Source organism: Pan paniscus, chromosome 10 (assembly GCF_029289425.2).
Source record: "Pan paniscus chromosome 10, NHGRI_mPanPan1-v2.0_pri, whole genome shotgun sequence".
NCBI classification, from domain to species: Eukaryota; Metazoa; Chordata; class Mammalia; order Primates; family Hominidae; genus Pan; species Pan paniscus.
The window spans coordinates 66,897,206-67,473,921 of NC_073259.2; the positions used below are offsets into that span (position 1 = coordinate 66,897,206).

Consider the following 576,716-nt stretch of genomic DNA (forward strand, 5'->3'; position numbering starts at 1 on the left):
GTGGGAGGAGGGTGAGGACCAAAAAACTATCTGTTGGCCACTGTGCTTATTACCTGGGCAATGAAATAACTTATACGCCAAACCCCTGCGACACACAATTTACCAATATAACAAACCTACACATGTACTCCTGAACCTAAAAGTTAAAAAAGCAAAAATAATAAAATAAATAATTAAAAAATTTTTAAAAAGAGAACAAGACCATACCATTCACTTTCAGTTGGGCACACTGCTCATTGCAAGAGACTGGCCTATCTGACAATTTAAGAATGGCACCTGGAATCTGTTGAACACCTACTATTTAATAAGCTATAGAAATGATCCCTGAGAGTATAGTGTTTGAACATCTACTATCTGAAAAGCACTTTGTTAGACATTGTGTCACATCTGCTCAATTTCTGACATCCATTGTGTAAGCTAAGCATTATTATTCCCATTTTACAGAGGCTTCAGGAAGTCAAGGTACTTACATAAAATCATGCTACTAGTGTGTGGTGGAGAAAGATTCCAAAGTTCATTCTATTTCACTCATTATCAGTGTATACAGAATGCAGAGAACCAATCTGCCCTAGTTCAGAAATGTGTTTGTTCTGTTGGATCAGAGCTACTGCTCCCAAGTTAGTGTTTCAATTGCTGCTGAGCTGTGGTCTCAGGGAAGGAAGAGTGGGAATAGGAACTGGAAAACAGTTCTTACAACCTGATTTTTTTAAAATTACAATTTCTGTACTGCAGGAATCATAGTGGGGGCTGGTGCATTCATCAGCCCATGAGAATCTGCTTCCTAGAACCTACATTTAGGAAAACCTCCCTATTCCACCCCTATCTCCTGGAGTATGTCTCTTTAAACAGAAGCCCAAAATGAGTTCTGGCATTTTTCTGTGCTTATCACTGCTGTTTATACTTTTTTTTGTTTGCTTTAGAAATGACCTGCTTTAAGGGTTTCTATTCAGTGTTAATGAGCCATGCCATTGTTTAAAATATCTTACAAAATTCTGAAAGATTCAATATTTTCTTCAGTAATTTGTGGAAATGTAGTAATTTATGGGCAATATGAAGGTATCAACATTAGAAACATATAATGAATCAGATCATTTTGTTTTGAAAGAGGGAAGTGTCACAAAGATCATTGGAAACAGAAAATCAACAGAAAAACGATAAATTATGCAGTCTATATATGACTAGTGTGATTTTCATTTCAATAAGTGAGATACGCGTGTTACCTTTCATTCTATTTATTTGAGAACTACAGAATCGATAGCTTGCACTGCTTGAACTTGTATCACCCTTCTTAATTAGAGTCACAATACTTCTCTTTCATTCTGTAATATAAAGACATACAACCCCTGAGCTGTTAATAAAAGCGTAGATATTGCCCATGCAGGACTGGAGAGGAAAAATTAGCACCAGATGTGAGGAGGAAATAGGTGATATAGATAATCTCCAAGATTTCTTCTCTTGCAAAATTCTATGCGAGGTTGAAAATGCAAAGTCCTATGATAAGTAAATTTTTCTTAAGTGGTGTAACTTGAATATTTTTAAACTATTATGCTTAAGAATAGCTATAGCATGAACTCGGTAACTTATACTCACGTTTATGTCTGTTATGATTTGGTCTCAGTGACTACCTCCCCCTTTTTGTTTATTAAGCCACTTATGTTTTTAATATATGAAACTTCCTACAAGTGAGAAGGCATGACTGAATTTATAGGTTATATTTATGTGGCCATAAAGCCCTACTTAGAACCATGGGTGATTCTCTTTTAAACATTTTTAGGCATTATCTCGAGTTAATCTTTTTCAATGTGCTTGTTATTTACTCACTGGGTCAACTCTATTACCATAAGTGATTGGTTTTGGTAACTGCAAAAGTTTACAAATGCAGAGCAAAGACAGTTCCTCAATAGATTGGTTGAATGTGCACAGAGGACTGGCATTACTGCAAAACGGCCCTACTCCAAATCATTCAAGAGTATTGATACGACTGGACATGCCTTTCTCTTCTTTCTACTTTCAACATCTCAACATCGTATGTTTATATTCAACTTGAAACCTAATTTTCAGAAATGTCTGGGATTAAAATAGGATGTGGGTGTCCACACAAGGACATGATTGTTCATGTGACATAATAACTCAGGCTTTTGACTCTCCAGGTCTTTTGTTGAGCCGTCACTTCATTTTAGCTCTTTGGTGACACTGTTAATTTTATTCTGCCATGCACAGAACTACTAAATTAGAATAATGGATTGTGCTTTCAATTAGATTCCATATCGTCACATACCTTAATGACTGAATAGTTGAGAAAAATGCTATAAAGTGCAATTATTTATTTGCACATCTATTTATTTATTGCAATTCTACTACTTTATTGCACTTCTATTGATTTACTGCAATTCTACTTTCCTACTACATGCCTTTGTAAGATTCTAAATGTGATCCCAAAGGAAAGTATTTAACTCCATGACACTATTATAGCAAACTTTAAGTTTTGAATTTATAATATTTGGTTACTAAACACAAAAAAATCAAGTCATAAGGGAAGATGTTAGTATGAATGTACTTTTATTTAATTCTCTCTTTTGAAAATTATAGCAATGGATACATATTCCTAGACATAGAGATTCATTTATTAAGGAAGAATGTGCAAAATGAAAGTATGGATGCAAGTTTGGCCAGTACGAAATTTTGTCCCTTCCTGTGCACATGGTAAGTTGTAGGGAAGGGACCATCAACCCTTCACTGTCAACCTCCAGCAGCCACCTTCAGATTCAGTTACCAACCCAGAACAGAGGAAGGTGGCTTTCTTGTCCCCAGAATCTTCATAAAGTATTTTTATCGGCACATATTTCTTGTTACTCTGTAAAACTAGATGGGCCTCTAAAATCTTGTTAGGTACACTCTTGTCTATTACAAAAAGTATATTTATGAGACAACATGCTCTTGTAAAGGCCATTAACACAGTTTTGATAAGCCTTCAGAGTTCATCAACACCTATTTCCCCTCAAATTTCTTTTTTTTTTTTTTTATTTTTCATTTTTTTTTTTTATTATACTTTAAGTTTTAGGGTACATGTGCACATTGTGCAGGTTAGTTACATATGTATACATGTGCCATGCTGGTGCGCTGCACCCACTAACTCGTCATCTAGCATTAGGTATATCTCCCAATGCTATCCCTCCCCCCTCCCCCCTCCCCACCACAGTCCCCAGAGTATGGTATTCCCCTTCCTGTGTCCATGTGATCTCATTGTTCAATTCCCACCTATGAGTGAGAATATGCGGTGTTTGGTTTTTTGTTCTTGCGATAGTTTACTGAGAATGATGGTTTCCAATTTCATCCATGTCCCTACAAAGGATATGAACTCATCATTTTTTATGGCTGCATAGTATTCCATGGTGTATATGTGCCACATTTTCTTAATCCAGTCTATCATTGTTGGACATTTGGGTTGGTTCCAAGTCTTTGCTATTGTGAATAATACCGCAATAAACATACGTGTGCATGTGTCTTTATAGCAGCATGATTTATAGTCATTTGGGTATATACCCAGTAATGGGATGGCTGGGTCAAATGGTATTTCTAGTTCTAGATCCCTGAGGAATCGCCACACTGACTTCCACAATGGTTGAACTAGTTTACAGTCCCACCAACAGTGTAAAAGTGTTCCTATTTCTCCACATCCTCTCCAGCACCTGTTGTTTCCTGACTTTTTAATGATTGCCATTCTAACTGGTGTGAGATGATATCTCATAGTGGTTTTGATTTGCATTTCTCTGATGGCCAGTGATGATGAGCATTTTTTCATGTGTTTTTTGGCTGCATAAATGTCTTCTTTTGAGAAGTGCCTGTTCATGTCCTTCACCCACTTTTTGATGGGGTTGTTTGTTTTTTTCTTGTAAATTTGTTTGAGTTCACTGTAGATTCTGGATATTAGCCCTTTGTCAGATGAGTAGGTTGCGAAAATTTTCTCCCATGTTGTAGGTTGCCTGTTCACTCTGATGGTAGTTTCTTTTGCTGTGCAGAAGCTCTTTAGTTTAATTAGATCCCATTTGTCAATTTTGGCTTTTGTTGCCATTGCTTTTGGTGTTTTGGACATGAAGTCCTTGCCCACGCCTATGTCCTGAATGGTAATGCCTAGGTTTTCTTCTAGGGTTTTTATGGTTTTAGGTCTAACGTTTAAGTCTTTAATCCATCTTGAATTGATTTTTGTATAAGGTGTAAGGAAGGGATCCAGTTTCAGCTTTCTACATATGGCTAGCCAGTTTTCCCAGCACCATTTATTAAATAGGGAATCCTTTCCCCATTGCTTGTTTTTCTCAGGTTTGTCAAAGATCAGATAGTTGTAGGTAAGCGGCGTTATTTCTGAGGGCTCTGTTCTGTTCCATTGATCTATATTTCTGTTTTGGTACCAGTACCATGCTGTTTTGGTTACTGTAGCCTTGTAGTATAGTTTGAAGTCAGGTAGTGTGATGCCTCCAGCTTTGTTCTTTTGGCTTAGGATTGACTTGGCGATGCGGGCTCTCTTTTGGTTCCATATGAACTTTAAAGTAGTTTTTTCCAATTCTGTGAAGAAAGTCATTGGTAGCTTGATGGGGATGGCATTGAATCTGTAAATTACCTTGGGCAGTATGGCCATTTTCACGATATTGATTCTTCCTACCCATGAGCAAGGAATGTTCTTCCATTTGTTTGTATCCTCTTTTATTTCCTTGAGCAGTGGTTTGTAGTTCTCCTTGAAGAGGTGCTTCACATCCCTTGTAAGTTGGATTCCTAGGTATTTTATTCTCTTTGAAGCAATTGTGAATGGGAGTTCACTCATGATTTGGCTCTCTGTTTGTCTGTTGTTGGTGTATAAGAATGTTTGTGATTTTTGTACATTGATTTTGTATCCTGAGACTTTGCTGAAGTTGCTTATCAGCTTAAGGAGATTTTGGGCTGAGACAATGGGGTTTTCTAGATAAACAATCATGTCGTCTGCAAACAGGGACAATTTGACTTCCTCTTTTCCTAATTGAATACCCTTTATTTCCTTCTCCTGCCTGATTGCCCTGGCCAGAACTTCCAACACTATGTTGAATAGGAGCGGTGAGAGAGGGCATCACTGTCTTGTGCCAGTTTTCAAAGGGAATGCTTCCAGTTTTTGCCCATTCAGTATGATATTGGCTGTGGGTTTGTCATAGATAGCTCTTATTATTTTGAAATATGTCCCATCAATACCTAATTTATTGAGAGTTTTTAGCATGAAGCGTTGTTGAATTTTGTCAAAGGCTTTTTCTGCATCTATTGAGATAATCATGTGGTTTTTGTCTTTGGCTCTGTTTATATGCTGGATTACATTTATTGATTTGCGTATGTTGAACCAGCCTTGCATCCCAGGGATGAAGCCCACTTGATCATGGTGGATAAGCTTTTTGATGTGCTGCTGGATTCGGTTTGCCAGTATTTTATTGAGGGTTTTTGCATCAATGTTCATCAAGGATATTGGTCTAAAATTCTCTTTTTCTGTTGTGTCTCTGCCAGGCTTTGGTATCAGAATGATGCTGGCCTCATAAAATGAGTTAGGGAGGATTCCCTCTTTTTCTATTGATTGGAATAGTTTCAGAAGGAATGGTACCAGTTCCTCCTTGTACCTCTGGTAGAATTCGGCTGTGAATCCATCTGGTCCTGGACTCTTTTTGGTTGGTAAACTATTGATTATTGCCACAATTTCAGCTCCTGTTATTGGTCTATTCAGAGAATCAACTTCTTCCTGGTTTAGTCTTGGGAGAGTGTATGTGTCGAGGAATGTATCCATTTCTTCTAGATTTTCTAGTTTATTTGCGTAGAAGTGTTTGTAGTATTCTCTGATGGTAGTTTGTATTTCTGTGGGATCGGTGGTGATATCCCCTTTATCATTTTTTATTGCGTCTATTTGATTCTTCTCTCTTTTTTTCTTTATTAGTCTTGCTAGCGGTCTATCAATTTTGTTGATCCTTTCAAAAAACCAGCTCCTGGATTCATTAATTTTTTGAAGGGTTTTTTGTGTCTCTATTTCCTTCAGTTCTGCTCTGATTTTAGTTATTTCTTGCCTTCTGCTAGCTTTTGAATGTGTTTGCTCTTGCTTTTCTAGTTCTTTTAATTGTGATGTTAGGGTGTCAATTTTGGATCTTTCCTGCTTTCTCTTGTGGGCATTTAGTGCTATAAATTTCCCTCTGCACACTGCTTTGAATGCGTCCCAGAGATTCTGGTATGTTGTGTCTTTGTTCTCGTTGGTTTCAAAGAACATCTTTATTTCTGCCTTCATTTCGTTATGTACCCAGTAGTCATTCAGGAGCAGGTTGTTCAGTTTCCATGTAGTTGAGCGGCTTTGAGTGAGATTCTTAATCCTGAGTTCTAGTTTGATTGCACTGTGGTCTGAGAGATAGTTTGTTATAATTTCTGTTCTTTTACATTTGCTGAGGAGAGCTTTACTTCCAACTATGTGGTCAATTTTGGAATAGGTGTGGTGTGGTGCTGAAAAAAATGTATATTCTGTTGATTTGGGGTGGAGAGTTCTGTAGATGTCTATTAGGTCCGCTTGGTGCAGAGCTGAGTTCAATTCCTGGGTATCCTTGTTGACTTTCTGTCTCGTTGATCTGTCTAATGTTGACAGTGGGGTGTTAAAGTCTCCCATTATTAATGTGTGGGAGTCTAAGTCTCTTTGTAGGTCACTCAGGACTTGCTTTATGAATCTGGGTGCTCCTGTATTGGGTGCATAAATATTTAGGATAGTTAGCTCCTCTTGTTGAATTGATCCCTTTACCATTATGTAATGGCCTTCTTTGTCTCTTTTGATCTTTGTTGGTTTAAAGTCTGTTTTATCAGAGACTAGGATTGCAACCCCTGCCTTTTTTTGTTTTCCATTTGCTTGGTAGATCTTCCTCCATCCTTTTATTTTGAGCCTATGTGTGTCTCTGCACGTGAGATGGGTTTCCTGAATACAGCACACTGATGGGTCTTGGCTCTTTATCCAACTTGCCAGTCTGTGTCTTTTAATTGGAGAATTTAGTCCATTTACATTTAAAGTTAATATTGTTATGTGTGAATTTGATCCTGTCATTATGATGTTAGCTGGTGATTTTGCTCGTTAGTTGATGCAGTTTCTTCCTAGTCTTGATGGTCTTTACATTTTGGCATGATTTTGCAGCGGCTGGTACCGGTTGTTCCTTTCCATGTTTAGTGCTTCCTTCAGGAGCTCTTTTAGGGCAGGCCTGGTGGTGACAAAATCGGTCAGCATTTGCTTGTCTGTAAAGTATTTTATTTCTCCTTCACTTATGAAGCTTAGTTTGGCTGGATATGAAATTCTGGGTTGAAAATTCTTTTCTTTAAGAATGTTGAATATTGGCCCCCACTCTCTTCTGGCTTGTAGGGTTTCTGCCGAGAGATCCGCTGTTAGTCTGATGGGCTTCCCTTTGAGGGTAACCCGACCTTTCTGTCTGGCTGCCCTTAACATTTTTTCCTTCATTTCAACTTTGGTGAATCTGACAATTATATGTCTTGGAGTTGCTCTTCTCGAGGAGTATCTTTGTGGCGTTCTCTGTATTTCCTGAATCTGAACGTTGGCCTGCCTTGCTAGATTGGGGAAGTTCTCCTGGATAATATCCTGCAGAGTGTTTTCCAACTTGGTTTCATTCTCCGCATCACTTTCAGGTACACCAATCAGACGTAGATTTGGTCTTTTCACATAGTCCCGTATTTCTTCGAGGCTTTGCTCATTTCTTTTTATTCTTTTTTCTCTAGACTTCCCTTCTCGCTTAGTTTCATTCATTTCATCTTCCATTGCTGATACCCTTTCTTCCAGTTGATCGCATCGGCTCCTGAGGCTTCTGCATTCTTCACGTAGTTCTTGAGCCTTGGTTTTCAGCTCCATCAGCTCCTTTAAGCACTTCTCTGTACTGGTTATTCTAGTTATACATTCTTCTAAATTTTTTTCAAAGTTTTCAACTTCTTTGCCTTTGGTTTGAATGTCCTCCCGTAGCTCAGAGTAATTTGATCGTCTGAAGCCTTCTTCTCTCAGCTCGTCAAAATCATTCTCCATCCAGCTTTGTTCCGTTGCTGGTGAGGAACTGCGTTCCTTTGGAGGAGGAGAGGTGCTCTGCATTTTAGAGTTTCCTGTTTTTCTGTTCTGTTTTTTCCCCATCTTTGTGGTTTTATCTACTTTTGGTCTTTGATGGTGGTGATGTACAGATGGGTTTTCGGTGTGGATGTCCTTTCTGTTTGTTAGTTTTCCTTCTAACAGACAGGACCCTCAGCTGCAGGTCTGTTGGAATACCCTGCCGTGTGAGGTGTCAGTGTGCCCCTGCTGGGGGGTGCCTCCCAGTTAGGCTGCTCGGGGGTCAGGGGTCAGGGACCCACTTGAGGAGGCAGTCTGCCCGTTCTCAGATCTCCAGCTGCGTGCTGGGAGAACCACTGCTCTCTTCAAAGCTGTCAGACAGGGACATTTAAGTCTGCAGAGGTTACTGCTGTCTTTTTGTTTGTCTGTGCCCTGCCCCCAGAGGTGGAGCCTACAGAGGCAGGCAGGCCTCCTTGAGCTGTGGTGGGCTCCACCCAGTTCGAGCTTCCGGGCTGCTTTGTTTACCTAAGCAAGCCTGGGCAATGGCGGGCGCCCCTCCCCCAGCCTCGCTGCTGCCTTGCAGTTTGATCTCAGACTGCTGTGCTAGCAATCAGTGAGATTCCGAGGGCGTAGGACCCTCCGAGCCAGGTGTGGGATATAGTCTCGTGGTGCGCTGTTTTTTAAGCCGGTCTGAAACGCGCAATATTCGGGTGGGAGTGACCCGAGTTTTCCAGGTGCGTCCGTCACCCCTTTCTTTGACTCGGAAAGGGAACTCCCTGACCCCTTGCGCTTCCCAGGTGAGGCAATGCCTCGCCCTGCTTCGGCTCGCGCACGGTGCGCGCACCCACTGGCCTGCGCCCACTGTCTGGCACTCCCTAGTGAGATGAACCCGGTACCTCAGATGGAAATGCAGAAATCACCGTCTTCTGCGTCGCTCACGCTGGGAGCTGTAGACCGGAGCTGTTCCTATTCGGCCATCTTGGCTCCTCTCTTCCCCTCAAATTTCTAATGTACTTTTGAATACTTCTTTTTTACAACCTTACTATGGTTTAAATGTTTTCCCCAAAGCTCACATATAGGAAAGTTGATTCTCAATGCTGTGGTGTTGGGAGGTGGGGGCTAATTGGAGTCATGGGGGCACCAACCCCATGAATAGATTCATGCTATTATCATAGGAGTGAGTTCTTCATTGTGGGAGTGGGTTCCTTATAAAAAGAATAATTCAGCTCTCCCTTGCTGTCTTTCACCCTCTTTGTCCTTCTACCATGCAATAACACAAGAAGACTTTTGCAGATGCCAGCACCTGGATCTGGGACTTCCCAGCCACCAGAACCTTGAACCAATAAACTTCTGTTTACCATAAATTACCCAGTCTCAGGTATCCTGTTACCACAGCACAAAATGGACTGAAACAGAATATTGGTACCAGAGAAATGCAATGTTGCTATAACAAATACTTGAAAATACAGAAGTGGCTTTGGAACTGGATAATGGATAGAGGTTGGAAGAATCTGGAGGACAAACTGTAAAAAGCTTTGAATGGAATATTCAGAGCAATTCTGGTGAGGACTCAGAAGAAAACTGTAGGAAAAGTATGGAACTTCTTAGACAACCCCTATGTGGTCATGATCAGAATGTTGGTAGAAATATGGACACTAAAGGCCATTCTAATGAGGTCTCAGCCAGAAATGAGGAATATCGTATTAGAAACTGGAGTAAAGGCTATCCTTCTTATAAAGTGGCAAAGAACTTAGCTGAAATGTGTCCACTCCCTGGAGCTTTATGGAAGGCAGAATTTAAGAGTCATGAACAAGGCTATCTGGTAGGAGAAATGTCTAAGTAAAATATTGAAGGCGCTGCATGGTTTCTTTCAACTTCATATAATAAAGAGAAAGAAAAGAGAAATGGTTTAAAGACAAAATTTATATTTAAAAGGGAAGCAGAACATAAAGATTTCAAAAAGTTCTGCTTTGCCATGTAAAGAACAAAAAAGCATGCAAGGGTGAGCACCAGGGTGCAGCCAAGTGACCCTTTGATAAAGGGATTAGTGTGGCTAGAAGGAAGCCAGGTGCTATTTATCAAGACAATAGGCGAATAACCTGAAAGCTGGAGATCTTCAAGGCAGCCCTTCCCATCACAGGCTCAGAGCTCTAAGAAGGCAGAATGATTTGGAGTGTGTGTGTATGTGTGGGGCGGGGTGGGGATGGGCCCAGGATGTCTTCCGTGGGTTCCCTGCCCAGGGGCACCTTCGAACTCTGCTCCTTTCATTCCCTCACAGTGCCCCTCAGCTGCCACAGCGATGATTCAAGCAAGCCCAGGTGCAGGTCATGCCACTGCTCCAGAAGGTGCAAGCCATAAACGTTGGTGGTGTTCCCATGGTGCTATTTCTGCACCCATGGTGCTCAGAGTGTGCAAGCTGTGGAGGCATGGCTACTTCCACCTAGATTTCAAAGGATGTATCCAACAGGGGACCTAGGCAGAAACCTGTCACGGGGCAGAGCCACTGCAGAGAGTCCCCACCAAAGCAATGCCTAGTGGAACCACAGGGGTAGGGCTGCCTCCAGAATTCCAGAACTGTAGAACTACCAGCATGCAACACCAGCCTGGGAGAGCTGCAGGCACCAGACTCCAACCCTTGAGAGCTGCTATGTGGCCGAAGGCAAGCAAAACTAGGGGATGGGGCCACCTGAGGCCTTGGGGACCCAACCCTCACCTCAGTGTGCTCAGGAATAGGGATATAGAGTTGAAGAAAATTATTCTGGAGCCTTAGGATTCACCCTGTTGGGTTGTGGACTTAGTTGGGACCAGTTACCCTTTCCTTTTTGCCAATTTCTCCCCTTTTTGAATGGAAATGTCCATGTTAGTCCTGTCCCACCATTGCATTTTGGAAGTAGATAACTTGTTTGATTTCACAGGCTCGCAATTGGAGGGAAATTTGCCTCAAAACAAATCAATCATACCTTGAGTCTCACTTGTATCTGATCTAGATGAGGCTCTGGACTTTGAACTTGGTGCCGGAACAAGTTAAAACTCTGGGGCTATTGGGAAGGGGTGATTATGTTTTGTATGTGAAAAGGATATAAATTTGGGGGGCCAGAGGCAGAATGCTATGGTTTGAATATGCACCCTAATGCTTGTGTGTTGGAAACTTGATTCCCAATTGAGAGGCATTTTGATTACGGGGCCACTGGCCTCATGATTGAGTTAATGCTGTTATCACAGAAGTGGATTCCCTGTAGAAGGACAAGTCTAGCTTCCTCTTGCTGGCTCTCTGCTCTCTCTTGCCGTCTCTTTGCCCTTCTGTCATGTCATGCCTCCCATCATGGGAAGATGCAGCAAGAAGGCCCTCACCAGAGGCCAGCACCTCAATCTTAGACTTCTCAGCCTTCAGAACTGTGAGTCAATACATTTCTGTTCACTATAAATTACCTAGCCTCAAGGATTCTGTTATAGCAGTACAAAATGGACTAAGACAAACTTACTCCACTATTTTTTAAAAAATTAGTTTGTATTAACAACAGTCTTGCTATCCATCCCAGACTCATTAAATACTGACTTAGACTTTTTGAGATGGAAAGTTTCTTAATCTGATATATTCTGATTATTTGCACTTTAAAAGTGAAACAAGGAAACATAAAGAAGAGAAAGTATAAGTAAAAAACATGCAATGGTGAAAATGAACACACTATTAGGATATGAGGAAAAATGTGAAAATCTTTAAAATAAATAATAATAATAACTTTAAAAATTCCAAAGTTCCATATGTTTTGGGTTCTAAAATGAGGCATGCTATGTAATTACCTATCATATTGAATATGGAGGCATTGATGCTAGGAATTCAGTGGTAAAGCAGCTTAAAGATATATAGAGATATATATGTGTGTACACAGACACACACACACACACAGACACACAAACATACAAACTTTATTACTCTCCCCAAATCACCTCCACTTCAGTACTTAGCCCTAGGCTGGGCACACACTTTAAGTAGTTAGTACTTGTTGATTTCTGAGTCTCTCTGATTACTTTCCTCAGTAGCTACAGAGCACAGCCATGAAAGTGATAAATCCATAAAGGGCATAAATATGAAATTGACTTCATCATCCATTCCTTACGCACCTCACTGTTTTTGAAGATAACAATGACAATACACTGAAAAGTAAATTTATAGAAGAGTTTTATGCATGATGAGCATGCTAGAATTTCCAGAGGCTTTCGTTTGTGTTATTATTAACTATTTCAGATGACAAAAATATTGAGAGTGATGAAAAGTAAAGAGTCATCACTCAAATTGCTTTGATTCCTGTAGAAGATCCCTATTCTCTTATCTCAACTCTGCTCACTGATACGATAGGAATCAACAGAATATGTGTGGTTCCAAATTTCAGTCAAACCCGGCAAATTCAGCTAAAAGCCATAATATAATTGCCAAAAAACTTTTTAAATGTTAATTTAGCTAAAAATGAAAATAATAACTATAAGTTTTGTGTAATTACACTAGAAAAGTAAGTTTTTACATTTTAAGTTTCCTATGTACTGGATTAGCTCCCATACACAATGTGCAGAAGGAGCTGGTCTCAGTATCTAGACTTAAATAATGAATTTGAAATGATCTTCCCTCTAGGCATGCTGTCCTTATCTCTTCTCTGTTTCTTTTTTTCTGTAATTTTGTATGCATCATGTATCTGTGGGTTCCCAACAAATGCTAATTAAATATACCAAGATGTTAAAGGCAGCAAATGAAGGAACCAAGCTAGAACTTGTCTCCTGGCCTAGCATGGTAGCACAGGCCTGTAGTCCTAGCTACTGGGGAAGGTGAGTTGGGGGGATCACTTTAGCCCTGGAGTTTGAGTCCAGCCTGGGTAACATAGTGAGAATTCATCTCTAAATAAATGAATCAAATTAATAAAAATTGTCTCCGTATTCTGTTTGTAGAATATGTGGCATTTGAGTAGGTGACAGTTTGACAATAAAACAAAATCAGGGGACATTACACCAAGTCAATTTGGTTTGCTTTATGCTGACATAATAAAATTTCCAGTTATTCATCTGAGCGATGTTTATCTTTTTCCCAGCTCTGACGATTGACAGTTTCTATTTATAAATGTTTTTGATTCACTTTTTAAGCAATAGTGTGTTCTCAGATACAGTATTATTAAAGATGTACAATTTCAGAGAATTTAATCCACCCATTTTCCTACTCTTGTTATCAACTATAAAAAGCATGAATGGCAAATATCTAATTCAGAATAAGAGCCTCACAGTGGTCTAAAGAACAAGTCCTAAGTTTTTGACAATTTTAAAAAGAAAGAATAGTTCAGGGTAGGGAGGATTCATTCATTCATTCATTCATTCATTCATTCATCTATCCATTCAACATAACCTCACAGGTGTTTTGTGGAACCTAACAGAAAGCATGATTCATTATTCTAATTTAATGATTCTTGGCATAGCAGAAGAAATTAACAACTATGTGCCAACTATTGTGCTAGGTACTGAGATTATAGCAGTAAACAAAACAAACGAAAGTCCTGCCATTTTCAAGCTTACATGCTCATCTAGAGAGACAGGCAACAAAAAAGCAACTCAAATGCTATCATTAATTTATTTTAAGATACACATATTTGCACATTTTAAGACCTCAGAGATGTATACACGCCTTATGGTGCTGTTAGCCAGTTGTCAGTCTGGCTGTCAGTTCCAGGACATAGTTGCTATTGCCTGAGCATGTGTATCAGAACTTGCAGAATGAAGTCAGCAGTTTGGGAGAAGATGCTGGAGACAACAGTAGAGTGCTCTTGAGAAATGCTCCATCACCAAAGCTCTTGATGGCACAAAGCACGGGGCTACGTGGAAAAACACCCAAGTCAATTAATACCAGTCCCATGATCTAAAACAGCTGAATTCCAAATGTGATGGAATTTTAGTAATATCTTAAACAATTTAAGCAACTTGTTCTGCTGATATTTTTCTCTTGGGTTTGCACAGCAGTGATACATAATAAAAATCAATGTCTAAAATAGCTCTTTCAATAAATATAAAATAATGTTGAAGTGATAAGAATGCAATATGTAAGTCTTATTGGCACCAATTTTTAATTAATTTCCTAGGACATAAAATTATAGTGTTTTTTGTAACTGATGGTTTCTTATATTTAATGATACCTGCTACTTGTGTATTAGATGGTAATAAATACCCTGGAGAACACTAAAGCATAGAATAGCAAATGCCGAGTAGGCGGTTTGTAATTTTAATCAGGGAAAGCAGAAAAACCCATTGAGAACATGACATTTAAATAAGACTTGAAGAGAGACTGCACTGTGCAGACAGCTGAGAAAAGAGTATTTTAGGGACGGTGAACAACCAGTGCAAAGGCCCTAAGCAGGATCATATCTGGCTCATTTGAAAAACAGCCAGGAGCGAAGTAGTAGGAGGTGAGGTTGAAAGCTCATGGGGTACCACCTTACATGAACCTTGTAGAAGATTGTAAAGATGTATTTTAAGATTATATGGCCAGTCGCGGAGGCTCACGCCTGTAATCCCAGCACTTTGGGAGGCCAAGGTAGGTGGATCACGAGGTCAGGAGTTTGAGACCGGCCTGGCCAACATGGTGAAACCCCGTCTTTACTAAAAATACAAACATTAGCCAAGCGTGGTGGCGCGCACCTGTAGTCACAGCTACTTGGGAGGCTGAGGCAGGAGAATCACTTGAACCCAGGAGGCAGAGGTTGCAGTGAACAGAGATCATGCCACTGCAGCCCAGCCTGGTGACAGAGCAAGACTGTCTCAAAAAAAAAAAAAAAAAAAGATTATAAGTGTATTCACATTTGTACTAAGTTAGGAATCCATTTGAGAATTTTGAGCAGAGGAGTAATATGATCTGGCTTACATTTTTAAAGGATCCTTGTAGTTGCTAAGACATAGAAAAACACTGAAGGGAGGCAAAGACAGAATCAGGGAGAATAGTTAAGAGGCTGTCATAATCCAGGAGGGAATGATGGTAGCTTGAACCAGTGTGGCAGTGTTGTGAAGTTCATGAGAAGTGACTGGATTCGTGACTCATTTTGAAAGTAAATCCAAAAGATTTTACTTACGGATAATTTGGATAATAATAATAAAAAAAAGAAGCAAGGTGACTTCAAGGATTTTCATCTTAGCAACTAGATGAAATTGGCATTAACTGAGATAGGGAAGACAACCAGAGGAACAGGTTTGGTGAGACTCTCAGGAGTTCATCTTTTCTTTAAATTAATTAATGTATTTATTTATTTTTGAGACAGAGTCTCGCTCTGACACCAGGCTGGAGTGCAGTGGCACGATCTTGGCTCACTGCAACCTCCGCCTCCCAGGTTCAAGCGATTCTCCTGCCTCAGCCTCCCGAGTAGCTGGGACTACAAGTGCACGCCACCACGCCCAGCTAATTTTTGTATTTTTAGTAGAGATGGGGTTTCACCATCAAAACACCCTAAGTATGTGATGCGTTTGTCAGACATCCAAAGGAAGATGTCATGTAGGCAATCAGATACATGAAACTGGACCTCTCGCCACCAGTCCTTTGCCAAAATTTTCCCAGTCAGTCATGTATGTATTGGCTGGAGTGTGTCCTCTTGTCGTTTCTTCAAAATGAATAACTTTTCCATTAGATCTCACCTTCCTATGAGCGATGCTTCACTGAGCTCTTACATATTCAAAGCCATCTGGTAATACCATGTCCTGGAGAGAATGTCATCAATAGGATCTATCAATCGCAGGTTGCCATGTAAATTGGTACAGCTGCTGTGGAAAATAGTTTGGTAACATATTTTAATATTGAACATTTACAAACCCTATTAGCCAGCAATTCCACGCCTACATTTATATTCAAGAGAAAATCTTAACAAATGTATCAGAAGACGTGAACAAGAATATTCATAACAACATTGTTACAGTGGCAAAAGCTGGAGATTATCTAAAAGCTTTTCAACAAAAGAATGAATAAATTAAGCTATACTCCCATAATGAAATTTTATATAGCATCAAAATGAATGATCTACAGCTAAACTCAACAATATGAACCAATCAGCAATGTCCCATGTTTCATCTCTTCTAACGTGCAGTTTTTCTTACAGCATCTTAGAATTCTGAGCTGACTTGTAAGGACTTTTTTCTTTATTACTGGTTGTGCCAGTTATTAAGAGATTGCCTCTCAGCTCCAAATTCACCTTCCATAATCGGCTGTTTGATGTAACGCATGAGACGGCAGGCATGAGACTGCAGGCAGGAGACTGCAAATTCAGATGTGTGCTTTGCCAACTGACTCCATGAAGACTTTCGTCAATAGGGGGCGCCAGAGGAGACTGCCTTGCTAGAGAAGGAAGAAGGATTTGCTCTTCCTGTTCCTGTGACCTCCATCCCTGCCAATCTTTCTTCACAGCAGCAGTGGCAGTTCATTCCCACAGCAGCAGCTGAATCAGCTTGTAATTCTTCCATTATTTACAGAACCAGTGTGGTAACGCTCCACCTCAGAGGCCTGGGTCCCAGCCTTAGGAAGGCCCCTCCTCTGGGGTCAGGCACCAGCAGCAATTGGGCAGTGCCTCCTCAGACTTCTGAGTTTCAGCCCCACAGGGGCCCTTTTCTAAGTTTATCCCTTAGTTTCCTTTGTTTTCTAAGCCGTAGGGGATGATAGCTCCTTCTTCTATGATACCTTAGAGTTCTCTTTTTGCCCTTTCAGTGGATAACAACCTTATACCTAGTACTGGTGTTTTATATAAAATTTCTCTGCTCAAGTAACTGGTGTGGTTTCTAACTATTGTGATGATATATAAAATAATTGTGTTTCTTGTAATGGATGCAGTAGTAGATTTGAAGTTTCAGAAGGTCATATGTAGCAAAATAACTTTTGCAAGAAGTTAAAACAAATTTTAAAAACAATATATATTTTAGGAACACACATGCACATACACATGATTGAGGTTGGCGCTGACCTCTGGTGTAGGGCGGCAGAGAGATAGGGCATGATGGAGGGGCCCGTGGGTAGGCATGTTACTATAATATTCTGGTTCTAGTAGTTGGGGCCATGAGTTTATCATGTTATTGAGAGGTGACAACGTGGTAGCAGCCCTCCCTCGCTCTCGGCACCTCCTCGGCCTCTGCGTCCACTCTGGCCGCGCTGGAGGAGCCCTTCAGCCCGCCGCTGCGCTGTCGGGGTCCCTCTCTGGGGATAACCCAGGCTGGAGCCGGCTCCCTCTGCTCACTGGGAGGTGTGGAGAGAGAGGCTCCGGCAGGAGCCCAGGCTGCGTGCAGCGCTGGTGGGCTGGCGGGGGTTCCGGGTGGGCTGTGGGCTTGGTGGGCCCCGCACTGGGCACAGCCTGCCGGTGCCTGCTGGGCCCCATGTGTGGACCACTGTTCCCTCTTCACGGGGTCGTTGGCCACGATGGCAGGTCTCCATCTCTTTCTCCCTTCCCCTCTTTTCCTCTTGTTTGTCTGTGAGGAGCTCCCTCTGGACTGCCAAAGTGCCTGGGCTAGGTGCCGCAAAGTCCGGCAAGTGCCAGTGAGAGGTGAAGCCGGCTGGACTTCTGGGACTGGTGGGGACTTGGAGAACTTTTCGGTCTAGCTAAAGGATTATAAATGCACCAATCAGCACTCTGTGTCTAGCTAAAGGATTATAAACGCACTAATCAGCACTCTTGTGTCTAGCTAAAGGTTTGTAAATGCACCAATCAGCACTCTGTCAAAGCGGACCAATCAGCTCTCTGTAAAACAGACCAATCAGCTCTCTATAAAATGGACCAATCGGCTCTCTGTAAAATGGACCAATCAGCAGGATGTGGGTGGGGCAAGTTAAGGGAATAAAAGCAGGCCAGCTGCGCCAATGGCAGCAACCCTCTGGGTTTCCTTCCATGCCGTGGAAGCTTTGATCTTTTGCTTGCAATACGTTTTGCTGTTGCTCGCTCTTTGGGTCTGCACTTCCTCTGTGAGCTGTAACACTCACCGAGGTGGTCTACAGCTTCACTCCTGAAGCCAGCGAGACCACAAACCCCCCTGGAAGGAATGAGCAACTCCGGACAAACTGTCTTTAAGCATTGTAACACTCACTGCAAAAGTCTGCAGCTTCACTCCTGAAGTCAGCGAGTCATGAACCCACCGGAAGGAAGAAACTCTGGACACATCTGAACATCTGAAGGAACAAACCCCAGATACACCATCTTTAAGAACTGTAACACTCACCGCAAGAGTCTGTGGCTTCACTCTTGAGGTCAGCGAGACCAAGAATCCACCAATTCTGGACACATTATTACATAGATGCTACCCAAATACTAATGTAGAAACATACAGGCAAACTACATTCATAATACATAATTACAGATATACACGTACACATGCATACACACACCCATAAAATAAGATGGGGCATTGAACATTGTTGTGAGTATAGAAAGAACTCAGATTGATTAATCCAATTCTGTAAAACATGAGATCAAAGCAAAACAAAAAAATTATGTCCCTTCTTACTTAAAGTAAGGTTTGGCTGAATGTAAAATATTTGACTCACTTTCTTTTCTTGTGTACACTGTAGCTGGTTCTTCACTATCTTTTGGTATTGAATGTTTCTGTGGAGAAGTCTGAAGCCATCCTGATTTTCTTTCTTTTAAAAGTGAGTTTATTCACCCTTGTGCCTTTGTGCATCTTTAAAGGGTTCCAAAAGGGATTTATGCTGCATCTTTAAAGATAGCAACCTTACCTAGGTGTGACTCAGTGTTGATGGTTCTGGGCCAACTCTTGCTTAGTGTGCCCCGAGTATGCTTTAATTCTAAGTGAAAATATTCATTCTGTTGCTTTCTTTTGGTTTTCTTCTTTGGAATTCCAATTAAGCATATGTGAGCTATGTTTTTTAGCATAAAGGTATGCTTTATAGCATATATAGAGTTGTAATACTATAGCTCTTATTTGTCTATCATATCACTTTATTTCTCATTATTTTATTTTTTTCTTATTTCTACCCTCTATGTCCTTTAATGTGGTCTCAATAGTGTCAAATCTCCCTTGTGCGGTTTATGCCCTGAGGTCTGCCATCACCTTCTGTTTTCTGTTCCTCTCTTCCCTGAGTGTCTATCTTGGTGTTCATATTTGGGATTTATTCATTTTCTAATTAATGAAAAATTGGTTAATTGTCTGCTCTATGGCACCTTTTTCTAAAAGCTTATGTCAATCAAAAGGTCTTGCTGTTCTTTCCCACAAATGTTCTTAGAGTGTTTGGCAATAAGTACTATACATTTCCTTTTAAAAAATTAATTATTGTTGTATTGTCAGGAATCAGCTGTCTTCAAGAGGTTAGAAGTGGAGGGTTAGAGGAGGAGGAGGAAGTGCCAGAGTAGCTTTCCTAGTTTAGCAACTCAAGAGCTCTACCTCCTCTGTTAGGCTAGTGGAGAACTGTTTCCTTTAGAGATGATACAGTTGTGTAGCCACATTTCTGTGACTCTCTGAACTTAATGAAGTTCAAGATAGCCTCTCCAACCAGCCCTACACTCCTCTAGTTCCTTCACTAGTTACTGCAACCGAGGGACAGAGCTTGTCTTCTAAGGCAATCCCCACACTTTTAGAGTATGTATTTTGCTGATGCTTTCTGAACTATGCCAACTCTGGATCCCCGAAGAACCTTCCATACTTTTATTCTCATACTTTCCCAGTACTTGTAACTTCTTTGATCTAACACCTATTGTAGCAGTTTCCTTGCAGGTGTAAACCAAAAATAAAATTTCAAGGCCCCCCAACCATCTGAATGGACTTCTTTCTCAGACAGGGATTTTTTTGTTTTTTGTTTTTTTTGAGACAGAGTCTCACTCTGTTAACTAGGCTCAAGTGCAGTGGCCTGATCTCAGTTCACTGCAACCTCTGCCTCCCGGGTTCAAGCAATTCTCTTGCCACACTCTCCCGAGTAGCTGGGACTACAGGCGTGTGCCACCATGCCCAGCTCATTTTTGTATTTTTAGTACAGATGGGGATTTTGCCGTGTTGGCCAGGCTGGTTCCAAATTCCTGAGCTCAAGTGATCCACCCACCTCAGTCTCCCAAAGTGCTGGGATTACAGGTGTGAGCCACTGTGCCCAGCCGCAGACAGGGCTCTTTTAAAGGTTACCAACTGAGAGACTGTTTCAGGCCATGATAGGAAGTGGGGGTCGAACATGCCTCATTATACCTCTCTGGCATTCACATCAACACAGACCTTAAGTCTGATAAAAAACATATTACAATAAATTCTCTCTGAAGCCTTGTACTTAAAGGATTCCTCTGCAAATAAGAACCTAGGTCTCCACAATCTTTTATCTTAACCCAGACATTCCTTTCTATTGATCCCAGGTTGTTGCGGGAAGTCAGGGACCCCAAACGGGGTGACCGGCTGAAGCCATGGCAGAAGAACATAAATTGTGAAGATTTCATGGACATTTATTAGTTCCCCAAATTAATACTTTTATAATTTCTAATGCCTGTCTTTACTGCAGTCTCTGAACATAAATTGTGAAGATTTCATGGACATTTATCACTTCCCCAATCAATACTCTTGTGATTTCCTATACATGTCTTTACTTTAATCTCTTAATCCCGTCATCTTCGTAAACTGAGGATGTATGTCACCTCAGGACCCTGTGATGATGGCATTAACTGCACAAATTGTTCGTAGAGCATGTGTGTTTGAACGATATGAAATCTGGGCACCTTAAGAACACGATAACAGCGATTTTCAGGGAACAAGGGAGATAACCTTAGAGTGTGGCTGCCTGTGGGCTGGGCAGGACAGAGCCATATTTCTCTTATTACCGAAAACGGGTAAGAGAAATATCGCTGAATTCTTTCCCCACTAAGGAATATTAATAATTAACAGCCCTGGGAAAAGAATGCATTCCTAGGGCGGTGCCTCTAAAATGGCCACCCTGGGAGTGTCTGCATTTTGCAGATGTAGATAGGGATGAAAAACCCCCTGGCTGCCTGCACTGCCCCCAGGCTTGCTAGGATTAGGAAATTCCAGCCTGGTGAATTCTAGTCAGACCAGTTCTCTGCTCTTCAACCCTGTTAAGATGTTTATCAATGACAATGCCTGCACAGCAGGACGTGGAAGTTCATTAGTGATTCTAGTTTCTCCCTGACCTTGTGATCTCGCCCTGACCTTCTGCCTGTGATCTTTTGTTGCCCTTAAAGCATGTGATCTCTGTGACCCACACCCTATTTGTACACTCCCTCCCCTTTGAAAATTGCTAATAAAAGCATGCTGGTTTTGCGGCTCAGGGGGCAACACAGAACCTGCCGACATGTGATGTCTCCCCTGGATACCCAGCTTTAAAATTTCTCTCTTTTGTACTCTTTCCCTTTATTTCTCAGACCGGCCAATACTTAGGGAAAGAGAAAAGAACCTATGTGAAATAACATTGAATTATCAGGGGCAGGTTCCCCTGATACCAGGTCTCTAGAGAAACTCAACCAATTTTCACCCAGAAAATTTAAAAATCTACCTATAAGCTAGAAGTCCCCATTTTGAGTTGTCCTGCCTTTCTGGACCAAACCAATGTATTTCTTATATGTATTTGATTGAAGTATCATGTCTCCCTTCAATGTATAAAACCAAGCTGTGCCCCAACCACCTTGGGCACATGTTCTTATGATCTCCTGAGGGCTGTGTCATGGGCCATGGTCACTCATATTTGGCTCAGAATAAATCCCTTCAAATACCGAGTTTGACTCTTTTTGCTGACACAGGGTAGAACACTTCCCTTCTGAGGGAGTAATTTTCTGGAGATTTCTGAGATGTACCAGGACTGACTCTTCCTTGCTTTCCGTTCTTCCCTGATGCTTCCCACCTGGATTCCTTCAGGGTTTTGCTGACTTCAGCTGCTCTTGGCAGCTCTTACATGTAAATGGAGTTAGCAGGTTTTTCGGTCTCCTCATTTCACTGTAAACAAATTTTGTGACTCTAAAAAATTCCTTGTGTTTTTCTGTGTGGTTTTTAAGAGGAGCTGAAGGAAGATTCAGAGTGAAGCAGGACTTCCTACCGGAAGTCCTACAACTGTGTCCAAAAAAAAAAAAAAAATGCTGCCATTGTACTCATTTCAAACTCTGTTTTCAATCTTTCAAAAGACATGTGAAAAATGAAGTTGGCCTGAGGTTTGAGGCAGATGTTTTGACTGATTTGTGCTCATCTCAGTCAACTGTTTTCTCAAGGGGTTGGGAGCAGACTGGTGCAGTAGGAATTGGTGCACATGGCTAAGCTGAATACTGAGGGTGAACAGGCAAAGCTTTTACAGAGCCAAATCTGATACATGATTATCACAAATTCTTGGTGGTTTTCTTCAGTTAATCATGGCAAGAGAAGTCAAAGGGACAGAGAAAGAGGGGACACCCTGGAGCTTTACCATTAAGCCTGTGAAAAGAAGTAGAAGGTGCCAGAGGGGAATGAGTTCTGAGCCTAAGTGGAGCCAGGAAAAAAAATCTCCCTCTGCCAAGAAAAGCAATTACATAAAATTTGGTTCAGAAATACAACTTCAGAGCTGTGCAATCTGAAGAAAAATGTTACCATAAATTTGGAAACCAAGCATAAGTCAAATTGCAATTGATAAGAAATTTTAATGTAAAGAGGTATCATGTTATTCATTTAAATCTTGCTAAATGTGGTAGCACTTGAATTTAGCTAGTAAGTCTTTTTTTAAATATCATATGATTATGGAAAAGGCTTAACTGTCTGGATTGTTAAACTTCATCACATCTCTGGGTTATCCATCCTGAAATCACTGCTTTACTATGCTTAGCTGAATGACCATCTATGTAGTGACAATGGCCAGAATTGCAAGGCTTGGGTCTTGAAAGAATCAACAGGTCTCTTTGGCAACAGAAATGTCAGAAAGTGTAGAAAAACCATAAGACCCAAAGGACTATAACCCCAATGGCTGGATTTTGGACATCCTGACACAGGGCAGATGGTATTATTTTGATCAAGATACTCTTTCCAGAATCCCTCAAATCACAGTCCAGGGGTTATCCATCACTTTGTGCCCATAAGTCTAGCCCCAATAACCCTGACGTCCCTGGCCAAACACATTATCAACACATTCCATAGACTGCTGTGAGTTGGTGCCAACTCAACAGCAGGGAAGTGTTGCTGAAATGGATCTCCCGACTCCTGGGATTTTTTTCTGCTTTGCAAACACTGTAATGCTTGACTTTATTATAGGGATTAAGACCTATGATTTAAATGATGTAACATCAACAATCCTCTGTTAATCCAATAATGATTCAACAACTGTTTTTTAGATCCTTTGATTTAACAAAATGTAATGGGATAGTTTTTAAATTCCTGAATTCCAACTACATTAATTGCTATACTTCAAGTGCAGCTGTCGAGACTTTAATCCTCCTTTACAACAGTGGTATTGAATTGAATTGAATTATATTAAATTACTCTGAATGTAATAGTGACTGTTCATTTGTGCTGTATTACTTTTTAAAAACATATTTTTATTTTGGAAGCAATCAAACTTTGAGGTACAGACAAGATTGCTTGTGTTTTTTCATATAAACTTAAAATATAGGAAATAAAATAACACACTGGTGAAGCAAGTAGTGGCAGTTTCTAAATATTTTTCTTTCAGGGACATTTGCCACCTTTTAATGGTAAGTGATGTATTTATAATGTGTGCTGCTTTTCAGCTGCATCCATAATCATTTAAAATTAGATGGCATAAATATTGCTCTTCCATTATTAAATTGAATCTGCATCAATACATTGTGAGTTGCAAAGCAGAGGGACAGAAGAGTGGGAATAATGACTCAAATAAGTGTTGCTTGGAAGACAAAAATATAAGAGAACATGAAGTAGTGAGATTCTATTGTGACTAGGTAAACACTAAGGATAATGCATTCATTATTTCTTAAAGCACAGCACTATGGCAGGGCTCCTGGGTGTCATCAGCCTTTGAGTCAGTCTTTCCTTCATTGTACCCCATTGGTCCAGCCCCTAGCAAAATGTTCATGAAGCCACCTGCATGACATACTCCAAGCTCTCTTCTGAAGGAAAACAGCTCTAGAGGTTCTCGGTGCACTGAGTTACTACATCTTGAGCCATATTCAGAGAGTATAACCAGCTCTGCTACCTTGGTCACCACTGATTGGCCCAGGACTGTTGCCTAAGCCAGCATCACTCATGGGTAAGATTGGGCATGAAAGAGATCAAAAACCTCCATTGGACTCTGGCTGAAATCTTGGCATCAAGGGCTTTCATATGGAATGGTAAAAGACTGACTCAATCAGATTATCTTTCATATGAAGAAGGAGTTCCCACAGTATGCAGGGATGGAAGGTGTATTCCAAAGCGTGTAGAGATGTTGTTCTTCTCCTTGAGGCCTTCTCTCTAGCCAAGTATGAGGTAGGTGGGACCTGGAGTGATTGCACGGCCAAGAAGGAGATGACAACTCATGCCAATTGACATAACCCTGAATCACAAACCCTTATCACAGAGGTAACCTGGGTACCTCTGCTTCTTGTAATCTTAAAAAACCCAACTTATACATTGTAATTTGGACCTCTGCTTGAAGGTTTCTGTCTAGTGTTCCATTTTTCCCTCTCAGTTCAGAGATAGTATGAGAAAGCAGAAAGAGGACAAGCTTTGGTGCTCCCCAGATGGGCTGTAGTTCTAACTCTGCTACTTACTAGATGAAAGCCATGGTCAAGCCTTCTCTGACCTTCAGATCCCTTACCTCTAAAATAGAGATAACCCAAGAGAAAGAAAAATTACTGTACCAAAAAGACACCTGCACCCATATGTTTATTGCAGTACTTTCACAATAACAAAGTCAGGGAACCAACATAAGTGTCCATCAATAGATGATTGGATAGAGAAAATGTGGTATGTATACAACATGGAATACTACTCAGCCTTTAAAAAGAACAAAATCATGTATTTTGCAGCAACATGGTTGGAGCTGGAGGCCATTATCCTAAGTGAAATAACTCAGAGACAGAAAATCAAATACCACATGTTCTATGGGAGCTAAACAATGGGTACACGTGGACATACAGAGGGAAAAAAATTGACATTAGGGACTCCAAAAGGGGGAAGGTGGGACGAGGATGAGAGTTGAAAAATTATCTATTGGGTACAACATTAAATATTTGAGTGGTGAGTACACTAGAAATCCAATCCTTACCATTGCAGAATATATCCATGTAACACACATGCACATGTACCCCCTGAACCTATAATAATAATAAAATAGAGATAGGCTGGGTGCAGTGACTCACACCTGTAATCCCAGCACTTTGAGAGGCTGAAGCGGGTGGATCAATTGAGGCCAGAAGTTCAAGACCAGCCTGGCCAACATGGCGAAACTCTGTCTCTACTAAAAATACAAAAATTAGCTGGACATGGTAGCTCATGCCTGTAATCCCAGCTACTTGGGAGGCCGAGGCAGGAGAATTGCTTTTACTCAGGAGGCAGAGGTTGCAGTGAGCCGCAATCCTGCCACTGCACTTCAACCTGGGTGACAGAGTGAGACTCTGTCTCAATAAAATAAAATAAGGCAAATGTAAGCATGCTTTATTGAAAAAATAAAATAAAATGGAGATAATGTATAAATAACCAGTCCTACATAGCCCTCTACCAAAATAATTTAAAATAATGAACACTTTTTTCAGCTATAAACTGATGTACAAATATTGTCATTTTATCCCTTAGCTAAACTATACATGTCTCTGTTACCATGATTTATTTACTTTTATCTTCTGTGCTGCATAATAATATTTGGGATCACCAGGCACGTTTCACAAATGCCTGTTGTGTGCATCACTCATTACAACTATGGGCCACGTGGGCCCTTCAAAATGGATCACATTCAAAGGAGAGTCTGATAGGAATTCAAACCTGATATTCATATTTCTTGAAGAAGACAAAATTCAAAGGCAACTGTTGCTAAAATTCTCGTCCTCTCATATTTTTTAACACCCTGCATCTCCCAGGGCCTGTCACTCACCTCCTTTCCTCCATTTTCTCTACTTTCCAGCCATCTGTTTTTCTTCCCTTTCCCAACCTCCACCCCAAGCGCGTCATTGTCATCACATCCCTGCATACTCTCCAAGTGCCAGCTGCCCCCTACAGAAGAGCGTCTGGGAAGGAAAATTCCATATTACTTTTCACTAATGTTTCATAGGGATGGGACATTTAGCCTCCAACCCATTTTCCTAATTCTGCCTCACAACAAATCATAGGACCAGTCAGTGAATTCTCAAGAGGAGAGGGAGGGGAAAGAAATGAGCAATAGCAGAAAGAGAATTGAATTTATTTGGTGGAGAGAAAAGCTGGGAACACTCACCTCTATTTGCATTTCTATCCTATCTCACAGAGAAGGATGAGATAAAGAAAAGGCAAGTCAAGAGGCTGCATTACATTCCTACTGGGAACCAGGCTCTGTTGTTGATATGCTAGAACTGAACTACATCATCATTGACTTTGGAAGCTTTGTGCCTCAGTGATCTGCGTGATCTCATACATATCCCAGAAAGTGTTACAGATGCTCAAGGGAATAATAATAGTGAAGTGTGTTCACAAGATCAGTCTGAAAAGTATGCAGAGAACAGGAATTGCTGAGATCATAATGATTTCAGGATGTCTTTAGGGACTGGATGATACCTGTAACAATAAAGCTTTCATTGGGATAGAGAATTTACTTTGTGGTTGGCAAGCAGAGAGAAAATAAACTAATTTGATGGAACTAAAAATCTATAAATGTTTGGCATCTCTCCCTCTATAATTTGATAGGTGGAGAAATGTAAATTTTTTGGACCAGAAGCTGCTGAACTATCACTTTTTGCTCTATTTAAATGAATTTTGCAGCTCCTTCATAGGTGGTGCTCAGGTAGAAAATTTTTAGAATTACGGAAGAAAGTGCTAAGTGAACAAAGGCCATAGACTGAGTACCTGTGCTGGTACCATCCTTCAGTTCAACCACACTTGTTGTAAACATGTTAAAGTCAAGTAAATTCACTGGAATCTATGGAGGAGTCACTTTATACCAAGCACTGTAGGAGATATTAAAATCATTTTTAAATAAATTTTATATATATTTATATGTGTATAAATTTTAAATAAATAATACTTCTTAACAATGCCCTAATATGGTGATTGAGACTATTTAAAAGGATATTAAATATAAAATGATAAGCACATTACCTGATACAGAGTAGGAGCTTAATAGATATTTGGGGATAAATGAATGAACTATAAAAGAGTGGGTTAGCCTTGTTACTCTCTAAACTATACAATTTTTTTTTTTAACTTTCCGAAGTAAATCTGGGATGTGAGTCAAGGGTCATGAGTTCTGAACTGAGATCAGCTCCCAAGGTTAAGTTATATAATGATTTAAAATGTAGACCCTGGATTCAGATCATCTGGCCTAGAGCAAATTACTTTACTCCTTCATCTACTCTTCACTTTCCTCACCTGTAAACAGAGATAGCAACAGAGCCTACCTCATGTTGTTAGGACCATTTGGAATTTCTACCATCATCAAAAATCAACTCCCATTTAGAACAATTGCAATCCTACCCAATCAGCTTTGTTCTTTTCCCCATCAATCAGGTCCAGATGCTTCCCTTTCAATCAGCAAAGACCATACCATGCTCATAGTCCTGTTGGGTCCCCTCTTCTGCCATAACATATTGCCTTTCATGAAGAGCTCTGAGTCAGTAGCCTGGCCCCACAGTCCCTTGGTCTCTCCCATTCTAGTGACATTCACCTCTATTCTGTATCTTCCATCAATTCCTGTGGTCACAACTTATCCATTACTATTTTTCAGATATTTTTCTCTAAAACTTTTCATTCTAGGAGTCCCCCTTACTCTACAACATTTTATTCTCTCAGATCTTTTACACCTCATCCTGCTTTGCCTGCTGTTTGACCTCTAAGATGCCTCAATACGTTTCCTCTCCATTTGCTCCTGGTCAAGCAATTATTTGTTCACTCTAGTGCACTGAGTCCTTACTACATGTCAGGCATTGTTCTTGGTCCTGGGCTTACAAAGATGAACAACACAAAGGAGTCCCCTGTGTTCAAAGGGTTTATGTTACTAGCAAGGAAAGAAAAACCAATAATAAAATATCAAGATAGCTTTAGCTAATGATACATGCTATGCAGAAAATAAAACAGTGATTTGGTGGAGAGAACGGTGAAGCCTAAGAGAGAAGGAGCAGCTAGCCATGAGATTTAGGGAAAGAGAGTGATCTAGGGAGTGAGACCAGCAAGTGCAAAAGCCATGAAGTAGAATAAGCTTAATGTGTCCTAGAAATAGGAATAAGACAAGATAATTGGAGTATAGTGGATGAGGAGAAGTGTGGTAAAAGAAGAGAGGGAAAATCATGATTGAACCTGTCAGTATTTGAGGATTCACCCTTGAATAGTCTCTCTTCCTCACCACCAACACTGAATCAACAAGTCCTGCAAATTTTACCCACATCCTCAATATTTTTGCGACGATGCCTCCTCCACTCCATCCCTTATATTAGTGTTCCACTTGAAGATCTCATCATCTCTCATCTGAACTCTGGTGAGAATCTCCTAAATTGGCTCTTGCCTTTAGTCTTACCTTTTCAAACACAATCTTGAGAGTCAATTGATCTATTTAAAATGAAAATCTGATTCTGTTATTTTCCATCATCTATGGGAAATAAAAATCCAACCTTCTTATCACAACAGAAAACTCTTCATAGTCTGGTAGTACAGTGTAATGGTTTAAAATATGGGTTTTACAATAAAATGAAATACAATTCCAGCTCCACTCCTTACTTGTTGTGAGGTTTTGGACAAATCATTTCATCTTCCTGTGCCTCAATATCCTTTTCTGATAAATAGGGATATAATAATAGTACTATGATCATGAGCAGACTCTAAGACTCCTCCAAATTGTTTTCACCTCTTGATACTCCCAACCTTGTGAAATATACTCCTCTTGAGTATCAGCAAGATGTGTAACTTGTTTCTAACCAATAGAATATAGCAAAGATGATGAGTTATTGCTTCCATTGTTATATAACATTGCAACATCAGTCTTCTGGGAGACTATCCTTTGCTCCCTTTGAAAAGTGAAGCTGCCATGTTGGGAAGGCCCACCATGACATAAGAAACTAATGGGGACCTCTAGTGGACAGCATGCAAGAAACTGAGGACCTCAGTCTTACGAACCTAAGGAACTGAATGCTGACAACAACCACAAACTTGGAAACAGATCCTGCCCCAATCAAGCCTCACATGAGACTGCAGCCCCAGCCAACACATTGATTGCAGCCTTCTGAGACTTGAAAACAGAGAATCCAGATAAGCTGTGCCTGGAATCCAGACCCACTGAAAGTGAGATAATAAAAATGTGTTTTTTTTAAGCCATTAAGGTTGTGGTAATACTGTTATGCACCAATAAATAACTAATACAAGTTCCTACCCAGAACAAAGATCATTAGTGCTCACCAAATGCACATGTGCTTCTCTTCATCTTCCTTCCTCTCTTGCAGTGAAGTTGGGAATATGTGATGTTCTACCCCATAGGCTGTGAGCAGAAGCGCTTGGAGCCCACATGTTCTGGGTGTCACAGGCTGCATGACCCACATTGGACCTTGTGAGATGAAAAATATACCTCTATTGTGCTAAACCAATGAGAATTGAGGGCCTATATATTATTAATCCTGCATTAAAAACCTTGATTAACAAAACCACGCTGCAAGAGTTATTATAGGATTGACCAAAATGGTGTACAAAAGAAAATTGCATGTCGTACAAATCAAAACTCAATAAATGAGACCACTTTAACTTTTGGTCCTGTCTTGTATTCTGTATGCCTATACTTTTGAGCTATATTTTAATTTTGCAAGCACACCATGTCACCTCAAGCTCTTTTGCCATTTCTTCTTCCTTAAATGCCTTGCCTTGCCTTACACAACCTTCAAAATTTGACTAAGATAGCACCTTTCCTAGGTTAGGTATGTTCCCCTTTTCTTTCCATACCAGTTCATTCATTCCCTCACCCAACACTGTCCACACAGTACTCACCACCTCCCTGGACAGATGGTGAGGACCTTGAAGACAGGAATCAGAGACTCATCACATTTTAGGAACTTGATAAACGTTCGTTGTTTACTATGTCACATTTACATCCTTCCTTATTATATAACTAGTTGAACTTCATTTAAAAAAACAAAACAACTTTAAACCATTTCCTTTCAGGATTTTCCCAAAGAAAACCTCCAGGCATATTCTTAGAATGAAAGCTCTTTATATGAAGAATATTAATTTCCCATTATTTTCCATTGCTCTCTACTTTAGACTGAATCCCAGTACTCCTTTTAATCTTTCTGTCACAAATTTAATTCTCAACCCCTATAATCATGTTTCCAACCTCTCTCCTTGTTTGTGAAGTACAGAATTTGCACAGAGTGTTGTGGAACGAACCTATTCATGACCAGGGAAATGGTTGGCCCTATAATCTCTGCTCTGTGATTTTTTTTTTTTTTTGTTCTTAAACTGAATGGTGCTCTCTTACTCAGCTGCTTGTCTCTAGGACCCCAGGATCTATCCATCTTACATTTGTGGACTCTTTTGCCTCTTCTCCCTCTAGTTGCCCAGATTTCAGGGAAACTTGCTGAGAGGATGCTAATTTTGTCTCTGCATTTTCTCTAATTGAGATATGTCATTTGAAATTCTAGTTCTGAACTTTAGTGTGCTTCTTCCATACCTTCATGCACTTGCTAATAATGAAGAGAATCTCTCTCTTGGGCCATCAGTGGAAAAGATTCAGCTAAACTGAGCTCAATCCCTTTATGTCTCAACTCCGTACCTCTAAATCCCAGGCCTAATGGTAACTGCTAAGTGTAACTCACAATGTTGACAGGAGCTTAAAAAACAAGATGTGCAAATTAACCTTATGAGTTTATTAGTGTATAAGACAGCAATTCTGACTTTTTGCTGCATTTCATTTTGGCCTTGGATGTGGCAGTACTTTCCTCCCTACAATGCATTTATTTTCTTAGGCACTATTCACATTAGCTGTGCATTCTTAACAGAGTTCTCTGTAGACATGACATGGCCAGTAGCCAGCGAAAAGACAAAGTATCTCTCATTTGGAAAATTGCTTTCTATGTATGATAAATGTTTGCCAAGTATCATTCATCCCAAAAGCTCAGATGTATCTAAGAGCACCTACATCAGGCCCTGGGAGTTTAATAATGGTACAATATTATCTTTAATAATACTTATTATTACGAAAATGATGCCTTTAAGTTAGCACTCTCCAATTTTCACATATATTATTACATTAGATCATTGTAGAAATCTTGTGCTTAGGTGTACAGCCTAATTTCTATTTTAAGATGGAGATTCAGAGAGGACTTCCTCACATTCTCACAGCCAGAGCAAGTAGCGAAGTCGAAAACAGTACCCAGTATTTTCCACCCGAAGCCACTTCTCTTTTCACACAATATAATTTGTTCACTATCTTCCCTATAGTCACTAATAACCTTTACTCATATGAGTCTTAAAAATAAAATCATTTGCAAGTCGCATTTGATTTTATTACTATGGATTCCAGCCACATAAACATCTAAACAGTGGTATACTATCTTTCTCAAGATCTCATTTAATTGGTAGAAGTGCCCTGTGAGTTATTATATCCTTTTTATTTAGTAATAATAAAAGAGCAAACAGTTTTCGACTTGCCAGGCAGTAATTTAAACACTTTACAGAACTCAAGTCATTTAATCTCCAAACAACCCTATGAAGTAGATACTATTATTACTTTACAGTTAAGGAAACTGAAGCACATAGAGGTTATATAACTTTCTTAAGGCCACACAGCAAGGAAATAGCAAAGGAAGAGTTTTAACCCTTTATCTGGGTACGGAGGCCATGACCTTAAGCATGACTCTGCCTCTCACAGCAGAAGCTAAGTAACTTGGCAAAGGCCACATTACTGGGAAGGGATAGTGTTGGTATTTGGCTTTGTACCTGGGTCTCCCTGGCTGCAGACCTCACACCACCTCTGTTTATATTCCACTGCACCGCCCTATTGGTCTATGCCTTACCTGAGCTGTGTGTTTTCCTCCAAAGAGCTTTTGATGTAAACAGGGCCCCCAGACTCTAATGCTAAAGAAACAAGTGTAGGGGGAAACGCTCCTTGGCAATAGTATTGGAGTAAACTCTGTTTTTCCTTAGACTGATTAGCTGCATGTTTAAAATTTCCAAAAGTAATTGCCTTTAAATATTGGTTAAATCTGGAAGAGGGTGGGAGTCTTCAGACTGGCAGTTGTGTGCAGATTGTTTGAGTTTAATATATTTATAGAATTTCTGTCTGTCACCAGGCCTCTGGGAATACTTGCACTATTTAAAATATAAATCGAAAAACTATGCTGACGTAATTGTCTGCCCCAAGGAATTTTCCCCTAATCACAGTCTTAATGGCAATGTAAAAATTCCCATTTGGCTCTCCTTCCCTAAGCAAAAGTTGCAATATTCAGGTGAAACTTGAAAGTTACCTTATGCTTAGAAGTTAGCAAGAAATGCTTTCTATCAACATGAAGTCATTTCAGACTAGAGTTCCCTATAGGCAGCGTCTCCATCGTTCTTCTGCTGTTCTATTATCTAGGAGCATTTGACTCCCCCGCATGCAGATTCCTACGGTTTTGCCATGGAGTCCCCTTCTTAGACGTCTTCAATGGCTCCTGTGCCCATTTCTAAGGCTGTAGGGCTTCTTTAGGATCTAGATCAAGCCAACTCCCCTGGCCTCCTGTCTTCCCCTCCTCTCCCTTCTCATAGGTCCCCTGTGCCCGCCATGTTTGTCTCCTCTGTGCTCCCTACTACCGTTCACTTCCTGCTAGTCCCTGGGATTCACTGCATCTGTGCTTCTGCTCTTGCTTTAAGAGCAAACAGAGCATCCCCTCAGATGTGACATGTTCTAATTCACAAAACCATTGGCACTTCATCTGTAAGCTCCAGAGTCCTTTTCACAGAGTCTCCATTGTTTTCGGTGCACATTATATGCCCTGCTAACCCAAAGCTCTAGGAGGGCAAAGATTCTGTGATGACAGCGGTCACGCACCTGGTGCCCTAACTGGCAGACACACTAAAGGCCCTCAATTAATGGTGGTTTTCGCTTCTTTCTCCTGCTACATTAAAAAATAGTTTCCCACAATGCCTCGCTTATAGTAAGTGATCAGTAAATATTTTTAAATAAAGGGTGTGTTGTGGCAGACATCATTAAGAATCTGAAACAATTGGGTTTTTAAAACATTTCTAGACTCAGATTTTCTTTCTGGGGAGTCCAAAGCCTAGATAAGAGAAAAGTACTCCTCTCAAGCAGCAGTGTGTGCCTGTTAAAATGTAAGTCGGATCCTGATAAAGTTCTAACTCCAGAACACATCAGTGGCTCCACATTCTTACTGTGCCTAAAGGGCACAGTCCAGACCCACCCTCTCCAACCTCACCACCTACTTGTTACACCCTTTTGCAGTCAGCCCCAGCCACTCTGGCCTCCTCCATGCTCCCTCCACACCATTGGTATAGTTCTGCCTCAGGGCCTTTGCACATCTTACTCCCTTCCCAGAATACTGTTCTCCAAGATATCTACATGGCTCTTCCCCTTCCCTCACTTAAGTCTTCTCGCAATGTCACCTTCTCAGTGAGGTCTTTCCTGGCTATCCTACTTAAAATTGTACACACACCCATGCATATGCACGCATGCACACATACACACACACACGTACGCTCTTTATTCCTTCTTCCACATTCTTTCGCTCAAAGCCCTTGTTTCCTAATAGTATACCATATATTTTATATTGTGCATTTTTCTCCACCTTTCTTCTAGTACTATGAAAGTTCTCCAAAAGCAGTGATTTCTTTTTTATTTTCTGTATCCGTAGCTTAGAATGGCACTTAACATGTAGCAAGTCATCCATAAATATATACTTACTGCAATAATGAATGAAAGCAATCAGCTAGTGAGATATCAATTTCTTCTAGTTCTCTAAAGAGATCACTCCTCTCATTTGTGGTCTTCTCTGATGACTGTAGTCTCCCAATCACTTCAACTAATGAGCCAAGTTTGTATTGCATTAAAATAAATGTTTTTTCTCTTCCTTTGTGTTTAAACACTGTTATCTAATTTTATTGTTACAGTAACTACTGAAAAAGAAGGCTGGAAAATTTTTACTAAAATTGTATGAGAAGTTATAAATTCAAGGAAGGCCAAGTGGATGTAAAGCAGAATAAGATATACTATAAAAATGCACTTTTGCTGGGCGCAGTGGCTCACACCTGTAATACCAACACTTTGGGAGGCCAAGGTGGGTGGATTACGAGGAGTTCGAGACCAGCCTGACCAACATGGTGAAACCCCATCTCTACTAAAAATACAAAAAAAAAACTTAGCCAGGCGTGGTGGTGAGCACCTGTAATCCTAGCTACTCAGGAGGCTGAGGCAGGAGAATTGCTTGAACCCGGGAGACAGAGGTTGCAGTGAGCTGAGATTGCGCCATTGCACTCCAGCCTGGGCGACAGAGCAAGACTCTGTCTCAAAAAAAAAAAAAGAAAAAAGGAAAGAAAGCAAGCACTTTTATTCATCAATTCTTTCAAAAAGTATTTACTGAGAACTCACTATATTCCAGGCCCAGTTCTAGGGGCTAGAGTCACAGCGGGGAACAAGCCTAATCTCTGTCCTCATAGAGCTATGTCCATAGATAACCATAGATAATTAACCAATAAGCACATGACTCATGTTGACATAAAGACTGAAAGTAAAATGAATGTGATGTGTGAAAATCGAGAGTGATAGGATCTATTTTATACAGGGTGGTCAGGAAAGGCAGAGTCTGGAGAATTTGAGCAGTGATCTCAACAAAGAAAAGAAGAAAGTCATAAGATGATAAGAACAGAGGATTTTTTGGCTAAAGCAGCTGTAAGTACAAAGTCCTTGAGATGGAAATGAGCTTGGTGCATTTGATAACCTCATCTCATTCAATGATAATAGTTTTGAAGGTAGCAACAAAGGTTAACTGAATCTGTCCATCTTGAGGATAGAACAGAAAATGGGGGAAAGCAGCAGAAATCTGAGCAGGTCTCAGTCCCTCATCTTTAAAACAGATGAAATCGGCACCTTTCAAACATAGTCCTAGGAGTTGCAGCATCAGGATCACCTGGCAGCTCGTTAGAAAGGCGAATTATTGGGCCTCACTCCAGACTGACTGAAATCAGATATTCTGAGGATCGACCTTAAAAATTTGCATTTAAGCAAGCCTTCCAAATGGTTCTGATGCACAAAAGTTTGAGAAGTATTGGAATAAATGATCTCAAGTATTTAACTTTCAATGTTTTTATGAAAATGAAGCAAAGAAGATGAACTAGATTGGGCAGCCTTCCTGCTGGGATAGCCAAGAGGAAAATATAGAAAGCACAACAGATTTGATTCCTATTCAGCATTCCTCCACCCTCCCTCTTAAGAAGCATTCTTTAAATCATTTCTGACCAGGGCACCTCCAGTTGTGTCCTTTTAGAAATCCTCTCTAAATGCACAAATTATGCAAAGATCTATAAATGCTTATAAGCAGCTTTAGGAAATGGAAAACAAATATAAGGCTACAGAAAATAGTACCTGTGGAAGTTAGCTTACCTGTAGAATAACCTAGGCATACACATTTACATTTTATATTTTAGAGTTTTTCTTTTGTTTTGCTAATTTGAGCCCATGGTAGTTCAAGGAAATGATAAGCTCCTTGAAATTTTAGGCAAAATTTTTCATGTACCCTTACTTTTCAGAGGAGAGGGTTACATAAAATATTCAAAGAGGTCTACAACTTTAAAAAAGATTAAAAACTGCTGCCTAAAAAGGGTGGTTATCCAACTCTGGCCAAATGTTAACTACAACTTGAAAACCAGCAACATTGACTTTCTTACCCTAGAGATTTTCAGCCTGAATTCAGACATGGAAAATAATTAGCTTCGTGGGTGGCATTTTTCTTTGTATATACAACATACTCTTTTAAGACTTATAACCTCATAAATACCAATTTTATGCCTGTCAGTATTATTTTGGCTTAAGAAGGTAGGGTTACAAATTCTGCTGGCCTCATTCCAGACCCCTCATCTTGCTTCCATGGCCTCTGTTGAAGACAACAGGCTTTAGATTCTAACTTAAAAATATTTGCACATAAAGACACACATACATGCACAAAGAATGTTACTCAAGTCCTTAATGCTCGTTTCTTTTTTTTCCTTCATATGCAAAAACTCTCACCTTTTAAAATTTCATTGTCTTCCTCTCTGTTCTAATGTAGTTCTTAGTGTGGCTGGTGGCAGAATTTTCACCCTAAACAACCAAGCAGCATCAGCAGCCTTGGTGCTACTATGTGGTCATTTAAGAATTTTCTTTTAGGCCTGTCGCCGTGGCTCATGCCTGTAATCCCAGCATTTTGGGAGGCCGAGGCAGGTGGATCACTTGAGGTCAGGAGTTCGAGACCAGCCTGGCCAACATGGTGAAACCCTGTGTCTACTAAAAATACAAAAATTAGCCGGGCATGGTGGCATGTGCCTGTAACCCCAGCTACTTAATAGGCTGAGGCAGGAAAATTGCTTGAACAGGGGAGGCGGTGTTGCATTGAACTGAGATGGTGCCACTGCACTCCAGCCTGGGTGACAGAGTGAGACTCCAACTCAAAAATAAATAAATAAATAAATAAATAAATAAATAAATAAATAAATAAACAAACAAATAAATAAATATTATTTTAAGTCCTAGAGAGAGTTTACATGGAGAGGAACTTTATTGGGAAAGTGGTAGTGAAATTTTAAGGAGATAATCTGTATTGTTTGCAGGCTGATACAGGTGTCTCATTGAATGCCTTAACTGGACTGATTGCATGCCTTATCCTTCTGTCACATTCTTCCAGATTATTGGGAAGAGAGATACAGTCAGGCTACCTCAGTTCATGGACGCTTATTGTGGGCATAGATGAAAAGAAGAAGAAAAAAAAAACCCCAAGCTGCTGTACACATAGAGAACTAGCACCCTCATCTGTAAATGTTTAGTTGCAGTGGGGTAGATCTAATGGTCCAACAGCCGCTGTTGCAGGTTGGGGGTCAGCAGGAGGCCAACCCCAGGTGTAGAAGTGCACTGCATCCCTGACTGTGCTCTTGGGTCTCTGGTCCCTTCTTTCCTGCTTTGTCTTTCTCTTAGACTACCCGTAGCTGGCTGTCTCCTCTTCTCTTCATCAGTAAATAAAATTCATGGCTTTTATTTACTGCTTTCACTTCCTGTATTTTTACATCTTTACCACTCTCCTAACAGGCCATACTCTTTGTATGTCTTCAATTCAAGCATTCCAAATGAAAGGATCTGATTGGTTTGACAACACTCCCTCTCAGGTAAAAGATTTCCATCAGGAAGAACTGTAGAAGCAGTCCTTTGGATGGTCAACCTTTGGTCTCTCTCCTAGGTGAGTAAGTGTGGCTACATTATCAGGAATACATTATTTTGTGAATATTTTTACAATCCTAAAAAAGGAATAGTGGATGTAGCAACTGACTTCAAAATGTGCTATGCACATGGCATGCTGTGATAGGCAGGATAATGGCTCCCAAAGGTGTCCAAGTGCTAATCCACAGAACCTGAAAATATTTTACCTTACATGGCAAAGGGGACTCTGTGAGTTTGATTAGGTTAAATATTTGAGATGAGTGGATAATTCTGGATTATCTGAGTGTGTCCAATGTAACCACAAGGGGATTTAAAAGGTAAAAGAAGGAGACAGGAGATCAGAGAGAGAGAGAGATTTGAATATGTTACTCTGATGACTTTGAAGATGGAAGAAGAGACAATAAGCTGATTAATGCAAGCAGCTTCTAGAAGCTGGAAAACAAAAAGGAAGACTTTCCGCTAGTGCCTCTGGAAGGGAGACCTTGCTGATACTGATAAATTGATTTAACCCGGTAAGACAGTGTATTAGTCCAGTGTCACACAGCTATAAAGAATTACCAGAGACTGGGTAATTTATAAAGAAAAGAGATTTAATTGATTCACAGTTCCATAGGCTTAACAGGAAACATGACTGGGAGGCCTCGGGAAACTTACAATTATGGCAGAAGGTGAAAAGGAAGCAGGGACATCTTAACATGGCAGAGCAGGAAAGAGAGATAGCGAAAGAGGAAGTGCCTACACTTTAAAACCATCAGATCGCGTGAGAACTCACTATCACGAGAACAGCAAGGAGGAAATCCACCCCCATGATCCAATCACCTCCCACTAGGCCTCTCCTCTAATTCGACATGAGATTTGAGCAGAGACACAAATCCAAACCATATCAGGCAGTGTCAGACTTCTGACCTTCAGAACTATAAGCTAATAAATTTGTGTTGTCACTAAATTTGTGATAATATGTTACAGCAGCAATAGGAAACTAACACACAGACCCTCAAAATATTCTCCCTGGGAAACTCTCCTGTTTATAAAAAGAAAAGAAAATCTTTAATAGAAATTATAGACTGATACATCTTCACTCCATGGTGGGCATAGCTTATTTACCACTTTCCATAGTCTGTTCTCATCTTTTGGCTTGGCTCTGGACTAGTCAGGAAGTGTTGATGTTCCTTGAAGTTTGATTGGAGCTGACACTGCCTGACCCCACCCACCCTCCCACTCTTACAGGGAGTGGGCATATAACCCAAACCTGGCCATTATTGTTGACCAGCGATAAAGACAAAACATAACTATGAGACTACCTGGCAGGGCCATGGGAAAAGATGTTCTCTTTAACCAAGTGGAATATGAGTGTAAAGTATTCTGTTGTTTTTTTTTGTCTTTTTGAGACAGGGTCTGTGTCACCCAGACAAGAGTGCAGTGGTGTGATACTAGCTCACTGCAGCCTCAACCTCCCAGGCTCAAGTGGTCCTTCTACCTCAGACTCCCAAGTAGCTGGGACTACAGGTACACACTACCATGCCTGGATAATTTTTTTTTTTATTACTTTTGTAGAGACAGGGTCCCACTATGTTGCTCAGGCTGGCCTCAAACTCCTGGGCTCAAGCAATCCTCCTGCCTCAGCTTCCCAAAGTACATTGGTTACAGGCAGGAGCCACCACACCCAGCCTAGTGTGAAGTATTCTGTGAGCATCCTATTTGCTGTAGATAGTGAGCCGTCTGCAAAACGAACAGAGATAGGGTCCTGACTTTACTGTTTAACTCCTGGATTGAGCTATGCCTGATGCCTGTTCCACTCGTGGTCTTCCTAGTTAAATGAGTTATACATTTAATCTATTGGTATATCCTGTTAGCTTTATTTTCAAAATATAGCCAGAATGTCTGTGTTGCTGTTTCCTAGTCTCATCCACAGTCACCTCCCTGGGTCACTTCCATAGCCTCTTACACAGACTGCCTCTGCTGTTGCCTTTCCTCACTGTTCTCAGCCAGGCAGCCAAGATGATGCTCTCAGAATGTAACTCAGATCACGCCATATCTCCATGGTCTCCCGTTTAATTCAAGAGTAAAAATTGAACTCGTTGCCATGGTGCACAGGGCCCCATGCCATGGACCCTCTTCTGCCCCTTAGCTCTCTAACTTCATATCTTCCAGGTCTTTACTCAGTGGTCATCTCTCCAGTGAGCCCTTCCAGAGTCAATCCATCCTCCCCCATGCTTTAGCTTTCCTCACAGCACTGTCATGATCTAACATGCTCTGTATTTTATTATTTTGTCTTGGGACCACCATCAGCACATTTCATGCTTTGCTGACAATACAGCCCACTGGGATTCCAGGCTTGGCTAGAGAGGTCAGATTTGATTCCAGCCCCCAACTGCCCTTCTATCTGAGTGCTTGGCATTGGGCATTCTACAAACTGAAAAATGTATACTGCATCCTGGTATCTTTTGTCTGTTTCTCCCACTAGAATATATCCCACCTGAGGCCAGAGATATTTAATTTTGTGTGTGTGTCTTGCTAACTGCCCCAATACCTAGAACAGGGCATAGTTTATGGTAGGAGCTTGAGAAACGTTTGATTCAATTAATAAGCTTCTAATTTGTATTCTGTGCTTGAGCTAGCTAGCCTGACTTGGTTTTCTGTTACAACCAAGATATTCCAGATATACCCAAGCAATACTCAAATATTTATGTTGAACAGCATTAGTGATATAAATTGTTGTCCTCCTGACCAACTCATCTCATGGATATTTATGCTTTGAAAATTCTTTCTGATATCGAATGGAAAATTCTGTACATTCTGCTTCCTTGAAAATTCCATACATTTCTTACCTATAGATAGATTAAGCAACATAGAATAAATTTAATTCTTCTTCCATATGACAACTCCACAAATATTTGAAGACAGCTATTATTACCCTTGCATCTGCTCTTTTCTCTGATTAAAAGCCCCTAATTTCCTCAATTTTTTGTGCAATGTTGTTTTAAGAAATCCTCACTCTCCTAGTTAACTTCCCTTGCATGTGTCAGTTTTTTTCTTATGTTCATCCAAAATCAGAACTCAATGCAATACTGACGAGGATTTGACCCATATAAAGTACAGCAGAGATGTCACCTCTGTTTTGTTTATTTTTGTTTTAGGGTTTCTTTTTTTTTTTTTTTTTTTTCTGAGATGGAGTCTTGCTCTGTCACCCAGGCTGGAGTGCAGTGGCACGATCTTGGCTCACTGCAACCTCTGCCTCCTGGGTTCAGGCAATTCTCCTGCCTCAGCCTCTCTAGTAGCTGGGATTACAGGCATACACCACCACACCCAGCTAATTTTTTTGTGTGTGTTTTTAGTAGAGGCAGGGTTTCACCATGCTGGCCAGGCTGATCTCAAATTCCTGACTTCAGGTGATCCACTTGCCTTGGCCTCCCAAAGTGCTGGGATTACAAGCAAGAGCCACCGCTCCCGGCCTATTTTTTAAGGTATTCTACTTTCATTAATGCAATTGATGGTTGAATTAACATTTTTGGAAAGTCAAAATACAATTGTAATCTATGTTGAGCTTGCCGTTAATTAAATCCCCAACATCTTTGTCATGAAGGCTGTTGCTAAGCCATGCTATGTCAATAATTAAACAATGGACACTTTTGACCAAAATTGCCTGCACACAAGTTTGGATCATGTATCTGTCTCTGTCCTTTGCAGCTTTGTGTCAGTTTCAGATTTTATAAAATTATTCTATTATCTTTATCCAAATCAATCCCTCTTATTTATTCTGCCCCCCTTTCTTTCATCTGAGGGTTCTGAGGAAGAAGGCATCTAAGCTGTTCTGTATTTGTATGGCAAGTCACTCTAACCCATTCCAGGAATCACCTCATTTCCAAAACCCAGTGTCCTCCAGGCACCGCAAAATACCTGAGTTCCTGCCTTGATTCTATTTCCCGTTTCAGGAATTTGCTTAGAGCCTCAGTCTTATCCTGCCTCTGTGCCTTGTTATGATCTTTTCATGGTATTGAAGACTTTCCGTTAATCTTTCTCCTGGCAAAAGAAGACTTAGTACCCAATGGTAAACCATAAGAGACCAACATCTGTTTGCCAAGACTTCTGAACATTAGCTAACCCCAAGGTCCCACAACTGTCTTCTGCCTCCTATTGGGATACTCACTATTTCTATTGAGAACCATACTCAAAACCATAATCAAACATTATTATTCTCTTTTATTTAGAACATGCCAAATGCATGAACAAGTAGAAAAGATCGGGAAGACCCTATCAGAAATGTAGGAGAAAACGGATATATTAGGACCAAGAAGGAAAACAATTTCAAAGAGAAAAATTGTCAACAATGTCAAATGTTGCAGAGGGGTTGAAGAATTTGAGCTCTAAGCAAAACACTACTGTGTTTAGTAGAGTGTCTGTGATATCTGCAGAGAGGCTTCTAATCCCCATCTTCAGTTCATTAGGACACAATTACTGCACATCTTGAATACCAATTTAAAGCTGTATCCTTTATTGTATTGAGTGGATATGTGCTTGGTGTACAGCTACAAAGACCTATCCCATCACATGCAGGTTTCCTATAGCAGGTGAATAGAATAGAAAACTCGAAATTACTGGCTACCTACAAATGACAGAATGAGTAGCTTCCATTGCTTACAGAAGAAAGGGAAACTCAGAGATCTTTCCTCTTATTTTGTAGAATCAGGAAAGCCATGGGACTGTGAGAGATACAAAGGGTCCTCAGGACATCTCAGATCTACATGCAAAGGAAAACGCATAGCAGGAGTTCCTAACTGCAGGATCAGCATCACAGGCTCTGGTCTCTAGAAGATGCCCCCTGGAAACAGTGGCTTCCAGCTGGGTCATTATGGGTTAGAGAGGGAATGTAGAAGATGCTGATCACTTTCCTACTGGGCAGCATCTATTCTCTTCTTTGATGACACCAATCATCTTTTAAATAAAAGTGCCCTGCTCACCTAGCCAAGAGTGAGAAAGTGACTCAAACAGAACTATTGGAGTTTTTCCCAGAATTCTGAATCTTGATGCCAGTGTTGCAAAGACAGGAAAAAAACAACAACAAAAAAAAACAGTTGATGTTCAGTCTTTGCTATGCTGGACTCTTGAGGTTGTCCTGGCTCCTTTCTCTTCCTAAAGCTCCCTCTCTACCTCTCTGCTTATTTCAAAAGCTTCCCTCAGTCCCACCAACATATTTCTTTCCTGTGTGATAGTCAGAGTTGGTTCTGTTGCTTGCAATCAAGGAAACCTGATTGACATAAACAACAATCCAAGAAGTAGACTAACCCCTTTTATTCTCCCAACCCCAAACCCCACTTCCCTTGAGGAAGCCTGGAAAACAGGGACCCTGAGCACGTCCCCCACTTTTTTCCTCTGGTGTTAGGATTAAAGCAACTGCTTCTCCTCTGAAGTTGATTCTTTGCAAGCCACTACTCAGCCTTTTTTTCTCGTGCATTATGGCTAAAGCCACAGCAGAAGACGGAAAACCTGAAAATTATTTGAATGTAAATTGAACTGAATTTGTAATAAGACAGAAATAGACACACACACATGTTATCTGCAAAGGTTGGTAATGAAGTAAAGTTAGACCACACAACACACACACAAAAAAACATAATTTGTTCCAGAGAGAAATGTAGTGATAGATTTGCCAGAAACACCAACTATAATGATCACGATCATTTTTTCTGGCCATCAGAGAAACAGCAAACTCTGAACAAATGCTGAGATATATTGCATTACTTTCTTTTTGTATCACAGTCAGACATTTCTGTTTATAGTTATATTTTTCAGCAGACCTTATTAATTAGCACTGCCTAAGCCAATCACCTAAACCTAAATCTGATTGAGTAACAGTCTGCAACTGTGGTAGGCCTTGGGACATGACAACTTTTCATGAAAGCTTTACCCTAAACTTCAATGATATCTGTTTGATCAGTGAACATCCAGAGGGCATACCCAGTTCTCAAGTTAATTAAAGGGTGTATGGGTTATCTTCCCAATAAACAAGTAAGCTTTGAGAAGACAGAAACCATGGTGCAGTGAAAAAAGCATAGACTCTGGAGCCAGATAGACCTGAGTATACGTCCGTGATTCACACTCTGCCATTTAACACCTGTATAAATACAGGCAAGTTACCTACCCAGCTATGCCTCTGTTTCTTCATCAGAATGTGGAGAAAACAATCACTACCTAATTATTGAATATTCTACTCTATATTAGTTCCCATTTTCATTTATTTGGTTTCTTTTTCATAATGCCTGCTGTAGTGTTCTGCACACAATGGACATGACATAAACAGCAGGCACCATCCATTCTATAAGTATTTATTGAATACTATGTGCCAGGGACTGCAGTTGATCATGGGACACACCCATGAAAATAGCTGCTTTCAGTCAGCCTACATTCTCCATCACTGGGAAATATGGCTGTTGCTAGCTCTTCACTCATGGCCTTACATCATATAATACTGTCATCAGAATTAACTGGAACTTGCTCTCCCAGGTGAGATTCAAAGCATTCAAGGAGGACTCCAATTGATCAAATTTGAGTGAGGTCCCCACCCTGTTCCAATCAATTCTAGGAGTTAAACTTTTTTACTGACTGTCTCAACTTGGATCTGGGAAAATCAGCAGTCTTTGTAACAGGACACAGTTGGAACCATTGGCAATATTACCAATGTTTAGACAGGATTATGATTATCATATGTTCAGATATGACCAGACAACTTTAAGGAACTAAGGTGGACTTTATGGACCCAATAAAGCCCCTTGGAAAAAAATTGGCCTAGTACCTGGCTTTAAGGATTTCCCAGCCTTACAGATTGAATAAGGAAGAACTAGGAAGATTAAAAACATTTTGAGGACCTCAAGAAGAGAGAAATTCACCCAAATTTATAGGAATTACAGGCAAAGTCTGATAGTAAGTTCTAGGCTTGGCTTCTTAGACTGGAAAGGCATTTAAAAGTTCAATCTGGGATTCCTTATTAAAAGTTCTATCAAAGCATATCTAAAAAAATTCTATACAGTCAATCATTATTTTCACTGTAATTTTGTAAATAATCAGGCCAAGCTTAATGAGACTGGTCCTATTTTGCAAACAAACTGGTTTTATTGTGATTGTCTTTGATCGAAATGGGAGGCAGCTGTAGGAGAGAAAATTAATGTTTCAGTGGAAAACTATAGTGTACCCATTATCGAATTCTAGTCCTGCTCATTGTCTTTGAGACTTGTTATCCATAAACTACTCTGTTCCTGAAGCCCTACAAACTAGTGATAGATATAAATTTCATAAGACAACATCCATAACCTCTTATTTGTGGGCCACTCAGAGAGTTCACTGAAATGCTAGATGCCATAGACAGAGACATTCAGACTGCAAAACAGAAAATATGCTTTTAGCTCAAATCTAGAAGTCTTATCAACCAACTGCCTTCTGGACTTAGACTGAGCTTACAGTTTGTTCTAGCCATTAACCATTATCTTTCTTTGCTTATTTCAGTTCATTTTGTTCATGGGGGCCTTGGCCAAGGAGCATATTCCAGTCTTCTTGTAATGTCCTCTTGGGTCATCACTGTGATCTCCCTCATGCTCTGTCTTCTCTCAAGGGTCTTAAATGCATGTTCATAGCCACCAACAGTATGCCAGATTGTCTCACTGTGACTAGAGTGACAAAAACAAAATAAACAACAAAAAGAATATTTCTTTAATGAGCTTGACATCGTGAATTATGAGTTCCACCCTCATAATTTAACACTCAGAAACATAATACTCAAAGACATAACACTCGAAGACAAACTAGCTGTGATGGTGACAGAGAGTCGTGCTTATGACCAAGTTTTGGTCAATCTCTCATAGATGAGAGGCTGACTAAAAAGGGGAATTGTTAAAAACATTTAATTGGGAGGCCATTAGGATGAAACCACTCCAGTGCCTTGGGTTCCTATGTAAGCAAATGGAACCCCAACATAAACAGTAAAATAAAGTTTAATTTTAAACAATGAGAAACTGCTAACTAGTCTCTGAGGACATTCCACCAGATTATATCCAAATAAGGCAAATGCCTAGCTGTAGCCAATCAAATAATTTATTTATTTTGCTTCTGCATTTGGCCTATAAAAGCCTACTGCTCATGCTGCAAAGTGAGGTTTTTCGAACCTTTTCTGATTCTGAGAGCTGCCTGATTCATGAATTATTCTTTGTTCCAAAAAAACCCTGTTAAATTGAATTTGTCTAAAGTTTTTCTTTTAACAGCCATAACTACAAAGCAAGTGCAGAAAAATAAGGAACAGTGTGGGACTTAGAAAGGTTAGAGAAGAGATAAGACTTTAATTGGGCCTCCAAGGATGATTTAAATAAGATTTGATTTAGTGAGAAAAAGAGGAAAAGGCACTTCAGAAACACAGCATGATGGGTGTGTTTATGTGAGAGGGTAGGGAAAAGTGATCCGAGTGCAAATAGACCTTACTGGAACAGTAAGGAAATTGTGGATAAAAAAGATGAAAACACGATTGGAGGCAGACTATGAGAACACTAAGAAACAGGTAGAAGAGTCTGTTCTGAATGTAATAGTGAATAGGGGGCATATAAGTTCTTAAGCAAGGGAGGGACACAAAAATGAATTTGGAAGGATTAATATTTACAATGGTGAAGAAACTGATCATGGAAATGTTATCTAGGAAGTTAGCAATGAGGCCCTGAAACAGTAGATTAGATAACAATTACTGATTTTTTGACAGATTGGATATAGAAGCTCTATTATTTCAGCAAACAGAAATTCAAAAATAATTTCGGGGTTTCTATAATTAAAGTGATACAACTGGAATGTATTGGATGGAAGGGAATGGAGCCAGTCTGGTTTGGCTTGGTGGGAGTAACAAATTTCACTTTGATGTATTGAATTTGGGGAGATGATTTTGGGAGATGGCAGGCCTTCTGAAGGAAGATGATCAATAGAGAGCTGGAAGACAAGCTGAAACTTGAAAGACAAGCGGTATTAGATGAGCTTTCAGGTAAAAGCTTAAAGTTTAATTTTAAGAAGCCAAAAGTCTGTTGATACTTTCATGTAACAAAAATGTACTGAGTCTTTACTAAATGTAAATGTCTGGACTAGGTGTTCTGTCAATACAAAGAAGGGTACAATTCCTGCCTTTCAGCCATTTCCCTTCAGTTGTGGGGATATGACAGGGAAACACATTACTATGATACAAAGCAGCCTAGGGCTTGTTTGTGTTTCTTAATATTTTCCAACTAAATGTGAGATTTACACTAAAGACAACATGAAAAAGTGTTCCCAAATATTATGGGACAGCAAAATTTGTTTTCAAGAGCTGACATGGCAACTGAGTTTGACATTTCTGGAGAAATGTGCACTCGAGACTCTCTGAGTTTGGGCATTTTTAGGTAGCCTGTGATTGGCTCCAACAGCTTTTCAGATTTGTTATTATCTTTCCCAACATCCATGTGTGTAAGCTTCTTGGATAAAGATAGCTTTCATTTATGATACTTGTAATTTTTAGAATTAAATGGTCTGTGTCATTATCTCTTTTAATTATTGGAATAGCCCACACAAAGCAAGTCTCAAAATGATAAGCAAGTAAGTTTAGATTACACAGACAACCTTTTACTCATCCCTTCATTTGACACATACTCATTAAGCACCTACTTCCTTCCAGACACTGTATTAGGCCCTAGAGATAGATAGTACTTGGCCCTTACAGAACTTACAATCTGAAGGGCAAACACATGAACAAATTAATTACAGTACAGTGTTATACTTGTTATTTTAGGATAGGGAGCCAAGGGAATATGTATCAAGAGGATTCTAATCTGGTGTGTAGAGAAAGCTTCACTGAATAGGTAAGTGACCTTTAAGCTGAAACTTGAAAGACAAGAGGTATTACATGAGCTGTAAGGGGACAGAGTATTCCAGGCAAATAAACTAGAACATGTGTCTGCAAGCCTGGAAGTGAGAGGGGAACTGGCTAATTAAAGGAAATGGAAAAATTCTGTGTATTTGGATCATGGTATTGGCAGAAGAGAGTGGTATTGGCAGAAGAGAGTGGACCAGCTGAGCCCACAGGTTACTGAGCCAGGTTTACAACGTAGGCCTGTTGGATGCCAATGCTGCTCTCAACATCTCTCAGCAATGCCTGTTGAGGCTTGTAAATAATCCAGACTCAACTGCTATTTTCACATGTCCCAAAAGCCAGAAAGAAATGGATTTCTCATTTCAGGATGATAGTGTAGTTTGACTGCACACGTCTGTAGTTTTGAATAGCAAGAATTAGTGTTTGAATATTGCTAATTCTGGAAATTAGGGCTTTCCATAAGCAACTCTGCTTTAAGATTTAGAGAAGTGAATTCTTGTGGGTTATAGGGGAATTCAGAGAAGATATGTCTGCTGGTTTCTCAAACTGATCATTTGAAACAACTTGCTGTCAGTGTTCTCTGTATAAATGACTATTTTAAGTTGGAAGTTCTAGTTTATATTATCGCTTTGTGAAAATTGCTCACACTTTTAGAAGTGGCTTTTTTGAGAACCGAGATTATCTATCAGTAAGAGAATCATATTCAGTCATTCTGATATCTTTGATCTAAATAGAGGGTTTAATTTGTAATGTTAATCTGATACTTTTTTATAAGCTATACCTTGAAAGTATAGGTGTATTAGTCCTTTCTCATACTGCTTTAAAGAACTACCTGAGATTGGGTAATTTATGAAGAAAAGAGGTTTAAAGGTTTAATTGACTCACAGTTCCATAGGCTTAACAAGAAGCATGGATAGGAGGCCTCAGGAAACTTACAATCATGGCATAAGGTGAAGGGGAAGCAAGCACCTTCTTAACATGGTGGCAGGAGAGAAAGAGAGTGAAGGGGGAGATGCTATACACTTTTAAACCATTAGATCTCATGAGAACTCACTCACTATCATGAAAACAGCAAGGAGAAATCTACCCCCATGATCCAATCACCTCCCACCAGGCCTCTTCTCCAATTCAACATGAAATTTGGGTGGGGACACATATCTAAACGATATCAATAGGTAAGAAGTGATGCACCATATAGCACTATTCTATGCATTATCATCTAAAAATAATCAATACATAATTAATAATAAAGATATGAAGATCTGTGCTTTTTTTTTTTTTTTTTTTGAGATGGAGTCTCCCTCTGCCACCCAGGCTGGAGTGCAGTGGTGCAATCTCAGCTCACTGCAACCTCCGCCTTCCAGGGTCAAGCGATTCTCTTGCCTCAGCCTCCTGAGTAGCTGGGTTATAGGAGCTCGCCACCACACCAAACTAATTTTTGTATTTTTAGTAGAGACAGGGTTTCACCATGTTGGCCAGGCTGGTCTTGAACTCCTGACCTCAGGTGATCCACCCACCTCAGCCTCCCAAAGGATTACAGGCATGAGCTACCGCACCCAGCTGATCTGTGCATTTTTAAGAGCAATATTTATATTCAAGATTGAATTTTCATTTTACCCTTATAGTTAGTGAATGGATCTAACAATGCAAATTCTCAAGGCAACTGTAGGGAAGACAAAGAAATTTCAGTCATTAATCATAATGTGAAACTAGACATAGCACAGAAAAAGAATTGAAATAAAACTCACTGAACCAAAAATAATCCATATTGGAAAATAAAGATTTGCCTAGTCAGATGTGAGATGGAAGTGATATTTGTTTTTCTGAGCTGTATCCTGACCTAAAATAGAAAGTAGTACTGAACAAAATACTATATATTTCCCTTCTGGACCAGTAAATTGAGAATTAAAAGAATATGCTTCATATATTAGGAGCACTTCTCCAAAAAGTCTTACATAATTTGAGTTTAAAGTTAAGGTGAAGTGATTATTCATATTGGCATAGTTAAATAATATATTATGAGGATTAAATACAGGCAAAGATTTATACCCTAAGGGTAAATATAATATAAAATAAAAGGATGGCTATAACCTGAGGTTATTGAAATAATAAAACATACGATAAATGGATTATTCAAAGATTTCCATCATCAATCAGTTCTAGAAATGTTATCTTTGAAAGATCTTTTGTTTCCTAGAAGTGATTTCTAATTAAAAGTTTGGTTTATGATAGAAACATCATAAATGTAGAAGAGCTTGAGAAAATTGGGACTTGCCATAAGTAGATTTCCTCTGAAATTCCTGATAGCTATGGTGCTAAAGGAATAATGCACCAAGATTTATTTGCTTTGTTCCTCCATCTGTGAGGGTCCCTCGAATTCATATATTGATGGTTAATCTTTCCTTATTCGTTTTCCTGTCATTTAGACCTTTCCCAAATGCCTGAATTGTTTCCCCAGATATGTTTCCCAGTTGAAACCTCTGTGTCAAACTGCACAGCTTCCACCCTGTTCTCCATCAACCCCACCCTGGAAGACAGCCACCACCCTCTGTTTCCTGCCCACAGCCAGCACCAACCAACCCCATGCCATTCTGGTCTACAAACAACTTCTGGGACTTCTTTTCCTCAGTTTTTATAATGTCATTTCCTGGCTCGGCTTCCACAATTATTCTCATTCTCATTCTCTCTCTCTCTCTCTCTCTCTCTCTCTCTCTCTCTCTCCCTCTTTCCCCGCCCCCTTCGCCCTCTCCATCAACAATTGATTCTCCAAATATGGATGAACTCTGCATGACCTTTTGTGTATTCATTAGGTGAATACACCTTTTGTGTATTCAACAGGCAAATATTTATGAAGAGATTGACAGCATTAGATTTGTCTTTTGGAAATACCACCCTGGCCACAGTGTGAAAATTGTCTTGGATTGGGTGTGGCAAGAGACCCAGTGGGGTTGTCTGTAGAGCTAGTTAGCTCTAAAAGGAGAAAATGATTACTTGAAGCAGGGTTCTGGTAGTGGAGATGAGTGAAACAAATGATTTTGCAACCTGTTGAAGGGGTCTATCCCCCATTCCTACCTGAACAGGACTTCCCAGGCTTTCAGTAATTGTCTCCTAAAACTTGGACCTCTAAGGTCCCTGGAGAAAACGTTTCTAAGATATACTATCTTAGAGATATATGACCAACTACTCTAGCTGTGTAACTTGGGGAAAGGACTTAAACCCTCCATGCCTCAGTGTCTTTATATGTAAAGTAAGCCTTCTAATATGACTTGCTACATAGGATTTTTTTAAGGTTTAAGTGAGAGATGCTTTAAAGTGTTAAGCACAGTGCTTGGCCCACAGTCAGAGCACAATAAATGTTAGGCACTGAACTACTGCTACCACCATTCCTACAACCGAATCTTTCTTTCTTTTCTTTCTTTTTTTTTTTTTCTTGAGACAGAGTCTCACTCTGTTGCCCAGGCTGGAATGCAGTGGTATGATCTTGGCTCACTGCAAGCTCCACTTCCCGAGTTCAAGCCATTCTCCTGCCTCAGCCTCCCGAGTAGCTGGGACCACAGACACCCGCCACCATGCCTGGCTTATTTTTTGTATTTTTAGTAGAGACAGGGTGTCACCGTGTTAGCCAGGATGGTCTCGATCTCCTGACCTCGTGATCTGCCCACCTCAGCCTCCCAAAGTGCTGGGATTACAGGCGTGAGCCACCACACCCGGCCAACTGAATCTTTCTTTTTTTTTTTTTTGTAGTTAAAAAATTTGGAGATAATGGGTATTTATTACCTTTGAGTTGAATACATTTATTTAATTATAAGTTTATATGTAATTTCATTTTTTTTGTTTTTGTTGTTTTTGCTTTCTTTTTTTTATTATACTTTAAGTTCTAGGGTACATGTGCACAACGTGCAGGTTTGTTACATATGTATACATGTGCCATGTTGGTGGGCTGCACCCATTAACTCGTCATTTACATTAGGTATATCTCTTAATGCTATCGCTCCCCCCTCCCCCAACCCCACGACAGGTCCCGGTGTGTATGTTCCCCTTCCTGTGTCCAAGTGTTCTCATTGTTCAATTCCCACCTATGAGTGAGAACGTGCAGTGTTTGGTTTTTTGTCCTTGCGATAGTTTGCTGAGAATGATGGTTTCCAGCTTCATCCATGTCCCTGCAAAGGACATGAACTCATCCGTTTTTATGGCTGCATAGTATTCCATGGTGTATATGTGCCACATTTTCTTTTTCTTTTTCTTATACTTTAAGTTCCAGGGTACATGTGCAAAACGTGCAGGTTTGTTACATATGTATACATGTGCCATGTTGGTGTGCTGCACCCATTAACTCCTCATTTACATTAGGTATATCTCCTAATGCTATCCCTCCCCCCTTCCCCTACCCCATAACAGGCCTCAATGTGTGATGTTCTCCTTCCTGTGTCCAAGTGTTCTCATTGTTCAATTCCCACCTATGAGTGAGAACATGCGGTGTTTGGTTTTTTGTCCTTGTGATAGTTTGCTGAGAATGATGGTTTCCAGCTTCATCCATGTCCCTACAAAGGACATGAACTCATCCTTTTTTATGGCTGCATAGTATTCCACGGTGTATATGATGTGCCACATATTCTTAAGCCAGTCTATCATTGTTGGACATTTGGGTTGGTTCCAAGTCTTTGCTATTGGAATAGTGCCACAGTAAACATACGTGTGCATGTGTCTTCATAGCAGCATGATTTATAATCCTTTAGGTATATAGCCAGTAATGGTATTGCTGGGTCAAGTGATATTTCTGGTTCTAGATCCCTGAGGAATCACCACACTAACTTCCACAATGATTGAACTAGTTTGCAGTCCCAACAGTGTAAAAGTGTTCCTGTTTCTCCACATCCTCTCCAGCATCTGCTGTTTCCTGACTTTTTAATGATTGCCATTCTAACTGGTGTGAGATGGTATCTCATTGTGGTTTTGATTTGCATTTGTCTGATGGCGAGTGGTGATGAGCATTTTTTCATGTATTTCTTGGCTGCATGAATGTCTTCTTTTGAGAAGTGTCTGTTCAGATCCTTTGCCCACTTTTTGATGGGGTTGTTTGTTTTTTTCTTGTAAATTTGTTTAAGTTCTTTGTAGATTCAGGATATTAGCCCTTTGTCAGATGAGTAGATTGCAAAAATTTTCTCCCATTCTGTAGGATGCCTGTTCACTCTGATGGTAGTTTCTTTACTGTGCAGAAGCTCTTTAGTTTCATTAGATCCCATTTGTCAATTTTGGCTTTTGTTGCCATTGCTTTTGGTGTTTTAGACATGAAGTCCTTGCCCATGCCTATGTCCTGAATGGTATTGCCTAGGTTTTCTTCTAGGGTTTTTACAGTTTTAGGTCTAACATTTAAGTCTTTAAGCCGTCTTGAATTAATTTTTGTATAAGGTGTAAGGAAGGGATCCAGTTTCAGCTTTCTCCATATGGCTAGCCAGTTTTCCCAGCACCATTTATTAAATGGGAACCCCTTCCCCATTTCTTGTTTTTGTCAGGTTTGTCAAAGATCAGATGGTTGTAGATGTGTGGTATTATTTCTGAGGGCTCTGTTCTGTTCCATTGGTCTATATCTCTGTTTTGGTACCAGTACCATGCTGTTTTGGTTACTGTGGCCTTGTAGTATAGTTTGAAATCAGGTAGTGTGATGCCTCCAGCTTTGTTCTTTTGGCTTATGATTGACTTGGCAATGTGGGCCCTTTTTGGGTTCCATATGAACTTTAAAGTAGTTTTTTTTTCCAATTCTGTGAAGAAAGTCATTGGTAGCTTGATGGGGATGGCATTGAATCTATTAATTACCCTGGGCAGTATGGCCATTTTCATGATATTGATTCTTCCTATCCATGAGCATGGAATGTTCTTCCATTTATTTGTGTCGTATTTTATTTTGTTGAGCAGTGGTTTGTAGTTCTCCTTGAAGAGGTCTTTCACATCCCTTGTAAGTTGGATTCCTAGGTATCTTATTCTCTTTGAAGCAATTGTGAATGGGAGTTCACTCATGATTTGGCTTTCCGTTTGTCTGTTATTGGTGTATAAGAGTGCTTGTGATTTTTGCACATTGATTTTGTATCCTGAGACTTTGCTGAAGTTGCTTATCAGCTTAAGGAGATTTTGGGCTGAGACAATGGAGTTTTCTAAATATACAATCATGTCATCTGCAAACAGGGACAATTTGACTTCCTCTTTTCCTAATTGAATACCCTTTATTTCTTTCTCCTGCCTGATTGCCCTGGCCAGAATTTCCAACACTATGTTAAATTTGAGTGGTGAGAGAGGGCATCCCTGTCTTGTGCCAGTTTTCAAAGGGAATGCTTCCAGTTTTTGCCCATTAAGTATCATATAGGCTGTGGGTTTGTCTTAAATAGCTCTTATTATTTTGAGATACATCCCATCAATACCTGATTTATTGAGAATTTTTAGGATGAAGGGCTGTTGAATTTTGTCAAAGGCCTTTTCTGCATCTATTGAGATAACCATGTGGTTTTTGTCTTTGGTTCAGTTTATATGCTGGATTACGTTTATTGATTTGCGTATGTTGAACCAGCCTTGCATCCCAGGGATGAAGCCCATTTGATTATGGTGGATAAGCTTTTTGATGTGCTGCTGGATTCGGTTTGCCAGTATTTTATCGAGGATTTTTGCATTGATGTTCATCGGGGTATTGGTCTAAAATTCTCTTTTCTTGTTGTATCTCTCTCAGGCTTTGGTATCAGGATAATGCTGCCCTCATAAAATGAGTTAGGGAGGATTCCCTCTTTTTCTATTGATTGGAATAATTTCAGAAGGAATGGTACCAGCTCCTCCTTGTACCTCTTGTAGAATTTGGCTGTGAATCCTTCTGGTCCTGGACTTTTTTTTTGGTTGGTAGGCTATTAATTATTGCCTCAATTTCAGAGCCTGTTAGTGGTCTATTCAGGGATTCAACTTCTTCCTGGTTTAGTCTTGGGAGGGTGTATGTGTCGAGGAATTTATCCATTTCTTCTAGATTTTCTAGTTTTTTTCTTTTTTTGTGTGTGTATAGGTGTTTATAGTATTCTCTCATGATAGTTTGTATTTCTGTGGTATCGGTGATGATATCCCCTCTATCATTTTTTATTGTGTCTATTTGATTCTTCTCTCTTTTCTTCTTTATTAGTCTTGCTAGCAGTCTATCAGTTTTGTTGATCTTTTCAAAAAACCAGCTCCTGGATTCATTGATTTTTTGAAGGGTTTTTGTGTCTCTATCTCATTTAGTTCTGCTCTGATCTTAGTTATTTCTTGCCTTCTGCTAGCTTTTGAATGTGTTTGCTCTTGCTTCTCTAGTTCTTTTAATTGTGATGTTAGGGTGTCAATTTTAGATCTTTCCTGCTTTCTCTTGTGGGCATTTAATGCTATAAATTTCCCTCTACACACTGCTTTGAATGTATCCCAGAGATTCTGGTATGTTGTGTCTTTGTTCTCACTGGTTTTAAAGAACATCTTTATTTTTGCCTTCATTTAGTTATGTACCCAGTAGTCATTCAGGAGCAGGTTGTTCAGTTTCCATGTAGTTGAGCAGTTTTGAGTGAGTTTCTTAATCCTGAGTTGTAGTTTGATTGCACTGTGGTCTGAGAGACAGTTTGTTATAATTTCTGTTCTTTCACATTTGCTGAGGAGTGCTTTACTTCCAACTATGTGGTCAATTTTGGAATAAGTGCAGTGTGGTGCTGAGAAGAATGTATATTCTGTTGATTTGGGGTGGAGAGTTCCGTAGATGTCTATTAGGTCTGCTTGGGGCAGAGCTGAGTTCAAGTCCCGAATATCCTTTTTAACTTTGTGTCTTGTTGATCTGTCTAATGTTGACAGTGGGGTGTTAAAGTCTCCCATTATTATTGTGTGGGAGTCTAAGTCTCTTTGTAGGTCTCTAAGGACTTGCTTTATGAATCTGGGTGCTCCTGTATTGGGTGCATATATATTTAGGATAGTTAGCTCTTCTTGTTGAATTGATCCCTTTACCATTATGTAATGGCCTTCTTTGTCTCTTTTGATCTTTGTTGGTTTAAAGTCTGTTTTATCAGAGACTAGGATTGCAACCCCTGCCTTTTTTTTTTGTTTTCCATTTGCTTGGTAGATCTTCCTCCATCCCTTTATTTTGAGCTTATGTATGTCTCTGCACATGAGATGGGTCTCCTGAATACAGCACACTGATGGATCTTGACTCTATCCAATTTGCCAGTCTGTGTCTTTTAATTGGGGCATTTAGCCCATTTACACTTAAGGTTAATATTGTTATGTGTGAATTTGATCCTGTTATTATGATTTTAGCTGGTTATTTTGCCCCTTAGTTGATGCAGTTTCTTCCTAGCATTGAGGGTCTTTACAATTTGGCATGTTTTTGCAGTGGCTGGTACAAGTTGTTCCTTTCCATGTTTAGTGCTTCCTTCAGGAGCTCTTTTAGGGCAGGCCTGGTGGTGACAAAATCTCCCAGCATTTGCTTGTCTGTAAAGGATTTCATTTCTCCTTCACTTATGAAGCTTAGTTTGGCTGGATATGAAATTCTGGGTTGAAAATTCTTTTCCTTAAGAATGTTGAATATTGGCCCCCACTCTCTTCTGGCTTGTAGGGTTTCTGCCGAGAGATCCGCTGTTAGTCTGATGGGCTTCCCTTTGTGGGTAACCCGACCTTTCTCTCTGGCTGCCCTTAACATTTTTTCCTTCATTTCAACTTTGGTGAATCTGACAATTATGTGTCTTGGGGTTGCTCTTCTCAAGGAGTATCTTTGTGGCATTCTATGTATTTCCTGAATTTGAATGTTGGCCTGCCTTGCTAGGTTGGGGAAGTTCTCCTGGATAATATCCTGAAGAGTGTTTTCCAACTTGGTTCCATGCTCCCTGTCACTTTCAGGTACACCGATCATACATAGATTTGGTCTTTTCACATAGTCCCATATTTCTTGGAGTCTTTGTCAGTTTCTTTTTACTCTTTTTTCTCTAAACTTCTCTTCTCGCTTCATTTCATTCATTTGATCTTCCATCACTGATAACCTTTCTTCCAGTTGATCGAATTGGCTACTGAAGCTTGTACATTCATCACGTAGTTCTCGTGCCATGGTTTTCAGCTCCATCAGGTCATTTAATGAGTTCTCTACACTGGTTATTCTAGTTACCCATTCGTTGATTTTTTTCAAGGTTTTTAACTTCTTTGTGATAGGTTCGAACTTCCTTCTTTAGCTTGGAGAAGTTTGATCATCTGAAGCTTTCTTCTCTCAGCTCTTTAAAGTCATTCTCCGTGCAGCTTTGTTCCATTGCTGGCGAGGAGCTGCATTCCTTTGGAGCGGGAGAGGCACTCAATTTTTAGAATTCTCAGCTTTTCTGCTCTGTTTTTTCTCCATCTTTGTGGTTTTATCTACCTTTGGTCTTTGATGATGGTGATGTACAGATGGGGTTTTGGTGTGGATATCCTTTCTGTTTGTTAGTTTTCCTTCCAGTAGTCAGGACCCTCAGCTGCAGGTCTGTTGGAGTTTGCTGGAGGTCCAGTCCAGACTCTGTTTGCCTGGGTATCAGCAGTGGAGGCTGCAGAACAGTGAATATTGCTGAACAGCAAATGTTGCTGCCTTATCGTTCCTTAGGAAGCTTCATCTCAGAGAGGTACCTGGCCGTGTGAGGTGTCAGTCTGCCCCTACTGGGGGGTTCCTCCCAGTTAGGCTACTCAGGGGTCGGGGACCCACTTGAGGAGGCAGTCTGTCCGTTCTCAGATCTCAAACTCCATGCTGGGAGAACCACCACTCTCTTCAAAGCTGTCAGACAGGGACATTTAAGTCTGCAGAGGTTTCTGCTGCCTTTTGTTTGGCTATGCCCTGCCCCCAGAGGTGGAGTCTACAGAGGCAGTCAGGCCTCCTTGAGCTGAGGTGGCCTCCACCCAGTTCAAACTTCCTGGCCACTTTGTTTACCTACTCAAGACTCAGCAATGGTGGATGCCCCTCCCACAGCCTCGCTGCCGCCTTGCAGTTAGATCTCAGACTGCTGTGCTAACAATGAGTGAGGCTCTGTGGGCGTGGGACCCTCTGAGCCAGGCACAGGATATAATCTCCTGGTGTGCCGTTTGCTAAGACCATTGGAAAAGCACAGTATTAGGGTGGGAGGGACCCAATTTTCCAGGTGCCATCTGTCCAGCTTCCCTTGGCTAGGGAAAGGAATTCCCTGACCCCTTGTGCTTCCCAGGGGAGGCGATGTCTCGCCCTGCTTTGGCTCATGCTCGGTGGGCTGCACCCGCTGTCCTGCACCCACTGTCCGACAAGCCCCAGTGAGATGAACCTGGTACCTCAGTTGGAAATGCAGAAATCACCCATCTTCTGCATCTCTCATGCTGGGAGCCGTAGAGTGGAGCTGTTTCTATTCGGCCATCTTGGAACCACCCCCAGCTGAATCTTTCTTAAGCCACAATTCTGAACACTGCTTTTTATGCCTTCAGCTAAATTTACTATGTGTTAACTCATATTTAGAAAACAGAATTAAGTAGTTTGGGAGCTAGAAGTTCAGGCTCAAACAATTTATCAGTGCTAGATCCAGAACTAGCACCCTAGGCCTTGACACCCCTGTTTATGGATGTTTTTCTGTTTATGTTTGTTTTATTTGCTCAACCAAAATTTAAACAACTTGAGGGCACAGCCCCTCTCCTTATGATTTCCCATTGCTCAGAAGGAAGCTTTGCACCTAAACGCACACTGGTAATGAAGAAAGGAAATCTGGTGCTTTAGGTTACAAATTAGATTAAATGGATTTATGGGCTAAACATTTTCAATTCTTGCTTGCCATATAATGAGAGAAATTAAAGCACATTAAATGATTAATACTTTATCTAATGACTATCCTCCCAGGAGTTCAAAGTCTTTTTGAAATAATGCTCTAACATTCAGTATTCCACTATTCCTTGAGCACTTCTGAAAGCGGCAGTAATATAGTTAGGGTACCTCTGAGAGTACTGATATGAGTACTTCCAAATGGGTTCTTCCTGCTTACTGTGACTCCATGAGAGAATCGGGTTCATTTGATTCCTTTGTTCTTACAGTCCCCCTGTGAAACCTGCATCATCACAATACAGAGGCCTGCATCTTACTGCACAAGTGGAGAGGCCATCTTCTAACATGTTTAACACTGCAGGTTCCCTCAACCCATCAGTGTAATCTCAGAAGGATCCCAGTGGAATTTTGTTACTTCTGGGACTCTTTCTTTTTTCATTTTACATAATGTGTTCTCTTCTGTGCCATTGTCCTCGTTACATAAAACTAAGCATCCCTCCATATATGAAGGAAACAAAACCAGTATCTCAAAGACATATCTGCACTCCCATGTTCAGTGAAGCATTACCCACAATAGACAAGACATGGAAACAATGTAAGTGTCCAAGGACAGATTAATGGATAAAGAAAATGTGATCCACACCCGCACCCCCACAACACACACACAATGGAATATAATTCAGCCATAAAAAGAAGGAAATCCTGCCATTTGTAACTATGTGGATGAAACTTGTGGGCATTAAGCTAAGTAAAATAACTCAGAGAGAGTAAGACAAATACTGTATGATTTCATGTACATGTGGAATTCAAAAAGTTGAACTCATTGAAACTGAAAATAAAATGATGTTTTCCCAGGGAAAGGAGGTGGGGAAAATGGGAGCTGTTTATTAAAGGGTACAAACTTTCAGTTATGTGATGAATAAGTTCTAGGGATCTAATGTACAGTATGGTGACTATGGTTAATAATGTTGTATTGTCTACTTGAAATTTACTAAGAGAGTAGATCTTAAATAGTTTTGCCACACACAAAAAAGGTAGCTATGGGAGGTGATGGATGTGTTAACCAACTTAATTGTGACAATCATTTTACCATATATATGTATATCAAATCATCATGTACACTTTAAATTTATATAATTTTGTTGTCAATTATACCTCACAAAAGGGAAAAAATGTAAACTTAAAATTTTTTTTTGAATTAAAAAATTAAGCATTTCTCCTTAGTGGCCTAATTGGAATCTCAGAATGTTTACTTTCCCACTGATCCCAATCAGGCAGGTGAACTTCACTGACTCAGTTGCTTAGGACCCAGCAACTTCGGGGTCATGGTTTTTGAGACTCTCGGTAAGGAAATAAATATATTTACAGTATCTGCTTGGGACACTTATAGACCACAGTCCACTGCCTTATTTTTAACAATATTATCCATATATCTGTTTTTATACCACTGACCCATCTATCTTTCTTATTCTCATGAACTGAATTTTAAGTTTTTTTCTCACCTGTTTTTAATAATTTCCCCTGATAAAACTTTGTGGTTAAAAAAAAAATTCCTGCAATATCCCCCAAATTAGAATAGCAATGAAAACAAGAAAGTAAAATTACTATCATCTTATTCTTATAATATCTAAGTTGTGGAATACCCTATTTTCTTAGAATCATAAAATTTTAGAATGGGAAATGTCCTTAGAGAATTTGACAGTTACAATACAATGCGGAGTAACTAGAATGCTTTATGAATGGCTCATTCTAATTCAGTAAGGAAATTTTATTTCATTTGTCAGGAAAGGTATCAACCCCTTGGAAATGGCCAAGAGAGATTGCCAACTGTCCATCAGATTAATATTGCAAATGTCTAGCAGACTCTCCAGGGATTAGCTGATTCTATGGGGTGTGCACCTTTGATTGCTTTTGACAAGGCCATTTTATAAAATCTGTAGTGATATGGTATTACCCTTGTAGAAAACCGGTAAGAATACAAGTATTTCTTGTCTATAGCAAAGCAAATGGTTTCTGTTCATGGTGATTTAATTTCTCCAGTGGAGAATATGAATATCTGTAAGCCAATTTCTCATTTGAATCAGTCTCAGTATCTTACGGATTTTCTCATTAATCAAAGAATTAAATAGAATCTTTGACAATGTTCATTTTGTATCTGTATGGAAATTATGATTTTGCCATTTTGAAAATTATGCTTTAAAACAACTTTGTTCTGAAAATTTTGTTTAAAATCTATTAACTGAGGCTCATGCCTGTAATCCCACCACTTTGGGAGACTGAGGCAGGTGGATCACGAGGTCAGGAGATCAAGACCATCCTGGCTAACACGGTGAAACCGTCTCTACTAAAAATGCAAAAAATTAGCTGGGCATGAGGGCGGGCACCTGTAGTCCCAGCTAGTCAGGAGACTGAGGCAGGAGAATGGCATGGAACCTGGGAAGCCGAAATTGCAGTGAGCCATGATCACGCCATTGCACTCCAGCCTGGGCGACACAGCGAGACTCCAAAAAAAAAAAAAAATCTATTAACTGATTTTCTGTCTTTAGTAAACAGTATACTTTAATATGGTAAACATTATTATATCTTAAGGAATTTGTAATATTTCAGAATTTTTATGATAGGCACCAATTTATAGCTATGTAACTATCTCGGAGACATGGTAGAAAAATGACTAAGCAAATGGGTTTAGAACCAGAGTGCTCAGTAAAAATCCCAGCTCTCCCCTTTATCAGCTGTGAGCTATATAGCCAGTTATTTAAAACCTTTCTGTTTCAGTTTCTTCATCTTTAGCATAAGTTTGATGTGAGAATCAAATGAATAAATATATGTAAAGCACTTGGAACAATTGCACAGTGTTTTACTGTGTTTTGTATTGTCATTCTCAAAAGAATCACAGATGAGTTTAACTTCTGAATGCCCAATCTTGCCATGGGGAGAGAGAAAACCTCTCAAGAATGGGGAAATTTTTTGCCTGTCCAGACCTGGGTGAACAAGTCTGTCTAACTTGAGGGTTCATTGAGTAGCCAGTCCCTTGAGGTTCTCACCCTGAGCTAGATTCCAACTTGTCCTCTGTGAGAGTTCTGCATTGTCACCTTGGCTAGTCTGAACTACAATTTCAATAATTCTCCTTTTTGTATATTTTCAGTTAGGATGGGTCAAAAGGAGACTCTTGCAAAGTTTTTGGAAGGCAGGCAGGAGGCAGCAGACATTTTGTAGTTGACACATCTGTTGCTAGTCCACTGACTCATCTTGCTGGTGTGGGGCAGCAGCTGGGCCTACAGATGCTTTACCTGCCCCTGAATCTTTCCTCAATTTTTCTTGAAAGTTGTATATTTAGCTCTATAACAAAGTTCCCAGCTTCTGCAGGATACCTTCATCACCAAGAGCAGGTTTCAGTCCATTCCTACGAGGTTCCAGCCTATTAGTGAGCTTTTCTTCCTGTCTGCACTGAGAACTTCATGCTCCAGCATCAGATTCGTAGCCCTCCAAGACTGCTTAACCAGCCCCCGTAATTGTATAAACAAATCCTGCTTTAATAAATCCCTTCATATATATACACATATCTCCTACTGACTCTACTTCTCTTGTTAAACCTGACTGATGCAGAATTTGGTAACAGGAGTGAGGAAGCCAGGAAGAGTGCATTCAACTGTTTATTCATTCACTCAATACAAATGGACCATATTACACATATACAGGTTAAATATCACTTATCAGAAATGCATGGGACAAGAAGAGTTTCGAATCTGGCAGTTTTTCAGATTTTGAAATATTTTCACATGCATAATGAGATATCTTGGGGATGGGACCCAAGGTTAAACTCCAAATTTACTAATGTCTTATACATACCTTGTATACATAGTCTGAAGGTAATTTCATATGGTAGTTTTACCAACTTTGTGCATGAAACAAAGTCTGTATTGTGTAACTAGGTGTGGAATTTTCCATTTTCCACTTGGAATATTATGTAGCTGCTCAAAAAGTCTCTGAGTTTGAAGCATTTTGGATTTCAGATTTTTAGATTAGGAATGCTCAACCTGTAATTGTATAATCTGCCTTTATCACCTGAAAACATATCATGAACATTTTGTTCTATGTGAATACTTAATCTATTTTTAATGGGTAGATAGTCCTTTGTAATTATGAACCATAGTTTATTTGATAAAGTACTTAATATGAGCATTCAGATTGCTTCGAATGACAAGCCCACCATAAACATTTCTGTACATACGTATTTGCATACTTTTCTGATTATCCTCTTAGGATAAATTCCAGAAGAGAAATTGTTTAGTCAAGTGATATGCTCAATTAAGTTTTTTATTTGTTTGATCAGAATAGGTGTTCCGATTTCCTCCCCTACCAGCTGTGTATGAAATGACTCGATTCTTCAGAACTTCCTTGATATTTTAAATCAAGGCACCCACAATGAATTGCAGTGGTTTGTTCTGTGAATTAAACTGGACTTACTATTGCTTTTAGAGGTCTCTAAATGCTGTCTATTAAGCCAATTGGCTGCTTTCCCCTTCAGGTGACATCTCCATAGCCAGCTTTTAAACTCTTAGGGTCAGTGACTGAAGCCAGAGCCTTTCCAGTTCTAGTTCCGCTGCACACCTCCAAGAACCTCCATCAGGGCCATCCTCCACCACATAAGACTATGCTTAAAGCAAGCAAATAGGCCAATGCTAGCTGAGGAAGTTTTCTGAAAGCAGCTTGCTTGTGGGTAGTGCTGATGTGCTTTCATTCACCACTGTTTGCAAAGTACTAAAGTAATTGGAGATCTTTAGCAGGAAATTCTGCTGACTGAGAGAGGATGAAGTGCTGAAATCCTTTTAACTCCCACAGCACTTACTCAGAACCATCTGAATGCATTTAAAGTATCTGTTAAAAGATGCTAAGAGGAGTTTGAAAGTTATCACCAGAGCCTACCCAGATGGCAATGCTCACATAACTGTTTATTTTTCATCCTGTTTAAAAGAATATTCTCACAATGCAGGTTTAGAGGTGATGAGGAACCTCAGAATGACATAATCCATTTTAACTATAAACCATAAATATCCATTAAAATCTCATCCCACCCATACTCTCTTTTTCTTTTCAAATGTGAAAGAATACAATCCTCCTCTTTTCAAAAAAAATAACTGTGAAAGCTACTTCACTACAAGTATAGCAGTTGAAATGGCTTTGGCCCATAATCCATGGCTTTTTCTGGTTAATCTTTCTTCTCTGCTTTTTGGTTCAGGAGAATAAACTACATCTCCTTTCTGTAGATATTCACATACAAGAGAAGGTGTACAATAGCACTGTTATGGTGAGTAAAGTGTTAAGGAAGTACTGGTTAATCCATGAGGGATGAGCCAACAGTATCAATGCAATAGGTTTGAGAGGTTTTATATCTTCCTTGGAGATCAAAAGAATACTAGAACTGGTGGACTAGGAGATGAAAAAGTAATTAAAAGAATGGCTATGTGAAAAAGACATAGTAGCATTCAAAGAACTCTATTTCAGAAATGTGAAACAGAAGGAATTTTTGCAAGTAAAATTTATTTAAAAGACTTGAGAACTGTCCCACTTCTGAGTGGCTTCTTGAGTGTGAGGTTGCTGTCTAATTAGCAAGATAAATTTCAGGGCATATAACTGCATGGGTGTGTTTGTATACTGGTAGCCATTTAGGTGAAAGTGTCCCTTCTTGTTAACAAGCAAAGTTCCTCTGTCATTTGGAATCATCTGAAACATTTTTTTGGTTTCTCTGGAAATTTTATGGTCTCTATTATCCAAATGATTCAGAAATGAAATGTTGTTTGCCCCTGAGAGCTTTCCTACTGAGAGTGTGTCTACAGATTGCAGTCTGCCAACAATATCAACTAGTTTTAAGAGAGAAAAAAATTGAGTCGCTAGAAATAAAGGGAGTCCTTCATCCTCAGACATACTGGGCCAAGCAGTCAGTATTCAGCTCTGGATTCAAAGCCCTTGCTTGGTAACATTGTCCTGGTGTCCTGGTTGTTTATAGCCAATGATCATTTGAATCTTCAGGAGTCTGTAACATTGTTTAAAAAGGCTTGAGGAGAGGAGTGGAGCAAGATGGCCAAATAGAAAGCTCCACCAATCGTCCCCCTACCAAGACACCAGTTTTTGTTTTTGTTTTTGTTTTTTGTTTTTTGTTTTTCCAGATGGCATCTCACTATACTGCCCAGGCTAGAGTGCAATGGTGCAATCTCAGCTCACTGCAACCTTCGCCTCCCAGGTTCAAATGATTCTCCCGCCTTAGCCTCCTGAGTAGCTGGGATTATAGGTATCCACCATCAAGCCCGGCTAATTTTAGTATTTTTGTAGAGATGGGGTTTCACTGTGTTGGCCAGACTGGTCTTGAACTCCTGACCTTAGGTGATCTGCCCTCCTTGGTCTCCCAAAGTGCTGGGATTACAGGCATGAACCACCGTGTCTGGCCCAAGGACACCAATTTAACAACTATCTATTAATACATTTAAAAAGCACATTTATATGAACCAAAAATAGGATAAACACTCACAGTTGTTGATTTCAACTTCATATCACTGAAAGAGGCACTGAAGAAGCCAGGAAAGACAGTCATTAATCAATAACACCACTCCTCCCCTTTTCCTCAGTAGTGGCTACATGGCACAGAGAGAGAGTCTGTGTGCTTGAGGGAGGGAGGACACAGCAATTGTGAGACATTGCATTGAACTCAGTGCTGCTCTGTCATGGCAGAAAGCAAAACTGGGCTGAACTCTGCTGATGCCTGTCCACGAAGGGAGTATGTAAACCCGACCTAGCCAGAGGGGTATCACACATCCCAGTAGTCAGAACTTGAGTTCCAGTGAGCCTCACCACCATGGCCTAAAGTGCTCTGAGGCCCTAAATAAACCTGAAAGGCAGTCTAGGCCACAAACACTGCAATTCCTAGGTGAGGCCTAGGGCTGAACTGAGATTAGAGCCAGTGGACTTAGGGGGCACATGATGTACTAAGACATCCTTGGGGTGCCTATGGGAGTGCTTGCACCACCATTCCCCCAACCTCAGGCTGCACAGCTTATGGCTCCAAAAGAGACCCCTTCCTTCTGCTTGAGGACAGGAGAGGGAAAAGTAAAGAGAACTTTGTCTTGAATATTGGATACCTGCTCAGCCACAGTACAATAGGGCATCAGTCAGAGTTGTGAGGTCCCCTTTCCAGGTCCTAGCTCCTGGACAACGTTTCTAGACACACTCTGGGCCAGAAGGGAAAAGACTAAACAGCCCTTGGACCCTGAATAACCAGCAGCAACACCCAGGTAGTATGCTGTAGGCCTTGGGTGAGACTCTGAGACATGGTGGTTTTAGGTGTGACCCACCACATTCCCAGTTGTGGTGGCTATGAGAAGAGACTCTTTCTACTTGAAAAAGGGGAAGGGAAAAGTGAAGGGGACTTTGTCTTGTTCCTTAGGTACTAGCTCAGCCATATGAGAGTAGAGCACCAAGTGGGCTCTTGGGGGCTATGGTTCCAGGCCTTGGTTCTTAGACAGCATTTCTGGACCTGCCCTGAGTTAGAGGTAAGCCCACTGCCTTGAAGGGTGTCATAGGCCTGGAAGCATTCATCACAAGCTAACTAAAGAGATCTTGGGCCTTACATGTACACTGATGGTAGCCTGGCTGTACTCCCCATGGGCCTGTGGTGATGGTGACCAAGGGGAGAGGCTCCTCTGCCTGTGGAAAGGGGAGGGAAGAGTGGGAAGGACTGCATCTCACGATTTGAGTGCCAGCTCAGCCTCAGTAAAAGAAAACACCAGGTAGGCATCTAAGGGTTTTTAACTCCAGTCCCTGGCTCCTGGACAGCACTTCTGGAGCCTCCTGGGCCCTAGGGAAACTTAATGTCATGAAGGGGAGAACACAACCCTGGCTGGCTTCATCACCTGCTGATTGTAGAGCCCTGGAGCCTTGAGTGAACATTGGCAGTGTCCAAGTGATAGTTACAGTGGGCACTGGGAAGACCCAGTGCTGTGCTGGCTTTAGGTCTGACCCAGCACATTCCCAGTGGTAGTGGTCAAAAGAGTGCTTGGATTACAACATCCATAGTTCTAGGCAGCTCACCACAGAGACAGAGACTCCATTCATCTGGGAGAAAGTAAGGGAAGAGAACAAAGTCTCTGCCTGGTAATCCAAAGATTCTTCCGGATCTTTTTCAAAATAATCAATGTGGTACCTCTAAAAGACTCCAAAAAGCACAACATTGTTGGGCTTGGGGTGGCCCCTAATGCAGATACAGCTTTTATTAAAACACCCAAGTCCTTTTGAATACTTGGAAAGCCTTCCCAAAAAAGGAAGAATATGAAGAAGGCCAGACTGAGAAGACTGCAATAAATACCTAACTCTTCAATGCCTGGACACAGACAAACATCCACAAGCATCAAGACCATCCAGAAAAACATGACCTCACCAAATGAACTAAATAAGTCACTAGAGACCAACCTTGGAGAAACAATGATATGTGACCTTTCAGACAGGGAATTCAGAATAACTGTTTTGAGAAAACTCAGTGAAATCCAAGATAACATAGAGAAGAAATTCAGAATATTGTTCAGATAAATTCAACAAAGAGATTGAAATAATTTAAAATAATCAAGCAGGAATTCTGGAGTTAAAAATGCAAACGGCATACTGAAGAATGCATCAGAGTCTTTTAATAGCAGAATTGATCAAGCAGAAGAAAGAATTAATGAGCTTGAAGACAGGCTATTTGAAAATACATAGAGGAGACAAAAGAAAAAAGAACAGAAAACAATGAAGCATACCTACAGGATCTAGAAAATAGCTTTAAATGGGCAAATATAAGAGTTATTGGCCTTACAGAGCAGGTAGAGAAAGAGATAGGGGTAGAAAGCTTATTCAAAGGGATAATAAGAGCTTCCCAAACCTAGAGAAAGATATCAATATTCAAGTACAAGAAGGTTATAGAACACCAAACAGATTTAACCCAAAGAATACTGCCTCAAGACATTTAAAAAACAAACTCCCAAAGATCAAGGATAAAGAAAGGATCATAAAGGCATCAAGATAAAAAGAAACAAATAATATACAATGGAACTCCAATAAGTCTGGTAGCAGATTTTTCAGTGGAAACCTTATAGGCCAGGATAGAATGGCTTGACATATTTACAGTGCTGAAGGAAAATATCTTCAGATATGAAGCAGAAATAAAGACTTTCCCAGAAAAACTAAAACTGAGGGATTTTGATCAATACTAGACCTTTCCTACAAGGAATGCTAAAGGGAGTTCTTCAATCAGAAAGAAAAAACTGTTAATTGGCAATAATAAATCACCTGAAGATAGAAAACTCACTGGTAACAGTAAGTACACAGAAAATCAAAGAATATTATAACACTGTAGTTGTGGTTTGTTAACTACTCTTCAGTAGAAAGACTGAAAGTAGAAAGATGCACCAATCAAAAACAATAAATACAATGACTTTTTAAGACTTAGACAATAAAATAAGATATAAATAGAAACAACAAAAAGGTAAAAAGCAGGAGGATGAAGTTATGGCATAGAGTTTGTATTAGTTTTCTTTTTGCTTGTTGTTTGTTTATGCAAACAGTGTTAACTTGTTATCAACTTAAAATAATGGGTTATATGATTGTATTTGCAAGCCTCATGGTAACCTCAAATCACAACAGATACACAAAAGATAAAATGCAAGAAATTAAATCACACCACCAGAGAAAAAACACCTCCACTAAAAGGAAGACAGGAAGGGAGGAAAGAAGAAAAGAGCAGATCACAAAACAACCAGAAAACAAATAACAAGATGGCAAAACTAATTGGACTAAAGTCTCCAATTTGATTGGAGAGTTTGATTGGACTAAACTCTCCAATCAAAAGATATAGAGTGGCTGAATAGATTAAAAAACAATGATCAATTGCCTATAAGAAACACACTTTACCTATAAAGACAAACACAGACTGAAAATAAAGGGATGGAAAAAGATATTCTATGCCAGCGGAAACCAAAAAAGAGCAGAAGTAGCTATACTTATATCAGACAAAATAGCTTTCAAGACAAAAGCTGTAAGACAAGACAAAGAAGGTCACTATTTAATTATAAAGTGGTCCATTCAGGAAGAGGGTATAATAATTGTAAATACATATGTACCCCACACTGGATCACTCAGATACATATATATATAGCAAATATTTCTAGAGCTAAAGAAAGAGGGAGAGAGACTCCATTAAAATAATAGCTGAAGACTTCAACACCCCACTTTTAGCATTGAACAGATCTTCCAGACAGAAAATCAACAAAGAAGTATGGGACATAATCTGCACTATAGATTAATGGACCTAATAAATATTTACAGGATAGTTCATCCAAAGGCAGCAGAATACACATTCTTTCCCTTAGCACATGGATCATTCTCAAGGATAGACCCACAAAACAAGTCACAAAACAAGTATTAAAACGTTCAAAAAATGAAATAATATCAAATGTCTTCTCTGACTACAGTGTAATAAAACTTGAAATCAATAATAAGAGGAATTTTGGAAACTGTGCAAACACACAAACATTAGACAATATGCTCCTAAATGAGCTGTAGGTCAATGAAGAAGTTAAGAAGGAAATTGAAAAAAATTTTTGAAACAATTGAAAATTGAAATACAACATACTAAATCATGTGGGATACAGTGAAAGCAGTAATAAGAGGTAAATTTATAGGTATAAGTGCCTACATCAAAAAAGAAAAAATACTTCAACTAAGCAACCTAACAATGTATTTTAAACAACTAGGAAAGCAAGAGTAAAACAAACGCAAAATTATTAGAAGAAAAGAAAAAATAAAAATCATAGGAGAAATAAATTTCAAATAAAGTAAACCATTTAAAAAATCAACAAAACAAAAAGTTTGTGTTTTTTTTTTTTTTTTTTTCTGACACCGAGTCTCACTCTGTCCTCCAGGCTGGAGTGCAGTGGCGGGATCTCTGCTCACTGCAAGCTCCGCCCCCTAGGTTCATGCCATTCTCCTGCCTCAGCCTCCCCAGTAGCTGGGACTACAGGTGCCCGCCACCATGCCTGGCTAATTTTTTGTATTTTTAGTAGAGACAGGGTTTCACCGTGTTAGCCAGGATGGTCTCAATCTCCTGACCTCGTGATCCACCTGCCTTGTCTCCCAAAGTGCTGGGATTACAGGTGTGAGCCACCACGCCTGGCCAAAAGTTGGTCTTTTAAAAAGATAAACAAAATTGACAAAACTATAGCAAGACTAATGGAGAAAAAAAAGGAGAAGACCCAAATATATAAAATCAGAGATGAAAAAGGAGACATTACAACCAAAACCACAGACATTCAAAGGATTATTAGCAGCTGCTATGAGCAACTATATGCCAATAAATTGGAAAATCGAGAAGAAATGGATAAATCCCCAGACACATGTAACCTATCAGGATTGAACCACAAAGAAATCCAAAACCTAAACAGACCAATAACAAGCAAGGAGATTGAAGCTGTAATAATACATCTCCCAGCAAAGAAAAGCCCAGGACCTGATGGCTTCATGCTGAATTCTACCAAACATTTAAAAAGGAGCTAGTACCAATTCTATTCAAACTATTCCAAAAAATAGAGGAGGAGAGACTACTTCAAAACTCATTCTACGAGGCCAGTATTACCCTGATACCAAAACCAGACAAAATCTATACATCAATTAAAAAAATACATAGGCCAACCACTGATTAATGTTGATACAAAAATCCTCAACAAAATACTAGCAAACTGAATTTAACAACACATTAAAAAGATCATTCATCATGACCAAGTGAGATTTATCCCAGGGAAGCAAGAATGTTTCAACATATTAAAGTCAATTGATGGGATACATCAAATAAACAGAATGGAGGACAAAAACCATATGATCATTTCAATTGAGGCTGAAATAGCTTTTGATAAACTTCATCATCCCTTCATGATAAAAGCCCTTAACCAATTGGGTATAGAAGGAACATACCTCAATATAATATAAGACATATAAAACAGACACATAGTTAGTATCATACTGAATGGGAAAAAACTGAAAGTCTTTCCTCTAAGATCAAGAACACAACAAGATTGCCCATCTTCACCACTGTTATTCAACATAGTGCAATCAAGCAAGAGAAAGAAATAAAGGGCATCCAAATTGGAAAGGACAAAGTCAAATTAGCCTTTTTGGCAGATAATATAATCTTACATTTGGACAAACCTAAATACTCTACCAGAAAACTTTTAGAACAGATAACAATTCATTACAGTTGCAGGATATCAAATCACCATACAAAAATCAGTACCATTTTTATATGCTGACAGTGAATCATCTGAGGAAGAAATCAAGAAAGTAATCCCATTTATAATAGCTACAAATAAAATTAGAAATACCTAGTAATTAAGGTAACCAAAAAAAGTGAAAGACCTCTACAATGAAAACTGTAAAACATTGATGCAAGAAATTGAGGAAGACACAAAAAATGGAAAGATGTTCCATGTTCATGGATTGGAAGAATTAATACTGTTAAAATGTTTATACTACCCAAAGCAATCTACAGATTCAATACAATCCCTATCAAAATACTAATGCCATTCTTCACAGAAACATAAAAAACAATTCTAAAATCTATATGGGACCACAAAAGGCCCAGAATAGCCAAAGTTATCCAAAGCAAAAGGAACAAAACTGAAGGAGTCGCATTACCTGACTTAAATTTACACTACAGTGCTACAGTAACCAAAATGGCATGACACTAGCATAAAAACAGACACATAGATCAGTGGACTAGAGAACACAGAGATAAATCTATACATTTACCATGAACTCATTTTTGACAAAGGTGTTAAGAACACACTTGGAGAAAGGACAGTCTCTTCAATAAATGATGCGGGGAAAAGTGGATATCACTATGCAGAAGAATGAAACTAGACCTCTACCTCTCACCGTTTGTAAGAAACCAAATCAAGATAAATTAAAGACATGAATCTATGAAACTACTAAAATAAAACATTAGGGGAAACTCTCCAGTACATTGATCTGGGCAAAGATTTCTTGAGTAATATCCCACAAGCAGAGTCAACTAAAGCAAAAATGGAAAAATGGGATCACATCAGGTCAAAAACCTTCTGCACAGCAAAAGAAACAATCAACAAAGTGAAGAGACAACATACAGAATAGAAGGAAGTATTTGCAGACTACCCATCTGGCAAGGGATTAGTAAACAGAATATATGAGGAGCTTATACAATGCTACAGGAAAAAATCTAATAATCCAATCAAAACTAGGCAAAAGATCTGAATACACATTTCCCAAAAGAAGACATATGAATGGCAAACAGGTATATAAAAAGGTGCTCAATATCACTGATCATCAGAGAAATGCAAATCAAAACTACAATGAGATATGTTCTTTTTTTTAAATTATACTTCAAGTTTTAGGGTACATGTGCACATTCTGCAGGTTAGTTACATATGTATACATGTGCCATGCTGGTGTGCTGCACCCACTAACTCGTCATCAAGCATTAGGTATATCTCCCAATGCTATCCCTCCCCCCTCCCCCCACCCCACAACAGTCCCCAGAGTGTGATATTCCCCTTCTTGTGTCCATGTGATCTCATTGTTCAATTCCCACCTATGAGTGAGAACATGCGGTGTTTGGTTTTTTGTTCTTGCGATAGTTTACTGAGAATGTTTTCCAATTTCATCCATGTCCCTACAAAGGACATGAACTCATCATTTTTTATGGCTGCATAGTATTCCATGGTGTATATGTGCCACATTTTCTTAATCCAGTCTATCATTGTTGGACATTTGGGTTGGTTCCAAGTCTTTGCTATTGTGAATAATGCCGCAATAAACATACGTGTGCATGTGTCTTTATAGCAGCATGATTTATAGTCCTTTGGGTATATACCCAGTAATGGGATGGCTGGGTCAAATGGTATTTCCAGTTCTAGATCTCTGAGGACAATCGCCACAGTGACTTCCACAATGGTTGAACTAGATTACAGTCCCACCAACAGTGTAAAAGTGTTCCTATTTCTCCACATCCTCTCCAGCACCTGTTGTTTCCTGACTTTTTAATGATTGCCATTCTAACTGATGTGAGATGGTATCTCATTGTGGTTTTGATTTGCATTTCTCTGATGGCCAGTGATGATGAGCATTTTTTAATGTGTTTTTTGCCCGCATAAATGTCTTCTTTTGAGAAGTGTCTGTTCATGTCCTTCGCCCACTTTTTGATGGTGTTGTTTGTTTTTTTCTTGTAAATTTGTTTGAGTTCATTGTAGATTCTGGATATTAGCCCTTTGTCAGATAAGTAGGTTGCGAAAATGTTCTCCCATTTTGTAGGTTGCCTGTTCACTCTGATGGTAGTTTCTTTTGCTGTGCAGAAGCCCCTTAGTTTAATTAGATCCCATTTGTCAATTTTGCCTTTTGTTGCCATTGCTTTTGGTGTTTTAGACATGAAGTCCTTGCCCATGCCTATGTCCTGAATGGTAATGCCTAGGTTTTCTTCTAGGGTTTTTATGGTTTTAGGTCTAACGTTTAAGTCTTTAATCCAACTTGAATTGATTTTTGTATAAGGTGTAAGGAGGGGATCCAGTTTCAGCTTTCTACATATGACTAGCCAGTTTTCCCAGCACCATTTATTAAATAGGGAATCCTTTCCCCATTGCTTGTTTTTCTCAGGGTTGTCAAAGATCAGATAGTTGTAGATATGTGGCGTTATTTCTGAGGGCTCTGTTCTGTTCCATTGATCTATATCTCTGTTTTGGTACCAGTACCATGCTGTTTTGCTTACTGTAGCCTTGTAGTATAGTTTGAAGTCAGGTAGTGTGATGCCTCCAGCTTTGTTCTTTTGGCTTAGGATTGACTTGGCGATGCGGGCTCTTTTTTGGTTCCGTATGAACTTTAAAGTAGTTTTTTCCAATTCTGTGAAGAAGGACATTGGTAGATTGATGGGGATGGCATTGAATCTGTAAATTAGCTTGGGCAGTATGGCCAGTTAAAATGGCTTTTACCCAAGAGTCTGGCAATAACAAATGCTGGCAAGGATGTGGAGTAAAGGGAACCCTCATACACTGTTGGTGGGAATGTAAATTTGTACAATCACTATGAAGAACAATTTGGGGGTTCCTCAAAAAACTAAAAATAGAGCCACCATATGATCCAGCAATCCCACTCCTAGGTATATACCCAAAAGAAATGAAATTAGTATATCAAAGAGATATCTGTACTCTGATGTTTACTGAAGCATTATTCACAATGGCCAAGATTTGGAAGCAGCCTAAGTGTCCATCAACACAGGAATAGATAAAGAAAATATGGTACTTATACATGATGGAGTACTATTCAGCCATAAAAAAGAATGAGATTCTTGTCATTTGCAACAACGCAGATGGAACTGGAGGTCATTATGTTAAGTAAAATAAGTCAGACACAGAAAAACAAACTTCACATATTCTTATTTATTTGTGGGAGCTAAAAATTAAAATAATTGAACAAATGGAGATATAGAGTAGAAAGATGGTTACCAGAGGCTGGGAAGGGTGATGGGGGGTAGGGAGGAAGTGAAGATTGCTAATGGGTACCAAAAAAATAGAAAGAATGAATAAGACCTAGTATTTGCTAGCACAACAGGGTGACTGATATGATTTGGATCTGTGTACCCACCCAAATCTTACAATGAAATGTAATCCCCAATGCTGTAAGTGGGGCATGATGGGAGGTGATTACATCATGGGGGTGGTTTTCTCATGGTTTAACACCATTCTTCGTTAGTGCTGTTGTTGTGATAGTGAGCTCTCATGAGATCCAATTGTTTAAAAGTGAGTGGCACCTCCCCCATCTCTCTTGTTCCTACTTCAGCCATGTAATGTGTATGTTCCTCCTTCACTTTCTGTTATGATTGTAAGTTTCCTGAAGCCTCCCCAGAAGCTGAGCAAAGGCCAGAATCATGCTTCCTATACAGCCTGCAGAACCGTGAAGGAATTAAAGCTCTTTTCTTTATATATTACCTAGTCTCAGGCATTTCTTTATAGTCATCCAAGAATGGACTAATACAGAAAATTGCTACCAGGGGTGAGGCATTGCTATAAAGATACCTGAAAATATGGATCCCAGTTTGGAACTGTGTAAAGGGTAGAGGTTGAAAGAATGTGGTGGGCTCAGAAGATAGAAAGATGAGGGAAAATTTGGAACTTCCTACAGACTTGGTAAATTGTGACAAAAATGCTGATGCTGAGATGCACAATGAAGTCTAGGCTGAGGAGGTCTCAGAAGAAAATGGGGAACTTATTGGGAACTGGAATAAAGGTCACTTTTGTTATGTATTAGCAAAGAACTTGGGGGCATTATGCCCCTGCCCTAGGGATCTGTGGAAATTTTGACTTGAGAGTCATGACTTAGGATATCTGGCAGAAGAAATGACTTAGGATATCTGGTAGAAGAAACAACCTATGCTCATATATGTGAGCAAAGAAATGACATAAAACTGGAACTTATATTTAGAAGGTAAGCAAAGCATAAAAGTTTGGAAAACTTGCAGCCTGACCATGTGGTGAGGAATTCAATCAGGCTGCAGAAATTTGCATAAATAAAGAGGAACCGATAGCCAAGACAATGGGAAAAAGGCCTTGAAGGCACTTCAGAGACCTACACAGCAGCCCCTCCCATCACAGGCCTGGAGGGCTAAGAGGGAAGAATGATTTCATGGGCCACGCCCAAGGCCCTGCCACCCTGCACAGCCTCAGGACACTGCTCTCAGCATCCCTGTCACTTCAGCTCCAGCCTTGGCTCAAAGAGGCCCAGGTACAGCTTGGGCCACTGCTTCAGAGGGTGCAAACCATAAATCTTGGCAGCTTCCACGTGGTGTTAAGCCTGTAGGTGCACAGAGTGCATTAGCTAAGGCTTGGTAGCCTCCTCCTAGACTTTAGAGAATGTATGGAAAAGCCTGGATGTTCAGGCAGAGGCCTACTGCAGGGGTGGAACCGTCATGAAGAACTTCTACTAGGGCAGTGCAGAGGGTAAATGTGGGTTTGGAGGCCCCACACAGAGTCCCCACTGGGACAGTGCTTAGTGGAGCTGTGAGAAGGCCACCATCCTCTGGAACCAGGAATGCTACCAACAGCTTGCACTATGCACCTGGAAAAGCCACAGGCACTCAATACCAGCCCTTGAGAGCAACTGTGGGGGCTGTACCCTGGAAAGCCACAGAGGCAGAGTTTCCCAAGACTTTGAGAGCCCACCTCTTGCACCAGTGTACCCTGGATGTGAGACACTGAGTTAAAGGAGATTATTTTGCAGTTTTAAGAGTTAATAACTGCCCTGCTGGGTTTTGGACTTGCATGGGCCCTGTAGCCCCTTTCTTTTGGCCAATTTCTCCCTTACCCAGTGCCATAACCCCATTGTATTTTGAGAGCAACTAACTTGTTTTTCATGTTACAGGCTCGTAGGTGGAAGGAAATTGCCTTATCTCAGATGAGACTTTGGACTTTGGACTTTTGGCTTAATGCTAGAATAAACTAAGACTTTGGGAGACTGTTGGGAAGCCATGATTGTATTTTACAATATAAGAAGGACATGAGATTTGGAGGGGCCAGGGGCAGAATGGGGTTTGGTGTCCTCACTAAATCTCAAGTTGAATTCTAATACCCAGTGTTGGAGTGGGGCCTGGTGGGAGTTGATTGCATCATGGGGGTGGAGTTCTCATGAATGGGTTAGCAAAACCCCCACGGTGCTGTTTTCATGACAGTGAGTGACTTATCATGAGATCTAGTTATTTAAGAGTGTGCTTCCTGTGAACAATTAAATTGTTCTACAGAATATGCAGGTAGCTTCCGCTTTGCCTTCTGCCATGAGTAAAAGCTTCCTGAGGCCCCCTCAGAAGCAGACTCTGACATGTTTCCTGTATATCCTATAAGCCAATTAAACCTCTTTCTTTTTTTTTTTTTTTTTAGATGGAGTCTTGCTCTGTTGCCCAAGTTGGAGTACAGTGACGTGATCTCAGTTCACTGCAATTACCACCTCCTGGTTTCAAGCAATTATCCTGCCTCAGCTTCCTGAGTAGCTGGGATTACAGGTGTGCACCACCATGCCCAGCTAGTTTTTGTGTTTTTAGTAGAGAAGGGGTTTCACCATGTTGGCCAGGCTGGTCTCAAACTCCTGACCTCAGGCGATCCACCCACTTTGGTCTCCCAAAGTGCTGGGAGTGAGCCACCATGCCAGTCCTCTCTTTTCTTTATAAATTATCCAGTCTCCGGTATTTCTTTATAGCAGTGTGAGAATGGACTAGTACAGTGACTATAGTCAAAAATAATTAAAAAAATATTACATTCTAAAATAATTAAAAGAATATAATTGGATTGGGCCAGGCATGGTGGTTTACACCTGTAATCCCAGCACTTTGGGAGGCCGAGATGGGCAGAGCACCTGAAGGCAGGAGTTCAGGACCAGCCTGGCCAACATGGTGAAACCCTGTCTCTACTAAAAGTACAAAAAGTAACTGGGCATTGTGGCATGCACCTGTAATCCCAGCTACTTGGGAGGCTGAGGCAGGAGAATCACTGGAACATGGGACATGAAGGTTGCAGTGAGCCAAGATTGCACCACTGCAGTCCAGCCCAGGCAACAGAGTGAGACTGTCTAAAATAAACAAATAAATAAATAAACAAAAGAATATAATTGGATTGTTACATAAATTATAAATGCTTGTGGTGATTGATACCCCATTTACCCTGATGTGAATATTATGCATTGCATGCCTATAACAAAATCTCTCATGTAACTATAAATATATACCTACTACATCCCCACAAAAATTAAAAATTAGAACAAAGGTTTGTAGAGAGAAGAACATGAGTTCAGAGGAAGAGGGCTTTCAATTTTAGGGGCTGAGGGTTGGGGTGGTTTAGCTAACAATCCATCATTGGAAAGCAAGTTAGGATGCCTAGCATGCATTGCTTGATGTAGACCTCTAACTCTGTTAGAGAAATTTTGAAGGGTTATTAGACTTCAATTCCTTCATCTTACAGATAAAGAAAAGGAAGACTTTGACATTTTCTTTACCTGTAAATTTTCTTATGTCTATTTACTCAGTAAGTGTTCAGTGCACATGCAGGGTATGAGGATAAGGATAGAGGGATCAGATGAATGATGGAACAAAAGAAATACTGTAATAATTTGTTGTCAAACCTGGCTGGAGGAAATACTGAAATTAATGAAGTATCTTTTCTAATGGAGTACTGCACTGTTCCAAGAATTCACAAAACTGAGCATGATTGATAGTCTTCTAGGTTGATTGGGAGGCATTGTATTCTTGTATAATCCTTCAGTATCTTTGAGAACATTAGTCACCCCTATACTTTCGGAACTCCAGAGGATCATTTGTAGAGGTTTATGCTAGATAGAATGTGAGAGAACAAGTACACTATAAACTACATCACCACCTTTCAGGAGCTTACCAACTAAGTCAAATGACCTCAACAGACCCATTTATTCAGGGTGTGTAATCTCTGCCTTCCAGATCTGATGCCAACAGTGTGGACTCATTGTTTAAGTAGAAGGATGTATGTATTCTACTAAGGCACTTTTTTAAAAAATTATATTTTAAGTTCTGGGATACATGTGCAGAATGTGCAGGTTTGTTACATAGGTATACACGTGACATGGTGGTTTGCTGCACCCATCGACCCATCATCTACATTAGGTATTTCTCCTAATGCTATCCCTCCCCTTGCCCCCCACCCCCCAACAGGCCCCAGTGTGTGATGTTCTCTTTCCTATGTTCACGTGTTCTCATTGTTCAACTCCCACTTATGAGTGAGAACATGCAGTGTTTGGTTTTCTGTTCCTGTGTTAGTTTGCTGAGAATGACGATTTCCAGCTTTATTCATGTCCCTGCAAAGGACATGAGCTCATCCTTTTTTATGGCTGCATAGTATTCCATGGTGTATATGTGCCACATTTTCTTTATCCAGTCTATCAATGATGGGCATTTGGGTTGGTTCCAAGTTTTTGCTATTGTGAATAGTGCTAAAATAAGCATACGTGTGCATGTGTCTTTATAGTAGAATGATTTATAATTCTTTGGGTATATACCCAGTAATGGGATTGCTGAGTCAAATGATATTTCTGGTTCTAGATCCTTGAGAAATTCCCATGCTGTCTTCTACAACGGTTTAACTTACACTCCCACCAACAGTGTAAAAGCATTCCTATTTCTCTATATCCTCTCCAGCATCTGTTGTTTCCTGACTTTTTAATGATCACCATTCTAACTGGCATGAGATGGTATCTCATTGTGATTTTGATTTGCATTTCTCTAATGACCAGTGATGATGAGCTTTTTTTCATGTTTGTTGGCCGCATAAATGTCTTCTTTTGAGAAGTGTCTGCTCATATACTTTGCCCACTTTCTGATGGGGTTGTTTATTTTTTTCTTGTAAATTTGTTTAAGTTCCTTGTACATTCTGGATATTAGCTGTTTGTCAGATTGATAGATTGCAAAAATTTTCTCCCATTCTGTAAGTTGCCTGTTCACTCTGATGGTAGTTTCTTTTGCTGTGCAGAAGTTCTTCAGTTTAATTAGATCTCATTTGTCAATTTTGGCTTTTGTTGCCATTGCTTTTGGTGTTTTAGTCATGAATTCTTTGCCCATGCCTATGTCCTGAATGGTATTGCCTAGGTTTTCTTCTAGGGTTTTTATGGTTTTAGGTCTTATGTTTAAGTCTTTAATCCATCTTGAGTTAATTTTTGTATAACGCGTAAGGAAGGGGTCCAGTTTCAATTTTCTGCATATGGCTAGCCAGTTTTCCCAACACCATTTATTAAATAGGGAATCCCTTCCCCATTTCTTGTTTTTGTCAGGTTTGGCAAAGATCAGATGGTTGTAGATGTGTGGCGTTATTTCTGAGGCCTCTGTTCTATTCCATTGGTCTATATATCTGTTTTGGTACCAGTACCATGCTGTTTTGATTACTGTAGCCTTGTAGTATAGTTACTAAGGCACTTTTAATTGCTGACTTGGTGCCATACATTAGATGATACTGAATGGACAAGTGAGCATGGCCTGGGACTTTGGAATAGAATGCCCTCTTTGCAGAAATAAGTAGCTCATTCATAGGAAACAAAACTATATTCCTGACCTCTCCTGTATGCTATTATGGTTTTTAGCATGCAATCCTGATGTATGTGTATTTATCTATTTATAAATTGTATTATATTGTACAAATATAATATTTGTACGAAATCGATATTTAAAAGGATAAGATAAAAATAAATCAAATAGATATCTATTTGTTCCTTCCCGCAGAAAATGGGGTGGGTAAAACTCATATGTAAATTATTTCTAGCCATCTCTGAACTATGTTCATTATACCTCACTTTCAATCCCAGCCCCACCTGAATATTCTGTTTCCTAATACTAAATTATACATTAAGCCTTACAAAAAACATGTTAAGTAACAAGGGAAAAAAGATGGAAAATAATAAAATAGGTAGCATATACAAACACACCCATACACACACACACGAAAAACAGCAGCAGCAAACAAAGAAGAAGCTATGTGCAGCTGCTACGGTATTCATTTCTGTAACCCCTCACAATATTGTGGTTGGTATTCATAACTTCCTTCTTCTATTACACATCCTATGTTTTCTTTCCCATTAGCCAGAATTTTAGCTGGCTAGGGTTCTTACCCAAAAAGTCTAAATCTTCAATTCCTCTTTTTTTTGATTGGTTACTGTAGCTTTCAGTTAATATTTAGTATTAGAAAAGGAGGTAGTAAGAGTCATCACAGAGAATCTCTTGGGTTCCAGAAACAGTCCTCCCTGTTCACATTTTCTAGCATCAATTCTGTTTCCTCTTGGTTGTCAAGATCAGCCATCAGCCACCCAACCAGAATAACTCTCTCCTTCTTTGCCTGTTAGCTTCCTGTTGATGAGGAACTAAAAATGATCAGGTATTCTTGGCTCTGAAAAATGAAAACTTTATTTTTCTGAAGTTTCAAACTTCAGATCCATAGAACCATTGTTGTAAGGATTTCTCTCTTGGGAACCAAGACCTCAGAGTAGCAGGTCTTGTAGATGTAGATTCAAAAATTCTGCAAATGGGTTATTTGGTGTAGTAATGAGAGAAGTCATTCCCACCTCAACTCACTTCTTCCTAGACTCATGTATTCTGGCTTTGGGAGAAACAGCACCCTGTATTGTTCCTCAGTTGAAAGAAATATACTATATCCTATATGATGGCAACATATGTTCTCAGGGTTTTATGTTTTTTGGTGCTATTGCATATGGAAGTTGTAAATTTTCATTTCCGTGTTATTTTTGTGGTACATAAAAATACAACTGATTTTAGTATACTAGCCTTGATCCTGTGATTTTGTTCATTTCATTTATTAGTTCTAGTAGTTTTTTTAATAAATCCCTTAGGAATTTTATGTAAACAATCATGTTATCTACAAAGAGAGAGCTTTACTTCTTCCTTCCTGATCGTTTTTTAAATTTCTTTTTTCCTTTTTGCCTTATGGCAATGGCCAAAACCTCCAGGACAATGTTGAAAAGAAGGAGTGAGAGTGGGTATCCTCTAAGGAGGGTGCACCGCACACTGCTTAGCTGGTTCTGGTGTCCTGAATTCAGCAAAGAGGGCTGAGACCCTGACCTCTAAGGAGGGTGGAGTGCTGGCTGGCTGGTGCAGGTATGTCCTGAATCTGGATCTGCAAGTGTTACAAAAATTACAAATTGGATTCAACTGCTGCTACAAGGAAGAACTGTTTCTGCTAAGATGAAGCATTGCTAGAGGGATAGGCACAGGAACAGGAAAAGAGGAAAATGAAATCCTTTCCTCATCCTTAACCATCCAGTTTCCCTCTGGTGCTTGCATTTGAAAAAACAGAGCCTACTACAGAATTAGTTGGCAGAACAGAGATGTAGTTTGCCACATTCCAGATGCAGCGTAACAACAGTGAGATACTGTAGGGTGGATTTGGAGCTGAGGGACAACAACTTAATAACAGGCATGCAAGAAGTATGCATTATGGACTTATCAGACCCAGGAATATGTTTTCTTGGCTTCCAGAGTGAGTCCTAGAAGTCATTAGAACTGTACCTCTGTTTTTGTTTTAGGCTTTAGTTCTAAGATTTGTTTGGGAAAGACTCATGCTCTAACAGTTTTGCTATGCTCTGAGATCTGTCTCCTACTGAGATGACGGGAGCTTACCTCTGTGAATTTAAGCTTTCAACCTGAAACCTCTTTCATGTTTCACCTCTAGTCTAAACTCAGCCTATCCCAGCTTTTCTCCCTTATTCTTTCCCCACTTTCCTGACTCATTTGAACTTACCTCCACAAAGGATTTTATTCTTGGCCCTGAAAAATGAAAACTTTATTTTTAGCATCTTGTGTGTTAAATGGTATGCTTCCATTCAATGTACTACTAGAACAGGACTTTTATCTCTCCCTTCCTTTGACATATTCATGCATACACATTTACACACTTTATAAGCATATGCACACCTGGAAATGTCAGTGTATAAAGACTGACATTTTTTGCTTAGAGGAGTGAAGGGAATTTCTCACCATTGCACAAGGAGAGAAATGCCATTAATATTCAGCCTTCACATTGGTTGATTCTAAAGATCTTTCTCTTCCCATTTTCCACCCTATTACTCCTCTCTTCTTTTCAATACTAAGAATAATAACTCAACTTACAACACTTCATTTTTCAAAATGTTTTCACATATCTTGCAGTATGTGACAATCACAACTTCTCTGGAAAGAGGACAGATCACATTATTTTCTTTATGTCACAAGAGAGGAAACTTGGCTTAGGACATTTTCCAATGGAAGGAGAAAAATATTGCCAATAGGAAGCATTCAATCAGTTAGTGATTCTGTCTCCATTTCAGTGCAATTTTAATTAAAGCTCATTTTCAAAACATTTGAAAATTAATCTTACATCTATAATACCTGCAATCTATTTTACTTCCAGTGCCTGTGTACTATTGAGTAGCACTGTCTGTGCTTTTATAGATTGTTTTATTTGTCAGGGGGCATGTGTAAGGATGCAAATGTCTTTACTGTTCACTTCTAAGTCTGAAACTTATCAGATCCAGGCAAGGTCATTATTGGGAGTAAAGTCAGAATAAAATTTGTGTTGAATTTACTTGTAGGAAACTTTAATGTCTTAAAAGCTTATTCCCCACAGTATTAATCAGTACATTTACATTTTTATTCTAGTTCTCTCTTTTCTCTACTTTTTTTCTTTTGCGTGGCCAATATCCGTAAGTTTATTTTTTTTAAGAGTTTATATGTATAATGTAAGGGATTTATTTATTATATGAAAGGTTCCATAAGAATTTCCAATTAAGCTACAAGAATAGCCACCTATAGCACCAAATGAGGGCCACCTGTATTTTTAAATGATGGTAACCAAGATCATGAAGAATAGCAATCAACACCTAAGGACAGTAGAAAAAACTATGGTTGTGTGGCCTGAATATAAGAGAGGGAGCACATAGGTACATTTGTAATATGTCAAATATGCCAAGAAGAATGGGAGCAGTCTTATAGGTGGACCTAGGTTGGTAAACAATAGCTTTTTGCATTTATAATTTTTTTTTCTTTTTTTTTCTTTTATTATTATTATACTTTAAGTTTTAGGGTACATGTGCACAATGTGCAGGTTAGTTACATGTGTATACGTCTGCCATGCTGGTGTGCTGCACCCATTAACTCATCATTTAGCATTAGGTATATCTCCCAATGCCATCCCTCCCCCCTCCCCCCACCACACAACAGTCCCCAGAGTGTGATGTTCCCCTTCCTGTGTCCATGTGTTCTCATTGTTCAATTCCCACCTATGAGTGAGAATATGCGGTGTTTGGTTTTTTGTTGTTGAGATAGTTTACTGAGAATGATGATTTCCAATTTCATCCATGTCCCTACAAAGGACATGAACTCACCCTTTTTTATGGCTGCATAGTATTCCATGGTGTATATGTGCCACATTTTCTTGATCCAGTCTATCATTGTTGGACATTTGGGTTGGTTCCAAGTCTTTGCTATTGTGAATAATGCCACAATAAACATACGTGTGCATGTGTCTTTATAGCAGCATGATTTATAATCCTTTGGGTATATACCCAGTAATGGGATGGCTGGGTCAAATGGTATTTCTAGTTCTAGATCCCTGAGGAATCACCACACTGACTTCCACAATGGTTAACTAGTTTACAGTCCCACAAACAGTGTAAAAGTGTTCCTATTTCTCCACATCCTCTCCAGCACCTGTTGTTTCCTGACTTTTTAAAGATTGCCATTCTAACTGGTGTGAGATGGTATCTCATTGTGGTTTTGATTTGCATTTCTCTGATGGCCAGTGATGGTGAGCATTTTTTCATGTGTTTTTTGGCTGCATTAATGTGTTCTTTTGAGAAATGTCTGTTCATGTCCTTTGCCCACTTTTTGATGGGGTTGTTTGTATTTTTCTTGTAAATTTGTTTGAGTTCATTGTAGATTCTGGATATTAGCCCTTTGTCAGATGAGTAGGTTGCAAAAATTTTCTCCCATTTTGTAGGTTGCCTGTTCACTCTGATGGTAGTTTTGCTGTGCAGAGGCTCTTTAGTTTAATTAGATCCCATTTGTCAATTTTGTCTTTTGTTGCCATTGCTTTTGGTGTTTTAGACATGAAGTCCTTGCCCATGCCTATGTCCTGAATGGTATTGCCTAGGTTTTCTTCTAGGGTTTTTATGGTTTTAGGTCTAACATTTAAGTCTTTAATCCATCTTGAATTAATTTTTGTATAAGGTGTAAGGAAGGGATCATTATTTGGAGGGTGCTGTGGTCTGAATGATCATGTCTCTCCAAAATTCATGTGATAAAACCTGGCCCCCAAGGTGATGGTATTAAAAAGTGGGTCCTTCAGGAGGTAATTAGATGATGAGGGCAAAGCCTTCATGAAAGAGAAGGTGCTCATTTGAGAGAGGCTCAAGGGAACTCCCTGGGTGCTTCCTCCATGGGAGGACATAGCTAAAGGCACCATCGTGCAAATGGAGAGTAAGTCCACAACAAACAATGAATCTGCTGGCACTTTAATCTTAGATTTCCCAGCTCCCAGAACCATGAGCAGTAAATTTCTATTATTTATAAGTTACCCAGTCTAATGAATTTGTTATAGCAGCCTGAATAGAATAGAATAGAATAAGACAAGCAGGGGGGCATATCGTTTAGAATATCTGGTTCTTCACTTTGTGAATGGTTTAGAAGAAAAAATACAAAATGAAGGGTATGCCCTAATTTCTTGCTGCAGTGTTGACTTTGCATTACTCCAGAGCTAAGAGAGTATAGCTAGCAATCACTTATATGAATCCCCCTAAGTATCTTGTCTTCTGTTTCTCAGCAGTGATGTGAGGGTTTCTAACTCCATATCCTTCCAGTGTCTTCTTTTTTCTTTATGAAGTGGAGTAGCCAATTTCCGGGATTACTTACAACTCTAGTCTTGAGGAGTGAATTGGCAATCACACCACCATTTCTTAGCTATATGCCCGCCAATCCAAATCACAAACTTTCAGCAAAGAAATTCTCTAAAATCCAACAATTTCATCCTCATCCCCTGTGCCTCTGGGATACAGAAACTCATGAGATGATTTTATTGAATGCTTACTACTGTCAGCCTCTCCTGCCTTACAAACCTGACTTCACTGTGATGGTTAACTTATGTCAACCTGGCTACTTGGCTGGGCTATGGTTAAGCAGTTTCTGGATGTTTCTGTGAAGGTTAAATATTAATTGCATTTAAATCAGTGGACTTCGAGTAAATCAGTTTACCCTCCACGATGTGGGTGGACCTCATCCAATCAATTGGAGGCCTGAAGAGAATAAAGACTGATCTTCCCCAAGAAAGAAGAAATTCTGCCAGCAGACTGCCTTCAGACTCCAACTGCAAAAATTCTGAGTCTCCAGTCTGCCAGTCTACCCTGAAGATTTAGGATTTGCCAGCCTCCACAATCATGTGAGCCAATTCCTTAAAATCTGCACCCCCATATATATTTTCTCTCTCTCTCTCTCTCTCACACACACACACACACACACACACACACACACACACACACACACACATCCTGTTGCTCCTGTTTCTCTGGAGAACCCTGATTGACTTAACCCTTACAATAATTGTTAAGTAGCATTATCACATTTTCAGAGGGTAAAACTGGAGCTCAGAGAGATGAAATGATATTCCCACGATCATACAGTTAATATGTAGAAGGACCAGATTTGAAGCTCTGTTGTTTCCAAAGTTAGCGTTCTGACTACTATGCTATATATTTGTTCTGCCATGCTATGCTATGCCACACTATATTACAATGCAAAGTCAAATAACCATCACTAAAACTTAAACGTGCATGCAAAGATCCAGTGGCATCTTACCTTCCTGAATAGTTTTGAGTTATATGCCATAACCCACATGCTGTGTAGCATGAATTGATGAAACGAACATCTGAGATCCTTTTGCCTGGGGAACGTTTAACAGTGTTGCTCAGAAAATGCTACTTCACTCAGCTATTGGGAGATCCATTTTAACTTGGACTCAAGCAGAAAGAAATTGTTTCCCCCAAAGATTTTGAATACTTATTTTCTTAATAGCTTTGAAAAAAAACACTTATAACCTGACTATATAAGAATATACTACAGATTAAATTACTTCAATTGTATTAAACAAGGGTATAATAAAGAACAATGTATCTTCAATTTTACCACTCCAACAAACCAAACATTTCACTTTTTTTAGTTTTCTTTTCAGTTTTGTACAAGTTATAATGATAATAGACATACAATTTTTATTCTCCTTTCACAAAAGAAAAAATTATTTTAATAGAGGGAAGAAAAGTACTTTTTTTTTAATTTCAGAAGGAAATTTCACAGCCAAGAAGAAAATATCGGTGTTGAGCTATGCCTGAAACGTGTCACTTTGTGTACCAAGCACTTAGGGCTAAACATAAAAAAAAATTAAGCTGATCCCAGATCATTTTCTTTGATTCAGTTCACATAATTAGAACCTGATTTGTACCAAGAGTGAGTAAAGAAAAGTCAGGAAAGCCCAGGAGACCCTGTTCTCCAAGCCGTTGAGAACATCATCTATTCTAAACTTAAATTTTAGCCACCTGTGTAAGCTTCCCAGCCATTCTACTGAATTTGTGTAAAGTACCCCAAGAGTAACCAAGAAGATGGACTGTAAGTGAAAGCTTCTGTCAAACAGAAAGGGCAAATCAATAGAAAAGTGTGGTGCTGGAAAGGCATAAAAAGCATAGTGGATTATAGCAGAGGGGTGTAATCCTTCTTTTGTTCTTCTGTAGAAAAAAAGGAAAGAACGAATGAGCCTACACTCTGGTTAGTGGAGGCTGGAATTTCATGGCTAGGTATATTACGCTATATCACGTGGCCATCTGTTCTGGTCCTATTAAAATTAGGAGTTCCTTGGGAAAACATTAAGTTTTACAACATCCTAAGAAGTGTTTCCTGCAAAATGGGTTAAAATTGGTTTGAGATAATGAAGTCACAGTATGAGACAGATGAATGCCTCCTCCAGGAGCTGTTGGGGCAGCCAGCAATGAGCCATGGGAATTGATATTAGATCTGGTCAGAATTGGACATCTTCACTAATGATCTGGAAGAGGAAGTCAATGGCTCATTAATGAAATCCACAGATAAAGTGGAATGATGGATTGATTGGATGCAAGAAAGCAAAGAAATTAGTGATATTAGTAAAATGAGATGCAACTTATGGAAATGTTCACTCATCCTCGAAACAGAAAATCACCATCTGGAAGTCATTTAATCGGAGCAATCAGTTCAGAAAGCACCACTGCCAGCAGAGGCCTGGAGATGATGCCAGGAAGGTTAGACAAAGATGGGAGATGGAGCCAGAACAATCAGAGCTTCTCCCTGGAAAGACCTCATGACATTTGGCCAGTGGAGATAAGCTTCCCAAAGCTCCTGACACCCAGCCAGAGCCTCTGAAAAACCACTCTGCCTCTGTGTGGTGGCCAGCCTGTCCTCTGACTTCTAGCTCTGGCTGGAAAGATGGCTCCAGATGGGCTTCTCATTACTGTTTTCAACAATGCAAGGTGGATGGTGTCCAACATTTTGCTCCTTTGAGGCCAATAATTAGGCCAAGGCCAGAGGTACAGGTCCAGCATCAGTATGAAGGACTGAATAGTGTGTCGATTGGGGTCCTCTCTGGCCCATACTTCCATTCTAAGATAGGTGTGTGCCATAGTCACAGTCCTGCTGCCTGTGGCATCTGCTGCTTCTGTCACCACATGGCTTGACCACTGACCTGCTAAGGCTTTCAAGGCTGCAGCATTTTGAGTTCCTTTTCCTGGCATCCATGTGCCACCCCTTCCATGTCCTATGACCTCCTGACGCACCACGTGGAATTGAAAAAATGTAAGTGTTCACCAGTGAAAACCTGTGACTTAAAAAGGCCTGGTTGCAACCATCTGTTTCCTCCAGTTTCAGGAACACGCAAGTCCCTCCTCTAGGTCTGGCTGAACGTCTCCCTCTCAACCCCTCTCTACTGTGGCAACTTGAGTGTGAGTTTATCAGAGGCTCCTAACCTTCCTCTGATATAAATGGAGCTCAGGCCTCCCAAACTAATGACCTTCTTTCCCTCTTTAGTGATGTCCTCTCCCCTGTAGAGCAATAAGACACAGCCAATTTCTCTATCACATCACAACATCTTCTAAGTTAGCCTCACGCCAGCTTTCTAAACTCTTGAAAAAATAAGTCGTTTCCTTGTGAGAGCCCAAAAGTCCATTAAATGATATTTTTCCAACATAATTTTCTTGGGCCATCCAGAAAGCTTATTTTAAGTTTATTGTTATTTAACATTTGGAGGAGTTATGGATTACTAGGTGAACCTGGAAGTCGATTGTTACATGATTATTAGATTACCAAATAAGTGGCAATAATAGGCAGAATTGTCATGGTCCTAGCATTTTAAATCAGAAGTATCTGATGGACTGTGAATTTGAATGGGACACCCTGAACCTGAGCTTCTTTAAGGTTAAGGTTAATTGATCCCTGTTACAACCCTGAGGTGGAGAACTAACGTCCTGCTGGTGCCAGCTCACATCACTTTAGTTCAGACCTCCTTACCCCTGAACTCTCTTTAGGGCACTGAATCCAGCACACACACCCCTTCCTGCTCTGTGACATAAAAAGACCAGTTTCAAGGTACAGTCCTCTGAGAATGCAGTGTTGGGGACTACATCCAACAAGAATTTTAGACAGTCTGGCTCAGTCCTGATGGACCAAACTCAGGTGAAGCCTTCACTTGGTTCATAGCCCCTACTGGAGCTAGAACCATTGCTTGTCAAATGTCAACTGGATGCCACCATCCAGCATTTAAGAGAAAGGCTCTGACATTTCCCAACCCCTGCAACCTTTGCTTCTGTTGTTCCCATCATGAAGCCTTCACTTGCTCCACTGGTCTTTCCCTCTGAGCCATTACAGCGGCAGCTGCTGAGATTACCTTTAATGTCACCCTCAATTAACCTGACAGGATACAGTCCTCTCAAACCCCTCTTGGGACTAAGAGAAAATAAGAGACTTAGGGTGGGTAACTGAAAATGCTTTTATATTCCTGGCTCTTCTGCAGGTAAATCTCTCAGAAAATTGCTGCTTTATTGTTTCCAGGCACTGAGCTCACATTACACCAGCCCAAGCCTGGAAGGCTCTGTCAGCCCATCCATCAGCTTTTAAGGGGTGAAAACCTTTGGGAAACATGGAAACCACTCAACAAATTGGAAACATTAATGAAATGGTTCAAGTAAACACCAAATCTTCATGCCTGGATGTTACCTTCCAATTTCTTCTTTCAGATGAAAACAACATGAAACTATATTGCAATAGAAATAAGCAGGAAAAAAAACCAGAAAGGAAATGTGTGTTTGTGCGTGTATACACAGGACACAGAGCCAAAAGCATGGGGAATTTTCCAAAGGAAATGAAAATGTAGTTCCTGTCAACCTTTCTCAGAGAAGCCATTCTTTCCTCTCTGGAAGCTGGACTGTATACAACCAGAAGCATTACTGTCTTTACCAAAGTAATAGGGTGTTGGATATTTCTCCATATACAAATGAGTTTTATTACTTAATTGCTTATTTTTCAAGTATACAATATTTGAGTAACATTAATTGCTCAGAAAACAACATTGACAATTTAACCAAAAGACAAGAAAGGAATCTCGCTAGCTAGTTCAATCTTCTTTCAAGTTCGGAACATGTTAAGCAAATTTTATGATACCTAATAGATTATGGACTATTATCTCACTGAATTATATTAATCACTGCAAGATCAAGAGACAGTATGTACATATTTAGCTAATGAAAGTATAAGATACCCAGTTAATTTTGGTTTTAAATGAATAACAAATAATTTTTAGTGTAATCAACAAACATTGTGTGGACTATATACTATACAAGAAAAATGTATCTGAAATTCAATTTTAACTGGCCATATTGTATTTTATTTGGCAATCCCACAAAAAGACCAGTTTTACCCAAAATGCTTCTAGTGTCTGTATGCATCAGTACTTACCAAACAACGTGGCTTGCCCTTTAGAAACCAACAGTTTCTTAACACAATTGGCCTAACCATTTGGATGTCATCCAGGAATATATTTAGAAAAAAATGAGAAAGAATGAAGGTTGAATATGTTGTCTTTCTCATCCAGGTGTCATAGTATCCTGCTCTTTAATCCTTATTCTATTTTTCTAATAATAAAGATTAGATAGGTGCTTTTTCCTAGAAGGACCCCTTGACCACAGTCAATTTCTTAATCATTCTGAAATAGAAACTTGAACATGTACTGAAAAAAACAATACGAGAAACAAGAATTTTATGCCAATATTTTGAATTGGCTAATTGTGTCTGGAAATTTATTGATTTTTTTTTTCAAAAATAAGATTTCCAAATTAGGCAAGTGATAGTGTTTCATTTAACGATAAGGAGTTGAAATTGAATTTGATTTTCAAATGCTTTTTCTCACTCTTGTTAAAGTTTTCTAAAGATTGTCTTCATTCTAAGAAATTAATATTTCTAGCTTCCCATTAAAAAGAAAAAACATATTTTTGACTTGTAAAATTATTATCATATTTAAAATCTATCTTCCAAAATATTTCTGAGGACATTATGTTTATTGAGTGAAACTTGTGTTAGGTGGAACTATACCACTCTTCGTTAGAGTTGATCAAATATAATTGAGTACAAAATATCCTAAAACTTACAACAATATAGAATCCAATGTTTTTTTTAAATTTATTATTATTATACTTTAAGTTTTAGGGTACATGTGCACAACGTGCAGGTTAGTTACATATGTATACATCTGCCTTGCTGTTGCGCTGCACCCACTAACTCGTCATCTAGCATTAGGTATATCTCTCAATGCCATCCCTCCCCCCTCCCCCCACCCCACAACAGTCCCCAGAGTGTGATGTTCCCCTTCCTGTGTCCATGTGTTCTCATTGTTCAATTCCCACCTATGAGTGAGAATATGCAGTGTTTGGTTTTTTGTTCTTGCGATAGTTTACTGAGAATGATGATTTCCAATTTCATCCATGTCCCTACAAAGGACATGAACTCATCGTCTTTTATGGCTGCATAGTATTCCATGGTGTATATGTGCCACATTTTCTTGATCCAGTCTATCATTGTTGGACATTTGGGTTGGTTCCAAGTCTTTGCTATTGTGAATAGTGCTGCAATAAACATAATACGTGTGCATGTGTCTTTATAGCAGCATGATTTATAATCCTTTGGGTATATACCCAGTAATGGGATGGCTGGGTCAAATGGTATTTCTAGTTCTAGATCCCTGAGGAATCGCCACACTGACTTCCACAATGGCTAAACTAGTTTACAGTCCCACCAACAGTGTAAAAGTGTTCCTATTTCTCCACATCCTCTCCAGCACCTGTTGTTTCCTGACTTTTTAAAGATTGCCATTCTAACTGGTGTGAGATGGTATCTCATTGTGGTTTTGATTTGCATTTCTCTGATGGCCAGTGATGGTGAGCATTTTTTCATGTGTTTTTTGGCTGCATAAATGTCTTCTTTTGAGAAGTGTCTGTTCATGTCCTTCACCCACTTTTTGATGGGGTTGTTTGTTTTTTTCTTGTAAATTTGTTTGAGTTCTTTGTAGATTCTGGATATTAGCCCTTTGTCAGATGAGTAGGTTGTGAAAATTTTCTCCCATTTTGTAGGTTACCTGTTCACTCTGATGGTAGTTTCTTTTGCTGTGCAGAAGCTCTTTAGTTTCATTAGATCCCATTCGTCAATTTTGGCTTTTGTTGCCATTGCTTTTGGTGTTTTAGACATGAAGTTCTTGCCCATGCCTATGTCCTGAGTGGTAATGCCTAGGTTGTCTTCTAGGGTTTTTATGGTTTTAGGTCTAACGTTTAAGTCTTTAATCCATCTTGAATTGATTTTTGTATAAGGTGTAAAGAAGGGATCCAGTTTCAGCTTTCTCCATATGGCTAGACAGTTTTCCCAGCACCATTTATTAAATAGGGGATCCTTTCCCCATTGCTTATTTTTCTCAGGTTTGTCAAAGATCAGATAGTTGTAGATATGCAGCATTATTTCTGAGGGCTCTATTCTGTTCCATTGATCTATATCTCTGTTTTGGTACCAGTACCATGCTGTTTTGGTTACTGTAGCCTTGTAGTACAGTTTGAAGTCAGGTAGTGTGATGCCTCCAGCTTTGTTCTTTTGGCTTAGGATTGACTTGGCAATGCGGGCTCTTTTTTGGTTCCATATGAACTTTAAAGTAGTTTTTTCCAATTCTGTGAAGAAAGTCATTGGTAGCTTGATGGGGATTGCATTGAATCTGTAAATTACCTTGGGCAGTATGGCCATTTTCATGATATTGATTCTTCCTATCCATAAGCATGGAATGTTCTTCCATTTGCTTGTGTCCTCTTTTATTTCATTGAGCAGTGGTTTGTAGTTCTCCTTGAAGAGGTCCTTCACATCCCTTGTAAGTTGGATTCCTAGGTATTTTATTCTCTTTGAAGCAATTATGAATGGGAGTTCACTCATGATTTGGCTCTCTGTTTGTCTGTTGTTGGTGTATAAGAATGCTTGTGATTTTTGTACATTGATTTTGTATCCTGAGACTTTGCTGAAGTTGCTTATCAGCTTAAGGAGATTTTGGGCTGAGACAATGCGGTTTTGTAGACATACAATCATGTCATCTGCAAACAGGGACAATTTGACTTCCTCTTTTCCTAATTGAATACCCTTTATTTCTTTCTCCTGCCTGATTGCCCTGGCCAGAATTTCCAACACTATGTTAAATTTGAGTGGTGAGAGAGGGCATCCCTGTCTTGTGCCAGTTTTCAAAGGGAATGCTTCCAGTTTTTGCCCATTAAGTATCATATAGGCTGTGGGTTTGTCTTAAATAGCTCTTATTATTTTGAGATACATCCCATCAATACCTGATTTATTGAGAGTTTTTAGCATGAAGAGTTGTTGAATTTTGTCAAAGGCCTTTTCTGCATCTATTGAGATAATCATGTGGTTTTTGTCTTTGGCTCTGTTTATATGCTGGATTACATTTCTTGATTTGTGTATATTGAACCAGCCTTGCATCCCAGGGATGAAGCCCACTTGATCATGGTGGATAAGCTTTTTGATGTGCTGCTGGATTCAGTTTGCCAGTATTTTATTGAGGATTTTTGCATCAATGTTCATCAAGGATATTGGTCTAAAATTCTCTTTTTTGATTGTGTCTCTGCCCAGCTTTGGTATCAGGATGATGCTGGCCTCATAAAATGAGTTAGGGAGGATTCCCTCTTTTTCTATTGATTGGAATAGTTTCAGAAGGAATGGTACCAGTTCCTCCTTGTACCTCTGATAGAATTCGGCTGTGAATCCATCTGGTCCTGGACTCTTTTTGGTTGGTAAACGATTGATTATTGCCACAATTTCAGAGCCTGTTATTGTTCTATTCAGAGATTCAACTTCTTCCTGGTTTAGTCTTGGGAGGGTGTATGTGTCGAGGAATTTATCCATTTCTTCTAGATTTTCTAGTTTATTTGCGTAGAGGTGTTTGTAGTATTCTCTGATGGTAGTTTGTATTTCTGTGGGATCGGTGGTGATATCCCCTTTATCATTTTTTATTGCATCTATTTGATTCTTCTCTCTTTTTTTCTTTATTAGTCTTGCTAGCAGTCTATCAATTGTGTTGATCCTTTCAAAAAACCAGCTCCTGGATTCATTAATTTTTTGAAGGGGTTTTTGTGTCTCTATTTCCTTCAGTTCTGCTCTGATTTTAGTTATTTCTTGCCTTCTACTAGCTTTTGAATGTGTTTGCTCTTGCTTTTCTAGTTCTTTTAATTGTGATGTTAGGGTGTCAATTTTGGATCTTTCCTGCTTTCTCTTGTGGGCATTTAATGCTATAAATTTCCGTCTACACACTGCTTTGAATGCATCCCAGAGACTCTGGTATGTTGTGTCTTTGTTCTCGTTGATTTCAAAGACATCTTTATTTCTGCCTTCATTTCGTTATGTACCCAGTAGTCATTCAGGAGCAGGTTGTTCAGTTTCCATGTAGTTGGGCAGTTTTGAATGGGATTCTTATTCCTGAGTTCTAGTTTGATTGCACTGTGGTCTGAGAGATAGTTTGTTATAATTTCTGTTCTTTTACATTTGCTGAGGAGAGCTTTACTTCCAAGTATGTGGTCAATTTTGGAATAGGTGTGGTGTGGTGCTAAAAACAATGTATATTCTGTTGATTTGGGGTGGAGAGTTCTGTAGATGTCTATTAGGTCTGCTTGGTGCAGAGCTGAGTTCAATTCCTGGGTATCCTTGTTAACTTTCTGTCTCATTGATCTGTCTAATGTTGACAGTGGGGTGTTAAAGTCTCCCATTATTAATGTGTGGGAGTCTAAGTCTCTTTCTAGGTCACTCAGGACTTGCTTTATGAATCTGGGTGCTCCTGTATTGGGTGCATATATATTTAGGATAGTTAGCTCTTCTTGTTGAATTGATCCCTTTACCATTATGTAATGGCCTTCTTTGTCTCTTTTGATCTTTGTTGGTTTAAAGTCTGTTTTATCAGAGACTAGGATTGCAACCCCTGCCTTTTTTTGTTTTCCATTTGCTTGGTAGATCTTCCTCCATCCTTTTATTTTGAGCCTATGTGTGTCTCTGCACGTGAGATGGGTTTCCTGAATACAGCACACTGATGGGTCTTGACTATCCAATTTGCCAGTCTGTGTCTTTTAATTGGAGCATTTAGTCCATTTACATTTAAAGTTAATATTGTTATGTGTGAATTTGATCCTGTCATTATGATGTTAGCTGGTTATTTTGCTCGTTAGTTGATGCACTTTCTTCCTAGTCTCGATGGTCTTTACATTTTGGCATGATTTTGCAGCGGCTGGTACCGGTTGTTCCTTTCCATGTTTAGCGCTTCCTTCAGGAGCTCTTTTAACGCAGGCCTGGTGGTGACAAAATCTCTCAGCGTTTGCTTATCTGTAAAGTATTTTATTTCTCTTTCACGTATGAAGCTTAGTTTGGCTGGATATGAAATTCTGGGTTGAAAATTCTTTTCTTTAAGACTGTTGAATATTGTCCCCCACTCTCTTCTGGCTTGTAGGGTTTCTGCCAAGAGATCCGCTGTTAGTCTGGTGGGCTTCCCTTTGTAGGTAACCGGACCTTTCTCTCTGGCTGCACTTAACATTTTTACCTTCATTTCAACTTTGGTGAATCTGACAATTATGTGTCTTGGAGTTGCTCTTCTCGAGGAGTATCTTTGTGGTGTTCTCTGTATTTCCTGAATTTGAACGTTGGCCTGCCTTGCTAGATTGGGGAAGTTCTCCTGGATAACATCCTGCAGAGTGTTTTCCAACTTGGTTCCATTCTCCCTGTCACTTTCAGGTACACCAATCAGACGTAGATTTGGTCTTTTCACATAGTCCCATATTTCTTGGAGGCTTTGCTCATTTCTTTTTATTCTTTTTTCTCTAAACTTCCCTTCTCACTTCATTTCATTCATTTCATCTTCCATCACTGATACCCTTTCTTCCAGTTGACCACATCAGCTCCTGAGGCTTCTGCATTCTTCACGTAGTTCTTGAGCCTTGGTTTTCAGCTCCATCAGCTCCTTTAAGCACTTCTCTGTATTGGTTATTCTAGTTATACATTCTTCTAAATTTTTTTCAAAGTTTTCAACTTCTTTGCCTTTGGTTTGAATGTCCTCCCGTAGCTCGGAGTAATTTGATTGTCTGAAGCCTTCTTCTCTCAGCTCGTCAAAGTCATTCTCCATCCAGCTTTGTTCCGTTGCTGGTGAGGAACTGCGTTCCTTTGGAGGAGGAGAGGTGCTCTGCTTTTTAGAGTTTCCAGTTTTTCTGCTCTGTTTTTCCCCATCTTTGTGGTTTTATCTACTTTTGGTCTTTGATGATGGTGATGTACAGATGGGTTTTTGGTGTGGATGTCCTTTCTGTTTGTTAGTTTTCCTTCTAACAGACAGGACCCTCAGCTGCAGGTCTGTTGGAGTACCTGGCCGTGTGAGATGTCAGTCTGCCCCTGCTGGGGGGTGCCTCCCAGTTAGGCTGCTCAGGGATCAGGGGTCAGGGACCCACTTGAGGAGGCAGTCTGCCCGTTCTCAGATCTCCAGCTGCATGCTGGGAGAACCACTGCTCTCTTCAAAGCTGTCAGACAGGGACATTTAAGTCTGCAGAGGTTACTGCTGTCTTTTTGTTTGTCTGTGCCCTGCCCCCAGAGGTGGAGCCTACAGAGGCAGGCAGGCCTCCTTGAGCTGTGGTGGGCTCCACCCAGTTTGAGCTTCCTGGCTTCTTTGTTTACCTAAGCAAGCCTGGGCAATGGCGGGCACCCCTCCCCCAGCCTCGCTGCTGCCTTGCAGTGTGATCTCAGACTGCTGTGCTAGCAATCAGCGAGACTCTGTGGGCATAGGACCCTCTGAGCCAGGTGCAGGATATAATCTCCTGGTGCGCCGTTTTTTAAGCCCATTGGAAAAGCGCAGTATTCGGGTGGGAGTGACCCGATTTTCCAGGTGCCGTCTGTCACCCCTTTCTTTGACTCAGAAAGGGAACTCCCTGACCCCTTGCGCTTCCCGAGTGAGGCAATGCCTCGCCCTGCTTCGGCTCACGCATGGTGCACACACCCACTGACCTGCGCCCACTGTCTGGCACTCCCTAGTGAGATGAACCCGGTACCTCAGATGGAAATGCGGAAATCACCAGTCTTCTGCGTCGCTCATGCTGGGAGCTGTAGACCGGAGCTGTTCCTATTTGGCTATCTTGGCTCCTCCCCAATTTTGTTTTTTTGGACTTACTCTAATTACCTATCAAAAATAGTGGCCTTCTAGCAATGATCCCTAAAGGAGCAAGATGGGGGGATGAGGTGCATATATTTGCCGTTTTTTAAAGTCTCCACATTATGATGTAAATATTACTCATGGTAAAACTTCTTTCAAAATTCAATTTGAATTAATTACAGACAATATATCATTCATTCATAAAATATAAAATTAAACCATCTGCAAACCTGATGTTTTTATAGGTCAAAATTGGCTGAATATCTGTAATTTTTCATTAGTTCAGCCAAATAATAGTTTTTAAAACTCAGTTTATTGAGATATGTTACATACTATAAAATGCACTTATTTTAAGAATACAGTTCAAGGAAAAATGGACACATTTGTGTAACTCCCACCACGATCAAGATATAAAACATTTCACCACCCAAAAAATGTGCTTGGGTCCCTTTCCAGTGAGCTTTTACTTCCCCTCCCTTGCTCTAGGCAATCACTGATTTATTTTTCAATCATTATAAACTAATTTGTCATTGTTATAATTCACAAATTGAATAATAAAGTATGTACTTTGGGTGTTTAGCTCCTTTTATTCAGAATAATATGTTTGACATTCATCCACATTGTTTTATTTATCAGTATTTTAGCATTTCATTCTTTTATTAATTGCTGAGTGGTATTGAATTGTAGGAATACGCCACAATTTTTTTTACCCACTAACTTATTGATAGTCCTCTGGATGCTTTTAACTTTGGTCTGTTACAAAGCTGCTTGTGTACAACCTTTGTGTGAATATGGATTTTCACGTCCATTGGGTAAATACCTAGGAGTGGAATTGCTGGGTCATATTTAACTTCTTAAGAAACTGTCAAACTATTTTTCAAAGAGTACCATTTCACCTTCCTATCAGTAATGTATGAGAATTACATGTGCTCTATATTCTTGCCACATTCGATAAAAACACTTTTAAATTTTAACCCTTCTCATGAGTGTATTGTGGCATCTCACTGTGGTTTTAATTTGTATTTTCTGATAATTCCAGAATGTTCAGTACCTTTTGATGTGTTTACTGGCCATTCACCAGCCTTCTTTTGTAAAGAGTTTGAACACTTTTTCTAACTCCTAATTAAATTGCTTGTGTTATTATTATAACTTCTTTATATATTTCCTAAAGGAGTACTTGGACAATATATATATTGAAATGTTTTCCTCCAATCTGTAACTGGTCTTTCCCCCTTTTTAAAAGGTGTCTTCCAAACAACAGGAGTTCCTAATGTTGATAGAGTCTAATATATCAATTTTTCCTTTTAAGATTCGTGCTTTTTTATGTTCAAAAAAATATTTGCAGAGCACAAGTTCACAAAAATATTCTCCTTAGTTTTCTTCTAGATTTATATGGTTTTTGCTTTATTTTTAGGTCTATGATTCATTTGAATTTTTTTTTGTTATGGTATAAAGTAAAGGTTGAGGTCCATTTTTATTCCATATAGATATCAAGTTCTTCTAGCATCATTTGGTGAAAAGACTATCCTTTTCCATTAAATAACTTTTGGCTTGTTTGTTAAAGATCAATGAACCATATATTTGTGGGTCTATTTCTGGACCTTTTTTATTTTGTTCCATTGATTTATAAGTTTATCATTAAGCCAATATCACACTGTATTTTAATAACTGTTGCTCTATACTAAGTCTTGAATTCAGATAGTAGAATTCCTACAACTTTGTTTATTGTTTTCAAAATTGTTTGATTTCTCTAGGTTATTTATTTATATTTCTATATAAATTTCACAGTGAGTTTGTCAAATCCTACTCTCTCTCCCAAAAATAGAAAGCCTTCCAGTAGTTTAACTGGAGTTATATTGAACTTATTGGTCAATTCGTGAAGAACTAACATCTTAGCAGTATTGAATTTACCAGTCCACGAAAATGATATATGTCTCCCTTTATTTAGGTATTTAATGTCTCTCAGTGATGTTTTCTGCTTTTTTGTTTTTTTAAGGGGGAAGAGGTTGTTTGTTAGATCTGGAATTTACAATTATGCCTTACTTAAAAACAGGGATATGTTCTGAGAAATACATTGTTAGGAAATTTTGTTGTTGTGTCAATATCATAGAGTGTATCTACACAAACCCAAAGAATGTAGCCCAATACACACCTAAGTTATATGGTATAGTCTATTGGTTCTAGGCTACAAACCCATACAGTATGTTACTGTACTGAACACTGTAGGCCATTGTAACACGATAGTAACTATTTGTGTATCTAAATGTAGAAACATATCTAAACATAGAAAAGGTACAGTAAAAATACAGTATAAAAGAAAAAAATGAAACACCTGCCTAGAGTACTTACCATGAATAGAGCTTGCAGGACTGAAAGTTGATCTGGGTGAGTCAGTGAGTGGTGAGTAAAGGTCAAGGCCTAGAACATTACAGCACATTACTGTAGACTTTATAAACATGGTACACTTAGGCTGTACTAAATTTATTTTAAAAATATAGTTGACCCTTGAACAACAAAAGTTTGAACTGTCTTGGTCCACTTATATGTGATTTTTTTTCAATATATATATTTTAAAATGTTTTGGGGATTTGTGACAATTTGAAAAATCTCACAGATAAACTGCATAGCCTAGAAATATCAAAAAAAATTTAAATGCCAGGCATGGTGGCTCACACTTGTAATCCCAGCACTTTGGGAGACCGAGGCAGGTGGATCACGAGGTCAGGAGTTTGGGACCAGCCTGGCCAACATAATGAAACTCTGTCTGTACTAAAAATACAAAAATTATCCAGGTGGGGTGGTGGGTGCCTGTAATCCCAGCTACTCGGGAGGCTGAGGCAGGAGAATTGCTTGAACCCGGCAAGCGGAGTTGGCAGTGAGCCAAGATGGTGCCACTGAACTCCAGCCTGGGTGACAGAGCAAGACTCCATCTGGAGAAAAAATAACAATAAAAAAGGTATGTCATGAGTACATAAAATATATGTAGATGTTAATCTATTTTGTAATTTACTTCCATAAAATACATACAAATCTATTATAAAATGTTAAAATTTATCAAAACTTATATACACAAACACAGACTGTATATGGCGCCATTTGCAGTTGAGAGAAATGTAAAAAACGTAAAGATGCCATATTAAATCATAACAGTGGAAAGTTATCTGTAGCACATACTGTACTATTGTAATAACTTTCTAGCTATCTCCTGTTGCTATTGCAGTAAGCTCGAGTGTTGCAAATATCCTCCTAAAAGTCTGTGATGCTAATCATTTCTGCAGTTTGTCTTTCCAGTAAATTACATATTGCAGTAAAAAGTGAGCTCTCAAAGTTCTAACATTTCTTTCATCGTAGTTAATGCAATACCATAAACTTTGAATAACACCATGGGACCCGTACAAAGTGCCACTAGTGATGCTGAAAGTGTTCCTAAGAAACAGAGAAAAGTTATGACATTACAAGAAAAAGTTGAATTGCTTCAAATGTACCATAGATCGAGGTCTGCAGCTGCAGTTGTCTGACAATTCAGAAAGACGATTCATTTTGTAAACAGATGATGTAAATTTATGGTATCAAAAAATATAGTACAGTACTATAAATGTATTTTCTCTTCCTCATGATTCCCTTAATAACAAAATGTTATGACTTTATTATAAGAATACAGTATATAATACATATAACATACAATACATGTGTGTTCATCAATAAGGTTTCTGATCAGCAGTAGGCTCTTAGTTAAGTTTGGGGAGAATCAAAAGTTATATGAGAATTTTCAACTACTCGAGGGTCAACACCCCTAACCCTCTTATTCAAAGGTCAACTGTAATTGTACTACAAGGTCACTGGGCAATAGGAATTTTTCAGCTCCATTATAATTGTATGGGACCACCATTCCATAAGCCATTTGTTTTTTGGCCAAAACATTGTTATGCAGAGAATGACTGTATTGTATTAAATTATCACTAAGTTCATGTTTTTTCATGTCATTGAAACTGTTACTTTCTTAATAAATTTTCCAAATTTTTTTGCTGGTAGTTAGAAGTAATATTTTAAAATTGGGTCTGTGATCTCGCTAAATTTTCTTATTATTTCTAGTAGCTTTTTCAAAGGTTCCTAAGGATTTTCTACATACAAGACCATGTAATCTGCTACTAAAGTCACTTTTACTTCATCCTTTCCATTGCATATTCGTGCTATTTCTTTTTCTTGCTGTATTGCACTGATTAGGACAATGTTAAATAGAAGTCATGAGAGACAGCATCCATGATTTGTGCCCAACCTTAGGAAATAAATAATCAATCATTAATCATTTGCTATGATGCTAATAGTAGTTTTTGTACAGCCACACTTTATTGCGTTGAAGAAGTTCCTTTCTATTTCTAATTTACTTAAAAATGTTTCTCGAATGGGTGTTAAAATTTTTTTCTGCATCTCTAACATAATCTTCTTTAGTGAATTGCATTCACTCAATTATTGATTACTATTTATTTATTTTTTTGAGATGGAGCCTCTCTCTGTCACCCAGGCTGGAGTGCAGTGGTGCGATTTTGGCTCACTGCAACCTCCGCCTCCCAGGTTCAAACGATTCTCCTGCCTCAACCTCCCAAATAGCTGGAATTACAGGTGTGTGCCACCACACCCCGCTAAGTTTTTGTATTTTTTGTAGAGATGGGGTTCCAACATGTTAGCCAGCATGGTCTCAATCTCCTGACCTCGTGATCCACCTGCCTCGGCCTCCCAAAGTGCTGGGATTACAGTCAATGATTGATTTCTAATGTTAAACCCACTTTGCTTCTGGAATAAACATTAGTTATTCAATTACAACCTCAGAATGTCTTGGGACTCAAATAACATTTCCTTATTCACGCAGATCCTCGTCTGGTCTACATTGATCCTTACCTCAAGAAATCATTCAAAATGAAGACTCACACTGTTTCTGCTATCCTGCCCTAAGAACTTTTCGGCCAAACCCATAAGCAAATTAAGCCCTAAATTAGTAGATAGAAATAAATAATAAAAATAAGAACAAAGTGAATGAGGATAGACTGAAATAAATTGAATATATTAAATTGAATTTATAATTTGAAACATTCCCATAAAGAAAATTCCAGGACCAGAAGATGTCACTAGTAAATTCCATCAAATATTTATGGAAGACATAATAACAACGCTGTCTAAAATCTTTCAGAAAATAGAAGAGAAAGGTTCACTTCTCAACTCTTCTCTAAGCCTAGAATTATACTATTAAGAAAATCAGACAAAGATATTACATGGAAAGAAAACTGAAGACCAAAATCCCATATGCACACAGATGCAAAAAATTCCAAATTAAATATTTAAAAATAAATTTCATCCATATAAAACAAAGTAAAATATGATCATGCTTTTTTTTAAGGAGAACTTATATTCATACCTTGGGGTTGGAAGCAGAGCAGGAGGATGTGTCAGGATGGAGTGCTGGAGAGAATTCAGCTTATAACACGGGAAAGGGAAGAAGGTCTGGAGAGATTGAGAAATGAAAGAAGTTGACAGCTGGGAGGGAGGGAAGTATTCTAAGTAGGAAGAGTCAGAGTGGGACATAAGAAGTTGCCAGGTTTTAGGTGGAATCAGAAGGCCTTAAGTGTTTCCACATTTTTCATTAACATTGAAAAAAGACTTTTTTCTTTTCTTTTTCTTTTTTCTTTTCTTTTCTTTTTTTTTTTTTTTTTTTTTTTGAGACTGAGCTTCACTCTTATCGCCCAGGCTGGAGTGCAATGGTGTGATCTTGGCTCACTGCAACCTCTGCCTCCTGGATTCAAGTGATTCTCCTGCCTCAGCCTCCTGAGTAGCTGAGATTACAGGTGCCTGCCCCCACACCCAGCTACTTTTTGTGTTTTTAGTAGAGACCGGGTTTCACCATGTTGGCCAGGCTGGTGTCGAACTGACCTCAGGTGACCCACCCGCCTCAGCCTCCCAAAGTGCTGGGATTACTGCCATGAGCCACCACACCCGGCAGAAAAAAAGAATTTCTTTAATGAAGCTATTCTGATGTCAGAATTTTGGTTAGAATCTTCTTACTAAAAAAAGGACAAACTAGAAAAAGACAAACCCTTGAATATTTTATTTGAATTATCTTTGAATTACCTTGGAATTGACAGTGAATAAATTATCTTGCTCCTTTGCTCCAAGTTATCTTTAAGATGAACAATTTTAATTGTATCAAAAATTCACCCAGTGGCCACTTACCTCCCAAATTATCTTTAGTGAAATTGTATCATTTGTTAAGATATGCACAAGAATTTAGGTTGTAATGATGTCATCAGGGAAAGATGTCTGGCCTAGGAGGCATTAATATGGCAGGAGACAACCCCACCAGAATTAAAAGATCAGTCACATGTGTTATTTTTACACCTCTTGTCACGAGCCCCCAACCAGAATTCAGCCATCTCTGATGACAGACCTGACGATTTTCAGCCTCCATTTTGGAAACTTCACCTCGCAAAACTCTCAGGAACACAAACACAAAAGGAAAAAAATAGAACATGTAAGGTTTCCAGATGGTGACCCAAAGCAAAATTAATCTATTGGGAGACATTGGCCTGACAAGATCTCAAAATTGTCAGTTGTCAGAGCCTACATTAAGAAATAGTGACTGGTGTTCACATCACTGATTTTAGATTGGGACCAAACTAAAGGGGCTTCTAAGAGTCTTCCTGTTTGTTTATCATTGATGTAATGATGCTGCTATAAGTAATGTGCTCAGCACACCTATGTAAGCTGGGTTTTAGGGTTGGACTAAAGCAGAATTGGTAAACCTATGGCACTCCTTGTTGACACTACCCTTTTCCTTGCCTATGGCATGCATTGCTAATCAATCACAGTAACATTTTTTCCTGCTCTGCACAGTGTTCCAGGTAGCCCCTATCAATAGATCATATTGCTGCATTGAGCATTTACTATGTGTCAGACTCTCTTCTTAAGCACTTTATAGGAATTAACTCATGTAATCTTCACATCAATGCTTTTTATAGATTATATAAACCTCACAAGGTCGCAGAGCTAGTAAAGGACAAGTCTAGGATTCAATCCCTTGCAGTCTGGCTAAAGCCCCACTGTGCTTTCAGACATGTGATCAGAGTTAGCATGTGAGCTGTAACTACAGCTGATAGTCATCAGTGTGTTTTGCAAAGTGGTTGTTAAAATATTGAAATACTTATGTGTTGCAGGAAGTCAGGGACCCTGAATGGAGGGACCAGCTGAAACCATGGCAGAAGAACATAAATTGTGAAGATTTCATGGATATTTATCACTTCCCCAATCAATACTCTTATAATTTCCTATGCCTGTCTTTAATCTCTTAATCCTGTCATCTTGGTAAGCTGAGGATGTACATTACCTCAGGACCCTGTGATGATTGCGTTAACTGCACACATTGTTCATAAAGCATGTGTGTTTGAACAATGTGAAATCTGGGCACCTTAAGAACAGGATAACAGCGATTTTCAGGGAACAAGGGAGATAACCTTAAAGTCTGGCTGCCTGTGGGCCAGGCAGGACAGAGCCATATTTCTCTTATTACCGAAAATGGGTAAGAGAAATATCGCTGAAATCTTTCCCCGGTAAGGAATATTAATAATTAACAGCCCTGGAAAAAGAATGCATTCACGGGGTGGTGGGGGGGCCTTTAAAATGGCCGCTCTGGGGGTGTCTGCCTTATGCAGTTGCAGATAAGGGATGAAACATGCCCTGGCCGCCTGCAGCGCCCCCAGGCTTGCTAGGATTAGGAAATTCCAGCCTGGCGAATTCTAGTCAGACCGGTTCTCTGCTCTTGAACCCTGTTAAGATGTTTATCAATGACAATGCCTGCACAGCGAAACATGGAAGCTCATTAGTGATTCTAGTTTTGCCCTGACCTTGGGATCTCGCCCTGACCTTCTGCCTTGTGATCTTTTGTTGCCCTTGAAGCATGTGATCTCTGTGACCCACACCCTATTTGTACACTCCCTCCCCTTTGAAAATTGCTAATAAAAACTTGCTGGTTTTGCAGCTCAGGGGCATCACGGAACCTGCTGACATGTGATGTCTCCCCCGGACACCCAGCTTTAAAATTTCTCTCTTTTGTATTCTTTCCCTTTATTTCTCAGACTGGCCAACACTTAGGGAAATAGAAAAGAACCTATGTTGAAATATCGGGGATGGGTTCCCCCGACACTTATGTAAAATATTGATGAAAAATAAACCTATACTGCCTTAGCCTGTCTCCTTCCTTGGGACCTCTTTTTCTAACTCAGCAGTGAAGGATTAATGCCCAACATAGCTGGGGGCTTTCAGAAGCTAGCTCCAGAACCAAGGCTGGGCTCATTTCTGATTGGTCAGTGTTGATCGGTGCCCATGCCAAGAGTCATTAGACATGGAATTATGAATATCACCTCTGGATGTGACCCTTTTAGATCTTGGCTCCAAGAATATACAATATCAATATTATTTACATTGAATAAGGTTTGTGTTGTTTTACTGTTGTTTTGGTTGTCTTAGAGATAGGGCCTTGCTGTATTGTCTAGACTGGGGTTTAGTGGCATAATCATAGCTCACAGCAGCATCAAACTCCTGGGCTCAAGCCATCCTGCCCCCTCAGCCTCCCAAGTAGCTGGGACTACAGGCACATGCCACCATGGCCAGCTAATATTGTTTATTTTCTGTAGAGATGAGGTCTCACTATGTTGCCTAGGCTAGTCTCAAACTCGAACTCCTGAACTCAAGTAATCCTCCCACCTCAGCCTCCCAAAGTCCTGAGATTACAGGTGCGAGCCACAGTGCTTGGCCCTGGTTGATTTTTTTTTTTTTTTTTTTTTTTTTTGAGACAGAGTCTCACTGTCTCCCAGGCTGGAGTGCAGTGGCATGATCTCGGCTCACTGCAAGCTCCGCCTCCCGGGTTCATGCCATTCTCCTGCCTCAGCCTCCTGAGTAGCTGGGACTACAGGTGCCTGCCACCACACCCAGCTAATTTTTTGTATTTTTAGTAGAGATGGGTTTTCACCATGTTAGCCAGGATGGTCTCAGTCTCCTGACCTTGTGATCCACCTGCCTCAGCCTCCCAAAGTGCTGGGATTACAGGCATAAGCCACCATTCCCGGCTGATTTTTGTGTTTTTTATAGAGACAGGGTCTCACCATGTTCCCCGGCTGGTCTTAAACTACTGGACTCAAGCAATCCTTCTGCCTCTATATCAAATAGTCTTTTAAACAACATTAAATCACATTTCATACTATAATAAATAAAGCCATATTAAAATATGGAAAAATACTTTAATGAACTCTTTTTTCTAATGAACTATTACTGTGTTTTCCTGAACCCCTCTTTCATCATTAGCTGAGGCCAGTTTTCCATGGATGATATCATGCTGATATTTCTTTCCTATTCACTTCTCAAGAGTTATAACATTAGGTCTTTCTGCTTATTTTTTTTAAGACCAACTATCTGATTCCAAATTCCTCAGTGGGATGAAATCTCACTTTTAGGACTCTTATTTCTGGTGCAGACCTCCTTGTTTAGAACAATTTCCCCATCCGCCTCTGAGCTGTGTCTTGTTGCTTGCCAGAAGCCGCTGGGCATCTAAGATGTGTGAGCACTAGAGCCTCGTTGCACAGAGCTGGTGGGTCACTGAAGGCTGGCCTCACCACAGCCCCCAGAAGGTGAGTTTTGTCCTAGGGGTAAGTATTACAGTTCCCTCTGCTCTTGTTTATCTCCACAAACACCCAAATCTGCTTCTGTTCCAAGACTGTTTCATTCCAGACTGATTTTCTTTTGTATTTGAATGACCACCAGCATTTTCCCCCTTGAACTCTGGCTGCTGATCCATTCTTTGTCTTAATTCCTCTATTCCTCTCTCTGCTGCAGTTCTCATCACTGACATAGCCAGGCCATTACTCTATTTTTGCCAAGCCCTGTGGGGCAGAGCTGGCATTTTCTGAGCTAATTTCTTCTGAGATGTAATTGAGATACTGTAAAGCCTCCACAGAGTTCAGTTAAACTCCTCAAATGGAATCTGGGCAGACAGCTTGGTAAATTGAATTTTAGAAGAGCCAAGCTCATTTTGACATTAAAGAAACACTGTGATATGAAAAGGTAACAATTTAACAATAGTTAGCAAAACAAAAAAAAATTTCTATAAGAAATTGTTCTCTATTTACACCTGAAGAGTAAAGAGAAATGATCTTAAATTATAGCTATTCATTAGTGTTGGATAAAAGACAAACTTAGGAAAGAGAGACTTTAGAGTAAGAAATTGAGAACTGTCTTTAAGAAATTGAGAAGGTTTTAGAAGATTTGCAGTAGTTTTAGATGAGTCTATCTGGAGGAAGAGTACTGACCCGGGAGATGTCTTTCAAAAGGAAAACCAGTGTCAATGGTTCTAAATCAGAAGTCAGGATTATCATCACTCAGTAGAAGGAACAAAGTAGAAAGTAAACTCTATATCTAATGATAACCCTTACATCCTCCAGGGTGTGAATTTATTCCATTTCACCCAGAAATCTATAAAATTCTATAGATGTGTTACTTTATATTTTTGTAAGCTTGGAAGATAATTGTAATACACATTTTAATAGAAAAAGAGAAAAAATGAATTTTTTCTCTTGCCTCCAGGAAATTTGAAACATCCAACTTCTAGAAATCATGTCTTCTATCCGTTCGTGAATACATACAAACATATATTCATTCCACCAGTGAACAAGTATCTGATTTCTTACTGTGTGTAGACATTCTGGTCAGTTTGGGGGTAGATAGCAGAGTGTGGATCCTACTTTCAGTAGTGTAAGCACTGGGAAAGTGGTTTACAACAGTTGGCATTTATAAAGTAGAAAAATACTTGTGAAGTCATAGCTTTCCGACTGTAAGTCAGTTGTATTATTTCAAACTTTATATTTTCATTCTTTAAGGTGATTTGTATTCATTGTCTTTACTAAGTGTATTCATATTCTTTATTTCTACTGCCTTACATATTCCAGTGTAGGAAGAAAACATTAGAGAAAAGTATCACCTTTCCACTGTCTGTCTACTTAAAAACTTCATCATTGTTCTATAATGGGTTCGTTAAGAAGGAATTGGCTAGGAAAATGGAGTAGTTGCTAGTAATCGGCCCTTTTGGCTTAGTTGCCGCTCATTCTTTTTCAAAAACTTACATGTGTGTGTGAAATGCCACACCTGTACGATGTGCATAAAACATAATTGTATAGCATGATGACAAATTCTACATTTTTTCCTTTTTCCAGACAATTCAATGATCTCAGAACCCCTCAAACCTACATGTCTTCTTTTAATTTACATACTACTGTTGTCCTAAATCTTGCTCTTTTTCTAAAAATACTTCATCAAAAGATGATTTACATGCCATAAAATGCATCCTTTTAAAGTGTACAAGTCAATGGATTTTAGTGTTCTCATAGCATTGTGCAAATATCATCACAATCTAATTTTAAAACACTTCCATCACTCTGAAAAGAAATCCTTTGCTTTTTAACAGTCACCAGCCTCTCTCCTCCCTAGCCCCTGGGAACTGGTAATTTACTTTCTGTCACTACAGATTTGCAAGCAGGGAATTTCCCACTAGATTTAATCATATATTACCATATTTACCACTTATGTTGCATTCTATTACTTCCTCCATTGCTGTGCCTTTCATCACGAATCCTTTTCATTCTATTGGAAGACCACTTTTACAATTTCCTTTAGTACCGGTCTTCTGGTGATAAACTCTTTCCATTTTTTTTTACTAAAAGTGTTTCTTTCACATTTATTAAGATGGTCAAGATCCCTAGAAGGTGGGTTGCAATTGGTGGGAGTGGTGACCAACTTCTAATCCCTCTTCACTTCTAATGCCATTCTTCAGGGCCCCACTCCTATGTACAGGATGGATTACCAGGGTCCCCACACCTTGTGGGCCCTGCACTCCTTGGAGACTCTCAGTGTTCTCTGCTTAGCCTCTCACTCCTCCCCAGCACAGAAGGGGCCCCAAATTCTGGGCTTGTCCTTTCTCTTTCCCTGGCGTGACACTTCTCTGTTCTTAACGATCTGATGTTATGAGGCAAATAGTGTTGTTGTTTAATCTGGTTTTCTATGGATCTTTAGAGGGAAGGTTAATTGGAATGACCTAGTCTCCCCATGACAGGGAGGAAAAGTCCCTCTCACTCGTTCTGTGCCCAGAACCTTCCTATTTTCTCCAGAGTTAGTACTACAAAGACAACAGTTCACTATCGCCTACCTTAGTGACTTACTACAAATGGAGCAAAAGAGATTTATCTTCAACCTTGCAACTTTAAAGGAAAAAAAAAAAAACTGATTCCCTTGAAAATCCTAGAAAAAGGCTATCTTTGGAAAAATATGTCTTTATTACAGCTTCCTAGTTTTTTGCTAGTTCGTTTTCACCATACGCTCAGCTTCACAATTTTTTTAAAATGTTAAGCAGATTGAAAAAGGGAATAAACATAAAATAGCTGGATAACTTTGCGAGTAACCGTGGGGAAGTATGAAAATTTGTTTATGAAGTAATCATTAAACACTTAAGCCATGAGATGATGAAGGTTAACGTTTTGGAAAGAAAAGTTATTAAAGTTTCTTTGAGAAGCAACTTGATCCTGGCAGCCAAATTAGAAACAACAGAGCAGCTGTGTGACTCATTGGCCAGAATTCCTTACGCATTCTCTGGCACCAGGAATTGAGAAGGTTTATAGTCTCAATCCTGCAACTGCAATGAGGCAATCGTGAGTAAAATAAACTGTGGTTGTCCAGAGTAAATGCAGGTTAGGCTGATAACCGCATTCTGATTCAAAGTAAATCAATAAATCAATCAGTAGTCAGGAATTGAAAAGCAGATATTTAATAGTCGCTTAGTAGTAGTTATTCCATGTTACTACAATGGTGGGAAATGGCAGTAGTGAGAAAATTGCTAAGGGAAAAAAGAGAGAAAAATCTTCATCATCACCATCACAATATTTTATCTTAGCTAACGTGTTGAGCACACCTTGCTATGGCACTCTTCAAAGCGCTTGACTTACCTCTTTTAATCTTCACAACTGCCCTCTGGGGTTTGTTCACAGTTTAGAAAACTGGAACCCAGTCTAGCAATGATTGGGAGTGAAAGGCCCAATTCTCTGTACATATCTTGACCAGAAACCATGTAAAGTAAAATAATTCATTCAGCAACTGGTGTGAGTAGTTGGAGAATCAAAATTCTGCTAATGTTAGGAAACACAGATTCAATGAAATCTTCCTATCCATAAACAATTTATTTTCAATTTGGAGGCAAATATAACACACAAAACCCCTAATATTGGGTTTAGTGGTGATAAATTATAGCTAAAACTATATTAACTATCGGGGCCCTTATTTTTGCCTATATTTGTTTAAAATGGCTCTCAGGCATATTTTTCATGGATTTCTCACATTTTTAGGCATCAGTATTCATAGAAATACTCTAATATGGCCATATAATCCTTGTATGGTAATTTTCAATTATCTGGTACTATATATGCAGAATAGTAAAAATTCTTATAAAAACGTCCTTAAAAGAATCTCAAAGTAAAAAAGATGTAATCTTCTTAGTCCTCCTTAAAAATTTATTGGTAATACATTTATTCAAATGCAAGTGATAAAATCTAAAGCTATGAAAACACTTTGTAAGTGCTAGACTTTCATTTATGTGGAAGATGCATTATTATGTTTTAGGACCCGTGCCTCCTTGCAGCCATCTTCCACCGGCTCAGGGACTGTAAAGGGGTTTCCACTCACAGGCCAACCTATTAACAGAGAGTGGCAGTCTGGGAGGCAGTGTTGAGAGCGATTTTAAGGTTGCATCTGGAGTTAATGTGCAAAACTATCACAATGGGTTTGTCATGTTTTTTATGTGCACAGAGAGTAAGCAGGTTTAGGGCATGTTGTATGGGTTTGCTATCACTGTCACTCCTGATAGCACCTTTTGGGAGCTGTTATCTGAATTTTGGGCCAAGTATGAAGGGAACAGATTAACATTTGAATGTTTCCGTAAATACAAGTAGGTAGCAATGACAGCATTGTCAGGTAACTCCTTTTCTTAGAAGTAGGTGTAATGCTAATTGTCTGAAAAAAAGTTGTCAGATGAATAAAATGGGTTCCTAATCTCTTAAACTACATAACGGAGAAAGAATGAAATCACTGAGCAAATGTGAGATGAAAGAGACAGAGGATGTGAAAGAAACTGTGAAGCCAGAATCTGCTTCTACTTTGTCTTCTGTCTAACTGGAAAGGCCACAATATTCAGCTCTTAGCCAAGATGTGCAAAAACTTAAAATTATTTAAAAACAACAATGGCTACAACAAAAACCTGGCTGCCTCATTTACAGTAACATGGCCAAAAAGAAAATCTAAAAGACATTTTAGAAGAATTTTTTTGTAAGCTACTGCGGAGCCTGAAAAGATTCATTCGTATTCCTTTACATTAACTCACACATGGAAAAATAGTCCAAGAAATAAGACTTAGCAGCACAGCGAGGAAAGATGGGCGATTGTAATTTCTCAAGGGAAATTATCTGTCTCTAGATATAATCTTTATTTCTTGGCAAAGAAAAACTAGCATGGTAGATTTCCCAACTTCTTTAACAACATAAGATGCAAGCCATGTCATTGACTTATGGCAAGTATTTTATTAGGTCCTGGGTGCCCTGAGCCCATTAATTTTGGCTGCCCCAAGGCCATTGTTTGCCAAGAATATTTAAACTAGCTGGAGAGAATTATATGAATAGGATTGCCTGTCAAAACAGGCCTGGCTTCATGGGTGTGCAACTTTTGTAGTCATACAGAACCCTGTACTTAGATGAATTCAGTGTATAGAAGGACTTCACCTTTGGTTTGATGTGCCACTGTCACCATCCTGAAATTCTTAATAACTTCAGAACAAAGGGTCCTTCATTTTCATTTTACATTGGGCCCTACAATTTATGTAGCTAAACCTGCTAAGAATTGGGGTTGGGGCACAGTGGACCTCAACACCATCAGTGAGGTGGTGAATTCCTCAACAAAATCATTTTTGTAATTCAATACAATGCAAGTAAGTATGACCCATTGAATAGAACACATTAAAACAAAGTATTACTGTACAATATGGGAGAGAAAACACTTAATACTGATGACTGTAATAAATATTTTATATAGACTAACCAGAATTTTACATTTTCCTCATTATTTGTTCTCTTTTCTAAAACAGCCATCAGTATTGAGCTTCGTCATCTACAGACTAGCAATTACGTGTGAGTTCTTGATGTTAACTCCCCAGCAGTTCTCCTGCAGTGGCTCTAGGTTTTTGAGGGCTTGCTACTTACTTACATGTTTTTTGGTTTTATTTGTTTGCTCTTGGAGCCTTTTCTTGAAACTTTAAATAGAAGAAAAAAGAGAGCTTAACATAACATTTTTAAAGGTACCTATTGCTCTTGTATTCTTCTTGAGGGGTGGCTAAGCGTGTGTAGCGTGCATGTGGTATGCATGTGGTAGCATGTTGTATGCATGTTCATGAATGTTGCACATATGTTGCATGCATGCAGCATGCATGTTCTGGCAAGTCACGTTCATGATGTACAACCGTGGTATGCATATTGTCTGCATGCCTACTCATGAACACATACTGTATGCCTGTAGTATGCATGTTGTACGAATGTTGCACACACTTCGCAGAAAGTGGCATGTACATATGCATGTTGCATGCATGTTATGCACAAGTAGAGTGCATGTTGAATGCATACTGAATGTGTGCAGCATAAATGCTGTATGCATGTAGCTTGCATGTAGAATAAATGTCCAACGCATGTGCCATGCATGTTGTAGTGTGTAGCACGGTTGTTGCAACTATGTAGTAAGCATGTTGCATACATGTAGACTGCATATCGTAGCATGCAAAGCACATGTTGCAAGAATGTAGTACACATGTTGCACACATGATGCTTGCATAGTGTAGCATGTAGTGCACAAGTTACAAGCATGTAGCTTACATGTGGCATGTAGTGCGCACATATCACAAATTCAGCAAACATGCTGTGCACATGTCGCTACATGTATGTTGGGGCATGCAGCACACATGTTTCAAAGTGCACATGTTGCAGTGTGTATTTTGCATGCTGCATGCATGTTTCACACATGTAGCTTGCATGTTGCAGTATGCAGCAAGCATGTTAAAAGCATGTAGGTTCCATGTGACATATAGTGCGCATATTGCAAACATGTAGCTTGCCTGTTGTGGCATGCCACACCCATGTTCTACATGTGCAGCATGCAAGCCACACGCATGCAGAAAACATGTTCTACGCATGTGGCATGTGTGTCACATGCATGTAGCATGCATGTTTTAGCAAGTAGTGCTCATGTTAAAAGCATGCAGTACGCATGTAGTGGCATGCAGCACACATGTTACATCCATGCTACAAGAATGTATGCATGTAGCTTGCATGCTGTAGCATGTAGTGTGCAAGTTACAAAAATATAGCTTAGTTGTTGTGGCATGCAGTGTGCATTTATTATTAATGTAGCACACGTGCCATGCAGATGTCACAGCACATAATATGCATGCTGCACGCATGTTATACACATGTTACAGCGTGTAATGTGCGTGTTGCATGCATGCATGCTTCACACATGTTTCAACATGTGCCTTTCATGTTGTAGTATGCAGCGCACATGTTACAAGCATATAGGTTGTATGTTGTGGCATGTTGTAAGCATGTGGCTCGCATGTTGTGGCATGTTGCGAGCATGCAGCTTGCATGTGGTGTGAAGTACACATGTACTACATGTGTAGCATGTAAGCTCAATGCATGTACGATACAGGCCCTACACATGTGGCAACGTGTGTCGTACATGTAGCTTACATGCTGCAGCATGCAGTAAGCATGTTACAAGGCTGTAGTGTGCATGCTGCACGCATGTAGATTGCATGTTGTAGCATGTACTGCACATTTCACAAAATCCAGTGGACATGTTCTATGTGTGTAGCATGCATGCTCCAAAGAATGTAGAATGCATGTTCTAAACATGCACCAGGCATGTAGCTTGCATGTTGTAGCATGCAGCAAGTGTGTAGAATAGAGCTCTATGTATGTTGTGCATATGTGACTTACATGTTGTGGCATGTGTTTTGCATGCTCTACACAGGCCACGACTTGTACCATACCCATTGTGCCCTACTTGCATCATGTAATGTGCATGCTGCATGTATGTTTCACCCATGTATCGCATGTAATATGCACGTTTGCGCATGTTGCATGTAATGTGCATGCTGCATGCATGCTTCACGCGTGTTGCAGCGTGTTCTATGTGTGCTGTGAAAATGTGCACATACTGCTCGCATGATGTATGCATGTAGCATGAATGTTTAACACATGTTGTACACAGTATGCATGTTCTATGCATCAGGCTTGTATGCTGTACACATGTTCGCATGTTTTGCACATGTGGCTTGCTTGTTGTATGCATGTGGCTTGCATGTTGCCCACATGTAGCATGCCAGTTCTACACATGTCGCGTGTTGTATGCATGTTTTGCACCAGCAGGGATGTTGTGTGCATATTGTATCATGTAGTTTTCATGTTGCACACATGGGCATATATGCTTTACGCATGCAGTGGGCATACTGTTATGTTGTAAGCATGTATGTGTGTGGTATGCATGCTGTGCGTGTGTTGTTAACATGTAGCATGTTGTACGTGTGTTCTGTGCATGTAGCAAATGTACACACGTTCTGTGCATGTATCATTCATGTTCTAAGCATGAGGTGTGTGTTTTGTGCCCATGTTGTATGCATGCAGTATGCATTTTGCACACATATTGTAGCATGTTTTTCACATGTAGGACTTATGTTTGACACATTTTGCATGCATGTACTATGGATGCTACATGCATGCAGCATTCATGTAGTTGCATGCATGATGTATGCTGGTAACACACATGTATCGTGTGTAGTATACATGTAGGCTGCATGCAATATTCATGCATACAAGTTGTGCGCATGTTAAATATATGTTGTGCGCATGTAGCATGAATGTTGCACATATGTTGTACACGTGTAGCATGCATGTTGTGCGCATGTGGCATGCATTAGGCATGTGCACATGTTTTGCATGTTGTGTGCATGTTTTGCATGTGTGCATGTAGTATGCATGCTCTCTGTATGCATGTTGTGTGCATGCGTTATTTATGTTATGCGCATGCATGTAGTTGCATGTTGTATGCAGGCAGCAATCATGCTTTACACATATAGCATGTATGTTGTGTGCATGCTGCACACTTGTATGGATGTAGTGTGAATGTGGTGCTCATGTAGCATGTATGTTGAAAGCATGTGCACATGTAGCATGCATGTAGCATGAATGCATGATGTATACATGTAGTGTGCATGTTTCATGTAGTATGCATTTAGCATGCATATATTTTGGGCGCATGTTGTGTGCATGTTGAATATATGTTTACACATGCATCCTGTTTTACGAATGTAGACATGTAGTATGGATGTTGTTCCCATGTGGTATGCATGCATTAATCATGTAGCATGCATGTTGTACGCGTGTTGTACACATGTTGTCTGCATGCAGCATGCCTGTTTTGCACATGTATGCATGTAGTGTGAATGTATATATGTAGCATGCACGTTGAGCACATGTTGTATGCATGTAGTATGGAAGTTCTGCACATATAGCCTACATGTATTATATATGATTGATGTATACATGTAGTGTGCATGTAACGTGTGTGGTATACATGTAGCATGTATGCAGTATGCATGCATGCATGTTGTATGCATGTTGTATGCTTGTTGTATATATGTGCCATGTTGATTTGCTGCACTCATCAACCCATCACCTAGGTTTTAAGCAACACATGCATTAGGTATTTGTCCTAAAGCTATCTCTTCCCTTGCCCCCACCCCCTGACAGGCCCTGGTGTGTTATGTTCCCCTAGCTATGTCCGTGTGTTCTCATTGTTCAACTCCCACTTATGAGTGAGAACATGCGGTGTGTGGCTTTCTGTTCCTGTGTTAGTTTGCTGACATTGATGGTTTCCAGCTTCATCCATGTCCCTGAAAAAGACATGAACTCATTCTTTTTTATGACTGCATAGCATTCCATGGTGTATATGTGCCACGTTTTCTATATCCAGTCTAACATTGATAAGCATTTGGGTTGGTTCCAAGTCTTTGTAAATAGTGCTACAATAAACATATTTATTTATTTATTGAGATGGAGTCTTGCTCTGTCACCCAGTCTGGATTGCAGTGGTGTGATCTCGGCTCAATGCAATCTCCACCTCCCAGGTTCAAGTAATTCTCCTGCCTTAGCCTTCTGAGTTGCATCTGGGATTACAGGCATCCACCACCACTCCTGGCTAATTTTTCTATTTTTAGTACAGACAGGGTTTCTCCATGTTGGCCAGGCTGGTCTTGAACTCCTGACCATAGCGTTGGGATTATAGGCATGAGCCACCGCGCCCAGCTGGCAAAACCGATTTAATTACATATACGTGCATGAAAGTTCCCGAAGAATCGTTACTCAAGGAGGCAGTTAGAATTGAGGGCTTATATATCATCTTAGGCTAGACAAAGGAAAAGGGAATCACTTCTGGAGCATAGGGAGAATGTGAGGGCAGGGAGGTGAGGGCAGCATGGGGAGTGAGGAGAGGAAATGTATGGTAAATAAGGGTTGTTTAGTATGTTTGCTACACAGATAAGCATCCTGTCCAGTGCTAAGAGTTGTCTCTGGAGTAGTTCTTTTTCGAGCATGAGAGGAGATACCTTTAAAAATGGAAATTCATGGCCTGCTTTTAGACAGAAAATGGGGGCACCGAGAGTTAATTGCTTTCACCTCAAAACAATCCTGATGCCAAACTGGCATGTTTTGGGGAGACATATTCTGTTCCTCTTCCTACCTTTAGTCTCCAGTTCCCCAGAAGTCAGAACTAATGCTGTGTGGCTCAAGACTCCCACCATAAACCATAGCATTAGACTGTCCAGTGGCCCAAACTTCTAGGAAAACACACATGCCTATGAGGTAGGACATTCTAGGCAGGGGGCCTAGAGGTGAGCTTCCAATTGCTGAGGCAAAGGTTGGACCTTTATTTCAGTAAGGTTCTTTACTGCATAAATATAATGAGCACACCTCCCATTACTTATCACTCAAATTCAAAATTATAATACAAATAATGACCAAGCATATTTCATTTGATAATGTGCTGGAGTGAACTCACACTGATTCACAAAAATTAATTCTTACATTCTTAGGAATTTTGCAAGCCAGTTGTTAAACACAATTTTATACAAAATTAAGTTATATAAACCATTTCTACAAATTAGATTTAAATGAGTATAATAAATGCTCAAAACTCATCATGTTTTAATTATTTCACCGTTAATATACTCTTGGTCTTATTTATAGCTGCTGTATCTGTTTGGTAAAAATGCTGTAGAATAACGTGCTACTATATATCTCTTTCCATCTCTGTGTTCAGTGAGGTCACATTGGTTGCATGAAATCAAACATGGTGAAAATACTTTCACCATGGAAATCAGCAAATGCTATGAATCAGGATTTAAAATAAAATATTCTTTGAATTGGAGAAACATCTCTCTGCTCATTCAACTGTGACTAGAGCAGTTAAGAGTATTTTATAGGCTATGACAACATTGGAATAAATGTCTGATACTTTATTTTGAAATATAAAGTACATCTAGAGCTCTTGATTCAAATGGAATGATTTTCTTAAAATATTTAACTCTTCGGGCCGGGTGCAGTGGCTCACGCTGGTAATCGCAGCACTTTGGGAGGCCGAGGCGGGTGGATCACCTGAGGTCAGGAGTTCAAGACCAACATGGTGAAACCCCGTCTCTACTAAAATCAAAAATTAGCTGGGCGTGGTGGTGGGCGCCTGTAATCCCAGCTACTTGGGAGGCTGAGGCAGAAGAATCACTAGAATCTGGGAGGCGGAGGTTGCTGTGAGCTGAGATTGCGCCATTGCACTCCAGCCAGGGCGACAGAGCGAGTCTTCATCTCACACACACACGCGCACACACAAAGATTAACTCTTCATTCAAATGTCTTTGGTATAAGTCTGACTTTAATTTAAAATGTAAATTTATACAATGGCATTTTAGTGCTTCCTCTGACATTTCCTATAAGTTGTAGAGGTTGTATAAAACACTAAAAGTAGCTTTTTGATTTATGTATTAAAATGTAAAATAACATGTATGTTATTAAAATTACATTCAGATGAAAATAGTGTTCTTTTCTATTATACACAATAATTTCTAAGACTATGGATATTAGGTTTGCAATGTTGCAGCAGTTTTCAAAGCCAGAGATTCCACTCTTTGAAGAATTCTGGTAAATCCTTGATATTGATGTGGTTCAGGACATGCTGCCCCAAAATATGACACCTTTGACATATTGAATATTTTAAGCCAGAGGAATTCAAGAAATGGCAGGTGCAGGAAGGACTTTCTGATCTTCCTATGAAGCAGGTCATAAGACCTTCATGTGAGAGGTGCCCCTCCTATCTTCCAAGGAGATTGTCCTTATTTCCAAAGCTGCAGTGATTCCCAGATAAATATGAACAAACAGGCATTGCTAAGGTTCCCCCAGTTTACAACTCTTAGTTCATACCCATTTTTATCCTATCATATTTTTCTATGTTTCTTTATTCTTCAGCAAACATACTTTGAAAACAATCAGGTTTAACTACTTCTTCGGGTCTTCAATTCCTTATGAAGTCTCCTGTGTCACGAAAAACTTATACTAAACGAATTTGTATGCATTTCTCTTGTTAATCTGTCTTTTGTTACATAGATCCAGCCAGGAACCAACAAAGGTAGGAAGAAAAGACAGTCTTCCTCTCCTGCAATATTTTGTATTGCAATGTACCTATGTATACTTTTATCTTGTAGTAATATACTGACAAAGTTTATTGCCTGAGTGCCAGAAAATGCAAGGTCACAAATAATTTTTGATACTCTTAAATTTTATTACCGTGCAGATGCCACAGAGAGACGCTTTAGGGATGGAAGGAAAGACAGTTTACCTCCAGGGAGAGCCCCTTTTTCCTCCTGGGGCTGCAGCCGGGCTGCCACTGTTGCTTCTGCTGCCACCAGTCTGGGCCCAGGTCTGGGCACAGCCCCAGGCTGTCCGACACCTGCCCTGTCAGGTGTTGGGCCAGCTTCTTAGAGCACATGTTGCCTGCTGTACCACAGGCCCATGGGTTGGGGGTAATTTAAATTGTTTTGTTCTTCTTTCTACTCTTCTGTATTTTCTTCAAGAGCAGTAATATTTAAACAACTAGACAACAAAAATTTATGTTTTAATGTAAAATATATTATCATTTCTTTTGTAAACGATATTATCACCTTTGTAATATTGCGTTTGGCCATTTATATAGGTTATATTTGAATAAAGGACATCATTAGGCTGAAAAAAAGCACAGGGAGCATTGTTAAAATAAAAAGATTATTCAACAATACTTGTTAAAGCATGGTAGACTTTATTCAGGATCATCATGATAGTTATAGGGACCACTGCAATGCGGTCCTTCAGTGGGGAAAACAGATTGGACTCAACTTCAAATACAGCAAGAACCCCCTTACCCTTGATATCTGATCACTCTCTTGCCAAACTGACTTAGTAGTGTTCTTTGCTAAAACTGGATTTTACAAGGAAGTACAATGATGGTGCTAGGAAGTTTCAGAAGACTAACTAAAGTTTGGTCAAGCAAAGAATTGTTGTTAGCAGTAATTTGAAATTGGTTTTATTACAATAGCTTGCCCTTGATTTATTTTTAGTTGTGTCCTAATCTCTTTCAGAAATATGGTCCATCTTAATTTGCATGAGTGACTTAATCTATATGAGCCTCAGAGAGGTACTTCTACAGTAATTCATGTTTTATTATAAATTGCTTTTGAGTGGACACAAGGCGTTTCAGGAGGTAGTATTGCGCTAATTATCAATCCTTTAAAAATAATTAGAGGCTAAGTAACAAGAATTAAGTCTAACTTCCTTTTGGGCCCCTTTATTAGTCAAGATGGATGTTTTCCACTTTAAGAGAGAAGCAAATGGCTTGATGGGCTGGCATATCAATGTAAACCTCTCTCTGACATCAGTACTTCTATACTTTTCCTACAACACAGAGCAGTATTGAATCAGGAGGTGATGAGGCTGCAAAGAAACTAATTATTATTATTATTATTATTTTTTTTTTAGAGATAGAGTCTCACACTGTCCCCAGGCTGGAGTGCAGTGGCATGATCTTGTCTCACTGCAACCTCCACCTCCCAGGTTCAAGCCATTCTCCTGCCTTGGCCTCCCAAGTAGCTGGGACTACAGGCGCGTGCCACCACGCCCAGGTTATTTTTGTACTTTTAGTAGAGACAGGGTTTCACCATGTTGACCAGGATGGTCTCGATCTCCTGACCTGATCTGCCCACCTAGGCCTCCCAAAGTGCTGGGATTACAGGGCTGGGCCACCATGCCAGGCCCAAACGAACTAATTTTTAAAAATATTCACTGAGCAGTTGTCCTTGAGAAGACTTGAAGCATTTCACTATTTCAAGTCAATCTCAAATTTGTCATCTGAGCAAAATAGAATAAAGATGCCACTGAACCTAGAGGAAAGATTAGGTAACCAGGAATCCCACTTTCAGGTTTCCTTTATCTCTTCTTTTTATGATCTCTTTGGAGTCTCAGTCCCAAGTCCTGCACTACTCTCCATGGTCATGGAGCACTCTGATACTGTTTCCATCTAAAAAAGAAAACAACTCCGAGAAGAAGGGGGTAGCCAGAGCTCTTCCTTGGAAAAGGATGACTTAAGGATAATTTGAGGAAGGAAAAAAGACTTTCTTTCTATAAAAATCTACTATTAGAGGCCACTCTTTTCTTTTCTTTTTTGAGGCAGGGTCTCACTCTGTAGCCCAGGCCAGTCTTGAACTCCTGGCCTCAAGCAACGCTCCTGCCTTGGCCTCCCAAAGTGCTGGGATTGCGGGTGTGAGCCATTGCACCTGGCCTAGAATCACTCTTTTGGGTTAAGACGTTCTCTCTAGAAAGCCTCCGTTAATTATAGGTAAGGATTGATACATTGACCTATTACCTCAACTATGATTTCAGCAAAGATAATTTCACTATCCCAATCAGCTGTTAACTTAGAAAGCTAGACTTTTATGGTGTTAACCACACACACATACAGACGCACACACACGAGCAGCTTTGGGTCTTCCAATCCTATACTTAGCACATTGTAGCACAAAGAATCTCCTTAATATATTTTTATTAAGTTAATAGGTGAATAGGAAAGGCTGTAGTGTGTTATACGGGGAAATAGACTCAGGTGTGTCTAGATATTAAAGTCGGTATATTAAGGTTACCAAGCGTGAAAGATTTTGATGGAAGAATGAAAACATCCATGTCCAGGATTTCCAGTTTCATTTCTCAGTCACTAATTTCAAGTCACCAAATAAACAAAGTGAAAATGGGTGAAACGTACTTTGAGTTACAATAAGTTTATCTTAATTCATTGACTTTTCAACTGCTCAGATGTCTTAAAATTTTTTTAAAAGTAACTTGTTATAGTAAAGAGCCACACAAATACTCATAGCAGAGGAACAATTTCTGGATTATGTCGGTGAGCTTTTTAAGGGTTTGGGGAGGATGAGAATAAAAGGGTGACTTTTTATTTTCAGTTTTTCTATCTGGATGTGTCAAATTCCTGATAACTTCTAACACTCAGCAATGGAAATTTACAAGGTGCCTGAAAGAACAAATAGAATTTTCAGACCTGGAGAAATTCTAGTAATCATCACTCTGGGATATATTATTAAAATTAGTATTTTAAAAAAGAAAACAATCTTTCAGAAAGACAGGAAGTTTAGGAGCCAAAGCCGGAGGCCCTAATACAAATCGCCCCCACCTCCCCATCCCCCCATCCCCACCTTCTTCCCCGCCCTGTTCAAACACGCCCACAGCCCAGGAAATAATGAGACCCAAGTGATCTAGCTAGATAGAAAAAGTAGTTTGCTTGGCATCTCCCAAATTATCTTGAGCAAACGATAAAATAAGAAATGTTTCAGAAGACAATTCGGCTCCCAGGCCCAAACCAAAACTCGAACCTGGTACTTTTTGTAAGTGCGGGCCAAGAAAGGGGCTGTAAAGTTAAAGAGCCGGTGGCGCCTCTGAACACACCCGGGCAGGGCGAGCAGGATGTCCTTGTCCAGGGAGACCCCTTCTCCTGGCTTTGAGGAAGGTGCTCCCTATCCCCGCGGGTTCCTCCGCCAAGCGGGACGCAGCGCCCGGCGGGTGAGAGAAAGCCCGGGCAGGAGAGCACGGAGCCGGCGACTGGACGCGAGCGCGGGGCGGGTGGAGAGCGTCTCTCCGGGTGCTGAAAAGCCGGGAACTTCCCGGGAAGCAGCGGCACTTTTCTCCCTGGAAGGTGGGTGTGGGGGTTCCAGACTGCGCACCTGCTAAACCCTCCTGGGTCCCCCGGGAGGGGTCCGCCAGATGTGCCCCTTCCCAGCCCCATTCGGGGGAGAAGGATGGGGGCGGGGGCGTGGGGGTGAGCACAGCCGGACACCGCAAGTGGGAACCTGGGGTGTCCTTCCCCGCAGCTCCCGGGTAGCCGCGCGCCGCGAACCCCGGTCCACCTGCAAGCAAGGCGGGCCGGGGGCAGAGGGCGCCGGGCTGTGCGGGGGAACCGGCCCGCGTCCCGGGATTGGGGGGGGCGGTGGAAGAGAGAGCGAGCGGGCATGCGCAGTGGGGCGGAGGAGGTGGCGATGGCCGGGGGAGGCGGGGGGACTGCTGTTTATTTGCAGCTGGGCCAACTCCGCGGCGCAGGCGGCGGCGGAGCGCGGGGAGCTCGCGGCGGGTCCAGCTGCCGCAGCACCATGCCCGAGCCCCCCTCCGGGCAGACGCCGCGCGCCGCCGGGGCCCCGGTAGGGGAGGATGCCAGACGCCCGGGAGAGGCCAGGGCAGCAGCGGCGGCGGCGGCGCGATGGTGGTGACCACCTCTGCCCGAGGCGGCGGCGGGGACCGCACACCCTCCCGGCGGCGGGGCTGCGGGCTCGCGCCGGCCGGGGCCGCGGCGCTGCTGGCCGGGGCAAGCTGCCTGTGCTACGGCCGCTCCCTGCAGGGCGAGTTCGTGCACGACGACGTGTGGGCGATCGTGAACAACCCCGACGTGCGGCCCGGCGCCCCGCTCCGCTGGGGCATCTTCACCAACGACTTCTGGGGCAAGGGCATGGCCGAGAACACCAGCCACAAGTCCTACCGGCCGCTCTGCGTCCTCACCTTCAAGTGAGTCCCTCACCTCGCGCTAGCCACCGCTGCCTCTACCCTCCGCCAGTCCCTCGGACCGGGAGAAGTTGCGGGACTGACTTGGGGGCATTTCATTTTTGCCGCCCTTTCCCTCCACGCCTCCCTCCTCTCCAGGATGTGCATGGCACTTTGCTCCGGGATCCACTGCCCGGCTAATCTGGGCTCTCGGGGCGGTTCGGGAGGCGCCGGCTGGGGAGTTGGGATCGAGTTTCTCAACTGTCTGCGCTCTCAGCGGGCTTCTCTCTCGAGGCAGGGCTGGGAGCGGGCTGGTGAAACCGCCTCCGCACCCCATCGCCTGCCGGATCGTGACCAAGTGGGACTAGCGCGGACCCAGAGGGTTCCGGAGGGGTGGCGGTGGTGGCGATGCTTCCAAGTTGAGAATTTCTCGGAGGCTGTTGGGCAGCTTTGCAGATGAGAAGTGTATCAACCCCTTAAGGGTTTCGTTCAGATGAGACGAGGCGGGAGCCTTGAGCTGACAGGGCTGCGTGGGTTCAGGAGAGGGAGCAGAAAACTCTCCGGAGCCCCCCAGCCCCCGCCTTGCACCCTTGGCTGCTCCCAGAGGCTCTCCAATCTGCCAGACTTCTCTGGATCTAGACTTTAGAAGGTGCAGAGAGAGGTAACGCAGAGCCTAGGCTTCTCCAGGGACCCTGGGGCCCCAGCCGAAATAGTTTTTCTTTTACAACCTCGGAGTCATGATTCAGCGTTTCTGGTGTGAATAAGTGTAAAGGGAACCGAGAATATGCCAGGTTTTTGAGGGGTGGAGTATTTTCTTTAATTTGAAAAGAAGCCTAGCTTCTGAGGAAAGAAGAGAAGCGCTCATTTAAGGGAAATGCTATCTTACACAATCAGGAGCTTGACTCAACCCTTTATAATGTGGCTCAGCATTGAAGCTCATTTTAACGCGCCGGTCAAAACTGTTGAAATAATATTGGTGCGCTATTATCGGCGTTTTAAGCCTTTTTTCCAATGGGTGTAATAGGAACCCGTGTTTATGGTAATGATTATTTGAGACTGGGTTGGCAGCTTGAAAAGCCTGCTCTGGCTGAGAGGCTTAGGCCTCTTGACAGGTGTCTCTGATGACTCAGAAAAGGAAACCATAGCAATCGGCAACAATTCATGGGCTTTTGACTTACGTCTTCCACTGAAAGTTTAATGTTTTTAAGGAGAGTGAGAAAATTACATATTTGACTTTGAAGAGAATATGTTATAGACATTTGTTCTCTTAGAAAGTTGTTCTCGTTTTCTACTGAAAGATAACCTTGGCTAACCTCGCTATTCAGTTTCCCAGATGTTTCTTAAAATCTCCTTGGGACAAATATAAATGTTTCACTTCTAGATTGACCTGCTTTTTCATTTATTACAGTCAGGGTTGTTGGTTAATTTAGGATGTGCAAGTTCACAGCATGAGATGTGCTTGCTATCTTTGTAACAGCCATGGAGACCATCCTGGTCACAGGTCTGAGTATTTTTCAATTAAAAAGGGCAGAGTCAAATGCCTGTGCCTACTTGCTGGAGAGTAGGGAAGGGTGTTTTCACTTCTTGACTTTCTAGAAGGTTTTCTTCTTTTTTCTCTGTCTTTTCTCTTTTTTTCTTTTTTGGGATGGGATCTCACTCTGTCCTCCAGCCTGGAGTGCAGTGGCATGATTATTGCTCACTGTAGCCTGAAACTTCTGGGCATAAGCAATTCTCCTGCCTCAGCCTCCCAAGTAGCTGGAACTACTACTGGCACATGCCGTGCATCCAGATATATTTTTAAATTTTTTTTGTAGATATGGGGTCTTCCTATGTTGTCTAGGCTGGTGTTGAACTCCTGGGCTAAGTGATCTTTAAGCCTCAGCCTCCCAGTGTGCTGGACTTGTGGGCATGAGCTACTGTACCTCACCTAAAATGTTTTATTTTTCTTCATAATGGAGACAGCAGGCACATAAGGGAGGGGTGGAGGGAGTAGACAAAGAAGTAAGACCATTGATTAAGAGGAAAATTGGCTAGGAGTTGACAGAACAAGGGCAAAGGAGAGTTGGGGGATTCAGGAGGAAGAGAGCTGAGGGACTCTTGTGGTAATCATTGATTGTAACAAGCAGCTTGGTGTCTAAGAGGCATGGCTTGCTGTATATTATATGCTACTGCCTATGAAAGATACACTCTTTTTTTGAGAAGATTGAGTTGCAAATCTAGAAGAGAAACACAGCACTAATTGGAAAGAGATAACTGCCTCTTCAGAAAGAGAATGTTAAAGTAGTCTTTCTGTCCTCACATGCATTGATTTAAATAAGACTAGACAGTTTTCTTTATAGTCACCTGAGGTGAAACTGCATCTTCTAGTGCGATAGCATGAAGCTGGAGGATATCAGTGATTTTAGAACCATACAACTCTACAGGATGGTACAAGGAAGGACAGAAAGCCGTATTTATTAACTATTCGCTATGAACCAAGCATTGGCCTAGATACTTCACATAGATTACGTCTTTATGATTTTAATTTTAGATAGTGAAAACACAATTGAAGGGGCCCTTTAAATATGTGCAAACCATTTTAACTGTATCTTAAATTATGCTTGTTTGAGCAAAAACTTTGAGATTTCAAACCCGTTTTAAAAACTTTTTTTAATGTAATTGTGCATTCCCATGCAGTTTTAAGTAATAATATAGAGATTCCTTCTACTCTATCCATTTCCCCCAGTGGTAACATCCTGTATTATTATGGTATAATATTACAACCAGGAAATTGATATTGATGCAATCTACAGCATTTAGTCAGATTTCACCCATTTTATGTGTACTTCTATTTTTTTTTATTTTACTAAGTGCGTATTTAGTTTTATGCAGCTTTATCATATGTGTAGATTTCAGAGAGTACCTCCACAGTCAAGATATGGAACAATTCCATCCCAAGGATCCTCAGTACTTCTTTATTGCAATCATGGACACCTAATCTATAACAACTGCCTAATCCATAATCCCCTCACCCAAATCTATAACAACCATGAATCTGTTCTCCATTTTTATCATTTTGCCATTTTAATACTGTTGTATAAATGGAATCACATAGTATGTAACCTGTTGAGATTGGCTTCTTGCACTCAGCATGTCTCTGGATCTTCATTCAGGCTGTTGCATGTATCCATAGTTTGTTCCTTTTTATTGCTGAGTTGTATTCCATTGTATGGATATACCACAGTTTGTATAACCATTCACCTGTTGGGGACATCTGGGTTGTTTCCAACTTTTGGCTGGGATAAAGCTGCTATAAAAATTCACTTACGGGTTTTTATGTAAACATAGATTTTTATTTCTCTGTTCTAAATGCCCAGGAGTCCAGTTGCTGGGCCATATGGTGGCTGCATGTTCATATGCTTTATATGAAGCTGCCATACTGTTTTCCAGATGTTCCTAGCTGCAGTGTCTGAGTAATCCAGTTTCTGTGCATTTCTGCCAGCACTTTGTGTTGTTGCTGTTTTTTACTGTAGCCATTTTGATAGGTATGTAGTGATATCACACCTATATATGTACCTCATTAATTTACCATTCCCTAATGGGTGAAGCTATTAAACATCTGATATTAAACCAAAGAGTTTGGTAAATGTGCCTTTGTGTCTTTTGTCCATTTTTAAGTGTTTTTTTAAATGTTGAGTATTGAAGTTCTTTATATATTATAGATACATGTACTTGTCAAGTATGTGATTGGTAAATATTTTCTCCCACTCTGTAGCTTGTCTTTTTGTCCTCACAGGACCTTTCTCAGTGCAAGACTCCAAACATATTTTTTATTAAAATGTAAGTTGATTTTTGATTCATTGAATGTATCTCACGCATACTGAGAGCTAGAAATTTCCTTAAGAATAAATGTAATTTATAGATGCATAATACTTTTTGCTATAAAGGTGGTTGCTTGTATACTAATAAATAATAAAAGTGCTTGCTTAGGTAGTAAAGATACTAATTATGTATTTTTTCAAATAAGAAATGAGCTAAAATTTGAAATGAGGAAATGGGTTACAGACCATCTACTTCTACCAGTTTTGAGGGGATGGGACAATGGAATATGAAAGCAGCTTACCAAGATGTGGTGGCTTTGCACTATGTCACTTTAGCTAAGTTGGGACTATGTTTCTTGGAATTGCCTTTGCAAGATGATCGGGGTTAGGGCTGACCATAAGAAAAATTTCTGCAAGATTTGGAAGGTGAAAGTGAAGTGGCTAAGATCACATTCAGAAGGTTGGCATAGGTTTTCTTGCTGCCAGGCCTCTTGCAGTTTGTCACAGAAATGTTGGTGAACATGCTGTTGGTTTGCAGCAGCACCCAGGCCCTCAGCTCCTCCAGTGCTCTCCAGATCTCGTCTTTCAGCTACTTGGAATCATGGTGCAGGTGTGTATGCAGCTCTGCAGGGAAGAGTGCCAGTCTTTTTGCAAGCCTCTTGCATTGTTAAAGTTGGAGCCTTAAAGGCAGTGGGAAACAGACATGTATTTTAGCTCATCCTTGTGGGTTCCATTTTGCCTTTGCTTCCCCCTACTTCAAGTCCATTCACCCTCTCTTCCAGAATGGCCCTGCTGCTCTGCTGGCTTTCAACTTGGATAATAGACACAGAAGCATCACACTTACATAGGCTATTTAACCAGCCCCAGCAATAGTAAAAGGTCAGATCCCCATAGTACATCCCTTCTTCTGAATCACTCATGGTGGCTCTGCTTTTCTAGTCAAACCCTAACTGATACAAATGACCATCTCTTTGTGTTCCTTGAAGTGAATTTAGAATTACAATGAATTTCTGTTTCCAATCAAATCTCAGATTCAGTCTTTTCATAAGATCATGCCCAAGGGCATGCAGGAATATTTTTGGACCATAGTGGTACAGAATCAAAACATCTGTGACTCTGCAGCAATAACATTTTTTTTTTTTTTGCTTCTTTTTCCTTCCCTGGCCATGACCTGTTTGTAAGCCTGAAATCAAGAGAAATGCATTAAGCTACTCTGTAGATGGTGAATTGACACAGAACCAAACTCTATGATGTCCATAACCCCTCCCTTGAAAAATGGTCCAGAATGGTTTAAAATAAACTTAGCTTTTTAATTTTATCCCCCCTCTTCTCTTGGGAAGAAGATACTGCTGAATTGTTCGCAGTGCCATTCCATTCAGTAAGCAGGTGGAAGTCTGCTTCAACAAGCAAGAACCAATGATTTTTTAATGTTAAAGATGGGGAAACTAAGCAAATGAAAGGACTTTAAACTCCTGATTCTTTCTCTGTGTGTTTAGCCTATTAGATTATATTTGCTATAATGTTTTATTTTATTAAGAGCTTCTGATGGTAATATAAACCATAAGAGTGAAAGTGGGTGGTTTAAAATGTCAGAGCCAAAAAATAGACTATCTTGATATGTGCAGCTGTAGGAATTTGCAGCATTTTAATGTTTGATCTTGAAGGTTTTTTGCAGTAGTTTGCATCTTTTAGTTACAAATAGTATGCCAACCATGAAAATAAGCACTAGCTAACCTCCATGCCCACAACCTTAAAGAAACGGTGATATGTTTCTTTTGGTTCTATTCCTTTTCATTCAACTTCTGTGGGATTTCATTTTGACACAGCCTGTTGCCACAAGGCTGATAAGTTTGTTTTCTAAGTCTATCGTAGGACACAAGTGAAGATTCTCTAGGATGTTTGACTAGATTGTCTAGGATGTTCAGTGACAGAAATAACCAAGGGGAAATGTGATTGGAGGCGAGAAAAATTTTATAAAGAAAAATGAAAAACTGCCTTTGAAAATTTTATGCCACCCTAAGGTTATCTTGGACGCTCCAAGAGGTGGAGGTTGTGATTATAATCTAGTAGGATATACTTTAGACTACAGTCTGGTAGTGTAGGAGGGACGGAAAGTGAGAGGAATGTATTTTTGGACTCATGAGGGTTTTTATAGGTGAGTCCCTGAATCAAGGCTTGGAAATCACCTTCCGAAGCAGTCTATTATTACCAACCAATGTCTTTTCTGTCTTTCTTTGGAGGCACATTCGTATTTTTCCTAACTTTGAGTATGTCATCATCTCACTTAAAGAGAGGGGTAAGGAGGTCGGGCATGGTGGCTCATGCCCTGTAATTCCAGCACTTTGGGAGACTGAGGCGGGCAGATCACTAAGTCAAGAGATCAAACCCATCCTGGCCAACATGGTGAAACCCCATCTCTACTAAAAGTACAAAAATTAGCTGGGCATGGTGGCGTGCACCTGTAGTCCCAGCCGCTCAGGAGGCTGAGGCGGGAGAATTGCTCGAACCTGGGAGGCAGAGGTTTCAGTGAGCCGAGATCGCACCACCGTACTCCAGCCTGGCAACAGAGCAAGACTCTGTTAAAAAAAATAAAAAGAGAGAGGGGGATAAGGAATGCCTGATCATGCCCACACAATGGCAGTGTTTCTTTCCCAAATAATAAGATACTGTTTCTTTTCTATGAAGTCCTGTTTGATCTGACCCCTGGCTACCTCTCTGATCCCTAGTCTACCAATCTCCACCTCATTCTCTGCACCAGCATTCCAGAGCCCTTGTTCTTTGCACAGGCCAAACCCACTGCTACCAAAGGCCTTGCATGTATTGGTGGTTCCTCCTGAATGCTTTTCCCCAGATCTGTGCAGGGCTTATGTGCTCACCACCTTTGGTTTCTGCCTAAATGTCACTTCATCCCGGAGGCCTTCCCTGGTGGCCAGGTGATCTAAAGTAGCAAACACTCCTCTGTGTTTTACCCTTATTTCCTTACCCTGCTTTGTTGATTTTTACCTCCCCTCACTACAGTGTAAACTCCGTGAGGTTTATCTCTAGCACCTAGAACTAAGCCTGGCTTGCAAAGTAGGGACTCAAGATTTATCATTGAAAGAAGGAATATTATTTGTCAATTAAAAATAAATTAATTTTTTAAAGAATGAATAAACCCTTTTTGTGACTGCTCAAATTTTTCAGGTAAATACTAAGGTAAGGCTACATGATTATAATGTAGAGAAAAAGTCTGCTTGGTTTACTTTTTCACTAATTTACCTTTGTTCTTTCTTTCTCAAAGAGAAAAGTGGAGGCAGACTAGGAATTTCCTCAGATATATACAGAGGATACCAGTGGGTTCTGTTTACTGAGAGATTCTGAAAGGGATGACTTTGAATTTCTATTGGAACTTGCTGGAACTGTAACTCTATGTAGAGAATGAAGATCTGTAGCGCTTTTGGATCTTACTCTTCTTAGGTGGCAGGTTGCAGCACAAATGGTTGGTGGATGCTTACTGCAAAGTTCAAGGTGAGAAACAGCAGCTGTACCTTCAAAACCCAGAATTATAGGGGGTTCTCACTACACTCCAATCTCAGGGTCCTAAGATTCATCCATGCCTATGCTTTCTATAAGGAATGGCCTTGTTGGATCAAATGGAGTACAAGGACCTGAAAATATGTTATCAGAGAAACTAACATGACAGTGATTTTTTTCTGGTCTTTGTGCTGGATTCTTGGGAGGAAACTTCTGATCCCTTGGAATTTCCCAAGTCAAAGGAGTTTCTTTATTATTCATGATGGACTCCTGGGATCACACCTAAGTTTATGCTAAGGAGGAGTTGACTCATGGTGGGCTCCTAGATGGTTATAGGGTGAGGGCTGGCTGTGGTGTAAAGACCAATTATATGATTAGAGGGTTGGGGCTGTGAGGCATGTGATATCACTCCTATATCTCAACCTCCTAGGAGGGAAGAGGGGCTGAAAATTGAATTGTTATGTGGTCAGTGATTTCAATCAATTGTGCCTACATACTGGGACCCCCAATAAAAACTCTGGACACTGAAGTTTGCTTGAACTTCCCTGATAGGTAATCATACCTTGATGTGCTAGGAGGGTGAAGCATCCTGAAGAAATAGAACATTTATGCTCAGGGCCCTCCTGGACCTTGTCCCATAGGTTTCTTCCTTTGACTGGTCCTGACTTGTATCCTTTATAAGAAAACTATAGCCATAAGTATAGGGGTTACTCGATTTCTCTGAGTTGTTCTAATGAATGATCGAACCTGAGGGAGTTGTGGGAGGCCCTGATTATGTAGCCAGTTGGTCAGAAGTACTGGTGGCCTGAGGAACTTGTGGCTGATGTCTGAAGTGTGAGGAGTTTTGTGGACGACTTTGCCCTCAACTGGGAGTTTTTGTTAATTCTGGGAAGTTGATGTCAGAACTGCATTACAATAAGGCACTCCACCAAACACCAAACACACATTAAAAAAAAAATGCTAAAAATTGACAGCTCAGTTAAAACTAAAATATTTGGCCTTGGTCTGTCCTAATTTTTATTATTTGCTGGCTCTCTTTTTGAGGATTTTCTTCCGGGACTTGCTACCTTCCAGATATATTTACTGATCTTCCTGCCTTCAGTTTTCTTACCCTTTCTTTGGTACAGTTATTACTCTAATAACTGTACTATTACTCTAGTACTAATGTAACAGTGACAATAACCTCCCTTCCCATGGGGCAGCTTTCCTGTGGGGCAGCTTCCTCATAGCCAGATAAGGATGTGATGCCTTGAACTCAAATCAAAGCCATGAATTTTGCTTCAGCTGCAGAGTGTCAATCTCCCCTCTGGACTGTTGTTTGCATTGGTGCCTGGGAGCTACATCATTTTGTACTTCAGATACATTAAGCAATGATGATTTGCTGATTTATTCCTGGTACTGAAAGGAATGCAGAAGAAGAGCAACCAAAATGATTGAGGGCCAAAGGGATTTTTGCCTTAGAGGAGAAATGAGAAGAACCAGATGTTGTTATTTATTGGTTGAATGATCTAAGAAGACTATGGAAACCTCTTATAAGCATTTGAGATCTGTAATGATGGCAAGAGGTTGGGAAAAAGAAAGATGAACAGTAATAGAGGAAGACAGGATAATGTGCTGTGTGCTTAGCATTGGGCTGTGGAAACCCATGCTGAAAGTGTTGGAGAACCCAACACTGGAGACACCAGAAACAGATAATAAAGGGGTACTTTTAATTTTTGGTTTTCCCTGGTTTGTATTTCTTTGGAAAAGAATGTACTCTATTCTTTGTGTTACTGCTGAGAAATCTGGGCTTTTCTGGAAAGCTGGGCAATCCTAGCAGCCTTCCCTTAAGCTTTGAAACCTGTCTCTCATTGTTCTGAGTATCACCTGACTTTGAATCACCGGGTTGCTTGGGGGCAGATCTCTGGGCCCTAATTTAGATCTGCTGCCTTGGAATATCTTGGGATGGGATCAGAGAATCAACAATTGTAGCTACCACACCAGATGATTAAGACAGTTGAGAACCACTGGGACTCATGGGGGCCCATGTTTAATGAGGTTGAGATGCGAAAAATCTCCCTGGCATAATGTAGAGAAAGAAACGCAAAGGCTTATTGAGATAAGAATGCTGGCATGTGTTTATCACATGCCACCTGCACACACACACACACACTCATGTCTCCACTGTATTCCCAGAGAGGGCCAGATGACTTTCCCTTTTTTGAGGCATTGAGAATTCCATTGGTGAAGGAGCACCTGCAACTTCAAGAAGCTCTTTGGTGGATCTCTTCTGTAGGCCAGGTGTGATGTAGGAGATGCTGCCATTGAGGTGGACTTTCTGACTTCATGGGGTGATAGGTTCCTGGAGTACCAAAGACCAAGTGGCAGAGCTTAGCTGCCAAAGACAAGGTGAATGCCTTGATCATGATGGGCCTCTGGGACACAGTGATAATCAGAAAGTTTTGACCTGCAGCGATCATTGGTGGTGGCTTATTAATCATGTTGTCCCTAGGAATGAAGTAGATGGGCAGCCCTCTAAAATTTTGCTAAAATTTATTCCAGGAAAACTCCAGCTTCAGGGCCAGGAATCAGGCTTGGGTCACCACATGTAAAGTCATGATGTCTTACCCAGTTTGCAGACCTATGCCAGTTCCTTGAGGTAGAGCCATTTGATTGACATGGAGTTGGGGTCCTCTTGAGGAAGGACTCTAGTCCTTCTCTACTGTGTGTCTCTGTTTCACAAATTCAGACTGTTACTGTTTTGTTTTGTTTTTCCTAAATCAGAGCTATTGTCAAAGAAGAAACTTAAAAGACAGTGATGGGGTTTATCTTAAGCTCCAGGCTGTGGGAGTGAGGAAGCAGAGGGCAGCCAACAACTCTTTCTTCTCTCTTTCTCTCCACCCCACAACCCCCTTTGGTGCCAGATTTTGTGACCCCATGCCCTTTCCTGGGAAGGGATATGGCAGGCTGCAAACCAGCTTATCTGAGAACTCATGGCCTTACATTTCTGGGAAGTTTTACAGGAAGGCAGAGGGAGTTCAGATGGAGAAGGGGCGATTTGGGTTCATGTTTGTGGAACTCTGGAAGGTTTTCAGATAGTGAGAGATGGCTATTAAGATTATTTCAGAAAATATTATTTTATTTCCTACTGCTTGGCCTAGTTTTAAATGAAGAATGAAGGCTACACCAAATAAAATGAGAGATTCTTGAAGTCAAAGGGAAAGATGATCTTTTCCAATTGCAACTTAATGTAAGTTCAGTAAATTTTCATTTAGAATCTATTGTATGCTGAGTGAGTTGGATACAATGACAAAAAGAAATTAGTTTCCTATAGTGTATGAAAAACGTTTGAGGAGTATAGTTAATGAGTTTTTAAAAAAATTGGTTAAATACTTTCAAAGGGGTACATTCAGGGTGATATAGAACCTGAGATGTTCTTTTTAGATGGTATTTCATGTGGGTTGTCATTATACTTCTTTGTGGACATTTCTGGTTATCCAAGCAACTGATATAATTTTAAATCTTTAAATGTGTACTAGCTTCAGTGTTACTTCCTACTTTGAGCTGAAGCCTGCCTCTCAGTACTTTGCATATTAAAAGTTGAAAATTGCTAAAAGGGTCAGGCTGATCTTAGAGTGAGTGAAGTGAGCTGGATGTGAGGTTATGTTGTAATACTTTGCATTTCAGGTACATGGGAATATTCTCCTCTTCCAGAAATATGCTTTCTCCCATTTTTCTTCAAGCAGTCATTTTGACTGTCTTATTGCCCATGTGTGATAGTCATGCAGGCTCAAGAAATATTTCACTTTCCTCTTTATCGTACACAAAAAAATTGTGTGCATAATGATAAATGAATGCCTTCAGGTTAGGAATATGATAGGAATTGGTAGAGACTATGGCAAATTGTGAGCCCTTGTCCTCTCGAGATGGGCACACAGATATTTCCATGCAGCCGTGTAGGCCCAGAGTTGTCAGGTCTTCTAATATTTCAAGAGAAGCTGGAAATTTTTATATGAAGCCACCAGTTTTTAAAACCCTGGTAAATAAAAAAAAAAGTATGAAAGTAAAACAGAACAACCTGCAGGCTAAACCTAGCCTTTGGGAAGACAGTTTGCAACATCTTGATTGGATTGTAGTTTCCCCTTAGGGAGCTACTTAGAATAAATGCATTCCTTTAGTATTGCTTTTCATTCATCCATTCATGTTTATTCATTCATCTGAATGCCTATTGTATGATAATCATGAATGAGGCATTGTGCTAGACACTGTGGATGTAGCCATAAATATGGCAAAGATCTTTTCCCCTGGAGAACTTGGCATTATTTCTGTCATCTTTCTCTAGGCTGAGCATCTTCCATTTCCTCAAAGCTACATTCAAGAGGCATCATTTCTGAGGGTCTTCCCTCCCCTCTTAGCATCCTGAAGTTCTCCTGTGAAGGTGCTCTGTGTTTAAAAAGCCCTCTGACTGTCTGCTGCCCCACTTTGGATACCACCTATCTTGCCTCTCCCATCCTCAGGTAGAATACCTCCCTCTTCCCCTTGTCTGCACCTGGTAAGTTCTCCCACTGCCAGAATTCCTTAACATTTAATTAGCTGTTTAATTACCTTGCCTGCTCCTACTATGCTATTAACTCTTTGGAAACAGATGCCATGTCTTACTTCTTTTTGTATCTCTGGGCCCTGAATCATATCTGACATGTAGTATGTGCTTAATAAATACCTGATTGTGTAAATTGAAATGAAAAATTGTTTGATTTGTGCAGTTCCCTGTCTGTCTGATTTGGTCTGTTTTGATAACTGACACACGTTAACTCTGTGTACATAGGGCAATAACCTATGTACAGTTTTATTCTAGATTGCAAGTATTTTGTTGTCTTTTATATCCCCATGTGAGCCTTTATTCTTACCACTATTCTGTCTAATCCTGTTAGAATTAGCTAACAATTTCAGCCATTTAAACTCTGTGAATGTCAGTTAGTTCTTCTGGTACATTAACTCTCCTTTCCAGATAAAGGCATTTTGTATCTTGATAAGTATACACTGTATAGTTTCATTAAACCTTTGATAAAAATATTGGACAGAACAGAGGTAATATCAGAACCCTGTGACATACACTGGAGATCTCAGTCCAAGGAGACATTGATTTATTATTCACTACTCTTGGTGTTTGCTAAAAATCTATCTTAGGCTGTCTTGTTTGCAGGGAGATTTTGAGAGATTTTGATGAATGCCTTTGTTAAAATAAAGATGTGATGCATGCATCACATCCCCTTTTCTATTAAATTATGAGGTTAATCAGTGAACCCCCTTTTTGTGAACCCATATTATCTCCCAGAATCAGAACTTCTTTTCTCTGTGATCACATGTAGAATACGCTAGAAGCTTTCGTTAGCATTTTGTCTCAAGCTCACTTGTCTGTCATTTGGACAATTCACTCTCCATCTTTTTAGATATTTTAAAAATATTCCTAACTCCAGATTCAGGGTGATTTCTTAAAGCTTAGATTCACCAATGTTAGCTTCCAGGTAAGGGACTTTCACAGCATTATGTCATTACTGCGGGGACTCCTCATTCAGCAATTTATTTTATATTTTGGGATCTAATTGAATTCACTTCATACACCAGGCATTCTTGTGTGTACGTTTTTAAGCTTCTGATGCATGAACGATATCTTGTGCAAGCGTGTTTTTTCTATAACCCCACAGATGGAATTAGGTGCATTAGGGCCTGTTATTAAATTTAAGCCAACCGTCAGAAGTCTCTCTATTCTGCATGTCTGTCTTACAGAAGTATTTTTTCAGATTTTGACTAAGTTCAAGAAATAACATGGATAACGCTTGGACATTTTCAGATATGATGCATATGAACCGCAAAGGTGATTCATGCCTACCATTTTATACTGCTTTTGGAAGGAGAAAGGAATATGTGTTAAATACCTGATAAGAGTATAAGTAACATAGTAATAATGCCATCTTTAATGATGCTTTTCAGTTTTTGAATGGTTGAATAATAAATACAAAAATAAGCCTTTTTTTCTTTTTAAAGAAATGGTGCTATTATTTGTGATCCAAATTTATTATCTAAATTTTAGGGTCCATGGGAATAGTCAAATTTATCAAGGATTTGGCTTGTTAGATGTCTTGCCTTTCTCACTATTGCCATTTTTACCATTTACACTGTGAGATGCATTCTTGTACATTCACTCTAACATCTTTTATATGTATATGTACATATATGTGTATTTGTATATATACTTATGTATATATAGTTTATATATATTTTATACAAACTTTTCTTGTTACTTCTTTATGGAAAATTCCTGGAAGTGGAATTTTCAGTCAAAAGTGCATACGTTTTAAAGCCTCCAATGCATGTTGCCAACCAAGAGACCTTCCAACTTGGACACCTACCGATCAGATGTGAGATTGCCTGTTTTCTCTCATCCTTGTCAGTGGTGTGAATGAATTTTAAATGAATGGCTTAGTGTGGAAAGCTCAGCCTGCTGAAGTGGAATGCAGTGTAAAATCAGTCTCAGAGGGGTGGACTCTTAGGGAACTGCATCCAAGTTCTCCAAGGACCTGGACTTGGTCTTGACCTTCCTTAACAATTATACCATCCCAAGCTTTCTGACTTCAGGCAGCTCTGCTGCCTCGTGTGTGTTTCTATACAGGAATGGCATGCTGGTCTCCCCGCTTTGTTGGACCTGTGAGTTCTCTAGTTCGCTGCCTATTCCTTTTTCCCTCTGGATGGGCAATTTCCCACCAGGCTCCTGTATTGAGGATGCTGGGGTGTGTGCAGACTCATGAGTCTGCCAGCATACAGCTGAGTCAAATCTTGCATCAGAGCCCTGGAGTTGGATCCAATACAACAGTTTAGTTTTCTAGGCTTAGTTAAGACTCTGATTACTTCAGTGGGAGTGAAAATGGAGTTTATTAGTAACTATGACATTTGCATTCATATGTCCAAATAAATCTTGAGATGTTAAAATTCTGTAGGTTAAAGCTGTGCATGAATTACGTCAATTATTTAGAATACGCGTATGTCATCTCTAAAGCTGACTTTTTCATTCTTAGTTGTTTTGGCAAAGAGGAGCTGTTTCTATAAGAGAAGCAGATCAAAGGCCTGAGAATTGAAGACCTGGGATTGCTGTTTTGGTAAAATTGACTAGAATACAGACAACTGTAGGCAGTACCACTTAGGGTGTCAGTGCTCCCTGGAAAGAACCATACCCTGTGCAAGTGTATTTTTTCTGTAACCCCACAGAATCAATTGGGTGTATTATGTCCTGTTATTAAATTTAAGGCAACCTTCAGAAGTCTGTCTATTCTGCATTTCTGTCTCATGAAAGTATTTTTTTAAGATGTTGAACAATTGGTTTTCCTTCCCTTTGTGATTCTCTTTTAGTTGCTTTGTCACAGTCTTAGAAATCAGATACTGAGATCTGTGGGAATTTATGTTAAAAACATTTAATTCACATTCTGGAACATGATGCTTTTGCTCATCTTTTCATTTCAGCTGCAACTGGTAATAGCCTGTAGGTTCCCTAAAGCTTCCTTTGTGGGGTGGTAATTAGGTGATGCTTCCAGGTGCATAATCTAGAAACCTGGTTCCTGGTGGCACCATGGGTGAGAGAACACATTCATGCTTCATATGTCCCAACTGTGACTATAATCGTAGTTTCATGGTTTCTGTTCATCTCCGGTGTATGTGGCTCTGACCCATGGCCCTTTGGACTTCCCTTTCAACACTCAGTTGCTTGGGAAGAGCCAGCAATGAAAATAAGAATATTAAGGGGGCGTATTTGCATTAGCCATGGAGTGATGGAAAAACAGGCTCAGCACCTGTTTGCTTGCCTTCTCAGTGAGACCAAAGTTCCCTGAAATAATATCGTATTGTATATGCATGGATTTCTGCACATGGGACAATTCTGAAATAGGAAAAATGTGATACATTCCCAAGGCTAAAAAATAACCCAATGTTGGGAATCATTTAAGAATCATTAATCTAATAGCTTATCTTTTTAAATGATGGATTCCGTCTGCATTCCTTGTGTTTATGTTGAGTTTGTAGCTAATGCAGTTTTTTTCTTTTTTCTTTTTTTTTACAGGCTAAACATATTTTTGACTGGTATGAACCCATTCTACTTTCATGCAGTAAATATAATTTTACACTGCTTAGTGACTCTTGTGCTGATGTACACCTGTGATAAAACTGTCTTCAAGAATCGTGGACTTGCTTTTGTAACGGCATTGCTTTTTGCTGTACATCCTATTCATACTGAGGCGGTAAGTGTAATTGGATCTCAGTGAAATAACGAATATGAATATGTGTGTGTATGTATACATGTATACGTGTATACACACACATATATATACATGTAAATATGTGTTTATATGTAGATATGTGTGTGTATAAAGATATATACATGTAAACTAAGCTGATCTTTTTTCCTTTTCAAAAACATGTGAGTTCACTGTATTAAAGTGTTTGTCTTTATATATAAAGCATTTTGGTTGACAACTTTTCCTTTTGAATGTTCAAATTGGTTTTATTGCACCTCCTGGATTTAACTGCTTTTCTAAATAACCGCTGTTATTATTACGGGTAGTAATGAATGGCCACAGTTTGTTCAGTTTTGTATTTGCAGATAATTTAAGTCCTAATGTGTTTTAAGCAGCAAGGGCCATTCGAGACACTTAGCATGCTGAGTCATTGTTCCTGCTCCACATTTGTATTTTATCTTTTCTCACCCTGTTATATTTTATAATGTTTATTACGCAGAACTGTAAGTGCTGGGGAAGGACTATAAAAAATTAGACTGACATTCTTCAAGTTAGAAAGACAGACTTAGGAGCCTTACATACTGTTTGTTTCCCAAGTTACTTAATAGGAAGGGTAGTTATTGTGTGGGTGATGAAAAATTTATTTAAAAAGTATTGGCTGGATGTGGTGGCTCACGCCTGTAATCCCAGCACTTTGGGAGGCTGAGACAGGCAGATCACTTGAGGTCAGGAGTTCAAGACCAGCCTGGCCAACGTGGTGAATCCCCATGTCTACTAAAATTACAAAAAAACTTAGCCAGGTGCGGTGGCGGGTGCCTGTAATTCCAGCTACTTGGGAAGCTGAGGCAGGAGAATCACTTGAACCCAGGAGGTGGAGGTTGCAGTGAGCCAAGATTGCACCATTGTACTCCAGCCTGGGCAACAGAGTGAGACTCTATCTCAAAAAAAAAAAAAAAAGTATTGATAGCTATGGCCCTTTTTAAAATATTTATTTAATCATTCCATGAATCAGATGGCATTTTTAAGCTGCTTTGTTTCCCAGCTCAGTAAATACAGCTGGTTTGTTTGATGTGCATGGCTAGGGGTAGATGAAAACTTGATGAGAGGTCCATGGGCACCACAGTTTTACAAGACTCTTTTCCAGAGTTTCAGCTTGCATCTCTTCGGACGCTTCCCTGAAGCTGATCTGCCTGAGTACACACCTGCAGTAAAGATGTCATGGTGGTTCCCTTCTCCCTCCTCCATTTCTCAGTTGCCCTTTGCTCATTTTAACAAAGTTAAGGAATACCTTGTGTACACCAGCATCTTACTATGCCCCAGGTGTACAAGCCTCTGAGGTACCTTACAAAGGAATAGTCTGATATATCAGTGTCAGCAAGGCATCCTCCGATTAAGGCATCACAAACCCAAAGGAGGGCTTCACATCTCTCCCTGTCTAACACGTATCTCTATGAAGAATATAACATGGCCTTAGAAGTAAGGTATGGTGGCCTGCGTTGCTGTTCTGAATTCAGAAGTGACATAGTTGTCATGGGGATGCATAATAGTATGTTTATTTGAATGGACACAAGAAGTCTGATCTGACCAGTTGGTTTGATGATGAGGACTGGTTTGCCAGTTAGGCTCTACGATGGGCATTTTCCACCAACAAAATTCTAAATCTGTAAGCTCAAAGTTTTGACAAAAATATATTTTGATTGGGTGATGAAGAAAGACCACTTTATAAACAAATTACATTGTGAAAGGTCATTTTCCCAACTCTTTGTGAGTATTTTAGACTGAGCAAGGTGCCTTTAAGTGGATGAGTATGAGGCATAACTAATAGTCCTTTGGTGAGTCTCAGTAAAGCTTTTCTGCTGTACTTAAAAGAAATTGTGACAGTAAATGACTGTAATGACAGGTAACTCTAATGATGGCTATGTTTAAATTCTTTGCTTTCAACCAAATTAAAGGAGGACTTGATTGCATTGTCAGTTGGTAGATCATTAAAAATTATGTAAAGTGATAGATCATTATGTGATATTTGCCAATAACTTGGAGTTCAAAGAATAAAGTCATTGCTGTAACAGGTCTACTTCCATTTTCACTTATTTATGTGAACATCCTATGAAGATGAAAGCTAGGAATAGTTGGTACCTGCTGTCATAGTCTAACAAAAGGTAAGATTCAGCCACAGACAACTGAACTTACTGAAAATAAATCTGTTATACCTAGATTATTAAGAGGTGATTTTTTATATTTATTAATTATTTATCATTTTCTGTTTTATTTATGATATATCAAATATCTGTGAATTAACAATAATTGGAATAGTAATACAAAATTTAAATTTTAACACTTAGAGGCTTATGGTCAAAAGAAATTTGAAATATAGATTTAATTGTATATTTTTTATTATAGGGAGAAGGATGATAAATACAATAGTTTTAAGCATAACTATGTAATTTACAAAAATGAGGGGGAAATACAATGAAAGTATGAGTTCAAGGAGAAAGGGTATGAAGTGTTTACCAGTTAAAGAAGAGCCTATTCATGTTTAGGTAAATGGAAGATGATGAGCTTCAAGTTGCTATAGTGTTCAAATGACATTTGGTAAATTTAATACAGGAACATTATGGCCTGATTTTGAAATGTCGATATCTACAATGCATAGGAAGTTAGATCCTTTCAAGTATTTAAAATTATGATGAAAAATTTTTGATATGAATTGAAAAAAATAAGAGAGATACTTAAGTTTTTAATGTTCTTTTTGGATAAAATATGAAGAAAAATAATCAAAGACTACTACTACTAGACATATAGAATATGTGATGCTGGGCCAATGGCATGTTTTACTATAAAACCATAGACAGCATTTTATTTCTGACAAATAATTCTTCTTGTACAATTGGAAATCTGTGCTTAGAGCATATTGGGGACAACTACTGCGTGAAAGAACAAATGAGTAGGGCAATAACAGTTTCAATTCAGAGGTATCAGAGAGAGAGTGCATAAAACACAGGCAGCCTGTGGCAGTATGATCAGGAACTGGTTAAGGTTGGTTCCTAAGAAAAGAGGAAAATCCTATTAGCAAAATGACCTTAAAAAAAGTTGCAACGAGCTTTTGTACTGATTGAAAAAATCCATAGTAACACAGTGAAAGGGACAGAGGAGTCTGAGAGCTGGGTAGTTATTTAGGGAAGGATGTTAGGGAGGATGCTTACATTCATAAGGTTCTGAGGGAAGTGTAAGAAGGAGGCAGAGAAATTTAGCCTACAAAACAATTTACATGACAAAGTAAAATTGGGGGACTTATTATTTATTCATGGATTTCAATTCAAGTTTCTAAGTAGGAGGAGGACAGAGAAATAGAAAAAGAGATGTACTTTCCAGAAGATATAGAGATAAATTATTAATATTACTATTTGAGACAGGGTCTCACCCTGTAGCCCAGACTGGGGTACAATGGCATGATCATAGCTTGCTGCAACCCCCATCTCCTGGGCTCAAGCAATCCTCCCACCTCAGTCTCCCCAGTAGCTATGACATTAATGGAACTCATTCTTGCAGATAAAATAAATATCAATAGCCTTATACATATAGTATACTTTATACAAATATTATTGGTGGTATTCCAAAGACAAGTTTCTATAGCAAATTAACTCCTAATTTGAAATTTCTGCCTGTGATTGTGTTAACCTTGCTAGAGGATCTGAGGATCTGCTGTTACATTATTTGAATTCTATCCAATTATGTTCACTGATGTTTCTCCTTCCAGTGTTTGAATATTTGTTAGAGGCTGCAGTTCCCAGGTTATAGCCACCATGTTGGTAATGGAAACCTGTAGTTTGAGGCTAAAATACATGCTGGCCATTTGCATATATTTTTCACTAACCATGAACTGACCAGTTGCTTTTGTACTTTCCAGCATCCTACAATTCAGCCTACATTGTCATAAAATCAACTGGCTCCAGTTTAATGTTCCATCTTTGCTTTCCATTGCCCCTCCTCACTTCTTTATTTACTCCATGCTCTTCATCACCTTAGGTCTCCCCTTCCAGAAGCACACCATGTATCTCCAGACCTCTCTTTCTCTGCCATTCTTGTATCCTCCACCTGGAAAGCATTTTTGTTCCTTCCTAGGCCTAGGCTGAGCATTCCCTCACCTTGAGCTTCCTCTCGCCTTGAGCTTCCTGAAATCCTCCTTGTCTATGTTTAAGTCACAGTTTACATGGCCAGACCTATGAAGCCTTCCTAGATCCTACAGTAAAAATTAATCTCTTCAGTCTTCTCTTGGTAATGGTTTCTCCTCTTATGATGCATGCAGTTTCCTTGTGTGCTATTTAATACCCTCTTTTGACTCCCCACCAGATGTTAAACACCTTGAGGCTGATTATATGTTTCCAACTGGCACAGGATCTAGCTAAGAGGAAGCACTTGGAAAATGTTTGTTAACTGGAGTTAAACACACACTTACTGAACATGACAATATTGACTAGTTGAATCACAATGAATGGCTGGTCTAGACATACAGTAGTTAATGACTATTATAGCACCTGTTTTTAGATATCTAGCCTTTTGCCCCAAATACCTCAGTTCAACAGGGGTATAGAATAGGTGTTCAATGCATGCTTAGTGGTTTGGACTGGCAAGAGAGCCTATCAATGTTACACGAATATTTCAACACCCTCTTTGAGCTTCTCCTGCAAGGGACACTACATTTTTTATATCTGGGCACATCCAGCTGGCACAGTCTGCCGTTGTCTCTTCCAAACTGGCTGCAATGCAAGAAGCCAGGCTGCAGGACGCCTTTAACACATTAGTTAAGCTTGTCTAGCTTGTGATTGCCTCATTCCAACTTGCTACACCCAGTAACAGCTTGCAAGTCTTGCTGTTGGCTACATCAGTTGTGCTGTGATGAGTGCCCTTCTCGGTCCAGATGCTTAGGCTTATCTCAAGACTGTTGCTAGAGAGCTAGGCTCTCTGTTTAACCTTCAGGAAGACTTGCAGGTGATGCTGAGCTAAATGCTCAAGGAGGTGGTAGTGTAGTCTGAGCAGATCTGGGCTTACAGGTGACCTGTATACACTTCGGCTTTACAGACTGTGAGACTGAGCTGAACCTTGACATTGTGGCGACACCACACTGTCACTGCATTCGTCTCTGGAGTCATGCAGTCTTCCTGATTTGGTACTCAAGTTCCTTATAGATTAATGAATCAATGAACAGCATGTGGTACAAGCAGCCACGTCAGGTAATAGCTTTCAGCTCTGTATTGCCAATGGTATTCTTTGGCCATGTCCAGGTTTCTCTTAATGCAAGAAGGACTGGAATTTTTCTCAATATGTGACTTGCTGTCAGTCCATCTGTGTGTGTATAATTGAGTTATGTTTTATGTAGATTTTAACTAACAGATACATTAGATTATCTAATAAAGTTCGCAATTAAGATACCATACGTGTAAACCTTAAAGTAAAAAGATGATTTCTATAAGCCACACAGGAAAACCTATCTCAGTGTTAAGAGTTCCACCCCCTTTCTCTGAAAAAAAGAAAAAAAAAGGGGGAGAAAGAAGTGCACTAGCATTTATCCAGCAGGCCCTTTATGTATATATTATCTCATGAATTACAACCATCCTGAGGGAGTGGGTGTTACACGGATTTTAAACATAACAAAACCAAATCTCAGATGGCAAGAGCAGTCTACATTCAGACCTTGAATGGTTTACCTCCATGCTTATTTTGTTTTTAAGTTTTTGAGATGGGGTCTTCCTCTGTCGCCCAGGCTGGGGCGCAGTGATATGATCTCGGCTCACTGCAGCCTCTACCTCCTGGGCTCAAGCAATCCACTCACCTCAGCCTCCCGAGTAGCTGGGACCACAGGTGCACACCCGGCTAGGCGTTTGTATTTTTGGTAGAGACAGGGTTTCTCCTTGTTGCCCAGGCTGGTCTTGAACTCCTGAGCTCAAGGGATCTGTCCACCTCGGTCTCCCAAAGTGCTGGGATGACAGGTGTGACATGAGCCACTGCGTCCGACCACCTCCATGCTTATTCACTGCTTCTCCTTCATGACCGCAAAGCGTGCTCATTGCATCAGGATGCTTATAGGTATATTTCCCAGAAAACTATTTCTTACTATTAATTGTTGATGGATTCTTTAACACACCATAGACCTCGGGTCTTCTGTGATGTGGGTGATACCATTCCTGTGCCTGAAATGTCAGCCCAGTTCATCTCCCTTTTGAGCTGTTCCTCATCATTCAGCTCTTATGGTACCTGTTCTTTGGAGCATTTTTAAAAAGCTATATCCCATTTTTTCCCTTGACTCTCTTATTTCTTGGATTAAAAAAAAAAACAAGAGAAATGCATGGATATGTAGCAAAATAGTGTGAAGATTTGTAAAGAGTCATCTGTTTCCCACCCCTCTTCCATTTCAATCTTCTTCTGAAGTAATGCATTATTTGAAATAATTTCAAACTTAAAAAATATGGAGAATAACTGTATACTTTCTATCCAGAGTCACTAATTTTTCACATTTTCTCACATTTGTTTTATCACCTTCCTCTCTTTCTCTCTCAATATATAAAAATGTTATTTATTTTCTGAAGCATTTGACAGTAGGTTGCACAATTCATACTCCTTTATACTTTAATAATTTAGTTGTACATTTTTGAAAGCTGAAAGCATTAGTCATTTCTCTTCAGTTTTCATTAGTCTCCTTTAGTATGAAACAGTTACCAGTCTTCATTGTCTTTCTATAATATAATTTATAGATTATAATATAATTTAGAATTTATATTAGAACATGTAAAATAAGAAAACATGTTATATTGCAATATATGGTTTAATATATTCTATAACTGTAATATAAACATATAAGACTTATTAATATGTTATACAATTTATAACATATACTACATATAATTTATAGATAGAGCATATTATATAAAAAATACATAATATATAAATAATATATGATATATAGTATATATATGCAAATGCAGAATGAATAATAAGTAATAAATATAGAAAATATAATATATGCATATCATATATGTAATACATTATACATATAGTATATAATAAATACAGTATTATAATTGATTATAATGAGTTATATAATTATGAATCATGGTATAATATACATTAGAATAAATTAATATGCAATAAAATGTAACGCTACAAAATATTGCTACACATAAAATTTATAATTTGTTAGCGTAATATATGTTCATTTATATTTTTATCAAATGTTCCTCATATTGAGTTTGATGTTTTCTCATGATTATATTCAGGTTATACGTCCCTGCTAGAATACTGCATAAATGATGGTTATGATGGTTCCTTCTCAGGAATGGTGATTTTAATTTGATTCCACAGTTAAGACGTAGTGCAATATAATGCATTTTTTCCATAGTGTTCTTTTTAAATTTTTTCATTTAATAATTAGTAAATAGACACTTTGAAGTCCTACTAATACTTTGCACCTCAAAAACTTTCATGCCCTAGGTTTAGCATCCATTGATATTTTTGATATTTCTTGCTTGCTCCAGTCTTCACTCTTCTGGAAGCAAAATGGTTATTTCCCAACTCCACTGCTCCCTCCACATTCATTAACTGGCTTTTTAATGAAGGAAGAGGTCTCCTTTCTTTCCCATTCACTTGCTTGCTGTATATATGTATGTACATTTATCTGTACCCATTCATTCATTTATGTATATACAATTACGCATTGCTTAACAATGGGGACATGTTCTGAGAATGAGTGGTTAGGTGATTTTGTCATTGTGCAAACATCATAGAGTATACTTATACAAACCTAGATGCTATGGCCTATTGCTCTTAGGCTACCGTACTGAATACTGTAGGCAACTGTAACACAATGGTAAGTATTTGTGTATCTAAACATATCAAACATAGAAAATATACAGTAGAAATATGGTATTATAATCTTGTGGGACCACCATCATATATGTGGCTCATTGTTGACCTGAAAGTTGTTATTGAATGCATAGCTGTATTTATTATTAGCATGGACTCATGGATTTCATTTTCAATGGTTTATAATATATTATCGTACCATTTATTTTAATATTCAAATTGCCTTAAGTTTGTTCGGTGGGATCCCATTGTCCTGGCTTCTATGACCTTTTGACTGTCATTTTATAAGCATTTTCTTACTTTCTGACACGAGATGATCCAAGCTCCTCTTGGATTTCCCCAGCCTCAGCCCTGGTGTCAGCCAGTTTTCCAAGGAGCTGGTGTTCTCTTTTGTGGGGAAATGGTTTGTGGTTAGTGCCAAGATGGCCCTTTGCTACTGAGGTTTTATATTTATAGGCCCTTTCAGTGATAGAGCTAAGAAAAATATGCACACATGCACATACACATATACTCACATATAGCAATCATGAGTTCAAACTCATTCCCTTTCCTGTTTATTTTTTTATTTTTTGAGACAGGGTCCACTCTGTCACCCAGGCTGAGTGCAGTGGCACGATCACAGCTCACTGCAGCATTGACCTCCAGGGCTCAAGCAGTCCTCCCACCTCAGCCTCCTGAGTAACTGGAACTACAGGCATGTGCCACCATGCGTGGCTAATTTTTGTATATTTTTGTAGACACAGGGTTTTGCCATGTTGTCCAGGCTGGTCTTGAACTCGTTAACTCAAGTGTTCCGCCAGCCTCGGCCTTCCAAAGTGCTGAGATTACAGATGTGAGCCATCCTGCCCGGCCCCATTCTTGTTAAAAGTATTGATTCTCAACTTACTTTTTTCTAGTTCTCTAAAAATATTGTCCGCTCCATTAGCATTATGTTACACAGAAGGACACAGTGTCTGACTCTCAAGTATTGTTCAAAAATTTTTTTGAATAAATTAATACATGAATAAATTTTGATGCTGTGAATTGACACTCTGAGAGCTTAAAAATAAAGTGTGGCAATCTTGCCCCTTCCATCCATCCTCTTTTTTCCTTACATAAACTCGTTATTAAATATATATGATAATCAGAGGTGCTTAGCCATATATCAGAACTTGAAGAACAGTGAGATTTCTATTTTATTATATCTTTCATTTATCTAACAACAAATACATTTCTGTAATGGATTTGTGTAATAGTTTTCTGAAAGTAATTGTCTGAAGTTTCATTTTTTATTATTTTAACTTTCAAGGTGGCTGGGATCGTTGGCAGAGCGGATGTGTTAGCGTGTCTGCTGTTTCTATTGGCCTTTCTCTCGTACAACAGGTATGTGTAGCTAAGAATGCCCTTCTCTGTGATCGCAACTGTGCCGTGTGTGTAGACTGGGAGCATGTGCCTGAGAGGAGAGAATCTTCTGGTTGTGAAATGCTAAGCAAGATTTCCAGGGACCAGGAATAGGAAACTCTCTGCTTGTCCAGTGCTGGGCCGTTTTCTCTTCCAACCCCATTCTGAACCACACTGTAACACCTTAAAGGGATTGCTTTCCCAGTGTTGGGAACCCAAGCACTTGCTTTATCATTCCTTTTACTTGTAGTTTCTTACTGAGAAGTGAATTTGGAATCTTAGCTCTGAGCCAAAATGTATTTGATGCAATGTTCTCTTTTATTTGCCTATAATTTGCTTAATTTTTCCTTTTCATTTTGTTCCTAATACTTTTTCTCTTAGCCTCACCAAAGTAACTCAGAGCTTAAAATGACAAAGCTGAGTATAAAGTAGCATTTCTCGACTGTGGTTTTCCAATTTACATGTAGTTTCATCAAAAGACAGAAGTTTTTTGCATTGGGAAACTGAAAAGCCTTAAAATAATTTCCTGTTATATTACATCTTTACCCTAAACCAATCAGATTCTCATCTGAGTCATGTCATGTCCATATAGAGAAAGGAGTGGATTAAAAAGAGAATGTGAATGGGGGCAGCTCAGAGCATGTCCTGTGATATGGTTTGGCTGTGTCTCCACCCAAATCTCATCTTGAATTGTAACTCCCACAATTTCCACGTGTCGTGGAAGAAACCTAGTGGGAGGTAATTGAATCATGGGGATGGATCTTTCCTGTGCTGCTCTCATGATAGTGAATAAGTCTCACGAGATCTGATGGTTTTAAAAATGGGAGATTCCCTGCACAAGCTCTCTTTGCCTGCCGCCATCCATATAAGATGTGACTTGCTTCTCCTTGCCTTCTACCATGATTTTGAGGCCTCCCCAGCCATGTGGAACTGTGAGTTCAATAAACCTCTTTCTTTTGTAAATGGCCCAGTCTCAGGTATGTCTTTATCAGCAGCATGAAAACAGACTAATACAACCTGGAAAAGGGGGGCAAGTCAACCATGTTGCCCAGTTTCATGGAAAGATGCCTGATTAAGCATTTGGTGGCCCTGATCTTTGGATCAGTTCATTGACCTATAGTCTTACAAAGCCCAGTGACTGAGGAACACTATTCTAAACCAGTGGCTCTTAATTAGGGGTGATTTTCCTCCTCGTCCTAGCCACTACCTCCTCTACCTTCAGGAGACATTTGGCAATATCTGCAGACGTTTTTGGTTGTCACAGCTGAAGTGGTGTTCATGGCATCTGGTGGGTAGAAGCCAAAGATGTTTCAGAAGAGACATTCTGCAATGCACAGGACAGTCCCTACAACAAAGAATTATCTGGCAGAAAATGCCAATGGGGCTATGATTGAGAAACCTGTTACAAACCAATGTAGACCTTGTGTCAATAATGAAATGAATTAAGTCTTAGGAAGTTTTGTTTTGTTTAAAGGGTGGAACATTTTCTTAGCATAGTGTAAGTCTTCTGCTCCTGGCTTTGTAACTTCCTACTGCATTCTTGATCATATGATGTGGTGTTATGAAATCTGAAAATATAAGCCAAAATTTAACAATTAATTGTTTCTTGTTCATTCTGGCATTAGAATAGAAGTAATAATTGCTTTGGAGTTTAAACTTGTTCTCTAGGCCTGTTCTTTGTGGTTAATATATTTGGGGGCATGATTAGGCCTGCAGTGTATCCATATCTGTATGATAATGAGCCATGTTATTACAGATTGGTTTTGCATGCCATTCTCACTTTCAGAAATTTGAGCTATAGACGAACTCAATAGAAAAAAACGCCTATCTACTGCAAATTCTGCGTATAATGTTATGCAATTGTTCTAAGAACACTAAGGAGAAGGTGTCTCAACTACAGAAATATTGGCCTTTACTTCAATGGAATAGGAGTCAATAGGTGTGGTACTTGTTGAAGGGAACAGTGATGTCTCTTGGTAGGGGGCCCGCTCTGTTTTACAAGGTGAAACAAAAGCTTAACAGCACCGGAGAGATTTTGAAAATCCTTGTTGGAAATTAAACTGAGAAAAAAATAAACTTTACCTAAGATATGCTCATAGAAAATGAATTTAAATATTTTGGCTAAATGAATTTAGCCAAAAGAAAAAAAAGGTTAAAATAGTTGTATTTTCATCCCAGAGAGAAATGCTTATTATATTTTGGCATATATATCCACTGGCAACTTTGTTTTATGTATGGAAGCATATAAAACACTTCACTACCATAATGATGATGGTGATACACACTTGATGTGTGACAAGTCATTCGTTTAATCCCCCCTACAACACTATAATCCCTTTTCACACATAAGGGAACTGAAGCACCAAGAAGTAAAGTAACTTGCCCCATATTATCCTGTTAATTGACGGCTGTGGTTAGCAGGGAACCCAGGGAACCTGGCCCCTGAGCTTATGCATATAGTTTAGTAACTCGATTATTCACTTAGAATGTATTCACTTAAACATCTTTTCATATGACTAAGTATGTCTCTCTGGTAGAATTTTAAATGGCTTTTTGGTGTTCATTTGTTTGTTACATACCATAGTCTGTGTATACTGCAATTTAAGTACAAAATTCAGTATTGTGGGGATGAAGGCTCTTTAAGAAATCTCTACTTACCTGCTTAATTACTTAGAATGCAATGAAATTGACATTAGATCTTATCTTTAAGAGGTGGCATTTCTTAGCAGACCATATTCTTTCTTAGATTAAAAGAATCTCCAACTTGTTTTTCAGGAGTCTGGATCAGGGCTGTGTTGGGGGAAGTTTCCCTTCCACGGTGTCTCCCTTCTTCTTGCTGCTCAGTTTGTTTCTGGGGACCTGTGCGATGCTGGTGAAAGAGACAGGCATCACGGTGTTTGGAGTGTGCTTGGTTTATGACCTCTTTTCCCTTTCCAACAAGCAAGACAAGTCGTAAGTCATTTTACAGTTTTGATATCAAATGGCATGTCATGGGCAGAGAAAAATTACTTAAAACAATAGTTTCCAAACTTCCATTTAAAAAATATAACACTTTATTAAATGTCATCTCACCTTAGACTGTCACGTAATCAACAAGGCTTATTTCATTAAGATAAGCGCATTATATATGTTCAAATGCTTCACACTTTTGTATAAATCAATGAGGACTATGAAGTTTTTGTGAGCCCCAAATTTGGAATTGAAAAGTATCTGTGTTAATTGCAAGTTTATATTGCTGGTTTGTTTTGGTTGCATGCTGCTGAGAAAATCTTGATTCATAAAAATAGTGATTGCAAATGGTAACAGTTTTTCACAGCTTGCTTTGAATCCCTGCATTTGCTTGAGTGTTATCCATCAAAGAGCCCCTTTTCCTGCTCTTCTAATGATGCTGTTACCTAAGAGTTTTAGGAGGCATCCATTGGGATTCCACAAAGAGCCAGTCTGCACCATACAGGAGTACGTACACGTCATATTCAAATTAATGAACAAGCTTATTTAGTAGCGTAATTTATTTAAAAAATTTAAGGCACACTCATTTTATGTTGTGGCTTATAGATGATAAGAATCACTAAGGCATATTAAAAGTTCAAGCACATATTATAATTTTCTTCCCCATCAAATCCATAATTACCAGTAATTTTACAAGCAGACCCCATTTTTCAGTAATTATAAGGTCCTTACTTTTAAACTTTTAAAAGATGTGGCTAATTTATTCCCCTGCCGTATCAAATGAAGAATTTTATCTGAAAAAACAATCCTGCTTTTTAAATCCCATTTCCTACCTCTTTATACTTCTTGACATAAAGATAAGAGCAGTGATATTGAGTGGCAACACACTGAGATGAGTCAGGAAATTGTGATCACCTTCCTGCCTGGAAGTGTGATAGTTGGGGATAATTTAAAAACAGTGTAGTGCTCTGTTGGCTCTTGGTAAATCTCAGAGGCTTGTAAAAACTTGGAGCCAAATAATCACTTTGACCCAAACTCGTGCCAAGAAAACCGTGAGCCAGAGGCCCTCCCTTTGGCCTATGTGAGGTTGCCTTTCCTCCGTATCCTCTGACCAGTGGGAGTAATTGCATTGCCCATCTTACCTTTTAGGGAACAACCTGTAAACCCCTTTTCCACTTTCTTCTTGCATCTACCTTGTCTCAACCTCCTAACGTCTTTCTGCTATGCCTCACTGACAGCAAAAAGATAAGACAGCTGACTGCAGATGCGTTCTCTCACGTGGTCCAGTCCAGAGCTATTTTAATGTTGTCATGAAAGTCATGTCTCCTCTGATCTTGGGACTCTCCAGCCCACTGGTGCCTACACCTCTTTCTTTCTTCTTCATGTAGTCACTGTTGAGCCAGGCCTTTTTCAAAAGGGATACTTGTCTCTTTTTTTTCTTTACCTTCATCATACTAGATGGCTAGAAATTCTTTGGGAGGATTAATACTGCTGATACAAGTCCTGCAGCTCAGTCTGGGTCTTTTTTTTTTTTTTTAAAGAAACTTTTAGGCTGGGCGTGGTGGCTCACGCCTGTAATCCCAGCACTTTGGGAGGCCAAGGCCGGCAGATCATGAGATCAGGAGATAGAGACCATCCTAGCCAACATGGTAAAACCCCATCTCTACTAAAAATACGAAAATTAGCTGGGCATGGTGGCATGTGCCTGTAATCCCAGCTACTCGGGAGGCTGAGGAAGGAGAATTGCTTGAACCAGGGAGTCGGACATTGCAGTGAGCCAAGATTGCGCTACTGCACTCCAGCCTGGTGACAGAGGGAGACTCAGTCTCAAAACAAAAAGAAAAAGAAACTTTTAGCTTTCATATCCAGCAGTGCTGCTTAAGTGGAGGCATTCATTCTTTTCTTCATGCTTTTGTCCACCCATTCAACACATACTCATTCTGCCTAGCCAAGAGCAAGACAAATAAGAGGTTCCTTCCCGCAAAGAGCATCTAAGATGTTGGTGGAGACAGACATTATGTAAGTAATTTGACGAGTGATTGATTACAGTTGTAAAAAGTGGTAGGAAGGAACCAGAGGATGTAACACGGAGACCTGGCCAAAAATGGGTGATATCACCTAAGGGCTGGCCCTGTGCTAGGCACTGTGCCATGCCATTTGCTTGCAACACTCTTTATCCTCATTTTACAAAGGAGAAAACAGAGGCACAGAAAGTATCCTCCCCACAGTCAGCCAGCCCAAGAGGAGCCAAGATTTGAACCCATGTCCGCGTGGCTCCAGATTCACAGGGTTAGCTCGGAGCACCATTGCTTCCAGGGAGGAACATATGACAGGGACTCAGGAGACCTCGCAGGACATCTGCTGCTCAGGCATCATGAGAGTTTCACAGCTCAAAGGTTCTGAGTATCTGGGGGGTCGTGGACTCTTGAGAATTTCACAAAGTTATGTCCCCAGAGGAATGCACATATACACAGAGTTTTACACAAGCACCTAGGGGTCTACTCCCCAGTCCCTACTTTATCTGCTAATTTAGAATAAACATCTTAGCACTAGGTGGTTCTTGAGATCTTTCATCGTATGATTCAGGAAGCAGGAAAGAAACAGTAATAGAAACAAAATGTTGCAAGTACTTTCCTACAAGTGCAGTTTATTCCTAAATTTTAAGATTGGCCCCACATGGATGGAATGAGATTTCTTCTATTTGACATCATCTTTAGGAGGAAAGATTTTCAGTACAAAATCAGCTCCTGAAAATTATCTTTCTTTTTTAAAAATTCAGGATATAATTTCCAACATCTAGAAAATAACATTCTCTGTCCACAGTCCTTATCCTCTCTCTCCAGAGGGAATCACAATCCTGAATTTGGCACTTTTCATTTCCATGATTGTTTCTAGGACTTTACTTCATATACACACATACCAGTGAATAGCAAAAGTGTTATTTTACATATTTTCAAACTTTACATAAATGGTATCACTTGCTTTTTTTTTTTTTATTTACCATTGGGCTTTTGAGATATATCAGTGTTGATATATGTAGCTGTATTTCATTTATCTTAACTGCTGTATAGTATTTAATTATCATTATCCATTTTTCTGGGTTTGGAATTTAGGTTATTTCTACATTTTTGCTATTATAAACTAAGCTGCAGTGAAATTTCTGTGCATATATTCTTGTGCAAATACATGAAGGTTTCTTTCAGGCATAGCCATGGAAGTGTGGTTGCTGGACAAAGGATAGATGCACGTTAACTGCATTACATCCCGAGACATTGCTCCTGAAATGGTTCTAGCAGGAATGAGAATCCTCTTTGTTTCACTTTCTGATCATCCCTTGGTAGTATCAGATGTTTAAATTTTTGCCCATCTAGTGGGTTATGTGAGTTACTCACATAACTGAGTGGTTTCTCAGAGAATTCATAACAGAAAAAAATGTAATTAATTGGATGGTTCAGCTATGAGCAATATCTTACAAGATTATAATAATGTAAATCCTTAATACCACTGCAACCAAATATTCTGAGAGAAACCTATTTGGAGGGTGAGGGGTGAAGAAGTGTGTGTTTGAGTGTGTGTGTGTGTGTTTGTGTGTGTGTGTTGGTGGCCATCTAACAAAGACTGAGTTACAGTGTTCTATACTAGGTCAATACGATAAGGTCTAAAATTGAAAAAACATTCATAATTATGTTGTTTTAATAATATGGCAGTAAATATCAGAAACACAAGAGCTAAAGACTTGAGAATGGTTGTTTCCAGGAAGCAAGACTTGTGGGTGGGGCAGTTTACTGCTATCGGTTGTTGCAAGCCTTGTCATTCTGGTTGACTTTGTTTTCCCTCAATTCCATGCACAACAGGAGCAATGGGGCCCTCTGTCCACGCAGCCCACAGCAGCCCGGGAGCCCCCAGCCCTCCTCACTGCCAGGCCATCCTCACCGGGAGAATGGGAAGCAGCAGCGGTTCCCTCACAAAGGAGCTTGGGGTGGCTGCCACTCTCCACTGCCACCAGAACCCAAGAGCAGTGGATTCCCAGTGTCCCCACGAGCTGTGTGGTCCATGATGAGGTACTGGGCTGGGTTTCTTGGTCCCTGCATGTTTTCAATGTCCAGCATCACCTAGTGCAGCCTGGGATGCCTGGGGAAGTGAAGCACTGAGTCAGCACACTGTGACCGCCCTCTCTTCATGCTTCCCTCCTTACCCCCTTCTTCCTGTCCCTATTTCCCTCCCTTCCTTCCCTATATTATAATGGATAAGAAAGGAGTAGTTAGAGGAAGCAAGTGGAAGCCCTGCTGCCTGCCTGTGCTGAGGTGCGGGTCCCTGCAGCCTCAGGCATCAGAAGATGGGCGCCCTCCGTTTCCTGGGGGAGGAGAACGTTCTCCCTCCCCTTCCCCTGCCTCCCTCTCTCTGCTCTTTGTGTTTGATCTGAATTTATTACAGTCCAAATATGGGAGGAAACCCAGAGGACTCTTCCTTTCTGAAATGTTTTTGAAGATGTATGAAAATCTTTACAGCATATGACTGTCTTTATTTTCTTCCTTTTTTGTAATATTTTGACCTAGCTGTGAAAATTAGCATGGATTTATCAGCACAGGTGTTGCTCCCTAAATTAGGCTGTCTCTAAAATGTTTCAGGCCACAGACAAGTCAGAATATAACAGATATATGTTAAAAGACAAACTTAGGCACATTAAAAAGCTAAAGAGTTTATTTGAGCAGACAGTGAATAATGAATTGGGCAGCTCCAGACTGCCGGTGCTTTGGGGCTCCCCTGCTGGGGCAGGGTGTGGGGAAGCTTTTATAGGGCAAACGCAGAAACAGAGCAAAGGAAATATTTGATTGGTTAAAGGGGAGTAGTAGCCCTATGTGGATCATTCCAGTGGAAAGTCCCTAGTTAGAGGTTAGTTAGTGGTTAAGCTTGGTTTCATTTTACCATTTACACTGAGTTGAGTTTCTCTGCTGATGTAGGGATGCAGGGTGCCAGAGTCACCTTAGCCTAATGACCTCTCGATTAGTTTAACATATGGAAATTCCATTCATAAGATTAGCACTTTACCACTTCAGATTGCTGTTGTTACTCTTCTGTGTAGTCCCTTAAAACTCCCTCTTTCTGCAGTCTTTGTTTCCAGTTATTCTTGCCTTTGCCTATGTTTGTTTTTTTATCTTGCCCCATTCATTCATTCTTTTGTTCATTCATCAATAAATATCTGTTGAGTGGCTGACAAGTGCCAGGCATGTTCTAGGCACCAGGAGTGTCCTGGTAAATAAGAAAGACAAGGTCCTTGCTCTTGTGTAGCTTTTCTTCTAGTAGAGGAAGGTAGACAATAAATAATCAACACTGAATGAACAATGTGAGTGCTCAGAAGAGAGTTAGGCAGGATGTGATGGAGAGTGATGGCTTAGCCTGGGGGCATTTGGGTTGGTTGGCCAGGGAAGGCTTCCGAATCCTCCTGAATGAGGTGAATTGCCAGTGAAGATGTGCAGGGATCCGGCAGTGGGTTCCAGGCTTGAGGATCATAGCAAATTGGGAGGAGAAGGGGTGAGGGCAAGGAGGGGGCAGGGCACAGGTGAAGGGCTGTGCTGGCTGTGGAAGCAGATTTGGATTTTATTCTGAGGGGAATGGGAAGATACTGGAGTTTGTGTGTGTGTGTGTGTATATATAGACAGTTATGATAACATTTCTTTTAAAAACGTTCCCTCTGGCCTCTTCGTGGTGCAGGCTGTTGGGGGCAATCATGAAGGAGGGAAAAGGGTTAGGAGGCTTTCACACAAGCTGAGTGACGGAAAGGGGGTCTTAGCTGAGAGTCATGGAAACTGCAATGAAGAGATGAGGTGGATTTGAGATACATTTCTGATACAGACCCAGTAGGACTCGCTAATTAATGTTTGTGATGATGGGGAGAGGGAAAGGAAGGAAACAAGGATTTCCAAGTTTGTGGCTTAACCAGGTGGGTGGATGGTGGCATTAGTTACTAAGTGGAAAAATTAGGGGAGTAATAGATTTTCTGGGGGTTGGGGAGAGAATAAAATCATAATAATGCATGAAATTCCCAAGGAAAAGGAAAGAGGAATAAAGGGTTAAAACGCTGAGAAAATCTGGTCATTTTTGTTGAGGGCCATGGAGGGAAAGAAGGTGAAACAATTGGGGAAATTGTGAATTTTTTAAATGGAGGCTAAAGGAGTACAGAGATCACTGGAGATGTTTAAGGTGGGACAGAAGCTAGGCTGCCATGTGACTATGAACTTGGTTAGGGCAGGTTCATGCCAGGGTGTCTCATAGATGTGTTGCCAGCTCCTGTCACAGTGTCTGGCCAATAACAGCTGCTTAAATATTTGTGACATGGATCAGTTGATGAGTGGATGATAAGGAAGTGTTGGAAATTAAGCATAGATGGAACATTTTCAATAAATTTGCCAATGAAGAAATGGGGAAAATGTTGTTAGTGGGAGGAATGTTCATTTTTCTTTTCAGACGTGTGTGTGTGTGTGTGTGTGTGTGTGTGTGTGTGTGTGCATGTATTCTTAGATAACCTGTAGAGAGGAGAGATGAATGATGCTGGAGCAGAAAGGGTAAGATGAAATATGAATTCCTCTGGTGTGCGGCTAATTGTTTAATAACTGGCTCTCCAAAGAACGGGACTCCTGATTTGTAGTGTTTGCTAATGTAAATACTCCCACTGTGGCTGATTTCAAGCTACAAGTGTGACTTCACTGACCATGGAGTTGTGAGAGCTGTCATAGTCCTCCATGATGCCATGTTTCTACCAGACAGATGCAATAGACATAAATAACCTCAAAAGCATAGATAATAGCAAAGTGAAGCAAAAAGCCAACTCAAGAGTAGTGAGCTTTGAATATGTACTACCTTGTTTAAAATATGACATATTTAATTTTAAGTTTATTTACTTGAATTTTTAATAATGGCTGTTTTTTAAGTAAGCGACTTGTAAAATTCGTAAAAATTTAACAGTCAGCTCTTCCAAACCAGTGTCAGCCAGTTCCAGCACACCAGTGAGAAGGTCCCTCAGGAGGGGGAAGAAAACTTTCTATTATCCAACTACTATGTACCAGAAAGGGGGCTAGCATGTCCCATATGTTATTCTATCCAACCACTGTGGTATCTCTTTTAGGGTAGATATTGTAACTCCCATTGCTATGAAGAAACTGAGGCTTAGAGGTTAAAAAACCTTGTCCAAGTTCACATAGTAAGTGATAGGGTCAGGATTGGAACCCAGACTGTTTGACTCCTAAACTTGTGCTCTGACCATTTACTGTGCTCTAAAGCCCAGAGTCCAGAGCGAGGGCTAAGCTTTGGGAAAGAGGCAGGGTGCTTGTTTGATTTCTATGTGGAGCTGGCCTCTCCATTGAACTCTCAGCAGGTACAAAGATTCTTGTAGTCATCTCGGGTTCCACAAATGAGACACCTCTTGACTTGCTTCAGTACGGGGTATTGGTGCTAATACATTGAGCTAGGTGACATGCTTTGTAGATTACTTTTTCATTTTTTTAACCTCAGGTAGCAGGCTATTTTAGAAAGAGTGATGATTGGAGAGCAGCAGATAGCACAGCTGGAATTGGGCCGGATTCTCACTAAGTTAATGTATTTATGGCCCTGGACCATCTTCCCCCAATGGAAAGTTGTCATATATGTTTTCTCTTTGGAAAACAAAAAACAAAAAACGGTGTCATACCTTTGAGTATATATTTGATTACTGTTACAATTACTTTTGAAAACTGTGCTTGTACTTTTGTCAGAAGGTGATCAGGTAAAGCAAATAAAAGTTGAAAGAGGCAACGTTATCATAGTTCTTAAGATCTCTGACTCTGCAGACAGAGTGTTTAAATCATGGCTCTATCACTTACTTGATCCCAGACGAGTTATTTGATCTCTGTGAGCCTCAGTTTTCTCATCTCTCAAAGGGGGAAATGCTGGTTGTCAGGACTAAAAGCATTTGTACATGTATAAGCATATAATTGGTGCCTGGCATACCATGGCCACTCAGCACACGGAAGCCAGCAGCGTCATTATTATTAGTTTAGTATTCTGAATATTATTTTCCCCGTATGGGTTTCTGAACACCAGGATGCATTATGAAAATGCTGAACCTGCAATATACAGGCAAGGAATGAGTTTGTGTGCGATTTTTTTGTTGTTGTTCAACTTCAAAACTATTAGGACATAGTCATATGGGATGCATTGGTGTGAGGTTGACAAGAATTGGGCTAAATGTTATCAGGCAAAATATTGTTTTCAGAAGTTATCTAATACAGGGAAAAATCTAAGCCCAGGAAAAAATCCTACTGCAGGTCATTTATTTAGTTTGCCTATTTTTATGTGACTTACTGATTGACTTATGGGTAGAAAGTATAATGAAAAGCCTAGAGTTGAGAGTACCTACTCTAGAATCAGATTACATTTTAGTTGATGCTTCTTTTACTGAATTATTCCATGGGAAATGAGAAATGTTTTGTGTGTAAACATCCCCCAACATCTTAAATACATCAAATTCATGCACACAGGGAAACACTTTCCCTTTCACATTACAAAGCCCAGTGAATTCTAAATGAAATCTTATCTTCATTCCATATATATCAAGTATATACACACCTATATATGTATAGTCATTCCTCATATATACTTGATTGGTTTCATATTTAAATGACAATGACCACAATAGGCATTGTAGACAGTTCTTGGCTCAACAAATTCTTGGACATTTCCTCTTTCCTCTGCTACCCTTCAGGGTATATTATGGATCATTCATTCATTCAATACTGTTTACTGAGCACCTACTATGTGTCAGGCACTATTTTTGGTGCTGGAAATATGGCAGTGAAAGAAACAAAGTCCTATCCTTATAAAACTTTATGGGATGATGATCATGATATTTCTACATAAAACGAACTCCTTTTCTACTTTTGTGGGCGAGATAATGGTTAGATTTTCATTTCAGTGGCTCTTAAAAGTTTTTTCCTGTAAATACCTTGCACATAGGTGTACAAATAAAAAAACTAAAACGAGTTTAGGACTAGAGAACAGTTTGGCACTAAAGTGAATTATAAGGTAATTAAATTCAAGAGACATAGGGAGGCATATAAATATTTTGACCTTCAATGATAAAATGGGTAGCTGATCTTTTAAGTGTCATTTTTATGTTTTATTGCTGTAGACCTTGCATCGTACTCTTTTTCCCCAAAGTAAGAAATGCTGTGCAAATTAAACTCCTGAGGTAGGCTTTTGAACTTTTATGTCACACGTTATGATTCTATGAGTAGGGAAAATGTGTTCCAGATTATTAACAGCCTCGTACCATCTTTGAGAGAAACCTAGTGAACTCGTGATATGAGATTTGCAGGTGACAGAACAAATCTATGTTGAAAGCCTGTATTATTGATGAATAATAACTGGGTTCTCTTTCTCCCCTTTATACATCATATTCATTGATTGATCTCAGATGAGCCATTTTCAGTCTCATTCAGCTGCTGCTTTCAAAAATGAAATGACTGAATAAGAGGTGTGGAGTTAACTAATGGGTCCACACAGAAAATACATGTAACAGTTAAAAGTGAAGTTTCTAGGTTCATATTTTTTTAATAAATCCCACATCCCTCATTTTAAAATCTCTTAAAATATAAACCTCAGTGATGCACGTTAGAAACACAAACCACCTCGTGGAAGCAGATATGAACCAATATCTTACTTTAAAGGGTTGTTGCAAGTTTTTAATTGCTGCTAATAGCTTTTTCCTTGCTTCCCTTGCTTTGTGTATAAATAAGCTGGTCCACATTTCACTATGGAATTCTCTCTTCAATGGCATGCATAGTTAAGTCTTTAGATGTAGTTTTTAGGTGACCGTATTCAGATCACTGTGAGTTATTTCCAGGAGGTAGGAGCATGATAGTGGTAGACCCAAGAAAGCAATAACTTTTAGGCTGAACTATATAATGACACTGACCAAACTAACCAGTATAATTAAAGTTACGTATTGTTAAACAACTTTATAACAGTTTATACTCAGGGTCCTGTCGTTCAGACACAGTACCCAAATTATATCTTTCCTAATCTTTATCCATATGCATTGCTGAGCTTTTGCCTTCTTCAGCTTCTTTCTTTCTTTTTTTTTTTTTTTTTTTGATGGAGTCTCGCTCTGTTGCTCAGGCTAGAGTGCAGTGACGTTATCTCGACTCACTGCAACCTCTGCCTTCTGGGTTCAAGTGATTCTCCTGCCTCAGCCTCCCGAGTAGCTGGGATTACAGGTGTGCCACCATGCCTGGCTAATTTTTGTATTTTTAGTAGAGACAGGGTTTCACCATGTTGGCCGGGTTGGTCTTGAACTCTTGACCTTGGGTGATCTGCCCGCCTTGGCCTCCCAAAGTGCTGGAATTAAAGTCGTGAGCCACTGCTCCTGGCCTAGTTTCTTTTTAATGTAGTGAATTGACCATCGTTTTTGCTAAGACCCTGTGCCCTTTGGTGTTCTGGGACTACAGGCACACTTGGTGAATGTTAAGGCACTGCAGAAGGGAGGTGGTTGATTACTGCAGGCAAATGACCTCCTATAAAGAAGGAAATAGTTTATTGAAAAGGGTAAATGAATGGTGGTGTTTTGCTATAGGTGTGACAGAAATGGCAGGAAATGTGTTTTAAAAAATAAAAAAAATTAAAGTTGGGCACTGTGGCTCACGCCTGTAACTCCAGCACTTTGGGAGGCTGAGGTGGGAGGATCACTTAAGTCCAGGAGTTTGTGGCTGTAGTGAGCCATGATCACACCACTGCACTCCAGCCTGGATGACAAAGCAGGACTCTGCCTCTAAAAAGAAAAAAAAAAGTTAAGTACAAAACTTATTTTCAAAAATAAACTTTGTCAGTTAGTGTTAAAAGGCTTTTTAATTACGAACTGTGTTTATTGGAATAGTGTCATTACTGTGCCTTTAATGTTCTTTGGTGGGTTACTTACTCAAGCTGGTTTCCCAGGTCTCATTAAAGTAGCTTTTTTTCAAATATAGAACTTGCCAGAAAAGTGTTTTCTTTGATGGCTAGAGAATTTGAAGAAAGATTTTTGATTTTTCTATTACTGTTTCTTAACCATTAATTGAGAGGGATCTTATCCCTTTTTAACCAGACCCAGAGTATGTGGTAAAGCAGGAACTACCTTTATGAGTTCATCTGAAAGCTTCTTGGAACTCCACATTGGTTCCTGAACTGAGCTCAGCACTAAAGTGGATCATTTCAACAAAGTGCTTGTTGGCTTCATTTAAAAGTTAGCACTAAAAGCTTCTTCTAAATAAATCACATGCTAAGGAGGCAAAAATTCCTTTTAATTTATGGGTAGCAGTTGATAGTTTCTTTTATTTTATTATACTTTAAGTTTTAGGGTACATGTGCACAATGTGCAGGTTTGTTACATGTGTATACATGTGCCATGTTGGTGTGCTGCACCCATTAACTCATCATTTAGCAGTTGATAGTTTCTAACTGCTGACAGTCCCTGGTTCATTCTGCTTCATCTTGATTGGGTATCGGTTCTTGGCAATATTTGATCCCCTGTGAATTTCAGTCAGTGGATGATAAGCTCTTTCCTTTCTCAGTGTAGAGTAATCAAGCTTAGGCATCTGCCTTCCAACTGGATGCACAGGGACATATGTTGAAAGAGAACGCTATCAGAACGTAGGCATTTCTGGTTGGCATGCAATTCCATCACTGTCACAACAGGCTGTTGAAAGAGGATCTCGGGTCTCATGACTTTCTATCAGCTCAGCAGACACCATATGGAATACTCAACCCCTGGCCTGTGTGGGTAAGAGAGTGGCAGCTGACTTCAAGGCCACAGAACAGCTCTCTTCTTTTGCAGAACACAGCTAGTGCTCTTACCGTGCTGCAGGGAGTTAGCTGCTGATATCTTTGCCTTTTTAGTTAATGCTACTATCAACCAGTTTAATTTTTTTCTCTTCCTCTTTTTTAATGTAACCTACTGATAGATTGTGGAGGGATTGTAATAAAAGCTGTATCAGTTCATCTTAACATTGTAAACACTCGGGATATATAAATAATTTTTTCATGAGAACATTATTCTATGCTAGGTAATATATCATTGTGATTTCAGATAATTTGGTGGGCTTTCCAGGTTGTTGCTTGGAAAATTGTCTGGCACATGTTTTGATCTGGTACTATGTATTGTAGACTCAATATGACAGAACCTTAAAAATATACATGCTTAAATGAAATTTTTCTTTTTTCAAAAATTGAAGAGGTTTGGAAGGACATTTATCCTCAGAAGAAAACCAGAATTTTAGAAGTGGAAATGATTTGAAAATTCTCTTAAAATTCAGAAGCAAGCATGATGATTGTGATTTTCATCATGATCAACATTATGAGTACCACTGTAGCACTTCCCAATGGCCAGGAACCATGCCTCAAATTTTACAGATGGCTTACAATTTTGATTCTTACGAAACCTATGAGGTTGGCAGTGTACATTACCAGTAAAGAACATGGACTCCTACCAGAGTGCCTGGGCTCCAATTCTGCCCCCACTGCTTACCAGGCATATGATCTTTTACAGATTGCTTACACGCTCTGTGTCTCAGTTTCCTTGTGTGTACCACGGCAGAAGTAATACTAATACCTATCCCATGAGATTATTGTGAAAAACAAATGAGGTAGTACATGAAACAGCTTATGATAGCTCTTAATTGTGGGTTTTCATAAATGGTAGTGCTAGGATTTAACTCCCCTCTCCCATGTTTATTTTATGCGAAAGCCAATGTGGAAGAATTACTGTTTAGAAAGCTTTTCTTTTTACACCATTCACCTTTTCTTTGCTGTGTTAATGAAGGAAAGTTGTATAGTCTTTGTTTGACTTTATGGTATGTGGTTACCTCATTTTATGAGCTTACACTATTTTAGAGGGAAATAGATGATAAGAGAAAAACATTCATGTAGCAATGATGGCCAGTCCATCAAAGTTTAAGAGGATAATAGAATCCTTATGATAACACTTAATTCTTAACTGATGAATGCCATCCTTGTTATGTCTCAAAAGGCACATTTAGAGTTATCCTTAGTTTCTGAGACTAACAGCCGACCTTTTTTAAATTAAAATTTTTTGATGTATTTCGAATGACTATCATCACTTTAAGAAACAAATCATTAGGTTGAAAAGCAAATAATAAAGACTTAATTTACTAGCTTTTTAGATAGATGACCTTATAGTCATATGGGAGGATGTGCTTCATTTTGTAGATTTATGAATTTTTGATACTATTTATATTATTCAAACCATGATGTTTATAACTTTATATATAAGCTTGGAAATGCATATTGACTTTGACGTCACCCTAAGCTACAGTCTTCATGAGCGACCTGTCATTAAAGATTTGCCCTTAGTGATTTAACCTATATAAGTCTTGGTAAAGTGTTTAAAATAAACATAAGTATAGACTTTTAAGAGCTGAAGGCAATTAATATATATAATTTGGAAAAATAAATAAATAATACAATCAAACCCAAACAGCCAGCCAGAGTTGGATGGAAGGAAGGAATAATGTTTGTGTCTTTTGTTAAGAGCTAGACATGCTCTAGGTAACTAATCAAAAACCAATATATTTCAGTGTTTGAGTGCTAGAGCTTCTGGTTCCTGACAGTAAAGTCTTTATCAGAGATTTTTTTTTTTTCATAGTTTTCATTTGGCTTCCTTAAGTAATTTTTCTTTGTGACTATGAAAGGAGTGTGATTTTGTGAAAGGAATGATGATTCACACTGCAATTATGATGGAAAAAAGCTTTGATTTTAAAAAGTGGTCTCTTTCATTATAAAACTTCAGTTTGGCTTGTCATGCAGTCAGGGAGAGGTTGTGCATTTATCCCCAATGTAATTTGTTTCTTCTTTATAACTGCCAAGGTTATAAAGGTAAACCATTCAGATAAGTCGAAATTGGGTGCCGATCTCCAGACTTTTCTAAGCAGGAAATGTAGACGTAATCATGGTTGATGACTAAGAGAACAGAATGTCTTGAGCATTAAAACACTTTTCATTCTCCCTCATTATTGTTTTTGAAAAACCTGAACAATGGAAAGTCACTGATTAGTTTTGGGGTGTATGTGTTTTCTTTTTTAGAGAATAGCTATTTCTCAGGTTGCGCAAGAGACAAAGAAATGAGAGATAGCACAGGGTAGTGCAAGAAGCCTGGCTAGTGGGTGTTACTTGGATTCTGATTTGCGATGTCCCTTGGGCCAATTACTTTAGTTCCCTAGATCTTGGTTTTTCTTATCCATGAAGTGACACAAGGGAGACAAGCTGGTTGGCCTCACGTCATTTGATACTCTCTGGAAAGTCTGTTATCTTCAAACTCTTAAGAACTGTACTGCCAATTTTCCTCTTTTTACATGACCATACTCCATTGGCCTGTGTAGTTAGAAACTGTGTGAGAGTTAGAGGTTGATCCTAAAATGAGATACCATAATGAGAGACTCTTGTGACTACACAGACTTTGGAGGAAATTTTGCTAGTGTTCATTGTCATTTTTCTCTTTTCCTTTTCCATTGTTAATTTTTGGCTACTTAAGTCTTTGGAACTTAGCTCAAATGCAATGATGGAAAATGTCAATATTTAAAAAAGATTAAGTTTTGTGTTTTATGTATTTTGTCTTCAGTAATCATAATGTAGTAAAGTTGCGCATTGGCAAACTGATTTTTAAAAGGTGGTTCTGTGATATATTTAATAAACATCTATTAAAAACTTACTCTATATACAAATGTCTTAGGGATCATTTGCTTGCGAGAGCAAAACTTTTAAAAGTTTGTTTAAACAATTTGCAGTATTTGTTAGAAAAATACACTAGACTCTAACAACACTTGAGGACATGTGTTGAACACGGTTTCTGGACACAGGAACTGGCAAGGTCAAAACATTTATATTTTTGCCTCTCTGGGGCTTCGTAGTATCTCAATCGCTTTTTAAAAAATTAATATTGTTTTCCTTTTTCCTTCTTTGTAAAGACTGACTTGGGCCGGGCATAGTGGCTCATGCATATAATCCTAGCACCGTGGAAGGCCGAGGTAAGATCACTTGAGCCTAGGAGTTCAAGGCCTGGCAACATAGAGAGACCCTGTGTTAGTCAGGGTTCTCTTAGAGGGAAAGAACTAATAGGAGATGATATATATATATCTATATATCTATATCTAAAGGGGAGTTTATTAAGTATTAACTTACATGATCACAAGGTCCCACAATAGGCTGTCTGCAAGCTGAGGAGCAAGGAGTGCCAGTTGGAGTCCCCAGACTGAAGAGCTTGGAGTCTGATGTTCGAGGGCAGGAAGCGTCCAGCATGGGAGAAAGATGTAGGCTGAGAGGCTAGGCTTGTCTCTCTTTTTCATGTTTTTTCTGCCTGCTTTATATTCACTGGAAACTGATTAGATTGTGCCCACCAGATTAAGGGTGGATCTGCCTTCCCCAGCCCACTGACTCAAATGTTAATCTCTTTTGGCACCACCCACACAGACACACCCAGGATTAATACTTTGTATCTTCCAATCCAATCAAGTTGACACTTAGTATTAACCATCACAGACCCCGTCTCCTCAAAAATTTTTTTTTTGATGAGCTAGGCATGGTGGTGTATAGCTGTGGTTTCAGCTACTTGGGAGGCTGGGGCAGGAGGATCACTTGGGCCCAGGAATTCCTGGCTAGAGTAAACTATGATGACACCACTTCACTTTAGCCTGGGCCACCGTGTGATACCTCATCCCTTTAAAATAAATAGAGAAAGAAAGATGGGGGCTGGGAGCAGTGGCTCACGCCTGTAATCCCAGCACTTTGGGAGGCTGAGGTGGGCGGATCATGAGGTCAAGAGTTCAAGACCTCTTGGCCAATGTGGTGAAACCCTGTCTCTACTAAGAATACAAAAATTAGCTGGGCATGGTGGTGCGTGCCTATAACCCCAGCTATTCGGTAGACTGAGGCATGAGAATCTCTTGAACCTGAGAGGCGGAGCTTGCAATGAGCTGGGAGCATGCCACTGTACTCCAGCCTGGGCAACAGAGCAAGAAGACCCCATCTGGGGGGGGGAAAAAAAAATTGACTTTTTAAAATTTGATGAGTGCAGGACTGCTTCAGTGCCAGTTTCATACAGCCTCTCTGTTCAATTCTCTGTAAGAAATAGACTAGAATTCCTGTGCCCTGACTCAAAATTTTCAAAAAAGAGACTGGTTGGCCCAGCATGGATTAGCTTACATCTTGGTGGGGAAGTCATACAAATAAAAAGATAATTTCACTGAGGATGGCAAGTGCAATGCTAGAAGTATGTACACAGAATTATGGGATCACAGGAGAGGTGACCTTAGCCAGCTTGGGAAGTTTGGCTCAAGCTGAGTCTTAACAGATGAGACAATGATAGTCTCTCCAGGCAGAAAGCATAGCTTGGGCAGAGACACAGAGGTGTGCAACTGCAGAATGCCTCTCTCTCTCTGTGTATGTGTGTGTGTGTGTGTACATGAATGCATGTAACTATGAGCAAGCAGCTCAGGGTGTGAGCAGTGGGAGATGAGGTTGGGAAGGGTAGGCAGGAGTCCTGTCATGAAGGAACTTGGGAGTGAAGTCAGAGGACTTTGACCTGCAGATGAAGGTTTACAGGGCAGTGGCAAGCTCATCTGAATTAGATTCCTATGTAGGGAAGTCTGATCATGAGGCCTGATGCAACATATGATTTAAGTGTGAAGATAAGAAAATTCAAAGCATTTGATATTGTTATATTTTTGAGAATGATAAAATGATATTTCTGAGATTTTTATCATAATTGAATCCTGCATATTTGTGAAAGCTCAGTATTTTGTTTGTTGAGGTTGTCTCATATAAAAATGTCTTTACCCATTTTTATAGTTTTGCAGAGTGTTCACATTTAAGAAAAGGTAACAGGAGATTTGTGGGTGCATGTGTTTTCTTAGCCCATGATAGAGGGAAACTGTGTCATGTATCCATACGTGTTATTTGGCTTGAGCCTTCTCAATTGATGATTGTCTTCTAAAGAACAGAAAATAATGGAAACTTCACAGGGTTGACAATCCATTTCTATTATTCATTCAGTTTGCTGAGTTTATCATTTTGATTTCCGGTTTCTAACTAAAATAATCATTTTTTTCTTATGTGTGTTGTGTCCAAGCAGCTGTTGTATTTTGTACTAGAGCAGATAATTGCTTTTCTTCTTGGCAAAGAAAATGAGCAGATGTGAAGTAAATATCTTTTTCTGGCTTGATCAGTTGGAAGCTCTGCAACCTAATATTGACTGCATTTTCCTAAGTGATGTAGCAAGTGCAGCTCAATGCGAGACTATAGCTGTTAACTGCTGGGCATTCACTTTGGCCAGACTCTTAGTTTTAGAGCTTGAATAGTGAGAAACAAAGTTCGGTATTCACGTAAGGAAAATAGTATGTTGACTAGAAGGGCCCTGTTGATGGAATTTTTCCCAAAAAATGATTTTAGAATTTCCTTCCTTGTTTACATTTAACAATAAGGAAGCTGTGGCGTGCTCAGGGATTAGGTACATGGATTCTGGAGTCACATAAAATGGGTTTAAGTCCAAGATTTTTCATTTAGTAGCAGTAAAAAGTTCAATTAACTGATTTCCAGATCTATAAAATAAGAATAATTAGTAATAATTATTGTAAATGATGTGACATATGTGAAGACTCTAGCATGGGGCCCAGTACAACACAAGCACCCAATTGGCACTTACTGTTGTACCCTAATCTGAAGATAGTCAGTCTTCTACAGTTGGAGAAGAAAGGGGGTGGATAATAAGTTGCCTGTTCAGTAAATCTGTGGTGCTACTTTTCAGTGTCTTGCAAGATTGGCTTCATTATTCATGATCTCTTTCCCATTGGAAAGGAAAAGGGAGTCCCTGTGGAATGCCTATTATAAGCCAGGAGGTAAACAGCGTGCAGCTCATTAACTGTCACCACACCCTTGGGAAGTAGGTCTTCCTACATGTGGAAAGCAAGGCTCCGGGAGCTCATATCATTCGCTCAGCAGGACACAGCTGGAGAGTGGAAGACCCAGGATGCGAACCCACATCCATCTGATTCCACCATCTAGGCTGCCCCAGGCTGTAGAGGTCAAGCCCTTATGGTGTTTTCTGGAGACATTTAGGAGCAACTTCTAGAAAGAACTGTTGGGAAAGGCAGAAGTCTCCTGGGAGCAGGAATCTGTTTCCCCTTTTCCCTGAGTGGCTTCCCCCTTCCCACCGCCCTTTTTTTATTTTTATTTTTTATTTTTTTGATGGAGTTTCACTCTTGTTGCCCAGGCTGGAGTGCAATGGCGTGATCTGGGCTCACCGCAACCCCCGCCTCCCAGGTTCAAGTGATTCTCCTCAGCCTACCAAGTAGCTGGGATTACAGGCATGCGCCACCAGGCCCAGCTAATTTCGTATTTTTAGTAGAGACGGGGTTTCTTCATGTTGGTCAGGCTGGTCTTGAATTCCGGACCTCAAGTGATCCGCCCACCTCAGCTTCCCAAAGTGCTGGGATTACAGGCGTGAGCCACCACGCCCGGCCACCCCTGTTTTGCATGTTGGGTGCTGCTGCTCTGCCTGGCTCTGAGCCATGGCATCATCGTGTTGGAGAGAAATAGGATGTCTCTGTTCAGAGCACCCGGCTCAGCACTTTTCAGAAAGTCATTCTTCACCTTAAAGTGAAATGTCGGGTGCGACGTGTCACATTTCATCTGTAAGCAGTCTTTAAATACAATTTTTGAAAAGCTCTCTGACGCAGCAGTGAACTAGCTGTTGCGGGATAGAGGCAATCCTGGGCTCCTGATTATTCTGTCTGCTGAGTGTTACGTTGGATGGTTGTGCTGCTCTTCGGTGGAACTGCTTTACGTGTGGCATTTCTGAGACATGGATTGTGTGTGTTATGTGTGTATCTGGTTAAGTATCACTTTGTGGACATTCCAAAGTTAATGCCTCTCTGTGCAAGCCTTTGCTGTGGGCATGCCAGCACAGTGTTGCACGTAGTCATGGTGGCGCACTAGTGAGTCACTAGCTTTTTATTTTTGTTTTTTAAGAGAGAGAATTTAGGCCGGGCCTGGTGGCTTACGCCTGTAATCCCAGCACTTTGGGAGGCCAAGGTGGGCGGATTACAATGTCAGGAGTTTAAGACCAGCCTGGCCAACATGGCAAAACCCTGTCTCTACTAAAAATACAAAAATTAGCCGGGCGTGGTGGCGGGCACCTGTAATCCCCACTACTCAGGAGGCTGAGGCAGGAGAATCACTTGAACCTGGGAGACGGAGGTTGCAGTGAGCCCAGATCGCGCCACTGCACTCCAGCCTGGGCGACCGAACAAGACTCTGTCTTTAAAAAAAGAGAGAGAGCGGCCGGGCGCGGTGGCTCACGCCTGTAATCCCAGCACTTTGGGAGGCCGAGGCGGGCGGATCACGAGGTCAGGAGATCGAGACCATCCTGGCTAACACGGTGAAACCCCATCTCTACTAAAAAAAAATACAAAAAATTAGCCGGGCGTGGTAGCGGGCGCCTGTAGTCCCAGCTACTCGGGAGGCTGAGGCAGGAGAATGGCGTGAACCCGGGAGGCGGAGCTTGCAGTGAGCCAAGATCGCGCCACTGCACTCCAGCCTGGGCGACAGAGCGAGACTCCGTCTCAAAAAAAAAAAAAAAAAAAAAAAGAGAGAGAGAGATAATTTAAGTAAGGAAAAGGTTACTTTTCTTTATTTCTCCTTTTTTTGTTCTGAATAAATTTAAGTTATTCAGGGGAGTATGAAAAAATAATGTGATAAACATCCATATTCCTATTGAGTCATACTTTTTCCGGTCCTTTTTTTTTTTTTTTTTTGGCTTTACCTAAGGAGTGAAACTACTGGTGGAGCTCAAGTCTACCTTAACATAGCCTTTGGTCTCATTGCCTTTGCTGTCTCCTCAGTGGCAATGCCTGCCCTGGGATTTCTGTATATTGGCTGCTTTCTGAGCCCATAACGATCTAATGTAAATTATGCTTCACCCTTAGTTAATCTGGTCATACAGTTGATTTCCCCAGAGAGAATGGACTGGACGATCTATGTGGCCAGGAAGAAAATGTACCCACAGGAATCCTCAGGTGTCATCTTGTCTTAATCTCCTCAGCCTACAGTCTGTAATAGACCCGAGGAGACTCTGCAAATCCAAAGTAACCCAGAGAGAACTACTTTTCCCAAGCCCCAAATTATGCAAGGCTGACTCAGAGATTTGTCTTTTTTGTTCGTACATTGTTTTCACCTACGGCAACACCTGCTACACAGTTGATGCTTAGCTGGAGGTAGGTGGATGTGGCCCTCCCAACCTCCTACTTGGTCCTGAAGCTGCATCTGCACCAACAGTGACTCTTAGCAATACCCAATGTACATTGTGAGGCTTTGAACTCAAGTTAAAAATGCAGTCTTCCTTCCGTGCCTGTCAACATTGATGCTAGAGTATTTTATGAAATGGCGCTGCTTCAGTGAGTATACTTTCACAAGAATTTATTAAACACCTATTACATGATGAGGTAATAGTTTTACTGTATATAATCCTGGATTCCAATAAATAATTCTGCAGAATATATTGAGCATAATTAGTAATACAGCTAACATTTATTGAGTGACTAATATATTTGCCTACTCTTTTCAGCACTTTACGTAAATTAACTCACTTAATCCTTATAATGACTCTATGTGCTTGGTGCCATTCTTAACCGCATTTTGCAACTTCAGTAAGGGAGCCATGGGGAGGATAAGTAATTTGCCCTGCAAAAATGCAGCTAATAATGGAGAACCTGGAAATCAGGCCCCTGCAGCATGGCTCCTGAGTCTTAATTCACTCTGTTTTTCCTGTGCAAGCAGAAAGCTGGTTTTGATGGGAAATCTAATAACTTTAAAAAGTGATCAGGTTAAGGATGGCACCTACTTAAAGAATGCAGAGGACTCTGTGTCTTCATGCAGGTCTATATGCTGAATGTGTGTTGCTGTTTTCTTCTATCATGTGCTTTACCTCTGCTCACCTAATCCAGGTTCAGCTTAGTTCTGGGGTTGAATGTGAACACGGTTGACATATGATTAGTTGTTTAACGGTTAGATATTTTTAACTAGTGTAGAAGAAGCTAATGCTTGTAACAGAAGCCAGATACTAGTGAGAAGCAGAGTTCACACACACAGATTCAGCACGTTATGTTCTGACTATATTTATACAGAGTTGGAATAGATCCAGCAGTCCCAGGCAATCACTTTAATCAGTTAAAAGTGGCAATAGATGGTCTTGAAGCCGAAGGAGTCATGCCTCCTGGAAATATTTACCGTAACAGCTTCTGTTCCAAAAAGGAAAAGAAGAAAATAAAAACTCTAAATAACCAACTACTGAAATTAAAGCAAAATTAAGTTATTATTTTAAATGAGCTTTTTGAAAAATCGCTAGTGTGGCAGCCCAATAGGAAAGGCATGAGAAATGTGGTATATTCTTAAAGTATTTTGCTCAGGTATTTTAAAAATATGATTCTATATGTGGATCTATCTGTGTCTATATATAGGCATCCTCCGTTTGGTTTGTAGAACTGTCAGAATAACTTATGATCGTCTGGCTTATGGACACAGGTTATCCACCTGCTTACTGCAGCAGCCCAAAGGCAGAGCATGCCAAATGGTGGGATATGCAGGGAGAAGGACTGGTATCCGGGAAGGGTCAGGAGTTCATCCATATTAGGAGTTCTTGTGTCTCCTAGAACCCACTTGAAAAAATCAGAGCATACCAGTTATTCTTCAGGTTAGTAAATGCATGTGACCTTTATTAGAGACAGGCAAACTCAGCAGGGTATTTCAGGAGAAATAAATTATCCCTGTGAATAATTTGTACTTTCCTGGAAATTAAGAGGCATGTGGAAATGTAAGAAGACAAAAGGCAGTATTGAATTAGGAAAAAGAGAATCATAGTTTAAGTAGATACCTTTTGTCTGCTCAGTGGGAAAGCAGTGTGCCAACATCTATTTTAGGACACATTCTGTACCTGGGCAAAGTAAAAGAGAATGGGGAGTATTGCATTATGAAAAGGCACAAAGACCTAAGCAGTAATATCAGAAGCAAGACATTTTCCCCAGTAAAGTCTTGGATGTAGGTCTTCAAAGAAAAACAGATAAACAACTTCAAGTGCATTAATATGTTGTGGAAACTGCAATGAAAAAATAATGGCCTTGCATTGTCAAAGCAAAGACATGGGAAGCTTAGCAAGTAAAACAATAAAATGAGCAGAGCGATATTGAAACAGGTGAAGAAAAGAGCATGATGTGTTGAGTTCAGAAAAATTATTGATGGCACAGAAATGGAGAGAAAGACTGATGAGTGAATAGAGAAGTAGCTCATAAGAGATTCAAGCTCACACTGAGGCATAAAGCCAACCTGACTGCAAATTTTGTCAGGTTGCAGCTAGGAGAGTGACAAGGCAGAATGTGTTCAGAAGATGGAAATTTTTATCAAAAGCTGTTAATTCTAGAAGGAATATTGGAGATAAGAGTGTGGTGAACAGCTGGCACTTTAGCCTGACTTTTATAGCCTCCCTATGTCACTAAAATGGCTGTCAGCTCTTTGGTGTTAGGCATAAAAATAATGTGATAATAAGTAAACAACTTTTTAGAGGATATTAAGGATTTCCCTTCATTATGGCTTTTATGTTAACCAAGGGCATTCTCATAGGTGATTAAGTCACATCAGGTAGGCCCTAGGCCTGGGTCTGACCCATGCAGTTACCCCCTCAGGATTCTGAGAAGGTGAGAAAGGAGGACATGAAGGAGACTCTGTGGAGTCAGACTGCCTACTTCCGCCACCCACACCATCTGTGACTCAGCAAGTTACTTAACCTTTCTAGACCTCAGTTTCCTTATGGGCAAAATGAGACTAATGTAACATCTCTCTCATAGGATTGTTATGATGATTAAAGTAGGTAATGCCCAGGGCTTGACATCTCATGTTCCATATTTTGCATGGGAGAAAATTGAGTTCAGAGAAAAGAACTTGTCAAAAGTAACACATGCAGTCACTATTTGAATCCAGGTCTTTCTTGAGCCAAGTCCACGTTCACTGTACTGGGAAGCTCAGTATATATAGGAGAAGGTACTGGAACATTGTTGGAAACCTACAGCTGAGTATAGAGGTGAGAGGCTTTATCCTGGAGGCCCTCGAGCATAATGAAATTATGTGGATAAGAGACCAGTTCCAATCTGTGTTGTTGGACTGACTTTAAATGGCATGAGAAGCCTGCATAAAGGGGATGTGGGGAGTGGCCTCCTCCCTCTGGACAGGGTGATGGGCGTTGTTTGCCAGAAGAGTGATTTGTTATGTCACTCTGCACCAAGATCCCTTTAATGATGACACAAGGATACCCAGACCCTTCAGCATGGCTAATAATAGGGCAGACTGTAATTTTTTTTTAAATCCCGTACTATATGCTAATCACTATGATAAATGTTTTGCAGTTTAATACATAAAGAGTCTCTTTTGAGATCAGTGCTGTTATTAACATTTTGTGGATATGGAAATCCAGGCTAGTACATAGCGGGACCAGGTCTACAATGGGATTTCTCTGGCCTTTAAGGCAATCTCTGAACCATGCTTTTATGGTGTCTTTCTCTTGGTGTTCATAAGCTAATTGGCTTCCAGCCCATCTGATTATCCTCATCTCCCAATACTTTCCTACTGGAAGGGCTTACTGTAGCCGAATGTCTCTGCTCACTCCCACTGAAATATACATTGTGTTTCTGGTTGCCATGGTTTTTCCTTTCTTGTCATCTACCTCTGTACTTTCACCTTTTCCACTCACTCAGTAACTTCTTCCTGTGTAAAGTCAGTCCTTTGAGTACTCTTTCCTGAGCACCAGTCTAGTCTGGTATCGCCTTATCCTGTGGCCCAGTGAATTTAGTATTGCTTTACTGATTTTGCAATTATCATTTGCTACCATGTATTGGTAACCTTTATTATGTGTGCCCTTTTCAAAAAGATTTTGAAGTCTTTCTAGGGTCTTTAAAAAAAAAGTTACAACAATGCTTAATACTGTGTATTTTACATAATTTATATGGAATAAATATTTAATTGACTAATTTCAGGATAAGAATATTCTGATCAAAAGAAATAATCATAATACATATCTTTGTTTATAGGAATGGGAGTAAAGTTGCTTGAATATTATAGGAGAGAAAAAGGAATGAGCAGAAGAAAACAGTAGCCAAGAAAAACTGTATAGTAATGGAAAGAATACAGAACCATATGGGAATTCATATTCTGGCTTGGAAGAATTAGGTCAGTTGCTGCCAAAAATCTTTTAAGTGTGTAATAAAAAGTGGTAGCTACAATAACTGGAAAAATCTGTGTACATTTGGATAGCTGTATCGCAGCATTTCATTTCCTTTTTTTGTATTTAAATGGATCCAAAGTGTAAATTTTTTTATATATTGATACTACTTGCTTATCGAGTTATTTATATCCTACTGCTCATGGTCATTGCCAAGGTCTGATTGCAAAAATTCAAAAAATTGCAACCTCAAGCATAAATGGGATAAAAAGGAGCAGACAGTTCCTGAACAGTTTCTTTTCTTCTAAGAGCTTCAAGTTTACTCTCTACTGCTTTGCTGTTACGTTGTTTAAAATCCAATTTGCGGCCGTGCATGGTGGGCATGTAATTCCAGCACTGTGGGAGGCCAAGGCAGGTGAATCACTTGAGAACAGAGTTTGAGATCAGCCTGGCCAATATGATGAAACGCCGTCTCTACTAAAGATACAAAAATTAGCTGGGCATGGTGGCAGACATCCGTAATCCCAGCTCCTCTGGAGGCTGAGGTAGGAGAATCACTTGAGTCCAGGAGGCGGAGGTTGCCGTGAGCCTAGATTGCACCACTGCACTCCAGCCTTTTTATATAAATAAATAAACCAAATAAAATCCACTTTGCTAGACTTTTAGATTATTATCAGCCCATTTATTTGCTGAATTAAATTCTCTTTTAGTAAAAACTAGAGTTCACTGACAGAAAACTGCAGAAAATAGATTTTTGTTTTTTTGTTCATTTGACTGCATGCCTTCCTCCAAGTTCCAATTCATGATGTTCTTCAAGAATATATAGTACCCACTCCTGTTCAATTTCTTGTTAATGGAATGATCCTTGCAAGGGAACCTGCTGTGACTTGCGTAAAACAGGGATTTTAAAAAGTTCATGCTTCATATTAAACACTAACAAAAATACCAACAATGTGAGGGCCTTTTAAACAAATACTGAATGGAATTTCCCATTCTGATTCCTTCCCGTTTTATACCCTAGCTGAATTAGTACTATGTTGAGAGTGAAGACTTTGGAAGCTAACAGCTGTTATTATTACTGGGTTTCCTGGCTTTTATTCTAATTAGGAACAGCTGAAGAAAGAGCAGGTGAAATCTTTGTTGGCTTCAGGAAATAATTAAATTGTCTTAGTGCTCGTAGCCACCATCCTCGCTGCAGATGACAATGCTGTCATCCAGTGATCCTTCTCAGGGATGGTTCTAAATGTAGATCCTCTGCTTGCTTGCAGTAAATCTGACTTTTGGAGAAGGAAAAGCGGGAGAGAAGAATCAATAGCATCTCCTGGTCTCTAGGCATGGGTATTATTTTGATGAAACTTTCAAGCCGATGTGGAAAGATGACCTTGCAAAGCCCAAACTCAGAATTTTAAGTGACACATATTCCTAATAAGACATTTAGCTTAACCTGTTTGCCTCCTAAGAAATGTGGCTGTTTTCCAGGAAATTCATCTTTTAAAAAAGCACAAGCATGAATATTCACCTGTGGTGTAGTTCTTTGGCAGCTGGTGGGAATTAGGCTGCACGCAGTGGTTTGATCTGTCAGAAAAGCCACAAAGCTCACCTTCCTGTGTTTATTTTTTAAATCTCACTTTGTCAGGTAAAATATTTTCAGAGTCCTTGAGTTTGTTAAATGAAAATGAGTAGATTTGGATCCAAGTCTATATGCTGCTTGTTTCAACTGCACCCTTCTGCAAAGGCTCAGAGTCACTTGTGTGGCTTACGTCCCCCCATCTCTTGTTCTCGTTGGCATGTCCGCTATATGTAATCAGCAGGCTCTTGCTGAACCCCATAGTAAGCACTTCTGATTCAGGGTTGAGGAAAAGTTTTAATGAGAAGAGGAACTTATATTTATCCCTTTAGAAGGGCATCTGCTCTGTACCAGACACAGTGTTAAGTCTGAAGATGAATTCCAAGAGTGCAGGGATCTTGTCCTTTATATTTTACTTTCGTGTCCTCAGCACCTAGAATAGTATCTGGCACATAGTACACGTGCATAAAATACTTCTTGGGTGAATGGAAGGAGACATAGTGACCCACAAGAGGAAAGAGATGGCACATTCAAATTAGGATCGTTGGAGGGGGATTATCTACAAAGGGACTGTTTACACCAGTGAGGCCGTAACCCCATGGAAGTCACAGCAGAGGAACTGTTATCACCCATAACCTGGGAAGCAAGAGTCCTGCAGAAGTCATTGTGATGGGAACCTTTGGTCCAGATGCTCTTGTGAAGGGATAAAGTCACCAGTCAGCCTGAGGTGACCTAGCAGTGAGGGAGTCTGGGTGAGAAACACCCTGAATTCTCTTCCTCCTGTCCTCTGCTCTTGGGCCAGGTTCCCCCTCGTGCATGAAACTAGAAAGCAGAAGGTAGGGAAGTTTATTGATGTGACCACACGGCTGGCCTTCTGATGAGAAGCAGAGTGGAGACTGCATCTGGAGCACAAACTGGAGAGATCCAGAATACACAGGAAATTCTCTGCCTCCAAGGAGCTCCCAATCTAGTAGGGAGACAGTGGAGTTAGCAGATATTCCAACATAATTTGAACAATAGTGACAAATTATTGAGAACGCTCACAAGAACCCTATAAGATAGGTTATTGTGATGATTTTACAGAGGGAAGCTGAGAGACAGAGAGTTTAAGGCATTTGCCTAGATCACACAGTTGGGAAGTAAAGGGGTCGAGATTTGAACTTGGGAGTTTGTCTCCAGAGTCTGTGCTTTGCTGGATTGGAAGAGTTAACCTGTGGTTTAGAGCAGTGCTTTTTTTTTTTTTTTTTTTTTTTGGAGATGGAGTCTTGCACTGTCACCAGGGATGGAGTGCAGTGGTGTGATCTCGGTTCACTGCAACCCCTGCCTCCTGGGTTCAAGTAATTCTCCTGCCTCAGCCTCCCTAGTAGCTGGGGTTACAGGCACCCGCCACCACACCCAGGTAATTTTTTTTTTTTTTTTGTAGGACGGCGGTTTCATTATGTTGGCCAGGCTGGTCTCAAACTCCTGACCTCGTGATCCACCTGCCTTGGCCTCCCAAAGTGCTGAGATTACAGGCGTAAGCCACTGCGCCTGGCCAGAGCAGTGCTTTTTAAGCCTTCACGTTTTTGGGAATTTTCTGGGGATGTTGTTTCAAAATAATTCCTGGTTCAGCAGTCATGAGGCAGGTCTGAGAGTCAGCGTTTCTACCAAATGCTCCTCATCTGCTTTGTGTGACGAGGGATAGAGGACTTAGGTTAGAGACGTGGGGTCTGTGTCCTAAGGATAAGCTTCTGGGTAGTCATTCCTTTCCCTGACTTGTGAAATGAGCAAGTTGGGTGATTTTTAAGGTCTGTTCGAGCTTGTACAACCCTGCACTCCCTGGCTTCCCACATGTGGGCAGTTTGCTTTAGCTGCCATTGGCGTTTCCTTGGCCATGACTGTCCAGGAGGCTCCAGAGAGAGAAGCTGGTTTGCGTGGCCTCCTCCTCCCCACGTTCTGAATTCAGATCACAGCTCCTGAGCCTCTGGACTGACAGGATGTACTCTGCTGTCAGCTGTTTCCTTCCAACTCTGAGATCTCCCAGCATCTGGCTCCGCTCCCTTCTGCCCCATGGATCCTCACTCCCTGTCACAGAGGATTAGGGTGCTGGCTTTAACAACGGAGCCTGATGCTTAAGATACTACATTATGTCATTTATTTTGCAAACTGTAATCTCCGCCAAAAGTTGTAATATTGCTGTGCATCACAATAAAGCTCCTACTTTTTCAAAAGGGGTTTCTACTGCTATTGGGCGTGCAGAAGATACTTAATGTTGTGTGGCCAGTCGTTGCTTCACTTTAAACTCCTAATTCTTAAATTAGCTGGGCACAGTGGTGCACACTTGTAGTCCCAGCTACTCGGGAAGCTGAGGTGGGAGGATAGCTGAGCTCAGGAGTTCAAGGCTGCAGTGAGCTATGATTGTGGCAGTGCACTCTAGCCTGGTCAATAGTGAGACCCTGTCTTGAAAACAAAACAAAACAAAACAAAAAACAACAAAAAACTGCTACAAATTCATTATCCTTTTGCAACAACTGCAGAATTGAGTGCCTGTGAATGGGAAGGAAAACAATAAATCCTCTTAATATTTGACATTCAAAATAAATTTCAGGGCCAGGCACGGTGGCTTACGCCTGTAATTCCAGCACTTTGGGAGGCTGAGGCGGGCAGATCACGAGGTCAGGAGATTGAGACCATCCTGGTTAACACAGTGAAACCCTGTCTCTACTGAAAATACAAAAAATTAGCCAGGCGTGGTGGTGGGTGCCTGTAGTCCCAGCTACTTGAGAGGCTGAGGCAGGAGAATGGTGTGAACCCAGGAGGCAGAGCTTGCAGTGAGCCAAGATAGCGCCACTGCACTCCAGCCTGGGCAACAGAGCAAGACTCTGTCTCAAAAAAATAAATAAATAAAAATAAAAATAAATAAATAAATACATTTCAGGGTTTTGGTCCCCCAAGTTCCCACACTTTCTCTCTGTGAGTTGGGGGCTCCTGCATCACTGTAATCCATAGCTGTACCTGCAGTATGCAAAATCTTTGACTCTATTTCAGAAAATCAGTCTGGGACCACAATACTGAGCCTTTCTTTGTCTTTTTCTTTTTGCTTTGATCATACAGTGCTATAGTACAGACTCAATAAATCACACATTGAATCTTACCAAATACAGAGAAGCTGAGACATTATGTGTTATGGTTTTTATGCTGCATTTTGACATTTTGGGCTATTTATTTAATAATTGCATTTGAAGTTGCTCTCAGCCTCATCAGGACAGAGCAGCAGAGTTATACCCCTGCTGTGCTCAGCAGTGCATCCTGGAAGATTGTGGAGAAGGTTGTTAGCTGTCCTGTTTTCCTGTGTACATAATTCATTATCTCTTAACTACATCTAGTGCTACTTAAAAGTCGTGTAGATATTTGGAAGGGATAATCTTTTATGTTTACATTTAATTTCTCAATCTAAGTAAGTCTTCGGAACTTTAGGATAATCTCTAGATTGATGGTATTGCCTTGGCCTTCTGATTTTTTTCTGGTCTGTTTTCAGTGGCTGGAGAGCAGCATGTTGGTATGGCCAGCATTTAACCAGGGATGGAATTTTTGGATTGTTAAAGGGTAAGGGATGCAATAGTGTCAGATGTTATTATAAAGGTATAATGAGATTGGAGAGAAGATGGATCTAATTCCCAAACAACTGAAGAGAGTCTAGGGTTGGTTGCCCTCCTGGAGAAAGGCAGTCGGTCTGTACCTCTGTTTATATGCTTGTCTTGGCTACATGCCCTGTTTCCTCTTGAGCTCACAGAATCAGACGTAGATTGAAAAGGACTTTACTAAAAATCTAGGGAGAGCTTCTCTGGGGTTATATTAAGATTGGGAGATGGCTTGGAATCTCTGTAACTAACAGAGTAAATATTGTATTTAAATGTTCCCGATGTCTATAAAGAGCAGCTTTCATGTTAATTGCTATTGTCTTAGAGTAAAGAAAGATATCAAATACAGCTAGTGAGCTGGTTGGAGACATTGCACAGGCAGAAACGAGGGCAGAAATCTAGAATGATTTCATGAGACAGGCTGCTTCCCACCCCCCTCCTTAATTCTGTGCATCTCTGGCTCAGTAGCCTAGCAGCGCAGGGTGGTGTCCCCTGGGACTGACTGCATTGTTTTTTCCCAGAGCAATGCTAGATGAACCAGAACACGGTGTATGTTTTTAAATTCTGCTCAGGCCAAATACTTGGCAACCAACTCAGTCAGGCTGTGGAATCCTGGGCTTAGGTGGCTCTGTATATAAAGGCCTGGGTCTTTAAACAGTTAGGAGAAGCCGGAATTCTTCTCCTTCCGGCAGGCAGTCTGTCTTTAGGATTAGAATGTACTTCTTTGCAGTAGCATTAGTAGAGAGAAAAAATAAAGTGTTGAATTTGAATATTGAGTTTTAGCAATTAGATGTCTTAAATGTTATTGTTTTTCCTCAGGAAGTCAGCTCCAGTGATGACTGTGAAATCTTATTTATAGAAGATTGAATGTTGTAGCAGATGATAGACCATTGTGAAATAGCAGATCAAATAAACATTTTTCCTGAAATGTCAAAAACTTCATTACTGGAGCATCTTGTCTCCATAGAGCATGTAATTAATTATGAACCAGGAGTAAATAATATATTTTACAGGACTTTTGTCATTTATCTGGGTGCCATGTTTTATAAACACAATTATTCACTAGTAGTCTTTCAATTCTGCCTTTATTACATGATGATCTGCTAATTCAGAATGAGAATTTTCCACATTAAGTACTTGGAAGGACTGGGTGTGGTAGCTCATGCCTATAATCCCAGCTACTTGGGAGGCTGACACAGGAGAATCACTTGAACCTGGGAGGCTGAGGTTGCAGTGAGCTGAGATCGAGTCATTGCACTCCAGCCTGGGCAAAAAGCGAGATTCCATCCCAAAAAAGAAAAAAAAAGATCTTGGCAGGCCAGGCATGTTGGCTCACGCCTGTAATCCCAGCACTTTGGGAGGGCAAGGTGGGTGGATCACATGAGGTCACAAGTTCGAGACCAGCCTGGCCAACATGGTGAAACCCCCATCTCTACTAAAAAAAAAACAAAAAACAAAAATTAGCCAGACATGGTGGCAGGTGCCTGTAATTCCAGCTATTCGAGAGGCTGAGGCAGGAGAATTGCTTGAACCCGTGAGGAGGTTACAGTGAGCCGAAATCATGCCACTGCATTCCAGCCTGAGCGACAGAGCGAGACTCCATCTCAAAAAAAAAAAAAAAAAAAAAAAAAGAACTTGGCAGATATATAGCTAAACTACGCTGAATTTTTGGTTATCATTTGTAATAAAACATTTGAACTTCGTGCCATTTTAGCTCATGTTCGTTGGTTTACTTTTGTATAATCTATTTATTTTACTTTAAAAGTTAAGCTTTGAGTAGATAGAGAATTTTTTTAAACTGTATGTAAAGTTTAAAAGATCTTTGTGTATTGGGTGTCCTTCTGCCAACCCATTCTCTTCCCAGTATCCTCAGAGGTAACATTATTGTGAATTTTGTGTTTATTTTTCCCTTACTTTATGGTTTCACCACGTTTGTATTCCTATATGATACACATATGTAGATGAATCATAAAATATATGTAATTTGGTGACTTGCTATTTTCATGCAACACTATGTTTCTGAGACCCATCTTTGTTATTGCTGGCGTCTAAATTCCAGTCATTTCCCAGCTGTGTAATACTCTATGTAATGCTGTGTAAGTTGGATAATGGCTCTATCACTTATCATCCAGAATGTGGTGATGGAAAGAAATTTGGGTTTTTACTTTTTTCCTGTCAATAGTGCTTTTGTGAACATTCTTTACATTTCTCATATATATGTACATGGATTTCCTTAGGTTGTATTCTTACAAATGACATTTTTCAGTTCATAGGGCATGTGTATCTTCATCATTATTAATTAGGCCCTATTTCTTCCCCCAAACTGGTTGTAACAATATATACCACACTCAGCAGAGTTTGCGTGTTCATGATGCTCCAGGCTCCTGCCAACGCTGATATATCAGACTTTAACATTTTTAAACTTGTCGCGTATGAAATATTTTCTTACTGTGTTGTAATTTGTTTTTCCCTAATTACTAATGAGATTGATCACATAGTCACATGATTATTATTGGCCACTTGGGATTTTTTTCCTGCGAAGTGCCTTTTCAAGTCTCTTGCTGATTTTTCTTAGGGTCGTTAATGTAGTAGAATTTGTCAGTCTGTTCCTCTAAGATTCACACTATATTCTGGTCTTCTCTATCTTGAGGTCATGAAAATGTTCATATTGTTTTCTAAACATTTCTGAAAACATATTTTTGACTTTTAAGTCTAAAGTCTTCACTTTACCTGAGTCCCCCTTCTTTACTTTTTTCCTTCCATCTTTTCTTTCTTGTTATCCATATGAATAACCAAGTGTCTCAGTATGATTCACTGAAGCTCCAGTTCTTTACTACTGATCTACAGGGCCAAAACTGTCACAGATTAAATTTCTACTTACACATATCAGTTTCTGGTTTCCTTCTCTCTCTCTCTCGTTTTTTCCTTACAGACAGTAGAGACAGGGTCTTGCTTTGTTTCCCTGGCTTGTAGTGGCTCCATCTTAGCTCACTGTGGTCTTGAACTCCTGTGCTCCTGCGATCCATCTACCTCAGCTTCCCAAGTAGCTGGGATTACAGACATCTGACTAATTAAAAAAAAAAAATAGAAAAGTACAGATGGGGTCTCACTATGTTGCCCAGGCTGGTCTCTAACTCCTGTGCCCAAGAGATCTTCCTGCCTTGACCTCCCAAAGTGCTGGGATTACAGGTGTGAGCCACCGCTGCTGGCTTGGTTTCTCTTTTGTGTTCCTTTGTCTTCCATGCTAATACTACCTAGTCTTAATTGTTGTAGCCTTAAAACAATTTAAATAACTGTCATAATAACTGCTTTGTAGGTCTTTATAGTTGTCTTCGTTATTTTATGAAACTTTGCTGTTTTATTAAAATTTTAGAAGTTTTTGTTAGAATTATGTTGAGACTATATAGATCAGTGTTGGGAGAATTGACATCTTAATGATATTGAGTTTTCTTATAATGGATAAGAAATTGGATATACTTTTCCGACTATTGAGCTTCTTTAGTGTCTTTTCGTGTTCTACAGTTTTCTGTGTAAAGCTCAAATCTTCTTAGACTCCTTATTTTTTGAAACTCTTATAAAAGGTACTATTTATAATTTACATTTTTTAACCTTTTAATGCTAGTGTATAGAAATAAAATTGATTTTTGTGTCTTAATTTTTTTATTTAGCAACATTGCTAAACTTTCTAGTTCTTTTCTTTTTTCTTCCTTTCTTCCTTTTTTTTTTTTTTGAGAGAGTCTTGCTCTGTTGCTCAGGCTGAAGTGCAATGGTGCGATCTCAGCTCACTGCAACCTCTGCCTCCCGGGTTCAAGTAATTCTTCTGCTTCAGCCTCCCAAATAGCTGGGACTATAGGCGCGTGCCACCACACCCTGCTGTTTTTTTGTATTTGTAGTAGAGATGGGGTTTCTCCATGTTGGCCAGGCTGGTCTTGAACTCCTGACCTCAGGTGTTCTGCCCACCTTGGCCTCCCAAAGTGCTGGGATTACAGGCATGAGCCACTGCGCCCGGCCTAAACTTTCTAGTTCTAATAGTTCATGAATAGAATCTTTTAGATCATCTACATATACAATCATACCATCTTTAAACTACTTCTTTCTTTTTAACCTTTATAATTTTTGCTTATATTTTTGCCTATGGTTCCATCTTAGACCTACAATTAGTGAACAGAAGCAGTGAAAGAAGGCAGCTTTGTCATTACCTGGTCTTTAAGAGATTATATTATTGGTTACCAAGTAATTTCATTGTCATCACAGAGTACGGCTTTTAACATATAAATCTTTAACATGTATTTAGACTTATTTTATGGCCCAATATGTCATCAAACCCAACTGGGCCATAAAGCTCAACAGATCACCACCACTCTTTTGTGTATGATCAACATTTATAAAAGTTTCATGTATTTTCTGCATTGTAGGTGCAAATTCTTGCACATTATACACTAGCAGTTGTCAATATATCATCTAGGGACCCTGAAGGTTCCTCAAGACCCTTTCAAGGGGTCCATGAGGTCAAAATTATTCTTATAGCAATACTAAGATATTATTTGCCTTTTTCTCATTCTTTCATGAATGCACAATGGAGTTTTCTAGACGCTACATGACGTGATATTGAAACAAAATGAATATAGAAGCAGATAGTAGGAGGATACAATAGGCATCTATTAAGCCAGATGTTAAGGAGATTTCCAGAACTGAAAAACAAAACCCCTTTATCACTGATTTTTTTGTTTTAGAAAATATATTTTATAAAATTGATGTTAACTTGAAATAAGCTTATCATTATTTAAAAATTATGATTAAAGAAATGTTTCCTTAAATTATGTTTTAATTTCTTATATGGTAGATATCAACAGAAATAACCTATATACATAAAAGCTTTTTAGGGTTCTCAATAATTTTTCAGGATGTAAAGGGGCTCTGAAACCAAATTTTTAAAAAGTGCTGGTGTATAAGAACAAGCTGGTTAATGGTGTTATTTAAATCTTTTATGTTGTTATTGATTTCTCTTTTGGTCTTTTTGATCTCTCAGTTGCTGAAAGGAGTGTGTTAAAATTTTTTCATTAATGTAGATTTGTTTATTTCTCCTTGGAATTCTGTCACTTTTGCTTTATATATATATTTTCAAGCGGTGCTATTGGGAGTAAACAAATTTAGAAATATAATATCTTTTTGGTGATTAGAACCTTTTCTCTAGTCTTTGTATTAGAGTTTATTGTGTGTAAAATAGCTAATTTGTTATAACTATGCTAGATTTCTTTGGGTTAGTGTTTGGCTGATACATTTTTCTATCTTTTCAAACTTTTACTCCCTTTTCAAACTTTTACTCTTTCAGGTCTGACTCTTGTAAACAAAGTGGAAAGTTATTCAATGTGCCAGTAAATACAGTAGGTCTCTCATGACGTATATCCTATTATTATCAAGTAGTTTATTCCCATCTTGTTTTTGTAAATCTCTCTCTCTCAACACACACACATGCATACACATACCTCTTAATAAGCACTTTCTACTAAAAAATATTTCCAAAATTTCCTGAAGTAGGTGTAAGACAGTGACATACCCCTTTAGTTTTGTATATTTAAAATATCATTATTTCAATTTAATTTTTGGAAGATTTTTTTAGGGATGTATTTCTGATTTGACAGTTATTTTTTTCTCAGCTCATTGAAGCCAGTGTTCTGTCTTCTAGCTTCCATTCTTGGCTTCAGTAGGTCACCACTCTGCCACTTTTTTTGTATATAATCAGGGTTTTCTCTTTGACTACTTTTAAGATCTTTTGTCTTTGATCATCTGCATTTTCATGTTGGTAGTTGACATGTGGATATATTTTTATTTATCCTGCTTGGGATATGTTAGGAATCCTGAACCTGTGGAATGGGCTTCTTGCCAATCTGGAAAACTTGTGGCCATTGTCTGTTTTAATACTGCCTCTATTCATTGTTTATCTTTTTCTCTTGACCTCGTATTGAAGCATGTTAAATTTTCTTACTCTCCCCCATTTCTATTAACTCTAGTTTCATATTCTTTTTGTCCATTTATATTATATTCTCCATAATTTAATTAAGTCTAATTTCACGTTGTTAATTCTTTTATCATTTTGATTTGTTGTGTTCATAAACCTGTCCATAGAATTTAATATTTCAGTTATGCTTTTTATTTCTAGAGGTACTTTTTGTTTATATTCAAATCTTATTGGTCTTTTTTATATTACTTTCCTTCTTATGCATATTTACAGATCTTCTAGACATTATAGAGTGAGAAGATGTGAAATTCCTAAGAGCAAACACACTGGGCCATCTGGCACCATATTTATTGGGAGAAACTCACCGAAACAGGAGGCTGTGCAGATGTGCTCAGCTCCCTTTCCCACTGATTATGGAATATGCTCAGGGATCTAGCTTGGAGAATTGTAAGACACAAGGAGAAAGAGTATGGATTTAGTGTTGTGAAATGTTTAAGCTGGAAGACTGGGATAATACTACTCCTTTCCTAGCATGACACATGAATGGAGTTCAAACATGATAGCATTATGACCTAACAAAACCTTGGCCTCTGTTCTGCCTACCTCAGAATTCATGGTCGAGAGAGCACCAGCAGATCCATTTTTAAATTACTGAGTCCTCAAGATGGGGTTGTTCCTTAAGACATGCAACCCTGGTTCAAAAGTCACTCACTAAGCTGTCAATAAAGAAAACGTAAGGCTCATTCAGTTCACATGATATCCGTAGTTAGACACAGGAACAGATAGAGGTGAATTTCTTGTTCTGGCAATACTGCAGCTAGATCCTCCTATGGAAAAACAATAAAAACTGCCAGATAAAATATTTTCTAAAATCCACTTTGTGGGTATACTGATGAGCTAAGTAGTTCTCAGAAACCAAAAATCAGGTGAAAGCGGGACATTGAAAAGGTAAGAGGACTATGAAAGCATTCATTAAGTAAGGTCGTAGTTGAGCTTTCTAAAAACTCCATGGCCTTGCAGGCATTGAAGAATAGAAGAAAAAAGCCCAGTGACCACCCAAGAGGGAGAGTCAATGAGAGACATCCTGTCTCACTGCATAAAGCTGGGATTCTCAAGGGTTACACCCTCACTGTGAGGTCACCATAAGGAAATTTCACTGACCTAAGCATTGACATTGGCTATGCAGGGGAAAGAGTTCCCTTGAGGATGTATAATCACAAACCAGCCAGCATAAGGTTTTATACCTTGAATTCATACCACCGTATTTTCCAAAAAAACTTCAAGTGGAAATTTAACATACTCCTGGGTTTTGTACTATTCCCAGGCAAATGAAGCAAATCATATAATGCAACCCAGGCATCCAAGTATTCACAAAGAAGAAATTCCAAGAAATATGAGCTCAGTGCTATAATTTAAAAATGCACGAGTGAACAAAACACCATGAGAAAGCTTAAAGATAAAAACCAGATGCCAAAATTAGACCCACAGACTTTAAAAATAGAGATTATCTGAAATAGAATATGAACTTCTGTATTTTGTTAATTCTACAATGCCACCAATTTTCAAATGCACTATTATTTTATTTACCACAAAAAAGAGAGAGAAAACACTGACAATTACAATTGTAAGCTGCATTCCAGTCTCAAAGAAGCAAAAATGTGGCTTGTTTATTATTTCTTCAGATCGTATCATTTCTTTTTATTTATCTACAGGTTTACTGACTAATATGCTAAGTCCACTCAGTGAACTTTTTTTTTTTTTTTTTTGAGTTGGAGTCTCGCTCTGTCGCCCAGGCTGGAGTGCAGTGGCGCGATCTCAGCTCACTGCAAGCTCCGCCTCCTGGGTTTATGCCATTCTCCTGCCTCAGCCTCCCAAGTATCTGGGACTACAGGCACCCATCACCACGCCTGGCTAATTTTTTGTATTTTTAGTAGAGACGGGGTTTCACCGTATTAGCCAGGATGGTCTCGATCTCCTCACCTCGTGATCCACCCACCTCAGCCTCCCAAAGTGCTGGAATTACAGGCGTGATAGAAATTCTTAATTATTTTATATTCCTCTCAATATAATTGATTGTGTTTGTTTTAGTAGTCAGTTAATTTGGCTGAACTTGAACTTCCCAACTGTATCTCCTGCAATGGGATGGCATCTGAAATCCCTGTTGAGATCTTACAGCCTTACCAGGGCTATTTGGAGTTCTGCTTCACACATGTAGGCCAGAAGTCAGCCAGATATTTGAGCAGAGATTATGCAGAATTGGGGACAGTCTTCTGTGACTCTCTTCTTTACAGGATTTCCTCTTCGCTTTACAGTTATCAAGGCTGCTCTGGAGTCTGTCTTTAAATTTTTCAAACTAATAAAAATAGGAGTTTCTATTAGAATCTTAGCTGCCCTGCACAGTGGTGCCAGCTGTCCCCTCCCCTCAGATGAAAAGCCACAAAAAACAGGAAACTTTTCATACTGTTCCCATCTTCAAAGTATTGGTTCCCTTCTGGTTTCTGCCTGCTTTTGATCACTCTCCAGTACCTTGAAGCACTTATTTTCAATCTTGTGTACAGAGTTTTAAATGGTGGGATTTTTTGTTTGTTTGTTTGTTTGTTTGTTTTGGTGAGTGTGTTGGTTCAATACAAGATACTTCACCATTAGCATAAATATTACCTCCCTATACTTATTTTGACATTTTAACTGATGGATTGTACCTAGGAAAACAGTGTTTATTTTGAGTGGTTTCATTTATTGCATGTGATCTGCATTGTATTGTAGAATTTTTCTTTCTGGTAAGTATCTGTCATCACTTAATCATAAATCACATGCAAGTTCAAAGTACAAGTTTCTTAATTGAAGAGTAATTATTATAATAATCACTTGTAATAATTAGTTATAATGATGTGCATGTCTTTTCATTTGCGGAAGGAATTATAATTCCCAATATGACAAAACTTTGAAATTCCCTTAATAATTACTAAATGATTATGACTCTATCAAGTTGCAAGTGACTGTTTTGGAATAGTATGACCTCATATCTAATATGAGTCATTTAAACTAAATAATACAACTGCTAACTCTCTTCAAACCCTTAGAATTTGCTAAACTAATTTGTTAAACTAAATTATCAAACTAATAAGTAGTTTTTACTTTGGAACACAGGTTTGTGAAACTTTGTGCATTAATAAAACCTGATCTTTTTTTTAAGTTAGGAGGAAAGCTACATTTTCAGCGGAACACTGCCTTAGTAAGCACACCATGATAAGGTTGCAACTGAGGCTGAGCCATTACAGGCAAGTTTCACATGCACCACTCAATTTAGACCGGGTGGATTTCAAGCTGTTCTAGGAAAATTCTTTAGGCTAAGAAGAGGGCTCTTTCTTATAGTCTAGGGCAGTGCTCTTTAAACATTTTGGTCCACTTACTCCGTAAGTTTATTTTGAAATCCCGTGAACCCCTTCTCACATTTATATTGGCACCTAAAATTTTTCGTTGTAAATGCTCAGTATTTACAAATAGTATAATTTCCCATATATTGTTGATGTTGATAATTTAATATAAAATTGTTAGATCCTTGTTTTAAATATGTCAAATGGAATATAAATACTAAAAGTGATTTATCTACCATTATATTTTAAAAATATATCAATAAGCTCGTCTTTTATCTCTTGGAATTTTTGTTTGTTTGTTTGTTTGTTTTTTGAGACGGAGTCTTGCTCTGTTGCCCAGGCTGGAGTCTGGAGTGCAGTGGCTCGATCTCGGCTCACTGCAAGCTCCACCTCCCAGGTTCATGCCATTCTCCTGCCTCAGCCTCCCAAGTAGCTGGGACTACAGGTGCCTGCCACCACACCCGGCTAAGTTTTTTTCATTTTTAGTAGAGACGGGGTTTCACTGTGTTAGCCAGGATGGTCTCGATCTCCTGACCTCGTGATCTGCCCGCCTCGGCCTCCCAAAGTGCTGGGATTACAGGCGTGAGCCCCTGTGCCCGGCCAGCTCTTGGAATTTTATATTATTCTTTTTCCATTTTGAACTAACGTTTTTATTCCATTTGGCTTGTAGAATTTTATTTTAATTTTATACAATTTTATGTTTTCATTAGTCACTGTATTATATTTCTTTGCAATAAAAAAATCTATAAGTAAATTAGTATGATTTTTAAATTTCCCATATCCTTAGGCTCTAAATATTAAAATTTCTTCTGTACTAATTATGAATATTTTTAATAAACAATTTATCAAAACAGTATTAATGTTATTTTTTAATCTTTGAGACAGCATAGTGTGGTAGTTAAAAGCACATACTCTGGAGCCTGAGTAAATGGTTTCAAATCTCACCTCTAACTCTAGTTGCTAGACTTTTCATTGCCTTATCTGTAAAATGGAAGTTCAAAATAATGCTAGTCTCTGGGTGTAGTGTCTCATACCCGTAATCTCAAAGCTTTGGGAACCTGTGGCAGATGGATCCCTTGAAGCCAGCAGTTCAAGACCAGCCTGGGAAACATAGCAATATTCTATCTCAACAAAACAATCTTTAAAAATTAGCCAGTTGTAGTGGTATGCACCTGTGCTCTTAGCTACTGGGGAGGCTAAGGCAGGAGGTTGGTCTGAGCCTAGGATTTCGAGGCTGCAGGAAGTTATAATCTTGCCACTGCACTCCATTCTGGGTGACAGAGTGAGACCCTGTTTCTATAATAATAATAATAATAATAATACTGAGTTTGGCTGTGTCCCAATCCAAATCTCATCTTGAATTATAGTTCCCATAATCCCCACATGTTGTGGGAAGGACCCAATGGAAGGTGATGAATTATGGGTGTGGTTTCCCCCATGCTGTTCTCATAATAATGAGTGAGTTTTCACAAGATCTGATGGTTTTATAAGAGGCTTTTTCCCTTTGTTCAGCACTCATTCTCTCTCCTGCCACCCTGTGAAGAGGTGTCTTCCACCACGATTGTAAGTTTCCTGAGGCCTCCCCAGCCATGTGGAACTCTGAGTCAATTAAACCTCTTTTCTTTATAAATTACCCAGTCTTCGGTACTTCTTCATAGCAGCATGAGAATGGACTAATACAAATGCCAAGCTAATATAAATGTTATGAGGTCTAAATCAGTTCATATATATAAAGTGCTTAGAATAGTTCCTGGGCCATAATAAATACAATGTAACTGTTTGCTTTATTTTTATGCCCATAATTATTAAAAATGAAAAATAAAATGTTATTGAAATGCATGTCACTGAGATGGATAAGTTTTTAAATTAGCTTATGTATTAAATGATAACTATTATTTATTGCTGGAGTGAATCTGAGTTCCATCATGGCTGTCACACTTTTTCATTTATATACTTATAATGAGAAACCTTTTCATATATAGGGGTAGATGAGAATGGAGTCTTGTTATAGCAAAAATCTCCTAATTCTTTGAACTTTTTTGGATTATGTGCCAAAAAATGACTTACTGGTCTTTCATAAATATCATTTTTAATGATCTTTCAGTGAATGGCTCCATTAAATTCTGCTTCAATTTTATTGAAAGCATTCAGTTAGAAACCATCTCACTTGCAAAATGATTTTTCTCCAGTATATGTAGTCATTTTCTTTTGCAACACCAATACCAGTGTTTCTAATTATACCATTTCTGGGTGCCCCGAGAGAATATATCATTCAGGACAGTGAACTATTGTCAAACAGTATGGGTAAAAAGTACTATTTTTTAAAAGAGAAAAAGTAAGGGCTAATGTGAAAGAGAAGGTGGAAACAGAGAACTAGAAATGGCTCCTGGGCTGTACTCCTTCTGAGAGTGCAGCATGATTCTGGGCAGATTCGTTCTGGAAAGTCTTTGTGTGGCCCTGATGCATGTACTCCAGTGTTAAGATCATGACCACTGGGGCCATCCTTTTTCCCTGGGGAGTCTGAGCCAGGGACATATCATGCCCAGCATTTGCTAATTTGAATTCTGACTTCTGATCCTTGTTGGGATGTGGGTTTGGGAGAGAGCCAGTCAGTGCTGTGGTTCTTAAACTGTGGTCCACAAATCCAGGGGGGTACCCCAGATCCTTTTAGGGAGGTTCTGTGAGGTCAAAACTATTTTTATAATAACACAAAGATGTTTGTGATTTTTACTGTGTGGATAATTTGCCCTGACAGTGCACAAGCAATGGTAGGTAAAACAACTGGCCCTTTATCATGAATTAAAGTAGTGGCACAAATGACCAGGGGTCATTGTATGTTTTGGCTCACATTTGTGGTTTAAAAAAATTCCATTTTCACGTAAGAATATCCTCAATGAAGCAGTAAAAAAAATTTTAAAAGAAATCCCAACACCTGAGTATATGTCTTTTTAATATTCCATGTGATGGAACAGGCAATATGCATAAAGCACTTCTGCTGCACATCAAAGAACAATGTCATGAGGAAAAGCACTTAAATGATTGTTTGAATTGCAAGCTGTGCTGGCCACTATTTTTCTTTTAACAAAATGTCATTTTTGGTAGAAAGATTTTGCTGACAAACTATTGTCTTAGTCCATTTTGTTCTACTATAACAGAATACCACAGACTGGGTAATTTATAAAGAACAGAAATTAATTCTATCACAGTTCTTGAGGCTGGGAAGTCCAAAATCAAGATGCTGGTAGATTAGGGCCTGGTCTTTCTGCTTCTACCTTGGTGCGTTGAACACTGTGCCCTCCAGTGAGAAAGAACGTTGTGTCCTTACATGAGGAAGAGCAGGAGAGACAGAGAACCCACAGCTGCAAGCCCTGCTTATAGCAGCATTAATCCATTCATGAGGGCCCAACCCTCATGACCAACACATCTCTTGTTACACCTCACCTCTCTACACGGTGGCATTGGAAATTATATTTTCAGCACATGAATTTGGGGAGACACGTTCACACCATAGTAATTATGGTTATTCATACTTTGGTATTCATAATAGGCGTTTTTCTTCAAAATGAGGAATGAGTCTGGTACTTCAGTGAAAATATCTAATAGTATTTATTTCTAATGTTAAAATTCAAGTTTTCAAGGAAACATTTGGATTTTGGTTGAAGCTTGTGACTTCATTGTGAGTTTTACAGCCTACCACTACCAAAAGTCTTTTGATGAGATCGGTGGTGATATGTGATGGTAGCAAATAGGATTTTCAAAATATTGTGTAATGAAATGTGTAAATATTTTGCAAATTTATGTAACTCAGTGACCTCATATTTTTCAAATGGTCAGTGCATGATGTTACAAAATCATGCATGGGTGTGTTAGTGTTCTCCACTAACACAAATGTTCTCCAAACTGATGGAGAACATTAGTTTGTGTTCTCCAGAGAAACTGAAGAAATAGGATCTCTCTCTCTCTCTCTCCCTGTGTGTGTGTGTGTGTGTGTGTGTGTGTGTGTGTACGTGTTTATGTAGAGAGATTTATTTTAAGGAACTGGCTTATTTAGGTGGAGGCTGGCAAGTCTGAAGCCTGCAGGGCAGACTTACAGGCTGGAAATTCAGGCAACAGTTGGTGTTGTAATCCTAAGTCTCAAGGGTGGTAGTCAGGCAGCATTTCCACATTTCCATGTTGCAGTCTGGAGACAGAATTCCTTTTTTCTTGGGGGATCTGAGTCTTTTTCTCTTAAGGCCTTCAGCTGATTGGATGAGCCTCGCCCACATTATGAAAACAGATCCATTTCACTCCATCTACTGATCTAAATGTTAGTCACGCCTTAAAAAAATACCTTCATAGCAACGTCTAGCCTGGTGTTTGAACAAACAACTGAACACCGTAGCCTAGACAAATTGACACATAAAATTAACTATCGCAATGGATAAAAGATTCATTCAAGTTGAAGGTAGACCAGTAGATTCGACATCACCAATAAGCTTCAAGAAACTACCACTTGTTGAATATTGTAGTATCAAAGGATGTCTGCAATTATCTGGAAAGCTGTTAAGATACTCCTCACTTTTCCAACTATAATGCATCTGAGCAAGGATAGATTTTCCTCATATACTTCAACCAGAATAACATATAGCAGCAGATTGAATGTAGAAAGAAGTATGGGAATTCAGCTTCTATTCTCCTGGATTAATCCAGATATTTAAAGAGATTTTCAAAAATATTCTTTAAAATTATATTCTTTTCACTAATTTTTTTCATTTTAAGAAATATAGATTTTTAAAATAAAATGTTTTAATAGACAATAGATTATTTTAATGCATTAATAAATTTTTAAAAACTTTTCTCTTAGATATAATACACTTACAAATTCTTTTCTCAGTAATATTTTAGTGTAAAGGGGCCTTTAACACTGTTTGGTAATTGCTGCATTGGTAAACGGAAGGTGATAGATTGGGAAAATAATTAATTCTTATTAAGACAGCACATGCTGTGGTTAGATGTTTTCTTGAGGTGTTAGCCTGTTTGAACATTTGAATATTTTAATGAGTGTTTTACATAAAAAGTGGTTTGCACACATATATGACCACAGTGTTAGTGGTTGTTCAACATAATGTAAGATAAACACCCTGAAGTGAGCAGGCTGGTTAATTTGGGGAACTTTCTTCCACATCGGATGTAGTTGAGGGGAAGTTTGTGTTATATTGGAGAGCTGGAGAGCAGTGTCCCCTGATGAAGAGCCTCCCAAAGATGACCTGCTGATGCTGGGTTGCTCTTTTTTTTTTTTTTTTTTTTTTTTGAGATGGAGTCTTGCTCTGTCTCCCAGGCTGGAGTGCAGTGGCACGATCTGGGCTCACTGCAAGCTCTGCCTCCTGGGTTCACGCCATTCTCCTGCCTCAGCCTCCCGAGTAGTTGGGACTACAGGCACCCGCCACCATGCCCGGCTAATTTTTTTTGTATTTTTAGTAGAGACGGGGTTTCACTGTGTTAGCCAGGATGGTCTCGATCTCCTGACCTCATGATCTGCCTGCCTTGGCCCCCCAAAGTGCTGGAATTACAGGCATGAGCCACCACACCCAGCCAGGGTTGCTCTTTAAAGTGACTCTCAGAGCTCTTTGCCAATTAATTGGATGAGGAATTTCAGCAGCTTTTTAAAGTCCTGCCTCTGGGCCCCAAATCCCTGAACATCTCCAACATCTGCTTCAACTGTTCAGTCCTCCTCACTTTGTTATAACAATGTTAGAAATGTAGTGCCAGCTGCAGTTTTACGGTCTGAGTTTAACCAATGACACCAACACCCATCCTAGGTCAGCATCCTTAATTTTTGGTTTTGGCACATGGAGGATAATGTACACAGTATAAATCAATATGTCTAAGAGGAAAGGAAAGCAAAGTGCTGAAAGCAAAATTTGAACTCATAGAGACTGTTTTACTTTAATAATCCCTTACAGTCTCCCTTTCCAAATTATCACATAAAACTTGTTCCTGAATACATTTTCTTTCTTACCTGTTAAAAACATTAACTGTAGCCCTGTGCAGTGGCTCAAGTGGATAATCCCAGTATTTTGGGAATCTGAGGCAGAAGGATTGCTTGAGGCCAGGAGTTTGAGACCAGCCTGGGCACACAGTGAGATCCTGTCTCTACAAAAATAAAAAATACCCAGGCATGGTGGTGCATGCCCATAGTCCTAGCTACTTGGGAGGTTGAGACAAGAGGATCGTTTGAACCATGGAGTTTGAGGCTGCAGTGAGCTATGATTGCACCACTGCACTCCAGCCTGGGTGATAGAGTGAGACCCTGCTCTGAGGGGGAAAAATATATATATATATTTATATATTATTAATATATTTATATTATATAAATATATAAATACATTATGTATTAATATATTTATATATTATTAATATAAATATATAATATAAATAGATTATAAATATAAATATGTTTAATAATATATAAAATTATAAATATATATTTATAAATATATAAAATTATAAATATATATTTATAAATATATAAAATTATAAAAATATAAATATAAAAATTATAATATAAATATAAAATATAAAAATTATAACAAATATAAAAAATATAAATATAAATATAAAAAATTATAAGTATAATAAATATAAATATATATTATATACAATATTTTATATATATTATATATAAGGATATATATATATTTTATATATATATATATATATATCCTTCTTTAAAAATCGTCTTCTAAAGGTTCAGGTAGATCATGACAAGGACATTTGTGATCTAGGTTGATGACAAATACTAGGCATCCGCCTTATTTGGTTTCTCAGCCACATGTTTCCTGAGAGATCCCTGAAATAGGAGTGTGGTTCCAATGAATGCAAGGAAAGAGCAGCCTGCAGACTAATTGGCATGCAGCTGGGAGCAAGAGCAGCCAAAGTGACTTACAAAAGATCTGCTGTGTCCTAACAGGCCTGGAGATTTCCTGCAGACCCTGGCAAAGTGGTTCAGGCTGTGTTTGGAGTAGCTCAGTCTGAAAGCCAGTTAGACTGTGGCAGCTGCTTGATTAAAGAACGCTGTTCAGTAGAAAAGAGGGAAACAAACGAGAAAACAGAAATAGGCTCTACGTACTGATTGTTTGACTAGAGACCGATAGAGACCCATTACCAGTGAGTCTAATAGGGTATAGCAGTATCAGAACAACCTAACTTTGGCTGGTCATTTCACTTTTTGGCAAGGTGTTTGCCTCCCATGTGCTTTGGATTTTCTCTCGGCTTTATTTTCTCTCAAATGATGGTGAGACTCATGTTCTGCGATTGGAAAGCACTTTAGGCTTTTCCCTGTTTTCATCTCTATAGTTAAACTCCTATAGCAACCTCAAGAAACCTATCCTACAGGTTAGTGCACAGTAAAGAGTAAGACGAATTATTAAAAGCCTTTTAAAACACCTGTAAATATAAAGGCATTAAACAAATTTTAAACACATTTTGGAAAGCAGAGGCATATCTAGAAAAGTGTTGTCAAGTTGTGATTGGTGCATTACCATCTGGCATCTTGTTCCTACCCAGGAAAGAAGGCTAGAGAAAAGAGAGAGAGGCTTATGGAAGTGGGATTTTTTTCTGATTTCTTTTCCAGTTTTTTCTGTTTATTTAGAAAATCTGTGAATTTTTTTTCAAAATTTTTATTCTGAATGTACTTGTATTTTAAAAGTGGAACATGGAAATGTATTGTTCTTTCTTATTTGTGTTAATATGGAAATATTTTTTCTTTTCTTCCTTTTCACTTTCTTACCCAATGTATTGTTTTGTTTTTCTTAGCTCTCTGGGTATTGCTCTGAAGCTTTTTTAAGTGAATTATCTCACTTAATATACACACAGCCCTATGAAGTTGTTGTTAAAATTTTTATTATTTCCATTTTGCAGAAGACTGGCTGAGGCTCTGAGAAGCCAAATGCCATTAGCTTAAGATCACACCTGGTGATGTCAGCATTTGAATCCAGGCAATCTGACAACATCACCCCACTGCAACACTGTTGCCAGTCTCTGAAACTTTTCTCCAAATATTGAAATTTAATTGCCTCTTATTATAGTTGCTTTTTGAGTGTGTTATAGATGGAATAGAGTATTTTGTTTTCTCATATATATTGCAAAAATAAACAAAAACAGTATTTAAAAATATATTCTTCATCTTGGCATTTGACTCTTGTTCAATATCCTTTCTTGGTGATTTTTCTCTCGTTGTAGAACTAGTCTGAAAGGATATTCTCTTGACAAAACAATATTTTCTTATATTCCTGTGTTTAGGAGAATAAGAAATTACTTCATTTTCTCAGAAGAAAATTGAGACGAAATTTTGTTGGGACTTGGCCCTTGATTTTAGATGCTCATTTCAACTGCAAAGCTTCAAACTTTGGGAATCTCTCTTGTTGCAGAGGCTCTATCTCCTATTATATAAAAACAGGTTGGCCTAAGGGCTCAAGACAGTACATTCTAGGTTGATATTTGGGTTTGTTTGTGTGTGCTTCTGGCATGGAAAATATCTTGTCTTTAGAATGTATTTAACAAACCCAAGTTTTCCCAAGGACCTGCCAGTCAGCAGTTGGTGTTGACTTTGGGTATGCTGGAGCACTGTTTGGAAATGTGCATTGTGGCTCTGTCCTGAAGTGGGCTTTATGGGTAAAATACTTTAAAACCGGGAGTCAATGGGCTTTAGAGAATTCCATTGTGTGCAATATTGGTTTGTTTTTAGATTTTCAAAGGGGGCTCAGTGGTTAAGAGCTAGTGTTTTGGAAGATCTCTGAAGTGACTTCGACAAATTATTTGTTCCTCTGACTTTTGGTGTCTATTATAATAGACATTTGCTCTGCACTGTTCACGTGCATTTATTTAATAAATAAAGTGCGTTAAGTTTTTTGGTAGCTTTCTTTATCATTCCCTGGCTGTATTCACTCATTCATTTATTAAAATCTTGTGCCAGGCACAGTACCAAAGTAAAGCAAAGTGAATCAGAGCACCTCATTATATATTCATTCTGCAATTCTGTGCTTTTCTGTTTCAGCTGTTATCACATTTTCTGTATGCATTTGTGTGTTGTATCCTTCTGGAGGTCAAGGCTTGTCTTGTTTCCTTCCCTAACATATCCCACAGTACTGGGCACACTGCCTGGCATATGAAAAGATCTTAAGCAATATTCCTTGAATGAAGACATCTTGTGTCTCCTCAGAGTACCTCGTTTCTCAGCAGGGGTTCACTACATGTCTTCCATGAGTAAGTATTCACCAGAAATTTGAGTGTCTGACTTGGTTCTGTGTGTCAAGGGGCTAGAAGCAAAAAACACTGTGGGTCTCCAGCCTCAAAGACCTTGTAGTGTAGAAAAGCAGGAGAGAGGACCATATTTAAACTTCAGTTTTTAAGTGCTGTGGCAGGTGAAAAATGTAGACAGGTAGTGCACAGCAGACAATGAAGGGTGGTTCATACGGATGAGACTGCGGGAGGATGTGGAAGAGGGAGAAGAGAAAGAGAACATGGTTGAAGAACAGGATCAGTAAGAAAGGACGATGGCCACATGTGCAGAGGCCAACCCAAGGATAATGGAAGAGTCTGCAAAATCCTCCAGGTTTCAGTGCTGTCTTCCACTGCCTTGCTCTTAAAATCAGGACTTCAGTGGGAGAAGGGCTAGTGGCTATCAGAAGAGATCTTCAAAAAGGAGAAAGGGAGGTGCTGAGGGTCATTGTAATACTCTGGACTTTTTAGCCTTATAGTAGAGGACGCGATACCTAGAGCTGAAGAGCAGAGGAGGGGGAGATGCTTGGGGAGTGGATGGACACAAGGGTTGAAGGGGCTGGCAGGGAGCAGGAGTAAAGACAGCATGAAGGAAGATTCTGCAATAAATTTCATATAGTAGCTAAGCAAGCTTTTTTTCTGGAAGGAAATGCAGAAAATATGTTAGCTAGATCACATTTATGACTTAGGGACTTCATGAGAACCAACATGGTAGTAGTGGGGGCAGAAGCAGATCCAAGGAAGGGGCTTGAGTGAGCCCTCCAGCATGGTTCTAAAACCAGGACAGTCCCCAACCTATTCCCAAGCCACCTCTTGACATCCACAAGGTGAAAAGCATCCATTTTGCAGGGAGTTCATCTTCTGCCTCGTAATTGATTGCCATCAGGTCTGACTGTCCCCATAGGACCCAAGGGCTCCAGGCCAGACCCATTCTCTTCTTCAAGGTTGGAACACTGTTAACTTTCTTCTGTTTTCCACCTATGGGAGAATACATTTTTCCACTTGCTGCTTTCAATCCTGTCTTTGTACTTCTCCCCTCCTCATGCCAGCTGTTTTTTATATTTGATTTTACCTCATTCTTTTCTCTTTACCCACTGCTGCCCCCAACCAAATCCTTCATCACCCCCGACAAAATGGTGTTCTGGAAAGAGAAATTACAGCATGGAAGTGAAAGCATATCAAAAAATACCCACATTGAATGGCATTGAAAGAATTAACAGTAAACTCCAGGAAGCTGATTCTAGCCCCAGAGTATAAAAATAATTGTTTTTATGGATGTCTGTTCCCAAGTGGTTTAAGATTCCTGGAGTCTGTGTTTCCAGATGAAAGCATCTGCACCAAACCCTGTTAAAATAGTTCCATAATCACCTGGTCACATTCCCACATTTCAGCAAAGAAGCCAAAATGTACATAGAAGTAATTACTTCCCGACTGAATCCTGATGCTAATGGCACTACCTTATTAGCATTGTGGCTCATTCAGGAGCCAGGATATACTTTTAATTACTTTAGATCAAAGATAAAATGAGCGTGCAATGGTTAGGCAGAAGGAAAATGCAATGCCTTTATGTCTCAACACACAGGAAATAGGGATTATATTATTTTTGCTCTTGTCTCTGCCTTTAATGTTCTTGGCTGTGCAAATCCTTGCTCTTAGGAAAACGCACACATCTCTCCCCACCTAAACCTTCCTCTTCCTGCATAGCTGGGTCAGAATTCACCCTCTCAAGGAAGCTTTTCTTGACCACCCCATTGCACTTCTGTCTGAACTTGGTAGCCTTTTTTGTGTGCCATTTACTGACAGTGTGCAGCATGGTAAAATTCCGTGCATCCCTTTCAGCCAATATGCCATACACACCAACCCCTAGTAGATTGATTTTATTTCTGGTAAGCTTTAGGAGAACTGTAGGAAACATATCCTGGAGAACTAGTGAAGATGGGATAAGAGAGAAATTATAATTAGAAGTACAGCTTTAAATAGCTTTTTATAGTTTAGATGATGCTTTTTTTTTCTTCAGCCCGAAGCAGACATTCTTGGGAATTAGACATAATGTAAGCAGTAGAGCACATGATATTTGGGGCTCATTCTGCCCATCCTAAGGTGTCTTTAGGGCAGGCTAGACCTAGTGTAGGGGAGGAAAAAATAATTTTTTTTCTCTATCCTTCATAGTTCTCAGTTGGGACAGAGCCCTGTAACAAAAGACAGATTGACAAGTGAGAAAAAACAGAAGCTTAATAAAATGTATACCTCATGTGTACACAGGAGAAACACAGAGAAATGAGGAAATCTCAAAGAGATGACTTTGAATTCAGGTTTAAATACCACAGTCCTTTGAAACAAGAAAGAAGGGTGTGGGGAAGCCGGGTAATGGGGAGGTGACCTGGACAAGCAGTGTTAGCAAGGGTAAGATTTGCTGTGCAGATTTCAGTGGGTGCCCTCTCCACTGATGTGTCTCCAGTGATTGAGTCCTCCTTTTCCTGGTATAGATGGGGAGACACACTTACAAGTGGAGAGTTCCTCTATGGATGTAAATTTCTCTTACCAAAGAGTGATTTGTATTATGTTTTCAGAGCTTTTCCTGTATCTGCAGTTTCTCAAAATAATCAGCTCAAAATAATCCTTATGCCAAGGCAGCTTATTTTGGAGTAGCATATTCTGGTCTCTTACACTAGAAACTGATGACTAGAGAAGAGTTCCCCAAGTTTGACCGATGGGCCACCTGTGCACCCAGGATTTGAATGGTGGTATTACACCACGGTGGTGATAGAGTCAGCCCCTCCAGTAGCATCCTCCCCTGCAAGGTGCTGTCATCTGTGTTTGGCCTCTGCTCTGAACTCCCATCAGCCTGGTGCTCATGCCTTCTGAGGCTGCTCATTCTTCTGGGGTGAGGACTCTTCTTCCACCAGTAGACCTGTAGGTATTTATCGGCAGCATTTTTTCCTCCTGAATAATTTGTTTTCCAGGATAAACACCCTCACATTTTCTAGCTTTTCTTCATATAACATATAAATAATTTTAAGTTTTCTTATTATTCTGGTTCTTTTCGTTAGATATGCTGCAATCAAAAGATGTCTCTAAAAGTGAGAGGCCCAGAGTTGAATTCTCCTGGAAGTGGAGTAGAACCAGCACCTTCCTCCTTATAGACTGTGGATCCATTCATCTAGCCTAGTGTCAAGTCTTGTATAACAGACAGGTCATTCTTGGATCATAACACATGTGCTGTCAGCACACTCTTCAAGGTGTTATATTCCTTTTTGGCTTCATTTTCCTCCACTTTTGCCCTCTACCTATGGAGTTATAAAGTCTTAAATTAGAATACCAAAAAAAATGTCCAGTTAAATTTCAGTGTATTAGATTAGGCCTCTAATACACTCACAAGGAAATTAGAGTATATTAGAGGTTTCTGGGTTTTGATTGCCACTCATGATAGTAGCTCTCCCACCTTCAAAGCTGTACCATCTCTGTGAGCTGTGGATGTTGAAGTAACCAGGTAGGCTATTCCCTTGTGAAATGACTTTATCTGCCTATGCCCCCAAGATGCATTCCTTTCCATTCGGACTTTCTATCATTCATCTGTTCATTCATACGTTCATTCATTAGTCCTTATAGGTGCACGACTTGAAATTGAGCCACTTTAGTTTTTGATGATACAAAGCTGGACTTGCAATAACTTTCTATTTTATTGTAATTAGTGTATCACTATTTTCTTGTCAAAATATCATGGTACTACTATGTTGTGAAAACCAAGAATAGATTTACAAATATCAAAGTGGCTATTACTGAAGTTGGTAAAATCTCTGAAATTATTATTTTTAGTTCATATCAGGTACCAATGATAATAACTCAACCTAAGTGTATTTGTACATTTTCATACTGCTATGAAGAAATACCCGGGACTGGGTAATTTATAAAGAAAAAGAGGTTCAATGGACTCACAGTTTCACATGGCTGGGGAGGTCTCATGGGAAAAACCTGACCCCATGATTCAGTTACCTCCCATTACATGGGGATTATGGGAGCTACAGTTCAAGATGAGATTTGGGTGGGGACACAGCCAAACCATATCACTAAGTAAAGCCAGAAGACTTGGAAAAAGCAATAGTAATTTTAACTTTGTTTCCCAAGAGGTGTTAGTGGCAGGAAATATAAAAGGGTTTCAAAGGATTTATACAAATTTATGAGTGAGTCATGAAAGTTTAAAGAGAAGCTGGGCTTAAGGTAACCTTTAAGCTTGACAGCCAGGAGTATAAAACAGTCAGGGGGTGGAACTGGATGATGTCTGCAGTCCTTCTCACTGGAATAAGTTGCTGTAACTTTAGAGATCTCATTGCCTCATTGTGGTTGCTGTTAGCAAAAATGTGTCTTGGCATTAAGCATAATTTAATCCAAGCAAATGGTATCTTGGAAAAAAGCAACCAGTTCTCTATAAAATTATTTTAAATCAATAATGAGTAAAAATAGTAGTATTTCGCAGGTGGTATTAGAGTCTACTGACAATAAATTGCTATAAGAATCTTTACTCGGAAACTAGCAGTGAAATAAGTTGTTGTTTAAACTCTTCTCTTGATAATAACATATACCTCAAGCTTTTTCTGAGCTTCATCAATTCAAAGAAAGTTATTTCCTTTTGAAGAAGATTTTCTAGGTTGATACATGGGAGTAAAGCACTGTTTTACTCTAAGCACCTCCCATGACTCTTTCATGCTTTCAAAAGACAGTTTTCCTTATTTTGTTTTTTTCTTGCCACCCGTTCATGCTGTGTATCCCCAAGCACAAGTCATTTTTTCAGTTCCTTTTTTTTTTTTTTTTTTTTGAGACGTGAGTCTCGCTCTGTCACCCAGACTGGAGTGCAATGGAGCAATCTTGGCTCACTGCAACCTCTGCCTCCTGGGCTCAAGCAATTCTTCTGCCTCAGCCCCCCGAGTAGCTGGGATTATAGGCACGCGCCACCATGCCTAACTAATTTTTATATTTTAGTAGAGACGCAGTTTCACCATGTTGCCCTGTCTGGTCTTGATCTCCTGACCTCAGGTGATCCACCTGCCTCGGCCTCCCAAAGTGCTGGGATTGTAGGCATGAGCCACCGTGCCTGGCCTCAGTTTGTATTTTTTATAAATGAGAAAATATCGCAGTCCTTAGCTGTGTGGTATGATGGACTATTTTTTTCTTATGTCAATGAACCAATCTTTAAGCATTTGAGGAAAACAACTCTGAAATGAGTGTCTACAGTAACGGAGTGGCCGGCGTACTCAAGGCTGCCTCCCAATGGCCTGCGCTGCCTCGGATTCACCCGCTTGTGTAGTCTGTTCCCGTTGAGTGTGCACTGTGCTTAGTGATGCACTTTTGTGGAAAAGCGGTGGTGGAACGTCATTTCTGAGATTGGGTTGTAAAAGCTGCAACCCCTGTCCTGGGTATTCTTACTCTCTGCTCGCTCACTTTCTCTGAGGATGCCAACAGCTTTACAGAGAGGGCCATGTGCCAGGGAATGAGGGAAGCCTCCGGTGAACAGCTGGCAAGGAATGGAGGCCCAAGTCCAACCACCTCAAGGAACTGAACTCAGCCAGTGACCATATGAGTGAGCTTAGGAGTGATCTATCCCCATCTGAGCCCAACAAGTTTTGGAGTAATTTATTAGACAGAGATAACTAATACAAATTGTTCAGTGGACAATATATTCCTGTTTTTGGATATTGCTGTCATTGGAAGACCGTGCCAGAAGGTAAATGAAGGTGGGTGTAATGTTTCATATTAGAAAAATTAAACAGGTAGAATTTATATTAGGAAAAGAAGAAGGCAGTATCATGAAGTTGAGATGGGAAAAGGTTATTAATCAGTCCACAGTTTAATCTGGATTCTTGGCACATCTATCTCCTTTGAAAATAAATTATAGTATATATTCATATTATTCTAGCATATTATTTTCAAAGTGGATTTGACTAAAATAGTTAACTCAGTATTATTATCCTTAACAAAACCTGCAATTATATTAGGGAAAAACATCTTCAATAGGGAAAGTAGCTTAACCAAGTTAGAGAAGTGGTATTGGTTTATTATTTTCATGGACCTACCTTACCTTATTTTTGTTTAAATGCCTTAAGAAAACTTAGGCCTTTTCTTGTCCTGAAATTATTGACATGATGAATTTAATTGGATAGTGAATCTGTTATAGGCTACTACCTCATACCATGTCTCGTACAGTCTGGAAAGAGGTTTCCACATTGACTACTGGCATTGCTGTAGCCTGTAGCTCCCTGACAAGCAGTGAAAGCATTTAGTAAGCTATTTCTTTTTAAAGTTTTGTTGTCCAAGAAGCTGACACAAGGTGGGATTAGACATAAAAGAGATTTACTAGGGGAAAGCTAGTGAGGATAAAAGAGGAGTGAAAGGAGGTGGGAAGAACCTTTAGCCTTCTATGCAGGACTATGAAGCAGAGTAGGAAGGAAGGGGGAAGTTAGGAAGAGTCTCAGACTGCAGTGCATGGAGTTCTAGCAGTTTCTGGAGCAGGCTGACATAGAGTCCAGGAGCCAAAATTTCTTGTCAGGGGAGCCCTCTATCTTGCAGGAATGGACCTGCCTTAGTTTCCCAGCCTTGCTCAGTCACTAACTGGGAGCTACCCTCGTGAGTGTAGCCTAAGGCAAAACCGGTGGTGGACTTCGAGGATGCAGGAGCTGGGGCCAAAAGTCAATCTTACTCCCACAGCAGGAAGCCTCAGTGGCACATTTTATGGTCACCCAGTTCTCTTTGAGTGGATTCCCATGGAGCTCTACTCAATCTTCTGAATTTACTTGTACTTGTGGGCTGGTGTTTCAAACGACTGATCATTTCCACAATAATCTCATTAGTCCTAAGATACAGCTGGCAAAAGCAAGACTCTCAGTCAGCAGAGCAGTGAGAGGACAGAGGGAAGAATCTCAGAAAAAAAAAAAAAAGAAATTCTGCTGGGAATTGGGAAGTTTGCTTAAAATACTTTAAAGAAAAACAAACCCCCAAACTTGCAAAGTGCCTGAGCCTTACTTAATGCATTTGTATCTAATTTATCACTTTCTTGTCATGACAATGAGTAATGTAAGTTTTCTTTAAAAAACAGCCTTTACAGAGTGCTGATTATATGCCAGGCATTGGCTGTGAGACATCACATATTTTGGTTCAGTAGCTTTAGTCCCATTTTTCAAGTGAGGACATGAAAATGTTATGTGAGTTGTTCAAGCATCTCAGTGGGCTCTGACTGATGGTGAATGAGAAATATTCTATTAATACTTAATTTAGTGAGCACTTTTTGAGGAGTTCTATGAATAGGGTGCTATGTTAGTAAGCCATGCTATCATCAAAAATGTACAGGTACAACAAAATTCCAGCTTCTCTCCAGAAAGGTATCACCATCTTCACATTTGTTATTTGACTAGAGGTGTGAGGGGCAAGTTGGATCTTAGGAGACCAGATAAAATACTATCCAAGGCCTGGTGCGGTGGCTCATGCCTATAATTCCAGAACTCTGGGAGATCAAGGTGGGAGGATATTAAGCCAGGAGTTTGAGACCCGCCTGGACAACAAAGTGAGACTCTGTCTCTACAAAATATTAAAACATCCCAGCTACTCGGGAGGCTGAGGCAGGAGAATGGCGTGAACCTGGGAGGCGGAGCTTGCAGTGAGCCAAGATCACACCACTGCACTCCAGCCTGGGTGACAGAGTGAGACTCTGTCTCAAAAAAAAAAAAAAAAAGAAAAGAAAAACAAAAATTAGCCAGGCATGGTGGGGAGTGCCTGTAATCCTAGCTATTTGGGAGGCTGAGGCAGGAGGATCCCTTGAGTGCAGGAGCTTAAGGTTGCAGTGAGCTGTGATCACACCACTGTACTCCAGCTTGGGCAGCAGAACAAGACCCTGTCTCTAAAGATAAAATAAAATTTAAATGTAAAATTTTAAAAATTAAAAATACTGTCTGATATTAAAGGGAATCTTACTAAACAACAATATATGTGTCTTGAAGGAGAGGGATCAAAGCTACCAGATGATGGCAAGACATGGTGGCTTATGCCTGTAATCCCAGCATTTTGGGAGGTTGAGGTGGGAGGATCCCTTTAGTTTAGGAGTTCAAGACCAGCCCTGGCAATGTCGTGAGACCCATCTCTACAAAATAAAAATAAAAAATTAGCTGGGCTTGTTGGTGTGCGCCTGTAGTCCCAGCTACTCAGGAGGATCGCTTGAGCCTGGGAGGTCGACGCTGCAGCAAGCTGTGGTAGCGCCACAGCACTCCAGCCTGGGTGACAGTGAGACCCTGTCAAAAAAAAAAAAAAAAAAAAAAGCACCAGATGAAGAACTGGATGTATTTTGTGCCAAATAAAGTACTGATTTCTAAAACTATCTTTTGAATACAAATCTGGAAGTTTTCTGCTATATCTTATGTGCAATAGGTTACATGTCGCTAATTTGTATCAATTACATTTGGAGTTCTTAAAAACAATGTGGTATTCAAAGTAGTCATAGAAGATATTTTGTGCCTTCATGGCACTTTTTTCTGTCATATAACGTTGTCATTTTTTGGTAAGACACATGAAAATTTAAGTTGCTTTCACCTTTACTGTTTTCTCAGAGCTTGGTTTCTCATTTTTATGTTATAGATTATTTTAAAATTAGATATGAAATTCATAGAAAGTCATAAAATTGTGACTAGCCATGAAAAAGAATTGTGCATGAGCAAATATTTCCAAGTTGACACATCATGGGTATTCAGAGACCTTCCTCTGCACAACTGTTACCTATCCTCCTATGTAATTCTATTAAAAGAGAGTAATTCCTTAGTCACAAACCTAGTTCCTCCCTCTCCTCCCACTTCTGCCTTGGAATACGATAAGGCATTACTAAGTTGAACATCTTGGGGGGTCCATAATTAAAGATTCAACATGTGCACATAAACCCAGTTGGTCCTCTCCCAGTCTTGATGGTAGATTTATAACCTCACCTATCAAAAAGTCAAAATTCTGTTTCCCATTCATCCTAATAAAGCAGCAGGAGTTTCCTGAAAGGAATGCTGACAGGCCTAATTGTTCACAGCTGGAGAGTGTAGGGTTGTTCCAGCAATGCAGTTTTAACCCCCTCTTTCCCCATTTCTCCCTTGACTTTGACAATAAGTGTTGGGCTCCAGGGATCTGTAACACTAATATTTTCATTTTCAAGATAGTGAGCATCTGTTCATACTCTGGCAAGACTTGTGAGATATTGACTTGGATTTGATTATATAGTCATGATTAATATCTGAGGTCCATGTTTCAGGCAAGCATGTAGGTACTGAAGTGTGACTGTTTGGGGGGAATGAGGCAAATAAAACACTGGGGCAGGTGAAGAACAAAGATCCCTTTTTAGTGTTCCATGAAGTTTTCCTCTAACTTAGAAACATAAGACCAAGGGGGACAATTTATTTGTCAACATCTCCAGAGTAGATATGATGGGACACATATACTAGGTGTGATGGTGAACTCTTGTGTTGTAGGAGCCAAAGCCAAGCATTTCCTCCTGGAATGTACTGACAATAGATAGACTAACCGGAGAAAATGGCATACAAAATTTTATTAACACACACAGGGCAAAAATCACAGAAGAGTGATCACCCATTAATCCAATGGGATCTGGATGGTTATATACACTTCCACATAGGGCAAGGGGAAGTGGGGGATCATGGCAATATGAAAGGTATTAAATGATTTTTAAAGGGAATAAATGGGCGTGGGAGAGGACAATACCTGGTGACGAAATCTGTCCAGATGTGGTTACATTCCTCAGTCTTCTCTCTGCAATATGAGTTTAGTGAATGAAAACTCAGGGAAGGGACAAAAGGCAATTGTTTTCTTCCTTGGTTGGTCCAGTCTTTAGGCAGATAAGGGAAGATCAGAGGAAAGCCTCTTCTAGCACCTCCTGATTTCCAAGGGCCTTTAATTTAAAGAATAATCATACAAGAGTACTCTATTTTGGGGTGACATTTTCTGGATATCAACTTGGCTAGACCACTGGGTGCCTACATATTTGGTCAAAAATTATTCTGAGTGTTTTTCTGAGGGTTTTCTTCTTCTTTTGATTGGGAGTAACTTTTAACTCAGTGAATTTTGAACAAAGTGGATTGTCCTTGGTAATACGAGTGGACCTCATCCAATCAGTTGAAGGCCTGAATAGAACAAAAAGACTGGCCTCCCCTGAGAAAGAGAGAATTCTCCAGGCTGCCTTTGGACTTCACCTGCAAAATCAGCTCTTCCTGCCTTCACACTCAGACCCTGGGGCATTGACTCTCCTGTGTCTTTGGCCCGCCAGTCCTTGGGCTAGAACCCTGGCTCTCCTGGAGCGAGATCAGCCTGCCAGCCTGCCATGCAGATTTTGAACTTTCTAGCCTCCATAATCACATGAGCCAATTTCTTTTAATAAATCTCTTTCTATACACACACATACATCCTTTGGTTCTGTTTCTCTGGAGAACCCTAATAGACTAGGTGATTTGAAAAGATAGTTACTTTAGACATTGTACCCCTTAAGCATCAGAGAAAGCCTTACAATTCTTGATCATTGTGAGCATCCTCAGATTTCTGAGTTGTGAGAGGTTATCATAGTAGACACCGGGAATGAAGAAAGAAGCTTAGAGTATAACCAAGAGAAGCAGGACAGGCTCATATAAAGGTAAAAGACTGTCCCAAGACAGTGCTACACCAAGGGCTAAGTGACAGGTGGAAGAAGTGAAATTCAGCTAGTATGTAGTATGTAGTGGAACCTGTATTCAGACTAGGTCTACATGACTGTGTTCTTGGTTCTTTTCATTTTTTTCCTTCATTCACTTGACGAATACCTATTGAGAACCTGTCATATGCCAGGCATTACTCAAAGTTCTGAGAATAAATTGGTAAACAATGCAAGCAAAATCTCCTGCTTTCATGGAACTTATGATTCTAGTTTATACAGTGAATGAGGATGCCGTACACGTAAACTTAAAGTATACTTTTATAGACTTTCCTGGTTTTCAAAATATTTTATATCCTTTTATTTCATGTTTCATCTAATAAGAATAATATTCCTTCTATGTTGTCATAAGTTGCTATAAGTTCAAGTTTTATTATAATGCAAATTATAAATAAGGAAATGAAAAATTTATAAATTTCAGAATAAGTACTGTTAATTTGCACAAAATACCTTCTCCATATATTAGGTTTCTTTCTTCTATTTATTTCCTACCCTACTTCAATAAAACTTAAGCATCTGATGTGACACGTTAATGGTCCTAGGAAAACATAACCATATTAATTCCTTAAACTTTAAAAATTAGAACTGTAGCTTGATAAAACATGAATACACCTTCACTTTTCATCCTTTTTAATAAGAAAAGAAAGTAAGCAATAACATTGGTGTTGTTAATGTTGCCTCAAATCTTTCCAGAGCAAAAGATTTCATTTAATTTTCTTCTGTTTCTCAGTATATATTAAAAGTTAACATGAAAATGAGTGACAGTGTCTTACACTCTTGATTAGGTTCCTATTTCAAAGGTGGGGTAGCTGGAGTTGACTGTTTTGGAATTCTTGTCACATCCAGAAGTTAAGTTTCTAAACCTGTTAGTCTTTTCCGTTTATTCTTACTTTTGAAACATTTAATAATACATTATTCTTTTGTTTCCCTTCTTCCCCATTAAAGCAATAGTCTTCTATCCTTGTGTAAACTGCAGTGACTTAGAGCTAGATGTATGTAGCTGGCTACATCTTTTCCCCAAGCACAAACTAATACAGGTGTGCAGGAACGAAATAATAGTGCTTCTGACACTGAAGGCTATAATGTCGAAATAAAGAGCAAAATTTATTTTTATATTGTTTCACAGTTAATTAAAATACTTTGTTCTTGTCCAAGATGTATTTAAATATATCTCCTTTGGAAAAACACCACTGGAAGGTAATAGGAGTCATGGAAAATAACTGCCATCCATCAAGAGAAAAATTTGGAAAATTCTCAAAGCATAGGAACATAATATGCAGCTGGTTCATGCTTCAGTGAATTATATTTATTTCAGTCCTGGGAAGGTTGCTTCCTATTTTCTCAATAGGTCCTAGTAAAATCCATCACAAAATCTCCTTCCATAATTTAGGTTGAAGACAGGTTATATATATATATATATATATATATATATATATATATATATATATATATATAAAGGAAGTAGTTTAAAATTTGTGAGAAGTAAATCTTATTGATTTACCTTATTGGTGGCAAAACTGTTTTTATTTTTATGTGAGTATTGTCAAGTCCTTTAAAATACTTAAACTTTTGGGTTATATCGTAATGTACTAGGTAGTGGCTCCCCAAAAGATCCATATCCAAATCCTTAAAACCTGTGGATGTGGCCTGGCGCGGTGGCTCACGCCTGTAATCCCAGCACTTTGGGAGGCTGAGGCGGCCGGATCACAAGGTCAGGAGATTGAGACCATCCTGGCCAACATGGTGAAACCCCGTCTCTACTAAAAATACAAAAATTAACTGGATGTGGTGGCGTGTGTCTGTAATCCCCGCTACTCAGGAGTCTGAGGCAGGAGAATCGCTTGAACCAGGGAGTGGGAGGTTGCAGTGAGCCGAGATAGCACCACCACACTCCAGCCTGTCAACAAAGTGAGACTGTCTCAAAACAAAAACAAACAAACAAAAACCTGTGGATGTGACCTCATTTCCAAAAAATGGTCTTTGCAGATGTAATTAATTAAGGATCTTGAGATGAGATCATCCTGGATTATCCCATGGCCCCACATCCAATCAAGAGTGTTGTTATAAGAGACAGAGGAGAGCAAGACAGAGGAAAAGGCAATGTGAAGACAGAGGCAAGGATTGGAGTGATGTGGCTGGAAGTCAAGGAAGCTGAAGTATGCCTGGAGCCACCAGGAGCTGTGCAAAGAGGGATTCCTAGGGCCTTCAGAGGGAGTGTGGCCCTGCCAACAAATTGAACTTCTGGTCTCCAAAAATCTGAGAAAATAGATTGTTGCAGGTTTGTTTTGTTTTGTTTTGTTTTGTTTTGTTTTGTTGAGATGGAGTTTCGCTCTTGTTGCCCAGGCTAGAGTGCAATGGCAAGGCTCACTGCAACCTCCGCCTCCCAGGTTCAAGCAATTCTTCTGCCCCAGCCTCCCAAATAGCTGGGATTACAGGCACCCACCATCATGCCTGGCTAATTTTTGTATTTTTAGTAGAGATGATGTTTCACCATGTTGGCCAGGCTGGTCTCGAGCTCCTGACCTCAGGTGATCTGCCTGCTTCAGCCTCCCAAAGTACTGGGATTACAGGCGTGAGCCACCACACCCAGCCGCGTGTTGCAGTTTTTAACCACCAAGTCTGTGGCCATTTGTTACAGCAGCCACAAGAAACTTTAATACAGCCAGCCTTCCATATCCGTGGATTTCACAGATTGACAATATTTGAAAAAAAAAAATTAAAAGATAACACAAAATTTAAAAAGCAATACAGTATAACAACTATTTGCATAGCATTTACATTGTATTAGGTATTATAAGTAATCTAGAGATTATGTAAAGTGTATGGGAGGATGTGTGTAGATTACATGCAAATACTGCCCCATTTTATATCAGGGATTTGAATATCTGAGGATTTTGATATCCCCAGGGGGTCCTGGAAGCAATACTCTGAGCGCACTGAGGTATGACTGTACATGTAAGCTTCAAAAAGTTTTGTTGAGTAACAATTATGTGTTAATGATGCAAGTCATTGAGGAGATTGCTTCTGCTTTCAAGAAGCATAGGCAAGCGTAGAGAGTCAGATATGGGGATGGATCGTTATAGTACAGTGTGAAAAAGGTTTGTTAAGGACGGTATGTAGAGAGAGAGAGAGAACAAATGGGAACCTGGAAAGAATGCCAGCCTTTTTCTGAACAATGCCAGTATTAAGCTGCAACTAATATTTGATCTATCAATTGAAAGCATTTATGTAAAATAATCTATTTTTAATACACCTATTAATATATAAAAAGAATGTAATTAATAACCTAAAGCCTTGAATTTGGTGAATTTTTAAGCTGGAGTATACTACATGAACCAGATATTTCAGTCTGCTCTACAAATACCAAGAGAACTAAATTATGACATCTAACCTGCTGTGAATCTGCCCGGGCATTTTAATACCTCTTTTCAACCCTGGCTGTCAGACTTTTCTCTTATGAAAATATATCTCTAATCTTACAAGGGAATACACTGAATAGAGACTTGTCATACTAATATTTATCACTAGTATATAAAAAATGATACTAGTAGAGTGCTTTATTTTTAAGCCTTATTGAGGTATAATTTAAATACTGTGAAATTCACCCATTTTTAGTGCACAGTATTTTAGTTTTTAAAATAAATCTATAGAAGCTAAAATTGATCTCACAGAAGTAGACAGTAGAATAGTAGTTATTAATATTAGAGGCTGGGAAGGGGTGGGGGGAGAAGGGGATAGAGAAAGGTTGGTTACAAATTTTGGATACAAAATTACAGTTAGGAGGAATAAATTCCAATATTCTATAGAACTATAGACTGACTATAGTTAATAGTAATTTATTATATATTTTCAAATAGCTAGAAGAGAGGATTTTCAATCTTCCCAACACAAAGAAAAGATAAATGTTTGAGATGATGGATATGCTAATTATCCTGATTTGATCAGCACACATTGTATGTATTTAAATATCCCTCTGTACCTCATAAATATGTGTAATTATTATGTGTCAATTTTAAAAAACAGGAACTTTAAAAATTTTCTAAACTTTTACAGCTGATTTGATCAGTACACATCATATGTATTTAAATATCCCTCTGTACCTCATAAATATTTATAATTATTATGTGTCAATTAAAAAAACACTTTAAACATTTTCAAAACTTTTAGAGCTGTGCAAACCTTACTATGGTTCACTCATAATATTCTCACCACCCTAAAAAGACCCCTGATGGGCATTTGCAGTCAGTTTTCACTCCTAATCCCAGCCCCAGGCAATCACTCATCTGCTTTCTGTTTTTGTAGATTCGCCTTTTCTAGACATTACATATAAATATAATAATAAAATATGTGTTCTTTTGTGTCAGGTTTCTTTAACGTAGCATAATGTTTTTAAGGTTTATCTATGTTATAACATGTATTACTACTTTCTTCTATTTTTATTGCTGAATCGTGTTCACTTGTATTTTGTTTATAAATGTTTTGTTTATCCATTCACCTGTAAGTGGACATTTGGATGGTTTTCATTTGGGGCTGTCGTGAATAATACTCTATACATTCACATATAAGTGTTTGTGTGGATATTTATTTTTATATTCTTGGAAAGATGAATACCAAGGAAGGAATTGCCACTTTATATAGTAAAGGAATGTTTTAATTTTTGCTGAACTCTTCCAAACTGCTTGTACCAGTTGACATATCCTACCAGTAATGTATGAAGGTTCCAGTTTCCCCACATTTTCACCAGTACTCCTTATTGTCTACCTCTTTGATTGTGGCCACTCTAATGCATGGGAAGTGGTATCTCATTTTGACTAATGACTGATGATATTGACTGTGTCCTTTGAAGCTTTCAGGTGAACTTAATTCATTTCGTTGGCCCTCAGGGCACAATTGTGTATTATTTTTTCCTAACCAAGCATGGCATAGAACAAACAATAGAGGAGAGAAAGATTATAAGAAGAATTGAGAAGAAAAGCGAAATAAAGATGATGTTGATGGGAAGCAATGAGAATAAAGTGGTATGATTATGTGAAAGGGAGGAAAAAGAAGAATTATTAAAGAGAATAAATTGTATTGTTTGGAAAGCCAAAGCATATTCTTGTAATGTTATCAGTGGGGAATAAAGACACAAGCACACTGAAAACATTGGTAATAATTTGAACATTCTTTGTTGAGAGTAATGACAATGTCTACTGAGGTCATTCATTTATATCACAATGTGCTCATGAGCTGAGAATGCTTTTATTATTAATTACACTTGTCTAGTCTCTACAAAGAGAACATTCCTATCTGTTCATAGCTTTTTTCTTCGATTTGTTAAGGTCTTCTGTAATGCCTTTTACAGAGGTGATGTGCGACCCTCTGGACACAGCAGTAGCTCCATTGGAGCCTCTTAGTGTTGACTAAATAATCCCGAATTTCATGTTTTTCCTTCCAACACAGTTCTATTTGTACAGCGCACTCACTTGTGTCCTCTCTCAGACCTCCAGTACACCATTGTGGGAAGTAGGTTTTTTTTTTTTTTTTCCTACTTTTGTGTGTATGAGTTGTTACCATATGACTTCATCATCATGTCTTATGAAACATCCTGAGAAGTTTCTCCATCTATTCTAAGATCTGAGTGATTGAGAATTGTTTCCTCAGTTTTGGCTTCAGGTAATGGTCAGTTTCACAGTCACTGTAACCACCCAATGGGGTTCACCTCACCTGCTGCCTAGACAGAGCTGATTTATCAAGACAGGGGAATTTCAATGGAGGGAGAGTAATTCACACAGAGCCAGCTGTGTGGGAAACCAGTTTTATTATTATTCAAATCAGTCTCCCTTTTGGGGACCTGAGTTTTTAAGGATAATCTGGCGGGTAGGGGCTTGCGAAGTGGGGAGTGCTGATGAGTTGGGTTGGAGATGGAACCACAGGAAGTCGAAGTGAATTTCTCTTGCTGTCTTCTGTTCTTGGGTGGGATCTCAGAACTGGTTGAGCCAGATTGCTGGTCTGGGTGGTGTCAGCTGGTGCATCAAGTGCAAAATATCTCAAGTACTGAGCTTAGGTTTTACAATAGTGATGTTATCCCCAGGAACAATTTGGGGAGGTTCAGACTCTTGCAGCAAAGGCTGCATGACTCCTAAACCATAATTTCCAATCTTGTAGCTTATCTGTTAGTCCTACAAAGGCAGACTGGTCCCAGGCAAGAAGGGGATCTTTTTGGGAAAGGGCTATTCTCAATTTTGTTTCAGAGTCAAACTATGAACTGAATTCCTTCCCAAAGTTAGTTGGGCTGACACTCAGGAATGAACAAGGACAGCTTAAAAGTTAGAAGCAAGATGGAGTTGGTTATGTTTGATCTCTTTTACTGTTGTAATTTCCTCAGTTATAATTTTTGCAAAGGCAGTTTCATCACTGTAAAGAACCCAAACCTTAGAGTTTTCATCTTAAATCAATTACTGAATACTGATATTAAGGGGTAACAAATATTTTCCCAAAATGTCTTAAAACAAAATGTATATTTGTATTTTAAGTTTTTTGTGAAACACAAAGAATAGGGAAAACACAAATATTTGTCAATGTTTAATTCTGTTTGTCACCAAATTAATATATTTGTCTATATGAGCTGTGAAGATCAAGTGCTATGACTATAGTTAATAAATTTACATATAAAAATGAGTGTTAGATCTTTTGAAATGGATAATCTCATTTATAAACTTACTCCATTCATTTTGCAAATTCTCCACATTGTTTAGGAACTCTTATTTTGGAATTTCCATTTCCATTAGTCCCAGTTTATGAACCAAACAAAAAAACTGATCTCATTACTTTATTGTCACACTTCATATATAAGGTGCTAAAGCAATATGCCTTAGTAATTGAGATTGTAAATAAATTGAGATTCCTATCTTCTCACATATTGCCTAGTGCTTGGTTTAGCCTGTTTTCAGATGCGAATAGCACATTTTCCTTCCATCTCATCTCATAAGAAAAGCAATATGTTTAAAACAAAGGATGCACTGATTGCAGCAGTTTCTTCCTCTGAGTCTATTACTCTAGTTCACTGAATTTACTACCAAGCCCTTCTACCATATTTTACAGCAAATTCCCCAAGAGGCTCTGGGATGAGTCAGTTTTTTTGTGTGATGTAGTTACTTTTGCAAATTATATTATAGCAGGGATTGGTTTCAAAAGGTATTTGAACTGAGTTCCATTTATTTCATTATCTGATTGGGATGCCAAACAGAGTCAGCACAGATACACCTAAGTGTGGGCATGGCTGTTGGGGGTACAATCTTGTTTAAGTAACAGGGCTTGGTCAAATATGCAATGATCTACCTTGTAATAATCAAGAACACACAGTTGTTACAATGCAAGAGAGATGTGAAGATTTAAGCAGCTTAGTCTTACTTACTCTGACAATGAATGAATGAATGGCTTCTAGAAGAGTGGAATCCTCCACAGGGTATGAGAGAGGAACACATAAGAATTACAGGAACACAGACAGAAGGGAGCACATTTACTCATTCATTTATTATGACGACCCCACAAAGCCATTGTTATTACTTTTAAAACATCTAGGCTCACATAATTAAATTCTGAACATTCAGGAAAGTATTAAAAATCTCTGTGCCTCAGCCTTCTCATCTATGTAACTTATAAAAGCAGTAGAAATTGGAGTAAAATTCAGAGCCCAGGGCCTGAGACGGGCAGATCACGAGGTCGGGAGTTCGAGACCAGCCTGGCCAACATGGTGAAACCCCCATCTCTACTAAAAATACAAAACTTAGCCAGGTGTGGTGGCGCACACCTGTAGTCCCAGCTACTCGGGAGGCTGAGGCAGGAGAATCACTTGAACCTGGGAGGTGGAGTTGCAGTGAGCTGATATCATGCCACTGCACTCCAGCCTCGGCAACAGAGTGAGACCACTGCACTCCAGCCTGGGTGACAGAGTGAGAGTTTGTCTCAAAAAACAACAACAACAAAAACAAAAAATAAAAAACAAAAACCAGTGGCTTAAGCAAAATGGCTTATTTTTCTCTCATTTAAATGAATTCGCGTGGTACACACTCTGAGGTTGGTATGATGGCTCTACAAAATTGCCTAGTTCTTTGCCAAGTTTCCTCAAGTTCTCTGTTCTGCCAGCCCAAGGTTATGCCCTCATCTGTGTGGCCTAAAATAATTACCAGTGCTCTAGCCACTACATTCAAGCTCAAGGAGACAGGATTGAAGTAAATAGGGTTGAAGACAGGATTGAGGGCTGCAAATAGGGTTCTTCTCTATCCCTTAAGAAGTCTTCTAGGTTGGCCCACCTGACACTTTTCTTAGATCTCATTGGTCACACAGGGCCACCAGGGAGGACAGGAAATGTTAAACTTTTAGCTGGTCAGCAATGAGTCCAGCTAAAAATTGGGCTTTGTTCCCAACAAAAAGGTAGGGGAGGGGTTTGGGGGTTGGGTTGTAATATAACTATTATTTTTAAAGTTTTTTACTTAGTAGCTCAGGCAAGTTATTGAGTCTTAGTTTTCTCCTCTATGAAATGGGTACACCCCTGAACTCAAAGGAATATTGCGAATAAATAATAAAAGATTATACGTGTGAAACACCCATAGGTAGCTGCTATATCACGTAACTCAGGCATTAGACTTTGGGCAGCCCCAGATTAGACTTTCCTGACTTTGGAGACATCACTGCGTGGGCGGGGATATGGATACCTGAGACTTGGCTTGTCAGATAGTGGTGGGTATGCACCTCACAGTGATGCCCCATGGTGGCAGAGACAGCATTAGGGGATTGACACATTGCAGAACCCTTCTCTAATGGGGAACAGATGTCTAATAACCTTCTTTCTGGGGGTTGCATAGGATCCAAATTACTTGGTAGAATCACAATGGCAGCAAAGGCATTTGAAGAGTATGGTATGAGATTTCCGATCAATTGTTTTATTTAATTTGAGAAATAAAGATATAAATCATTCCTCAGTTTTTTAGATATTTAGAGAGATGGGAAGGAGTCTGAGAACTTTCTGGATTTTCTGGTTGACCCTTAGGAAAAGCATGGTTACATCCTTCAGTAATTCAGTCCCTGCTGCTACTTGAGCACATCACAATGACCAGCTCCATCACAAATCAGCACCTGAAATCCAGGGTACCCTGCCTGGAAATGTTTGACTGGGGGCTCTTTTGAATGTTTTAGACATTATACCCCTTTCCTCCTAAATGTTTCAGTGTATGTTTTCTTAAATCAAGTCTTTATAGACTGAATTACGTTCCCGCAAAAGTCATACTGAAATCCTGACCTCCAGTGTAACTGTATTGGGAGACAGGCCCTTTGAGGAAGTATTAGGGTTAAGTGAAGTTGTAAGGGTGGGGCCCTAATCCAATATGACTGGTGTCCCGCTGAGAAGAGGAAGAGATATCATAGTTCTTCCTCTCACCACACATGTGCATGCATGAAAGAAAGACAATGGGAGGACACAGCGAGGAGGTAGTTGTCTGCAAGCCAAGAAGAGAGCCCTCACCAGGCACCAACCCTACTGCTCCCTCCAGAACTGTGAGAAAATAAATTTGTGTTGTTTAAACCACCTAGTCAGTAGTATTTTGTAATGACGGTCCCAGCTAATCAGTACACGAGGAAATTCTTTTTGACAACTCCAGGACAATTATCAAAATCAGTCAGTTAACACTGCAACAATACTACAGATCTAATTCAGACTGTGTCCGTTGTTTTAATAATGTCCTTTATAGCAAAAGACATCCCAGATCATGTGTTGACTTCACTGATCATGTCTCTTAGTCTCATTTAATTTGGAAGAGTTTATCAGTCTTTCTTCCTCTTTATGGCATTGAGACTTTTTATGAGCACAGAGCCAGCAATTCTATAAAATATTGCTTAGTTTGTGGCTGTCTGGTTATGTACTCATGATTGTATTTGGGTTATGCATTTTGGGCAAGAATACTGCAGAAGTCATAGTGTGCCCTCAAGTGCATCATATGAAGTGTCTGTTTGTCCCCTACTCATCATGTTAACTTGACCACTTAAAGTGTATCAGTTTTCTCTACTGTGAAGCTATTTCCTCCTCTTGTAATTAATAAGTATATTGTGGAAATATGGGATATATTATGAAACTATAAATATGCTTCCATTCACTAGTTTTAAAATCCACTGTTTTCTTGCGTATTATTGTGGTTGCCAAATGGTGATTTTCTAATCCCAATATCTCTTATACATTTGTTTCTTAGCTTTCTACTATGAAGAAGAGTTTTTCCTTTCACTCATTTTTTAAAATAAAAAATAGACTCATATGTATTAAAACATGCTATAATCCATATTCTGATTCCGATCATACTACATAACTCCAAATGTGGTGAAAATACATCACTTGTTCCATGTGATACAGCACTAAGACAAAAAAAACTTCAAATAATTTATACAGAGATGAGATTGTTATAGCTAGAATGGATTTTGTGAATGATAAAGAAGGATAAATCAAAGATGATTGTCTGACTTCTAGGTTGGGTGTAATAGAGAATGTTAGAAAACATTCGGAAAAGATAGTGGTGAGTTGAAATTGAGAAAAGCCCAGTCCAGGGTGAGATAGCTTGATGTGGGAAATGGAAGCTCAAGGATGGTGTCTGTACAGGCAATAGCTATGGGTTGGAGAGCGGCCCTGGCAGGAGTGGATTCCTACTGGCTCAGGGAGCCAGGTTGGATGCATCTCTTCCCAGCATCAGCTCCATCTACAGTAATGTCATATGGGTAGCTTGAAGTCAGCCACAGAGGGAGTATGTATACCACAGAAATGAGCAAATGATACAGATCAAATCTTTCCCTCACTCCCTCCTCATGTTATCACCAGAACCAGTTTACCAGCACACTATCCTTTGGGTACACTGGCATGTAGTATGTGACAGTTAAAATCCTGAAAGTGAATGAGATCATTTATGGATAATGTTTAATATGAGAATAAAATATGTTAGTGAAAGAAATCTGGAGTTTCAGTATTAGGGGTAGGTGGAAGAAAAGCCACAGAAGAGCTGCAGAAGGGACTGGAGAGAGGTTGAAGGGAAATCAGAGGTGAAGATGTTCAAAGAATCCAGGAGAGTAGAGACTGATGAACGTCATATGTAGTCAGATGTCTAGTAAGACCGAATGTGTATTAGGGTACTGGATTGGTTGGTGATCTTAGTGAAAGTTTTAGTTCAGTGACTTGAGCAGGTGCTGAATTGGGTTCAGTAGAAATTTAAAAACTGTTGAGTGTGGGAATGGATAATGATGGAGCTTTCAACATCAAGAAAAGTGGCTTTTCCAGGCTCACCTTTTTTTTTTTTTTTTAACAATCTTGCTATAATATAGTCTACAGTTTTAAACCATAGTAAGCATGAGCTAAAGAGTAGTTTGTTTACTTTCTATAAGTGTATTAGCCTATTTTGCTTTTAAATTAGGGAACCTATCTTACAAAATTTGAATTTGATTTATTTTAATCTTGGTATTGTGGCTCTTGGTCAGTTTTGTCAGAATAAATAGCAAATTACATAAAAACAATTTTCAGTAAGTGATTGTACTCATTGAACAGGCTTTTCAATATTACTTGCTGTATTGCAAACCAGGCCTCTTTTTTTTCTGGTTGAAAGTTATGTTTTTTTAATAGAAAATAATGCCTCTTAACAGAGTAATTTGCTTTTTTTAAATTCAGTGGTCAGGTTTGTGAAATTTGTTTTAGAACCATAGGTATATAGAATGAGATATTGTGCCTTTATGTTTTGTCTTTTTAAGCTAAGGTTAATTTTGGTAGCAAAGCAAAACTCAATCTTTTAAGCACTACAATTTTTAATGTATTGTACTTAGTGTCAGTTTGTTGGCTATTCTCTGCTTTCCTGGGAAGTTTTTTTTTTTTTTGAAAATAATTGTGGTGCTCTTCCCTTTTGCGGCCATCACCGAAGCGGGAGCGGCCAAAATGAAGTTTAATCCCTTTGTGACTTCCGACCGAAGCAAGAATCGCAAAAGGCATTTCAATGCACCTTCCCACATTCGAAGGAAGATTATGTCTTCCCCTCTTTCCAAAGAGCTGAGACAGAAGTACAACGTGCGATCCATGCCCATCCGAAAGGATGATGAAGTTCAGGTGGTACGTGGACACTATAAAGGTCAGCAAATTGGCAAAGTAGTCCAGGTTTACAGGAAGAAATATGTTATCTACATTGAACGGGTGCAGCGGGAAAAGGCTAATGGCACAACTGTCCACGTAGGCATTCACCCCAGCAAGGTGGTTATCACTAGGCTAAAACTGGACAAAGACCGCAAAAAGATCCTTGAACGGAAAGCCAAATCTCGCCAAGTAGGAAAGGAAAAGGGCAAATACAAGGAAGAAACCATTGAGAAGATGCAGGAATAAAGTAATCTTATATACAAGCTTTGATTAAAACTTGAAACAAAGAAAAAAAAAAAGAAAATAATTGTGGTAACAAAGGATACTATGCCATTCCATTTGAACAAAGAAAAATGTGAAAATTATGTAAAAATAAATAGGATAGGTTTTAATTCTTACGTGTAGACTGTTTTGTACTGTGCCTGGGAATTTTTTTTTAATCTTTGTGGCAATAATATAGCTCTGGTTAATTTATTTTGCTGCTGCTGAATGATAGTACTTGATATCTAGTTAGGAAAATATTTCCTTAGAGTTGAAATAAATCATTTACAATGTCTGTAAATGCGATTTAGCTGTAAAAATAAAAATGTGTATTGGCAAGATAGGATCTTATCATCCTATGCCCAATTAATCTTTTTAAAAAGTAGTTTCTTAGGTTGGCAATAGAATGCACATTGTTTGAAATAGAAAGGGAAAAAAGGTTTGTAGAATTTTATTAAAAATAACATACCGCGTCTGAATAGCAAGAAAACTATGTTTTCAACTTAACTATTGAGTTGGAAAAAATTCTTTATGTTCACAATAACCAGTCATTTGCAGTTAACAGTGTTAGAAAATAATAATTACAGCCAACTGTGTGTGTGTGTGGCCGGGGAGGGGGAGATCCCATGCCTTATGCTAAGTGTTTTCACTGTATTTTCTTATTTAATCCTCATTACAGCTACAGCTCATAGTAGCACAGTCAATATTTACATCCAGTTCTGAGTCTAGAGAGAGATCTTACACAGCATTACACACCAATGATCAGTGTATTTTCTGAAGAGTGGGAAATAGTGTCAAAAATAGAAATAAAAAGAAACAGAAGTAGCTCCTGATGACCCTAGTTCTGGTATTTCTTAACATTAGGAAATGAATCAGATATGAATTTGTTTAGAGGAACTTAGTATTGTACTAATTTAGGATTAAAAATAAAGAGAAAGCCCTCTTTTTTGCTGTTGTTAAAATTGTCAACTTCAAATGTGATGTATATAGTCAAATGAGATAAACTAAATATATTTCCTCTATGAGAAAATTTTTCTGAAATTGTTTACTGTTAGTTTTGCTCAAGCTGTTAGGAGCTCAAAGACATTTGAGGTTCAAATATTCTTTTTATCTTTAATCCATCTTGAATTGATTTTTGTATGAGGTGTAAGGAAGGGATCCAGTTTCAGCTTTCTACATATGGCTAGCCAGCTTTCCCAGCACCATTTATTAAATAGGGAATCCTTTCCCCATTGCTTGTTTTTCTCAGGTTTGTCAAAGATCAGATAGTTGTAGGTATGCGGCGTTATAGACTTAGACGTTAGACCTAAAACCATAAAAACCCTAGAAGAAAACCTAGGCATTACCATTCAGGACATAGGCGTGGGCAAGGACTTCATGTCCAAAACACCAAAAGCAATGGCAACAAAAGCCAAAATTGACAAATGGGATCTAATTCAACTAAAGAGCTTCTGCACAGCAAAAGAAACTACCATCAGAGTGAACAGGCAACCTACAACATGGGAGAAAATTTTCGCAACCTACTCATCTGACAAAGGGCTAATATCCAGAATCTACAATGAACTCAAACAAATTTACAAGAAAAAAACAAACAACCCCATCAAAAAGTGGGCGAAGGACATGAACAGACACTTCTCAAAAGAAGACATTTATGCAGCCAAAAAATACATGAAAAAATGCTCATGATCACTGGCCATCAGAGAAATGCAAATCAAAACCACTATGAGATATCATCTCACACCAGTTAGAATGGCAATCATTAAAAAGTCAGGAAACAACAGGTGCTGGAGAAGATGTGGAGAAATAGGAACACTCTTACACTGTTGGTGGGACTGTAAACTAGTTGAACCATTGTGGAAGTGAGTGTGGCGATTCCTCAGGGATCTAGAACTAGAAATACCATTTGACCCAGCCATCCCATTACTGGGTATATACCCAAATGACTATAAATCATGCTGCTATAAAGACACATGCACACGTACGTTTATTGCGGCATTATTCACAATAGCAAAGACTTGGAACCAACCCAAATGTCCAACAATGATAGACTGGATTAAGAAAATGTGGCACATATACACCATGGAATAGTATGCAGCCATAAAAAATGATGAGTTCATGTCCTTTGTAGGGACATGGATGAAATTGGAAACCATCATTCTCAGTAAACTATCGCAAGAACAAAAAACCAAACACCACATATTCTCACTCATAGGTGGGAATTGAACAATGAGATCACATGGACACAGGAAGGGGAATATCACACTCTGGGGACTGTGGTGGGGTGGGGGGAGGGGGGAGGGATAGCATTGGGAGATATACCTAATGCTAGATGACGAGTTAGTGGGTGCAGCGCACCAGCATGGCACATGTATACATATGTAACTAACCTGCACAATGTGCACATGTACCCTAAAACTTAAAGTATAATTAAAAAATATATATGTATTCTTTTTAGCCTTCTTTTTCTCTTGTCATTATCAATAAAACTGCTCTGGAAATTCCAGGTTTTAACTGGAGAAAAAGCAAAAATGGAAAATTATTTTTTTTTAACCTCCTGTTCCACCAACACTGGTTTAGTTTTTCCTATTCGAAGTGATAGGAAGGGTTGGACGCAGGGGCTCATGCCTGTAATCACAGCACTTTGGTCAGCCAAGGCAGGCGGATTGCTTGAACTCAGGAGTTTGAGGCCAGCCTGGCCAAAATGGCAAAACCCTGTCTCTGTGAAAATATAAAACATTAGCCGGGCATGGTGGCGCATGCCTATAGTCCCAGCTACTTGGAAAGCAAAGATGGGAGGATTGCTTGAGCCTGGGAGACGGAGGTTGCAGTGAGCCAAGATCACACCACTGTACTCCATGCCTAGTGACAGAGGGAGAACCTGTCTCAAAAAAAAAAAAAAAATAGGAAATAGACTATCTTTACTATTTTTAGTTTAGGTATAAGCTTCCTTGTTAGTGCAGACACTTCAACTTCTGAATAATTAGGAGAGTCTATTTGCAAGCTTTGCTTCTTTCAGGTATGTTACATTCTTTTTATTTCTCTTCTTGTATGGGATTTTCTGCTTTTTGTGAACTTTTGAATTGTCTAAAAGAGAAAATTATACAGTCGCATTTAGCAGCGCTTTTCAGAACTGCTGTGGCAAGAGAGACCATGATTTAGTGTTTATTTATGTTACACACAATTGACTGCGGGTCCCTTGCGTATACACACGTAGACACAGAAAAGCATATTTTGCATTGAGGCTTATGTAGAATTTGATGAGTATAATTTAGGTTCAGATGCTTCAAGATTTTCTTTAAATTACTTCTTTCTGGATTGGAATAATAATGTCTATCCTAACTTCTTTCTTTTTAAATCTTCTTCCTTCTACTTTTTGGGATCCTGTTTCTGGATGCTTTTTTGGGAAGAGTGATGTAAATGAATTTGACTTTGCTTTTTAAAAGTCAGAGTTTCTACTGATTTCAGTTTTAAACCCTCTTGACCTCATGATTGAATCCTAAACCTGGTATTGTACATTAAAGGAATGAAGCCAGGAGTTCTGGTAATTCATTTGCCGACAAGGGTAACCATCTCCAGCTGCAGATGTTGAATCTATGTTTTAATATCTGTTCATGCTTTGAGTTTACTGTTCTTTAGTAATGAGGTGGCATGGCACAAGGGAAAAGACACAGGCTTTAGAACTAGGTTAGCTTAACTTTTTAAGAAAATTTGTTTATTTTATAACAGATTCACAGGAAAATCTAGAAATAGTAGAGAGAGATTCTCTATCCCCTTTGTTCAGTTGCTTCCAATGGTTACATTGTACATAGCTATAGTACAATATCATAACCAGGAAATTGACGTCCATGCAATATGTGTGTATAGTTCTATGCCATTTTATCATATCTGTGGATTCATGTAAGCACCACCACACTCAAGATATATAGCTATTCTATCAACCCAAAGATCTCCCTCATGCTGTCTCTTTGTAGTTACACCCACTCTCTACCCCACCACCAACTCTAAATCCTAGCAACTACTAATCTGTTTTCCATCTCTGTACTTGTGTCACTTTGAGAATGTGATGTAAATGGAATCATACATTATGTGGTCTCTTACAGTTGGCTTTTTTTCACCATAATGTCTTTTAGATTCATCCAAGTTGTTGACTGCATCAGTAATTCTTTCCTTTGTATTGCTATGAAGTGTTACATAATACAGATGTACTTTAGTTTGTTTAACCATTCACAGACTGTGGTACATTTTGGGTTTTTTTAATAAATTTTTTTTCTTTCAGTTTTGCGCTATTACAACTAAAGCTGCCATGAGCATTCATGTACAGGTTTTTGTGTGGGCATTTTTTATTTATCTGGGATAAGTGCCCAGGAGTGCAATTGATGGGCTTTATGGTAACTGTATGTTGAGCTTTTTAAGACACTGCCAAACTATATTCCAGAGTGACTCACGGTAATATAGGAGAGATCCTGTTTCTCTGGACTTCCCCAGTATTTGATATTGCTCTGTTTTTCATTTTAGCTGTTCTAGTAGGTGGTTAGTGATACCAGTATTATCTCATTGTGGTTTTACTTTCATTTCCCTAATGGCTAGTGACATTGGCCATCTATTGGCTATTTGTGTATATTCTGTAGTGAAACACCACTTCATGTCTTTTATCCATTTTCTAGTTGGATCACCTTTTTTGTTGTTGTTGAGTTTTGGGAGTTCTTAATTTATTATAGATACTAATTCTCTATCAAATAAGTATCCTTAAAAAACACTGTTTTTAGTTAAAATTTCAAACATATACACAATTTTTAAAATAAGTGTAATAAACCCCTCATCTTTCACCTTCAACAATTACTGGCCTCTTCTTCACCCTCAAATTATTTTGAAACAAATTCCAAACATCATACCATTTCATGAATACATATTTAAGTAGGACTATAACATATATAGACTGTTCTCTTAAAAGCAAGCATAATGGTGCTGTCATATGTAAAGGAATTAACACTAAATCCTAATATCATTAAATGGGCAATTATTCATTACATTTCCCTTCATTTCATGTTTTCACTTGTGTATTCTGAACCATATACAAATAATTTCTATACATTGCAATTGGTTGATATGCCTCTAAAGTCTCTATTAATCTGTAGATTCCACCTTCCCATCTCACTCTTTCTCCTCTTTTGCTTTTATTTTTGTGGGGGCGGGGGGGGAGGGGCCTTGTAACACTTCCCACAATCTGCATTTTGCTGACTGTGCCCTATGATGTCAGTTGATGTGTGCCTCTGTCCACTGAATTTCTTGTAAGTTCACAGCTAGATCTAGAGGCTTGAGTGCATTCAAGGTTTCTCTTTTTGGCTAGAATACTTCATAGGTGGTGCTGTGTACTTCTAGGAGGAAGTAAATAATTCTGGTTGTTTTTCTTTTTGTGAAGTGAGTTGCCATATACCTAGGTCCGTTATTTCAGTATTGGTTGAAAAACTGAAATTCTAATTCTAGTATTCTCTCTTAATTTACTAGCCAGATTGTCTATCAAGAGAGACATTCCTTCATGAGACATTTGATTACCCTGAGAGGAAGGTACAGTTTATATAGGCAACACAGGACAAATGCTTGATTCTTTCATTTTCTTTACCTGTTTTTATTCTTACTAATGTTCAAATATTCCACCTTGGTCCACAGGAACTACCTCTAAGTTACTTTATATGACTTCAGTTGTCATGCTTTATATTCCAGATATTTCATGTTCATCTTATTTCTTTTTTTTTTTTTTTTTGGAGACAGGGTCTTACTCTGTTGCCCAGGCTGGTGTGCAGTGGTGCAATCTGGGCTCACTGCAACCTCTGCCTCCCAGGTTCAAGTGATTCTTCTGCCTCAGCCTCCCAAGTAGCTGGGATTACAGGGATGCGCCACCATGCCCAGCTAATTTTTGTATTTTTTGGTAGAGATGAGGTTTCACCATGTTGGCCAGGCTGGTCTCGAACTCCTGGCCTCAAGTGATCCACCCACCTCGGCCTCCCAAAGTGCTGGGATCAGTTAGACCTTCATTGCTTATTTAGTTTACTTCTCATCTGACAGTTTCAGGGGTTGCCCCTACTTAAGAGTCTCATGTCCCACAAGGCACCATATCTCTTGTAACAACTCCACAGGCTTCCAGTGTTCACATGAGAGACATAACCAATTACAAGAATTAACACATTCAGGGAAGCCCAAATTACACCACTCTCATCAGGTATTTATGGGACATTTATAATTCCTCCTTGTTTAGTTGCAGTTTATCAATCAGGGATAATATTACCATAGGCAATATTGACTGTAACGTAGTTGGCATTCTATCTTCATCTGATTTCTAGTGGAACAGAGAGAAAATTAACTAAAAGTCACATTCTTATGTATAAAAGGAAAGGGCTTTATTAATTCTTTTCTAACTCTCCCTCTGAGCCACCACACCCAGCCTCATCTTATTTATTTTCTGCCTCTGACCTGGAAACAGCCATTTGTTCAAGAGCTTTTGGTTCTTTTTCTTTGGAAATAATTTTAGGACCCAAATCAGGGCATTGTGGTGCTCACTGCATACTGGATAGCTCACTGTTTCTAGGCTTTTTCAGTGGAGACTTCTGTCAAAATCAATTATCTTTTAAAATATGAAAATAGATAACGAGCTCAGTCTGATGTTTTCTATTCAAATTCAGAGCTGTAGGGATTTTGCTTAATCTCATTGATGGTACATTTCTGTCTCCCTTGCTGCCACTGAAAACGCTGGTTCCTAACGACACCAGCGTAATTACTTATTTGCTTTATTCCACATTACTCCCAGAAGTCTCAAAATAACAATGCCATCATTACCAGAAACAAAGTGATTATTAAAAATAGTGTGTGGGGTTTTTAATAATTCTTTTTGTTTTTAAGGTATATAGTACTAGGTATATATGGTCAAATTATTGAGATTTAAACCTACTTTATATAGTTTATGATTATGGATCTTTTGTTTCATGTTTTTTTTCTTTTATTTCATAATAATGTAAACACTGCTTCTAAATCTACAAAACAGGGCACAGTAGAGAGGTCTCTCTAGTCCTGAGGTCTCTCTAGTCCTCTCTATCCTGTTTCATCCCTCTACTTATAGGTTACCCTTTCTTCTTTTTCTCCTTCTTTTCCTCTTTCTTTTTTTATTCTTCTCTTCTTCAGTTTGATTTAGCTTTAATTTAATGTATATAGCCTCCTACTGTCTTAGATAAATGATAGCATGTTGTACACATTTTTCCTTTATCTGCGATCACTCCATAGCAGTATATTAGCATCATCACTATGAATGTTGGTTATAGAGGAATGCTATTAGAATAGCCTATTCCATAAAGGTTTCTGAGCTGGCCCAACATATTTTTGTCTGGTCCTTGATCTTTAGTTCTTATATCTGATTTTAGAGATTCTGTCTTTCCTTATTTTTAATTTGTAAGAAATTTTACAAAATAATAGTGTTTACTGACTTTTGTTCTGACTATAGAAGTATTTCATGTTAATTACTAAAAATTCAGAACTACAGAAAATTATAAAATAAAGATTAAAATACATGAATCATATCAATACCCAGGGGAAACCTCTATTATTGTTTTGCTGCATAGCTCACTAATCTGTTGTTGTAGATATATACATTTTAGCAACTGGATGAATATTGAATGTGTTGCTTTGTCATGTATTCTTTTATTTTTTGTTAGTAATATATAATGAGTGTTCCTGCATGTCTTTATTCTTCTAAAGATAATTTTAAAATCATTGAATGATATTGCACTGCATGGTTGTATGAAAATTTATTTAGCTATTCACCTATATTATATATTTAGGTTGTATCCAGGTTTTTTATTCATAAATATTATGGACATCACTCTTTCTGTGCATTTCGGATTTGAGTGTGATTGCTAATGGTTGGAGAAATGTTTTAAGTTTTGATGTATGTTGCCAAATTGTTATTCAGACAAAATTCTAGTTATACAAATTTTTACTTCCATGGGAAGTCCATGATTTTTTTTTTTCCATTTCATGGTAGCCATGTTCACATTGTGTTCTGTTATAGTTTTTTTAATGTAGTGTTTGTAAATACTGAGACACTAATGTTGCTTACCTAAGTTCTTTGGAGCATCTCACATTTGTTTCCAAAAGATGAATTTATAGATTTCTCCTTGCTTTTTGATGCTACTTCTCATTACTATTGGCATCTCCACTAGTTAAGAATCATAGCCATGAACAGTGGCTCACACACAGTAGAAGCTTATTTCTTGTTCACATCAAGTCTGAAACAAATGTCCCTGATTAGTGGCACCTCATCTCTACACTATGATTCGGAAACCCACTGTCCCTCAATCTTGTGGCTCTGCATCTTCAAACAATGGCTGGAGGTCACCATGCTTGTCTTCATCAAGTAGGAAGAGAATGGTTGGGTGTTCAAATGTTATGGGAAGATTTTAGGGGCCAGACCTGGAATTGTTGCCTGTCACGTCCACTTACCTTCCTTTGGCTAGAATTCAGTCACATGGCCATCTCTAACTGTAAGCAAAGCAGAGAAGTTGTGTGCTCAGGAAGAAGAAGTAATATCTGGAGAACTGTAAGCCAATCTCAGCCACCGTATAGCAGCACTTCTCTATGGTTTTATTTTGTTTTAGAAATGAAAGTCAGAAAATTGTGAGTTTGAAATATTAGTTTTGATTGCTCAGAAGTGACTTTTGTTCATCTCTGATTCTTGTATGTATCACCAACAGATGAAGTTGTTTAGTAAATGAGTTTCAGAATGTTGCAGAAATATTAGTTTATTAAATTTCTAAAATAAATTACTTCCCTGTTATCTGTGGGGGATACGTTCCAAGAACCCCAGTGAATGCCGGAAACCATGGATAGTACCAAATCCTAGACATACTATTGCTACGTTTTTTCCTATATATACATACCTGTAATGAAGTTTAATTTATAAATTAGGTACAGTAAGAGATTAACAACAATAACATAATAAAATAGAGCAATTATAGCCATATAGCAGCATCGCTGCTTTTGCATGTGTGGGGCATTATTAAGTAAAATAAGGGTTCCTTGAGTACAAGCACTGTGATGCTGCGACAGTCGATCTGATAACTGAGCTGGCTGCTACATCACTAATGGGTGAACAGAGTGGATATGCCGGACACAGGGAGGATTCACTTCCCGAGTGGGACCAAGTGGGATGATGTGAGATTTCATTATGCTACTCGGAACAACTTAAAAGGCATGTGATTTAAAACTTATAAATTTTTTCTTTCTGGAATTTTCCATTTCCTATTTTTGGACTGCAATTGACTGCAGGTAACTGAAGCTGCAGATAAAGGGGGCTACCGCGGTATAATGATGGAATAGTTGTCTTTTGTAAATGAAGAAATTAAATCATTTAGTTGTCTGAGAATGGCTCATACAGTAGGATTAATTCATTTATCTTGTTTGGGTTGCTTGTGTTTCTATGCATATTTTATGGCACATACTTTATGTATGGAAATAACTGCAGGATGTGCTTATTAGTGAGTAGGCCCATTGGTCCTGTTAAGATGTGGTAAGAACAAAAACAAATAAACAACAACAAAAAAATCACAAGGTACTAAACAGACATGCAGATAAAGGGTTATTCATGCTGCAAATCTGATTTTATTTTTATTTGTAATAACCTTGATCCTGAAACCCATTACATTGACTAGATAAAAAAGAGAAACAGCAAAATTAGAGGCCAGTAAATTTATTTATGCTGTTTTCTTGAAGGTGGAACTGAAAATCCTAATGGCTTAAAATGATAAATGCTTTTAGGCAGAGGGATATCTGTGTGCCTGTCAGTACTTTCATTTCCACAGAAGGACCAGACTTGGACCTTGTCTGCATCTCCTCTGGAGGGCCTGATGCGAATTGTATTATTTTGGCCCTCAAATCATATTATAGGAGGACAGGATGTTTTTCTTCTTCACACACTGTGGCATGCCAGCCAGCTCTGTCAAGACTTAATGACTCCCCAGCTGCCCACACTGATATGGCCTGGCTTCAGGGTTCATTCCAGCATGCCCACGAAATGCTTCATTTGGCTGCCCGAGGGCATCATCTTCTATCAGTGTCTCATAGAGTGCTAGTTAGAAAATTGGTGATCAAGCATGATTTTGAATCCCCTGCCTAATGGAATTAGCACCATTTGCCGTGTCCTCACGTCTTGAAGAGAGACTGTGCCCAGTGCATCGCTCCTGGAGGTGACCTTTCGTTTGAAGGCAGAGTGTAGATGGGATCCCTGGAAATCGATCTCTGACTGACTATGGCAGGAATGCAGGCATCAGGTTTCCTACTTGAGCAAAGGATGTATCAAAATATATGCTCTGGAGTTTGATTCTCTCCTGATTAGCATCTATTGCTTTTGTCAGTCTGAAGTATTCGCTTAACTTTTACAGTTTGGTTCTTTTGTCAGAGTAAGAGACCGCTGAGTGCTGATAATAGTGATAGGACCCAGAAAATTGGAGTCTTCATATTTAAGGAGAGTGGGAATCATTTTGGATAATCTTATAGTCAATAAAGCTTGCATATACAAGGAAAAGGTAGTAAAAGAAAGTTACATAAAATAGGAAAACTCACAAACTTTTAAATTAAGTCCTAACCAATATTTAAAAATTAAAATGGATATCTGACACACGTAGCAGTGTATGAACAGATAAATGTTTCAAAATTACAAGTATGAGGTTTTGGAATTTTAGTTTTGTTGAATGTTTAGGTTATTTGCAGCTAAGATTATTTAGGCACTATTGTGTCCATCCTTTATAGATATGGTGTGCTTTAAAATGAAAACCATCAAATTCCTTTTAATTAATGGCGTAAGCTTGATTCAATTTCGTTTTTGAAATATCAGCTTCTGTTAGAATCAACCAGGCAGCTTTATCATCCACTAAACAAAGTCATTATAATTCCATTGATTGCACACAGAGGGGGACTCTGTACAGTCTTAATGGTTATTAAACCCTTGTCTCTTCCTTCCCTCCTTTCCATTTTGTTACTTTCATGGAACAATGCTATTAAGAATACCTTATATTGGCTCATCCAAGTTAGATGAAAAGATTTGTCTGACAGCTGGAAAGCGTGGGTGAGAAAATTCTAGTTCTCATGTTTTCAGAATTAACAAGTTGAACCAATTAGTAGATATCTTCCACCGGAGAAACACTCGTTTTTGATTAAACTCTTATTCACAAGAAACAGAAAGTCATGGAGGGTGTGTGTGTGTGTGTGTATTTGCATGTGTGTCCAGGGCACAGAGAAACCACTTTTTCCTTTGACTTTTGCAGAACTACTCCTTAGCAGTTTATTCTACTGTACTGTACCAGCTTACTAGAGGATGGCACACAGGGTGACCAGGTTTTTCCAGGATTGTCCCAGTTTTAGTACTGAAGGTCCTATGTCCCACGAAGCTCCTTAGTGCCAGGCAAACTGAATGGGTTGGTCACCCTGGATGACAATCCAGCTTCATGTATGAAAATCTCTATGATCTGGAAACTTTAGACTGGAAAACTTTCAGTGGACGTTCAGTTGGACTTGAGTTAAGTTTAGGACAGGAAAATTGTGTTTGTTAAAATAACAGTCTCAAATTGGGCCCTGATGTTTGTGGGGTTTGTAAATGTGGTGTTAAGATTTGTATGGTTAGGATTTTTTTAAACACAGTTTGATGAATTAAATGACTACTGTACAAAGTACCATGCTGAATCTGCAAGGGAAACTTAGCTGAATTAAGACAGAAACCAATGCTATTCTTCATTTTAACATTAAGTTACTTTGCACATGGTCCGGTGACTGGAAATATAGCAACACTGCCATAATATGTCAGTGAGAAAATGAAATTGGCTGCAAAGAAAATGGAAACATTAGATTAAACAAGCCCCTGTGAAAATCATTAGGACAATGAAGCTGTCTAGTGGGTATTAAGTAATAATCATAGTAGTAGATCAGGGCTGCTGCTGGCCCATTGGGGATCTTTATGCAAAATAGAAAACACTGTGGGCATGAGGCATGGTGGGTGCGTGATGTTTGAGGTGTGGGCACTTCTTGCTCTTTTGAGTGAATTAGGAAAAGGCCCCCCCTTCTTTACGGCAGGTAAAGCCAGTGCTTGGGCACCACAGGTCGTTGAACAGAGCATGGGCTGGATTTGAGCCCTCACAGGCCACCTCCCTCCCTCCTCCTGAGCTGGCTGCCTTGTGCATGGACAACCTTTACAGCTGAACTAAAGGAGTCCCGTCAGCAAGAAGAGTGTTGAATGCCGAATTATAGCTTTGTCTTCTAGGAAAATATTTCGTTCTTTTTTTCTTTTCCTTCCAGGAAGGAGGGAGCTGACACAACTTGAGAGAGATTAAATCTTTTCCTCTACTAATCCTAGCTGCATTCCTTTACTCATTTGTTTCTGATTGTTTTTTCTGGTCTTGAAGGATAGGCCATAGGGTTTTAGTATTTTCAGCTGATTTCTGGTTACTATTCTAATAATGCTACTTTGAGCACCTTTATGTGCTGGGCACTGTGGTGAGCCACTTGCATATATCATCTTATAGAAATATTTTTGATGACTTTGTAAGGTGGAAATTATCTTGACCTAGGGAGGCTAAAAGGCCTGCGTAGTCTCCCAGCTTATAACTGAATGAGCTGGAATTCAAACCCAGGTCTCTGTGACCCCGGGGCCTGTGGTTGCTTCACCACACCAGCTGCCTCTGTGTTGTCAAGAGTGCTGTCCTTCGAGAGCGTAGCATAAAGGGACCCTGAGAAGTCCCTCTGGCAAGGCTGGGCGTGGTGGCTCACACCTGTAATCCCAGCACTTTGGGAGGCCGAGGCTGGCGGATCACCTGAGGTTGGGAGTTCGAGACCAGCCTGACCAACATGGAGAAACCCTGTCTCTACTAGAAATACAAAATTAGCCAGGCATGGTGGTACATGCCTGCAATCCCAGCTACTTGGGAGGCTGAGGCAGGGGAATCGCTTGAACCCGGGAGGCAGAGGTTGCGGTGAGCCGAGATCTCACCATTGCACTCCAGCCTGGGCAGCAAGAGCAAAATTCCATCTCAAAAAAGAAAAAAAAAAAAAAAAAAAAAAAGAAGTCCCTCTGGCAGCCATAGCATCTTACACAGAGATAATGAACACTTAGCAAAATGCAATGTTATAAAATTATCTTCTCAATTTTTTTCTTTGGAAACGATAAGTAAAATATAAATAAATGTAATTAAATATGTAAATATACATATATGAATAATTGGACAGAGACTGGAATTTCTAGTTCCTTTGGCAACTTTCCTACTTGGGCTTTTTATGTTATGTTTTAAAATGAGTCACTTAGGTCTAGAAGGAAATTAGAAGAATGTTCGAAAAATTATATGAACATAAGAAGCATGCCTTTAAAAATAATCATATAGACTTAATTATTATGGATTTCTGATTTTCACAATATTGAAAAGCATTTTAGGCAAACATTGACATGCTGACAGTTATCTGAATGACAGTTGTTTGCATGCAATGTATGATCTATGCTAAGAGCGGCTGTGATTCTTATTTCTACTCTGAAATCTTAGCTATAGCTTTCTTCTCAGGAGCTTTCAAAGCAAGTGAGTATTGGAATTTGAAAATAAAACCAAATTGACTAGAGTTGAAACCTCACATTTTCACTTTTTTCTTAAAGTATAATGTATCTCCCCTCAATGTAAAAAATAGAGTTCCAAGTGAAATAAAACTGAAATCTTCTCAAAGTAAGATTTTTATAAGAAAGTGAATTTATTTTACAGGTGTTTGCCAATATAGTGCAGCAATGACTGGATTCCCCACTTTCTAGCTCTTGTGGCTCTGACAGTCAACCATCCTATTTTAAATTGAAAGGGCATTAGGGGTGGGGGCCAGAAAAGTCAGCTGTTCTCTGGATGGGTTTGTTTGAACCAGGAAAAGTTTTCTTTTTCTCTACATTGTTTACCTCCTTATAACGGGTGTTGCGTTTTATGAGGCCACCTACTTTACTGCAGGCCTTTGTCTGCAGTGCAGCCAGGTGATCTATTTCAGGAGGAGCTGTGGTCTGCAGAAAAGCCCAGGATGCCAAATGTCCTACTTGGCCCCTGAGAGCTCTCAGTGTCTGAGAGCTTCTGGATTTATTGTCGTTGTTATTAGAGTTGCTTCAGAGCATGTGAATGAGGATGGGGTGAGAGGAGGGCTATGGAGGGCCCTAGATTGAAAGCTGGATTAGAGAAAGTGAATTTGTAGATGTTTAAATGGGACTTTCTCCTCTCTCTGCCCTAAATTGAAGCTGCCTGGATCTGGAGCACAAACCCCAGCCTATATTCCAGTATAAAGGTGGGATAGAAAGTGAGGTGGGGGAGAGATTCAAATGGACTGACCTGGCCTGCATTCTACACGGATGCAAGAGATGAAGGAGAGGCCAAGGCACTGATCTGTAATACAAAATGACCCCTCCCACTAGCAATGGACCCCATCAGTGTCCTGGGTACTGACCCTGTGGTTTGAAACTCTTTGGGAGCAAATTGGAGTTGGAAACATGGCAGGAGGCTGTGGAAACATTTTCTTCTCTGTGTACTGCTGCAGGAACTTGATGAGCCCTAAAGACGGGGATGGCACCAGGTAAGCACTGGGCCAGGATGAAGGGACAGTGAACTGCCTGGGTGAAATCATGGATGGCTGAGCCAAGGGAGATGGAGTCACCATCAATCATGTAGGGATGTCATACTGCTGCTCAAGCTTCCAGGGATTGGAACTTCCACTTCACTATTCTTTTACTCACATTTTAGACACTTGACTTTGAGACACTTTCAGTAGTGCCCCATATACAGGAGGAGAGGGCTGCCTATACTGTATGTGCAGAGAGCTGTCATTGCTTAGGAGCAGGCTGTGCCCACTCTAGTCCCTGTGCAGCTGCCTGGGGCACCTCTCCCCTTGGCCCCTCTTGCCTACCCAGACTCTTTCATCTTCTCTGTCTCCTCAGGCCTAGGTCTTTCCCGCAGCTTCCCTTCCTTTTCCAGCCCATGTTGATTTCTTTCTTTAGTACTTGATCACATGCACCCCTCCTGGGTAGTGCAGCAAGTGTAAAAAGGGCCCTATGGTGTAGCATTGAGTGTGAACTCAGGACCAGAATGCATACATTCAAATCCCAGTTCTGCTAATGGCTGGCTTTGTGGTCCTGGGCAAGTGAATTCACTTTTTTACGCCTCAGTTTCCCCGTCTATAAAATGAGCATAGCAATAGCACCTGCTTTATAGTTGTCGTTGTTATATGCCCTTAAAGAATTAGCGTGTTTAGAACAGTGTCTGTCGCACAGTATGCACTCAGTACATTTTCTCTGTAATTTACAAGTTAAATGTATGCATGTATGCTTTTTCTATACTGCTTCTAAGACTTAACTCGGTGTTCAACATTTTGGTTGTCAAATTGAATATTGCTGTTTCAATAGTTTGACTTTTTTTGTAGTGATAAAGTTGTAGTAGACTTTTTGTTAATTTCTTTTATTTATTTATTTATTTGAGATGGAGTCTCACTCTGTCGCCCAGGCTGGAGTGCAGTGGTGCAATCTCTGCTCACTGCAACCTCCGGAGGCCTCCCAGGTTCAAGTGATTCTCCTGCCTCAGCCTCCTGAGTAGCTGGGATTACAGGCACATGCCACCACACCCAGCTAATTTTATTTTGTATTTTTAGTAGAGATGGGGTTTCACCATGCTGGTCAGGCTGGTCTCACACCCCTGACCTCGTGATCCGCCCACCTCAGCCTCCCAAAGTGCTGGGATTACAGGCGTAAGCCACTGCGCCTGGCTGACTTTTTGTTAATTTCTTAAATGGATCAGGTATATCTTGGTATCCTGATTTCCTATCCTTTTTTTTCTTTTTTCTTTTTTTTTTTTTTTGAGACAGAGTCTCGTGCTGTGGCCCAGGCTGGAATGCAGTGGCATGATCTCAGCTAGCTCACTGCAACCTCCACCTCCTGGGCTCAAGCAATCCTCCCACCTCAGTTTCCTGAGTAGCTGGGACTACAGGCATGTGCCACCATGCCAGGCTAATTTTTTTGTATTTTTAATACAGATGAGGTTTTGCAGTGTTACTCAGGCTGGTCTGGAACTCCTAAGCTCAAGCAATCTGCCTGTCTCAGCCTCCCACAGTGCTGGGATCACAGGCATGAGCCACCACACTGACCCTGAATTCATGTCCTTTCAAATGTATGTCACTGATGTGTACAAACATCTATGAGAATAGTATTTGAATTTCAAGCATCCTCCTGGGATGGTAAAGACAGAGATTTTGTTGGAAATGCCTTGAGAGGTAGCAGAGCTTTTGTGATTAAGGGCACAGACTGAATTTATGACACCCCTGTCTTACTACCTGTGGAACCTTGGGACAAGTTATTTGACCATTAATGCCTCAGTTTCCCCACTTGCAACATTAAGATATTAATAGTGCCTGTCTGACAGGAATGTGCTAAGGATTACAGGCATTAGAACCATGCCTGGGGCACAGTAGGTATTCATTAAATGGTATTTGCTGCTGTCTTTAACAGGAAATGTATTTCACTAGTTTACCCAGACAGTCCCAGTATCAAATACTCTTTTTCACTAGCTTAATTGTACTTGAATTTATCCATCCATGTATCCCAGTAAAAGGATCAGAAAATATTATTATAGTACTATTGACTGTTTTAATCTTTTTCTTAGTGCAAATGTTTACTTGTGCACTTACACAAATGTGTATTGCAAGTAGCAGTGATTTTATTGCATGGATTATTTAGTCTTTGGTTTGCAACAAGCTTGGATGGATGGAAATAACGGAAAACACAGCAAATGTGTGGTCAGAGAGGAGACCAGTGATGCAGCAAAAAGGCATTGAATTGGCCATCAGGAGACTCAATCCTGGTGCTAGACCCACTGCTCCCTAGGTCTAAATCTGTAATATGGGGCCAGTTCTCTCTGTTCTGCCCACTTCATGAATATATCTCAAAGATTAAATGTTAGAATGAATCGAAAAGCTCTTTGACACATAAATGCCATACAAATACATACTATGTATCCTCTTCTAAAGGGAGTTTATTTGGCAAATTAAATATTCTTCTTAGTAGCAAGTTTTTATATATACCAAATTGATGACCAACTAACAAAAGATTATAGTAGAAACATACTTAACACCTAAATCATACTGCTAAGTAAACGTAACACATGCTTTTCTCACTTATTCTTATGATAAGGTCTCTCTATCTACTTGAACAAGAACCTCTTATTTGTTTCTACATCTGGTATCTCGGAAATTTCCAAAATAGCTGTCTACTTCCTGGTGTTCACCATGTCCCCCTTGAGGCTGCTGGACCTCTTGTTCTTTGTTACGGACTTCAGAGTCGGCACTCTACCAATGTCATGCAATGCTAACACTGCACTATTGGAAATCAGATGGGGTTATCTCTCTGTGTTAAGCCCTTCACTGACTGTCCATTGCCATCAGAATAAACTCTAAACTCCACAAGGGGCCATGAAGTCCCTGAGTGAAAGGGCCCCTGCCTACCACTTTAGTCTCTCTGTTCACCACTGTACCAGTATTAGATCTTCCAGCCATATGGACTTCTTTCACTTTCTCCCTCTGAGCTTGCCCCTCTCAATCTTAGGCCTCTGTATATATATCATATTCTATCTCTTTGCACCTAATTCACTTCTCATCTTCCTCAGGTGTCAGCTACATTGTCACTTGGAGCATCCTCATCTGTTCCACTCCCTGTTTCTGCTGGTTGCTTCTCTCTGTGGGACAGGCTGGTTGGCCATCTCACCACACAGTGACACCCTCCCAGCTCTGCTCATTCTCCTTCTTACCATTTTTTCTCACTTAGAATTTCTGAGTCCACGGTACATGGATGGCACTTGTGTTTCAACCTGCAGCAATCACTACATGCGTTAACTTTTAAAAGGGTGCTTATTAAAAGGACTTTCAAAAATTGTGCACTGTTAACTTCATTCATTTGTATGAAAAGCCTTCATTGTAGAACTCTATAAACTGAAGAAGATACTGAAATGATCTTTATCACTTTTAATTAATTAGAAGCTGGGGCCAGGAGCAGTGGCTCATGCCTGTAATCCCAGCACTTTGGGAGGCCAAGGTGGGTGGATCAGCTGAGGTCAGGAGTTCAAGACCAGCCTGGCCAACATGGCGAAACCCTGTCTCTACTAAAAATACAAAAATTAGCCAGGCATGGTGGCATGTGCCTGTAATCCCAGCTACTAGAGGGGCTGAGGCAGGAGGATCACTTGAACCTGGGAGTTGGAGGTTGCAGTGAGCTGAGATCGTGCCACTGCACTCCAGCCTGGGTGACAGAGCGGGACTCCATCTCAAAAAAAAAAAAAAAAAAAGATAAGTTGGTATGGTTTGAATGTGGAATCCCTTCCAAAATTTGCATTGAAACTTAATCCCCATTGTGGTAGTATTAAGAGTGAGGCCTTCTGGGAGGTGCATAAGTCGATGCCCTTGTAAAAGAGGCTTCAGAGAGACTTTATGTCTCTTGCTTTTCTGCTCTTCTGCCATGTGAGGATGCAGCAAGAAGGCCTTCACCAGGCCTCCCAGATGCTGGTGCCTTAATCTTGCACTCTCCAGCCTCCAGGACTAGAAGAAATAAATTTCTGTTCTTTGTAAGTTACTCAGTCTGTGGTATTTTATTACAGCACCATGAACAGACTAAGACAGAAGTCATTGTGTTGTTAACATGCAGAAATGCAGTTTACCAATGATCCCTGTTGGAAACATGCTGAATAAACCAGATCTATTTTACTTCTGTGCTGTACAGAGTAGTGAATGCTTGATTTGGATTTAGATTTGGGTCTCACCTTTGCCTCTTGCCAGCCATGAGATCCCTGAGTAAGTACCTCCTCTGCCTCATTTGCAAGACAGGGACAAGTATGGACTCACAGGGCTAGTATGAAATAAAAATGGTAAGGTGCTTAGCACAGTGATTAGTGCCTATTAAATGGATTCAGTACCTGCCATCACTAATGAATTGAAACTTCCCTGGGACTCTTAATGAGAGACAAGGGTGATGTCTGAAATTTTTGCTATTAGTTGTAGAAGGAATAAAAAACTAGGGCCTCCAACTAAATTAACCATAGAGGGAATAAAAATAAGGTCCTCTAAGTAAATTGATAAAGCTTAAACTCATTGACCTTTGACACTGAAGCATCATGACCTTTTTGCAGGCCAAGTAACATTTCTGGGCATCATTTTTTTCCCTCATCTATAAAACTACATGAGCTGTTTTGATTCCTTCCACCTCTAACTTTAATTTGCAGAATGGTTAAGAGAACTGAAATTATTTTCTCCTATGCCTTCTTTGTCATCATTTTCACCGTTTAATATATGATAATTGAAGTAACTGTTTCCTTGTAAGTAACTTGAATTCAGAGTTTAAAATTTCTGGAAGGAAAATTTATCATAGCCTTAGAATGGGGTATTGAAGGTCAGTCTGAGTTTCTGAGTAGATAGAACTGAAATATGCATCATTGTTTTCTTAGAATAGTGAGCTCCTTTCCTTCAGAATCTTTATTTGAATATCAAAGGAGACATCAAAGGTTGTTCGACTCCTCCATGGAATGCCTTTGCCTATTAAGGTTTAGACAAGGCACTTCATGGGTTCAAGGAAAGTACATTAAAGAGAGAACCCATAAACACTTAAGTTTCCTTTATTGTTAAGTGTCAAAAGACACTTAAAATTCTTTTGTTGTTTTTGTTAAGCTTATGCTTTTTTTCTGATGTGAGCTGTGTCTTTGCTATATTCTGATCAACTGAGAAATCTTTTTTCTTGAGTTTCAAAGAGAAGCAGTAAATCTGCATTTCTGTTGAAAAAGCTCTGATTCCAAAACATTTTTTTGATCTGAATATGTGACTCTTTACTAATTTCCTTTTTGCGTTGAAAGAGCAAAGGAAGTTAAGTCAATTAAGATTGATGTTCTAGAAGAAATTTCATATATCACTGTTTATGATTTGTTGCTATAATGTTAAACAGTTACAATTCATTGTATCTGAGATGTTTGCTACCTGGAGCTGACATTTAGGCAAAAATTATCAGGTGTTTATAGATTCTGAGAACAGCTGGAAAGACTAATTTCATATCTTCATTGAAATCATTAGTATTCCGGGTAAGGGAAATGGTACTATTACCATTTCCAGTGGAAAGTGGTTTTTCTCTTCCAACTTGCTGCCACATTCCAAACTGTGAGCACTTTTATTTTGTACCCTGATCTACCACGAGAGGGTAAGGAAAACACAGAAAAAGAAAAGGGGTAGGCCGGGTGTGGTGGCTCACACCTGTAATCCCAGCACTTTGGGAGGCAGAGGCGGGTGGATCACAAGGTCAGGAGATCGAGACCATTCTGGCTAACACAGTGAAACCCCGTCTCTACTAAAAATACAAAAAAAAAAAAATTAGCCAGGCATGGTGGTAGTCCCAGCTACTCAGGAGGCTGAGGCAGGAAAATGGCATGAACCCAGGAAGCGGAGCTCGCAGTGAGCCAAGATTGTGCCACTACACTCCAGCCTGGGTGACAGAGCGAGACTCTGTCTCAAAAAAAAAAAAAAAGAAAGAAAAAAAGAAAGAAAAGGGGTAGATGTTTACAATTTGATTTGGCTCAGTAAGCATTTATTGATCATCTTGCTATATGTGTTAAAAATATTCAAATGACACTTGTTGAAGCACTGTAAGGAAAACTTTAAGGTGAGGATGGGTCTGTTGCAATTGATACAGAGACCACTGTGATGGAATTTTGCAGTAGTGGAGAGAGTTGGGGCTTAACTCTGAATATAGCATGGACAAGTGGGAATTTATAGCCAGTGAGCAGGGTGTGGTGGGTTGGGGGGGCATCAGTGGATGGAAAATTACTAAGAGAAAACATCATGAATAAGGGAGAATTCTGGCTAAATAGACCTAACAGGATTCTTCCTAAAGATAGGCCAGGGTGATGAGACATCTCCTGGGAGATGTTGGAGGATGAAAAACTTGATCAGATATTGACAGTGATCAGCTCTGATGGTGGGGGTTTCTGGCTAAACTGATTTAGCGGGATTCTCGCTAAGACTGGATTTTACAAGAAAGTACACAGATGGGCCTAGGAGAAGGTTCAGGAACCTGACTAGGTTTTGGTCAAACAAAGAAACTTTGTCATATGATCAATTATTTATTGACATGATAATTCTGTGTTAACAAAGGTCATTGATTTATAATAAGCATTTATTTAGTTCTCAAGATTATGGGTGGGTAGATGATTATGGTTGGCTGGTTGTTCTGATCTCTGCTAATATCTCTCAATAGGATTTGAGGACCAAGTAACTATGGAAGGTAAACTTGACCTTTATTTGAACATGATATACTGGGATGGTGGATGTGAGTAGTCAGAAAATGTGGGTATGTGGGAGCGTAGATTAGGGAATTTACTATGGCTAACCTTAGTCTTTTGCTTTTATTTGGCAAGAATCAGAAGTTGTTACAAATACTGTTTTACAATGCCAATAACCTTGATGCCAATACCCTCAATTAATGTTCAACTGTTTTTTCATATGCAACTGCAAATTTTGAAGGGCCTCGTCCAAGTGCAGGGTCAACTAATATTTGACTTTTCACGAATCCCTTGACATTCCTTTCTCTTTTTTTTTTTGAAATTGGGTAGTTTCTTCGTTTTTCCTTGGTCAGTTTTGGTGTCATCAGTTGGTGAGAACATCCAAGGATCACAATATTTTAGACCTAAAACGGACCCTGAGACCATTTGGTCTAACATTCATTAATAAAGGAAGGAAGTGAAGCTCAGGTAGATTTATTTTACATCATGTGACAAGTTAGATGGGATCAGAGGAATAGAACCCTGGATCCTTAGTTCTCATTCTGTTGGTTTCATCAGTGGTCTGGTTTTGTTGTTGACATGTTCTCTGGCTTTGCAAGGAAAAGAATGGAGAACTTGACTGGAATTAGAAAAAAATAGTAATAGCATTTACATAGTAAATTGTATTTGAAGACAATTTTAGGTACTTTATCTTATAGTTGCAATGAATAGCTGAGAGAATCTGATGTCATAGTTAAGTATTATTTCCAGTTTTATGTTCTTCTCCTTTAGAAGAAAGAAATTATAATGTTCTTCCTCATGGAATTGTTGTAAGTGGTGAATAAGTTACTACACTCAAATCACTTAGATTAGTGTCTGGGACATATTAGTTGTTGCTATTTTTATTATTGCTGTTAATAGTATTGTTATTGAGTGTTGTTATTTGGTTCTACTTCACAGATCATGTGTATTGGACTGATGGGGAAAGTTTGTTTATTTTTGGTGTGGGTGGGGGAAGAGGAAAAGATGCAGAGAATTTAGCCCTTAGAGTGCTCCCTGTCTGAGCTTAGGGATCTCAGCCTCTGACCTAGTGTTTACCAAAAAAGAGGGCCATGTTATTTTGGGTTACTTTCTCATTTACTATTGGTCAACAACTAGAAATAGAAATCTTGAAGAGGTCATCTTTTTTTTTCGTCCACTGCTCTCTTTACCAATTTAGGCTTTCATTACATTGGGATGCTACATTTTAACAATAAATTATTTGGTGCCTTTAGCTTCTTGAGAAATGGACTTTCTCAGGAAACCAGGGGACACTTTACAAATATGACTCAGTGAAATAGCCATCATAGCAAGCTTTCAGAGAAACAAAATATGGACAATTGGCTGGGTGCGGTGGCTCACGCCTGTAATCCCAGCACTTTGAGAGGCCGAGGTGGGTGGATCACCTGAGGTCAGGAGTTTGAGACCAGCCTGGCCAACATGGCGAAACCCTGTCTCTACTAAAAGTACAAATATTAGCCAGGCATGGTGGCGGGCTCCTGTAATCCTAGCTACTCAGGAGGATGAGGCAGGAGAATAGCTTGAACCCGGGAGGCAGAAGTTGCAGTGAGCTGAGATCACGCCACTACACTCCAGCCTGGGTGACAAGAGTGAGACTCTGTTTCAAAAAAAAGAAAAGGAAAATTTACCTAAAAATATCCTAAACTTTGTGGTTTGTTGTTCTATAGAAAGGAAAACCACTGCTAATTTTTCCACCATGTTAAAATAAACAGGCAACAGAGGGAACTTGAGGAAGGACGTTTCCAGAAGCAGATCACCCCAGAAAGTGCCTTTTTATTCAGATGTATTACTTCTCCAGCCCTCCCCAGCACCTTTTCCATTTCCACTCTGTCATTCTCTTTGCCTTTCTGCTGCCATTGATACATCCTGAAAAGGAACAGCAGAAATAACCAGAGTGGTCGTGGTTGAGTTGGCCTGAAAATAATAGTCACAATAGAGGCAGAGCTGAGAGAAGGACGCTGAGCAGGGCTTTACCTTTTAGGCAACGAAGAACCCAGTTGACACTAAAGATCGAAGTCAAGGACTTTGCCTCAGAAAAATACACACAAAATCTTGTGTAAATTTCAGGAAGCAGTGGACCCCCTAAAGCCCATTTTGGGACAGTAGCTGTCCCCGTGGGTTGTGAGAGCTGACAGTATCCCTGGCGTTCTTTCTTGTCAAGCTCTCTGTTGGCAGCTAAGGAAGATGAAAGGGATTTAAATGCAGTGCTTGAGGATGGATCCAGTCCAGAGCTTGCTAAAAGCCAACTCTCTTTTGTGTTTTTTGGACTCCTCGTTTTCTCCACTCATTAAATACTTGAATGGCCAGATCTGAGCATGTATCACTTCCACAGCTCTTTATGGACCAGGCAGAGGAAAAGAGAGGTGAGAAGGAAGCGTGAGGCTCTCACCTCCTCACAGTGCCATTTGTTACAAAGCAGAGGAGCCACATGTGTTTTGTAAGCAATCCTCTTTTTTTTTTTTTTTTTTTTTTGAGATGGAGTCTCGCTCTGTCACCCAAGCTGGAGTGTAGTGGCATGATCTCAGCTCACTGCAACCTCCGCCTCCCGGGTTCAAATGATTCTTCTGCCTCAGCCTTCCGAGTAGCTGGGACTACAGGTGTCTGCCACCACGCCTGACTAATTTTTGTATTTTTAATAGAGATGGGGTTTCACCATATTGACCAGGCTGGTCTCGAACTCCTGACCTCGTGATCCGCCTGCCTCCGCCTCCCAAAGTGCTGGGATTACAGGCGTGAGCCACCTCACCTGGCCATTGTAAGCAATCCTCAAGGTGGATAGACATTTCTTTGTGAGATATTAACCCACTCTGGTTTTTACAAAAGGATTTCTTACCTTATAGAACATTACCTTTGTGTAAAGAGACCTCATGCAGATTTTAATGCAAATTTTGTTGGGGAAAACCCCTTTGAGGAAAAATTGGATTTAAAAAGGAGAAAAAAGCAATGAAAAGGGATAGAGGAAATAAGGATGAGGTGGGAAGTGCTTGCGGTTTATGCTATTTGATTTGACTTTTGTTTTCCCCCTCCACTCTGTATTTTCCATGTAGAATTTTGCATGTAGGTGAAAATGACTTATGACTTATTTTATGTTTTCATTTGGGGCTTCTTAATACCGTCTCTTGATTCCCTTTCATCATCTTTTTCTAAAACCAGCCAACCACTTGTCTTATATGTAGATATCCAGAACTCCCAATTCCTATAAGTGAGTAAGCTACAGCAGGGAAAGGATCCACTCAGGTTCCTGCCCCTCTAGAAGCTGACGTTCTTGTAACCTAGTTTGGTTCCAAGAACCACAGGGAGGTGAGAAAATTATTCACTGGATACCAGTGAGCTCTAATCCTAACACAGATACTCATAACTTTGTTGCCTTAAAAAAATTATTTAACTGACTGGGTGCAGTGGCTCACGCCTGTAATCTCAGCACTTTGGGAGGCTGAGGTGGGTGGATCACCTGAGGTCAGGAGTTCAAGACCAGCCTGGCCAACATGGCAAAATGCCATCTGTACTAAAAATACAAAAATTAGCTGGGCATGGTGGCAAGTACCTGTAGTCCCAACTACTCGGGAGGCTGAGGCATGAGAATCGCTTGAACCTGGGAGGTGGAGGTTGCAGTGAGCTGAGATCGCACCACTGCACTCCAGCCTGGGCGACGAGCAAAACTCCATCTCAAAAAAAAAAAAAAAAAAAAATTACTTAACCTCCTACAACCTTGGCATCTTCTATTTTTAGAGGTAAGAGATCTGTGAGGTATTTTGTGGATGGAAGACATTGGAGCCTTCAAATTATATTAAGTAGGTAAATAAACTCTTATTTTGTTTAAGATTATCCCTGTGACCAGTGTAACTGTATTGTTTTCAGAATGACTGGGTTATTTGGGATTCGATGGGATAGTAATATTTATAGCTAACAGAGCTGAGTCCTGTTCTAGATATTATCTCATTTGTTCCTCCCAACTTTCCTGTGAGGTAGATACTATTATTGTCTCCCTTTTATAAGTGAGTAAAATAGATGTGCAAAGAGGTTCGGAAACTTGCCCGAGGTCTCCTGGGCTCTCAGCAGCAGCAGAACTGGGAACGGAAACCCAGGTGTTCTGGCTCCAGAGGCCCTGCTCTCAGCATTGTTCTCTGCAGCCTTCTTCAGAGCTGCAGCGTCTTCACCTTGAAAGGAGAACATTGTGTCTGGTAGACACACTTATCTAAGATTTTTTTTCTTTCCCGTTTTAGGTATCTGAGAGCAAGCAGCAATAGAAATTTCCTGCTTACCATGAGACCATTTTTAAAAAGGGCCATTTTGGTCCTAAGTTATGTAAGTATATATATATATATATATATACTTTTGAAATATCTGATAAGGAATGTTTCCACTCTATCTCAGCTCAGACATGTAATTCAAATTATTTAATAGAATCAGCAATAGACTCTAACATCATGACATTGGGATCAAACAGTTGGCATGCCGTAATGTTACAAAGCGTCCAAAGGTATATATGAAAGCATTCCAGGGATATGTGAATTTAATGATATGGACAATGTGAACTGCAGTATTCTATGAGTCCCTTTCAAGATGCTGAGGCTGAGTTGTCTCAAGAGGAGGCAGTGCAATCCTGGCTGTATCAGTTGTCTATTGCCGCATAACAAACCACCCCCAGCTTTAGTGGCTTAAATATAACAACCCTGTATTTGCCCTACCTGCTTTAGTTTGGGCAGCATTCAGCTTTTCAGTTCTTCTGATCATCATGATTTGGGGCTGAGGTTACTCAATCAAGTTTATTCAGCTATCGTCTGAGCCAGGTCATCTCAGTTCTCCTCTACGTGATGTCTCATCCCCGAGGGCCTCTCCCTGTTAGTTCTTTTTCCAGAGGGGTAGTCAAGACTTCCTTGCCACATGGCAGCTGGTTTCTAAAAGAATGAACTAAAAGTTGCTGCACCTCCCAATGATTAGGTCCAGAACGGAGGTAAGGTACCTTCTGCATGTTCTGTTGGTCAATACAAGCCAGCCACAAGACTAACTCAGATTTAAGGGAAGGGGCGACTGACTTCATTCCCTGTTAGAGGAACAGAATGCACATGCAAAAAGGGTGGAGATTATTGGTGGCAATCTCACTGAATCTTCTTATTCTCTGAAGGTGCTTGTCATTTTGTACTTCCGTCTGTGGATAATGGGAGGATCTATGCCCCTCTTTTCAGAGCAGGATAATCCAGCTTCATTTTCGCCTTACATTCTTACGAGGTTAGTATAAATAATTTTTTTAAAACTTGGTATTTATTAGATAATTTTGAGTAATCTTAAATTACAGGCTGACTTTGCATATTGAGGATTGGGGTCTATCCTCCATGTGGGGAGAAAAGAAACTATACATTTGAAATTGTTTCCAATAAATAAAGCTGTTTTGGCAGTATTATTGCTATTGTTTCATTTGGTGTATATTTGTTTATTCAACAAATATTTAACTGGATACTGTCTTAGTTCATTTTCTGTTGCTATAAAAAAACTACTGGAGACTAGGTAATTTATAAAGAAAAGTGTTTATTTGGCCTACTATTCTGATGGCTGGAAAGTTAAGATTAGACATCTGGTGAGAGCTCAGGCTGCTTCCATTCATGACCGAAGATGACGGTGAGCTGACTGTGTGCAGTGATCACATAGAGAGAGAGGAAGCAAGAGAGAGAGCGGAGGTGCCAGGTTCCTTTTTAGCAAATGGCTGTTGTGGGAACCAATAGAGCAAGAACTTACCTCCAAGGAAGGGCATTAATCTACTCATAAGGGTTCTGCCCTCCTCACCCAAACACCTCCCACTAGGCCTCCACACTACCACACTGGAGATTACATTTCGATATGAGATTTGATGGGGACAAACAAACCATATCCAAACCATAGCAGGCACTTATCAATAATAACTATCTATTGATTGATACATATGGTGAATGTTACAGAACAGTGTGCAGAGAATTATGCAGAAGTTGACTGGATATCATAACCATTTGTAAGATAAAATAAGTGGGGTGGTTGGAAGTGACAAATAGAAATGAACAACAGTTTTTGCTAAGATACAGCTAATGATGCCATTTGTCCTTAAGAGTTCTGAGGGGTTTGGGTCAAGAAGTAATGCTGATCAGTGGATCTGATTCACTGAATAGGATTTTAAGTCCTTAACTATTTTATTTGCTGTGATGTATAGCTGAGGCTTTCAGATGTAATTACATTTGACAGTTTTAATACCTTCCTTCAGAATATATTGTTGCTATAATGTTTTAAGAATTGGGATGCCTTTCTTTTGGCTGGAACCACCATCTTCTAATAATTTGCTATGATGAGGAACACAAAGAAAAAGAGGAGAGGCACCCCACAGATGTTCTCTAGGACTTTTAGAAAACATGGAATTGTTCCTTTGGCCACATACATGCAGATCTATAAGAAAGGTGATATTGTTGACATCAAGGGAATGGTTCCTGTTCGAAAAGGAAGGCCCCACAAATGTTTCCGTGGCAAAACTGGAGGAGTCTACAATGTTACCCAGCTGCTGTTGGTGTTGTTATAAACAAACGAGTTCAGGGCAAGATTCTTGCTAAGTGATTTAATGTGTGTATTAAGCACTCTAAGAGCGGAGATAGCTTCCTGAAATGCATGAAAGAAAATGATCAGGAGAAGAAGGAAGGCAGAGAAGCACACTCTGTGAACGAGTGGAATGGAGTCTGGCCTACTGGAACCTATCCCCTATGAATTTGTGTCATAATAGATGTCAAAAAATAAATAAAAGACCTGTGGACTGTAAAAAATTAAAAATATAAAAAATTAAGATGCACTCTTCTAAAATGTTCATAGTTTTACATACCTTTAATGTTATCTAATATCATTTTAATGATAGCAACCTTCACTTTTTTTTTGTATTTGCAGAGACATGATAAATTTTAAATCTTGATCTATGGGGCATTTATATTTTAGTTTATTCATATCTCTTAGGGACAACAGATTGTTAGATTTCGTTTTTTGTTTTTTGTTTTTGTTTTTGTTTTTTTGACATGGAGTCTCACTCTGTCTCCCAGTCTGGAGTGCAGTGGCGTGATCTCGGCTCACTGCAACCTCCGCCTCCCTAGTTCAAGTGATTCTCTTACCTCAGCCTCCCAAGCAGCTGGGACTACAGGCACATGCTAATTTTTTTATTTTTAGCAGAGAGGGGTTTTTGTCATGTTGGCCAGGCTGGCCTCAAACTTCTGACCTCAGGTGACCCACCTGCCTCAGCCTCTCCAAGTGCTGGGATTACAGGTGTGAACCACTGTGCCCGGCCTAGATTTTGTTTTTATGTCTGCCAGTGATCTTTGCTTTATATCATTAATTAACTTCTATGTTGGAATTAATAAATTTCTACTACTTTCTTTGCCTTGTATGCTTTTTAAGTTATTTCTAGTATTTTCTTCTCTTTCTTTGTCTTTATTTCCCATTTAAAAAGGATATATTCCAATTCGATTATCACATTTTTATAATAAAAACTATGTCATGTTTGTCTTCATTACTTCCAACATGTGTTTGTATCAAACAAATCTTGAATATGCTCTCAGAAATAATGTGATATCCAACTTCTGGTGTTGGCTTACTTCTTCTCAGCAGTGTAGAACCTGTATAAATTGTTGTTTATATCTTATGTTTTAAAAATTCTTGTTTCATATATCCTTTAATTAAGCTTGACTTCTCTAACCCAGCTTTGTATTAATGTTGCAATCTACTCACCATTTTTAGGTATCTCTCCCTGGCCTTCAAAATCTCCAGGGCTGCTCATCCAGATATTTTTAGCTGTGCCAGCTCACTAATATATTGTCTTGTGTTCTGTAGCTCCTTAAATAACTACCTTTGTCTTTAAGAGAAAAACCAACTTTGCCATATATTCTTGGATAATGGCTCCATTTCCTTTAGCTTTGGGTTGGTTTCATTCCAAGACTTCTTGTCTCCTGAATTTGAGCGTTCATTCTTGTCTTTGTAGTTAGACATAGCATGTTCCCTGAGCTTACCAGTCTCCAAACACTAAGATGTACGGTTAAAAAGAGACAGATGGGGGAGAACAAGAACATACTGCTGTCAACTCACCAACCAATTATTTTATTCCTATCTCGTGTCGTAAGTAAACAAGTGCTTGTCCCAAGGTCCTTGGTGTTAGGAAAAGGTGTCGCTGATATCTGACTCACAGCTCTCCTAGCTGTAACATCTTAGGGGCCAAGGGCATTAAGTGGTAGGGTTTTCTTATCCCTGCTGGTAGGAAAAAAAACTTCTTTGGTGGAACCTGTGGCAAAATTAGTACCTTGAGCCAACCATTTGCTAGATTCTGCCTTTCACTTCCAAGGCATATATATATACTTTTCAAAGGGATCTGCTAAATATTTTGTCCAGGACTTTCTGTCTGTGAATCAGTCCATCCAAGCGACTGTAACTCAGGCAGTTCAATTAATAAAAAGTGATGGAATAGAATATCCTAATATCCATATCTTTACATTCTTCCTTTCCTTTCTTTTGAAAAACATCTTTCTGTTCTTGTGTTTCAAATATAAAATATCAGCCTGGCCAACATGGTGAAAACCCATCTCTACTAAAAATACAAAAATTAACCAGGCATGGTGGCAGGCGCCTGTAATCCCAGCTACTTGGGAGGCTGAAGCAGGAGAATCGCTTGAACTGGGGAGGCAGAGGTTGCAGTGAGCCGAGATTGCACCACTCCAGCCTGGGTGACAGAGCGAGACTCTGTCTTAAAAAAAAAAAAAAAAAAGTATATGTGTATGTGTGTGTATATATATATATGTATATCCAGGGAAATTTCACTGACATTTGTTATGAATAGCTTTTCTCATTCCTCTGAGGTGGCCACATTAGAATTGACTCTTTTGAGCACCTAGAAAATGGTCTCTAATTCCTTTCCCGAGTAAAGTTCCTACTCAGTTTGCATATTTCTTTGTCCTGTCGTAGGCTGGTGATTCTTAAAGTGGACTGTCTTGGTCTGTTTCCTAGTTCTATTGGCTTTTCTTTCCTTCTTAGCAGCTGTGCAGTTTAGCTGTGATTTGGCTGGCTCTGCAGTCTGTTGTGAGTAACCAGGGGCTTGCCAGGTGGTTATGGCAGTCTGGCTCCTTGATGCTTCTTCTCTTTTACTGAATTTAGGAACTTTGCACATCTTTCAGTTGCATTTTTGCTACTGTCTTGCAAGTATTGTTTCTTATTTTAAAGTAGGTATAATAAGTTATTATCGGGTGAGAGTTTTCAGTTTAGCTTTTTTTCCCCCATTTAGTAGCTGTTATGGTTATTAATTACATGTAATTTTTAAAAATCCTAATAACTTTTAAGAGGAGCTTGGTCAAGCCTTCTTTGTTTCAAAGGATTTGACTTGTGAGATTCACTCTTTTACATTATCTATTTCTGTGTGTTTAACTCAGAGGGAATACCCTGTCATTTTCTGCTTACACTGAGCTTCAAATTCATTGTGGTATGCTTATGAAAAACCTTTGTTAAGCAAAATTTCTAAGACATGGGAACAAAACAAAAGATGATTATGTGACATTCACAGTAATGTAGAACATTATGTGACAAACTGAGAGGAATACAACATTGGTAGGCTTATTATTTGCTGCTTACTATATTTTACAACGTTGTCATCTTAGAATTTAATGTACAGAAACATGATAGTTGTGATGATTTCTTTCCTCTCTAGTGGAAAAAATAAAACTTAAAATATTAGTTTTATTGCCTTGTAGTACATTGGAAAAAAAATTGTTACTGATTTGCCAATCTCATTCCCGTTCATTGTTTCCTGAAGACTACAAAAATCCCAATTTTTTAAATTCAACTTGTATATGTGTATATAGTTATTTTATAATAGACCACCAGCCACTGGTCTACTTTCTGTGTCTGTAGATTTACCTATTCTGAACATGTATATAGAAATGGAATCATATGGCCAGGCGCGGTGGCTCACACCTGTAATCCCAGCACTTTGGGAGGCCGAGGCGGGCGGATCACGAGGTCAGGAGATGGAGACCATCCTGCCAACATGGTGAAACCCCATCTCTACTAAAAATACAAAAATTAGCTGGGTGTGGTGGCACGAGCCTGTAATCCCAGCTACTCAGGAGGCTGAGGCAGGAGAATCACTTGAACCTGGGAGGTGGAGGTTGCAGTAAGCCGAGATCACGCCACTGCACTCTAGCCTGGTGACAGAGCAAGACTCCATTAAAAAAAAAAAAAAAAAACAGAATCATATAATAGGTGGTATTTTGTGACTGGCTTCTTTCATTTAGCAGGTTATCAAGGTTCATCCATGTTGTAGCATATGTAAATACTTGATTCCTTTTTATTCCCCAGTAGCATTCCATTATATGGCTATACCATACATCTCATTTTTTTTTTTTTGATAAAAATGGACATTTGGGTTGTTTCCTCTTTTTGGCTATTACGAATAATGGTGCTATGAACATTCACATACAAGTTTTTGTGTAGATGTATGTTTTCATTTCTCTTGAGTATGTACCTAGGAGTGGAATTGCTGGATTATAAATGTTAACTTTATGTTTTACTTTTTGAGGAACTGCCAGAATATTTACCAAAGCAACTGCACCATTTTACATTCCTACCAGCAGTACGTGAGGATTCCAGATTCTCTCTATTTTCACCAACATTTGTCTTTTTGACAGTGTGTTTTATTATAGCCATACCAATGGGTAGGGAATGGTATGTTATTGTGGTTTTGATGTACCTATATTTCCCTGGTGGCTAATGATGTTGAACATCTCCTTATGTACGTACTGACTCTTTTGCTGTCTTCTTTGGAGCTAAGTTGATGGAGATCCTTTGTTCACTTTTTAATTGCGTTGTTTGTCTTTTTATTTCCAAGTTGTAACATTTTTCTTAATATATTCTAGATACAAGTTCCTTATCTGACTTATGATTTATAAACACATTGTCTTTCTTTCTGTATATTGTCATTTCACTTACTTGATGATGTCCTTTGAAGCATGTAAGTTTTTTATCTTGATGAAGTCCAATTTATTTTTGTTGTTTCTAAGATATATATCTTCTATATCTAAGAAGGCTTTGCCTAACTCAAATTCTTTTCTGAACTCTCTTGGTCAAGTATCTTTTTCTCACGTTTACGAGTTATACAAAACTTTAGTTTGTGCTGTGTATTCGTATGAAGATTATGTTTTTAATATTTAAAACATTGTGCTTTGATACAGTTGATGTTAACAGCAATTTGGAAGCCATTTAGAATTTGACTTTTTATTCTTGACCATTGGGTATATCAAGATGTAAGGTAGATTCCTTACAGAGTTGGATCATCATTATTCCAATGGTGGAATTGGAGGTCATCATTATTCAGGATACACTGGTGGGAAGGCCCTTAATCTTTTACCTTTCCTTTTTAACCCAGACATTCCGATGTATTAGCTGTCAGTCAGTTCTTTGTGACTGACCAATAACTTTTCCAACCTGTAATTCATTGAGATTGTGTAGATCCATTTAGTGGCATGAAGTTGAATTGTAAATGCTTCTACTTTCCACTTGAGAAGAACAATATAATTAGAAACTAAAGAACAAAGGAGACATTGTATCTTTATCACACAACTTTCTTTTGATAAGCAAGTTCCCCAAGGCCCAATTGTCCATTTAGTTGTCCATGGCACACAACCTGTCAGTCATGATTGCTGATGACTGCTTCCTTTCTTTCATTCCTCTCATCCAAGTAGTCCCCTCGTGCTGTGACTGCTCTTATTATTCGCCGGAATTCATGCAGCTATCTCCATCCCCACTGCCACCATCTTCCTGAAGGCCCTCACGGTTTCTGGCCTGTGTTCCTGAAATAGCTTCCTAATTTGTCTCTGTCCTCACAGTTTACTCTCCTCAGGTCCTCCATGTCATTTTCAAATGATATTTCTAGCTGGCTTGATATTTACAAGGTCAGTGGTTTCCTACACCCGTTAGGATCCACGAAGTGTAAGGGATCTGGCCATTGCCAGATATATAAATATATATAAATAAAAAATATATATAATATATATTTTTATGAGACACAGTTCACAGTTTCACTCTGTCACCCAGACTGGAGTTCAGTGGCAAGATTTTGGCTCACTGCAACCTCCGTCTTCTGGGTTCAAGCAATTCTCCTGTCTCAGCCTCCTGAATAGCTGGGATTACAGGCATATACCACCACACCCAGCTAATTTTTGTATTTTTAGTAGAAACGGGGTTTCACCATGTTGGTCAGGCTGGTGTTGAACTCCTGACCTCAGGTGATCCACCCTTCTCGGCTTCCCAAAATGCTGGGATTTCAGGCGTGAGCCACTGTGCCCAGCGTAGATATATTTTTATTCCATCTCATTACACTTTATTGTTATAGACTATTCCCCAGTTTTTCCTTCCCATTTAAATGTGAATTTCTCAAGGGCAGAAACCATATCTTATCTTTCTTTGTGTCTTTGGCAGGTTTTACAGTGCTGAGCACAGGACAGAGCCATGATAATTGTTTACTGTTTGATGGATGAATGCATGATTGACTCTGCTGTCATAGGCCTGCTGCTTCTATGAACATTACACTACCTTTACCTTTTTGTTTCTGAAGGCCACTTTGCACTACCACCTCTGGATATATCCTTGTTTTGCTTTTTGTCGTTAAGACATTTTCAACTGCATGTGCTTTTATGCACCCTGGTATAGAGACGGTAACTCTGATCTGTCATGAGAATGACCCACACAGTGCAGTGATAGGCTTGAAATGCATGCAGTTATGGAACCCCAATATCATCTTGGGTCTTCCTCTTTGAGATTTAAAGAAAACTGGCTTAAATTCTTTCCCACGTTCTTGAGTGTTCATTGCCCTCCTCAGGATTTATATGCTTCCCTAGAACCTTACATTCTCATGGGACATCTCCCATTGCATTTTCCCTTTCCTGCTAAACTCTACATCTGGTCCCTGTTACACTGCCCATGGCCACTCTCCTTTCCTTTTTTTGTGCCAACCAAGTTACCAGAGGGCATAGACCTTTCACATTCATATCCCCTACAGTACCACTCATAAAAGGCATTTGTGTACAAGGGACTTTACAGAAACCTGGAGACAAAAAGCAGAGTTACATCACAGAACCATGCCACAGGTAACTTACATTAATCATCTTGCACAAAATCCTCCAGCATCTCTTCCCCTGGGGAATTCTTAATGGCTAATTTTTTTTTTTGGGGGGGGCAAGTTTTTTGCTTCAGTTATTTGCTTAGCCCTACCTCTCTCCTTTTTTGTTCTTCATTTTCTGTTCCTCCTTTGTCCAAATTCCTAATAATTTCTTACATAGCCCTAGACTATACAGGCCACCCAAGACTAAATTATCTCTAAAATCTCACACACCTATGCCTCACCTAGGTGAGATGAGGGTATGCTAAGGTAATAGCAAGCTCTGAAATTAAAATGACTGAACATGAAAAGGTTTAATTTTTTGTTCACAGGAGGAGGGCTGTGGGCCCAGTAACTTCCTAGGGATGCTGCCTTCCAGCTGGTGACTCTGTGTTCTGAGCTGCTTGCATTTTATAGTCCTGCCATCTGGAATGGCTAAGTCAGTGTAGCAGAGGGAGAGAAAGTTAGTGGGGCCCTAACTTCTTATATTGAAACTTACAAATACATATTACAAAAGCGGAGAGAACAGTATAATGAACTCCATGTTTGTCCCTATCACCCAGTTTCAGCATTTATCAACTATGCTTAATCTTACTCCATCAATAGCCCCACCCACTAACAGTCCCTCTTGTTTTCCCTGACCCACCACGAACTGTTTGGAAACTAGTCCCAACTATAGCGCCAGTTCGGTCATCATTATTTCAGCATACTATATCTCTAAAAGATATGGCTGTCTTTTAAAATATGCAGCCACAGTATTCTCATGGTAGCTACAAAAAAATTTCCAACCATTCTTTAATATCATGAAGTATTCATTCCACTACACAGCTTATAAGTGTTTCAGCCTCAAGGGACCCACATCACCTCTGCTCAGACCTGGAGGCCAGAAGTAGTCATGTGCCCCCTCCAAATGCAAAGGGGCTGGAAAGTGTAGCCCCCTGTGTGCCTCAGAAGAAAATCAAACACCCTGGATGAATACATAGTTTTGTGTCTGATACAGCCTACAGTGGTGTTTTCTTTTGAAACAACAACAAGAAGTGTTGAAGAAGATCATTTTCATTCTGAGGGAAATTCCAGGTCATGCTTTTTAGATAATATCTTTTTCTCCCCCTCTATTCACATATCAACAAGAGTCCTCAAGCCTGTTTCATGAACCACCAGAACTGAACGCCTCGGAATCCTGGGCCCTTGCAGATCTCCATCCATTCCATTTACCTACAACATCTGTTAGTAGGTCTACGTCCCACCTGTTTGTGAAAGCTCAGATCATGCTGCTTCTTTATAAAGGTTTCCCTGCTAGAAAACTTACACTGACTGCTTTCTGCTTCTAGTCTGTACGCTTAGTTATTTATACCGTCATGTGAATTCCTGAATAAGACCATTGTTTCTTAACATTTTACCATGATCTGGTCACTGAAAGGATGAATGCTTTGACTTTGCCACTGAGAGAGGGAACCTGTTGATTTTGCAGTGTGAGAACTCCTGGAGAGGGTAGGTCTAGGGTAGGTGGCTGGGATGACCTGAGGCCCGGGTGTCTCACCTCAGGAAGAGAGGTGACAGTTCACAGAAGTCAAAATCAGAAAGTTAGGTAGGGGCTGGGCAAGGTGGCTCACACCTGTAATCCCGGCACTTTGGGAGGCTTAGGCGGGCAGATCACTTGAGGTCAGGAGTTTGAGACCAGCCTGGCTAACATGGTGAAACCCCATCTCTACTAAAAATACAAACATTAGCCAGGCATCATGGTGCACGTCTATAATCCCAGCTACTCGGGAGGCTGAGGCAGGAGAATGGCTTGAACCTTAGGAGGCAGAGGTTGCAGTGAGCTGAGATCGTGCCACTGCACTTCAGCCTGGGCAGCAGACCGAGACTCCTCAAAGAAAAAGAAAAGAAAAGAAAAAAAGAGAAAGTTAAGTAAGAAGATGCTCTAAATGCAGATTGAGGTACTGAATAGTTTTGTTTATAGCCCTATGGATAACAACTACCTGATGGCCCTTAAAATTATCTTATGATCTTACTAGGCTTTGGCTCAGAGCCTGATACAAAAATAAATCCTTAGAACATTGTTGAATAAATAACTGGTGACCTTGGTTATAGTTAGCATCCTTAGAAAAGATTAAGCCTTGTCAAGCCACCCTTCTGAGAAGGTTGTAACACACCTAATATTCCACTCTGGGCACCAGAAAGTTGACTGTAATTATTAATTGCACACTGTCCCACCTCATTCCCCAGCCTTGTCCAATTTTCTGTCTTCAAAACCATCTGCAAGGGTCTGTCTACTTGTAACTTTATAAAAACAGCAAAATGTTTCCTTGGGAATGATGGAATTTATACTGTGAAATATCTGGTTAACTTGCACAATTACATATATGACAAAATAAAAATACAACACAGTGTGATTCTGATATTAATTTCCATTTTCTTCTCTAGAAGGGTGGTGAGGGCGTAAGCCAGGGGTGACTACAGGAACCCTCTCTTCCTGGACCCACCTGTCCGCAGTCCTGTTTTGTCAGCTTAACTCTCTTACTTACCTCCGCTCTCCTTTAGTTTCTCACAGCTTGAAATCTGAATGACCGTATTTATGTTAGTCACAAAGAATGCTCTATTATCTTCTTTGTAGTTGCTCTAAATTTAGATTTTATTAAATTGCTCATTTTTTAACAACTAAGAAAATTTTGCCCTCATAGATCTAAATCCCTCCATCTGTCATATCCCACATGGAATTTCTATAGGAACAAGAGTCAGAAGTTTTCACAAGAGGTAAAAGAGGGTGAGTAGACATAGAGGCCACACAGTAAAACTGATGGACAACAATGACAAGTCAGGATGGTAGTTGGGAATTTTGAGAGTGGAGGGGGGCTGCAGCCAAGGGGAGAGTGGTGGGGTTGGAGTGGGAATCTAGAATGGAAAAGATAAAACCAAGGACAAGTGAATGTGGGCAGAGGTGGAGGATGGATGGCCTGAAGACAGGTGATTGTCCAGTTCCTTGAGGTCCACCAGAGGAGCTGCGGGCCCCATATGGCTACTTAGCACATCAAATGCTAGTTCCAATGGCCATGTGCTGGAAGTGTAAAGGCACACCGCTTTTCGAAGACTTAGTAAGAAAAAAATGTAAAATATCCCATTCATAATTTTTACATTGATTATCTACTGAAATGATAATATTTTGGGTATATTCATTGAAACAAAATATATTTCCGAAACTAATTCATCATGTTTCATTTTATTCCTTTTAATGTAGCTAATAGAAAATTGAAAATTATATATGCTTTCATTCTCTTTCTATTGGATGGCACTGGACTAGAACAAGCACTGTGCTCCTGGCTTGACCCCACGCCAGAAGGAGCTAGAAGGATGAGTGGCTGGCGAGGCATGAGTGGTGTGTGCCGTAGATGCAGCACTCTCTGCAGCCTCTGTCTGCCTCTGGTTTGAATGGCCTCTTCCAATCTGCTGTGTTGTGTTTTGCTCAGCTGATTCTGAGTGGTGGGAAGATTTTATTGCACTCTGACTTAGAATTGCGCCAATTTAGAATTTGATTCTCATCTGAAAAAAAGAAAAGAAAAGAAAAGAAAATATTCTTCAAGACCCAAGACCATAGGTGCTTATGATACTTCTTGTAAATTCCCACTCAAAGTTGTTCTGTGAGTAGAGCCATGGAGGGGCCTTAAGAATTTATCTCAGCTAGGTTTCAAACCTGAATGTGCCTCAAAAACACTAGGGAATCATGTTAAAGTATGAGTTCTGAAGTCCAGATGCCCAGAGTTTCTGCTTCCATGTTTTTTATGGACTTGCATTTGAAAAGTGATGGAATAGATTTTATGTGTAACCTGTCCTGTCAGAAAAGTGTCATTTGCTTCCAGATTTGCTCTTCTGTTTCTGTAAGTATCTTCAGAAATGTGATCCTTTGACCTCCACTCTTGTAAATCTGGGATTAAGGATAAAAACAAAAGCCCAAGTATGGCTTCTGCATACGACTGGAGCCTTAAATGTCATTTCCACGACCATAGCCATGCTCTGCTGCCTAGAAATTGGTTTTGTCTTACCAGTTTGAAGGGGATAGGACATAAAGCAGTCTACACTTGATGGAAGAAGTATTGCCTTTATCACATTCAAAATGGTTGTCTTTCAAATCCGGAAAGGAGATAACATAGGATTTTCAGTGAAAGGATATGAAGGCTCTCTCTTAGCATCGTATTTTTTCATGAGATTTGGTCCTGGATAAACAACTAGAATAGATTTGCTTGAGTGGTAGGTCTGTTTCTGCTGTTAAGAAATACAGGCAAAGGCTTGTATTACTTTGTAGGAAAAGATCAAGATAGGAAATAGCAAGATGAAACTGGAACGCAACATCTTCCACGTTCTAAAGAAGCTTCTTTCTCATCTTTCCATTTCGGTTGATGGTTTTAAAGAGACACAAAACCTTAGATCTTCATTGTTACAGCCTAGGACTCTATGTCTTCCTCATAGTTGTATCCCTTATAGCCCCTAACATGGGGCTATCTCATAATAACCTCCGAACATTTAATTAAAATGTTTCTTTCGTAAAATAATATATTGTGTGTTTAAAGAGAGCTGTGCAAAATGAACTGCTCTGTTCTTGACTGAGCAACTAACAAAGCCTTCGAAACATGTTTATAGGGGCTCTTAAAACATGTTTTTTGGGGCAGGGCATAGTGGCTCATGCCTGTAATCCTAGCACTTTGGGAGGCTGAAGCAGGTGGATTGCCTGAGGTCAGAAGTTTGAGACCAGCATGACCAATATGGTGAATCTCCGTCTCTACTAAAAATACAAAAATTAGCTAGGCCTGGTGGTATGCACCTGTAGTCCCAGCTACTCGGGAGGCTGAGGCAGAATTGCTTGAACCCGGGAGGCGGATGTTGCAGTGAGCCGAGATCACGCCACTGTACTCCAGCCTGGGTGACAGAGTGACACTCTATCTCAAAAAGAAACATGTTTTTTCGAAATGAAGCTGAAGCTGTTCTGTATTTTAGAGGTGTGATTACCAGACCTGAGTGAATATGAGAATCAATCAAGGAAACACGTTTAATATAAAGATTCTCTGATTCATCTGACAGAAATTCTGATTGGGTAGGTCACAAGATTGGATGACAGAATCTTTGTATCAAACAGCAGCCTACATGAATTGGGGAGCCACCTGTTTTGAGAACCCTGGGCAAAAACTGTGTCCTCTGTAGCTGAAGAGTTCTCTGCCGGGGATGCTGCCCCCATTATGTCTTTGTATTATAATATATTCATAGAAAAATAGCTTTTGGGGGATGAAAGAGATTATCAAGGTCAATGAGCATAGTTTTCCAAACCAGAACGAAACTACGTAGTCATAATTTATTTAATTTGTCACAAGAAAAGGGAGAGAAGAGGGAGTCACATGAGAGAGCTTGTGGCAGTAGCAATTTTACCTGGGGACTAGGGATGGGTTGCTGAAAAATGCAGATCTGGATCACTTACTGATATTTTATTTGTTGAAGAAAACTATCTCATCCTTTAAATCTACATATTGTATTTCCATTACAATCTTAAATCCCAGAGAAGCTGATGAAAGTTAAAGGAACACTTCTTTTATTTTCTGCTAACATTGAAACATAAAGGCCAATATTGCTTTTCACACTGAAAAAAATGCCAAGCCTGAGCTTTTATTTAAGGATTCTATTTCTTGATGTTCTAACAAACATTTTCAGCAGTGCAATCAGTTTGATGTGTCGTTAGAGGAGATTATATATGGATTTTTAGTTTATGTCAGCCCTGCTAGGACTACATGAAAGCTCCAGTTCTTCTGGGCTGCACTGATGAAGGAGTGAGTCAGGGTCTCAGGCGGGTGCTTCTCCATGAGACACCAGTATTTCACCCACCTATTTCCTTTCACCTCTCCACATTGATAAAGAAATGCTAATGGGAGACCATATGATGCCATGGACAATTGTATTTGGAGCCAGAAAACTCTGTCATATGTGTGGAAACTCTGCTATATGCTTGCAGTGGGAATTGAATGAATTACAGCCTCTTTTAGGCAATTTTCTTTGATGCAAGAATGAGCGTAATGCCCACTTCATAGAGGATTTGCTGTCAAATAATCCTTATACACAAATGCTTTGTAAACTAGGGAATGTTCTACATGCTAGTAGTATTTTTAATATTGTATGCGGTTCATTAATAGACCAACAGGATTCTTGTATAGAGACCTGGAAACCTGAGCCTGATGCGTGGTCAGCAGTCAGTTCCTGCCTCCTCAATGAATGTTGAACCTGTGCTCAATGAGAGAAAGTATATTGGTTTGAAATAAACATGTTAAATCCTTTATAGCGAGAAAGATACCTTAGGCAAAAAAATGAACCCAGTATTTATTTTGCAGAAACTGTATTTCCTTTTTTGCAGATATATGGGTAAGAAGTTGCTAACGTTCTCAGACGTTGAACTCCATTTTCCCTACTCTGATGAAGCTCTCTATTAATAAGATTACTATATTAATGGCACATGTAAGAGGTCAGAAAGACAATGACATTTCAGATTCACTTTATACTTTATCCATGGTAACAAAAATTCTCATTTTAACTACGTTCATTGTAGTTTAATGCAAAATAAGAAAAAATAAGCCTGGCATAGCTTTAGGAGGATGTTTCTGAGTGAAGGGAATGCCTGTAGCACTGGGTGCTGAAGAGGGCTACAAAAAGGCAGAATCTTCCGTCTTTGCCCCTCAACTATATGCCTGGACAACTGCAAGTCTAGCAGATATCTTTTATTGGGTTGTAGAAAAGTATATGGTTGCCCCAGGCTGAAATGAAAGTATAAATTCAAGTATTTCCAGATTCTAAGGCATTATTTTATTATCAGGCTGATTTCTTAAAACCCATAGAATCTATTTATTTTAAGACCTGAGTGCTAGGGAAATAATTATAGACAGACATAGTCTCTGCTCCTGAGGAGCTTCTGTTTTAGTGAGGAGGATGGGCACATTCATGGACAGTTACAGGGCAGTGTGCCAAGCCCCAGTGCAATGGGACACCCACCTGGCCTGGGAAGGGATGATATGGAAGGCTTGTCACAATGAGTGGTGTCTGCTTTGGGACCTGAAGGATCCAGAGGAGTTGGAGTTCAAGGACCTGTGAGAGTTGATTCCAGAAGATGAGGTGAGCTAGTCAGGTGCTGCGGTCAGAAATGTAAAACTTGAGGGTGAGGCAAGTGGTGTGAAGATGATAGAAAAGGAGAGGCTGGGGACAGAACTGCTAACTACACTCAGCCTCCATTATGAACAAGCACAAGAAGCCCCTGAGCAGAGAGTGGAGGTGGAGCAAATGCTAAGAGAAGCAGGGCAGCCGGGAGAAAGGCATGTAGCCTTCATGGAAGGGTGCTGCCTTTCTTTCTTGCAGCTGCTTAGTTTTGTTTCCCTAAGAATCTTAGTTCTATTCTGAGTTTTCTGTCTTTGAATTCTTCTGGGAATTTTGTTTTTTTAATTTTCCATAGGTTATTGGGGGTACAGGTGGTATTTGGTTACGTGAGCAAGTTCCTTAGTGGTGATTTGTGAGATTTTGGTGCACCCATTATCCAAGCAGTATACACTGCACCATATTTGTAGTCTTTTATCCCTCGCCCCTCTCACACTCTTACCCCCAAGTCCCCAAAGTCTGTTGTGTCATTTTTATGCCTTTGTATCCTCACAGCTTAGCTCCCACATATCGGTGAGAACATACGATGTTTGGTTTTCCATTCCCGAGTTACTTCACTTAGAATAATAGTCTCTAGTCCCATCCAGGTCAATGCAAATGCCATAAATTCATTCCTTTTTATGGCTGTTTAGTATTTCATTATATATACACACACACACACACACACACATACATAAATATATATAAATCACATGGATATATGATGGATTATATATAATATGTTATATATAATATATAAATATATATTTTATATAAATATATATTTTTATTTTTATTTTTATTTATTTATATTTATATTTATATATTATTTTATATAATATATTTTATATATTATATATAATATGATATATTATATATTATATGTTATATATTATATATAATATAATATATTATATATTATATATGGAATATATAATATATAATATATGTTATATGGAATATATAATATATATTATATATAATTTATATATTATAATAATTATAATATAATTAATATTTATATATTATAATAATTATAATTAATATTTATATATTTATATATCAGTATATATAAATATATTTAAATTTATATATATTTATATATATTTATATATAATTTTATATATATTTATATATATTTATATATAATTTTATATATATTTTTATATATTTAAATTTATATATAAAAATATATATAAATATATATAAATATATAAATATATAAATATATATAAATATATAAATATATATAAATATATAAATATATATAAATATATAAATATATAAATATATATAAATATATAAATATATATAGAAATATATACATATATAAGTATATACATATAAATATCTATACATATATAAATATATATACATATATAAAAATATATAAATATATATACATATATAAATATATATAAATATATATACATACATAAATATATACATAAATATATAAATATATACATAAATATATATAAATATATACATAAATATATATAAATATATGAATATATATAAATATATGAATATGTAAATATATATAAATATACAAAAATATATAAATATATAAATAAATATATGTATATTTATTATAAATATTTATATTTATAATTAATATACATATATTTATAATAAATATATTTATATATTATATGTTATATATAAATATATATAATATAAATATATATATTTATGTATTATATATTATATAAATATATATATTTATATATTATATATTATAGTATATTATATATTTATATAATATATTATGATATATATGAATATATATTATATATTATATTATATATAAAATATATATTATATATATAATATATAATATATATTTATATATCATATATTATAATATATAATATATATGCATATATATTATATATTATAATATATGATATATAAATATATATAATATATAATATTTTATATATTCCATCATATATATTCCATCATATATATGTGATATATATATATATCACAGTTTATCCACTGGTTGATTGATGGGTATTTGGGTTGGTTCACCATAGCATTGTGCTATTGTGAATTGTGCTGCTATAAACATGCGTGTGCAAGTATCTTTTAATAATGACTTCTTATGTTCTGGGTAGATACCCAATGTGGGATTGCTGCATCAAATGGTAGATCTACTTTTAGTTCTTTAAGGAATCTCCACATTGTTTTCCATAGTGGCTGTACTAGTTTACATTCCTACCAGCAGTGTAGAAGTGTTCCCTGTTCACCGCATCCATGCCAACATATACTGTTTTTTGATTTTTTTGATTATGGCCATTCTCCCAGGAGTAAGGCGGTATCACATTGTGGTTTTGATTTGCATTTCCCTGATCATTAGTGATGTTGAGCATTTTTTCACGTTTGTTGGCCATTTGTATATCTTCTTTTGAGAATTATCTATTCATGTCCTTAACCCACTTTTTGATGGGATTTTTTTGTTTGTTTGTTTGTTTGGGGGTTTTTTTTTTGAGATGGAGTCTCGCTCTGTCACCCAGGCTGGAGTCCAGTGGCGCGATCTTGGCTCATTGTAAGCTCCGCCTCCCGGGTTCACGCCATTCTCCTGCCTCAGCCTCCTGAATAGCTGGGACCACAGGCGCCCGCCACCACGCCTGGCTAATTTTTCATATTTTTAGTGGAGACGGGGTTTCACCATGTTAGCCAGAATGGTCTTGATCTCCTGACCTCATGATCCACCCACCTCGGCCTCCCAAAGTGCTGGGATTACAGGCGTGAGCCACTGCGCCTGGCCTATTTTTTATTTTTCTTACTGATTTGTTTGAGGATTTGTTTCAAGATTTAGAGCCCCTTTTAGCAGTTCTTGTAGTGATGGCTTGGTAATTGTGAATTCTCTCAGCATTTGTTTGTCTGAAAAAGACGTTTTTTCCTTCATATATGATACTTAGTTTTGCTGGATACAATATTCTTCACTGATAATTGTTTTGTTTGAGGAGGCTGAAGATGAGGCCCCAATCCCTCTAGCCTGTAGGGTTTCTGCTGAGAAATCTGCTATTAATTTGATAGGTTTTTCCTTAAAGGTTACCTGGTGCTTCTGTGTCTCACAGCTCCTAAGATTCTTTTCTTCGCCTTAACTTTGGATAACCTGATGACAACGTGCCTAGGCAAAGATCTTTTTGCGATGAATTTCCGGGTGTTCTTTGTGCTTCTTGTGTTTGGATGTCTAGATCTCTAGCAAGGACAGGCAAGTTTTCCTCGATTATTCCCCCAAATATGTTTTCCAAGCTTTTAGAATCCTCTTCTTCCTCAGGAACACTGATTATTCTTAGGTTTGATCATTTAACATAATCCTAGACTTCTTGGAAGCTTTGTTTATATTTTCTTATTCTTTTTTCTTTGTCTTTGTTGGATTGGGTTAATTCGAAGGCCTTGTCTTTGAGCTCTTAATTTCTTCTTCTACTTGTTCAATTATATTGCTGAGAACTTCCAAGGCATTTCACATTTCTAAACATGTATCCAAAGTTTCCTGAAGTTTTGATTGCTTTTTCTTAAGCTATTTCCTTGAATATTTCTCCCTTCACTTCTTGTATCATATTTTGGATTTCCTTGCATTGGGCTTTGCCTTTCTCTGGTCCCTCCCTGATTAGTTTAATAACTAAACTCCTGAATTCTTTTCCAGGTAAATCAGGGATTTCTTCTTGGTTTGGATCCATTGCTGGTGAACTAGTGTGATTTTTTTGGGGGGGTATTGAAGAGCCTTGTTTTGTCATGTTATCAGGGTCGGTTTTCTGGTTCCTTCTCATTTGGGTAGGCGCTGTCAGAGGGAAGGTCTAGGGCTGAAGGCTGTTGTTCAGATTCTTTTGTCCCACGATGTGTTCCCTTGATGAAGTACTCTCCCCCGTTTCCTATGGATGTGGCTTCCTGTGAGCCAAACTGCAGTGATTATTGTCTCTCTTCTGGATCTAGCCACCCATTGAATCTACTGGGCTCTGGGCTAGTACCAGGGGTTGTCTACAGAGTCCTGTGATATGAACCGTCTATGGGTCTCTCAGCCATGGATACTAGTGTCTGTTCCAGTGGAGGTGGCTGGGGTGTGCAATGGACTCCATGAGGGTTCTTAGCTTTGGTGGTTTAATGCTCTATTTTTGTGCTGGTTGGCCTCCTACCAGGAGGTGTTGCTTTCCAGAGAGCATCATCTGTGCTAGTATAGGGAGGGACCGATGGTGGGCAGGGCCCTAGAACTCCCAAGAGTATATGCCCTTTGTCTTTTGCTACCAGGATGGGTAGGGAAGGACCATCAGGTGGGGGCAGGGCTGGGCATATCTGAGCTCAGACCCTCCTTGGGCGGGTCTTGCTGTGGCTGCTGTGGGGGCTGGGAGTGAGATTCCTAGGTCACTGGAATTGTGTACGCAGGAGGATTACGGCTGCCTCTACTGAGTCATGCAGGTTGTCAGGGAAGCCGGGGAAAGCCGGCAGTCACAGGCCTCACCCAGCTCCCACACAAACCGAAGGGCTGGTCTCACTCCCACCATGCCCCCCTCATCAACCCCCAGACCGTAAGCGATATGAGGCTTTCTGCCTCCTAGCTGCATAAGAAAAGGGCTTGGTTCTTCCCTAGCCTGTGGAGTCTGCACATCAGATTTGCACCCTCCCCCGAGTTCTGGCCAGGAGGCTTCTCACCCCGTTCAAATTGTTACAAAGTTCAGCGAGAGATTTCCTTCTCTCTGTGTAGTTTTATCCCCTGCTTCTCTCCCATTGGATCCCTGTGGTGCCAGGCAGGAACGGCCTGCCAGGGGACCCCGCGAGCTCCCAGGGCCTTTCTGCTGTTTCCTCTACCCCAGTATTTCGCTTGGCTCTCCAAATTGACTCAGCTCCAGGTAAAGTCAGAAACTTCTCCCACAAACAGACCTTCAGCTTCTCCAGTTGGGGGGGACGTGTTTGGGAGAGGAGGGTCTCCCTTTCCCACTTCCACTGTTGGGGCATTCACAGTTTTGTGGGGGGTCTCCTGGGTCCTTAAGAGGATCTGTGGGTCCTCTTGGGATTGCTGATTTGTTCTTGCAATCAATCTGTAGCTAAAATTCACAATGTGAGCCCCCCTTTGCTGCTCTGTCCACAGCTGCATCTGGTCCTGCCTCCTGTCTGCCGTGATCTCACCATACGTCTCTTCTGGGAATTTTAAAAATAGTCTCCGCCTTTAATTGAGCTGGGTTAATTGGACCATTCATCCTTATAAGCCAGAGGAACTTTAACAGAACACAATGAGAAGCTTGTCGGAGTTGCTTGGCTCTCTTTTCTTCTTTCATTGGGTGTTTGGAAATAGTCTCACTATCTCTATGGGTCCCAGGTGCTGAAGCAGCAAGTGTTCAGGACTACTGATGGGTCTCGGCCCCGGAATGCCCCATGGGGGCATAGCACTTATCTAGCACCTTCTACTTTGCTGGCTTTTACATGATCCATTCCACTGGGGGATTGCCTGTGGTTTTCTAGTGCCAGCCTTGCTTCCTGGAGCTCAGGTCCTGCTTCCAGTCATATATCGTTGTCTATAGATGGTTTTTCTTGATTTCCTTTTCTTTTGTGTCTTCTGTGCTTGTTCCACATTACCATTGTGAGGTTCCTCCATGTCGTTCCATTCATTCTCATCGCTGAATTGATTTCCATCACATGGATATTCCATAATGTATGTATGCATTTTATTGTAGATGGACATGTGAGTTGTCTCCAGTTTGGCGCTATTAAGAAAAGTCCTGCTATGAACAATCTTCTAAATGTCTTTTGGTAAACACGTGTGTCCAATGCTGTTGGGTGGAATTGCTTAGGAGTGGAATTGCTAGTTCATGAAATATGCATTTATTTTGCTTTCATGAAACTGCCTACAGTTCTGCAAAGTGGTTTAATCAATTTATAGTAGGATTTCAAAGTTCTAATTGCTCATCCTCACTGACATTTGACATGATATTTTATTTTAGACTTTCTACTGGTAGTAATTTTTATCATTTTTAATCCTGTACTCATAACTGTTCTTTAAAAATGTCATGTTTATTTACAATTTGAAGCTATTACTCTTGGGTGGCCCTGCCTGGACTATCTCCCATCTCTCCACCTACTTAAATTCTGTGGAGATTCTAGGATGTCTTCCCTTCATCTTCCATTTCTCATTAATCTATCATTTCTTAGAACTCCATTGAAGTTTGATATTAATATTACACTGTTCTCAACTATGTAATGTGTCTGTGTTCTCACCAGCAATGCAGCGAAAATGCTGTTGTGGAAGGCAGAGGCTAGATCATACTACCCTTTAGCACCTAGGAAAGCGTACAGGATAATTATTCAATGTTTAATGAATTCAAGTGAAGTTTCCCTGTGTATTGAGGAGGGTAGTGCAGGAAGTAGCTTTCTTTGGATAGTTCTGGAGAAGGTTATGGGCAGGGGAAGAAGATGCTAAAGACAGTAATTACCAGGTAATGCCTGTGTAGGCCTGTCATGGCTGGGGCCCAGTGAGGTGGAGACCCTTTGAAACATCAATGGTAATTCAGGAGTTATGAGGATGAAAACAGGCAACAGCCTGGGAGGGAGCAGGACAGATCACCAAAACCTAGTGGTGAAACGGGAGGAGTTCCCTTATCCCCCTGGCAGGGTGTGTGATGGGGGAGTGGCTCGCTTCTTCGGTGCCCTGCTGCTCAAACCCTTAGCCAAAGCATGCAGACCAGCAGGTCATGGGGAGTGTCTTTGGCTCCAACCCTCTGGCAGCATCTAGGGTTGAGTGTTTACAGCTGCTGAAGCCCCAGTAGGTGTGTGTTACCATGTGCTCTTTCAGCTTTGCCGTCTGCAGGTGGCTTGTGTTAATCAGCTCAATTGGACCCTCAGCCTTATCACCAGGACAGAGGGCTTTCTGTATCCTGGGTTCTTGCCCTAGTGTACCAGAAAAATCAGATCACACGTGGGCTTGGAGGATGGGTGCAAGGTTTTATTGAGTGGTAGAAGTAGCTCTCAGTGAGTTGGATGGGGATCCAGAAGGGAGATGGAGTGGGAAGGTAGTCTTCCCCTAGAGTCCAGCCGATCACCCTCAGCTGAATTCCATGTCATTCAGCCATCAATGTCCTGCCAGTGTCTGCTGGGGTCTGTCGGTGTGCTCCTCTGCTCCTCTCGATGTCCAGCCACTTGTATCTGTGCCCGCTAGGGTCTCAGGGTTTTATGGGCACAAGATGGGGGTCATGGTGGGCCAGAGTGCTTTTGGAAAATGCAACATTTGGGCACAAAAACAGGAGTGCCTGTTCTCACTTAGGTCCGTGAGCCCAAGCCTGAGGGTAGAGCCCTAGCCAGGGACCCCGCCCTTCTCTACCCAGCACTTCCCTGCCCGCCTCCCATGTCAGCGGTATCAGTAGAGTCTGGGCCGGGTGGGGTGCTCCTCACCAGTGGCATATTGACAGGTGGCAAATGCCCTTCCTAAGAGGAGGTGAGTGTGTACAGTGGACCCAATGTCCTGTATTTATAAAATGATAAAAGATTTTGTAGGCAAAAGTAAAAGAAAGATCCTATGAGCAATAACTTTTTTATGTAAAGCAAGCAAGAACTATATATTTCTGCTTGCAGTACCTGATTTTTTCATATGTACCTATCATAGACATCTTTCCAGGGCAAAGAAATATGTTAGGCTCATGTCATTTCTTAGCCAGATAGGTTTTTGCTGAGGCAGAGAACAGAATTTATGTATATTCTTGCACTTAAAACACTTTGATTTTTTTCTCGATAAAAATGAAAATTTAGACATGAAGAGCCACACAGTTTTGTTAGGTGCCATTTGATGAATGCCATTTTCCCCACAGCCTCAGCTTCAGCTTGCCTTTCCCTTTCATGTTTTTCGGCCATGAAACCTCTTTACTCTTTTCTGGCTTATCAGTGAAAATGCATGACTAAATTGTTTAAGCTGAATTCCTGGCTTTCTGTGCTGTATATTCCATTTTGTTGGCAAGATAGTCTTGTGACTTTCCTTCTGTTCACAGAATTTGTGGTAGAAAATTGGTAAATAATTCATTTTGGTTTTGCACTTGCTTTAAAAAAGATAACACAGCGGGGCAGAGATATTTGACAGATTATTTTGCTTCTGAAATTATAGCAGAAATAAACAGGATGATTTGCTTCAATGTAATTCATAGTGAAAGAATTAAAAAGAAATACTGTAGCTGTTGGACAGCTAGCTGAACTATCCCCTCCACCCCCTATCTCCAGTGTAATTAGCTTTTGAAGTGATTCCAAATGGCTTCTTTGTTTGTTGTTGTTGTTACTGTTGTTCTTTTGTGTGTGTGTGTGTGTGTGTGTGTTTCTCATTTTGTTTCGTTTCATTTTGAAACAGGATCTTGCTCTATTGCTCTAGGCTGCAGTGCAGTGGCACAATCACTGCTCACTCCAGCCTTGACCTCCCTGGCTAAAGTGATCCATCCTCTCAACTCAGCCTCTGGACTAGCTGGGACTACAGGTGTGTGCCACCACACCCAGCTAAGTTTTTTTTTTTTTTTTTTTTTGTAGAGATGAGGTCTTGCTGTGTTGCCTAGGCTTATCTCAAACTCTGGGGCTCAAGCAGTCCTCCCAGCTAGGCCTCCCAAGGTGCTGAGATTACAGGCATGAGGTACCATGCCCAGCTCACTGCAACCTCCACCTCCCAGGTTCAAGAGATTCCCCTGCCTCAGCCTCCCAAATAGCTGGGAATACAGGCACGCACCACCACACCCGGCTAATTTTTGTATTTTTAGTAGAGACGGGGTTTCACCATGTTGGACAAGATGGTCTCGATCTCTTGACCTTGTGATCCGCCCGCCTCGGCCTCCCAAAGTGCTGGGATTACAGGCATGAGCCACCGTGAAAGCATTTTTCTTTTGGTAACATGTAAATAACTATGTTGAGATTGTAACTTTAAAACATTTTTGTTATATTTGTTTTTTGTCAATACAGTATTGCACATCTAGAAGACATAAAGAACTGAGGTCAACTTGCAGAGCAAGGCCAAAACGTAAACTCAAAATTAAATAATACATTCTGCATAGCACTTCCGGATGTTCCATAGTCAAGCCGTAGGTGGAAATAAGATAAGAAAGTGTTACTATTGCAATTCTATTGCCTTTTTTCCCTAGTTAAAAAGTAGAGAAAGTGGCATAAAGAACCCCACATGCATGCCATCTTCCAGTTTCAATAATAATAACTCCAGGCCATCTTGTTTCATCCATATCCCACCTACTTTCTTTCCCTTCCTCTTAGTCAATTATTTTAAAGCAAATCCCAGACATCATCTTATTTCATATGTGTGTATGTTAGTATGTATTTCTAAAAGACGAGCACTCTTAAAAAAATTACCACAATACTATTATCACACTTTAACAGTGATTGTCTCTAGCCAATTCTGCCTCTTTCCAATCAGTATTTCAGTTTATTCTGATGGTGTCCTTAGTGGTTTCTTTGAATTAGCATCCAAACAAAATCTGTGCTTTGCTTGATATGTCTCTGAAGTTTCTTTTAATTTGCAAATGCCCTCTCCCTCCTTCTCTTCCCATAATTACAACGTACTTGTTTAAGAATCTGGGCCCTTTGTTTCCCACAGTCTGGATTTTGCACACTGCATCCCTGTGGTGTGATGTGGCATGTTCTGTTGTTTCCTGTGTTTGCTATAAACTGATAATTAGATTTAGGACTTGATTAGTTCAGGTTTGATTTTGTTTTTTCTTTTGACTTCGTAGGCATGGTGTGTGTTTCCATCAGGAGGACATCAGGCTGTTTATTTCCCTTTCAGTGATGTTAAAGTTGATTAGTCAGTTCTAGGCACCTGAATTAGCCTGATCTAACTATTATAAATAAAGGACCTCATCGGCTTTTCGCCTAATAATTTAAGCAGTCATTGATGATCATGCCTAGATCTATTATTTCCTCAAAAAGGGGATAATAGTTTTAAAGTCATTTTTAAGAGCTGGGATGTGACTGAGAGACAGAGCTACCCAATTTTTTCTTCTAAGTTTGATGGTTCACCACTTACCTGAAAAGCTAAGTCATAGAGAACCTTTAGTGGGCTGAAAGGTAGATGGCATCAGCCTGAAAGGTCTGTGAAAAAAGGAGCCCAAAATGATCCAATCACTTTCCTGTGGAGATGGCATTCTCAGGTGACAATTTCGCAGGCCCAAGCCTGAAAGATAAACGGCATTTTTTTTTTTTGGCATTTTTTGTTGTTGTTAAATAACAAAGCCTGGACTTTATCAAACTTTCAGTATATACTACTCTATTTGTATATTACCTTTTAGTTAAAAATTACAACAGAGGGGAAAGAGTTGAACATCGTTTAAATAGCCATGCCTCTTTCAACCCATGTCTTTGTTGGGGTTTGAGAGTCTGAGCAGTAAATAATCTCCCTCCTGCCCTGCAGCCTGATGGCTGTGGATGATTTTCCTTTCTACCACTGACCTTCAAAGAGTAACAGAGGAGGGGAGGAGAGAACTGAGAAGGTGTTCTAAACCAGCAGCTATTTGTTGACAGGAATTCGGGGTGAACTGACGCTTCACACTGGAAAGTAACTTGGAAATTATCTCATCTAATGTCTTTGCCAATCCAAGATTCCCTCTAAAAGAACCTGACAAATGAGGGAGAAACTTTCTTCACACTCTGTACTCTTACGGTGTTCATCTGTTTCCTTCTGCCTTTTTAATTTAGTATGTCCTATTTTCACTATTGGATTATACATTCCTTGAGGACAATGAATTCATCTAATTCTTCTGTTTGATCCCAAATCAGTTGACAAACACAGTCAGATATGAGCTGAAGCAGTGAACACAGATTTTACCCCATCACTACTGACAGTAGGGGAAGGAGCAGAGCTTCATTCTGATTTGTGCAGAGGTGACTGGGCCTTTCAAAGGGAGGGTGAGGGAGTGAGTGGAGTGGGGGTGCTCAGTAGTGTCAGAGAGGTGAAGACTTACAGAGCATTGGTCCCTGTAGATGCAATTAGGCCGACTGTGCCCACTGGCTGACAGTTCTCAAAGTTAAAGTTCTGTGCTTCCAGAGATTGGGAGGCAGAGGCTCTGTCCTTCCTGATGATTACATTCCATAGGAATGGCTCTCGGGTCCTTGAGGGAGATGCTTCTGTGTTGTAAGAATTAAGTATTCACAGTCATAAGCACATTTTTGTAAATGCTGTTTAAAAAAAAAGGAGGTTGGGGGCCTGTTGTAACGTGTTGACTAGAGCAAAGAATAAATTCTCCTGACAGCATTTTTCAGGTAAGCATTTTAATGAGGGGCTGGGGTCATCCCAGGGACACAGCCTTATGCTGAGGCTATGCTAGAGTTTGATTGTCTCCTAATGCAGAGATTTGGACAAAGTTGTTATGTGCAGTTCTCAAGGGTCTAGAACACTGCTTAATAAGTGTGTTGACTGAATGAATTTAAATAAATTCCATTTTCTCTACCCCCAAAGTGAGGGGAACAACTAGAATGCCTTCCACTTTACCTTAGTGCCTAGTGGCAGCCAGGAAACAGGCATAACACCTCTTCCATCCATTGTCCCTGTGTCTACCTGGCTGTCCTTGACAGCAAGGACACCTGCAGTTTCCTTCCTACCACATATTATCTCCATACCACAAATATTTTGATTTTTTGAAATAACTCAATATAGATCAGTGTAATATAAAAATGATGAAATATTTTCAAATCTACTGCAGAATTCTGGGCACTTTTAAGAAGGGACAGTTCAAATGTCTCTTTTCCTTCCTAGCATTCATTTCCGGTTGTAATATGTTTATTTGTATGATAATTTTAAAATATATGTCATGGAAACTGTATCTGTATTTGTTCACCATTAAAAGGTCAGCACCTCAGAGTGGCTAGAACCTATCAGATATATCCCAAGTCTATCAATTTAATGAATAAATGAGTGAATGGCTTTCCATCTTCCCTTGTCTTCTCCTCCAAGATAACATTGACTGGGTAGAAATGCTATTTAATAAAAATATGGTGACTGAATGCTTACAGAATGTCATTGTTCTTGAGCAGTGTTTCAGTGATTCTTCTTCTCTTTATAGATTCCTCACCTATTCCTACCTCTTGGCCTTCAACGTGTGGCTTCTGCTTGCACCCGTGACCCTGTGCTATGACTGGCAGGTCGGCAGTATTCCTCTGGTAGAGACCATATGGGACACGCGGAACTTAGCCACCATCTTTCTGGCGGTTGTGATGGCCTTATTGAGCCTGCACTGCTTAGCAGCCTTTAAGGTAATTTTCTCAAAAGTAGAATGAACTCTGCATTTGAAGACAGATATTCTATGCCTATAATGTTCTTTTTTGTGCGGATGGTCTGGGTGTAAATTGAATCTCCTCTCCTTGTGTATGTAAATTTTTTGTAGTGGGTAATAACATACCATGGCCACCTTATAGATTTTTTGACTGTTTCTGCTAACCCTGTATTGAATCTGAAGCTTAATGTTTGTAAATGAGAGGTTACTGCTGTGGTTGGCTGATTTTCAAAGTAATTTATTTGACTTAATATAATGATAAATGAAATTGTGGTAAATAACCTATTTATAAATGCTTAAAATATGGTTAAGACTCTACTTTCATGAGTGACTGCCAGGGGTAGTTGGATGATTTCTCCCACTACTTCCCCAAAAAGTATAAAACTGTACAAAATTACTAAAAACAGCTATTTCAAAAATGACCAAAGACCAAAGGCAAATATACTAGTTCATTATCATGCTGCTATAAGGACATACCTGAGACTGGATAATTTATAAATGAAAGAGGTTTAGTGAGCTCACAGGTATGCAGGGCTGGGGAGGCCTTAGGAAACTTACAATCAGGGCAGAAGGGGAAGCAAACATGTCCTTCTTCACAAGGTGGCAGGAAAGAGAATAATGAGTGCCCAGTGAAGGGGAAAGCCCCTTATAAAACCATTATATCTAGTGAGAACTAACTCACTATCACAAGAGCAGAATGGGGGAAACTGCCCCCATGATTTAATTATCTCCACCTGATCCCCACAACACATGGGGATTATGGGAACTACCATTCAAGACGAGATTTGGGTAGTGACACAGACAAATCATTTCAGCAAAGAACTTGAAAATGTTTGCTTATGAAAAACTGCTACTGCATTGGATAAGATGCTTTTACCTGAAGGTCTTTCCATCCTGTCAGATCTAGCAGTAAAAATTAATAAGTTTGCTGGTTGGAATTGGCTGGTAAACTTTGGAAAGTTTTACAATTTTGGAAAAATTTGGTTTGGGAAAGAAACAGAGCAGCAAAAATTTAAGGGGAAAGTTTTGGAAGCAAGAGAAATATGAAAGGGCAGAGGTAATATACTCTCCATGCATTCATGGCTGTTAAATGACATATGCACAAGCAAAATTAAAAGCCCTGGGAGACTTACTTGCTGCAAGTTTGAATCCATTCTTCAATGCGTGCACGAGTTGAGCAGCAGAGATTGGAAAATTCACTGGCTTGAGTTATCCATGTATAACCTCTGCCCAAATCATTGGCTGATCACAAAGCCATGTTGGCACAAGAGAAATCCCCAGAAATCCAGGCAAAAGAAAAAAGAACTGAGTAATAATTTCAGCATTCTGCAGAGAAACAGATTTTCCAGTTTGAGTCTATGGAAGCTCATCAAATGTATTCAAACAGGAAAATCAACAATTTCAGAAGAACAAAATAGAATCCAGGGTCCCTACAATGTGTGGCATGCAACACCCAGTTTAACCAACTAGATATACGAAGAAACAGGAGTGTGTGATCAAACTCAGTTTTTTAAAAAGTGTCAATAGGAAATGGAATAGAATTGAGAATTCAGGGCTAAATCCACACTAATGGGATCAACTGCTTTTTGACATAGTTGTCAAAGTAATTCAATGGAGAAAGGATGGTCTTTTAAAAATGTAACTGAATATCTGTAAGGAAAAAATATGAATCTTAACCCTTACCTTATACAGTATACAGAAATTAATTCCAAGTGGATCATAGTCCTAAAAATAAAAGTAAATTACACCAAAATTTCTAAAAGAAAAGGAGAAAATCTTTGTGAATTTGACTTAAGCAAATATTTCTTAGAACACAATGTGAAAACTGTAAAAGAAAAAGTTGATAAATTGGACATCATCAAAATTAAATATTCTTTTCGTCAAAAGATAATGTGAATTAAATGAAGAGGCAAGCCACAAATTGGGAGAAAATATTTGTAAAACATAAATCTACAAAGGCCTTGTATCTGAATATTAAAAGTGCTCTTAAAACTCAATATTAAGAAGGCAAAAACTAAAATGGAGAAAAGATTCAAGTAGACCCTGCACAGAAGAAGATATGCAAAGTTTTTAATTAATAAATACATGAAAAGATGCTCAGCATCATTAGTCATTAGAGAACTTCAAATTAAATCCACAAAGAGATACCATTATACTCTCACTATAATGACTATCATTAAAAAGATTCCCAACACTGAGCGTTGGCCACTGTGGAGCAACTGGAATCCTTATACATTACTGATGGGAATAAAAAATGATTCAGACATTTTGGAAAAATTTGGAAGTTTCTTAAAAAGTTAAACATAAAATTAAACAGCTCTACCTATCTCCACCTACTGAAAAGAAATGAAAACTTGCCCATATGAATATCTTGTCTGTGAATATTCATACAGCTTTATTTATAATAGCAGACAAAGTGGGAAAAATCTAATGACCTAACATGCAAATGGACAAACTCAGTGTCATCAATTATTCAGAAATTTTAGGGAACAAACTATGAATACATAAAACAATGTGGACAGACATGGATGAACATGGTGCTAAGTGAAAGAAGCCAGACATGTAAGACTGTATGCTATATGACATGGTTTGGCTGTGTCCCCACCCAAATTGAATTGTAGTTCCCATAATCCCCACATGTCATAGGAGGGACCCCGTGAGAGGTAATTGACTCATGGGGGCAGTTACCCACATGCTGTTCTTGTGATAGTGAGAGAGTTCTCACGAGATCTGATGGTTTTATATGGGGTTTTTCTCCCTTTGCTCAGCACTCATTCTGTCTCCTGCTGCCCAAGGTCCCTGCTTCCTCTTTACCTTCCACTATGATTGTAAGTTTCCTGAAGCCTCCCCAGCCATGCAGAACTGTGAGTCAATTAAACCTGTTTTCTTTATAAATTACCTAGTCTTGGGTATTTCTTCATAGCAGCATAAAAACAAACTAAATACCCTATATGATTCCATTCATGTGAAACTCTAAAAAAGGCATAATTATAATGACAGAAAACATGTGGGGTTGGAGGTTGACTATAATTGAAATAACATGTTATGCTTTTAAAAATATGATTGTGGTAGTGAAACTCACCAAAATATATAACTTAAAATGGGTGAATTTGTTGTATGGGAACTTTACCTCAATAAAGTATAAAAAACGATTAAATATTGCAAATAGGTAAAAGGCTGGAATGAATACAGAACTGAAATTTAAACACAAAACATAAGGCCAATCCTGAAAATTGAATGAAAAAAATTTGAATGATTAAAACATCTTTTTAAAATTGAGGTGAAAGTTATATAACATACAATTAACTATTTTAAAGAGTACAATTTAGTGGTACTTAGTGTATTTACAGTGTTATACAACTGCCAGCACTTTCTAGTTTCAAAGCTTTTTCATTACCCCATAAAATACCCCCATACTTATTAAGTAATCACTCTCAGCTTTCCCCTCCTCCATCCCCTGATAACCTTTAATGTGCTTTCTGTCTCTATGAATTTGCCTATTCTGGGTATAGAATATAAAAGGAGTGTGAGCCCAAAATGTCTGAGACTGGCCTCAGCCAATTTAGAAAGTTTATTTTGCCAAGGTGAAGGACACACCTGTGACACAGCCTCAGGAGGTCCTGAATACAAGTGCCCTATGTGGTAGGGGTACAGCTTGCTTTTCTACATTTTAGGGAGACATGAGACATCAATCATACATGTAAAACATACATTGGCTCGATATGGGAAGGCAGAACAACTTGAAGGGTGGAGGCACTTCCAGGTCATAGGTAGCTTTTTTATTTCTTTTCTTTTTTTGAGACGGAGTCTCTCTCTGTTGCCCAGGCTGGAGTGCATTGGCGCATCTCCACTAACTGCAAACTCCACCTCCCGGGTTCACGCCATTCTCTTGCCTCAGCCTCCCGTGTAGCAGGGACTACAGGCGCCCGCCACCACGCCCGGCTATTTTTTTGTATTTTTTTAGTAGAGACGGGGTTTCACTGTGTTAGCCAGGATGGTCTCGATCTCCTGACCTCGTGATCCACCCGCCTCGGCCTCCCACGGTGCTGGGATTACAGGTGTGAGCCACCGTGCCCGGCCCATCATAGGTAGCTTTAAAAATTTTCTGATTGGCAATTTGTTGAAAGAGTTATTATCAATAGAAAGGAATGCCTGAGGCCGGGCGCAGTCTCTGATGCCTGTAACCCCAGCACTTTGGGAGGCCAAGGCAGGCAGATCACTTGAGGCCAGGAGTTCAAGACCAGCCTGGCCAACATGGTGAAACCCCATCTCTACTAAAAATACAAAAATTAGCTGGGCATAGTGGTGTGCGCCTGTACTTCTAGCTACTTGGCAGGCTGAGGTGGAAGAATCTCTTGAACCCAGGAGGTGGAGGTTGCAATGAGCCGAGATCGCACCACTGCACTCCAGCCTGGGTGACAGAGCGAAGTCTGTCTCAAAAAATAAAAAAAAAAAAAATAAAGGAATGCCTGGGTTACAATAAAGGGTTGAAGAGACCTTGGTTTTACCATGCAAATGAAGCCTCCAAGTAGTAGGCTTTAGAGAGAATAGATTGTAAATGTTTCTTATAAAGTCTGTGTTGATGTTAATGCTGGTGGGGTATAATGAGGTATGTCCAACCTGCTCTTTCATCATGGCCTGAACTAGATTTTCAGGTAACTCTGGAAAGCCCTCGAGCAAGAGGAGGGGTCCATTCAGATGGCTGGAGGCCTTAGAGTTTTATTTTTTGTTTACAGGAGTAATAAAACATGTAATCTTGTATGTCTGGCTTCTTTCACTTAACACCATATTCTTGATGTTCACTGAAGTTGTACCACGTTGTTCCTTTTCACGGCTGAATAATATTTCATTGTATGTAATGTAGGGGCAGAAAAACTCCACCACCATCCACTTAGGGTCACGCTTGTGTTCACTAATTAAGTTGAGATAAGATAAATAGGAGAAAACATGCACATTTATGTAATACAAGTTTTACATGTCACAGATGCCCTCATAAAGAATTAAAGAGTCAAAGAAGCAGTTGAAGTCCATTATTTATAAGCTGGATTGGACAAAGAATAGTAAATAGTGAAGGTACAACTAAATTATGTGGGGAAGCTTAGAAGATAAGAGTTACTTTAACAAGGTCTGTACATGATTCTCTCTGGTTATATTTCTCATCCTTGAGGATAAGGAAGCTGCATCTTTTTGGTATGGGGAGGGCATCTTTCACATGGGAATTGCATTTTCTGTTTTAAGAAATAACAAGAAGGTCAAAGTGATCTTTTTGCACCTGCTGTTTTTCAAATGTTATGAACTTGTATTCAAGTAATTTAAGTAAATATGCCAGAATATTTTAATACCTTTAGCATATACCACAGTTTGCTTATCCATTTATTCATAGATGGACATTCAATGTTTTCCTACTTTCAATGGTTTTTTTTTTTTGGACTACTAAAAATAACGCTACTGTACATATTTGTGTACAAGTTTCTTTGTGGATATATGTTTTCATTTCTCTATAGCATATAACTAGGAGTGGATTGCTGAGTCATAAAGTAATTAAATTTTCAACTTTTTGAAGCACTGACAAACTTCCGTAGTGGCTGTACCATGTTGCATTCCCTCCAGCAATGTACAAGAGCTCCTATTTCTCTACATCCCAACCAACACTTGTTATTTATCTTTTGTTATTTTAATTAAAGCTATCCTACTGAGTCTGAAGAGGTGACTTATTGTGGTTGTGATTTGCATTTCCTTAATGATCAATGAAGTTGAGCATCCTTTCATGTGTTTATTGGCCATCCTTATGTCTTCTCTGGAGAAATGTCTATTTAGGTCTTTGCCCATTTTTTAATTGGATTGTCTTTTTTGTTGTTGAGTTGTAAAGAATTATTTATATATTCAGGATATTAAACCCCTAAAAGATATTTGATTTGCAAATACTGTCTCTCATTCCGTAGGTTGGCCTTTTACATTCCTGATAATGTCCTTTGATGCACAAAAGTTTTTAATTTTTTTTTTTTTTTTTTTTTTTGAGATGGAGTTTCGCTCTTGTTACCTAGGCTGGAGTGCAATGGTGCAATCTTGGCTCACTGCAACTCCGCCTCCCGGGCTCAAGCAATTCTCCTGCCTCAGCCTCCTGAGTAGCTGGGATTACAGGCACCCACCACCACGCCCATCTAATTTTTTGTATTTTTAGTAGAGACGGGGTTTCACTATGTTGGCCAGGCTGGTCTCGAACTCCAGACCTCAAGTGATCCACCTGCCATGGCCTCCCAAAGTGCTGGGATTACAGGCATGAGCCACCATGCCTGACCAAAAGTTTTTAATTTTTGTGAAGTCCAATTTAGCTATGCTTTTCTTTTTCTATCATGCTCTTATTGTCAAATCTAAAACTGCATGGCCAAATCCAAGGTCATGAAGATTTATGACTGTTTTCTTCTAAGAGTTTTGTGGTTTTAGCTCTTATATTTAGGTCATTGATTCATTTTGAGTTAATCTTTGGGTGTGCAGTGAAGTAGGGATCCAACTTCATTCTTTTGCATGTGCTTATCCAGTTTTCTCTGCATCGTTTTTTGAAGAGGGTATTCTTTCCCCCAAACACCTTATTTTAAAGTAACCATCTGATACATCTTTTTGTAAATGAATTTTATAAAGCAAGGATCATGTAAATAACCATCCTCAAGAAACTCTGGCATGCCAATTAGTTACATAAACTTGAGCTCAAATTTCACCTTGTTAGTAAGGTCTACTTTAACCATCCTATTTAAAATGTAGTCATATACTCTCTACTCCTTTCTTTATCTCCCTTTTACTTTTTAACTCCCTTCACTTAAACTTCAAGTTCTAAAATACTATATAGTTTGGTTATTTTACTTAATGCCTATTTCTGCCAACCAGAGCATGAGCCCCATGGGGACAAATATTTTTTGCTGTCTTGTTCACTGCCATACTTCTATCACTAAGAACTTGCCCCACTCAATATTTATTACCTAAATTTTATTTATTTATTATCTAAATGAATAAAACTGCAAAAGTTAGCAATTCTGTTCAATTAGATTTTAGTCTAGAGAATCTTTTGTTGTAAGACATATATCTAAAGGCTTGAAAAGCACCGTGCTCAACAGCCGCATGAAATATTTAGGGGTGAATATGAGGTTTGTTTTATTATTAGCTGACCTTAGCTCATGGATTGGCGTGCCTGCTCTATTGTAACTGATCTGCAGGAGCACATATAGTGGAGCCTGAATGGGTATGTCAGAAAGGGTTTTTCTTGACTTTCTCCCAGCTAATTAAGGGGACTGGCGATTCCCCACAGGCTGTCATCTCGGTCAAGTGTGTTAAACATAAGCTCTCATGATGGCAGTAGACCCTGCACACAGGCAAGTCTTGGCCCTCCCCAGAGTGTCTTTGATAACATGATGAATGAATGGAAACTTCCTCTGTGAAAGGCTGTTAATCCTTTTCTTTCAGGGAGTTTGTTTCAAAATCACTTTAATGCATCCTAAAAAATTAGCAGAACATTCCAGCTGTGGGGATAGTTAAGATTGAGCTCTTCTGTAGTGACTTTCATCTTGAACATTCTTTGCAACCGTTTAACTAGAGCCTCTGGCAATTCTTGGCCACTTACACTCTCCACATTTTCTTCTTTCAGAGGTTGGAGACAGAGCTTTGCTCATGTTTTTGTGGCCTGGTTTCACTTTTCTTGATCTGCTTACACACCAGAAGGGAGATAGGAATCAGGCCTTAGAGTCAGGTTCTCCTGCTAGTTAGTAACCTCTCGAAGTGGGAATAATCCTGTTTTGTGTGTGTGTGATGATGAACTTCTAAGGACATGATGGTAAGGGCTTTGACTCTGAGGCAGTAAACAGGAGGATTAAACTTTTATGAACATAGAGGTCATGCTTTATGGACATTGTTCTGTGTTAAAAAGAAACAATAGATGAAATGTTTATAATAATGTCAGCAGAATAAGCACAGGTCGGTCCGCCTGGAATATTTCCAAATGAGTTGTGTACTGAATCAGCAAGTATCGAGCTGAAATTATTTTATAATCCCTGATTATATCCATAAATTTTGAGATAGTGAAGCTATATATTACCAAGAAAAAAATACTGAATAAACAAGTGTATGCAGTGAGTCCAGAGATTCATGGAAAGATCTTTCATTTTCACCTTTGATTGATTCTCAATCATAGAAAACAACCTTGGCTTATATTGAAAGGAGAATATATTCTTTGTAGCTTCACTACTTTTTCCTCTGTCCTTGTCTTAATATTGATTGAGTGCCTTTTGGTTGCTGTGATTAGCAAAGTGAACAAAATGAAAGTCCCACCTGCATGGAGCTTACACTTAAACACTTAAAATATGTCTTGATTTGTCAAATATTAGGTGATGCGAAGAGGTCAGGGCTGGCCTCACAGATAAGGTGACATTAGAGCAGAGACATGAAGGAAGTGCAAGGGTGAGCCATGTGGCTGTTTGGGGAAGAGCATTCCAAGAGCAGGGAAAGCCAGTGCCAAGTCCCTGAGGCAGGAAAGTACTAGACCCATCACAGACAGTAAGGAGGCTGAGATGGCTGGAGCCAAGTGGGCTGGGTACAGCCATATGAGTTGACATCAGTGTGATTAAGGAGCGAGTGTGTGCGATACTGTGTGTGATACCATGCGCACACACAGTATCAAACCTCTATCTTTTTAAGCCTTCGCCTACTTTCCTTTCCCTTGCCATACTTCTTCCACCTGGCCTCTGGCTCTGTTTTGTTTAGTTTTCTTCTTGGTGGGCCCAAGCCAGTGGAGGAAATAAGACTAGAGAAAGGAATTCAGGTCCTTGCTGGGTGCAGTGGCTCACGCCTGTAATCCCAGCACTTTGGGAGGCCAAGGAGGGTGGATCACTTGAGGTCAGGAGTTTGAAGCCAGCCTGGCCAACATGGTGAAACCCTGTCTTTACTAAAAATATAAAAAGTAGCTGGGCGTGATGGTGGGTGCACGTAATCCCAGCTACTCAGGAGGCTGAGGCAGGAGAATCACTTGAACCTGGGAGGTAGAAGTTGCAGTGAGCCGAGATTGTGCCACTGCGCTCCAGCCAGGGCAACAGAGAAACAAAAACAAAAACAAAAAAAAGACAGAGAATCCAGGTTCTTTAGCTGCTTCTGTGTGTGTCCATGGAGTGCAGGAGGTGGGGACTGAAGGAAAAGGACAGCCTTAGAGTCACTAGAGATTTGTAAGACATGCATATCTTGCTTTTATTTTATTTTAATTTAATTTAATTTATTTATTTATTTATTTTTGAGCCGGAGTCTTGCTCTGTCGTCCAGGCTAGAGTGCAGTGGCACAATCTTGGCTCACTGCAACCTCCGTCTCCCGGGTTCAAGCGATTCTCCTGCCTCAGCCTCCCGAGTAGATGGAATTACAGGTGACCGCCATTGCGCCTGGCTAATTTTTGTATTTTCAGTAGAGACAGGGTTTCGCCAAGTTGGCCAGGCTTGTCTCAAACTCCTGACCTTGTGATCCACTCGCCTCGGCCTCCCAAAGTGTTGGGATTACAGGCATGAGCCACAGCTCCTGGCCTCTTTTACTAATATTAACCAGTTTTGTTGCATCATTTTGGGCAAGATATATGCTTATAATCTTTGTTTCTTCTCCAATTTACCAAAAACCTTCTTCTTGCTTCCTATTTCATCATCAACCAGGACACCAGATAGGTGGAGGTGGGAGCATACTCTTTCCTAATACATTTGTATTTTACTTATTTGCATTTTATTAACATGTCAGTAATTAACTTTATAAAACTACAAATTAAGGCATGTAAGACAAATTAAGTCATGTAAAACAGTAGGTGTGTCATCTGTCAAAACCAATCCCCACAGCCTGCTCTTCATAGGCCTCCGTTGAATATCTGTTCCTCTACATTTTTATAACTATGCAAAACAAAAACAAATTCTTTCTTTTTTAGAAGTAAGTTAAGTTAGACACCATTACACATTGCAGACTATTCCAGGCCACTTCCATCTCTAGTTGAACTGTTTCTATGGGTAAGCAACTCAAAGAGTAGATGTTTTACTTTTGACAAGATCTTGTCCAGAATTGAGTGGGAGAGGCAGAATACAGAATCTAAATGCTCCTTTCTCTAGAAATAACCACACAATGAATTTAGAGATTGTTTCTAGTTTGTCTTATTTTCAGGGCATACGAAATTTAAGACCTCATGGAGTAGTTTATTATTTATCACGGAAGAGCTCAGTTGGCATCTTTGAGAATTTAAGAGTAGAATTTATCTCGTTCTGTGCCTCTCCTTCATCTCCTCCTTCTACTCACACACCATTCATTCTCTAGAAAGGCATTTGAATTTATATTACATAATGTAGAGAACAATCTAGAAATTTCTTATTGGATCGAATTGTTTTTAACAATGAATTTTAAAGTGAACTAATGTGCTCTGACCCTTTGTGATGAGGGTAATCACTCTGTGGGAATGCATGTACAGTTAGAGATAAAGGATATTTAAGCCACAAATGCTGAATATTCCATTCTTTTCTATGAATAGTGAGTGTGTATGCCCCAGGAGAACCACGGCTGAAAATGCACTTGAGTTTTTCTTTATGGCTCTTACAGACTTTATGTCAGACTGTTGTCTTGCAATAAAAAGTGACATATATCAGGAAAGTAGCCAGTCTAATTTGGATTATTTAGAGCAGTTAATACCATTAGTTAGTCCTATTCTTTATAGTTCCCAATTTCCCATGTTCTCTAATGTGGTTTCCCTGCATTACAGAGGAAACACCATTAAATTATATTTAAGAGTAATTTATTTGGTATTGGTTCTTTATTACATTCTCACAGAGTGTCTTGAGATTTTAAGGTATTTTTATACCTTTTATAATCTTGTAGCATACTTGTAAAAGAAACACATGAGAGGAAAAGAGGTGGGCTACTGATACCTGACTTTCTTAATAATAGCCTCAGTCATGAGATGTCTTTTGAGAATGAACATTGGGCAGTGGAAGTCCTGTCTCTCCCCTCCCTTCACCTCATAGGTATGGGTTTGAGGGATTTGGTTTTTATTTGTTTTTTAAATCTTTAGTAGGGTGATAGTTTAGCAACCAACACAAATCACAGGCTGTGGCTCCGAGCCCCAGAAAACAAGCCAAATTTTCATGTCCACGTGGGGAAAAATCTGCAACCTGACTGGTAGAGGTGACGACCAGCAACAACTTGGTGGAAATGGAGGGTAGGGGTGGGGTAGGGCTAATGCAGCTCCTCACTCAGGGAGGGCCTTCTCATCTCAGGGATCTCCTCCCTTCATGCCTGTTCTCATCCTCGCTTTGGATTTACCTCCATGCTGGTCCATGTCACAGACCCCATCAACCTACTCACCACAACACCACACAGAGCTGATAAACAGAGAATGTCAGCCTGTGAGCTCTCTTTAAATAAAATTCCCACACATCTCAACAAGAAGGTAGTAAGATCAAAACGAAAGCCACTATTGGAAAGTGACATCCTCACCTCATTCCAAAAAGGACTTGGAGAAGCTTATGGGAATAAACACAATACGATAGGATAGACCAAGAAATGGCAAACATTTTTTTAAAAAAGAACAAGGTAGTAAATATTTAGAGTTTTGCTGCCCATGCAGTCTTTCACAACTATTCAGTTTCATCATTGTCACATACATTTTTCATTCCCTGGGGTACAACATTGTACTACCATAGATCCATATGGTTGAACTGAACACACTTGCTGATTTCTGGAAATTATTTTGCGTTTAGCTCAGCCAAATAATAGGTTATGGTATTATGGCACAAGGATCACTAAATTCCAGAATAGCAGTTATAAACCTGGTAAAATAAGCATCATGTTTTAATATACTGAATGGTAAAATAAAATTGAACTTGGGGAATGAAGGTTGCATTTAATAGTGAATGGCTCTATGCCAACACGGATTTTTCTTTTTTCCTCTGGCCTACATTCCTCTTTTCAGTTCCCATTCTCTGCAAACAGCACATTCTCTATTCTTTTTGTAACCTCAATTCATGAAAATCCTCTTCATGCTATTATAGATCCAATCTTTCTAGCCCATTTACAACCCATCCAGCTTGTTCTGCCTGGAGACCACTGCAGTATTCGATAGATGGACCCTGATGATGCCTTGCCACGGTCCTTCTGACCCCGACCACCAGTGCCATGAGAGTAGCCATTGTATGAGATGCTGTTCTGTCTGAGACTTGACCAGCCCAGTTGATGCAGCCTCTTCTTCCTGCTCTCAGCTGGCTTCTCCACCTGCCACCTTTTTCCTATGCTGATAATGTTCTGCTATGTGGGTCACAGTTTTCCAGCTCAGTAGTTTTAGTCAACTTTGGCCCATAGGCCATGCTCCAAAGCTGAGATTTTCCTTCGTATCATCTTTCTGATGAGAGTTTGGAAATGAGCTCACCACTTCATTTGATGCAGTGTTAGAAAATAGAAAAGTTGGATCTGTACCTCATTTTAAAATGGAACATATTTAAAGATCCATTGTACTGACCTTCCCACATACTTTTATGTCATTGCTTTACCATATGTGATACATACTATATCAGACTTATGATTGTCATTCGATTTCATTTGTTAGTCTCACATGAAATTCAATAATTAATTTAGTTCACTTTAAATTTACCACCAACCTCAAGTGGAAGCCAGTCCCCTTTGTGTTGGGGGTAGCTCCTGCATGCATGTTGAGTTGTGTTGCCCAGATTCCAGATTGAGAGTCCCAAGGCTGGGAGGAGGGAAGGCTGTGGAGGGGAGTGATCAGCACTGAGCTGAGTCTGAGGCCAGACTCTGCCACTGCATAGCTGTGTGGGCCCCTCTCTGATCTTCCCTGCACCAACTGTGGTTGGACCAGGGCAAGCCACATGAAACACTCAGTATGGAGGCCGACACATGAGGAGCCCCGTGTTGTTCCAGCATCATGAAATTCTCACAGCTTAAACCCAGGAGTACAATGAGGGATCCTGTCTCCGTTTTGTAGAAATATCAGCCTTTATTAAAATAAATCCAATTGACTGCCTTTTCTTGAGTCGATGTATTTCAAAGTCCAGGCATGCTTCCATGACCAGAATCTATGTTTGATATTACTATTGCTTATAAAAGTTAATGCTCTCCTCCCCACCTCCCTTCATCCTTTACCTTGAGTGACAGGGAGCTTCTTTAACTTCTTGACATAAGAGGTAATAGTAGTAACACACTTTTAAGTGCAGGTTTTAAGTGCAGAAGCATAGTTTGGGAAGGTAGTATGTTCAAATGTAACAGAAGGGCAGAATATAACATAAAATCACTCTGTTAAGACTGAACATTTATCAAGGGGAAGGAAGAATGGGAAATTTAGTGACTTATTTACAAATGGCTATTGCAGCTATCACCTAAAGCTCCAGACTTTAGAAAGATTATGGATGGCTTTAGTGGTATTTGAAAATTTTGTGAAAATAGTCAGGATTTAAGAAAAAAATCATTTTTGTTGTTGCTGTTCATAAAACATCATGCTACCATCGCAGGATTTCTCCATTCCCCTCAGTGTCAGGGGTTGGAACAACGTGGACACTAGAAATGCAACCCTTTGTTCAGCAGCTACCCGAAAATCAGTGGCCCTTGAGCAGTCTTACCAACACCTGCCTTTTTGTCAATTATTAATATGTCACCTGTAAGATTATTCTCCTTGTTCTGGAGCTGAAACTTTTACAAATCCTCTTTCCTCATGTCATGTGTAATATACCATTCAGTTGTACCTGGAGTGCTCTGCTTGGCTTTTGATCTAGGCCTGGCAAAAGTTTTACACGTTGCTAAATCATTTGTCTTTTTCTTTGCCTTCACAGGGCAATTACATTTTTACAAGTCACACTATTTAATAAGAAAATGACTTACCTACCCCTCTTTTATTTACCCTTCAGTTGGAAGACTCACTGAGTTTATTAGTGAGTCTTAGATAGTTGTATAATGAAAAAAGAAGTTATCAGGCATCACTAACAGCTTTAGTTTTTTTTCCCCTAATTTGTATGCTTTGTGATTCTCAGTGAGATTTCATAGTCTATGTTATTATTTGCTTTTACTCAGAGCAAGTGCCACCTTTTGAGAAGGAATCTTAATTTTTACATTTGTTATTTCTCATAATGATTCATATTTTCATAAAAACAGCTCATTAACACTTAGCAGACAATGCTTCTGATTGTTTTTAAACTGTGACAAAGGTCAGAAGATATTTTTGTAACATCTAGAACCATTCTGTCCTTTCCATTTCCATCTAGAACCTGAAATTTCTATTTAAAGGAGCACACCATTTTCCATCTTGTTCTGAGAAAACCCTGAAATATGTAATTAGGAGTCCCAGAGATAAAAGCAGCTAAAACAAGTCCCTCTAGACAAAAAGTCTACTGGAAACACAGAGGAGACTGTAGTGATTGATTGTCAGATGCTTTAGGTGATTAGCTGTAAGTGCAGTGCCCAAGGAGCCTATAAAGGGAGTGCAAGGGTGATAAATACAACCCCGGGAAGAATCATCCCTCCATCAAAAAAAAAAAAAATCTAAAATTCCTTATTTTTAAATGTACATTGCCTAAGGAGGAAGCATAGAATATTAGAAAGAAAACAAGTTTGTAATATGAGCTTTAATGTTTATATGTCTACATTATTACATAGCAGAAACATTGGTGAGTATTAAAAATTTTATTTTTCACCTGTAATATAATAAAAATAAGTGAAATAGTATATGTAGAACCTAGGGTTGTTCAAGAAGGAAAGTGTCATATATACATGCATCTCCACACTGTAGTATCAAATTCAACATTCTGAAATTTAACTTTTGACTTTACCCATTCAGTGTGTTGCCTCAATAGCATTTTTCATCTCAGTGCATTCTGCTAGTTGCCTGAGCCAAAATTTGGGGGATTTCCTTTTTTCTCTTTCTCTGTCTCAAATTTCATATCTCATCCATCAAGAAAATTCTGTCAACCATATTTTCAAAATGCATCTAGACACTGACAGCTTCTCACCACCTTCACTGCTTTTACCCTGTCCAAGCCACCGTCATCTCTCATTTGGATTATTGCCATAGCCTTCTAACCGATCTCCCTGCTTCTACCCTTGCGCCAAGGTCCAGTCTATTCCTCAACACAGTGGTCAGGGTGATTACTTTAAAATGTAAGTCAGATCATGCCCTTCTTGTATTTATAATCTTCTGGTGGCTCCTTATTTCTCTGACAACAATAGTCATCACCTTTATAATGGCCTGACAGGTTCTACATGTGCTGGTCCCATCCAACCCCCACTCCATTATCTCCCTTGCTACTTCCTGAACTCATTTTCTACTATGAAATAAGTATTGTTCATCTCCTCCAAGTCTTGCTTGATTGCCACCTTCTCAGTGCAGCCTACCATTGTGTTTAGAATTGCTCTCCATTTCTTGTCCACCTTAATCTGTGTATTACAGATACCCCTTACCAGCCTCACTGACTCACTTTCTTGTGGTCTCTTTCTCTCTTTTCCTCTCTGGAAAGGCAGGGTTTTTATCTCTCTCTCTCTCTCTCTCTCTCTCTCTCTGTCGTCTGTTTTGCTTACTGATGTTTTCCCAAGAGCCTAGACTGGTACCTGGAAAATACAAAAGAGATGGGAGTGATTGATTGCTAAATTCTTTAAGTGTTTGCTTCTAATTAAGTACAGTGCCCAAAGAGACTATCTTTTTAGATGGCAATGAAGCATATCTGTTGAACGAATGAATAATCAATGACCAGGTTTTTCCAAGAGAACCATTGATGAGGATGGGAAAATTTTCAAGAGTGCTTTGACAAAGCACGTAAACTGGGGTGGAGGTGTCTGATGGCTCCCTTCGTCATCTGCCTGCTCGTTGTACTTTGTGTCTCTTGTAGGCAGAGGCATGACTAATTGCATGACTAACTGGAGTGAGCCGTCACATACCCAGTGGTGTGATGGAGATGGAAAATGATCTTAAAAACTGACAAAGTTTTTTGAAACAAGCAGAAGAAATATGTAGGGAATATGTAGGTATAGGACAGTGCATTTGGAGAGGAAAAACATAGTGGTAAACAGTAAGATAAAACATTAGAGATTTAATTGACCACTCATTGGTTCAAACAATATTAAGAGTATAGAGAATAAAGATATAAGACGACCCAGGGTGCCTTGAAGAGCTTGGTTTTCTCCATTTCCATTTCATCCACCCCACCCATGAGAATATTATCTCTTTAAACACTGATATGGTTTAACGATGCCAAGAAGCCTTCCTGTGCTTAGGATTTATCTCAGCTGGAGCCACCACTATGCAGATAGATGGCTTAACAAAGTTCTCTAAATGTATAGTGATTTTTAGTGTAGAAAATGGCCATCAGCTATTCTTCATCTCTACAAAGGGCTGAGCAGCAGAAAATGTATTTTTTTTTTTTTGAGACCAGGTTTTGCTCTTGTTGCCCAGGCTGGAGTGCAAATGACATGATCTCGGCTCACTGCAACCTCCGCCTCCCGGGTTCAAGCGATTCTCCTGCCTCAGCCTCCTGAGTAGCTGGGATTACAGGCGCCCACCACCATGCCTGGCTAATTTTTGTATTTTTAGTAGAGACGGAGTTTCACCATGTTGGTCAGGCCTTGAACTCTTGACCTCAGGTGATCCACCTGCTTCGGCCTCCCAAAGTGCTGGGATTACAGGTGTGAGCCACCGCCTCTGGCCCCAGAAAATGTATTTCAACTGTAGCATGATGGCTATAGTTGAGATCAGTGAAATTGTGTTTGCCAGACAGCGCGTTGATTTTTGGGGAGTAGGTTATAGAAACTCCTAAAGTGAGAACTTTTCTTAATTTCATTCTGCTAGAGCAGTTTGTACCAGCATTTCTCAAAATATGTCACAGCATCATACAGACCATTAAGTAAGGTTACTCTAAATAAAGATTCTACAGTTGTGCATTTCACAAGCACTAGGTTTCAAAAAGTTAAACATATTTCTTTACTGGGGGGCGTCACAAAGCCTTTATGTTGCTCTAAGCCTTATGAGTTTCCAAAAGGGGCGTATCATGAATGGCATTCCTCAAACTTATTTGAATTTGGAACCCCTTTTTAGGGACTTCTTGTGGATAAATGTTCTTGCAACGTGCTTTGGGAAGTATCGACTTTGATATACAAAGGTGCCTGGGTCACTGGACCTTGAGAGTTCATTTTTGGGCAATGTTTAAACATTTCCTTGCTTGCCTTCTTTGTACCTCCAAAAACAACCGCCACCACAGCATCAACAAAAACATTTTCATATTATTACCTTTTTAGCAATACCACCTGAACAAGGATTCCTTTGAAACCATTCCTTTTATAGTTTTCAACAAGGCAACAGTAACCTAAGACCTTGAAACCAATTATATTTTTCATTCTATGGAGGCTGTAATTAGAAATGTGTATATAGATGTTTGATACAACAGTGTCTGTGACTGCTGGGAGTCCTGATGGATGAGGGACCCTGTAAGGCCATTCATGAAATGTTACAGTTTGGGGAGGCAAGTTTCATCTAGAAGAGCTCATTCATTGGTATCTTATTAATAAGTGGCAGTTTCCAAAGCAAGACCAAAGTAGCACCATATTTATCTCTCTACATGTATTTTTTTCTTTTAACTGGAATAAGTTAAAAATTTGTATCTTCACCTGCTTAACATGATTTAAAAGAAGGCACTCGAGGGAGTTTTCTTGGCCTTCTCTAAGTAGAAAGTGAGATGTGGCTGCCTCAAGACATTGTTACATGCACCTCAGCGGGAACCTTTCATGGAAGGTTCTTACAGGAGAGCTGGAGGACAGAGAAAGGACTTCCTGGAGCTTCCTGAGAAGCCAGTGTGTGACTGCTAAAAAATGGCTGCACTTTTAACAGAACTTCTTCTCAGACTTGCTCTCATTTTTGTATCCCATCTGGTTTTAATTGCCACAGGCCACCAGTATTTACAAAAGAACCTGGCAACTTTAAATGGCCAAATTGGCCCTGTTCGCTTATAACCCAGGACTCTGGCATTTGGTATGAAAAAGTGATTAATTGGAAAGAACATTTATGAATGGCAGCTTCCCTGACATTGGCTGGAAAATTCTCTCCATTCCAGTCCACCACAGTTCCTTCTGATTTGGGTGACTTCGGCCAGTGAACCCTATTTTTCTGCCTGTTACAGATTTTGGTCCTCACAATGACAATGTCTTCACTTGGGGAGTAATTTATTGCCAAGGCTTGTTGAAGAAACAAGTTTGTTCTCTGTTTCTTTGTCTAAAACATTTTATTTTCTATTCCCTTGTAAGACTTTTCCAAGAAAAATATAACTCCCAACTAGTGACTATTGGATTAAGTTCTTACTTTTATCTGTATGTCAAGCCTCATATAGATCATATAAACCTTCTTGTCTTTTATATACACTTGAGATATGTGAGCTGTTGTGCTTTGGTGAAAATCAGTCTTTTTATGCATGCATCTCCCATGCTCTGAAATGATGAAGATAGGTGTGTGCATGTCTGAACTCAGAAAATTACAAGCATTTGATACCATTTCTAAACACAGGGACCTTTGTTTCCATCCTTTGCTACATTTCATTAGTCCATTAAATTCACCCTTTTAAGCCATGGCAGGTAGGCTGTTTGAAAACACAGTTCAAGGTGAAGGAAGAGCGGTATTCCATCATGTCAATTATTTGTGTAAAGAGCCTTTTAACCATCTTTGTGGAAACAAAATGATCCATCAGGATTTTATGACCATATGTTTCAGAAGTAGGGATGTGGGTCTTGTCCAATGAGATGCAACATGTTTTGATTATAAAAGATATTTTGATTTTGGGTGAGTACATTGACAGATAACAGGAATCAAATCTACCATGAATAGTAATTCCTCTAGAAGTTCAATCATGCAAGCAAATCTCATCTTTTTTTCCTCTTTTACCTCTTAAGAGAAGACTTACTACACTTCTTGTTATATTCATGTGTAGTATCCTTGAAGTAAGCCAAACATATCTCTGTAGTTTGATAAAGTAGTATGGATGATTATCTTTTGGAAGTGCTACTCTAAAACATTTAGATCTTCACTAGGAGAGTGAAACTGTGTGAACTTTTTTATGGTTCTTTCTCCTTATTAATTTTAGATTATAGAACAAAGGGACTGTCTTCTGTATGACAATTCCAAGTGGATAGATGAATCATGCATTTTGGTGAGTGTGACTTGCTTTGTGAAAAAGTAAAACATTTTGTCACTTTCTTAACAGAAAAGAAGTGATCATCCTGCTTTGGAAGACTTTGCCCGAGGGATGTCTTCCTAACAGAAACATTTGAGCTATAGTCATAGGTAGAAGACCGCTTCTCCCAGGCATGGATATTTCCTATTTTCCTAGGAACAAAATGGATTATGAAAATGTATCTGATTTATCCTTTTCCTTTCTTTCTTCCATTTCATCAAAGCTAGATTCATTCTTGGCTTTATTGTATGTTTAAATCCATCTTGGTTCTTAATTGAATCCTTAGAGAGGGAATAAAATGATTAAGCGCTCCTATCTCTCTTCCACACTAGGTCCCCTTATTAAGTTAGAGTTCTTGACCTAGGATTCTGTGCCATTACTTGTGCCACAGTCATCTCCATTTTGCCAATCAAAGCTGGATGTGGTAAGCATGATGCTTCAAAGCCCTGACACCTATGCAGCTGGCTGTCTCTCTCCACCCCCTACTCAGACAGGTTCCCAGCACATGGCTGAGCTTTTGCCCAGATGTTCTCTCTTGGTTCTCACAGGCACCCATCTAGCGCACCTCAGGCCACAGCCTCCCACTGAAGTCATGGGTGTCAAGTGGGGGTCCTAGGTTTACCTCACTCAAGCCCCCCTTTCTCCTGAGTCACTCCACTAGGTTAGATCTCAATGCACAGGGACACATATCTCTTAGAGCAGCATCACTCTTCTGATTTTCCAAATCCATCTGCCTGAGTAAATACTATGACAGATATGTTACAAGATTCAGTGATGATCACAGTGTTACATTCCTGAAAAATTCATCATAAACAGTGGAATATTATAGAAAGAAGCTTAGAACAATAACAAGTTAGGAATGTGTGTAGATTTAAATTTAGAAGGCCTTTGACCCACTTACCTGTCCACTTAATTTATTCATTGAACCCCTGTGGTCACTAGAATGTGGATGCTCCTTCACTTTCCTTACTAAGAAGGGCAGTTTCATTACAGTATTTGATTTCGTATGTCAAAAGTGATCATTATCCACCCCTCAAGCTCTCTCAGATATAATATCGACTTACAAGTCAGTAACTAAGATCAGTCAAATAAATTATGTTTTATCCCACTGTGATCAGAGGATATGTATATGTCCATTCTTTCAGAGGATCGGTGTCAAGATGAGTGGATGAGGCCAGGTGCAGTGGCTCATGCCTGTAATCCCAGCACTTTGGGAAGCTGAGGCAGGCGGATCACTTGAGGTCTGGAGTTCAAGACCAGCCTGGCCAACATGGTGGAAACTTGTCTCTACTAAAAAAAATACAAAAATTAGTCAGGCATGATGGCACATGTCTGTAATCCCAACTCAGGTGGCTGAGATGGGAAAATTGCTTGAACCCAGGAGGTGGAGGTTGCAGTGAGCCAAGATTGCACCACTGCACTCCAGCCTGGGCGACAGAGCAAGAGCAAGACCCTGTCTCAAAAAAAAATTTTTTTTAAAAAAGATGAATGGATGAACAATTTCAAACCTTTCACACATGCATTCAGAGTACTTGACAAGAAATATGTGTTGTGTGCCATAGATCCTGTTGCATCCCTGTAGAGTGTAGAATGCAATCTTGTGCTTGCATTTATCTGGCAAAGTAAACCAATAGCACCCTCTGTTAGAGGTCCTCAGCAGTGTCTCATTTGGCCACCTCCAGTTGCTGGGACATATCTGCCGTCAGTGTGTTTCTGCTATGAAATCAGATGGTAGAGAAGGCTGAAATTCCTCCCCACACTTGGCATTAACTTCGAATACCAAAGCCACGTGGACTGTGGGAAGAGGACAGGCTTTAGAGTGACTCAGACCTCAGTTTGAAGCCCTTGCTTCTTACTGATTGGATCAACTAAGAGAAGTCTCTCATGCTCTCTGGCCCTCAATTTCCTCACTTACAAAAATGGGGATAATTATACCTACTTTGTAATATTATCATGAGGCTTCAGTGGGCCCATTTAAGTCAAGTGTCTGGCATATGGTATGTGCTTGAAAGATATTTGTTTTTCCTCCATCCTCTACCACTTGCAACTTACTGGGTGGCTTTTACTGCGGCCTGCCCCCCGCCCCATCTGTGTGAAACACACATATAATAATTTGTAAGTTAAACCGGACTTTCGAAGATGTCTTCGCTTACAGCTCTCCCCCATCTCTTTAGTCTTCATCATACTTTTTTAAATTCAATACATAGCTTTCTAATACCTTTTACATTTTTGTTCAGAACCACAGAAATAAAGAAAGTTCATTTCTGACTTTTTCTATGTCATCATAAATTCCTGTAATAGTTGCATTCTAATCAGGAAAATATTTATTCACCAACATTTTTCTAATTTACTTAATTACCTTATCTCCTCACTAGTGCTTGCTTAAAGTGAATAGAAATTTTTGCACTGGACTGATATTTTTCAAAAAAGTGCCTTCTAAAAGGTTTTTGCTTTTATTTTTTAAACATTTTAATACACACTTATGCAGAATATAACTTACATTTCCAAGTAAAGTTAGAAATTAGTTTATTCTCAATTAGAGTAAAGCAATCCGGGAGCTTCATGATTCCTCCTCACTTAATTCTGAAAGGTAATTGCTGTTGTGAGATAAGACGTTTTAATCTCAGGAACTGGTGTTTGCAAGAAGGATCAGACTATTGATTAAAAACAAATCAAACAAAAGGCTCTGTGCAAAAAAAAAAAAAAAAAAATGAAGTTCAGAACCAAAGACCAGAAATCTAAAATGTCAGTTTATAAATCCTCTGATTTTAATCGGCCTTCGGTGCTCTGTTCATTAGTACATCTGGCAGTGCCTCTTGGCAAAGAAAGTCTGGCATGGGAAAAAGCAATGTTTAAATTGGCTTGGGGAAGACATCAAGTATACAAGTCTACTTTTGTCTCTGAGGGGGTATAATTTCTTCATTCATTTCCCCTTTTAAAAATTTACTCCCTGTGCATTTATGAGTAAATTTTAGAGCTCATGAAAGTGAGGAAATGATATCACCAGCCTGAGCCAACTAGAGAGTGTGGGTTGGCAGCTCTGCTGTTGAGATCCTGAACCTGAGCCATTTTCTGTCCCAACTCAGTGTTCACATTATTTTCAGACAAGAGGAAAAAAATGTAAATGGCATCTTTCCATGTCTACATTTGAGATGTGGGTTGTGCTCATGTCACAGGAGGACTGTCCCTAAACATCTCGCAGTGTGACCTTGTGACCACTGGGGCCGGAATCAGGGTCCCTTTCACCAAGGTGTGTGGCAGCTGTAACCGGCTCTGAGAATCGGCTTTAACTTTTCTTACTCTTTTTACCCATAAGACTGCCGCAGGATTCCCTTTGTCCCCACATTACTGTCATGGAGCTAAGATTCTAGATCTTGTTTGAGTCATAAGAAGTGGTCTGTTGCATTTAATCATTGTCATAGCAGTAAACGCTCAAAACTTCCTCTTCTCCAGCTACTGAGAAATTGGTTTCAACCCCATTTGCCAGATAACAGAGCTCTCTCAGATTGATGTTGGTCTTTATTATTTCAATATAACATTTTAAATTTCTTATAGCCTCAGTGGCCTTAAACAGGGTGCTTCACTCGAGGGCTGAAACATGATGGAAAGACTGTGATGTACAGGACGAAGCCAGGGGTGTGCTGGAGCCGGCTCCTAGCAGCTCACACCAGCCTGAGCTCCGATCCTTTTTTGAGGTCCACATTTCTGCCCTGTCCCCATGTTCTCACTCTGCTGGTCAATCCATCAGATTCCTGGCAGGAAACACATGGTGCGGCCAGTGAGGTGATTGAAGAGAGTTTATGAAAGGACCATTTCCGGTGATGTGGGTAGTATTAGAGAAGCCACGTGCAATAGTGACACCTACCAGATGGCTTGAAGGGGCAGAGGGGAGGAACAGCCACCCAGCACCTGCTGAGAGCTGTTACCATGAAGAGAAATCCAACAGGAGCTGTGCCTGTAGATAGGCGAGACCGGCTACTGCCAGAGTTGGAGGTGGGAGAGGCTGTTAAAACTTAAATGAAAGCAGACACAGCAGTGAAGGCCAGGTAGGCAACAGGGCAGCTTAGGGCTCACTGTAGCTTCCCAGAGAGAGTGAGATAAAGGAACATTTGTGCAGAGCTCAGGCAGAATCCAGTTGCCCAAAACAGTCAGGCATTTTCGGTTCCTCTAGCTTTGCATGGCCCATGCTGGTCTTGAAAGCATTCTTCTTGGCTTCTGAGTTACAATGTTGAAGATGAAGTCAGTTCCCCATCCATCAGATGCGGTCTGTATTATCTTCAACTTTGATAGCCTCAGTAGACATAAGGGCTTTTGTGGATTCAAAGTTCACAATATTTTAAATAAACCTGAGACCTGGATTTGCTCAAGTGGAGGCTGACAGTTAACATTTCCTGCAGATAGCAGTAGGGGTGTTGTGCCAGGAATCTAGATAAATTTAAACATTCATTGGTGACTACCATCAAGGAATCCGTAGTCTAACAGAGGAAGTAGACCCAAAAACAGATGTAAAAAGGAGAGCCTAAGAAGTATTCAGCCATACTAGCTGTCAGCCTGGCAAATGCCTTAACCCCGGGGCTGAAGAGGGGATCTTTACTCTCATCAGCTTCCCTGTGGATTGATAAACTGGAGGCAGACAGCTAGATCCTAGGGCTGCCAAATAAATCCTTAGGATTGAAATATAACTGTGCAATACTTAGAATCATGTGAACATACTTGTACCCTAAATGCAATGTACCATTTCTCTGAAACTTGTTTAGAGGTGAGAAAAAAAAATAGTAATGATGACAATGATTACTATAATAAGCCTATTTTCCACCTCTCTGGAAGGGAACGGCCTGCAGTGTGTATCATCGGTGTTGAATTGGGCAGGAAGGAGCCCTGTTTTTATTAACACCCACACACTGCTGGCCAGGTGCATACATGTGTATCAAAGTGTGTGTGTGCGTGTCTTTGCCTGTGAATTGCACTTTGAAAGATGAACTGGAAGTGTGAAGAGGAGGGGATAAACCAGAAGCTACTAGGCTGGACGGTTTCAGGAGCTGGATTTCCTCTGAGGCAATTTAGGCTCTGAGAAAAGCCCTGCTCTTCCCTTAGCTGCTTGGCCTGACGCGTATTTGTGCCAATGGTGACTGAGCGACCCTCTCAGCACCCCCGTCTGGGTGTTAAGATGGGATTTTCACCTCTTTGCAGCTCAGGGGGATGCTTTTCTCTCTTCTTCCCAACCAGAAAAGAAAAATCAAACCTAACACCTATAATAGTGAATCTATCACACATTTTTCCTACAGATATAACAGGTATATAGGTATCAATTCCTTTTCTTTTGTCTAGTTGATCAGCAAATTAAAGCTCAGAGAAGTAAATTATTTTGTCTGAAGTTGCAGTTAATCAAATGTCATGTATTAGAATGGCTGTATTATTAGCTGTCTTAGTTCTCATATCTCTTCTCTCCCTGCTGTCTTTGGGAATAAGTGAATTTCCATTCGTTCTTTGTCCTAAAAATGAATGCCCATGTGTACTTTGGAAAATACCATGAATTTCCTCTTTTTTCTCCTCATATTTTGTTAGGGTATTATTGAATCTACTAGGCTAAAAGAAGCTATAAATTATTTAGCCAATTTTGTCACATCAGTGATCCACAGGATACAGAATCGTGTTCCCTCCTAGTCTGTCTCATTCTAGAAAATTTAGCCATGTCCATGATGCACTTTTTTTCCCAACTTTACAAGTCTCTGCTTGGCAGATTGATATGTTATTCAAATAAGTATGTTGTTCTTAAATATTTTTAATCTCTCTTGACTGAATGGGGATGAGGAAAGACAAAGCATATTGTCATCTATTTGAAAATAGAAATTTTTTCATGAGTATTAATTTTCTCAAAATGAAATAAAACAATGAAACTTTATTGAGTTTGGGCACTGTGCCACTGTCTTCCATTTTCTGTTTTAAAAACAAAGGAAAACACCCCACAAGATTAGCAATATAGGGTGGCGGGCTGTGTGTAAGCTCATAGCTCACAACGCCCAAAAAATGGACTTCAGGTTTTCAAGAAATCTTTGTAATGACCCAACTACATTCAACGCTCAGGCATACTTGCCTCCTTTTATAGTTGAGGCACCTTGAGGATGGAAGGGATAATATTGCCTGTCCAGGTACCAATGGTGTATGGGTGGCAGGGTCACTACCTGAGTCTGGATGTGGACCCTGAACACTCACTCACTTTTCTTTCTATGCATAAGGGACCCTTTAGTCACTGCCGTAAGGTGAAGGTCAGTTCCATAGCAAAGTGTGCAAAACGCTCATTATCCACTTGCTGACATGACCAGTCTTATTGCCTGCTTTGTACATTCCATATCTTCTCCCAAGAATGTGCCTAGCTGTGACCACCCTTCATTCCCAAATTTGTCTTCCTTGTAAACGTTTATTGATATTTCAAGCCCAGATGTCACCTCCACCAAAAAGCCCTCTCTGCCTGCTCCCCTTCTTCTACCCAGTTTTTTCCTCTGTATCCTGCCTGATACATTTATTCACTTAATTGATTTATTCGGCAAATATTCACACCGGGCACTGAGCTAAGCAAAAGTCGTTCACCAGTGAACACAAGTCAGGAGCACTCTGTGCTCATGGAGCTCACATTCTAGTGAGGCAGACAGACAATAAAGGCAGTAAACACCCAGATACACAGGTAATTACAACTAGAGTGATGTCATGAAGGAAATAAAGACTGTGCTGGTGTCTGAAGAAACTGGTGGAGGAACAGATGAACACGCAGCCCTGTGGCTTTTCCATGTGCACATCAGATTTCTGGGGGAGGCTGATCGCTTCTTGACTCTCCCCCCATCTCCGCATCCCCAACAGCAATCAGTGCCATGGGCATCCTGCTCACTACGGGTGTCCGTAAGTGAGGGGGGGCAGGAAGGTTGGCTGTGCTCCCAACTGACACCCACCACTGAGATGAAGGCACCTCCCAACCTGGTCCAGCCTGGGTGACAGAGCAAGACTCAGTCTCAAAAAAAAAAAGAAAGTGAACACCCACCGTAGTGAGGAAGGTGCCTTGGAAGGGTAAGAACGTGTGATGCTGGGGATATAGAGAGAAGCCTCTTTCAGATTCCTAGTGAGGGCTCTTTCCCAATAACCTTGATGAGGGGCCGTGGGGTGGCTCATTGGGTAAAACAGTATCTAGGGACATGGATAACAGCCTGATCATTGTTCTGTTTATACTTGCACTCTTAATTCTTAATTCTTAGGATGAATTACTAGGGTGTATTACATTCTCTTTAGAAACTTCTTTGGGAAGACGTGAATAATTTCGTAAAAAGTATTTTAGCTTTCGAAGCATGAAAAGAAGTAATCAACTATCTCTATAAAAGTGCACCTATAAAAAGGGAATAGCAACTTACTACCCAATAATAAGCTCAGAGTGAATGAGGAACATTTGACAAGGCACTCTTTATTTGGGGTCTGTTTTCAATTGTAAGAAGAAATACTTGCTCTTGATATACAGGATTCTTGTGAAGATTTTTTAAAATTATGTACTTGAAGGTAATGCTTATATAGTGTTGGTGGGAATGCAAATTAGTTCAGCCACTGCAGAAATAAGTTTGGAGATTTTTCATTGAATTAAAAAATAGAACTACCATTCAACCCAGCAATCCCACTACTGGGTGTATGCCCAAAGGAAAATCATTCTACCAAAAAGATGCCTGCACTTATGTGTTTATCACAGCACTTTTCACAATAGCAAAGACATGGAATCAGCCTAGATGCTCGTCAACAGTGGATTGGATAAGGAAATTGTAGTACATATACACCATGAAATACTAAGCAGCCATAAGAAAGAACAAAATCATGTCTTTTGCTGCAACATGGAGGCTGTTAAAGGCCATTATCCTGAGCGAATTAACACAGAAACAGAAAACCAAATACCACATATTCTCACTTATAAGTGGGAGCTAAACCTTGGGTACACACAGACGTAAAGATGGGAACAATAGACATTGGAGACTCTGAAAGGAGGGAGGAGAAAGGGAGGCAAGGGCTGAAAAACTTCCTATTGGGTACGATTTTCACTCTCTGGGTGGCAGAAACAATAGAAGCCCAAGCCTCAGCATCACACAATATACCCTTGTAGTAAACCTGCGCATGTACCCCAAATTGAAAATAAAAATTTTAATTTAAACAAATAAACTATACAGTTTAAATTCTCAAATTGAAATGTACTTTCTAAACCCAAAGTATAGTCTAAATTAAAAAGATAGCTTGCAGCTTTTAAATAAAATGAATTTGTTCTTTTTTTTTTTTTTTTTTTTACCCTTTTTGGTCAGTTTTGGTAGATCATTAGTTGAAGGCTTGTTACATAATCTATTTTTTTCTTCCTTTAAATTCTGGTTCCTTTAGGTCAAAATGAGATCATTACTTATAGATCCGTTAATTATTTAAGGGCAACTGTCCAAATCACATGGAATCACTCTCAGAAATTATATTACCCTATATATTTTAGTCCGTAAAACAAATATTTTAATAACATCAAGGTGACAAGTATCCCAAGATGTTTAAAATCGTTATACTTTGTATAGTTAAAGTATTTGTAGCTTTTATTAGGGAGTTTTATTTATATTTATGAAATTCTTTTACTTATTCTTTTCCAATTATTAAAAATAATAGACTTTAAAATGTTTAAAGGAAACATTAAAAGTTGAAATATGGACAGTCTATTTGGTTTTTTTCTTAAACTTAAAAAATACATATTCTCCAGTACATTAAGTTCTGTTTTAAATATAACTCTCTTCAAATGTGTCTATACCATAAATACACATGGAAATACAAATGAGTTTTTACAATGTCATTGCAACATATTATCAGTAATAAACAGAAGTTTTTTTTCTGTTAATTATAAGTGACAGAAAAATCTTTGCAAATAAAGATATATAATAACAGAGGAGGTTCTTTGTCAATTTAATGAATTATTATAACGATTTTTTATTCAAAAAATCAATGGAGTAAATACTCGCTTGCCAGCCTAATTTGAGAGGTGCGAAGGTACGCTTCAATTCAAATGATTCTTTCTCCATTGGCGTCCCAAATTTTATCATTAGTATTTGATTTTCTTGATGTTAAACTTTGCTTCTCCTGGTGAATTTTTTAAAGAAAATACATTATATTTTGGGAAGATATAATTAAATTCTCTGCAGTGCCTTACTGCATTTGATTTTAGCCAGTTGCTTTGCTCTTTGAGAATGGGGTGTCTGGAAAGACAGGGATTCTGAACGGAGCCAGAACCAAGAAGCAGGTTGCTGTAAATCCAGCCCTAAACAACAGGTAGCGGTCACTGACTGTATTGGGCCAATATCCATGTTTCTGGGTGGCAAATGTGTGTCAGGGTACATGTGTGTGTTTTGACATGCCAGCCATTTTAGCCCGTCAGCTTTCTCTGTTAAATTCAGTACGCCGGTCAAAAGGTTTATATTGGTCTAATTTCTTCATTTCTTCATTGAGAACCTGAAAGTGAAGGAGATGGTTAAATGCTGCCTGAAGTGGAATTCAACAGAAGTTAATGTTTCCTTCACTATTGTGTGTTTCAGAGACTGGAGCACAAGGAGGTTTTAGTCGGCTTGTTGTTCCTGGTGTTCCCGTTCATTCCAGCCAGCAACCTCTTCTTCAGGGTGGGTTTTGTGGTGGCGGAGAGAGTCCTTTACATGCCTAGGTAACTATTGCACGTGACTTCCTCCTACAAGACCTGCCCTCTGTCACCAACATTGATAGTTCCAGAGAGACAGTCTTTTGTGTGTAGACCATTAGATCCTCATGGGACAAGGGATGTTATTACTTCAGCTTTAAAAACAGCCACACAGAAGGTTGGATGAGAGCAAATGTCCACACATGTACTCTTGTTTACAGTGGTTTACCTTCAGTTGCAAACTTTATAGTTTAAATGTGAAACATTAACTTGAGTATATTCAGGATTTTAGTAGTAATCATTTATCACTACATCTATGTCTAAATGTGTGTTATTAAAAGAATTATAATACTTTTCTAGAAATGTTTTTTGACTTGCATAAAAGTATTATGTTCAGTAGCATGATTGTAATTAACTTCTTTTGTTCGTTCTTTTTTCTTCAATTTAAAAATGGAAGCAATCTCAAGAAAATTTGTCCTTGGGAAAAGAACAATGATTTAAAAACTAGAAAAGACATTCAAATGTGTGTGATTACATAATGCCACTTAGCTCTGAATGTTTGAACTGTGCTGAAGCTTGTCTGTTCTCTTGTCTTATTCCAATGTCATTGTTCCAAGGCCACTTTCTTTTCAGATGCTTGAAAATGTCACTGAATCAGGAAACCAAGTCTTGGTTCTGCCATTTATTGGTTGACTGATCTTGAACAAGACACAAAGCTTTTTTTGCCCCCAGATTTTCTCACTTTTACAATAGAGATTTTAGTAAACTCGCTAAAATTAACACTTTGGACTATGATACTGACTTTTAGGAAAGTTCATTCTTCTTCTATAAGTATGAACTTTCCTAAAAGGCAGTATCATAAACCAAAATGTTATGAGGAAATGAGTATTTTTTATTTATGATATTGTACTAGAAATTTTAAAACACGTATAATTAGAAGTGAATTTCATAATCTTTGATTCCTTCAAACCAAATACCTAATAGCTTTCTTAACACTTTGCAGCATGTGGTTTTGACTTGGTTAAGGGGAAAGCAGCCCTTAATTGTTTACTGTGTCTTCAGCCCAATTTGGGAAGGAGATGAGTGCTTGATAAATACTATTCAATAAGGACAGAAATACAACACAATTCTTTATATTCTACGTGGTTTAAGGTAAGAGTCTTGTGAAGGCTTGCCAATAATAGGGAATACACCTGTAGTATAGAAGGCCAAAAAGTGGCATCAATCTGTGTTCTAAATATGTTTTTGCTTAGACCAGTTGAATATATCTTAGCTTTTCTTTGTAGTACTGATGATTCCAATGGAATCATTCTTCATTTGATAGATATTCATAGAGCCCCTCTGCCATAAATGCTCTACTAAAATCTAATGCTACACAAGTAAGTGAATCTCAGTGTCTGCCCTCAAAGAGTTAACTGCCAATTAACAAAATGGAATCTCTCATATTAAGCGTTTAATAGGTCCTAATATTTTATAAATACTATTGTATTCATTAATGCTATTTTGTCATTAATTGCATCAAAATTTTATTGCATTTTTATTATATTTCAGTCACTATTATAAGCATGTTACATTCTTTATGTCAAGTAATTCACACTGTAGTAGTGGGTCACAGCCTGCCCCTGAAGTCAGAGGGCCTGCATTCAAACTCTGGCTTAAACATGATCGTGATTCCTCTAAGCTTGTTTTCTCATCTGCATAAAATGGGAATAGTAATAGCACCCAACTCAATGACATATTGTGATCATTAAATGAAACCGTTATAGGGCCGGGCGCAGTGGCTCATGCCTCAGTACTTTGGGAGGCTGATGCATGTATATCACTTGAACCCAGGAGTTTGAGACCAGCCTGGGCAACATGGTGAGACCCTGCCTCTACAGAAAATAACAAAAAATTAGCCAGATGTTGTGGGATGCACTTGTGGTCCCAGCTACTCAGGAGACTAAGGTGGGGGATCTCTTGAGCCCGGAAGGTTGAGGATGCAGTGAACCATGATCGTGCCCCTGCACTCCAGCCTGGGTGACAGAACCAGACCCTGTCTCAGAAAAAATAAATTTAAAAACATGAGATGCCAGGCGCGGTGGCTCAAGCCTGTAATCTCAGCACTTTGGGAGGCCGAGGCGGGCAGATCACGAGGTCAGGAGATCAAAACCATCCTCGCTAACACAGTGAAACCCCGTCTTTACTAAAAATACAAAAATTAGCCAGGCACGGTGGCGGGCGCCTGTAGTCCTAGCTACTCTGGAGGCTGAGGAAGGAGAATGATGTGAACCCGGGAGGCAGAACTTGCAGTGAGCTGAGATCGCGCCACTGCACTCCAGCCTGGGAGACTGCAAGACTCCATCTAAAAAAAAAAAAAAAAAGAGATGATTATATATAAAACTTAGAAAGTGTTTTGCATTATATATGGTCAATAAATACTAAGTATTTTTATTGTGATATCAGTTCCCTGAGGTAGCTAATAACATTATTGCCATTTTACAAAAATAAAACCTGGGCTCTGAGAGGTTGGTTAACTTGCCCCAAGCGGTATAGCTGGTGAGTGGCAGAGCTGGAACACACATCCCTGTCTACTACAGATCTCTTACCTTCCAGACTATATTGCTTCCCTGATAGGAACATCTAAGTATTCTTCTCAATTACAAAATAAGAAGAAAATCTACACGTAGTAACGGATTTTCAGCTCAACTCATGTGGTGATCAGGCTTCTAAGAGCCCTAATATCTAGTTCTTCAGGAGCTGGGGGTTCTGGGTGACAAAGATTTGTAAGCTCAGCAAAGTGTCATGTAGTTTAGATACAGGAGAATAATTTGTGAGGAAATAAAGGCAGAGTGAAGGGCTGGAATTTTTAACTAGACATTTAAATTTGATTCTTGTGGAAGAGATCTTAGGTAACTATGTTACGGAAGCTCATAGTATTGTCGCCAACCCTTTGTGGGGTATCTTATTGTAAGGGTTTCCTCTTGCCCGGGCAGGTATATCCTCCAACCCCCAGAATCATGCCAGCTCCAGCTTTTCCCAGGCTGCCATATCTTAAATAAACCTTTCTATGACTCCAGTTTATTTTTTCCTAGGAATAAAATGCCCTTTTTCCTCTAGGAGTAGGCTGATTTGGGTTAAAATAAAAGTGCTGAAAAGAAAGCATCAATATTACCAACAGCAAGTGCCTGCCTCACGGAACCAATCTCGGTTTTGCTTCATTTGCCAAATTCGGTAAAGAGGCACCCAAAATCAATTTCAGTAAACCAGTTTTCATTAAAAAGATGACTGTCCTTTTCTTTCCAAGTTCCTACATCTATGCCTTGCAGCATTGTCACTAAGTCATCTTTTTCTGAGTGTTTCTCTTTACTGCTTAGTGAATCCTGGACTAACACATACCATCACCATCCCAGCCAGGCTACCTTCCCCCCTCCGGAGATGCCATCTCAGCAGATGCCAGCGCCACCAGAGCAGAGGGTGGAGGTGCTTTCCTGCCCCTTAGAGGTGGTCTGGGGGCTGACGAAAGGGTCAGGTCACTCAGCCAGGTTTACAGTCCTGACCTCATTTGAGAGTTTTACTTGGATTTCGGGAAACTGACACGGGAGGAATCTTAGGAATATTTGAATTGGATGCTGTACCTCTAGTGAATCCATCTTTCTTCACAGTCATTATCGTAACTAAAACTGCAAGGGAGCCGTGTTCCTTTTGGCCCTGGATTCCCACTGGTATATAAAATTGTGCAATTGAGGTGGTCCAGGATGATTTGGAAATTAAAGTCTGGGTAAGGAAACTTCTGTGTTGTGGCTTTAGAGAGTCTCTGATGACTTCATCAAAGCCATTTTATAAATATTGACAGTTTTCTTTGAAAATGGGGGACTAGAAAAAGATTTTACCTACCAGTGATGAGCTGCCCCTGTCTCAATGGAGAATAGCAAACAGTTGAGCTAAGAGTTCCTGAAATCTTCCCCAGAGCCACGGAGGATTTTACAGCTGCTGTAGGCATCCCGTGGATGTGTCAGAGCACTGGATAATGCCTGTTCCATTTAATAAACCTACATATAGGTGTTGAGAATGGTAAGAACATGTTCAAAATATTTTTTTTTTAACCCAGGAATCATATCTTCATGAATCTCCTTCCATCCTGACCTTGACAAGAAACAGCCATTTTCCACAGCATTAGTATCCAGGCTCTTTTGAGGGGAAAAAAAAAAAATATATATATATATATATATGTATACACACACACACACACACACACATATATACACACATATATATACACACACATATATATACACATATATATATACACATATATATATACACATATATATGGTGTACTCAATGACATCCTGAAAATATAGATCATCACTTTTATGCAAAAGCTCTGTGTTGTCTCAGAAACTTTAGTGAACAATAGGAAAATGAAGTCAAAGGCTCAGTTGGTAATCTTTCTAAAGAAGGTGAACTTTCTGCTCATCAAATGTTTGTTTCAAGCTATTATGAAGGCAAATCCTAGCTTTAGATGCTCACACATGAATTTCACAGAAGTCATGTCCAGCCTCACTGAAGCCCGGGTGAATCCCTTCGATCCCAGGGGGCTGATTTGGCCATTTTACAAGAAAAGTGCAGAATGAGTCAGACCAACAGTGCTCTCTCATCCTCCGCCTTTATGCCTAACAATGAACTAGCCACTTAAATCTTGTGGCTTCTGTTCCTCCATCTCAACCCAGAAAAGGTCTGAAATATCACCTTCCTCTCATTTGCACTTTGAAATCTGTGGATAAAAGGGACAGAAATAGGCTATCTGCTTAGCATTGCATTGCTTCAGGGTCAGAGTTTACCACCAAAAGAGATTGGAATAATCTTTTCTTCTGGTGACAAAGCCAGTTTTGCAGATCTCCTTTTTGAACAGGCAAGAGAGTTTGGGGCTGAAATCATTCTTTTATAGAAATTTTGATCTTTTATTTTTTCCCAACAGAAGCATATAATTTTATGGCTATCTTTTTTGTGTTTTATAAAAACCACATTAAATTGCTACAATGAACTAAAATTTCTTAGAATTGATGAAGCAGAAGTAGTTGATGATAGCTCTCAAATAATGTTACAGAAAGTGACTGAATATTCATTCACATGCCAGATTAAGGATGATTTATTCACTTCAGTGCCAAAGAGCAAATTCCTGTGCTACTTTAGGAAGACTTGAATGAGTAGAGAGAGGAAAAGAATGAATGGGAATAAGTGAGGACAGAAACAATATTTTGGGATACAACTGATCAAGAATGACTGAGAAAGAAATAAAAGGCATTCACATTAGAAAGGAAGAAGTTAAATTGTCCTTGTTTGCAGACAACATTAAACTTATATACGTAGGAAACCCTGAAAACTCCACTGAAAAACAGAACTAATAAATGAATTCATTAGCGTTGCAGGATACAAAATTAACTTACAAAAATCAGTAGCTATTCTACACATTAACAGCAAACTGTCTAAAAAAGAAAACAATTCCATTTGCAATAGCTACAAAAAAAAATACTCGGGAATAAATTTAACCAAGGAAGTAAAAGATCTCTACACTGAAAGCTATAAAACATCAATGAAAGAAATGGAAGAAATAAAATTCAATAAAAAAATTCAGTGAGAAACAGAACTTTTTTGAGAAATAAAATTCAATGAAAGAAAAAATTGGAAAGATATCCTGTGTTCATGGATTGGAATAATCAATATTGTTGAAAAGCCCAGAGTGATCTATAGATTCAGTGCGATCTTTATCAGAATGCCGTCTTGAAATCATACCTCTCAATTCAAAATGGAATTTTCAGTCTAACATCGATTGCTATTGAAACAATTCTGTAGGATTTATTTCTCAGAATGCAAAAGGAGAAAAATTACCTCTGAAGTTACACAGCCTCTGTTACCTGATTTTGGGGATCCCTTCTCATGATCCATCTGTGTATTTGTATGTTTCTTTGCAGTTGCTAGAAGAGAGTGAATCCGTTTTGCCAAATATTAGTATCAACAGGGAAATCACAGAAATTTGCTTTAGCAAATCTAATAGGAAGAAAGCTGAACTAGGACTCCACGCAGCCCTATCTGTCGCCCACTGGCTAGCCGTCTTGAAAGAATCATTGAATAGGGTCAGATTACTGTTTCTCTATTTGTAAAACCAGAATGTTGGCCTTGCTCTGTAGTGGTTTTCACTGGTTTGGAGATAAACTATCGGGTGAAAGGAGAAAGAAAGACAATGTGGTGAATTTTGCATAAAGCTAAACCTATGCAGTTTTATAAAACTATGAAATTTTATCTTTCCTATATTTCTGGTATTCTTGTCATGATGATAAGAGCAGCAGGAGGTAGATGACCCTGCATCAGTTCCTTCTCCCCCATTCACCCCCATTTTTTGGGCGGAAATTTTACTGGTTTTAGAAATAGAACATTTTTATAACCCCTCTGTTACATGATCTCTAAGGTCCCTTGCCACTCCAAATTTTAACTGTTTTGTGATTCAGCATAGCTCTGTAAAAAGGGTGCTTTTTTCCTCTTAAACTTTAAGCTTTATGCACTGCTTTTTTTTTTTTTTCCACATTTTATGGCGTGTCTGCCTGTGTCTGGTCAGATTCAGTAGGATGGGCCAGTGGAGAAGGGAAGATGTGTGCCCCAAGGTGAGGCAGGAAAGGGAGGAAGTCCATCTGCCATGGGACAGGCTCTCTGGAGGGCCCGACAGTGGCCCTACAAAGTGGTCAGGAAGCCTTGGTGTGGAGCCTCCACTGTGAGGTTATGAGCAATCCTCATAAGCAGCAGGAACAGGTGATGCTTAGACGTTCACATGGACTGGCCAGGCATGGTGGCTCACACCTGTCATCTTAGCATTTTGGGAGGCCGAGGCAGGACAATTGCTTGAGCTCAAGAGTTCAAGACCAGCCTGAGCAATATAGTGATACCTTATCTCAAAAAAAAAAAAAAAAGAGAGAAAGAAAAAGAAAAAGAAAAGAAAAGAAAAAAAAAGTTCACATGGACAAGCAGCCACTAGGAACGTCAGGAGGAAATGAGGCCCTGGACACTGAGAGGGCCACACAAGAAATGTCAGATGGCTGTCTTCAAGAGATGATACTGCGGATGGCTTGCCAAGAGAGGCAGCAGTCCCTGAAAACAGGTTAGATATTAGCCTGTACACAGAAAGTCATGAAGCGAGACTTGGGAACTGAGCTGAAGCCTAATATCTAAGCAGGGGCCTCAGACCACAGTCAGACTGTCCTAGAGGGTGAGTGGTGCTGAGTCTTTTGTCTAAAGCCACGACTGGTAAGGATGGGACAAAGCTGACCCACAAATAACAAGTCACTTTAGATTTTGTTGAGGCCAAGTCACAAGAATAGTAGAAAGCCTGGGAGCCAGGCAGAGCCAAATATTCAGTCTTTTTGTTTTATGGCTTCATTCTTTGTTTGAAATTCCCATAGTACAATGCAGTAGAGGGGCAGGAAAAGCAACGTAGGCTTGTCAGTGAGCCACTCAACTCAAAACCTAGGAGAAAGGTTGATGTGCATTTTCAGTTAAAAGCTCAATGCACCAGTTTTGTGAGGATGTGTGTGCTTATGTATAAGTAGACATATGGGTTGACTAAATAACCCAAGTCCACTCAATTATTCTTTAGTTTCAGCCATGAATCCATTTTTTTAGTGCATTTTTATTATGGTCATCTTAAAACAACATGATTCTCTTTTCATAGCAGGAGTGATGAAAGGTGAGGGAGAAAGGCTGTGCATTTTTACACTAGGGAACAATGACGTGGGATCACCATGTGATCTGAAGACAAAGAATGAAATAAAACTTAATGATACCATTGGAAGGGAATCTGTGGCAAAATCCAAAGTTTGGGTAACGAAAAGTAAAGACGTCAGCCAGGCACAGTGGGTCACACCTGTAATCCCAGCACTTTGGGAGGCCAAGGGGGGTGGACCACTTGAGGTCAGGAGTTCAAGACCAGTCTGGTCAACATGGTGAAACCCTGTCTCTACTAAAAGTACAAAAATTATCCAGGCATGGTGGCGCATACCTGTAATCGCAGCTACTTGGGAGGTTGGGGCAGGAGAAGTGCTTGAACCCAGGAGATGGAGGTTGCAGTGAGCTGAGATGATGCCACTGCACTCCAGCCTGGGCAACAGAGTGAGACTCCGTCTCAAAAAAAAAAAAAATGAACAACAACAACAATAAAATAGAAAAGTAAATTAAGAAGTCCTTTTTAAATCTCAGTGAAGGATTCTAACGTTCTTAAATATGGTATCTTCCATGTTACTCACCACAGTGTAAAAGAAAGCTGAGTCTGTCAAGCTTTCCTGTTTTCCTCTCATGCTATTCCTTCCCACATCTTCAGTCCTCAGTGGGACAAAGCCTTAGGGTCCAACAGTCAAAGACTCTCTGCTGGTTTATTAACCTACAAAGGGGTTCAAAAGTTGATTAAAGTTCTACTTCAGAATACTATGGGATAAGATTAAAAAGATTTTAACTTGAATGTGTCTGTGCCTTTGCTCTCGCTGTGCCCTCATGAACTGCTCCATCCAGCCCTTTGGGTCCTGAAGGCAGAAGAGGATGTGAGAGCTAGGAGTTAAGTCTCATCCAGAGAGGGCTGCTCTTGAAGGCAATGCCCAGGAAGGGAGGGACCTGGGACTGCACCAGACTGGTGGTCAATCATCAAGGACTGTGGGGCAGTGCTATGGGAAGGTCATGACCAGGAAGGGAAGCAGAAGGACTTTGCTGAGGGATTCTACCAAATGTTTAATAAAAGCAGAGATTGTAGATCACTGACCAGTACAATATTAGAACAGAGCAATGGCTAGAATGAAGTGAGCAGAGAGTAGGTCAAGGTGCCTGTGGGCTGGAGATCCACTGGCCAATGTGTTGTGCTCAATCAGTTGTGCTTGGCCAAGGGTACAAAGTGCAGAGAAGTCTGAACAGTAAATTATTGGACTGGAATTCTGCCCTTAATATTACCAAACTCTGTTAGTTATAAAAGATGAATGTTTGTGTCTGTTAAGCTCTAAATGGTGAATAGCAGATGTCTTGGAAATCAGGATTTGAAAGTAAAATTTAGTATAAAGTATAATTTAGATTCAGATGAGACTGAATACAATAATACATGTGAGAAATGTAAGCTATGCCAGGTAACTAATTGCAAGTCATGATTTCAATCTACCTCGTGCAAATGAGATTGGGTGAATCAAAGTCAAAAGAAATCAAAGAAACATAAATATAGGCCTCTGCTTTTTCTTCCTTCCCTTTCTTCCTCCTTTGGTTCTTCAAACCTCTTCATGTCGTTTCTAACCTTGTGTGCTCAAAAGTGAGCAGCTCAAAAGTGAACAACCCTAGCACTTAGCAAGTTAGCATTCTGCAATGCCATATTGAAGGGGGTTGTGAAATGTGTCTCTGTGGATGGAAGAGAGAGACTCAATTGCAGATGTTACATACCCAGTGCCCTACAAAGTGGGCCGTAACTTTGCGGGGAGGATGTGGGTGGACCTAAATGTTGCCATTTCAGCCTCTTGTTCATCAAGCTCCTTTGTTGTTATTGGTGAATTTCTTTCTTTCCTTTTCTCTTAGAGAATACATCTCAAACCAGGGACTCCTTATGCAGATTTTAGTAATCTTAACAAATCCTCCTTACTCTTTTAGCAGCCTTCTTTGTCTTGTTTTCATTAGGATTGGGACCACCATTTTGTTTGCCTGTGTTTTCTCTTAATACCCAGCATGATAGATGTTGGTTACAAAAGGAATTGTAGGGAATTAAAGAACGATGGACACATTATGAGGCCTATGCCTATGCAGTCAGGTCTGTATTAATTCATGGGACTAGAGGAGAGGACAGCAACAAATAGTGGATTACCCAGTATGCCTTTGCTTCCAAAGTGAAGTTGCTGGACTCTCAAATATAGTAGTTCGTGGAAGAAGCAATAATAGAACTCAGATTCTCAAGATGACTATGCTGTAGAAGAGTAGAGAAGGTGGTTTTCCTAATTTTTTGGAGACAGTTTTAGAGTCACTCAGCTTTGACCAAAGGTCTTCCAAGCCTTGATAGAAAATTTATTAATAATGGAGACCACGCAAACCAGGCTGGGGTGAAGGAAGCCAGTCCTGGAGTAAAGGCACCATCAAGGGGAAACAGCCAGGCCCCGAATATGGACAGTTCCGGTGATAAACAGTCGTGGGTCTTATTATCTTCAAGGTCAACTTGGATTGATTGATTTTTAAGTTCACCTTTGTTTCCATGTTAGTTTCTCACACCTTCAACCACAATGGTTCAACTACGCTTATGAAGCAGCCCCTGCTATGTTTTAGTTGCTTAGGGTTCAGAAATGAATAAAATGTTATTCTATCCTAAAAAGAACCTGCTTGAACTTCCAAACAGTTAATACTTTTATTTCTTATCAGGGTTGAATGCAAAAGCTTCCTCATTATGTATTAATTCACCAAAGAGATTATACTTTACATTATCTTCATTTTCACAAAAGTGTACATTGCCGAGAAGGGAGAGGTTTGAAATGATTGTAAGGGAGGATTTGCTTAAGCGCTTGTTTGTGTCCCTGGTGTGTGAATGAACATTAACATAAACACGTGACTACAATAGTTCACATACTACCAGTGTATCTTACCTTCTGCAATATCTGTTCTATAAAAATGATGTTTGAATCAAACCTTTTTGAAGCAAATAATAGCGCACAAGGAAATTTGCTCTTAAAAAACTTATAATGAAATTAGATATTTTGGGTCAATCTGGACTTTGATAAACTGAATTTTCTTGAGGTGTTATTTACAGATCTAATCACATATTTTATTAATGTGTAACTGATAGAGTAGTATACTGAAAGCACACATAAACACAAAAACACTGCATTTGGTACCTTTAACTTCACTTTAGTTTACAGAACACGTTTACATACATTATTTCATTTATTCCACACAACAATTCTTTGATGTGGGTTTGGCAGGAAATATTAAGCCCTTGTCCTATGAATCACAAAGGCTCCATGAGAGATTGTCCTGTGCCCACAGAACTCACGAATGACAGAGAAGAGCCCAGCTCAGCCAGAGAAGAGCCCAGCTCAACCAGAGAAGGGCCCAGCTCTCTTGACCCATTTCCAGACTCTTTCATTTCCAGTGAATTCCCAGTTCCCTTTTCCTCATTGTGAACCTCCAAACATAAAGTCTGCACTAGAACATATGTGTTCCACTGTACCTAATAGAGTCCTCTGGGCCTTAGGAAGTTACTATACTTACGGTAACCTGGTTTTGACATGTCTGTTTCTACCTGGAATGCATTCAAACTTTACACATTTCCTGCTTCTTACTCTATTTAGCAGAAAAATAATTGCCTAACAGTAATATCATTATAGTATAATAAGTTTAATGTTATAATGTATTGTTTTGTGTGTATCAGGCACGGTGCACTACAAACAATTGTTATTCCCCCTCACAGTATAAATAAATTAAGAACTAGAGAACCTAAGTAATTTGTCCAGGATCAAACAACAGTGTCAGGGTGGACATGCAAACTGAGGCTTTCCTGATGCCAGAGCCCTGCCTTATTTAATACTAAATGTTTCATAAATTTTGGAGCTGGTAGGTGGACTATGAGGCTGAGAGGAGTAAAAGAAAATTAGGGAAGTTCTCAGAAGGTGAAAGCATTGGCATTTTTCTCCCAATTGTGCCGTAGACATGCTGGAAAACAACAGAAGAAATCTATCTCATGGAGAAATATATATAAAGAATCCTTTCATACTTACCCCAGGATCTCAGCACCTAGCATGGGAGGCTAAGGAAATACACAGAAATGTCTTTGGGGATTCTTTTCTTGGAATATGAATAAACTCTCACTTCCAAATATATTCATTCTTCTGGAAAATTTCTCCAACCATTGAATGTTTGAGATAAAAAACGAGGGGAGAAATGGGGACCCTAATCAGATTGGAATGAAGCTAATTAGGACTAGGTTTCACTTAGATTCTCTAAAATTGGGAATTCTTTAAAAGAGTGTAATGGTAAGATTGCCTCTGTCTTGTATTAATAATGCTATTTATAGATACTCTCAGTGGGTTGTTACAGCTTGTGGACAAATTAAAAGGTAGAATTTCAGTTCTACTTATAGCAAAAAGATACTCTTTGTTGCATATAATTAAACAGAAAGTGAAGCCATAGCAAATATCATAAAATGTCTGAGCCAGAGGTAGAAAGCTGTCATCTTTCCACTTCTGTGAATTCTGCTGTAAATGTGAATGAGAAGTGTTTTGTTTTGTTTTGTTTTGTTTTGTTTTCACTTAAAAGCTTCTTGGTGAGTTTCGGGAAAGTCCATTTGTACTAACTATTACGCAACAATTCGCTGCTAACAAGTTCCCAAACAACAGACTTAAAACATTTGTTATTCTAATGCGAAAGGACAAACATTGGTGGTTTGCATTTCCTATTAAATTCTCTTCGAATGTGCATCATAAAAGCAGAAAGAGAAATGCCAGTGTTTTTAATTATTTAAGTGCTGCATGCCTAGCAGTGTGTCAGCAAAATCAAAACTGGAGATACCACCAGCCTGTTATGGAGAGAGGTGTCTCTGAGTGTCAGATCGCTACATTCTCAAAGGCAGCAGTAGTGGTTCTTTCTCAAACGTGCTTTGAAAATGCATCTTAGCACTGAGCTAAACCACACTGTCAGCAGCCCGAGTTTGGCTTTGGGCTCTCCAGGTTTTGATTTTGTTAAGTGTCAGTGTTTGCACTGGCTCTTTTGTGCGTGTTGTGAAGGTCTCTGATCAGCAGCCCAGAACCTCCTTCACCAGTCTGACCAGAGCAAGCCGGACTCTGGTTTCATCTCCCCAAAGGCCAGGAAAGCATGTCGTTTCTCATTGGCTTAACTTCCCACTTTCAAAAGGAGGCCATGTCCTGCCCCTAGCGATGGAGAGAAAGAGTGCGTTTCTCTCCCCTGCTGCTGAGATCTGCATTCAAGCAGATGTTGAAAGATGAAGTTTCATAGTGGAGAAACATCTTGATCTTTGTGATATTTGTGTCAGACTTTTAAGAATGTGATACTCTCTAAGAAATTTGCAAACCTAAGTAGAGATTATTTTGTATGGCTTAACATTTCTTTAAACCATATGTCAATAATAAGGATATTTGATTTAAAATTTTTCATGTTATTTGATACAGGTGCTGACTGAAAAGGAATGTGTTCTCCTTCATTCTGGCTATAGCAGGGATCCACAAACTATTGTCAACCTAAAAGGAAGAAGCTGAGGCAAAATTAATAAAGTAGGGAGTTTATTTGGGCCATGGCTGAGGCTCCCAACCCAGCAGAATAGATTCAAGTTGCCCTGAATTTACACACTCCAATTAGCAGCAGTTACAAGTGGGTTTTGTTTAGTTTGTTTTTGTTTTTTTGTTTTGTTTTGTTTGAGACGGAGTTTCACCCTGTCACCCAAGCTGGAGTTCAGTGGCACAATCTCAGCTCACTGTAACCTCTGCCTCTTGGGTTCAAGCAATTCTCCTGCCTTAGCCTCCCAAGTAGCTGGGATTTCAGGCGTGCACCACCACGCCCAGCTAATTTTGGTATTTTTAGTAGAGACAGGGTTTCACCATGTTGATCAGGCTGGTCTCAAACTCCTGACCTCATGATCTGCCCGCCTTGGCCTCCCAAAGTGCTGGGATTACAGGCATGAGCCACCATGCCTGGCCACAAGTGGATTTTTAAAGGCAAAGGGAGGACAGGGAGTGGGCTGATACAAAGTTGTTTGTCAGGAATTCTCATTGATTTACATTGAATAACGCTGATTAGTGTTGGCTATCCATTGTTAAGCTGCAGGGTGTGGGTTATAGTGTCTTGTGTGGTGTTATTAGGATACTTTATAGCCACTTGTGGCAATAACAAGCAGTTTCAAAAGATGAATACATAGCTCAAAGAGCGGAATAGGATGTGATTGCAGTCTCATTTTAATGCTTCTCTGGGCCTGATAATGAAAAGGACTTCATTCCTCAGATAAAGGTTTTTTTGTTGTTGTTGTTATTGTATATGGCCCATGAGCCAAATGTGGCCTGCTGCCTGTTTTTATAAATAAATTTTACACAGCCATGCTCATTTGTTTACATGGTGTGGATGGCTGTTTTCCTGCTACAAAGACAGAGTTGAATGCTAACGACAAAGACTGCGTGGGCTGAAAAGCCTGAATTATTGCCGACCCCTAGATTATAGCACAGCATTAGGGCACTGAGCTTCCAGATCTGGCCCATTCCTAGCTTCTGGGGCTGTGGGCAAGTTACTCAACTCTTTTAAGCTTTAGTTTCCTCATTTATGAAATGGAGGATAATGAGGATTAAAAATTTTAATTAGATAATATATTTAAAACCAGTACTGTCCTTGCCCGAAAGCCCTGCTGATATTGTGGACAGGCCCATCAAACCACTTAGCACAGTGCCTACCGCACAGGAAGTGCTCACTAGACACGCAAACATATAATGCAGCTAAATGTTTGTGTTGTTAGCTTCCTTATTCTTGTCTTCTGCCACTTTGTGGCCATTGCTCTGGAGTTGTTGGAATCCCAGTGTTCTCCTTCCCCTTTGTTCTACCAGATGGCAGCTCTGTTCCTACAAGGAGGCAGAAAATGACTATTGAGATGTCATGAATGCAGTAGTTGGGAAGAAAGTAGGTGATGTTGTGTGATGAGGTGTTAGGAACACAGGAATCAGCTGGTCAAGTCAAATCCTCTACAGCAGGACAGCACATGGAGTGTGGGCTCTGGAATCTGAAATTCCTGGGTTTATATCTTTGCTCTATTATTTATTAGATGGATGACCTAGAAACCAAAAAGTATCTGAGCCATGTCTGAATCAGTTTAGAGATTTATTTTGCCAAGATTAAGGACATGCCTGGAAGAAAGGAACACAGAATCACAGAAACAATCTGCAGTCTGTGCCTTTCTCCAAAGGTGATTTTGAGGTCTTTAGTATTTAAAGGGGAAAAGTAGGCTGGAGGGAAAAATGGGAATGTATGGTCACATGACTGAATCCACATGTTGCCAGAGAAAAGGAGCAGATAGGGGAATAGTCAAATATGTATTCTTCTCACGCTCAGTAAATCGGCGCTTTACATAAGATAAGGTGAACCTAGAGTAGCTATCTGTGGAGATAGTTAAGCTTTTATCTGTAGCTAACTGCTTAGGAACAGAAGGAAAGGTAGTTTCTTGCATGATTCAGCTTTCAACTTAATTTTTTTTCCTTTTGGCATAGTCAATTGGGGTCCCAAGACCTAACACTATCACAAGACTTAATTCAGCAAGTCAGTTAACCTTTTTCTTTAGTGTTTTCATGGGTTAAACATTAATAAAGGTGATCCATAGGGTTGTAAGGATGTATCGGCGTGGCACATTCCCTGTGCATTTCAGGTCTTTCTCAAATGTCAGTGAGGACTTCTGTGACCACCCGCATGAAAATCTCAACCTCTTCCTCTTCTTAATTTTTATCCATGTAATGTATCACCATGTACATGCCCTGTGTGTTTTTTACTTATTCGCCAGCTGTTGTTCCCTACCCATGTGAATTCCACAAGGATAAGGATTACTCTCTCTTTGGTTCACTGATATGTTCTTGATATCTGTAATAGTGTTAGGTACATAGTTAAATGTTTGTTAAATATCTGATGAATGAAAGAACGGAGCCCAGAGGGCTTCATAGGATGCCCTGCTCAGTTTGGGTTGGGAGCAGCTGGGGCTAGAGGAACAGGGGGCAAAGCAGGCTTATGAACTTGAGCAGCCATTGCGGTCAGGCACAGCAAATGACACCAGCAAGGTCAGTTGTACAATATAAATAAGATTTATAGAAAAAGCTCCATACCTTTAAGGTTGAACCAGGGAGTTGTGGAAGTGAGAAGAGGTTTTTGGTTTGGGTTTTTGTTTTTACATTAGAGACTCTGTTCTGACAAGTGCAAGGCTCTTGCAAGATATCTGTGGCAATCAAATCCAGTGCTTGTGGTGGGGGTTTGGAGAACATGGGTCTCCTTAGCTCAAATCATCCTCCTCAGTGGGGAGTAGGATGGTGACTCTCTTTGGCCAAACCATGAACCCTAAACTTTATGGAGCTGGACTAACCAACTTATAGGACTTGAAGAAAGAAATGAGAGCTCCAACTTGGTTCCCAGGGTCTCCCAAGTCAGAAACCTCAAATGCCTCTCTCTTGTTTTTCTGCTCTTGATACAGAGAACAGAAGATGGAGAAAAAAGTTCTTTAAGGAGGTGTGTTTAGGAATGAGAATATTTAGTTGTTTCTATTAGCTAGAGCAACCTGATTCACTAGACTGGAGTTGTCTGATTGTGGAGCCTGTGTTTTATTATAAATATATGTTTAGTGCCTAGAATATTGCCAGCCACATAAGAGAAAGAATAAATAAAAAAGAGAACAAGTATATGGACTGTATTTACTTGGGGCTGTATTAATACTTCTGATAGTAATAGTCTCTAATATAGGATGCCTTTACACAAACTTGCTTCTTTCTTAAGATATTCTGTAATAATTTGTGGTTATCAATTTTGGGAAGAATCACACCTGTAATCCCAGTACTTCGGGAGGCCAAGGCAGATGGATCACTTTAGCCCAAGAGTTCAAGACCAGCCTGGGCAACATAGCGAAACCCCATCTCTACAGAAAAATACAAAAATTAGTTGGGTGTAGTGGTGAACACCTAAGTCCCAACTACTGGGGAGGCTGAGGAGGGAGGATCAGTTGAGCCCAGGAGGTTGAGGCTGCAGTGAGCCATGATCATACCACTACAGTCCAGCCTGGGAGACAAAGTGAGTCCCTGTCTAAAAAAAATAAAAAAAAAAGAAGAAAAGAGAGAGGAATAAAATAGATGCAATAAAAAATGATAAAGGGGATATCACCACCGATCTCACAGAAATACAAACTACCATCAGAGAATACTATAAATACCTCTATGCAAGTAAACTAGAAAATCTAGAAGAAATGGATAAATTCCTCGACACTTACACCCTCCCAAGACTAAACCAGGAAGAAGTTGAATCTCTGAATAGACCAATAACAGGCTCTGAAATTGAGGCAATAATTAATAGCTTACCAACCAAAAAAAGTCCAGGGCCAGATGGATTCACAGCCAAATTCTACCAGAGTTACAAGGAGGAGCTGGTACCATTCCTTCTGAAACTATTCCAATCAATAGAAAAAGAGGGAATCCTCCCCAACTCATTTATGAGGCCAGCATCATCCTGATACCAAAGCCTGGCAGAGACAACACAAAAAGAGAATTTTAGACCACTATCCTTGATGAACATTGATGCAGAAATCCTCAATAAAATACTGGCAAACCGAATCCAGCAGCACATCAAAAAGCTTATCCACCATGATCAAGTGGGCTTCATTCCTGGGATGCAAGGCTGGTTCAACATTCGAAAATCAATAAACGTAATCCAGCATGTAAACAGAACCAAAGACAAAAACCACATGATTATCTCAATAGATGCAGAAAAGGCCTTTGACAAAATTCAACAACTCTTCATGCTAAAAACTCTCAATAAATTAGGTATTGATGGGCAGTATCTCAAAATAATAAGAGCTATCTATGACAAACCCACGCCAATATCATACTGAATGGACAAAAACTGGAAGCATTCCCTTTGAAAACTGGCACAAGACAGGGATGTCCTCTCTCACCACTCCTATTCAACATAGTGTTGGAAGTTCTGGCCAGGGCAATCAGGCAGGAGAAGGAAATAAAGGGCATTCAATTAGGAAAAGAGGAAGTCAAATTGTCCCTGTTTGCAGATGACATGATTGTATATCTAGAAAACCCCATCATCTCAGCCCAAAATCTCCTTAAGCTGATAAGCAACTTCAGCAAAGTCTCAGGATACAAAATCAATGTACAAAAATCACAAGCATTCTTATACACCAATAACAGACAGAGAGCCAAATCATGAGTGAACTCCCATTCACAATTGCTTCAAAGAGAATAAAATACCTAGGAATCCAACTTACAAGGGATGTGAAGGACCTCATCAAGGAGAACTACAAACCACTGCTCAATTAAATAAAAGAGGATACAAAGAAATGGAAGAACATTCCATGCTCATGGGTAGGAAGAATCAATATCATGAAAATGGCCATACTGCCCAAGGTAATTTATAGATTCAATGCCATCCCCATCAAGCTACCAATGACTTTCTTCACAGAATTGGAAAAAACTCCTTTAAAGTTCATATGGAACCCAAAAAGAGCCCACATTGCCAAGTCAATCGTAAGCCAAAAGAACAAAGCTGGAGGCATCACGCTACCTGACCTCAAACTATACTACAAGGCTACAGTAACCAAAACAGCATTGTACTGGTACCAAAACAGAGATATAGACCAATGGAACAGAATGGAGCCTTCAGAAATAATGCTGCATATCTACAACTATCTGATCTTTGACAAACCTGACAAAAAGCAATGGGGAAAGGATTCCCTATTTAATAAATGGTGCTGGGAAAACTGGCTAGCCATATGTAGAAAGCTGAAACTGGATCCCTTCCTTATATCTTATACAAAAAATTAATTCAAGATGGATTAAAGACTTACATGTTAGACCTAAAACTATAAAAACCCTGGAAGAAAACCTAGGCAATACCATTCAGGACATAGGCATGGGCAAGGACTTCATGTCTAAAACACCAAAAGCAATGGCAACAAAAGCCAAAATTGACGAATGGGATCTAATTCAACTAAAGAGCTTCTGCACAGCAAAAGAAACTACCATCAGAGTAAACAGGCAACCTACAGAATGGGAGAAAATTTTTGCAACCTACTCATCTGACAAAGGGCTAATATCCAGAATCTGCAATGAACTCAAACAAATTTGCAAGAAAAAAACAAACAACCCCATCAAAAAGTAGGCGAAGGATATGAACAGATACTTCTCAAAAGAAGACATTTATGTAGCCAAAAAACACATGAAAAAATGCTCATCATCACTGGCCATCAGAGAAATGCAAATCAAAACCACAATGAGATACCATCTCACACCAGTTAGAATGGCAATCATTAAAAAGTCAGGAAACAACAGGTGCTGGAGAGGATGTGGAGAAATAGGAACACTTTTACACTGTTGGTGGGACTGTAAACTAGTTCAACCATTGTGGAAGTCAGCGTGGTGATTCCTCAGGGATCTAGAATTAGAAATACCATTTGACCCAGCCATCCCATTACTGGGTATATACCCAAAGGATTATAAATCATGCTGCTATAAAGACACATGCACACGTATGTTTATTGTGGCACTATTCACAATAGCAAAGACTTGGAACCAACCCAAATGTCCAACAATGATAGACTGGATTAAGAAAATGTGGCACATATACACCATGGAATACTATGCAGCCATAAAAAATGATGAGTTCATGTCCTTTGTAGGGACATGGATGAAGCTGGAAACCATCATTCTCAGCAAACTATCAGAAGGACAAAAAAACAAACACCGCATGTTCTCACTCATAGCTGGGAACTGAACAATGACAACATGGACACAGGAAGGGGAACATCACACACCGGGACTGTTGTGGGGTGGGGGAAGCGGGGCGGGCTAGCATTAGGAGATATACCTAATGCTAAATGACGAGTTAATGGGTGCAGCACACCAACATGGCACATGTATACATATGTAACAAACCTGCACATTGTGCACATGTACCCTAAAACTTAAAGTATAATAATAATAAATTTTTTAAAAAAGAAAAAAAGAAAAAGTAAGAAAAAAAATAAAATAAAATAAAAATAGATTTCAACTAAAATACACACAGCATTAATGGGTACAAACTACAAGTTTATATTCTTCTGTGTCCAAGTGGCAGGCAGAAAGTGTCTCTGTTGGTGGATAGATGATGTGAGGGACCATGTAGCACCAAGCCAAAGGCTTTTAGAGACGTAATGCTGATATACAAAGTGCTACTCAGATAACATGTTAACCCTGTACCTACCGGTACAGCTAGGCATATCAATACATCTTGTCTGTGATGAGCTCCAAGTTGTGAGGCTCAGGAGTCGGCCTGTGGGTAGATTTTCCAAAGTGTAAGGGCTTCAGCTGGCCCTGGAAACAGAGAACAGCCCTCCTTGGTGACCAGCATCCTTCCAGGACCTGACACAGAGCTTTCAGACACTCTCCCTACAAAGCTGTGGTGTGACCTGCTGCAGCATAAACTCCGAATTTAGGCACATAGTGCCAATAGAGTCATACAATGACAGTGACATGAGGGAGCTTGGGTCAGAGGAGCCATTCAGGACCCAAGAGCTTATATGTGGGACTTCTCATGATGCCTCAGCTGCTGAAATCCAGGGCACTTTAAGCCTACAAGATGACTCTATCATTCCCTACACTGAAGAAATAGCAAGAAATATTTCTACAAGAAATAGCAAACCTGCTAGTGCAGCACTTTAGAGAACTAACATGTTAATATTGTCCAAGGCAGGGGAGTTTCTATTTGTTTCTCTAGCACAGGACAAGCTTCATTTGAAAGTTAGTTTTGGCTCTCCTGCTCCGGACTTTGCACCCAAGACTGTGTGGTAGATAGAGCTCCCTCTCCCCTCCCCCCTCCCCCCTCCCCCCTCCCCCTCCCCCCTCCCCCTCCCCCTCCCCCCTCTCCCCTCTCCCCTCTCCCCTCTCCCCTCTTTCCACGGTCTCCCTCTGATGCCGAGCCGAAGCTGGACAGTACTGCTGCCATCTCAACTCACTGCAACCTCCCTGCCCGATTCTCCTGCCTCAGCCTGCCGAGTGCCTGCGATTGCAGGCATGCGCCGCCACGCCTGACTGGTTTTCGTATTTTTTTGGTGGAGACGGGGTTTCGATGTGTCGGCTGGGCTGGTCTCCAGCTCCTAACCGCGAGTGATCCGCCAGCCTCGGCCTCCCGAGATGCCGGGATTGCAGACGGAGTCTCGTTAACTCAGTGCTCAATGGCGCCCAGGCTGGAGTGCAGTGGCGTGATCTCGGCTCGCTACAACCACCTCCCAGCCGCCTGCCTTGGCCTCCCTAAGTGCCGAGATTGCAGCCTCTGCCTGGCAGCCACCCCGTCTGGGAAGTGAGGAGCGTCTCCGCCTGACCGCCCATCATCTGGGATGTGAGGAGCCCCTCTGCCTGGCTGCCCAGTCTGGAAAGTGAGGAGCGTCTCTGCCCGGCCGCCATCCCATCTAGGAAGTGAGGAGCGCCTCTTCCCGGCCGCCATCACATCTGGGAAGTGAGGAGCGTCTCTGCCCGGCCGCCCATCGTCTGAGATGTGGGGAGCACCTCTGCCCTGCCGCCCCGTCCGGGATGTGAGGAGCGTCTCTGCCCGGCCGCCCTGTCTGAGAAGTGAGGAGACCCTCTGCCTGGCAACCGCCCCGTCTGAGAAGTGAGGAGCCCCTCCGCCCGGCAGCCACCCCGTCTGAGAAGTGAGGAGCGTCCTCCCTCCTTGTCCGGGAGGGAGGTGGGGGGATCAGCCCCCCGCCCGGCCAGCCGCCCCGTCCGGGAGGTGAGGGGCGCCTCTGCCCGGCCGCCCCTACCGGGAAGTGAGGAGCACCTCTGCCCGGCCAGCCGCCTCGTCCGGGAGGGAGGTGGGGGGTCAGCCCCCCGCCTGGCCAGCCGCCCCGTCCGGGAGGCGAGGGGTGCCTCTGCCCGGCCGCCCCTACTGGAAAGTGAGGAGCCCCTCTGCCTGGCCAGCCGCCCCGTCCGGGAGGGAGGTGTGGGGGTCAGCCCCCCGCCCGGCCAGCCGCCCTGTCCGGGAGGGAGGTGGGGGGATCAGCCCCCCGCCTGGCCAGCCGCCCCATCCGGGAGGGAGGTGGGGGGATCAGCCGCACGCCCGGCCAGCCGCCCTGTCCAGGAGGTGGGGGGCGCCTCTGCCCGGCCGCCCCTACTGGGAAGTGAGGAGCCCCTCTGCCCGGCCAGCTGCTCTGTCTGGGAGGGAGGTGGGGGGGTCAGCCCCCCGACCGGCCAGCCGCCCCGTCCGGGAGGGAGGTGGGGGGGTTAGCCCCCCGCCTGGCCAGCCGCCCCATCCGGGAGGTGAGGGGCGCCTCTGCCCGGCCGCCCCTACTGGGAAGTGAGGAGCCCCTCTGCCCGGCCAGCCGCTCTGTCCGGGAGGGAGGTGGGGGGGTCAGCCCCCCTGCCCGGCCAGCCGCCCCGTCCGGGAGGGAGGTGGGGGGGATCAGCCCCCCGCCCGGCCAGCCGCCCCGTCCGGGAGGGAGGTGGGGGGGTCAGCCCCCCGCCCGGCCAGCCGCCCCGTCCGGGAGGGAGGTGGGGGGGTCAGCCCCCCGCCCGGCCAGCCGCCCCGTCCGGGAGGGAGGTGGGGGGGTCAGCCCCCCGCCTGGCCAGCCGCCCTGTCCGGGAGGTGAGGGGCGCCTCTGCCCAGCCGCCCCTACCGGGAAGTGAGGAGCCCCTCTGCCCGGCCACCACCCCATCTGGGAGGTGTACTCAACAGCTCATTGAGAACAGGCCATGAAGACAATGGCGGTTTTGTGGAATAGAAAGAGGGGAAAGGTGGGGAAAAGATTGAGAAATCGGATGGTTGCTGTGTCTGTGTAGAAAGAGGTAGACATGGGAGACTTTTCATTTTGTTCTGTACTAAGAAAAATTCTTCTGCCTTGGGATCCTGTTGATCTGTGACCTTACCCCCAACCCTGTGCTCTCTGAAACATGTGCTGTATCCACTCAGGGTTGAATGGATTAAGGGTGGTGCAAGATGTGCTTTGTTAAACAGATGCTTGAAGGCAGCATGTTCCTTAAGAGTTATCACCACTCCCTAATCTCAAGTACCCAGGGACACAAACACTGCGGAAGGCCGCAGGGTCCTCTGCCTAGGAAAACCAGAGAACTTTGTTCACTTGTTTATCTGCTGACCTTCCCTCCACTATTGTCCTGTGACCCTGCCAAATCCCCCTCTGCGAGAAACACCCAAGAATGATCAATAAAAAAGAAAAAAAAAAAAAAAAAAGAAAAAAGAAAAGATTTCCCAAAGTGAAAAAAAAAAAAAAAAAGAAAGTTAGTTTTGTAGGAGATAATTCTGGGGGGAAGCCATTGCACCCCCAAAGTAATCCCGTTCCTTCCACCCTGTTTTCCAGCATGGGCTACTGCATCCTTTTTGTGCATGGACTGAGCAAGCTCTGCACTTGGCTGAATCGATGTGGGGCCACCACCCTGATTGTGTCCACTGTGTTGCTGCTGTTGCTTTTCTCTTGGAAAACTGTGAAACAGAATGAAATTTGGCTGTCAAGAGAGTCCCTATTCAGGTATGACTAGACAGATAAAAATAAATATCTTCCTGTTTATTTCTTTGCTTACAAATTGTTTCCAAACAAATGAGGTTACATGGGCCTGGCAGTATTTACTAAGGAAAATTATCTTTAATAAAGTTTAAAATGGAAAATGTAATTTTATGTGGGGTTTTAACTTTCGATTTTTAAAATGATATATAAAACTTAACATGAGCTCTTTCTAAGTGAATTTATGAAAATAAGGCTCCTGGGAAACTTTTTGAGTCTGTGAATTCAGATGGAAACAGTTTTAATGATGAGCGGGGCTGTAAAATCAGCTATAAACAAAATGAAACCAAGAAGTGCATGTGAAAAGTGAGCACACAGCCAGAGGGAAGAGAAATGCAGTATCCTTCTTTAGAATATTCCAGCATGATACGCTGTGATCTGTGACCTAGTTGCTTTATTTTGAACATTAATTTTGAACATTCTTTGAGACTGCCATTCATGATGCTGTGTTTCTGGGGCTTAGTCAGCCTCACTAAATGCCGCAACCCTGGCGACCTTCGCCTGGCTCTCTTGGCACTGCCACACCTGACACCCAAACACTATTTGCCCAGTCTTCCAGGAATCCCCAGTCTGGGCCTCTTCCAAGCTTCTGTCCTCACTTATGACCTGATTGGTCAATTTAGTCACCATGATTTTTTTCTTGGTTTCCTGATTAGCTGGTACCCAACACTTATTCTTTGGGGGCAAACAATTGAAGCAGAGCTAATATCACTTAAGAAAAGGGGAAACTGTTGGAAGAGGCTAGGAAGGCATACAGAATTAAGGGAAGTGAAGAACCCGGCACACCCAAGACAGGAAACAGGCATCTGGAAAATCCGTCTTGAGCACCCTCTCAGAAACAAACAGGTAAACTTAACACCAGGTTTTTGGATCTACACATCAAAGTCTTAGGAAAAGAAAGCTTTTTGGCTGAACTTAAGATTAGTCACATGCCTGCCCCTTGTCCCTAGCAAGGCACTGAGAGGACTGATCTGACCAAGAAGCCTCCTCTGAGTTCCATGGAGGGCAGGCAGAGCCCCTTGGGGTTCCACCCAGACTTCTCAAAGTGAGGCAAGAGGGAAGTTCCCAGCAGGAAATCCAAGCACTGTAAGAAGGGGGAATAATCTCTCGGCTGCCAAATATGAATGAATGAGTGAAAGAACAAATAAGACAAAGGTTCACTGGACTCTTCTACTATTTTAAAATAATGTGTTTGATTTTACTTGGCAATTTGACATTTTTTAAAATATAAAACAAAAAGTCAGTCTGGCATGCATGTCCTATTATTTTATTTATGTATTATTACGTATTACGTATCATTGTCATGATCGTCGTTATGATCATTTCAGTGGGTACTGTAGGGAGCTCAATGTAGAGTTTTTTGTGTGGATTTTTTTAAATGCATCTTTTTTTTTTCCACACAGATCTGCAAAATCACTCTTAGATGCTGTTAAGTCCCTGTCATACCCCTTTCTATTAAACACGATTCTCACAGACCACAACAGACTCATTCCTTCCTTCTGCCTCATGCTAACTAAGGTCATTCTGTAAACACAGGAGTATTTAAGTTCAGTAATATAACTTCCTCCGAGTCTCTGTTGGCATAGTTTTTTCTTCCTTTCTCTTTCAATAGTCAGAGCTTTTACGAGAATCTTTAAAAACAGTTCTGCCCTGTGCTAAACCTTTTGCCTGAATAAAGGTACTAACAGTGGTTGTATTTTCTAATGATGTTGACTGCTTAATCAGAGCAACTTTGGGAATGGATTTTGGCAGACTTAGTACTCAAACCCTTTACAGCTGATGCCAAAGATGTAAAAAAAAAAAAAGAAAAAAAAATAGCTGATTGACCTTGCATCCAGAAGCTTCTATTGTTTTAGATGGAAGTATGTAGTATCTTCACATCAATTGATTTCTAAAACACAACCATTCCACATTTGTGCTTAAAGAGATTTTGCAACTAAAGAGGCCTTTGGTGGTCCAATCAAATTTTGTGTAATGTGTAAATCAAAGCTATTGATATTTTCTAGAAATCTTTGCCTATTATCATTTATCTATGTCCTGAGAAAACTTTTAAGAATCTGAGACTTTAAAAGACTATTGAGACTGTTCTTTTTCCTTCAAGGCCAGAACAGATGTTTTTATGAATTCATTTGTGCTGAGTAATGTTCAGGTCAGTCAAACAAACATTTACTGAGAATCTATGAGGCACGTTAAGGTTAGTGGTTGGGTGCAGGGTATGGAGTTAGACTTTCTGGTTCTACTCCAAGTTCTGCCATTGAATAGCTGTGTGATCTTAGGCAAGTTACTTATCCACTCTCTGCTTTAAGTTCTTCATTTTACAATGTAAAATACTCGTGTTTATCTCCTGAGTGTAGTGTAAGAATAAAATAGTATGTGAGAGATGCACAGGACAGTTTCTGGCATTTGAGAAACGCTGTGTAAGGTTTTCAGACTATTACTGTGCAGTGTGTTCTAGGATGAGAGACAGAGAATGTGCGCAGAGGAGCTGGGAATCTGCACGGGAGGCAGACACATGAACATATTTCATTATAACGTAGTGTTAAACCCAGAACACTAAATAAGTACAGGTAGGTGGGTAGGTGACTAAGACAAACTCAGGCTGTCAAGGATCATGCTCTTGTAGGTCTGAGCTGAGTATTAAAAGAGGAGAAAAACCTAAATTAGCCATAATGGCCCAAAACAGGAGCCAGCTGAGTTGAGTAAGAAAAATGTACAATAATTCTAGAGATGGTGATGCCCTTGGCAGAGACTCCATCTTCCCCTCTGTTCCAAACAATAAACCATAGACCATTCGTAAAACATATAGCCTCACTGAGGCCTCTCTAATTATGTGGGATGATTTTGCCTGACCATTCCATGAGCAATCTTACAGAGTATCTTAAGATAGAACTTTGTGTTGGAGAAAATACAAATTTTGGTCAAGCTCCAGCCTTTCCAGCTGAGGCCTCCTTTTACACAAAAGATCCCACTGTGTGATGTATTTTTAGGAGATACAGATGCAGGGTTCCTACACAATTTTATTTTATTTTATTTATTCATTTATTTATTTTTGAGACAAAGTCTCACTCTGTCACCCAGGCTGGAGTGTAGTGGCGTGATCATGGCTCACTGCAGCCTTGACCTCTCAGACTCAAGTGATCTTCTCACCTCAGCCTACCGAGGAGATGGGACTATAGGTGTGTGCCACCACACCCGGTTAATATTTTTTTATGTTTTGTAGAGAACAGTTATTACTGTGTTGCCCAGGCTGGTCTCTACTCCTTGGCCTCCCCAAGTGCTGGGATTACAGACATGGGCCAATGTGCCTGGCCAAAACTTTTTCTATCAGCAAGAACCTTACACACAAAAAGCACAAGAACCCAGCACTTGTGTATCATCAGAGGTGTGGACAGGGTAAATTGTCTAAGCTGAAATAACCTTTACAGAAGCCAAGATTTGAACCCAAATCTGGTATAAAAATCAAAAGGTACATAAACTTTGCCATTCCTATATTTTACATTGTGTTTTAACCTAAGCTAGCTCAAGTATAAGCAGAGAGAGAGATTTATGATCATAGCTGCAAGGCATATTTTCTTTAATTCTTACAGTAAGAAGCTGTTTTATGTGCTGAACTGGTAGGTGGATCACCGCATAGCTCTGGTTGGGCCTAGTGACAGCTCAGAACCCTACATTTGTTTGGAGTAAATAAATACCATAATGACATAATTTGATTAGATTAAACCCTCTTCCCTCTCCTAATCTTCAAAATACCTAGAAAGGGACAAACATATTTCCTTTCGCATCCAGCTCAGGATCTCTCTAAATCCCATTCCTGAACTGTTTAAGTGATCCACGGACCAGCAATTAACATTTATGGCCTGGATCATCTTCCTACTCTGTAGGAAAAACAGTAGTTCTCTTTCCCCTTCTCTGAATTGCTGAGGCAGAGAATTTAGAATACCTCCCAGGGAAAAGAATATAAACCAGGTACTGACAGATTCTTTTGTAAAGGTCAGATAGCAAATATTTTAAGCTCTGTGGGTCATACAGTCTCTTTTGCAACTATCTAACTCTGATGTTGTCTTGGGGAAAAGACTAAAGACAAAATGTAAACACATGGACACATTCGTGACCCATAGGCTGTAGTTTTGCTTGCCAATCATATAAACGTTGTGATAGTGAAATTCTAATGTTACTTTGGTCTTATGGTACTGATTTGGTTAAGCATCAAATGTTGATCAACTTCAGGATTGATTCTGACCATTTACTGGCCGTGGCTGAAACATCTGCTTAACGATTTATTGGGTCTGTAACCTTACAAAAAGGTCTTAATCTCTCTGAGCTTCAGTTTCCTCATCTCTAATATGGGAGGCAGAGTAATACTACCTATTTGATAAGTTACAGCAAGGACTAAAGGAAATAATCCATGGAAACTGGTGCTTAACCCAGCACTTGATTTAAAGTAAGCATTCCATAAGTACTGTCCATCCTGTGTGTGGCATTATAAAATCTCAGGTCAAGGCAGGGGTCAAAATTGAGGAGAATCACAAATTCTTCTTCCTTTCCTTTTTGCTAACCTCTCACTGAACACTACGAATATTTTTTTCATGTTTGTTCTGCAATTAGGAATTTGGGGATGGTCCTCCTGACCTATTGTCCAATGATGCCAACAAAACAAATTGATGTTCTAAAACCTTGGAGATACACCTGATTAAAGTAGCTTTTTTGTTATTTATCAAGTCTTCCACAATAAAAGGTGTGAGGGAGATATGTGAAATGCATGGATTTAAAATCCTGAGTTGAAAGGGAAATGTTTATTTATAATCACTGTTGTAATTATTAACAGGGTTTCACGTTCGGCCATGTAATTTATGAATATTATATTTCTCTATGGAATAAATATGGGTAAAGCTGGATGTTTCCATGATAATAACTGGAAGTATGAAATTGGAGCATCAAAAAAGCAAACAGGGAGACTATTCCTGGAGGGAAGAGTGACCTGGCCAGTTAAGTTCCAGGGAAAGTGTTGCCTTTGGCTTGTTATTTTCCTTTTTTTCACCAACTGTTCATTGTGAAATGAGAGCCTAGAAAAACATAGCAGAAAAATATCACGGAGAGAACATAAAGGTCAAAACCAACGATGGGAAAAAGCAGTGTGTTCTTAGGATTTTAGTGACCCCACCCACTTCTGCTTGCCTGTTAGGAACATTATTACTTCCTCTTACCATTATGAAACAATGCCCTGATCTCAGCAGAGACCAAGTTTCCACAGACCCAATTGTCTATTCCTTGGGTGGGACATAAATTAGAATTACTGTGCTAATCACACAGAGAAAAGGATCAATTTCAATAAATATGCCAGTTGTATTCATTTCTATAATCACAGTTGCCTTCAAAACTTACTGCTACCATGCACTATTTAGTTCTAGATAGAAAAAGTCAGAAATTTTCCTTAATAGAAATTTGATTATTAAAGCCATTACTAATACGCTTACCTGGATTTTGCCAATATGACTAAATTTATGTTGGATACTATCATTTGAAAAATTATATTAAAATCCTAGCAACCTGTCATACATTTTAGTTGCTTTTTAACATTCAAATAAGGAGATTTTATAAACCATAAAGGTATCATAAATGAAAGATAGTGTTAGTATTTCAGCACCCACCCCCGAAAAGAACTATCCACAATCTATACAGGAAATGCCTTTGGCTGTTGTAGAAATGCAATACTGTCACTTATGACTGGACCACTGATCCTCTCTAAGGCTTGGCTCTCTCTTGTGTAAAATGAGAGGAAGACAAAGGGAATGAAATGGTCACCAGGGATCCTTTGGGTCCTCCTATTCTGTGTTGTGCGAGGATTCTGATTCCGTGTACCATAGGAGTGACAAGTTCTCATTAGGCCATAAGGAGGGTGTTTCCTTCTTGGCTACTGGATGCCTCTTAAAAGCAGAGGAAGGGACCCCATTCTAGTACATGAGAAGCATGAGTATTTTCCTTTGTCTGCAGCAAGTTTTGTTCAGAGAACAGGGCAAATGTAGATCTCATCTCATCTCAGCCTCCAAGGAAGCCAGTTCAGAGATGTGGAACCCCGTCATCAAAGTTTAAGTGAGTGAACACAGAAGAGCTCTTTGTAAATGGTAAAGCACAAGATAGATGCTGATCTCTGTTTTTAGCAAAACCTGGAGTTGGCTCCCCTAACAGGTTAATACATTGCCCTTCACTAGATATGCTAAAAAAGAAAAAAAATTAGCATCTGTACATTTAAAAACATACAACCTTCAGGCTATCTTATCAACCTCAGCTGGTTCCAACATTGGGCATTGCTGGTTCTCCTTAGGTATTCTCCATGCAGCCAGAATTTCATCAACACCATTTATGATATTGTTTATCCTTCTTTCAAACAGAAAATAAAATAGAGAAAAAGAAAAAGGAAGCAACCCTCTTTATTCCATGTTCTTTCTTTTTCCTTTTTTTAATTGTATAAAATTAAGGTGTACAACATGTTTTGATATGCATATCCACAGTGAAATGATTACTGCAGGTAAGCAATTTAACATATCCATTATCTTCCATAGTTACCTGTTTTTTCTTTTTTGTATTAATAGTAAGGGCACCTAAAATCTACTCTCTTTGCAGACTTAAAATATACAATACCATATTCTTAGCTATAGCCCTCTTTTTGTACATGGGATCTCTAGACTTAGTCATCTACAGAACTGCAAATTTGTACCCTTGGACCTATATCTCTTCATTTCCTCTCCTTGCCACACCTACTAGCCATTATTCTATTCTCGTTTTCTCTGTGTTCAGTTTCATTTATTAAGATTTCACATATAAGTAAGATCATGCAGTATTTTTCTTTCTGCGTCTGGCTTTACTTAGCATAGTGTCCCTCAGGTTCACTCATATTGTTGCAAATGGCAGTATCTCTTTTTTAAGGCTGAATAATGTTTCATTGTATGTATATACCACAAATGATTTATCCATTCATCTGTCCATAGACACTCAGGTTGTTTCCATATCTTGGCTATTGTGAATAAGGGGAAAGCTCCTTGACATTGGCCTTGGCTATGAATTTTTTGATACAACACTAAGAGCGCAGGCAGCAAAATCACAAATACACAAATGGGACTGCATCAAACTAAAAAACTTCCACACAGCAAAGGAAACAAGCAAAAAAGTGAAAAGACAGCCTGTGGATTGGGATGAAATATTTGCAAACTATATATCCAATAAGGGGTTAATATCCAAAATATGTAAGCAACCCATACAACTAAATTGCTAAACAAACCCCACAACTAATCTGATTCAAAATGAGCAAAGGACCTGAATGACATCTTTGAAAAGAAGACAAGCAAATGGTCAACAGGTGTATGAAAAGGTGCTCAGCATCACTAATCATCAGGGAAACGCAGATCAAAACCATGATGACATATTACCCCACAACTGTTACGACGGCTATTGTCATAAACACAAGAGACAGCTATTGTCATAAACACAAGAGATAACAAGTGTTGGGGTGGATGTGGAGAAAAGGGAACCTTTGTACATTGTTGGTGGGAATGTACGTTGGTCCAGCCATTATGCAAAACAATATGGAGGGTCCTCAAGAAATTAAAAATAGAATTACCATGTGATCCAGCAATCCTTCCTCGGGTATTTACCCAAAGGAAATGAAATCAGTATCTCAAAGAGATATCTGCACTCCCATGTTCACTGTGGTGCGTTTTAAATCTCTGAAGCAGCTGTAAGTGTGGGGTCTGCTGCTTTCAGATGGTCTGTTTCTTTTGGCTGTTCTCTGGCTTCACAGATGCCCATCAGATCCCTCCTCTGGAGAGGTCTTCAAGCTCCCAGCCAGTGGATTTTAGTGGGGCAGTCTTTGCTCAGTTCTCAGGGGCTGTTATTTTAAAAAGCTCAACAAAAGTTGAGGTAGGGGTGGCACCCGTATAAAACGAGGAAGTATGCCTTAACATACTTCCCCAACGGCTTTAACACATTGTATGGAATTCTCCTCTTAATCTGACCTTGAAATTAAAAATTAAATGTAAATATGTAATCTGAGAGAGTTAGTGCATTAAAGTACAACTGCCCAGAAACTAGGTTCTCATCCTGAAGTCCTTCCTCTCTCTCATCAGTTGTCTGCCTGTCTCATTTAATCCAAATAAGTTGCAGGAATTTTTTTCCAAATAGCCTTCAAATCCATCTATCTATATTTTGTCATTCCCCCTGCCACCTTCCTTCAGGTGAGGGAACAGAAACTCTAGAACCAAACTCCTCGGGTCCAAGTCCCATCCCTACCACTTGCTAGCTGCGTGATCTTGTGGACATTGTTTTTGAAGCAGCTACAAAGGATAAAACAATCCCTTCCTGCTCCCACCCCTCCCCGTATCATCTTCAAATTGTTGGTATCACCCCAGGCAGATGGGCCCCAGGGTAGACAAGCATCAGGCAGAAAGTAAACCCTGTAGGCACAGCCACTCAGTGGCATTTGGACAGCCTTATTCTTGCTGCTGGCCCTCCCTCATGATTAAGAGCTTGGGCTTTGGTGATTGATATGGACTGAATGTCTGCATCCCTTCAAATTCATATATTGAAGCTGTAACCTCCAGTTTCACTGTATCTGGATATAGGGCCTGTGAGGAAGTGATGAGGGTTAAATGTGGTCACAAGGGTGAGGCCCTAATCCAGTAGGGGTGGTGCCCGTATAAAACAAGGAAGAGGCACCAGAGCTTTCTCTGTCTGTGTGCACACACCGAGGAATTCCATATGGGTCATAGCTAGAATGTGACCATCTGCGAGGCAGGAAGAGAACCCTCATCAGAAACCGAGTCAGCCATAACTTTGATCTTGAACTTCTAGCCTCCAGAATTGTGAGAAATAAATGTCAATAAATGTCTGTTGTTTAAGCCACCCAGTCTATGGGTTTTGTGTTTTGTTATGGCAGCCTGAGCTGACCAGTACAGTGACCATTTGAACAAGGTTTTTAATGCCTCTGAGAAAAGCCTCATTTTCTTATCTGTAGAATAATTATACCTGCATTTGAAAAAAAAAAAAACTGGCCCAGGCTTAGTATAGGGAAAGGTTAATTTCCAACAAAACTTATTGGTAGGGAGGCCAGTCTATAGTGATCCTTTTTGTAATGATTTATTTTGGTAGACAATCTCAATTTAAAAAAAAAAGAAGGAGGAAATCTATAAGTGAATGAATGAATGGAGGAAGGAAAAAACTGAATCGACATGAACATGCAGGGCTATTCTCCAAAGAATCAGCCATCACCTTGTCCTGCCACCTGCCACCTCTGCTTCCTGGATGTCTCCCGAATCCTTCTGTTCCTCCCTATGGCCCCTGCCGAAATTCTGACTATTCTCTTTCTCTCATCTTCTTTCTGCTCCACTCCCATCCCCTACCTTTCCACTTCCTCCCTTTCCCTCTCCTCTCCTCTCTGAGGTTCCTCAGCAGTCCCCCAGGAGGTCTTCATGCACTGCAGCCAGAAGACTGCTCAGTCCTTCTCTTTTGCTACCCTGTCCCTCACTTCTCTGTTGGAGACTTTGCACTGATTCTCTGCTGCTCTTCAGATAACCCCCTGAGAAGTCTCCAGTGTGACTCACAGGGCCCATTAGACTCTCTCCACACTAAGACTTAGCATGATCCAGCCACTCTGAATTTCTTCCAGTCCCTCAAAAGCCCCATGCTCTGTTTTCTTGGGGTCCTCTGCATAGGACATCCTGCTGCCTCTTCCTCCAGAGGCTAATTTCATTTCTTCTTATCCTTAAAGTCTCAGCTTCACCTTCACTGCCTTCTGGAAGCCTCCTCTTGATCCCATTCTGGGATAAGCGTGCTGTGCTTCCTTGATACCCTGCTCACCTATTGTTACATGTCATCTTGTAATCCCCTCCTCCTACTTCTTCACCCTCATAAACTCCCTGAGGGCTGGGACTCAAACCATATTGTATCCCCAGCACCTGGCACAGTGTGTGGTACTGAAGGGACACTATGTAGATGATAAACAACTGTACCATTTACTTCAGCTTAGAGAAATGCTTGCAAACTGATTTCATCAAATGATCTCACTTCTGGAATTGATCCTTTTTAATGATTCTGCTTGGGCCTGCATTAACTTTTGCCTTTTTTCTACCACTTTCATTCATACAGATTATGTGAGGGCCTGGCATGTCATAATCAACTCAAATAAGCCTGACTTTATCACCCTCCATTGTTGAGTAACTAAGGGCCTTTCTGAGTCCCCATGTATACTCCTAGATCTGGAATGTGTTTTCCTTTCAACACAGCACCCCCGAGTACTGTGCAATACCAAGGAGGAAGCGATGACCTCGTAGATGGGAGGGGAGTGAGAGAGAGTCTTTCACACTAACCAGTTGCATGGGTTTCCACATTGAAGGAAACAAGAATGGCAAGAAAGAATAAAGAGAAAGAAGACAGAGAATAGAGGACACTGCGTGTTACATCTCATGTTTTGTAGAGCAGGTTGTGGTTATGAGCTATTCTCATTTTATGAAAACCATTAAATCTTTTTTTTCCTCTGGTTCTTTATTGTGCACTCAGAGATCACTTAGGGTATTTCATCAAGTCTCCATGAAAAAGAAGGCTGCTCTAGAGACAGATGCAAAAGGAAGAAACGGCTGGCCCAATGCTGCAATTCTCCCTAGAAGGAAAAGCGTTTGTAATTAGCCTCGGCAGGGCCTATCTGTGCAGCAGCCCCAGTATGGGTGCATCTGCTCCCTGCACCATAAATTAGGAAAGCCAGATTGGCTTGTTAATTGCAAGGTTGTGTGTGTCTCATGTTGTAAAATGTGCTCTCAGATATACCATTGGACCCTTCTATGCTCCCAAAAAAAAGCCTCAGGAAGAGCGACAGAGCCTTCCTTACCCAGACTCCAGCTGTGTCTCTGGCACAACAAAGGTCCTATGTTTATATGCTAAGGGCATTTTGTTCATACACAGTTAGCATGCTTTTTCAGCTATACATAACACTATACTGCCTCCATTGTTTTCTATAGAAAGCAACATTTAGTAAATTATATAATTTGTAAATTTTGGAAGCCTTGTTGTAGGCTACAATGCCTTGTTTTAGAATACAATGGACATTTCAAATACAGGTTCATGAAACTGAGTAAAACATAAAGGAATCTGACAATAATATTCTTTGTTAAATAATTCTTTTTAAAAATTTATTCATTTTAGGTCTGGAGTTCAAACTCTGCCCCACAATGCCAAGGTTCACTACAACTATGCCAATTTCCTGAAGGACCAAGGTCGGAACAAGGAAGCGATCTACCACTACAGAACAGCTCTCAAGTAAGCGCCACACAGGGAGGGTGTTGGCCCTGGTGCTTTAAAGACTGTTGTTTATTTCACTTGGCCCTCCCAGTATATGGAGAGGGAGTTTGTTTGTTTCTCTTGACAGTAAACTGATCCTTGGAGGTGGGGTAGCTCTTGGACTCTGAGTCTTTTGGCTCAGTGTTCAAGTCTGCTATTAATGCAATACCTCTACCTTGCGTGTAAGTCTTGGGTGTTTTCTTGTGAAACTTTTCATTGCTATACATTACACAATGAACTGACAGTTCAATATATATGTGCAAACAAGAGTTGGTTGTCAAAAACATATTGGTAAGTTCTCATGATATTTATTGCAATGAATTTTAATGGTATGCATATAGAAAGCCCTAGACATCCCATGCCTGAAACTATTTCCATGAAGACATTTGAGTACAGAAATTAAATGCCCTGAAAGTTGTATTAAATAGAAAAAAAATGATAAGACAATTGATTACCATGTTGGGGATACGTTAATTTTGTGTGTGTGTGTGTGTGTGTGTGTATTAACATTCTCCTTATAGTCTTCCAATGGAAGAGAGAATACTATACATATCCTTAGATATGGCTTCAAGAGAAACTAAAAATTTAAGTTCTGCCTTACTAGCAGCAATCTGCTAGTATCAGAAGCGGAAGTACCCAACTAGCCAGTCGGAAGTACCCAACCAGCCGGTTATAGTTGCTGGTTGGGTACTTCCACTTCAGGTACTCTTTTGAATTGCAGCTCTGACTTTCAAGATGGTTTTCTGTGAAACACCCCAGATAATACATGTACTTAACCTTCAACACATGGAGACATAATAACTAAATATAGCCTGGCAATCTCCAATTGTAGGCAAAATAAAGCAAGGTTAATCCTCTCTTTTATTAAATACTATGCTGCTCACAGAAGCCTTTGAAGAGGTTTTCATGCCTCCACAGATTGGTTGCCTACATTTGGTTGAATTTTCTGAAATGGTTTCACTTTGGGATAGGCTTAAAGTATGTCTACCAACCAAATCATGCATTTCACTAAAGTGTCTACTAGGATTGTCTCAAGGCTTATTTTGATAGTGTCATTGTTACATTTACACAAGAATATTGCTTATCAATCAAAATATTTTAGACTTTAGGACCTGTTACTTAATATTTAATATGGCAAATATGGCAGAAGTTGGTTTTGTTTTTGTGTGTGTGTTTTGGCGGGGGGGGGGTTCTGTTTTTTTTGTTTTGTTTTGTTTTGTTTTGTTTTGAGATGGAGTCTCGCTCTGTCACCCAGGCTGGAGTGCAGTGGCATGATCTTGGTTCACTGAAACCTCTACCTCTAAGGTTCAAGTGATTCTCCTGCCTCAGCCTCCCAAGTAGCTGGGATTACAGGCATGCACCATCATGGTCGTCTAATTTTTGTATTTTTAGCAGAGACCAGGTTTCACCATGTTGACCAGGCTGGCCTTGAACTCCTGACCTCCAATGATCCACCCACCTCAGCCTCCCAAAGTGCTGAGATTACAAGCGTGAGCCACCACACCCGGCCTAATATGGCAGAAGTTTTAAACCGTAGATATCAAGTTTGCTATCAAATATTTTCCCAAATATTACAAGAAATATAAGTTCCAGAGGAATAATTGTATCAAAGCTTTTTGTTGAAGAAGTTTTATATTACAGAATAGAAGATCATTTTTAAGATTTAATCAAGAATTCCATTCTTTCATTGGAAGACAGTTTCCAAAATGTTCATAATGCTTATCTCTGGTGGGTAAGATTATAGATTGATTTTTTCCTTTATAATTTTTTGTGTGTTCCAGGTGTTCCACAATGAACATCTATTCCTTTTGCAATGAGGAAATGTCATTTTTTAAAAGGCATATTCCTTCAAGGGTACATATAAAGTATACTTGGGCTTTAATAATTAATTAATATTTATCAATTTTAGATGGCATTCTTGAAGGGAGAAAAAGGGCAGTAAGTTTGCCTGAAACTTACATGGTTGGTAGGAAATGTATCAGTATCTTTTTAATTGGTTTTATTATAACAGACTATTTTCTGTCAAGTTCAAAAAGAAAAGTAAGGCACACCCTCAGGCATAACTTGGAGCAAAGGTATAAATTAAACAAAATTCTCTGGCAGTTGATTTTACAGAATTATAGTAGCTGGTTGGGTACTTCCGTTTCTTTGCTGTGAAACAATACAAATAAATGTTTGCTTCAGCAACTGTGCTTCTGGAAGAAATATGTCCCTTGAGACATGGGGAAAAACAATTAAAGCTATAAATATATTACATATAGTAATTAGTGAAACAGTTTATGCTTTCAGACTAGATTCAAAATACTTCTGGTTAAAAATATCATTTTTGTGTGGATACCTCTGTGGTGAATTTTCAACGGATGTGGGTATTTTTGTTGTTGTTGTTGTTTTTTAAGAAATAGATTGTCACTCTTTGTGTTAGAGGGAAAAGGAAAATACCAGAGCTATTCATCATTTTGATGATTATTTATCCTTGGTAACTGGAAGATTGCCTTTATTTTGATGTTGCTATTTCTTTGTGGAAGTTGCTGAGACAGGGATTCCTCTCCCTCCCAGCTGCTCCACCTCTACTTCAACTTTAGAGTATCTGATGTTTTTCATATTTGCACACAACAAGAAAGAGAGTGATTAGGGAAATGCAAGGTTAAAGGCGCTATTATCTGAAATCAATTCCAGCAATTATCCATTACTGTTGTAATGACTGAATAGATCTCAAAGGCAATGGTGAAATTAATCTTAAGGGCTGTACCTATACCAGTCTCTTTTTGGCTGGCTTACAATGCTAAAAATAGCACTATAATAAGTTAGTAATTATGTATGACATGAATATTCTGCTTCTTTTAAATTTTTTTATTTTTTGAATAATGCAGAAGTCACTGACTTCTCCTTCCTCTTTACATCATTTATAATATTTCTGTAGTATAAGGGAAATCTCCCCTGGAAAATATTGCATCTAAGGTCACGTATTCAGTTTAAGATTCAAATCATCAAAGAAAAATGTCAAAACCCTTTTCTTAAATCCTCAACAAACATCAAGTGTTAGCTTTGCTTTGCTGTGAGGGGCAGCTCTCACATTTATAACTCCTGCAGTAATAATAAAGCTTGGGATTATCTATGTTGGAGATTCAGAAAAACACTGACAGATCTGCCATAGACCTCCAGAGCTCTCTGACTGTTCGGTTACCCTGGAGAAGGTTTCTAACATTCTACCTTGTGTGATGGGAGTAGAAAGTCCAGAGACCACCCAACAAGTCAGCCCTTCCTACACAAAAACTCCCAAGAAATGCCTCAGCTAATAAGCCCCGAAAGAGAAATAGTGATTCTCCCTGAATAAAGTCAAGATATTGATGTGTACTTGGCCATGTGTGTACTTTGTCAAATACCTTAAAAAGTCAGTCAGTTAAAAATGGAGAATCATAAAACAAATTAAGCACACGCTTGAGTATTTTATTTTACCCTGAAATTTCAAATGTACATCCATTCACCAATCTTCTGATGTCAAATCAAATCCTTCTCTTTAAGTAAGAATCTTCTGATTAGAATCTGCAAAAGCACCTCCATAATTCATTGCTATGAGTCTCAGTTTTGATATTTAAAACTGGAATGAAAATTTAAAGAGATTTGCAATGTAATTTGAGTAGACTGAGATTTTTCTGATTTTTCTCCTCCAGTCTTTTACAATTATTTCACTCACATCTAATTCAACAGTGATTTTTTTGAACTTCTTTCCTTTTTGAGCATTTTTAGAGCATTTACTTATTTTCCATAGAAATAATTCCTTTTCATACTTAAATGTTATCACTTTGCAAGACCAGGCTCTTTTCTCCCGGTGTAACTAAATTTTGTATTGTGCTTTTAATGCTCCTATACAAAAGAAATCTCCACTCACTATTTAATTGCCTAACACATGGGAAGGGGTAGAACTAAAATCTTTCTGATTAGAATGTTTAATGCATAACATAGAGACTTGTTATGATAATAGTGCCTACTGATATAATTCTTTGTATTCCCTCCCATATGGATCACAGGAACTTTGTAAGGACATCGCATTAGGCTGCAGTACATGTATGTGGAAAAAGAAAGTAATAAAGGATTGAGTACTGAAGAGACACCATATCATTAGAGTCTAAAGAAATCTAACCATGTCTGATTAACCAATGTTTGCTGATGTCTTGAATATATCAGTAAGACTACTTTATTATAATTCCTTTTAATAATGCTGTTTATAAAACCATTTTCTGTCACGTTCAAACAGAAGAAATAAGGCAGACCCTAAGGCACAGCTTGGGGTGAAGTTTGAACATGTTTTAAAAACCAGGAGTCAATGAGTATTTTAAAAAGTCCTTCACACAGCCTATTTTAAGTGAACGTTTAAGATAACTCTCTCATGACTACAGGTGGACTTGGATACCAGCTGCCATGTATTTCTGGGAGGAATTAAAATCTCAATACCATTTGGTAGCCAGGTTTAACAGGTGGAGATGTGTTCGTCAGCTGATATGGTATTTTCATGTATAAAAGCTCAAATATGCTTTCTAATATCACAAGTAGACATGAAATTATTTTTGTTGCTTCTTGTTGATGAAATTACATTCTCAGTATATATATGCTGTGTTAATTAAATCTGGCAGTTTTATTCACGAGCTCAGGAAATTAAACATTATTTCATTTAGAAAAAAAAAACTGAATTTAAGTCACATTGTGGCCATACTTATGAACTGAATTTCAAAATGAAATCTCCATAATGTATTTTCAGAAAAGTTTCACTTTCTCTGGCTATCTTAGACCACTTTTTCATTTTAAAAACTCTCTTATGCATGGTTCCCCAGAAAACAGAATCCAAGGCAAAGATTTGCAAGCAGGAAGTTTATTAAGGAGCACCCTCGGGAACACCAGGGCAGCAGAAGAAAGGAAATGTTGAGTAGAATGCAGTTCCAACTGAGGCCTCAGCTGATCCCATGGGGAGCTCTGGAACTGGGATGTCCCCTTAGAGGTGCCGTGAATGGAGGCAAGAGATTTACTTTTAAACCCCGCTTGCAACCAATCGCTGCATCCAGGACGGGAGTCTAGCCTTGGGGAGGCAACTCCCTGAGGCTGAGAGCAATTCCCAGAGAGGAGGTGGACTCTGAGCTGCCAGCAGCCAACACCCCTAGCAGCCGGGAGAATATGCACTTCAGCCTTGAAGGGGAACTTTACACCAGCTGTGATTTCTTGTATAAGTAAATATGGCAGGTTTAGCAAAATAGGGTTGAGATTTTCTGTTAAAAATGAGAATAGGGATGCTGCCTACCTCATAGGGTTGGAGAATTACAAGATAATTCATATAAAAGACTTAAAGCAATATCCTTAAGCAATGAGGGCAATGACACCCTCAGTAAATATGACTAACACACAGAGAATCTGACCACCTCCTTGCACGTCCACTGTCCCCTCCACCTCTCAGCTAGACCGCAGCAATATGCTCCTAACTGGTGTTGTGGTTTTCACCTTTGCCCTGCTTTCCTTCAGTCTGTTCTCAATATAGCAGCCCCAGGGATCTTCAGTGGGGTGGCCCAGCACTTGTGGAGGTCGAGATGGGTGGATTACATGAGGTCAGGAGTTCAAGTCCAGCCCCGCTGGAGCCCCACTCACAGCAATCTGGAGCTCAGAAGGCTCCAGCCACCCCACCTCACTTACGGGGAAAGTGGGAGGCCCTGCAGCAGCCTCCATGCTCGCCCTGCACCACCTGCCCCCTTACTTCCCCTGACCCACCTCCTGCTATTCTTCTTGCTTATTTGGCTCCAGACACACTGGGCTGCAGGCACATACATGCCAGCCACATCACCTTCCTGTTTCAGGGGTTCTGTGTTCTGTTCTTTCCTCCTAGAACCCTTTCCCCCTTACCTCAATGGCTGCCTCCCTCACACCCTTCAGCACTCCTCATATGTGTCATCGGCTTCTCCATGAGGCCTCCCTGGGCCACCCCACTGAAGACCACAAGCACCACCAGCATACCCTGTTCCCGCTCTTTGCTTCATTTTTCTCCATTTATCACCCGCCGCTCTACTCACCTATCGTTTTGTTAATTGTGTGTCCCTCCTCTACCCAGTAAACTGCATGAAAGCAGAAATCTTTGTCCTTATCCCCAGCATGAAGGAGAGTGCCAGGAACATGGCACTGAGTAAATATTTGTTGAATGGAACAATGCTACATGTAAACTTCTTTATACTGTGGTTTTTTTGTGTGTTTGTTTTTTGAGATGGAGTCTCGCTCCTGTTGCCCAAGCTGGAGTGCAGTGGTGCGATCTCCGCTCACTGTGGCCTCTGCCTCCTGGGTACAAGAGATTCTCTTGCCTCAGCCTCCCAAGTAACTGGGATTACAGGCACCTGCCACCACGCCTGGCTAATTTTGGAATTTTTAGTAGAGGTGGGGTTTCACCATGTTGGCCAGGCTGGTCTTGAACTCCTGACCTCATGTGATCCACCCATCTTGACCTCCCAAAGTGCTGGGGTTACAGGCGTGAGCCACTCCACCCGGCCTTATACTGTGTTTTTAAAGTATGTGAATTACCTAGAATGTTTTAAAAGGTAACTGAGGTATAATGTAAAACCTAAATGTCGTCAATAGCAGAAGATCCTAAATTACTTCTATCTTTTCCTCTTCCTGGGTGCTAGATTGGCAAGGGGTAGACTTGTGATGGATAATTTCATGTCAGCTTGGATGGGCCATGATACCCAGATATTTGGTTAAACATTATTCTAGATGTTCCTACAAAGGTGCTTCTTGGATGAGATTAACATTTAAATCAGTAGACTTTGAGTAAAGCAGATTATCCTCCAGAATGTGGATGGGCCTCATCCATCCCGTTGAAGGACTTAACAGAAAAAGACAGACTTCCCTGGAAGGAGAGGAAATCCTGCCCACAGACTGCCTTCTGGATTCTAACTGCAGCTCCTCCCTGAGTCCCCAGCCTGCCGCCTACCCTGCAGATTTTGGACTTGCCAGCCCCCACAATCATGAGAGCCAGTTCCTTAGGATAAGTGTCTCCCTAAATGTAAATATACACATCCTGTTGCTTCTGTTTCTCTGGAGAACCCTGATTAATTCAGATTTTCCTCTTTTACTACCCTGCTCATTTTTCACGCCTAAGGCTGATCTCTTCTTTTCTGCTTAAGGTTCCATAATTTCCAGTTTCTCAGAGCTTATTTATAATCCTGTTTAAATCCTTTGCTTCCTCCCCTTCACCTGGCACTTTCCCATTAATATTTAAATATTCTCTAGTTGCTCCTACCGTCAAACAAACAAACAAACGAACCGAGCCTGTCTGTATCTCTTGTTTTCCTCCTCCTGCCATTCATCTGTGTGCTTCCTTATCTCCTTCCTACCTTTTAAGTGTCAAAATTTCCCAGAAAGTTGCAATGGCTTCCTTATTTTCTCTCATTACTCAACTACATTCTGGCATCAGCTCCCTCCCCACATGTGAAACTGCTCTCCCCAAGTCACCAGCTACCTCCATGCAGATAATTCCAGTGGACCATGCTTGGGCATCAAATTACCTAACTCTCCGCAGCATTTGACTTTGTTGACCACTCCCTCCTCCTTAAAGTAATTCTTTTTTAGCATCTGTGACACCATGCTCTCTTGCTTTTTCTGCTCCTTCTTTAGATTGTCCTGCCTCCACCAACCCTTAATGGAAGAGTTCTCAGGACCCTCTCCTCCTTCCCTACATCTTGTTCTCTTCTCAATCTTTGCTTTTTAAGGGGTTCCTTCAGTCCCAAAGGCTTGTTAGCATCTGTGTATATGCTGGTTGACCCTCAAATCTATGACTCTACCATTATCTTTCCCCTGATGATCAGAGCCATCTACCCAGCTGGACATTTTCACAAATTGCCCTCTGCACCTCAAACTTGACTGGTCATCTTCTCCCCAAAACTTGCTCCTTGTCCTTTATTTTCCTCCTTTCCATTCTCTGCTTCAGCCAGAATAAAATCCTTTCAGTTTCTCAAGTTCTGTTTGGTTTTGCTTTCTCTCCTTGGAACCCTTTCCTTCCTCTTCCTGCTCTTACCCCTCCCTCGCACTCCCAGTCCCCTTTATTGCTGCCCCTCCCAGTAAAGCATCGTCTCTCCTGGAAAAACCTTGGTGAATGTCTCAGGCGCCTCTCATTTGCCCTCCTCCTGTATGCTCCTGTCAGCTCCAGCTCAGCTTTGCTGCTCTGTCTGCTCTCCTCACAGTGCATTAGAGTCCGTTGGTTTTCCTGTTTCTCTTCTACCACAGGGCGCTCTTGAGGGCAAGGACAGCTTTCTCTTTAATGCTGTGTGCCCTTAGCAAACGGTCTGGCACATTGTACGTGCTTTATACATGCTTGTGAAAACAAAGTCTGGACGAACATAATGCATAAAATCTCGATCACAGGGCTCTTAGAGTCAGAGGACAACTCCATAAGGACAAACAGTGTTTCTCAATGGCAGAGCTCTTGATATTTTGCAGAACAACTTTTCTTTGTGCAGAACTGTCCTATGCATTGCAAGATGTTTCACACCCCTAGCTCCTGCCCATTATATATCAGGAGTAATATCCAGTTCCTGCAGTGGGTATTCAAAATGTACCCACTCTCCTCCCCACTCCTCATGATCTCCTTACTTGGCAGTTATTAATTAGGAATATGAACATCCTTTTCCTGCCCACCATTGTCTCTTCTCTGAGATAATCCATCAACCAGAATGCACTCATGCTAGGAAGTGTTAGTGCAACAAGGATCCCAGGTGCACACTGATCTGTCACACAGAAACCACACAGGATTTTGAATGTCCTTATAACCTTGGATATAGCTTTTTCAATTACACGTGTCTGGAATTCCATTTGGTCTTGAGCATATTGGAAAAACTTGGAGAAAATTGCTCTGGTGCCTCTGGGGATCATTTGCTTCAGATGATGAAGGATTGACAGGCTTTGGAGGGAGTGCTGGACAAAGAACATTCCTACATTCTTAAAATGGAGAGGGTTACTTGCCCTTCACATCTGAGAACTCTCAGTATAGGAGAAACAGATGGACACAGAATGACTTGAGTGTTCACTAGGTTAGTGATGAAGAAATAATGGGTGTAATTTTGACTGATGGGAGCAAGTTGAAAGCTATCAGCAACAGTGAAGAGTGTGATTTTTCAGAGGATGAAAAATCCATGTGAGGAAGGAGAACTGGCTGCTTCAGCCTGGCATGGGTTCATTAGGGCTACAGAGGGAGCCAGTCAAACCACCCAGAGGTCCTGCAGCTGACCCCAAAATAGTAAATGTATGTAGTGTAACAGGTGTGGTGATGGATATTTTTATACCCACCATCTCATTTGTTCATGTAGAAGCCCATTTATTCACAGAGAGGGTCAGTATGTTATTAAGCTTACGTTTTTAAAGAAAGCCACTAAAGCACAGACATGAATTCAAACTCACATAGCTGGAATGCCTCTCATGGCTTCTGACTCCAAATCCAGTTGTTTTTCCACTCCACCAAAGCAGTTTCCTATCTATTCTGCCACAAAAACCAAAGTTCACCCCAAGCCTCTGAGAAAGGTTAATATGTTCACCATTTCTATTTAAAGGAATAGAGAAATACTTAATTCAGTAAACTTCCCAACCCCTAGCAGTAAATTCTCAGGAATCAGGTTCAGCCATTTAAAATGATTCATTTCCTAAGGGCACTCAAGAGCCATGGCTTTACTCTGCATAGTCTTGGAAAATTGACTGGGAGGAGCCCTTCTACATCACTGTTGGAGGTCATCCATTGTGCAAGGTCAGATAATTTAGCTGGCCCCTCTTGAAGAGTGCGTCACATTTCCCTGAATTGCAGTTGAGGCTTTTTCCCAAGGCTATCTGTAATGGATCAGAAGGAGTATGGTGCAAGATGAAAGTGGTAAAACTTATTTGCTAGGTGTTAATGGCAATTTCAAACAATTAAACAAGCAGACTAATAAAATGATCAGTTTTACTCAAGTGCAATTTAGTCACATGATGACTTAAATTTCATAACATGAAGGAATCATGCACTTAAAATATGCCACAGACTAATATGGTTGGAAATAATGCTGTTACCTCCTGAAATGAAGTTTATTTTGTATATTTTTCAGTCCAGTGGAATTCTGGTTTTATGGTGGAATGTTTTTCTCAGTCATGTTTTTCTTTTGGACTCTTATTTTCTCAACAGGAAATAGAAAATAAACATCTGACCTTAGCATGGTTAACCTCAAATAAATTAATGTGTGGTATGAAAATCGGACAAATATACACACCCTGAAAATAAATCAGGGTGTGTATTCTCCGAAAGGAAATTGCAAACTAGAGCACATCATTCAATATTATTTGAACAATGAAATGCCATATACGGCACTCAGATAATGAAAAGTAAACAGCATTCTTAACTCTGGAACAGATTGTACAAAATTTAAAGTAAATAACTGACATAAAATTCAAAACTTGATTTTATTCACATACAGCTTATGTCTGTGGATCTTTAGTGGAGGTTAAAGCTGAAGAAGGGTAAATCAGAAAGCACGTATGTAAATCTTACACACTTACTGGGTGTTGTTAATCCCAAATAGCTTTCCATAGTACTGTGCTTTTCAGAGACACCATGATTATTTTGTATGACGGAAGACAAATTTTTGCAGTGAAGATTCTGAGTAGCCAAACTTTCTGGGTATTGAGTTTATTTCACTTCTGCCACTGAGAACTAGTTCCTATAAGAGCATAGTTGAATGATTTAGCCAAAGAAACAACAAGATGAAAAGAATTATTCCGAATGGAAGCTCTAATTTATTTGCTGAACGTTGAATGACGAATGAAGTTTAAAAACAGATTTACAGGAGCCGGCTGCCTTCTTAACATTTAAGAACACAAGTGCTTCTGAGATGTCTTTTTTTTTTTCTTTAAAAGATGGGGTTTCACTGTCTCCTGGGCTGGAGTGCAATGATACCATCATAGCATCCTGCAGCCTCAAACTCCTAGGCACAAGTGACTGAGATGTCTTTTTTTATAATCTATTATTTACTTAATTTCTCCCAGTTTCCCTTTCCTCAACTGTAAAATAAATAGTACAATAGTTCTACTTAAGCAGTTTTGAAGGGTAAATGAGACAATGCCTGAGACAGCACTTTAAAAATGTAAAGTACCATTTACGCATCCTAGGTCCTCTGGAACTCATTTTCTTTTGTTCCCGCCTTCTATTTTTTGCTTAGACAAGTGTTCCTTCCCAGGGACTTTCTCCTATTAACATGCTGACATTCGTTCTTCAGAGATAAGATGAGAGGAATGATGCCCTTGACTGCCTACTCTATTAATTCTACTTAAGGAAATGTCACTAGCTAAAAATTAAGAACCCCTAAAATGCTTAAATGGATATTTTTTATCCAGTAACTAAAGTACCCAATACTTGAACACAAATTTTTCTTCAGCTCATAGAACCACATCTCTATATGTATGTGTTTTGTTATTTTTTTTAATCTTTATTTTTATTTTTTTTGTAGAGACAGGATTTCGCCATGTTGCCCAGGCTGGTCTCAAACTGCCGAGTTCAAGCGATCTGCCAGCCTTGACCTCCCAAAGCGCTGGGATTACAGGCATGAGCCACCTCACCCGGCCCCATACATTTCTTTTTTAATGAGGAAATAATAAGCTTATTTGTACCCCAGAACAATTGGACAATATAACTCATTTTCTCTATAATAAATTTTAAAAATGAAATTCATCAAAATAATAATAAATAGCAAGAGAATCTTCATAAACAATTCAAATGTTGAAGAATACTGTGAGAAAGAAAATCCAGTGAGTGCTCTTACAAACAGGCCTGAAAAATCACCACTGCTCCAGTTCAGCAAATCTTTTGTTGAGGTTTTCTGGATGGGGAAGGGAATAACCACTATCAGGACATTTGTAAAACATACCTGTAGAAGGCAAAGTCAAGATGGACTTAATTTATTCCGACAATTGATGTAGCAACATAGACATCTCTTAAATTATTCATCTTTCCAATAGAAAATTTCCTTCCTGGAGAGATCAGGATTGAATTAGGCCTAAGCTAATTCAAACGCAAATTTATTTAAAAAGTAAACACACAAAATAAATTTTGTCCTTGCACAGGTCTGCTGTATAGTGTGTGTTTTAAGAAAATATTTACATCTGTATTTTTCTTTTTTTTAGATATTTTTCCTGACCTGGTTGTTAAGAATCCCTTTCATGAAATTCAGCTTGGTTTCATAAATAATGCAAAGCTTGCTTGTGATTAGGTGAGCCTCCTCAGATACCCAGAGAGAGAAAGGATATTGCTAGCAGGCCCTTAGTATTGCCGGGAATAAGCAATAGCTACACATTTTCCAGGTGGAGGGCTTTGCTTGGTTATAGAATCAGCGCGTCCCTGTAAATATCAGCAATCTCCTTCCTTGAGGAGTTGGGGATCTTTGCCAACATAGAGCCTCTTCCCTGACTATAATTGGTCCCTCCTCCTGAGCATCACGTTTCTGCAGCTCCAAGTTGGTTCTTAGAGCACAAGGCATAGTAAAGGCCTTTTCTCTTATAGCGCTTCTGTTTCTCTTTACTTCTCTTCTTACTATTCGCTTTTGTTTTTAAGAGTTCAGGGTGGACTTGAATTCTGTTTCTGATTTGAAGGAAACAAAAGAGAAAGAGAAAGCCATTTCTGTAGTCAGTGACCTTTGAAATACATGGCTGTTCATTTACATGGCAGTGGGGTCATGAGTGAATATAAAATTCAGGAAGTTGGGCTTAAAACTTGCCGGAGATGACCGGCTGCTTACAGAGCAAACAGGCACCTTACATGGGTGAGCCCATGGTGGAAGGTCTTATTGAATTTAGCCTGTCCTTTCCTTTAGTGTTTTCACCTCAGAAGTTCATTTCAAGGGCTCAGAGCCTTAAATAAATAAGAAAAAGAGAACGTCTTAAGAAATTATCTCCTCTACGAAAAAGGAAGACACATGTCCCAGAGAAGCTTTCTGTTACTGCTTGTTGTAAAGGAAATAAGGAATATGGAAATTGGCTTCATCATGTGCATGGGACAACCCTTAAATCTTCTGATGGGTACAGTGCTTTGCTGAACATACAAAGCAAACAAAAGCCAAAGCTTCTTTAGAAGAATTCGAGTCCTGGCTGTGATGTGCTCTGCAACCACTTCCAAAGTAATTCTTAGACACAAGCTTTGCGGGACACTTTCCTGGGCATCGAGTGAAGGGACAGGTACAGAAACATATTTTGCCCTCATCATAGCCTCATATCTTCTAAAGGCATCTCAGAGAGAGCACCAAGCACTTGTCTCCCAGGAACTGAAGTTGGATGTAATGGGGCCAGTATCAGAGACCCTTAAGTTGTCTATGCTAATTAAAAGCGATCAGAGAGAAGCAAACAACAGCGCGTGTGCTGGCTCATTGTGCTTTCTGCCAGACTTCTCTAAAGATCTCTCTCCTAACAGCCTCCAAAGCTTCTGTGAATAATTAGGGCTTTCAGGCTTTGGGAGGATGTAATATTCATTTGAATTGATTCTAGCCCTTGTCAGTCAAGAAGAACATTACAGAGTGCCTTCCTGGAAATATTAGTTCTGAGGGATGTTTATAGCTGTTCTGTAAGGGAGTAGGGAAGGGTCAAATAAACTTAAGAGACTCTGGGTAGAGCAAAGATTAAAAAGCTGTGCAAATTGTCTTCCCTGTCCTTTTAATAGAAACCTCTTCTGTCCCAGAATTAAACTGATCTTCTTAGAAGGTACGGAACAGGGGGCAAGCATGGCATTTTATGGTCAAGGGGCTTGACAAGTACAGATCCCGTTTTTATTACTTGGGCGCTATCTTGGCATTTCTACATTAAAAGCCAGCTCTACCGGCTTATTCAAAGTACTCTGGGTGACAGAGATGGAACAAACCTACCAGACTGCTAACTATGTCCACTCTGAATATATCAAAAACAAATTATGGAGCTGTGTGGATTTGGCTTCTGTATAGTTTTGAGTTTAGGAAATAAATTGGTTCCTTTCTTACCTTAATCAGTATAAATTTGATATACCGATGTCCACCTCATCCTCTTTTACATTTGCTTTTGAACATTAGGAATGCTATTTTTGATTTCATCGTACCTTTGGGTTTTTTTGTCTTTAAGTGTTCTAAGTTCTTAGTATTTTCTGTCTGAGACTGTACTAGGACAGGTGGAACCAAATTGCAGTAGGAGGGGGGAAATGAGATAAAATGGAAAAAAGAGAAGAGTAGGCATTTTGCAGATTAAGTTTATTTTTATGGGGTGACATTATATATCATCCTTTCTCAGTCATTGCAGTCTTACCAATGCTCTAATCCAAAGATGTTTATGGGCCAGGTGTGGTGACTCACGCCTGTAATCCCAGCACTTTGGGAGGCTGAGCCAGGTGGATCACCTGAGGTCAGGGGTTCGAGACCGGCCTGGCCAACATGGCGAAACCCAGTCTCTACTAAAAATATAAAAATTAACTGGGCATGGTGGTGGACGCCTGTAATTCCAGCTACTTGGGAGGCTGAGGAAGGAAAATCGCTTGAACCTGGGAGGTGGGGGTTGCAGTGAGCCAAGATCGTGCCTCTGCACTCCAGCCTGGGCAACAAGAGCAAAACTCCGTTTTTTTGTTTTTGTTTTTGTTTCAAAGATGTTTATGAAGATTCCTCCTCAAAGGATCGCTCAGCATCTGGTGTAAATAGTGGACCCTGAACAGGCAGCTGGTCAGAGGCCCCACCAGGCCACAAACTCAGGCTAGAAACTTAGCACCTGAGGCAAGGAGGATTTTCTATCACAAGAAGTGGAAAGTAATCTTATTAAATGTCTTTAACCGTGGTAGATCCACATACTATTTATTCTTGTACTATTTAAGAATTATTTAATTATAAATATGTGCATCCCTGCCCTAATTATATACTTTCAGCTGCAAAAGTCATTGATCAGTAAGATTGGACACAAACCATTCAAGTACAAGAATAATTCAGTGTTTCATTTTGGCTGTTCATACTTGGGGGAAAAAGAGCAAGCAAATTGTGCCCAACTTAGAAGTTTTTGAACCATCACAGCTTAATATTTCTAACTTTTCAGGTTGTATCCACGCCATGCAAGTGCGCTGAACAACCTTGGAACACTGACGAGAGACACAGCAGAGGCAAAGATGTACTATCAGAGGGCTCTCCAGCTCCATCCACAGCATAACCGGGCTCTTTTCAATCTGGGGAATCTCCTCAAGTAAGTGGGACGTTTACCATCGATCAGGTGGCCTTGCGATTCCAAGAAACTCTTTCCTTCTCAACACTCATTTGATTGTGCTGCACTTGCCTCTCTCTGGAGCTGAATAATTAGGGTTTTCAGACTTTGGGAGGGTGTAACATGCATCTCAATTTCTTTTCCTTATCAGTCAAAAGCTGTACTTCCCAGAGTGTCTTTCTGGAAATAGTAGTTCTGGAAGATTTTCATAGATTGTCTCTAAAGAAGTAAGAATGGAAAAGTGGTACATGGTCAGATAAATTGAGAACATGCTGAGCTAAGCAGATTGTTTATTTATGGCAAGAAGCTTTAATATGCTAATATTCTTTGTGAATCTTCAAGAAGGGACTGTGGGATAGTCACTTTTGTCTTTTCTTTGTGTGTGTGTGGAGGGAAGGCATTTCCAAAGACAAATATTCCATAATATACTTTGGGAAAAGCAGCATTCTCTGAAGGTATAGACAAATGGTTAACCATACTTCTACCCAGTTTGTGTTGTAGGTGAGAAATAAAGTGATGCTTGCTGGAATTAGTAGTCGGAATTAGTAGTGATGACTTTGGTGCTTAAGAATAATTCTCAGACATAACCTCTAGTGTTTGCTTTTTACTTGCTGCCCTGATAAAGGTTGATAGTGTGATTAAAGTTACTGAAGACTACAGTAAAGGGTGCTTTTGCATCTTGTGTGTTTATTAATATAGTCTAAGCATGTTGGTGATGGTCCAGACAATGATAGTAGTAACGGTGGTGGTAGTTATGGAATTTAGCTTCTAAACTTAAAAAAAAAAGGTTAACAAATATCAGAAATGGAAATTTAAAAGGTAAAAATGACCGGAATTGGAGAGTAATAATATGTGTATCTGTGCTTGTCAGAATGCTGACAATCCACATGGTTGCTGTTGGTGGGAGTGTAAGTTAGTTCAACCATTGTGGAAGACAGTGTGGTGATTCCTCAAGGATCTGGAACCAGAAATACCATTTGACCCAGCAATCCCATTACTGGGTATATACCCAAAGGATTACAAATCATTCTACTGTAAAGACACATGCACGCATATGTTTATTGCAGCACTATTCACAATAGCAAAGACTTGGAACCAACCCAAATGCCCATCAGTGATAGACTGGATAAAGAAAATGTGGCACATATACACCATGGAATACTATGCAGCCATAAAAAAAGGATGAGTTCATGTCCTTTGCAGGGACATGGATGAAGCTGGAAACCATCATTCTCAGCAAACTAACACAGGGACAGAAAACCAAACACCACACGTTCTCACTCATAATTGGGAGTTGAACAATGAGAACACATGGACACAGGGAGGGGAACATCACACACTGGGGCCTGTCGGGGGGTAGGGGGCAAGAGGAGGGATAGCATTAGGAGAAATACCTAATGTAGATGACGGGTTGATGGGTGCAGCAAACCACCATGACACATGTATAACTATGTAACAAACCTGCATGTTCTGCACAAGTATCCCAGAACTTAAGTATAATTAAAAAAAAAAAAAAAAAATTACCAGGCCTGGTGACTTGTGCCTGTAATCCTGGCTGCTTGGGAGGCTGAGGCACAAGAATCACTTGGGCCTGAGATGCAGAGGTTGCAGTGAGCTGAGATCATGCCACTGTACTCTAGCCTGGGTGACAGAGTGAGACTCTGTCTCAAAAAAAAAAAAAAAAGGATGTTGGAACTGAATCCTAAACCCTTTATAGATTGTGAAGCAGTGAAATATAAAATCAATTGATGTAAAATTTTTCTTGAAAAAATTTTAGAGCTGATAAATTGGCAACATTTGGATCCTAGTATACTGAAACATAGGTCTTACATTGGATTCCTTTCTGTATGACTAATAAATTGGTCCTATATGGGATAAGAGGAGCCTCTGAAAGACTGAGGAGAATATAGACTAGAAAATAAAACACATTCAGTGTGTTTCTTTATATGTATATTTTATTTCATGTATATATTTGAGACAGAGTCTTGCTCATTCACCCAGGCTAGAGTTCAGTGGTGTTATTATGGCTCGCTGCAACCTCTGCCTCCCAGACTCAAGTAGGTGGGACTATAGGCATGCCCCCCCATGGCTGGCTAAGCTTTTCGTATTTTTTGTAGAAGTGGGGTTTTGCCATGTCACCCAGGCCAGTCTCAAACTCCTGGGCTAAAACAATCCATCTGCCTCAGCCTCCCAAAGTACCGGGATTATAGGCATGAGACACTGTGTCTGGCCTGCTTCTTTGCATATGTATAGCACAATATAGGTTTTAATTATCGTTAAGTCTACAATTTGTAATTTTCTTTGACCCACCTTAATACACTGCTCTGCTTTTTCTTACTTTTAGTCTTGCTAAAGACTCGCTAACGTCTTGCTAAAAGTAAGAACATTCAACAGTCCTTTTCCATGCCCAAATCCCTACTAACAGTGATATTAAAACTAATTGTGTATTAAAAAAAAAAACAAGAAAGGAAAAACAACTGATAATGAAGACAAGTGTACAACTGTGGTGGAAAAAATATTTTAGTTCTAAGAGGCTCTTTTTAAAAATAGCAAATCAAACAGTGTGACAAAAATTAGATCTAGTTATTGTAGATAGCTAGATACAGATCATTATCATGTTATTTCACTCTGCTACTTTTATGAGCACGTATTTCTTTATGTGAAGTTCTAAGGATTTGTGTTTTAATAAGTCATTGTTGCATCTGTATATGTCCTCCTTAAGAGCCCAAATAACGTACTGGTTATGTAAAATCCTGTAAATGTCTTTTGGGGTACCTGGATTATATAGCGCTACATTCAAAAATCATATAGATGAGTATTTTATCCATAGAAGCCAAATATAAAGGCTTGGCTACAAAATGGCGTTTCTTGTTAGGAATGCTATTCTACAGTTATGATCATAATATGGTGCTGAATTTGGCTCTAATTGAAAATAATGGCAGATATTCTTATAAGTTTCATTTTGCTAAGACCTGAGCAAAAGATGGATGCTCTAACTTTCCTTTTTCAATTTTCATCTTATCACTGCTAACATCTTAAATTAGTACGTGTGAGTTAAAAATGCATTTTGGAACTTGGCAATGGCTACTTTTCACAGTAAGAGGAGTTGTCGGGTAACCAACACAGGATTTTTTACCCCCTCTCTTTTTCAGTAAAAATCAATTCTTGATGATGATCCAAATCAACAACAATGCTTTACATTTGTATAAGACTTTACTGTTTCCTGAGTGCCTTTTTTTTCATGATGCCCTTCCAATGAGTCTTTACAGTGAATAGGAAAGAAGAGAAAACAAGCTCCTGAGAAGTTAACAGAGGTCCAAACAAGTTACCCTTGTTTACCTCCTCTTGCCTGTTACACCATAGAGCCAAGTGGCTGTATCTCAGCATAGGTCAGTCATAGAATTCAGTAGATTAAAATAATGATAAGAGCTAACTCTGAAAAGCTTTCCAGTTTACAGATAAGTTTCTTTTAATATTCATTATTTAATCTTTAAAATGATCTATTAGGAGATATATTGCCTTCCTCATCCCCATTTTACCGGTGAGGAAACCAAAGTTCAGAGGTTTTATGTGACCTTGGCTCAGGCCATGGCAGAGCCAGGATTGAATCCCTACCCTTGAACTCCTTTTCCTGTTCACTTTCCATTACCCACGTGCCCAAATAGCTTTCCAATCCAAACATTACATAATATTAGACTGTTTAATGGCATGCAATTGCCTTTTGGGAGAAAGGACCACCCTGCATCTCTCTTAAAGAAACAGCAAATTTGATTTCCATCACCCCGAAGTTATGTTGCTAAGTAACAGAGAGAGGTGACCCAGAAAATAGCACTTAGATAACTGAGCTTTATTTCTGCTTACCTTAATACATTTCTGAGCCATAGCAATGGGTCAAAGGCAAGAAGAGGATAAAAACACTTTCAATTTGATTTGACTTAATCTGTTTTACTATTTATTCACTTTAAGATGTACACAATATTGATTTCTCCATTGAGTTAACTTTTGAGTTATTGAGTTAACTTTAAAAAATTGTATCCTTCTTTATAACCTGGAACTTAATGCTCATTCTGAGAATCCAAGTTATCTCTTTAGATGTGAACAGTTTATATTTGATAATCCCTGAGAGGAAGCACTACCATTATTCCTATTTGATTAATAAGGAAACTAAGATTTGGAGAAAATAAGTAACATGCCAAAGTCCTTTAGTAAGGAAATAGAAGACACAGAATGGAACCTAGACCTGCTCTATCCCTTCTGCCCCTAACCACCGCACTCTACTGCCTCCTTGTGGCCCACCTGAAAACTGGGCTACAGCCTGCAGCGTCACTGCCCAGCAGAAATGAGAGCCATACATGTAATTTACATTTTTTTAGGTAGCCATATTTTAAAACATTTTAAAAAGTGAAATTATTTTTAATAATATTTATTTAACCCTAATGTATTCAAATTATTTTAGCATGTGATTAATATTAAAACATAATTTTTAAAATTTAATGTAAGAAATTGAAAATATTACTGAGATGGTGTGCATTCTTTTTTTTTTAAATGAAATCTTTGGAATGCAATGTGTGCTTTACACTTACAGCACATCTCAGGACAGCCATATTTCAAGTGTTCAGTAGCCACATGTAATTTGTGGCTACTATATTGTACAACACAGATGTTTACTAATAACCTTGACTTCGAAAGAAATATGAGTCTTTGTCCAGGCCAGAAGCTCTAAATAAGACGTGACTCTATCAGAGCATCCAAGGCAATCTTATAGCAACTCATTTGAATTCTTGGAATTATATGACAGACGGCTTCAGACCCATTCATAGCAGCAGACTTCACTGAGTGTTATCCAAATATATCTGGCCCCTTTTATGACCATTTCACTGGACTTTGCAGCTAATATGTCATGATGCTGTGCAGCACATTTACAGTGTGAGAGGTTGATAAGAAGCAGCTTTCCATGCCAGCATTCTTAATTTATATTAATTATTGTTGGCTTTGGTTAGAATTTAAAATGTCAAAAAAAAAAAAGAAGAAAGAAAATAGGCAAGATTAGCATGACTTTTTATGGATGAACAGAGCGGAAGTCCCTGATGGCTCAATAGAATATAATAGAATATTTAAATTCAGGATATGGGAAAAATATTTCTGTGAATGCTCTGTTAAAATAGCTGTTGGTGTTTATTACTGAAATGGAATATAAAAAGAACTTCTTGAAGAACCATGTCATACCTCCCTTATTGCCAAAACTACCTTTTGTTCACATAATAGAATATGAGTGTTAGGTAGGTATTACAATAAATCTTATAATCAAAACTCAGAGGAAAATGTAATGGAATGTCCAATAATTTGAACTATATAGCAGATGAATTTGATAACAGCATATATTTGATTTACTTTAGTCTGATCCTTTAGAAAATTGAATATCTAAAAAATATTAGGAGGCAGAAATAAGAGTAACCATTATCTTTTAAGTGCTAGGGATATATTTCCTAACACCTTTGACACTAGCCACACAAACTTTTATTTCATAAAAAGGAAGTTGATACATTCAAGATAGTAGTTTTTCTCTACCTTTTAACTGAAGCCCCGGAGAGTAGACAATGCCAGCCACATGGATAAAGAAAACTTTTTAACACCCTTACTACCACATTAGTATACCAGCTTCAGATGAGCATTTTCTGCATCCTCCTCTTAGCGTGAAATTCTATCCCCCACTCTGCACCCCTGTGGTAGTGACCTGTTCCCTCCACCGTTAGTTACTTCTAGTCCCAATCCCATTACACTTGCTCCCCTTCATCTTTGTCCAAATCATGTTTGTTTCTCTCTAGCTCTGTCTCCCTGCTCTTTTTTTTTTTTTTTTTTTTTTGAGATGGAGTCCCACTCTCTCCCCGAGGCTGGAGTGCAGTGATGCAATCTCCCTGCTCTTTTAAATCCCAGTCCAGCATCTCATAGCACCATCCTCATCACTGCCATTTCACAACTTCTTGTACCTTCTTCCATCATCCTCAGGGACTTGAGCACCACGGCAGTGACTCTCCATTGCTCACCAAACTATGCTGCCCTCTTCAGCAAGAAGATCCATCACCCAGTTCCTGTGCTTCTGTCCCTTCAGGGCCCCCCATTTATGCTCTACCTTAGCATTTACCAACATGGCCTGGCCACTGGCTTTTTAATTATGCAGACTTTGTCATTTTCTAGCACTTGAACTCCGAAATGCTCCTCTTTGAGCTTAAACTCTTACCTCTGTCCTCCCTTCCCTTTTCCCCACTCTCTCACTCCCGCTGACACTTTAAAGGGATCATGATTATGACCTGCCACCTCCTCGCTCCTCTGTCTGCTCAGTTGCCTTCTATTAAGACCTAAGCATCAGCGTAGCTTCCATGACAGGTGCTATTCTCCTGCTCCCTCTTTTCTGCCGGCCCTGCACTTGATCACTCTTAGAACCTCTCTTCTCCCTGATTTTTGCGTTCATAATTTATAACCCTATCTCTAATTTATCTGATGTATTTCAGTAATGCACGTGACATCAACTTAGACTCTTTCACACTTTTACCAACATTTACCTGCCTGACAAGGCCAACCCAAGTTACTTCACTACCTGTATTTTGCTTTCCCTAGACCAATATTTCTCAATTTTTTTTTCATTATCATACTCACCTCTTTTAAGGAGCTTTTTTAGATATTTTTTCTTATCAGCTTTCTCCCCAATTAAACACTCAAGAATAAGATTTGTTACATAGGATTGAGCTTGGAAAGACCAGAAACCATTGTAATGTCTATGATTATTTTTCACCACCATCATCCCCACCCCAAGAAACAATTTTCCCTCCTGTAGAGAATGTAGGACTCTAGACTGTCATCCAGTCTATCAAATGATAGAGGAAAAAAATACAAATCTGAGTTGAATGGGATCCCTACATGGAAAACAAAACCATGATTAGGGGTAAGAGCTGTTGAAAATTCATTCCTTATGGTGTTTTATGTTATCTCCTGTTTCCCTAATGCATACATCCTCTGTTCCCCTCCTCGGTGCCCTGTACACACACCCAGAAGACAACCTCATCCCTTACTTTTACTTAGAATATTCAGGTCATTCAAGGTGAAATATTACAGTTTCCTTTCTTTCTATCTCAAAATTTCCTGCATGTTCGTAGACTCCTGCTTGCTTTGCTCTCCCATAGAAGGAAGCCTTATTAATATCTTGCCTCCTTCATGAGGCTAGTGTTTATACCTGTGTTTGTGTGTTTTTTTTTAAATTGAGGCATAACTAACATGTATTAAAATGCACAAATCTTAAGTGTTCAGTGCAATGAGTTTTGACAATTTTATGTGCTCTTATAATTATTCCCAAAATAATGTAGACAATTTCCATCACCCCAGAAAGACCTTCCATACCTCCTTCCAGTAAGTTTCCACCTCCCCTGAGGCAATCACTGTTCTGATTTTATTTTTTTTACGATAAATTAGTTTGGCCCAGAACTTTATTTTAAAGTGATAATTTGGTATGTATTTTTGGCATCTGGATATTTTCATTTAGCACAATTTTTTAGTCTTATCCATGTTGTTACATATTACTTTTTATTGCTGAGTAGTATTCTATCGAAATTAATCTTATATAATTTGTTTATCCATTTACTGTGGGTGGATACTTGTTTGTTTACAGGTATGGGTTATTACGAATAAAGCTGTTGTGAATATTCACTTCCCAATCTTTGTTTGTTCATTTTTCTTGGGTATATATTTATTTATATAAATAATATGTAAATATATAACATATAATATATAATATATAATTTATATATTTAATTTAATTTATATATTTATTTAAATATGTCATACATATTATATATTATTTACATATTATATAATATGTAAATAAATATATTAATATTTATATATTGTATATTAATTTTATATAATTTATATATTTATATATTATATATTATTTCTATGTAATATAGAATATATTATTTATATATTATATACTTATATATTTATATGTAATATATAAATATATAAATATAGGTGTAGAATTTGGGTGTTTCTTTAATGTTTTCAGAAATTACTGTATTAGTCTGTTCCCATATTGCTAATAAAGACATACCTGAGACTGGGTAATTTATGAAGAAAAAGAGGTTTAATGGATTCACAGTTTCACATGGTTGGGGAGGCCTCACCATTATGGCGCAAGGTGAAGCAGGAGCAAAGACACATCTTACATGGCAGCAGGCAAGAGAGCGTGTGCAGGGGAACTGTACTTTATAAAACCATCAGATCTCCATGAGACTTATTCACTATCAGGGCAACAACATGGGGAAAACCTGCCCCCATGATCCAATTACTTCCCACCGGGTCCCTCTCACAACATGTGGGGATTATGGGAGCGCAATTCAAGATGAGATTTGGGTGGGGACACAGCCAAACCATATCAATTGACAAACAGTTCTCCAAAATAATTGTGCCATTTTTCACTCCATCAGCAATGGGGAAAGATTCATTTGCTCCATATCCTTTTGAACATTTGGTGCTGTGTTTTAGCCATTAGTGGTCATTAATGTAGAATCCACATGTGTTCCTGATTCTATTTCTCTCCTCTTCTATTACCACAGGCTCTCTCTTAGGTCTTCAAATTCTCTCCAGTCCACAACTTCAGCATGCCCCAGATCCCCCTAGGGAATCTTTCTCAGTTGAGGCGCTCCCTCCAGTTGTTGTCTTCACTCTTTGCTTTTGATCAAATTGGCAAGAAGAATGGTTAACGCCTGGTGCTTCTCCTTCTTTGCACCTGTTCACACAGCTGTCTAGTGCATTCACTGCTCTGCCAGCTTTTACTCCCTTAGTTTCTCTGCAGTGAAGAATATGACACTGTTGATCTCCTTCTGATTTTGAGGCTCTTTATTTCATTGCTTCTATCACAGTGCATTATTTTGCTCTTCCAAATCCAACATCTGCTCTTCTTCGACCCTTCCTATAAATTTAGGGACAGCTAAGAAATTCACTTCATATCCATTGCGTACACACATAGAGTCCAAATGTCTTAGCATTCAGGGCTTTCCATAATCCTGCCACTTTCCTCCTTATTCTTCACTCCTCTCCCATATTGTGTAAACCCAGACCCCAGCCAGATTGGCCATTTGTCAATGTATGAGAAATACTAACCTGCCAGGTTACATTTTAGAGACTGTGACTGAGGTTTTAAATAGAGAACTTTCCTAGTTCATTTAAAATGTGGTTTCATTTACATTTTTATCATTTCATGGTCAGTGGCTGTCCAAAATTAAGTTACTGGGAAATAACGAGAATGTCTATGTACTTACTCAAGATTTGGCAGTTGTTTATATGTAAACAGATTGCTAATGATTAAACTATTTTTGTGAGTCCCTCTCCCCTACTGCAACTCCACTCATTTATACTGTGATTACTAATGAGTTGAGGTTGCGTTGTTTTAAATCCATCATGTGCTTTGCAAGGAATCTTCTCTCAATCTTTCCTTTTCCTTTTGTAATGACTGCAGTAAACACCGCAGAGACCTGAAGACAGAGCTGCCCAGGAAGTGCTGGGTGGGAGCAAGCTTTGAGGAATCCCCTGGTTTTTGTTTACATTCTCTTGAAGGAGTTGGAATGTCATCATTTTCCTTCCTTGCATAAATATTTCTAACAGAGGATAATTAAACAGGCCAGACTGCTTTGTCAAGTGCAAGAGTTTTCAGTAGTCTCCCTTGTCCTGAAAATCGTTTTCCCACCCCATTCACCCTTTACAATCTTTCCCGGAATCCTTTGTTATCTTGTCCCCTTGAGCTCCTGTGCTGCCTGAAAGACTTGGGATGACTCAAGATATAGGTGAAAAAGGAATAATTTTTGGAATAACTCAAGGTAAAAGAGGAATTTTTTTTTAAGAGAGAAGGACTCACTATGTTGCCCAGGCTGGAGTGCAGTGGCTATTCACAGGTGCGATCATAGCACACAACAGCTTCAAACTTCCAAACTCCTGGGCTGAAGCGATCCTCCTGCCTCAGCCTCCCGAGTAGCTGGGACTAGTCTGATTCAATTAAAAGAATAAGAGAAATGTGGATAATCATTGAAAATTTCTTTCTGCACACATTTGTCTTACTTTAGGGTACCAAGTGCCTGAACATTTTTTCTAAAGCCCAGTAGGAGATCAACTTTACCCAGACAATTAAATTTGGCATATAGGCTGTTAGACATAATCAAAAGGCTTTTAAATCTAAAAATGCTCTGTGTAGGCCAGGAAGAGAAATAGGAAGGACAGAAAGAGGAATATGCATGTTCCACCCCTGTCTGTGGCCTGCAGGGTCTGTCCCAGGAAGCATGAAATAAGGCCCCTTCCCTTCTTGGTGACTCCTTAGCAATTCTGCCAACCTTCCTCCCATTTGTACCCTCCTCATATAGGGCCCAGTTCCCTTAGTTTGGTGTTTTCATGCCTTGCCTCTTGTCTGCCGGCCAGCATAGCAGGGCTCTCTTCCCTCAGCTTTCTGGCCACCCTCCTCCTGCAAGTGACAGGGACAACAGTAACTGGCACTTAAATGGCACTCTGCTCAGCACTTCTCATGTCTCATGAGCCTGCCCACACCAGTTGTCTAGGACAAGCCCATCACTCTCCCATTACAGACTGAGAATCACGTGAGGAGAGAGCCCAGGGCCAGGAAACTGATGCCAGTGCTTTCTGCCACATCATGCTGCCTCACTACCACCTCCTGTGTGTTCTCCTCAAGACTAGCAGCTGGGAGAGCTTAGCGAGTTTGAGTCTCAGTTCTACTGCAAAATTACATGTGACCTTGGGAAAAGGATTTTACCTTGCAGTGCCTCCAACTGCTCGTGTATAAAGTGCAAATAATACTAGTAACTACATCTTTCATGAGTACTAAATACAATAATGCGTGTAAGTCCTCAACATAGGCCCTATTACCCAATGAAGATGAAACAAGCTTTAACTATTATTAATTATCATCAGCCCAGGGACATAATTTCTCACTTTCAATTTGAAACTCAGGTCCTTGGTATAAAATATGCAATGAATCAGAAGTAGATAATGCATTTTCTACCCCTGCAGTTGAACAGCTCGGGGAAATTTAAACTTTGCTGAGGCTTAGTTTCTATCCCTTTTTGTGTGTGTGTGTGTGTGTGTGTGTGTGTGTGTGTGTGTGTGTGTGTGTGTGTGACAGAGTCTTGCTCTGTTGCCCAGACTGGAGTGCAGTGGGCCGATCTCAGCTCACTGCAACCTCCAGGTTTTAGTGATTCTCCTGCCTCAGCCTCCTGAGTAGCTGGGACTACAGGCATGAGCCACTATGCTTGGCTAATTTTTGTATTTTTAATAGAGACAGGGTTTCACCATGTTAGCCAGGCTGGTCTCGAACTCCTGACCTCAAATGATCTGTCTTCCTCAGCCTCCCGAAATGCTGGGATTATAGGCGTGAGCCTTTGTGCCCGGCCTCCATCTCTTTAAAACAAAGGGTGAGAACAAGTGATCTCATAGAATTATCCAGCTGCAAGAATCTGTGGTTTTAACTACAACTACAGGTTTCTGGTCTTTTAACTGAGAAGTAAAAGCAAAAGAAGACCAGAGAAGAACTTGAAAGTCCCTTTTCTCTCCAGAGGAAGTACTTGCATTGTAATAGCATCCTGCCTCTGCTGAAAAAAAAACCCATCTGTGAGGCTTCTGGTAGAAATTTGAGCTGGGAATCTTGCTGGAGAGGAGAAAGGAGCAAGTGGAGTTAGCATTTATTGCCTCCTGCTATGTGCCAGACACTCTGCTAAGCATATCACTCATGTTCTTTTATTCCACCCTTACAGGTTCTTTTACTCCACCCTTACAGGAACCTAGAGAGGTAGAGATTATTTAATAATAAGCACATTTCTCTTTGGCCACTGGGGCTCCTAGAGATGAAGCATCTAACACATCATTCAACTGGTGAGGGCAGAGCTGAGATTTAGAACACCACAAGCCTGAGCCTAAACCCAGGAACATGCATTAAACTGCATCATCAAAGCATCCTTTTAGCTATGGGGCAAATGAATCCTGACTAAATTAAGTTATTCTCAGCTGCCTTCCCTTTTAGGTCCCTACCTGGGAGCATTGTTTTACACTTTCCCTTAATCTTGAAAGGATTTAGGATATATATTTGCATACACTTTGAAGTGAAGCTGGCTTGGGACTAGTTTATCCCAGCCCACCTCCATGCACAGAACCAGCCCTGCAGATGCAGAGGAAGGCACAGTGGGGCAGGTGTTCCACTGCCTGGGTGCAGAGCAGTGACCTCATCTGGATGACGATAGACACCAAGAGTTGTTCCAAAGAAACAAAGGAGAGGATCTCAGGACTAACATTTCCTCAGGACCTACTCTGTGCCATCCCCTGTGTGAGGTGTGTGTGTGAGCTGCATCTCCATTTCTGCTGCCCTGTGACTCCATCTTACCATTTCTCAGTTTCCAGGTGGGAGAAGGGTAGGATTTGGGGTGGGAGGGAGGCAAGTGGCCTATTCTCTGAATGTCAACTATTAGGCCAGTGCCACTTTTGCACCACTCTATCTAATGAGTTTGACTGTGAATTGACTTTTTTTTTTTTTTGAGATGGAATTTTGCTCCTGTTGCCCAGGCTGGAGTGCAGTGGCATGATCTCAGCTCACTGCAACCTCTGCCTCTGGGTTCAAGTGATTCTCCTGCCTCAGCCTCCCGAGTAGCTGGGATTACAGGCGCCCACCACCACGCCCAGCTAATTTTTGTATTTTTAGTAGAGACGGGGTTTCACCATGTTGGCCAGGTTGGTCTCAAACTCCTGACCTCAGGTGATCTGCCCACCTTGGCCTCCCAAAGTATTGGGATTACAGGCATGAGCCACTGCACCTGGCGAAAATATTTTTTAAAATTCTTTTAACCACATAATATGAATCTGTGTCCTCCACACAGTTCCACGTGGCTTCTATAGAAAGTCAAGCAGAAAAATTAGGGTGAACCCCTAGTAAACTAGATGCTATATTTCCATTACATTTCCCAGGTGTGCTCAGTAAACTTGAATCTAAAGGAAGCTACATAGAATATAATCTGATTTTCTTTTATTTCTGTACAGGAAAGATAGTAGAGCTACAGAAACATGTGTGCTCTGTAAAGATCATCTCAGTCAGACGTTTACAATTTGACTTTCACAATTCAGTTTTTTAGAAGAGCTGGTAAAGTCAGTATGCCAAAAAAAACCATGATCTTTTTCATTTGTTGGGAACATCAATTTTGAATCCAACAACAACAGACACCCCGACAAAGGAATAGTAATTAAGAGGTCTGCCCAGCATTCCGAGTTCACACTGTGGTTAATGGGAAATTTTACTGCCACCAAGAGGGTCGCCAAATCCATTTATTTCTGTTACTGGCATTTCCTACGTTCTCCCCAAATGTCAATACTTTTTCAAAGCAAGCATCTGCTTTCAGTTTAAATGAATATGTCATGAGACTTTAGACAGGAATCCAAAAAGTTCTCTAAATTGACAAACTTACCCAGTACTTAATTACTAAAAGAAAAATGTGGCGAAACCTTGTTTGCTTTTGCTAAATATCTGTCACTGACTTGGAGCCATGAAAGTGACACGATGCAAATGTTTTTACTTAACACACAGGAAAAACAGTCCCACTGCTGTGTAACCAAAGGGAAAATTCCCTGTGAAACTACAAGTGTTTAGTGGCAAAATTTGCACATTCTAAACAAGATCTAATTTCTACTTAATGTTTCTCTTATGAAATCAATGATGATGTCACTGGTCCCAGGAACACATTCTCGGGAATTTTTTAGCCTTTTGGAAGCTCCCGGGGGAAACATGAGAGAGTTGAGTTTTGCTGCAAAATATTAGGAGATTTTTATTTATGTTATGATGGATAACACAGGAGCTAAGACTTGGATATGCAATCAAGGATATTCACAATACAGCCCCTATGAGAGAGAAAACTGCCTCTTTTCATTGCAGTATTACCCCAGAGTTCTACTCTGCCCAACCCCATCCTGCCACATTTCCTGGTATCCAGGAGTATCTTTCATGGGGCTAATTAACCAGCCAGTGCCACCTTTCTCTTTTGGTCAGATTGTCCCAGGGAAGTCTTCTTTATCCTGTCTTTTTAGCTTTCAGCATCCTATTATATTTAGCCTCCTCTGCAGGATCAATTGATCCATGCTAAGTAGAATCACCTGAGAGGCTTAGAATCCTAATGATTCCTGGGCCCCACCAAGACCTGCTGAATCTTATCAGTCCTGGCATTCTGCACTTTACCAAACACCTGGAGAGTTTTACGCACCAGAATTTCAGAAGTGTTCATTTAAGAGAGAAGTAAAGACAAAATATTTTAGATCACGGAGGATTATTATCAGTCGTCAGCTGGTGATGCTGTTTAGCAGTTAAGGAAATTCCAGATGCTGCAGGGCAATAATATTGCCAAATTCTGGAGCAGTTTTACGCTTACCTGCACTTTTTACCTATGCAGGGATCCCCAAGAGTTCCATCAGTGCCGGTTGAACCCTCTACCAGAAGCTCTGAGAGTCCTTGTTGTTCTTAGTGTCTTTAGTATCACGTGAGTTCTTAAAGGGATTCAGAGTTTTCTGTGACTCCAAAATCAAAGTGTGTCTGTGCCTGATTGGACAGGATAAATACTGATGTTCGATTTTATCTATTTTTCACCAATTATGGGCTAGTTAACTCTGGCCTTTCAATATAACTCAGAGAAATGACCCATGGACTTGGTCAGTTCAGAGAAGAAAAGTTATTTTAATATTTTTCCCCTTTGAAATTGACTTGTCAATTCGGTCTAAATGGCTAAATTAATACAATGCTATGAATTTAGGTATGATAATTATTAGATTAAAAATCTATTGTGGGGCCAGGTGAGGTGGCTCATGCCTGTAATCCCAGTACTTTGGGAGGCCGAGGCAGGCGGATCACGAGGTCAAGAGATTGAGATCATCCTGGCCAACATGGTGAAACACTGTCTCTACTAAAAATACAAAAGTTAGCTGGGCGTGGTGGTGTGTGCCTGTAATCCCAGCTACTTGGGTGACTGAGGCAGGAGAATTGCTTGAACCTGGGAGGCGGAGGTTGCAGTGAGCTGAGATTGCTCCACTGCACTCCAGCCTGGGCGACAGAGCAAGACTCTGTCTCAAAAAAAAAAAAAAAAAAAAAAAAAAAGCAACAGTGAAAAACTATTGTGGTATCAGAAACAAAGAAAAATTTCTCTGATGTGTAACCCAAGCTTTTTATGAATGGTTTGAAATGTGGAAGGATATCATTTAGGAGAGACTATATCAAAAATGGCACATTCTCCTTGGTTTTAAAAATTAAGAAAAGAATAGGTTTCAATGGGTGATTTTTAGAAACATTAAATGAGTTAATAATAAAAGCCAAAACATAGACAGTACCTACCAAGTGCCTGAGATGCATGGGGGTCAGATAATTTGCCTAAGGAAACACAGCTAGTAAGTGGGAGATGTAGAGTGAGACACCAGTCCTTCTGGTTTTTAAGTCTGTGCTTTTAACTACCATATAGTGGTAAGGTGGATAGGCGGCTTAGCAGTGTGCTTGGTAAGGAACAGATTTTCAAAACGTGGATGCGGTGCCTGTGATTTTCTTATGATTCTAAGTTAGGCTTGGGCTGCTTCTGTCTTCCTTAGGATCACGTCTATAATACTTAAAGAACTGTAGAAACAAAATGTAACATGGGGGAATCATATTGTCACCTTTTGTCAAATTTTATTCAAATATTGGAAAACATTTAAGGAGATTTACAAAGATCTAGAAATAAAGAGTAAAACTATGGCTTTTTGTTTGTTTGTTTTTATTTTTTTTTGAGACAGAGTCTCACTCTGTCGCCCAGGCTGGAGTGCAGTGGCGTGATCTCGGCTCACTGCAAGCTCCGCCTCCCAAGTTCACGCCATTCTCCTGCCTCAGCCTCCCAAGTAGCTGGAACTACAGGCGCCCGCCACTGTGCCTGGCTAATTTTTGTATTTTTAGTAGAGACAGGGTTTCACTATCTTGGCCAGGCTGGTCTCGAACTCCTCTGACCTCATGATCCACCTGCCTCGGCCTCCGAAAGTGCTGGGATTACATACAGGCGTGAGCCACCATGCCTGGCCAAAACTACGGTGATTTTTTTTTTAAACGAATGCAGCAATTATTGAATTTCTACTCTGTGCAAGTCACTTTTCTGAATTGGGGGGAAAAAAGTAACATTAGTAAGATGTAGGTCCCACCTGTGAAGGAACTTAAAACCTGGTGGTCACAGATAAATTGTATAACATTTCAGCGAGTGAACACAGAAATGCCAAGAGTGGCCTCAATGGAACGGTCTAGATTTGAAGTTCTAAATTAGAGTCCAGGTGTTATCGAAGCTGTGTGACTGGGGACAAATCACTTGAGCTCTCTAAACCTTAGTTTTCTATTCATTTGGGATGATGGTGGTCAGTATTTTTGTCTAAATCTTTGAAAGGGAGATAATTATGCCAAATTTATAATGCTTAATGAGAATTAGAGTAAATTACTTAGCATGGTCCTTGGCAGAGAGTAAATGTTTAGGAAACAACTATTGTGAAATATGCAGCTTAAAAAACTTGTCTGCATGGCACATTCACTGTTAGATGGACCTGGATCCCCCCTCACAAGAGGCAGCAGTAGGTTCCCCACACATGCTTCACTAGGATCTCGGAGAAGAAAAACATAGAGGTCAGAATAGGGCTTCTAGGTAGCATTTTCCTACCATATTTTTCCTATGATGATAGAAAAAAAAGCTGAAATATCAGAAAAGTGATACATATGTATACATATGTTCTTCGTTTTCTTAAGTGTTTTTAGGAGCTTTGAGCTGGGCAAGTCAGGGAAGGTGTCTCTGGGAACCAGAGTTGAATAGGAAGGAGAGAAAAGCCATCTGTGAAGTGGTGTGGGAAGAACACCAGGCTGAGAGGCGGAAGACCTAGGGCTAGTCCCTTGTTTTTGCTTAGGAGCAGGGCAAATCATGAAAGCACTCTGAATCTCAGTCTCTAGTACTGTAAATTGAGGTTGGAGTCTATCCATGATTCTCAAATCTGGGTGATTGTCATATTCATACGGAGGGAATCCTATTAAGAGGCCAAGCCTCAGAGCACTAAAGTCTTTTTTAAAGCACACCCAGTGATTTGTAAGGTACAGTGAAGATAATCAATGGAGTAGGTCATTGTTAGGTTCTGCAGAATAGATGCCAAAGGCCACCCAGTTTCGCTGGAGTAGCGGGTACCTGGGTATGTTTGGAATGCTAGTCAGAACCATATTGTAGAGGGTTTTAGCCTAAGAGTCTATCTGTAGGTAGTTGGACATTAATAAAGATTTTTATATATGAAAGCAGTGGTCTAGAAAAAGTTCTTCCCATTGTCGGCACGTAATAAAAGGAGAAGAATGAGGGAACTAAAATCAGATATGTGAACCAAGGCATTAGCAAGCAAAACTGAGTAAGTGCTGAGTAAGACTGCAATAATCCAATAGTATTGTAGGACTGATTTTTAATATGGGATAATTATCAGAGAAACGTGCTATAATACAGATATGAAAAAGGGATGCTACTAACATCAGAAACAGTTTGAAATTAAGTTTCAATCTCACATAATAATCATATTACTATATAACCAAGGAAGGTTTTATTTAGATGAATTATCTTCTCTAAGTTATTGTGTCAAAGCCACACCTATTTCATAAGCTCCCACCAAGGGGTGAGCAAGAGAGACTATAGAAGAAATATTCTCTTCATTCCTCTCCCTTTTAGAAACAATAACAAATCACCACTTATCAACTTATTGGGCTTTCTTTAAGAAGAATTTAAAAATCTCTCTCAAGGTGGCATGTGATGTCTGTTAGCCTGACCTGTTGGTGCTTAATGACACTCAGTGGCTCCCAAGCAAAAGGAGAATCCTCCAGGAGTACACAGCCAAAAAGAAATATCTTCTCTGCCAGAGTCTTTGCATCTTGTAATACTCATATACTAAATTAATTACATGATGAGGTGTTTTTCTTAAAGTCTGTTAGTCTCTCACAGGATTTTTAGAGATGATGTTTTTTATCAAGAATCTGGGTTCTTGGTAAATAACTTTGATGATAATCTTTCCATCGTGTCACATGAATGTTCATGGACAAACTCAAGCATTTAGGTTCATAGACTGTACTGAATGGTCATCTTGCTAAGCTCACATGTAAAAGGTCTAAGTTTCCATTCTAACTGATATGAGCCACGACAAAAGAAAAGCATTAAGTCATTGCTATGAAGATGTTATGGGTTTTTTTTTTCTCTGCTGATTTGAAGAATATCTAAGCTAAATTATATCCCAAGGGACTTAATTTTCAGCCTTAATTTTCAAAGTCCATACCTTCCTTTGGACTTTGAGAGGATTTCCAAATTAATGTTATTAAAGATTTATGCATTTTTGGAGGAAGAGTTCTGCTGACCATAAGATAACAGCCAAATTAGTGGGATACGAAAATACATTTCATTTAAAAAACATGTGCCAATGGAAGAATTACATGAAGGTATATTATAGAATAGAAACTTGAGTGTATGTAAACGTAGTGTGTGTATGGAAGTCATGGAGTCTTGCAGGTACTCTTTAAATGTCCACGAAATGAGTGAATCAATAATAAAGCACTAAGCGAGCTGTAATACAAATTAATTATAACCATGCAACTTGAAAGCCATCCCAAAGACAATCCACTTAAGGACACGGGTGTTATACCTGTTCTCAAGGATGGGACTTTGCATGAACAAGAGCCCATTAGGAGTTAGATAGACCCTAATAAGAAGAGGATAGTACGGACCACCACCTCTCCCGAGAAACAGCTAAGTGCTTGACATATAATCGATAATGATAAATATTTGCTTCATTGAATTGTTAAATCCAAGGTCTATGTTGGAAGCATGGCGGTTTTTTCCCCAAGGTCTATGATAGTTGAAATTGCCTTATGTAACAAGCTGCTTCTAACACTTAAGAACTCAAACTTATATAGTGAATATTAGTTTTCCCTCTATGTAACTTCATCCTCAGAAACTGGAGCTGTAGGGGCAGGGCATGGGGGATGGAGGGGATTGTATCAGGAGCTACTGTCACCTGCCTTTGATACCTCATGGGACAGTTCTGCTGAAATCGCAGCATGCATACAGATCACCTGGGAATCTTTTGAAACTGAAGGATCAGATTCAGTAGGTCTGGATAGGGCCTGAGATATTGTGCATTTCTCACAGGCTCCAAGGTGATGTTGCTGAAACAGGTCTATGAATCACACTTTGAGCAGAAAGGTCATTAGGGGTGGATTCCTAAGAAGTTAGAATCAGCAGATATGGTATGATGGAAGAGCACTCAGAAGACTGTTTATATAAACATGGATGAGTCACTTGACTTCCCTGAATTGGAAATTTCTCATTAGAAAAATGAGTATAATAATAGAACAATAATATCTACCATATGTGGTTGTTGTGAGAAATACATTAATAATGTTATGCGAAAAGATATGAGGGTATATGGCACATAGTCATTGCTAAATCAGTGCATAGTAAAAACACAAGCACGCAACTCTATATTGGTAACTGTTAAAGAGGAGGGGACCTTTAGGCTGTGTCCTTGCTATAGTGCAAAGGATTCTCTCTTTCATTGCACAATCACAATGTCTAGCACTTAACAAGACACTAGTGTCTGTGGAATTGTATTAATAGCAAACTTGATCACTTCCAATACTGTACATTTTTGGCCCCAAAGATATTGATATCAGCATAATGACCCAATGTCTCCTCATTGGATTTAACAGGAAAGAGAACTTTTACCCAAGAAAATGGTAATGACTTTTGGGCCTTGAGTCCTCTTTAAAAGGAAGTGTCATCACTGGGGGAAGAACCAAATGAAGAAGACAGAATTAGCCTCAATTTTCAGTAAAAATATGATGATAAAATGTCTCATTATTCTTTACCAGCCAGTGCTCACAGTAGTCTCTAATTTCATAAATTATTTATGGAATATTTTCTCTCTTAAATATAAAACCAAAGGTTAACATTGGCAGTTTGGCCTGGTTTGTTCCTGGAAGGTACAGCCACCCTAGGAGCTCAGCCTGCAGTGATGTGACCAGTAGTACTACAGGGACCCAAATATCTTCACATCATTGTAAATTGGCTCTCATGCCACCCAATTCCCCCCAGATTGTTCCTCTGAAGATCAAAGTTTCTCATTAACAAACCTGCAAAATATTGAATATAACTCTCGAAGAGTGCGCAGCAGAAAACAGAAGGTAGAAAAAAGTGGATAACCTGAAGCGTAATTTACATCTTTACATCTCTTTCCATGGAGAATTCAGAGACAGAAAGAAACTGTTAGCACCTTGAGACAATGTAGTTTAATTCATTTGCAATAAATCCAGAGTGAATCAGCTAACCTTTGCTAAAAGAAATGAGATTTTTAGAGTCTAATCAGAGGATTGAAGCAAAGTGTTATTAAAAGATGTTCTTCCCCACCCCTTCATTATTATCTATAGGTCCCAGGAGAAAAAGGAAGAAGCTATCACCTTACTGAAGGATTCCATCAAATATGGTCCAGAGTTTGCAGATGCATATTCAAGCTTAGCTTCGTTATTGGCTGAGCAGGTAATTGTTTCACACAGTAGTTTCTTTCAATGTTATTGTTACATGTATAAATTAATGTTACACAGATTTTTGTACTAATGATTTAATTTGTAAACCCATATTGGACAACCAATCTCTATGTCAGTTTCTTTTGGACAGAAATTACAAGCCTAATTTTCTCACTCCAATTTTCTCTGTGTAGTGCAGGTCGCTTTTAGACAAAGATGGTCTGTTATTGGCCATTGATATATTCTCTCTCACTTTGGTACAGAATCTATCAAGAACAATACATGATATTTGATGTTTTTATTACCACTTACTTGTAATATTTTTCTGAGGAATTGCAAGTGGTCTAAGATCGCTGAACTCAATATGGAGCAATTTGATAATCCTACAAATTCTGTTTTAACATCTGTTAGAATATTACAGAGGCTCGTGAGACAGGCTTCTAAGAGAATAGTTTTTATGGCATAAAACAGAGATGAGTTTTCAATCCCCTCCTTCTTTTCAGTCGTGTCTAAATGATTTGATACCAGTTTTCAGAGTCTTAGATGCATGACCCCTGCTATGGAGAGACAGATATAAGTTGTCTTCTCTCTAAATTGATGATATAGTTTTGTTGACACACATAGTGCCCTTGATAGACAGTAGATTCTGCTACCATAAAATTACCAGATTATCTTTAAAACTCAAACTCAACATCTCTGCAACATGCCCGGCAGCATTCAGTTGGCTTAAGGGTAATAAGTGATTTGATACTGTATGTCAGTTTTTTAGGGAGCAATTTGCATCAGAAATTTTTGGAGGCTCCAGCAAGAAGCAAAATTAGGTCATTCTATGAATATTTAAGTGACAAAGAATATAAACCTAGTTGTTTTGCCCTTTCTCCCTGTAGGATAGGCGGGCTTTAGATTAAAAACCTCTGTCTGTGTTGGATGATTTTAATGCATGCTTTAGTATAATGTGTGAGCTAAAATGGTGATGGATGTGTCTGTGCTATCCACTGGCAGTCCTCAGCTGCCCTTGGCTTGTGTTGAAACAGACACAGAGGCTGGCTTCATCAGTGTTGCTTCGTCTCACCTAACCCTGGACCCTTCCTTTTCATAAGCCCCTCCCCGTGCCTCTGACAGGCTGGTTGTTTTGCAGTTACTCAGATGTGCTAAGTGTGCTTCTCTCTCACAGCCTTTGCACTAACTGTTCCTGCAGCACTTCTCTTCCAGATAGATATCTTAGAGTTTCCAAGATATTTCATATCATGCTGGTTTCTGACCAAATGTTGCTATATCAGAGAGGTCTTCTGAGATGACCCTTTGTAAATAGGAACCTTCCGCTGCCCATCATGTTCTCTACCACCATGTCCTGCCTTACTTTCCCTATAGTATTTATCACCATCTAAAACACATTTATTTGTTTATGGACTTTCTGCCACCGTTAGAGTATTTGACTCTATGAGAACAGCTATGTGTTTTATTCATCTAAGCTCATTTTAAAAATGATCAAGGTTTTAATGATGTTGAACTTTATTTTAGTTCCTTCTGTAGTATCTTTGCATTCAGCCTTACTATTAACAAATTTTGTAGCAGATGGAAGTTTAAACAGGATAACGTATATACTTTTTCCTTAGTTGTGTGTAAGAAGTGTCAGATGGCTTATTTAAAATCGATTACTTGATAAATTTAATCTTTTGTGAACTGCAGTGGCAAATTGCTATCAAGTTATTGCATTTTACATAGTTGAAGTTGTGAACAATTGTTAAGAACAACAAATGATGACTAGGATCATTATCTTTCCTTACACACAAAGGTCCCATCTTTTAGCACTTTGCTGTTCTAGATGTGAATGTAAAATGCTGTGAGATCTAAGAATGGAACTGAAAGATTGAAAAGTTCTTTCTTCTGCCCCTTTGGGCATGAAAACAATGAAGCAGCTGTTGAGCATAACTCAGGACTGCCTTCACCTCTCTGACTTTCAACATCTTATCTTCATGTTTTGAACTATTTAGTCATAAAAGAGTGCATCAGATGTGCAAGCAAGACACAAACTGTTAGAGAAAAACCAACCTAGCTTAACATTTTTTGGTAGCAAATGAATTCATTTCTTGGTTGCACAACTTTATTTAACAGCATCCTGACATTTCAAACACCCAGAGTGTATGAAATCAGTATTGACAAACCTTGGTCAACATGTAACACACAGTGAAGCCATCCCCTTAGTCAAGCGACTTGTCCTCCATTGCCACCATCTGTCCACATGCACAGCCCATGTGGACTGTGGTTGTGGGTCAGTGTCATGCCAAAAAGCTCTTTCCTACACTCAGCTGAAATCAGCCATTTTGCAGGCAGTTTTTCAGAAGCTGGATGAAAGGATTCATTCTGTATTTACATCAGCCTGACATATTCTGTATTTATATCAGCCTGACATTTCTGATTTTCTAGGACTTTTTAGTGTTTTTCCTGCTGTACAGTGTATTGACTACCATTTCCAGCTCTTTCAGTTGGCAAACTTGATAATAGTTTTAGTTAAATAACTAGTTTATGTCTTCGATTTTAAAAAATGTTGTGAAGATCAGTATTAGTTAGGAAGCCCTGCAGCATATCTGTAGAACCTTCTTTCCAGGTTGACCTTTATCTTATGCCAGACTCTTTGGGTAAACTTATTCAAGCATTCGTTAATTTGTTGAATTATATTATCCTCTAGCTCACCTTTCTCAGTCTTGTCTACAGAGATGTTTCGAGACACATTTTCAGACACCTGCCAAAATCCTTCCCCTGATGTAAGGCTGTGAATCTATAATATCAAAAAAGGAAACTAGGTTTATTTGGTATACCTTGCTCTTATTATAAGCATGCTGCTGTCTGTTGACATCATTTCCCATCCTCAGTGCCAATAAAACCATGAATGTAGGATTTGTCGGAAACTAATATTGTGTTCCTTACTCTGTTGTAACCTGAAGGGAGAAATTTAATCTGTTTGCGCAAAGTAGGGGATTTGACAAATTTGAAAAATAGATTAATGAGTTGAAAAGACATTATATGGTAGAACATATTAAGGCCATAATGGAGCCCAAGTTTTACATTGATAGATAATAGGAAGTAATGGTAAATATCTGAGGAGAGCTTTCTAAAACATGTGAGGAAGAAAACCTTGTGGAAAACACACGGTGTATTTTGGAAAAGGCTTTTCTATGCATTCTGGTGTGAGTAGTTGAGAGCCTTGTTTGCAGAAGAAAGTGAGGGAATGGATAGAATATCGTGGAGAAAGAAAGATTTCCACGGTACATAGGGACTGTCAGCATGTAAAGGTTGAAAGGAAAAGAAAAATAGAAAATTAAGAACTCCAGGTCAGAACCCCTAAGAAAATGAGAAGATTTATGGCCGCTGATAGACGTGGATAAGCCAGACAGAAGCAAGATTTTAGGAAAGAAATGAGATGAGTGTCAACATTGTTTCCAGTTAAACAAGTAATATAAATATATAAAGGAAACTGTGAAGACTCAGAGAAAATAACATATACATCGTTTATTCATAATATAATACCTGGAGACAACAAATATTATCATTCTTTAATATTATGCATGTCTTTTAAATATATTTATGTGTTTCCATACTAATATTTATACACTGTTTGTATCCTGTTTTTTTCACTTGCCATTAAATTATACATACTATTATGTTTTTTCATGGTGCTAAATGACCTTCATAAATACCACTTAAATGGCTGCTTACTGATTTATCAAAATGATTCGCTGTAATATATGGTGAATAATATTTCAAATGCTGGGACATTTGGATTCCTTTTTATTTTCTTTTGTGGCATTGAACTTTTTTTTCTTAGGGCTTTTTTAAAACAATATTTTGAATCATTTCCTAATGATAAATTCCAGAATAATTTCCATATCAAAGAATATATTTCATGAGTCTTGAGACACGTTACCAAATTGCTTTCCGAAAGGGCAGTTCCAATTTACTCTGCCACCAGCAGTGTACAACCTTTAAGTTTTGAATGTTAGTGGAACATTTAAATGAAAATGGCATATGGACCAATGAGAGAGAAAGAGATCAGGGCTAGAAAAATAGATCTAGGACTTTAAAAAAATGAAATCATATTATAAGCAGATAATTTCCTCAAGGAGAAAATGAAGAATAGTGTAGGAAAAAAGCCCTGAAGAATTTTTTTAACCTTCTCATTTTACATAAAAATATATGGTACACAGAATTAAGTGGCCACTCATGGTGATTCACTAACTTGCAGCAGGACCTCGACTAAAACCTGGTCTCCAAGCTCCTCACCTGCCACTCTTGCATTAGATGACACTGGGACCCCATGAATAGACTGTGGTCATGGGCCATAGTTAATGAGGTTAGGCATGGAATGGAGTGGAAAGGAAGAAGTGATAAAAGAAACCCAGAAGGATGAGTTGTCATAGAAGCTAGGCACATAAAAATGTCCAGAAGAAAGTTGATACCACTCTGTGTCTACTGCATCAAAGAAGTCAAGAAAACTGAGAACAGAAGATAAACTCTTAGCTTTGAAGTCAGGGTGGTCTCTGACTTGCTATACTCTTTGTTCTCCATTAGCATTCAGAACTGGCTGTACTCCAGCTTCACAGATAGGATAGTAAATATTTAAAAGCCCACAATCATTTTTAACCATCCTACTCTTGCATAGATTATATAGCTTTGCATTACAGTAGCAGTAAAGGAAATAAAATTAACATTGTTTATGACTCTGGCCACTGTAAATTATTACTAGCCCCACGTTTATAGCCTATTGAAAAACTCAATTAATTAAAATGATAACACTTAAAATAAAATATTTTTCCTTCATGTACTTTGAAATATGACTTTACCCAATGCAAGAGCAAAAAGAAAATTGGAACAATAAAACATAAATTGGAACTCTGGGTCAAATAAAAAGTCCTGGATCAGGTTCTCTCCTACAAATGCTATATTTGGGGTACATTCAGCCACACTGTGTGGGGCTAAGTCAACTTGGACGAAGACCCTAACTTAAGAATTTATTGATTTAATTACTGAGCACATATTTATTGAGCACCTAGATGCCACCAAGCGCCAGAGTGTTGAAGCAGCAAGTTATGTATGTGGTTACCCTCCTGGAGTATAGTATAGAAGGGAAGGCTACCGCTAGGCAAAGATTTATAGCTCCCTCCCCAATGTCTAACACAAGCGTAACAACTGTGCAAAGGGAAAGCACCAGTGAACATGTTAAGGGGACCTAATCTAATGTGGGGAAGGAATATATGGGTAGTGGGGATGGTTGCCAAAGGGTTACCTTTAATCTGATATCTAAAGGACCGATAGATATAAACTGGGTAAAAGTGAAAGGAAAAGCTGTCTAGTCAGAAGGAATAGACCCTCTAAGGGCTCTGAGGTGAGCTTACTTCTAATATGTATTGAGCTTACTTCTAATATGTGAACTTAAAATCATGAGATCTATAAATTTGGAAAGGAGAGCTTTACTTCTTATAATGGGTTATATGTAGTCTGCAGGCTGGCCACTTGCAGGCTGGGAAGCATAGCCTCCCGCAGAAAGCAAAAGCAGGTGCTTTGAAGGAGGAAGGGCAAGACAGGAATTTATGCTGAACGGGTTGCCCAAGTATACATGTTCAACAGATTAGAGGAGGAACTGTGAATATTTATGAAGGGGTTGCACATGCATAGTAAGCAAACATGCATGTTACATACATCCCATGTGCACTTTGAGGTGGAGACACAACGTTTAAATGCAGAGGCACCCTATGCACAGTCTCCATGGACCAGCTAGAAGCAGTCCACAGTCCATGGTTTCTTTCCAGGAAGAAATGCTGGTCAGTTGTGTTGAGACCATAAAAGGGGAAGGGAGCTCTGCTGCGGAATGAGGTGGTTGGTTGAAATCAGCAGTGGAGCAAGTCTTTCAAAAGTGCTAGTTTCTGTTCAACTCTTAGGAAAGAGAGTCTAATGGTGGCAAAGGAGTGGGTATAATGCTTGAGTGACCTTACCTCTCTGGTCATAGCTGGGAACTGAGTTTTTAAGGTTTCCCTGGGGTCTCCTTGGCCAGGAGGGGGTGTGTTGAGTCAGGTGGGGGACTTAGGATTTTATTTCTATTTCTCAAGTAGAAAGAAAGTCAAGTACCTGGAAGTACAGTGAATGAAGGCAAAATGGCATGAGAAAAGTCTAAAGTATCAGGAAGCTGCAATTATATGCAAATGTGGTTTTCACCTCTTTTTCTGGTTCCATGACTGCATTATCTGTAGTTGCTCACTCTTGTCACTCTTTCTCTTTAGCATTTATTGTATTGTTCTTGGCATTCTGTCTTTAAAGTGGTCACTTCTTGTTTGTGTAAATTGTCAGAGTAGTGTTGATCACATTCTGCTGGTAGATGAGAAAATCTAGGATTAGGAAACACCTTGTATTACCTTGGTGGGGAAGAATGCCAGATTAATTGATTCATTTTAGTTGGATATGAAAGAGAATTAGACATCAAATATTGATAGCATGTTTCTCATAAATGCTCATACTGATGACATATGGGTGGAGGAACTGTCTCGTAAAGAAAACAAAAGCAAAGAAGAGGGTGAGAAAACAGGTGTCTTTATCTTTTGGGCTGCTGTGTCTTGAATAGTTTCTTGGAGAAGTCGTTGACATGAGTTTCAAGATCTGTTAGTCCTTAATTTCCCAGGTTTGTAATTACTATTTCAATATTACTTTTGTAATTACTATTACAATATTACAATGTATTACTATTTATTAATAAAGCCATTTGGCTAATAGGAATATACTTTAAGACTCTGTGGCTTTAATTTATTGATTAGAGTGAAAGCACTTCTAGAAAATCAGCTCAGACACATAGTGACCCCGATGTCAGGGCACTGGAAACAATTTTTTTTTCTATTGGCCCTTTACTGCTTTGGAATACCACGCTCTACACCTCTATACAGTAGGTACACATTGTTACAGGCCATCTGTTAATCTGTTTGCTAATTGTTGACTGGAGACCCCCAGGGTCCATGAAGGTTTATGCACTTTTCCTGATAGTACTAAGAAGTAATTTGCCTTTTCCCTGTCATTATCTCATGAGTATACAGTAGTTTTCTAGCAGCCACATGATATATCCACAGTTATGAAAATGCTATTAAAATACTGTCTCCTTTGTCAACTAAATGTGCGTGTGAGGCCAGATTATATATTCCAACCAAATATATGTACATAAAACAGATTGAACCAACAGAAGCAGGTATGAGAATCCAGCTGTCTGAAGTCAGACATTAAAGAGATTTACAAAAATATAAACTAATGCCACTATTCTCGCTATTTTTTTGCTTTGAAAATAATTATTTTTATATAAATATATTATTTATGTGTAAGTTTATGATTAAGTAAACTAGCACATATTTTTAAAGTTTCTCAGCTTCTTTTCCAATGTAGTAAATATTGATATATATAGTCCACATAAATGGAAAGTTCTTTGGAATTCTCAGTAACTTTTAGAGTTCAAAGGCATCTAAAATTAAGAAGGTTGAGAATTTCTGCATTAAGCCAATGTCCATTTGTCATTTGAGTTATTGGAACCTGAACTATAAAGTTTTCCAAACACACGATTTGGCTCAAGACAGTAAATTACAGTCAAATGTCCTTTTTCAGGACATCTATTTTTCACTTTTCCTTCCTTGAGGTAAAAAGTGTGCTATATTGGGTAATTATAGCATATAAAAAGTGGGGATGTTGACTGTGTTTTATCTCTCTTCCAAGGCCCATTTTATTTCCACACCACTGAAAATGCTTTAAATCTTGGAGAGGAGCCCATGGCTGCATGCTGCCCATTTTTAACTGCTGCCCTCGAAGGCCAATTTCGCAGGATGGCTGGGGACTCTGGTGTACAGCAGACGGTATTAATATGTCACAACCATTCCCTGGGTCACAAATATTTTTAATTAAAGTTGTCCTATAAATAGCTTACATTCATTTCCTCTGGAACTTACAAGTCAGTAGAGACTAGAAATGATCAGGCTTAGGTCAGGACTTGTAGCCAGTTGAATTAAATGAAAATGAGTGCTCAAAATTGAGCTTCAGGGATTAAATAATAGTGTTATTTAAGATAAATGCATTACCCTTCCAGAGAAGGTGGAATTTACTTTAAACACCCATACAGTATTTTCTTCCTGGAGAAGTGTTTTGTTTTTTGTTTCTGAGTAGAGTTGATCATTCCATGAAATTGACAGTCAAGTGAAATGAATAGAAAGACAGATCTTAAAGACCTTTTCATAGAGCCTCGAAACTGCCATTGGGGTTACTGAAGGTGTAGGGCTGTGATTCATTGCCCTTGACACACTCAGTCTTTAGATCTCACTATTTCTTTGGATTTTGAAAATATCATTTCTAGTGGAAAATCAGCTCAGCTAATGGATGCAAAAATAAAAGAGAAGATTTAGATGAAAAAGATAATCTCTTTGCCTATTTTGGAGGAGCAAGAAAGTGGGAAAAAAGTAATATTAGATCCAGTAAAGCAGTAATTGCTCTTAAAAACTGTTGTTAATAGTGGTGTAATTGACTTCAGAAGCTGAGACTGTGAGGACATCAATTGTATTCCTTTTAGGAAAAACACCTTCTAACTTAACTAGCTTGGTTATAAAGATGTTTTTCAGATCTCACGTAGCCACAGATAGTTTTCAAGCACATCTGTGTTACACAGCCACTGAAGTTAATAGTGACCAATGCCCTTGGGCATTTGGGTCATGACAGGTGTACAGTATCTATCCCACATACCCACTCTTGGCTGCCTCCCACATACCTTGTTCTTCTCTTCCCACAGCTACATTATTGCCTCCTTCTTGTCTGAATTCCCCTCAGTGGTGAAGGTAGGGATTGTGTCTCTCACTCACTGTTCTGTTCCACTGTATACATGCATGGCACATGCATGGTGTTAAGTTTAACTTGACACAGCTTCTGTCTCATGTTGTCTTTCTCAGATCTTTTAATTGAAAAACAGAGCCTCTTCTCCCTCAAGGAATAAATGCTTTTTAAAACCTTTTAATTATCATTTTGGCTAAATGAATTACTATTATTCTACAGTGACCTGTGATCATATTTTAATTAAATGTTTTAAACCTTTGACATATTTGACAGGCTTCTTTCCTTAAATCAAATTTCAAGTTGGAAATGAAGTCTTTTTGACCTCAACTAACTTGAGACTCTGCAGAGGCCTTCTGCAGCATCCAAAAGAGAGTTTATAGACTTATTTGACATGTAAAACTATGAGAAGCGTTGTCAAATAAGTAATGTTTAGCCTTTGAGTTATGTTTTTATGGATACATTATTAATATATCTTCCAAAATTATGAGATTCCTAAAACTCTGATATGTCTTGGTATGTTATCCATCATAATTATGGTTATTATATTAAATTATTATAGGCCACAGGAAAAAAAAACAACTTTTTTGTCAATTACATCTTTAACCATGACCATAGTTAACTCTTCCATAGTTAATTGCTTAATTATGATACATTTTCTAAAAGCTCTTGATAAAGAAGTAAAATCCTAGAATGGCGTGTCTTCAAGGAGGTTCACAGAAAGGATGAAAAGAACCCTTACAAGCACTCTTGAAAACAGGATTCTGATAACTTAAAGATCACATTATTTGGATTAAGAATCCCCAAAACTCTAATGAAGAGACTGACTGGGTTATAAAACTTCTAACCCAAGCAAGACAAGAATTAATTGAATACCAAGAAAACACTTTGCCAGATTTTCATGCTAAATCAGCTCTCACTAAAATGTTTTAAGTATACAATTTAAATAAACTTCTGTGGTCCAATTCAAATTACCTATGATGGCCCACCTAATAAACAGTGCTATACATCTGAATTGAAAAACAAAATTGGTATTTGAGAGGATCTAAATTCAGTATTAAGCATATACTCATGGAGAGCCTAAATGGCCACCTGGTCCTTCCAAAGTCCTTCAAGCTTTCATTGTTAAAAGTTCTGTATGCCATCACTCATCATAGGAGGGATAAACTGATCCAGGTTACATTTTTAAAGTATTTATTGGTATGGTGACTATTCTAAATTGCTAAAATGGTTGACTAATATTTGGTTGGTCAAACTCATAATCCTGGGAAGACAATCAAAACTTCAGGTACATTTCTGCTACCTGATGGGCCATTTAAACATTTATAGAGAAATTTCATTCAACTGTCATTTTTAATGCATATTGTCTGGTTATATGAAAGCTTTCTCATACAAAAATCTGATGGCCGTAATAGTAGCTAAAACATTATTAGAAAGTGTGTTTCTCTCATGGGACATTCCTAGAAAAATCTCTAGCAATAAAAGGCACTTGTTTCTCTCTTGGGACATTCCTAGAAAAATCTCTAGCAATAAAAGGCACTTGTTTCACTGGACAAGTTGTAAAACAATTAAATAAGATATTTCAGATACAATAGCATTAGGCAAAGGTAACTGATTCAACTAGATTGTCTTATTCAAAAGTATTACAGTGGATACAGTGGATAATCAGATCCACTTCCAGGGGAAAACGTAAGTTGGCCTTTCTAAAATAGTCAGTAGAGGGCCTATATCCCTAATAACAAAACCTCATTTACCTTGTGGTCTGAAACTCTGATATGACTAAATGCTACAAGGCTTTAATACATCATGCCAAAGTATACTTTCGCTAGATTAAAAAAAAAAATACTTTTCATGATCAGTGACTGTGGACAATCAAACCCTTCATGGTCTAAAACCCAGAGACTGGATATTCTGAAAATGATATCAGAAAAAGACTGCCCTTTGCTGAGCACAGTGGCTCACACCTGCAATCCCAGTATTTTGGGAGGCCAAGGCGGGTGGATCACCTGAGGTCAGGAGTTCGAGACCAGCCTGGCCAACATGGTGAAACCCCGTCTCTACTAAAAATACAAAAATTAGCCACTGGGCATGGTGGTGGGTGCCTGTAATCCCAGCTAATTGGGAGGCTGAGGCAGGAGAACCCCCCAACCCAGGAGACGGAGGTTGTGGTGAGCTGAGATCCTGCCATTGCACTCCAGCCTGGGTGACAGAGCAAAACTCCATCTCAAAAAAAAAAAAAAAAAAAAAGACTGCCCTTGCCACCCACACTACAGCAAAACTTTGGGACCTCAAAGCTTAGGTTCATAATCTCACAACTGAAAAGGGCCCTCCAGACTCTTTGAACTATACACCCATTTGAAACCTTAAGATAAAGCTAATCAGGAAAGTTTCTCCCCAAAACAGATGGCATCCTAGACATGGACAGCTTTCCCAAGATCACAGATCAAGACTTTTCTGCTATCATCAGACTCTTACCTCTCTTAATTTTTTCCTTGCTTATGCCTCTATAAACAATAAAACTAAAAAGGGAGATTTGTGTACATCATGAGGTATAACTTTATTTGTAGAGGACTTTGCAGCCAGCATTATACATTGACAGTCTTATGCCTGGGTAGAAAAGATTCAGGACCAATGTGAGCAAAAACATTTAATGGCATCTTTATTCTTCCATAATCAGTCAGAACCAGAACATTGGTTCATTCCTTTTAACCTACATCATAGGTTTAAAACAACACTGCCAGGGGGCCTTCACTCTTCTAGTGAGGTTTAAACATGGAGTTTCTTTACACTCTTCTAGACATAATTCTTAGGCCCCTTTCCCCATAATTTAAAGGAGATAATGATTACAATTCATCCCTCATAATAGGCTCCATAACAGATTGTACTACAAAGACTGATTACACAAAAGTCATCTTTAAATTCTCTTGCTAAGGTTGTGCTGGATAATAAAATTACTCTAGATTGTCTACTGGATAAACAGAAAAAAATCTGTACCATTACTGACTCTATTTGTTACATGTAAATAAATGCATTGAATATTACAGAGATTTGGTTGTAGGGTATTAATAAACAGACTGCTTGATTAAAACAAGAAGACTCCTTTTCTGGCTCATTCTTTGATCTATTTCATTTTAGTTGGTTTGGTTCATGGAGATGCTGACTAAGGAGCATACTCCAAACTCTTGATTTGATCCTCTTGATCATTATAATTGTCTCTCTGGCACACTATGTTCCCTCAAAAGTTTTCAATGGTTACATACAGCCATTTGTAAAATGTCAAATGGTCTCTCTTTAATTGAGATGACAAAAACTCAAAAAAGAGTGTTCTCGTAAAGACATCATAACCAATAAATGATGTACTGAGACCAAAACCCTAAAATAATGGTAACTGAGAATGGCGTTAAAAGCCTAATGGTCACGCTCACCTAAGTAAAATCATGACCAAAAGGAAGAAACTGTTAAACAAAATTAGGAGATGCCATTATTTTGGACTGAGTTCATACAATAGGCCCCAGTAGACCAGACCAAACCAAAATAGAGTCACTCATGCTAAATGTGACATAATCAAACTAAAATTTTTTTTAAAAATCCTAAACAGATAAGTCCTAAAATAGACCCGAATTTTCTTTCTCCCCTCCAAAAAACAAGAGATTCCAACACAGAGAGGTCCCCTCTACTCTCTTTCAAAAAAATAACCTAAAAAAACCATCTTACAAAGCTCACTGTTCTATTTCCCAGTAAAACTTACGACCAAATAAGTGCCTTTACGATAGTGGTAGAGTGAAATCAATGCCTACAGTTTTGGTTCACCTCTCAATTTTGAGGGGAGCATTGTTAAATGTAGCCTAAAACTGCCTCCTTACATATTTTAAGCTTGCCCTAAAAGTTTCTCTGTACCTAGTAAACTGTAACCTAACTGGATGCATAAACAGACCACCTTGTGCCTATTTCTCTCCTACCAATCAGCCAATCAAGACAGCCAGCTGTTCAAACTATGTTCAAGTGGAGACAAACACTGAGCTGTAACCAATTCAGCCATTTCTGTACCTCACTTCTGTTTTCTGTAAGTCGCTTTCCTTTTTCTGTCTGTAAATCCTCCCTGACCACATGGCAGTGGCAAAGTCTCCTTGAACCTGTTCTGGTTCAGGGGGTTGCCCAATCTGTGAACTCTTTCTTGCTCAAATAAACTTTGTTACATTTAATTCGTCTAAAGTTTTTCTTTTAACAACGGTGTTCGTGAAATATTTGTCAAGGAAAGGGAGGGAGGGACAGGTTGGATGGATGAACAGATGGACAAATACCCAAAAGTGTAACTGTTTATGCCAGTCATGTTTGTTTATTTCCAAAAATACTGCTTTTACTCAGGGCTCCCCAATTCCCCATTGGCCCACTGAAAACCTAGCTTCTATTCTCTGTCCCCATGTAGCTATGAGATTTTGGATAAGTAAGGATAAAGACCAGCATGATAAACCAACATGCTGACCATGTGCTGAGCATTGTTCTAAGTGTTTCAAATGTTTTAATAGATTTAATCCTCAAAACAACCCTATAAGATAAGTATGATTGTTGTCCCTGATTTACAGTTGGGGCACATGGTGGGTAAGAAAGGTCACTCAGACAGTAGATGGTGGGGCTTGGATTTGAATCCATGCAGTCAAATCTTGGGAGCCTCGTTCTTAACCACTATGTCATACTTCTATAGCCATTGCAGTAAATGCATGTGGAATGAATGGATACATGAATATACACCCTATGGTACTCTCTAGATGTTAATTTTCTCAGGTTGTTATATAATTTCTGTTCTGCCTGTCTTCATTACATACACACACACACACACACACACACACACACACACACACATTGTCAGTCCTTCAATGGACGAGAGCTTCAGAAAGCTTTTCTTCTCTTCAATAGATTGAAAGGAAATATTTTGAGACTTTAATTCATCTTTAAATTTTTTGAATTTGATAATTTGTTGAGTTTGGCAATTAAAAAACATATATGTAGAGACATGGATCCTTATTTTTGCTGGAGTGTGGATGAAGTTTGACAAACCACACCTTGTTCCCTAATGTTACTTAAATGTAGGAACTCAAATAGATGGCATTGGTCATTCTACAGAGTGTAAAGTATATGTCCCTTTCTGGGTCAAATCAGATTTGGGCTTCTTGGCTTATTGTTCAGCCCTCAATGTAAATATCTAAACACATAATCACAAGCTTAAGGTGCCACGTCTCAGGAAATTGTTGCTCTACATTCCTTTGTCATGTGTCTGGTTGAATGCTCGGTAGGAGTAACTTGAGATAAGGTTTTGGAAAATGTCCATACTCAGGGCATATATGTATTTTTTAAAGCTGGCATGTGCTTTGTGCCAAATCATCTTATTTTACATGACCATCGCAGCTGTACTAGGAAAAGATGACATTGTTAACTTGTGGGTAAATAAGTCTTAGTATCTGGGAAGCTTTGATTAATTAATTTCACCTTCTGTATAGTAAAAGTAAGTGTGACATAACAGTCTCTAATGGTTGTGAAAAATATGCCTAAAAGGGCCAAGTGCAGTGGTTCATGCCTGTAATCCCAGCACTTTGGTAGGCCAAGACGGGTGGATCACTTGAGGCCAGGAGTTTGAGACCAGCCTGGCCAACATGGGGAAACCCCATCTCTACTAAAAATACAAAAATTAGCTGGGCATGGTGGCACATGCCTGTAATCCCAGCTACTCAGGGAGCTGAGGTGGGAGGATCACTGGAGCCCAGGAGGCAGGAGTTGCACTGAGCCGAGATCGCCCCATTGCACTCCAGCCAAGGCGACAAAGTGAGACTCTGTCTCAAAAAAAAAAAAAAAAAGAAAGAAAAAGAAAAATGTACCTAAAAAGTAACTCAGAATTACTAAAGTTTGCTAAAGTGAATCTTTAGACAAAGAGAACACAAGGGCAATTAGAATTGGAGCCCTAGAATGAGAGATGTGGTGATTGACCTGAACCTTGCCACACAGGTTGGAGGTACACCCTTGAGGGGACATATAAACCTCTTGGAGGGAACAGCTCAGAGGTGGAAAGCATGGACTGAGTATGGGAAGTAGCCACCAGTCTGGTGGGCTGTAGACATACTTCAAGTAATGAAAGGATAGGGCAGAGCCCTCCCCAACATCTGCATCTGCCTCCCCTCTCTACTTCCCTCAAAAACTTCCCAAAACAAGCAGTACAGTATATAGATAAAAAGAGAGTCATCTATCCAAATGCAGCTAGAAAACAAATTCCCCAGACTGCCCTGCCTCCCAACCACATTGCCACCTCTGAAAACATTCCACCATTTTTGCATCCCCCGTTTTCGTATGGAGAGTCACCAGGGTGAAGGGCATCCTATTCGAACAATTATTTTCAGTCCTTTTTCCCCGGTAGGCGTGCATGTTGTACAGGTCCATATCCTTCCAAAGGTCCCATTTGAGAAAACATCATCTTTTTCGCCCTAAGGGAACTAAATACAGATATGAATTTTGGGTATTTTGTACACAGTTAATATTGCCTTTAATTCAAACAAAGTTCATAGTGCCTTATCTCAGTAGCCTGTTGTGTATTAGGTGCTTAGTAAGATTTATTTTTTTTTGCTTTTCCTGCTCCTAATATTCAGTTATTGTTGGTTTTAAAAAGCTTTCTCACTTATTTTGTTTGTTTCTTTCTTTTTAAAGGAGCGGTTTAAAGAAGCTGAAGAAATATACCAAACTGGAATAAAGAACTGTCCAGACAGCTCAGATTTACACAACAACTATGGGGTTTTCTTAGTTGATACTGGTAAGTGAAATTAAAGAGAAACTGTACTGCTGAGATTAGCTAATACAATTTATCAAGCAAAATGGAAGGCAAATAATCCTCAGAAGTAAAATTCACTGGGCTTGGCAGGAAGCTCACACTATTGACAGTCATTATACCTCGGGGCTGTCATTTCTCTAGATCTTCAAGCTCGATTCAGTAAAATCTGGCCATTCTCATACTCATTTCTCTACGGAAAACTCCCCAGGGGACAGGAAGTAGCCTTATGATTTAATAAGTCCCAGTCTTCTTTGAATATTATTTATATATATTTATAAATCCATGATGATGAAATGTTTCTCTACAATGATGCAAAACCTGCCTCTGAAAGCAGTTACTGGCAGATGGTAAATACTTTTCTATAACATATTTTTTAAAAGCCTCCAGAATTGTTCCATCATTCCTTCCTTGATGTACATTAGAAACTGCATTATTGAAATTGATACAATGCTCTTATATGACAGGTGCTGTATAAAATACACTTACTTCATCTTACTTAATGCAAAACATTACTGGGCATGAATTCTTTTTTCTTTATGACTTATGTAGTGCCTCTGTACTGTTGGCATGCAATGTAAGTAATGAAATTATATTTAAATGTAAGGCCAAAGCACCACTTTGTTCTTGTTGATTACTAGACTAGCTGCCCTGCAGTAAAATTTAGTTTAATTAGTTTTTCAATATGAAATGCTTAAAGGGGTTTTATTTTCAAGGATATTTGGAGCTCTCTTGTTTTACAGAATATAAAATTTACATTCTGATACATCTAAGAAACTTACCTTATTTTTGCCTGCGTAAAATTGTTGTGTAGTGCCACCTGCTGGTTCATTGGCCACATAATAATAAACTGTCTTAAAAATATAAAAACTAGAAGAAACCTCTAGTTGGGCAGGTCTAACCCTCCACCTTTTACTTCAACAACAGTCCCACCCCACCACACCCCTAAAAATGATAACTCTGTGACCACCCTATGACATTGAGCCTCTGCCTCCAGAGACAGAGGCTCTTAGGGACCTCCTAGTCAAACTTGTATTCAAACAGATACGCTTGAAAAGATTTCTGTGTAGATAATAGACATTCCATTCTATTTAGAATTTCACAGTGTTCTAAAGTTTAGTTACTGAATATAGTTTCACCAGGAAGCTACTTTGAAGAAACCTATCAGACTAGAGGGCCTTCATTCTGCTTCTGGCCTTACTCTCACTTGCCTTGGGATCTTTATCAAGTCTCTTGAGTATCTTTGCACTTTAGTGTCTATATCTGTAAAGTGGAAAATTTTTGTGTGTGGTTTTTTAAATATCTCTTAAATCCTGATAAACAGCTAAACAGTATCAAAAGGCAGCTAAATTGTATAAAAAATACCTGCAAAAACCATACAAATGTAAGTATTTAAAAATATATAATGCATTGGACAAGTGCATGGTGGCATTATTATGTTGGAAGTCTTATTAATTAAGTGCTGTTCAAATGAAAGTGCATGATTTTAGAAGAGATTTTCACTATAGAGCTGATATGTGTTATTTAAAGTAATGCTTCAATTGCTATGTTGAAGTATAGTTCGTTGAGACAGACCCTTAGAAATTGCTTCTGGACAGTTTTATTTCTACAGTAGCCTGTTCTATTTTTTATATAATGAGAGCCAGTTATATCTTGGATAAATAACAATCACTAATAATCTGAAGGCATCCTATTAGCAAGAGCGATGACCAGAAAAATTTCGGCTAAAATAATATATATAATTAAAACAATAGGTTTTAGTTTTTACTGCTTTTTTGTTAATTTTTTTGGAAGTATGAATGAACAGTGAAATTGTTCAAAGTTAGGCAATGGCCAGGATGAGAAGCTGAAATGCAAGCTAATTTGCATATTGAATAATTTTGGTATAACTCTGTAATAATGAGAAAGAATTATAAGTCGGAAGAGAAAGTGAAATGTTCATGTCTTTTATAAAAAGGCATGTTCTGCTCTTACCAACCTGTCACTGGTTACAGGCTTACCAGAAAAGGCAGTGGCCCATTACCAGCAGGCCATCAAACTTAGCCCCAGTCATCACGTGGCCATGGTGAACTTGGGAAGACTCTACAGGTCACTGGGAGAGAACAGCATGGCTGAAGAATGGTACAAGCGGTAAAGTTCCCTTTCTTTTCTTTGTAAGTTGCCCAGGAACCTCAGCAATCACTCATCAGCTTCTTAGTTAATCGGAATAGGTGTGCTCTCAGAATACTAGCAAATTTGCCAATTCAGGTGATACAAATTCTTATCTCCAAAGAAAGCAACCACAGTATAAATGAGATCATAATTCATGACTTTGGCTTGCTGGTTAGACTATAGTGCTGAACCAAGGTTGAAATTTAATTCCCACTTTAGTCAGTTTGTTGTTTTCTGAAGCCATGGATTGCAACCCCAATCATAAACAGCAATTTAAAAAATGAGGATACGTGAAAAACTATGCACACATGAGAACAAATTCATCATAATTAATGAGAAAGACCCTTGGGGCTCAGTTTCCATATTCATAGGTCAATAAGACATTCTTACGTTCCAACTATGGCATCATGATCATTTTGTAAAAACCTTGTTCTTGGCCAGGCACGGTGGCTCATGCCTGTAATCCCAGCACTTTGGGAGGCCAAGATGGTCGAATCACCTGAGGTCAGATGTTCAAGACCAACTTGGCCAACATGGTGAAACCTCGTCTCTACTAAAAGTACAAAAATTAGCCGGGCATGATGGCGGGCACCTGTAATCCCTGCTACTCAGGAGGCTGAGGCAGGAGAATCACTTGAACCTGGGAGGTGGAGGTTGCATGAGCCAAGATTGTGCCACTGCACTCCAGCCTGGGTGACAGAGTGAGACTCTGTCTCAAAAAAAAAGAAAAAGCCAAAAACCTTGTTATTGATATAAAAACAAAGACCATATTGGAGCAGAAGTTCAAACCATGGACCGTCTTCCCTAAATCTAAGCCTAGACATTTGGAAATGTACCTATTAGAAGAGAAATGTCATTTAGATTTTCTCCAAACTCAGCGCCCTGCAGGTGGCACACAAAGCTGAGATATTGTCACCTTTGGGAGCACTGTATTACAACACTGGCCGATATGAAGAGGCTTTGCAGATTTACCAGGAAGCTGCAGCACTTCAGCCTTCTCAGAGGGAGCTCCGCTTGGCACTGGTGAGTAGGATGAAAGAAAATGAAGCTGGCAACCTAAGCACAGGCAGCCATAGAGAGAGCTGTAGTCCTCACGCCTCAAAACTGGAGCTGGAATGCCGTAATATATCCACTGTATGAATATTCATACAGCCAATGTTAGACCCATTCTCTAAAGACATCGACACCAGAAATACTGCATTTTTGTTTTGAAATAACTTCAAACTTATGAAAGTGTTGCAAGAATAGTAAAAAATTTACATATACCCTTTCATCCAGATCCAATGATTTGTAACATTTTGATTCATTTATCACTCTATTGTGTATGCATATGTAGATGTATATGTACATACATGTATATGTGTGCATATTTAGATATGTATGTTTGTATATACCTATTATTAGTGTGTGTTATTTTTTTCCTGAACCATGTGGGAATTAGTTGTATATATCATTCCCCTTTATCTCTAAATACCTTTGCAAATAGTTTCTAAGAAGGACATTCTCTAACATAACCACAGTGTGTTTATTAGACTCAGGAAAATTAACATTCATACCAACAAAATTTTTATTTCAGTCTTTGGAACTTCACTCATGATTTTCCTTAGATGTGCAATAAATCAAATTTGTTATCTTGCTATAAACACACTGTTCTGATGAAATCAGAGGAAATTCTTTCTCTTCTGACATATTTAGTCAACCTTTTTTAAAAGCCACAAGCCATTTCATTGGATATATTTAGTGTTTCTGCCACTCACTCACAAATGCATGCACAAAACTAAATAAAGAAACAAACAGCAAAAAGTCAAAACCTGAAAACCGGTGATTCAGCCTTCTCTATGAGTCACTAAATTGATGCTGAGCATGTTTGTCAGGAGTGCGTTCTGAATGCTTCTATTCAGGGATGCTTTATTTGATAAGGTAATGAAGTCTCTGCTAAGCCAAGGTCCATGTGGTTTTGTAGGCTCAGGTTTTGGCCGTGATGGGTCAGACAAAAGAAGCTGAAAAGATGACCAATCACATTGTGTCGGAGGAGACCGGATGCCTTGAATGCTATCGCCTCTTGTCAGCCATCTATAGCAAGCAGGAGAACCACGACAAGGTAAAGAAGGATATTGTTTAGAGTTCTTTGGATTCATGGGTTAAACATGGGGTGCACCTAAGTGATTCTCCAGTTTGCATGTTTAGAAGCCTGGGAAATCTTAAATCTTATCAGTCAGCATATCCTATCTCTTGGAAACTTTTCACAGATATCCCCTTAACACCTAAGATGTCCCCTTATAATAATATTTTTCTTGGCCTATCCTTGGTGTAAAGCTTTTATGTGGTATTGTCTTAGTTTGTTTTCAGCTAAGTCTATAAAGATCAAGACCAACATTTATATGCTTTATTATTTTGTATTTTCTTTCTTATATATTGTTTTATGTAATCCTCATAACAACCATGCTTTACAGGGTTGTTATGAGGATTACATAAAACAATATAGAAGAGGAATATATAGGAAGATTACATGGAACAATATATAAGAAGGAAACACAGGGTGACCCAGTGTCACAACTGTTATTGTTTATCTCCATTTTAAAAGTCACATAATCAGTAAATTTATAAACTGACTCAATGAAGTAATTGTTGAAGGCCCACTATGTCCTGGCCACTGTAGTAGGCATCAGAAATAAAGTGGTATGAAAAAAACAAAAAAAAAGTCACTGCCCTTGTCTTCATGGAGCTAACCCATAGAGAAGGAGATTAAACAGGTACTCACAAAACAAATGTAGAGTGATAGCTGTGCCCAGGAATATCATGAAGTGCTACCTCTCCCAAAGAGCATATAATCAGGGGACCTGATGAGTCTGGGAGGCCAGGTCTCCCTGTAAAGTGATGTGGAGGTGAGGGCTGGATGAAGAATAAGAGTTGTTAGGCAGAGGAAGAAGCAAGGAGGATTCTGGGCAGGGAAACGCACATGCAAAGCCCTGTGGCAGCAGTGAGGGGCCTCTCTGAGGAATGGGAGTGAGGGAGCGGGAGCACCGTAGGAACGCAAGCACAGGCTGCTGGGAGGAGACTCCTTGGGGCCAGGCCAAGGGTTTTGTTCCTTACCGTGGGAGAAGCTTTGGGTTTTTGTGGAGAGGAGGAACATGATCAGATATTTGCTTTGAAGGGATCTTTGGCTGCAGTGGGGTCAGTGGGTGCTGGGGGCAGAATGGTCACTAGGACCTGAGAGGGGCTGGTGGGGTGGTCCAGATGAACACATGGTCAGGGAAAACGTCTGATGCCAAATCTTGTTTTCTTTCAACTGTATCACACCACCTCCCTGTAAAGTAATCAAGGATATTTTATTGCCACTCATCGATACATGGGAAAACCGGAGTGTAAGAAAGTTATTTTGTCAGGGCCACTAATTCCCAGTGAGAAAATCAAAGATAATGAAGAATGTATATACATTTGAGACAAGGTCTTCCTCTGTTGCCCAGGCTGGAGTGCAGTGGCATGATCTCAGCTCACTACAGGGTCCACCTCCCAGGGCTCAAGAGATCCTCCCACCTCAGCCCCCCACAGTAGCCGGGATTACAGGTGTGCACCACCACATCTGGCTAATTTTTGTATTTTTTTGTAGAGACAGGGTTTCACCATGTTGCCCAGACTGATCTCGAGCTACTGGGCAATCTGCCCACTTCAACCTCCCAAAGTACTAGGATTACAGCCATTAGCCACCACGCCTAACCAAGAATTGTATTTTGATTGTCACATACCATACCTGCTGACACATAGGAACAAAAAGTATAAATTTTATCAGTTAAATAAGTTTTTCTTTACCTAATCTACATTTATTCTGTCTTAATTTCCAACCTCTGCAGGCACTTGATGCTATAGACAAGGCTCTCCAGCTGAAACCAAAGGACCCAAAAGTCATTTCTGAACTTTTTTTCACAAAAGGAAACCAATTAAGAGAGCAGAACCTTCTCGACAAAGCTTTTGAGGTATAAACTCTTCATACAATTATATCGTCAAATTCACAGATTAAAATTAATTGTCTTTTGATCTTTAAGGAAACATGTACACTAAGATCTAAGATCACTGGCATGTTTGTGGAGTGAGTGAGTTTTTTTTAACTAATTGACGAAGTTTTGTTTATTTTTTATCATTGAGCATCTGGCCCTTGACTGAATCAGAGTTGCACATTTATTTTTCTGAATAATCACATTTAATTTGATGTTGACAGCATTCCACATTTTGGCCTCAAACTAGCTTCTCTCTGTCTGTGTCTCTGCCTGCAAGACCTTCTATTCCAGCTGGACTAGTACCTGAAAAGCCTTGGACATTCCCACATGTCCTTGAAATGCCCTCTCTCGACTTGGAGGATGAGATTTCCACTCATCCACCAAGATACAGTCTTTGTCCTCCTGCCTTAGGAAGCCCTCCCTAACCATCCTTATTCGCTGTGACCTTACTTCTTCTGAACTCTTAAAAAGCATGGACTGTCTCATGAAGGTACCAGTCATTTGAAAGTGTCACATATTACATTGTATTATTAGGTCCGTCCCCTAACCCCCGTATGTGTGTGTGTGTCTCTGTGTGTGCAGGCACGCACAAATCCTTGCATAGTTTATCTCCCCAGTTAGATTGGACTTTCCTTGTAGAGAGGGACTGCATCCTTCTCCGTTCTAAAACAATGTTTTGCATCTTACAAGGTGTTCATTATCTATGGTTTTGGAATAAAACTTATTCACAGGTTGTACTCAAGAAGACATTTATAAGTAGAAATAGAAATGTTACAATGTTACGTACTTTAAAAATATGTAACAGTGTTACACACTTTCTCCTTATATCTAGTAAAGCCACAAATTATTGAAGTCATAAAATTATACTAAATATAGGAAAAGTAAAATCTCAAATAATACAATTGCATTGGGAAATAAGTGAGTGGCTTTTAAAATATTATTGGAAAACACATGGAAAGATATTTGGGAAAGCTCATTTGAATGTGAATCCTTTAAACAAAAACAGAAATTGTGGCATTTTTCTCTGAAAAATTGTAAGCATTTTTCTCAGAATTTGTAGGGTTTTCTCTACCTTTTCAACATTTTCAGTATCTTCATTCTTAAGTTATTTATAACTAATGTGAACATTATTAATAACTTAATTGTGAATATGTATGTGTGTGTGTGTGTGTGTATATATATATATATGGCCATTGATTCATAATAACAGCTGAAATGTATTAGCACGCTGTGCATGATTCATATGTATTATGTAACTTAATCTTCACAAGAATCCTATAAGAAAGGCATGGTCATTATCATCATTTTATAGTTTTGTAAACTCAGGCTTAAAGGTCATATCTTGCTCAAAGTCACAGAAGTGGGTAAGAGATGGTGTCAGGGTTTGAATCCAGGTCTCCTACACTACATTCCCGTCTTCACTGATATAAATTAATCCAAGAGACACACCCTTTTGGTTTATTTTAGCAGCTTTTTGAAGGTATAGTTTCATAACATTTCTTTCTTTCCCCTAAAACTGAAGTAGAGGAGAATGGACCAGATTTTATTTGATGGACCTGTTTGGTCATATTCTTGCTAATGAAAATAGCAAGGAACATTAAAATATGTGCACAAATACTTAGCTTTGTAATTAAAGGCAATACCCTTAACCTGTGGCTTTATTTCAGGTGACCACTTGAGACTCAGTGGTGAGCACACCTTTGATACAAGACATGCATAATGTTAAAAATATACCACACATCACTGATACTACATTTAATAAGATACATGTTATTCAGACCAAAGAAAGTGCTTGAGGGATAAGTAACTCTCTTTAAACATTTGAAGACTTTTCATGTGGCAGGGGAAAAAAGACTGTCTAATGAATAAAACTATCCCCTAGTAAAGTAGATGTTCTTAAAGAGGCGGTGATCCACTTTAAGAATTTCAGCATAGGCTGAATGACTAGGTCAGTTATATTGTAAAAGGGGATACTGCATTAGGGTTAAACTGTTCAGAAGACTACTCCAAAATTCTGTTATTATAAAAAGAATTTTCTTACCAATTCCATTTGCAGTGAAAAAAGGCCAGAAAGTACAATTTTCTTGCAGGTCAAGGTCAGTTAAAAATGATGTGATATAATAGAAATCACCTGAATTCCCTGCAGGCATCCTCAGTCTCTCTTAAGTCCAAAGGTCAGCTCTGCAGGGAAATTATGCATTTCAGTTTCCTCCACTTTAGAATCATCAACTTTGAAAAATAATAGAAATAAGCAGGGTCTCCTGTGAACTAGTAGCGGCTGGTTTCATTGTATTACTACTTTAAATTTTCACACGTGAAGAAAGTGGTTTCTGCAATCCTGGAGTGTTAAAGATGGGGCTTTGTTTCCTAACCTGAGGATATTTCTTATTTATTTAGAGCTATAGAGTGGCTGTGCAACTAAACCCAGACCAAGCACAGGCCTGGATGAACATGGGTGGCATCCAACACATCAAGGTAGGAGAATAATTCACTCTCACGTGGACCGGGCTTTCCCCCTGTGTTTTCTCTCTCTGTCTTCTTTCTTAAAGGATTGAGGAACTATTGTTAATTTCCTTTTTGAAATCATTTGAATATCAAAAGTATGGCAGTTTAAAAGTGAAATAGCTGAGTTTATGTTCATTTTGCATTATCTAGATACTGAATATCATGACGCTATTTTAAAAATAAATCTGTGTAAATTAGATTTTATGATTTTTCTAACCATGAAGAAAATCATATGTACCTAACGGAAGTATCACACAGCAGGTGAAATCTGTTTATGGGAACTAAATCGTTGTTCAAGCTCAGTAGCTCAGTAGAGCTTAATTTCTTCCCAGTTTAACTCACTGTCAAGATTAAAGTGTTACTTAGAATATTACTTCCTATTTCTTATATATAATATACCTTTTCTCCCTAATTTTTTACTGGAAAGCAAACTTGTTTGTTTTGCTTTGTTTTGTTTTTCCAAAGGAAAAACACTACCTTTGGGTGAGTCTTCCCAAAGATTGAAAATGACCTTTGGGGGACTATTATCTGTAACTAATGCAATGAACGATTCGCCATCATTCATTTATTCATTCATCCATTCATTTTATAAGCATTTATGGCGAACATCCTATGTGTCAGATCCCCTGCTAGGCACTGGGAATACAGTAATGAACCAAGAAGACAAAAATTCCTGTTCTTATGGTGCTAGTAGGAGGAGATATATTAATACAAGGAGGAGGAGGAGTTGATATATTAATACAAACATACATACATGAATGTTTAATGCATGCATATGTGCATATGTATATGTATAAAATATATTAGCTGGTGATAAGTGCTAAGGAGAAAAAAGAGAAAGAAGATTGGAATGCCAGGCAATAAGGGCTAAAGTTTTAAATTCAGGTGATTAGGAAAGGCCTCAGTTACAAAGTAGTATTTGAGAAGAGACCTGAAGGAGTGAGCCATGTGGCGAAATAGGGAAAGAGCACAAGCACGTGCAGAGGCCCTAAGGTTTGAGCACGCCTGTTGTTTAAAGTGAGGAGGCAGCGTGACAAGGAGAGAGCAAAGAAAAGGAAATGGGAGAAGCTAGGGTCAGAGAGGGTGCCAGGGTCAGATCATGCAGGCCTTCAAGGAGTTTGTAGGGACTTGGGCTTTTATGCCAAATGAGTCAGGGTTTTTGGAGGACTTTGAGCAGAGAAATGCCATGATCCAACATGTTTTTAAAGAACCACCCTTGCTTAGCTAACTGATTTTCAGTCTCTGCACTGATAAAATAGCAGTGTAGTGATTAAAATTTGAACAAAGTCCTAACGGGTTTTACTGTTAAGTAGAAACTGATCACTCTTGGAAACACACACAAAAAAGATGGCCTATGATTACACAAATGGGAGGGGTTAATGGGATAATTACCCTGCAGCTGACAGCTTTGATCTGGTAGGTGGTGAATTCAAGCACGATATTTTTCAGAGCCAAATTGCCCAAGCTCTGATCTTAATGATATTCTAGGGTGTCCAGTAGTATCTAGCTGGGAAACATAGAATGAACTTACTTTAAAAGAGTAAAATGATAATTTTAAATATTTTTAATCATATGTTAAATAGTTACATTTTCAAATACAGTCATGTGCCACATGACATCATTTTGGTCCAAGATGGATCATATATATGATGATGTCTCATGGTCTCATCAGATTATAATACCGTGTTTTTACTACATCTTTTTTGTGTTTCAGTACATCTAGATACACAAATACCACTGCGTTACCATTGCCTACAGTATTCAGTACACTAATATGCTGTACAGGTTTGTGGTCTCGAATCCATAGGCTATATCATATAGTCTAGGTGTGTAGTAGTAAACTATTTCATCTAGGTTTATGTGGCTATATCCTATGATGTTTGCCAAAAGGAAAATCACCTAATGACGCCTTTCTCAGAAGGTATCTTTGTCATTAAGTGACAAACAACTGCAATGTGCTCAATATGTTTTCAGATGGAGTATATCTGCAGCTAAAATAATGGGTATAGTTGTTAATTAGAAAAAGTACAACAAATACACTCAAAAGTGTCCAAGAAGTCTGGAAATAGAGAAAATAGTATGTCTACTGCACTCTTTACTAGGTGAACCCATTGCTTTAAATTAGGAAGTACTTCCCTTGGGAAAGTGTCTAGAGATTAAAGAAGGATCTATTGACTACATTATTTTAAAATATAATTAGTGCTGAGTAAAAATTAGTTTATCCTGTTTTTTGTCTTTGTGGACATCATGTACTAGGCTGACCAATATAAAATTGCCACCTTTGCAGTTTTAAAGTGGTCAAATATCAGTTAATTTATGTGATTCAATCTAATGTAAATATATAAACAGGCACATGGCTCAGATGTGGTCATTTTGATGCCACTGTTAGAATGCAGAGTTGTCCTTATGAAGCCTAAAAGATAATTATGAACTTTCTGTGTCTTTTCCATTGCCAGGTCATGTGTGCATTGGGCATTGTTACCCATTCCTAGGCCTCGCTCCTTCCCCGAACCTGGGGGAAGCTTAGGCAGGCCTGAGAGCTCCAGCAAGGTTGAGAGTTAGAATGGTACTTTGCAAGGAGGTTGCAGAAAGAGATGGGGGAGAGAGGAGCAAATGTCATAGTTGTCTCTTGCTCATGACACTTGGTTATAAAAAGAATGCTTCTAATGAAGTTTTACATATAAGATGAAATGAGTGGACCAAGAAATTATAATACATTTTTTATCATCAAAAAGTTGCATCAACCAGGCTATAGCACAAAGTCTGATTTTCAGTACTGCCTCATGACAGTAAATATGCGTTTTCTAGAATGGTGCTGTCCAGCAGAACTTTTGTGACAATGGAAATACTCAGTAGCTGCCCTGTCCGAGGCAGTAGCCACTAGCTACACATGGCTACTGAGCACTTGAAATATGGCTGGTGCAACTGAGAAACTGAATTTTTAATTAATTGTAACTAATTTAAATTGGAAAAGCCACTCGTGACTAGTGGCCATCAAGTGAACACAGTTCTGGAAACTGGATAATTCAGATTTTTTACCTAGCATCTAGGGAATTGGAGATACTGACTTAAAGGATATAATTATTTTTTAAAATAGGGCTTCTAGGCTGGGCACGGTGGCTCACACCTGTAATCCCAGCCCTTTGGGATTCCGAGGCAGGCAGATCACCTGAGGTCAGGAGTTTGAGAACAGCCTGGCCAACATGGTGAAACCCTTTCTCTACTACAAAAATACAAAAATTAGCCGGGCATGTTGTGGTGCACGCCTGTAGGCCCAGCTACTCGGGAGGCTGAGGCACAAGAATTGTTTGAACCCGGGAGGCAGAGGTTACAGTGAACTGACATTGCACCACTGCACTCCAGCCTGGGCTACAGAGAAAAAAAAAAATACAGCTTCCAGTTTAGTGAAGAAAAGGGCAATTTGAGGGAGAGAAAAGGAACTGGGTTTTGTGTGAAAGGACAGAGAAGCCTGGTGATCAGAGAATAAGATCCCAAGGCACTTCACTGGGGCTGACATTCAGGGAGCCTCCTGGAAGAATCGTTTCAAAAGCAACTGCAGTTAAAACAGATTTTGAGAGCACTCTTAGACCCAAAAATGTATAGTTGTCTGCATGTAAGTGCTAAGGCTAATAAAAATCAGAAGACATTTGGAAGACATATCCTTGAATTGAAAAAAGTAATAATTGAATATAGCAAATGCAAGTTCCCACTTGTTCAGCAATCTGTTTAACTTCTTATCAGAGTCATTGTTAATACTTCCTTTTGTTGTACATGCCAGTGCCTGGATATCTAACGTACAATTTCTTGTGCTGTCATTTCCACTTTCCTTTTCACCAATATGACCAGTAAATACAGTAAGAAATAGACACTATTGATACAGAGCCTGGATAGTCATTAATAACAGTAATGTTAGTATCGTATTGAGCGCTCACTATGTGTCTAAGCTTTTGACAGGTATTTGGAAGATAGGTAAGCACTGGATAAGTATTAGTTGTTTGTTGCTACATGGTGTCTTCACTCTAAGAGATACAATTTTTAATTGTGATGGAAATGTAGAGGGTCACTGGTGTTTATCCACATGGGAGCTATAACTAAGAATAGATGGAACTAAGTCATACTTTTTCTAATGGGGGAACTCCAACAATCTTAGCTCTGAGACTTTGCAGAATACAGATCTAAAAGAGGGTGGAACGAATAAGGGAGGTAATACATCCAGAAGCAGAAAAAATGCTGAAAAAAGCTAATAGCTGTGACCGAGTTGCCAGGGACCCCTTCTGGGACCAGGCACACATGGTTGCTAGTTGAAGAATCAAACAAAACAGTTGGAAGCCAACAGAGGGTGGGGACAGTTGTGTTTAGTAGGTCAGGAGTCATATACCATACTGCACTAAAAGTATATAGCTAGTGCATACTGCTGCAAACCTGCAGTAGTAAAAAATTTGACTTCGCATTCTTATCAAGTCTTTTCATTGCAAAAAACTTTATTAGGCAAAAGTTACTTTTACATTTTAAGCTGAAGACTAGAATAACTGCTATCACTAAACAGAGAGAGTGGATACATAAACTATTTAATCATTCTTCTTGCAGTTTTAAAAACATTTTCTCATCTCTCATTCTCCCATCCCCTCCACCCCATTCCCCTAACATGAATTTTGTGCCATGGTTCCATTTTACAAGGAACAGTACTAGCCCCCTGAGGACACCAGGAAATGATAACCTCACACCCTGCATTAGTAGAATTGAAAATCTGTTTTTCTGCCATTTATCCTTACAGTATAACTCTCCTCTTTCACATTCTGCAACTGATCTAGTGCTTAAAACAAATGGAGTCTTCAAAAGCACCAATAGACAAGGATAAAATTACACATACAGACAGAGTTTCCATATGAGAACATTAATATAAAACTGGGCAGAGGGTCAGTTTCTTAGTCTCTTCATTCTCTGAGAGAGTTTTGTGATGGATCAGAATGTAATTGCTCCCTCTTTCCCACCCCCAGGGAAAATATGTGTCTGCAAGAGCTTATTATGAGAGAGCCTTACAGCTGGTTCCAGACAGCAAACTGCTGAAGGAAAATCTTGCCAAATTGGATCGCCTAGAAAAACGATTACAAGAAGTTCGAGAAAAGGATCAAACATAGCACCACCGTCTGACCCAACCTCATAGGATAATGTGGTGCCTCTGAAAGGGGAGTGATGGAAGCCTTGCTTTCACATCAGCAGGGGCACAACTAATGAGATTTTCTCTCATTCCGAGTTCAGGGTGACACATTTTGGGACATCTGCTGGTAGCCCAGTGCTGAAGGACTTGCTTTTCCATGAAGAAGACGAAAACAGCAAACAAGGGCAAGAAGATCTGAGAGGGAAGGAGAATGACATTTACACATTTTACAGATTTTTGTTTGGTTTAACTCCAGATTTCTCTTGATATATCTCTGTGCTTTTGAGACCTGGAGATCTAATTCTGTTTAGACATTTTTTGTCCCAGAAATACAGAAGTTTGAAATGCTATGAAGGCAGAGCTTCTATTCTTTATGGGATGAAATATTTCAAAAGAGGATAAATCCTCTGTGGTAAGCCATTTGGAAAATCCTACCAAGAATTGGCTTGTTTAATTCTCCAGAACCAGAAATGAGTATCTAATAGCTTTTGTAGAACCTTCCAGAATATGTGGGGAAAAAGGGCTATTGCTAAGTGAGCTTTATCTAATATCCTCCTAAGAGTTTTACTAGTGCTTTTTTGAGGAATTATAGGGAAGCTCCTGGAATTGTATATGGATATCTTTATCCCTAGGGGGAAATCAAGGAGCTGGGCACCCCTAATTCTTTATGGAAGTGTTTAAAACTATTTTAATTTTATTACAGGTATTACTAGAGTAGTGGTTCTACTCTAAGATTTCAAAAGTGCATTTAAAATCATACATGTTCCCGCCTGCAAATATATTGTTATTTTGGTGGAGAAAAAAATAGTATATTCTACATAAAAAATTAAAGATATTAACTAAGAGAAATGTCCTACTTTATTATCTTAATGTTCAGACATCATGAGATTTATTATTTTTTTGAAAAATATATTTAACCATTGAGGAACCTTTATGATGTATCACAGAAATCTTCATAGATTCTAACTAGATGGAAAAAGAGCTCTATTTATTTGTGTTCCTAGGCTTAATGAGAATTCTGGGCTTAGAACATCAACGATTAATACCCAGAATTCTTTGTTTTGAGAATATTATGGAGAATGCTCTAAAAATCTAGGGTAAAGATCTAAATTCAAATTTTAAATATATATTTATATTTAAGAAATAGGAAAGGCAAAGTTGAACTCACAATTTGACATTTATTTTTAGTGTTATTTATTTCATAACTTATAAAATATTTAATATATACATACGCACTCTTCTTTTTTCTCTGTACAAAGTGGTTGTAATATCAGCTTTCAAAACTGATCTTTTAAAATGTAAATCTAAATTGTAAAATAGTTAAGTTGTAACAGTCCCTCCCAAACTTTGTGTTGATTATTCACTTGCTAAAGACATGTGAGGAATCAGCCTTCAGTTTTTGGCAGTAGTATATTTTGGAAGTGAAGAAATTGGAACACCTGATTCTAATTTGGTCTTCATCATTAAAAACAAAACCAAAACACTCCAGGCAGTACTGTTTATAGTGCTGAGCCAGGTAGCACACAGACATAGTAGCCTAAAGGCTCACATAATTCACATGCTCAGGCCAGGGCAGGGTGAAAATAGCCTTCTGCTTCTTTCAACCCAGTATCAGGAAGCACTACCCCAGTGTTATTATTTGTTTTTTCAAGGTAAGTCTAAATAAACAAGAAAAACTTCTTCGGAAGGCATGGCGAAGGGAGTATTTTAAATGAAAATGATTACAGAATTTGAATTAGCATGCATCTCTTTGTGTGCAACAGTAATCCAAGAATGTATATATTACCACTACGACCATTTGTTTCTAATAGTTTTTTCATGTTATATAACATAAATGTATCCACAACCTTAATTAAGAGCTATTCTTCCCCCAAAATCATAGTCCTAGTGTCAAGAAACATACTCCAGTGTTTATTGTAAAATAACAACCACACCCTCAAATTGAAAAAAGTGAATGTCTAGGACTTTATTACAACTTTTCAGAATAATCTGTAGTGAAAACTCATGCTTAAAAATTTAATGGAAAAGACTGAGCCCCAAATTTTGAACAGTTATTACGCCTTACTTGAAGTGCTAATAAAGGTAGGAGAGTACATTTATTGGAATAACAGAAATGGTGATTTCAGCCTAAAAGTTTCTGAGGGTAAAGGATCACATGACCTTCAGGAAACTCTCTGCCTCCTGTAGGTGCTTTCCTATCTCCCCCATCCTTCCCTACCCCTTTTCCCTTTTCTTCCCTCTCTTTTTCTCTCACCGTCACTCTGTCTACACACACTGGCATCTTTTGAACACTAAAAGTAAGCACTGTTTTTTAAAAAAGTAATTATTTGTTGGATCAGATACTTTTATCCCAAGTGAATACCTTCACTGAGATGTGGCCAATGCAATAGTTTCACAGTAAAAACAGTGCCTATAAGAAAATAGATCACATACTATTTTTCAACGATATTAAGTGTATTTTGTAACTATTTTCATTTGGTCCTTGTAACATGAAATAATACATGGAACTTACCTTTATAATAAAAATGGAGTGCCCTGGTTCATCATAGAGGTGCATCTAGTTTGCCCTTAATGGAAGTATACTTGCTGTGTGAATTGATAGCACCTTCTTGAAATGGAGGGGCACAGCTGGCCTCATGGATGTGCAATTTTTGCAGTTCCACAGGGCCCTGCATACAGAAGCACCCCGAGCTCAGTTGAATGTCTGTTTGATTTTTTTCTTATTTATTTTTTTTGAGACACAGTTCCACTTTGTCTCACTTTGTCACCCAGGATGGAGTTCAGTGGCACAAACATGGCTCACTGTAGCCTCGACCTCCCTGGCTGAAGGGATCCTCCCACCTCAGCCTCCCAAGTAGCCGAGACTACAGGCATGTGCCAGCATGTCCAACTAATTTTTGTATTTTTTGTAGAGACAGGGTTTCACCATGTTGCCCAGGCTGGTCTCAAACTCCTGGGCTCAAGCGATCTGCCCACCTCGGCCTCCCAAAGTGCTGGGATTAAAGGCATAAGCCACCATGTCCAGCTGAAATTCTTAATAATTCTTAATAATTTTTGAGCAAGAGGTCCACACTTTCATTTTGCACTGGGTTCCCAAACAGGTCCTGGGTAGGAAGGAAAGTGGCTGAGGATAAAACAGGAGTTGCTTTGGCCTGGCTGAACATTTGAACCAATGATCAGAGTTTCGTTTTATGATTGTGTTACTCTGAACAGATTTGCTATTTTTTTCCAGCTACATTTAGAGTTCCTCATGTATATATCACCCCTCTTTTTCCAGTCCATCTAACCTCTCCTTTTTTTTTGTGCCTAGAATCAGTTCTCCTTGCCTTCAAAATCCCTGATAAGTGTCCATTTCTTTATGTATCCTTTGGTGTAGAAGCCACAAGAATGGCTTTAGCAGCTTATTTTAATCTTATGAATTATTCATTCAGGATTTTTTAAATGATTCAGATGCTTTCAATCTGTTAACAGTATTTATAAAACATGTTTCAGTGATACAACATAGGTGAACTAAACCAAAGATGCAAATGCCTTGGAGGAAAAGAAATTGTATTATAGAGAATCCTGAGATATATCCTTTTGGGTTGTTTAATTTGAAGCCTATCACAAAACAAAGAGAATTGTCGCACTTTAATTCCAACCTTCTACACTACTTCACAACCCTTAGCATAAGATTCTGAAATTTGTAATAGGTGGTACCTAGTTTGATGCAGGGTTTTGCAGCAGTTGTGCGAATGCCTCTGCACAACGGCCTTTCAGTCAGACTAAATGAGAAAATCCAAACTGTCCTATCAAAACTGACCCACAATAACTGTACTTTGAGGCGAAACAGAGCAAATGTGGGTTTTCTGTTGTCACTGTAAAACATTCCAGGTTCTCAGATTGAAGAGCTACATTCAGCTGATAGTTGACATCTGTTCCCTCACACGTAGTGGCTCTCAACACGGGCTGCACTTTGGAATCACCTGAGGACCTTTCGGAATCTTCGGTTGAATCATCCTGGCTGTCCTGGTGATGCTTCTAACGTGCAGCTAGGCTGGAGAACCGCTACAGGGCTGACACCTGGAATGGGAGCTTGTAACTTTTACAAAATAATAGATGTTTATCATCTTTTTGCAATTTTTACTTTTAAATCTATACTAAAATGAGCCAAAGAAGTCTTAACAATGATTTATGGCACAATTGGTTGGTTGAGGCTATCATTCCATGATTACAAATAGGTGGTTATGTGGGGTGGTTTTGCACTTGTGGCAATTGGACTACAATTTGGCCTTAAAATGACACAATTCCTCGTTCTCAGATGGAGAGGAATTGCCTTGAAATTTGCATGTACCAGACTAAGTGCCAGTATATATATGACTGATATTTTCGTGACTCATAGAAGGTGTCCATGGTATAGAGTTTATGCCTACATCTCTGTCTTTATTTTGGGCACACAGGAGCTTTTGTTAATTATTTCTTTGTACTTGTTAGAATCTGTTTTTGAAAAAAAAAAAAACTTTTGCTTTGATTTGTGGTGGATTCACCTTCTTAAAATAATAAATCTAGAGGATATTAGGAATGACATTCAAAACAAATATAGTGAGAGGTGATTTTTTTTAAAATTTTTGTTCCTTGTTTCCAAATTATGTTTACTTTGATTTGATTACATGTTGGTATCTCCCAAATATAGGTTAACTTAGCTATTTAAATGGTATCTTTTGACATTTAAAAAGAATTAAGTACCTGTCAAATCTTGCATTGAGGTTGCAGTTGAATAAGATAAAAGCTTAGGGTGCCAAAAAATAATATAGAGAAATATTATAAGATTTTATGATTATTCTTGAAGTTTTTGATGCAAAAGGAAAATATGTTGAACAGTTCTTCCAAAAAATATTATTTCCCTCAATATTTTATTTGTAGCCATGTAACTTAAAGAGAACAGAAAATAACTGCAATCAAAAGTATGGTTTAATATCAATCAAAGTGGCACAACAGAATTGATAAGATCTTTATAACAATCAATTGGCTGATATTAAAATATTGATTTTAATTGATCTTTTCAATTAAAATCTTTAGGGCCTGTAACTCATAAAATCAGCATCCACCATAATATATGGTCATTATTGGTTTGTAAGCATAGATCACCATTGACTCCCACCTGGAGAGACATGTCTATTTCTAAAAATCCAGTAGTTTCTTTGCATTCTCAGTAGTACACGTTGTGTATATATATATGTAACAAATTTGGTAGTTTTCAGTATGTGTGATGTCCTTTGGGGGTTATTTATCTTGCTGGTCCATAGGAGGGGTACACTACCCCAAGAATCAAGACATCTGAGTTCTAGTTCTAGTTCTAGCTCTGTCACTGAAGAGCCACCTTACCTGGGGCAAGTTAGCCAGTGTCTCCCAGTCATGTTTACCACCCATGAAAGGACTCGTCGGTTTGATGTTTCCATTAAGCTCAGTGAGTAACTCTAATAGTTACTCTTGAATCTGGATTGAAAAACACCATGCATCTGATAAGATAATTCATAAATGTTGCCCCTTTTTTAAATGATACAACCCTAAAAGTGACTGAATTGCCCAAGTGCTTGAACATGGCAGAGGTAGTTACTCTTATTTTGCAGCCTGTGCACTTAAAAATTCCTACAGTGATTGTTACTTTACTGGGGAAAAAAGATGAGGTGAAACTTCCTCCCAAGGAATTAAAATATCTGTAGAAGCCATGGCTTGCTTTTATAATGTGGAAATCATTTGATTTGCTGTAATTCACGCAGATCCCTCCTTTTGTCAGGGGGAAATGATTTGCATCATGTTCTTTTTTCATAATGCTTTTACTTCCTGTTTGGATCAGTTGTATGTAAATGTACATTTTTGTTACTTTGGCTGTGCCCGTTAGAATTTATCTTCCATAAAGTATTTCTCCCACTGAGTCTAATGATGTATACTTTGCCTAGGTCTTTCCAAAATTAAATTTATGTAAATGTCTATTTTATATAAAATATGATTAAAATAAGTATGTCTGGTTTCAATCTCTCAAGTACTTCATGGTTAGTATGTACTGATGTCCATGTCACCAGGAGTGTCTGTTTTAACAATGTTTTAAAAAGGACCATCTTCCTTCCTTCATTCATTCATTTACTCATTTCATTGCATTGTTCTGTGTGCTTCCTGTCCGCTCTCTTTCCCTTCCTCCGCACAGTGCCAATTCAGTACTCACCCACTCCAGATCCGCTCCCCTATCATGCTTAGATGCTGTCACCTCTCTCTTCACAGAGTAAATAAAAGGTAGAAAGCAGCTATCCCCCAATGCCCTGCACTTCATCTATACATTTACCTGCACCTAATTCTATCCTTTCTTTTCTCCTGTTATCATAATGGAAGAAGAGGACCCTAGGTTCTGCATTTTGCCTCTTATGGAACTTCATTCCATGCCTTAACTTCTCCTTCATCTTTTAACTTCTTCCTTTTGCTGGCTCTTGTCAATTTGTCAGTTCTACTCTATCTTAAAGCACATACACAGGCAATCAACACCAAAACAATTTGAAAAAAAAAATCCTCTATTTCATTTTATCTGTAGCTGCTATCACATCTCCGTCTGCCCTTCACAGCCAAGCTTTTCGAATAGCAGATCACAGTTGTCCTATACTAGTGAAGATGTCCAAATTAAAGACAGATTTGCTGTACATCACAAGTCACCACTTTCTGGGGGTAGTCCAGTCCACTCCTCTCCTTGGTATCCTTTGCTTTTCTGAAGTTATTTTAAACATAAAAAGAGGATTCTTCCATTTGGATGTTTTAATATAACTACAAACTCAATTTATATTGAAACCATTACTTTTTTAGAAAATTTGAGTCTAAAACTAATGGCCTGGCGGCCTGGCTTTTTTTTTTTTTTTTTTTTTTTTTTTTTGAGATGGAGTCTCACTCTGTCACCCAGGCTGGAGTGCAGTGGTACAATATTGGCTCACTGCAACCTCCGCCTTCTAGTTGAAGCGATTCTCATGCCTCAGCCTCCCAAGTAGCTGGGATTACAGGCATGTGCCACCACACCCGGCTATTTTTTTTATTTCTAGTAGAGATGGGGTTTCACCATGTTGGCCGCCAGGCTGGTCTCGAACTCTTGACCTCAGGTGATCCGCCTGCCTCACCCTCCCAAAGTGCTGGGATTACAGGCGTGAGCCACTGCGCCTGGCCTATGGCCTGGCTATTAATGGTGTGTAATTCTTATTGAATGGCTGTTTTTCCACTTAATGGAAAGGCATTATTATGTGAGGCCTGTAAGGGACTAAACCTTTGTATATAAGAATAGGGTCTCAGTTGAAGCTGTGGGTTTTGAACTCTGGAAACAAAGGGAGTTGTTCTGTAACAGGAAATGAGACGGTGCCCCACCGCATGGAGATTCCCAGGTTTGAAACAAAGAAACCACAGAATATGCTGCAAAGCTGTGTGCCATGGGCAGAAGAGTGAAAGGGGACAGCACCTGTGAGCCTCACGAAAGGGCTGGCCATGGTTTGACCAGCAGCTTGAATATTGCTGGCCTGACCGTTCTTGAACAGCACATGTTCACCTTCTAGTTCTTCCCCTTTTGTTTAGTAAAGGCTTTTTGGTGGGTTTCATCTTACCTCTTGCTAAAAAGAAAGAGGGCTTTGGGTCCATGTGGGGGCTCTGAGCTTTTATTGGAGAACGGTGTGGCCCTGGAGCTGGCATGGTGGTTCAAATGGTCACCCCTGTGTGATGACTACAGGGAGGAAAGTGGTGAGGGCCACTGTTCAGGTAGCCACACATCTGGACATCCCCTGGACAGTACTGAAGCCTGGAGGTTCAATGTTTTATTTTCACAGAAGAGCTGCTTACCTTAAGAGCATGCTGGACACCCCCTATCCCCTAGACACCCAGGCATGAAACCAAGGAGTCATCTACTCAAACTGTCATCCGAGGTGTCTTTCCTTGAAATAAATACTCAAAAGAAAATAGTGCTACTCTCAAGAACAGCACAGTCCCATAAAACTTTTGGTGATGACAGAATGTTCTGTATTTGTGCTGTTCAACATGGTAGCCACTAGCCACAGAGGGTAAATGGACACCTTTTGAAGATGCCACAGCAACAGGCATCATTCACTTTTTTTAGTCTTTTCTTCAAATGGTGTCCATTTACCCTCTGCTCTCTCCTGCAGTCACAGAGGTCACTGTCCCCAGTAGATTGTCACCTGCTTGTACCTGTGCCTGTATTCTCTCCACCTTGACTGCCTTCTGTTTTCCCATCTACCTGCTCATCTCCCACCTGCCCCCCTTAGTTTATGTACCCTCCTACCTCAAGAAGCTTTTATTTCTATTTTACATGAAAGTAAAATAGAGCACTTGAACGTAAAATCCTCCAACTGGCGCTGAAGGACTGGTGGCCAGGTTATTTGATATATATGGAATGTCCACTTAGCCTTGCCCTAATTTTCTGACAAAATATAAGACAATTACAAATTCTGGCTTTGTCTTCTAACTTCAGCCTAACTTATTACAAAATAATATTCGTGGGAAAAAAAGTGATATCTCACCAATAGATTAATTTTAATCATCTTATATGATGGATCCTACAGCTTTTGGGCCATTCTGCTGAAATGGAGGACAGTACTGCCACCCAGAAAATGATGTCAGCTCAAGCCTGATCTTTCCTATTCACTCTTTGAAAAGTCTAGAGGGTCAAGGGCAACAAGCTTCTTAGAAGGGTCAGTATTGTACTAAGCTTCATGACCCTCCGCCTTTCAGAAGTCCTGCCTGTGTTTCGTGTGGGGGACCAGCTTCATTGCCCCTGAGCTTGGACCGCACTCCCCAGTCTGGGAAGCCCAGTCGCAGGGCTAAGCGTTCCAGGCCACTGATTGGCTTGCTGTGGATCTGCTAGCAGGAACCTCTGCACACGTATGAGCACCACTGTCGCCCCTTGGGCCACCTCGTGCCAGTCTCTAAGGCTGGGTGGCGGGGTGCTGTGACACCAGGGGTGACCAGAGAGCGGCAGCAGCTCACAATGATCAAACGATCGTGAAGAGGGACACCTGCGAACCAAGGCGCCACGGCAGGTGCTGCCCATAGACACCGCAGGAGGGAATAAAGGGCGAGACCCCCGCCTTCACCACAGTTTTCTCAGCCTGCAGGGAGGGAGGACGTGCGAGGCCGATGCGTGGAGGCTATGGGCATGCTGGCCAGTGCTGGTTTGTTGCTGTTGCTGGTCATCGGCCACCCCAGAAGCCTAGGTGAGCCTAGGGCCCTGAGCACCAGGACTGCGGAGGAGGCTGAGCGTGCTGGAGAGGGAAGACTTCATTACTCCTTGCCTCAGGAAGTCGGGGTGGTATAGCCACACCTGAGGCATTTGGGAAGAAAGGGTGAGGGGGTGGTGCATGCTCAGATGTCCCCAAAGGAAGGTCTGGGCCAGATTGCCTTTTTGAAATTTTTCGCATTTTAGAGTTCGTTTGTAGGCACACCTGCTAATCATGTGTGTACTAAGGAGCCTCCTCCAAGGAAACCTAACCAAGTAGAAGTAACTTAAAGACAAATATCTCCCTTCCGGAGTAGTATATGTCATTCCTCAGTATCTTTTGTTTTGTTTTGTTTTGTTGTTTGTTTGTTTGAGACAGGGTCTGGCTCTGTCACCCAGGCTGGACTGCAGTGGTGCGATCACGGCTCCCTCAAACTCCAGGGCTAAAGTGATCCTCCTGTCTCTGCCTCCTGAGTAGCTGGGACCATAGGCACGTACCACCACACTTGGCTAATTTTTACATTTTTTTGTAGAGATGGGGTCTTGTCATGTTGCCCATGGTTCTGACCTCCTGGGTTCAAGTGATCAGCCCACCTGGGCCTCCCAAAGTGCTGGGATTACAGGCGGGAGCCACTGCATGTGGCTCCTGGTATCTTTAACACAACCTAAATTTGCATCTTCCCAGAGTAAGCCCCAAGTCACCTACCAGAGGCAGCGCTGGCTCCTTCCTGCCCAATGGTAACACAGGCTGAAAGGGAGCAGACAGGAGGCAAATTCCGGTCAACCCAGGTGACTGTGGGATATTCTGAAGAAAATATTGAGAGAAGAATGTGATAGTCCGCAGCTAAGTGCTATCAGAATGTCTGTGCCAGGCCGGGAAAATCCAAATGGGAAATGTTGGTAAAGTGAACTCTTACATAAGGCTCTGTGTGTGCACACACACATGCTCTTCTACACAGGACTGAAGTGTGGAATTCGCATGGTCAACATGAAAAGTAAGGAACCTGCCGTGGGATCAAGATTCTTCTCTAGAATTAGTAGTTGGAGAAATTCAACAGTGACTGGACATCCATGGCAGGTCAGTGCAACAAAGGCATTGATTTCTTAATGAGAAAACAGTGAAATATTTCCTTTGTTTCAAAAGCAAGAATGCACGTTGATATGTAGTTTTTCTCCTGAACCCCTCTAGCTCTCTACCAAAAAGTTTACTTCATAGGAACTATCCTACTATCCAATTTATGTCAGTATTTTAAGAATATTATGTCAGATTAGAAAAGTTGATCTCCAGTGTTTCCGATGGAGATACATATGTGGGGAGACATATTAGCTGCATTTGTAACTTTCTTCTTGGGCAGGTCTCCCTAAAATCAGATGAGCACCACTTCTGTGGAGGAAGCTTGATTCAAGAAGATCGGGTTGTTACAGCAGCACACTGCCTGGACAGCCTCAGTGAGTAAGTTGTGGATTTCCATTACTTGTCAGGCCTTGATTCCTGGCTATGGGACTGGGAGATTTGTTGCTCTAAATAGCAGGTTCATTCTCAGTCCCTTTCTTACTTTTGCCTCCCAGTGCACCCACCCACTGATCTTCCTGATTCCCAGAAATGTGTGTCTGTCCCAAGATTCCCAGTGCTTCCTGTTCTACTGAATTAAACAATCCCAGACATCATCTATAATTTATGGATTTAGTGCTTGGGTAGAGGTGGTGGTTACTTACTGTAATAAAGCATTAACAAGAAATGTTAAATGGATGCTCCAAAGTTTTAATCATCTGGGTTTAAATCATTAGGAGGGAAAAAACTGCAGAAATTACAAATATTTGACCAGATTAAAAGAGGGTACTAATAAGAGAAAAGAAGGAACAGTTCTAGAAAAAAACTTCTGTATCCTGTTAAAAATGGCATTGCATGTGTGAACTATGGTTTGTATATCAAAGAAGAAAAGGATGCAATATTTAAATACTTGACTCAGAAAAATGGAAACATGACTGAAAACTACGATTTTTTCTAGATTAAAAAAATATGACCATTGGTAATACTCAATAATAAGGAAAACCTTCTTCAAAGACTCAGGGATGCTTAAAGATACATTAATCACTTTTCATTTAATTACATCAAACCAAGAAGACTTGCGTAGGGGAAACAACTACTTATGAAACATTTTTCTTTGGTTTTAGGAAGCAACTGAAGAATATAACTGTGACTTCTGGGGATTACAGCCTCTTTCAGAAGGATAAGCAAGAACAGAATATTCCTGTCTCAAAAATTATTACCCATCCTGAATACAACAGCTGTGAATATATGAGTCCTGATATTGCACTGCTGTATCTAAAACACAAAGTCAAGTTTGGTGAGTATGGAGAGTTAGAATATTAAAAATGCAGTGGAGGAAAACTGCTAATTATGTTCAAGTTAACTTTCATGTCTGTGTGGCTGTCTAGTAATAGAACAGCTAAGCTTTGTTTCTTTTTAAAATAATTTTGTTCAGTCTATAACCTATTGAGAAAATACTGTATAGGCTACATGTCCTAGCCACAAATTATTTATGCTTAACCTAACAATCAACATTTTTTCCCTTTCATTTATTTCCATTGATACATATTAGAAGTACATATTTTCAGGGTACATGTGATAATTTGATACATTCATATAATCAAATCAGGGTAATTAGGATATCTATTACCTTAAATATTTAGCTTTTCGTATATGCTAGGAACACTGGAATCATTTCTCTGATCTATCAAACATCAGGTCTTACCTCTTCTAAGTGTGTATTTGTATCCGTGACTCAATCCCACTTCATCCTCCCCTCCTCCCTACCCTTCCCTGCCTCTCATAGCCACAGGTTTACTCTCTATCTTCATGAGATTCAGCATTTTAGCTCACACATGAGGGAGAATATGTGATATTTGTTTTTCTCTGCTTGGCTTATTTCACTTAATATCCATGTTCAGTTTCATCTGTGTTGTTACAAATGACAAGATTTCATTCTTTTTGTGGCTGAATAATAGTCCGTTGTGTATATATACTACATTTTCTTCATTCATTCATTGATGAACAACTTAAGTCCATATTTTGGCCAACTGGTATTTTAAGGACTCCTGTGTCTTGGCTGGGCTACATTCTAACTACCTACCTATATTCATCTCTAACAAAAAAGCTCGGAACATTTGAAAATATTTTCAGAGATTTCTTTCTGTCATTACTGTGAACAAGATATCCAACACTCTCTCAACACAGGTAATATAAATATTCTGGGTAAAATACTAAAAGCCCCCTTTTGTTTAAATGCAAGAAAAGGAAGTGTTAAGTGGCCAAAAACAAAGCACAAGTCCGGAGTAGTTAGCCAGGCCACTGCCCTTAAGGGATCAAATTGATCTTTAAGATCCTAGAGATTGACCTGGCCATGAGGGGAGCTGTAAAGAACCTGGAACTTTCTGAAAGGTGATGCTTTGAAAGATAGGGAGAGCGAGTTGTGTGTGTTATGCTACATAAAGTGAGGGAATAAGGACACTTACTTGTCTCAACCTTGGCTCTGGACAGAGGGTTCTCAGAAGAATCTGTAATCATGAGCCAGGCCTCACTCAGGTTTGATGCTGGAATTGACATCACCTGTGTGGCACAAAAACTCCAAGGCAAAATTTTAAAGTGGTTCCAGGTGAGTAATCAGCCTCTGGCAAAAGCCAAATAAATTCTCTGAGAGAATGAAATTTAAATCCCAGGTTTAATATATTCCCATAAAGTTTTAATGAATTCGAGCACAGAAACATGCAGAGAAATTTGCCATCAAAGATAGTCTGAAGAATTAACAATCAGAATCAGACCTTCAAAGGTTACAAATTTCGAGATAGAGAATAGAAAATGAGTATATTAAAGTTTAAAGCAGTGAAAGTTACTGAAAATGATTGAACCACAAGAAACTATTAGATGGAAGGGAAATTTGAAAATAAGCCAGTAAAACATGAAAATATAAAAATGTAATTGGAATTAGAAACTCAATAGAATATTTATCTACCAGGTTAGATTAGGTGTATGGAACTAGACAATCTGAAATAATTACCCAGAGAAGACAGTGACGATAAGAGACAGAGAAGATAGAGTGTAGTAAACATCCAATTTGAAGTTTGGAAAGAGTATGGATATTGGTAGAGAGAGACTGTAATTCAAGAGAAAGTGGCTGAGGATTGATCATAATTGATATCCAAATCTTTAGATTTAAAAAGCTTAGTAACTCCAACTATGATACAAAAAAATAATTATATATCTAGACATGTGCTGAAAATGTAGCACACTAAAAGAATGGATCCCAAAAGAATCTAGAAGGAAAAAGACACATTACCAAAAACGGAATGTTATTGACTTCTCAACAGCAGTAAGTGAATGTCAGAAGACAGTAGGCGATCAAAATACTGAGAATAACTCGAAGTGTATATAAGAGGAAACTATTGCCCCATTTTTTCTTTCCTTTATAGAAAACATCTATTAAAAGCCATCTATGCTAGTTATGTCAATTTTGTTTCCTCAATTCTCATAGCTGGGTGTATTAGGTTAAGTGTCTGTTCCACATTTAAGTGGATCAGACTTTCTCTCCACTGTTCCATAAATTTGGTCTTGTCACAGTCACTAATGACCTCTATGTTGCTAAATTCAAAGTAACTTCGCAATTCCCATCTTTCTGGGTAAGAGTTTTTAGCAGAATTGCTCATATGTTCTTGGAAATATTTTCTTCACTTGAATTCCAGGAATCCATTAGTTATTCTCCTACCCTATTGTACCCTTTCTTAGTCTTCTATGATGATTCTTCCTCTTCTCCTTGACTTCATATTGTTGGAGTGCCCCAGGCTCAGCCCTGGACATCTTATTCTCTAGTTGTGCTCATTCTCTTCGTGACCTCATCCAGGATCAATAATTTAAACATCTAAATCTAAAAAACTCTGGATTCATCCTTGATTCTTCTCTTGGACACTGTACATCCAATGAGTCAGAAAATCCTGTTGCTTCTGCTTCACTCACTTCACACTTTTGCCATCTTGTTCCAGGCAATACTGCCATCATGTCTTGCCTGGGTTAATTTTAATGGTCTCTGAAATTTTCTCAAGCTGCTTCTTCTGTCTTCCTAATGTTTGTTATTAACCCAGTGGCCAGAATAGTACTTTTTAATACATAAATCAAGTTATGTCACCCTATTCAAACCACTTCAATGGTTCTCCACTACATTTAGATGAAAATCAATGTCATTATTTTCTGACATACCCTCTTTTCTAGTCCTATATCTAACCTCTGATTTATTTTTTTTTTATGAAACTTACTTAATCTGCTCCAGTCATCCTGGCCTCCCACTGTCCCCTAAACATATATGCATGATCCTGCAGCAAGGATTGTTTCTTCATCAAATGACTTCCACCCAGATAACTACATGATTCCTTTCCTCAGCTTCAAGACTTTGCTCAGATGTCACCTGCTCAATGGGACTTTCCATGACCATAATATTTAAAATGACATCTTCCATGCCATTCTCCTTAATCTCCAGACTTATCTCCTTTATCCTATTATTTTTCCATAGCATGTATTTACCACTGAACAATGTATTATATTTGCTGTTTGTTTCTTCTCCCCTCACCCAACACACAAACACAAATATATACACTCATGAGGTTCTACCAAGACAGAGATATTTTTCTTTCTGTTCATTCGTTGAGATCTAAAAGAGTGCTTGCCACGTGATAATTTGATCATCTTGTTCTACTGTCTTCTAACATTCGCTTACTGCTGTTGAGAAATCAAGAACATTCCATTTTTGGTAATATGTTTTTTTCCTTCTAGATTTTTTTGAGATCCATTCTTTGTTTTTAGTGTGCTACATTTTCAGCAATGTCTAGACACAAAATTATTTTTTGCATCATAGTTGGAGTTACTGGGCTTTTTTCTAAAGATTTGGATATCAATTGTGATCAGTCCTCAGCCACTTTCTCTTGAATTACAGTCTCTTCCCACCATTATCCATATTTTTTCTAAGCTTCCCAGGTTCTTTACAGCTCCTCTCATGGCCAGTTAAATTTCTAGGATCTTAAAGATCAATTCAATCTCTCAAAGTCAGTGGCCTGGCTAATTCCTCTGGATTTGTGTTCAATAACTGTCAAGTGAAAAACTACCCTTTCAAAACAAAGGCATAGTCTAAAATGTTAGTAGATTAGGGGGCTCATGGTGATGTGCAGAACAATTGGCCTTATGTTTATCCTTGTTTTACTTTTTCTGCATTTCTCAAAATTTCTATAAATACAAAACGGTTTTATATGGAGAGGACAAAACTTAAAATATGTCACCATTACATTTAGAAAGAAAGTGTAGAAGCCATGAAATCAAGAGATTTCACTTTTCCAAATATATTCAACATGGCGTATTTATCCATGAACCTCATGCCTTTGTTGTTTTCTCAGGAAATGCTGTTCAGCCAATCTGTCTTCCTGACAGTGATGATAAAGTTGAACCAGGAATTCTTTGCTTATCCAGTGGATGGGGCAAGATTTCCAAAAGTAAGAGACACCAAAATGACTTAATACTTCTTCCAGCTCTCTGTATGTCCAGGGGAAGCAGAAATAATTTTGTTGACCATGAGTAGTACATTTATCATTTTTTATCACTAATTTCTGACACAACGAAGATTTCTGGTAGTCCTCAGCATTGAAAGGCTTATACTGTTAAAAAGGCTATTCATATCACTCCTGCTGCTGCCAATTTGGTATGGCAGATAAAGGAAGCTGGATAGAGCTGTGATAGATGAGGAGGAATAAGGCAAAAGGATGATCAGGAAATAGCAACAATAGTTAAGCTTCTTTGTCTTTAATATTGTGACTTTTTTGAAAAGTCAGACTCAGAAACAAAAAGTAGAAGGGTGATTACCTGGGATTTGAGAGTGAGAGAAACGGGAAGATGTGGTTCAAAGGGAGTAAATGTGGAATTGTATGACAAGTAAGTTCTGGAAATCCAATATACTGCATGGGAACTATAGTTAATATATTGAATACTTGAAATTTGCCAAGAGAGTAAATGTTAAGTATTCTCACTACAAAAAAGTTAACTCTGTGGGGTGATGTAATGTTAATTAGCATGATTATGGTAATCATTTTGCAATGTATACATATATTAAAACATCACCTTGTACTCCTTGAATAAATACAATTTTTATTTGTCAACTATACCTAAAGCTTGACAACAATACATTGTGATTTTTTATTTTATAGAGTATTTTAGGCAGGGCGCAGTGGCTCACGCCTGTAATCTTAGCACTTTGGGAGGCCAAGGTAGGAAGATGGGAGCCCAGCAGTTCCAGACCAGCCTGGATAACATAGGAAGACCTTGTCTCCACAAAATAAATAAATAAATAAATAAATAAATAAATAAATAAATAGCAAATCACGGTGGCATGCCTGTAGTCCCAGCTACTTGGGAAACTGAGGTGGGAGAATCACTTGCTCCCAGGAGGTTGAGGCTACAGTGAGCCTTGATTGTACCATTGCACTCCAGCCTGAGTGACAGAGGGACACCTTGTCTCAAAAAAATCATTTTTATAAAACATTGCTATATTGACCAAAGTTTTCCTCTCTTGGGGAAACATTTAAGCATTTGTTTAGAGCAGCCACAATTGTACAATTGCCTATGTTACCTTAAAAATCTGCTGAATTTTTAAAAAATGTCCTCTGCCACATATCTGATTTTTAGAAGTGAATATGATTCACACCTAAAAACAATTACTTCTACATGTGGTTAAAAATCTGTTTGAAATAGTTCCAAACTTGTAGACTTCCCATTAATTTGTTTCCATGAGGATATTGTGTACTAACTTATCTGTCCTCTCTCTACAGCATCAGAATATTCAAATGTCCTACAAGAAATGGAACTTCCCATCATGGATGACAGAGCGTGTAATACTGTGCTCAAGAGCATGAACCTCCCTCCCCTGGGAAGGACCATGCTGTGTGCTGGCTTCCCTGATGGGGGAATGGACGCCTGCCAGGTACAAAAGTGTAAACCAGCCTAGCTGTTCAGTAACACGTGGGTAAAAGTAGATTCTGCCTTTCCCCAAAAGAAGCTCATGTTTCTTCTATTACTGTGTCAAAATTCTTTTTCCCTTCATCTTTTCCTCTGATTTCTACTGAAAAAGTGTACTTGACCTGAGCAGAAAGAATTATTTCCTGTCTCCACGTCCATTCCTACCCCTACACTTCTTTTATTTTGGTGGGTTGGCAAAAGGGGTTAGTTTCAACGTGTGCAACCTAACGGAATCAAGCAAGATGACCACTTTCACAATCTTATTAGGTCTAGCTATGAATTCTTCATTTCACATATTGTTAAGCATTGTGGATTTTTTTTCCTTTGGTGCAGAATATATTTTCACAAAGTTTGACTGAAGATACATAGCTTTAGTCACTGTTGTGTAAGAGATATTGGGAATGACCACAATCTCCCAAGACTGACACAACTTCACAATGAATACCAATCTTCCCAAGATATTTAGAGAGGACAAGGAGACCAATTTGTGAAACACATGAGTTTTAAGTTTTAGATAGGTCTTCCAAGTAAATTATCTTCTCTTTTAAGGTGGAGCAGTAAGGAGTCATTATTCTTGGCCAAAAAGCAGCTTGAAAATGTTGAGGGAAGCTCTCTGAAATTATCTGTTGGAAGGATTTTTGAGTTTTTCTTCGAGGCGATGACAGGAGTTTGGGAGGGAGGAGATTGAAACGTACACTTATGCCGCTTTCTAAATTGGAAAACAGGCTAAAGGTGCTTTTTCCTATCTGCATTCATTACAGGCAATCCTTTTTTGGATGAAGCCCTCTATACCTTTTGAGAAGAGTTTAATCTGACACAATGTTGTCTGAAACATAGTCTTAAAGCAGCATAGATTCTGGAATGTTATTGAACATGCAATCCTAAAATCTTGGGTTCTTTATTCTGTAGCATAAGAGCCAATGTGGTCCTTTCCTTTTTTTCTTTTTCTTTTTTTTTTTTTTTTTTTGAGATGGAGTCTCGCTCTGTTGCCCAGACTGGAGTGTGCAATGGTGCAATCTTGGCTCACAGCAACCTCTGCCTCCCAGGTTCAAGCAATTCTCCTGCCTCAGCCTCCTGAGTAGTTGGGATTATAGGCACCCACCACCATGCCCAGCTAATTTTTTTGTATTTTTAATAGAGACAGGGTTTCACCATGTTGGTCAGGCTGGTCTCGAACTCGTGACCTCAGGTGATACACCAGCCCCGCCTCCCAAAGTGCTGGGATTACAGGTGTGAACCATGTGCCCTGCCCAGGCTTTCTGTTTTTAAAGCTTTGAGGCCTTGAACTATTTTGAGGGATCTATTCACTGGTGCTCCATAGGATTGGAAGATGACCTAGTCTTTCCTAGCAATTCCAGGTGACAAGCTATAGTAGAAACATCTATCTATAACTACCTCCCTTCCAACGATTTTTAGAATGTACATGGTAGTTTAAAAAAAGAAAGAGGAGGAAGAGAAATTGTTAACCTGACAAGATTGCAGCCAATAGGTATAAAGAGATTTTATCTTCATGAAAAGATTTTGCCTTGAAACTAATGATAAGGACACAAGAAAATGGATAAACAAAAAGCTGATGGACGATGACTAGTGGACTTCTTTGCCTCTACCTCTTTTCACTTTGTGATGAGTGCTGATGTTTACAGAAATGATGAAATATTTTACACTGTGGCTATTTTCAAATTTCCTTTTTTTTGTACCATGAAAGGGGGACTCTGGAGGACCACTGGTTTGTAGAAGAGGTGGTGGAATCTGGATTCTTGCTGGAATAACTTCCTGGGTAGCTGGTTGTGCTGGAGGTTCAGCTCCCGTAAGAAACAACCATGTGAAGGCATCACTTGGCATTTTCTCCAAAGTGTCTGAGTTGATGGATTTTATCACTCAAAACCTGTTCACAGGTAGGTGAATTCTTTCTTCCTCATCTCATCCTAACTCAAGGGTAGTTACTCTGCTATGTTGCGATATTATCAGAACTAAGCTTTAGAACAAAGCAAGAATGAGGCTGGTTTTAAATTCTTAGTCCAGTGTAGATACTTGTCTCTGAAACCCTGAGTACAGAAATCTGTCAATATAACTTGAACAAACCAAATCCCTGTATAACATTTTCATGAGATGCCTTTTTGCATTTATGAGATTTTATTAATAGACCTTGAGAATAGACTCATCGGGGGATTCTTTCTTCATTTTTTCAGTTGGCATGATTTTTCTCTGTACTACTTAAGAACACCAAAAATAAATCACTCATCTCCCACTTTGCCCGTTCAACCTTGTTAACTTCCTTGGCAACAGTGAAAAAATGAGGGAGAGTTAATTTGGCTCTGTGACACTCAAATCTAGATTAGGAAAATGTGGGCCTGGAGATACCAAACCTGTCGTCTGCAGAATGAAAGAAGCCCGAGAGAACACAGCTTTCAGGAACAAGCAGTTGAATGCAGAAACCACACATTTTTTTAAAATGACAAGACCCAGAGCCCCAGAACATAGCGCTCTCTCCATCCTCCATCGCTTTCTCATGGCAGTCCAAGGGCAGCCACCTGACAGGGCTTTTGGAAGTGGTGCTGTGGATCCTACCACAGGCCAGCACTTCCTCAGACTGCCACAGACTCTCCTTTGGTCTTAGATGTAAAAGGCCTCTTCACTGCTCCACTGCAGGGGAGCAGTTCTCTTCTGGTAGCAGTTGTGTTCCATTTTGATCACCTGGAAGGGAAAGTTGACAAGGTTTAAAAGCCCTGAACAAAGGTAAATGGTAACAATGAGATTTTACAAGAGCAATGAAATCAGACATTAATGGTTAATTTCAGTGAAATGAACACCAGAACGTGATAAGTGATTTATTTAAATAATGCTTCCTTCGGATAATCTTCTAAGCTTCTCATCTTCTATTTGCCTATTTTTTATAGTTCATCTTCCCCTCTGTCTTTCCAGAACTGGCTATGCTTTGGAAATAGGGTTAAATTGAGTTTTCTTAACTCTTAAAAATCAGAGAATTGAATATTTCACATCTTATTTTTAAAACCACACTAACCATCAAATCAAATCAATTCTTGCTTCCACGTAGTCCTTTAGCCTTTTTTAAAAGACATAGTGGGTTACTGACTCTGAGAAAAGATTCCCTCTGCATTGATTTTAGTAGAAGTTATAATTCTTCATATTCTTTTAACTTCACATTGTTAAAAATGTTTTATTTAAATGATTATTATTGGGAATGGCACTGACTCCTTATACCTTTTACAGGTTTGGATCGGGGCCAACCCCTCTCAAAAGTGGGCTCAAGGTGTATAACAAAGGCCCTGAGTTCTGTCCAAGAAGTGAATGGAAGCCAGAGAGGAGAGGGTATGTGTGGTTCTGATTAGAGAAGGAAGCTGACTTGAAGAAAGTCATCAGAGGAAAGCAAACAGGAGGATTGTACCATATTCACAATCTGAGTTTTATTTAAATTTTTGAATGTAAACTTTAAAAGCCCTGCTCATATTCATACATAGGCTCCAACATTTAAAACCTGACCCTGGCATCTAAAACTTTTGAGTGAATGAGGGAGACTTTCCATGCCATTGCTAAAAGCTGTATCCATTTATTTATTTATTTATTTATTTATTTATTTTATTTTATTTTATTTATTTTGAGATGGAGTCTCACTCTGTCACCCAGGCTGGAGTGTAGTGGCAAGCAGTCTCTGCTCACTGCAACCTCTGCCTCCTGGGTTCAAGCGATTCTCCTGCCTCAGCCTCCCAAGTAGCTAGGACTACAGGCACCCCCCACCACACCCAGCTAATTTTTTTTTTTCTTTTTGAGACAGAGTCTCATGCTGTGTCCCCCAGGCTGGAGTGCAGTGGCACAATCTCGGCTCACTGCAACCTCCGCCTTCCGGGTTAACGCCATTCTCCTGCCTCAGCCTCCCGAGTAGCTGGGTACAGGCACATGCCACCACGCCCGGCTAATTTTTTGCATTTTTAGTAGAGACGTGTTTTCACCGTGTTAGCCAGGATGGTCTCGATCTCCTGACCTCGTAATCCGCCCGCCTCGGCCTCCCAAAGTGCTGGTATTACAGGAGTGAGCCACCGTGCCCGGCAATTTTTGTATTTTTAGTAGAGACAGGATTTCACCATGTTGGCCAGGCTGGTCTCGAACTCCTGACCTCAGATGATCCACCCGCCTCGGCCTCCCAAAGTGCTGGTGCTGGGATTACAGGCGTGAACCACTGCACCCAGCTTATTTAACATCTTTTTTTTTTTTTTTAAAGACTGGGTCTTGTTCTCCACCCAGGCTGGAGTGCAGTGGCATGCACTCTGCCTCCTGGGTTCAAGCAATTCTCCTGCCTCAGTCTCCTGAGTAGGACTACAGGCATGGACCACCACACCTGACTAATGTTGGCCAGGCTTGGTCTCAAACTCCCGACCTCAAGTGATGCAACCGCCTCAGCTTCTCAAATTGTACTTTAGCATCTTTATACAAAGGTATTTAACCTTACCCAAGACAGCCTAGAAAGAGATGGGAAAGTTGGATAAATGTTAAATCTGAAGAAGTGTTTTTAAAAGTTTTGATTTTGATTCAAATTATGGTGAATTCAGAAATGTTTTTAAAGTCTGTTTGCAAATACAATGTCTAAATCATAGCTTCTAAAAATGTTTGCATTCCCATAAATATCGATGAAATGACTAATATAAATCATACAGCTTCAGGCTGGCCTCTGTATCATTTTGAAATGTTGTCTATGGGTGAGGCAAATGATCGGCTTGTTTCCCATGTTTTTGAAGATTGTAAACCTCAGGGGACAGTGTTATTTGGAGAAAGTGGGAAGATTTGTTACCCCCATTCCAAAGGAGACTACTATTCTCATAATTGGTATGTATCCTACATAGGAATGATTCCTGGGGCTTTTCCTCCCACAAAATGGGGCAGTTTAAAACACTCTACTTCAGCAATTTTTTTTTGAGACAGGGTCTCCCTACATTGCCCAGGCTGGGCTCGAACTCCTGGGCTCAAGGGATCTTCCTACCCCAGCCTACTAAGTAGTAGGGATTATAAGGGCATGCCACCACAACTTGGCTTATTTTGGCATTTTTATCTGGTATCTCCAGTTCTACTATAAAAGTATCTATTTCATCTGATACTTTTTGATTGGTGAATATTTACTCACTCATGTAAATCATCAACCTGAATAGTTATTAAACTAAAGTTTCCTTGAATGGATGTATTCAAATACTTAATACTAACAGCGTCTGGCAATGAGACTGCTATGGGATTTAGTGATTAATTCTGTCACATTTATTTCTATGATCATGGTAATATTTTGCTTAGCATCACCTAGAAGATGGAAAATAGTTCATGTCCTATAAGCTTTAGTCTCGTTTTACGAATTTTCTACATACCCTGTCCTCTAAAATATATCTAAATGTAGCTAAAAATATCTTTAAGCTTTAGAAAATCTTTCTGCAAGTATCTCATTTTCTTAAGTGATCTAAATTCATTTTTAAAATCGTACTGAGACTTGAATAGTGTACTACAAAGATAACTGTTCTACAAGTTTATAATCTGGTAGAAAGAGCTAGACAAAAATAACTATACTACAAGAGGAAATAAGCTTTATAATCCACACCATCCAAGAAAGTGCACACTATAAAAGATAGAGACTAATTCTCTTTGGTGTGGTTTTTAAGGTATGTGTGGAGTGGTTAGAAGTGTGGGGAGAGATATAAATGTTATAGTGGAAAAGATGGCATTGAAATGAGGCATTGAAGGATAGTTACGATTTTATAGCTCATGAGTTCTTTGGTAGCTCTAATACTGAAGATTTCAACAGATGGAGAGGCAGGAAGAGGTCATTCTATGCCAAGGGAATTAGGTATAAGCAATGTCAAGGAGGTGGGGAAGATTAGGGTTTTTTGGGTTTTGAGTGTCCCACTGTGACTGGACAACAATGTGAATGGGAACTGGGGTAGCAGTGGATGATGAGAATAGAAAGGATGATTGGGACTTAATTGCAGAGGACTTTGAGTTCCATGCAGAGAGATTAGACCTTATGCTGCAGCCAATGGGTATGCTAAAACTAAAATGATGGAAAGACTATAACTTTCAAAACTAATGTAAAATGAATATAAATATTTATTTCAAGTACAGATAGAAAAGATGTGGCTTAATTTCAGCTCATAATTTAATAGGCTTAATGATCTAAACTGACTTTGTCTCAGGCAAACTTGTGATGATAGAATGCCAATAAAGCTTTTGCCACCTTTGCTTAAGCTATTAGAAGGATATTTAGAACAAGAGTTTAAGAAACTCTTTTATTAGAGTCTCAGGGACCTCTAGGACCTCTAGGGTACAATCTTTAGACAGGGAGATTGATAAGCCAGAATTTGTCTGAAGGAAAATGACCAAGATGGGAAAAATTCAGAACAATGTTTTGAGAGGTATGGTTATAGGAACCATAATATTTTTTGATCCAAAGAAGACTGAAGAGGAGGAGGGAAGTGTCTTGATTTATCTTAGAGGCTACTAAAGAAGCAGAGTTAGACTTGTTCTGAATAATTGCAGAGCTGAAAACTAAGACCACTGGGTAGAAGTTAGAAGGCAGAGTTCAATTCAATATTAAGTCATTTATTGTTTGAATGATTTCTGAAATTAACTAGCCTGCTTCAGGAAGTAATCAATGCTCTTGATAAGTGGATATTTGAGCAAAGTATTTGTATATTGGGTAAGAGACATGCAGATGGCAGCCTACTTACCCTCAAACACAGTGACCCAACTTAGACAATTAAGCATTTCAGAGATCTCTGCAAGAAAAAGTTTCAAGAGAAGAAGGGTTATTTTAGAAGTAAGAATCAGGTCAAATGCCATCGCATATAGAAACTCAAACTTCTTGAACTGAGCAGAACTGTAGGATCAGAAGCCACGTTCATAGTGGGTTAAGTGACTGTTGAAAATTTAGTATCCCAAATAATCAACAAATTTCTATTGAACCCTCAGGATGTGTAAGACACTGTCTTAGGTGCTAGAGATACAGCAGTGAATGAAACACACAAAAATGTTTGCCTTTGTGGGGCAAGTTAGAAGGTGGAAATGGGATAATTTTTAAAGATTACATATAATAGTAGAAGGTAGTAAATGCTATACCAAAAAATAAGGCAAGAAAGGGGGGTGGAGAATGAAAGTATACAATAACAGAGAGGGTGGTTAGGGAAGACCACATTATAAAGATGATACTTGAAAAAAGGACTTGGATAAAGCAAGGGAGGGAATTATATGATCATTTTGGAAAGGAACATTAAGGCAGAAGGAATGGTATGTGTGAGACAAGAATACATTTGGTATATTTGGGGAATAGCAAATTGACCAGAGAGCCAGAGTTGAGTGGCTGGAGAGGGGCAATGTGGCCAAATTCTTTAGGACTTACGGGGCATGAAAAGAACTTTGGATTTTACCGTAAGGGAGCTAGAGAGCCATTGGAGGATTTTGAATGAGGAAGATCATGATCTGACACATTTTAAAAAGATCACTTTTATTACTGGGTTGCAGATAGACTGTAGGCAGGCAAGACCACAAGCTGGGAGACCAACTACTGCAATAGTCCAGGTAAAAGATGATGCGGTCATCCAGGTAAAAGTCTAGCTTTGACCACATTTGTAGAGGTGGTGAAGAGTGGTAGGGCCATAGGATTTGCTGATGAGTTGACAGTTTGGGTTTTGAGGGAGAATGAGATCCCCATATGAGTAACCTAACAGTTTTTAACCTGAGCTATTGGAAGAATAGAACTGTTGTCTGAGACGGAAACATTGGGGTGGTGGCTTTTAGACAGTAGGGTCAAGAGAGGCACTTTGTTTTGATAAAGTAGACTCAACTGTGCTTATGGACAGAGAGTGAGAGTCAACAGTCATAGGAAACACATAGAAATGTGAAGTAAGCTTTCTGAGAACACAACAAATAAAGAAGGTTTGGCATTGAAAAGAGGGCAGAATAATTTCTTTTCTGGGAAAGCAACAAAGAAAGTAATCTATAGGAAAGTTGAAGGAATTTACACTGGATGTCTTAGTTACCACATGAGATTTTAATTGCTTCAACTTTAGTAGATGAAGTAGAGATAAAATAGTTAAGATATAAATAGTTTATAGGGACTAAAGGAGTCAACCAGAGATTAATAAGACTTTCAGTAGCAGTAAAACCCAATGAGTATTAGCATCTATTTGTACTATATTTCAATAAATCAAGACAAAAAAATTCATTGTAAAATACTGCTTCAATAGGAGAAAACAAAATTCCTAAGATAGGTTCATATAAGGCTGAGTCACCAAAGACTGTCTTTAGTGTAAGGCTAAACAAAGTGTAAACCCACCCACATGGAAAGTTACATGCCTCAACCTTGGCAGTAGATGTAGGGAGAGGTAAAAAAATTATTTGAGAATTTGAACTACAGGTTAATACTCGTGCAGATCTACCATCTAAATTCACACCTCAAGTATAGGCCAAAACATGTCAAGCAGAAAATTCGGCACTGTGAAGTTGACAGTGAGCAACGTGACTGACAGAAGTGTATACAGATTCTGCCAGGAAGAACTCTTTCAATTCAGGTCTACAGAAATCGTAAGACTCCTTTGTAAGATGCATTCTAATTTTAGAATGTGCAAATGTGAAAAAATTGTGCTTTAGAAATGAGTATAGGGCCAATTTGCACAGTCAGTGACTTCTTCAGCATGCTGAGTAGCCTTAGATAGTGAAAGGGTTTTGTGAATTCCAACTGGAGCTAACTAGGAAATCATAAGGGAGACAGAGATAATATAAAGAAGGAGGACAGAGTTACACAGTCCCTCCAAGCCTCTCTGTATTCTGGTAGGTGGTAGCTAGATTCTCAGAAATGACAGATACCACCCAGGTTGCCCTCCTTCCTTTCATATCCATGAGAGACATTGCATTTCTCAGAGCCTAGATCAGTGCCTGGCACATAATAAATGCTCCATAGATTATTTGAATTAATAGATCAATGGTTAGTTTGGGGACCCCTCTCTCACTTAACTTGACCAGACTTCAAAATCCTCTTAAAACAGCAATTACTAATAATAAATCAAAGTTGGCATAGATTTGAAACCTATTTTTCATCTTTCAGCTAGAGATTTTGAGGACGAAAATAATTAGATGATGGAACAATTTGAGAAAGTACTGGCCTTTGAAGTCATAAAGCCTAAACTACAGTTCCACTTATACAAGAGATGTGATGAATCTTTTGTTATCAGTGCCAGTTTTCCCATTTGGAAATGGGTAATTTCTCTCCTGCCTACCTCAGAGAGATGTAATTAATCTCAAAGAGGATGATGGATGTGGAGTGCTTTTTTCCATTGAAGTGCTTAGCAAGTGAACTTTATAATATTTTAGACAGCTTATATTTACATCTATATTCAGGATGATGGACTTGAATAGAAAAACACTAAAGAGTTTCTGGCTGGGCATGGTGGCTCACACCTGTAATCCCAGCACTTTGGGAAGCTGAGGTGGGCGGGTCATGAAGTCAGGAGTTCAAGACCAGCCTGGCCAATATGGTGAAACCCCGTCTCTACTAAAAATACATAAATTAGCTTGGCATGGTGGTGCATGCCTGCAGTCCCAGCTACTTTGGAGGCTGAGGCAGAAGAATCGCTTGAACCTGGGAGGTGTAGGTTGCAGTGAGCCGAGATTGCGCCACTGCACTCCAGCCTGGGTGACAGAGTGAGACTCAGTCTCAAAAAAAAAAAAAAAGAAAAAGAAAAAGAGCTGCCAATTAAGGAGATGTCTGGTTAAAAAAAAAAATTATTAGTGTTTGCTTTTTGGAAACTGGGCATAAAATACTTGACTAATTCCGAAAGTCCTTAATATTCGTAAAGGGCAGTGAAGCTGTTAATAGGTCTAAGGTAAAGACTGCTGAATTTTGGAAAGAGTTAATTCCAACATGTTAGATTCTAGGTAAGATTGCTTTGCATTCAGGTGAAGGTGAGACATGGAAGAAGCTAGGATTTATGGCCCACTAGGATTTATTTTCTTGAATAATAAATTTATGTATGAAAATGAAGGTAAGGGATTATGTGTCAAATTACATAAGACTACTATCTCAAGTTGAGATATGCTTTTAAAAATGTTAGCAAAAAGTCACAGCTGACCTTACTGGGAGTTAGAGAGATGACATTTTAACCCAGGGACTGTGACTTAGGATGACCTTGGAATATGTGGCTGTTTAAGGTTAGCATACGCTGTATGGTCAATTCATAATTCATGAGAACCATAATTCAACCTCTGGGTGAATAGTATGAATTTTAATTAGGTGAATAACTCACATGAATCTTAGGTTTCTTCAATTTATACATCCAAATTCTAGCATTTTATAACTAAATGAAATTGAAGGGGTGGTTTCTGGTCGTTCTCCAATTAATACTCATCTATTTGTCAGATAAATGTTATTAATTTGAGCACGAATTTTTCTCACAATGTTCTATTGCCTTTTATCTTCTAGTATTCTATAAAATTGTATGGTTGTTGAGTTGTGAGCTAAAGCACAGGTATTAGATTTTATTTAGCAAATCTGACTCTGCCATTTATTACATTTTCTTCACCTTCCCCTACCCCAGCTTATATGTTTGGAAAATAATGGTACCAGAAGATAAAATAATCCTGATAAAATTTACAAGTTTAGACATGGAAAAGCAAGTTGGATGTGATCATGACTATGTATCTTTACGATCAAGCAGTGGAGTGCTTTTTAGTAAGTATGTTACATTTGTTTTTATTTGTCATTTTAGAGTATCTGAAAGACCAAAGAGATGCTAAAGGATCTAAAATAAAATTTCTGGCTGCTCTGCCTATGGAGTAGCCATTATTTATTCCTTTACTTTCCTAATAAACTTGCTTTCACTTTACTCAAAAAAATAAAAATAAAAAAATAAAATTTCTTTTATTGTACCAAGGGCAATGATCTTATCTTACAGACTTTTCCCTTCTAGAAGGGTTAAGGGGACGGAGTAAGAGTGGAGACAGTGATCAACACACTGACCATTCTTTTCAGTGTTTTTCTAAGTTAGGAACCAGATCCCACATTCCTTTCTCAAGTTCACTAACAGTATTGAATGCAATTGATGTCACAGTTGTCAGAAAACTTCCTTTTGAGGCAGTTTTTTTTATTATTTTTATCACAAAAGTGGGTACATGTTTACCAAATTTGGTAAATACAGATGAGCCAAAAGAAGAAAGTAGAAACCATTCATAACCCTGTCACCTAGAGATAATCTCTACTAGCACTTACAGGTGTATCTATTTACACATACACTTTGAACTTTACATTGTTGGATATAATTTCCTTCTCATAACACAATTGATCCTTTCATGTCATTCAATTTATTTTATTGAATACCTCTTATAAGCTACATAAACATAACCAATATATCTAATTTTGTTGAAATACTCTGTGTTAACCATGATTGAAGCTCTCCACAACTGTTATAGATCTGGATCTCTAGTTCTCTATAAGGCCAATGGTTAGGACAAATGTCTCTTCACACATATTTGACAGGAAGTTATAAACAAAGTATTGTACTAGGGGTTATAATATTTATTGTCTAAATTATTTCATGCTCAGGCCTGCTATTTACACAGTAATTATTCTTTCAACCAATCATTTGTTAAAAATTAACTGTATATATCATAGCAGGTACTGGACGTTTTTTGAGAAAAAGCATTCTGCCCAAATAGATTTGTAGTTTGAGGTAATCAAAGGTGTAAAACAAAGTAGGAAATGCCATTAGAACAGGGAATGTGCTGCGCTGATTCAAAAAAGGTAGCTCTTATTTCCAGTAGTTGTCTGGTAGAGTTTATCAGAGAGCTGAATTTTGAGTTAGGCCCTGAAGAATAAGTAGAATTTGGACATGTGAGACTTGGGGGTTGAGAAGGAGACTGGAATAGCAAAGTCACTGAAGCAGGGAATGTTGAATGATCAAAGGACCATTAAATAGTTTAGTGTGTTTAGATCAGAGATCTCTCATGGAAGATGATGGAAAACAAAACAAACGTGTAAGTTTCCACCACTTTTTAGTAATGTTATTTCACTTTCCTTCTCTTCTTTTAAGGTAAGGTCTGTGGAAAAATATTGCCTTCACCATTGCTGGCAGAGACCTGTGAGGCCATGGTTCCATTTGTTTCTGATACAGAAGACAGTGGCAGTGGCTTTGAGCTTACCTTTACTGCCGTACAGAAGTCAGAAGCAGGTGAGTGTTTCAGGTATTTAATTCCTTGCCATTTTCCCTTGATATGGGTGGGGAAGAGGAGAAAATGTCTTTGGCCATTCACTTTGAATTTCCCCAATGCTTCCACAGGGTCAGGTTGTGGGAGTCTGGCTATATTGGTAGAAGAAGGGACAAATCACTCTGCCAAGTATCCTGATTTGTATTCCAGTAACATAAGGTGTCATTGGTTCATTTGTGCTCCAGAGAAACACATTATAAAGGTAGGCAACTGAGGAATCGCTCTACCTCATAAAGAATAGAGTTACGTTAGTTAGGCAGAACTTAATTCATCTGGATTGTTAAATTGCCATTATGACTAGGAGCTTCTTTTAGCCATTTGCCATTTTTTTTTTACTCTGAAAAGAGATCTCTGTGAGTGGTTTTGAAAACTTTCAGTGGTTTAAAAATGTATCCAGTGAAAAGTAAGGCTCCTCATCAGATTCCCATTCTACCCGTGGAGGCAAACACTGATAACTTACTAGTGTCCTTGGGAGGTATTTTGAGCATTTACTAACGTGTGTGTGTGTGTATGTGCGCGCGTGTACTTATGCTGCTTGGCAATGCCTTGGTCACTGAAAAATATCTCAAAGATCTTTCCAGATGAGCCCACAGAGCTCTTCTTAATAACTGCATAAAATATTATATGATATTTCAGAACACATTAAACCAGTTCCCTATTAGCAGGTGTTTACTGAGCTTCCAGTCTTTGGTCATGCCAGCCATGGTGCCATGAATATCTGCTAGTGCCTTTGGATACATGTGGATATGTATAATTCCCAGAAGTAGATTCGCTGGGTCAAAGGGTTTGCACATTTAAACCTGGTAGTCATTGCCAAATTGCCCTTCAAAGAGACTGCAATTATTTACACTTCTATGTGAAGGCATATGAGGATGTGACAGAGAGCCTTTAAATACACAGAGGAAAACCCTTTAAGCTTCTCTCTTCTCTTCTTTGACCGTTTCCCTGGTTATGTTTCCATTTGCACAGTTGACATTTGAGGACTTTGCTGTCAAATTTAGTCCAAACTGTATTTATGATGCTGTTGTGATTTACGGTGATTCTGAAGAAAAGCACAAGTTAGGTAGGTAGCCTTCACCCTTTAAATATGAAAATGTTAGACTAATCAGAGTAGTGGCAACATGGGCTGGCTTCCTTGGGTACCAGAAGGTAGAGTGGGAATGTGAATTTCTTGCTCTGGAAACTCAGAATGCCATACAACTTTAGCTTTAAAACCTATAAGCCAGCAACTAATTCGCCAGTAAAGTTTTTAATGGAAATGTGCAAAATGTAAAGATTGTTTCAGACTGTATGTAAGGTGAAAAGGCAGTCGCCAGAGAAACTGCAATTATTTAAGGTAAATTTTACAGCTTCCTGCTTTCTGTATTAATTCCTTCTGTTGCTGATATTTTGGTATTTGTGTCCAGGAAAAGTAACCAAAAGCTATAATTTCTATGTGGGTCTGACAATTAATTTTAAGACTTTTAAAACTTCAAATATACTTTTAATTGTGACCTAACAATTTACTGAGTTTGAAGATTTAACGTCCAGCCCTCTAACCACTTTTTCAGGACCTAGTATCTGTCCTTCAGCTAGATGTTTTTGTGGGTTAGAGGCCAGGATTATAGATTGGCTTGGAATATTTATTTAGACATTAAGGGCAGGTTAGTGAGAGCACAATGCCATGATTCTGCATAACAGTGCATGTATAGTGTGAGGTTTTCATGAAAGTGACTTCGAGTGTTACCTCTCTTATAAAGTATGCTTATGTCCTCTTTGGAAGAAGGAATACACCAACTTGGGTGTTTTTTTTTAAAACCCACCTCTTCTTATTGTCTACAAAGTAATAACCAGTTGAGTTTCCGGGCATACTGGAAATCAAATGTCCTTATTTTAGAGCTTTTTCTGTGCAATTAAAATTACAGCGCATTGTTATTGTGAAACTAACATTTAATTCTCACATGAGATGTAAGGGTGTGCATACAAATCAAAGTTGGAGAAAACTAAAGTAGTTGATTAGAAAATTGGGTGATTATTTTACTGTGTGTTCTGATTTTTTAAAAAATATAACTATAAATCAAACTTTCCTAAAATTTTTTCAGCTAAACTTTGTGGAATGTTGACCATCACTTCAATATTCAGTTCTAGTAACATGACGGTGATATACTTTAAAAGTGATGGTAAAAATCGTTTGCAAGGCTTCAAGGCTAGATTTACCATTTTGCCCTCAGGTGAGTATAAACATTTGTGTAATAAGGACTTTTGTTTATGCAAATGGTTACAGGGAAGATAATTTAGCCATGTTTACCTCAATGTAGGATAGCAATCCCCTTGGTAAGCATAACAAAAATGCAGATTTCTGGATCCACCCCTAGAAACCTAGATTCTGTAGATCTGGGATGGGGCCCAGGAATCTGTGCTTTAGGAAGCACCTCAGGTAATGCTCAAGAAATGGCATCCACTTGAACATAAAGATTCCACACGCCACATACAGAAACAATAGAATTAGGATTAAGGAAGGTAATTCAGAAATGAGATTGACTGGCTCTATTTTACCAAGTTAGGGGGTTTTGAAGAATTAATAGGTATCCTGGCACTCTGGAAGATAAAGTACATGCTACTCAGACAAAAAGAATATCATATGCAGAAACTCTCACAAAAGAGAATGGACAATGTATAAGAAAACTACAAATAACTCTACATGTTTTGAGTTTTGGAGGGAATAATAGAAAAGGCAGGAGTGAGATCATGTTGAACATGAGGCATTAAATTATAAGTGCTAGAGTGATAGGATAGCTAGCTAACTTTTGATTACTTGCCCTGTAGCAGGTATTCACTAAGCATTTCACATGCATTATCTCATTTATTCCTCCTTACATACATAGGAGTTATGTGCATTGCTCTCCTCTCACCAGTGAGGGAAGTGAGGCTTTGAGAAGTTAAGTAACTTTCCCAAAGATACACAGCTGGCAAGAGGTGGAGTCAGAACTTGGCCTCTCTGACTCCAGAGTAACCTGGAAGATTATGAATGAACTTACATGCAAGAAAAGTACTGAGAAAATCATTGTAAAGAATTTATTCTATACGTATTGTTTTATTATATATATAGTAGGTGTGGAATATATGAAGGAAGACAAGTCCAGTGTTGTATTAGTCAGGGCTCTCTTAGAGGGACAGATATATATATGTGTGTGTGTGTGTGTGTATGTGTGTGTGTGTTTATTAAGTATTAACTTACATGATCACAAAGTCCCACAGTAGGCTGTCTGCAAGCTGAGGAGCAAGGAAAGCCAGTCCGAGTCCCAAAACTGAAGAACTTGGAGTCCAGTGTTCTAGGGCAGGAAGCATCCAGCATGGAAGAAAGATGTAGGCTGGGAGGCTGGGCCCGTCTCTCTTTACATGTTTTTCTGCCTGCTTTATGTTAGCTGGAAGCTGATTAGATTGTGCCCACCAGATTAAGGGTGGATCTGCCTTCCCCAGCCCACTAACTCAAATGTTAAATTCTTTTGGCAACACCCACACAGACACACCCAGGATTAATACTTTGTGTCCCTCAATCCAATCAAGTTGACACTCAGTATAACCATCACAAATATGATTTTCAAGATCCTAGCTTGAATGGCGAGGTGAGTGGTAGAAGCCACTAGATGATAGAGAAATGTAAGAACAAGACTGTATTGACTCTTAAAATCATTTGGTTCAATTTAAGACATGTAGATATTAGCTTGTGGGAAATCCAAGTGGGGATATCTAAAAGTCTTAGGTCTAGGATTCAGGAAAGAGATTTAGATTGAAGAGAGAAATTTGGAAGTCATCTACATGTAGATGAATAAAAATAGAGTAATGAACATTACCTTGGCAATATCTTTTCAGGCTAAACAATGAGATCCTGAAAAAAAGACTGATATTGAAAACAGCCATCAATATATAAGGAAAACCATGAGATTAATATCCAGAAACCAAGGAAGGAAGAAGTGCCTAAAAGAGCCAGATGGAACAGGGATATTAACAGATATACAAGAAATCACATTTCTGGGATCTGGCATCTAGTGTATGAATGGTAGTGTTAGTGAGATCTACAGTAGAGTAGTTTTATGATTTACCAGGGTAAGCAAGTGGGGTCAGTTAGTGCAACTTCTCTAATTACTTTCAATTAAATTTTTTTTTCTTCTACAGAGTCTTTAAACAAATTTGAACCAAAGTTACCTCCCCAAAACAATCCTGTATCTACCGTAAAAGCTATTCTGCATGGTGAGTTGGTGACATGTTATTACTATCTGTTTAATCTTGTTTCTTCGTTAACTAGATGTCTCTTTTGGAAGCCCTTATCTTACATTTGCTATAACTCCACAGTGAAGAAAAATGAGTCTTATATTTAGGTCCATAAAACGTCCAGAGTCATATTTGGATTTATAGTTAGACTCATAAATAGAGGGAAGAACAAATGAGCTTTAGGTTGGAAGAAAAGGGTATAAAGCAATGTTTTGTCCTCATTCATTCCTCTACAAACTTAATATTTAAAATGACTTCTATAGTTAGTGTGGGGCAAAGGGAGAAAACAAAGGTTTTTTATTTTAAATTCACACTGGCATCTTTTAATTTCCTTATGCTCTAAGGCATCTGGGTAAATACTATGATCCCTCATTGTTCCACATACATGTATTGAATATGTTCAAGTTGATGGACTGGAATAGAAAGTTGCACAAGGAGCTATTAGAGAAGAAAATATCTGCCTGTTGCTGGAGGGTTGGAGAAGGCTTCCTAGAGATTAGTGCTTGGGCTATGGGTCTCATCAATTCCTGATAAGAGAACAGCATTTAGATGCCTGAGCAAATTTGATATGTTTGAGGATTGATACGTGGATTCATACAATGAGAACAAGAACTAAAACAAGAAGATATAATGAAGAACCTTATGTACTCTGCTAACAAACTTGAAATTTTCCTACTAGAATGTAAGTTCCATGGGGGCCAGTATTTTTATCATCTATTCTATTCCACCAATAATATATCACCAATGTCTGGAACAGTGCCTAGCAAATGGCAAGCACTAAATAAATATTTGCTAAATGAATAAATAAAATTCTGTAGGCCAGTCCCTAAAATTCTGGTTGCCTAGCATAGTCTGGGAAGGCTTCTTAAAATCAGATTTTTCAGAGGTGAGTTTTGGGAGTCAATATTATTATAAAGCCTATCTGATGTTTGAGAATCACTACTGTTAACTATGGCAAGCTATTGGAGGAGTATGTTCTAAATTACTGCAACCTTATGGGTCATTGGTTTCATCTTCACTGTAGATGTCTGTGGCATCCCTCCATTTAGTCCCCAGTGGCTTTCCAGAAGAATCGCGGGAGGGGAAGAAGCCTGCCCCCACTGTTGGCCATGGCAGGTGGGTCTGAGGTTTCTAGGCGATTACCAATGTGGAGGTGCCATCATCAACCCAGTGTGGATTCTGACCGCAGCCCACTGTGTGCAATTGTGAGTGAAACTGGTATTTTACCAACCTATTTAGCACATGCATTTGTAAGTAAAGCCTAGGACACAAGGCTGACTACTAAGATCATCCAGACTAATTCTAGAGCGAGAATCTTCTTTTAGTGTTTCTTCTGCATAGCCATCTAGCTACTATTTAAACAATGTCAGTGAAGGAAAAGTTAATCAAATCTTGACTGCTTATCCCATTTAAATAGATCTCTTATTTTGTTTTGCTTCCCAATTGCAGAAATCCACTGGTCTAAATGTACTGTAGTTCCAAAACTAAGTCAGGTTCTTCTTTCTATATTTGAAGACTCCTCTCATGTTCCCCTTTAATTTTATCTTTAAGCTAAGTGCTCATAGTTCCACTGTTGGTTGTTAGTAATTCCAGACGCCTTACCACACAAGCCACCTTCCACCAGATTGGTTTAGGATTGTTCCTTTGCAAATATGGATCATGTCAGTGGAGACCACAATAGAATAACCTACCGCCTTGATTATTGCACTACTGGGGAAATAAAATTTTGGTTAAGTTTTAAATGTTCTTAAATTGTGAAGTCTTCCATTATATGAAATAATATACATAATATATTTGTAGTTTAAAGAATAGATATTAATGTTAAATGAGCATTTGTATTCCCAGCATCCAGTTTAGGAAGAATCTTTATACTTACCTTTCGAGACCCCTTAGAATCCCTCTTAAGAAATACTATGCTAAATTTACAAGGAAAAAAACTAACAACCCCATCAAAAAGTGGGCAAAGGATATGAACAGACACTTCTCAAAAAAGACATTTATGTGGCCAACAAATATATGAAAAAAAGCTCAATATCACTGGTCATTAGAGAAATGCAAATCAAAACCACAATGAGATACCATCTCACACCCATCAGAATGGTGATTATTAAAAAGTCAGGAAACAACAGATGCTGGAGTGGATGTAGAGAAATAGGAACGCTTTTACACTATTGGTGGGAATGTAAATTAGTTCAACCATTGTGGAAGACAGTGTGGCAATTCCTCAAGGACCTAGAACCAGAAATACCAATTGACCTAGCAATCACATTACTGGGTATATACCCAAAAGATTATAAATAATTCTACTATAAAGACACATGCACACATATGTTTATTGCAGCACTATTCACAATAGCAAAGACTTGGAACCAACTCAAATGCCCATCAATGATAGATTGGTTAAAGAAAATGTGGCACATATATACCATGGAATACTATGCAATCATAAAAAAGAATGAGATCATCTCCTTTGCAGGGACATGGATAAAGCTGGAAGCCATCATTCTCAGCGAACTAACACAGGAACAGAAAACCAAACAATGCATGTTCTCACTCATAAGTGGGAGTTGAACAATGAGAACACATGGACACAGGGAGGGGAAAAACACAGGGGGTGGGAGACAAGGGGAGGGAGAGCATTAGGACAAATACCTAATGCATGTGGGGCTTAAAACCTAGATGACAGGTTGATAAGTGCAGCAAACCACTGTGGCAGATGTATACCTATATAACAAACCTGCAGATTCTGCACATGTATCCCAGAACTTAAAATTTTTAAAAAATCAAAGAGAAAAAAATACTATGCTAAATTTCTTAAATGCTATATTCATACCTTTGCTTTTGGGGGATTTTAACATATATGTATCCCTAAAGCAGTATATCATTTGGTTTTTCTTGGTTTTGATCTTTATGTAACAATTGTAGTTTATATTCTTGTGTCTTACTTCATCTCCGTAATACCTTGTGTAGAGTAAGCCATGTGGCTGTGTATAACTGTAATTTGTTTTCAATCCAGACTAAAGCAATCCCTTGTGGGTAGGTTCTGGGCATTGATATTTTTGAAAAGCTTCCCAAATGATTCTAATGTGCAGAGGGTCAAGAACCACTCCCTGCCTCCCTGACCCCATCTTGTTTTGAGAACCGGTCTCTCTCTGTCACAGACTGGAATACAGTGGCATGATCATAGCTCACTTTAGTCTTACCTGTGGGGCTCAAGGGATCCTCCCACCTCAACCTTCTGAGCAGCTGGGACTACAGATACATGCCACCATGCCAGACTTTTTTTTTTTTTAAGACACGGGGTCTTGCTATGTTGCACAGACTGGTCTTGAACTCAAGCAATCCTCCCACCTTGGCTTCCCAAAGTGCTGGGATTACAGGCGTGACCCACAGTGCCCCACTTTCCTGACCCCTTCTTGATCATTTCCCTGCTTGCTCCCAGCAGGCCAGCCTCATGGGTCTTTCTGTTGCTCAGATGTGCTGAGCTTGTTCCTGTCTCAAGGTCATTGTAGTTGCTGCTTCAGGGCAGCTCATTATGTTTAGTTGTCATGTCTCCTCAGGCTCTTCTTGGCTGTAAACTTCTAAGACTTCCCTTGGTCATTTTGAGGAGACCTCATCTGTTTTTTTTGTAGAACATCCCTATGTCCCTCAGTTTAGTTTGTCTGACATTTTTGTCAAGCTTTTACTGAGGTTATGGATTTGGGGAAGAAAGACCACAGAAGTAGCATACTATTCTTATCATATATCAAGGGTACATACAGTCAACATGACTTATCACTGATGTTAACCTTGACCATCTGGCTGAGATAGTGTTTACCAGGTTTCTCTAATGTAAAGTTACATTTTTCCCCCTTTCCATACTTACTTTTGGGAAACAAGTCAGTAAAGGTAGCCCACATTCAAATTGTTCCAGCTTTGGCCATTGTGAGCTCTTGCAGAGCTCGAGACCAGTCCTTTGGCTTCTGTGTCTCTTTGACACTCCCTCATCCTTTTGTAACACTGCAAGATACTCTAGGTCTATCTTGTGTATTTCCTTCTCAGTTCTAGCACCAGCCATTTCTCCAAGGAGCCCTGGTTCATTTTTTTGGAGAATGGTATGATAAATCATGATCTGATGCTGGGTATAGTAGCTGCTAGTAGCACATTGTTGATCCTAGGCCCTCTCAGCTGACAGAGCTAGAAAATATAGGTATGTATACCCACCCATGTATATAAATATACCTATCTGTATCTACATCAAGCTAAACATGAGTTCATACAATATTTTCAATGCTAATTCAGTACCACCTGGTTTTGTCTAGGCCTTCTCTCCCTTACAAAAACCTATTTTTGTAAGAATTCTATCAAAGTGCATTGAACGTACCATGGAAAAGATGCCTCAAGAGTAGCTGATTAATTTGTGAAAATTAATGTATTAGAAAAGAAAATATTAGTATTGAGTACAGAGACACAGAAAAAGCTTTGGTAGATTCCCTTTTCAAATTACATGGTCTATTCTGAAATTTACGCGATGAGACATGACACCTTGCAGCAAGATACAGAATATAACAAACCTATTCTTCCCAAGATAGATATTCCACTTGATGAATCAATTGAAATTAATAAACAGCTGTAAATGCTTGTGAGCCACTTGTTAGTCACAAAAAGAATTTGTATTTAATTTCATTTTTGACTTCTTAATTTCTTTAAAAATATGTATTATAATAGTAATGCTTTTGGGGAAAAAGGCAGTTAGAGAAAGTTATCAAGCAATAGCTTAAACTACCCTCTCCATTTCTCTAACACACTATTTTTCTCTAGAAGTCATCAATATTAAGAATGTTTCAGCTGTCTGATTTTCCACTAATATTTAAACGTACATGCATATATTTTATAGTATTTGTATATATCACTTTTTTTTGCACATAACATTATATCTTATATTTATAGTGGTATGGTAAATGTCTATGTGCCACATTTTTTAATACTTCACAGTTGCCTAAGTTATTTGACCAGTGAAATGTCTTTTTAAATCTAATCCTTGAAGTGTGTGGATCTTTACACCAGGAGTGTGCTCATATGCTGGTGTAACAAAAACCCTATGTCCTACACGTGCCCTGCCTTTTAGCTTCCCTGGCACTGGTTGACCGCAGTATTAATTCTCAAACTTCAGCATACTCCAGAATCACCTGGAGAGCTTCTGATTCTTTAAGTCTGGTGTGGGGCCTGAGAATTTCCTGATGGTGGTGTTCCACACTTAGGAAAATCTGGTGTTCTCATCTTGTTAATTCCACACAGGATTTTGTGCTCATTGGGACTTTTAACTTACTTTTGGAGACCAAGCTCACTTTGCAATTATATATGTGAATCTTTTGTCTAAAATTTAAATCAGCTACTGAAACTTCAGTGACTTTCTTTCTGTGATAAAGTCAAGTGGCTCTCTCTTCTTCCATAGCAATAAGTGACACATGCTCCACTGTTGGGTTGGGGATAAGATCCTAAGACTATAAGAAATGAAATTTTATATGGGAGAGGAGGAAGAAAAGGTGAAGAAATCCATCAATTGATACCTTGAGCTATGTTCCCACTATTGGAAAAATCTTAAGCTTTATCGTATCATAAAGTGTATGTGGCTTTGTCGTGTTTGTGCAGTGTTCTCCATTAAACTGAAGGATATTTGCTGACTGTACATGTAAAACATCATGAGAAACTGTGGACTACATTGTCAACTCTACCATCATTTTTATTACTTCATTGTATTGTATACACTCTCTTCTATATAAAGATGTGGAGTAGATTTAAGAAGTTTCTTCACTACTAAGTAATTATTTAGAGGGTGACTTTGAAAAAGTTTAATCCTTCCAGTAGCGTGCATGCCAGATAATAAGAATGATAATGGCTACCATTATGGAGTCATTATCATCTACCAGGTACTTGCCAAGCACTTCACTTGAGTTAGCTCCGTTAATAAAGGCATATTGAAACACATGAGTAAGTCAAACCCACTATGCAAGGAATTGAAATGAGCATCGTTATGACTGTGGAGAAGATGCCTACATGCATTAAGAATCTTCACCTTTGAATAAGGTATATTGAAAAATAATTTGAGTAACTTTACTTTTCCTGAAGAAACAGTGTTTAAAAAAATGGAAGAATTAGTCTCCAAGTAGAAGTGACAGTGTATTGGTTCCAGTAGAGGGACTCTTTCCTCAGACACTTTTTCAGCTGGAGATCTTGATATGAGAAATTAATGGATATTGATTCAAACTTCTTAACATCATTTTGAGGTGTATCCGAAGTAGGCAGAACTTTTCACAAAATGAACACCCATGTAACCAACACCCAGATCAAGAAACAAAATACTACATTACTAGTACCCAGCAGCCGCCCTTGTGCCTCTTCCAGTCATCACTCCCCTAAAAGTAATCAGCATTCTGATTTCTAACGCAATAGTTGAGTTTTGCCAATTTTTAAACTGATAAATTCCTTTGAACTTTAGTTTCATAACTCTGATTTAACAAAAGATGAAGATCTGAGATACGACCCAGTGAGATCATAATTCGGCAATGTTGAACAGTAAAATATAGACCAGAAGCTACCTTGTCACAGATATAATTTTTTAAACATATTCTTTTTTTCTTGCAAAGATTTTTATTATTTATTAAACAAATTTAAGATATTGATAAATACAGTACTGAGATAAATACAGTATTAAGAGAAATGTATTTTCTCTTCCTTATGTTTTTTTGTATATATATTTTTATTATACTTTAAGTTCTAGGGTACATGTGCACAACGTGCAGGTTTGTTACATATGCATACATGTGCCATGTTGGTGTGCTGCACCCATTAACTCATCATTTACATTAGGTATATCTCCTAATGCTATCCCTCCCCCCTCCCCCCACCCCACAACAGTCCCCGGTGTGTGATCTCCCCCTTCCTGTGTCTAGGTGTTCTCATTATTCAATTCCCACCTACGAGTGAGAACATGCGGTGTCTGGTTTTTTGCCCTTGCGATAGTTTGCTGAGAATGATGGTTTCCAGCTTCATCCGTGTCCCTATAAAGGACATGAACTCATCCTTTTTTATGGCTGTGTAGTATTCCATGGTGTATGTGTGCCACATTTTCTTAATCCAGTCTATCATTGATGGACGTTTGGGTTGGTTCCGAGTCTTTTTTAAACATATTCTTAACATCACTGTGAAATTAAGCTTTAATTATTTTCATTTTTCCTCCTCGACCTAAAAAAGGCCTTTGGTGATATTTGGCAAGGTTTCCAATGATACTTTATGGTCAAAAGAAAGGGGCAGGATACATGATCAAGAGCTCCTTTTCACATAGATCAGAAGGCATGATGTGGCTTCCCTGGGAAGGAGATCGCAGAGGCAATGGGACAGGGGACTGTTGCCTCGCTGAACTGAGCAGTGCATGTTAGCAGAGCCAGATGATGGTAGGGTGGTTACCCTCCCTACCTGTTCACCTGATAGTGAGTTCTTGCAAGATCTGATGGTTCAAAAGTGTGTGGCTTCCTTTGCTCTCTCTCTTCTGCTTTGCTGTGATAAGATGTGCTTGCTTCCCCTTTGCCTTCAGCCATGATTGTAAGTTTCCTGAGGCCTCCCCAGCCATGCAGAATTGTAAGTCAATTAAACCTCTTTTCTTCATAAACCTCTTTTCCTCAGAACGTCTTCAGAAAGACTTTATAGTCTCAGAGTCCTTTATAGCAGTGTGAGAACAAACTAATACAAATGTGTTTTCATGTCAAACTTTCACTGTTCTTCTGTCTCCAGGAAGAATAATCCACTCTCCTGGACTATTATTGCTGGGGACCATGACAGAAACCTGAAGGAATCAACAGAGCAGGTGAAAAAATGTTTTTACAGGTCATTCTGCCTGTAATCTAAATGTTGTCACATGCCAAGGAATACCTTTAGCTAAAATATGTAATTAGTTATTAATCTCCTAGGGCCCTTTCACACTTATCATTTATACCCACATTTAAAAATGCAATTTGAGATTACATTTTCACTTGAGAATTGCAGGAAGTAGGTCAGAATTGCAAATTTAGGCCCATGGACACAGGTTTTCAAAGCTTTATTTCTCCAGCACCACCTTTATCCAGAAGGTGGTTCATAGCCCCCTGCAAATTGTAAACCAATATTGCTCTTTTAAATTTAATAGAAAGTCTTCTGCATTGTTTATGTATGTAAGTGCAGAAATTTAGGATTATTTTGGACCATCAACAAGGAAGTAGCTGGATTCTTTGACTTTCTTACGTTGTAATTTGCTTACTTGCCACCGATACAGGTGAGAAGGGCCAAACACATAATAGTGCATGAAGACTTTAACACACTAAGTTATGACTCTGACATTGCCCTAATACAACTAAGCTCTCCTCTGGAGTACAACTCGGCGGTGAGGCCAGTATGTCTCCCACACAGCACAGAGCCTCTATTTTCCTCGGAGATCTGTGCTGTGACCGGATGGGGAAGCATCAGTGCAGGTAAGCATATTTTTGTTGCATAAACATTAATGCCAGTTGTTATTTTTGAAAATAGGTCATGTAAATGATATCAAGCAGCATCCGCTTCAGCCCCTCTTCTTTCTAAAAGATAGAAACCATGTTTTATTTAGTTGTAATAGAGTAAATAGAGAACGTAAATAGAGAATATAAATAGAGAGTAAACAGAGAATAGAGTAAATAGAGCAAGTAAATAGAGAATGAGCTATTTAAAACTTTTCCTTCAGGGTAACTTAGATTATAAGTAGGCTAGATGAGCAGTCAACAAACCTTTACTGTAATGGGCCAGATAATAATCCTTCTAGGCTTTGCAGGTCATCTGGTCTCTATCACAACTATTTAAGTCTACCATTATAGCATAAAGCAGCCATTGGCAATATGTAACAGAATGGGTTCCAACAGAACTTAATTTATAAAATTTAAATTTCATTTAATGTGCATGTGTCATGAAATATCATTCTTTGGATTTTCTTCAACCACCTAAAAATGTACAAACCATTCTTATTTAATGGATTGTGCCCGTGTTTGGGGGTGGCACAGAATTTATCCACTGGCTGTCATGTGCTCACCCCTGGCTATGGTATAGAACTCTTAAAGGCTTAGTAAAACAGTGAAAGATCTGAATGGGTTGATATTTGTTTTGTGCTTCTTATACCATACAAGATCATTTTCTTTGTATATTTCCTTTCTATATGTCATTTATTTGGAATCTGTGAGCTTGAAGGAGGAGGGAATTTATATTTGACTGCTTACAGTGTTGATATTGACAGCTTACTGTGCTACCCGAAGCCAAATTGCACTTTCGTAAAAATCTTCACACCCAACAAATGAGGAGCTTTTATCATCCCCATTTTACAAATGGAGAGGTTGTAACCCAAAGATTTAAGTAACTTGCTGAGATCCCATAACTAATAAATATCAAATTGAGGATTTAAGATCAGTGTGGCTCAGCTTATAATCATTCCTTAATGGCTTCTCATTACACATACAATCAAATCTGAACTTCTTAGCCTAGCTTGGAAAGCTCTGTGTGATTGGGCCTCCCCACTTAACCTCTTCCACATAATTTCCCTCTATTTTTCTTGTGGTTAACCTTCAGATACCGTGGCCTTTCTTCTTTCTCTTAAACACCAAGCTTGCTCTGCTTTCTGAAGTTCCCCATTTTGTGTCCTCCTACTTGGAACACTCTTATTACAATCTTGTCACAGCTGCCTGCTCATTATTGCATTTTCAACCAAAATATCACTTCCTTTCGTGGCCCACATTGCTGCAGCAGGACGGGCCTCCCATCACATTCCGCACTACCTGGTTTTATCCTCTCACTGCATGTTAATGTAGTTGGCATGATTTTATGCAGTCATCTTCTACATCTAACCCACTAGACTGAGAACCTCTTGGAGGCAGATCTGTCTTGACTCCTCTCTCCCCAAGGCTAGAAGCATACATGGCATTCAGTAAATATTTCTTGGCTTACCAGCTTCAAAGCCCTTGAATAAATGTGCCTGCTCTCTAATACCTTTGACTTTTACCAATTCCATGACTACCAGGCAACTGAGAGGTAGTCTTATAAAAGACGAATTCATTCTTTCCAGCTAGGAGAGGAAATGAATCTTGATTTCTGGGATATGGTCAGTAACACTAAGGGAGATGGTCCCCAAGAAGAGGAGTTTTAGTATATTAAGAAGGATGCAAGATTTAGAGTTGAACTTAGGCTTGATGCTAGTTCTGTCCCATAAGAGCTGTGAGATCAAATTTTCAGAGGTCTGGCTTTTTCATATGTGAGATCAGTGTGATTAACCTGATCTCACGTATGAAAAATGTTGTTGTATTATTAGGTTGGAATAAAACTCTTTATAAATATTAAGATACTATATAAATGTAAAGTACTTGTTATTAATATTGCCCCAAAAGGTATAGGGCTATAAAATATTAAACTTAAAAAAATTGGTCATAAATCTAAAATGATAGGATGAGTCATGCAAAATACATGTTAACACAGGCCTGCCTAAGGATCAAATATGAAAAGAAATTATTCAGTGTTATCTTTAATTGGAGATGCGATTAGGCTTCAATGACAGTAGATGAAAAACAGGATTATGATTTTTGTTTATATTAGGAAATCATATAAGCATATTATTTGTAAGCAATTATATATTTATGTATATAAATATATAACCATATATATTTATAATTGTATAAGTTATATGTGACACCAATTCATATCATGCTGAATTTTTCTTCCTGAATTCTTATGCAGAAATATTTGATACACTAACATTTAAATTGAAAATAAGCTAGAAAAAAAGTGTTTCTGGTTTTATTCTCCTGCCAGTGGCCTCTCTTTACAAAAATGCCAAATTGGGAAATGAAGACATGTTACATGAAACACTTGTATTTTTTAAATTCAGAATTCTACATCAGCTCAGGCCAAACTGAATGACTTCAGCTATGTTGGTACAGAGCTACATCTGAACTTAAATACATTTCTAACAACACTTTCTGCTTACTTCATCATTGAGCTCTCTCTGAATGTTTCTTCATTAGATGGTGGCCTAGCAAGTCGCCTACAGCAGATTCAAGTGCATGTGTTAGAAAGAGAGGTCTGTGAACACACTTACTATTCTGCCCATCCAGGAGGGATCACAGAGAAGATGATCTGTGCTGGCTTTGCAGCATCTGGAGAGAAAGATTTCTGCCAGGTGAGAGGATTCTGGTTTTATACAGGAAGGTGGAAAATTGCCATCTGCTGAAGAGTTTCTATAGACAGGAGAAACCACTGCTGAAATCACCAACTTGTCACGTGCTTCAATATCATATCCCTGCATGAAGACCAGTGGGGCAACAGAAGTAATAAGTTAATTAATCCGAATTTGCTGAGATGTCAGAGAGTGGCTGGAAGCAGCTGTACAGCGAGAAAGGCCGGTGGGTTCATAGAGGAGCTGGTGAGAAGGGAGGAAATGGCAGAGCTTCTAAGCAGGCCTGAGCAAGGGAAGATGTGTTCAGGTATAAATAAGGCTTTGGGAAAAGGAATAACAAAGAAAGGTTCTAAACTTATGTGTCCTACTTATGACTTAAAAGTTTTATTGTTTTAAATTATCATTAATCTCTGTACTCTCACTTAATTTTCCACCACAACTTAAAATAATCACAAAGATGTCTATTGTACAAGCTTGATATTGGCAAGTTCATAATTAACTAAGAAAAAGAATATGAATGAACAGATTGTAGAATGCCAGCTTTAACCTTCACAAAGTCAATGGAAGAATGTGACTTTAGATATACATACAACCTAAGAGTTCCTAACACTCCGTGTGCCCACCTCCAATCCCTGGTTTGGATTTGGGGCTACCCAAGTAAGGGAAAGTTTGGGTCCATAGGGGAGCCCAAATTCTCCAGACTTATCACTCCTGCTGGTCTGGCGTAGAGAGGAAAGAAAGAATGAATCTTGTTTCTGCAGCTCTTTGATAGTTTTCCCCACCACTCAGTCAAGAAACATGCAGCAATAGATTTCACCTCCACGAGGGAGACACAACTGGGCATTAATCTAGGTGGATGTCCTTCCATGTGAAAACATGAGAGAGGCAATGAAGTCCCCTTTAACACTGAATATAAGTTTATTGTCATTAACGCCTTCCTTTTATAATGTCAAGCCTTGCTTAAATTCCGTTTGAATTTTGCATATCTTTATTTGCATTCCCCAGAAGCAGACCCTGAGATAAGGATTCTGGTACAATGGTCTGTTTTAGGAATCATAGATATCACCGGTAGGAAAGGGAGGAGATGGTACAGCGAAGGGAAGGGAGCCAATCTAGGATGCATTATTAAGCCATCTGCCATAGTGAGGGCCTAATGCTTAATCCTGCAGGAAACTCAGGGCAGTGATGCTAAATACACGTGGTGAATTTATCCATCTGAGGAGCGAGGGAGCTGGGATATTTATGTACTACTTTCCCTTGAGCCATAGTTTGAGGGCTGCTGTGGGAAATGGCTGTTAATCCGTCAGCATTTCCCATACTTTAGGGTTGCCTCCTGGGCGTAGTGGAGAGTGGGGAAGACCCCAGGCACAGAGTCAGGACATGGGCTGGAAGATGTGAGGAATACGGAAAGTGCACTCCTGCTGTCTGCTAGAGTACATAAATGTTATCTGATAAAAATCACAAAAGTACTCTGAATTAATGTGTTCATTCTTCCCCTCAGTCTATTGTAGGATTTGAGGGATGGCTTTTCTTTCTTCAACAAGAAAATCACAACTAATTATGTTGTCTTTTACATATTTGACAGCATCTAACATTACAAGGTGAGCTTATTTTGTGCGGAAAGAAAAGAACTAGAGACGGTCTTAGAAAGATCCATGTCACAGGTGACCTAAATATCATGATCTCAGTTGGCACTTATCTTTTCAGTTATATACAACTGTCACTTTGGCTGCAGCATGACCAAATGTACTGCCCATATATGGGAGGAAAACTGGAAGTTGAGATTTTAATAAATATGGCTAGCTTTCTATTACAAAGAACACTGAGTTACTAGAAGCGTGACTTTAGAAACTTGCTTTGATAAAATAGTCTCTAATACTTCTATCAGGTAATTGATTTTTATTCTCCTGTGTATACTTAGAGGTAATAGACCTGATAATGTGCTTTCTCATCCAGGAAGGTGGGAATAATAATATTGGAATGCAGAGACATGGGGTTTTCAGATACGCAACGTAGTATCCTGTTATTCTTTGCTAACTGGCTTTCAGATTTTTTATTCTAAGTTCTTTTTTAATTTTTAATTTTGTGGGTATATAGTAGGCATATATATTTATGGGGGACATGAGATTTTGATATGGGGATACAAGGAATAATCACATCAGGGTAAATTGGGTATCCATCACTTCAAGCATTTATAATTTGTGTTACAAACAATCCAATCATGTCGTTTTAGTGATTTTTAAATGCAGAATTAAATTATTATTGACTGTAGTTACCCTGTTGTGCTATCAAATACTATTTTTTTCCTTCTATTTTTTTGTACCCATTAATTATTCCCACTTCCCCTATACTCACCCACTACACTTCCCAGCCTCTGGTAATCATCCTTCTATACTCTATCCCCATGAGTTATGTTGTTTTGATTTTTAGCTCCTACAAATAAATGAGAACAGGTGAAGTTTGTCTTTCTGTGCCTGGCTTATTTAACTTCACATAATGACCTCCAGCTCCATACACATTGTTGCAAATGGTAGGATCTCAGTCTTTTGTATGGCTGAGTAGTACTCCATTGTGTATATGAACCACATTTTCTTTATCCATTCATCTGTTGATGGATACTTAGGCTGCTTCCAAATCTTGGTCATTGTGAATAGTGTTGCAATAGACATGGGAGTGCAGATAACTTTTCAATATCTTGATTTCCTTTCTTTTGGATATAGACCTAGGAGTGGGATTGCTAGATCAATGGTATTTGTATTATTTTTTTGAGGAATGTCCACACTATTCTGTATAGTGGTTGTACTAATTGACATTCTCATCAATAATGTACATGGGTTCCCTTTTTCTCCACCTCCCTATAAGCATTTGTTATTGCCTGTCTTTTGGATAAAAGCCATTTTAACTAGGGTGAGATGATAACTCATTGTAGTTTTGATTTGCATTTCTCTGATCAATGATGTTGAGCACCTTTTCATATACCTGTTTGCCATTTGTATGTCTTCTTTTGAGAAATATCTATTCAGATCTTTTGTCCATTTTAAAAATCAGATTATTAGATTTTTTCTATAGAGTTATTTGAGCTCCTTAAATATTCTGGTTATTAATCTCACATCAGATGGGTACTTTGCAGAAATTTTTCCCATTCTGTGAGTTGTCTCTTGGCTTTGTTTCCTTTGCAGTGCAGAAGATTTTTAACATGATATGATCTTATGTGTCCATTTTTGCTTTGGTTACCTGTGCTTCTGGGGTATTACTAAAGAAATCTTTGTCCAGTCCAGAATCCTGGAAAGTTTCCTCAATGTTGTTTTTTATTAATTTTATAGTTTGAGGTCTTAGATTTGAGTCTTTAATCCATTTTGCTTTGACTTTTGCAAATGGTTAGGAATAGGGAACTACTTTCATTCTTCTGTATAAGGACATCCAATTTTCCCAGCACCATTTATCAAAGTGACTGTCCTTTCCCCAATGTATTTTTTTTTGCACCTTTGTCAAAAATGAGTTCAATGTAGATGTATGGATTTTTTTTCTGGGTTTTCTATTCTGTTCCATTGTTCTATGAGTCTGTTTTTATGCCAGTACTGTGCTGTTTTGGTTACTATAGCTTTGTAATATAATTTGAAGTCAGGTAATGTGATCATTCCAATTCTGTTCTTTTTGCTCAGGATTGCTTGGCTGTTCTGAGTCTTTTGTGGTTCCATATACATTTTATGATTATTTTTCTATTTCTGTGAAAAATGTCATTGGTATTTTTTCTAACTTCTTTTCATCTACAAAGTCATAGATCTCTATCTTCACAGAATAATATATGTCCTCAGCCACATTGATTTGCCTTCTAGCCTTCCAACTGACCATATCTTGCCTTAGAGCCTAAGCCCAGATATATCTTTTGCATAAAATGTTGTTCCTCCAGGTTTTTGGAAAGCTGGCTCCTTCTCATCCTTTATGCATCAGCTCAAATGTTATTGAAACTGTATACACATACATGCACATGTAAGCAAACATATAACTACCTTTATTCTTTACCATTCACTCTGAGTATTTCCTTTATAGCTACTATTAGCATCTTATTTGTTTATACTCTGTCTTACTCGGTATGTCTGGCTCACAGTAGGCATTGAATAATTTTTTAATAAAAAATATTCATTTGTGGCCAGGTGCAGTGGCTTACACCTGTAATCCCAGCACTTTGGGAGGCCAAGGCAGGCGGATCATGAGGTCAGGAGATTGAGACCATCCTGGCCAACATGGTGAAACCCTGTCTCTACTGAAAATACAAAAAATTAGCCGGGCTTGACGGTGCGTGTCTGTAGTCCCAGCTACTCGGGAGGCTAAGGCAGGAAAATCGCTTGAAACCAGGAGGCGGAGCTTGCAGTGAGCCGAGATCACACCACTGCACTCCAGCCTGGGAGACAGAGCAAGACTGTCTCACCAAAAAAAAAAAAAAAAAAAAAAAAAAAAAAATTCATTTGTTTGCTGAATATTTACTATGGACTGGACCATATGATAGGCACTGGCAAAAAGAGATAAATTGAACAGGTTCCCTGTATCATGGAATGTTTGTAATTGCCTGAAAAATGATGTATTGGCTATGCATTGGTACTGAAAAAAATCAATGATTTAAAATAAAACACTTGACTGGATACATCAGACCATTGTCCAACTGGAAACAACTGGAAGGGGGTTTTAAGTATAATTGTTATGTGAAAAAATTAGGCCCAGAGGAAAGGTTAATTGTTCTACATTGCAGACTAGCAACTGTATCTCTTTTTTCCCTACTTAAGGTTTCTTCTGTTAAATTCTTTATATAAAGTAGATATTTCAAATATGTACCAGCAATTTAAGTGCTATCAAATATGTACACAATTTATCTTACAAGAAGACAAATGAAGGACTTAGTTTGGTCCTAAATACATTTGTGTTCATCCACTTCCTGCAAAAGACCTGATTAAAAATTGGAAAGCCTACCCTAAAACGATGAAAATCCTATGTATTAAGGCTTGGTTTGATACAACTGGTTTATAAAATTTCACCGTAAATTAAGCAAACATTTATTTAGCATGTGTTAGTGCTGGATATTGTGGTAGGTTTCCTAGGGTACAAAGTTGAATCAGATGCAGTGCTTACCCTCAAATGGGGCACATGTTGTAAATAGAGACATAAACAAGGGCATGTATTTGGTGCTGCCATTGATTTTCACATTGAACCTCAAGAGACATGTAGAAGATGTTAGTGCTAATTAATAGATAAATGTGTGTGATGTACATATTTTGGTTCCCTTAATAACAATACCACTGTTTGTTTTCTTCAAAATCTCTTTCTGCTTATAATTTGTCAATTTAAACAATGCAAATATTGAGAGAAATATTCAAGAGAGACGCTTCCATCTACGAGAGCTTCTTAGTGCTTGTGGGTAGTATTTTTGCCTTTTGAAATGTGTTTCATCATGACCAAATTAGCCATATCTAAGAGAGTACAAAAAATTAACTATAAGTTAAATTTCCATGTGTCTTTCCTTGAATTCAGTAATTATGTAAGCCAGATACTAGAGCAGTTTAAGGTAGTTCCATTAATGAACATTTATCAATTTGGTGGAAGGGAAAGAGCACTGAACTTTGGCAGGTGACATGGACTCAGATTTTACTGCCGCTACTACCTATGTGTGTGAAATGGGACAGGTCACTTATTTCTCTAATTGTAACTTTTCACATCTAATATCCTAGTAAGTTAAATTAGCTTGGCCCTTAAAATCTTCGAAATTGTGTAACTTTGGTATCTGCAGGTAAGACAAAATAAAATTGGAATACTAGAATTAGAATGAATACATTTTAATAGATTTAAGTCAGCCTTTAACTTTTCTTCACCTCACCACCAACACCCTAATTTCTCTGTGTATGTCATAACTCTACTCTTTGATCTGATTAGATTGTGTCAAGAGTGACCAGTGATAGGGAAAACACTACATATAGAGGTTACCACCCAATGACCCTAACCTGATTTCCTTAAAAAAATTTAAAAAAAGAAAAAAACAGGCAGCACATTTCTTGTGATGGATCCATCTGAGCCACTGTGCAGTTTTCTGATTAAATTTTTATTTTAAAAAGATGCTTGAAATCTTAAATATTACAGTTTTACTAATTGATATAATTTAAAGACTATCTCCCTCCGATGGGGCTGGGAAGATTTAGTAATGTAATTGTTTTCTTTTTATGTGAACTAAGCTTTATCTTCACCCTGGAATCAAATTACCATCTGATTGTTCATAAATTTTGTTTCCTTTTGCAAAACAGTGAATAGATAGTATGTAAAGATGGAAATTGACAAAACAAATCTTTAAGGAATTAAACACATTACAAATACATTATTGGTCAATCTTGTTCTAAAAACTGAAAGCAGGAGCTTCAGATTAAAGCAGTTTTCTAAAACATGTTTTATCGGTGTTTCAGGGAGACTCTGGTGGGCCACTAGTATGTAGACATGAAAATGGTCCCTTTGTCCTCTATGGCATTGTCAGCTGGGGAGCTGGCTGTGTCCAGCCATGGAAGCCGGGTGTATTTGCCAGAGTGATGATCTTCTTGGACTGGATCCAATCAAAAATCAATGGTAAATTGTTTTCAAATGTTATTAAAACAATAACCTCTTTCTTTAGAGTGGGTTTGGGAACAGTGAGTGTGGTATAAATTAGCATGAAAGAGAAAACCATAGAGTAGAATTTCATTTAGTTACTAAACACACTAAAATGCAAGATTCTGCAAAATAAGTTCTCCCATGTGTAGAGTTAAACTGACTTTTCCTTAGGCTGCTTTAATCCTGGATTTGTTTCTTTTTTGTTTCTTTTGATAGTGGCTGCTTTGGTGCCCACTATATTTTGTTCTCAGGCTTTCATCTTTATTTTTAACATGTTCTCCCCAAATACAGGTCCTGCTTCACTTCAGACAAATAATAAATGCAAAACCTTAAAACAACAATTGCCACCACCCACACCTTCACCAGAGAGTGCATCTTGGCCAGGTAATAAATGTTTACATTATCCCATTAATACTTTCAGCCAGAATTTGGCAAAAAGCATTGTCTGTCTAGCTTTGCTAAATTTTCTATGGAACACTATAACCTCTGTGTTTTCCTTCTGGTTGGTAGTTTTAGCTGAAAGTGGGGAGAGTTGTTATTAAGATTGTTGGAGATCATTCCTACCCCAAAGCTAGACCTGTTGCAGATTTTTAAAAAAATCTTGTGGTTGTGAACCAGTGCTTGAATATTGGAGAATTACATAGAATTATTTTAAGCTCTGAATCTGAATAAAAGTCCTTCTATATGCAAGTATCTTGCCTAGGTAAAGACCCTGGGTATGAGATGACCAAGACTAGCGTCAGCATTAGTATTTCTCTTCATTCTTCCACAGTTGCCACTCTCTGTTTGATAAAAGAGGATTTTGATTTTTAGTCAAAACTAACAGCAATGGAGGATTTGAAATCTCTAATAGACTTGTAGGAAGATGGAAGTTCTATTTTATTATCACTCTTGGTTTCCAAATGGTCAGTCTTTCTTTTGTTGCCCACATCTTCCCCAATACATTCAACCCCAGTAAACAACTAGTAAGAGTTTAAAGAAAATGTAAGATATAGAAGGTAGAATTGCAAGAGTGATGACTTTGAGTAGAAGAAAGAAGATGAGATCTAGTACCCAAAAGGAAGGGATGGTCTTAGATAGGAGCAAAGTACATATCATCTATAGTTAACTGATGGAAGGCAGGATCTTGAGGCACCGGTGCAGGTATGAGGTGTTTGGGTATAGATGGAGATTGGAGCCTGTGGAATTTCTCTTCTGATTGCTTCTTTTTCTTAGCAGATGAACAAAAAGAAGAGGTTGTTCAAGAAAGTTTGATTTTTAAGAGAAAAAAGGATGACATATTTCTCGAGAAAATGACATAGTGAACTAGAAAGATATAGTAGGATTGCTGGGTAGCATAAAGGCCCCCGAGATGAATGATCATAAATTGAGAGAGCAAAATGCCCCCAGTTAGCTTAGTTGTATGTTTTCCTCTGGATGCACTGAGGTAGATGCAGAGTAGGTAGAGGGTAGACTTAATCAAAGTGGAGTATCCCCAAGTATGTGAAGGGTATAAGGGAATTCAGAGTGTATGTGAAAAAGTGGTTAAAATGATGGATCATTGGAATTTAGGATGGGTAAGGAGTGAAATAAGGATGACAGATTTGTTTGGGACAAAAATAAGGTGGTAGGATAGATAAATTATGAGTCACAAAAGGCGGAAGGAGTATTAAGGGAGGCTGAAAAGATGGAAGGTTGTGGTTGGAGAAAATGGTTCCTGAAACCGAGATTACAGAAGGCTTGGAGTTATTGCTACTGATCAAGTGTCTAGGGGCTGACCATAAGGATAAGTGGCTGAGGTCAGGTGGAATACAAGATCACTGGAGGAAAATTGAGGAGCTGGGAAACTTCAGTGCTGGAATCATCATGTATATAGTGATTGAAATCAGAAAGAATTATGACAGGAAAAGTGTTGGAGAAAATGACCGCTAAAATCTTCCAGGAATGAGGAGTGGACCCAGGACAATTTGTCTGGCAACATGAGTCAAAGAGTCAAAGCTGGGGATACATAGAGTTAGGTTAAAAGTAAATCTGGACTTGGGATTGAGACAGAGAGCAGACTTGGGTCCAAGATCCTATAAACTATTGATTTCAATGGACTGAGTTAAATGAATGAATTCAGTGAGTGCCTAAATAGGTTAATCCATGTAAGGCATTTATAACAGGAAGGGTCTGACCTGAGATAAGGGTCCATAAATGGTGGTGACAGTGCCATCTAATGTATTTTTTGAATGACCTTATTCAGGCCATTAGAAAATGAACATTGTTAAAATGTAAAGAAAATGTTTCTCTTTTAAATATGTTCAGAAATGGTTATGCATGCCAAAGAACTTTGAAAGTTTTATATACGGAAAGGTGTTGCTTTGTTTTTATTCTATGATTATTTTCGGAGACAAAATGTTAGGACCATGCCATATTTAACACCCACCCACTCCTGCTACTAACTTTTTACACTAGGGAATTAATGAATCTTAGCAATGGTTTCTTTCAATTGTTACTCCCATTTATAAAAAGTCTTGACTTGTTGGTAATTCATGGCTGTATGTGATTTCCGGTCAGATTTTTCACAGAGGATTCATATAGAGAGGGAGAAAAACTAAAAAGATTAGAAAGACAGGCTGAGGCCAGACTCTGAAAGATCTTGCAAGCTGAACTACTTTAGTTGCTTTCAGCAGGAAAACAATTTGATTTTTTTTGTTTTATACACCATTCCCAGATGGTAGGGCAAGGTGAGGGAAGATTATAGACTGAAAAATCATTTAGTTTACTATTAAATCAAAACGGCAAATATCTGATTAGGTTCTTGTAGCTGTACAGATAAAAAAAGAGGACTAACAAAGAAATGACAGAGAACCAAACAATGGAATAGAATCCTAAGTTTTTGTAGCACTTCATTTCCCTTATTCTACTTTTCACCTCTACTGTTAATAAAAGCATGTTTACGTACCTCCTCCTCAGTTACAGTATTAATTTCTCTAGGGCACAGCATGCATAATTATGTATTCACTAACACATACATTAAAATATGAATATAGAATATTTCATTTTTTAATTGCTCAGAAAGTTTTTGTCAAAGGAATAGACATAAAGGAAGAAGAGAGAGTTAAGGACGAAGCCCTGATGAGGACATAAGAGAAGCTGATTGCTGAGTCAGCGGGCCATGGAAAAACTGGCACCCAAACTGCAGGAGGTATCCCAAAGGTCCAAAGGTGCCCTTGGACTTAGCAAGCTGAAGAAGTGAGACATCTCAGTATATCCAGCAAGTTATCTTTTTCATGACCTCAGTCACAAGCTCAAATGAATGTAATCATTTGTCCCAGCAAGTTCAGCTAATTTAGTGAAGCTTTGAGGAACAGGTCTTCAGCTGCATCTCAAAGAAGGAAGAAAATGAAAATCTGCTGGGTATAGAGAATGCAACCTACTGTCTATTTTCTAAGAAACTTTAAAAATTCATTTAAAACTGATTCAAAATAATTGTGATTTAAATTCTACCTCTATAATATCATTTCAAGAAAATAAGACACATTAAATAGAATGGTTTTCTAACAGAATAATTTGTAACTGACAGTAACAAAGTCTTAATTTTCTCCTTGCAAGCTTAGATTTTTCAGTCTTGTGATAGAATCTGGGTTTTCTTTGCTTTATTTATGTTGGTCCCTGGTGTCTGTGTGTTCTGAATTGCAGGTTGTTGCTCTGAAGCAGAGCTAGAAAAGCCTAGAGGCTTTTTTCCCACACCACGGTATCTACTGGATTATAGAGGAAGACTGGAATGTTCTTGGGTGCTCAGAGTTTCACCAAGCAGTATGGCAAAATTTACCATTGAGTATCTGTCACTCCTGGGGTCTCCTGTGTGTCAAGACTCAGTTCTAATTATTTATGAAGAAAGACACAGTAAGAGAAAGACGGCAGGTAATCCTTCCTGGCATATAAACTTCGTGCTAGGAGTCTTGGTCCATGTAGGCAGCTTATGATCAGGAATGAGTCTGACTTGGTAATAATGTTACCAAAATGTTGATCCATGTAATAGGAATGCTTTTTCCCTTGTAAACACACTTAACATTTTCTTTATTATTATTATTATTATTATTATTATTATTATTATACTTTAAGTTCTGGGTTACATGTGCAGAACATGCAGGTTTGTTACAAAGGTATACACGTGCCGTGGTGGTTTGCTGCAACCATAAGCCTGTCATCTACATTGGTTATTTCTCCTAGTGCTATCCCTCCCCTAGCCCCCCACCCCCCAACAGGCCCCAGTGTGTGATGTTCCCCTCCCTGTGTCCATGTGTTCTCGTTGTTCAACTCCCACTTATGAGTGAGAACATGTGGTGTTTGGTTTTCTGTTCTTGTGTTAGCTTGCTGAGAATTATGGTTTCCAGCTTCATCCATGTCCCTGTAAAGGACATAAACTTATCCTTTTTTATGGCTGTATAGTATAACATGGTGTATATGTGCCACATTTTCTTTAACCAGTCTATCATTGATGGGTATTTGGGTTGATTCCAAGTGTTTGCTATTGTGAAGAGTGCTGCAATAAACATACGTGTGCATGTGTCTTTATAGCAGAATGATTTATAATCCTTTGGGTATATACCCAGGAATGGGATCGCTGGGTCAAATGGTATTTCTGGTTCTAGATCCTTGAGGAATCGCAACACTGTCTTCCACAATGGTTGAACTAGTTTACAGTCCCACCAACAGTGTAAAAGTGTTCCTATTTCTCCACATCCTCTCCAGCACCTGTTGTTTCCTGACTTTTTAATGATTGCCATTCTAACTGGAGTGAGATGGTATCTTATTGTGGTTTTAATTTGCATTTCTCTAATGACTAGCGATGTTGAGCTTTTTTTCAAATGTTTGTTGGCCACATAAATGTCTTCTTTTGAGAAATGTCTGTTCATATCCTTTGCCCACTTTTTGATGGGATTATTTATTTTTTTCTTGTGAATTTGTTTAAGTTCCTTGTAGATTCTGGATATTAGCTCTTTGTCAGATGGGTAGATTGCAAAAATTTTCTCCTATTCTGTAGGTTGCCTGTTCACTCTGATGAGTTTCTTTTGCTGTATGGAAGCTCTTTAGTTTAATTAGATCCTATTTGTCAATTTTGACTTTTGTTGCCATTGCTTTTGGTGTTTCAGTCATGAAGTCTTTGCCCATGCCTATGTTCTGAATGGTATTGCCTAGGTTTTCTTCTAGGGTTTTTATGGTTTTAGGTCTTACGTTTAAGTCTTTAATCCATCTTGCGTTAATTTTTGTATAAGATGTAAGGAGGAAGGGGTCCAGTTTCAGTTTTCTGCATATGGCTAGCCAGTTTTCCCAGCACCATTTATTAAATAGGGAATCCTTTCCTCATTGCTTGTTTTTGTCAGGTTTGTCAAAGATCAGATGGTTGTAGATGTGTGGCATTATTTCTGAGGCCTCTGTTCTCTTCCATTGGTCTATATATCTGTTTTGGTACCAGTACCATGCTGTTTTGGTTACTGTAGCCTTGCAGTATAGTTTGAAATCAGGTAGTGTGATGCCTCCAGCTTTGTTCCTTTTGCTTAGGATTGTCTTGGCTATACAGGCTTATTTTTCAAAAGCATTTCTATACACCAATAACAGACAAACAGCCAAATCATGAGTGAACTCCCATTCACAATTGCTATAAAGATAATAAAATACCTAGGAATACAAGTTACAAGGGATGTGAAGGACCTCTTCAAGGAGAACTACAAACCACTGCTCAAGGAAATGAGAGAGGACACAAACAAGTGGAAAAACATTCCAAGGTCATGGATAGAAAGCATCAATATTGTGAAAATGGCCATACTGCCCAAAGTAATTTATAGATTCAATGCTATCCCCATCAAGCTACCATCGGCTTTCTTCACAGAATTAGAAAAAAAAAATCCTTAACATTTTCAAGTACTTTGAATTGAGAAAGCAAATATACTTAAGGTTGAGTGTGTGTGTGTGTGTGTGTGTGTGTGTGTGTGTAGGGAGGGGGGAAAAAAGGCAAGAGGGCTCAACTTCTTCAAACATAGTGGAACCATGCCAGAATGCTGGAAGAATATATATTGTAAAAGAGCAAGTCAGAAGATGGTTAAAAATAGAGCAGGGGAGGAAGGTGAATGAAAAAATAAAGCAAAATACATTAAAGGCTTTTAAAGTGGCAGGATTGAAAAGATTTGGTGAAAACATGCCAGCCCTCATTTTTAATTTCATGTACAGAGAAACCTCTTTTTGTTCAACAAAACAAACTTGCTTCCTCCTGTTTGCACAGGTGTAATGAAAGCTTTTTGGCTTGCAGTAAGGAGGGATGTGGGAGGTGATTGAAATAATTTGGTTAATGGGGAAATCTGGAAAGAAATTGGTGTATGTCATTGTCCATGTGTGTGGTATATATTTATGCTTGACTCTGAAGTGCATAGAGGTCAGAGAAACTGCTCTGAGGGTGGGGTTGTTTTCTTAGGATAAACTCTGAGAGATCAAATCACTGGGTTAGAAAGCAAAAATGTTTGCTTAAAGAATCTTTCTTTATGATTACAACCTAATTTAGACTACAGTGACACAATTAATTAGCCTAACTGCTTGGCACATTTTCTCCCTAGAATCAGATCACCTCCTCCATCCCCTTTGATTAGAACTGCTCCAGGGCTTCTTGCAGCTAGAATAAAATTCACACTCCCTGGAAGACTGCCTCTCCATCAGCTCATGGGTTCCCAATACCTCTCATTCTTACCTTGGGGCCATTGTCTATTCCCAGCACTTTGAAGAGCTCCTTCTCATCCTTGTGCCTCATGTCCTTCAATTCTTGATGGAATGTCACCTTCTTAATGAGACCAACCTTGACTGATGTAAGTTGCATCACGCCCCTGCCTCCAGACTTCTCAGTTCCCTTTTCTTAGAGCACTTATTATCTTCTAACACATGGGTCCCCAACCCCCGGGCCGCAGACCACTACCAACTCGTGGCCTGTTAGGAACTAGGCCACACAGCAGGAGGTGAACAACGGGCAAGCATTACCACCTGAGCTCTGCCTCTTGTTAGATCAGTGGCAGCATTAGATTCTCATAGGAATGTGAATTGCACATGCCAAGGATCTAGGATGCCTGCTCCTTATGATAATCTAGTGCCTGATGATCTGAGATGGAACAGTTTTCATCCCAAAACCATCCCTCCCACTGTTTGTGGAAAAATTGTCTCCCACGAAGCCAGGTGCCAAAAAGTTTGAAGTCCAGGGTTAAAAGATTAGAATCTAACACATTATGATTTTTTCATGATTATGGCTTATCTGTGTCTTCCCTATTGAGTATGAGTTTCATGAGAGCTGGAATTTTTGCCTGTTTGTATCAAGAAGCCTCAGTGCCTAGAACAGTGCCCAACACATAGAAGGCACTTCATAAATAAATGAACAAGAGAATAGTCACCTCCTGAAAGAGGGCCTCTCAGTCTAAAGCAGCATCATCCATTCCTTCCCACAGTCATTGTCTATTACATTGGCTTTCATTTCATTAGTAGCTTTGATCTCTCTATGAAACCATCTTCATTTACCTGACTAAAATGAAAGCAGCATCATCCATTCCTTCCCACAGTCATTGTCTGTTACATTGGCTTTCATTTCATCAGTAGCTTTGACCTCTCTATGAAACCATCTTCATTTACCTGACTAAAATGAAAGCTTCATGAGAGCAGAGACCTTTCTCTCTGTTCCCTTCTGTATACTTCCAAATGAGGTCAACACCTAGGGACTCGGACCGTTTTCTTTTTCATAAATTTTTGCTGAGTTTGTTTTTTGCATGAAGTTAAATTACTCTTCAGAAAGGCTAACTTAATTTTCACTGCCATTAGCAGTGCCTAGGATCTTCTTTCACCATGCCCAGAACCTAATATGTCAATTTAATAGGCAATTTTCCTTTAAAAATAATCATTAATGGAGATAATTTCTTTTTTGCTTTTATTTTTTTGTTTGTTTGTTTTAAGACTGTGTCTCCCTATTTTGCCCAGGCTGGTCTCAAACTCCTGGGCTCAAAAGATCCTCCTAGTTCAACCTCCCAAATTCCTGGCATGTGCTACTGTACCCAGCTTGTTTTTTTAAAACTAATTGCCATTATCTTTTGTCCAGTTTTTAAATTTGAGTATTATTCTTTTTATTGCTTTATGAGCTTTATATACAAAGATATTTTCCTTTGTCATGTTTATTCTTAATGCTTATTCTTAATGTTGTTATAAGTTTATTCTTAATGCTTTCCTTTGTCATTTATTCCTAATGCTTATTCTTAGTATTGTCATTTGCTTTTGTGTTGTTTATTATGTTAATGTAAAAATTTTTTAATTTAGTTGTTTAAATGTATCCATACATGTCTTTGATCTTTGATTTTTAATTCATTTCTTTCATGCTTAAAAATTTATTCTGCATTCTGAGGTCAGAATCTTTAATAAAAAAACTTTTAAAATCATGCTGAAATATATTTTCTCATATGGCAAAGTGACTCTATACCTGCTTCCTTTAAAAAAAAAAAAAGTCTTTTTCTTCCCAATTGATAGCACTATTTCAATAATATACTATATTATTATACAGAGAGACACATTTTCTGGGGAAACTTGCCTTTATCATTATTACCTATTGAAAACCATGCTTAACTTCATTGTAGATTACCTGAGGAATCCCTATAATTTTCCAACCTAGCATTTCTTTAATTTTTGAAATTGTCAGCTTGAACTTTGTGGAATTGTTCTGTCCCTTCAGGTTATATCTAGGATAAGAGCAAGACTGTAATAGAAATATTATTCTTTACTTAAGTTGTATAGCATTCTTTACTATAAAATGCTATATTTCTTCCTGTTAAAGGTAGCAATTCATTTAAAAGTTACATTCACTTCTATTTGCTACAAATAAATATTAGGTCATTCTTCAAATAGTATTTCACCATTGTATACTTTAAAATGCCAACGAATGCTTTTTCTTCTTTTCTCTTTCTTGGCTCTAATCTCCTCCTTCCTTTCATCCCTACAAGTATTTGTGAAGAACCTACTATGGACCATGGACTGAGTCATCTTGGTTCTGAGGATTCAGTAGTGAAAAAAATAAAATTTTCTGCCCTTACCAAGCTTATATTCTACCAGGGAGAAAACACATAATAAGATAAAATATATGCTATCTTAAATGGAAGAACTAAGGAAGAAAAACTGAAATGGGAAAGGAGAAAAGAAGTATCTGGGATGTCAGTGCCACATAGTTGTATGTAGTACAATCAGCAGATATCTCTCTGAGCAGGTGACATTTAAATAAATGTTAAAAAATGATACTGAATTATTCTTAGTTTAGAAGAGTTTGATCCTAAGAAACTCACAGGTTCTTTCCACACATGCTTAATCAGCCCTCTGAATCATTTTAGAATTATGATTATAATTTTCCCTTCTATCTTTGACTTAGGTTCTCAAAGCAATCAATAAAAAACTGACTATAGGGAAATAATAAATTTTCAGGTAGAAAATGTTTTCCATCATAGATCTTCATGGTGAGGTATTTTTAATAAGTAGGTTACTTTTCTAGGAGAAAAAGGTCACATCAGTCATTTTAAAGATAAAATAATTTGCTACCTACTGTCCTTCAGGAAGCACTGCAACATAGTAGATAATGATGGATATTGGATACATGGACCCAAGTTGAAGATCCTAGCTTCCCACCTGACTAGTTTGTGGCATTGAGTGAGTCACTTATGTTCTGGAGTCCCGTTTCATCATTTTACAGAATGGAATCAATTCCTACCTCGTGGGTTAAATTAATTGCTCGGCCTAAAATACAGAAACTGCTGTAAAATTTTCATTCTTATTTTTTACTAGAGTTCACTTTTTAACCTAGGTGGATTACATGGAAGAAGACTTTACTCAATGACTTTCATGAGTCCTGGACCGCTGGTGAGGGTGACATTCCATGCCCTTGTACGAGGTGCATTTGGTATAAGCTATATTGTCTTGAAAGTCCTAGGTATGTTTGGTTATTTTATAAACTTGTAAAGGCTAAAGAAATCAATATTACTCTATTTAGGAATATTTCCAAACATATACAACATTTTGAAAGAAATTATGTTTCTGTGGGGAAATGAGTATATGTTTGAAAGGAAAATCTACTTAAGTCACCTAAGATTTGATCAGGTCCAAAAGGGAAACTGCTCAATGGATAACTTGATTGAATTGTATATGATTTCTGAAAATGGCTAAGATATGTTCATTGCAAGATAACTTTTTTCTGTGGTTGCAATTTTATACCACAAAGAATGTTTTCTGTAGCTGTAAATTCTTGTGGCTCAGAAGATTTGGGTTCTAAATCTTAGCTGGCTGATTAGCCCTGGACAATTTATTATCTCTGATTAGAATTTTCTTTTAGTGATGTAATAAAAGATTAGAGTAAGTTTTGAAAACAAACTACACAAATATTAGATTCTAGTATTATAAATGTAAACAATGTAATTCAGAGTTGTCAGATTGAACTTTAGAATATGTAATTAGTGAGATTTTTTTTTATTCTTGATGTAGACAACTGAAAGCTAGTTTCCCCCCTTGGCACCTAAGAGCATTGCTGAGAATATGTTTTTCTAGACCTGTGTATACTGTATATTTGGAAAAAGTTAATTAAGTAATAAAGCATTTATATCATATGAAAGTTTTCTCTTGGAAGAATATATTAAGAATACTGCTTTCAGATGGAATTAGGCAGTTAACAGGTATTATCTATAGCTGTGTCCTATAATCTTCCATAGACCCTAGGCTATGTCAGAGATCATCTGAGAGATGTGTTTGTTTCCTATACCTTTTGAATATTTAAGATGGAGAAAATTTTCAGTGAAACCAACCACCTCCTAATAATTACTTGTTTTCCCAGGACAATTAGGGAACAGAGCTGTTTACCTTGATCTGAAAAGGCATATAGGAAGCCTGTTAAAAATTGGTTTTATTCTCATTTTCTCTGCTTCCTGTTCTTTTAGGTCCAAAGGACAGTAAAATAACCAGACTTTCCCAAAGTTCAAACAGAGAGCACTTGGTCCCTTGTGAGGATGTTCTTCTGACCAAGCCAGAAGGGATCATGCAGATCCCAAGAAATTCTCACAGAACTACTATGGGGTAAGGAAGTCATGATTATTATAATGGAAGAAGTGTGTGGAAAAAATTGCTTGACTGACATCAACACTTGGTATTTGCTTAAAACATTATTCTTCACCTTTTTTCCAAAAAGAATAGACTCTTAGGTAACCCCTAATCTATGGCTTTTAATATGGAAACAAAACAAAACAATATAAGAATGTCCTTGTTTATCAATTGTACTTTCTCAACAAAATAGACCATGTATTAGCAAAGTGAAAAGTCAAATCTTTACAAAGAATGTTGGAGGCTGATATAATGTATGTAAAATATTTGGGTACATAGTAGATACTTAATAAATGATGTGTGGGAGTTTGGGGCAAATTCTGGCACATATAGGTCCTTCAGATCTTATAAATTTTCAATCAGAATTTAAAACAATACACACAATTGGTCAGCCATTCATAATGTATGAACTTTATAAATTTTGGCAAATTACGTATTAGATAATAAAGTTGATATAATTTAAAGTACAAATCTTTCTCTCTCACAACCATAAGGAAACAGACACAAAAAATAAGGCTCACTGGGGGTCAATAACATTGATGCATTAATTTCTGAGCAAAATAACTAACAATATATTCTGTTTAGAAATAATTTCTGACTTTGTTTCATCTATGCCATAGTTGCCAATGGAGATTAGTAGCCCCTTTAAATCACATCATTCAGCTTAATATTATTAACTTCCCGATGAAGCCAACAACTTTTGTCTGTCATGGTCATCTGCGTGTTTACGAAGGATTTGGACCAGGAAAAAAATTAATAGGTAACTGATTTCCCATGAATCTCTATGCTACTGATTTTTCTCTGATGAAACATGTTTAGATTGTTTCATATTCAGTATGTGGCTTACATGTGACATACACTAGTCTCTTCTTATAGGATGTTGAAATAGACTTACTGTTAAACTTGTGTCAGATTTAAAATTAAGATATAAAATCTCCTCAGGTTTAGTTAAAAACAAAGTCCAACAACATTTCTTACATGGATCATACCTAGATTAAAATTGCTCAGAAATACTAAAAATAAAGAATGAATGAAGCAGTTTTAGACAAAAACACAAGAAAATTAAGACTATAAAATTAATAAGGCAAAATAATCACAGCAAAAGGCATTACATGAGTTTATCAATTGGTAGTAGTTAGAAGCCTGGTTACTTTAATTTAAACTCATTATTTTCTTTTTTTTTGGCACAAATCGTTGTTTTTATTTAATTTGGGAAAAACATCTTTACAAGTTGATAAATACTAGAATTGTCAATGAGAAAAATGCTACTGAAATACCTATTTTTCTCTTTGATGGCAGAATTTCCTAAATATTTGCATTTTAACATATTTTATCTCATACATTAGCTGACATTACTTAGTTGTATATGGATCTATTCTTAATAAAATAAAGAGAAAAACATAAAGAGAGGAAAAGGATTATTAAATTTGGTATTACAATTGTGTAGAAGTTTCCCCATCATAAAATTTCTTTTTTTTATTTATTTTATTTTATTATTATTATACTTCAAGTTTTAGGGTACATGTCCACAATGGGCAGTTAGTTACATATGTATACATGTGCCATGCTGGTGTGCTGCACCCATTAACTCGTCATTTAGCATTAGGTATATCTCCTAAAGCAATCCCTCCCCCCTCCCCCCACCCCACAACAGTCCACAGAGTGTGATGTTCCCCTTCCTGTGTCCATGTGTTCTCATTGTTCAATTCCCACCTATGAGTGAGAATATGCAGTGTTTGGTTTTTTGTTCTTGCGATAGTTTACTGAGAATGATGATTTCCAATTTCATCCATGTCCCTACAAAGGACATGAACTCATCATTTTTTATGGCTGCATAATATTCCATGGTGTATATGTGCCACATTTTCTTGATCCAGTCTATCATTGTTGGACATTTGGGTTGGTTCCAAGTCTTTGCTATTGTGAATAGTGCTGCAATAAACATACGTGTGCATGTGTCTTTGTAGCAGCATGATTTATAGTCCTTTGGGTATATACCCAGTAATGGGATGGCTGGGTCAAATGGTATTTCTAGTTCTAGATCCCTGAGGAATCGCCACACTGACTTCCACAATGGTTGAACTAGTTTACAGTCCCACCAACAGTGTAAAAGTGTTCCTATTTCTCCACATCCTCTCCAGCACCTGTTGTTTCCTGACTTTTTAATGATCGCCATTCTGACTGGTGTGAGATGGTATCTCATTGTGGTTTTGATTTGCATTTCTCTGATGGCCAGTGACGGTGAGCATTTTTTCATGTGTTTTTTGTCTGCATAAATGTCTTCTTTTGAGAAGTGTCTGTTCATGTCCTTCGCCCATTTTTTGATGGGGTTCTTTGTTTTTTTCTTGTAAATTTGTTTGAGTTCATTGTATATTCTGGATATTAGCCCTTTCTCAGATGAGTAGGTTGCGAAAATTTTCTCCCATTTTGTAGGTTGCCTGTTCACTCTGATGGTAGTTTCTTTTGCTGTGCAGAAGCTCTTTAGTTTAATTAGATCCCATTTGTCAATTTTGGCTTTTGTTGCCATTGCTTTTGGTGTTTTAGACATGAAGTCCTTGCCCATGTCTATGTCCTGAATGGTAATGCCTAGGTTTTCTTCTAGGGTTTTTTATGGTTTTAGGTCTAACATGTAAGTCTTTAATCCATCTTGAATTAATTTTTGTATAAGGTGTAAGGAAGGGATCCAGTTTCAGCTTTCTACATATGGCTAGCCAGTTTTCCCAGCACCATTTATTAAATAGGGAATCCTTTCCCCATTGCTTGTTTTTGTCAGGTTTGTCAAAGATCAGATAGTTGTAGATATGCGGCGTTATTTCTGAGGGCTCTGTTCTGTTCCATTGATCTATATCTCTGTTTTGGTACCAGTGCCATGCTGTTTTGGTTACTGTAGCCTTGTAGTATAGTTTGAAGTCAGGTAGTGTGATGCCTCCAGCTTTGTTCTTTTGGCTTAGGATTGACTTGGCAATGCGGGTTGTCAACCCGCAAGGATTTTGGGTGGTCAACCAACATTTCTGGACACCATGGGATACATGGGACTTTGGGAATTATCTCAAATCTTTCTAAGACTCAGTTTCCTCATTTGTGAGCGGAAACACCCCACCACCATGCACACTATGGTCTATGAATTCCCAGTTTACTTAATCAAGGATACCAATGCGTAATGAAGTAAAAGCCCAGAGAAAGAGGATGTATGGCTTTTTGCTGGCCTTTGCCTTCCTAAGAAGGGCCCAGATACAAGTGTCACTCTCCATGCAGGTAGGGTCCTCTCAGAGTGGGTAAAAAAGCCAATTGCTAAACTGCTGTCTTTTTTATTCTTCAGATTTACAATACCATCCTAGAAGTAAGTGCATTAAGAATATTTGTGTTTCTATTTAGGAGAATGTTGATGAGCACTGAGCTTTCTTGGTTCCTAAGCCAATTCAGCACCAAGAAGACCACAGCTTCTTGTGGGGAGACTGCAGTATCTATGAAAATGATGTATACTTCTATCTTTCTTGCCCTACAGAACACCTGTTACCATGCACTGCCTCATGAGGTTGTTTTGAGAATTAAATAAGAGAAGGCATGTTAATCAATACTAAGAAACCAAGCTTGCATTTTATTTGGATTAGAAATATCTATTATGATTCCTATTCTTAAAATTGTGCTGCTTGGAGGAGTTTAGATTGTCTCCCTATTGCCTCTTCTATGGGTGAAAGGGCACACAAAGATTGGAAAAACAAAGAAATAAAGAAGGGGACAGAGAAGGAAGAGTACATTAGCAATGTCAATTATTACTTATAATGTTAATCAACTGTATATCTGTTCTTTACTTAGAATTAATTCATAAAACATACTATTTTCTATTTCTTTCTCCCCAAAAGTTTTATGACTCTATTTCAATTCCTCTAAATAAGGTTTACAAGCTCTGGGGTATAGGGAAGGTAAAAAAATATTTCTCTTCTACCCATCCAGAGGAACAAATCCTGTGATCAGAAGTTTAGAACTTATAGCCCAACCTCTGGGTAGGGGAGAGGGACTGGAAATTGACTTAATCAGCAATTGCCAATGATGTGATTGATCATGTCTATGTAATGAAGCCCTCATAAAACCCCAAAAGGAGAGTTCATAAAGTTGGGTTGGTGAACACACGGAGGGTGCTGGGAGGATGGTGTACCCAGAAAGAACGTTGATGCTCTGTGCCCAGTCTCCATATCTTGCCCTATACATCTTTCACTGGACTGTTCCTGAATTATATCCTTTGTAATAAATAGGTAAACACAAGTAAAGTGTTTCCCTGAATTTTGTGAGTTGTTTTAGTAAATTATCAAACCTGAGGAGGGGATCGTGGGAACCTCTGATTTATTGCTGGGCAGTAAGTAGCAATGTGATAACCTGGACTTGCAATTGGCATCTGAAGTGGGGAGTGAGGGCAGTCTTGTGAAACTGAGCTCTTAACCTGTGCAGTCCGTGCTAACCCAAGGTAGATAATGTCAGAATGGAATTGAATTGTAAGATACCCAATTGTTGTGGGGGGAAAAATCCCATACATCTGGTGTGAGAGGTAAAGTACCGAGAGTAGCAGTAGTTGTAGTAGAGATAGAGATTTTTCCTTTAGTTGGTGTAGAGAAGTTTGTTTTTTGCTTTTTGCTTTTTGTTTTTTGTTTGTTTGTTTGTTTGTTTTTCTCAGACCATCTTAGCTTCATTCGCTGGAACTCTGGCAATGATACTGACAAAAGACATATTAAAAAGAGAAAAACTGAATTTTATTAACACATATATCATGCATATATGGGAAAATTCAGTGGTGAGTAACTCAAAGAGGTGATTAGAACTTGGGCTTATATATCATCTTAACAAAAAGAACAATAAATAAGAGAAGTGACAAAATAAAGGAAAAGGACTTTGAGCTTCTAAAGGCAAAGGACTTTGAGCTTCTAGGGGTGGCATATTGTAGGAAGGTGAATATATTGGGGACAGTTGTAGAAAATAAAAGTTACTTTAGAAAGATTTGTTATGTAGATTCTTCTGGTGCCATCTCTGGGCTGATAAGAGTCGAGATTTGTCTCTAATTAAGAATTGTTCTGCCCTTCCTAGTGGAGATAGTGGGAGGGCAGAGAGTTTTTCTTCTGTCTACATTTTATTTTCAATTGCTTTCTGCTGAAAATAACCCTTGTACCAGGATGGTATACTCTCAACCACCTCAGGGTTAAGTCAATGCTTGACCTCAGCAGATTATTTGATGAACATTTGACAGAACCAAATAGGATTTATCCCAAGAACACAAGGAAAATTGAATATTAAAATGTATTGTATATTAAGATTTTCTACTGTAAATGAGAAAAAATAGATACAAATTATATAGCAATTGTAATCTTAAAACCATAGCAGTAAAATGTAGAAGATATAATGGAAAAATTACTTCAATTACATTTAGTAATAAAAGCCATACGATAACTAGGAATAACCCTAAAATTTGAGATTTATTATTCAAACTATGAAACTTTATTAAGGTGCCTGTGTGGCACACAAATACATATAAACACACAAAGATTTGCATAGATAAAAGTACCATGTTCCAAAACTGAAAGATATAACTCATATTAATTCAACACAAGTTAATTTAAAAATATATTTTCCAATTAAATCCCAATGGAATTTTTTTTTCTGGAGGGATGAAGAGGAAATTAACTCCGAAGTTTATCTTGTAAAGTAAATAGCACTAGTTGAAAATCTCTTGGGGAAAGAATGGCCAAATGGTTAAGGTAGAATTGCTCTATCAGATATTAAAGTATACTCTAAAACCACGGTAATTAAAACTATCAGAAGAAACATGTGATTGAAAATAGATTAGAAGGGGCCCTAGAAAATTTAAGACCATTGTATGTGGTTAATTTGGCATTACCACTCAGAAAATGTATAAAATTATTCTTCACATCACACAGTAGCTGATAAAGGAGTTAGTTTACCTAAGGCATTAAAAGTGGAAAATATTGGTAGTTAACCATATGGAGAAGGACTTTCTCATATAAAAGTAGTAGAAGAAAACAAATTAATAAGTTCCTGTGTAATTAAAAACTCTTCTGCATCCACAGAAACAAAACTAAAAAGCAAATACATGGGATTTTCAACTATGCTGAGAAAAGTCTGAAGTAATTAATATAAGAAGTGTTTACAGATCAATAATAGAAAAGCTAAAATCTGTAAAATAAATTTATAGACCCTAGATACCTTTGACTTAGTCTTGATTAAAGTTAAACCAGAGGTCCTGTGCCTTCTGTTTTCTACTTTTTTTTCAAAAGAATGACACACTGTTGACCCAAGTGCTTTTGAGAACACAAAACACAGGATTAACCATTAGCCTCTTTTGATAGATAAGAAAGGTTACTGAATATTTACATACCAGTTACTACACAATCTAAATTAAATCTCTTGTTTCTTGTCACAATGAAATTGATCCTCTGGCCATCTCTTTACTAAAGAGGGCAGAGTTTTCCTGTAATCATGGAAAGCATACTAGTTCTTAGGATCCTTGATTTGAAACCTTGAAAACTATGAGTGTTACAGCAAACTACATTTACTAGAATGTTTGTTTCAGAAAATATTGTGTATGATCAGTTAAACTTAGAGGTAGTTTTGAAGCAAATTATCACCCTTATGATAATTCACCCATGACTATGACCATCTTGATCTACCTCTAGTTAACTCGAGTATAAAACACTGAGGGATTTTCTTTAGAATTAGGGGATTCATAATATGAAAAAATTATTAAGTACAATAAATAAGGGTCTAACCAATTCCAAATTACAATTCAGAATCACTGTTGTCCATGACATACCCTACTTTTAAAAATGACAAATTAAGAGGTGAAGCCAGCTGGGCTTCTGGATTGGGTGGGGACTTGGAGAACTTTTCTGTCTAGCTAAAGGATTCTAAACACACCAGTCGGCGTTCTGTGTCTAGCTAAAGGTTTGTAAATGCACCAATCAGCACACTGTGTCTAGCTAAAGGTTTGTAAACGCACCAATGAGCACTCTGTAAAAATGCACCAATCAGCGCTCTGTATTGAGCTAAAGGTTTGTAAATGCACCAGTCAGCACTCTGTAAAAACGGACCAGTCAGCACTCTGTAAAATGGACCAATCAGCAGGATGTGGGCGGGGCCAGATAAGGGAATAAAAGCTGGCCACCGGGGCCAGCAGCAGCAACCCGCTTGGGTCCCTTTCCATGCTGTGGGAGCTTTGTTCTTTCACTCTTCACAATAAATCTTGCTGCTCACTCTTTGGGTCCGCGCTACCTCTATGAGCTGTAACACTCACCACGAGGGTCTGCAGCTTCACTCCTGAAGTCAGTGAGACCACAAACCCACCCGGAGGAACAAACAACTCTGGATGCGCCACTTTTGAGAGCTGTAACACTCAACTGTGAAGGTCTGCGGCTTCACTCCTGAAGTCAGCAAGACCATGAACCCACCGGAAGGAAGAAACTCTGGACACATCTGAAGGAACAAACTCTAGACACGCCATCTTTAAGAGCTGTAACACTCGCCGCAAATGTCTGCGGCTTCATTCTTGAAGTCAACAAGACCAAGAACCCACTAGAAGGAATAAATTCTGGACACAAAATGAGCTGAGTGAGAAATTTATAGACAAATACATAAAAAATATAATATTTGGCCTTTTTAAAACAAATGAGAAAATTTAACTGCTAAATTGACAACAATTTTGAAGAATGATTATACTTGTCAAATGTTATATAACATGTATTTTCATCTCACTGAGGTATAACTTGGAGTATGTTTTCTAGAGAAATATTTTTCAAAACTAAGTTCATAAAGTTGTACTGGGTGTCTCAACTTTTAGCTATACTTATATTATTAAAATAAGCTTTATGTATGTGCAGAGATGTTAACACACTAGATTCATTCAGCATTTTTATAGTGGCCAAAATGGAAAATAGTCTAAATCTTAGTCTAAATAATTAAGAAAAATATAATATAAATTATAAATTATGCAGCCATTAAATAAAATATTGTCACATAATTTTTAAAATAAAACACCTGTCATACTGAGTGAGAAAATCAGGATGAACTATATAATTCAAATTTGTTTAAAAAGTAAATGAAATACAGGTCTAAAAAGATCAATATGTTTAATTGGACATCTTTAGATTATAAGATTATGAGTAATTTTTTTGAAATTCTCTAAATTTTTCCCAGTGAGTAAATAAACATTTCTAATTTTAAGGCTATAAATAGGGAAAAGAAGGAGGAAAAATATGTCTTGTTCTATAAGCTGAAATGGATTCATAGTGGAGCAGTTACAGGGAGCTTCATGACAGTATTCAAACCATTTAGCAGCCTGCCTCACACACCAGATGAGATTACATAATCTTCTGAAGGGTGCTTTGGAAGTCTTAGGGTAGTGGGAGGTTGAAGGAAACTGCTACTACCAATGCCCTTTTTAAGTCACGGGGCCTCCGGGTGCGGTAGCTCATGCCTGTAATCCCAGCACTTTGGGAGGCCGAGGTGGGCGGATCACGAGGTCAGGAGATCAAGACCATCCTGGCTAACACAGTGAAACCCTGTCTCTACTAAAAATACAAAAAATTAGCCGGGCGCCTGTAGTCCCAGCTGCTCGGGAGGCTGAGGCAGGAAAATGGCGTGAACCCAGGAGGAGGAGCTTGCCGTGAGCCGAGATCGCGCCACTGCACTCCAGCCTGGACGACAGAGCGAGACTCCATCTCAAAAAAAAAAGTGGTTTTTAAGAGACAGGTTCTCGCTATGTTGTCTAGGCTCAAGTGCAGTGACTATTCTTAAATATGATCGTAGTGTATTACAGCCTTGAACTCCTGGGCTCAAGCAGTCCTGTTCCTCAGCCTCCCCAGTAGCTGGGACTACAGGCTCACGCCACAGGTCTGGCTGTTCTAAGAAATACTGTCTAAAATGTTTCATTTTGACCAACTAATGGGTTTGACTTGTGTGGCAATTACTGCAACTTGCCTGTTATAAATTTGGCCACTGTGGATAAATGAAGGTTATATGTAGCTAAAGCTCAAATATACTTGCTAAAAATATTATATTTCAGTTTGGTGACAGCAATAACCTTTTAGTTCCCTGAGGACCCAGTCTTAGACCATGTCACCTTTTCTTACAACATATAGTTTTTAAAAGATGTACCTTAGTTATTCCGACATCATAAGAACTGGGCATTGTGTCCTAGTTGATTTAGAACTACTGTCTTAAAACTGCTTAGACTCAGGAATAGGGAACATCCAGCTCTCTATTCTAATTGGCTTTTATTCAGTTATTTTTCCCATTTTTATATTGATATAGCAGAAATTTATAATTTCAAACATAAGAATTTTTTACTTTGCTCAATAATCTTTGTCTTGATGAATAGTAAGTTTTTTTGTGGGGGGACAAGGTAAATTATGTGAAAGAGATTCACTTTTATGAAAATCTCTTACGATTTTCACATATAATGTCATTTTGGCCATGAAGAGTTTTCTTTGAGATACTCTTTTTGTATTTCTGGTAAGTCCATTTTTTCCCTATTTGTTATGTTTTTGTTCAATTTCTTGTGCTTCTTTTGTTCAATATGTATGTTTTTGTTCAATTTCTTGTGCTTTATTGGGAAAATTTTGTTATTGAATAAGTAAATTAATAGATTGTAATTCTTTGTTTCATTTGTCAGCTTTAGGAAAGGACAAAAATATAATATTTAAAATTCTGACTTCTGTAATCTGTGGAGGCCTCATGCTAAACCTGTATGAAGTACAAGATTGAGCAGATTTTTTTTAACACCTAAGCATACTCTTTATTTTTCTGGATACTTGGAATATTGCGACAATACAGTCAGAAATTTTTATCCCTAGCATAAAAGTTTCAAGTAGCTTTTCTCTTTTGGAATTCACTTCCTGAATGTACTAATATCAAGAATAATTTGTCCTTTTTTTCTTTACTTGTTTGATTAGTTCATATGTGTTAGTTGTAACCAGATTATTGAAAGATACGCTTTGTCCGTCATCCTGTGGTTTGAGCAAAGGCGCTAATAGCATTATGAAAACGGGTAACTATTGCAAATTATAGAAATTGGATATCATAGAGAAACATTTGCCATTATATTTAATTCTGAATATTTATTAGAATTCCCTCAGTACTGAAGATTAATCCATTCACACTCATTTTTTTTTTAATCAGCCAGCAGGCTTTGCTTTACTGCCCATTTTACCTTTTGTTTCTTTTTTTTTTTTTTTTGGACATGTTAATTGAAATACAATTTGGGAGGCATTTCCATTAAAAACATTTTACTTAATTTTAGTATGATAATGTAAGAAGTGTTGGAAAAAGAAAACTGAGAAGAAATTTGCATCGAATTTAAGTTATGTAAGTATATCATAAGGGACTAACATAAAATAGAAAAAAATCTCACATTTAAACCGAGAATTATTCAGACCACCAACAAATTGTTGTAGGAATATGCCAGGCACTGTTCAAAGAAATGAAGATTGAGCAATGAACAAGACAGTCCCTGCCATAGTAGCGCTTACAGTCTAGTAATGGAGATCGTCAATAATCATATAAAAATATATAGTATATTAAGTTACTGTATTAGTCCATTTTCATACTGCTATGAAGAAATACCTGAGACTGGGTAATTTGTAAAGAAAAAGAGGGTTAATGGACTCACAGTTCCACACAGCTTGAGAGGCCTCATAATCATGGTGGAAGGTGAAAGAGGAGTAAAGGCACATCTTATGTGGCAGCAAGCAAGAGAGCATGTGCTGGGGAACTGCCTTTTATAAAACCATCAGATCTTGTGAGACTTATTCATAATCACGAGAACAACATGGGAAAAGCCCACCCCCATGATTCAATTACCTCCTACCGGGTCCCTCCCCAGACACATGAGGATTATGGAAGCTACAATTCAAGGTGAGATTTGGGTGTGGACACAGCAAAACCATATCAGTTATAAAGAAAAAAATACAGTGTGCAACAAAAATATATAACAGAGGAAGCTTGTTTACTTCGATGGAGGACAGGGAAGGGAATCAAGGAAAACTTGGATTTCTCTTTTTTTAGCAAGACTCCATGGAAGTTATTTATACTCACTGTCTCCCCTTTTGCCCTCTCGTTTTTCTTGAATTTATCCTCATATGGCTTTATTTTTTTCCAACCATTTCATGGACACTGTTCTTGCTGAAGCTATCAATGACTTCCACAAGTCCAGATTTGGTAGTCCCTTCTCAGTCGTGACACAGACGAGCTCTCCCTCCTCAAATCTCACTTGTTTTGGTCTCCAAAAAAGGAGAGCTCACTGCTCTCCTTCAGAGTCTTGGCTGGTTTTTCCTCATTTTCTCTATCACTGTCAGTTGAGGTATCCCAGGACCCAGTCTTTGACTCTCTTCCTTTCTTTACCTATACTCCTTCCTTAGTGATCTCACCCATTCTCTAGCTTTAAATACCATCTATACAGTGATAACTTCCAAATTTATATCTCCAGTCCCAGCTTCTTTATTGAACACTAGCACTGTATATCCAAGTGCCTCCCCTTCCACTTGGCTATCTAATAAGCATCTCAAACTTAACGTGACCAAAATTGAACCCTTGATTTCCTACCCCTGCCTCCAAGCTCTTCCTCCACCAATCTTTCCCACCTCAGTAGATAGCAACTCCATTTTGCTAATTAATTACTCAGGTCATTAAACTTGGTCAACCTTGACTTCTCACATTCCACATCAAGTATAGCTCATCAGTAGGTCTTTCAGTAAAATAGAGCTAGAATGCTACTGCTTCTGAACAATTCCACCATAATGTTTTGGTACAGCCTTCCTTTAGCCAGTTTTATGTGTAATAGCCAAAGTGATCATTTTAAAATGAGTAATTGAGATCATGTTTATAATCCAATGTTTTCCTAACTCATTCATAGTAAAAGTCCTTATAGTGCCTACAAGATGCTATAGGATCTGGCTCTTGACTATCCCTATGATGTCTTCCCCTGCTACTTTTCCTAGTGCTCACTTCATACCCAGCCATGCCAACCTTGCTGTTCCTCAGCAAGCATGCCCTCTGCTATATCCCTGAAACCTATAACTATGCGTGGTAAATAGTGCTCAAGAATTGTTTATTTGAATAAAGGTAATGACATTTCAGCTAAGACAGAGTAGGAGTGGAAAATAAGGAGGTAGCTCCTTAGCTGATGAATGGGTTAACAAATGTGTCTATTTTGCTTAGGCGAATCCTCCTGCCTGAGAGCTAATGTATGAGTAGGGGTTAACTCAGGTAAGAGACTCTTATTACATATATTCATTCTGTTTTTCAGATAAACATAGAAAACCTTTAATGTAGACATGTTTTTCGTGACAGAAGAATTATAATAGATTTATATACCCCATGTGTGAGGTTTATTCAAGATCTGACTCATTTTGTGTTCTTAAGATTGCAGATAAAACATGCTATGAGAAATTATGATATGTCTATGTGAATAAGAAATATAGAGCCATTATAATTTATATGAGGTAGTTAGTAGCATGGAAAAATGGTCACAATAAATTAGATAGGGGAAAAATGTTGTAATGGTATAAAATGGAATACAATTTTTTAAACATATACAGCATAGAAAGACTTTGCAAGATTTACATTAAAACATGAATATTGGTTGCTTAAAGGAGGGACTATAGGAGGATATTTTTTTTGAGACAGGGTCTTGCTCTGTTCAGGCTGCAGTGCAGTGGTGTGATCATGGTTCACCGCAGCCTCAACCTCCCAGGCTCAAGTGAACCTCCCACCTCAGCCTCCCAAGTAGCTGGGATCACAAGCACACACCACCATACCTGGCTAGCACTTTTGTTTTTTTTGGTAGAGACGAGATCTTGCTGTTACCCAGGTTGGTCTCAACCTCCTGGGCTCAAGCAATCTTCCTGCCATGGACTCCCAAAGTGCTGGAATTACAGGCGTGAACCACCATACCCAACAAAACTTTTTATCTCCTCCTTTGGACTCCATTTTTGAAACTTTCTATAATGAGCATATATGCATTGCTTTTATAATCAGAATAAAGAAATATGTTATAAAAGTTTAATTGGGTGTATTAACCCTGAATGTTCTTATTCTATATTCCATGAGAGGAAAAATTAAATACAATCATAGCCTTGGGAGATTGCTTGGTGCCTTAGCAAACCGTTTCTGCCTGGACTCACAGGGGTACTCTGGGAGGGCAGCTAGAGGTACTGGGAAAAGGCCACATGGAGAAGGAACTCTCCAACTGAACTTTGTAACAATTTGAACTGATCAAGAAGCCTCCTGGCCAGAACTCAAGGGAGGGTGTTAATCTGGTGTGCAGACTCCACAGGCAGGAATAGAAGGAAAGCCATACTTGATTTCGCAGCTGGGAGGTGGGTAGCCTGGGACAAATTCTCCAGCTCTGCTCACCCACTGCCTGGAAACAGACTCAGTGCTTTTGGAGAGGGCATGGTGGAAGTGAGACAAGCCCTTTGGATTGTGTGGAGCGGGGTGAGGTCTGTGACTGTCAGCTCTCCCCCAATTTCCCTGAAAACCTGCATGACACAGCAGAGACAGTCATAATCCTCCTAGGAATGTAACTCCATTGACCTGGGAACCTCACCCCAATCTCCCACAGCAGCTGTAGCAAGACCTGGCCAAGGAGAGTCTGAGCTCAGACACACTTAGCCCTGCCCCCACCTAATGGTCCTTCCCTACCCACCTTGGTCACTGCAGAGGGCATATACTCTTGGGAGTTCTAGGGGCCCGCGTATCACCTGTTCCTCCCCATTCGACCACAGCTGGTGCTCTCTGGAAAGTGCCACCTCCTGGCAGGGGGCCAACCAGCACAAAAATAGTGCATTAAACCACCAAAGCTAAGAACCCTCACAGAGTCCATTTCACTCCCCTACCACGGCAACCAGAACAGAAATGAGATAAACAGCAATACAGTAATAGCAGGGGACTTTAATACTATGCTGACAGCACTAGACAGGTCATCAAGATAGAAAGTCAACAAAGAAACAATGGATTTAAACTGTACCTTGGAACAAATGGACTTAATGGATATATACAGAAAATTCCATCCAACAACCACAGAATATACATTTTATTCAACAGCGCATGGAACTTTCTCCAAGATAGACTCCAAAATACGATAGTCCACAAAACAAGCCTCAATAAATTTAAGAAAATCAAAATTATATCAAGCATTCTTTTAGACCACAGTGGAATAAAACTGGAAATCAACTCCAGAAGGAAACATCAAAACCATGCAAATACATGGAAATTAAATCACCTGCTCCTGAATGATCATTGAGTCAAAAATGAAATCAAGATGGAAATTAAAAAATTCTTTGGGCTGAATGACAATAGTGACACAACCTATCAAAACCTCTGGGACACAGCAAAGGTGGTGCTAGGAGAAAAGTTCATAGCCCTAAACGCCTACATCAAACAGTCTGAAAGAGCACAAACTGACACTCTAAGGTCACACCTCAAAAAAAACTAGAGAAACAAGAGCAAACCAAACTCAAACCCAGCAGAAGAAAGAAAATAACCAAGACCAGAGCTGAACTAAATGAAATTCAAACAAACAAACACATAATACAAAAAATAAATGAAACAAAGCCTGGTTCTTTGAAAAGATAAATAAAATTGATAGACCATTTGTGAGATTAATCAAGAAGAGAGAAGATTCAAATAAGCTCAATTAGAAATGAAACAGGAGATATTACTACTGATACCACAGGAATACAAAAGATTATTCAAGGCTGCAATGAACAGCTTTATGCACATAAACTAGAAAACCTAGAAGAGATGGATAAATTCCTGGAAAGATACAACCCTACTAGCATAAATCAGGAAAAATTAGGTACCCTGAACAGACCAATAACAGGCAGTAAGATTGAAATGATAATTTAAAAATTACCAACAGCAGAATTCTACCAGACATTCACAGCAGAATTCTACCAGACATTCAAAGAATTGTTACCAATCCTTTTGACACTATTCTACCCGATAGAGAAAGAGGGCGCTGTCCCTAAATCATTCTATGAATCCAGTGTCACCCTAATGCCAAAACCAGGAAAAGGCATAACAACAACAACAAAAAATACAGACTGATATCCCTGATGAACATAAATGCGAAAATCCTTAAAAAATACTAACTAACTGAATCCAACAACATATCGAAATGATAATCCACCATGATTAAGTGGGTTTCATACCAGGGATGCAGGAATGGTTTAACATATGCAACTCAATAAATGTGATATACCACATAAACAGAATTAAAAACAAAAATCACATGATCATCTCAATAGATGCAGAAAAAGCATTTGACAAAATCCAGCATCGCTTTATGATTAAAACTCCCAGCAAAATCAGCATACAAGGGTCATACCTCAAAGTAATTAAAGCCATCTATGACAAACTGACAGCCAACATAATACTGAGTGGGGAAATGTTGAAAGCATTCCCTTTGATAACTGGGACAAGACAAGGATGCCCACTCTCACCACTCCTCTTCAACATAGTACTGGAAGTCCTAGCCAGAGCAATCAGACAAGAGAAAGAAATAAAGGGCATCCAAATTGATAAAGAGGAAGTCAAACTGTCGCTGTTTGCTAATGATATGATCGTTTACCTAGAAAATCCTAAGGACTCCTCCAGAAAGCTCCTAGAACTGATAAAAGAATTCAGCAAAGTTTCTGGATACAAAATTAATGTATACAAATCAGTAGCTCCTCTGTACACCAACATCAACCAAGCAGGGAATCAAATAAAGAATTCAATCCCTTTTACAATAACTGAAAAAAAATTAAATACTTAGGAATATACCTAACCAAGGAGGTGAAAGACCTCTACAAATAAAACTAGAAAACACTGCTGAAAGAAATCATAGACAACACAAACAAGTGGAAACACATCCCATGCTCATGGATGGGTAGAATCAATATTGTGAAAATGACCATACTGCCAAAAGCGATCTACGAATTCACTGTGATCCCCATCAAAATACCACCATCATTCTTCACAAAATTAGAAAAAAAAGTTCTAAAATTCATATGGAACCAAAAAAGAGCCCAGATAGCCAAAGCAAGACTAAGCAAAAAGAACAAACCTGGAGGCATCACTTTACCTGATTTCAAACTACAGTATAAGGCCATAGTCACCAAAACATCATGGTAGTGGTATAAAAATAGACACATAGACCAATGGAACAGAATAGAGAACCCAGAAATGAAGCCAAATACTTACAGCCAACTGATCTTCAACAAAGCAAACAAAAACAAAGTGGGGAAAGGACACCCTTTTAAACAAATGATGCTGGGATAATTGGCTGGCCACGTGTAGGAGAATGAAATTGGATTATCACCTTATACAAAAACCAACACAAGATGGATTAAGGACTTAAAACCTGAAACTCTAAAAGTTCTAGAAGATAACATTGGAAAAACCCTTCTAGACATTGGCTTAGGCAAAGATTTCCTGACCAAGAACCCAAAAGCAAATGCAATAAAAACAAAGATAAATAGCGAGGACCTAATTAAACTAAAGAGCTTTTGCATGGCAAAAGGAACAGTCAGCAGAGCAAACAGACAACACACAGAGTGGGAGAAAATCTTCACAATCTATACATCTGACAAAGGACTAATACCCAGAATCTACAACTAACTCAAACAAATCAGCAAGAAAAAAACAAACAATCCCATCAAAAAGTGGGCTAAGGACATTAATAGATGATTCTCAAAATAAGATATACAAATGGCCAACAAACATGAAATATTGTTCAACATCACTAATGATCAGGGAAATGCAAATCAAAACTACAATGTGATACCACCTTACTCCTACAAGAATGGCCATAATCAAAAAATCAAAAAATAGTAGATATTGGTGTGGATGTGGTGAACAGGGAATACTCCTACACTGCTGGTGGGAATATAAACTAGCACAACCTCTATGGAAAACAGTGTGGAGATTCCTTAAAGAACTGAAAAGTAGAATTATCATTTGACCCTGCAATCCCACTACTGGGTATCTACCCAGAGGAAAAGAAGTCATTATATGAAAAAGATACTTGCACACTCATGTTTATAGCAGCACAATTCGCAATTACAAAATTGTGGAACCAACCCAAATGTCCATCAATCAACGAGTGGATAAAGAATCTGTGTGAGAGAGAGAGAGAGAGAGAGAGAGAGAGAGATAGATAGATAGATAGATAGATAGATATGGAATACTATTCAACCATAAAAAGGAATGAGTTAATGGCATTCACAATAACCTGGAAGAGATCGGAGACTATTATTCTAAGTGAAGTAATTCAGGAACAGAAAACCAAACATCGTATGTTCTCACTCATAAATGGGAGCTAAGCTAAGCTATGAGGATGCAAAGGCATAAGAATGACACAGTGGACTTTGGGGACTCAGGGGGAAAGGGTGGAAAATGGGTGAAGGATAAAAGACTAGGTTAGGATGCTGTGTATACTTCTTGGGTTATGGGTGCACCAGAATTTGACAAATCACCACTAAGTAACTTACTCATGTAACCAAACACCATCTGTTCCCCAATAACCTATTGAAATAAAAAAAAAATAAAAACAATGATGAGGGTAAGATCATAAAGGAGGTAAGGAATCTGTGATATAGGGTTTGACTTGGCTTTGGTTAACTGATATTATGAACACATAGGAATATCCTTGCTGCTAAACATTGTCTGGTAAGTAGTGTACTCTAACTTCTGTCATAACATACGGATGTTAATGACCTGATTCTGGTTGCTTTATACTGATATATGGACTCATATGTCAGGAGCAGGAGAGACTTTAGTAAGATTAGATAGTTGTAAATAAGGAGGTGGCTCTTTATTCGATTAATGGGTTAAAAAGACATCTGCTTTGCTTATGAGAATCTTTCTAGCTATTTGAAGTCTGTTCATTGTTATTCTTTCTATATATTTTATGTCTTTTAGACAATGTATATATTTTGTCTTTTTTCTTTACTGGATTATTGCATTGTGATTAAGGTGATAAGATTATAGATAAAGTAAATCAGTATTTAGGTGGCCCCAATGTTAGGCTATATAATACCTACAGCATTTGGAATAGGCCCAAAATGTCACTTAATTGCTCATTTTTCTTTTCTCCTGACCCTATGAACCTTAATATCCTTGTTTTGACTACCTTTGAGTGATCCAAATTTCCTTAACTTGTAAGTGTTAGAAATTTGAACTGTATGTGCTGTGAGGCTAAATTTTAGGAGCTTCAATATCATAAATGATATTGAAGTTATGTTTTATGCAGTTATGGGGGAAGTGAAATATTACTATGGCATTTGCAAATTTAGAGAAGTCCTAAAGATCTTAGGTCACATCTCTTGAATATCAAGTGTCAATTCACACACCTCTAGACTGAAGATAATAATACCTGTATCTTATGATTGTGAAACCTAAATAAGATCATGTATGAAATAGGAGTGACAAAAATAAATTGAAATGTAGACGTGGTGTGACTTAATGGATTTACAGTTTGTGATTTAAGGTCAAAGAATTCAGGCTGTTTGCTTTTGAAGTGGGGGTCCGTTTTTCCAAACAGAAGTCATTTAAACATAAGTAAGGATCTGTGGATACCAAGAAGCAATGATAGGAATTAATAAAGTATGCTACAGTTTAGGTTTTAATGACCTACTTGTAGACATTCCAATTAGATTCAAGTAACTTCTCTTTTTGATTATTGTATATTTTTTCTCTTTGTCTCAAGGATGTCCAGTATTGGATTTGATTCCAGTGACTTCTGTTGAGATCACATCTCTTGATTATCCTAACAGTTAACTCAACATGCTGAATTACACTTGGACTTTTTATTCCACAACAGTAAATAAAATGAAGGCCATGATTAAAGACTTTATAACAGAAGAATCTTTGAACTGTGATTGGGATTATATAATATTTATGATAGACCATATCAGCAATCAATACTACTTTGTAAATTTATCTTTCTTAAATGGCCTACACTAACTGGCACCGAGTATCTATATAATGAATATACATGTAAAACATGACCTACATTGGCCTTGGGAACAATAGCATTTGTTGTCAGTGATTTCTCATCAGATCCTTCATTAGAATCCTATAGCATTATTGAGCACAGTTGGATGAGTACGAGATCACACTCACTGGATCTTTATTCCTTCCCAATCCTGGCTTGTCTTGACTTTTTAGTACAAAAATTCCTATCTCATTTAACCATTAGTTGGCACTCTTGTTTTTGTCCAGATGCCATATGTTTTAAAGGATTTTATTTCCTAAATGGCATTTTTAGATGGTAACTTTTTTGAAAATGTATTTATTCAGTGTTACCAGTATCAGGTTTTATACTCATAATATAGATGGCCCTTTTTAGACCTCAGATAAATTAAAGTGGAGAAAAGTTCCATTAGCCAGAATAATCTTTACCGATGAGTGGTGCTGAGGACTAAGAAATTAATGGTTGGAGGTGCTGGGAGTCAAACTCAGGGCCTTGTACATGAGAGGCACCTGTCTACCAGTGAGCTACACTCACTTACCAAGCTTGAATAATCTTTAGAAATGTATTGGTCACATAGTGTCTGTCATGCTTGAGCATTTGGCAGTATTCCTTCATGAGACTGACTCATAGAGGGAAACTTTTTGAAACATTTTGTAATCGAGTATTGCATCAACTTCTCTAGTTTCCTCTTAGTTCTGCCACTTAGGACACCATTAAAATCCATTTATTGCAGAGGTCAAGAGGAGGATTTTGATGCTTTCCTTTTCCAGGGACCTTGACCCCTCCTATGATAGTTCCAGATTTATAACACCAATAAGTTCAGAATTTTGCTTTGAAGTTCCAAAGTTGCCTAACTTTCCTATCAGTAAGTATGGCTCTTATTAGATTATAAAGCAATTGGGGTATGGAGGAGGGGAAGATTTATAAGTTCAAGCTATTGGTTTTCCTTAAGATGAACCATGGGTCTCCATAGCACCATACTCTTCAACCCTAATTCCTGTCAATACCCTTTCACCAAAGACCCTAGAAATGTACCTGTAGTTGAACAAATTGCATTTAGCACTCATTGCAGAGAGGGAGTATACACACCATGGAAAACCATGGGGTATCTCAGTAAGAAGGTGTTAGAAAAACCTATAATAGAGTTAGAGCTTTGGGTAATTTTGGAGAGGGTCTTAGGAAATGGACTTTGTTCTGAATTGGTTTCTGTCAGGAAATAGAGCAATTTTACGACGGCTATCTCAGTCAAAAGGAGGCCTGACTAGAGTAAGGATAAAACTGTAACTGGTAAAGCAGTAGCGGTTCCTCATTTTAGCCAAGAGAGGGAGGAGAGTGGTATTTTGGTGGTTGCACACAGCCGTTTTTTGTCTTACCTTATCATAGACTAGCACCATCCTGTCTGCTGTTGATGTCCTGTGAGACAGTGTATGTCCAACAGGAAAATAACATGGTCCAGCTGCGAGCATCAGACCAGGTTCTCTGTATGTCAGGGACTGCTTTTCTCTTTCTCACTCTTTAATATTCTCCAAACTGGTAACATCATTCCTCTTTAAAAGCTCAGATTAATCAAAATTTCAGAGGTGTCAAATGATTACAAATGAGACAACCTGAATTTCTGTAATGAGCCTGTGTAATTCTATATAACAGCGAAGGGATTTGCATTTATTTGTGAGCTTGCACAATTTTATTTCAATGAACCATGGAATTTCTGTAAAGATTTTGGACCTAATGAATATAGACCCCTGTTGCTACTCTCCTGGCTTCCCCGTTAGCTAGGCTATCACCCCATTTAAGCTGCTATAACAAATACCATAGACTGAGTGGTTTCCAAACAACAAATATTTATTTCTCACAGTATGGAGGCTGAGAAGTCCAGGATCCAGGTGCCAGCAGATTTGGTGCCTGCTAAGGGCTCACTTTCTGGTTCTTAGGCACAGCCCATTCTCACTGGGTCCTCACATGGAGGAAGAGGCCTCTAACCAAGCATATTCTGTCTCAAGTTTCACTTCCTCAATCATTCAAATGCTACCTTACCTGAGACCTCCTCTATCATACAATCTAAATAGCCTTCCTTAACCTTTTCTTCTAGGGATTGATCATGGCCTGATGGAGTATTATCTTTCATTCATTTATAATTTGTCTCTTCTACCAGAATTAAAATTTCCTGGCAACAGAACTTTGTCTCTTTTGTTCTTGCTGTATCCTCAATGTCTAAAGCACTGCTTGACAGAAAATATTTGATTTTTAAAAGAAAAAGTGGAAAAAATGGCCCTGAATGAGCGAAGAGCTTGGTAACTTAGGGAACTGTCAGAGGTCAGAGTGACTAGAGATTGAGCAAGGACAGACTAGAATGAAGTGGGGTGGTGGAGCAGAGGCTTTCTCCAATTGTGCAGCTCAGGCTATGATAGTGACTTAGGATTTTATTCCAGTTCAATAGGAGGTCATCATAAGTTTTGACAGGGGAGTAATTTGAAGGCTGATCTGGAGTGACAAAGTGAATTGTGTCTACAGTTATGAGGCTCTTGTCTACACCTGCACTGTCCAATCCATGTTGCTATTTAAATGTAAATTAGATAAAATGAAGTAAAATGTGACAATACCAACATTTTAAGTGCTCAGTAGCTACATGTAGTGAGTGACTACCATATTGCTCAGCAAAGATATAGAAAGCTCCATCATTGCAGAAAGTTCTATTGCACTGTTTTAGACAATAGATGATGTTGCTTTAGAGGAGGATAACAATAATGGAATGCAAGTGAAGTAGACAGATCTGGAGATAGAATGGAGAGGATTTCCTGATGGATTGAATATGGAATTCAGTATGCAAATCAAGAATGACTCTTAGGTTTATGATGTGAGACACTGGAGGAAGCATTTATGGAGATGGAATATATGACAGGGAGAAAAAGATTTATAGAGAGATATCTGTTTGGGCCATGCTAAAAACATTGCTCTGATATATCCAGATTGAGTTGCCACTAGTTAGCTAGAGATAGAACTCTTGAGCTAGTGGAGGATTTGGAGCTATAGATATCAATTTGGGACTTTTCAGTTTCTCACTAATTTAGTTATCCTTTCTCCTACATCGTCTATCTTCTCTATCATTCTCATCAGTTTCAAACATGTTCTAATATTATCTATCATTTAAAACAAACTAAAACTAATGTAAGTCAGCAATTATCCCATTTCTCTGCTTCCTTTTAAAGCAAAATTTCTCACTTTTTAAAGGGTTGATGGATTTAGGAAGTTTATGGGATCAATGGCGTAGAAGGTCATGGTGAGATTAAATAATTATAGCAAAGAAATATTAATATACTTAGGAGGTGGTGATTTAGAAGGTGGGATGTTTGAACTAATTCCAGAGGTGTCAAATGATTACAAATTCAGAGCAGCGATAGTAAAGAATTAAAAGATAAAGGGAATCATAGTACCATAGTACTAGCTGAGTCTCGCAAGTTCTTTACAGTTGGTGTGCAATCTGGTTACTAAATATTTTGAATATCCCCCTTGGTCAAACACAAATTTAAGGAACATTGGCAAACTGGAGTGCATCCAAAGAGCATAATGAGCAGGATGTAGAAGGGTGTGGACATCCTGGGCATGTTTACCTTGGAGAAGAGAGAAGACAGAAGGATCATAATTCTTCTTTTTAAATATACATGGAATTCTCATGGAGAGGTTCTCAGGCCATGTACAAAACTTGTTCTGCTTAATATTATCTAATAACTTATTAAATATTTACCATTATCCAGGCATTGTCGAACTAAGACCCAATCTCATGAAGATGAAAACTCTTAATCTTTTAACAATCTTATGTAGGTTGGTTACATTATCTTCATTTTAAATATGAGACAAGCAAGTCACAAAACTGTTAAATAAATTGCCTCCTGTGACATCGCTAATAAGTAGAAAACGTGGGACTCAACTGCAGCACTCTGTGTTCTTGACCACTGTTCTAACCACGTGGTAGTCATCACATTGATGCCTTTTGACACAAGGAGAGGAAGAACAGTCTAGAAATTAGTTCAGTTTAAAAGGAGAAAATGCTGATAAGTTCCAGGTCATATCTTCAAGACGAGCATTGTATGTTTTGGATTATTTTAGAGTAAACTCTGTATTAGGTGTAATGTTCAACTTAATAATCTAGGAGCCTGTATTTAAACTAGCCCCTTTTCCAGCCACCTATCTTCAACCTACAGGCTTTATAAATGTGTTTTCTGTATTTCTGTCTAAGTCATCAATGAAATACCGTACTCGGTGGAACCAAAGATAGAATCATTTCCATACCATTTAGACCTTCCCTCCAGGTTAACATTTCTTGTATGGTTATTTAATCACCTGTGGAACTTCCTAGCTACATAATTATCTACGTACCATTTGCTATCTGTTCACAGGGACATCACAGGCACTTTATTAAGTGCTTCATTGAAGTCAAGGTTCATTAAGTTCATCCCATTCCCCCTAGCCACCATCTAATTAGCTCTTTTAAAAAATGAAATTAGGTTAATTTAATGTGGCGTGTTAAGGATCCCATGTTGCCTTCTCATGACCACTGATTCCTCCTCCAAGTGTTCAAAAACCATCTGTCTAATAATTTGCTGTAAAAATTTTGCTGAGGTTTATTATCATTTAACAAATATGTATAATACTTTATAAATACCAATTGATTTAATCCTAAGCAAATATTGTTTTTATCTACATTTTGCAGATGAGAATACTGAGGCACAGACAGAGATTGAATAACTTGCCATATAGTTAATATGGCAGGTTATTATGGAGTTATTATCTCCATTTTGCAGATGAGATTATCGAGGCACAGAGAGAGGTTGAGTAGCTTGCCATATAGTTAATAAAGGATAGAGTTGGTTCAAACCAGCAGTTTGGTTTTAGAATCTGTGCCTGTAAGCACTAAGCTATGTCCCTTCACTGACAGGACTTTGGAAACCCCTACACCTCTCTGTTTTTCTCTGTCTCCTACCTACCGCCTTATGCTCCCAAACATCCTTTTTGAAAAACAGAGTAACAGTTTCCTGTTGGGAATAGGTCCCCCAAAATCTGGCCATGAACTGGCCCCAAAACAAAATCTCTGCAACACTGTGACATCTTCATGATGGCCATGATGCCCATGCTGGAAGGTTGTGAGTTTACTGGAATGAGGGCAAGGAACACCTGGCCCACCCAGGATGGAAAACCGCTTAAAGGTGTTCTTAAACCACAAACAATAGCATAAGCGATCTGTGCCTTAAGGACACACTCCTGCTGCAGATACTAGCCAAACCCATCCCTTTATTTCGGCCCATCCCTTTGTTTCCTACAAGGAATACTTTTAGTTAATCTATAATCTATAGAAACAATGCTTATCACTGGCTTGCTGTTAATAAATACGTGAGCAAATCTCTGTTTGAGGCTGTCAGCTCTGAAGGCTGTGAGACCCCTGATTTCCCACTCCACACCTCTATATTTCTGTGTGTGTGTGTCTTTAATTCCTCTAGCGCCACTGGGTTAGGGTCTCCCCGACCGAGCTGGTCTCGGCATTTTCCCATTTCCATTATTTTAAAACTTCCAGGTTATTTGTTGGTTCTACCCAGAACCCCTTTACTTGACATGAAAGCATCTCCAAGATTCCCCATCACTTCCATTCCACCAGATAGAGCTGCTTTGAGGATAAGGACGATGTAGAGATTAACTACTCCCCTCTTTTCTTTCTCGGATTTCTGAGATACCGTTATCATGAAGACAAATCACTAGTGTTTCATTGTTTTATTTTAGGAGAACTTAAATGTACAGCAAATGTCCTGTTACTATCAGGACCACCTTTGTGCCAACTTCTGTGTTTCTGAATTTTAAAAGAATCATTATTGTGTTTTAGAGCAGCTTGTCCCATTACTTTTGTGTCTCTGTCTAGTTATCTTCACGCAAATGCCCTTTTCTCCTCCCATCCTTAGGATAACAGATTGCCATATAAGTGTGTACCATTTTTTCTCTCAGGTCTTTCCCTTTGATCTTTTAAAAGCTATACTCTTCCATTGTGGCACTCAAATCATGAGTTCCATCCTACAAATCTTGATCTTGTATTCCTGATAATCATTCTTTTGTTAATATCAACAGTTTGGAATTTAATGTTACCTCTTTGTCCTCTTTCAGTTATGTCATTGCACAGAAAAAGTACTTTAATTATCGAATATGTCTTTCATTGCAGCTCATTTACATGGCTCCAAGAAAGAGTTTATCTTGATATCCAGTGCTGCTTACCTGACTGTGCATTTTAAGACTGATGAGTCTGAGAGAAAGAGGTTTTAAGCTTATTTTAGAGAGATGATTCAGGAGCAATCACAGAAGAGCAATATTGAGACCCAATTTCCTATCAGTGGTAAGTAATTGCACTAAAATGTTTATTAAAGCAGATACTGCATAAGCTTTGAAGTAGAACCTGCAGCCCATTGGTTTAAGGGTCACTAGTAGTTTCCCTACTAAAAGAAGAAAAGGATATCTTCATTTCAAACCATTCCTTAAGGCATAATACTGGTAGTTCCAAATGAATCATCTGAGGTAATAAAGTTAATTTGTGTATGTGCATTTATTATTTTTAAGAAATAATGATAAACACAAAAGTCAGTCATTTGCTATTTAAATGACCCAGTGGGGACATTCAAGCCAAAACAGAGTTCATTGTATTTCCATGTCTCTCTTACCATATCTCTTCTACCAAGTAGCTACCCCTCACCCTCATAAAGTTCCCAGAAGAGAATAGATTAGCTGAACATGTACTAACTTCTCTGAATAAAATAGAAACAAACTTAATGATTTTCTACTTATCCAATCTACTTTTAAGCCATAATTTCATCAGTTGTGCCTAAGATTTAAAAACCTAATTAATTTGTTAGTTTATGCTCCCACTGATATAGTCTTCATCTTGCAAATGAATGAACATATTAGGTGAATGAAACTTTCTGTCCTTCAACAATACACATACCATCAATTAAAAACCTAATTAATTTGTTAGTAGGAGGTCCTCTTGATTAGAGTGTAATTCAGGTGGAATTCTAATGACCAACCTTCAGTGAAATGTCCTTCTTGACATCACTTTGTCTTTTTTAAGACAGGGGAATGAATGGGCTCTTTGAAGAGTCCTTGATTTGAGCCTCATCATTCTGTAGGTGAGAGTTTGAATAGTTTAAGGGATGCTCATCTAATTGACCTTTCTGTCTCCATTGCTTTTATCCTTCCATATTTCATCTCTAAATTGACCCTTCATTCTCACAGTAAAAATATTTCTATTGCCTCATTTCTTTAAGTCTTCCTTTTTTGCAGGTTGGATACTAATAAAATATTGCTGTTACACATGTGTACAAACAGCCCAAAGGTCTAAGACTGAGCATATAATGTGGATTAAAATCCACCCTTAAACCTTAATGCAGTGAAAACAGTTTTGAGTAAACAACTTTTTTTCCTAAGATCTTGGATAGTCTTTTGAGGAGTTTGCATGATTTTGGCATATATATTTAAAAGGAGAAGAGAATTGATGTTTTATACATATCTGAAAAGGAAGTAGAAATGAGTTTTAACATAATATTGAATAAACAACACAAATCCACTGTGCTAGAAACTTTTTGTTTTAAATACATGTCTGGTATGAAATAGAAATCTCCAGTAAATAATTATATAAATAAGCATATATCCTAATTCTCAAATTTTTGTGTATATTTAAGAAAATTCATACCTAAAAACATCTCTTGGTTTTTAGTTACTAAAATTATTTCCTGGAGAATTTCTTTTTAAATTTGAGAATGGAATAAACACAGTGCTGGAAATTTTCCTTATATGTGTTCTTTATATGTATGTCGTATTTTGAATACGTGTAGTGTAAAGTGTTTTGATAAGTCTAGATATCTGTTACACTGGAATAACACAAATAATGCCGCAGAAAGAACAATGACCAATAATTTCATGATTAGGTGCAATATTTTTATTTTAAAAATCAGTTTTATGTTTTGAGTATCCTAAAGATGCATATATTAATATTTTAGTTAACTTTATTGATCTTCTTATTTTAAAAGCAGTGCAAGAAAAGGTAAGTCTCATCTCTTGATCAGAATTCTAGTTTTGAACCTAAGAAACGCCTCCATTCTGAAATTTTAATAGACTCTTATAATTACTTTTATATAATGTTTTGTTATTACTTTTCTAAGGGATAACAATAGAAAACAATACAGGAAGTTGGCCAACCCAAGACAAACGTAGCACTCCAGCTGTTGACCAATTTCGAATGGAAAATTCGGACAGAAATACAAATGTGCTGCCAGCCATGCTTGGAGAGCCTAGGTTGGTTGGTAGCTGTGCTGCATCTGCAATGTCATGGCCCTGGCTAGTTAGTCTGCAGCACCCAGACAACATTATTATAGAGGCTCCCTGGCCACAAAACAGTGGGTCCTGGCAGCAGTGCATTCTAACTTTAGGTCTGTGCCTGTGCCTGTGGTGCAGGGTCTCTGAGACTGCTTGTTCAAGGGCTCACAATGGGTGTACCCATCTGCTCTCCCTATGTCACAAGAAACATTAAAGTTTATGCTCCTGCTGATATAGTCTTCACCTTGCAAATGAATGAACATATTAGGTGAATGAAACTTTCTGTCCTTCAACAATACACATACCACTAATAGTTTTTCATTTTAAAAGCTGCTTTTTCCTTCCAGCTCTTTTTAAAATAAGTGACTAACAATGCTGCCCTCTCTTTCCTCATCTATAAAATGGAGATAATGATGTCTTAACATGTGTGCATCAGCTTCTGAACATAGCACCTAGAGCCCTGGAGTTGCTAAACGGTGGGTCTCCTTCCTCCTTGCTCTCCTCTACTGACTGATCATCATACCTGCTCCCAAAATAAATATAGAAAGTTCTGAAAAATTTTAAAGAATGCTCTTGGAAAGAAAATTTTTTCTTTGATTTCATCTGAATCTTGTCTCCATGTGATATTGAGACATTATCTGAAAATTCCTTCCTCAGTTTAAAGGTTGCTCAGTATTAAAATTCTGATATTTCTAATATTGGTCTCCCAGAAGTAGTGAGATGGTTGAGAACATCACATGATGTCCCATAGCCAAATGATTAGATATAATGTTTTCAGTGTCTTCAAAGTAGCAGTTCCTTCTATCTGCTCAAATAACTTGGTGAACAGGACCCTTCAGTGAATCAAAACCTCATTTTCTTTATCATCCCCCAACTTTACTCTTGAATAGGTAAATCTCAAGAAGTCATCCTTATAAGGCAATTTTCAGACTTTCATGTGTTCAAAACTGTTCGGGGAGTTTGCAATCAAATTTTAGAATCATAATTTTGAGTTTTGATTTGATGAGTTACATCAGATTCTAAATTTTTAAGGCAATGCCAGACTTAATGCATAGTTCCTAGACACTTCTTTGAAAACCATTTTACAGGGAGTAAATATAACTTTCAGAATATCTTTCAGAGACCATTATATAAGTGTATAACATCTAGTATTATAATTGTAATAATGCACAGAATCATTATCTTGAGGCATCATGAATCTTAAAAATCATATTTCGTTGGCCAGGCGCAGTGGCTCGTGCCTGTAATCCCAGCACTTCGGGAGACCAAGGCAGGTGGATCATGAGGTCAGGAGATCGAGACCATCCTGGCTAACACGGTGAAACCCTGTCTCTACTAAAAATTAAAAAAAAAAAAATTAGCCGGGCATGGTGGCGGGCACCTGTAGTCCCAGCTACTCGGGAGGCTGAGGCAGGAGAATGGCATGAACCTGGGAGGCGGAGCTTGCAGTGATCCCAAATTGTGCCACTGCACTCCAGCCTGGGTGACAGAATGAGATTCCATCTAAAAAAAAAAAAAATCATACTTTGTTTAGTATTATGAAGGAAAGAAAATATATACATTAAAAATTTTCTCAGGGATTAAAGTTATTAAGAGAAATCCCTATTTTCCAAGAATTCAAGACAATAAAATTTTTAATATAGATTAGAAATGTAGACTGGGCATGGTGGTTCATGCCTGTAATCCTAGCACTTTGGGAAATGAAGACATGAGGATCACTTTGGGCTGGGAGTTTGAGATCAGCCTGGGCAACATAGTAAGACCTCCATCTCTACAAAAAACTAAAAAAAATTAGCTGGGCATAGTGGTGTGGGCTTGTAGTCCCAGCACATCAGGAGGCTGAAGACAGAATCACATGAGCCCAGAGTTTGAGGCTGCAGTGAGCTATGATTATACCTGTGTACTCCAGATTGGTGATAGTGCAATACCATATCTCTAATTCTAAAAAGAACAAAGAGAAATGTAAAATAATATATTTTTAGTAATTATGAAAAATGACTATGACCTCATTAAAAGAAATGTCTATTTCCTCACTCCCTTATGACAAATACTGTCACAGACAACCTGGTAACAGAAAGAAGTTACCTCTGGAACATGGGAAGCAGTGATTTGATACCAGTGAAACCTGTCTATACTCACCTTGGCTTTTCACAGTTTTGTCCTCATGATGATCTACACTGTTGCATCTGGAAAAACGTATTGAATTTGGTCTGTATGGGTAACTCTTCTATATTTTGAACCTTTGCCATACAGCTTAATATCTTTCATCTTGCTGAGAAGTGCTACACATACTTCTGAAGTCAAATAATTATTTCAAAACTTCTTTATATTTATGCCACTTTCTCTAAAAGTTGAAGTATCTGTATAAACACATACTTTCATGGGTTTTTAATTGATGGAGGTCTACAGAAGATTTCAAAGAAATTAATTTTTAATTTTGATTCTTTTCCTATGAAGTTACTCCAAATACTTAGGAATTTGAAGCATGAGATGTTCAATTTTCTATACTTTCATGACCTAGTAAAATCCTCTTCTTGCTTAATGGTTACTGAAACTAAAGCTAATGTGAAAACTGGGTGAGGAATTGTTACTCTGGCTCTGTCATGTAGTAGTCATGCAATCTTGGGCAGGTTATTTAGCTTTCCTGTGCCTCAGCTTTATTATTAATAGAAAGGAATAACAGTACCCTGCCCACCTACTTAGCACAGGTGAACATTCAGTGAGAAAACATACTGCGGGAACTGTAATTAAGACTTCTCCACTCTCAAGCCCATGCCTTTCCATGGACACACAGGGGTCTGTAACCAGTTTCTACATTCTTTAACTGTTCCTCTGCCAGTAGCTTCACCTCCCTTTTGCTGTCTTTTCAATGCTTCCATCCTGCAAACCATTAATCATAGCTCAGCCCATCATTTGCTTTCTGTTCTTTTATAACCAAGTCAGCAAGAAGGTTTAGAACAGTGCTTCTTAATCTTGGCTGTACAGTGTAATCTCTGGGTTGCTTAAAACACTCACACAGACACACACACACACACACACACACACACACACACACACACACTCTTGTAGGCCAGGTTGCATTTTGGACAAATTAAGTCACAATCTCAGGGATAGAGAGTTGGCATCAGCATTTACCCCCTCCTTATCTTGCTTTATGCATTTGATGTTAATTAAACTTATATTGAAATAATTTTAGATTTACATGCAGTTTAAGAAATAGTACAGGCACCCAATATACTCTTCACCTAGTTTCCCCCACTGATAATATCTTATAGGATATTGATACAATCAAGATATAGAACATTTCTATCACCCCAAGGATTCCTAGTGTTGCCTTTTTTTTTTTTTTTTTTTTTTGAGACGGAGTCTTTCTGTCACCCAGGCTGGAGTGCAGTGGCACGATCTTGGCTCACTGCAACCTCTACCTCCAGGGTTCAAGCAATTCTCCTGTCTCAGCCTCCCGAGTAGCTGAGACTACAGGTGCATGCCACCATGCCTGGCTAAGTTTTTGTATTTTTAGTAGAGACGGCGTTTCACCATATTGGTCAGGTTTGTCAGGTTGGTCTCGAACTCCTGACCTCAGGTGATCCACCCGCCTTGGCCTCCCAAAGTGTTGCTCTTTTATAGCAAAACCCACTTCACCCTTTCCCAGACCCCTGGCAACCACTAATCTATTCTCTATTTCTAGAATTTTGTTATTTCAAGAGTATTTAATCAATGGAGCTGCATAGTATGTAACCTTTTGGGATTGACTTTTTCCACTCAGCACAGTCCCCTGGAGATTTATCCAAGTTGTACTGTGCTTGTTCAATAGTTCTTTCCTTTTGATAGTTCATTCCTTTTAATACATGAATAGCATTCCATGGTATGAATGTACCACAGTTTGTTTAATGGTTCTTCTGTCAAAGCATATCTAGGTTGTTTCCAGCTCTGGGCTATTACAAATACAGCTCCTGTGGAAATTTGTGTACAAGGTTTTGTGTGGACATGTGTTTTCATTTTGGTGGGATAAATGTCCAAGAGTGTAATTTCTGGGTTATATGGAAATTGCGTGTTTAGTTTTGTAATAAACTAAGCTGTTTTTCCATGGTAGTTTTACCATTTTATATTCCCACCAGCAATGTGTGAGTGACCTAGTTTTTCTGCATCCTCACTAGCATTTGCCATTGTCATTCTTTTTTAAAAAAAATGTTAGCCATTCTGATAGGTGTGTAGTGGTAGTGATATCTTATTGTATTTGCCTAATGGCTAATGGTATCTAACAATGTTTCATTTACTTACTTAATATTTTTTAACCTCTTCAGTGACAAGCCCCTTCATATCTTTAGCCTATTTTCCAATTGAATTGTTTTCTTACTGTGCAGAGTTTGAGGATTCTTTATATATTCTAGCCACTAATCCTTTGTCAAATACGTGGTTTGCAGATGTTCCTCCCAGTCTTAGCTTGTCTCTTCATCCTCTTAACAGAGTCTTTCACAAGGCAAAACTTTTAATTTAGATGAAGTCCAATTGCTCCGTTCAAAAAAAAAAGCTTCTCCTTTTGGTGTCAAGTCTAAGTATTCTTTGTCCATCCCTAGATTTTTTCCTTTGCTCTTCCTAAAAGTTCTATAGCCTTAGCCTTACACTTTTACATTTAATTTCATGATCCTTTCCAGTTAATTTTTGTATAATGTGTAAGGTTTAGGTTGAAGTTCCTTTCTCTCTTTTTCTCTCTATCCTTTCCTTTTTCCTTTTTTTTTTTTTCTTTTTTTGTGGTCTAAGGGATATCCAGTTGCTCTAACACCATCTGTTGAATTGCTTTTGTGCCTTTGCCATAAATAAAGTGAGCATATTTGTGTAGGTTTATTTCTGGGATCTTTTTTTTTGTTGAGCTATGTTTCTATCCTTTCACATACTACTACATATTATTGTACCTACATAGTAGGCTTTATATGGAAAAGTGATTTCTTCCAATTTATTCTTGGTGAAGATTGTTTTAGATATGCTAAGGTCTGTGCTTTCTCATATAAATTTTAAAATAAGCTTGCTATGTCTACAACAGCCCTTGCTGTGATTTTGATAGAAATTGCATTAAAGCTATAGCTCAGTTTGGGGAGAATTCACATATTTACTATATGAGTCTTCCAATCCATGAACAATATGTCTCTCCACTTATTTACATCTTCTTTGATTTCTGTCTCCAGAATTTTGCAATTTTCAGCATACAGATCTTGTACCTGTTTTGCTAAGTGTATACCTAAGTATTGCATTGTCTTCATTGTGGTTGTAAATGGTATTTTGTTAGGGTTCAACATGAAATGTGATTGACTTCTTTGTGTTGACCTTATATCCTGGTCCTTCCTGAACCTAGCATTGGTATTTTATAAATTTCTCCTGGAAATTTTAATGTGCAGCCAAGGTTAAGAAGCATTCTTTTAGACAAAGACCAGTGGTGATATTTAGTGCCCTTAAAATCCTGTGGTTTCCAATTTCAATACCATTTAGCAATCCTTGGGTGTATGCCTGCATGGTTCTGTCTTCTAATATCCGCAGTCGTCATTACAAACGTTCTCCCTTCTTTTCAGCCCTTCTTTCCTTACTTTCTTATCTTGATCCTTTTTCCTGTTCTCCGAGGACTGTGCTTCCTACTTAACACCACCTGATACCAACAGTAACATAAGATTTTGTTTCTCTTCCCTCTAAGAATTTAGTAACTTATCTATAACTGTACCTATTCATTTCTTTTCACTGGGAAGAGTGAGAGATGACTTTTTTCCCATTAAAGACAAGACATTTCCCAGCTGTAATTTCCAGCATCATTACCTTTATGTGAATATTTGGGCATACTTCTTTCATGTATTTCCTGTACTAGTCGTTTGTATTTAAGTAGTTGTAATAATATACCTATTGTAAGTTTTATTTTATTGTATATTTTCATTTATGATTGTCAGCATTGCTTCATAATATTAAAGACTTTTAAAATATAATTAATTTTAATGGATACATGGTAGCCTTTCCACAATTCATATAAAAATGGATTGTTTCCTTTTTAAAAAAATTTTAATAATGCTGGATTGACTATACTTGTATATATATATTTTTTTTCCAGGTCTAGGATTGCCTTAAAATAAACTTCCCAGAAGTAGAATTGCTAGATTTAGGGTAAAAATATTTTAAAGATTCTTGACATAGTTCTAAATTATAAACATAGTTGGGTGGACTGTAAGTTGATACATCCTTTTTTGTCTTTTCAAAAGTCAGGCAATGTAGCAATAGTTGCTAGTTTTTAAAGTACATGCTTCATGGCCCAGCAATTCTACTTTCCAGGAATAATGGCACAACTGCACAGATTTATTTTCTGGAATGCTTGCTGCAGCTCTTAAGCAAAAAACAGAAAATAGTCTAAATGTTCATCAGTGGGATTTAATCAATTGTGATACATTCATTAACTGAATGATATGAGTTGATGTGATCATAATCTAGTAAATGAAAAAAATCAGAATAAGAAAAGCAGTTGGCAGGCTGGACACTCTTATGCCTGTAATCCCAGCACTTTGGGAGGCTGAGGGGGGGTGGATCACCTGAGGTCAGGAGTTCAAGACCAGCCTGGCCAACATGGTGAAACACCACCTATACTAAAAATACAAAAATTAGCAGGGCATAATGGTGGGCTCCTGTAATCCCAGCTACTCGGGAGACTGAGGCAGGAGAATCACTTGAACCTGGAAGGTGGAGGTGGAGGTTGCAGTCACCCGAGATTGTGCCACTACACTCCAGCCTGGGTGACAGAGCAATACTCCAAAAAAAAAAAAAAAAAAGAGAGAGAGAGAGAGAGGAGAAAAGCCAGCTGCTGGTTAAAAAACATATGTTGGCAGAGGGAAAACGGTTTAGCTCAAGAAAATTTGGCAGAAAGTGAAATGATAGAGCAATGATTATCTGCAAAGGCAGCATAACATAAGATTTGGATGTGCATAGGCAGGTGAGAAGGAAAATAATTTATACTTCAAAGAGTTTATACAATTTTATTAAGAACAGTAAAAATAAAGCACAAATCATTGAAATAAATGATCCAGGATAGCAGATAGGCTGAAGCATTAAAGTATGTAAACGTCTGAATCAAAATATAATAAAACAGCATGGGAAAACAAATGTGTGTGTCTGTGTGTGTGTGTGTGTGTATGTGTGTAATACACACAGACACATACATAAATGCACACTGTTTATATATAAACACATTTTGGTGATAAGATAAAAATGTGAATGTTTAAATACATAATATATCAATATATTTTATGATATATCTGGGAAGAAAGAATAAATATAAAAATATGTATTAGATATAAAAATACTTGAAAAGTTTAAAGTACTGCAAATGTGATTCTTCCCCATTCCTCACATGATGAAGTCAAAGAAGGAAGAGAGTTATATTTTCTCCACTGTCACTTCAGATTCAACAAGGTGATGTCCTAGAGGCACATGGAAAAAGGGCAGATGTATTTTTAAAAAATGATTATGGATGAGAAACCAAGAGCTTCACATCTGAGTGTAGGGCATATGTTCCTATTGTCCTGGGAGGATATGGTAATATCTGGAGCAAACTGGTAACATATAAATTGGGCTGATCCCTTTTGAGTAATAGATAGTATTTTCTGGAAGACTTAATCACAGCATTTAAAAAAGTAATGTTTGCCAGGTGCAGGGCTCACACCTATAATCTCAACACTTTGGGAGGCTGAGGCAAAAGGATCATTTGAGGCCAGGAGTTTGAGACCAGCTCAGGCAAAATGGCAAGATCTCATCTCCAAAAGAAAGAAAAAAAAAGAATTAGCTGGATGTGATAGTGCATGCCAGTAGTATTATACTAGTTAGTTAGTAGGCTTAGGAGGAGGCAGGATCATTTGAGCCAGGAGTTAGAGTCTACAGTGAGCTACTACTGCACTACTGCACTCTAGTCTGGATGACAGAGTGAGACTTTGTTTCCAAAAGAGTAGGGGTTACTGTTAAGTCAAAGTAGCTATTTCTAGAGCCGTCACTGAAGAGCAAACAACATAGACAATATTAACATCAATCCTATAGATTAAATGATATTTACCTTTTTCTTTAACATCCTTTTTAATTAGGAGAGTTTTCACTACTAATCTGGTGCCAGAGGAAGATGATAAAATAAATTGACTTTACATGTATGACTGCTGGATGGGGAACAACTGAACTTCACAGTGAGTATATGTACCACCTCCTCCAATGTTAGAATCCAAACAAATATATGTGACATCTAAGTGGACTCTGTTTGTTCACTTTCAGTTTTTCTCTATTTTTAATACAAATAATGGTGGGAAAAGTCTTTTAAAATAATGGATCTAAAGGTGACTTCCTGGGGAGGAGCCAAGATGGCCGAATAGGAACAGCTCCAGTCTACAGCTCCCAGCGTGAGCGACGCAGAAGACGGGTGATTTCTGCATTTCCATCTGAGGTACCGGGTTCATCTCACTAGGGAGTGCCAGACAGTGGGCGCAGGTCAGTGGTTGCAGCTCACCGTGTGCAGCTCACCGTGCGCGAGCCGAAGCAGAGTGAGGCATTGCCTCACTCAGGAAGCGCAAGGGGTCAGGGAGTTCCCTTTCCTAGTCAAAGAAAGGGGTGAAAGAAGGCACCTGGAAAATCGGGTCACTCCTACCCGAGTACTGTGCTTTTCCAACAGGCTTTAAAAAACGGCGCACCAGGAGATTATATCCCGCACATGGCTCAGAGGGTCCTATGCCCATGGAGTCTCGCTGATTGCTAGCACAGCAGTCTGAGATCAAACAGCAAGGCGGCAGAGAGGCTGGGGGGGGGGGGCCCGCCATTGCCCAGGCTTGCTTAGGTAAATAAAGCAGCGGGGAAGCTCGAACTGGGTGGAGCCCACCACAGCTCAAGGAGGCCTGCCTGCCTCTGTAGGCTCCACCTCTGGGGGCAGGGCACAGACAAACAAAAAGACAGCAGTAACCTCTGCAGACTGAAATGTCCCTGTCTGGCAGCTTTGAAGAGAGCAGTGGTTCTCCCAGCATGCAGCTGGATATCTGAGAATGGGTAGACTGCCTCCTCAAGTGGGTCCCTGACCTCTGACCCCTGAGCAGCCTAACTAGGAGGCACCCCCCAGTAGGGGCAGACTGACACTTCACACGGCCGGGTACTCCTCTGAGACAAAACTTCCAGAAGAACGATCAGACAGCAGAATTTACGGTTCACAAAAAACCGCTGTTCTGCAAACACCGCTGCTGATACCCAGGCAAACAGGGTCTGCAGTGGACCTCTAGCAAACTCCAACAGACCTGCAGCTGAGGGTCCTGTCTGTTAGAAGGAAAACTAACAAACAGAAAGGACATCCACACCAAAAACCCATCTGTACATCCCCATGATCAAAGACCAAAAGTAGATAAAACCACAAAGATGGGGAAAAAACAGAGCAGAAAAACTGGAAACTCTAAAAAGCAGAGCACCTCTCCTCCTCCAAAGGAACACAGTTCCTCACCAGCAATGGAACAAAGCTGGATGGAGAATGACTTTGACGAGTTCAGAGAAGAAGGCTTCAGATGCTCAAACTATGAGCTACAGGAGGAAATTCAAACCAAAGGCAAAGAAGTTAAAAACTTTGAAAAAAATTTAGACGAATGTATAACTAGAATAACCAATACAGAGAAGTGCTTAAAGGAGCTGATGGAGCTGAAAGCCAAGGCTCAAGAACTACATGAAGAATGCAGAAGCCTCAGGAGCTGATGCGATCAACTGGAAGAAAGGGTATCAGCAATGGAAGATGAAATGAATGAAATGAAGTGAGAAGGGAAGTTTAGAGAAAAAAGAATAAAAAAAAACAGAGCCTCCAAGAAATATGGGACAATGTGAAAAGACCAAATCTATGTCTGATTGGTGTACCTGAAGGTGACGGGGAGAATGGAACCAAGCTGGAAAACACTCTGCAGGATATTATCCAGGAGAACTTCCCCAATCTAGCAACACAGGCCAACATTCAGATTCAGGAAATACAGAGAACGCCACAAAGATACTCCTCAAGAAGAGCAACTCCAAGACACATAATTGTCAGATTCACCAAAGTTGAAATGAAGGAAAAAATGTTAAGGGCAGCCAGAGAGAAAGGTCGGGTTACCCTCAAAGGGAAGCCCATCAGACTAACAGATGATCTCTCGGCAGAAACTCTACAAGCCAGAAGAGAGTGGGGGCCAATATTCAACATTCTTAAAGAAAAGAATTTTCAACCCAGAATTTCATATCCAGCCAAACTAAGCTTCATAAGTGAAGGAGAAATAAAATACTTTACAGACAAGCAAATGCTGAGAGATTTTGTCACCACCAGCCCTGCCCTAAAAGAGCTCCTAAAGGAAGCACTAAACATGGAAAGGAACAACCGGTACCAGCCACTGCAAAATCATGCCAAAATGTAAAGACCATCAAGACTAGGAAGAAAGTGCATCAACTAACGAGCAAAAGAACCAGCTAACATCATAATAACAGGATCAAATTCACACATAAAAATATTAACTTTAAATATAAATGGACTAAATGCTCCAATTAAAAGACACAGACTGGCAAATTGGATAAAGAGTCAAGACCCATCAGTGTGCTGTATTCAGGAAACCCATCTCACATGCAGAGACACACATAGGCTCAAAATAAAGGGATGGAGGAAGATCTACCAAGCAAATGGAAAACAAAAAAAGGCAGGGGTTGCAATCCTAGTCTCTGATAAAACAGACTTTAAACCAACAAAGATCAAAAGAGACAAAAAAGGCCATTACATAATGGTAAAGGGATCAATTCAACAAGAAGAGCTAATTGCCCTAAATATATACGCACCCAATACAGGAGCACCCAGATTCATAAAGCAAGTCCTGAGTGACCTACAAAGAAACTTAGACTCCCACACACCAATAATGGGAGACTTTAACACCCCACTGTCAACAGTAGACAGATCAACGAGACAGAAAGTTAACAAGGATACCCAGGAATTGAACTCAGCTCTGCACCAAGCAGACCTAATAGACATCTACAGAACTCTCCACCCCAAATCAACAGAATATACATTTTTTTCAGCACCACACCACACCTATTCCAAAATTGACAACATAATTGGAAGCAAAGCTCTCCTCAGCAAATGTAAAGGAACAGAAATTATAACAAACTCTCTCTCAGACCACAGTGCAATCAAACTAGAACTCAGGATTAAGAAACTCACTCAAAACCACTCAACTACAGGGAAACTGAACAACCTGCTCCTGAATGACTACTGGGTACATAATGAAATGAAGGCAGAAATAAAGATGTTCTTTGAAACCAACGAGAACAAAGACACAACATACCAGAATCTCTGGGACACATTCAAAGCAGTGTGTAGAGGGAAATTTATAGCACTAAATGCCCACAAGAGAAAGCAGGAAAGATCCAAAATTGACACCCTTACATCACAATTAAAAGAACTAGAAAAGCAAGAGCAAATACATTCAAAAGCTAGCAGAAGGCAAGAAATAACTAAAAATAGAGCAGAACTGAAGGAAATAGAAACACAAAAAACCCTTCAAAACATTAATGAATCCAGGAGCTGGTTTTTTGAAAGGATCAACAAGTTTGATAGACCGCTAGCAAGACTAAGAAAGAAAAAAGAGAGAAGAATCAAATAGATGCAATAAAAAATGATAAAGGGGATATCACCACCGATCCCACAGAAATACAAACTACCATCAGAGATTACTACAAACACCTCTACGCAAATAAACTAGAAAATTTAGAAGAAATGGATAAATTCCTCGACACATACACTCTCCCAAGACTAAACCAGGAAGAAGTTGAATCTCTGAATAGACCAATAACAGGAGCTGAAATTGTGGCAATAATCAATAGCTTACCAACCAAAAAGAGTCCAGGACCAGATGGATTCACAGCCGAATTCTACTGGAGGTACAAGGAGGAACTGGTACCATTCCTTCTGAAAAAATTCCAATCAATAGAAAAAGAGGGAATCCTCCCTAACTCATGTTATGAGGCCAGCATCATCCTGATACCAAAGCTGGGCAGAGACACAACCAAAAAACAGAATTTTAGACCAATATCCTTGATGAACATTGATGCAAAAATCCTCAATAAAATACTGGCAAATCGAATCCAGCAGCACATCAAAAAGCTTATCCACCATGATCAAGTGGGCTTCATCCCTGGGATGCAAGGCTGGTTCAATATATGCAAATCAATAAATGTAATCCAGCATATAAACAGAACCAAAGACAAAAACCACATGATTATCTCAATAGATGCAGAAAAGGCCTTTGACAAAATTCAACAACCCTTCATGCTAAAAACTCTCAATAAATTAGGTATTGATGGGATGTATCTCAAAATAATAAGAGCTATCTATGACAAACCCACAGCCAATATCATACTGAATGGGCAAAAACTGGAAGCATTCCCTTTGAAAACTGGCACAAGACAGGGATGCCCTCTCTCACCACTCCTATTCAACATAGTGTTGGAAGTTCTGGCCAGGGCAATCAGGCAGGAGAAAGAAATAAAGGGTATTCAATTAGGAAAAGAGGAAGTGAAATTGTCCCTGTTTGCAGATGACATGATTGTATATCTAGAAAACCCCATTGTCTCAGCCCAAAATCTCCTTAAGCTGATAAGCAACTTCAGCAAAGTCTCAGGATACAAAATCAATGTACAAAAATCACAAGCATTCTTATACACCAATAACAGACAAACAGAGAGCCAAATCATGAGTGAACTCCCATTCACAATTGCTTTAAAGACAATAAAATACCTAGGAATCCAACTTACAAGGGACGTGAAGGACCTCTTCAAGGAGAACTACAAACCACTGCTCAAAGAAATAAAAGAGGATACAAACAAATGGAAGAACATTCCATGCTCATGGGTAGGAAGAATCAATATCATGAAAATGGCCACACTGCCCAAGGTAATTTATAGATTCAATGCCATCCCCATCAAGCTACCAATGACTTTCTTCACAGAATTGGAAAAAACTACTTTAAAGTTCATATGGAACCAAACAAGAGCCCGCATCGCCAAGTCAATCCTAAACCAAAAGAACAAAGTTGGAGGCATCACACTACCTGACTTCAAACTATACTACAAGGCTACAGTAACCAAAACAGCATGGTACTGGCACCAAAACAGAGATAGAGACCAATGGAACAGAACAGAGCCCTCAGAAACAATGCTGCATATCTACAACTATCTGATCTTTGACAAACCTGACAAAAACAAGCAATGGGGAACAGATTCCCTATTTAATAAATGGTGCTGGGAAAACTGGCCAGCCATATGTATAAAGCTGAAACTGGATCCCTTCCTTACACCTTATACAAAAATTAATTCAAGATGGATTAAAGACTTAAATGTTAGACCTAAAACCATAAAAACCCTAGAAGAAAACCTAGGCAGTACCATTCAGTACATAGGCATGGGCAAGGACTTCATGTCTGAAACACCAAAAGCAATGGCAACAAAAGCCAAAATTGATGAATGGGATCTAATTAAACTAAAGAGCTTCTGCACAGCAAAAGAAACTACCATCAGAGTGAACAGGCAACCCACAAAATGGGAGAAAATTTTCACAACCTACTCATCTGACAAAGGGCTAATATCCAGAATCTACAATGAACTCAAACAAATTTACAAGAAAAAAACAAACAACCCCATCAAGAAGTGGGCGAAGGACATGAACAGACACTTCTCAAAAGAAGACATTTATGAAGCCAAAAAACACATGAAAAAATACTCATCATCACTGGCCATCAGAGAAACGCAAATCAAAACCACAACGAGATACCATCTCACACCAGTTAGAATGGCAATCATTAAAACGTCAGGAAACAACAGGTGCTGGAGAGGATGTGGAGAAATAGGAACACTTTTACACTGTTGGTGGGACTGTAAACTAGTTCAACCATTGTGGAAGTCAGTGTGGCGATTCCTCAGGGATCTAGAACTAGAAATACCATTTGACCCAGCCATCCCATTACTGGGTATATACCCAAAGGACTATAAATCATGCTGCTATAAAGACACATGCACACGTATGTTTATTGCAGCACTATTCACAATAGCAAAGACTTGGAATCAACCCAAATGTCCAACAATGATAGACTGGATTAAGAAAATGTGGCACATATACACCATGGAATACTATGCAGCCATAAAAAATGATGAGTTCATGTCCTTTGTAGGGACATGGATGAAACTGGAAATCATCATTCTCAGTAAACTATCACAAGAACAAAAAACCAAACACCGTATATTCTCACTCATAGGTGGGAACTGAACAATGAGAACATATGGACACAGGAAGGGGAACATCACACTCTGGGGACTGTTGTGGGGTTGCAGGGGAGGGATAGCACTGGGAGATATACCTAATGCTAGATGACGAGTTAGTGGGTGCAGCGCAGCAGCATGGCACATGTATACGTATGTAACTAACCTGCACAATGTGCACATGTACCCTAAAACTTAAAGTATAATAATAAAAATAAATAAATAAATAAAATAAAGGTGACTTCCTGGGTTTTAGGTCATTATATTCATGAATACCAGTTTATTGATACTTATAAAAACACGTATTGAAGAATATCTAGTGATTTTATTACCTAATATTTGTAAGTCTCATTTCTATGTAATTACTCTCCAATTGTACTGTAAACATACACAAACTCAGACACACATACACAATTGTTTTTATAACAGTGAAAACTCATACTTGAAGTTATCAGCCAATTTCTAACGATGTGAGGCATTTTTCTGAAATGATGGATTGGTATGAATGGTAAATGGGTGGAAAAGATTATGTGAAAATAACTAGCCCATGTGAAGGTCAACCCATGAGTTTGGTTTCACTTCTACTGTATTGTACAACTGAGTTAACAAGTTACAAATATCCAATAGACTGGAGTAAATCAGAATGTCGTTTCTATTGTCAAACTCTAAACATGATGTTTATTCGGCAAAGTCAAGTCAAAAGAATGAGATCACAATGAAACCAAGGGAATCAAGTATAGGCTTAATATTTAAAAATGAATTGTACTGATTGCATCATCAAAAACTGATTTGGTTCTAAACTTTTTCCTTCTATGAAGTGATATTATTTTTCTCTCATCCTAGAACCGTAGTGAAGATAAAAAGAATCCATACAAAATAGTTTTTGGAGTTTCTGTTGTATAAGCTAAAGTAGAATAATATTAGGTCTTTACAAATCACCTAACAACATCATTACAGTGTCAGAGAGAAAAATGGTGGGATTTACCCCTAAGAGTCTGTCTATATATAGGGCAATCCGTGTTTTAGCCTTTAAAAGCATTTGCCTAGGTTTATATGTATTTTTATTCTTTTTGTGCTAGAGGATGAATTTTCTAACATGGTATAACAGGCAAAGGTACCTCTTGGCAAAGCTACCAGGGTATGGATATTTAAAAACACCAATATATTCAGAAGAGCTGCAGGATCATCTTCCTGCATGGTAATTCAAGGATTGCATTGATGAGTCTGGGAGTTTTCTTTTTAGTACGTCTCACAAACTGGCATTTGCTGATTCATAAAGAGGTATAGATGCATGGTAGTTTTAAAAAGAAAGGCAAGAAGAATAAATACATTGTTACGTTACCTTAAAAACAAATGAACCGTAATTAGTAATTTGATAGTTGAAGTGAACTCAGTTCTCAAAAGGAATTATTCAATACTTGGATGAATTATGTGTAATTGCTGATATTCAATGGTTTTTGACCTACAAACATGATCATTTCTTTTGTTTTTGTTTTTTGTTTTTGTTTTTTTTTTTGAGGTGGAGTCTTGCACTATCTCCTGGGCTGGAGTACAATGGTGCCATCTTAGCTCACTGCAACCTCCGCCTCCTGGGTTCACGTGATTCTGCTGCCTCAGCATCCCGAGTAGCTGGAATTACAGGCACACACCACCACACCCAGCTAATTTTTTGCATTTTTAGTAGCAACGGGGTTTCCCTATGTTGGCCAGACTGGTCTCGAACTTCTGACCTCGTGGTTCGCCTGCCTCAGCCTCCCAAAGTGCTGGAATTACAGGCGTGAGCCACCGCGCCCGGCTGATCATTTCTTATGATTCAGCTGCATAGCTGAATTAGGTGGCTTAATGCACCTACTTCTAGTAACACTGAAAACATAAAGGAGTTTTCATGTCACTGAAAACCATTACCTGGCCATTTATATAGATGCTTGAAAGTTTCTTCATGGCAGAGTCTACAGTCAGCATTAAGTGAATTTACACTAACTTATCTTTCAGTCTCTCCTTGAAGGTATAGATTTTAATCCAGTTCAGAGATCTGTCGCATCAGCCCACTACCTGAGTGGCCATAGTTTTCTATTAGGTTGTGAGCAGAAATCAGCGAGATAAAGAGAACAACCTGTGCCCTGCCTGACCGTCCTCTGCAGTTGGGGTTAATGTCGGCCAGGAATCAGGCATTTGGGAGAACTTCTCTTTTTGCTGGTTGCAGGGAGATTCTGGAAGACCGCCGCAATGTGCCCGGCATGGGAAGTACAAGCTTGGTGACATTGTGAGCTGAGGCAGCAGTCACTGCCATCCCACTGCACCATCTTCACAAGAATTTCTGCCTGCAGGGATTGGATCACATCTGCCACTAGAGGAGAAGTGAGATCACTGAAAGAGCAGTGTGGTACAACTGTGATTACAAATGGGAAAAGAAATGCATAACAGTACACCTGAAAAATGAATGTCTTGTCAGTGCTGAAATATTCAGTGTCACTTCCGCCCATCATTATCATTGCAGAGGTTGGTGCTGGTGTGTTTGTACATTCAATATTAAACATTGGTCACAGAAAGTTAATGTTGTTTCATGCCTCCTGGGAACTTACAGTTTGAATCATTCAATTCATATCTTGCATACCATGTGTATGCTGTATATTTTGAATACCATTATATACAATTGTACCATTTTTTTCTACTTTGGCAAACACTGGAAGATCAGAAGGGCAATATTATTAAATCCATATAATTCTTAACTTTACTCACAGGGATACAGGCCAGAAACTGCTGTGAGCACAAATAGATAGGAAAGGTCCCTGCCAGTTTCACAATTGTGATGAGCAGTGGACATTTAAGAGATTATTTATCAGGCACGTCAATTGACCTTAACATTTTAGGATATTTCATTTGTTTATAAGGTATTTAATTTATCTGAGACTCAGGTTGTCTCAATCCCCGTACCCCTCTAAGCTGTAGCCAAGAATCAGGGAGGAACTGAGGAAGGTCCCTGAGCCAGAAGTCTAGATGCCAAAGTCTGTCACAGAAATCTGGAATATAAAATGAATAGGAGCCTGAGGCAACTTTTTTTTCTTATTTTACACATTGCACCAAAATGTATCATTTGGTTTCTAAGAATGCAGCATTCCAAAAGGGCGTATGGTTCAGCTTTAGGTAAACACATTGATAATCAAATGACACAGCAATTCATAAGGAAATAGAAAATTTACATATATATATTCAAACAACTTTGAAAAGCATAATATTCAGGACTTCTTTCCTATAGAACTCAATATTGTGATTAAATTATAAAAGTTTGAATTATTAAGCTGCCATTTCTGTAGATTAAAAAGTTTGAAAATTAGCTACTTTATATGATTCAGCCTAATAATTGTAATTACAATAATACATCAAGATGTTAGCTTCAGTACATCCACATTATGAAAATTTTGCTCTTCAAAATTAAAGTCAAAAAGCTTATATACTTAAATTAGGAATCCTTAACTCTCGAACAAAATGGTATGTTTCCCAAATATTTCTGTCTGTATTTAAGGCTGGAGGTAACTGAGGCTTCATTGAAATTGGTTAATAATCTTTTTCTAATGAACCTTGATTTAAAAGTTGGAAGTCAAATATGAGTACAAAATATTTCTGTAATGGTATTAGAAAATAAAACTTCCCTCTTTTCTCACTCTTTCTCTTTTAACCTCTCTTCCTTTCCTTCAACCTCTTTTCTCCCTCTTCCCCACCTCCTGTTCCCTTTTACATTCCCCCTCCCTAACCCCATCTCTCTGGACTTCTTACACTCTTTCAACTTCTCAATCCATCTCTCCCTTTTCACCTCTGTTAATCACTTTTTCTTTCTCAATCCCTCTACTTTTTTTTCAATTAACAGCCTCCCTCTTCTCCTTTCTTTTCTCCCTCTCCCCAATCTCTTATACTCTTCCAAATTCTCATCCTCCTTCCCTCTCTCAGTCCTTCTTTCTCAATGCCCTCCATCTTTCTCTTTCAACCAACCTCCCTTCCCCTTCCCTTTCCTTTTCTTACCAACCTTTTCTGTCTTTCTCTGTTCCCTCTTTCTCTCAACCCTCTGCCCAACTCCTCTTTTTCTCTCAACCTTTCCTTTCCTTTGCAAATGCTACAATGAGAAAGTATTATAAATGTCCTAGTATTTACTAAAAACCCTCACATGAATATTGGTCTAAAGGTTCTGCTTTCATTAAGTTATACTTTTGGATAGGAACACTGAGGAAAAATGAAAGATGAGATTTGCAATAGGGATTCTCTAATTCTCATGTTAATCTGTTTTGTACCATTTTTACTTTGTCTTTTGTGGATCTCTTCTTTTTATTAGATGATATTAAAGGGGATTAAAGTTGTATTGTATGAAATGTCAGGCCTGTCTAAAGCTTTTATTTTCTTTTTTTTTCCCCTCACACTTTGATCTGCTGGCCATTAATTTTGTTGCTGACACAATCGCTATTGTGACCTCCCTGGGTGGTGATTTGGGTGTAGTAGGGGCCAAGTCTGAAGGTTTACTGAAAAATGGACCCTAAAAGGCAGATTAATTGCAGAAATGTCATACAAATTTGTTTAACATGTATACACATGAGACGATACAGGAGAAATTGTCCATTTTTATGCTTAGTACAGACAGCCATGTAGAGATATGATTTGACAAAAAGTGTATGATTTAATGCTGGCAGACTGAGTGGGGAAACCCAGTGAGGCTTGTCTGTCTCTATTCTCTTGGCTCTCTAAGCATGCATTTTTTCCTACTGGTATGAGGCAGTTCTCTCTCTGAAATGGGGGTCTTATGACCTATAGTCAAACAAGGTAAGTCAGATAATTTCTTTATGGCAAGTTTTTACACAGAAAGGCTGGAGCAGCAGGGAGTTAGAGTAATATTTTTAGGTTTTATGGCTGACTTTGGTGAAAAGGGGTTCTGATTTCTATGACCTACCCTGGGGAAGAGGGATCCTAGTTTCTATGGCTATCTATGGTGGAGAATGGGACTGAAAAATTGGAGAGCAGGACAAGGTCAGGAAATGTTTGCTTCTGAGGCCTTCATTTTGGGGCATTGTTTTCTGAGCCCCTAGAGGATGATGCTCTCAAGGTCCTTCAGCAAAGGGTGCAAGGTTAGCACTCCCTGTTTGACCTAGAGTAGCCACCTGATTTCCCTAAGAGAGTCACAGGCTATTTGGTGTTCTGTTTTTGGCTTCTGTTTGGCTATAATTTTAGAGTTCTTCCATATTCAATCTTTAATAGGACCTACTGTGTTAGAGCTGTTTTACTTTTCCTCTAGTTGAAAGCCAATTTAATTGAGGAGGGCGCATAAGCTTTCTTTCTTTCTTTGGCCTTCTTTCCAAGAACCACGCTCTCTTTTGTAATTCTTTTTTTTTTTTTGAGACAGAGTCTCGCCCTGTCGCCCAGGCTGGAGTGCAATGGCATGATCTCAGCTCACTGCAACCTCCACCTCCTGGGTTCAAACGATTCTCCTGCCTCAGCCTCCTGAGTAGCTGGGGTTACAGGCACCCGCCACTATGCCCAGCTAATTTTGTATTTTTAGTAGAGATGGGGTTTCTCCATGTTGGCCAGGCTGGTCTCGAACTCCTGACCTCGTGATCTGTCCACCTCAGCCTCCCAAAGTGAGCCACCATGCCTGGCTCCGTTTTGTGTTTCAATGTGAAGCTCTCTATGTATTTGGTTGCCATCAACTGTGTAAATTGATCTATGATGTAAGGGTTACATGGCCAAATTTAAAGAACTTAGAGAACTCATAACCTGATTTTTATTCATGTATTTTTAAAAATCCTTCTTGACCACCTACTGTGTGCCAGACAGAGACACCTAGAAAGAGAAAGCTTTCATCTGTAGAATCTCATTATAATAGAGAAAAACAATACATGAAGATAACTACTATTCAACATGCTATAGAAGCCAGCAGCCTAGGCAGGAACAACTACTGTTTTCTGCAGGAATAAGTGAATGTAATATTTGAGCTGAGTTTTAAGGTTTAAATAATAGTTGACTTGGTTTAGTTTAGTATTTATGTTTTATACACCATCTCTTATGTAACAAGCTATTTCCCTATCAACAACTCCACATAGTGTGAGTTTCTCCTGTCACATGGATCATTGGAAAATTTTTTTGTTCATTCTTAAGTCATAAATTACATTACTTCATTTCCTCTAACCCTTCACCTTTTCTTTCTGATATGTGTTTCAATGATGTAGTGCCAACATTTCACACTTTCCTTGTCATTTAACAAACAGTCAACAACTTAAGTCTAGTAAGTATCTTATTCTCGCTGAAGATTAACAATGTTGGCCCATCTCTTGATTGCATCTTTGTCTCAACTTTAGTATTCATAATATTAGCACTTGTGTTTTTCTATTTCCCACTGGTATGTATGAGAGTAAATTTTAACCAAATTATTAAATAATGGCAACAAAAACAACTGCTAGGTCCAAAGTTACTAAGAAACTCTGACAGAGGCAGAAGAAAATAGAAGGATTATAATAAAAGAAAGTAAAACTACAGTGATTAAGAAAGGGTGGGGCTGGGCATGGTGGCTCACACCTGTAATCTCAGCACTTTGGGAGACCGAGGCAGGTGGATCACGAGGTCAGGAGATCGAGACCATCCTGGCTAGGACGGTGAAACCCCGTCTCTACTAAAAATACAAAAATTTAGCCGGGAGTGGTGGTGGGCGCCTGTAGTCCCAGCTACTTGGGAGGCTGAGGTGGGAGAATGGCGCGAACCCGGGAGGTGGAGCTTGCAGTGAGCGGAGATTGTGCCACTGCACTCCAGTCTGGCTGACAGAGCAAGACTCTGTCTCAAAAAAAAAAAAAAGGAAAAAAAGAAAAAATAGAAAGGGTGGTATTGCTGCAGAGAAAAATAAACAGACCAATAAAACAATACCGAAGGAGTCAGCAATGCCATTTTAATTGTTTAACTTGGCAAACAAAATGCATAGGGTGACAATATCAACAGATAATGAGAATATGGAGTAAGAGGAACTCTTCTCACTGCTGGTGGGAAAGTATAATTAGGTACTCCAGCTTTGGAAAACTCAGACAATATCAGTAAAGTTGAAAATAACAGTGTCTTCTCAGTCAACAAGTTCATCTCTAGGTATATACCCTACAGCATTGTCTTCAGCCATGGATAAAATCAAATGTATGTATCTGGGGCATGAAGAATAATTTAACAAACTCCTTATGTGATTCTAATGTGCAGCCAGGTTTGAGACCTGTGTCCCACAGGAAAGTGATGTAACCATGGACCATTGGATATGTACAGGCATGTTTACAGAAACACCAACAAAAAGTTGGAATTACAAATGTCTATTACAGGAGATGGGATAAACAAAATAGTATAATGCTTGCATGGCAGTAAAATACAACAGTCCACAGGCTCTTTAGTGAATCTTAGAAACAATGTTGAGTTTAAAAACCAACAACGTTGAGTTTAAAAACCAACAACGTTGAGTTTAAAAACCAACAACGTTGAGGTTAAAAACCAAGTTTAGAAAATTAGGCACCACATGAAGCTCAGAAACAGGTAAAATTAAATCGTTTGTTTAGGTTTAAAAAGGCAAGGCAATGCTATCACACCAGAGCTGTGGGGAGGTAGTGGAATAAGCTGGAAGAGTCACACAGGAGCCATTGCAATGTTATCCACTTCCAGTTATGCTGGATGGTGGTCTCACAGATATTCATTATCTTGTTCCATAATTTACATATATTTGCAAATATAAAATACTACACGATATGAAATACTTAAAGCCCCTTTTAACAACACTAGCTCCTCAGGTTGGAAACTGTTCTCCTCCTGTCTAGGTATTTAGAAGTTCCTCACATACTCAGAGTAAGCCCTTACATTCTTTTCAGTTCCCTATGCCTAGAAAGCCCAAAGTGTCACTGTGACTTGTGGTTACTGATGTCATTTGTGACAATGAGCCTAGTTGTTAACATTAGCAGTTACACTTTCTACCATCTACTTTCTTGTATGAGAAAACAGTTTTAAATGTGTTTGTATGTCTTCCAGGAGTGAGATATTACTTGACCTTTCCATTTAGCTCATTTATTCATTAAAACTAATCTCATTCAAATATTTTGAATATGCCGTTAATAACCTTGGGACACAGGGATTATGAGTGTTGGTTCTGAAGTCAGAGTCCTTGGGTTCAGATCCCAGTTCCACCATTAAGTAGTGTTATAACTTTGGGAAAATTAGCCTTATTGTACTTCTGTTTGTTCATCTATAAAGTGGAGGTAATACATCTACTCATAGGGATATTCTGAAGATAAAGGAGTTTCTACATTTAAATCACATAAATGATAGTTGGCACCTAGTAAACTTCCAATAAATTGTATCTATTATCTTATGTATTTTCCTAAAATGAAGCTTTTAAAGAGGTTCTTCTTCCCGTTTGAGTCCTTTAAAATGTTTCTGAACAAAAAAAAAAAAAATAGTTAAGGCCGGATGCGGTGGCTCATGCTTATAATCCCGGGTGAGGTGGCTCACCCTTATAATCCCAGCACTTTGGGAGGCCGACGCGGGTGGATCACTTGGGGTCAGGAGTTCGAGACCAGCCTGGCTAACATGGTGAAACCCTGTTTCTACTAAAAATCAAAAGTTAGCCTGGCATGGTGGTAGGTGCCTGTAATCCCACCTACTCAGGAGGCTGAGGCAGGAGAGTGGCTTGAACCTGGGAGGCAGAGGTTGCAGTGAGCTGAGATCGTGCCACTGCACTCCAGCCTGGGCAACAGAGTGAGACTGCGTCTCAATTTAAAAAAAAAAAAAGTTAAAAAATCTTTACAAAATATAAATGTGCCACAAAATTATGTCAAGTGAAAGAAGCCTACAAATATTGATTCCACTTAAATGTATAAAAAGAAAAATTTACAAAGAAAGCAGAATAGTAATTACTTAGGGTTTCAGTGAGAGCAGGAAATAAAATGGGGGTGATAGAAATGTTCTAAATTTGAATTATGGTGACTGCATAACTATAAATTTACTAAAAATCATTGAATTGAAGACTTACAATGGGGGAATCTTATAGGTATGAAATTTATTAATCAGTAAAGGTTTTTAAAGGAATAGGTACAGAATTTTTACTTAGTTTCACTCTAACAGAAGTTTTTATTAACATGGGTAACTTCTGATTAGACTATGATATTTGAAGGTAGTCAAAACCTGGCAATAAACCTGTATGGGAAGCAGAAGCTGTGTCTGTCTTATGTTACTTGGAGAAAGATTTATTGTAATATATTAAGCTTTGCTATACAAGCATATAGTATTTCTTTCCAATTCTTTCTTATGTCTCCAATTTTTACAAAATAATTGTTCTCATAATTCCAATTAAAGATTTAATTGGGGAGTGAGGATCTTCCATTTGGCTATCCCATAGCTTTCAATGTGCCGACTACTTTACAAATATTAATTCCAAGCACAACTGTATGAGAAAGTCATTATCATTTTTATTTTACCAATGAGGAGATAGAAGCTCAGAGAGGTTGAGTGACTTGTTTGATATCAAACAGCTGGTTTCAGAGCAGAATTAGCACATAGGTTTGTTTGACTGCTGATGTTAGTCACCATACCACGCTGCTGATAAAAGTTCTCAGAGGATGACAAAGGAAACAAAGTATGGAGTTTTGACTGGGGAGACAGGACTAGAGGCATGCAAAGATTGTAATTGGGCGGGGTTCATTCACACACTTAAAACATGTGAATGAAAATGTACGGAGGTAAAAATAAGATGTGTATGTAACAAGGAGATTCTGTTTTCAGAGAGCTTTAAAACTGTACAAATTTCCTTGACTCCATTAAGAACTGGCTGCTGATGGCTGGTTAACTCTTTAACTGACTACAATAGCTTGAAGGATTTAGGAGGTAATTCTCTTACCTAAACTAAGTCTAGCTGCCGGAAATTTAGGGCTGGTAGACAGTTCTACATTATCCAGAGGGCCTAAGGCTTTTTCTGTCTTTCTCCTCCACCATCTTCAATGTATGAGTTCAATTCTCAAATCATAAAATTGCTACTGGGCTCAAGTCATCACATCATATTCCAAGCAGGGAGAAGAGGAAGGTCAAGGAGAAAAGGGGACAAATGGCTTTGCTAAGTCTGGGAATCCCAAGTTCTTCATTTGGGTTTAATCTCTAGGATTCTGGTGTTAAAAAAAGAGAGGACAGTTTTTTTTATATGCAACCAGAAGTCTGTACCACATTTCTAATTATTATATCTTGCTTTTTTTTTTTTTTTTTTTTTTTTAATTTGAGACGGAGTTTCACTCTTCTTGCCCAGGCTGGAGTACAACGGCGCCATCTCAGCTCGCTGCAGTCTCCACCTCCCGGGTTCAAGCAATTCTCCTGCCTCAGCCTCCTGAGTAGCTGGGATTACAGGCATCCACCACCACGCCCAGCTAATTTTTGTATTTTTAATAGAGATGGTGTTTTGCCATGTTGACCAGGCTAGTCTTGAACTCTTGACCTCAGGTGATATGCCCGCCTCGGCCTCCCAAAGTGCTGGGATTACAGGCATGAGCCACCGTGCCTGGCCATACCTTGCTTTTAATTTTACTTTTTTCATCTATTCTAGAAATAAAAGAAGAAATAGTGTTAATTAAAAACAATATCATAGTTGTATAAAGGAAAAAGGATAATTATGTCACTGCTGTCCTTTTTCCATTTCTTCCAGTTAACATTGTATAACAATAATAGCAGTTTCAATTATGAGATAGGCCTAGAAAGTGGAGGGGAGAAAAGTATCAAGAAAACAAATTAGGACAATTTCCTAGAACCAAACGACATGAGTTGCCATAACAAGGAGCCATTTGATGCCCAGCACAACAATGAAGACAGACCCATGTCAGAGACACTGTAAAACTTAAGAACACCAGGGACAAAGTTGTACAAAATTCCAGAGGAAAAGAAATCTCATCTTATGAGGCAGGAATCTCAGTGACTTTATACTTTGCATCAGGAATGTTTGAAGCAAAAAGATACATTGCCATGTGGGCCTCTCCACTGGACTTCTTAAGTGTGCTTATGCTAGAACAGCTGGATTTCCACAAGAGATGACCCAGGGTAGGGCAAGCAGAAGCCACAATGTTATTTATGGCCTTTGCTAGCACTAGCACCTTTTAAACTTTAACAATCTTTTTAATTCTTCCCAAACAAATCACAGTTCAATGGAATTAAGCCTACTTGCTTAGCATATAGACAAAAAGAAAAATGTAAAAAAGGTACTAATTTCCTAGCCTCATATTTTTCCATAACTTGCCCCAGAATGGAAGAGTCTAATGGTTTCCTATGTGTAACTTAAGCATGGACTTGGCTTATGATAGGCATGATATTAGTGGCTTCTCCTGATGAAGGCTCAGCTGTCCTCGCCTACTGTTATGAGAGGGACAAAGGGGAACAAATGTGTTACAGAGTATCACCATTGTAAAATAAATGTGATACCAAAGCTGAAGTCCCAATCTGTGTAAAGGACTCAGATCTTTAATGGGGTTCCCCCAGCCTAACTACCCTCCATTAGAGGAAAATCAATTTCTGACCAAATCTACTCTCCCAAAGTCTAGTTCATGAAAAAGTATATGTAAGGCAAGGGGTAATGTCTATCTCTCACTAGCTTCTTTCCCTTCAAGACCCAGAGAGAGATGGGGAACTTCATGTTTGCTGTCTCAATATTTATCTTTTACTTTGAAAAACAACTTTAGAAAAAAAGCATATGTGTCAAGTTAGGTCCTGTAAATAGTAACAGTATGGTATATATTTATTCATAATTTTTAGTCAAAATGTTTGACCTCTGAGGGCCTATTATTTATGTTATTTAGCTGCTTGTGTATTTTTTTACAAGATATAAAAATTGCTTTTGGGACATATCACATGTCTGGGATGGAAATTATTTCACTTTTTTAGTTCAACACTGAAGTTAGATTTTTTTTCAGGCTTTTAAAATAACCTTTATTTTTTAAAAGTTAATATGTCCATTATAGGAAACCGAAAAACACAAGAAGCAAAGAACAAAGTCATTCACAATCACAAGCAGTTTATAGTCTGACATATGCTTCTAGATCCTGTGAGTAGGCACAATATCCAATTTCATGGGACTGAGATTATACAGTATGTATCATGATTTTTCACACATCATGAATATTTACCAATTCAAAATCCCAAAGCTATATGAGTATTTTGATAACCAAGAATACACTACACCAACTCAAACTGCTAAAAAAAAAAAAAAAGTAATCCTGCCTTTCTTGGGACAAACATTTCATAGAAGACAAAAATGGCAACACGCCTCTAGATAAAAGCATTGGCAGAGTTCCGATTTAAATGCTGCATTCCCTTAATGTTCAATTTAAAATGAAACACACAGCAACAGAATACACTAAGTATGTTTTTAAGAGAATGCATTAGCAGAGCTATACCATTAAAATATTAGCAAAGTATATTTCCCTTGAATTACTTAATGTGTTCTTATAGTACAGCCAAAAGAGATGCATACATCAATGGCTATCAAAATGTAAACATGGACATATATGGACACATCTGCATACATCTCTGCCTGTATAATTCCTTCTGCCCCTCTGCTGCCAACCTAATGAACAAGTCCTGACATATACTGCTCAGAGGTGGCTTAACAATTCCATGTCCAAGATGCATCTTTTCTATCAATTATATTTACAAATAGGCTAATTACATAATTTGTAATTATATTACAAATAGGCTAGGTATTTACAAATAGGCTAATTAACTAGCTCTAGTTTTTATCGTAAGTTGTCACCCCATTCGTAAAGCTTAGATGTTGCAAAACAATAACTTTGTCCACAATGAACACAGGCACTTTATTAAAAATGCTCATACAGACCTGTGGTTATCATCTAAAACCATCGTCTAGATATGGAGATACTAGCAAACAGCCCTTCCCTTCACCCTTCCTCTTCTCCCTCTTCCACCATCCCAGTGACTAAGTATAGGATGTCTAGCTCCAAGAGGTGGACTAATAAAGGTCACTCCCAGAAGACAGGCCTTCCTAAAAACTAACAAAAGGACATTCACAAAGGGACTGATTTACTACATCTATTTTTAACATACTTTGAGCATTAAGACTTATCCTTTAATACACAATATTAACTAAAATGCACATATAGAACAATGTTTAGACCATCTGAACTAATCTCAGGAGCACAGAACCCTTCTCCCTGCATACCTCCTCTGCCCACCCCCGCTTCCCCCGCCCCAACCACCGAATGAATAGTCTGCATTCACTCCTAAGCATCACCTTTTAACAATTCCATTCCCAAATGCAACCACTCCTAGGAAGTACTGAAAACAAATGCTTAGAGGGGTGTTACTTAAGCCCTCTACTTTTAACCTACATTGTGCACTTTTTTTTTTTGAAACGGAGTCTCGCTCTGTTGCCAGGCTGGAGTGCAGTGGTGCGATCTCGGCTCACTGCAACCTCCACCTCCCAAGTTCAAGTGATTCTCCTGCCTCAGCCTCCCGAGTAACTGGGGCTACAGGTGGACACCACCACGACCAGCTAATTTTTGTATTTTTAATAGAGATGGGGTTTCACTATGCTGGCCAAGATGGTCTCAATCTCTTGACCCCGTGATCCGCCTGCCTCGGCCTCCCAAAGTGCTGGGATTACAGGTATGAGCCACTGCAACAGGCCGTTGTACACTTTTAAACACCTAGAAAGACTAGATGTTTCAAACTGGACTTAAGTTTTCCATTATATACACAGTAGCATTGAATAAATGGTATACATACATAACACAGACTGTCATTTGAGTGTCTTCTAAATAGGAACATTCTGGCCTAGAACCCTTCCCTTTCCCACCTCTACCAACCCCGTGGACAGCTGTAAGCCATCTGTAATGCTTAGGGGGGATTTTAACAATCTCACTTCTGTTTTTAAGAAGTCTTCCCTATGAATTTTAACACAAAGTGTACTCAATGTAGTAGTTTACTAATTCTACTTTTGTCATATACTGGCAACCTTTTTAACGTCGACTGGATGTAAATTAGGACTCCTATGTCCGCTTATATACACTATATACACAGCACAGTAAATGAAAATGCAGACATAAGGGACAATGGTCAATGTGCCTCCTCATAAACACACTGGACACTGGTAGAAAGCCCTTTGCACTTTGTGCTCCTCCTTCCCCCTGAACCAGCACAAATATCAAAATGTGTACTGCTCAGAGAATTGATCAATTTCCAAGACAATATTTCATATCAAAAGGATAGCTACAAAATGTGTTATTTACTACCTCTACTTTTAACATACTTTGTGCTTCTAAACATCTAGAAAGACTAGATGTTTCAAATAAGGACTTAAGTTTGTCCGCTATATACACAGTAGTGTTGAATAAACTACACACATGTAACAATGGGTATATCTGAAAGTGTCTTCTAAATAGGAACATTCTGGTCTAGAACCCTTCATTCCTTCCAACTCCTCTCCACCACCAACCTGGTGGATATAGGCACGTGTCACTTAGAGCTGATGTTATCTCACTTCCAAAAGTCCTTTTCAGAAGACAGCTTTTCTACAAATTTTAACAAAGTGTACAAAATGTGTTAGTTTACTAACTCTACTTCTGTCATACATTGGCAACCTCTTTAGTATCTAGAGACTAGATATTATAAAATCGGGACTCATTTGTCCATTATATACACAGTATAGCAAAGTTAAATGAAATGCATGTAACATATAGGCAATGGATTAAGCTGAAATTTTTTAATAAACAATGTCAAAACACCATTTGCAATTTCTTCCCTCCCACCTCCCAGGTGGTTCAACAATTCCACTTCCAAACAGCATTTCCCATCAGTTTTTAAAAGCTATTTACAAAGTGTTATTCTACTACCACTTTTAAATACATCAAGCACTTCCAAATATCTAGAAAGACTAGATATTTCATATAACTTGTCCACCACATACACAGCACTGTTAAATAAAATTGCACAAACATAACAATGGTTATCATCTGAGGTATCTTCTAAATGTGGCCATTTTGGCCTTGAATCATTCCCTCCTCCCTTCCTTCTCTGCCTTCAATCCAGTGGACAAGTACAGGCACATGTAATGCTTAGAGATGGTTGAACAAATTCCTATGCAAAAGTCATTTACAGAAGACAAGTTTTCGTATGAATTTCAACACAAAGAGTACAAAATATGCTAATTTTACTACATTGTCATACACTGGCAACCTCTTTAACATCTAGAGACTAGATGTTGAAAAATTAGGACTATTTGTCCATTATATACACTATATACAGAGCAAAACAAAATGCACAAAACATATAGAAAAATGGTGTCTGAAAACGTCCAAGTATGAACACACTAGTATATTACCTTTTGCAATTTCTTCCCTCCCACTTCCTCTAAACCATTGAACAAGTATAGGCATTACTATACTGCTCACAAAGGTGGCTTCACAATTCAATTTCCAAAAGTATTTCCTATGAATTTTAGCAAAAAGATATTTACAAAGTGGTATTTTACTACCTCTACATTTAACATACATTGGGCACTTCTAAACATCTAGATAGACTCGATGTTTCAAGTAAGGAGTTAATTTGTCTACTATGTATACAGCAGTCTTGAATAAACTGCAAACATGTAACAACAGTTATAATTTGAAAGAGTCTTCCAAATGTGAACATTCTGGCCTAGAACCCTTCCCATCTCCATCAACCCAGAATACATCAAATTTTCAGAAGACAATCTTTCCTAGGACTTGTAAAACAAAATGTACAAAATATATTAGTTTACTAACTCTACTTTTGTCATACACTGGCAACCTCTTTAACATCCAGAAAGACTAGATGTTGTCAATTAGGGTTCGTCTGTCCTTTATGTACACTATATACACAGATAAGTAAAACAAAATGCACAGAGATAATGATTCATCTTGCCTCGCTGTAAACAGGATGTCGTAGAGCTCTCTGCACCTCCCCCTCCTCTCTCTTCCCCTGAACCACTGCACAAACACAATGAGCATTACTCAACAGGTGATTTGGCCATTCCCTCCAAAAAACATTTCCTATGATTTGTAACAAAAAGGTATTTACAAAATGTGATTTTGCTACCTCTAATTTTAACATATCAGGCACTTCAGAACATCTAAAAAGAATAGACATTTCAAAAAAGCTTAGCATTGTCAACTATATACACAGTAGTGAGAAATAAAATGCACACAAAACAATGGATAGAATATGAAAATGTCTTCTAAATATGACCAGTCTAGCACAGAACCTTCTTCTCTTCCTTCTCAGGTCTTCCACCTCCATGTCATCTAACCCACTTAACAAACGTGGACGTATCGCTTCCAGAGGCTGTCTTAACAACTCCATTTCTAAAAGTCATCTCCAGAAGACGTGTTTTCTATGATTTCTTTTAAACAAATGAGAATTTACAAGATGTGTGACTTTCTAACTCTATTTTATCATATGTCGGCAACCTCTTTCCATCTAGAAGGGCTAGATGTGACAAATGTTTTCTATTAAAAGGTTGGGGTGAAGTTGAGAGCAGCTTTTTCATATTATATACACAGGCCTTACATAAACGGCCAGTAAATCTTCCCAGAGGGTGGTGGGCATTTCCAACGGGCCAAACGTGGCCTGTCATTCTACCATTTCTCTCTTCTGACAGCAAAGTCTGGTAGAACAAAGACCAACCGCCCGATGGCCGCTAACCGTTCCACCCGTCGTCGTTCGGGACTTCGCTCACCTTCCAGGCCCCTTAAGGCCTTTGTCCGTTGTCGTCAGGACTAGGTAGGTCTCGCCCAATGGCGACAGAGTGGTCACCCGGGAACCGGATCTGCGCAGCTCCGTGGCCTAAAGAGGCGGCCGAGCCTGCTTGCGTCCCTAGGCCGCCTTCCCGGGCCCTCCACGCCTTAATGGCCTCCGCCGCGCGGCGTTCAAGCGGCCGCCATACTTTCCGGCCCACCACGCCCGGCGCCGCCCAAAGGCGCTGCGTCCCAGCGACTCTGCGGGGGTTTCGTCGAGGCCCGGCAGGCTTGGGTCGGGAGACCCGGCGGCCGGCGGGGTCCCGTCGGGGAGACGCAGCCGCCGCCATCAGTCATCCAGGTGGGGTGGGAAAGAGAGGTTCGCTGCGGCTTCAAGGCCTGGGCACAGCCAGTGGGCAGCCACAGCAGAGGCCTCCGGTGTCTGCAGGGCAGAGGCCTCGGCCTGTCCCGGGGCCCCCCAGTTCACCCGCCGGCCCGGGTCCGGAGGGCCTGGAGGGCCCTGGAGGAGTGGGCTGCGTTCTGCGTCTCTCCGCGCTCTCTGCCAGACGGGAACTGAAGTTAGATTTTTGTATCAGGAAATATAAAAATATCTTCTGCTCTGCTCAGTTGAATGTTCATTTTTTTCTCATAGCATCATGTTTTTTTCCTTTTCTTTATAATTAAGACAGTTCATCATGTACATAAAAATCACATACATGAAGGCACACACATACACAAATGTACTTGTCTTAGATATTCTCTTAGGTTCAGTTGGGTTTATTAATATATAAATATTAACAGGTAAAAATAAAGTAGTAATTGTTACAAGGATTGTTATAAGGCCTGTCACTCTGGAAGGCCACATTTGTGTCTCCAAAGTCCAGCACAACATTTTAAAGAAGGATGAATTTGAAAGTCATTGGATGAGACAAGTATGCTATCTTCATGACCCCTGAAAACATTTGAGTTTCACAGGTGATAAGATTTGTCAGCATTTCTGAGTATTTATTTGTGTCATATTATTGAAATTAAAATTTGACCATAGCATGTGAATTAAATAGGTTACCACTTTTTAATGTAGTAGAGAACAATAAAGTATTTATATTATGTCTTAGGCACTTAGTTTTAAAACCTCACCCACTTTTAGCATACAATTATGCTTTTAAAAGGTTTAAGAAATATAAAAAGAGCTGAAATGACTTAAAATATAGATTATAGAAAATACTAATAGATGAAATAAATATATTTATGATGAAAAGAACAGATAATATTGATGAAAGAATATTTGGAAATGGAAAGTAAAACACTAAATTAGAATGTTGTAATCAATATAGATAAGTATTTGAAATGAAAAACGTATTTCAGCTGAGTATTTTTGCACTGAAAGATATTGGGCCTACAGTACAATATGTTAAATACATATAGTAATATATTATTGATAATTATTAAGACTATGTACTAACACCTATCAAGATAAATAACACCAGCCATATATTTTTGGGGAGTTTATTTATTGGATCCCTTTTTACCCACAATATATAGTACAAATTCCATGAGGGTAAGAGTGTCTGCTTTGTCACTATGACAAAGTACTTGGTACTTAGCACATCATTTGTCATATTAAAGGTGCTTAATGAAATGAATATTTGTTACAAGAGTGGCCAGACTGCAAGTGCAGTTGACAGATCTGTGGTTCATTTGAGCCTATTAATCCTATTAAAATATTGCACAAACAATGCTTTATAGATAGAAGTGATTACTTTGCTGAAACAGAGGTATCAGATGGCACAGACTGTGCATGGACTGAAAGTATTTATTCATCAGCTGATTATGAAATCTAAACTTGTCATGTGAAAAAGTGATATAAGACTTTTAAGGCCAGGCGCCATGGCTCACTCCTATAATCCCAGCATTTGGGAGGCCAAGGTGGGTGGATTATTTGAGGTCAGGAGTTCGAAACCAGCCTGACCAATACGGTGAAACCCCGCCTCTACTACAAGTACAAAAATTAGCCTGATGGCGTGGTGGGTGCCTGTACTCCCAGCTACTTGGGAGGCTGAGGCGGGAAAATCGCTTGAACCCAGGAGGTGAAGGTGAAGGTTGCAGTGAGCCGAGACTGTGTCACTGCACTCCAGCCTGGGGGACAGAGTGAGACTCTGTCTAAAAAAAAAAGACTTTCAAGTCCCAACTTGGCATATGAAAAAAAAAAATGATTTGAAAGAGTAAACTACAATGTTTGAAAATGTAAATTTAAAATCAGACTATATCACTGAGGATCACCTGTGGTTGAAGCAAGTGATAATGAAGGCCTGGTGTATAGCATGAGATTGGGAATAGCCTCATGAATAAAACTGATGGGTCACTGGGATTGGCAGCTAGAGAAAAGGGGGAGGAGACACAAAAATTCTGACCTGGTTAAGTTTGAGGTTAATGGTGCCATTGACTTTTCTAGGCACAGAGGAGAAGAAATAGATTTGGGAATAAATTATGAAATCCACTTGGGTACTGGGCACGGTGGCTCACACCTGTAATCCCAGGACTTAAGGAGGCCACGGTGGGGACAGATCACTTGAGGCCAGGAGTTCCAGACCAGCCTGGGCAACATGGTGAAACCCCATCTCTACTGAAAATACACACACACACACACACACACAATTAACCAGGCATGGTGGCTCATGCCAGTAGTCCCAGCTACCCAGGAGGCTGAGGCACCAGAATCGCTTGAGGTGGAGGTTGCAGTGAGCCGAGATCGCACCTCTGCACTCCAGCCTGAGCAACTGAGTGACACTCTGTCTCAAAAAAAAGACATAAAAAAAAATCCATTTTGGATGTGCTGACTTTGAGGTGCTTATAGGCATTCCATTGTAAAAATTATTCATTTATTTATCTAAATTTTGCTGCTCACTTGCTGAAACTTTTACTCAAACTAGAGAAAGAAAAAAATGGCACAAAAGCACCTTTTGATCATCTTTACTAAATACAGGTTGTTATGGAACAATTATTAATCTCAGTCTGAAACCTATTGAGAGGTGACAGCGTGCTGGCAGTCCTCACAGCCCTCGCTCGCTCTCGGCGCCTCCTCTGCCTGGGCTCCCACTCTGGCGGCACTTGAGGAGCCCTTCAGCCCACCGTTGCACTGTGGGAGCCCCTTTCTGGGCTGGCCAAGGCCAGAGCCGGCTCCCTCAGCTTGCAGGGACGTGGGGAGGGAGAGGCCCCAGCGGGAACCGAGGCTGCATGCGGCGCTTGTGGGCCAGCTGGAGTTCCGGGTGGGCATGGGCTTGGCAGGCCCCGCACTTGGAGCAGCCGGCCGGCCCTGCTGGCCCCGGGCAATGAGGGGCTTAGCACCCGGGCCAGTGGCTGCGGAGGGTGTACTGGGTCCCCCAGCAGTGCCAGCCCACCGGTGCTGTGCTGATTTCTCGCCGGGCCTTAGCCGCCCTCTCGCGGGGCAGGGCTTGGGACCAGCAGCCTGCCATGCCTGAGCCTCCCACCCCCTCCGTAGGCTCCTGTGCGGCCCGAGCCTCCCAGATTAGCGCGGCCCCCTGCTGCACGGCGCCCAGTGCCATCGACCACCCAAGGGCTGAGGAGTGCCGGCGCACCGCGCGGGACTGGCAGGCAGCTCCACCTGCAGCCCAGGTGCGGGATCCACTGGGTGAAGCCAGCTGGCCTCCTGAGTCTGGTGGCGACATGGAGAACCTTTATGTCTAGCTCAGGGATTGTAAATACACCAGTCAGCACCCTGTGTCTAGCTCAGGGTCTGTGAATGCACCAATCGGCACTCTGTATCTAGCTCAAGGTTTGTAAACACACCAATCAGCACCCTGTGTCTAGCTCAGGGTTTGTGAATGCACCAATCAACACTCTTTCTAGTTAATCTAGTGGAGACGTGGAGAACCTTTATGTCTAGCTCAGGGATTGTAAATACACCAATCGGCACTCTGTATCTAGCTCAAGGTTTGTAAACACACCAATCAGCACCCTGTGTCTAGCTCAGAGTTTGTGAATGCACCAATCGACACTCTGCATCTAGCTACTCTGGTGGGGCCTTGGAGAACCTTTGTGTGGACACTCTGTATCTAGCTAATCTGGTGGGGATGTGGAGAACCTTTGTGTCTAGCTCAGGGATTGTAGGTGCACCAATCAGTGCCCTGTCAAAACAGACCACTTGGCTCTACTAATCAGCAGGATGTAGGTGGGGCCTGATAAGAGAATAAAAGCAGGCTGCCCGAGCCAGCAGTGGCAACCTGCTCGGGTCCCCTTCCACACTGTGGAAGGTTTGTTCTTTCGCTCTTTGCAATAGATCTTGCTACTGCTCACTCTTTGGGTCCACACTGCCTTTAAGAGCTGTAACACTCACCGCAAAGGTCTGCAGCTTCACTCCCGAGCCAGCGAGACCATGAACCCACCAGAAGGAAGAAACTCCGAACACATCTGAACATCAGAAGGAACAAACTCCGGACACGCCGCCTTTAAGAACTGTAACACTCACGGCGAGGGTCCGCGGCTTCATTCTTGACGTCAGTGAGACCAAGAACCCACCAATTCCAGACACATTTTGGCGACCCAGATGGGACCTTCGCCAATCACCAAGCGGTAAGACCATCGCCTATTGCTGAGCGGTGAGACAATCACCTATCGCCAAGCAGTGAGTACCATCGGACCCCTTTAGCTTGCTATTCTGTCCTATCTTTCCTTAGAATTCGGGGGCTAAATACCAGACACCTGTTGGGCAGTTAAAAGCGACTAGCGTGGCCACCGGACTAAAGACACGGGTGTCAGGCTTTCTGGGAAAGGGCTCTATAACAACCCCCGACTCTTCGGAGTTGGGACCATTGTTTTCCCTAGAACCAGCTTCTGCTTTTCCAGTACTTCTGGGCTGAGCCGAGGGTCGACAGAGAGGAAAGCCATGCAGCTCTGGGGTCCCGACAACAAGTTGGTTGACCCTGCGGCCATGAGCAGAACTCTCAAAACCATGTCGCCCAAGCGAGACTCGCCCATCTATCCTATCTATCCTGACCCTTGCCCCCTGGGTCCTAATGCCTGTCAGACAAACTTCCTCTCACCTCTCTTCTCTGAGGTTAGTCCCCCTTCTAAAAATTGCTGCCGTCTCTGGTGCTTTTCTAGTTTCTCCTATAAGAATGATTTCTAGTATAAACTCCAGGACTCTGTTACCTTCTTTAGGCACCCGGGCTCACCAATCAGAAAGACATAATTTTTGCCCAAAGCCCCATCATAGTGGGGACTACCTGGAATTTTAGGATCCCTCCTCAGACTAACAGGCCTAACAAAAGCTATTCCTGAAGCTAGGATATGGGGAGCCTCAGAAATTATATCCTTCCTATTCATATAAGTGAGGACAAAAGGTGTCACTCTTCCAACCCTGGAGATCCCTTCCCTCCCTCAGGGTATGGCCCTCCACTTCATTTTTGGGGCATAACATCTTTATAGGACAGGGGTAAAGTCCCAGTACTAACAGGAGAATGCTTAGGACTCTAACAGGTTTTCGAGAATGCGTCAGTAAGGGCCACTAAATCGATTTTTCTCAGTTGGTCCTCCTTGTGGCCTAGGAGGACAGGCAAGGGTGCAGGTTTTCGAGAATGCGTCAGTAAGGACCGCTAAATCTGACTTTCCTTGGTCCTCCATGTGGTCTGGGAGGAAAACTAGTGTTTCTGCTGCTGCGTTGGTGAGCGCAACTATTCCGATCAGCAGGGTCCAGGGACCGTTGCGGGTTCTTGGGCAGGGGTTGTTTCTGCTGCTGTGTTGGTGAGCGCAACTATTCCGATCAGCAGGGTCCAGGGACTGTTGTAGGTTCTTGGGCAGGGGGAGAAACAAAATAAACCGAAACGCGCAGTTTTGTCTTTCAGATGGGAAACACTCAGGCATCAACAGGCTCACCCTTGAAATGCATCCTAAGCCATTGGGACCAATTTGACCCACAAACCCTGAAAAAGAGGCGGCTCATTTTTTTCTGCACTACGGCTTGGCCCCAATATTCTCTCTCTGATGGGGAAAAATGGCCACCTGAGGGAAGCACAAATTACAATACTATCCTGCAGCTTGATCTTTTCTGTAAGAGGGAAGGCAAATGGAGTGAAATACCTCATGTCCAAGCTTTATTTTCATTGAGGGAGAATACACAACCATGCAAAGCTTGCAATTTACATCCCACAGGAGGACCTCTCAGCTTACCCCCATATCCTAGCCTCCCTATAGCTACCCTTCCTATTAATGATAATCCTCCTCTAATCTCCCCTGGCCAGAAGGAAACAAGCAAGGAAATCTCCAAAGGACCACAAAAACCCCCGGGCTATTGGTTATGTCCCCTTCAAGCTATAGGGGGAGGGGTATTTGGCCCAACCCTGGTACATGTCCCCTTCTCCCTCTCTGATTTAAAGCAGATCAAGGCAGACCTGGGGAAGTTTTCAGATGATCCTGATAGGTACATAGATGTCCTACAGGGTCTAGGGCAAACCTTTGACCTCACTTGGAGAGATGTCATGCTACTGTTAGATCAAACCCTGGCCTTTAATGAAAAGAATGCAGCTTTAGCTGCAGCCCAAGAGTTTGGAGATACCTGGTATCTTAGTCAAGTAAATGATAGAATGACAGCCGAAGAAAGGGACAAATTCCCTACTGGTCAGCAAGCCATCCCCAGTATGTATCCCCACTGGGACCTTGACTCAGATCATGGGGACTGAAGTCATAAACATCTGTTGACCTGTGTTCTAGAAGGACTAAGGAGAATTAGAAAAAAGCCCATGAATTATTCAATCAAACTAGAGAAAGAAAAAAATGGCACAAAAACACCTTTTGATCATCTTTACTAAATACAGTTTGTTATGGAACAATTATTAATCTCAGTCTAAAACCTATCTTCTGCGGGTAATACATAATGGACTTTTTAAAGCAAATTGTTTTTCAGACGTAACACCACTGATAACACAAGATTATCTATCTCTTTTTAAAGATGATCCTGATAGGTACATAGATGTCCTACAGGGTCTAGGGCAAACCTTTCACCTCGCTTGCAGAGATGTCATGCTACTGTTAGATCAAACCCTGGCCTTTAATGAAAAGAATGCGGCTTTAGCTGCAGCCCGAGAGTTTCAATCTTCAGGGGAAATTAAGTTTCCTCTTCACTGGGTAGATTAGAAAATGGTGAGTTGTTTTCTAAATAAGAAGGATCAAATTAGTCAGTTTTGCTACACTGGGAAATCCAACTCTCATGGGATAGTTGTTACCCTGAAAGTAGGTTATCCAGGAGATGAGGGATCAGATGTAACTAAGTGAACAACAGCCAGCCTCCATCCAAGCAAGAACCCATACTCACAAAGAAGGAAGAGTTGCTGATGCCTTTACGGCAAAGATTAAAAAAAAAAAAGGCATTTTAAATGTATATTAATTTACTTAATCCTTGTAACAACTCCGAGATATTATCATGCCCATTTTACAGATGAGCAAATGGAGACACAAAGAGATGAAATGTGGTCAAGGTTACATGCTAGTAAGTTGCTGATCTGGAATTCTAACCCAGGAAGTCCTGTCTCCAGCGTCTATGATTTCACCCACTACACTATACTTCTTAAGCATGTCAAGAAAGTGAGAACTTTAAATTGATTTAATTAGACTAACTCTGAAAGTCTGAAAATAAAATTGATTCATTGGAAACTTTTCATCAGTCCTTATTTTGGGGGATATTCAATTTAGTGAAATTTAGTATTTCAGTAAAGGTTAATTCACTACATAAAACAATGTGATTTTTTTTCCTTTGAAGCACAGTTTAGTATTGTGATCAAGATTTCCCTGACTCTCCCAGCGGTCTGAATTTGGGTAAATCATTTCACTACCCCTTGACTCAAATTCCGTATTTATAAAACAGGTAAATACTGGTATTACCTTCTAAGAGTGTTGTGAGGATACGCAGATTTTTTAAAAAAGCAGTTAAAGCCTTTAAACAGTAATTATAAGCAGTTGTCATAATTATGCCGTTGTTAGACTTCTAGGTCAATGAATCAGAAAATTTAAATCTCAATGTTTGATTATAAAATCTGGTAACAGATGGGTGAAAAGGAACCTGGAATGGGTTTACTCTCCAGGAGTTCACATTTAACTTTTCTTTCCGAAGTCCCATCTATTAACTCCTGTTCTATGAAGTGGTAGAAAAAGATGAGGTATTAATTTTCTTTCTTAACAAATATTTGAAGGCATAGGTGGTGTTGGCGAAGGGAGATGAGGAAGACATATGTGCTTTCTTATGATATTAAAACCTGGAAGACAATAAAAACGCTGATCAAATAATAAAAAGCGTTACCTATGGCGGAAAAGGAAGCTCAAATGTTCTTGTCAGGGGAAAACGACACAAAAACTGAAAGAGGGAAACAAAACAATTGCACGGGTAATATGCATTAGGGTTGTTAGGGATAATTTCTGCACCCAAGGCTCTTATTAGTAATGAAATACGGTGTGAGGAGCTGAGATTCGTTCTGCAGTCTCAAAGTGTTAGTCGGAAAGTAACCCCTCCCTTGCCATAGAAACTGAACCGGACTGGCGGCGCGATTACACCTAAAGCAAGTTGCAACCTCATTTCCCTGTAGGCACGCCTCTTTTATCTTAACCACGCCTCTTCATTCCCTAAGCACTTCGTAAGCAAAGGGAATATCGCGAGATTTGTACATTGTCTCTTTTCTGACGTTTTCAGCTGTGATAGTCGCTTTTGTTCTCGCGATATTTCCGGGTACGCGGGAGCCCCGGCGACCCGGGCTTCTGTGAAACATGGCGGCAGGCTGGGACCATAACACAAGGTAAAATACTGAAACCCCGCTGGGAGCTGTTCCCTCGGTTGTTCCAGGGCTGCTTAGGGCGTAAATGCAATTGAGGGAACTGGGAGCCTGTCATGGGCTTGGCTTCCTGTCTTCATTGATCTCTGGAGAGCCGGTCGGACGGAGAAGCCGCTCCACCTCCCCCGGGGGCGTTACTGGCAGGACCCTAGGCAACGATGCTACTGGGAGCTTCCCTTTGCCAGGTCCGGGTGCTTGTGTGCTATCTTGCAACTCGAAGGAGTTCAGGTGCTTCCTCGATCGCACCTGATTCTGACCCTTTGCTTGTCACAGTGCCCGGTTCCCAGGTGGTTTCTCCAGTCCGCAGGCGAGTAGGATCCCAATCGGTCGAGTCCCAGTCCTCCCGGATGTCAGACTCCCTACCCCCATTCAGACAAATACCACATTCGTGGCAGCACGTTGCCCTCTGTCTCTTTAAGAGTCTTGGCCTTGCCCGGAAGGAGTTTCGCACAGTGCTTCGGAAAATGAGAAGGGGTCAGGGGAGGGCGAGATGCTGAGAGACAGGTTCGACTGTCACTACTTTTCCTCGGCGCAGGAAACCTTCCGAAGGCAACGTGTCAACTCGTGGTGGAGAATAGCCTTGTTTATCTGTAGTATATAGAGTTGACAGGTCGTTGTTTGAGAAAACACGTTTAAATAACTTTTATATTTTAGTGCCCCCGAGACTTAAAGACAAAGTGACATAATAGCTGTTAAAATGTTGCCAGACTGGTTTTCAGAAGCAATGAAAGTTACAGTTAAAAACAGGATTTATTCATTTGAAGTTGTAATTCAGTATTTCAGTTAATTGCCTAGCCTGATACATTGGACTCTAGTATACAGCAATTATAAAGAATGAGCCTGGCTTGTTCACTGAAAAAAGACATGGTTATTTACCTAATTTGTTTGTTGATATCTTTAAGTTGTTGTAATTATGCCAGTTCTAGTGGAAAACATGAGGAAAAAAATTCTGATTTTTTGGGAGGGTGGGGGTTGGCGGTGCAGGGATGGATAGAGAGAGGAGGATCTTTTTTTTTTTAAATGATCGTGAACTTTAGTACACAGTTGCGTGTTATAATGGCTTCCTGGTACAAATCATAAAAATATATGAAGTTTGAAAGATCTCTCAAAGGAAATCAGGCCTAGTCTGGAACAACAAGCGTTAGGGAAACAACAACAACAACCCACACATTTTCTTTCTTTGGGGATTGATGATTTAAGTGAAAGAAATGGCTATTTTTTTTTTCTTTACCAGAAGTTACTTTTAGGCAGTCAGTGCCGGCTAAAAATCCTATTTAATAGTTTCCCAATATTTATTGTAATTCTGCCTCTTAATGTCATAGTGGTCAAATTATTTAACCTCTCTGTGCCTTAGTTCCTTCATCGGCCAAATGAAATAATGATACCTAACTCATAGGAAGGTTGTGAGGATTGAATGTGTTGAAACATACAAAGCATTTAGAACAATACCTGGCACACAGTAAACACTCAATGCATGTTAGCTCTTGTTATTTTTTATTTTCATTTTCTAACATCTGTAGTTACAAATGTTGCCTTGTTACTTAGTCAAAATGTAGACTGAAGAAGATACTGTTTAAAATAATATCTTTCTGAACCCCAGATTGATTAAACACTCTGATTGGTGTGGTGAATGTGTCCTTAAACTCCCATTAACCAGTTGCTTGTTTTCTTAAATTATTATCCTCTTTTAATGACTAAAGCATAAGTTCTTCCTTTCTATTGCTCTATATAGTCACGTTGTAGTGTGGCTCAGATCTACCCTCTGAGTGCCTTATTAACCCCCATACTCTTTGCTTTTGAGAACATTCATTCTGTTGTAAATATATTTCATGTGTCCCTGACCTTTTCCTTAATACTTTTTAACTTTAATTTTCTATACTTTTATTGGGAGCTACTATAGTCTAGTTGTTCTTTGAGGAGGATTATACTTGTCCTTGCTTCACATTGCTACTAGGCACTTTTGAGGTTATTCTGTTATCACTCTATAGTCTCTCTTAACTTTTAGTCTATCAGTTTATGCCATCCTAACTTTGGGAGATTGTCAACTAACCTCACATACTCTCCCACTTTCCTCAAAGACTTTAACAACTAAATCTCAAATATCCTACAAATCTTTGCTTTTTTTCAGAGAATTAGAAATAGATATTACATGCCTCATTTTTATCTTAACACTGTGAGGTAGCCATTATGTCCTGCTGCCCATCTTTTAAAATAAAATTATGGAGAGAGGATTCTAAGAAGTTGAGGATCTTTCCACACTTGTCACACAACTAGTAAGTGCCTAGGTAATCAGGGTTTTCTGATTATAAACTCACATTTATATTGTCTTCCTTGGCTTCCAAGTAAACCTTTCTGTCACTTAGAATGTCATTAGGTTTATTTGAATTATGTTGGGGTAAACAAACATAATATTTAACTCTGTTGTAAAAGGTCCAAATTTTAAGGTAAAAATAAGTACAATTGAGGGGGTTGGGGGGTTGCTATCTAGTATTTGTAAAGTAAAGCTAAGCTATCTTATAAAATTTTTTATTGTAAAGTATTCTAATGCAATATAATCAAGTAATTTAAAATTACAGATAGGTTGTAGTTTTACCTTTTATTTCTGATATTCAGCGATGGCCTGAATTATATCGCCTGTATTAGTTTCCTGGGGCTGCTGTAACAACTTACTATAAGCTGGGAGGCTTAAAACAAAAGAAATTTATTCTCTCACAGTTCTGGAGGCTAGAAGTCTGAAATCAAGGTGTCAGCAAGACTTGAAGACTCTAGGAAAGAATCCTTCTTTGACTCTTCCTGGCTTCTGGGCAATCCTTGCTATGCCTGGGTTTGTAGACACATCACTGTAGTCTCTGCCTTTGTTTTCACATGGCATTTTCCCTTGTGTTTCTCTGTGTCTTCACATGGCCTTCTTAAAAGGACACCAGTCTCAGATTTTGGAGCACCCTGATCCAGTATGATCTCATCTTAATTAGTTATATCTGAAAGACCCAAATATTTCCAAATAAGGCCCATTCATAGATACCAGAGGTTGAGACTTCAACATATCTTGTTCAACATATCAAATTGTGAGTTGACACAGTTCAGACTGCAACTTGGCCATATGTATTAACCAATTAAATTTTTCTCATATTGCCAAATATATATTAAAAATAGAAGTTAACTCAAAACTTGGGTAGCAGGAAATAACTTTTGTCTTCATTTTTCTTTGGAGAAGTAATTAAACTTAACTGAGCAGACTATAAAAAGTTCATGAATTCTGTATTTTAATTTTGGTAAAGCATCTAATAGTCTCATTATATTCAGATGGAGACAATGATGAAATATAGGCTGTGTGACTTTACTTACAGTGAGTGTTGATAATGTCTGTGTTCCAACCTGAAAGGGAGTCTCTTATGTCTTAGGAAGTTTTTCAAAATACAGTCACCCCTGCATATCTGGATTCTGCATCTGTGGACTCAACCAGTTGCAGATTGAAAATATTCAAGAAGGAAAAATTGCATGCCTACTGAACAAGTATTGTGTCTGTACTGAATACTTACAGACTTCTTTCTTTTCATTATTTCCTAAACAGTACAACTATTTACATAGCATTTACATTATATTAGGTTTTATAAGTAGTCTAAAGATCATTTAAAGTATACAAGAGGATGTGCATAGGTTATATGCAAAAACTACACCATTTTATGTCAGTGACTTGAGCATCTGAGAATTTTGATATCCAAGGGAGGTCCTGGAACCAATACCCCATGGATACTGAGGGACAACTGTCTTGTCTTAGCTCCAGCTGTTATCAGTGACTTTCTGGAGTTTATTTATGTTTGTTTTGTTTTTTAATATTCAAGACAGTTTAAGGAGAGACATCAAAGAAAACAGACATAGTACTGGAGATTGTCAAGGTATGAATAGCAGCACCAACCAGTGGGCAAAGGAATCTTGTGTAACGGCTTCTAACTAGATTTTGTGGACCAATACAAAAAAATGTATATCTATTTGAGACGGGCGGGCGGTGTGGACAGGGAAAAGGGCTGGGTATAAAAACTGACCTAGAATTACATTTTTTAATTTTGCTGAATAAAGACATCCAAAAACAAAACAACCTCTGTTACATCTGTTTTTATCATTTCATAAAGGAAAGGCTGTTTTGACACAAAATGGAATAAAATAATCTCAGAATAAAGGACACATTTTAAAATGGAATAAATTTAGCTTTAAAAGTTCTTTTCTACATTGTCCATGACTAGAAAATTTTGTCACAGAACAGCAATGACTTCTGGCAAGCATTGATGATCTGAGGTATTTCCAAACACATTTTTGAAAATGGCTTACCACACTGAGTAGAGAGGCAAATAGAGTGGGAATGGAGCAATGAAATTGGGTATCTGGTAGGATTTAAAGGATTTGAGAACACCAGTGAAAATGAAGAGCAGATTTATCTTAGGAAAGAGCTTGAAGGGTAGTTCCTACTTGGGGAGGTAAATGTGTTTTGGATTTTAGAGGTGGAACAGTTTTAAGGGTTGACCTTGCTCATGGGTGGCTTTCCATAGAATTAAGATGGAGGTCACAGGAGGAGAAGCGCTGTTAACCTTACATGGTAAAAAGGTTTTATTGTGAATGAATGCTATAGGATAAATGCCATCAGAGCATGAATTCCAAAGGATGATAATGGAGTGGGGGAGAAGCATATTGAATGATCTGGGTGCTGAAGTCATTAAGCAAATTATGAATATATTCAGACGTTAGTGGAATATAGCAACAAGTACGGAAGTGAGAGTCAGTGTGTACTGTGGTTTGGAGCATAGTTTCAAGTTCTACCACCTGCTATGTAGCCTGGGAAAATTATTTGACAGTTCTGTGCCTCATTTCCTCATCAAAAAGTAGGATTAAAAATAGTACCTGCTTCACAGAGTCATTTACAATATTAAATGAATTAATGTCTAAAGAACTTCAAATAATACATAGCACAAAACATGAGAGATGGTTGAGAAATACGGTAAAACATGATACTTCTGTAACCTGTGAGTCTCAGAAATGAGTAAGGATTGACTAATGGAACTGCTGCCAATAGAAAGTCAGGTTTTATAAAGAGAGCAGATAGAGCAATTTCTTTTAGAAAAGCTAGAAGTTATTGGATACCTTGTTTATGCCAGACAGTGACTTTTACAGTAGGTTGGCAAGTATGCAAAATTGAATGAATTTCTTGGAGGTAGGTTAGTGCTGAGCTTTCAGGAATGGGACTGGTGGAGTAGCTGAGGGGCGAGGTGCTCCATTCTAGAGTGATATCCCCTGGAAAATAGGGATGGAGGAAGCTAGAGATGGGTAGGGAGCCACATGATATATTCCAGCTAGACTTTCAAGGGAGGAGTGTTGAATAGGTTGTATGTATTATTAGGAGATTTGTAAAACTAACTGCTTGCCGTATCTTTATGCTTATATATAAATTAAAAGAGCATTTAGAAAGCTCATTATACAAATATAACATTATATAAACTTTTAGAAATGTAATTCACTGTTTTATTCATTTGTTTAACAGTGCTATACTGACTATGTGATGGCCACTATTCTAGGTCCTGGGACAGTAGACAACAGGAAAATCCTTCTTGTGGATCTTATTTTTATATATTTACTTACCTAAGTATGACATACTGCTGTGATTTGAAAGATGTGCTACTGTGGTGTTTCTGGGAAAATTTCCTTCCTTCCTTTTCTCAATAAATATTGAATACCTGTTCGCTAGGCATTGGAGATACAAAGATCAAGTTACACATGGTTCCTGCTCTAACAATCCGGTGGAGGAAACAGAAAAAGAGGCAATTAGAAATAGTGTGATAAAGGTACAAGGTTCTAGAAGCAGATAGACTTTGAAGGCCATGGAAAGTTTTTTTGTTCCCCCTGCTCGCTCAAGGTAGAGATGAGTAGACTGGACCTTGAAGAGTAAGTAGGAGTTAGTCAAATGTAGAGATGCGGTAGGGGGAAGAAAAAATATTTCTGGCAAAGAGAATAGCATATTTAAGGAATTGAAAGTGATTTAATATGGTTGGAACGTAGACTGTGAGTGATTGGGTTTGAAGAGAGGTTAGCAGGACCTGGTTTTTGAAGGGCTTTGTAAAACATGTTAGGATAGAATCCAAGCTCTTAAGTGTAGTGGGAAGGGAAGTTTTACAAAGATTTGAAGAGAAATATCAGATTTATGTATTAAAAAGATAATTTATTATTACAGTATATAGAGAGAATTGGAAGGTTGAAGATTAGATGTTGTTGAAGCAATGTAGTGATAGATTGTGGCAGTTGGGACTAGGAACGTACTTGGACATAAGGAATTTCTCAGTAGGCCTGAAGAAGAGAAGACAGGCAGATTTAAGATAAATTTAGAAATAGCTTTAAGTCTAAGGATATAACCCATGTTTCTGGCTTGTGTAGTTGGGCTTATGGTGTTATCATTAAGATAGATACAGGAGGAACAATTTTTACAGGGTGAAGTATTCATTTTTGGACTTGTTGAGTCTGAATTGTGTTTGGAATGTCCAAATGAAAAGGTAACAGAAGGCAAGGGGTTATACATATCTGCAGAGAGATCTGGGCAGAGAATCAATATTTGGGATAAATCAACATGCAGATTGAAATGGAAGGAGTGGGCGATCATTTGGGGAAGGTGTGGAGGTTAAGGGGGAGACCTAGTGCAGAATCTTGAGAGAAAGATGAATTTGCACAGTAAGCTAAAGAGGGTCTTCCAGGTAGAATGAAAATTGGGGATGTGATATCACTTAAGTCAAGGTAAGAGAATGTTTCAAGAAGAAAAAGAAGTGATAAGCAGTGTATTTTCTCAGAGGTGCAGTTAGATAAGGACTGAGGAGTGTCTGTCAGTTAGCACTAAGGAAGTTAATTACCTTGCTCAGAGCAAATTTAGTTAAGAGGTGAGAGTTGGGTGAGGAAGTAGTCACAGTAGATGAATGGGGACAGCTCATTCTTTTAAGTTGGCTGTAGGTGTGCTGCGAGAGATGTATTGTTGGAGTTGGACTTGAGTTTAAGGGAGAGTTCTGTTTTAAAGAGAAGAGACATACAGATATTTAATATTTTACTCAAATCAGAAAGAGTAGAAATTGAAAGATTGAAAAAGGGTCAGTTTTTGTGCAGTTACTACTAAAAAGGTACAGAAAATAAATTTGATTATCAGAGCTAAACAAGCTTAGCGGGCATGGCATATACATAACAAACATTCAGAAGCTTAATTTATCGATGGGAATACCAGTTTTATAACTGACATGGGGGTCAGAAAACTGTCATCTGTTTTGTCTATGACATCTATTTTTTTCTTTTGAATACTAAGTGAATGGGAAAAAAATCATAATTCGAAGGCTGCTTTGTGAGTGTGGAACCAGCAAGGGAAGTTTAGTTGGTTGATTTTAATGGCAGAGGAAATCAACATATTAATGCTTTCAACTCTACTGTAGAGTAGTAGCTCCCTGCTGGACTGATAAATAGTGCTCCTGGTCAGAGCTTCTTTCTTTTAGACAGTATTCATGTTTACTGCCAGTTTTTCATTCTCTGGCCCTTCTTTTTCTTTATGAATCTTCTTTCTTTTGCCTATTCTTTGTATATTAATCCTACCCATTAGATTTCAGACCCAAAGTCTGTCTGCTCTCTTCCAGAGACATTATTTCTCTTATAGTGACTTCTGCAACTGTACGATTTATTCTATTATGTGTTGATTTTATTAATAAAGCCTTGATTACTGGGAATTCTTTATAATATTACCTATAGTATTATTTATAAATCAGTCATAAAAATTATGTAAATAAGAATTCAGTTATTTGATTGGCTTTATAACATTTTTAGATGTAGATGACATACTGATAAATAGCAAGCAGCCAATTTTTAAATGTTTTGATTATAAAAATAGATAACATGGGAAATCTGAAGTTATATGTAAAGGCAATTAAAATTCATGATCTACTTTTAACATTTTTGTGTGTAGATGTTCAGTTTTGTTTCTTATATATCTTTTCCTGTCTCCCATAAAATTAGGATCCATGTGACCTTCTAGTCTTTTCTTATTGTATCAGTATCATGACTATTTTCTTATGTCATTAATTTTTTTTTTTTTAAATAAAAGAGTTTCAGGCCAGGTGTGGTGGTTCACACCTATAATCCCAGCACTTTTTTTGAGAGGCCGAGGTGGGTGGAAGGCTTCAGCCGAGGAGTTTGAGACCCAGCCTGGGCAACAAGATGAAACTCCGTCTCTACAAAAAATATAAAAATTAGCTGGGGGTGGAGGTGCATGCCTATAGTCCTTGCTATTTGGGAGGCTGAGGCGAGGAGGATCGCTTGAGCCAGGGAGGCTGAGATTGTGGTGAGCTGAGATCACGCCACTGCACTCCAGCCTGGGTGACAGAGCAAGATCCTGTTTCAAAAAAAAAAAAAAAAGATTTTCAATGGCTACGTAAAGATGCTTCACCTTAATTTGTACATTGGATACAATGGGTTTGTTTCTGTCTTCAGTATTTAAAAATAACACTGTGAGAAATATCCTCATAATCAAATTTTGGTTAAAACCGCAGGTTATTGTCATAGGATACATTCCTCAATGGGCATTTACTTAGAAGAGGAGTGGTAAATTTCTTTTTCTTCTTCTTTTTCTTCTTCTCCCTTCTCCCGCCTTTTCCTGCTTTCTCCCACCTTCTTTCTTCTTCTTCCGTTGTTATTATTAGTATTATTATTATTATTATTATTATTATTTGAGATGGAGTCTCACTCTATAACCCAGACTGCAGTGCAGTGGCATGATCTTGGCTTACTGCAACCTCCACCTTCCAGGTTCAAGCGATTCTACTGCCTCAGCCTCCTAGGTAGCTGGGACTACAGGCACGTGCCACCACACCTGGATAATTTTTTGTATTTTTAGTAGAGACGGGGTTTTCCCATGTTGGCCAGACTGGTCTCTCAAACTCCTGACCTCAGATGATCCACCCGCCTCGGCCTCCCAAAGTACTGGGATTACAGGCGTGAGCGACCGTGCCCAGCCTATATTGTTGTTAGTAATGTATGAGCAGGCCATTTTACTTCACTGTCATTCATTATTGGAAGTGTATTATTTTTATATAGTTTTCAATTTAATAGAAAACATTATCTTAATTTTTATATTTAGACATTATTCATGTGATTGAATTACTTTTCACTTTTTTTCTTGCTATTTAATGTGTTTTTGTATTTAAATTGCCTTCCATTAGTTGTTTTTGTCAGGGCATGAATGGGGAAAGGAGTAGTGTGGATAAATACTATGCTTTTTATTTTTAAGGGGGGATGAGAATGTTAAGTTGTTTTAAGGACATTTGTCAGTTATCCTAAATTTAAAGAAACCTTTTTATCTCTTTAAAGGATTCATTTATTCATTAATTTATTTATTCCTTAGCATGACTATATGAAGGAAGAGGAAGGTTTTCCTGAAGATGAGGCGACTGAATCGGAAAAAAACTTTAAGTTTGGTAAAAGAGTTGGATGCCTTTCCGAAGGTTCCTGAGAGCTATGTAGAGACTTCAGCCAGTGGAGGTACAGGTGAGTATCAGTTAACATTAAAAGTTCTGTAGTAAGTACAACTTCTGCGTGATCCAGTCAACAACATATAGAAATGTAGCCATGAGGAAGAATTTATCAATGAATTCTGCAGTAACTTCGTAACTTGTCTGTCTTCATGCCACTCTCTTGGCTCTAATTCTTATTAATATTCTCTATAGCCTCCAACTCAGTGCCATCTGTGCCTTTGGCAGTGTTTATTAAAACATTAATACATTAAACCAATGTTACTGCTTTGCTGCCCTTTCCTAAATATGTGACCTTGAGGAAGTTATTCAAATCTGTCTGTCTTAGTTTCTTCCATGAAATAGGGATCATACTAGTATTTACCTCCTAGGGGTTACTATACTGTTAATATTTTCATAAAATGCTTAGACTCAGTGCCTGGTACAGATAAAAGTATCAGTTAAGTAAAATAAATAATGAAATATATAAGAAAAATGTGTGACTATAACAATATTCAGTATAATTTCTTTCCCTATGAAGAGCTAGTAAAATAATGTATTTCACTTAAGGTTGACATTTTATTTGGTAAAATGGGTAATAAGTTGCTTACTATTTCTGATCCACTTGTGATTAAGTTTTGTTAATGAAAATAGTGCAAGTTCTTGCAAAATCTATTTTAAGTATTTTGCCTTAGTATATAATAGATTTTCTTTTTGTCAGATCTTTTACTCAGTTCTGTGAATGAGGTGATATATTTAGGAGATTGCAAAGTAGAAGAGAGTTTTGTTAGCTATTTACAGATGTTATTTGAGTTTCTGGCACACAGATTATTGTGGTTTCTCAGGATCTAAGAAATTAGGCTACCTTTTTGTTTGTTTTAAATTGGGCTTATAGCCCAATTTATATACATTTATATACAAATTATATTTATAGACATGGATGCATTTTTAATAATGAAGCAACTGTTTTCAAATTTGTGCTATAAGGCATGCTTACTTTCATCATTTATCCTATGTGTGACACTGTTTTATATAAGAAATACAAATTTTGTCAACTCTACTTAGTGAGAGATGCCCTTAAAATTGGAGAAATAAAATGCTTTCTTAGTAATGCAAATGTTTATGTTCATATTTGTATATATTAAACCTTAACTTTTGAGCTGTATTAGAAAAAATGCATAATAAACATTTTGAATAAAAACTTTCTATAGTATGCATTCAAATGGAAGTTACATTATTAGGCTTTTTCTTTTGAAAATTTAATCTCACTTAAATTAGTTTCCTATTCTTTGCTTTTTTTTATTGTTTTAATTCTGTTTTTCTTTTGTTGTTGGATTTCCCAGTTTCTCTAATAGCATTTACAACTATGGCTTTATTAACCATAATGGAATTCTCAGTATATCAAGATACATGGATGAAGTATGAATACGAAGTAGACAAGGATTTTTCTAGGTAATCATTTTTTTTCTTCTTGGAATACCTTTAGATTCAAATTATTTTAAAAAGAGCATACCTTTTAAAAAAGAAAAAGTCTAACCTTCTAGATTTGGTTTGTTTTAGTTCTGAAGAAATAGTCCTGAAAAATTCTCATTAATTGCATGCATTAAGTGAAACCTTTTAGAATCATTTAAATAGTGGTTGAATTCTAAAACTGAGGTTCTTTGATTTAGCATGCTTTGTTTCAAAAAGTTAGGGGAATATTTTTCCTTAGATATGTATATTGTGGAAATTGTTTAATATTTGAAACTGGTTGAAATACCTCACTGATCTGTGTGAGCTGGAAAATAAATTGTCTAAGGATACATTGTATACCCTTATGACTTGATGTCTATAAATTATACCTAAGCTAAATCTTTATGTAAATAAGATTACTTTTAAACTTTTGAAAATATAGTACCTTAATTATACACTTTTACACTTTACATCTATTCGTTTGTATTATTTGGATTTCTTCAATGGAATGAAGATAATAGGTTTATAATATTAAGATTGCACCAAATAGAAAGACACATTTAGTTTTCAATTACAATCCAGGTTTTCCATTTACATAATTTTAGGGAAGTTACTAAATCTGTACCTGTATATGCTTCAGTTTCCTTTTTTGTAAAGTACAGACAGCAATTATAGTATCTTCCTCAAGAGGTTTATGAGAATTAAACTAGTCAACATTTGTAAATTGCTGTGTAACCTTGGGCAGGTCACACCACTGACTTCTTCTGGACTTTAGTTTCTTCATCTCTAATGTACTATTCAGGATAGTATTGGTTTTCAAAGAATTTGTTGTTGTTTTCAGCACCAATGCAATACTTCATTTTTTTCCAAATGAAGTCTTATGTATTACATAGTTCACCACATAAGCATGGTGGGATATGCAGAAGTTTGTCTACTTGGCCTACTCCTGGTTCCTATCTCCTGAGCCTAAACTCCTGGGTTATTTGGAGCACAGTTTGAACTCTAGATGACTTTAAGACTTCATGAAGGTCTAAAAATCTGTAATTCCTATTTTAAATCAGGTGAAAATTATTACACAGAAAAAAGTTATCATAGAAAGCACAGGACTGAATTTGATCATAGCCAGTCTATTATTCACAATGCTTCATTCTGGTATTCGAAAATTGCTTTGATCTAATCATTTGAAAATGAAAGGCCATGAAAAATTTTAAGCATCAGGTGATTTACTTTTGGTCGTTTGGTTGCATTTATCCTGAGTTACATAGACGTAGTTTCCAGTATGCCACTTTAATGGTGATGTGATCTTAAGCCAGGTATTTACACTACCGTGAACACCAGTGGTTTACTTGAAAAATCTGTGAAGCCATCCATTTATAGCTCCATGATATAGAATAAAGGAGATAATATTTGTAGAACATCTAGCATCATGCTTAATATATGGTGTTTGATAAACAGAGAAGAAAGACAATTCCTAATTCTTGATTTTGAGAGTTTTACATGCTTAAAAGAACATTCTATCAAAAGTTTATGTAACTAGAGATTAAGAGGTTAAGACTTTGTCTGAGTTGCTTAGAGTTATTGATTATAGAGTTGCCATTATTAAAGGATACTGTGTTCAAAAACCTGTGAAGTCAGAAAGGCTTTTGGAATAAGGGCAAAATAGAACTTGTAATTTAAAGAGCCTTTGTTTTGGCCATGAGAAATGCAATTCAAGTTCTAATCGACATAATTTATTCTGCTTGAAATCCAAGTTTTTAATAGATCAGTTGATTTATATTTCTCATGTTTTGCTAATTAATTGGTAGGTACTAATGTTTAATATTTTGTCTTTCAGCAAATTAAGAATTAATATAGATATTACTGTTGCCATGAAGTGTCAATGTAAGTACACCTTCAACTTGCTGAATCCACATGTAGGTTATGGTTCAAACAATTGCCAAGCAAAAATAAAAATCACTGGTTGTACTTTATTTTTCCTTTATAATATTTTAAAGTTTTACTGTGGTATTATTTAATAATGCAAATTGTTTTACTCCTCAGCTTATATTCTTCAAGTTTCTTTTCCATAAAGAGAAGAGATAAAACTTTCACATTAGTATAATTAAAAGAAAGTTGGAGGAAATGTTTGTGAATCAGCATTCTAGTTTATGTACATCCTTTCTGTCTTTTTTTGTTTGGAGTACTAGCTTTTATACCCATGTTTCACAAGCATATCCTTGTGTCACTGTTTCAGTTTACCACCTTTTATGTTTACTCTTGCGTTTAAAAATACAGATCCAGTTATTTTAAGTTAATGGTGATAGGTTACCCTTTTCTTTTTTCTTCACTGGACTCACTTGGTTATACTAGTAGAAGTGGGAAAATGCTAATATGCCAGATAGTGAATGTTTGAATCAATACTGTTTTCAAAAATAAGGATGCTTTTGCATGAAAAATATTTTATGAGTTACTGCTTAAAAATTACAGACCAAGAACTCAGAGAAAATTTTTACATTTTTAAAAGTATGAAATAATTTTACCCAATTAATTAGAGGTTATTTTCTGTGAGATTCTATCTCAGAACGACCTTGAATCTCTTTCTTTTCAATATGTTTTTCCTTATGTTAGTGGTTTTAAGAGATAAAAAAATACTTTATTTTTAAACTTGTAGTTAGTGGTAATTCTGAATATATGATTTCTGCCTTATTTTGGATGTTTAAATACTGTTAAATTTTAGCCTTTTCCGAATAAAATTTCCTATTTGTTGATTTGTAGCATTGCTTTACGATTTCTTTTAATCTCTAAAAATATTTCTTGGAATTAATATTTTGTTCAGCAGCCACTTAGTACTTGTGATTAGGTTCTTGCCGATATTTGCAAAGCTCTTCAATTCAGTGACGCTTATCCTTTTTAAATGAGATCTTGAATTATCTTTTTTTTTTTACTGGGTAAGAAGTAGAAAAAACATTACATTTTGGAATAATCTCCACCAAAGCTATATAAGGCTACTGTTTTAGCTTTTGGACAAATATATCGGAAGTGATTCTACATAGTTGGTGAGGTTGTTTTTTTTTTTTTGCTTGGTGAGTTTTCTGTTAGTTGGCTTAATTTGTTTATATTGAGGATGGTTTGCCTCCAAGCATAGAATGTAAAACTTCTAATTCTTTTTTGTATGCAGATGTTGGAGCAGATGTATTGGATTTAGCAGAAACAATGGTTGCATCTGCAGATGGTCTAGTTTATGAACCAGTAAGTTTGATTCACATGGTTTTTTGAAATACACGGGTTGAGGAATCGTACGCTTGAAGACAGATAGTTGCTTTTAGTTTTGTCTGAAATAGTTTTTAGTATAATTCTTTTATTTCAAAAGTAATCCATATTCTTTGTAATAAATTTAGGGGGAAAAACAGAAAAGTTATATTATATACCAAAATCTTGAGGTGACCATTACTAACATTTTGGATGTATTTTGGATGTGTCTAAAGTCTGTTTTATAACCTTTTTTAATATTTTTGTTATTACTTTCCAGTAGTTTCCTTTTCACTTTTCTTCTAGTTATTATAGTGATGAGTTTTTTTCTTTTTCTCTAGTAATTTGGAAACTTTTATGTCCTGTTTGTATTCTACTGTTACCAAATTTAAGTATTTAAAATATTTGAACTGTATTTCTCTTACAATCAAGAATAAGGCAGTATCTTTCTAAGAGGAGAAATGTCATGGGCATTACTACTTCCTTCCTCCTTTACGCCTCTATTTCCCTCAGCGTGTGAAATGCTGACATTTTCTTATTATCTTCAGAGCACAAGTTGAATATAACATCGTAGATTTATCAGAAAATATTGTCACATTTCAGTGGCAGATACAGTGATAACGAGTCATGATCAGAACTAGCCCTAAAGAAGCTTTCGAGAATAAGCATGAGGCCCTCAGCAGCTAAAAGTTGCTCTGTTGGCATGGTGGTACTTAAATTTACGCATGCATTCTTGAGTTCCTTTTCTTAATCATTGACAATTGTGAACTTTTCTTTTAGCAAATTTGCAAAGTGAAGAGTGAAGGTGAAGGAGGGGGAGTAGAAGTGACTGAATGTATGGGGTTAAAGGAAAGAAAATGAAGTCATTGGCCAGTTTTGATTATTGAATTAATTTTAGTTTACAGCTACAAACTTGATATGTGCCTTTTGACATATACATTTTAAATAGAAATTTCTACAGAAACAGTAACTTTGTTATTGCCACTCTGACTCTACTTTCTGACCCGTTTTCCCACTCAAAAAAGTTGATTATGAAGTCATTTTTTATGAGCTTAGTTACCTTACAGATTCATATATGACAGCATATTACACTATTGTCTGCTCATTTTGATCTAAGTGATTATTATTAGATATTTTAATATTTGTATTACATTTTATACTATCTTAAGAATACTTATTTAACTTTAACTTTGTTTTTTTTTTAATTTTCTGCCATTATTACCTTATTTTTGTTTATCATTTTGAAGAGGGACTGTTTTTCAACTTTTAGTTTAGATTCATGGAGTACATGTGAAGGTTTGTTACCTGAGTATATTGTATAATGCTGAGGTTTTCAGGTTATGATTGATCCCATCACCCAGGTGCTGGGCATAATTACCAGTAGTTTTTCAACCCTTTTCCTTCTCCCTCCCTCCCCTCTCTAATAGTCCCCACTTTCTATTGTTGCCATTTTTATGTCTATGAGTACCCAGCGTTTAGCTCCCACTTATAAATGAGAACATATGGTGTATGGTTTTCTGTCCTGCCATTTATTTGCTTAGGATTATTGCCTCCAGCTGCATTCATGTCGCTGCAAAGGATAAAAGTTTCTTCTTTTTTATGGCTGCATAGTATTCCCTGGTGCATGTATACCACATTTTGTTTATCCCATGTACCACTGATGAGTACCTAGGTTGATTCCATGTATTTGCTATTGTGAATGGTGCTGCAATAAAGATCAGAGTGTATGTGTCTTTTGCATACAATGATTTATTTTCCTTTGAGTATATACCCAGTAATGGGATTGCTGGGTTAAATAATACTCTACGTTCTTTGAGAACTCTCCAAATTGCTTTCCACAGTGGCTGAACTAATTTCCATTTTTACCAGCAGTATATAAGTGTTCCCTTTTCTCCATAGCCTCTCTGACATTTTTTTTTTTTTTGACTTTTTAGTAATAGCCATTTTGACTGGTGTGAGATGGCCTCTCGTGGTTTTGATTTGCATTTCTCTTATGATTACTGATATGGAGCATTTCTTCATGTTTTTTGACCACTTGTATATCTTTTGAGAAGTGTGTGTTCATGTCCTTTGCTGACTTTTTAATGGGGTTGTTTTTTACATGTTCAATTATTTAAATTCCTTATAGATTCTGGATATTAGACCTTTATCAGAGGCATAGTTTGTGAATATTTTCTCACATTCTGTAGGTTGTCTGTTTACTCTGTTGGTAGTTTTTGTTTTTGTTTTCTGTGCAGAAGCTCTTTAGTTTAATTAGCTCCCACTTTTCAATTTTTGTTTTTGTTGCAATTGCTTTTGGGGACATAGTCATAAATTCTTTCCCAAGGGTGATGCCCACAATGGTGTTTTCTAGGTTTTCTTCTAGGATTCTTATAGTTTAAGGTCATTTAAATCTTTACCCATCTTGAGTTAATTTTTGTATATGGTGAAAGATCTGGGCCCAGTTTCATTCTTCTGCATATGGCTAGCCAGCTCTCCCAGCACCATTTATTGAATAGAGAGTCCTTTCTCCATTGCTTATTTTTGTTGATTTTGTCAAAGATCAAATGGCTGCAGGTGTGCAGCTTGATTTCTGGATTCTCCATTCTGTTGAGGGGGGACTTTTTGAGATTTATTTTACGGCAAGAATGTGTAGGTATGTTTTATGGATTCTAGCATGACTGCCTGTATCTTCTGCTATTATCTTTTATTACCCATTTTCTCTGTTGCTCTGAACTGGGAAAATCCCTTTCACATGGGTTTTTCTATCCTATGAAATAAACCTATTTTGTGCTCTTTCTCAATTTGGTTTCATTTGTATGTTGTCTTGTATAAATTCATGAAAGTTTACAGCATATGAATATTAATTTAAAATGATTTAAGATGATAATAAAGGTTGCATCCTCATTTTTATGTTTCTTTTGGATGCTGAGAATTATTGTTTATGTATTATAATCTTGAATGTATCCTCTAAAAGTCACTTACACTGTTTCTCTAGCATTCTGTCCATATTCTAACTGTTGTGGTCATTCTCTTTTTTTTTTTTCACATTTATGAGATGCCTGATTCTATCTTTTTTTTTTCCCCCTACATCTCTTATCTTTCTAGCTGGATTTTAAGCTCTTGAGAATCATTAATTTCATTCTTTCATCTTTGTAGTTCTCAAAATGTATTGCAAAATGCTTTGCAGGTTTTAGGCAATAGTGATATGTTAGAATTAAGCAGTTGGGACAGTATTGTTGACTGTTTTCATTGTAAACAGTTTCTGCCATCTCTTCCAGTAGTTTATGGAGCAGGAAAATTTTATTTAAATTGTTATAATTAAAAATTGTATCTTAATGAGAAAGTTAAGAACTTCAAAATATTTAATTGTATACTTTTCATCAGTAATATTTAAAGTGTTTAACAATGCTTTTAGGAAACTATTCATTCCTTTGTGCTAATTTATATAAAAGTGTTTAAGAATTATTTTTAATATAAAATTATTACAAATATCATTTTAACTTAAAAATTTTTCACTCATTATTTTAATATGCACTCTGAATATTAAAAACCTAGCCCTGATAACTTCACTAGTTTATAAGCCATGATCATACAATATGCTATGATAGTTACTATTCTGCTATTTCTATTGCATTTAGTTACTATTTAAAGACAAGAAGAATTTTTAAAAGGTGGGAAAGTAAGAAATCTGACAGAGCTGAATTTGTGTATTGGTTGTTACTTACTATCTGTGATTTTGGAAAGTTTGTAACTTTTTGAGCTCCTGCTTCCTCATGTGCAAAAAGGGAAGAGGAGTAACAAATTCACGAGGTGGTTAGGAAGGTTAAGTGAGATAATGAATTAGCACAGGGCCTACAAAGTAGTTTCTTTATACCTTTGTGCTAAGTAAACATTGTACAAAGAAGGTTATGGAATTCAAAGGAAAAATCATATAGTCGCCACTGTCAATCATTTTGCTTATTCATTAGCTGGAGAGTAACTGCCAACAGCCTTATTGGTTTGCTGTGTTGTGTTTTTAGATGTTAGCATTTTCCTTATGTGCTATAATGTGAAAAAGGTTTGGTAGCATGCTTTAGGCAAATTCATCAGGAGGTGTAATCAAAGGAAACATCAGAAAGATTGGGACAATTTAACTTGAAGCATATGGTTATATAAAACTTAGACATGAGGCTTTCACAGTTACGGGAGAGGCAGGTTCCAGATTGATGTAATTAAATTAAAAAATCACAGAAGTAGAGCTGTGAACTAGGACTAGTAAAGTGGATTTTTTTTTTTTTTTTGAAACGGAGTTTGACTTTGTGTCCCAGACTGAGTGCATTGGCAAGATCTCTGCTCACTGCAACCTCCACCTCCCGGGTTCAAGCAATTCTCGTGCTTCAACCTCTTGAGTAGCTGGGATTACAGGTGCCTACCACCAGCTGATTTTTTGTATTTTAGTACAGACAGGGTTTTTTTGTATTTTAGTAGAGGCAGGGTTTCACCATGTTGCCCAGGCTGGTCTTGAACTCCTGAGCTCAGGCAATCCGCCTGTCTTGGCCTCCCAAAGTGTTAGAATTACAGGCTTGAGCCACCATGCCCGGCCGAAAAGTGGATTATTGTTGCAAAATTAAATTGTGGATATAGCTACTATGAGAAGTTTGCATATTTTTCTCTGACTCTACAAGTAGCCAAGTCTAACTTTGATCATGCCTAGATGAAATTTCTTAAGTAGTTCTTTGTTGATCAATGCATTTGGGAATTACTGTGCTATTTTTAAACTCATTTCAAAAATTGTTGATTTTATTATTGTATTTTACCAGCAAGAATTTGGGCTTTGGATGCTTGAATATAACTCTGTATTTTTCTACCCCAATACTTGTGTATTTCATGCTAGCATCATTTAAATGATTTTAAGCCCTAGGATACCATTTTGTACATATGATAAATTGTCAACTTGCATATATTCCTGTAAATGTCGATAACTGTAACAGGAAAATATTTGTGATTCGTAAAATTTCTTTATGCTATTTTTCAGTAAAGATAGCACATTAAAATTTTAATTTGACTTATAGAAGTTGAATGTAAACCATGAATACTTGTTTTTAACAACACTTAAGTTTATGTTTCCTGCTCAAAGAAAAAATTTTAAATTCTGATGTAAAAGCCAAGAGAATTTGACAATGCTAGTGATTATGTTTTCTTTCATTTCAGACAGTATTTGATCTTTCACCACAGCAGAAAGAGTGGCAGAGGTAATAAGAGAACAAAGTATTGTGGTCCATAGAAATCTAAGTCATATTTTGTCTATTGTAAACTATTTATAGATTAACACATTTCTCTAGGGATTTCTTTGGATGAATTCTTAGCAGAATTTGGTATATAATATAATCCTTACAATTTCAAAAACCATCAGATCTTAAGAAAGTCATGCATAATCTTTTCTCTGGTAAACTTTGATTCATAAGTTTTAGTTTTTATTTAAAATGGTATCAACTATTTACATTTTTTGATTACAAAAGTAATATATGATCATTTTAAAAATTCAGTTTGAATAGAAATGATATAAAGCAAGATTGTCCAGACTGCGGTCCCACAGGAAGGCTTTGAATGTAGCTTAACACAAATTTGTAAACTTTTTTTTTTTTTGAGACAGAGTCTCACTCTGTTGCCCAGGCTGGAGTACAGTGGCGCAATCTTGGCTCACTGCAACCCCCACCTCACAGGTTGAAGCGATTCTCCTGCCTCAGCCTCCTGAGTAGCTGGCGCACACTACAGGCACACACCACCATGCCCAGCTAATTTTTTGTATTTTTAGTAGAGATAGGGTTTCACCATGTTGACTAGGCTGGTCTTGAACTCCTGAACTGAAGTGATCCACCCACGTTGGCCTCCCAGAGGGCTGGGATTACAGGCATGAGCCACTGTGCCCGGCCACAAATTTGTAAATTTCTGAAAAAGTTGTGAGATTTTTTTGTGATTTTTTTTTTTTTTAACTGATCAGCTATAGTTAGTGTGTTTTATGCATGGCCCAAGATAATTCTTCTTACAATGTGGCCCAGGGAAGCCAAAAGATTGGGCACCCAGATACAAAGTAAATGTAAAAGCCCCCTTCTCTTTCTGTAAACTAATGCCACTGACTAGCAGTAATAACCAGTAAGTTTCTTGGGTAGCCTTCTAGACAGACATTTTCTGTGTATGTATATAATATGTGTATTATATATATTTCTGTGTATATATATACAAAATTATGATAATTCTTACATATAATCTATATAATATATAGTACATAATTTTATATATAGTTCTTATATATCATATATAATATGAGTATATTATATATTTTATAATATATAAAAGTTTATATGTTCATTATATATTTTATAATATATCATATTTATATATTTTTATAATGTGTTATATTTAAAAACATATAATTATTTCTATACAGAAATATATATACAGAAATAAGTTGCTTTTTTCCACCTAACATGATATTTTGGATTCATTTCTATATATATAATGGTCTATTTTATGGATAGATTGTAGTTTATTTAATTGGATCCTTACTGATGCGTATTTAGATTGCTTTCAGAATTCTAATATTAAAAACAATACTCAATGAACATTCTTGAACCTAATTCTGTACATGTTTGTGTGTGTGTGTATTTCTAGAAATAGAATTTCTTTCTCTGAGGATATTTAACATTTTGATAGTGCCTATATCCTCCCAAATTATTATTTCACTTATACTCCAAAAGGCTATATTAGAGTACTTGTTTCTGTACAACCTCACCAACAACAGGAATGCCTAGAATTTTTTTAAATGTATGCCAGTTTGATGGGTGAAAATTGGTACTATGCTTTTATTAATTAACATTTCTTTATGAATCAATTGACTGTGAGGTTTTTTTCCTTATTTGTATTTTTTTGTGAAAATGTTTGCCTATGTGCCTATTTTGCTTGGTTAGTTTTCTTAGAAGAATTATTTTTAAATTAAAGAAAATAGTACTTTGTTATAAGTGCTTCCGTCTCCCACCCCCATATATTGCTTTTTATTTTCTAGGTTATGTCTTGCACTTATAAAGGCTTTATATAGTTTAAGATTATTCCAAAAAATTTTTCTTTACCCTTTTTTTTTTTTCCTAGTCCCTAAGTATATTCCAAGGGTCTTTCTCTTTTAATTTCCAGTTTCACCACTTGAATGTGGGTGAACAAAAGCACTGAATATTAGCTGTCTCTGGGCTCTTAGAATTTTTAGTAGAAAGCCATCCACAGATGAAATACTTTACTTTGATCCAGAAACATTAAAGTGAGATTTCTCCTTTCATTTAGAATTTTTTTCAATGCTCGAAACTAGTAATAAGTGGGAGAAGAGATTGTATTTTTACTATTAAGATGATATAAATTTGCCATCATAGTAGTTTTCTGCATACTTTCATGTGTGGAATATAGGCTGGGATATTTATTGGCACAGTGAAGGCAGAAATTTTTTTCATAAACACACATAATATATACATACATATACACGTATGTATAGTTTGTTGTCATCAAACCCCTTGATCACTGCCATGCTTCAAAAGTTGATATCTCGAATTACAAGACACAAAAAAAGTGAAGATTTCCATTTCTGCTGGCATTGAATCCAAAGATTCAATGTCAAAGATTCAATGTCTTTAAATGTCTGAATCTGAAGATGGGATCTGGCTTCTTGAAGCATCCTAGATTATCACGTTCTGATTCTAAACATTATTGAATAGCTCTTGAATGGCCTAGAGATACCCAAGGTAGATATCTTCCTAACTAATGTGCATACCAAAATGTTCTTTACTTCTAGAATTTTCTAAGAGATTTAAATTATCTCTCAGTTGGTGTCCTATAATACTTTCCTAAAATATTTAGGATCACAATTAATCTCTCTTTAACTGTAAATTTCAAACCCTGGACAGAACCTTTCTGGTTTCTACTTTTTATGTCGAGATTTCAGATTCATTTTATTTCAAACTATACAGTATAAATATGAGTTGTTATTTTACGTAGGCCTGTTATACTAATTTTCTAGATAGATGATGCATAAGTTTTTAATCTTCTGCTTGCACATCTAGAAAGTACTTATTTTATCATTATGGTGGGATGGTAAAGTATTATGAGATTCACATTTGCTTTCTTTTTGTGAGTACCTATGTTTATAACTTTTTTCCAAGTTACATGTATGTATTTTTCTTTTAGAGTAGTTAGGCTCACAGCAAAATTGAGCAGAAAGTAGTGTTCCTATATACCCGTCCCGCTACAGGTTCCCCCATTATCAACAACTTGCATCAGATTGGATATAGTTGTTATAATCAGTGAACCTATGTTGACACATCATCATCACCATAGTTTACATTAGAGTTCGTTCTTGGTGTTGAACGTACATTCTGTGAGTTCTGACAAATGTATAATGACATGTATCTACCATACTGCCATACAGAATGATTTCACTGCTGTAAAAATTATCTGTGCTCTGCCTATTTATTCTTCCCTTCCCACTGTGTATAACATTTGTACTTACCAAGTTTGAACTTTACTACAGATGATTTGGAATATTAGTTATTTGAAGAAATAGAATTAAAAGAGATAAAATAGGACTACATCTAATGACACAAAGTTATTGCTGAAAATTGTAGGAGTTAACATGGCTCAATGGTAGAAGTATTGTAGAGAGAAAAATTTTTGTAATGAAAATCAGTTACTTGTGGTATGAGTTTATACTGAGTAATGTACCACTTCAAGTCCATCAAGTCCATTGTGTAGCCCCTTATTTGTCCTACTCTTTGTATCTACAATATTTCATTCAGTGTCTGACAAAGATAAGAATTTTGTTAATTGTGCATGTATGCATGAAAGATGAATTGAGATACTTAAGTGAGTAGAAGCCCTACTTTGGTGGTCCTGACGGCACATCCATTACTGATGGAATCAAACAAGCTTATGGAGCTCAGCTATTAGACCTCTTAGCCACCCTGCCTCACTTGCTTTCAAGGAAATGACCAAAGAAAACTTGGTATGTTATTTTAGAATATGAAATCCTGTAATAATAAATGTATGATTTAACTAAGTCAGCTAAACATTGTCATTTTTGAATAAGTGTCAGCTCTCTTTGTGTACCTTTCTGTAGTTCTAAATTATTGCTTCTTATTTAGGATGCTGCAGCTGATTCAGAGTAGGCTACAAGAAGAGCATTCACTTCAAGATGTGATATTTAAAAGTGCTTTTAAAAGTGCATCAACAGCTCTTCCACCAAGGTGAGATCTGTATTTTAAATGTGCAACTGTTTATTATGAATTTACTTTGACATAGTTAAAACTAAAGTGTTGGTTTAGTTTTCTGAATCTTATTTTTCTTAGGAAGGGAAAATAGAATCATTCTGTACTATAAAGATGCCTTTTGCTCTTAAATTTATAGCCTGTGATTTTGATCAGAATTATCACAAATATTTATTTGCATTTAATTTTCTTTTTTATGCGTGGTATACCCCCACATAAAATTATATTGAGTTTTAAGAAAAATTAGTTTCATTTACTATTTTGAGGATATATAAGCTTTGGTTAGAAATTTTGTTTTATTTCCCGTTTTTGTATTTTAATTAAAGATTAGAGGCTGGGCGCAGTGGCTCACGTCTGTAATCCCAGCACTTTTGGAGGCCAAGGTGGGCGGATCATTTGAGGTCAGGAGTTCGAGACCAGCCTGACCAACATGGTGAAACTCCGTCCCTACTAAAAATACAAAAAAATTAGCTGGGTGTGGTGGGTGCATGTATGCAGTCCCAGCTACTTGGGAGGCTGAGGCAGGAGAATAGCTTGAACCCAGGAGGCGGAGGTTACAGTGAGCCAAGATTGCACCACTACACTCCAGCCTGGGTAGCAGAGCAAGACTGTGTCTCAAAAGAAAAAAAAAAGATTCGTGGATATTTGGAAATGCTATAATCATAAACATAATAAAAATATACAAGATTTTACATTTGCTTAGGAAGAAAATGTCACTGTCTCTTTGAATTTAGGTGGCATGCCTTTCCTTTACCTCAATCATGTTTCTGCCCTCCCTCCCTCTCCCTGCTACAGTACCAGAAATAAATGAAAAAAATATGTCTTTTTGGACTAATGATTTTGTTTTAGTCTTCTGTCACTGGACTTAGTCCTCTGGTTAGGGTTGAAGAACCATGGAATTTCAAATTTATGTAAATGTAATAGATATTAAATACTTTTTTCCCATTTTATAGATGTATAATTTTTATAAATGTCTAGACTTCAGGAAACTATTCCATTTTTAACATTTAGAATATTACCTAAAAAATGATCTTTAGGGATTTTTTTTCTATACACATTTTTCTCATCATAAAATGGTAACTATATTGAATGTGCTTTAAATAATATATCTTATTTTAACAGAGAAGATGATTCATCACAGTCTCCAGATGCATGCAGAATTCATGGCCATCTATATGTCAATAAAGTAGCAGGGAATTTTCACATAACAGTGGGCAAGTATGTTCTTTTCACTTACTGAAAATACTTTAGACAAAGTTGGAGCTTGGTTAAAAGTAAATTCTGGCCGGTGGCTCACGCCTGTAATCCCAGCACTTTGGGAGGCTGAGGCGGGTGGATCACCTGAGGTCAGGAGTTCAAGAACTGCCTTCCCAACATGCCAAAACCTCATCTCTACTAAAAATACAAAAAATTAGCTGGATGTGGTGGCAGGCACCTGTAATCCCAGATACTTGAGAGGCTGAGGCAGGAGAATCACTTGAACCCAGGAGGCGGAGGTTGTAGTGAGCCGAGATCGCGCCACTGCACTGCAGCCTGGGCGACGAGCAAAACTCTGTATCCAAAAAAAAAAAAAAGTAAATACTTTGCTAATCAAATAAATACAGCTAACTACTAAAGGCTTGCTTAAAATATTGTGTACATGTATTTTTAATGTCTTGAGATTGTTGTCTGGGGCTTCAGTCTCAGGATAGAGAAGACTACTAACTTTAAAAACTACTTCAAAACAAAAGTAAAACAGTCATCTCATGTTTTGTATATTAAAGTAACTGAACTGTAGGTAAATATCAATTACAACCTTCTACTTGCCAGGTTTTAGTGGCCAGAGAGCTCTTACCTAGACATTTCATTAATTTGTTCATTTTTTTTGGTATGGTATTAGGTTTTTGTCTTAACGTTTTGGTGGTCCTCATCAAAATGTAATTCCTGACTAATCCTAGATAAGTGTTTTGATAAAGTTAGAAATTAGCAGTGTCTAGAATAAAGTTAAATTAGGTAAAAGTTAAGGAAAAATATGAGCAGCACTCAGCACAGAAATTGTCATAAACACTTGTGAAATTTTTGAATGAATAAATAGATCCATCCATCTTTCCCTCCCTTCTTTTCCATATAGAGTGCTGAACTGAACAATTCTTTATTGTACAAGACATTTTTTGAGTACTTGCTATGTGCAAAGTACTGTGCTAGAAACTAAGGATAAACAGTGAAGAAAAAAATAAAGGGTTTTTGCCCTTTTTAATTTATTTTATTCCAAACTACACAGTATAAATATGACTTGTTATTTTAAATAGGCCTGACATTCTGTAAGAAAATCCACACTTAAGCAGTGAATACATTAATAATTATTTAATTATAGTTGTATTGAGCCTGTAAAGGAGAAGTATGGCTGATAAGAGACTATTTAACAAGGTATTAAACTTACACTGCAAGTCAGTGGAGACTTTATTGAGGAAGACCTTTGAACACTAGGAGAAGAGGAGGAATTTAATATATAAAGGAGGGAAGGGCATACAGCAGGAAAGAGCATGGCTGGAAGTTTATAAAATACATATAGAGATAACATTAGATTTCTATGAAAAAGTATTTCAGTATTTACAATACTCAGATCAAACATTTGTTTTTTTCTTCGTTATCTCTTGAAATTTATGTTTTGTTGTTTTGTTACCATTACCCGTCTCCAACCCAACCTGTTGCTGGGAACCTTGGAATGTCTTGAAATCTTAGCTTAAAGAAATTTAGCAGATTTTATTGCACCTTTGGATACAAACAATATTCTAGTCCACAACCAACTCAAAGAGGGAAATTTTGACAAATATTATAATCAGACTCTATATTATGTCCCTTTTTAAAATTTGTTTTTGGTCTTTTCACAATTTCACTTTCCTTCCCAGGTGGTAACTCACACTATCAGAGAGGCCAAATAGAAAAGCATTTGGTTCATATCTTGTCATCTCAAGGATATCCTGTAAACCCACTCCTAATTTTTAGTGTTACATTTGTCAAGTTCAATATTGATCTTTTTGAAGGTCTCATATTACCTCTCAGACACAATGTCAGTCTCAACTGTAATTTAAAAGAGTAATAAAAGGAACATAATTTGTAACACAATATGTATTTCAATATGCTTGAGCGTGAATACACTAGAAGACATAATGAAGTAGGCAGATGCTTGCCACTTATATGTAGAATTTTTAAGTGTATAATTGCTACAAATGCAGACTGAAACAGATGTATTGGCTACTCAGATATCATGAGTGACATTTCCGTTGATGAGATGATATTCAGAAATAGGAATACCTCTTTGTAATATTAAACAAAACAGAATATAAGCTTCCCTTAGTTTTCTGGGAAATTTAGTGTATATTAAAACTACAACTTTATATAGCTAATTGGGGTTCAGTTCTAGACTCAGATTATTATAATAGGCTTTTCATGTACATGAGTATCTCTTAGAGCATTTGAAAGTCAGGCAAAACCTGGAATGATTCTTTTTTGTGTGAGACTGTCAATTTCATTGCAGGATGCCTTTTTTCTGTGGCTGTTGTCCAGTAAATCCCAATAGCAACCCCTTCCCAATAATTCTGACAACTCAAAATGCCTCTCTTCACCCCCCACCAATTTTCAGAACAACTTTTCCTCCACTGAAAGTCATTCAGGCTAGATTCTTGTCTGATAGGGTAGAAAATATCCCAGAAAAGAAACAGGTAAATTCTGAATATCCATCCTCCCTATGCAGAGTTTTAACAAGTGTCAGATAACTACAGTCATCTGTACTAGGGTGATTTAATTTGATTTTTAAATTTAATTTTTTGAAGAAGATGCTCACTTATGCTGTTACTTCATAAAATGAATACACCTGTTAACAAAAAAAAAAAAAAGAAGAAGGAAATATTATTTAAAACAGCTCTCTATTCCTCTCAGAGTAAAATCCTAGGTGGTGAGAGAGATCATTGAAGTAAAATGTATAGGTTGAGCATCCCTTATCTGAAAATCTGAAATTCAAAATGCTCCAAATTTGGAGCATTCAAAATACTCCAAATTTGAGCATTGTCAACACGATGCTCAAAGGAAATGCTTAAGAGTGTTTCAGATTTCAGGTTAGGGAGGCCTCCCTGGCAAATAAAATGTACATATTCTAAAATCTAAAATTTGAAACTTCTGATCCCAAGCATTTTGGATAAGGGATATTCAGCGTGTAGTATTGTAATTTGGTTATTCAGAAAAACTTTGTTGTTTGTTTGAAAATAATAGTAGGAACACTGTTAGACTGACAATATGATTGGAGCTAGGAATAATTTATGACAGTAGACTTTCTTTTTAGTAGTAAGCTTGAGGTAATACACTTGACTGTGAACACAGAAGAATTTACGAGACCAAACTACCAATCATTCCAGTGCATCAGGAAATGCTTTATTGAGCAAGGTTTTAGTATACTTTATGTTGAATGTCAGTTAATACATTTCCCTAATCATTGTATTGCCTTTTTTAAAGTGCCTGGTGTTTTGCTAGGTAACACATAGAACAAATTAAACAATGTTTAGACCTACTAGGGCATATTCTGAAACTTGACAATGGTGACAGACAGTTAATTGGTTATAAAGAAAGAAGGCTCCTTTATGGAGAGTTTCTGTTTTCAGTTTTTTAGTTAATTGCTAGAATTAGTAACTGGGTAAGGCAGGATTGTGATAAAGGAGATCTTCAAGGTGATTTTTTAATTTTTTTTAACCAGGAACAGGGAAGGATAGTACTTATTTGTAGAAGTGTAAAGGTGCTAAAAGAACAGGTTAAATTTGAAAGATAACAGTGTATAACAGAACAAAGGTTTACTTCAGTGGTAGGCAAACTACAGTTTATATACCAAATCCAGCCTACTACCTGTTTTTGTATGGTTCATGAGCTAAGAAGGGCTTTTAAATTTTGTTTATTTATTTGTTTGTTTATTTTTTTGAGACAGAGTCTCGCTCTGTTGCTCATGCTGGAGTACAGTGACGTGATCTAGGCTCACTGCAATCTCTGCCTCCCAGGTTCAAGTGATTCTCCTGCCTCAGCCTCCTGAGTAGCTGGGATTACAGGTAGCCCACCACCACGCCCGGCTAATTTTTGTATTTTTAGTAGAGACAGGGTTTCACCATGTTGGCCAGGCTGGTCTCGAACTCCTGACCTCAGGTGATCCACTCACCTTGGCCTCCCAAAGTGCTAGGATTACAGGTGTGAGCCACCTTGCCCAGCCATGGTTTTTACATTTTTAAATATTTGAAAATAAATCAGAAGGGGAGTAATATAATACATGAGAAATATATGAAATTTAAATTCGTGTCCAAAAATAAAGTTTTATTGGCATATAGCCATGCTCATTTGTTTATATATGGCTGCTTTTGTATTACAGTACCACAGTTGAGTAATTCTGGCAGAGACCGTATATGACTCTCTCATTACTTTGTACTTTGGTGTACTATGAATTGTAGTGATGCAGTTATAATTTGACAGCATTAAAAGTGCTGTGTGTATTCCTGTCCTGCAACATTTTATTTATTTATTGTATTACTATGTTAAAAAAAAGAAATATGGACTTCAAATGTTGCATTTTTAAAGCACAGTGTACCATGGATTATTTGATCAAATTTGGCTGCAGAACATCCTGCGTATTAAGCAATGACACTATTTAATTGTGCTAAAAAGAATACAGTATCTGTTGATGGTGCCAGATTGAGCATTCATCACAATATTACCAACCTATAAAAAAGCAATGATCAGAAAAATTAGAAAATTAAAAATGGAATATCCAAACACTGTAGAATTTTATCATAAAACGTGAAAATGAAGCTGTAATCTTTAAGTGCCTCATTGTTTAGCAAGTAAGGAAAGCCATCCAAGTATTGATAAGTCTGTGAAGCAATGTTTGACTGCCAAAGCTAAAGAAATGACTCCAGAAAAAATAAATTTGCTTTAGACAATCAGATGACTAGCCTTCTTCAAGAAGAGTGTTCCGGTAGATGAGGACATTGAGAGCAGTATCTAATAGGCAGTTAAAAAACAAGCCAGGAGATTTTGAGTAGTTCCTAAACTCTTTTTTTTTTTTTTTTTTGAGATGGAGTCTCGCTCTGTCGCCCCGGCTGGAGTGCAGTGGCGCGATCTCGGCTCACTGCAAGCTCCGCCTCCCGGGTTCACGCCATTCTCCTGCCTCAGCCTCCCGAGTAGCTGGGACTACAGGCGCCCGCTACCACGCCCGGCTAATTTTTTGTATTTTTAGTAGAGACGGGGTTTCACCGTGTTAGCCAGGATGGTCTCGATCTCCTGACCTCGTGATCCGCCCGCCTTGGCCTCCCAAAGTGCTGGGATTACAGGCGTGAGCCACCGTGCCCGGCCCCTAAACTCTTGATGAGTGCACAGATGTTACTAGAACTGCTTATTGTTTATTCGAGGAATCAATGCTGAATTTGAAGTGATTGCAGAATTAGTATCTATGAATCGCCTGCTTTCAACAAAAACTATAGGCAAGAATATTTTTATAGAAGTTGAGAGAACACAAATTCAGTACATCCTAAAGTGGAATCTGGTATATGTTACAAATGTATTATAACTGATGGTGGTGTGTGGAGCAGAAAAAGGCTTACTTGAATGCATTTCAAACCTTGTGAAAATGTAGTGTTTAATGCCTATTGTTATGCATTGTATCATCAGTAGTACTTTGCAGAAAATATTTGAATTGATTTTGTATTTTAAACTGGTGTGTCAGTGGTAAACTTCATTTGCTCTCCTGAACCTAAATATTGACATTTCCATGGTTTTTTTTTTGTCAGATATAAAAACTGAATATTCCATCTTGCTCTACTACATAGCAGTTTGATGGCTTAGCAGTATATTTTTTGAGCTCAGTGCCAAGATTGAATTTTTTCTGAGTGAGAGAACTTCCATCAGTTACAATTATTGAGCAATGAATATTTTTGGAAATTAAGTTTCATGCAGACTTAATAATGTTTAATGAATTTAGCCTAAAAGTATAAGGCAAAACCAATGTTTATGAAATTTATATTGTAGTAAAGTTGTTTCAATGACTAGTGATTTTGAGTGGTTTCTTTTAATTTTCATGCCTTGATAGCATTTGCTGTCAAAAGTTAAAGCAAGGATCTGGACTCATTCTCATACTTGAATATATTTTCTGACCTTTCAAACTATAGTTCCAGAACTTCAGACATTGATGCAAATACAAAGGAAATTTCCATGTTTCAAATTCATTTCACTGCGCAATTGAAATTTTGCTTTAATTTAGATTGGAAGTTATTAATCTGCAATATAATAACATGTTTATAAGTAAATAAGTATTAGGAGAATAATCTACTGGAATTCTATAAATGTCTTTCAAGCAATGAATATGCTCAACACATACTCGTGGATTAATATTTTCAAAGATGAAATATTTAAAATTTCATTACAGATCATCATCATCAGATAAAGATTAATGGTCAGTTTTGAAAATAGGGAACATTCCAAACCCCAATTAAACAAAGTGTAATCTCCCTGCAAAACAGTTGTATTACAAAAAAAAGGACTCATTACTATTATATCAATGAAAAGTTTGTGAAAATTTGCTTTTTCTCATTATGTAACTACATAATATACTTGATTTTGCATCATGGTCCACAAAGCCTAAAGTATTTACTATCTGGCTCTTTGCCAAAAATGTTTGCCAACCTCCAGCAGTTTATTGCATTGCTGAGATGAGTAGACTTGTCTGCTCAGTCAATAGGCCAAATGCATTCTTATGTTATTTTGTACTAAGAAAAATTATATAACTTAGGGAAGATCCAGTTTCTGATTTTAATTAATTATACATATAAATGGTACTACTTTAATAATTGTTTTTTCTCCTTTCAGGGCAATTCCACATCCTCGTGGTCATGCACATTTGGCAGCACTTGTCAACCATGAATGTAAGCAGATTCTGACTTTTTTTCAGTAAAGATGTACTTGAAAAAATATTATTTTTAAAAGTACAGATATAGTGTAGTTGAAAGTGAGCTGTTTTGAAAACATATTCATCCAAAGGAAAAAATAAATTTTTAAATTGATTTACTTTAATCTGCATTTGTATTTGGTCATGGCTCAGAGTTGCTGAGGTTAGGGAGGAAAGCCTAGTGTACTTTCTATAACTTTGTACACATTTCTGCTAATTTTTAGGGATAAAGAAAATAATATATTTGCAGTTTATTTCAATTTGCAAATTGAAATATGGATGTATAGACATGTATAAAGTATTCAGGTTAGTTTGGTATCATGATTGTCTTAAGACTTAAGTTCTTAAAGTCTGCTTTAGAGGACAAAACAAGTAATGGATTCCACAGAAAATTAGTTTGGTCACATTTAGCAATAGTGTATTAAAAATATATCTGATCAGTTTTATTATATGGCCACATGGACATCATTCCAATTCTAACAATACCGTCCTGTTAACTATATGATGATTTGGAAAAGGAAAGATGTATATTTTTGGCTTTCATTATATATTAATATTTTCTAGATGTTAAATTGTATATAATTATTAAATTTGAGATATAGCATTTTGTCAGAATTTATTTTATACATTTAATTCGCATATATTTACATTTATTTTTCTCAAAGTAATGTGGCTTAAAATACTGTATTATTATCCTTGAAGATTTTAAACATTTTCATTTGAGAATAGATAAGGATGTAAACCAGTCTGTACCAAGTAATTTTGAATAATATAATTTCTCTGCTAAGTTGTTTTTATTTTTTGCCTTTTAGCTTACAATTTTTCTCATAGAATAGATCATTTGTCTTTTGGAGAGCTTGTTCCAGCAATTATTAATCCCTTAGATGGAACTGAAAAAATTGCTATAGATCGTAAGTATTTAATAATTACTGTTGGATTTTACATGTAGAAAATTTTGCTTATAACCTGAATATTAATACATTTTTAATGTCTTCCTAACTACTGTGTAAAGATAATCTTTAAGTGGTTGGTGAGTGAGATGTATGTGAAGAGAATTTGTCTTAGTAGTGGATGAAATTTGAATATTCAAAAATGAGCCATAGAACAGAATAAAGAAATTCAAGTTAAAAGATGAGGGAGTTAAAAGGCAGAAGGAGTTCAGTTTAAACAGTAGAAATAGATGAAAGGTTAATACATTAACAGGGCATAACTGCACTTTTTTGTATTCACCAAAGAATGAGAACGAAAAAAAGGTTCAACATTATGAGAAGAATTTTCTTCTTTGTATAATATAGGTTCAAAGTTTTAAAATGCATATATGTCATTTCAGAAACCTCTCTGGAGAATTTTACAAACACCAGAAACCTAGTTATTCTGGAATGGTTTGGTTATTAACATAGAAGGAGTACATTATAGCACAGATAACCTGTTTAAAATGTTCTATTCAACCTTCTGCTCCATTTAAAGTATCAAGTCTACCCAAATATGGAAAGATCATTTTCTTAGTTTTTTAGAAAGTAGTCTGTTCTCATGTTTTCTGCAGGTTTTTGATTGCCTCTTTCTAAAATAGTCATATTATATACCATGTTCCAGCTATTGGACATTTTAAGGACTTCTGAAGCTTGTTCGGCTGGTAGGAATTCTATCCTTTGTAAAACTGTAATGAAGGATTTAGTTTTTTATTAATTTAAGTAGATTTATTAATATCCTATTCAGATTTATTCATATTCTTTACTTTTTAGCAGTGTTATAATCATATATTAAAGATGTTTAGAATTTAGAATACTGATTTACATTCATGAATATTTTATGTTCATGTGGGAATGTTTCACTTCAGGAAACCTGAGTGTACTAAATTTAGAAATGTGTGGATGGAAACATTTTGAGATTTATAAGCTTTAGTCAGTATAATCTAATCTGTAATCTAAGCATATGTTAATTCTCCTCTGAAATGCATTGCATGTTACCTGAGAGATGCTCATTTGGAAACATACTGGTTGATGCTTTGTTTCAAGATGCTAAAATGAACTACAAATTTTTGCACAGAAGCTCTTCTAAATATAAACAAGTCAATTTTCAAAAAGCTGTTTTTAAGTGTACTTCTTTATAAATTCAGAGAAACTAAGAGGTATTTAGAGTCATATTCTGAAATGCTGTTAGGTGAGTATCATCAGGTTATTCAAAGCTTTAAAGCAGTTTGTATACTTTTCTCCTTTGTAATGTATGTTTTATTCAGCCTCTTTTTCCAAAAAGAAAAAAATCAACATTACATATCTGCTGTGTCAGGTAGCTATCCCTTTCCTGATGTTCTCCAGAAGTATTGCAGGAGTTACTTAACAATTAACATCTTTAATGCAGTACAGATTTGGATAAACAAGATAGACATAGTCCCTGCCCCTCATAGAGCACATGTTCCTATAGGGAATTAGATCTTTAGGTAATAAGTGTTAGGGCAAACAGCTCTGAACAAAATAAAGGAGATTGCCTATGATACGAGAGAGGGCATGGAAGAGGCTGTGGTATTTGAAAAAAACTTGAGTGAAGTAAATAAGTGAGCTAAGCGATTATCTTTTTGAGAGCATTGCAGGCAGCTTTATTATTAATGAAGCCGGTAGAAATAAAACAACCTATATGTGCTGCCACAAACTGGACAACCTAACTCCATACTCCTCTTACCCTGCCGACTTCTCAAATGGCAGAGATGGCTCACTTTCCTAATGGTAGAAGGTGGATATGTATGTCTTGAAGACAGAGCTGTTTAAGAGAGAGAATGCCTATACTATCTAGTTGAGTGGCTTAGCCACACATGATTACTTTTTGCAGATGAATCATTCCTTCCATGAGTGAGAGAGAAGTGGAGAGGAAGGTCAAAGCTTTTACTCTTTTATGTACGAAGGGGTGCAAGCTTCTATTTAAATCTGGGAGAATTTTTTCTGCTTAAATTTAAGACCATATTCCCCTTGAGTGAGACCGCCTGGGTTCAAGTTCTCACTCTGCCACTTAATAACTTGGACTTGGGCCTGTTTCTTAACATCCCTGTACTTGAGTTGCTTCATCTCTAACAAAAGGATAATAAAAACATTTACTTGTTTCTCTAGTTGAATCTATGGATAGGTGTATCTAATTATACTTTTTCTAGAGAATTCTCTAGACCCGGAGAATTAACATGTTTTATATTATGTGAATGGGTAATTGTTTACAGTTAATTAGTAATTGGTAATATTCTGGTATTTAAAACTTGTGTCAAACTTAGAGATGCCTAATGACTGTATAAAAATGATCCTTTTGATTATACAGTAACCCCAGGCCATCATTGAGTAGTTTCTTTAGTTTTCTTCCTACTGTAATATCAGTTCCTTGTATTTATTCAAAGGCTAGCTAATTTGATTTTGGTTTAGTGTATATCTTAAGATATTAGTAGAAACTGAAAGTATGTCTTGTGGTGGTTATTCGTTTATAATTTTATTTTATTCTTAGTTTCTGTACTATAAAGAAATGCTGGCTGGGTGCAGTGGCTCACACCTATAATCCCAGCGCTTTGGGAGACTGAGGCAGGAGGATCACTTGAGCCCAGGAGTTTGAGACCAGCCTGGGCGACATGGCAAAACCCTGTCTCTACTAAAAATGAAAAAAATTTAGTTGGGCTTGGTGGCGTGCATTGTAGTCCCAGCTACGCAGGAGGCTGAGGCGGGAGGATTGCTGGAGCCCAGGAAGTCAAGGCTGCAGTGAGCCATGATTGCGCCACTGCACTCCAGCCTGGGCGATGGAGTGAGACCCTATCTCAAAAAAAAAAAAAAAAGGAAAAAGAAAAATGCTCCTTTTTTATAATTGATAAAAGGATGTTAACGATTTTAAGGAATATTTAACTAAGTCACCAATTCATTTTTTTAAACATCTGTGTTGCCCATCTTATGCTTGCTGAGAACTTGTTTTACTGAGTATAAATATGTTGCTTTCATTGGTTCTTTTAAAAAAATTTTTTGTTAGACATTAAGTTGTATGTAACATTACATTTCAGATTAAATGTTTTTATTTTTTATTTGTTTGAGACAGGTTCTTGCTCTGTTGCCCAGGCTGGAGTGCAGTAGCACAATCATGGCTCACTGCAGCCTTGACTTCCTGGGCTCATGTGATCCTCCTGCCTCAGCCTCCTGAATAGCTGGGACCCACAGGTGCATACCACCATGCCCAGTTAATTTTTAAATTTTTTGTAGAGACAGGGTCTGGCTCTCTTGACCAGACTGGTCTCGAACTCCCAAACTCAAGTTCGAGACTGTTCTCAAACTCCCACACTCAAGCAGTCCTCCTTTGTCAGCCTCCCAAAGTGCTGAGATTACAGGTGTGAGCCACCACATCCAGCTAAATTTCAGGTTAAATGTGTTTAATAGAAGAATATATTTGGCAGTAGTTTTGTTGCTACTGAATTAATAAAAAGTTTTTTTTGTATTCTAGACAACCAGATGTTCCAATATTTTATTACAGTTGTGCCAACAAAACTACATACATATAAAATATCAGCAGACACCCATCAGTTTTCTGTGACAGAAAGGGTAAGTTGAATCCAACTGGTAAAATAATTTGGTGATTTTTTTTAAAAAGCATTTTAAAGTTTCCTGGCTACAAAATAAGGTGGTGTTTTACTTGGTGTCTTCCCTCATTTAAAAATCTGTGGAAGTTTTTAAATGAATTAACATTTTATTTTAAATCAGAAATATGTCAGAAATGAATATTAGTATATTCTAAAGCAATAAAAGTAGATATTTTAAAAATCTGAAAGGTTTTCTATTGCATTAAGACTTAAAATTGTTAAATTGTGATGGCCTTAATTATTTTATTCTTAATGTCTTAATTTTGTAAATGTTTTCTCATAAATTGGTATAAGCAGTTCTTGATCTGGCAGCAGATTCTTTGAATTCTGTTATTTATTTATTAATAAATGTACTACCTTCTCTGGGCATACATGGTTATCATGGATTAGATAGCAAATTTAGAGGGTTTGCCTTCCTAAGTTAATGCTTTGTATTCATCTGATTGTGATGAAGAACATTCCACTACCTCAGGGTGGTATAGCCATATAAGTAAATACTGACAGTGATGAGCAAAGTTTTGGAATTGGACAGTTTAATAGATTTCTTATCTACTTTGGGGTCATGTTTTCTTATTTTTGTGTTTGAATGGTGAATATTCAAACACTTGTATCCAGAAGAATTCTAAGGCAAAATTTAAGTGCTTTAAAAATTTTGCTTTCCTTTATATAGTGTTTTCTTTTACCAGCCTTATAACTCATGATGACCATGCCCTCAATAATTGTGGAATTTTTTTTGTTGTTCTTATGAGATTAGGTATTGGAGTTTTTAGGGGTGAAGTGTCATATGTCTATAGCTTTTCACTTGGCTTGGGAGAAAGTACAAGTTCATATAACTGCATATATATGTATAGGTATGTGTGTATATACACTCACACAAAGAAACTAGGTAAAGTTTATACAAGAACATATTGTGCTTTTTCAACATTTCTTTAAGGAGTAGGGAGATTCCATTTCTCACCTGTAAGATTGGCAAATACCTCAAGGCAATACATACAGTTGAGAAGACTTTGGGGAAAATAGGCAAACATGCAGTGCTATGGGGATGCAAAGTGGCATAATCTTTGAGGAAGGTAGTTTAGCAGTATCTGCAAAAGAACCTATGCATTTATCCTTTGACTCAGCAATTGCACTTCGAGAAAGCTATTCCAAAGATACGGTGGGCAAAAATATAAAAATGTGTGTTTCAGGCTATTCGTTGCATTGTTATCTGTAATAGTAGAAGATTAGAAACAACCCAGATGGTACATCTACACACTGGAGGAAGATGCAATTGTTAAAAATCAAATGAGAAGGATCTCTATATACTGATAGGAAAATATCTCCAGGGTATATTTTTAAAATAACAAAACCAAAAATATATATGTAATAGAATCCCAGGGCATTTGACTGTTGAAGGATGTGTTTATACTGATAGGGTGACTAAGTTTTTTAACTTAAAAAAGAATGGAGTAACTGGGGTTGGTAAAGTGCAGGATAGGGGGTGGGAGGGAGAGGGCTGACATTCGTTAGTCCTGGAACCCAAAGTGAATCATTATTAGTCTTTCATTATGTATATGCCCTGATCCCTAAAACAGTTTCTACCCTTATAGGTAGTGACAATATATTTATAACTCAGCATGATATTGAGCATTTTAGAGCTTTAAGATGTAGTCACTTTATTGGAAACTTGATCAGTTGGCTTATAAGGCTGTATTGTGCTAGTAATAGGGAAAGAGTTTTGTAATGCCCTACGTAAAACTGTTTTAATTTCCCTTGGTAGTAGTTAACCTCATTATTTGTATTCCTAAAGCTTGCAGTTTAGTTATAGCATGAGGAACATGCCATACATATTTGTAAGCTCTTGAGCTCAGTAGAAAACTTGTATCTAAGGTGACCTTTTTGAGAAAAAAAGAATGATTCTGCTCTTTTGATAGTTTCAGAAGCTAACCACACAAAGAATACAAAATAATTTGTCTCTGAAGAGCTTAGTCTAGTAGGACAGTTCATAAGGAAATGTGGATGTCCTTCTTTTACAGTAGGGCTTCAGGGCTTAATATTGAATGTATGTAAGTAACCAGATGACATGAATTCTGTTTCTCTCTTCCTCCTATTTCTCCCCTTCCTTTTGCCTCCCTCTTAGGAACGTATCATTAACCATGCTGCAGGCAGCCATGGAGTCTCTGGGATATTTATGAAATATGATCTCAGTTCTCTTATGGTGACAGTTACTGAGGAGCACATGCCATTCTGGCAGTTTTTTGTAAGACTCTGTGGTATTGTTGGAGGAATCTTTTCAACAACAGGTTAACAACCATTTCCTTTTTGTCTAATTTCTGAAAGTGTTGCTTATACTTAAGTTGCTGCTTCTCAAAGGGGCAAGAAGTATACAGATTTTCATGTTTCGGTGTTTAAATAGCTTTTGCTTTAATTACAAAACTCCAAAATTACATTGACTAACCAGTAAACATAACTAATTTCATTGTATTCAATGATGTAAGGTAGATTATATAATGGTGAGTTGGAAAGATCCTGGGTGTTAACATCAGATTGAAGTAGAATTGAATGTAAGTTCTGTCATTTACTTGGTGGTAGCTTGGAATAGATCACCTACCTTTTCTGAGGTTTTCTAATCAGTAAAAATAGCAATAATAATACCTAATTTGCAAGTGTGCTATAGGATTAAATATGAAAATGCCTAGAAGGCATTTAAGACATTTTTAACTGTACAGTATGTAAAATCATATGTTATAGTACTTTGAATTATGCAATACATGAAACTAGATTTGTAATCAGTAACATGTTTATGATTTTTGTCCTGAGATCCTGGAATTCGCTAAGATTATTTGTCGAATTGTAATGATGAAAATTGGGAGTTAAGTACAATAGAGAAAAAAGAAACAATTCTATTTTCATCTTCAGTCCTTATTCAGTATTAGATGGAGCTGGGTAGTTTATTATACTTAGAATCATATTTTTAAATTAATGAATAGCTTTTCTTTCGACATTCTTTGTTAGTGCTTCATTTCAATCTATTTAAATTTGTGTTGTTGACATCATTTATTTTCCAAAATGTATTGGTGTGGGAAAACCTTGAAAAGATTGTGTTTAGGCCCGGTGCAGTGGCTCATGCCTATAATCCCAACACTTTGGGAGGTCAAGGCTGGCGGACCAACTTGAGGCCAGGAGTTCCAGATCAGCCTGGCCAACATGGCTAAACCCCGTCTCTACTGAAAATATAAAAAATTAGCCGGGCGTGGTGGCACATGCCTGTAATCCCAGCTAATTGGGAGGCTGAAGCACAAGAATTGCTTGAGCTGGGAGGTGGAGGTTGCAGTGAGCCAAGATTGCACACTGCACTCCAGCCTGGGCAACAGAATGAGACGTCTCAAAAAAAAAAAGATTGTGCTCAGATCATGAATTATGTGGCCTTGTGACTTTGAAAAGAAATCCATTTGTTTTAAAATCTTTCTTGATTATTTTTAACCATGGAAGTGAATAATGCAAACTGCTTTGTTTTCTTCCGTAATCTATTCCATTATAGTTATTTATTCTTAAATAAGAGTTTAGGAAATAATTAAAAGCATAAACTTATTGTTTATTACAGGCATGTTACATGGAATTGGAAAATTTATAGTTGAAATAATTTGCTGTCGTTTCAGACTTGGATCCTATAAACCTGTCAGTTCTGTAAGTGGTGTAGTATACATGGTGCTGATCTCTAAATCTTAGAATCATTGTTAAGTCTATGGGCCAGTCATGGTGGCTCACACCTGTAATCCCAAGACTTTGGGAGACCAAGGCGGGAGGATCGCTTGAGCCCAGGAGTTTGAGACCAGTCAAGGCAACATAGTGAGAGCCCCATTTCTACAAAAGATAGAAAAAATTAGCTAGGCAAGGTGGTGCAAGCCTGTAGTCCCAGCTACTTGGGAGGCCACAGTGGGAGGATCACTTGAGCCCAGGAAGTTGAGATTGTAGTAAGCTATGATCGTACCACTGCACTCCAGCCTGGGTGACAGAGCAGACCCTGCCTCAAAAAAGATAGAGATAGAGAGATAGAGAAATAGGGGAAGAGAGAGAGAGAGAGAGAGAGAGAGAGAGAGAGAGAGAAATAGTAGCTTTTGGTTTTGGTTAGAAAGGATTGCCCAAAATAAAACCTTGTGTTTAGAGGAAAGAGTATAAGGAATAAAACTAATTCTTTGGTCTTTTTTTCCCTCCTTTTCTCCTTAGGTTCCTTTTGAGGATGGCCACACAGACAACCACTTACCTCTTTTAGAAAATAATACACATTAACACCTCCCGATTGAAGGAGAAAAACTTTTTGCCTGAGACATAAAACCTTTTTTTAATAATAAAATATTGTGCAATATATTCAAAGAAAAGAAAACACAAATAAGCAGAAAACATACTTATTTTAAAAAAGAAAAAAAAGGATAAAAAAACCCAAACTGAAATTCTATATACGTTGTGTCTGTTACAAATGTCCTAGAAGAAATCATGCAGCTAAACAATGAAGAAGCCCAACTGGAGTGTTGCTTTGAAGATGACGCCTTCTTATATTTTCACAGCAAATGGGTGGTATCAAAATCAGACATTGCTTCTTGCTGATAAAAAGCCTGAAGGAAATAAGTGAAACTACATCTATGGGGAAAAAAAAAAAACACCGAGAAGTGCAAATGTTCGCATCCTTTTGTTTTTAAAAGATATGATGTCAGAATAAAATGTGGAAAACATACGGAAAACTAGTCTAGACTTTAAAGAATTGTGATCAGGTCACATTGTTAATAAAAAAAAAAAAAAAACGGGCTAGTCCCTATGTTATAGCCATATTAATGTTAAGCCATATTGACAAGACCAGTTATACAATAATTTGGTCTTAAAAAGTAACTACTTTTCTTTGAACTCTGGTTATTGACTTATCTAACTGTTGAAGATAGAGTCTTAGAAGACTAAGGTAAATTCTCACAGGGGCAGATATGTAGGTGTTATGTAACTAGGGTGTCATTCGCAAATGGTATAGTAGAATCTTATATACGGAAAAGAAAGCACATTTTTTTTTAAAAAAGATGCCAAGTTTTTTAATCTAATCATTATATTATTGGTATATTTTGGGGAACATAGGGTGAGTTATAAAAAGATCCACTACTGATAGTGAAAATTACCGGTTTGTAAAACATTAAGAGAAAAAATAGGATATTTTATACATGTGGTGAGTGGAGAACAGGGTAACTTTAAATGAAAGTGTAAGGCAAATTGTAAGCACCACAAGATATATCAGATTTGAGAGGTGCCATGTTAAACATTGTCCATTAAACTATAAAACTGTATTATGAAGTATTTGCATTCAGGGTGTCCTGAATATGATGGATTCTGTATTAGATTGTGTTCTAACTTTCTTACTATTTAAGGATTGGTTCTAAATCTTCACATTATAAAAGATTAAAAATAGTGAGAGGGAGCTATCACACAGGTACTATTAAAAGCTGTATTTGGAATATGTGTACCAATATCAGTTTTCCTTTTGTAGTACTGAATGACAGTGGAAGAATCAGCAGCCAATCTTCAAAGTTTAAATCATTTAAGGAAATGGGGAAACAAAATTCCAGGTAAATAACAAGACTGAAAAACTAGATTTAAAATAGTGGTTTTAGAAAACAGGATATCACAAGTAACAGTTTTTCAAATGGATTTTTTTAAAGATAAATTTATGAAAACAGGATAAACAATATAATGGAGAGAAGGAGAAATAGTGATGGGTCTGTTTTGCAGTAAAGTTTATGCAGAATGATGTTTTGCAGAAAATAACAGAAGCATCACTTTAAAAAATATATCATTAAGAGCCATGAAGTTAACTGATGAAAATAAGTGATATAACATACTTTGAAAGATTTTTAAATCCAGAAAATTCTGAATAGTGAATGAGCCTTCTGTAGGTTTTGATTTTTTTTCTTCAAATTATTTCCAACAAAGTTTGGCTATAAACTAACAACATCTATCCACAGGAATTTTAATAGGAAAGAATTAGAATTGTAGACTGATTGTTGGTCCTTTAAGTATGCTTGGAAGAAAATTCAATCGAGTTTCGAGGCTTTTTCTAAATGGGAGGGAAAACAATATTGATTTAGGATTATTTTCTTTCATTTAGGATTAGAACAGTTAAGTACCTTTAAAAAGGACTTTAAAAATTATTTTGATACTTATATATGATTTTTAATTGTTTTCGTATTTTCCAAATACCATATTAAAATTTTAATGAAATTTATCTCCTATGAAAGGAATTTCTTTAAAGCAAAATTCTGCTTTGCCTTTGATTTCCATTTTAAAAGTTAAAGGCTTCCATCTGAAACTCCTCAAATAGAGTCAGATTTTTGGCAATGGAAGTATTAAAATTCCGATCAGCCCTTTGGATGATGAAGTTTACCTGCATATTAG

At 38.8% G+C, this 576,716-nt stretch overlaps 5 protein-coding genes across 12 annotated transcripts in view; 4 read left to right on the forward strand and 1 right to left on the reverse strand.

The window, feature by feature from the left end:
• The first annotated feature begins 122,331 nt into the window (after positions 1 to 122,331).
• TMTC1 (transmembrane O-mannosyltransferase targeting cadherins 1) lies at positions 122,332 to 405,234 on the forward strand. Of its 5 annotated transcripts, XM_008954264.5 has the most exons (20): positions 122,332 to 122,825; positions 138,201 to 138,378; positions 147,521 to 147,594; positions 150,388 to 150,564; positions 154,416 to 154,622; positions 247,319 to 247,400; positions 248,221 to 248,324; positions 275,415 to 275,604; positions 304,403 to 304,524; positions 327,563 to 327,730; positions 338,951 to 339,064; positions 354,158 to 354,301; positions 374,835 to 374,943; positions 390,459 to 390,561; positions 392,571 to 392,706; positions 393,606 to 393,750; positions 394,691 to 394,828; positions 396,579 to 396,701; positions 399,120 to 399,197; positions 404,225 to 405,234. In XM_008954264.5, exons 1-20 carry the CDS (start codon positions 122,524 to 122,526, stop codon positions 404,363 to 404,365), a joined length of 2,835 nt encoding a protein of 944 aa, XP_008952512.2. In that variant the 5' UTR covers positions 122,332 to 122,523; the 3' UTR covers positions 404,366 to 405,234. The 5 variants fall into 5 exon arrangements, with proteins under 5 accessions (XP_008952512.2, XP_008952513.2, XP_008952511.2 ...); XM_008954263.4 differs by lacking the exon at positions 327,563 to 327,730 and having other exon boundaries at positions 122,366 to 122,825; XM_034936102.3 differs by lacking the exon at positions 154,416 to 154,622 and having other exon boundaries at positions 122,367 to 122,825.
• LOC100977427 (large ribosomal subunit protein uL24) lies at positions 212,188 to 244,712 on the forward strand. The gene has a single exon (XM_063593131.1). The coding sequence runs from the start codon at positions 221,269 to 221,271 to the stop codon at positions 221,704 to 221,706; it is 438 nt and encodes a 145-aa protein (XP_063449201.1). The 5' UTR covers positions 212,188 to 221,268; the 3' UTR covers positions 221,707 to 244,712.
• Positions 405,235 to 413,373: 8,139 nt separating the features above from the next.
• OVCH1 (ovochymase 1) lies at positions 413,374 to 485,327 on the forward strand. Its single transcript, XM_063593132.1, has 27 exons — positions 413,374 to 413,612; positions 414,574 to 414,692; positions 414,970 to 415,067; positions 415,790 to 415,962; positions 420,050 to 420,145; positions 421,475 to 421,626; positions 423,367 to 423,556; positions 424,893 to 424,995; positions 432,302 to 432,375; positions 433,633 to 433,676; positions 433,738 to 433,870; positions 433,979 to 434,109; positions 434,877 to 434,970; positions 435,989 to 436,117; positions 438,063 to 438,137; positions 439,183 to 439,363; positions 445,929 to 446,001; positions 446,446 to 446,641; positions 449,204 to 449,358; positions 455,799 to 455,955; positions 456,271 to 456,363; positions 459,643 to 459,867; positions 465,809 to 465,934; positions 466,932 to 467,067; positions 467,712 to 467,851; positions 471,771 to 471,877; positions 477,392 to 485,327. Exons 1-27 carry the CDS (start codon positions 413,549 to 413,551, stop codon positions 477,449 to 477,451), a joined length of 3,324 nt encoding a protein of 1,107 aa, XP_063449202.1. The 5' UTR covers positions 413,374 to 413,548; the 3' UTR covers positions 477,452 to 485,327.
• On the reverse strand, positions 423,925 to 528,590 carry LOC130540669 (uncharacterized). Of its 3 annotated transcripts, none has more exons than XR_008954660.1 (3): positions 525,483 to 528,590; positions 449,278 to 449,416; positions 446,218 to 446,743 (listed from the first exon to the last, which is right to left on the reverse strand). XR_008954660.1 is itself a non-coding variant. In XM_057299481.1 (2 exons), the coding sequence occupies exon 1, from the start codon at positions 525,828 to 525,830 to the stop codon at positions 525,495 to 525,497; it is 336 nt and encodes a 111-aa protein (XP_057155464.1). In that variant the 5' UTR covers positions 525,831 to 528,590; the 3' UTR covers positions 423,925 to 424,355; positions 525,483 to 525,494. The 3 variants fall into 3 exon arrangements, 1 of the variants encoding a protein (XP_057155464.1); XR_008954659.1 differs by having other exon boundaries at positions 449,278 to 449,478; XM_057299481.1 differs by lacking the exons at positions 446,218 to 446,743; positions 449,278 to 449,416 and adding an exon at positions 423,925 to 424,355.
• Positions 528,591 to 534,139: 5,549 nt separating this feature from the next.
• ERGIC2 (ERGIC and golgi 2) overlaps positions 534,140 to 576,716 on the forward strand; it is a 44,252-nt gene continuing 1,675 nt past the window's right edge. The window contains exons 1-14 of one of the 2 annotated variants that reach the window (XM_003828835.7): positions 534,140 to 534,278; positions 543,721 to 543,863; positions 545,170 to 545,278; positions 547,113 to 547,159; positions 548,436 to 548,506; positions 553,679 to 553,719; positions 557,647 to 557,748; positions 558,892 to 558,987; positions 565,642 to 565,697; positions 566,533 to 566,631; positions 570,173 to 570,270; positions 572,428 to 572,590; positions 573,892 to 573,974; positions 574,515 to 576,716. The exon at positions 574,515 to 576,716 is cut by the window's right edge and continues 1,675 nt beyond it. In XM_003828835.7, the coding sequence (XP_003828883.1) occupies positions 543,758 to 543,863; positions 545,170 to 545,278; positions 547,113 to 547,159; positions 548,436 to 548,506; positions 553,679 to 553,719; positions 557,647 to 557,748; positions 558,892 to 558,987; positions 565,642 to 565,697; positions 566,533 to 566,631; positions 570,173 to 570,270; positions 572,428 to 572,590; positions 573,892 to 573,974; positions 574,515 to 574,577 (1,134 nt within the window). In that variant the 5' untranslated portion in view covers positions 534,140 to 534,278; positions 543,721 to 543,757 and the 3' untranslated portion in view covers positions 574,578 to 576,716. The remainder of the gene's footprint in view (positions 534,279 to 543,720; positions 543,864 to 545,169; positions 545,279 to 547,112; positions 547,160 to 548,435; positions 548,507 to 553,678; positions 553,720 to 557,646; positions 557,749 to 558,891; positions 558,988 to 565,641; positions 565,698 to 566,532; positions 566,632 to 570,172; positions 570,271 to 572,427; positions 572,591 to 573,891; positions 573,975 to 574,514) is intronic. The other variant, XM_034936108.3, reaches the window with a different exon arrangement.

What these genes read in the sequence shown, in the direction of transcription:
- OVCH1 (XM_063593132.1), top strand. Translation starts at nt 413,549, where the DNA reads ATGGGCATGCTGGCCAGTGCTGGTTTGTTGCTGTTGCTGGTCATCGGC. An exon ending in GCAGCCCACTGTGTGCAATT is followed by an intron (nt 439,364 to 445,928) that starts GTGAGTGAAACT and finishes TTCTGTCTCCAG; the next exon opens with GAAGAATAATCCACTCTCCT. An exon ending in TGAAGGAATCAACAGAGCAG is followed by an intron (nt 446,002 to 446,445) that starts GTGAAAAAATGT and finishes CCACCGATACAG; the next exon opens with GTGAGAAGGGCCAAACACAT.
- LOC130540669 (XM_057299481.1), bottom strand. Translation starts at nt 525,830, where the DNA reads ATGGCGGCGGCTGCGTCTCCCCGACGGGACCCCGCCGGCCGCCGGGTC.
- LOC100977427 (XM_063593131.1), top strand. Translation starts at nt 221,269, where the DNA reads ATGAAGTTTAATCCCTTTGTGACTTCCGACCGAAGCAAGAATCGCAAA.
- TMTC1 (XM_008954264.5), top strand. Translation starts at nt 122,524, where the DNA reads ATGGTGGTGACCACCTCTGCCCGAGGCGGCGGCGGGGACCGCACACCC. An exon ending in TCAAGAGAGTCCCTATTCAG is followed by an intron (nt 327,731 to 338,950) that starts GTATGACTAGAC and finishes TATTCATTTTAG; the next exon opens with GTCTGGAGTTCAAACTCTGC. An exon ending in CTTCGTTATTGGCTGAGCAG is followed by an intron (nt 374,944 to 390,458) that starts GTAATTGTTTCA and finishes TTCTTTTTAAAG; the next exon opens with GAGCGGTTTAAAGAAGCTGA.